Genomic DNA, 550,352 nt, shown 5'->3' on the forward strand with positions numbered 1-550,352 from the left:
ACTCGTTAGCACCCCGGCAGCAGTGTCAGGCACTGCCAGAGCCGCTCTGCCCCTCACCTTGGATGTGCTTAATTGCTGATCCCTCGTTCCCAGCGCTGCTCCTCCCAGTCGGGTCCTGTGAGTCCCTAAAGCGGGTGGGAAGTGGGACAGAGCTTCCCGGCACCTTCTCCCTGCCTCGCCGCAGCGCCCCGCTGAGCCATCGCCCTGCGCCCGGGTGAGATGCCCGTTCCCAACAGCTCCTGGGAAGCTGAGAAGTTCTCACCTCAAGTTTCAAAGCGAGTAACGCACCTGAGTTGTTTTTATTTTTAACTTTAGCACAAGCGAGTGTCTGTGCAGGGGACTCGTTTCAGGTGTCGTTTTTCTCAAAAACAATCTCACCGTCTCGCTGCTGTCCGGGCTTCAGCAGGACCCGGGCTGAAGTGGCACCCGCAGCGGGGAGGTGCGGCTCGGGCACAGCGGAGGGACCTGGTGTTTCAGTATCACTAGTGCCTGACGTGATGCTATGGGGTTTTCACAGTCAATCTAATAGCAGTGTTCAAAATAATTGCTATAGAGGAAAAATGTGCCTTATCACAGAGAGCAGTGCTTTGACAACGAAAGCATTTCAGAGTGTGTTTTTAGGACAGAAAAAAATCAATCTAAATCTTATGCTTTTTTCATCACATGCCTCGAGCAGTGAAAGGGGGGAAAAAGGGATCAGCGTTTTTGCAGTGCTCCTCCATCACCAGCCAGTCCTTAGCAGGGAAACAGACTCAGTAGACAGACAGATTCAATGGGTCCCACTAAAACATGCACTTGCAGGAGGGGGAGAGTAAAACCTTCCATCCCGACTGAAACAAAGAACAAGTGCCCTTTTGGATGGTTGAGAGAACTAACAGAACAAAAGACCTCAGCAAACCCCTTTTGTTGTCAACTGCTTTACATTTTGCAGTTATTGCAGTGCTGGGTAGCCCAGAAGCACTAATTAAACGGAGCCATTCCTGCATGGAAGCACAGCTGCAGCCCCTTCCCCCCAGCTGTGGGGCGAGGGGGGGTCTGCCCAGCAGGGACCGTCCCTGGTAACACGGGAAACGTTGGTGCGCGGAGCAGCCTCGTGTCTCAGGCACAGTTATACCCATGACCAGCAGGCAGGCAGTGGGATTACTGATAATCCGAAGAGGGATTACTGATATTTACAGAGTCTGGTGCACTGCTCGGTGTGGGGCGCGGAGGCAGCGGGGTCCGTGTGCTGCCCCGAGCGCTGCCGGCGCGGCCGCGGACGCACTGTGCACCGTGCAGGCGCCGCGGCACCGCAGAGATGTGCCTCTCCTTGGAGCCCGCTTGGGAAAGTCAAACGTTTATGTATAACCTGAAAGAAAAGCCATTCTGCTGGTGTGGGCTGTTCGGTAATAAAACGTGGAAAGGCACTGCAGCCAATAAAAGTAAATGAATAACTAGAGACAACAGAAGGCTGCTTCATTGACTGGCACGGAGCGCTCCTCTGCTGAAGGGAGGAAAATGTGGCAGTTTATGAGGAGGCAGGTCAAGCCCAAGAGGAACAGGCCACAGCATTTTGTGGGATATCTGCGACTGCGATCTTCTTTACCTAAACCCGTGTGGTTTATTCCCTCTGTGCCGCAGGAGAGCTGCAGAGCAGCATCCTGCTGAGACAGGGATGCCAGGACCAGGAAAAGTGGGTTTGGAGGCTGTCGATCCAGGCTTTGGGACATCAGCCCGCAGCGCTGCTGCCCGGGGTGTCCCGGCTTCTCCGCACAAGTGCCGATGTCTCGCAAAGCCCAAGAAACCAACCCGAGATGTGGATGTGGGCCCGCTCGGGTAGCGCTGCCCACACACAGTCCTGCTGCCCACAGTGCGGTGCCCGCGCTCCGTGCTGGGGTCCGTGCCAGGAGCTGCCCTTGTCTGCAGAAATCCCCGGCACACGCCGAGCAGCAGCACTGTGCAGCAGAGGGGGAGCCGCCGCGCACAGAGCCGAAGCCCGTGGCCGAGCGGGAGCACCCTCGGGTGCTCCGGTGCCTCCCACCCGCCGCGGCGTGGGGCTGACTCACACCTGCCCTTTCGGTTGTGCTGCTCGTGCAGCACAAATTAAAAGGCTTAATTATGTCAATAGCGGTTAATTACATTAGTCACTACAGCAAATCTCTGGTTCATGCGTTGCTTTCCACTTAATTTGATTCTTTACCCCCTGTGAAATTCGATAGATTTCTGCACAGAATTGCTCGTTCGTGTCACATATGTCCCTTCCACCAGCATCTCCCACATCGCGTGGGGCGGCCGCGCCGTGCGGGTCTGCGCTCACCAACCCGCTGTCTCCTCCCGACTGCCCCGAGTGCAGGAATACGGTCCATCGTGGGAAAAATTAGCCAGTGGTGCACCCCTTACCGAGCAGTTCCTCCCAGTTTAATGTATTTCTGTAAGAGTAATAAATGGCAGTGCTGAGGCTCTTGAACGTTATTTAATTAGTTTCACTGTGCCTTCCATGCTTGGCAGAGATGTATCTTAATAGCTGAAGGATTAATACAAAGATGCTTTAAACAGAAATTCTGACTCAAAATACTACAGAACAACGAAGATCTGAAAATAAACACAGATTTTGAAAATTGCCAAATGAAATTGCAGTGCAACAGGCACACAGTGCTCCTGCTAACAGTGAGCTGACGAATGGCACTTGTTGGCCAGAAGCCTCAGTCTGACCCAGCTACTGCTGGATGGCACCTTGATCCCCTGGAGACACGCTGACACTGGGAAGGGCGTTCGCTGAGCTGCACCACAGGCTCAAAAAGGCTCTGCAATGCTCATTCCAGAATTATTGTTAAATTGGTGCCCACTATCGTTTGCTCAAGCACGTTTATCATGTCCTGTGCTGAGCACAGAGTTTAATATTTGACCGCTCTGGACGTGCTCATAGCGACCCTATGTCGGATGCACGACAAGCGAAAGGGCACTGGGAGAGGCGCGTTTGCTTTGAGAAGGGCTGCCAAAGCCCGGGAAGAAGAGAGGCTCTGTCTTACAGCCTGGCTCCGTTTCTCCTCTTTCTTTTGTTTTAACCTTAGTTCATTCCTTCACCATTGCGGCCGGGGGGGGGTTTGATGTTCCCGTGTCCATGCTGGTGGGCTCCTCCGGCGAGGACGCAGAGGCAGCCCCAGAGGAGGGGCTCTGACCGTGCTGGCAGCCCAGGGAATCCCATTTTACTCTTAGGGCTTCTTGAAAGAACAGAGACCGTTTTGCATAATTATGCAAACAATCATCCGTGCTGACAGTTGAAGAGACAAACAAACAAGGGAGATCGATGCTGAAGGACGCCACGTAGCACTAATGGACTGGGCTGAATCTCAGCTTTGTGGTCTATTAACTTCCTGTTGGAGAGTGGAAGGGAAACGCGGCTCCAACCCGTTTCCCACGGGGATGCTGCTGCCCACCCTGCACTGGGTGCTCCTGGGGAACCCCTTTCCCAGACCCTCGACCACGGAGGGCTTCGCACCCCCTTTCCTCAGAACCCCCTGTGAGTTGTGCTCAGGTGTGGGAGGGGAGTTTTGGGGACGGTGGTTGTCCCTCCGATGCCGGCGGCCTCTCTGCTTCAGTCTGGTGCCACTGAGCAGTGGGAAATGGTGGTAAATTAGCGCTGTTGTTGCTAATTATTGATGGGGGAGAGGTTTATGCAGTCGTGTAGCCCAAGTGTCCAAATCATATCTGCTGACATGTGCAAGGGGGAAGTGAGACATTTTCCACCTGTTCAGCTATTTTGCAGCTTGGTGGGATATTTCCTATTTTTAACTGCAGCTGTAGTTAAAGGAATAAACTTGTAAAGTCAAACATAAGGTAACAACCAAAAGTAATTTTTTAGGTGCACTTCTGTCTGACTTTGATTTAGTGCATGGTGAAGATTTTCCTTAGCATAATGATACTTCTTAGGGTGCATGATAAAAAACTGCAGTAATGGACTGACACTGTTCTCAGTTATCAGTCTGATCATTAGCATTTTGCTATCATTAACCTTCACAGGATAAATTGCCTGCTTATAAAAAAAAGATATTTCTTTGCTGGGCATTAGCAGGTCTAGTTCTGGATAGAGATGTGGAAATTGGTCTACAGAGCTTTGCAAACATGAACTGTGTGTGGTTCTGCAATTGGAGATCAGGCCACTGTAAAGCAGGAAAATTATTCCAGATTTTGACCTGAATTGAGGCTTGGGGCTTTAAAGATATTCAGGGGTGTTTGCTGGTTGGGAAATAATCAGCCTCATTGTTTACAGGTGGAGGGACTGAGCTACTCCTTGAATTGGCCCTGCAGCTGCTGCAATCAGAGGCTCCAGTTGGCAGCTGAGATGGTGGGAAGCAGCTCTTGTGTTTGCAGGTATGGGTCTGACCTCTCTGTTCTTACATTTTAGCACTTTTCCTCTGGCCGGGGTTTTAGAGATGCTGCCGGTGTGTTCTTTGTCTGTGCGCGCATCCCCTGCTGCTGTCCTGCCTGACATGCTGCGGGAGCGGGAGGAGCTCAGCTGGGGGCTCACCGGGATCCAACCTTGGCTGGGAGTGCCGGAGTGGCACACGAAACACTTCAGCTGCCAGAAAATTAGGTATGCATTTATTTGGGAATCTGTAGTACATGAAGCACTTTAATAACTGTATTCATCTAAAGGCTACATCAATAGAAATAGTACTGCCTGTTCCCTGTTGAATGTCAGTTAGTGGAGAATGCCGTTATTAACATTTAGCAGGAGCTCCAGGTCACCTTGATATGATCGAGCTAACACACATTTTAATGGCTGTTTAATTAGATTTACCATAGGGAAGATGCCATGTAAGAAGGCTGCATTTCTGCTTTCAGCTCTTGAGATGGTGGCTGGATTAAATAAAAATGCAGATAAAAGACTGAAAGTAATAGACAGAGGTCAGCTTTTTTTTTCCCCCCCTATTTGATATGATTTTTCAGTCTGGTTTGAGTGGACGTGTCTGCTGTTGCCTCCTTGCAGGGCCGTGTAGCTGCTCCCACACCCACGGGACGATGCTGTTTTCAGGCTGCAAGAAAATCCAGTGTCCTCCTCACTGGGAGATTTGCTTTCAGGTGACCTGATCTTTTAGCACCTTGTTGTGAGTCTTTTATGAAATCCCCCTCGGGAGCCTGTCCCTGTGCCGTAAACACGATTGAAGCAGAGGGGGAGGAATCCGTCTGGTTTCCAGCAGCAACTTGCTAACGTTATGGCAAACTGGTCCCTGCATTAGAGAGCAAATAGCTCTTGTCCTTCTTCCATCAACTTTGATGCCTTCATGAGGCTATGGGAGACTCTGAGGAGCGTTTTGTAAAACTGCCAGTTGCTCCTTCATAGGAAATAAAACACTGAAACATATTGCTGTAAAAGATATGACACTTCTCTCAGTGGATTTATTAAGAAAACCCCTAGAGTAAAGAGTTATAAAATCTGATCAAGTCAGCAGTTCCAGCTGTGTAATTGATATCCATTATTTCCTATTGACTGCTGTGCAGGACTTCATTTTCTGTAGCATCAACAAATCGCTCTTCTGCCTACTCCAGAACTACCGGGGGGTTCAGCAGGTCAGAAGATGCAGAGCACAAATCCCAGGGCAGTGCCAAGGTGTTTTTCCTCAATTACTTCCCATAAATACACACCTTTATCCCAATCTACGCTGTTTCTCAAATTACTACTTTTGCATAGGGCAGTTGTACAAACACGCTGTGGCTTTGCTGGAGACCAGAGACTGGGCAATGGTTTCGTTTCCCAGATGATACAATTTCTTCTTATCTGCTTCATTTTATGGCTATTTTATGTGTTTTACCGAAGCAGGATTATTATAGTAACAATTTTACTGAACCAAAACAGACAGAAAAAAGCCATTGCCACAAAATGCTGCACGTGGGTTTGTTGCGGCACTGGTTCTCCAGCCAGAAGCCAGCCCCTTGCCGGGACGCGGGAGCGGGATGGCGGTTATGTCGCGGGTCTATCGCAGCGGGAGCCCTGCGCAGCGTCGGGTTTATCTAACATCAGAGCAGCAGCAGCTCGTTACGGGGCCGAGGGCAGCTCAGTGTCTGTCTGTCCGTCCTGAGGGTTTGTCTGTCCCCTGGCAGGACTAGAAGGGCCGATTGCTTCTCAACGCCCTCACAGGTGGTTTAGGTATTGGATTTAGTTTTGGTGCATGTTAGAGCAATGGAGAACAACTGATAGTAACTGCCCCGATATTGTCAAATATTTGTAATAAGTAGCTGCATATTCCAGGTCTTTGTTTTGTTGTTGGTGTTTGTTGCTGGTGGTTGCTCATCTTGTGGGAGAGAGTGAGACAAAATTGTGCAGGAAAGAAAGAAACGGCATCGTCCGTGTGGTCTGGCGTCATTAAGGCAGAGACCGGGATACAGGGACTGGTGCTGCTGGGAATCGGAGCTGCCCGGAGGGCTGAGGCCCTGGGGGCTGCCACCTACTCCCCGGGGATTCCCTGCTGGCAGCCCCCCCCTCCCCGGGGAGGTTAAACACGAGGAGGGTTTGCAATCCCTGTTCCAAGTCGCAGATTAAAAACCCGACTGCTCCGGCGCGGGGGTTTTGGGGCCGTTTGTTGCTCAATCAATTCGTGCCCAGCGGCAGCACCGCGAGATGCGGGTCCCTTGGAATCGCCCGGTGCCCGTTGTCTCCGAGTCCTGTTCCTCCGTGGGAAACTCGGGACAGAAATCCTGCGGGTCTGTGCCGCACCGCGCGGTTCGGGGGCCACGGCCGTGGCTCTCCTCCGTGCCCCGTCCTGCTGCCCAGCTCCCGGCCGGCCACCTCCTGCCTTCCCCCTGGGCAGGATGGCGCGAGGCAAACCAGTCGTTTGTCCCTCTTACTATTTAAAGCTTTTCTGTGCTGTTGACCTCCTGCCCCTTCCTCCTGCAAATCATTTGCTTTTCCAGATGCTCCAGTATTAACTTGTACCATTTTACTACTTTTTTTTTTCCTCCTTATCTCACCTCAAGAAGGAGAGGGATTACCTCATTCCTACTGCTTCAGAAATAAATCCTCATTATAGATTTCTACCTGGGGAGGAAGGAACTGATTTCCACTCCCAGCCAGTCCTGAACAGATATTTGAAGGTAATTGTGCAGTCCAGAGACATTTCACTTGTCTAATAACCATAAAGAGTGCTTTTATTAGCGCCGTGTTTGAGGTTGGGACTATTTAGGAGATATTTATGGGGAAGATATTATTGCAGAAAACTAGAACGTGGACATCAGATTTATGGTTTTATTTCAAGGTGGAGCAAAGGGGAAGGACCTGACATCTATTAAAGGTGTGAGTGCCGTTTTTGGCAAAGCCCAGGTGAGGTGGGGGGTGCCCTGTGCTGCTGCGGGCGCAGCTGCCCACTCGCAGCACCCGCTGCGGGTGATGCCCTGGCCCTCGGCAAGGTGTGCTGGGGCTGGGGGACCCTGGAGGTGGGGTTCACTCTTTGGGAGTGGCACAGCACAGGGATCCCCATTCACCTGGATGATCTAATGGGCAGTAATAAGCCTGGGGGTAGGAAATTCCGGTTTTCTGTTACCTGTCTTTGGGGATGAGGCTCAAATCGGGACCAGAAGCAGCTGCGTGTTCTGCCGTGCGCTTAGTGCAGAGCGGTGCCCTTGTGTTGTCGGGGTGGTTCGATCCCGGGTACAAAACCCTTTTGCACATCCTCCCCCTCCCAGCACACACGTGTTTTCAGGATTGCCTCAGATTTGTCAGAAGTCGTCTCCTGGGACGGCTGCAGCCCAGCAGGGATGAGCAGGTGTCACCTCATTCTGTAGCTGGGAGAGCTCTGATGCGCGCAGGCAGACGCTGCCGGCGTTTTTATTCAGGATCCAGTGAGCACCTCTGGGTTCTGTCTCCCTGAACACCCTGGAATACATAAGGCTGAAATGACGGTGTGATGAGGCACTTTTTTCTTGGCTAATTGCTACAGAATGAAATAAGGGCCAGAATAAAATATGTTCATCTGCTAAATGGCTGCTGTGCCCGGCTGCCAGGCTGTTTACTGCAGCCGGCAATATATTGGCTGTCGTGGCTTTTAAATGCTCCAGCTCGGGTGGAAATCCTGCAGTGACTTCTCTGGGACTTAATAGCCCTGCTTCAAAGCTTCTCTTGTGAAGCCAGCAGTGATTGACTGCATGAAAAGAAATGAAGAACAACCAGTGAGAACTTTCTAGGAGAGCCAATTACTTGGTCCAGTTTTGCAAATTTGTCCTGGGATATAACCAGGTGTTTTCACTTCTGCAGATGAGCAGAAATGCTCAACAGAAGTCAACAGCACTGAGGCTCTGGGACACTGAGATTCATGATCCTGCGCCTTTTTATTTGTGTTTGTGCCACACGTTGTGCTGGTGCCGGCTTTGGAGGTAGGAAGGACCCCTCACCCACTCATTTAGTATCCATCTGCTAGTAAAATTTTTACAAAAGGTCCTTAATTATTCACGAAGAATGACATCACCATTACGCATCTCATCTCACGAGTGGAGTACAACCATTTAGCACTCGATGCTCCAGGGTAATAGGATCTTCTCATGCCATGAGCCACCTTCCCAACCTCTGATCTCACCCATAGAAGAGGACAAGAGGATTTGTTTGTACAGGCCGTGACAGAGACAAGTCTGAAGCCATCCAGGTGCACAGGTGCTCCTGGTCCAGACCCGAGTAACCCGGCGATACCCTGGGCTCCCTCCAGAGACGGCGTTCAGGGTGGATGTGGGACAGCCCCGACACCCCAGCCTGCTTCCCAAAGGGCTGCTGGCCATAAGCCATCCCAAGGGCTGTGCTTTCCTGCTCTGTCCTCCCCGTTCCAAGACTTAACGCTCATCCCTGCCCATTCCTCTGTGCTGGAAGCCATCTCTCTCGCCACAGGACATGACAGCTCCTGGCACAGCCCGGCTGCATTTGGGGTGCTCGCCGTCAGTGCCAGGGGTGGAGATGTTGCAGCCTGCTCATGTTCTGTGGATCTCCTGGGATCCCAGCAGAACTGGAAATGTAAATCAGACTAAGTGCCAAAAACGAGTGCAGCAGAGGAGCCCGGGCAGTGCTGGAAGCTGTCAGCAGCCTGTTGAGCACCCAGAGACCCCTTCCGTGTCCGTAAGCCCAGGGGACTTGGGAGCGGGGCCAGGGAGTGCCCCGTGGGCTCCTGCCGTGATCAGCGGCTGCCTCCCGCCGACTGATTTCAGGAGCTGGCGCCTGGTGCAGACCGTCGTGTTGAGCATCTTCTGTTGCTGCCCGATACCGCCCCTGGCACGGGCCCTGAGCCGGGGGCGTCATTAAACGGACGCTGCGGCTGTCGGTGGGACGTGCGTTCCTGCGGCTCTCCAGGCGCTGCGCGTCTCCTGGGGCGGATCACGGACGGCGAACATCACACACGACGGAACGGGACGGAGGAGCTGGAGCTCAGGGAAGAGCTGGAGGTGGTTCCCATGCAGAATCTTCACTCTACAGCTCCTTGACTCTGTGCAGTGCGGTGGATGTGTCCTCGGGCTCTTCAAAGCCTCTGCAATCACCTCTGGACCTAAACAGTCGTGACTTTGAGTTGTTCAAAGTCTCTATAACATCATCATTTTCTGATAGCCCGTGCATAAGAAAAGCAAGCCCTAGAAAGCTGTAAAGCTGGATGTTTTTAAGGTAAACTGAATCCCAGTCACACTTTCCTTCCCATGGAGCAGTTTTAGATATAAAGATGATGATAGATTGAATTATGTTTGACTGACAGATTTAAATTGGAACTTCTTTCTGCAGCCTCCACATCCGTGCTCTAAATAGGAGGCTTGGGATTAGGGCTATTAAATTACTTAGTTTATTGGAAAAATAAAATATCAGGAACAGATGAAGATGAAAACAGAGAGAAACGCAAACTGAAAGATTGTTAAAAAATGATTAAGCTAAGGTAGCAAATGAAATAGAATAGCACTGAAAGTAGATAACGTAAGAAATTCTCTCGAAGGGGCAGTGCTGAGGAGTCACTGAGGCTGTTAAATACAGGGCTGTGAAGTTACAGACAGATGAGCTCGATATTGCCAAGAGCCTGAAACAGCTTTTCAGCCACCAGCAGTGCTGAAGGTCGTGCCCTGGGGTAAGGGGCGATTAAAACAGGAGAGAAACAAACTGCTTTGGGGTATTACAAGCGTCACAAGTTGTGCAGCTTTCCCAACTACACGGAGCAAAGAAACACCTCGAGAGGCAGCTCTGGGAGAGGCAGCCCTCGGCTGGGGGTGACCCTTGGGCAGAGCGTGCTGTGGACACATCACACCTCCTCCTCCTCCTCCTCCTCTAGACACTGTGCACAGACTTGTCTCTCTGCTGGCAAACATGCCTTCGAGGAGAAACTAAAACAGCGTTTTGAAAATTATCTTAACGCCAGGGTAATTGCTCTAGAAGGATGCTGCAGGACTAGGTCCCCTCCGCTTCCCAACAACCCCTTTGTGGTCTTCTCCTTGGGATGCTCTGGCCATCATCTTCGGAAGAGTCTCTGTCCCAGCGCTGCGGTGTGCCTCGCTGGAGCCTTGCGTGCTGCTCCGTACACCCAGGCTCCCCACACCCTGGCCCAGCCAGCCCTCTGCCAGCGGGTGGGAAAGGGATGGAGGGAATGAATTGAGGCTGTGGATGGAGTTGAAGCCTCGTTGAAGCTTGAAGGCGGTGATTGCTCCTCCTTTCCAGGTCTGTGCACCAGTCACAGGGAACATGCCCCCAACAACCGGAGTTTCCGAGATCGTTTTTGCTGCCCTGGTCCTGCTCCCGGCTCGGCAGCTCCCGCACGCCTCCCCCGCGTCCACGCAGAGGTTGGTTTCTGTCTGCTGGCTTTGAAAAACTTCTCTTAATCTCTCTGAGTCTTTGCATCTGTATGGCCTCCCTCACTCTTTCCAGTAATTACATACAAGGCCATGGAAAGAGATCCAATTCTGCCATCTCCTTTGAATCCTGGAAACTGCCTCTTACAGCACCCTTGAGTCTCTTTAGAGGAAACAAATTAAAATGCTGCAGCCCAGATGATTGCAGGTAAAGCCGTACGCCGGAGGACCTTGCGTTTTCCAGATAGCCCTCTGTACGGCCGGGGAAACGTTTCCAGGAGATTGATTTCATATTGGGTCTGGGGAAATTCCGCAGCTCCGCAGATAATCTATCACCGCCTGCCCAGAGAGGAGTGATAAATTCTTCCTCTTCTCGAGCAGCCGTCGCGATCGCAGGAGGAGCAGCAGTGCAAACTGTTTTCCCTGCACGTGAAAAAAAGCTGGACTTGGGTCAAAGGAGCAGCACTCGGATTCTCCTTCCTCCCCGTAGTGATTCATTTGAGCAGCTCCCTCCTTGTGCGCTGGCAGCCGCGGCGTTGGGCAGGAGTCGTCGCCTGCGTTGTCTCCAGCCTTTGCTTTGGACTCGTTATGATGATGGGTTGTTAATTCTCCAGACTGGCAGCCTGTGCCCACTTGAGTGATGCTTGTCCTTGCTGCCACGCGCAGCGTGACGAGATGGATGTCACTGCCCTCATGAGCGCAATCTCTCCGGGTCACCGTGAGGCTCGTGCACCTCCAAGGGTGATGCTCCCCGGGGCGATGTGCCCCCGCTCTCGGCAGGGCAGGGCAGGTTGTCAGATGGCTTATGGCCGGGTGCCCAGGAAGGGCAGGGGCTCTGCCACATCCCAGCTGGCATTCGCAGGGGACAGGCAGGTGCCATGAGGCGACAGCGTTGGTCTGCGGGTGCACAGCAGAGGGACAACTTCTCTGCCGGAGCCTGAGGAGGGGCAGGATGCAGATCCAGCCTCTGGACCTGGTTTGAAGTGGTTTAATGGCAGGGGAGAGTTTGGATAAACGGTGTAAAAGAATGTATTCCCTTACGTTACATCACCGCTCTGGGTCCTGTTGCCTCTGGCAGCCTGAGGGGTATTTTGTGTAGATGCTAAAACACATTGTAAGTTTGGAAAACAAAACAGGAACCAAACCAAAACACCATATTGTGCTACGATCATTTCTCTTCATACCAGAAAAGCTCGGAATGAACCGCCTCATTCATGTTTACCCTTATTGGTTTTGTTTAATTTGAACAAATGATCTCATTTCTGCTTTTCTATAACCTGTTAAATTGGAAACTTGAAAAGGCTCGCGCAGAAACCTCAGCAGCCCCAGGTACGCTTTCTTCGGCCAGCTTTGTCCTTTCTCCGCAGAGAAAGTGAGCTTCAGAAGGGGGGAATCCATCCCATAATTACCTAATTCCAGTCTACAGTCACTTAAGTAAACTGCAAAAGTTAGCTGGAGAGAGCCTTCTGCCTTGCATTAAAACGAGCAAATTGCAGCTCTTTGCCCTGCTTGTGTGTTAGGGAATAGCCCCAGCCCCGCGCGGCCGGAGCTGGGCAGCGGCTGCCGCTGGGCGATGCGTGGTTGGGGCTGGGGAGAGCCGAGGCCGAGCGTGGTCGCTGCCGACAGCGATGGGCGCAGAGTTTTGCTCTGAAAAATGCGGCTGACTGCGGAGGAGGCGCGTCACACGCAGAGTTCTGCCGAGGTCGAGCAGACAGACTTGCAGGTATGTTTCTGCCGGGGGCACCCCAGCACCTTCAGCTGCTTTGCTTGTGGTGGTCTCCTGTGCTGGGGGGTGGAAGCCCCCCAGGGTGGGATGTGCTGTGGATCTGTCTGCCGCAGGCATCCGGGAAGGGAAAGGCCACCCAAAATGCACACAGACGTCGTGACCCGTCTGCGGCCATCACTCTCCGTGGCAGCATGAGCAGCTCTGCAATTAAAGTCCACCTCCTGCTGATACCTTCTTAATGGGGAATGGCTGAGGCAAATTATAAAATGAAAAGAAATAGGGTGGGAATACAATTAAAAGCAGTGCCTCTGAACTGGAACCGCTTTGCCATGAATTGAACATGCCGAAACCTGGTCATGGTTGAGCAGAGCTATTCCGCTCAGCATTGGATTAACTCATCAGCAGAGAGACCAGAATCTGATTTAATTTGAAAGACTACAAAATTATATTTCTCTGCCGATTTTCCAGGTGGCAGGATTAGATGTGGAGCTTTTAGTTTTCCACTATTTCCTTTTAACTTAATTTGACAGAAATGGCTTTTGGTACAAGGCAATATTTGATGGGTACTGCACCAGGGATAATGAAAACGTCAGACAAATGGCAAAGCATAATTGGGGGAACTTGTTTTCCTCTATCTGGAAATGCGTTGGGTTTGCTAAACCATGAAGAATGAGTTTCCTGGAAGAGCATAAACCAGGGAAATTTGTGGCTCTCATGGGACGTGCGATGCTCCGCCAGAGCACCACCTTTCTGGGGAAAAGAAGGGAAGGCCAAGAGTTGCAGCAGCATCTGGTGCGTTTGGCGTGTGCCGGCGCTCGTGAGCACACGGGAAGGGCTTTTGGCACAGTTGGCACGAGCGTGGCCACAGGATCGTGGCCGCAGGGGAAGGAACGGTGGTGGCCAGGGAGAGGGGCGGCCGCAGGGGCACCCTGCTGCGGTGTGCAGGACCGGGAGCTGCCCTTCCTCCCAGCCTTGCTGATTAAGGAGCTCCTGTTCTTGGCAGTTTGATCTGGAATTAAAATATTGCTGGGAGGGAGACTCAGGGCAGGCGAACAGCTTGTTCCCAGCTGGCTCAGCACTTTCCTGTTTGCAATTCCACCTACCAGAGCTCAAAAAAGGCTCCCCCAAAGCGGCCCGGTGCCAGGCTGGCAGCCCTCGATGGCCCCAGTGCCCAGCAGCCCCTCGACCACAGCATGGAGTGGGCAGCCCTGCTTGTCCTGTCGGGAAGGCAGGGGGGTTCCCGGTGCACATCCCTCCAGAGCGGCTTTGGAGCAGAGGGGAAGCAGGAGGAAGCTTTTCCAGGCTGATTTGGAAGCAGTTCTCTGAGCGCTGAAGCAAATGGGCTTTTTTGGGAAATTGTTTTCCATTCTGCGTTTGGTTCTCAGCGGTAGTTTCAGCATCCACATGTACGGGGGGAATGTTGATGAAATACTAACTCTGTGCAGGTGTTCACAGCAAACCTGCTCAGGGATGGGAATACCCCCCCGGCCCTGTTTTCTCACCTCTGGACAGCTCTGAGCTGGCTCATGCCACAGGCTCCTTGGGCACATCAGACCCTGCTCAGAACTCTGTTGATCAAGTAATGAAAATCACCGGCTGCCGGAACACAACCTGCAGGCAGAAAATATTCATGGCACCTGCTCTCTTTTAGGAAGCCTCCTCTCCCTTCCAGGCCTTTCCGACAGGCACCAGCTCTCCAGGAATGCCCAGCCACAAGGAGGCATTTGCAAACGCCCGTGTGCTGCGGCATTGCCACCGCGGCCGCCTGGCACGGGCTCCAGCTGTGCGCATCGTGGAACTGGAGCCGACACCGGCAGGAGGAGATGGTGATGGAGTGCCAGGATCCATCTGGGACCCAGTAAGGACACTCATGTTTTGGTGCTCTACCAGCTCACTTGGATATGGAGGAGCCCTACGGGCACTTTCAGGCAGCCCGTTCATACAGGACTCTGCCTCGCTCGCTGTAAAGCCGATTTCCCGAAGCCCTTCGGAAGGGGATGTCTCCCTGCACAGGGACAAGACCCCCGTGGGTGCTGGGTGCTGCTGGCTGCCCAGGGCTTGCTGTGCAGATGATATGGGACACAGTTTGTGGTCAGTGGGGACCCAGGGGGCACCGGGCTGGGTGTTTGGGGAGGTCCTTGGGGCTGCCAGGGCTCCTTCCTGTCTCCAGAGAAGAAAAAGGGGATTTTGAACCTGACCTCCAAACTACAGGGGCTCGGGGGGAGCGTCTGCCCCGAGGGGGGACCAGTGTGGTGGTGCAGAGGCCAAGTGCCTCCGCCTGCCCACATCACCCACCCCTCCGGCTCCGGAAGGGTGAAACTCCGCTTTGCTCTGGGAGCAGAGGGACAGAGCCAGGGTAATGGACCCCCGTGCGCAGCTCCCGTCGCTTCTCTCTTGGTCTGCGCTGCCCGGAGCGGAGTGGGAAATGGGCTGTAAGTTTGCAAGAAATGTGCTTATGAGAGGCGGGTTTCTAACGACTCCCCAGACTGAGATTTTCTCCCTGTAAATGCAACTAGGTCTCAGTGTCCCTGATTAGCTTCTTGTGATGAATTCCATCTGCCTGCCTGGGATCAACAAAGACCTAAAAAAATCGAGCACCAGACATGCAGCCCACTGTTTTCACGCTGAGCTTTGTTCATTATAGGAAATCACTTACAAAACAGGAAGCTCTTCCTTGTTCCACTCAATTTCTTGGCCTTATTTGCCATGAAATGTCACCTTCTCAGAAGAAAGACTGGAATTTATCACAATTAAGGGAGACTTTGACATGTCCCTTTAAGTGGATCAAGGGTGGTTTTAATTCTGAATCTGTGCAGGATTTTGTTGATGCAACACGGGTCCCTTGCGATTTATGACCCTCATAAACCACGCACGTTCCTGGGGAGTGGTTGCACAGGTTTCGTTGCTCCTGGCAGTGCTCGCGGCGTGTCAGCGTGGCACAACTGCTGGGATGGCGCGTGATAAACGGGGGTGATGGCAAACAAACAAGTGCGTGACAGGCCAAGCGCTGAAAGGGTTAACCTCTGCTGCAGAGGATGAAGTGGGTGGCAATGTGCCCGGCTGCTGGTTTGTCCCTGGTGCTCCCAGAGAAACCCTGGTGCAGGTTACCCAGTGATGGATCGGGGCGATACTGGCAGCCGTCGGGGTGCCGGTGGGCTCCGGGGCAGAGCTGGGCTCCCGCGGCGCTGCCGGCCCGTCCCTCGTCATCGCTCTCGCTCACGCCGAGTGCTGTGGCAGCTCACGTTGGGCTTCGCAGTCCTTGTGCCAGCTGTGCGGGGAGAAGTTGTTTCTCAAAGTGGAAAAACCAAAGCGAGCGTGAGAATAAACAAAGAAACGTACCCGCTGCGGGCGAGTGTGAGTGCGAGCTCCCCGCTGGCACCGAAGGTAGCAGCTGCGAGCTGAGATACCGTCACTGCAAACTTCCTTCTGCCTGAAACCCTTCTCGACGGGTTGTGTGTCCCCAGAGGGGACCCGAGTCGCTCCCTTGGGTTGCTGGGGCTGAGGCTGGTGCCCGGTCCCTGCCAGACAGCCGGGGCTCGGCTCCTGCCGGGCACAGCTCCGCTCGCACCACGCGTCGGGAACGGACGTGGGCAGCGCTGCGCCTTGGCAGGACGTGGTGGGTGAAGCTGTCGAAAGGGCATCGGGACGCGCTCCTGGGCTGTCGCTGCCTTTAGATGTGTGTTGCTCATTTATGGTTGCATTGACGTCGTACATGTTTTAGAAAAAATCAAAAGGTTATCAGGAAAGAAAGAGTCTGTGCCTCCTTCCTTAGGAATGCAAACAGAGAATTCCCGTGCTGGGTTATTGTTTGATTGAGCATTTTGTGTTATGTTTTGGTTTTTTACATTCACAATATACAAACATCCCGTCTGTGCCACTGGCCTCATCCGTCACCTTCCACCTTTTTTTTGGCTGTTGTGTGAGACGCAGAGGAGCTGAGTGTGTGAAACGCAGGTTTTGCCCCCAAGACGCTGTGGCAGCAGCTGCAGAGTCCGTGCCCGGTGCCGGGGGCAGGCAGCGGCGCTGGCCCCCGGCTCTCGGCAGCGTTCCTGCGCCGCGTCCGTGGAGCCGCTCGCCCTGTGGCTGCCATGTGCTCCTGCACTGGCGCCGTCCTTCGCCTCCAGCAACCCCCCTCCTGCAGCCAGGAGCTGCCTCAGCTGCCGGAGCCGTGGGTCAGTGCCCGGGGTGCGGCAGCAGCGTTTTACCCGCATCTTGCCGGCGTCTCTGCGAAGCGTGTGACGCGGCCGTACGCTGTTCCAAAGGCCGGCTCCGCGTGGGCTGCTGCCCCTCCCCGGGGCACCGGCTGCGATGCTGAGTTGCTCCAGCAAAGGGGTTTTGTATGAAACACCCTAGAAAAATGTGTTGCATTTGCTGTTGCCATAGCACAAGTAGGAAACCCGGAATGTGTTGCGGAAGTTGGTGAGTCACTGGGGTGAAGCATTTATCCCGGATCCCTCTGCTCTAAAACCTTTTGGCGTGCATGAACTTTACAGAGCCAGTAGCCCTTGGTGGGAGTTAGTGGGACCAGAAAGGGTGTCCAGGCTAGTTGTGCCCACCTCACTCTGTGTTACCTGGCCCAAAGCAACCTGGAAACCATTGGAGCTACTAGCAGATAAGTTTTTGATGAAGTTAGAGTAACAGTTTACCAGTGGCCGGTTGCTCACTTGCCACTGAGCCCAGCAGGCTCTGCCACCTCACCAGGTGCAGATTTTAATGGACTGAAAGTAGCTGCTGCTGCCCCTCTCCGGAGGCAAACTGTTATTCCAGCGCTGAGCACAGATATCTCAGAGCCTTCCTCCTGAGGACATGGCTGTGCTTGTCAAACATCAGCTGCAGCTGGGGCCTTTGCCAGGCAGATGTGCCGAAGGAGGGAGCAGAGGAATTTCTCGCACCCCTCAGTCCTGCCCGTGCCTCTGGTGCCAGCCCTGATGGCCAGGGAGGGTTTGCCTGTCTGGAGATGCCTCCTCCAGACTGTGTTTATCTGGAGAGCTGAGGGCACCGGAGGATGCTCAGGCCTGCCTGGTACAGCCTGGTGCACAACAGGGAGACGGGCATCCTGCTGTGCCCAGCCCTGCAAACCCACAGTGTCCCCAGAGGGGCCTGGCAGTTGCTGGGGTGGCAGAGCGAGAGCAGCGTTGGGAGCACAGCCCGTCTCCAGGTTTTCCTTTGCATAAGTTGTATGACTTAAATTTCCTTCCATCCTGCCCAGCAAATGAGTTGTGTCTGTCCCTGGATGGGCAGCACTTGCTACGAGCCTTCGGGCACCCCTGGGTGAGCCGGCACCGCAGCGCTGGGCTCGGACGTGAGTTTTTACGTTGTCACTGGGACCCTTCCCGTTCGGAGGGGATGGATCGGGCAGGGTCGATGTGCGAGGCTGAGACCTCCCAGCTCACCAGTGTGATGGCTGCAGCCTGCATCAAACACAGCCTGGAGAAATGCTATTCACGGGGCTGCTTAAGTTGAGATTTGTTTGTACTCGAGCATAAATTCCCCTGTGGCAATAACGCCTACAGCAGCGAGTAGATGTGGGATGGTGGGGTGTGGGGTGTCACAGAGCAGCGTGTGTCCCACCAGTGTGCCCCCAGCGCCCGCTCCACCCTCTGCAGCAGCATCACGTTGCTGAGCTAAAAGATCATAAAACTGAGGATAAAACCCCCTTCGGCTTATGAGCCTCTTTCTCGTGTTACTGCTGAGTTGCTGCGGCTTCAGATGCCAGGCTGAAGCGTTCAGCACGGCCAGGCCAGAGGCAAGGCAATAACTGTAGGTTTTAGTTACTTGGTTGTGTTATAACATCAGATTTTTAAGCTGTTTTTATCCCAACTCGAGCAGTTCTGCAGCCACAGGAGGGCGGCACCGCCGCGAGCTGTAAAAATGCCATTTCCAGCTTGTCCAAACCGCTGGTTTCGCTAGAAAATAAAACTGCTTAACAGGAGGAAAGGAGAGAATCCCCAAACACTGCCCGTGGTGCCCGGGATGGCGACGCGGGCTGCTCTGCCTGGGCCACTCTCCTGCCGCGCATCGCCCGGCCCGGGGGGCTGTGACCCCACAGCCCCCAGACTCTGACCCCACCGACCCTCACGGGTGTGCAGAGGCGAAACCTTCCAGTGACACACTGGGTCTAGAGAGGAGTCACTGCTGTCACGCTCCCTCCTTCGGCCTCACCTTCAGACACCCTGGACTTTCTCCAGCCCTGCGGAGAAATGTGGGGCTACCCATACTCAAGGATTACAATCAGCTTCAGTCTGAAGCGGCGTGGGAGATCACGCTGCAGATGCCATTCCCATAGGATGGTGCTTCGAGTCACCAGCTTAAAGGTCTGTGTTTGAGCGTTTCTGCAGGACCCAAACACGCCGATTGCACAACGGATTGCAGAGACTGGTGTTGCGACAGAGATCAGCGTGATTAGAGAGCCGGGAGGATCACTGGACCCAAAATAGTACCCGAAAGGACGAAGTCTTTAATATTGTAGTAAGCAAAACCTGCCGTGTGCAGCTGGAAGCAGAGGGGAGGTTAGACCCGGCCCGCCGGCCAGCCCCCGCCGGCGTGACATGAGTCAGCCCTGGGCAGCTCATAAAACACGTTAGGACGCTGATTCAAGTTCAAGTACGTCACTTTAGTTTTTTATAAGATAATAAAGCTGTTTACATGACTCAAAATGAAAGGGTCTCATAAGCAACAGCAAACCTAAACTTCGGTCTGTGACAGCCGACCTCAGGGCACCGCTGGGTTTTGTGCCAAAACAACCCGGGTTTCTGGGAGGCGGCTCCGGACCGGGCTGTGCCCCGTGCTGGGGCAGGTGCGTGTGGCTCCGGGCATTAATCATGGGCAAAGAGCAGTAATTGCCCCCTCGAGCGGCACCAGGCTGGAGGCAGTGGAAGGATTCCCAAGCCGGCGCTGCCGCGCGCCGCAGCCGGCACCCGGAGCCGCTCTCGCTGCCAGGAGTTAATGGGGCTCTTCATTTAGCTCAATTACTGGGCATCCACCTGAGAAGCTGTAAGAATAGAACAGTAAATCTTACAATCAAATATTAAATTATACCTAATTTATTTACTTACGGCACACTGTAAGGCCTGCAACCAAGCGTGGAGAGTTTATAACACGAGTGCTCTGGGGAGCGAGGGGACGTGCCTGGCAGCTGCCAGGAGGGGTTACGGAGGCTCGGTCCGAGGGGGGCACGGACAGGGATGGCCACTGTAAACCCGGGGGAGAGCGGCCGAAACAGCGTGGCCCCTCCATGCAGCCCCACATCCGTGGTGTTGCAGGGCACATCCTTTGGCTGAATAGGACTGGTGTGGATCGCTGTAGGAGAAATATGGGGGAGAAAAAAATTTAACATGGTTAGCTTTAATGAACAGGAAATAAATGTGTAGCAGTTGACAGAGGCAGATGGAAACTGGCTGTTAAAATGTCCCAATCTGAGTAATAATCGCTTCGCTGCGTGTCGCTGCGTGCAGGATGGCCTCCCCGGCAGGGATGGAGCCCACGGTGACACGCCGTGCCAGCCAGTGAGCGTGGTGGGGTCGGCGGGTGATGGGTGGGATCGGCGGGTGATGGGTGGGGTCGGCGGGTGATGGGTGGGGTCGGCGGGTGATGGTTGGGGTCGGCGGGTGATGGGTGGGATCGGCGGGTGATGGGTGGGGTCGGCGGGTGATGGGTGGGGTCGGCGGGTGATGGGTGGGATCGGCGGGTGATGGGTGGGGTCGATGGGTGATGGGTGGGGTCGGCGGGTGATGGGTGGGATCAGCAGGTGATGGTTGGGATCAGCGGGTGATGGATGGGGTCGGCGGGTGACGGTGCCACCCAGCAGTGCACGGCGACACGGGGAGGGGCCCCCGGTGCTGCGGCGAGTGGCAGTGAACCTGTGTGGTTGTGTCTGCAGGGTTGGTTCAAGGTAACACGGGTCTCTTTTTCCTCTCTCACCTGCAGATAATTAATTTCAGAAGGCAGATAATGTTTTATTCACTTTCCTAAAAAAAAAAGAGTATTTCATTTTTTGGCCGGTTAGCCAGGGAAAGCCTGGTCCTTGACTTTGATAAATGTCTCTCCACCATCATAACGCATTTTCGCATACTTTTTGTTGCAGCTAAAACACTCAGTATTTAGGAAGAGGCTTATTGTTTGAATCAGGATAAAACTAGCATATGTTTGGCAGCACTTTCTGCAGAATATATTCAAGGTTTTCACTTCTGTACAAAATCCTTCAAGTCGCCTGGATTTTTTCCATGGACTTCACTTGGGCCAAGATTCCGCTACGCCTTTGAATTGTGGGTTTGTCCTTGAACTCCCGGCAGCCCCGCGCATCGTTCTGCGGGTGTGCGCAGAACACAGCGCTCGGCCGCGGGCGGCTGGGCGTAAATCAGAGCCTCCCAGAACGCCTGGCGGAGGCGAAGGGGCTGATGGCTCACCAGCACTTGTGAAATGACAAATTGTGTCTCGTACTTTGCAGTTCAGAGAGAGGGAGAGAAAAAAACGCGTCTGGATTAGTGCTTTTTTTACCATTCAGGATGGCAGGTGAATTCTAAACAGAAACCTGGATGGAGAATACCTCCAGTCTGGGAAACACAATTTGACAATTTTCTCTTTCCTTTTGATTGTGCAATGTCAAAGCAGAAACAGCAGCAGGTGGGGAAAGTACCTTGAGTTGTGTCACGGCATTGTGAGAGGTTTGTTTGCCAGTTTGTGCCTACTTCCGTGAGGCACGAAAGCACCTTTGCTTTGCAAAGACAATGGAAATCCACTTTTTCTTCAGCATGGATGTTTAAAAAATTGGAATCGTTCTCCAACGGTGTGGGAGAGCAGCAGGAATGGAGCAGGAGAAATTGGTGCAGCCACCTGGTTGGCTGCATTACCCAGGAGGGTGCTGTGCTCCGCGGGGGCTGGAGCTGGAAAGCTTCACTGCTGCATCCTCTCCGCCCCTCTCCAGCATCCGCATAGCTTCTCTGTTCCGTGGGGAATATCTGCCCCCCGGAGCAGCGGGGTCCTGGCCCAGCGTGGCAGGATGCAGCAGGGCTTGGCAGCACTGGCACTGGCACCAGCACAGCTGCCTCTGGTACAGGCAGCGCCAAGGAGCTGCTCCGTGTCGTTTCCACCCGGGTGTTTTGGGAACTGGTTGCTTCAATGTGAGTCAGCCCAGCCCTGGCCCTGGGCTGTGCTCAGTCATTCGGAGGAAGAGGGTTTTCCACGGAGGAGGACGCGGTGCTGAGTCCCAACTGTTGCTGGGTGACTGGAGCCTCCGCTCGCACCGATGATGCTCCCTGTGTGTGGGCGCCCGGAGGAGCTGGAGTCTGGGAGGTGATGGCTCTGATTCACTGCCCGGACCCCGCTGCTGACCGGGGAGGTATGTGCCATGAAAACCTCTCGGCATGCGAGGGAACCCGCCGGCCGCCTCCGCGCCAGCCCTCCCGGCTCCAAACCCCTCCGTGCACGCCCGGAGAGCCCTTGTGAGCCCCCTGCACGGCGCAGAAGTGCCGATAAACATCAGGAAGTAACTGATCCTGCAAGAAATGGCATTTGGGTTTTGATGCTGTAGAAATGACATCTTCTGTAAGCGGTGACTTCGGAAGCGTTTGCTGTTGGGCAGGGATGGCTCCGGTGCTCAGCACAGCAGAGCGCGTCGCCATGCCGCACCACGGGCACCGATCCGGTGTGCAGCTCCATGGGAATCAGGGTGTTTTCCAGGCTGTGTATTAAGACTCTGATCATAGCCTAACTTTTATTTTTTAGCAAAGATATATGGCAACTGTGCCGTCTCCTGTTGGCTACAGTATTTTGGAGGCTTTTCTTCTCATAAAAAGCCTTGCCTATCGCTTCAAAGTGACATGGCAGCATCATTTTGCTGTGTGAGAGGCGTTCGGGCTTTGAAACCCCAGATCAGCTGTTTTCGGTGAAAACCGTGCTGACCCAACCCTAAATCTCACTGCTCCGTCGCTCTTCGTCCACATTCGACACGCTTTATGGCGGCGGCTTTCCTTTTGCAGCACAGATGACACGCTCCATCTGTGCCTATTTTCATGAGCCGGTGGCCCTGCGCTGCGCAGTGCCATGCGGCGCCGAGCCGGGTCTGCCCGCCCGGGCACTGCTGCGCCCGCACTCCTCCTTCCCTGCGGGCAGTGGACGGGTCCCTGTGGCACAGCTGCCCACTGGCAAGGCTGGGCCACCTGTGTCCTGGCCACGATCTATCCTGGTGCCTTTCCAGGCTCCTGGGGCAGGGAGGGGTTTCCCCCGAGCTCTTCACGCGCAGGCAGCGTGCCGGGATGCTGAGCCGAAGCTGGTCAGGTCTGGCACCGGCTACGTGTTGTTCCTGCTCGGCTTTAGCCATGCAAGCAGAAAAGTCTGGTTTCTTCCTGCCTGAGCAGAGCTGCCACCAGCCTCCGACGTCTCCTCTTGTGCCATGCTGGGGCAGGCGGGGGCAGAGGCTTTGCCTTGCCCTGGGCTGGCAGACGCCTTGTGCCCCGTTGCTCGTCCGTGAGTGCTGGCTTCCCTGGGTGCTCCGAGAGTGCTGAACCGCCTGTTTGCCAAGGAGAGTTGGCACCTCCGGGCAAAACAGACGTGCAGTTCAGCAAAACAGTCAATTTTTAACTTGCCCCTTTGCTCAGTGGTGTGGAAGGGAAACTTGCCCAGGCGGTGTTGCGTTGAGAGGAGCACCCTGTCCCTCCGCACACAAACGCTGCCATGTGAGCTCCAGCCCAGCTCCACTTCGGACTCTGCTCATGTCGTGTGTGTTTTATTTCACCAGAAATTAGAAGGTCACAGCACGGGATGTTCAGACCCTGGGAAACGTCCCCGTCTCTTTCTGTTCCCTCTGAACGCAGCGGACAGGCAGAGCTGCGCCATTGACTGGTTCCAACCCCATCGCCCCATCACCAGGACAGTTGGAAGACTGGTTTATTGGAGGGCTGGGGGTGGGTGTTGCTGGTGGGACAGATCCTGGGGCCCTGCCCTGTCTGCTCTAACTGACCCCGCTTTGCTCTGGGCTGCTTCTCTCTGCCCCCTGCGAGCTGCTCCCCACCCTGCCCAGTCTGTCAAACCAGAGCTGCATGAAAAAGGTTTCTGCTCATTTTCTGTCCCAACTTTCTGTGGCTTCCCCCCAGCTGCCTGTAGCGGGGAGCCCTCCAGCACGGCGCACTGCCGGGCACGGCCGCTCAAGCTGGGGGTTCGCAGCCGCCCCCTCCAGTGTGCTCCGCTCTATGGCAGGGCATTAGAAAAGCTGGATAAAATTAGCTGCTCGGACGCATGTTCCTCAGGATGCCGGGACAGAGGGACACCCAGTACAGCCAGTTTGACTCATGGAGAAGAATTAATGGAAACGCCCGGCTCCTGCAGGGAGGAAATACCTTGAACAGCCTTTTCCTCCGTTTGTTGCGTGGGGCGGCTGACAATGGGCCCCGTGTCTGCCGAGCACCGCCGGGCTGGCTCATGCGCGCCGCACGCGCGCACCGACAGACAGCGAGTCTGCGGCGCCGGGCGCGCAGGAAGGGTGCGGCACATGGCGCTGACCTGCCCTCCTGCACCTCCGCACCCGCCGCGCCAGGGCCGCGGAGCGAAGCCCAGCGCGGGCACCGGGACCCGCGGTGCTTTGCTCGGCTGTACATACCCCTGCGAGCACCGGGGCTGCCGCGGGCGCCGGGTCCCGGGGTCGGGTCCGGGTGCTCTGAGCCACCCGTTGCAGCAGAGAAGGCAGCACCGTGGGGCGTAAGGAGCCTGCAAGGGTGGGACGTTTGTAGCTCAAATGACAAATGTTTCGTAACAATTAATTGCAATTTCTCCTGGGCCCGCTGCGAGACACGCCGCTGCTCACGAAGCACAAACCTGCCAAACGGGCGTACAGGCTGCGACCGAGGAAAATTGCCTCTTCCCACTGTAAAAATCCAATAAACACATAACTGTTTTGTAAGCAGCCTTTATTTATCAGGGACGCCACTTGGGCAAATAATTTAAATGTAATGAGACAAAGGGGACTGTAAAGTCCTTAAGTCACAGGATCTTATCAATCACATTATGCAAATGTTTGTGAGCAGGAGTGTCTGGGCACTGGTAGGATGTGCCAGCAGCAGCTGGTGCTGCTTTCAGTCCGCCGCAATCGCCGCTTCCTTCGGATTCACTTTCTACCAGGAAATGTTGGCAGATGGTGCACCGGGCTCCCCTCATTGGCAGCATCAGGCTGGATGTGGATACAGGGAATTAGAGGGACCGTAGCCACGAGTCAGGGTGCTGCTTTCTGGCCCCCGCAGAGGCTCTGCCCATGTCTCACAGCGCTGGCACCCGCAGCTGGCCCTGGTACAGGAGGTGCGTGGCAGAAAGGGGAGCTGGGGGCGAGCAAAGCCCCCGCAGCAGGATCAGGGAAGCAGCAGGACAGCATAAAGCTAATTCAGTAGCCAAGGGGGGGTTTCTGAGAGCGTTCTCTTGCAGCAGGGTGCCGGGGTCCCATCATATCAGGCACCCCAGAGGCAGATGGATTTGGTGAATGCATCACTCACGGGTTTCTATTTGGAGTGTTTGTCACACCAGAAATGTCCCTGATGGGAAAAGCTACTGGAGCAGGAGGAAAGACACGGCATAGACATGGCATCCCGAGTGCCTGTAGCAGCAGGGGGGCCGTGTGGCTGAGTCCCGGGCTGCAGCGGCCGCTCAACAGCCCCGTTTGGCCTTTTTTGGAAACAGCCCATTTGAGGCAGTTTGTGTCACGGTGGATGGTTTGTGGGGATGTGTCATGAGAGGAGGAAACAGCTGCAGGCGAGCAAGAGACACTGTGGAACAGGTTGAGTGCCAGAAAACTGGCAGCTGGAACAGATCCCACTCCGAGGGGGATTCTCCTGAGCAAGGGCGGTTCTGAAAAGGTCCTTCCAAAAAGGTCCATCCCCAACCAGGTGTGACCCTGGCAATCTCTAGTCCTGCCGGGAGGAGGGACCACCCAGCATCACCCCCACCCTGCCCGGGTCTCTGAGGCCGATGTTGAGCGCGGGCATGCGGGGAGCTCAGGGCATCGGTGCCAGGGGTGCTGCCCAGCTGTTGTCCTGGCGCTGCCCAGCCATCGTGCCAGCCTCTCGCCCTCCTGGCCGCAGTGAAGGCTCCGGGCACTTCTCCCACCTCCCACGTTCCGGAGGCCGGTGCTGCACCACGTGGCTCAGGGGATGCTCGGGGGAGCCGGTGCTGCTCCGCACACCAGGCACTGCATTTCCCAACCTGGTGCTCTCAGGGAATGCTTGGATGTGCTTCATCAGGCTATAAATAATTACAATTAGCCATTCTATTAAGTAATTTAAAGGATTATTTCTAGTCTCCCTGACTTATAGGCAATTTGGAGTTTTTACTGTAGGCAAAAAAAAAACCTGTAGCTGGTCTATCATTCTTCTGAATTGTTGTATCTTTGTTGCTCTAAGTAGAGTCATGGGAATGTTTTTTTCTGAACCAGCAGGTTATTAGAGGACATACTTATAAATAACTAGTCTTGGCTATTTTTAAGTATTTTCAGCGTATTCTATCTTGATAGTATGGCATAACTTGCAAAAAAACTGAGTCCAATTCCACTGCCAAAGCGTTCATAACTCACTTCTGTTTCTTTGGATGATGGGGAGCCAAGCCTGAGCTCTCGGTCTGCTTTGCAGGAATGCCAAGAGCCCGACGAACCGCGCCGCTCGCCGCGGCTCGGAACCGGTCGTTTTCTAAACTGATTTTTCTGTTACACTATTGCAAAAGACGTAGTTCTCCTTTTTTACAAAGGGGAAACTAACAGTTGAGACTGATTTGCAGTTAAATTTGGCGAGGTCTTTCTGGGGATGCCAGAGTCGCCACAGCAACCACGGGTTAAACTCTGGTGCTGCCGGACTGGGTGACAGGACCACCGAGAGCCGGGGGCTGCGAGATCAGGCTGCCAGATCGGCACTCGGGAATTAAGGAGAGGTGCGAGGAGTCTGCTCTTAGGGCAGAATCTATGTGACATGACTGAAAAAGTATAACCCCACTCCTCCAGGAGAATTGAGCATTTCAGACAAGAGAAATTATATTTACTGCATAATTTATTATATTTCAGATTGCCATATGCAATAAATTATAGTCAATACAATAGCACTGTCATAAAATATTACCATGAAGTACTGGTCTAACAGCTATTGTATTCTATACAAATAAGAACTTTAGTTATGATATTTAGAGTTTTCGAGTTAATAGAAAGAGAACAAACTATCAAAGAACTTCACAGTAAATTCAGGGAAATATGTCATTATTATTGCTTTTGTGCAAACAATTTATACTGCACACATACAGCTTGAGAAAGAACAGGTACAGTTGCACAGTGTGTCTCTAGAGCAAACACACTCCCTGAAGGCTGAACTCACTGCGCCCACACGGCGCACGGACACGCATTTAACAAATGCAAAGTGATCCATGATCAGCAGCTGATCAGTCTCCAGAACCTCCCTCCTGGCCGACAGCAGCGAGGCTTAGCGAGGGCTCGGACTGTAAGGAAACAAGTTTCGAAAGGCAAAGCACAGTCAGTAAACACCGCCTGTCAGAAGGTCTCGAGTCGCACCCAGGCGCGGGGTCTCCCCACGGCTCGGCCCCATGGCTGCATCCCACGGGAGCTGCCGTCCTGCTGGGAGCCTCTGGCTGCCCTCTGCGCTGATCCTGCCGTCCGGACTGATGCTGCCGTCCGGACCGATGCTGCTGTCTGCGCCGGTGCTGCGGCCGGCGCGGCGGTTTGCTGCGTGCGCGGTGGGCTGAAGCCCTGCGGTGGTCTGTCAGGTCCCCCGACCCGCCAGCAGCTCGCGGGGCAGCGGAGCTGCCGTGTGTGGCAGGAGATCACAAACAGTCCTGTTCCAAAACATTCTGCTCCATTTCTGCTCCCTTCGCCAGTTCAGCGAACTTTAATGGAGTATTTCCGAAATGTCAGGAACTGGAGCAGTTTGTCTTTGCGCCTCTGCTTCAGCGCCATCAGCGCTCTCGTTTTCTCCTCCAAGTCCTGGTCGGTGGCGAGGATTATCTTGGCTCTTTCCTCTGCCTTCTTGTCCCCGGAGTTTTTGAAGAGTTTCTGCAGGGACTCTTCGTTGATGCTTTCGAAGATGTTGGCCACGGCTTTCTTGCGCAGGGCTGTGTCGAAGCGGTAGCCGTGGACCGAGGGGCTCACCCGCAGGGACGTGGACATGGCTGGAGCTTTGGAGCTTCTCTTTGCTTTCATCTACGTGGGGCTGCGCCGTCGGGGCGATGGGTGCTGTGCTGGCGCCCGGACCAGTATTTAAAGGCAGTCTGGAAAAAAAGCCAGAGGGCTCAAATTACAGTGGTGAGATCACGATGATGTCAACAGTGAACAGTCACAGGCGAGTTTAACAGTTAAGTTGCCAACTTTCCTGCGCCGCACAGCCGGGACGAAAAGTTTTCTGTTTCTGCGATGGGGGTTGTTTTCCTGTGTCCCGCTGCAGAAGAGGCTTCACGCAGCTTCACACGTCGCGGGGCTCTGGGCTGGCACAGCTCCAGCCCTGCTGCACGCAGAAAAGCTCTGCGTTGGGAATAAATAATGCAATAAACTGTGAATGGCCCAGGTAAGGACGATTGCAGCACTAGCAGGAGGTGCTGGCGGTGAGCCCGTGCATGCAAACGAGCACCTACGTACGCCTCGGTCAGACAGGAGTACAGCGACGCAGCAAAACCCGCTCAGCTCCGGGCACGGGCTGCTTTCTGCTGCTCCCCAGGTAACACAGGTCGTGTGGAGCGCTCACAAAGCCGTGTTTTCTAAGTGGAAAGTGGTTTACCAGAGGCAGCTGATCCATGATATCCTCTGATGTGACTTCCCGGGGATGTTCCACCCCGCAGCTGCCCACCCGCGCATGGCCGTGTGAATGCCCCTGCCTGATGGTGCTGCAGCAACGGCACCGACCTGGTTGTGGCTCCTGCCTCCAGTGTCCTTTTTCTTCAATTTCCAGCTCAACGGTGCAGTTCCTGGGCTCCTGAAGAGTTTGTGCTCTCCACCCCACCCTCGGCCCGCGCGGAGCCCTTGGGCTGGGAGGACTCGCTCTCAGTCACACGATCAGCGTTAGGCAGTCCTGCAAGGAGCAGGGAGTTGGACTCGATGGTCCTTACAGGTCCCTTCCAGTTCCAGGTGCTCTGTGATTCTGTGATGTGCTGTGGCTGCCTGCGAGGGGCCAGCCCTGGCCCCGGAGTGTCCTGCCGGGCGTAGAGATGTGGTATTGCTGAGCACAACTACATCTGCCCCAGAAGAGCGGTGGGTTCAGGAGTCTCTTGAGGCCCGGGAGCCTGACATAAGTGTATTTTGGTTAATGGCTTAAAAGCAGCCGGATGCTGCGGAGGCACTGTTCGGAAAATTAGCGGCTTGTTTACGGGCTGTGTCGTTGACCCGTTACTCATCCGTACTGAAGAACTCCAGAAACGGCCTCTGTCCCCGTGACAATCCGACCAACAGCTCCAGGGGTTTCCCTCATGTTGCGGGAGCTTAAACATGAGGAAGAACTTCTTCCCAGTAAGGGTAACAGAACACTGGGACAGGCTGCCCAGAGAGGTTGTGGAGTCTCCTTCTCTGGAGATGTTCAAAACCCGCCTGGACGCATTCTGGTGGGATCTGATCTAGGTGGTCCTGCTCCGGCAGGGGGATTGGACTAGATGATCCTTTGAGGTCCCTTCCAATCCCTGACATTCTGTGATTCTGTGAGCTGTGGAGGTGAGCTCTGACCGCAGCCAGGAACAGATCCAGAGTAACCAGTATCACCCAGCTGCTTCTCATTTCACATTCCCGTTAAAACTTGGGTTCCTTCGGGCAGTGGGGGGCTGTGGCTGAGTGCAGCCCCGGCAAACACCCTCTCCTGTGGCCAGCGGAGCCGTGGGATGGGGAAGAGCGGCTCTGGTCCCGCCGGCTGGGGCTCGCCAGGCCCCTCAGGAGAGGGAGGGGGCTGCATTCCAGTGCTTGACCACTTTCCTGTCTGGGATGTAGGGAATCATCCGTACGTGTTGGGCAGGCCCTGGCGCAGCGCGGTGCCCTGCGCTCACCCGCGTCCCGCCCGATGATGGGCTTTCCCCGCAGCGACGCTGCCGGGACTTTGCTCCGCGCCGTTGTTACCGGCACGAGCTCTCCCTGCACGTGCTCGCTGGTGTTTTCCGCCGGTTCCGTGTCGCTGTCATTGTGCCAGTTACTTTTTACGAGGCTGTCCAAATTTCTTTTGTATGTGCTGCTACGTGCCGTAGTGTATAAACAACTGCTCTGCAAAGCCCTGTGATTCTTCTGCTGCCAGAAAGACTTAAAAGCCTCTCACTTTGCTGCAGCCTTGCCGAATTTGTGAGAGTTACACATCCGCCGCTGTCTGCTAAACATTTGCAGGGCTGGCAAAGCCACCCTGGGAAGAGGATCTTTTTGATGTGGCTGGCTTCTGGGTCTCTGGCTGCGAAAGAGCCTCGTGTTCTGTAGACTCCCGTTAACATGAAACACGAGGGGGGAGCAGCAGGAAGAGGGACCCTCATGGCTGGTCCCTCCTGCTCGGACGGAAAGTGCTGCTGCAGCGCCATGCGGGTGGGAAACCCGCCTGTAAAGAACGCCCGGCCGAAACGTCGCGTGTACTTTGCTTCACGGGGCAGATAATGCACTTTCAAAGTACTTGGGACAAAAAACGGTGCCAGAAGATCAGCTGTGATGTTGGGGCTGTAGAAAACGAGACCTTCTCCTGCAAGGCGCCGCTTCCCCCAGTTGAAAGCAAGAGCTGAGCATGTTAATATGTGCCTGTTTTTCACCGCTCCGATGGCACATGGAATCGTTCTGCAGGTATCTGCAGAGACATGGCTGAGAGAATAAATTAGCAATATTTGGGGAAGATACAAGCTCAGAAAAGTATCTGCCATGGAAACCGAGAATAAAGCTGATGCTTTAGGAGTAAGACATCAGAAAGCTGCCAAGATGAAGCATGCGCTTTCTTGTGAGCTCATCCCGCGCTGAGCAGTGACAAATGTCTTTGCCCCTTCAAGCTTCTCTGCCCACTTTGTATAAATTTAGTTGCGTTTGACTCTGACTGAGAGATAAAGCATGCCTCATTTGTTTTTTTCCAGTAATTTTTGTTTATATTGGTCTTTTAATACTGCTTTTCCAGTAATGCCTAGGAGGAATTATTCATGTGTTGGACTGGAGCGAAACTTCAGACAAGATGCGATTTCTATCACAGCTCTCCTGCTATTATTGTGTAATTGCTTCGTGCCACGCAAACGCTCCGTTTCACACATTAATGGGAGGATTAATTCCTGTCCCCACCGTCTCTGCAGAGCAGCTCAGCCACGTCCCTAATTGCGCTCTGCTCCTCGCGACGTGGGGGCTCTGCTGTCGGGGGGACGGGCAGGTTTGTGCCGAGCTTTAGGGTGCGGGGGGACCCTCCGTGGCATCCGGCAGCGCAGGTTGCCGAGATCCCTGCGGGCATCTCATCCCAGGTCATGGCTGCCAAGGTTTTGGGGCTGAAGCTCTGATGATGGATCGTAGGCTAAGCTGAGCCGCCGGGTCTCACAACCGGAGCAGCAGTCGCCGGAGGGAAGGACTGGGGAAGGGCGGTGACTCGGTGGCCCAGTCTGCGCTCCGCGGGCAGCACGAACCGCGCTCAAACACACCCGGGGCACCGGGCTCGGAGCTGCGGGCTGCCGGGGGATGCCAGCTGCACCACTGCAGGGGAAGCAGGGCACTCGCCCGGCCACAGCCGCTGCGGGGGCTGCTGCAAAGCCCCCAGCCCCTGCCAGGAGCCCCGGGAGCAGGAGGAGGAGGGATGGGCAGGGCTGCCCTGGGGGCCTGGGCAGCTGGAGCAGCCGGTGCCTTTGCCTCAAACTCTTGCAGAGAACTTTGTCTGCATTTATGTAACTGTCCAAAATCACTCCAAAGAAGGTAATCTGGGATGCCTTTGCATTTTCCTAGGGCATGTTTTGCATAGCTTTCCTTTCACCAGCCTGCCTAAGCCTGCACAGCTTGTAAAACCGTGTTGTTACGGAAAGATGCAGCGTTGGTGTTGCAGAGACCTTCCCAGCCATGTGCAAAATATTCAAAAACAGTCTTTGGAAGAGCATCTAGAAGGCGTTGGGACAGGAGAGGAAAGTTACATTATTGCCTTAAAATATATGTATGTGCTTTGTCTTTAGCATACACAAAGTCTAAGAATATGAAGTGCCCGGGACCCTCAGGCCATCTCCACTCTTCCCACCCTTTCCCTTGCCACGTGTGCTCGGCCCCCGGCTCCCTCGCAGCCTTTGCTGCATCCGCAGGCCCTGAGGACTGGAAAATCCCTGTCCTTCCCGGGAGCAAGAAACGCTGCTCCTTGTGTTTGCTCTCTGCTGGGAAATGTGTCGGAGATGGAGGGCTCTGCAGCAGACAGCTGCGAGGTCAAAGAGGAACTGGTTCATCGTGTTCCTCGTGGAATCCAAATTCCTGGGAATTTGTCAGACATCCAGGTCATGCGGATGGCACCGCCTGCGCCGGCTCCTGCCGACAGCTTCTTCCCGCTGCGGCTCGTGTGCCCCTTTCTGCACGGCTCGGGCTCCACCTGGGTTTTTCTGGTTGCTTGGTTGCTGGTTGGGTTTTTTTCTGTGGTTGTTTCTCCAGTGGAGCATCTGGGAATGCTGTCCCAGATCTCCAGGCAGGACACCGTGTGCCCTTTGCTTACAAAGCCCAAGAACTTCACCTGGCCCTGTGCGTTCCCTGTGACTTGTCCTGAGATCCCCAGTTCAGGCGGTCCCTCCGCCAGTGACCTGCGCGTCTGTTCTGCCGACACATGAGACAACTGGCAGCGACCGCCGAGCTGGGCCCACAGCTGCTGGGAGGCTGGTTGTTGTGAGGGCTGCTGACAAGTTAAAGAAAAGAACAAATTGTTGTGGTGTCGATGGAATAAGAGGAGTCGGCAAAAAGTGCCGGGGGTGCAAAGTGAGCCCAGAGCCGTGCCCCTCGCTTGCGGGCAGCAGTGTCCCTATGGACAGGTCTGTCTCTGGTGGGTGACACCAAGTCTTGAGCGAGGGGAACTGTGGCCTCGGAGCTCTGCAGAACAGCACTGTCCGGCACAGGCAGCGGGAACGCGCCGAAGCTGCCTGGCTGCAGGAATGCTGCCACCCGGCCACAACGCTACCGCCGGGCCGGGGAGCCGAGCATTGCTCCGTGCAGGGAGACCATATAAGAGTAAAGTTTGTGGTATTGCTGATAATGAATGCCTCCTCATTTCTCATAAATTCTCCGCTAAATGTACGATCACCGAGTTAATAATGCAGTACAGGACATAATGAATAGCCAGTTACAGTAAGTAAATCATGTGCCTGCGAAGAAACAGAACAGAAACAGAAACTTCTGGCACTTTTAAGAGGCAGCACCCTTCCAAAGCAGCCCCACGCTCCGCAAAGCCGAGCCGAGGACACGTCGACTTCTGGCGCGAGACGCCTGCTGCGGCGGGGGCTGGAGGGGCCGGGGGTGGCAGGGGGGGCAGGCCGGTGGCGTCGGGAAGCCACGGGTGGCTTCTCCTGGTGCTTGAGGGTTCCCAAAGGTGTCTTGCACAGGGAGACTCCAACGGTGGGGGGACAATCCCTAGAGAGGCTGGTGGCACATCACCAGCCAGGGCGTGCGGTGCAGCTGAAAGCCTTCTTAAAAACCGAAAAGCCGCGTCTAGCAGGATGTGGGCAGCAGCAGGCAAACGATGCGCTCGGGGCACGCAGACAGGGTAGAGGTGAGCAGATTTGCCAGCACCCAGCTGCCACAGTGGGCAGCTGGGCTGCTCCATCAGACGGGCACCGAGTGCTGGCAGGACCAGCGTCCTGAAACGGCACCTACCCACCGCGTTCACCACGTCCTGCTATTTCCATGGGAGCCAGGGAGAGTATTTTAATACCCTGACTTCAGCATCTTCCTCCCGGGTCAGCAAGGCTGAGCGTGGCAATGGAAGTTTAGACTTTGGAGCACGAACAACCTCTTTCTTTCTCTGCTGAGTTTCCTGTTTGATCTTCCTGGCGGTCCCCGAGCACCCCTCGCTAGAGCGGGGCGAGAGCAGAGCGTCTCCAGTTGTCAGACAGCTCATTGTCTGGTGCCGCGGGGACGGGCTCACGGGAAATCCTGCCGCGGGGCTGGGACGCGGCGCTGGCTCGGGCCATTGTGGCAGCCCAGCCCACAGGCCGCGGCACCAGACACACGTACCGCCACGGCGCTCAAGTGCCCCCCTCCTCGGGGCTCTAATCTCTGCCGAGCCGCTTCCTCTGCCGCGAAAGGGGTGGCAGACAGGATGTCAGCCTTTGTGCTGCTCCAGCTTCGGGGGCCCTGGGTGCCCCCCTTGCCCCTGGAGCCTTAGGGCTGGGCACGGGGGTCGGCGCCGGACCGGGAGCCAGCTGTGATGAATGGCACGGCACAGCCTCCGCGGGGCTCAGCGATCAGGGCGGAGGTGGGACGGTGGCTCCGCGCAGTTGCGAGGCAACGTGGGGGTCTGGGGGGGGTGCTGAGCTGCTGATCTTCGGTACCCAGTGAGGGCTGTGGGGGTGCAGAGGGATTCTGGGCTTGGCAGCGGCTCACCAAAGGCTCGGGGCGGGTGACGTGCCTGGGACCACGACGGGGACAGCCTGGGTGACTTCTGCGCAAGGCTGCGGCTCCGCGAGCAGCCCGGGGAAGAAAGTGCCCACGTTGTGCGGGGGGCGCTGAGCCTGGTTCAGAGGGACGGGCTTTGCCAGCAGAAAACCTGCACATTTAGTTTTCAGTTCCTTAATCTTGTGGCAGAGCAGAGGCGGCACATGGCAGAGGTACCTCGTCCTGGCTGCGTTTTGGGGACGAGCAGCGTGGTTTTGGTAGCAGCGTGCAGTCGAGGCTCGGGGGCACGCAGCCCAGTGATGCTGAGAGAAGAAAACTGATGACCAGAGCTGAGGGAAACAGAGTTCCTCGGAGAAAACAGATGGCATTTGCCTCCTGTCACCCTCTCGTGGCCCAACAGCTTTCACTTTGTGGCTGCTAGAAAAGCAGTTCCTGCGATCCTCGTCCCGGCACCGCTGCCGTCACTGGCACCGCCGCCCCGATCCCCGGCCGATCGTGGGGGCTGGTGGCTGCATGTGGGGTTTTGAGGGGTGGGTTTTGTATGCTGCGGCCCTGCTGCAGATCCCCCCAGGGCCCATGCAGGGCTGGCCGTGCCCCCGCTGTCTCGGGGGACGGGAGCTGTGCTGCACGGGTGACACGTGGGTTTGCACGGGCGACACGTGGGTCTGTGACCCGCACAGCCGCCGGAGCCGGGTTCGGGCTGTTCCCAGGACCGTTGTGACTGTTGATGGGGTTAGGGCAGGTTACTGAACTTCTGCCAGTGGTTGTTTTCTCCAGCAAATTGCAGTCGGTGCACGTCAGCTCCCACTCCGAGGAGCGATAACAGGGCCGTAAAGCCTATCTCCGGGACAGAGGCGAGGCTGGCACTTTTGGGTGCCGGGCTGGTGTCGCTTGCCCCAGCTGAGGTCCATGCCAGGCAGAGCCAGAATCAGGGAGACTCCGCAATCCCCGAACCATGGAGAGTGCAGTGGGGCACAGACCCCTGTGGCTTTCGGAGCAGCGGCCACTGAACAGTCTATGCTCTCAGACCCACTTAGCTCTTGCAGCGATGCCTTCTAGATGTTTCCCAACAATCACGTTGCCCAATTGTTACAATCTGAATGACTGATGCCTTGTTTACATGAGAGCCTTGTCTTTGTTCTTGAGATCTGCCCTTGAATCCTCAAGTGTCAGCGCCGGGTTACGGGTGTTTCGGTCTGTCTGCGTCGGGCAGTTCAAACGAAAAAGAACAGTTTTAGAACTGCAAGTTTATTTCAGCTCTGTGTAGGAGGGGAGAAAGGGGAGAGAGATGATGCTGTGTGGCTGTATATAGGTACGGTAAAAAGTGCTTTCCAGCCCTTCTGGCAGCGACCCGGCTGATGAGCAAACTGCTGATGGAGTGTATGAGCTGTGGCTGCTCCGGCTTCAGCTCTGATCCATCAGGAGTTCGGTGTTGAACCTGAAACCAGCCCAGTTTGCAGTTCATGCTCTGAAGTTGTCGGCATCTGCCTGGGAGAAGTAAATCAGATTTGTCTTTATGCCTGCCTGTGGAGAGAGAGGTTCTGTCTGAGAGTCGCTGAGCAAAGCCGGAGCTGACACCTACCAGCCAGCACAGTTACCAGCCTCCCCACCGGCTTGGAGAAGGTGCCCGTGAAGAGAAGGGCCTCCGAGCCGCATATTAGGTCTTATAAGCCTGACTCCTCAGCTACAAATCTTCATGTAGGTTATGCTCTATATTTAATAGGGGAAATTGTTGTATGTGCACAGCAGAGACCTCACTGCAGGTCACGGAGCTGCAAACCCTGGTCCAAATCACGCCGAGGAGCATGGTGACAGGCTTCCTGCTGGGGCTGGAGAGCCGGGGTGGCTCACGCGGCAGCGCCGGGCACAGCGGGGGCTGTCACTTCTCTGCGTTCCGAGTTGCTGCTCCACGGTGCGGGCATGGGCCGGATTGGCACAGGGAGCAGGCTGGCCGGCAAAGTGCTTTAGAGGCAGATGAGAGAGCCCTGATGTTGCTTCCAGCCGTGTCCCCTTTCCCTCTTTTCTCTCCTACGTAAGAAACTCTGAAAGAGCAGTGGGTCAGAACAGGCATTTTCCACCTTGCTGACATCCTGCCCGAGCGGGCATCTGAGCCGCGTGTGACACGACCGTCGTGGCACCATCGCAGCGGCCGATGGCTGCAGCGTGTGATTCATGTGCCGAAATGCCAGCGTGGAGCTGGCACATGAAAGGGCCGTTTGGATGGAGAACGCCGGGTAAAGCTGCTCTCACGTGGGTTGTCTGTGCTGATCTGAATGCCCGCGAGTGCCTGGACCGCTCTGAGCCGCTCGCTTCTGCTCTGCGAAAGCGTCGAGGAGGAAAAGCTGATTTTTGGGAGCAGCGGCTGGAAGGACAGTGCGGGTTCTGCCCCTGCAGAAAGGGGAAATGGGAATTCAGAGTTTCAAGGTTTGGGTATTGCCGTGGGGGGTGGTCACTGCTGCTCCGTAGGACTGAGGCTGGTGTGTGAATGGTGCGTGCTGACCCCGCGAGCGGCCGAGCGTTGGGCAGGATGGTGCGGGAGGGGCGGGGGGAGCCGGGAGCGCCGCGGGGCTGCGTCGGGAGCTCCGCGCACGCTGCTCCGACGGGAGGCGCAGATGGAAATGAAACACGTTGCCCATCAGCAAACAGCATCGAGCATGGCGCCAAGTTAGCGGGGCGGTGAGCTCGTCTGCAGGCCCCTCTCCGTGCAGAATGCTGAGTCAGTTCCGACCACGATGAGGTTCGTGGAAGGAGCGTTTCCCAATGCTGTTAAGGGAAATCTTACGGAGAAAGTAAACAAAATCCAGCAGATATCTGGCCCCAAAACCCTGCCCATCTACAGGCCTCATCACGGCAGCAGCTGGGGGCAAGAGGGTCCCGATGCAGCGGAGGGGACGACGCGTGGCCCCTGGCAGGCAGAGCTGCACCCCCAAACGTCAGGGCGGCTGCACGGGGGACAGGATGGGGCAGAGGGGAGCTGCCCCAGGGAAGGACGCTCAAGGGGGACCCCTGTGCCCCTGCTCTCATGTGCACCACCACCCCACACCCACGCACCGCCGTTCACCCCAGAGCACCGGGAGTCTCATCCCCGCGAGCCAACGCGCCCAGCCTCGGCATCTCGAGCAGCCTCGGGATGCTCCCAGGCGCTGTGCTTGGCCAGCATGTGGATAAACACCACAGCTCTTGTTCAGCACATTAATGGGGAAGAAGAGGGATTAATAGCATCGGTAACCACTCACAGCCTCTCCGGGATCGTGTCCTGACTCGCCCCGTCTGCGCACGGGGCGTCCCACGGCACGGGGCCGTGCCCTGCGGCTCCGCAGTGGGATAGCTTCCTCGGGGGCTTCGTCTCCCCCTGGGGCCACGGGGCTTCTGTCTGTTGAGGAGACTTCTTTGATCAGTAGGAATTAAACCAGGAAAATATTTTCCATTTGTGTTGGGATAAAAATGGCTCGAGCTGGGTGTGATTGATTGCTGAAAAAAATCGGAGCAACCCCCGTGCTGCTTCGGAAGGCTTCCTACTGTTCTTGCGTACAGTAAACAGGGAATATATTTAGCAGTGGAGCTCAGCACGAGGCAGCCTCTCACTGCAATCATAGCAGCCGCTTGTCTTTTTTTCCATTTTTTTCTCTTTTCTGAGCAATCGGTCTTACAGAGCCCTTGGGAAGCCGGGGTTGCCCCCCAGGCTCGCCGCGCCTGCCTGCAGCGCCAGCGCCTTTTTCGCCCTTGTTTACCGGGTCGAGCCACCGCGGCGGCGGTGACTAACTGGGCAAACAGGCGTTGGGGCGGACGGGGCGCGTCCTCCGCATGGCACCACCGCGCAGACGGTGACATGCCACTGCGTGGCACAGGCACCCTGCGAGGAAAGGTCTGCGCAAATGGCTCTGCCCGCAGTGTCAACCCCTCCAATCCTAAAATGCAGACCCAGTGGAGAGGGAGGAAGAGGTGAGCTGAAGGAAGGGGATGGCGGTTTACTGCAAATCTTCGTGTCAGATGCTCCAGTCAGCACCAACCGTCCCGAATATATTGTCTTGGCGTTATACATGCAAATAAGGGCCATGATTTATTTATTGGAAAAAAACATATTTCATAATAAAGCACTTCCTTCATGGTATTTATTATTCAAATTACTCCAGCGCATCGTCATAAACCAGGAACCCGCTGTGCTCATCTTGGAGTAAATACAGAGGAGCCAGCCCTGGCCGCGGAGGGCTGCGCGCGAACCCTGTGGATTTTACCCCCCCCCCGTCTCGGCTGTGACCAGCCCGGGGGCCGCTCTGGCAGCGGGTGCGTGGCCGTGCATGGCCGGGGGTGCGTGCCGGGACAGGGGAGCACGGTGTTTGCCCCGTGCAAAGCTGCTTTTATTCTAATGCTAATGGATCAGTCTCTGGTTCCTTCTATTTCCAAACAGCATCAACAGCGCGACGTTTTATAAACACTGGCCACACATCCAGAGCTTCAGGGCTTGAAATGAAGCCCTTTCCCAATGATCCCACTGGGTATCCTTCCATCCTCCCAGCTGGTGACTCTGTCCTTTTGACTTCCCAGCAGCCGGAAATGTCAGGAGCAGCCGAGTGAGCGCGTGGCTGCATGCGACAGCCCTGGCAAGGTCCCGTGTCACCTCGTCCCAACGCCGCTGCGGCGCTGACGGACACGCTGCGGGGAGGAGGGTGTTGGTATCCGGCAAACGGAGGCGGCTGCAGAGGTGATGGAGAGCGTGAACGCAGCCCGCATGGACGGAGCGGAGCGGAGCAGGAGAGGAATCCTTGTGCCGTGGGGCAGAAGCACTTACCTGCCTGGTCTAAAACTGGTCTAGTGCTAAACCACAGGAGAAACTCAGAAATTTACTGGAGGGCACACGGAGCATGAACAAACCCGTTCCTTCCCTGACAGAGGGTTCCTTCGAGGCTCGTCAGGCTGGGGGGTGGCAGGTCCCAGGGACACTGGGGCAAAGCACGTACAGAATCGAGAGACCCAGCAGGTAGAACAGGGCGATGCGAACTGCAGAACAAAAATAATGCTGGCAAGACATCTGCGGCTGCCTCGGGGCGCTGCAGCCAGCATGTCCCCAGCACGGCGGTGCCGGTGGCCCCAGGCTGGGACAGCCCCGTGTTCCTCATCTCTGCAGCAATGCCCTTTCAATCTGTTCCTGACTCCCCTTCCATATTAGGCGTAATTTAGCAGCTCCTCCCTCCTCCTCCTCCTTCTGTGCCGTAATTAGCACTTTTTGGCTTGAGTCATGGCCTCTCATCCTATCTGGACTGCAGTCACTCCTGCCAAGGTGAGTAATGCCCCAGGCGGAGATAAAGCCCTCTGTGTTCCTTGTGCTTTTGCCAGGTGGAGCGTTCAGAGAGATGCGGTGCTCAGGGCACGCAGGGCAGCGCCAGGAAGAAGGTGAAGGCAATTACTTCCCGTGCCCTCCTGTCCCCCCTAAGGGGGAACTGCAAAGCCAACTTGCTTGTTATTAATAAATTGCTTTGAGACCTGTGGCCAAGCACAGAAGAGGAGAGCCTGGCAGGAGATAAGTACTTGTCTGTAGATGTTGTCACCGTGGGCACGCATCCATCACAGAGGTGCCGCCGGGGCTGTGTGTGCCACTCGCCCTGCCCGCTGTGCCGGAATGTCCGTGCCCGGAGCAACGTGCCAAGCTGGGACAGTTGACGCCACTTCCACAGAGACCTGCGAGTGGGCTGCGGGTGGGCTGAGCTCGGGCGCGAAGGGCAGCGCGAGCGGCCGCCCTGGGCACAGCCTCTCCAGAAGAGCCCTGGGATGGTCCCTGACCGCGATGCGGGGACAGCCGGGGTGGGTGTGACAGCTCGGGGGGGTCCCTGCTCTGCCAGGGTATGGGGACCGGTTGTGCAGCAGGGCAAATTTCAGGATGTGACCGTCTGGAGCCCGATAGGCTGCGGGTATTCCCAGGAATGCAGCGGGTCCGGTACTCAGCTCCAGCCGTGCAGGCTAAGCAGGAGTTGAGGGGTTGCTCTGAAATAAGCTTGCCAGTGGAGAGAGGAAGACGGGCATAAAAATGAGCAATCCTGGCACAGAATGGGAACGCGTGGAGGGGAATGGCAGACGCGCGTCGGGCTGGAGCAGGCGGCCGTGTCGATGGGACCTTCAGGACGGTAACAGCAGCCAGGGGATCCTGCCATGGGGCTGCAGACCTCCCAGGCACTTAAGGCAGGTTGATTATGAAACATTTTATAGCTTATGGGGAGCTCATGAGGCAACCAGGACCCAGATAATGGGGGATTTTAATTACTTGGATATTGATGGACATAATAAGCGTGCAGCAAACCACAAAGGGAAACCTGTGGCTGGAGGGGAGACCGAGATTGATCTATGCACAGCATGTTAAATAACTTAAATCATTCAGAGCCTCTTCTGGCCCCAGTTCCAGGAGCAGAGCCAAGTATGATAAATAAGGTCGAGGCTGGGAAGTGTCTAGAATCCAAATGTTTGTATTCCTGTTCGATTTCAGATATTCATGGGGACAAAAGCGGTAGCAGGAGTCGCAGCAAAGTGCTTGGCTGTGCCTGCCCAGGGGCTGCGAGACACCCCGGGGAGCAGGGCCAGCAGCCTGGCTGCTGGGAACGTGGCTGCGAGTGCCCAGAGGCATCTTAGGAATTTTTGCACGGATTTGCTGCAGCAGAAGGTGACCTGGGGGAGACCCAGGCAGGGCGAGGAGGGAAGCAGAGGCCACAGTGACTGAGGAGAAGGATGGAAAGTCTGAGCAAACAGTGTGGGTGGCCACTGGGCTGGCATGGCATGGGGAGCCCAGTGGGTAGGGCTGGCAGGCAGGGCTGGCCACCATGCTGTGGGCAGGTCCCAGGGCCAACTGGGGCTCTTGTGAGGTTTGGTGGCATCAAAAGTGTGCCCAGGTGACATGTCCTTGGGTGCACACTGGGCTTCCTTCTCCATTGCACAGGTCTGACCATCAGACATCACTGGGGAAATCTCTGCTTAATAAGAGAGGGTGATGGGGAGTCAAGAAGAAGGTGGACACCCCCGGAAGGGGGCTGGCAGTGCCATGCAGGGGCTGCTGGGCTGCTCCGGAGCTGCAGAGTCGCAATGGAAATGTGTGCATCAGCGCTGCAGGGGCAGAGCCTCTGTTTGCCATGATAAGAGAGTTTTCTGTGTGGGTGGCACTGGTTTCAGTCTGTAGCTGCTGTTCTGGTCATGGCCAAGGGCTGTGACGTCCCTCCTCGTTCTGCATCAGCTCCCTGGCAGGCATCTGTCCTGCCTGATCCAGCAGATGCTGCCGGGTCCAGTGCAAAATCCCATTCCCATTGGTGTGGAGCGCGGGCAGACGGTGCTGTCCCAGCCTTACTGCAGAGAAGTGCCTCTGGGAGCTGAGGTCTGGGGGCTGCAGCTCTGAAGGGCAGGGGGGCTCTGCTCTTTTGCTGTTTTCCCTTGCTGAAAAAAACATTCACTCTATTAAAGAGCTGCAGAAATGGGCTCAATCCTGCCCATCCCGTTGCAGGCAGCAGCGCAGAGTGTCTCAGGTGCCCCACGGGTTCAGGTGGTCCCAGCTGGGGTCCAGGCTGTGACCATGGCACAGCTCTCTTTTTGGATTCCCTTTGCTCTGTGCATCGCTGTCGGTGGCGGAAAGGCAGGGCCACCCTGTGAGGGCTGGGTGCTGGCTGGGGAAAGGGCTCGGAACAGGGCGCAGCGGACCAGAGCCGCAGAGACCGAACGTTGCTGCTACAGCTGTGGCTCTGTAAGGGGGATGGAGAGCAGTGCTTGGGCTCGTCCCGCACGACCTGGGCTCCCCCAGCACCCGCCGAGACAAACCGCTCGGGGCACAGCAGGACCTCGGGGCCATCCATCGCGGTGCAGTTCCCAGTGACGGCGTGTGAAACCAACACCGAACGCCCCGTTATTGTCAAACGTACTGTGGCATTTTTAGGCATAGGCGTGAATCATTTCAAGGCAATGTGCTTCCAGTCGTAATGTACCTGAGGCCTTAGATGTCTGCGTCTTGTGATCAATATTAGACAGCAGTGGTTGGGAAACAGAGGGAAATCAAAGCTCTTGTGGAGCAGCTGTCCCAGCCTGCCGAGGGAAAAGACGGAACGGGTCTGTGCATCACTGTGCGTCACTGTGCATCACTGTCTGGGTGCTCGAGTGCGGCAGGAGCCTCCCTGCATCCGACTTTAAAGGAGCTGAACCCCATCACTGCGTGTGCTGCCGCTGGCGGTGTCTCACAAATCACCTGGTGAAGCGAACGCGGATGAGGTGAGTCCTCACCACGCACTGTGCCAACCTGGGATGCCGCAGCACGACGCGCTCTGATTCTGTAAAATCGTGTGTTGAAGGTGAGTGTGCCCATGGGTACCGCCTTGGCTCTCCAGAGCCCTCCGGCATCTCCCCTCTGGGTTCTCAGCTTCCCTTTTCTCTTCCTTTCTCCTGGGTTGGAGCATTGCTGTGATCCTGCTGGCCCGGGGCAGGGGCAGTATGTGCCAGGCAGGGCCCCAGGACTTTGCCAGGGTTTGCAGCAGGAACAAAATCCCCCCCCGCCCCCCCCCCCCCAGGGCCCTTTGCCCCTTCCTGGCTGTGGCATCACTGCTGACCAGGGTGGGTCCAGGCGTCCTGCAGCACCCAGGGAGCCCACGCATCTCCCCTGCGGCACACGCCCGCACCAGCTCCCCCAAGTTTGCTGTTTTCCTGAAATGGTCTGAAATGTTATAGACCAAGACAATCATCAGAATGAAATATTTCCTACATAAAATATGCAGCAGCTATTCAGAAACGAAGATCGAGTGGAACAAGGGCTGCCAGGCAAAGATTTAAAGGTGCTGACATGTTCCCATAGGTTGTTTACTGAAGATATCTTCTCCTAAGCCCTGGTTTTAAGACTGCCTTTCAAAAGAGGGCACAAAATAAAATTTAGCAAGGAGCTTTAATAATTCAAGCTGCCGTGTGCTCAGCTTTTTGTTGCCCTTACAGGAACAAAGCCTCATTTCAAAGGACCTTGACTCCCTTCTGATAGTGCAGGAGAAGTGGCACTGCCAGAGCTATTTTTGCACCAAGACACTCATTGGGTGTGAAACCTGTCTCTGGTGGCCGTGCCAGCAGAACCTGGGCAGGCAAAACACGGAGGCATATGGCCTGATTTCCCTAAAGATGCTGAGTCTGAGGAATCTGGGGGGGCTCTCTCGCTGTAGAAGGGCATCTTGGGCACCTGGCGTTATGAAAACAGCTTTAGCACTGCTCTTGGCACAGAGATCTCCAGCTCCTCCCCAGCACGGAGGGGTGCGGCGAGCCCAGTCCTGCAGCCTCGGGGCAGGGAGCGCGGGGAGCCCGGGCAGCTATGCCGAGCTGCAGGGCTGTTTGCTGGTCTTGTTTCATCAGCATCGTAGCAGCCTGGATATTGGGTCCTGGGCTGAACCTGGCACCAGGTTGGGTGTTGGTCTGCTGCCGATACCTGGTGAGGACCATGGGTTTGTCTGCAGTGTTCTTCCCTTGCTAGCCCCTCGAGGGAACAGTATGTCCCTGCATCCCCTGCCACAGCACTGCATTGCTCATGGAGACTCAGCAAAGTGGAGCCTGTTTGTGCCCAAATGTTGCAGCTTTTGCCCCTGCTGCAATGAAGTTGGCAACAGAGAGTAAAAACCTTACGCCTTGATGCAGCATCTCCCAAGTGAGCACCGGCCTCCTCGACATCCCACACGCTCCACTCACTTCTCTCATCCGCTTTCCCCTCTTGGCGGGGTGTGAGTGACTTCAGCATCGTTCCCATGACTGGGGAGTTGGTGTTTGTCAGCAGACTTCCCCTGTGAGTAACTGTGGTCCCGCTGCAGCCGCTCTGTGAGATCTCTGCCTGTCGTTCACACCAGGAGCAGAGGTTTCAGCAGACAAACTGACTGTTTTGTACAGAAACGGTTGTGAAACGCCGGGCAAGCACGAGCCCAAGCTTTAGACCAGACCTCCTGCCGTCTCCAGCCCGAGTGCGAGGGTCAGGCTCAAAGGTTTGATGGGAATCGCCGACGTGGGGCTGCCTCGGTGGTTTGGGACCCGCAGGGGTCTGACAGCCCCGGGCACATCAGCAGCGGGTCGTGTCCGGATGTTGAAGGACGGGGCTGGCTGGGGGGCGGAGAGGGGCCGTGTCTGGGTGCCAAAGGCGGGTGGGTCGCAGCGGAAAGTCCCGTCTTGCCACCCTCTGCACCTGCAGCCCCCAGCGCTCACCGAGCCCCCCCCCCCATCCCGATTAGTGCTTTGTTTTACCCGCCCCCCCCCCCCGTCCCTCTGCTGCGGGGAGCCCGTCTGTGGCACGGCCAAGAGCGGGGTTCTGCCGCCACCTCGCGATGGAGAAGCGCTGGGATGTCGCGACGGACACAGGCCCGGCAGCACGGCTGGGTTGGGAACCGCGGCTTTATTCGCCCGAGTCAGCGCAGCGTCCCCGGCCGCGCTGCAGCCCCCGCCGGAGCGGCAGCCCCGACCCCGGAGGGGGGGCGCGGGGATGGAGCCTGGTGGGATGCAGCGAGCGGGGCTTGGATGGCCACGGCTCTTCTGGTGCCGTGGAAGGATGCTGTGCCCATCCCAGTGCCATGGAAGGATGCTGTGCCCATCCCAGTGCCATGGAAGGATGCTGTGCCCATCCCGTTGCCGTGGGATGCTGTGCCCATCCTGGTGCCACGGAAGGATGCTGCACTCACTGCATGTCGTTGGGGGTCAGCAGCAGCAGCGCTCGCCTCCCTTGACAAGCCGGAGCCAGCCAGCACTTTCCCCATGTCCCAGACGTGCACGGGTGGGAAGGGGGCTGCTGAGAGGAGGGGTTTGGTGAAGGCTGCTCAGTCGGATTTTGGCCCCTGCGCTGCTGATACGCACCGGTGCCGTTTGGCCTCCTGCATCTGCTTTGAGCGTGTTGCAAACCCTCAGGGGCAGTCAGGCGCTTATCATCCCGTCCCTGGTGGTGTCCCTGATGCTCCTCAGGAAGTTGAAGATGTGGGACCCACCGGTCCCTTTGGCCTCCAGCGCGGATGGGGGCTTCCCTGCGGATGGCCCAGTCTGGTCACCCGGCTTTGCTTGCCTGGTCTTGGCTTTGGCCGCCGCAACAGTGATGTACTTGGCGATGATGGTGATGTGGTAGGACCTGAAGTCTGCCAGCGCAGAGACGCACTGGTTGAAAGCTGCGCAGAGCCGTGCGTCTCCAGAGCAGAGCACATGCTGCTTCAGGGAGGGGGCACGGTGGATCTCCTCCACAAAGGCTCTGTGGGGCGGGGGCATGTAGTCCCTCATCCTGTGCAGGAAGGCAGCTGCGAGACACCAGCAAAGGGAGAAATAAGTGCGAGTGAGCGGGTTAAAGCACCCCGATGCTCTCAGAGAGCAGCCAACTGGAGCACTGGTGCTGGCACAGTCTGCAGGGATCTCGATGCTGGGTGGTACCCGGCAGCCTGCGCAGCCTCCCAGTCTCCTCTGTCCTGTCTTGGGGCCTCCAATTAATTGAGAAAGAAAACCCATATTAGGTCAATGCTCCCTTAGGGTGGGTCTTCCCCCTAAAAGGCAGGCTTTAGCCCTTGCTCTCAGGCTTTTGGTTTCTGGTTGCTTGGGGTTTTTTTTGCTAATTTCTGATAAATGTGTTCTGTTGTGGGCCAGACTAACGCTAAGCTCTGTGAGTGGTCGAGCTAAATTACTGGCAGGGTGCTGGCACGCTGTACTCCCTCCTCTCTGTATCCATATATAACCTCAGTAAAGAGTTGACACACAAAAAGCAAAGTCTGTCCATCTGGGAATTTAGAGCAGCAAGGAAGTGCCTGCCAGAGCCTCATTTATAGACTTCCTCCCCAACGAACTGGGCAGAGCCTCATCCCAGCCAGGCTCTGCGAGGGCGAGACGAGTGCGTGTCCTGTCAACGGGCAGATCCGAGCACAGCCGTGGGAATTGCGCTGGCTTGGTTCTTCCCTCACCCCTTATTTGCTTAGGAAAAAGGAAAAGCGTGTGACTTACTGCTCTCCTCACTGTGGCAAATCCCCAGGAGCTCATCAAAAGCGTGAAAGACGGTGCTCTGTGCCGCGCTGCCTCCCGAGTACGCCATGGGCTCCTCCGACACTCCCTCATAGATGAGCCCGTCGGGCATCACGGGGTTGTCCTTCCAGCTGGGGGGCAGACTGGCAGTCAGGCAGGGAGCGGCTGCGGGTGGCTGGTAACGGGGCAGGGGGGCTGCCAGAAGGGACCCTGGGCTGGCAAGATTGAGTGAAACCTTCCTGACCCTGACCATGGACCTCCTCCTCCTCGCTCAGCCTTGTCAGCTGTCCTCAAATGCGAGATAAACTTGGAAATCAAAGCTTGTGTCGAGGCGCACAACGAGGTCATGGGTGTAGGGAGAAATCCTTAATTATCCCTTGCCTAGGAGCTAGGGATCGTCTGGTGGGATTGCTGCCCACCGGCGAGCGCCCCGCGGAGTGGTCCCGGGACAGGCTGCCCTGTGCCACGGCTGCACCCCCATCTCCGACGGGGGTCCTGGCGTGGGCAGCTGCTGGGAGGGTGCGGGAGAGGGGAGGGGGCACTCATCTGGGCAAAGTAAAACAGCATCACGTAACATCTGAATTCCTCCACATCCCGGTGGCCGTTAGCTGGAGTCAGGTTACCCTGCAGCAGATTTGAGTCGCCCAAACACTCTTCTGAGCCCCTGAAGTTTGTACTTTGGATTTTTGTCTGTTCTTGCTGCTCTTGAGACGATGTCGGCAGACAGCGCAGGACAGGCTGCCTTTATTTATTTCGGCAGAGAACAAGCCTGCAACGTGATTTCCTCCCTCTCATAAAGCTGCTCGTCCCCAGCAGGCCGAGGCACGGGGCAGTGCCGGTGCCCCCCCGCCGCCGTACACCATTAACTCACAGCCCCCGTCAGCCGGTTTTATGCGCCTGCTGTGCAAAAATGGATAAATGCTCGCTCACAAATGGAAAGAGGAGTCATAATTTCAGAGAGATAATGTGCCTGGCACAAAAATATCTCTTGACCTTCTAAAGAATGCGCCATTTCATGAAGGTTTTGGTGCTGGCTGCTAGGGCTGCTTGACTGCTGGAGCAGGTTTTGCACAAAATGCAGGGAAAAATAGGTTCATTATCAAATACCGTAATATTTTTAGCTCTCCCAGGGATGTATTTATAGTAACATTTACTAGTGGGAAGTTCTTATAAGCAGAAGGGAATTTAAAAGGAATGTTTCTCCAGGCTGATGACCATCAAGACAAGGTCAGCTTGGATAAAAAATGAGAGAAACCTAATCAGGGTGCATGGAGCCTTTTGACTTCGGAATGCTGAGATATGCTGAAGAGAAACAAAAATAGAAACCCCCTTGAGAAGCCCGGGAGCGGAGCAGTCGGGGACGCTCACAGCTCCGCAGGGAAGACGCAGGAGAGCAAACCTGCAGCACTGGGCTCTTGTGGCCCAACAAACTTTTTTCAATATTTAGAGGGGGATTGGTATTTTTAATTAACGGAATTGTAATGGAGCAACAGCAAGAGGCTTGTTATAGATGTTTCCTTAACGCACAAGGGGAGAGACCTCACTCGGCTTCGTGTGTACAGTGTGCCAAGTAGAGAGAAATTCATCTCCTGTCAAAACTGCTGGGGCCAAGAGCAGGAATGGTTCATTTCTGCACACTTATGGCTGTCGCGGCGCTGAGACCGTGCCGGGGCTGAGCTGACGCACGGGATGGGGAGAGGCTGGTGGGAAGCAGACCCCAGCCCTTCTGCCGTGGTCCTGCCCAGTGGCTCCGGCTCTGCGCGGGCGGATCAAGTGCCTGGGAACTCCATCCCGCAAGAGGGACAGGACTGTGGTGACCTCAGTGCTGGTTCCTACCCTGCCCCGGGGGACCCCGTGCCCCGTCTGGGCTGCCCCTTCCCAGCACATCCCTGGCTCCCCCCAGCCCTGGGAGCTGCCGACACGGTGGCTTTGGAGGGAAATGTTCCACACTTACCCGGAGAGAAAGATCCGGATCACAGTGTAAAACACTGCTGGATCCACATAGTCTAGGAGGAAATCAGATCACAGATGTCACTGCGGGCAATAATTTCCCTCTGCATCTGCGTTTCTCACGTAGCAGTGTTACCCCCCGCTGCAGCCGAAGCGACCCGAATCTGCGCTCCGAGAAGGATGCAGCCGGAATTGCCGGAGCATTGCATGGTGCGAGTGCCCCCTCCCCACGGGGCACTACCCCCAGCTGTGCTCCTTGGGGCACTGCAGTGTACGGCTCAGCATCAGCGCTCAGAGCTGCTCAGCCCAAAAACCACCTCCGGGCTGTTACCCGGGGCCCGTTCGGGTGCTCAGACCCCGTGTATCGTCCTGGGAGCACTGAGCCTCCCCTGAACAGTTCCTGCCTCCTCCCACTCCATCCCTCCAGAGAGGCCATTAGCACATCCGACGAGCTAAAGCTCGATGTGAGGATGTGAGCTGCCTCCAGCCCTTACCGTGCATCCGTTTCAAAGCCTTCGTCATGTCCCCGATGGCCTGTGCCAGCTCCTGCAGGGCTCTGTGCAGGGGCTCCTCATCGGGCTGCAGCATGGCACGAACAGCCTGAACAATTGCCTGGGAGAGGGAGAGGGAGGGGGAAAGGGGAGACGAGAGGGAGCATGAAGTGACAAGGGGGCTGGGATGTCTGTGTGCTGTGGTTCTGGATGCCCGCTGTCACCCGCGCCAGCCCTGCCCCTTCCCCAGCCCATGAGCAAGGGCGCAGGGGATGGGTGCGCCCCGTGGGTGCGCGTCTGCGGGCGCTTTCCAGGCAAGCAAGGAGCTCCAGGACACAGAGGAGGGAAGGCACATGCATCCCGGCTGGCTCAGGCAGCAGCACCCTACCTTAATCCCAGGCACGGCCGCCTTCTCAACCAGGAGGGTGACGAGGATGAAGCCTCTCAGGCTCTGTCCCCCGGGCAGCGAGATGATGGTGTCCAGGTTCCTGCAGGGGCGACCAGCGGAGCGGCCGAGCGCGTGGGGCTTAGTAGGGCACTTGCTTGGGATTTCCCCGTATACCCCGGGGCGCGTTGGGCTCTCGGAGCAAAACTGGCTGCAGAGCCTCTTCTCTGCACCCCGGGCAGAGACAAGCTGGCACAGGGCAAAAGGGGAGAGGGGCTGCTCTGTGTCTGAGGGACCTGCCACCCTCCCCATGCCCTCGCTGGGCTAAAAGTCCGGCCGGTGACGGCCGGGTCTGCGCAGACCAGAGCAGCCCACGGTCGGGCCGTGGTCGCGGCGCTGTGCGGCTGTTGCAGCGGCAGTCGCGTGCCAAAGGCTGCGCTGGTTTTGTTGTGCTCGTGTATGGAGAGAGGTTCAGCCTGAGCCCGCAGTGCCGCAGCGCTGAGCCAGTTCAAACAAAACTAATACTGTTAGAAAATAAATAAGCATCTTAAATACTTACTCGATTTCCAGAGGCCTGGAGGCATTTCGGTTATTGGCAACAAATGCATCGGAAAGGAGAGAGAAAGAGAGACGTTATGAATCGTTCAGACACGGACTGTGCTCTGCAGGAGAGAAGTGAGCTCACTGGCCCGAGGGCAGTGCCATGCCCGGGGCGGGAGATGCTCCCGGATGCCCCCAGTTCCCCACTGGGTGCCCACAGCTGCAGCGCCAGCAGCCCCAGGGAGCATCACTCCCCCCTGCCCAGCAAGACCCTCCCTGGACCTTCTCTGTGAGACAGGCCCCCAGTGATGGGGGGTGTTCAGTGGGTTTGGCAGAACAGAAGTGGTCTGGGGCCGTTCGTCCCCGATGTGCTGCACGGGACCTGCTGGGGCTCATCACTGTTGCCCCGACCACACAAAGAGCCGGGCTCGGTCGGCCGGTGTTTGCCCGTTTACCCATTTGGGTTCTTCCTCCTCCAGTTGGCCAACACAAAGTCCGCGTGGCTGAGGATGGGGGGGAGGCCGAGGGCCTGTGAGACCTCCCAGAAGGGGACAGCGAGATTTTGGGGCAGGACCTGAAGGGCATAAAGCACAGGAGAAGACCGGGATGCCGTCAGACTGGGGAAAGGTGCCCGGGCCAGGCAGGAGGGGTCGCGCTCCTGCTGCAGCCTCAGGAAAGTCTTTGTTCCCATGGGATGAGTCCCAGGGGAGCAGCATCAGCCCCCAGATCCCAAGGACCAGGCGAAACTGCTCCGTGTCGCTTTTACCTTCACAGTGCCCTCCTCGCCCTCCTGCCAGAGGTAGCCCATCGTGATGAAGCTGAGCACCAGATGCGCCAAGTGCAGCTCCTCACGCCCTTGGAGGTGCCGGGCACTCAGCTGTGGCATCTGTCAGGGAGACCCTTGGGAGCGAGGGGCACTGCAGGCGACGCCAAGGGCCCCCACGGTGGGGGCTGCCTCAGCTGCCCCCCTGCAGCCCCTGTTCCCTCCCACCCCGCAGGGTTCGCTACTGGTTCGCTGTTGGTGAGCATTGTCGGTAAACTGCCGGATTCTACTCAAAAAGGCCCCCTCTGCCCTGCGCGGGGATGCACGTGGGATCCCCGTGTGCTGGGGGTCTGGCTGGGCTGGGGGTGCTCCTGGAGCAGCCAGGCTGCTTGGTGGGGAGCGTGGGCAGGACGAGCCGCAGCTCTCATGACATCCCGAGGATTTCCCCTGCCACTGTGCACCACGCTCCACACTCCGGGCCCCGCTGCCTCGGCTGGCTGGTGCCACCCAGGATCTGCCATAGGAGTCATTTCTGTGCCAACATTAAGGCTCTGCTTTTGCATCGCATTAGTCCCACCAGCACCCGTCCTTGCCGAGCACACGGCTGCGCGGACACCGCTGCGTCCCACCGCGGTTTGAGAGCGCTCCAGAGCCAGGAGGGCTCACGGGTACCTGGTGCACTTGCGAGCGGAGCTGACGGCTGGCGATCAGCTGGGGCAGGTCGTGGGCGATCTCCATCCAGGGACCGTAGGGCGCCGGCAGCTCTGTCTTGGTGGAGAGACGAGAGCGAGGGCAGCACGTGCACAGAGACCGGCAGCACACGGCACCGCACGCCTGCGGCTCTGCTCTCCCCCCCGTTCCTGTGCGGCGCAGGACTGCGGCAGGAGAAGATGTGCCCAGGGGTTCCATCTGGGCTGGGCAGAGCTCAGCAGAACTGGCTGTGGAGCCATGCGAGAAGCAGGGATGGGCTCAGAGGCTAATGAGGAGCCTTTGGGGCTGTACTGGGCCAGGGGGACGTGCCGCTGCTGCAGAGAGGTTGTGGGAAAAGGGACCTGGAGCATCCCAGCGTGGGCAGGTGGCAAGTGAGGGGGGTCAGGTTGCAGCAGCCGTGGCACTGCCAGCACCAAGCCTGGGAAGACACTGCTGGGCTTGGGAGTGCTGGGTCAGTTGAGAGAGCCAGGGTTTGGGGGCGTCCCCTGCGTGCCTGTGGGTTGGGGTCTCATGTTGGCCACGGGACAGCCAAAGTGGTCCGGCACTGACACAGCTCTGGGGACCGGTGTGACCCTCAGGGAGTTGCTGCAAAGGTGGATGGAGCCTGTTTGTCCCGGGGCGGGGAGGGTAACCCTGTGCTGGAGCACGGGGACACCGGGACAGGGCAGGAGCGAGCAGAGGGCTCGGAGACAAGCCCAGCCCTGGGTAAATTCTTCGGAGTTGAGGCTGGCTGAGGGGCAACACTTAAACTTCCCTGCTCCAGTCCCCGCTCTGGCTCTGATGCAGAAGAGCCAGAGGGTCTGGGGAGAAAAGGGAATTGGGAGAGTGATGGCAGCCAGGGGATGCACGGGGAGGGACTGGAGCAGGGCTGTGACTCACTGAGCAGCCCTGGGGAGGGCCGTGCCAGACAGTGCCTGGACAGGGGGGACTGAGGGTCCTTCGCCATTGCACACTGTCACATTTGCAAAGGTTTTCCTGGAGCCCTGGCAGGGCTGTGCTAATGCCTGCGGGGGAGGGAGGGCAGCGGACACCGCCAGCCCGGGGTTCCCAGCATCCATCCAGCCACGCACGTTGTGGCTAATGACTCGTGTCCGGTTCCCCCTCTTGTAATACCAGCCCGCGTGATCGTGAATTAATGGACGATAAACAAGTCTCTGCCTGTCCCTGAGCGCTCCCACTGCCAAGCGAGCCCAGTGATAAACGGCATCGCTAGCGCGGAGCTGCAGCCTGGCTGCTCTCCTCAGACTCCCTGAAATCCCGAAAAGCCAAGGCTAATGGGTGAATTGCAAAGCACCTTCTCCTCTCCCCTGCGCCGCTCGCTGCAGCCAGTTTAGTAATTTTTAAAGTGAGAGGTTTGTCCCATGAAACTGCCTAAGCCAAAAGAGCCTGTGCCCACCTTGCTGCTCTTTACAAACTGTTATAGAGCAGCATTAAATCGAAACCCAACCAGACAGCCGCTCACCAACCCCGCTATTTTTCCGTTCTCTGTCCCTTGTAGCACGCAGACGCGATGGCACGGCCGTCTCCTACCAGAGGATCAGGAAGAAGGAAGCCATACTCCTCGGAGAGCTGAAACTTGGCCAGTGCCAAAGGCAGTGGGGTCTCCTCCACGCCATTGCCAGCCTCCATCACCGGGCGCTGGCCGCAGGCTCGGGACGTGCTCTGGCTCGGCGGAGACGCGCCTGCTGCCCCGCTCCCGGAATGTGCTGAGCCAGCGCCGTGCGCCCGGCCGTGGGAGCGTACCTTGTCCCGAGGGGAGCCAGGGTCTGGCTGCCCGATGGCCGGAGGGTCAGAGCAAACACGGCTAAAGGTTGGTGATAAGGCGTAGTCGTGGAGCAAACATTGTTCTCCATCCTCGTGGGCGTCCATCAGGGAAGCTCCCTTGGTGCAGGTGGAGGTGAGCTGGCTCCCCCTGACCCTCTCCTCGGAGCTGCAGGGATGCTCCGGGCTCCCATGGGAGGCTACATTGAAGAGGTCCGGGGGGCTTTAGGCTGGCTGGGCAGGGGGGGTGGCAGGGGCGGCCGGGGGGGTGCGGGCCAGGCTCTCACTCCCGCAGCGCCGCCAGGCGTGATCCCATCCTCCCGGCCGGTAACGGCCCCCCCGGCCCCGCACAGACGCGCGGACACGCGGCTCTGCTCAACCGCTTTATTAGCGCCCGCGCCACGGCCCCGGGTCTGGCTCTGACTCCGGGTCAAGGTCTGGGTCCAACTCCAGGTCCCACTCCGGGTCCGAGCGGTCGCTGCCCTCCTCGGCGGCGGAGCTGCACGGAGACAGCGGTGCCTCAGCCCTGGGATTCTCCTCATACCTCCCCAGGGATCACCCCACACCCCCCCCGAGGGAATCACCTCAGCCTCCACTCTCCTCCGTGGATTGCTGTGGCCCCATCCCGCCCCCCCGTTCCCCCAGGGATCCTGTGGCGAGAAGGGCCCCACTCACCCCCCCGGTGCTCGGGGGCTCCTAGCACTGCCGCTGCAGGACGAGGCAGGTGGCCTTGGCAAGGAGGAAGAGGAGGCAGAAGCTCAGCAGCAGCCAGAGCAGCTTTGTGTCCCACAGTTCCTGCTGCAGAGACAACCCTGGCAGGAGACAGCGCAGATGGCAGCGGGGGGGCCGCAGCTGTCGCCCTCCCTGCCCGTGCCAGGGACTCTGGCCGGGTGCCGCTCCCCACCCGCGCTGCGGTACTGACCCTTATCTGTCTCCCCGAGGCCGCTGCCGATGCTGCCCCCCCAGCGGGATCCCTTCCGTAGGCAGCTGGGGGGCTCCCAGCCGGGCTGGCAGTGGCACTGCCCCTTGTTATTGCAGACCTGAGTTGCCCGGGGGTGCACAGTAAGAGTTTGCAAATAATTTACGCAACGGATTCTCCTGCCCAGGTCGGGCAGGGACATGGCCACGCACACTTCCCGGCACTCTGGCAATTTAGGGAGCGTTTCAGACGAGGAACACACCATAAAGCGCAGGGTGTAATAGCCCCGAGACGTTGAACAAGATAAAACATCACCCTCCCGCGAAATCCACGAGCCGATAAGCAGAAAACAGGAGCAGCCTGACCCACTGCCAGCACTGCGGAGCCGGGCAGGGGTCTGCGGAGCCGGGCAGGGGTCTGCAGATCCTGGCAGCCCTCTGTGCAGCGCAGCGCAGCGCAGCTCCCCTGCTCCCTAAAACCACTCAACATTCTTTATCTACACTAGCTCCGCTTCCCTCAACTCTATGTTCCTTCGATTTTGCTTTCTTTCCACCCCACCACTCCGTAAACTAAACAAACCATCAAAATTCTTCATTGCAGTGAATAAAAACTGTCATTTTCTTTTGATACTGGTTTTAGGACCAGTAGTTTAAATGGCATATTAGCTGACAAGGTCAGCTTATGGGTGATAGAACAAGAGGAAATGGGCATAAGCTTAGTCAGGGGAGATTCAGGTTGGATGTTAGGAAGTATTTCTTCTCTGAAAGGGTTGTCAGCCACTGGAATAAGCTGCCCAGGGAGGTGGTTGAGTCCCCATCCCTGGATGTGTTTAAGAATAGGGTGGATGAGCTACTTGAGGATATGGTTTAATGGGGATTAGGGATGGTTGGACTCGATGATCTCTAAGGTCTTTTCCAACCTAGAAATCTATGAATCTATGAATCTATGAATCTATGAAGGTCATGAGTTTGTAGTACATCAGCCTAAAACGGGTCTTTGACCAGTTGCTGTATAAGCAGCACCAAATCCCTACAACAAAGCCGCCCTCCGCAGCCCACGCGCGCCGCGCGGAGTGACTCACGCCGTGGCCGTGGCACTTCACTTCGCTGTCACAGTCGTGCCCCAGGACGGAATGCGGGTGACACGTGTTGTTTATACACACCTACGAAAAACCACGGCAGCTCCAGCTCAGCGTTGTTTTACCATCACAGCACTCGACCCATCAGTCTCATGTCCCAAAACGGAGCGAACATATACTACTTCTAAAAAAACAACTGCGCTTTTAGAAAGCTACGGTTTCTGTCTTGGGGTTGGGTTATGTCCAGTGCTTACACTGCCCAAACCTTTCATGGAATGCCTGCATGTTCTCACAGCGTTTGTGAATACCAGGTACACTTACGCTGCAAAGGAGCGAGGATTTCTAAAACCTTGTTAACATTTACAATTTATATCTGGCATTTTAGAAGATTATAAAACGTTGTCTCACCTTTCCAGAACCACACTTTGTACCTGGGGGAACCAGAAGAGAGTCCAGTCTTGCTGGTGCATTCAAATAATCCAAGGATACACATAGATGCTCACGCACTCGGACGTAAAGAACAGCAGCAGCATCCGACGGAAACGGAGTGCTGGACGGGTACGTGCAAACTAACTTTCCACATCTGAGATTCCTATAAAATCAATTTGCACTGGATGTATAGGACACACACACACAGATATATATGTGCACTACCTGATGAAACACTAGAAACATTAAACAGCACAACACAAACCTGGAGCACTGCAAGACAAGAAAAAATAAGCGGAACTGGGAAGTCCAAGAGATGATCTGTGACTTAAGGCGGGACAAGAGACTAATACTGAGGAGAACACACACAGAACTCTGGTTATTGCTTCCCAAACCTCACTATCGACTGGAGCCTTGATGCGTTCCTTGACTGTAAAGTCCCAATCAAATCTGCATTTTTAGGGGAGCGAGTGCCCTTTCCCTGGAGCGTACCTCCAAGCACAGGACTTATAGCCTCCTCTGCGCTGGAGCCCACAGTGTCCAAATCTGTCCTGTCGACTATTGAGTTCCTCATAACAAGCCTCAGGAGCATTTTCTGAACCTACGAGTTTAGCAATAATATTTATTATCATTTAAAGGAACAAAAAGGGACATATTATGGCATCTAATAACTTAATTTTTCATCCTGTTCACAGGAGAATATAGATGCCATTTGCTAATTAGAGAAAACACAATACCTGTCCCTGAACTGCCAAACCCTCAGCAGTCCTGACCTCCAGAAACAGGGAATTAGCAAACAGCAGGTTACCTCTCTCATTAAGTTTGCTCACAGATAATAATTTGCTTTTTTTGTTGCAGCTTTCACTGTTATCAGTGAATAATTGGGAGAACTATGTGCTACCGAAGTGCATATTAACCAGATTCAAAACTGAGCTTGAAAAGCTTCTTAAAGCTCTGTCCTCCCCTCCTGGGGTGCCGCACTCCACCCCTCCGCCCTCCTTTCAGGTACTGCCCCCCACCCTTCCCAGGCATCCCCGTCTCCACTCTCCCTCCTGCCCCCCGACCGCACGCACGAGGAGCGGGACACGAGGCACCCGTCTTGCACGGAGCGCTGTGCCGCATCGCTCCTACCGGAGACGCGCCAGTGCGGTCCCGAAAAAACCCTCCTGCTTCAACAGGCACTTGAAATTGGGTTCAGGCTCACGGGGGAAGTGTCAGAAACGAGTTACCAATCAACCACAAACCCTCATTTCCACCAAAACCAGGCGAAAAAGACACGACGAGACCGACCTGAGATGGGTGCTTTAAAGAGCAAAGACACAAACTGAGCGTGGTTCCTGCTGCGGCCAGGCAGCGCCAGCAGTACCAGTGCAACCAGAGCAGCCTCTCACCTCTCCCGTAGAGCCGCCGGCACTGCAGGTCCGGAGACTGGCAGCGTCCCTTGTAGCAGTAGCCGGTGCCATGCTCGCAGCTGTGCCCGTCCTGCACGTGCAGGTCGGGGGGGCAGGACGCGGAGGACCCGTTGCAGAACTCGGCCAGGTCGCACTGCGCGTCGGCGGCGGGGCGGCACTGCCAGTGTTTCTGCTTGAACTGGCGGAGGAGGCAGAGACGACTCTTCTCTCCATCGTCCCACACCCACCGGCACGGTCCCCTCTCCCGCCCCGCACAGCCCGTCCCGACCCATCCTGAGACACATTCCTGGTCCCTCGGGACCCCCCGAGGCGCTCAGCTCACCGCACACGTTACACTGCCCAGGACAGCCTTCCCCCAGTAATATTCCTCCTGGGGTTTTGAGGAGCTGGACTGGGGATCTCTTCCCAGGAACCCCTCCGATTGCACAGCAGAAAGTTTGCCTCCACCCTTCAGCATGGGAACATATTTTTCTCCAAAAATAAATAACTATCTTGTAATAATTGTAAAACCATGCCTTACCTGACATTCATCACAGCATAATCCAACGGAACATTTCACTCCTGGCTTAAACTGACACGTCTTAGTGCAGCATTTATCCTTCAAGCACGCCTGAGGACACATCGTAAAACCACACGTTCTACTTTTTCGTTCTCCCTGAGCTTTTCACTGTCAGAGGGAGTGCCCTCCCTTCTGATGCCCAAAACGTTATACTTGGGCAGTATCTCCCAGAAGAAAGTGGGCAAAGCTGCCATCAGATGGATGTCAACACAGAAACGATCTAAAACCAGACACAATCCCTCTTGGGCTGCCCTCTGCTTCAGCTGTGCCCCTAGTCTCAAGGGTCCGTTATTCCAGACATGCAGACAGCACAAACGTACACGTTGAGCCATAATTCCCGCAGCACCCACCTTCGCCGTGCCGCAGTCGCACTGCTCGCCGGGCTCCACCACGCCGTTGCCGCAGGTGGCCCCTCTCTGGTGGGACAGTCCGGTCAAGCGGGGTCTACTGAAAAGGCACGTGCCTCTGTCGTGCTTCAGGAAGGCTTCGAAGTCCCTGATGCTGCAGCTGCTGAAGACTTTTGCCCCACTGAAATGTCTAAAACAAAGCAGTTATCCACACTTGTCTTCACACATCTACTGCCGTTCGGTCTCTCGAATCTCTGTGCAATTCAAGGACTCGTTCAGAAGACAGAATGATAGAATGGTTTGGTTGGACGGGACCTTAAGGATCATCTAGTTCCAACCGCTCTGCCGTGGGCAGGGACAGATGCTGGCACAGGGCGCAGTGGTCCCCTGGGCGTATCTCCGTTCACTTGTCAAACTAGATTTTACCAGGCATTATGAACAAAGATTGAGAAGCGTTCAGGAACATCTTGCTTTTGGAGAGAAAAGGTCTGCTTTTTCAAATAAAGCACTGAATTACTAATTTAATATTCTTTTTTTTCCTTCCTAAAGCAATAAAAGCAGGTATTTCTGATTTGTTTGGTAATTTTTGCAACAGAATGGCATTCGCCCCAGACACCTCTGCTGAGAGGACACCCCACGGTGATCCCCGCCACACGACTGCGGTGCCGTGCCCACTCAGCCGGGTGGCAGGTGGCACACGGCTGGACGGGCTGGACGGCGCTGGCCATGGCCGTGGCACCAACCTGGCAGCTGCCAGGATCCCCGATCTCCCCCAGTGTGTCCTGCCCACCCGCCCCATCTGACCCGGGCACTGCAGCCCCGGCAGCGCGTGGGCAATGCTGAGACCCGACCAACTCACAGCGCCTCCGGGCTCATGATGCAGATGCGGCCGGGGCAGCGGCAGGCATGGGGGTCGTCGTAGCTCATGCCCAGGCTGCGTCCCAGCAGCTGGGCCAGGAGGATGGAGAAGGACTCCAGCGTCGTGGCCTCTCGGTACTGGAGGGAGGAGAGAGCCAGGCTGCCGCAGCTGTGCCTTCCCCATGGACCCCAGCTCCGGGCGCAGATGCTCCTGCCCATCCCCATCCCTGCTGCCCGTGGGCCAGCTCTGGCTTCGCGGAGCCGTGCTGACCCCCGGCTGGGCTGACACCCCCAGGCTGGGGGCACAGGCAACACCGTACCACGGCCACTGCGCCCGCAGCGTCCCTCTCACACGCCTTTTCCGCAGCTGTTGTGCCCACGAACGTTGCCTGGTCCCTGTACCTGGAACACACGCGCGCTCACCGGCCGTCCGACCCGGGACGCCCCGTCGCTGCGGGTAAGTGGGGGATCCCGGGTCCGAACAGCCCGAGTCCCCCGCAGCCCCCCCGGCTGCTCCGCTGTCCCCTCGTGCCCCCGGCAGCCCGGGGTCTGCATGGCAGCCAGCACCGTGCCCAGTGCCAGGCTGAGAGTGGGGCTGTGGTCGTCCCCTTGCCGGGGCAGCAGTGGAGCCTCCTCAGCCAGGGGCTGCGGGCATGGGCGGCACAGCCACATGCACTCCATCGCCGCCGAAAGGAGGCTGGAGGGTATGTCTTGAAAGAAATTCTTTCAGAATATTAAGGAATTAGGAAATAGGTAAGGAATAAGTTTCTCTTAAAAAAACATTTTTCATGAGAATCTTTGTAGTTCATCCTGATTTCTGCCACGTAACCTTTAACGGGCAGGGAAATCTTTCTCTTACACCAACAGATAAGCCGCGTCATACGACGGCTGAGCGAGGTGTGACTGTTCCCACTCTGAAAAGCGCTGTAGAAGGTCGTCTGCTTCCCCCGCTGTCGATATTTTATTCTCCTCTGTCCAGAGCTCCAGGGAGGACAGCACGATGGTAACATTAAGAGGATTAAACATCTGAAAGTGTAAGAGAGGAAACGCCTCTGTTGCTGTCCGCTGGACGGAACTTTCCTTGACACCAACTTGTCGCAGTTGAAGACTGACCCCGAGCAGCCAACAGGAGCTCTGGCGCGGACCGTCCCGCCAGCGCCGCTGCCGCTTTCAAAGAGCGTGTTCACAGCTGCTGAGCCAAACCTTTGGATTAGCCCACTAGGACTAAACCCTCGCCCACAAGCCCGGACCAGGCTGCCAAGAAGGAGCTCCTGCCAGGCCATGCCCAACTGTCACAGCCGAAGCATCGCGAGCCAAGACCTGGAATTTAAGTTTATGTAACCCCCTCCTAAAACCGAAAGCAGCCAGGAAACGGGCGACCACTACTAACATCAAACCCCCATCACCTTGCTACAACATAAACCAGACTTTAAAACTTACGTTGTTGACTAAATTGAAGACTTGGATTATCTTCTGCATTGCAGCATTCTTGTCTGAACCCATATAGTTGTACTGAAAAATAACCCAAGAGGACATAAAAGGGGAGAAGGCGTTTACCACGACGAAGCAGAACAATGTTGAAACACCGACACAATTCCCAACATCCAACTGTGTAAATGCAAACTAGAAATTTTCATTCTTTCCTACAAAATCCACAGTACACATACCTGTTCAAAATGGAAAATTAATACTGACAAAAGCTGGGAAGCAGTACCATTTTTATGCTCATAGAAGTCAGGCAAAGAAGGAGAAAACGACTGGCATGGACTCACCAAAGCCTTGTCCAACACTACGTGCACTTCGAAGTATTTGGGAGATTGTGCAGCAGCTGACAGGGGCTGAAAAAGAAACCGGTCTCCAGTGCTATTTATTCCTACACTCTGCAGCCACCTTGTTCCTGAGGTTTGCCCCACCACTCGAGTGTCCATTCAAAAGCAACACTCTGATGCCATCTCCAAATTCCCATAAGGTAAGAGGCCGCTCTCACGCGGCCATCGCTGACGTTTTTCAGAGCCATTCCAATGCCTCTCGTAGGCACCGGCTGAGTAACGACACAGGCAACACGCCAACGCACGCGCTGGCACTCCTGAACATCCCCCCCCCCAATCTCTGCCCGTCCAGACCACATCAGACAAAGCCTCCTGCAGGATCGGACCCCTCCGCACATGACGGGGACGTCAGCACCACCGTGAGCACAGGCACCTGCTCACCTCGTTGCCTCCGTGCGCTTCCATGGGCAGCTCTTCCGCTGCCAGCCCGCCGGGCCCTCTCTGGGGGTGGCCACTGGCCAGGAGGGATCCTGCTGCCCTCTCATCACCCACTCGGTACACGAAGTGCTTGAAGGCAGAGGAATAACCCAGGGGCTCGATCCCGTAGCTGACGTTCTCAAACTGCAGCAAGCCCCTGCCACGGTGACGGTGCGTCATTTGCCACTGGGCGCTGGCAGCCACCCAGGGAGGCTGCCCCAGCTCAGCCCCAGCCCCAGCTCAGCCCCAGCCCCCTTCGAGCGGGGCTGCCAGGGCGTCCCTGGGCTCACCCGCGGCAAAGGCGCGGCAGCGCCCGCCGGCACTAATGGGCAGAGCAGCGCCAGGGGTGATGGTTCGTTACCTGAGCCCCGAGCAGGTGCTGAGGGTCACTGCTGAGCTGGGGAAGCCCTCGACGTACCCCCGGTAGCAGCAGCCTCCCTGTGTCACGACAGAGGACGAGGAGCCCCTTCCTCAGCCACGAAGGTGACTCCCCCACCCATCACCCAAACAGCTGCACTGCACAGCTGGACAGCAGCTCCACACAGCAACGCTTACGGTACAAAAACCCCAACGCCACCCGAGGTTACCTCGATATGGGGCAAGTCAGAGTGCAAAGATCCCTTCTCATCGTACGTGTAAATCCTGAAATCATCAGATAAAAAGAATCTAGAACAGAAAAACAATGAAAACCTCTGAAAATGCTCTGAAATGGTCTTACCCAGAGTTTCTTGAGCTTATCCCAGGTCCTGCAGCCTGTGCAGAACCAGAACCCGCTGGCATCAGGGCTCATGGGCACAAACACCCCTCAAACCCTCCTGCACCCCTGGTCACCCCTCGGCACACACACACACACATCCCCCGTGGGCTTTGGGACGTGTCTGCAGCGGGGCACGATCCCGGTGCCTGCAGAGGCTGGAATCAGACCGAGGGAGCCGCGCCAGTGTGGAGGCCCGGTGGGAATCGCCCCGCAGCCTGGCACCGTCCCGCGCCAGGGCAGAGCACACGGCCCGGCAGCCGCCAGGGAACGGGACAGCGGCGATCGGACGGGGCGATGCCAACTTACTGCTGCTGCAGGCGCACGGTGCGCGGGCTCCCCTCGATCCCGAGGACGTAGGACACCGCGTCCTTGCGCGTGCGGAAAGCAAAGAAAGGGAGAATTAGGGACGACGACCCCGTCAACGTGTGCTCCGAGGGCAGCTACAACCGCTGCGGTGAAGCACAAGAGTTCGGTGCTTCCCCAGGAGCAGGCACGGGCTGTGCCATGCTGGCAGCACGGCAACGGTGCCTCAGCTACAGCTGCTGGCACATCTGTACCCCCAACCCCGCAGCTGGAGATCGCGGTCTCCTCCGCACCCCTGGACACCCCCAAAGCCGTGTGCCCGCCGCAGTACCGTTGTGTTGGCAGGAAGCCGCAGCGGCACCGTGATCTGGGCCACGACCTGCAAGCCTGGAGGGGAGAGAGACCCGTGGGGTGCCAACACCAGCCCTGGCACTGGCCCCGGCGCTGTGGGGTGGCCCCAAGAGCTGGGGTGCCCGGGGCGGGGGGCTGGCCCAGACTCACTCAGCAGCAGCAGCAGCGCCCGGCGCAGCTCCATCACCCACCCAGTAACGGCCCCACCTGTCCCGGTAACGGCTCCGCCCGCCCAGTAACGGATCCACCCACCCTGCCCGCCCAGTAAGGGCCCCACCGCCCGTTAACGGATCCACCCGCCCGGGGAAGCAGAGGCGGACCCGAGCACCTTGTACAAAACCAGCATCTTTATTGCTCGTTTGTTTCTTACAAAGGGGGTCGGTACAGCCCTTCCGTCAGCGCCCGGCGGCACCAGAGCGACGCCGCGCAGCGAGCGGGCACGGTGCCGCGGGGCGCGAGGCTGGAACGCGTGCGGGATGCGGACATCGCCTCCGCTCCCTCCGCACCTACTCGGGGGACAGGGATAAGCGCACACTTTAAAAAGAAAAGTCAGTAGTCATCTTCAATATTCAGCACATGTAAAATGTCCTTTCCATAGGATCCGTCTCCTTTCCATAGGATCGCTGCTAAAATCCGCGTGTTCGCTGCCTGGCACTGCCACCCCGCAAATATTGCTCACGTGCACGCTGGAAGTATAAAAACTCTTTATCTATTAAAAGGCACCATTTTCAGCATAGTTTAGTTCACACATACAGCTTCAACTACAGCTCAGTACGTGTCTCCGGGCTGACTTCATCCCCTGGATTCCCTCCTCTCGTCCCCACCCTCCGCAGCCGCCGCTGCCCGCAGAGGCCCGTGCGGGCGTCCGCTTCGTCCGGCTGCGAAGCTCATCGTCACGGACAGAGAGCCCAGGCTGAGTAGTATACAACAAAAATTAGGAAGTGATTATCTTGGAACAAACAGAAGACCCCCACGACTACGTCTGGTGATACTCCAGGTGACATTTTACATATTTTAATAGTGTTATAAATCTTAGTCTAAGTTTATGGGAAACCACAGGAGTTCAAGTATTTTATTACTGCAAATGCAAACACTATATATATATATATCTTTATATAATGTATTTACAGAGCAAAATAAATTTTTTTGGCAATACTACGGGGGATTTTTACAGAGTGAGCTTGTACTTGGCGGCCAGCACAAAGTGAGAAAGCCAAGCACTCTCTTCAGTACTTGTTTCACTCTTAGCAAGGCTGTGCAACAGATTGCTGTTTGTGACCACCAGCGTCCAGTTCCTACCACGGCACGACAGTACCAGGACTAACAGACCTCCTCTCCTCGGCCAGCACACGAAACGCTGAACGTCCCTTTCCAGAAAAAGGTTTAAAACCTCCTTCAGTCGGCGGTGTAGGAAGGGACGGCCGTCCGACCTCCTGCAGGTTCGCCTGTGTGAGCATCCTGCCTGGCACAAAAAGGTGTGAGGATGAGGTGAAAGGGCTGTGTTAGCCAACAGGTTCCTGCTCAAAGTGCTCAGAGAAGCTCAGGTGGTTTGGGCAGACAGCTGTTTTTTGCCTCTCAGGGTTCTGCAGGGACTTGTACTCAGTCTTTAGATCCAAGAGAAAATCTAAGAGCACCCTGGTTTTCAAAACCAAAATAGGGCCATGTCTTTGCGTACCTTTCTTTTTTTCGCCTGTTCACGGTATTAGTGGAAATTAGTACAGGACTCTCATTTAGCCACTCAGAATTACTGATTTAAACCCATTAAACTTAGTGCTCATATAGCACAGCTTAGTGTCAGTCAGCATGAAAGTAAGAATTTAAGTGCGTTATTACACATCAATAAACATATATACATGCATAAACATGTTTATATTATATTTATCTTCCTCTGAGAAAGTACACTGATACCTTATTTCACTTGTGCCATTCACGTGGAAATGGATAACGTTTTTCCGGTCCATGCAAAACAATTTCAAATTAATTGGCCAGATTTCCTTGTTTTGAAAACAAGTATGGGTTACTCCAATTCTTCGCTGTACGTTTAGAAAGACGACAAGAAATCAGACAATTTCATTACCAGGGCTCATCGCACAACTGGAAACCAAAAGCAACTCCCAAGTGCTGTGCTGTACGGACCGTCTGACCATGGGCTGCTCCCCTCCCGCCGGCCAGCCCGGCTGCGGCGTACGGAGCCACGGCACTCGGACAGACCTGGGAACAGGTTGGATGCTTTCAGTTCCTGTAGCTTTGGTAGAGGTATTTAGTTTAAAGTTTTACATTCCTCCTTTCGGAATCTCATTTGCCTTATCCCCGCTGCAGAAAGCTTTCTGGGATGACCACGGGCGCTCGATGCAAGAGGGATAACTGCAATTTCAGCTCGGAGTGAACAGGGCAGCTCACGTGACGGCCCCAAAGAAGCCAAACGCTATTTGGGAGGCAAAGGCGCCGGTCGAGAAGGAAAATACTGTCCCTGAGGTAAACGTTTTTGCTGTGATGGAGGAGGTCCCTGAGGTACACATTTCTGCTGCGGAGGTGGTGGCCTACGAGAGGACAGAGAAGCTGTGGTCAGTCCGGGTGACGCATCCGACACACTCCTTCCTCTCCCTCTCGCCCGGCGGCGATCCCCCCGGAGACCCCCCGGCCACCGACGCTGCTGCTCCCACACTGCAGACTCATTTTGAACGTGCCGTGGCCAGACTCTCCTTTCCGTTGCCGAAATGCTCAGGCAACTCCAGTTTGTTACACACCATTTTTCCCAAACTAGTTTAAAGAGCCCACGAGTTTCCCAGCACCAGCAGCTGTTGTAAAGCTCTCCCTCTCGACACCTTGCGCTTTCTGGATACGCACGTCTTATGGCACAGGCATTACATCTCAGAAAGACAATTAAAAAGTAAAATGAAAAATAAAGGAAAACTTTCTGTTCAAAGTTAATGAAAAACGATCCAGTACTTGGCAATAACATTCACAAATCTGCAAAATGACAGATTTTTGAGTAATTTCTTTTTAAAATGCATATTTTGAGAAGCATTTTATTCACCTGTACGCAGGGCTAATCTGGCCCCAGAAGAGCATCCTGAAACCTGTTAATCAAAAGGTGGCGGTGACAGTGTGTAAAATGAACGCTATGGATAACGGCACTTCAGTGCCACAGTGTGAAATGAAGGAGAAACTTCCTTCAATAGAAGGTCTGTCCTGCTTGCACATGGTGTGTGACGAAGCACCCCAATGCTTACAGAGATGAAGGCAACGACGGTCTGTACACATCAGCGCAATTGCCAACAGTTATTTGCAATAACTCAACCAACCTTGTGGGCAGCCTCTGTGGCTGCGGTGCCTGGTATTGCGGAGATGGGTAGTAAGACTGGTGGTAGGCCTGCTGAGGATGCTGGTTAACCGGGTAAGATGGAACAGGAAAGGTGTTTGGTTCCATATCCTATGAAAGAAACATGAGAAGGTTCAAAACTTCGCACGTAGGGAACTTAAACGCTTGTTTCATTAGTTAAGTGACATTTAAGACCACTTGCAAACAAACCCAGAAATGTCAGAGTTGCTCTTTCCGTCTGAGAAACTAAGCAGAAAGAAGCAACAGCAGCCTGAAAAGTACTATCTTTTTGAAAAGAAAAAAAAAACCACAACAGAAAGGCTGATCACAACAAGCGTTTGATCTGTTCTGCAAATGTGCTTTGGCTACTTACTGCATTCAGAGAGATAACGGGTCTGCAAAGGAGAGGGGAGAGGGACTGCAAGGGTTGCTCCTCTCCTCGGGGGGGTGGGGGGTTCCAGTGTAAGGGGAAGGGGGTAGCAAAGCAGGTGAACTGCTTGCCAAGCCAAGCACAGCCTGTAAAAAAGCTTAGACAGTGGGAAACTGAGGTGTTCCTCCCACACATCTTAGGAAAAAATTCTTCTCTTTGCCTCTTAGCAAAGACAAAACCCAATTTGCAGAAATGAAAAACGGTATCACTTTGAAGCTTTTATTAGGGCAAAAATTACACAAACTGCATTTATCTGTTACTTTAAAGCAACAGACAGCAAATAAAGCAAGGAAAAGTGGGCCATTCCTACCATGGGAGCACTCCTTGGAGCGTAAGGCATGCCGTGCGAGAAGCCTCTGTGCTGGTGGTCTCTCGGTTCGGTTTCTGTCCTGGGCGGTGGTGACTGCAGTGACCTGCAACCCAACCGATCCGGCTGTGGGCACGCAGCCTCGCAGGAGCGACGATGCCGCTACGAAGCCAGGCACTGCCAACCGCCGGATGGGTTTGTGCTATCTTAGCACGCGCCAAATGTCAGGAAGGTAACATTTGCCACAAATCTAACCAACAACATAACCCTTTTTCTCTTTAGGACTATGACAGTTTAATTTTGCCACTTTATACCAAAGATGGGACCCAAAAATACAAAACCCATCAGCAATGCATGACGACAAGCATAATGGTAAAAGAAAGTGCTCTGGCCATTTAGTGTAAGCTGAATTTATCTCTTCTGTCACTGCCCGGGGCAAGCTCCATGCATCGTTTGATGCAGGACCTTTAGCTGGCCGTCTTGGGAAGGGAATGTGCCTCCGCACTTGGGTACTGCCTTGTGTAAACAAATATCCATGGACTACTTCAAAAGGGCAGAGGGGAAGGTAAAAAGGAGAATCTACTTACGAATGGCAGCGTGACATGAATCTTCTAAAGCATCGCTTCAGCCTGTCTCTCTTTGCAAATGCCAGAGCAGCAACTACAAGCAGCGGGAGGACCAGGAAAAAAAATACCAGCAGCCCATTTCTCAGTGAAGTGTCTTTGTCTGATGGGAACAAAACAACGGAGAAGAAAAAAAAGTATTACATGGCATTACCACCACTTGACTCATTGTAGCAGTGAATATCTACCAGTGGTAGAACTGGTTCTACAACTATTTTCCATTTTTCACAGAAAAAAACTGAAGAATCTAATAAGTGCAAAAGATATGCCTGAACATAACCTTTTCTGACTATCTTTTCACAGGGATTCTCTGCTCAAAGATGAAAGAACTGTACATGCCATGATATCCTAGGCTGTAACAGCATATTGAATTACTAGATCAATACCTAATTTTTCTTCCACTGCATTACTGTGAAGATCTTATGAGCTCAACTGAAAGAGAGGAAAACAGAACTTCTGCCCTTTGGTCTGATCCTCAATCTTTCTCTTCTCCTACCATTGTTTGCTGTAGGCAAAGAACTCAGGTTCTTCACAATCTCTACATTTTTACATGCAGCAAATTTCTGCACTACAGGCTGTATGAAAAAAGCCTTTCTCTTGCCCCAGCCCACCTCATGCAGATGTTCCTCCTGCCTGCAGTGCAGATGCACATGCAGCCACCAGAACAGGGCAGCAACTCTTCTCTGCCACCGCTGCTAGAAGCAGTGTGTCCTTATGGAGATGTAGATTCACACCCGTGGATTTGAATCCACATCCTCAGCCAAATTTCACGTTTTGTTTGTATCTCAGAATGGAAGGGGGTTTCAGTTCCCAGCTTGAATACAGAGCAGTCCAAGAGGATCTTGCTCCAAGGTGGCAGAAATCACCTGAAGGCACTTAAAGCAGCCCAGTTTCTTTACAGAGCCCCAGCATCCCAAAAGAGAGAAGGGCAACACCTGGATCCCAGAACCTTAACTAGAGATATTTGCAAGTGAAACGTGGTGAAGAGCCAGCCAGCAGCACTTCAGCCACCAGCAGTGAGCTGCCTCGGAGCACTGGGGCACTGGGCTCAGCCCAGCACAGCCCTGCGAGACCAGCCCACACCCTGGGGATGCCTCAGCCACTTGCCGTTGTACGGGGGGCCACTGTCCACGCTTCCCCCGTAGCCTTTAGTGTCACAGTAAGGAGGGGCCCAGCCTGCTTCACAGTGACAGTTCCTGTTGTTGTTGCACACCTGTATTTAAACAACACAAAAACCACAACAAGGTCGATCGAAATATTCAGTAACTTAAGTTTCCCTATATTTAAAATCCGCATGCAGTAGCCATGACCATCCGTTCTGTCCCTCCCCGTATCACTCAGCCTGGAGAACTTTAACCAGTAACTGCCACGTCAATTCTAAAGAGTCCTTGGCCAGGAGTCTCAAGATTTCACATGACTGAGCAAGCACAGCATTGTTCAGGCAGAGCTTCCAAAGATTAGCTATCCCAACGGCTTAAAAAGCATGGCTTTTTCTTTCTTTTTTTTTTTTTTGGTGAGATGCAGAGTTTCAAATTACATTAGTAATACTGGAATTGGGAATTCTTCTTGCCTGGCAAAAAAATATCATCTTAAGAGCTTTTGTCAAAGATTTTTTTTGATACAGTTATAGGCTCTCTTGTCCAGAGACATTTTATAGAGAGCTTTACAGTTAAACAAAACAGAAAAATGAAGTTACAAACTTGCTCAACTTACATAACTTCAGTCCATTTTCTGCTGACTGTTAAAGGCACTTTTCTTATCAACAGTGCCAAAAAGCAGCTTTTTATAGCAAAATTCATCCTCAAGAACCCCACAGATTGTTTTTTAATCACTGCACCTAGCATCACAATTACTAGTTACAGCTTTAAACTCAGAAGGGAAAAAGACTTCCCACGAGCAAAAGGGGCCAGCATATGGTCACTACTGATTACGCACAATTACAGCGAACCTGGCTCAGACTGGGACCTTTGATTAAAAAAAGTCTGTTTATGTATTTGCATGGCTATTGGGCTCTAAAAATCTAATGTTCTTGTAACAAATATGTCAGAGGACCTTATAGAAATCCTGCTAATTATAGCAAAACTTACAGGCTTAGCCTTTATGGAAGCGGACCACCAGGAGGAGCGGCGGTTCTTGCTCTACTCACCCCGTGCCCGTGGCACTGCCCCTCCACATCACAGTCGTAGTTCAGGACGGAGGCACTCACGCACTGGAAGTGCCTGCAGATCTGGGGGAATGGAGAGACGCACGGACATGAAGCAAGATGGCATTTTGCTGACCTGCCCCTCCTTCCCGCTCCGCAGATCCGTGCTCGCTGACACAAGGCAGCTCTCACACCCTTACGTGACCAACGCCAGCTCTGCAGAAACTCTGTTCTACAAAAGGCTTCCCAGTGTGGGGCCTGAGCTGCCACTGGAAGCCTTTTGTCTCTAGCCTGAATGTAAAGGAAGAGCCACTAAATTGTGCACAGTAAGGATACGCGGAACGCACGATCCTCTGCCGGGGCTACGCTGCCGGGCCGTTTAGTTCAGCTGGATTTTAACTGACAGTTGTCTTAAAGGCACTCTGGTGTGTGCTGAGCTCTTCCTGCTCGACAGAGCAAAGATTCTGGCTCTTACTTAATTTCTTTTGCTTCATCTGTAAGCAACAGGCTCATCACCCTTTTTCTGCGCGTGCACTGCAGTACGAGGCAGTGCCGGGAGCCAACGGACTCTCCCAGTTTTGCATTAACTACAGGCATCAAAAAAATTAATGGCCATAAATATTCGTGAAACAATGCAGCTGAAAACTGTGTTCACATGAAAACCTCAAATGATTACTTTAAGAAATCACTTTTTTCTTGTTAATTACCTTTCCAGTACCACACTTGGTGCCTTCATTCACCATTCCTGGGTCTGGCACATCAGAGCCTAGCTGGAAATCGACACCCCAGCATGTGGTGGTGCCTCTAATGGGAGTCCAGATAATAGCAGGCTTAATTCCAAAAACAGGCATAGTTTCCACATTTTCACATTGCAGCTTCCCACACATGGCATTCCTACAACATCAACATATGAATACTGTAGTGACACTTGCATTCATTCTGAGGAAGAGACTATCACGCATTTGGTAAGACCTTTTCTTTCTACTGGAAGACACTGCTTGAAAACAAAATTGAGGCAACTCACCAAACAAAACTGAGCTGGGCCTCATTTCAGTGCTCCAAGAGTACGGATTTATCCTTTCTTTCTGTAAGCTGCTGGGATCTCTACATTAAAGAAAACCTGACCATTTGCTACTTGTTTTTCTGTAGGTGAACACCTTAGAATAGGAACCATCCATGATGGGAACGTGCACAAACTCTCCTTGCCACAGCCCCGCGCCCGAACACGCGACGCACAGATTCCTTGAGGCCACCAAACCGCACGCGCAGGAAACTGCAGCACCAGCCTGAAAGCTTCAAACCCACCTAGAGAAGAAATGCCTGAACATTCAAACTCATTTCAGTTACTATGTGCTGGAGTCGAAGCCAGACAAACTACAACAAATGCCAACAAAACCTACAAACGCTCTAGTGCGGAGGCTTCGAGTTAAGTGCTAATAGCTTCAGAAATTCACATAAAACACGGAATTTCTAAGCCACCTCGCTGTGGTTTCAGAATGATGCATATAGTCAAAAAGGTCAGATTATGGGATAACATGTCTCTCCCCAGTTCACCTGCTAAAACACCCCAATCTAATACTACAGCACCCCAGTGAGGATTCTCAATGATACATTTAGGAACTTCTTGATGCACTGGGCTCAACTCACCAGCTGGAACATTTCTTGTAGTCATGGCCATGGAAACCACAGTTGCCAAACCTGTCACCCTTGGAATTCACTTCTTCAAAACAAATGTTGGGGGCTGCTTTGGCTTCTGCAAACAACAGCCCATCCCCCAGACAGAGGAACCAAGTTAAACAGGGACAGAAACATCTCGCATCATCATGTCTCCTTTACCCAGAGCAATTATCCTGCTACACCTGGTATTTTCCATGCAGCAGCACAGATAGCTTAAGAACTCGATCAGAACAATGAAGAGGTGACAATATCCCTACTACCAGGTTCCAAGTTTAAAAAGAGAGAGAGAAAGAGTCACTTAACATTGAGTCAATTACAACACTTGATATTTCTTCACGGCTTCTTTACAGCCCTACACACCAGAAGCCCCACTGTAACAGGAATGATCAGTACAAGAAAATCACTACTCGAATCACCAGCATGTGCAGCAGTAACAAAGGAAGAATGTGTGAAGGCTTAGCCATAAATACTACTGGTTTGAATCCTTTGCCAAAGCCAGCTGGTCTTTGTTACAGGAAAACAACTGAATATATTCTAAATAAACTTAGTGTATTCCTCTAGCTACATCTCCTAGAAAAATTGTAATACTGTGCTCTTCCTTACTTGGGCCAAAGATATCCTGACACTGCGCGTCGTAGTACTGGCAAACGCCGTTGTAACAGTAGGCTTCCTCGTTGTGGCACGGGTGGCCGTTCTGAACGGTGAAGTCCGGCTGGCAGAACTGGAACGTGCCGTTGCAGTACTCGGGAAGGTCACACTCGTTGCTACTCGCCCGACACTCGGTTCCTCCAGGAAGCAGCTGGAGAGAGAGAGGAGGGGGAAACTGCATCAGAAAATAGACACCTTACAGCGGAGACGAACACTGCACCTGACTCACAACGTGCCCCCCCAAACGGCTTTGCTCTGAAGCCCTCGGTGGGTGCTGGGTACACACAGGGCAACTCCCTCTCGCAGAAGCGCCGGGAAGGCCAACGCTCTCCTGTTCTCAGCCACCGGAGGACACTTCTGAATATCACACCTGAGTCTCTCACCTGGCAGTTTTTACAGCAGTCGCCGTAAGCACATTCAGCACCAGGTCGGAGTCTGCAGGTGCCTGGTTCACAGCAAGGATCACTTTCACATTCCTGAAAACAGAAGCGCCGCGAATGTCAAGAAACTGCACCCTCCGCCACGTGCAGTCCCATCTCCAGCGAGGGGCACACAAGACCACCCTGGCAGCATTTGTAAAGCACACAAGCTACTAACCTTTGGTGAACCACAGTCACAATCCTCCCCAGCATCTACCAGCTTGTTCCCGCAGTACGGGACACTATAGGTTTCGTCAGGCTTGGGAACGTTGAGCAGGCAGCTTCCACCTTTGTTGAGAGTCAGCTTCTCAAAGTCTTCTGCACTGCAGCTGCTGAAGTTCCTCGACCCCCTGCAACAGAAAACATGAGCTCATCTTTAAGTCAACCCACAAGCATTCCCTCAAGTTTGTAGAACAAGGGTAACATTCACTTTGCCCATGAGCCACAAAAGCGTGACACGACTCTTTGCAAGAGTAAAGTACTCTGAAGATGAAAGCACCCTGTAAAAACTAAGCACATAAGTGGGGAGTTTTGAGCCTCGAAAAGCACCTTTCCTTTTGGCAGTTACTTACGATGCTCCAGAGCTCATAATGCAACTGCTTGCTCCGCAGTGACAGACACGTTCGTCATCATGGTTCATCCCCAGGTTATGTCCCAGCTCATGAGCCATAATTGATGCAAACATCTGGATGCTGATTCTTCCAAACTGCACAAGAACAAAACAGAAGAAAATCAGTGGACAGCTGATACTGAGAAAGTCAATGTTTACTTATGTGCCACAAAGACACTCCTGTCATTCTGTCTCAACGCTACCAGGACTCTCAGACGACCTGTGCCTGCTTTCCAACCAAGTGCATCTTGTTTGCTTAGTCATAAGAGTCCTTAGATAAACATGTCTGGGACACTACTTAACAACCTCTACTTTCCAGTGCAGCTGCAATATTAACACAAATAACAGAGTTCTCCACACCAGCCCAAACCTCCTTAAATATGCAACCTCCAATTCCAGTACTTCTATCACTAATCCAAGAAAACAAGGTTGCTGGGATTGCCAGTTATCGGAGATGAGCAATCCAGTTCGTTAACGCTCTGTGATTTCACACAAAGAGGGCAGTCAGCCGGCACCGCTCGAGGAGTTCACCACTGTGGAGGTCAAGCTGACAGCAGCGGACAGATTTGAGAACACCCACAGCTCCCACGTACTTCTAAGGCAGGGGTGCTTAAAACGTCAGCAGAGAAATTCTGTCCCTTTTTTCATGAGTGCTGCACACTGAGGAGAGGGAAGGCTGAGCAGAGGATGCAGAAGATACAGAAAAGTTGTGATCCAGATATCATGGAAGTGCCAGAAATGGCTGGGGACCACATAAAAGTCCCCACTGAGCCACTTCAGCTTTGTTATTAAAGACTGTGCACTTCGAGGAAGACTTCTGGAGTGCAAAACTCTTATCCTGATCACATTCACAGTATCACTAAAAATATCTCACCACATTAATGCCTCCTGCATGGCTCTTGGAGCACACTGTCCCAACATAGGCCATTCCAGCTGTGCCACCAAACCCCTTCTTCCTACGGTCATAAGGAGAAAAAGGAAAGGCAATCACCTCGACTGTTCCACCACGCCACCCTGCCAGCAGAACCGCCCACCCGCACCACCACTCAACACATCACTTCTGCTCATGGGGCTCAAAATACTGATTCCCAGCTTTCCAACGGCAACGAAGGAGCACTGCTGGGAGTGCTACTACTGACTGCGGGGATGAAGGTACCAGTTCAGCTTTATCCTTCTGTTTGTGGTTCTTCTATTCTTTTAAATTAAGACAAGGGTTTGCAGAGAAAGTTATGCTCTTCCACACCTTTCCTCTAACCATAAAGAAATGGTCCACCCTTACAGCAATTTGTTTTAATTGGCCGTTAGGTGCCTTTCTACTATTGCCAAACTCCACAGATTTCTTTCCTTGTCAACTTCCTTTTCGTTACTGTCTTAGTTTGTTTCTACTCAGTTCTTAAAGCTTTAAGTGCAACAGCACCGTGCACCTCATTTTACTTCATATAAAGTTTTTAAAACAAGTATTTTTTTCAGCCATTTTACCCTCATCACCTGCACGGTGCTGCTCTGCCTCCGAGGAGCAGAGGCTCCCAGCTCCTGGGGACGGGCAGCGACTGCCGCTGGCGAGGGCAGAGCGGGCAGTGCCATCCCCTCCGCCCCGCTCCGCTTTGGGCACCGACTTCCCGAGGGCTGCGCTACCCGCGGGAGCGGGAAGTGCACAGGCAGGCGTCCTGCCAGCGGGGCAGACAACCGCCCAGGAAGCTCTGGTCTAGTTTATGGCAGTAGAGATGGACAGATTAACGTCACGTGTCAAAGCGCGAAGCACGTAGCCAGCTTCTGGGTAGCGACTCCAGAAACAACTTTTGCTCCATTAAAATGCAACGCTCCACACCAGGTTAATGCTCATTTTCAAGTGGAAAAAGCCCTGGATTACAAATTTAACCAGTGTAGAGACTAACAAAGGATCATACAACATTGAAGGACATGTGGGACAGGAAAAAAAGAATCGTTATTTACCATTATACCTGTCACAGAGGACCCTGAACTCAAGGACCACAGAAACCTTCTTAAAAGTGCATAGGTTGACTTGGAATGTTTTCACAAGCACATAAAACAGAGCAGACTGCACCGGGTTCTCTGCTGAAATATAACGGCTGCTTTTGATACGAGAGCAGGAACAGAAAAAGCTTCTTAAGAGTCAAAGGGAGGGAACCGCAACTCACAGAACAAACTGGGCACTGTCATGTCTCCGGCGCAAAACGAGGTTCTTCTCTCGCCACTGTACGAAATTCGCCAGCACATCGCCAGCACCTCCGTCCGTGCTAATTATGTTCTCGTGCTTCCAAATCTCTAGACCAACCAGCACAATGCGGATGTTCAACATGATGTACATCTGCGGGGGGGAAAAAAGGAGAAATATTTCTGAAGATCTTCCGATAAGAACAAGTGGTCTAGTGTCATGTATCTTATTGCAAGAATCTACTTTTTTCTGTTTGTTTTTTTTTTTTTAATTATTATTTTACATTATTTTAAATTTAGTACACAATTCAAATCACCAGAATGCATTTTCCTTGTGATTCAGACATTAGCTACAGGATCAATGAGAAAATCTAAAACAGAAATAAAAAAAAGTCTCAATCCTGACAAATAGTACCATCTGAAATAGTCAAGTTGAAAGACATCCTTTTTCTCTAACCATGACAAATACTTAAAAATTGCAATAACTGCAACAGTCTGCCTTGTGTCTCACTGTATGTAGCAGAGGTTGGAAGAGTTCCTTAAATTAATTCTCAAGTATGATGACCACAGATGAATTTAGAGGTGGAAAAGCTTTCACAGCCATGCGTTCACCAAAGCCCCATGTCAGCAAACACTGCCCCTGCTCCTCTGGCACTCCTGCAGCACAACATGCAGGCGCGACTGAGTTCTACCAGCCATCAACATGATGGCCGAGGGAACAGGTTTAGCTCCTGGCTTGGTAAAAACCTTTACTCCATTCTCCCCAGAGTGGTAACAGAACAGGCTCTAAGGTAGAAGTTTGCACCAGTACACAGAGCTGCAGGGTGCTGCACACAGCATCGTTCCGACTTCCGCTCAGCGTAGCTTTCACTTACACTGTCAAGGAAGTTTGCCAGTTGCACCATGTGTTCTCTTACTTCTGTTTCACTCTTCCCGAAATCTTCAAACTGCAAGACAAAGAAACTTAGTTGTGAAGACATTAAAGACAAGAGTTAGAAAAAGGAACAAAACATTTTAAGACTAGTAACATGAAAAACATTTTTGCCTGGCTCCAAATCTCCCATCAAGAGTATGTTCATCGAGATAGCAGCATCGTCATTGCTGTGGCTCAACAGCTGAACAATCAAGAGAAAACAGCAAAGGCAGTTTTTGCCACGTGTTTTCCTTACATTATTAGATTCCTCGCTGACAAAACCTCTTCGCGTTTGACAGTTTGCTCTTTTCCTGAAGAGCACTGCATAGAACACGTTTGCTGGGTTTTAGGTCAGCGTGTTTGCACAACCTTGGCTAAAGTGTCGGTGTCTTTCCACAATCCATTTGGGAGTAACCAAGACTGAGGGCTCCTCAAGTCATCTCGTGGGGAGAAGGAAGGGAAAGCGACACACAATCCTACCTTTTCTTTATCTACAACTATGAACAGCTCCACATATCTTGTCTGATGTAGGACCGCTCTCTTTCTCTGTGGAAAAAAGTTTTACATGACTTCAATTTTGTTAATTCAAGTGTAAACAAAAAACCCCATGACATTGTCCTATTTCACTTGATACAACTAGTGCTTTGAGAGACACACCCAAAGCACACCGTGCCAAGACGAAAACAAGCCAAAGACAAGAAGTGTAATCCAATGCAATGACAATTTCTCTGTGTTTTACACTAAAATTTAGCTGCACAAAGATTTCACGTGTTTCAAAAGCCAAGGACCTTTTCACACAGGTTTCTTTGGAAAACCAGCATACACTTTTGTAAAGGAGCAGAAAGACACTAACAAGCAAAGGTCAACAGCCTTGAAGTGACAGGCCGTGTTTTCCAGACTCCAGCTTTTACTACAATCCTGTTCTTGTATGGCCAGTCTTTAAATGAAGGGGGACCTTCACACCAACCTGTTGTTCTGATGGTTCGGAGACAATATTCTCCTGGCTCCTAACGCAATACTTGGTTAATGAGCCTCTCCAGTGATGGCAGTGTTCCTGCCCTTAAAAGCCCCAAAAAGCTCTGCCCATGAATAACCCAACCAGCCACTCAACCCTCACTGCTGTGTGCAGGAGCAGAAGGAAACTGCAACTGCTTTGTTGAAGCAAACTGTGTTTTTCAGCAGTGCAGAAGGCCCTCTGAATCAGAAACCTTTAGGTATGTGTTAAACCCCAGGAAATCTGATAAGCTGCTTTCAAATTCTTAGCAAAACACAAAATGCATTATAGGGGACTGTGCAGAAAACAGTGCAGTACTTACTCGCAGCAGCTGAGTCACACTGGGATGGTGATCTTCCTCTGTGTGTTCTCTTTCATGGTCTTCAGCAGTTACTCCACACATCGTGGGCTCTTTCTTTACATTATCCAACCGATATAAAATGTGTTTAGAGTCAGAAGAGGAATCCATGGGCTCAATTCCATAGGTGATGTTCCCTATTGTCACCAAACCCCTAAAATATGGTCATGCGTGAGAAATTCTTGCACTAAGCACAGAGGAGTTACCCAGGTTTTCACAGGAAAACAAAGGAACAATTATTTTTCGATAACTAAAGGCATGTCTGTATCTCACAGTCCTTGCAAACCAGCATGCTTCACTTCGAGCCTGAAAGTGACCTTTCCCTGGATAGGGCCTTCACAAACACAGTCAATGAAACTTTTTTGTAGGAGTCTGCAACGCCCAAGAAATTAAGTCACAGGCCTTAAGCAGAAATGCTTTAGTTCAATCACTGTTGCCATGTTGGTATCTGACATGGCACTGCAAAAAAATCAAAGTCCCAAAAGACATGGAAATTAGCCCAAAGCAGAAAATGTTTTCAATCAAATTTGATGTGCACAAGCTTTAGGGCCAATTTTGTAAAATTTGCAGACTAGTGTTCGACTTTCTGTTTTTGCACGATGTGCCGTTCTGTAGTGAACATCTATCCAAACTAGAAAATAAGCCAAAATTTGTGTCAATGATGACCTGCTGTACTCCGATAGCAAATGGCAACTTATTTAATGGTATTTCAAGTATCTATTAACTGCACGAATAAAAGACACCACAGAAAGACTGCACAAAGGCACACGCTGCTGCAGCTCGGCCCTGGGCAATGAATCCCTGCCTGGCTGAGCAGGAGCTAAAAACAGAGCAGGAATTTTGTTTGGGGTTCAGCGAGCCGTGAGACTCACGTGACAAGGGGAACACAAAAGGCGAGCTGTGCTACCTGAGCCCCGAGCAAGTGCTGACAGCAACCACAGAATCCAGGGTCCCCTCCACGTATCCCTGGTACTGGCAGTGATCCTACATGGGAAAACAAGGGCGCGTTACACACACATTCCGTGCACATCCACATGTCCAGAGTGATCTCGGATCATGCAACTGCTGTACCTGCCACTGACCGGCAGCAGTTACAACTTGAGAACATGATATGCTTTGAGTTAAACTTACCGCACGCCTTTTATCTACAGTCTGTAACTTCTAACATGCTTCTAGCTCTACCACAACGTAACAAACAGCGTTTCCTTTGCTAACATGCATCTAAAAATCTCCTCACCTGCCTTAGTGCCACAAGGACTTACACATAAGCAGCTAATCAAGATGTCAGGAGCACAGGACTACAGCTGGATCCTTACCTCCCTATCCTGTAAAGGAGAAGCTCTTCACAACTCGATGGGGCCAGCAGTTCATCACAGATTTCAGTTTTAAATCCCACTCATCCACTCAGTTACTCTACCTGGAGCCAGGTCCAGAGCTGGTGCTGCTAACATGTCACAAATACCAGGCAAGCAGGGCCCAGAAGCTTTATCTAGCAACTGGATTTCTTAACTTGACCATAAGCCATCCTACTCTTAAGTTCTGTCCTCCACCCTGCCTCAAATATTTTGAGGCCGATCCCTCCCTATGGATTTGGGCCAAATCACCATTCAGCCTCCTAGAAAACAGCCCTGCAGAACGTCTGACTCCTACGTAACCTTTCTCCAGCAAGAAGATGGCCAACGCCTGCTATCCTCACCAACAAGCACTGCGCTGCCAGAACCTTCTGGTTGCGCAGTACATCCCTCATCAGCCCTGACGAGACAGATGCTTCCATTTGGTCCTCTGTATATACACATTTTGGAAACTAGACAAAGACAAAGTGGTGGTATGGGACAAATACACTCCATTTTCTCTGGCAAGTGCATTTTTCACCGTTACTATAGGGGTCACGTAGATCATGTCGCCTGTTGTTTCAGCAACGAATGCAGAAAGCACTGAAAGTATGTGCCAATCCTTTGGGGCCACTGAGACTTTCATGACCTTGCACAGAAAAAGCATTTTTCTTCTTAGTCAATCACTTTTAACTAGGAAGTAAACACTCATTTGACTCAGGTACTCTATTTTCAAAAGGGATCCTATGAATCATATATGACTAACATTTCCCTTTCAAAGGAACAACGTTGATACATAAGAAGAGTGAAGCCATTAGAAAAACTCTCATGCTTTTTGTATCACATAAGCTGCTTTTTACTCTTATTCTACAGAAGCCATTAAATTTTCAAAGGCAACCTATAAGGCAGCCTGCTTGTACAGAAAAGAGGGCTGTAATGGCTTTTCAGTGGAATAACTCCAATGTTATGTAGATAACATCCTTCTCAAAGGCCCTCCGGACTTGATCTCACCCACCCCTTCTAGTAGTTCCCAAATTTCTGGACTAACAGACCTCCTGTCAACCCTCAAAAATTCTTAAGAGTCCCTAACAGATGGCCTCATGCAACTGAAAAGACAGGTCAGCAGCTGACCATTCACTTTGACTTGCAGATCAATCTGGAAGACCATTGTGTGTGACAGTAAAAGCTGTACGTATCCAGTCACTAGAGCACCCCGGTTCTGCTCTGTGTGTTCTGGTCCCCATGAGACACAAGCCCTGTGTCCAGAAGTGCTACAACACTGCGCTGTGATGCACAGCAAGGGCAGCACCCCTCCCGGATAACGAGGTATCTGACAGCTAAGAAGAGCAATTCCTTTTTAGAGAAGAGTAGGTTTTAATTAGACTGCAATCACCTCCACATAAAGAAAATAGGGTTCCACTACAAGCTCCAGGCTACAGCCTCATCCAAAATCAAAGCTTCTCTCCAGAAAGAGCGCAGCGTGTGCACTGGATTACAAGGTGGCCCAGTGAAAAAACACAACTATCATTTTGCAACATTACTCCCTCATCCTGTAGTTGCTCAGTATTCAAGTCACCTTCACTCGGAGTATAAAAAGATTAAGAAATCCTACCTGGATATCTGGATGTTCATATTGCAACTTCCCCTCCTTATTGTAAGTATAAACTGTGAAATCTTTGGGCAGCAGTTCTCTGTAACGAAAGGGGAGAAGGAATACAAGAGGAATTTAATGAAATGACTATGATACTAAATAGCAGGGCAGCAAGATGATTCTAATGAGAAGTGTCACAAATACGTAAATTGCAATTAAAGAAGGAAATATTCAAAAGGAAAAGCCCCAAAAATTAACACAGAAATTGTGCGTTTCCACAGCAAAATCCAAGACATCAAAATCAAATCAACCACCTCATCCCAGATAAGTAGAACAAGCATCAAAACCCATTAAATTGTGCTAAAAGCTTGCTTTCATGCTGAGGAAAAAAAAAATGTCACAGCACTGAGTCTGCTGTATGAGACTCCTCTTCCCCAGTTTTAGAAGGAAGTGCATTGGGAAAGTCTCCCACGACTGAGACCAAGTCTGCTGACTAAGTCTTAGCAGACTAAGTCTGCTGACCCATACTGGTAAATCCCTTGATACGGCGTAGCTGAATTCCCTTGTTTCTGAGGGCCAGAGGCTTGGTGAGGGGCAGCTAGAGATCCCCAGGGGCTTCTACACATAAATAGTTGTGTCTTTTGTCTACACTTTTAAGAAGCAATAGTCTGATAAACTGTAACTTGCTGCTGCTGCAAGCAGCCCTTTAAAAATTAAACTAAAGACAGACAACATCTGTAATGTCTGTAAGCTACAGATATTAAGGTCCTGGATATAAAGTCAGCTTCCTCTTTTATTAGCATTCTTGTTCTACTGAGACAGGAAAAAAAACACCCTGAAACAATAAACAAAACCCAGAAGAAAGTGAAAATATTTACTTGAAATATAGTTCAGTTTGTTTATTTTTAGATGTGAATGGAGAGAGTCATGTCAATGATTCCCCAGATTCCCTTCGAGCCACCTACTGCTTCCTTCACCAAAGGGGATCACCAGGGGTGCCGGAGTTCAACAAAATTTCTGGCTGATAACCAAGACTGTGTGACTGAATCCACTTTCGCTTTCTCTGCACATTTGGCAGAGCTGGCATGGAAGTGCACTTCTCATACAGAATCTCAAGAACTGGAACTCACATAACACCTGCCAGCTCATTATTTGGAAACAATAAATGCAATTTAATAATCTAAAGAAATTAATCACTTACTTGTTCTTTTCTAGATGAATTGTGTATTCTTTTCCCTCTATCTCAATAGCATACGACACCTTGTCCTGAATAGAAAAAAAGTCGCATTTTACTCATGTTAATGAATAAAACATTCTTTGAACTCAACAGAAGTTTGGCAGAAAAAAGCCTCTGTTTGCTCCAGTATTGCTATGACCGGAGCGTTCAGACCACTACTGTCACCTTCCATAACTCAGGACTAGTCTGCATTGTTACCCTTTCTAGATATAGCTGTGGCTCCTGGAGATGCAGCTCACACCAACGAAGTGCAAACACCTCCTCGAGGGATGCGGAACTCTGTCCAGCTGAGCTGCCGACCCCATCGCGCTCCTTGCTGGTGCCCAACACCAGTGAGGGGAACAGGTCCTCCTGGTGCTCAGCCCACTTCGCTGAGCCCGCAAGACTTCTCGCTGCGAAGCTGACCGCAGCCAGCAGGATTTGCTCTGGTTCCCTGACATCCAGCAGACAAAATGACTGCCACGTCCGCACACTGAAATGGCCAGATACTGAGCTAATCAACTTTCCTTCTCAAAGCGTGGTAGTTGCACCAGACCAGGAATAAACCCATGTGGGTGAGCCTGAAACCTATTTTATACTTGTCTCTACCTCCGGAACCTGGCATCCCTTCCTGTGTAACTGGGGAAAAGTCACTTGCAGGAAGCTACTTCGAAATAGCTTTGTGGCTTTCTTTTTCCTTGTTTCTAAGACTTCCACCGAAAACCTCTTAGTTACAGCTGGGAAAGGACAATACAGTTTTATTACTGACCGTTCACAGTCAGCCAAGTGCTGCACACAGCAACTGGGGTCCTTAAATACCACGTGGACAAGCTGCATCGCCTGACCACTGCGTTACGTATCACAGCAGGGGTACTGGTCAACCACTGCAACAAACCGCGAAGCAGTTTTGTTAATATTAAATTCTGCCGATGTTTGTAAGATTTGTGACTAAATACAGTTGGTCTGATGCAAATGCTCGAAGTGTGCAGTCTTCAGTTACGCAGCTACAGCAGAATATAGGCTGGCAAGTACCGCTGGAGGTCGTCTAATCCGAGCCCCTGCTCAAAGCAGGGCCAGCTACAGAGTAGGTCCAGGCTGCTCAGGGCCTCCTCCGGTCAGATTTTGACCATCTCCCAGGATAACAATTCCAACACTTCTCCAAACTTCATTTCAGTGCTTAACAACTTCTACACCCAGACCAAAAATCCATTGCAGCCACTTGTAACCCCTGGAGCAGGGAGGTATTTACAGTAATTCAGCTAAGGGCTGTGCTAGATGAATATCTTTTGTAAGGACGGACGCTTGTTTGCTGCTCCATCAATCCCACAGTGTTTTGTGAGAATTTCAGGTCAGTTTTGGGTAGACCTTGTTAGGAAGCAGATGCTAAACTGAAGGGATTTTTAAGACTGCCCCGTACCTGTAGTGAGGAGACATCGGAAGCCTCTCGCCGTTCTCTTCCTAACCTCTGCGGGATTACAACTTCATAGGAAGACAACAGAGAAACCTGCTGGAAACCTAGAAAGCAGAACAGAAACGCTGGCTAAAGAAACAATGCAATCGGAAGGATAAGGCACAAGGAAGAAGACACTGTTTCAGGAAAAGCCCCTTCAGCAGGAAGGAGGCAGCTTGTCTCCAGCTCAGGTCTCCGACTGCCCACAGACCCCCGAAGCCGGGCTGCAGCGCTGCACTGGGCACATCCCTCTGCCACCAGGCTGGCATCGCTCCTTATCGCACGCTCACAAGCTCCACTTTCAAGAACCAGCGTAGCACCACGTTGCCAAAGCATCACATGCGTTTAGAAATCTGCAACCCAAACAGAAAAAGCCAAAGGCTCTGATGCACACAGGAGAGCACAGAGCCAACCTCAGGGCAAAGCACACTTGGATCGCCTCGTAGAAGGGCAGAGGAAACAACACAGACAGCAGAGAAGACACCGAATTTACCAGAAGATTTCAAAGGGAAAGCTTCGCATTCCAATTACTGTCTTACAATCACCCATCCCACACGCCGCCGCCTTCCCGCAGCAGGACTCAGAGCGTTTTAAAGCAGGTCAGCACAGAGAACTTGTTCAAGGACACACAGAAAGACAGCGTCAAAACCAGCTGTCCCGCTCTGCGAAGCTGCAGAGCCACAGCAGCTCGACCGTGCAGCCTCTCCAGATGAGCTCCCGGGGGCTCCGGCAGCTCCCAACGGCACGGCAGCCCTGCGCCAGCCCTCGCCCCGCACGTCGCAGCCAAACTGACACACGGCCCCTGCTGCTCACCGTGGCCCTGGAGAGCTCTCAAGGACCCTACAAACACAAGTGAGGGGAAACAAGCGCGTGCAACGACGTGGCCTTCTGCAGATCACTTTATAAATCATTTGCATGTGCAACATCAGCCAGAACTGCACAACCACCAAAAGTCTACGGTTCTCGTTTCCTTCACAAGGCACCAGTTTTTGCAAGCGACTGTTCCATATCGGCTGTGTGAATAACAATAAACTGCACGTGTAAATGACTTTTCCCATCAAGCCTGCCGGTGCCTGGCTCGGAGCAGCTCTCCCGGGAAGCGGGAGGTCGGTCGCCCAGGATCACAGGCAGGAGCAAGAGCCACAGTTTTAGTAGCTCATGGCAATGGAATCAGTGAGCTCATCAGAGGAGCTCAGCTTCCTGACCTGAAGGCAGGGGGAAGGGAACACTTATCCTCCTTGTCACCACTTATCTCCAGAAATAGTCGCCATACATCCGGGGGGCGGTGAGGGGGCGTTTAGTTTCCGAAATCCTTCAAAACCTCTCCGAGTGGGACCGAGATGCTCCTTTCATTTAAAAACCAGCCACTCTGGGCACATCAAAACTCACACTGCGACTCCGAAGGTGGCTGCAGCTTTGCAAGTTGCACAAAGGCACTACGTGCTCGAAGGCTCCGAGGGAGTCCTGCTCCATCGCTTGGGAATCGGGCAGGAGCCCCTGCCCAGGTTTTAAGCACCAGGGTTCCCCAAAAGCCACCCGAGCCAGCACTGCTGGGCTGCAGTGATATCCAGGCTCCTGTGGACACTCCTGCAGCCGCCCTCCCCATCCCCAGCACGAGCTGCCACACGAGCTCAACGCTGTGAACATCACTTCAGCTCAGCATTTCCAATGGGCATCCTGGGAAGCGACTGCCCAAGTGACTTCTGCACTCTTTCCAGCAATACCCCCAGCGAGCAGGCAAACGCAGGTAGCTGGCTTTCAACTCCCCCCTGGAGAACAGAGCTGGGTGGCAGCGCACCTGCTCGTAACGCAGCCCAGGCAGAGCTGTGGTCTGTCTCGAGAAATGACACAGTACACACACTGCAGCAGAAGTTTCATTAATTACAGTGACTGTGGGGGAAAAAGGTATTAAAAAAGCGGAGATAAACTTCCTGAAAACAGCCCTTACGTTCACAGGCTACAGAAAGTGCAGTGTCAATACCTCCTTGGCCCGAAAACAGGGGAGGGAAGGGCTGCTTCCTTCCCTGGGACTAACCACCAAAAGCACCTACTCCAGCAAATCACTTCTCTACATTTGTCAGCTCCAACCACGCGTTTCACTCGTATCCGGTCCCGAGCTCTTGCACGTCGCTGCTCTGCACTTGCTACTTCCCCACTGCCATCCAGAAGTGCCTTTATTAGTGCGGGATGTGAGACTTGGACAGAGTTTTGCAGACTCTCAGGACACAGGCTACAGAAGCAGGAGCGCTGGGAAAGCAGCATGCCTCCCCCAGAAGCAGCCTGGAAGCAGAAGACAAAGGAGTGAATCAGCATGTGAAGCCAGCAAAGCTGGGAGGGATTTCTGGGAAGAGTGCAACTCTGAGAGGCTTCCTTCGAAATGGCACTAGAAGAGCGCAATTTCCAACTCTCCAAATACTCTGACAGCTCTCTCCCATTTCTGCTCTCCTCCCACCAGCGATTTCAGGTACGATGCCTTATTCTTCCCCTCATCGTGGGCAAAATTCATCAGAGGAGGAGGGCATGTTTGTCTTGATTAACAAAGTGCCTTCTGTGACGACAAGTTAAACACAAGGGTAGGAAGGCACCGCCTTGCTTTGTGGTGGAACTAAAACGAGAAGAGCAGCCTTCATGCTAAAGTTCAAACTTCACGCAGACAGCCTTCCCTTTAACTTGCGGTTCTCCTTCCTTTCGTGGCAAAACCAGCCTTTCTCTCCCCACGTTTCAGCACAGATCGAATCAACAAGCAGCTGATGTACAGGAGAGACACGAGTGTTTTGTGGGATTCTCACTGGGACACAACTGCTCCGCAGCACAGCCCTTCAGTGGCACCCCCAGGGCAAAGCATCCCCCATGGCACTGCCCTGGCTGCACAGAGCCCCTTCCCGCGCTGACTGCCCCACGCGCCATTTCACACATCACTAGCAGCCCTCAGAGGGCACCAAAGGGTTAATCAAAAACCGATGAAAGGGACAAGTGCAAGGAAGGAGAAATTAGAACACACAAAAGACAACCCTGCCCCTCAATCCTCCTCCTACAAAGGCTGCTAAGGGGATGGCCTTTTTCCTTCCAGAAACACGAATCTTGAAAGAAATGTCCTCAATCCAGTAAAACATTGGCCACCTCCAGTCCCACCTAGCAGCCAACGCTCCTTCACTGACACGTTCAGACCTTATCTCACCCAAGGAAGGAAAATATTCTCAGTCTGACCTAATTAGCACAAGGCAAAATTCCAGCAAGGCCACGGCAGTTTGCAGCTACCGCAGTGTGGGTAAACGCGAAGGCACGATCAGATACGTTCCTGCAACCACGTCGGTATTAAGATGCCACCTTCCAGTCTACACAGCTACTATCCATGAGGATTCATCCATACATTTCAGCACAAAGTGAAGGTGGTTTAATTCATAGCAACTACGGAAAGGCAGAAGCGACAGCAAAAACCAAACACAGACACTCAGCTGTTTTCGCGTAACATCTGAAGATATTTACATTCTGTTTTCCTAAGATACGCTATTTTTGTAGCTTTTTCCCCATCCTCTTTTGAGAACTTCATGGTAATACAATAAGTACGGTTCTCAAGCACAGTAGTTTGCAATAAATTTTTCAGTAACTTGCAGGACTTCTTGTACTCAGGTGCTTCCTGCCCCTGGCCAAGGCTGCTGCCCGAGCTGTGCCGCACAGGAGAACACGCTTCTTTATCACTCACTCCTGGGTGTAACGCTCGTTGAGAGTGTATTTCCAAGGCGAAAAAACAATTGCATCCACTATATTTATCTTGTCTCATTAAAGACTGCCTTTAATTACCATCGGAGGCAACTAGGAAGATATGAATCATCTTCCCTTCCCCGCCTCAAATCCACAGAAGGAATCTGGTCCATGTTCCGTAGCATGCGGGAGCTTGAAAACCACCAAAACGTGTCACAGCCGTTCCGCTGCCCAGACGCTGAGACAAACTGTCGGGGCGTTCGCTCCCCGACAGGTACGATCTACGTTCAGCAAAAGTCGAGCTGCATCTCCCGTCTTCACGGACCTTGGCACGACCGCAGGTCATTGCCTCGGTCACGGGAGTACAGCCCACAGCCACATCCACCCACGCTCAACAGTTCACCCCAATTATCACCCTTCTTTTACCGTAACTCTTCCCGAGCCTGCTAAAGTCAGCTCTAAGAGATACTCTTCATTAGAAGCTAAAAAAAAAAAGAAATAGGGAAGTTTAGACTGTAGCCTGTTACACCACAAAACAAGCTCGTTTCATAAAAATAAGCTCATAGGCATGTGACCAGCTCAGCAGCTCCGGCTGCAGACAGATGCTGACAAGAAACGTGCAAAAAAACACCCTCCCCACACCGAGGAGGAGGAGGAGGAGGACTGGATTCATGGAGATAGGCTCAAAGCTGTCCCACCTGCAGCAGCACAGGCTCCAGCAGCACACTGGGACCGCCAGTGATGGCTGCAGGGCTCCATTTCTGCTCTGACCACCCCTTTTGGATCACAAGTGATACTGAAGAGCATCATTCTGCACAATAAGCAACACACTAAAATTCATCTGATACTACCCAAATTTGTTCACAGCTGTCTACCAGTGAAACTCAGAGAGAGGACACCCAGTATGACCATTTACTTGTATTCATCTACTTCAATTTACTGAATCCCTGAGTAAGAGTGGAAAGTTTCCTGTTGAACCAGGAAAAAAATCAGCACCACACAGAAGTAAGGCATTGCCAACGCTCCCTTTGGATCTCTCCTGTGCCCGCAGCCACCCTGGCAACTTTCAGCCATTCTACCCTGAACGTAAAGGCTCGAACAAATCCGTATTAAACCTCGAGCACCAGTTAGCAGCAATGAGTTTTGATCTTCTATTACCTGTGCACGTATCTGAGTCAAGAGACACACGTTGCTAAAGCATTAAACACACAAACTCATTAAATGAACCACTGCTATAATCAATGACAATTAATAGATGAGGTCAGCTGCACCAGTCACTCGACAAACAGGCAGCATGCTGCTCACTGGAAGTGCCAACCGCTTTACGCGCCCATCTAGTCCATCCCCGGGTCCCAGGGCAGGACCAGTTCCACACGAAGCACCTCCAACAAGCCTCCCTGATCGCCAACGGATTTCCCTCACTGTGTTTTAAGCAATATCTCCAATTCCCAAAGGAGGTGGACAGTCCCCTTCTTGTCTGGCTGTAAATTTCCAGGTTTTCAAAGTGTGCTGTCACGCTCCTCTCTCCTTTCCTTCAACTGAGTAACACCAACACTCAGTACCTCCTGGTGGAACCTACTTCTTAGATCTCTGACCGTCCATACAAGGCTCTATTGGCTCTGCTCTCCAGTTAGACCATACCTACCCTGAAAAAGGATCCAAAACAGGACACGACAGTCCAGCGAGGTCTCACAAGTACCAAGGTTCACATGCTTTGTGTGTTTATGTACCTCCACAGGTGAATCCTTCTGCTAACAGACAGCGTGGCTGATTCACTTGTCATTTAACCTACTCCAACACTCATTTCCTTTCTTGCCAACATGCTCCTGCACCCCATTTTCACCCTCTTGTACTTGTGCAATTATTTCCACCTCAGCAGGACACTTTGCATCCCATCATCAAAATCATAAGGACTTTGCCAAGCAGCATCTGTTTGAGGAGAAACTTCTGTGAACTGGCTTAGAGACGTCCTTCCAGAACAACACGTAACCACCGATTACTTCTTCAGTGTGTTTCTTCAGTCGATTACACAGCAGGAAAAGCATGTGTAGCTGCAGTTGATCTTTCTGCTGACAGCTGTAGTAAGATTTATTCTTCAGAGTAATGGAAGCAAAAGTCTCCTTTACTTTCACCATGTAAATATTATCCAAGTCCACATAAAAATATTTAGAGATTTATACAAAGCACCAAGCTAAAATCTTCTGCTAAAAGTAGGAACATTTCCTACGAAGCCAGCAGTTCCAGTTCCTCCCATACCTCAAAGGCTAAAGCATGCCTTGGTGCTGCTTCGACTCCAAAGCACCTGGGAACAGCAGGCCAGCTTTCCTTCCTCACGGTACTCCTCCTCGTGACTTTTCTTTCCATCTCCTCCCTCCCTTGCTCTAAACCTTCAGACCAAGAGGGTCTCCTTATGTCACAGTGCCTTTTCAGAAGGTAGGAAAAGATGACCAACTATCATGGGAGAGAAGCAAATTCACCTACTTGATTTGTTCCTCATCTGGAATATTTGTTTAACGGTAAAGCTGGCAAGAACAGTTAAATGTAAATTTCTTAGTATTTTACTGGGGGTGCTGGAAGTTAATGAGGATATTGAGCTCTTCCACAGCAGTATTTCCTAGAATATTCTTACCTCCCTCTTGCTGAAATCCTGACCTATGCTGTAAGTGTTTCCTGTCTAGACTCCTGCCATTCCTTCTGCCCTTTCTAAAGCCACGTTAATTTGGCTGCAAGAAAACGGCTACTCTTTTTCCACAAAAACGACTATTGCTCCTCTCCTCTGGTACTGCCACAACATCCTCTCCACCTTGGAACCTTCTTACAAGGAGAAACAGAGCAAAGCCACCCTACTCTCTGGTGCAAGATGATTCATCTCACCGGGACACGCTTCCTGGCCCAGGAGCCTCTGCCCTCCCACCCGTGACAGCCTTGCCCACGGAGACAGCTCCTCGCACAGAGCCCACTCGCTGCCTCCGCGTCTCGGCGGTGTGGATGGCAGCTCACTTCTCACCGGGGAGGTTCGTGGGAACGCTGCTCTTCGGAGATGTCACTATCTTTAAATTTGGCCACCAAAGGAAACCACGCAATATAAATTCAATCACAGAACTCGGTAGAGTTAAGCAAATAAACTGGTTTTTTTTTATTTTATTTTAGCTTGAGAAATTAAGACATGCAACAAACTACAAAGTCATGTTTCAAACTTCCTTTTTCCAAAAACAATGCACTACAAGAGGCAATATTAGCTACACTGAAATTTCTTTCCTCTTTTTATTCTTCACATGGAGGAAGTAACCCCAAAACCCCTCTTTACTCTGCTGAATGATTGTCCCAGATTCACTGAAATATGGGTGAGGCAGTGCTGTGTTTTTCACAAGCTGAACAAAGGAATTATCTTAACCAAACATTGCATCTCCCCAGAAAATTCAAACCAAAGCACTCAGACCCTTTAAGATTCCTTTAAAAACTGGTAAAGTGTGGCTAGAACATCCCAGTGTGTATGACACCAACTATCAGGGAAGAGACCAAGCAGCAAAAAACACAGTACCTGTTTATAGATATGCCAAACACTGAGGCCTTCTACGGACACAAACAGGAGAGGAAAATCGACACTACACAAATCCATTAAGGCTACACATCACTACATGATTATCTTCGTTCAGGAATTTTCAATTAGCAGTTTCTGGTAATACCTCATTTGTGCCTCCTATCTCCTTTTATTGAGGAGCGCCCAAAGCACTTACCTTCCAACCCAAAAGTTGGAAGTGCCCGAATAAACTGAAACAGGTGACTCATTCCTGCCCTCTCCTTCACGCTCAGACCTGAGACAGAAAAGGTCCGTGATCTTTCATTGCAGATTTGGCATTATGAGCTGGGACAGAGACTTCAGAAAGCAGAGGAACACCCCCATCCGCCATCAGTAACTCGGGGACCTGCGTTTCTTCCCACTCTCTGGTAGGACCTAAAATATTACTCCTCAAAACACTGACCAGTCCATTGGAAGCACAAGCATCCAATATCCAGGATGTGTCATTTTACACTTTGCTCCTCAGCACCCTGGCAAGGCGGTTTTCAACACACCGTGCCACCTCCACCACCAGCCGACAGCCACCTTTCAGAGCTCGGCTTTCGTCTGGCGCACGGCTCATCGCTGCCAGGAACACCGCGCCACGGGAGCGCCAAGAGATTCGCAGCACAGGATCGCTCAGGGAGCGATACCCACCACCAGAGCACCGTTTCTCAGCACAAAGCATCAATATCAGTTTTAGAGAAGATTCCTCACGTAGGAAACCCCGACTACAAAACTATGCATTGATGATAAACGCAGAAGTTTTAACACAGTGCACATTTCCTCCTTCAGGAGGAGGAAATCAACGTCTCAGGAGACATTTCTGCCTATCGTGTGTATATATAACATCAGAATCAGCATCATAAAAGCCCATAAACAGAACGGTTTCAATTCATGAACAGCCCATAAAGACAGCACAGCGCCAACTCATCAAAAGCCTATACAAAGCACCCGGTGTCCGCTCACCGCCGTTAGCGATGGCACTGTGCTGTGCCCAAGTTCTTGCCCCGGGACGCAACCTCTGTCCTCCTCGGGGTAGAGCTGCCTGCCGTGGGTCCTGCCCCGTGCCCAGCTCTGCCAGCGCAGGCAGTGCCCAGGCTCCGTGATGGCTAAGGCCACCCCAAGAGAGAGCAGGAGGATGCTGGTCCCTGCACGTGCCCCTTGAAATGCAGTGGAAGCGATGTGAGTGTTCTGCCACCTCCACACCGAAACGCAACATCCTCTGGGCAGGGGAAATTACACGGCTGTACCCAGGATCTGCTCGCACACGTTTTTGGGAGACCCACGAACGGGCTGCCCACGCCACATGTACAGGCTCTCCTGCACACAGATTGCCACCTGCCTCGGGACAGCCTGGAGGAGCAGGCGGAGAGCAGAGCGCCGGGCACGGGAGGGCTGGGCAGCACAGCCACGGCGTTCCCCGGACACCTGCAGACCCGAGCGGGTGTCGGGGGACCCGGCCGGCTCACCGGCGAGGCTGCCCCCCGCACCCCGGGGCTAAGGCCAAGGCCCCTCCGCAGCATCTCTGACCGCACGCGTCCCTCCCCAGAAGCGTTTTGGCAGGGACGGTCCCGGACAGGGCCCGGGTTGTGCCACCGCCCGCAGCACCCTCGTGCCCCGCGGCCCTTCGGACACCTCCGGCCCCTGTGCCGTGACCTGCACCGCCAGGGCTGCCCGCGCAGGGGGAGGTCCCCCCGTCCGGAGCGCCCAAACATCGGGGGGCGGCCGGGGCAGCCAGGCAGGTCCCCCGCTCCGGCGAAGGGAAGGGAGGGGAGCGGGTCCCACGCCGACCCCGGAGCCCCGCGGGAAGGAAAGGGCCCCTGGGCCGGGCCGGGCCCCGGCAGCCCGGGGGGCGGCGGGGAGGGGGCCCGGCGCTCGCGGAGGGGACCGGGAAGGGGCCCGGGGCCGGAGGCCGCCCGCCAGCCCGGCCCGGGCCCGCGCGGCGGCCGGGAGGGAGGGGGTGCCGGGGCAGGCCCCGGCCCGGCGCGGCGCACTCACCCGCGCGGCGCGGCTGCCCGGGCGCGGCCAGCGGCAGCAGCAGCAGGACGCAGAGGCAGCGGCGCGCGGCCCGGGCCCGGGCCATGGCGCTGCGGGTCCGCATCGCCCCTCCCGGCTGGGGCGCTGGGTCCGGCCGGCGGCCCGCGGCCTTATGGAGCCGGGCCGGGGCCTGCGCCGCGCCGCCCCGGGGCGGGGCCGCTCCGCCCGCCCGCGGCCCAGGGCCCGGCTGAGCCCGCCGGCGGCGGCGGCGGCACCCACCGGAACCTCGCACCGGAGCCCACCCGAGACGGGCCGTCACGCGTCGGCCCCACGGCACGGGGCTGCGGCCGCGCTCCGGAGAGAGCCCGGCTGTGCCGGGGAGGCGGCGAACGGCACCTCCGCGGTGGCAGAGGCTGGAAGAAATAGAATCACAGAATCCCAGACTGGTTTGGGTTGGGAGGGACCTCAAAGGTCATCCAGTCCCAACCCTCCTGCCATGGGCAGGGACACCCTCCACTACACCAGGTTGCCCAAAGCCTCATCCAACCTGGCCTGGAACACTGCCAGGGATGGGGCATCCACAGCTTCTCTGGGCAACCTGTGCCAGTGCCTCACCACCCTCTGAGTAAAAAATTTCTTCCTTATATCCAATCTAAATCTCCCCTCTTTCAGTTTAAATCCACTGCCCCTTGTCCTATCACTACATGCCCTTGTAAAAAGTCCCTCTCCAGCTTTCCTGCAGGCTCCGTTTAAGTACCCTTTAAGTAAATGCAGGGTGAACGGTTCCAGCACATGCTTAGGGCAAAAGCACCCAAGTCCCGAGAGCGAGCGGGTGCCAGAACAGCAGCTCACTGGGGGAAACAGGCCAGCACAGACTGCAGACACCAGGATTCCTCTGGTCCTTCCAAAACACTACATGGCAAATCTGAAGGACATGGAAACACCACCTCACGTTAGCGCTCTGCTGTGCAGTGCCACGGGATACGGGCGAGTAAGAGAAAAACTCTCCAGGATGGAGCACGGGCTCAGGCTGTACTGCCCTCCACTCCTAAGTCTCACGGGTTGCTCTGACCTGCCTCTGGCTGGCAGACAGCAGCCCATCAAACACGCGCTCAGGGCACTCCGTGGAGCACGGTGTCTTCCTCCGCGAGGAGGAATAAACAACATATGACACATCAGTCACGTTACTGAACAGGTGATGGAGAAGCATCCTCATGCCATAATGATAAGCAGCGTACAAGAGCCTAGACAAATAAAATCCAGTTTTACCAACAACTTCTGAGGATACCAATAACGTTTCCTGGCTTTCCAAGTGTGGCACTTCACGGGTTCTTTTGAGCATCCACGTTCTTTTCCTTAGTAGGTCACTGCTCTTGAACAAATCAGATGTAGTGAAACACCTCACCATAGATGCAGAGCCAGATCTACACCAAAGGCCACACATACCTCATCTGCACAACAGACAACCAGACATGAGTGCCTTTTGAGGGCTGTCAGCCAGAAACGTCCATACACACCCAAGTTCTCACTCACAGGGTCTGACCGACACCTACGATGTTTTGGAAATTGCTTTTGAATGCACATAATGCAAAAGATGCCATCAACGAGCACGTAACAGGCTGAGAAATTGGCACAAGTCTTCCCCCTCCCCTGAATGATGAGTTCTTGGAAGATTTTATAAGAGGTTTGCACTGCTGTTGCTAAGTGAACAATTAAAGAGGAAAGGGTTATTCAGTCCTTTGCGTTCCAAAACTCTGCATTCGTTTTTGCAGGAGCTTAGGAAGATGACTGGCGACTCAGGTTTCCCTCCAGCAACCAGAAAATCTCCTGTTCCTGTTGGAAGGAGGCAACAACTTGACTTGAGGAAGCCAGTTTTATGTATCCTAACAGACCAAACCACAAAGCTACGCAGGAAGCCCGCACACTAAATTGTGTAATACTGCAAGGTGAGACAGAGGATTTTATTCGCAACCGATGTTAGAAACAACACGGAGGTTCTACATCTCCAACTCTTACAGAAGCTGCACATGGCTTCTGAGTCAGGTGCTTCCACAAGCTGAGTGCTACCCAAGATACAGGAGGCTTTCCATGGATTAGGATAATATCATGGATCAAATACAGACACCACTGTACAAATAATGCACAAACAGGAATCACCCTGTGGTTCCTGCCTGAGGGGCATGAGATTCCCAGGTCCGTATTTAGCATGAGATATATCCATCTCCCTTGCCTTCTCCTACTGCAGCCTTGCGATAAAAGGAATTGAAGACCACACACCTCAAAGCTCCAGAAACAAATCAGAAACAGGGCAGGAGAGCTAGGACAGCTTCTGAACACACGTTTTGGGTCAAACGCAAACCTGCCAGCTTTGGAAACAAAAAATCTGGACAACTGCTCACCTGATCAACCAGTTGCAACACACCTGAAATGCCCACATCAGCAGAGCTATCGCTCAGACATGGTGGAAGAGGCTCTTGGAGAAGAATCAGGTGAAACAAACCAATAAATCCTGGAGTTCTGCAACGTCTTAAGTCACAAATGAAACCTGAAAGGCAAGTACCAGGATTCAGGCCATTAGTTGGCTTCAGAATAGACTTTATGACTAGAATAAGGCAAAGTGAGAAAACCTGTTGCAGACAAGAGCCTTAGCGATTACTTGATATTAAAATTAGGATGTTTCATTCTTTCAAAGCCTTAACTAGGAGTGATACCCTCTTAAATGGGCATAAATGGCAGAAACAGGAAATATCTCAAAGTGAACTTACTAAGAAAAAAATGTACACAAATGGAAAGCAAATATGCGTGCTGGACATCTCATTCCCAGAGGACACTGGTAATACAAGAGGAAGCCATGCAATACAGCAGCCAGTCCAGCTGACATCACTTGCTGATGTGGGTGGTGAGCCAAAAAGATGCAAAATCAGCTAATTACACCAAAAGGCAAAGCAGTATCCAGTGCGATAACAAAGCTTATGTGGTAGGTGTTGAGAAGCACCTCATTCCATGTCTGAGGAAGGGAGGGGAATTTGGTGTTTTTCAAGGAAAACGCTTCCAACATCCTCTGACAGAGCAGGGACGCGGTCTCTTGCCTGTGGCTGACGGTAGGACCACAGGACAGCAGCCCCATTTCCTGAGGAACACAGCGCAGAGGCTGTACAAGGCCTGAGACGTAATGGCCAGCAAAGAACCGGGACCTTTGCCTCTCTGCTGCAGCGGTAAGGAAAGCCCGTGAAAAGAGGCATTTCCTCCTTTGTGCTTTGTCACCGCCAGTCCCCTTTGCAGGCTGTAAAAGATTTTCAGACTGGTTTCTAAAGGGAGCAAGGCCCATGTACAGCACGAGCAGCAGCAGGGTGCAGTGTTGTACACCTGGGTTCCCGTGGAGTTCACCGACACCTTGTGAGCTGCACGACGGACACCGCCGGGCTGTGCTTTAGTGAGCCATACTGTGCTCGAGCGCACAGCGAGGGCAGGGGAGAGGATACGGAATGAATCTCCCAAATGACATCTGCTGTTTGTCCGTTATTTTCCCAGTTCTTTGTAACAAAGCTGTAGAATCAGCAAGAAAAGAAATTTCTTGGAAATGCTCACGCTGGGGCTCGCTAGCACATTCCCTTTTCTAGTGAATGCCAGGCATGCACCTCTGCCAGCCTGAAGGGTACAAGGACTACAACTGAACTGGCTAAACACGTAACAGCAGTTTTAAATAGCAAACTCAGATGTGTCATGTTCTCCCTCCAACCTCAATCCTGCTGGCTCCCACATCCTCTCCCAATACCGCGTGCACGGTGTTTGCTTAGAAGCACTGTAAATAAGACAGATTAAGGATTTTGGATGCAGTTGAGATTTCACTGACATCACCACCAACAGTCCAGCTGGCTCAGGAAGCACACTTGTTCACACTGCACCAGCGATCGCTGGCTGACAGGCACCCACCAGTCCTGGTAATGGCTCTTTCCCAAATGCATTCCTATCAAATTGCATGTTTTGCTTGGCTTGCAGCTGGAGTTAATGAATGCCACATACCTGTCTCAAAGTGTGCTTGGCATTTCCAATCTAATGACCTCAACACACTGGGGGGTTGGGATTAAACGAGGTAGAAAAAAATGAGGCAGAAGAAAACTGATGGAAACAGGCAGCAGCTTGTCCAGACATGGAGGGTCAGTAGCAGGATCACAGTCCCTAAACCTCCACTTTCATACAGCTGAGTGTGCCCTTCTCTTCAGTTAACCACTGAGTCTTGGCCAGAAAGCACTCAGAGGCAGATCTCTACAGCTCTCTGAGCGTAACAAAGGGCCAAGACCAGGCAAGGGGGGGTCCCAATGCCGGACGCTTTGTACAAGGGGTAGGGCAGTTAGGATAAAAAAAATCTGCTACTTGACTCTCCAAGCAGGACTAGTTCCTCCTCTGGGCAGGGAGACGGTCTAGACAACTCTTGAAATCCCTTCCCCGTTTTCCAATAAATGGGTGGTTTGCTCAAGTGATCAAGTCCCGTTTATTTTCAAAAGAATTCCAGAGTAACGGGGGAACAGAGCCACAGTCTCACCCCTCCTGGCTCTAAGGCTCCTCCAAGGAGCACTTGGCTGCAGAGCTGCCTCCGGACCACGACCTGCTGCTGCCCCGGCTGCTATTTCCTCGCTGCCAGCAGCTTCCAGCCTCTTTGGACACGACCTTTCCCCCAGCAATTAACGTGGGAAAGTCTGAAACATCAGGCCCTGAAGCGTGAGCTTCATTCACGCCATTTCAAAGAGGCTTTACGCTGCCAGAAGGGTGTAAAACCTGAGTAAGGCCCACACTGGATGTGATCTTCCCTCCGCCGGGCGGCAGACACGATCCACCGCCGCCCAGCCCATGCGCCACACGATCTTTAAGCTATTTCTAAAGCCACTTGGAAGCCTCTTAACCATTGCAGAGGGGCTTAAGGAGACAGGCGGCCATCCCATCCCATCCCACCCCACCCCATCCCATCCCATCTCCAGCCAGCTCCTGGTGCAGGTCAGGGGAAATCCGGCTCCAGCAGTCCCACCGCGCAGCCCTTCAGCCCAACAGTCGTTACCCGCCGGTGAGCCAAAGCCACGGCTCCTTCAGGAGGCAGCATTACCCTACGCCGGGCACACGGGCACCTTCAGCCCGCCGCTACGGGGAGCCGCCTGCCCACACCCTCTCTCCGGTCGAAAGCCCGGGAAGCAGCGGCCCTCTGCACCCGCCGGGGCCACGCCGGTGCCCGGCTCCTGCCCCAGCGCCGAGCCCGCGCTCAGGGCAGGCTGCGCGCCCCGGGGCGCCTCTCCCCGCCGCTGCCCCGGCGGAGGCAGTGAATTCCCTCTGCCTGTTACCGGCGGCACAACCGACGCGGCAGCGGAGCCCGCAAGCACCGGGCCGGCCGCAGCAGCGAGGCCGCGCCCCGCCAGCAGCCGCTCCCTCCCGCACGGCGGGCTGGCGGCTCCGGCCAGCCCCCACCGCGCCCCAGCAGCCGGCGCCGAGCGCTGCTTTACCGGAGACCCGCGCGGGGAGCGGCCCGGGGCGGCGGGGCCACACCCAGCGGCGCCCCGCCCCCTGCCTTCGCCCATAGGCCGGCAGGCCTCCCTAGCAGCCAATCGCCTCCTCGCCTGGCGCGCACTTCCGCCTCGCCTCCCCACCACCGCCCCACTTCTCCTTCCGCCTTCTCGCTGACTGGCTGCGAGCGGCTGTTCCCCGCCTCCCAGCGGCGCCCATTGGCTGGCGGCGGCCCGGAGGCCGGGGGCGCGCGCGGCGTTTCCTAGCAGCGGCCGCCGCCATGGCGCCGCGGCGCGGCGGGCCGGTGGGCTACGCGCTGCTGTGCGCGCAGGCCGCGCTGCTGCTCGGCAACTTGCTGCTGCTGCAGGGCGCCTCCCCCGGGCTGCCCCGCAACGGCACCGAGGCCGAGCCGCCCGAGCCGGGGCCGCCCGCCGCCGCCTGGGCCTACACCGACCCGCAGGCGCCGCTCGTCCTCTGCACCTACCTGTGAGCGCCGGGCGGGCCGGGCCGGGCCGGGGCGGGGCGGAGGGGCCGCCGCCCCCCCCCTCACCGCTCCCCTCCTTCTCCGCAGCCCTGAGGAGTTCGTGGAGTGCGAGGAGCCGGTGGACCACGGCGGGAACGCCACGGCGCAGCAGGAGCTGGGCCACGGCTGCGTGAAGGTGAGCGGCGGCGGCGGGGGGCGCGGCGGGGCGGGGGCGGCGGGCCGGGGCTCGCTGCCGGCCGTCCCCCGCGGCTGATCGCGCCCGCGCTGCCGCAGTTCGGCGGACAGGCCTACGGCGAGGTGGACCACACGCGGGTGCAGTGCCGGGCGCTGGACGGCATCGAGTGCGCCGAGCCGCGGAGCTTCCTGCGGGGCAGCCGGCCCTGCGTCAAGTAGGGCGCGTTCTCGGCGGGCGGGAGGGCCCCTCTCCCCTCCGCCCGGGTGCCTGCAGCTCCCCCGGCCCCCACCGGAGGGAGCCCCGCCGTAAGGCACGGGGCGAGGCCGGCGGGGACCGCCCCGCTCACCCGCGGGGCGGCCCGGCGCGCCCCCGCCCGCTGCCGTTGCAGGTACACCGGGCACTATTTCATCACCACTCTGCTCTACTCGTTCTTCCTGGGCTGCTTCGGAGTGGATCGGTTCTGCCTGGGCCACACCGGCACCGCCGTGGGGAAGCTGCTGACCCTGGGCGGACTCGGCATCTGGTGGTTCGTTGATCTCATCCTGCTCATCACGGGTGGGCTGATGCCCAGCGATGGCAGCAACTGGTGCACCGTGTACTGAGCGAGCGGAGCGGAGCCCGGGGCAGGCCGGCAGCGTCTCTGCGGGACTGGAGACGGACTCCTGCGCTTGTCCCATGGCGGCAGAGCGGACTCCTGCCTTGCACAAACATGGATTTACAAAGCTGCAACTTACTGTGCAGAACAATTATTCTTGTTAATTCTGCTGTACAAAACTCGGACACAAAATTGTTCAGTATAGATTTTGCTTGTTTAAAATAATCTGGATTCCTTCCCAAGTGGTAACAGTTTAAGAACTCAGACCTTGCAAGCAGAGGTGGTCAAACAAATCTTAATAAACTCTGTAAGGGGCTGACTTCATGTGCTTTCAGTATTAGTGGAGTACACACAGCCACTCGTCTGTGGTTTTGTTACCAGACTTTGCAAACCTTTAAGGCCAAGTAATGCAGCACAATGCTAGAGACTCTGTGACAAAGCGACGAGCTCCAATTCTACATGATTTGTGTAAAACCATGCTCACTGGCTGCAGGGGAAGCTGGGTTAGATGCAGTAGAACCTGCACCCTTTAGAGAACATTACTTTCTCCTCTCTTGCAGGCAGGGAAAGCCACGGTGCAGCAAACAAAGTTACTCTTCAGGCCTCTGGAAGGATCACTTGTGTCCATTGATGTAACTCCCCTGCTGTGCTCGTTCTTACAGAAACACCTGCAGGACACTGCAACCACTCCAAAGTAGTGCCTGTGTTATTTTAAAATTACCTGTTTCTCCTCCTGCCCCCTGCCCTTCGCAGTAACTAAGTGTGCTTTTCAAAACATACTGCATCCTGCTGCCCGGGGTGTTCCCTTTCCCTGCTGCCGGATAGTCGTATTCTGTAAAACCACGACTGTTCAGTGGCAGCCGTTTATGTCTTACAAAACTGTTAAACACCAGCCTTGCCTCGTTAGTGACAGAAGGCTCATTTCCACCTGGAGCTGCAGGGAATGGATGGGAGCTGTCAGAGAGCTGGGAAGGGGTCAGAGATGCCGAGTGGCAACTCCTGTCTGCGTTCCAGTCACCCCCCGGCTCCAGCCCATGGCACAGGGTGCGTGTGGTACCGAAATGAGTGGGAGCTTCAAGTAACCAAGCACCCAAAAGAGGAAGCCCCACCAGATGTAGTCTGAAAACGTACTGAGCTGAATAAAAACGGGAAAAGGAAGCTGCAGTAAGTCACAGCCCGAACTAGACACAAAATCTGCGTATGCAAAAGTCTGGTCACATTTGACGTAAAATACAGCAAACATACATGCTCCGTTCTCACAGTTCTGCAAACCAAGGAGCCTCCAGCCGTTTCCATTTGGCTAATTTCTGCCTGCACAACTTCTCCTGCCTCCAACAGAGCTGCGACAGGGTTCAGTTTGGCCGGGAATTCTGCCTGTTCCAGTTTTGGTTTGTGGTTTATTGCAACAACTCCTCCTCTCCAGGGAATGGGGTTTATATCCCATTTAGGTCACAAGTAATCTGAATTTGGCAGCTTCAAATAGGTCTCAGAGCAGGGGGGGCAGGGGGAGGCTTCATCATGAAACTACCACATTCTTCAGACCAGTGGAACAACAGGGCTGAAAAGCCCACGGGGTGGGGGAGGAAATTATGCAGTGAGCCAGAAAGAAAAAAAAATAATGATCCCATGTGCAAAAGCCCATCGTCATTAACAGCTCCCCGTGTCCTCAGCCCAGCAGCTGCCAGCTCACAGCAGGACCCCAAATTCCTTCCCTGTGAGAGGCTGTCACTGACTACGCTGAGGAATACCGGGGTATTGGTCCGACAGCCTTCCTCCCGCCCGCGCGTTCAGAAAGGCAGAGCGCTGCCACTCTCCTCCCCTCGCCCCCGCAGCACCCCCAGCCGCTGCGCCCTGTGCCCCTGCCCCAGCGGGGACAGCGTTCGGCCCCCCAGCCATCACTACCCAAAATACACAATGCCAACAGCCTGGAAGAGTGACTGGGATTTCCTTCTTTATTTAAAAACACAGGGCAGAAGGGCGTTCCACCTGCAGCCAGCGCTTGCGGGCGAGGGGTGGGCGGTGGGTAACCGACACTGGGGCAGTCACGGAGCATCGTCCGTGCGAGGCACCCCAGCCCTAAGAGCACTTGAAACCCACAGCCAGCACTCGCGGGAACAGCTGAAACCGCTTGGGAGTTTTCACAGAAAAGGGAAAATCCATCTCTCGCACCACTCCTTCCCACACGCATCCCAAGGAAAGGGCGGAACTCAGAGGACACGCTTCATTTTCGAAAGGGAGCAGCTTCGGGGGGATGCGTTCACCCCACGCAGGAGAGCCGGGAGGCAAACGCAGCACTGAGGGGACACCAGTTTGCTTTAAAAATCGCTGCAAAGCTCCATCAAGGTCTGGTGGCATCTGCCTGGTGCTTGGGGATGGGAGAGAAATTCCTCCTGCAACACCGCCCGCGGCGCGGACGGGTCCGGAGCCCGGCTTGTCTTTGAACACGCTCGGTTTAGGCTCACGTCCAACCTTTACGCTGTCCTGGGGACACGGGGAGGGTGGGAATGAGAAACAGGAATGTTGCAATAGCACTGGAGCCACTGGTAGTTTCTCCTCCTGGATAATTAACCCTAATTGTGCAACAAGCTTCTGCTTTACCATCCCAGGCCCGAGGAAACTTTGCAATTATCGAGCAACAAAAAACCCTTGGTACTCCGTGGTTTCGAAGCCTTGCACAAAGGAACCATCGTCCCTCTGCGTTTGCTGTTTTCCAGAAATGAGGTCAGAGTCACCAAACGCTGTGACTCTATGATTGACAGGCTTTCCAAACGATTAAAACACTTTTGGAACACCGTGTTATGAGCCAAATAGCAAATCAGCCTAAAAAACCCCCACGATTTCGAACACTAGTGCAAATAAAGCAAAAGGGAGAAGAAAAAAAGGAACGGCATGATCTAGGTTTCTACATTTAAATAACAAATATTAACACTCGCCCTGTACCGTTTGCATCGATTCCCACTCGTTTTCATAGTTTCAGTGCTCTCCAGCATCTCCACACGACCCCCTTGAGGCACCCTCACCCCCGAATTTGGGACACCCCGTCACCACCTCCCCTGGGCTGCACCACGGCACCTTCAGCTGCGCCGGCCCCGGGCTCCGGCAGCGCAGGGATGGAGGAGCAGCCCCTCCGATGCAGGAGGGGATCCCCACCGGAAAACGCAATTTTAACCTTGTTAAGATCCATCGAGCTAATCAACGCCTCGGAGCTCAACCGATAAAGCTCCGCTCGACCCCAGGCTGAGCCTGAGCTAGCTGCAGCACAGCTGCCCAACAGCTGGAGACCTGGAGAGGGCAGGGACAAACCAGATTCTTTGCTCCTGGGGAGCACGTTGAGCTGATTTTGCAGAGCAGAGAACATGTAATGCCAAAAAAAGAGAAAGAAAAACAAAAAAGAACAAAAAAGACCAGGTAACTAGTCCGCAATAGAGGGAAGCCTTGTCCACTCCAGGCTGCCCCACGCGCTGCCAAGCTTCAATGCAATTCCCACCCCAGCCACCCAGGTGGTGTATATCCGAGATGGCACAAAGCGTGCCCGCGTCCGACATGGGCCACGGCAGCTGAGTCTGGGCACGTCAGGGCTAACGAGAGCCCTCAAACGAGGGCAGCAGCAGCACCCGGGCCTGAATGGGCTCCATGCAGCTCTCACCGAGTCACACCGACAGCTGCCAGCATGGACGGGGAGCGGTGCCCCCACTCGGCACCACGGACTGCACACACATCTCAGGGTGAAGACATCGTCCGATCCCGCTGCCAAGGGAATACCTGAGCTTCCTACACGCTATTCATCCCACCTCCTACCGCAGCTGATCTGGTTTGGAAATGACAAGTTCACGTCGCTCTATAAACTTCTCGTTTTCACGTCGAGGCAGCAGCGGGCGAGTTGGCCGGACGAGTCTGCCCGGTTTCAGTTACATGCTCGGCTTTCGTTGCCTTTTGCTACAAACGCTCCACCACCCGGGCACGGCTTTGCAGTGCCCAGATGGACGTAGTGCAAAACCGACACCGTACCTGAGGATCCTCCCGTGCCCGGGAGCCGCCGTCGCACCGGCCGCCCGGCCCAGGCTCACGCTCGGAAAGCGCCAGTGAGCCCTTCGGAGGGGTGAGCCGGGTATCGGCCAGTGCCAGGCTTTAACAGTGGCGGTGGATATAAAAAAAAGTAATTAAAAGCCAACAGATTTGTTGACAGGCCGTCAGGCAGTGGAAAGAACTGCTCTCCTAGGGAAAAAGCCATCGAAATGGGAAGTTGCAGCGTGTCCCTTGTGCGGGCAGCTGCGGGCTGCGTGTCCCAGCTCTGCTCCGCTGCCCGGGGAAGGCTGAGCAGCGTGAAAGGGGAGAAAAGTGTTTTTCCAAACACAAGAAAGGCCACGCTCCCCCTCACGCCCCCGAGACCTCCTGCTGTCTCCGCCGGGCTCGGCTCTGGGGGAAGTTCCGTGGCCGCAGAAGAGGATGCCCCCACATCCAGGCAGTGCCAGGGGCCAGCGCTTCCCGCAGACGGCTTCCGAAACACGGGGCAAAGCCCAGGCAGGAGCTGGCAGGGACTCCACTCCCCGGCAGAGCGGGGCACCGGGATGTGGGTCCAGCCGGATCCTGCACAGCAGCGAAGAGCAGCAGTGGAGGGAAGGGGCCACTTCACCCCCGCCAAGACAACGGGGTGAGCTCGGTCGGAGGCACCGAGCAGACACGCGGAGATCAGCCGTCCTGGGCACGGCGCGGCCGTGCACCCCGCACCGCCCCGCGGGGACCGAGGCAGCCGAGGGGTGGCTCGGCACCCGCTCAGACGTCGGTGGTCCGGATGCTTTCATCGTCCAGGTCGAAGGCGAACGGCTTATCCTTGATGTGCTGCGGCTCCGACTTGTGCCGCACGCGCTTGCCCGGTGCGGCTCCGGCGTCGCGGTCTGTGAAGGCCGGCAGGAACACCGAGTCTCTCAGCACCGCAGGCGTCTTCTCCGGCACCGGCTGCTTCCCCTCTGCCTGTGGCACCGGCGTCCAGGGCTGCCAGGAGGAGGTGGAGGGGGCTTTGCCCAGCGCTCTCCGCTCCTCCACCGCCTGCCTGTGCTGCGACGGGCCCGAGGAGCTGCTGGGCCTGACCATGGAGCTGGATCTCATGAAGGAGATTTCCTGCAAGGACAGACGCAGGGTTCATGCAGGTGCAGGTTGGTGGCTCAATCTCACTTTTCAATCTTTTTCAAGGAAGCTTTTCCAGCGACTGGTGATTAAACCCAGAGAGGGCAGGGATCTCATCCTGGAAATAGGTTAACTGACCACTTACACGATCCACTAAATAAATATCACATACATGGGCACGACCCTCCTTCGACACCAAATCTGCAGCAGAAAGGACGTGACCTACCCTCGGGCGGGTTTTCAGGGCCTGGACTGCCCCGGTGATGACTCGGATCCAGCTGTGCATGTCCTCGGGGCTGTCCGCCTGCAAACACACCAGCCCCAGTGAGACTTTGCTTCCCAAACACCCCCCGGCGCAGCCAGGCTTCATCCTGCTGCTGTGAGGCACGGACACACAGCCGGACAGGCTACTGGGGTCCCCAGTACATCAGCCACTCATTTATCCTTGCTTGAAACCCACTGCACACCCCACCTCCCCCTGCAAAAGGGGAGCCACTCTCCACACTGCAGCATTTTTGTATCAGGAGCAGATAAAGCATTTAAGGAGAAAAAAAAAGGTACATTTTCGGGGTGGACCAGCCCTGTTGCTGCAGCAGCGGAGGCTCGGGGTCGGCGTCCAGCCATGCTCTGCCAGCAGCAGGGTTTGGGGCTTTTGCCCGCGCACGCGGGGCTGCACACCCACAGCACACCGTGCTGGCCGCTCCTCGGGGACTCGCAGTGCCCAGGGGTCTCGCAGGTGCTGAGAATGCAGTGGGGATGCAGAGACAGCCCAGCCCCGCGCGCTCGGGATGCTCGTGGGATCACCCTGTGCTTTTGTCTCTGCTTTTTCCTGCTCGCACAAATAGCCGCTATTATAAATCAGCCCGCGGGGAGAAGTGAAACCCCGCGGCCGCTCTCCCTCGCCCCGTGCCCGGTGAAGCTCTCACAAACCCCTCTGCCCGCGGCCGCCGGCCACCAGGCTGCCAGGGCAGAGCCCGCTGGCGGGAGGGCGGCTCGCGGAGCTGCCGGCTGCACTCAGTGCCCAGAACAGCAAACCCGCCTCGGCTGCCTCACCTGGATGTAGAAGGTTCTGGAGCTCGTTATGATTTCAAAGAGGTTGTCCCGCATCAGGAGGTCACTAGAAACAGCGAGAAAGAGTCGGTCACTACTCGGATGGAAGAAAAAAAAAATTTCTGTATTTACCCTCATCTCTAGAGCACACTGAATTAAAACATATCTAGTTTAAGGACAACAGCTATAAATGGCTTTCGGCTGCTCTATGAGCACCTTTGTTCTTCTGTCATATGATGCTATTTACTGTGCAGGGCCCCATACTCCTTAACATATGGAGACAGGAGCGCTGTAGGAGCACGCTGGTCCAGCCGAGGCGGCTGTCAGCAGCAGGAGAACAGAGAACGGGCGATATCCCACGTCCAGCCGCGCTTCCCCACGCCCCTCCATGGGGTTGTGAAGAAAAGCGAGCGGCAGCACCGCTCAGCCTGGGCCCGCTCCTGCAGCGGCCGCTGCTGGGGACCCTCTGGGCTCCCCAAAGGAGATAGCCAAGTTTCCTTCCTGCTCTCCTCCGGTTTGGCTCCACGGGAGCTGCTTCCCCATCAGCAGCCAGAGTTTTCCCGTTCGCTGCTCTGGTCCCAGCACAACCCGGGACTATGGCAGGGAAACATGGACAGAGCATTACCCAGACTTGACCAGGCACTCATGGGTCTTGCAGACGTCCCTCAGCAGAATCGAGCGCAAGGGCTCCTTGTCCTGCGGAGACGAGAGGACACGGTGATGGGCTTGGCTGGCCCCTGGGGCCAGTGGCTCTGGGATGTGCCTCCCACAGAGCCCCCGCGCCACATCAGCACGGGAGCACGGCAGCCCCAGAGCTCTGCTCGGGGCAGCCGGTCCCAGGCGGGGGCTGCTCACCTGCTCACACTTGTAGTAACTGATGGAAAATTCATCCAGAACGAAGAAGCGGCGCTTCCAGCTCTTCCTCTGGAAGCGAGAGGAGGAAACAGCTCAGTGCTGGGCTCCACTGCTCTCCCCACGCTGCCGCGGTCCAGCTGGTCCAATGGGGAGAGCTGGTCCAATGCCACCCACCCCCCAGCACGGGGACCCCCGGCACTCACCACATTCCCCTGCTTCACGCAGTAGCCGCTCTTGAGGACAGGGGGTCCGGCGGGCGGCTTGGCCGCCGAGGTGGGGATGTAGCTCTGCGAGCGCCGCAGCAGCGGGTGGGTGGCCACGTCGCTGCCGTCCCCTCCGTCCCCCCCGTTCTGCAACCGGAGAGCACAGAGTTACCGGGGAGCAGGGAGGGGAGTTCCCCGCCGGGAGGCCGGAGAGCTGAGCCCCGGAGCCAGCGCTGGGTGCCCAGGGCTGACCGCAGCGCCCGACACGAGACGGGGAAAGAACCAGAGTCGGGAGCTGAGCTTATCTCGTCGCGTGCAGCTTTTCCGACTGCGGCCCCAGTACTGTTCACCCTTTTGGTGCCCACATGTTAAAAAAAAAAGGTTAAGAAACTGAAAAGGCCACAGAAAAGCAATTTGAAGGATGAAGAAAACCCCTCGCGGTGGGGGAGTTAAAGGATCTCACCTGCCCGGGTCAGCAAATGCCAAGAGGAGACTTGGCTGGAGCACAGACCGGGGGGAAACACGGGAACAAGGGGCTCTTCCATCAGGCAGAGTGGGACAGGACAAAAACCACCAGCTGGAAGCTGGAGCCAGACAAACCTGAGCTAGAAAGCAGGGATGCTTTCCAACTGGAGAAGGCAATATATCACGGGAATAAACGGCTCAGGAAAGCCATAAAGTCTCTGATCCACATTTTCACAGCCGAATTCTCCCAAGAGAAACTGTGATGTTTGGACCTCAGGTAGAAAAACTGGTTCCCCTGGCCCCAAGCCGCCCCCTCCCACACACGACACTCGCAGCTGGAAGCGTGGCCGAGCCGGGTATGCGGCGTGCGCCCAGCACCCATCCGGGTCACCTCCAGCACCTGCCGGTGCATCCCAAGGGCCAGATCCTGCCCTGTTGCTGGCATCACCCTCCTCTCCCCAGCACCACCCTGTCCCCCGGCAGTGCCCTCTCCTCCCCCTTGGCAGCGCAGATGATGGTTAAGATGCTACATCTGCACTCATCTTCCCCCGTCCCTCCAACCCCTTCCTCCAGCTCTGCGCTGAGGTCTGAGGATTGCCATGGCAGCTGCGCCGGCGCTCGCCGCTGCCACCCTTATATGGCCCCCGCGCCAGCGCGACTGCCGCTGCGGTTAACCAGCGACCTGCCCGCGCCGCTCCTTCCAGCGCCTTCGAGAGGCTCCTTTGGTTTCTCCAGGACAGAGACGGGCCGCCCTTTGGCTGCTCCTAAAGTGCCACCTGGCACCTCTGGGGCGCAGCAGAGCTCCAGCCCAGCGGGAAGGGGGAACCTCCCGCTCCCCTCGCCGGGGCTGCGCCGGCTCTGCCGCGTGTTACGGATGTACGTGTCCCAACCCAGAGATGCTGCTGCGAGAGGGGATGTTACGCCGGGAGCCGGGGCGATGCTGCTGGTGGGTCTGGGGGTGCAGCTGAAGCACGGGGCTCCCTGCTGCAGTCCCAGAGCTGCTGCAGGGCAGCACCAGCCGCAGCAGAGCTGGGGAACCACGGACACACCCAGGAAGCTGCAGCAGAGGAATAGCCATTTCACACGGGGCAAGCAGCAAGAGAGCAGAAAATCACCCGGCGGCTGATGCACCAGCTTTAAAAAACCCCTCGGTGAAAGAAAGAAATGAGGAGAGGGCTGAGGATGGAGCTCGTGGCTCTCGGGAGGCGGTGGCAGGCGGGGAGAAGGGAGGTGGACTCAGAGTCGGGAGGAAAGAGCAGCTTTAACTCACTGAAACGAGAAAGAAGAGTCGCAGGGCTGGCTGCTGCCACTTGTCTGCAAGCAGGCGGCCAGGCTGCCGGGGGGAGCACAACCTTCCCTGCCCTTCCCCTCCCCACGCACGGGGTGGAGGGTCCGGCAGCGTCCCATGGAGCAGCAGCACCGGGAAGGGACAGCGGCCAGCCCGACCCTGCACCCACCAAACCTGCAGCCAGGGAAGCGTTAAACGCGCCTCCTGGCGAAAAACGCTGCGATGATCTAATCCTCTGCTCTATTTTTAGTGGTGCCACTGATAAGAGCTGAAGTGAGACCCAGAGCCGGGCGAGCGCCCGAAGGTGGGAGACACCGACGGCCGCGTGCCAAGGGCAGGGGGTGCGGAGCCACAGCACGTGGGCTCAGCCACCGCCTCCAGGACAGACACCCCCTGGCACCTTGATGGGGGATCAGGACCCGGGACGGGTGGGTGGGATGGTGCGGGATGGGGAAGGTGAGCAGGTTCGCAGCCTCCTCCTCCTCACACCCCCTCGTCTCATCACACTTCAGAGCGAGACAGAGGAGAGGTGCTACAGGGTGCTGTGAGCACGGCTATTTATACACCCGAGTGGGAGGGTTTGCAGGCACTCAGCTGGCTTCCAGAAATGAAACTGCAAACCAGCCTCCCAACAGCCCAAACCTGTAACTGCCTCCAGCCCCACGCTGGACCTCCCCCAGAGTTTCCCCAGACCCCCGCGCCCCAGCCCAGCGTCACACCGGGGGACCCACACCCAGAAAGTACTGCTCCAGTAGGGGGTCAGAGAACGACTGAGCCCATCGCTGCTGTGCATTAACAGCATTTCTGCACGGAGAAAGCTGCCACCATTTCTGCCTGTCCCTGTTAGGAGCTGCTCTTAAAACGCAGGGAACAGAGAGACCAAAGCAGGGTGCTGATGTCGCCAGGATTTTGCCCCAGGATCTGGGATGGTGCACGGAGCCTTCCAGCTCACCTGGTTGATGGGCGTGTGGACCACCACTCCCCCGATGATCTCGGTTTTGTAGGCCACCTGGGGCTTCCTCTCCTGTGCCTGGGGCACCGCCGGAGGCTTCGTGATCTCTGTGGTCGGTGGGACGCTGCCACCCTTTGGCACCTGCGGGATAAAGAAAGGGGTGAAGAGCCTGGGTGTGACTGTGCCAGCAGCCCCATGCCTGCACCGGGCACCTCTGTCCTCCCAGCCTAAATACAGCCATGTCCCTTTAAAAAATAACAAATGAACAAGCCACCCCAACCAAGGAGGGTGTGGGCCCCACCCAGGCTCTTTGCAGGAGCACCAAGATGGGAGATGAAAGGTGGTGAACAATTAAGCATCATCTCACCCGGGTCTGGGATTCGCCTCTGCAGCTCAGCGCCCTTGTGGGACACTCGCTCCTCTAATCGTCCCCGCTCTACTTGGGGCTTCACTTAACGAGGAGCTCCCGTCTGCCTAACGAGGCCGGGCGCCGTTTCACACGCCGAACGCCTGCACGTCCTGCACCAACGCGCGGCCGGAGGAAAGTTTCCCATCGCGGACGCAGAGACGCTGCGCGCCCGGGCAGCACGGCGGGGGCAGAGGGAAGGAGCTGCACCTCGCTGCGGGCAGCGGTGCGAGGGGGAAGGTGCTGCTCAGCGCTCAGCACCCGGCACGGGTCAGCGCTGCCGCCAGCTCGCGCCTCCTCGTGCGGAACGGAGCCGAGGCCCTCGCCACGGTCACACCAGCCCGCTGCACGCCTCACGCCTTCCTCCGCGGCCACGGACAGCGCGCAGGGTGAGGAAACACAGGAACCGATTTGCCAAGAGCAGAGGAGAAGCGTCTGTGAGAAGCGGAAGCTGAACCTGGATCTCTGCACCAGGAGCGACACCCCAACTGCCACCCCGTCCCGCCCGTCCCAGCACAGCAAGCGGCTCCACCGGCGGCAGCACGTGCCGAGCATGGGAGCGCGCAGGACCATGCGCGGTGCAATGCAGCCGGGAGCCTGGCAGCCCCGCAGAGCCCAGGGGGAGCGGGAGGTCGCTCCGAGCAGAGGCTGGTAGGGCTCCGAACCCCGCTGAGAGCCAGAACATCTCCCTGCAGCCCGTCTGTGCCTCCCCACCCACGCCACGGCGACGAAGCCCCTGCAACACGGAGCAGCCCAAGGAAATCCAAGCGCTAATGGAGACCCATGGGAAGCTGCAGAGCGGGAGAGGGATTTCCCAGACAGGGCAGAGTGGCAGCGTCACCCGCATCCCAGGAGCCCCATGTTTCCCAGCCAGGCTGTGAGAACCCTTCCCTGCAGGGCCAGATGAGCCAGTCAGCAGCCGGGATGCAGCCGGAGTCGGGAAGGGCTGGCCAGCGTCAGGGTATGAAAATCGCCGCAGTTTATTGCGGAAACAGAAGCTGCATCTCTTCCTACCAGCACACCAGCTCCTGTCTTGGCCGGCCTCACGCACCAACAGGTGCTGAGGTTACCCCGGCAGCACACCCGGACAAACGGCATTGCCAGGCTCTGGTTACAACCCCTACCTGGTGCTGGAGGTGGTTTTTTTTTGTGGCCAGTATCACCAGAACCCATAAAGAGAAGGTAGAAGCCAGAGCCCACACAGTCAGTTTGGTGGCTTTAGGCACAGAGGTTGTCACAGTTAATGTATTTGCAGATAAAAAGACAAAATACAAGCCAGGTCTGGTCTTGTAGATGAGTTTCCCGTAGAGACAACACAGCACTCCAGTGATTTTAAACAAAAAATTCCAGGAGAAAAGGTTATTTGATAGGACTCAAACTGTTCATCATGATTTTGCCTTATATTTTGTTCACAAACCACAAACAACACGCATCAGCACGTGATCTGGCAAAGCCCTGCTGGCATTAAACATTGGCAACACCGCTAATGCCAGGCACACCGAAGCCTGCAGTGCCCCCCACCCTCCGCAAGGACCCCCCACGTCCCGGGGCCAGCGAGGAGCCGTTCTGCCAATGCCTCACCCAGGAGCCCGGGCACACGGTGCTGCCAACTGAGCGCCAAACCCACAGACGGTGCTTCTGCTCCTGGCCGCAGGAGCGAGGGAGCAGAACGTCATCCCTCATCGCCGGAAGCACCGGGCAGCTGAGGAGCGCAGACTCCACGAGTTACTGGGTCAGCAACCATTAATTCATGGTTATACAAACACAACAGTAAACGAGAGGAGATGGCAGAAGAACTCCTCTGGATCCAGGCACAACCCGCCCTGCGATGCCCTACAGCGCGCAGCATTCGCCCCCCCGTCACAAGACCCGGCGTTCCAGGAAGAAAAAATTGAGTAAATAAATTAATGATGCACAAGAAAGACGCCCTTTGACAGCCGCAGTGAGGAGCCGGTTACAGGTATCACAGCCAACAACAGGAGGGAACCGTCCCCGGAGCAGGTGGGGATGGGGACAGACCCCACCGGACCTTCCCCTGGGCGCAGCCTCCGTGGGTGGGGAGCGCGAAGACGCTCGAGCAAACAGCAGCAAAGCAAAGCCCGATCGGGAGGATTCCTGGGGACGGCGGAGGGAACATCTCCAGTCTGCAGCTGGAGCCCCGAGAGCTGGGAGCTTTCGGGAGCTACAGCTCCGTGTGACGCCTGCTGCGCTCAACAGCAAAACAAGGGGAGCACCAGAAGCAGCGTCGGCTCCAGAAGGACACGACGAGGCTGCAGCCACCAGCAGAGAGCTGCGCTCCCGTCCTCCCGCAGCGCGGCCTCGGCACTGACCCGGGAGACAGCCCGAGAAGTCCGACACGGAGTGGCCCCGGGGCCAAGGCCAGCCCGGCCACCACCATCACTGCTTCTCTGGTGGCAGCAGGGAGGTGGCGGAGCAGAGCACAGCCGGGAGGAATCGCGCGGCTCTTCCAGGCGCTCATGGAGTGGCCCATCAAGGCAGGAGGCAGCAACACCAGCAACGAGCACGACGCGACCTACCGTGATCTTACTGGCCCGGTTCAGCGCCTCCACCCAGTCCTGCAGGTCCTTCTGATCGCTGGCTTGGAGGAAGTAGCGCTGAGACAAAGCGTTGATAACTGTCGGAGACGGGAACGAAGAGGAGAGTCAGGGAACCCCGTTTGGTGCTCGGCATTATTAAACCAAATTAAACAGGAAATCAACAACACAGCATCTCTCAGCTCCCAGTCCCAGAGCGACCTGCAGATACTGGTCCCGTAACCTCTCGCACGGAAAATCGGCCGAGGGGACAGCGCTCAGGCACGGAGCGGGGACGTGGCAGCTGGATCCTTACACCAGAGCTTGGAGAGGGCAGGGCTGCAGCCAGGCTGGAACCAAGGCTGTGGCACAGCCCCAACCAGAGCCGATCTAGTGCTGGAGTCACCCCCTTCCATGGGGCGTTCGAGGGCCCTTGGGGCTCCCTTCGCTCAGCACTCTGATTTTAACTCTCATCCAAAACGTTGGTGCAAACCCCAAGCAGGGTCTGGGAAGCTCCTTGGTGCTGCAGCCCTCCCCACGTCCGTCCTTGCAGGCACGTGGGATTTCACAGCACGAACAAGCCAAAGCTCCTCTGGATCAGCCCCTTCCCCCGTGGGAATACACCGCGCTCCGGTCTTTGTCTCGGGCTCCATCCCTTGTAGTTAAATATTGCAAAGGCAACACCGTTCCCTTGGGACGAGCACACACTCGTGCTGTCACTTCTGCTGCTTTCTGTCGGAGCTCGTGGCTCAGGCAGGAGGCACTGAGGCAGCGCGGGTCGGGCTGAGGCCGCCTGGGGCAGGAGGAAATGGGATAAAACACTCCTCCCTCGCACCAACAGGAACAGAAGCTTGTGCTGGCATTAAAAAGGGGAAAAAACACCTGTACTGCACAAGGTAGCACAGCGGGATCCATGGAAGGGATTCAGGAGTGCACAAAAGCCAAGGTCTGTGCAGCAGACCATCACGGAGGGGACCCACGGGGTCCTGCGCCCCTCGCCAGGCTCTGCCCGTGCATCTCGTGTGGGGGGGTCACAGCGACAGGGCCACAGCACGGGGCTGGGGCTCGCAGCAGCCCTCCTCCAGCATGAAGTGCCAGGCACTGGCAGCACCCCCTTGCCTCCCCAGCCGCGAGGACAGGGCAGGTGTGTCCTTGGGTCTGTCCGGCAGCAGCCAGGAGGGCTCACGGGGGAGGCACTGAGCCCACAACCCCCCAAAGTGGGGTGTCCCCCCGGCAGACCCCCCACACCCCTCACTCACCAAAGCAGAATGGAGTTTTCGGCTTCTGTTTCGGGGTGGCGATGCTAACCTGCAACAGAGCAAATTAAAGAAAAAAATCAAAGCTAATAGCACACACTGATGGCAACGCACGAGAGCTGGAAGTTTCCACCCGCACACCCATGACGAGGGGAAGCTGCTGCTCCCCGAGCTCCAGCACGAGCAGAGGAGCGAGCGCCCGGCCGTGGCACACCGCAGGCTGCAGCCTCGCCACGCCAAGCCCCGAAGCCGCACCAGGGAGAGGGGAGGCATTGCCCGCCCCTCCCCAGCCCCACAGACACCCCTTCTGCAGTCGAGGAGAGCCAGCCGGCTCGAGCCAGGGGAAAACGAACGCGGGTGGTGGGCAGGTCCCAATTGGCATGTCTTCCCCGTGCACCCCCCGGTCAGAGCCCCGCTGCGTGCCCCCATGGGGCACCGCTCCCATCCCAGGCTCTGCCGCCACGAGAACAGCTGGACAGGAACCCCAGCAGCATGGCTCTCGGGGTGCTGGCACATCTGGCGCCCACGGGGACACCACGTACGGCGCGAGCCCGGGAGCCGCGGCACAGCTGCGCCAGCTCCCGGGAACCGGCCCGTGTCGGCCATCATGCGGAACACACGCGGCACCGAGCGCGCGGTCCCAGGGGAAGGTCAGCGCGGAGACGGGGCTTCCATCTCCCGCTGCCCCCCCGGCGCCGGCTGCGCGGCAAAGCGGAGCGCGCGGAGCTTTCAAAGGCCCCGACAACGCGAGTTTCTGCTGGACTAACAGTCGCCCTCGTCAGCAATTACGGAAATTGAGGGAAAATAGCAGCGGTTTCTCCCTAAAGAGTAGGAATCATTTATATAAGAATAATACTCCCCGGGGCTCCGAGCGCAGCGTTCATGGAGTATTTATTCTGACAGGCTTCCTCCCTCAGACCCACTCCATAATGCTTTAAATATGTTTTCTCAAGCAGACCCCCACTTTCCTGGCATATTTACAGTTGGCTTAAAGCCGTCGGCACGACGCGATCCTGCAGTTTGTGACCAAATGCTGTCCTACAGCAGTTCCCACTTAGACCAAAACGTACACAATGTATAAGCCAGGCTCCTTCCGAAATGGGGAAGGTTCAACCTCCCGGCGTTGCTTCATCTGCGCTTAATTTATAAATCATGATTCAGCAGGAAGAGAGCTCTGTCCAATTCTTTATCCGGCTCCAGTACGGCGCTGAGCCCGGCACGGTGGCCACGAGCCCCCACTCCCTGCAGCGGCAGCCGCCGAGGGGCAGCTCCGCTTCCCGCAGCTCCCGCGTCCCTCACCGGCCGGCAGCCGTTGTCATTTATTGCGCTGCTCTCGCCTTCCGGCGGAAGCTGGATAAGGCCATTAAGACACACTCGAGATGGAGCTGGCAGAAAGTCTCACCCCTCAGGGCACTGCCCTCTAAGCACAGGGGAGAGCTACCGGTGCCCCCGAGCCCACGGTGCCCCCAAGCCCACGGCGGGAGGGACCTTGGGGCCATCTCTACCTCTTCATCTTCAGCAGGTCTGACAAGCGCCATCCCGCAGACCCCGGGCTGCAGCGGGACCCGCAGCGGGAGGCACCGCCGAGCACACACCCTGGGGGCATCCTGGGCTGGAGCAGCAACACCGTGCTGATCACCAGCTCCACGTCCAGCCCTCACCGACACCACACTCCCAGCCTCACTCAGCCCCCGCAGCCCCACGTCCTTCCTCACAGCAGAGCAGCTCCTCTTCCTCCTGCGCCCCAACCTCGCAGCCCATCCCGCGCCCGGCTGCGGGTGAAGGCAAACACCGATCCCAGTGCTGGGATCGGCCATGCTGCGGGGATGCTCCCACCTTCCCACAGACCCACTCAGGCTCCGGTTCCAGGGAGGAGGGCACAGGCTCAGGCAGGACCTTGCCCCTAGTGCCGCTGGGGTGAGCCATCGCCTCTCCCGGGAAAGCCACACGGATAAGGGGACAACAGGAAGCATTCATTTTTCCCGCGCCACCCTGACATTACCTTGGAGATATAGGTCAGCTGCAGAGATCCAACAGCACCCGCGCCGATAGCCAGGTTCTGCAAAACATTTAACGAGCAATGGCAGTTAGAGGACAGGGAGAACGCAGAGGTGAGCTGGGGTGCTGCGCTGTGCCACTGGGGTCGGGCACCAAACCCCACAGCCACGCTGCTGCCGTGGCTGCTCCACTCGCAGCCCATGAGCAGCCGGGACCGGCCCCGCTGTGCTGCCCCGGAGCGCCGTGCCGTGCCCTCCCCAGCCCCGCTCAGCGCCTGCACAGCAGCGCCTCAGGGGCAGGATGGGCTCCGGCCCCCACCGCGCACGGCGCAGCGAGCCGGAGCATTTGCCAACACGGCGAGCAGGCTGCAGGCACGCGCTTCCCCTTCCCCTTTTAACATGGCCATGAAGAACCTGCTGCGAGATGCTCTTCAGGAAGGCAGGTGCCTCCCCAGCCTACAAGCAGTGCTCACACACCGTGGGGTTTCCAGGAGGGTCTTCCTAGAGCTCAGCTTTGGCTCTCGCTCTGTTGATCTTGACCACAAGCCTGGGGCGGCTCCTGACCAGCTCCTCCAACCGCCCGGCTCCTGGTCTAAGTGCTTTCTCCGCATGACTCCAATTCCAAGATGCTAAATATTTCTAGGATAACCTCTTCTCTTACTCATTATCACTACCTCTACGCTAAGACACAAGGGAGATGTAACACCTCACACTGGCACAGCACTTCTGTAGGCTCCTCCAGGGCGTCAATGGCTCCTGGTGGTGAAAGTTACTGCTGGGGAAGTCCTGGAAACCACAGAAATCACCAGAGGTTGTTCTGCTGGAGGCTGGTCATGGCCACACTCAGCCATGGCAGACTCCAGCAGGCAACTGATGCAGCAGACAGCATCCTCCTTCGGGGACCCGGAGGAGACATCTCCGGCAGCGCAGCCCAGCAGGGACCCGAAACACAGCTGAAGACTCGCTAACAACTTCCACGGATGTGCCCGGCGTGAAGCTGGGAGCAGCGCGGGAGCCCACCTGAGGGTTGTCCATGTACCAGAGGAGGCAGTTGGCCTGGGTGTCCAGGATGAAATACCGCCGCAGAAACTTGCCGCAGGTCTCATTTTCTTCGATGTCCAGGAACCCGCAGATACGGTTCTGCCGATCCAAGTACGGCATGCCGGGCTCCTTCTCGCATCACCCTGCGGAGGGGGGGCAGGCAGGGAGAGGTGAGTGCTCTGCTCCCACGGAGCGACCTGCTCCCCCACCTACAGCCCCTCAGCCCACCCGTGCCGGGACGCCAGCGCAGCCACTCAGCCCCCACCCGAGCGCGCAAGAGGGACAGGGAAGAGACGACCTGCCAGGGCTGACCCAGACGAGCACGTCGGCTGCTTCCCCTTGCTTGAAACGAGGCGCTTGCACAAACGTGTTCCTCCCCAGGGAGGTGCACGTCGGTCCCAGCCCCGAGAGCTGCCTGCCGGAGCAGGGCACATCAGACCCACAAGCAGGACAAAAATAGCTCAGCGAGGAACTGCCAGACTTCGGAAAGCCAGGAGCTGAGATGGACTCAATCGCTGCACGCAAATGCTCGCCAGCCCGGCTGTGAGACCACTCGTGCCACAAGGCAGCACCGCAGCCACCGTGATGTCCTGCACAGATCAGTGCGGAGTGACAGCCCCGGACCCCAAAATGACCCTGTCACAGTGGTGGTCGTGTCCCACCAAGCTGCCCTCTGGAGAGCTCAGCACTGCAGGGCAGCACCAGGCCACAGTTCAGCCCACCGAGAGGGGACACAGTAGCCACAAAGGATTTGATGGGAGACACCAGGTCCCTGGGAACCGTAACAGGAAACAATCCCAAAGCAGACCGCGCGCCAGAGAGAGCCCGAGCACGCTCCCAGGAAATGGAAAACAATCTGCAACTCCAGCAGAAAATCTGTGCAGCCAGGATGCCGAGTCAGCAGGGAAAACAATGACCCATCGCCGCAGGGCCAAGCGGTGTCACCAGGTCTGCCACTGGCACAGATCCCCCCCAGTGCTGCCCCCCAGCCGGGCGAGCCAGGGGGTCACCTCCGAGCTCCCCTCGGCTGCAGCAGCTGCACAGGAGCAGAGCTGGGCTGCAACACCGACCTCCTGGGCACCCGTCACACGAACCCCTCTGCAGAGGCGGGGAGAAATGCCGCGCCGAGCCTGCCACAACGTGGGCACGACGGCCCCGAGCAGCCGGGCTGGCGAGCGCGGCAGCCGCGGTGCCTGTACACAGGCTTTGCTTGTGTCCCCCGTGGGTGCCAGGCGTGGGGGAGCCCAAGCATCGCTCTCGGTCACCCATGGCAGCAGCGGCTGCTTTGAGTCAGCGGGAGTGGGTGCACGTTGCCACCACTTTGATTTGGTGGCAGCTCCCACCCACCTGGCATGGCAGAGCCAGGAGCCCCCCAGCACCCCTGCAACAGGGCTGCCCCGGCCGGCTGCATCTCTGCACCGTCGCTTCCAGCCCCGCGCGGGAAGCGAAAGCGGCACGGAGAGCTGCGGGCGGGCAGGGCGCATCCCTCCGCCCCGGCAGAGCCCCCCCCCACCCCAGGGTGGACAGGCGGGCACGGCGGCAGCGGTTACCGAAAGGACGCGAGCTGAACCCGGTGCGGTTTGTCCGGTAGAAGAGGGGCGACTCGAGCAGGTGCCAGAAGCGGAGGCTGCACAAATAAAAGACCTCATGCAGAAAAGGAGGAAATACTATTTTTGAGCTGAGTCGCTGCAGTGGAGTGGGGCCCTGAGAGGCGAGTGTTGTGCAAGAGTTGTGGTGCAGCTGCAAAGGTGGAGGTGGCAGAAAACAAGTCAACGTGTTGCCCGGATCTTGGAGTTTATCACCAGTGTCTCAGAGATGGGTATCAGGAGAGGGAAATCGCACCGCTTCACTAGAAGAGACTCTTTTAAAACAACACATCGGCCCTGATGGGAGGGTTCTGTGGGCACTTCGCATTTCACGGCTTTTTTGTGGGGTTATTCTTGTGGGCGGGAGGAAGCGCACAGAAAGCAGATTCCCAAGTGCCTTCAACCATACTAACACATCCAGGCCAGGCCTCATAAATTACCTCTTCCTCCTGCTGCTAGTACAAGTCCAGAGATTTCTGCTTACGAGAGGGATGAGGAAGAGCCGAGGTGTGCTGCTGGCAGCGCAGGGATGAGCCCCCAGCCCCTCGGGACACCTCTGGGGACTCCCTATGTTCCCCCCTGCCATCCCTAATTAAAACGGGCTCAGCTGAAAGCCCACCAAGCAGCTCAGCTCTTCTGCGTGAGCTGACCTCAGACTGCACTGCGATACGCAAAATCCTTTGGGCGGAGGGGACTGCAGCCGCCCCAAACTCTGCCCGGACCGCGCTCCAGCCACGCTCCCCGGCCCCACATCCCGCTGCCTGCAGGACTCGAACCGTCTGGCTCCTTGCAGCCACTGAGAACTGCACCTTTCCGCAGGACAAGGATACAAGTAGCCTCTCCAGCTCCACCGGTGCGTGGGTATTTGGTCCTCCTGCTCAGGAGCTCTGGGAGGGCCAGAAAATGCTCAGTTTGCACCAACATGTACTATTTATACAGCACTTTGTAAACTCCACGTCATAAATATTTCTGTGCAAGACCCAAACTTGTGTTTGCTGTAGGACAGACACAAGACTAAACCTGAGGGGAGAATAAAAAGGGACCTCACAGAAAATCAGCATCATTTAAAAGTGCACACAAATCCCTGAAGGCCTCATAGTGAGGAGGCACTTCAGCTTCAGAGGACATCTTTCATGGAAACATTATGGACATCACCCTGGCACTGGGCATGGGAAGCTATGTTACAGATGATGCCCACGCCTGATTCATGGAGGCTCATCTGCCATCCAACAACAACTTGAACTTCCCAAGCACCGCACCAAATTAGGCCCTCAGGATCTCATTACCAGGTCCCCTTTATGAATTCCTGCCATTTCCTAGAGAAGCACGTGGGAGGCTTCCAGGACTCTTCCCCACCACTGAAGCAACTGACTTCCCAGTTTTTTCAGAGTCATAACATCCCATCAAAAAGGACAACCCTTTTCTGACTCAGTTAATGAGATGACAAGAGCAATTAGGCTACAGAAGAAGGTTTACAGAAAAAAATACCTTTTCGCCTGCCTCCTGAGATACAGGTAAGCACTTCCCAGGAGGACACAAACGGTGCAGGGCACTGTCCAAAGGGCACCCAGCCCCTCTCTGCGGTCACTGCTGGCTCAAAGGCCTCGTGTGCAGCCACACAGCCAGACTTTCCAGGAAGCACCCCCAGGACGCCAGCACTGAGCCACACCATCACGCCTGCCCATGCCCAGCTCCGTCCTCCTCCTGGCACTCACTGCACAGCTACAGCCACGGGAGCGTGACCCATGGAAACTCACAGCAGAAAAATCCAAGGCAACGGGAGATGTGACATTCAGAGGATCACAGCAGCAGTGGCCGGAGGCATCTCCTTGGCACCTCGCTCCACAGCGCAGCCCGCTGAACCTGCACATAGCCACAGCATCCTCCTCCTCCTCCTCCTCTCTCACGCCTGGCCGTTCAAGCCACCCCAGTGCTGTCTGGGGCGCAGGGTGACCACCCCCGTTTCACGAGGGCTCCAAGCTGCGACGTCTGTTGCAACCACACAGCCCCGAGACAGCCCCGACCGCGCTGGGCGACGGCTGCGAGCCGCAGGGGTTGCAGCACTACTTCCTTTTACCTGGCCTTGCACAGGAGTTTCCAGAGTTGGCCCTGCCGACGTCTATCCGGCGGCTGACACACGAGACAGACGGTGTAGGCAGAGCCCAGCAACTAACTCCTGCTAATTCCAGACGTTTGCCTTAATGAAATAATTAACCTGTTGAAAGGCAGGCTGGGAGCAGCGAGGATGCCTTTCTTCATCTCACCACAGAAAAATAGCCAGAGGAACATGCTCCGAATAGCTGCAGATCCCAAATCCTCCCTGCACATTTGCTATCGGTCCCACAGACCCAAAGCAGAGACACATGTGTGCAGCACCCCGCACCTCCCACAGGGGCCCCGTTCCCAGCACCGCAGGCCAGCCTGGCGGGAGCGGGACCACCCCTCGCCGCCCCCGCCGCGGGCACTAACGTGCCGAAGCGACCCGCACGGCCGCAGCCCCCGGCGCGGCAGAGGCCTCTTCCCGCCCGTCGGGGCACGGAGGCTCCAGCCGCCGAGACGGGAGTTTCTGCCGCATCCCTGGACCGACGGACCACCCCCACGGAGGGCGCTCCACCCCGGGGCCGGACCCCCGGCCGGTTGCCCGCGGGCACAGCCGCCTCCCAGCCCGCTCCCGGCGCCGGAGGAGCGGGGGGACCGCGGCTGGGAAAGGCGCTTCTCGGGGGGAGCCGTCCCGGGCAGCCGCCGCGGAGGGCGGGTGGGGACGGGGCCGCGAGGGGTCCCCAGCCCGCGCCACCGCGTCCCCGAAGACGCACCCGAGTGGGAGCGCTGCCCCCGGGCGGGACGGCGGCCCCGCGCACCCCCGCACTCACCCCGCGGCGTCCCTGGGCTGCGCCCCCCGCGCATGGCCGGCGGAGCGGGCTGGGGGCTGCGGGCGCTGCGCGCACGCCGAGCGGCGGAGGAGGGGCGGGCGGCGGAGGGGGTGTGCCCCTGGCTCCGCCGCCGCTTTTTTCCGGGTTAATTACGTCTCCCATTAGCAAACCCGGCCCCGGATGTGAGTGCCGGGCGCCCGGGCGGCTCCGTGGGGCGGTGGGTGTCGTTCCCCCCCCCCCCCGCCCTCCGTGCACCTGCAGCGGCACCGGGGCCGGCTCGGTCCGTGCCCCCCGGGCAGCCGCCGCGGGGGGCCCCGCTGCGGAGCGCGGTTGAGGCCAGCTCGGTCCCGATCCCTGCCCTGAGCTTTGCACCTTCGCCGCGGGGTGGGAGAGCCCCTCTGGGAGCCCCCGGCCAGCCCTGGGCTCGGGTCCTTCCCGGGAAAAGCCCCCCAGACCCGACAGAAAACCACTCAGTAAATCAACATCCTCCAAAGAGCTCCCGCCCGGTCACCGGGACCCAGCAAGGAGCGGCCCGGGCCCGTCCCGTGGGCAGTGCCTCCGGGTCCGCGGGGGCGGCTGCATCCCACCTCCCGCACCGGCCTCCGCCGAGATCAGCGACCCGAGCGTGTTCCTGCCCGGGGCGAGAGCCACGCGGGGCATCGTGTTCCTGCCCGGGGCTTCCACACCACGCGGGGCATCGTCACCGCTTGGCACAACCTTTCCCCGTGCCCGTGGCCTTGCTTCGGCGTGTAACGTCAAACGCAGCAAACACAAGCAAGCGGGTGGGAGCGGTGCCCGTCTCGGGTGAACTGCCACAGCGTCCGACCCAGACCCATCGCCACCGTCTTTGTTGGTTCAGATCCGGGTTCTGTCAACCCGACGACGCCTGCGAGTTTTCCCAGAGTGGCGGTTTGTGAACGCTCACGTGTTTTCCCGCCAGCCTGGGGACGCACCCGGATCCCTGCGTGTGTGCACATGCAGGCCTGCAGAGTTCAGAGGCCGCACCGCAGGCGGGGAGGGAGGGAGGAGGCTGGAGAGGATGAGCCCCAGTCCAGACCCTACCGAAACACTGCGGCACGACTAGCGGTGCTGCTGGGAGGGAGCGAGCAGCCAGTGGGGTTGGCACATCACCCTCGCAGGGCGAGAGGGGTAAACCCCACTGTGTTACACGGCAGTTACATTGGGTGCCCAACCCATGGCACACCCCAAAATGCTGCAGATGCCCTCGCAGCGGGTGAGGACTCTGGTGAGCTGGCAGTGAAATCTCTGAAAAGTCACTCATGCGCTGCAGCCCCTGGGCTCGGTCAGACCTGCGGTTCCTCCTCACCTGAGAAAGCTGCAAAAAGTAAAGCCTGGAGTTAACAATCGAGGTTTTGAGCAGGCAGAGCACTGAAGGCAGCACCAGGCACTCCTCCCCGTTGTGACACTGTGAGTGTCCTTGCCACCTTCCTGTGCCTCCCACACGGTACCCGCAGGGATGCTGCTCCTTGTTTTAGAGCTGAGGGCAACCAGGCACGTACAGGGCTTGCAGGTGCTGCCTGGTCACCCAGAAAACCTCATGGTTGCTTCAATCAGTTGTTCGTTAGTCAATCGGCTGAGCCCATCACCCACATCCAAAAAGTCCCTACCTGGCTCGGCCAATTTAGCCACAGAAAGTCAGCGGTGCTGCCCACCCCTCCTTGGGGACCCGTTCTGCAGAGCCCTCCTCTAGAGACTGCCGCCAGCTTTGCTCATTTCCAGGCAATGCAAATGACCCCAACCTCCAGCTCCGTGCCCCTTTGTTGCTGCTATATTGGGGAGGTCTTTCCTTTTCTCATTTTAAGGCAAGACTCTAGTTTCGAGCACTCAGTGCTACGCATTTGAAGATATTTTTTTTCCCCAGAGCACTTGCACGCTGTTCAGCGCTCGCTGTGTGAAGTGCTGTTAAGTAAACACACCGCTTCAGCCCCCAGCATTTCCTACGGCCTGGGTCATTTTTAGAACAATTTTTTTTTGTCACCCCCTTGCATGCTGCAGAATGTCACCCAAACGCTGGCGCTGAAACCACGTGTGTTCATTTCTGCGTGACTCTGCCCCGGCCGCGTGTCACCGCCCCGGGAGCTGACGAAACCACAGTCTGTCACAGCAGAGCGCGGCTGGCAGATACAGCGCGCCGGAGCGTGGCAGGCGGGGGCCCCAGCCCACTCTCGCCGGGCATTTAAGCATCTGCCGGAACGTGGCACTGAGCGGGCACGAGCTGCCCAGCCTGGGTCACCGATCCTGCAGGGGCATCACTTGGGAAAGCTGCTGCTGGAGTTCGGGGTGGACCCAGGAAGCAGGAAACACTCGCTCTCCCCCCGTGCTGCCCAGACCAGCGTGGGCTCCTCGCGGCTGCACCCTCGGGAAGTCCCTGCTTTCTCTCTGGAGCTGCATCTGGCCCCGGAGCACTTTCTCCCAGTGTGGGTGAAACCGATCCCGGTGCTGCCAGTACCGCCGAGAGTGTGGGGGGGCCCTGCTCTCAGACACCGTGTGTGGTGCTTTCCCAGCATTGTGCGCAAGAGGTTGTTTTTCTCCCAAAATTCCCTGTCAGAGCCTGACAGGGCTGTTCCCCCCATCTGTCCTCCCTGAAAGCACCAATAAATAACCGACCGCCCCGTGCAGCTCCGCAGCCACGGCTGCTCCCCTCGCTGCTGCCAGCCGGCCGCAGCCGCGTGTCGGAGGAGCAGCTCCCCTCCCTGCTCTCATCCCTCCACAGTTTCCCCGTTGGGGGACAGTCCAGCCCCACACCCTGCCAGAACCTGCAGCCCAAACCACATCATCTAGTAATTACATCAGGAGAAAAGAAGCCATGACCTCCCTCTGCATCCGCCGCTGCCAACGGTCCCGGGGAGCCCCGACGGGACCGTGTGTAACCGCGAGCCGATACGCCCGGGATGGCTCTAGCCCAGAGGCCCGTTTCACTGTGCACGACCGAGAGCAGGATTTTGGTGATGCCCCTCGTTGACCAGGCTCTGTGTCACCACACGCACGCTGAGATATGGGTGTCACAGCGGAGGCGGGATGCAGAGCCAGGATTTCGGCACAGCCTCACCCACACCCACCCGCAGCCCTTGCGTGTCCTCCCCATCCCGCTGCTCCCGCCGGTCCTCGCTGCAGCTCTCCAGCCCTGCCCTGCCCACCGCTGTCTTTTCCTCCCTCCCCATCCCTGCCCACTTTGCAAAGACTAAGCTGTTCCGTGGAGTATTTTTGTGCCGGGGCCTCTCTCGCAGACCTCGTGACTTGCGCCCGAGCCTGGATCTGAGGCACCTCTGTCTTCTGTGGGCACAGTCACACGGCAGCTCATCACACTGCCTCTCTTCCTTTATTTGGAGAGCCTTTCAGTTCTCCTCCGATATTTTTTTCAGTATATTTTGCTGCTGCAGCCTGTCTGCGGGGGTGAGCAGCCCCTTGAACTCAGAGACACCCCAGGGGCATGAGAGGATTCCTAGGGCACGGCACGTCCCTGCCCCAGGGCCTTCGGGGTTCCCACCAGCATCCAGGGTCCCCTGCACAAAAACATCCTGCGTGTACCCGGGGAAGGAGCAGGGCCCGCAGCAGACTCAGAACAATCTGCCCTTGGGACATCTCCTCTCTCGTGGCAGCAGCCGAGCGTCCCTCTCGGTTGGTGTAAACCCAGTGATACCCATGTTCTTGAGCACTTTTGACCCTCTTACCCCCTAGCATTCACCAAGGTCTCTGCTGCAGCAGCATCCCACGGCAGGGAGTTCCCCAGCTGGATCCCAGCATGCTGAGTTATTTCTTTTCTTCTGTTCAAGGTCGTTCTTTTCAGTTTCAGTGCCTGTTCCCTTTTTTCCCGAGTGATCACTAAGGGAAACCCCCCGCAGATCGCTTTGCTGGGGAGCAGCGGCTGAGCTCCCAGCCAGCAGCTTGCTGCCTTGCCCTGTGCTATTCCTTGTAGTTCCTTGCTGTTCCTTGTAGTCTAATTCCCGCTCTCCTCTCCACGCTCCCAGGCATCCTCTCTCCTCCCTTCAGCATTCCCCTTTCTTTCCTCCTCATTCTTGGTCACTCACTTTTACTGGCCAGCGAGCGCTGCGCTGGGACAAGCCCCCGTTCCCACAGCGAGCACCGGGAAACTGAATCAGTCGGGTTTGGGCCGTTCTCCAGAGGTTACGGTTTCCCCATAAATGAGGAGCAGGGGCTGGGAACACGGTTTCCAACTGCAGCGTTTATTCGACTGACGGCGGCTCGGCCTCTGCCGCACTGTGAGCGGGGAGCAAACCCGCCGGCCGGCCACCCGCGTGCGTCCCTGGGCTACCGCGGCAAGGGTCCCGTGCCCAGCCCGTCACAGCCAGCCCAGCAGCAGCCTCCCGGCCAGCGCGGCGGTCAGCAGGCTGGGCAGGTGCGGCGGCGCGGTCCCCCCGCCGTTCCGGGACCCCCGCGGCGGCCCGTTGCAGTCGTCGCTGAAGCAGCATCGCAGGGTGGCCCCACCGGAGCCGCCGCGTCGCGCCTGGTCGCAGAAGGACTTGTAGGAGCAGGACTTAATGACGCTGTCTGCAAGGAAAGGCACACGCAACGCGGGGGGTTAGGCACTCCCGGGGGCTTCGCCGCTCCCGTGCTGAGCTGGGGGAGGACAGGGAGAAAGCAGAGTCACATCCCAGCACGTCGCGTTGCAGATGCGGGGTAAATGGGAGTGCTGGGAGAGCCGAGCAGCAGCCCAGTGGCTGAGGGATGTCTCCTTGGTCACACTGCTCCAAGTGACTGCGGAGCACATGGCACAGCCCTGCTGCGAGAGCAGTGGCCATATAGTGACAACAGTATAGCCCAGGCTACGGAGTGACCCCGAGGCGGTGGCCGGGGAGGTGGTTTCAGGAACCATCCCTGTCCGTCCCACCGGCCACGCTGCAGGCGCACGGCTGCGCTGAGGGTGGTGAAGCATTTCTGGAGGATGGGAGCAGCACGCCACAAAGGGCTTTCCATACACCAGGAAAGGGCTGGCAGTTTTCTCACATCAAGGGCTTGTTTCTGAGAACTAAAAACTTGGAAAAAAAACAGGCGGCTCATCCCTGCTTCACGGGGACGAGAGGAAGCCAGCTCCTGGTCTGCCCAGCCAAGTCCTCTGCTTCTCCTTGCCCTCCAGTCCCCCCAGCCCCTCCAGTCCCTCCAGCCAAGGGACTTACTGGGCGCGGTGATGGTGGAGCAGGCGTCGGCGTACTGGGGGCAGCTGTGGGAGCCTTGCTGGTTGCACTCGTTCTCGTTGGATGCGACACATCTGTGGCATTTCAGCGCTTCACCTGCACAAGGATGGGGAGGAGGAAGAGGAGAAGGAGGAGGAGTGAGAGCAGTGGTGATGCACCATCCCGGAGCCCCGTGTGCTGTTTGCTGTCTGTGGGGCTCCACGGCCACTGGTGACCACCAGCACAGGGGCAGGGAGCCACGGGCGAGCGCTAGCAGCGGTCAGAGCCGAGCAGCTCTGCCGCGCAGGAATTGGCACGGCCATGGCACGCCGCAGGCTGCGCGATGGGGTCGCTCCTGTGCACACAGCGGGTGCGGAACTCTTCCAGGTGCAACTCGACACGATGGGAGCTAAAGCGGGCAGGCCAGCTCCTCTGAGTCCTTGCTCCGCAAAAACTTCCTGCCATTGAGATTCCTGTAATCTCCTTCACAGTAAAAACGGGTAGAAATAATATTTTTAAAAAAACGAACCCTAGATCTCTGTCTCCTTGCACCAAATTTCATTTTAATGAGCGTTTTTGGGGGGAAGGGAGGGGTCATCTAAACCGTGGCTGCATGTTTTGTGCATTTCTGTGTCTTTAAAGCACAGCAGCTCCCCTCGTGCAGCGTTTTGCAGGGAAGGCGCACCCCGAACGCGCTGCCCGGGGGAAGAAGTGCAGTGACGGGCAGCAAAGTGCTGGGTGGGCGAGTGCATGTCAGGACAGACGGATCATCCCCAAATTGTCCTCAAAGGTGGCCACGGGCATGCCAGATAACAACGAGCCCCTCGCCTCTGCCGGCACTCTGTCCACTGGCACCAGTAACACGCACGAGAGCTGTGGCACCCTTCAGGAGGGGAAAAGGCGCAAGTGCCCGAGGTCCCGGCTCGGTTCAGGAATCAGCTGAGCAGAGGCAAAAGTGGTGTTGCAATTTTATGACAGTAAGAGGCTTTAAATTGTTATTTAAGTGCTGTTTTAAATAGCTGCAGGCAAAGCACCCCCCCAAAAAATAACCAACCAAACAACCTGGAGATCCTGCTCGCACCCGAAATCGGGAACACTTGATCCCGTTGGCGATGGCTAAATTATCAGTGTCGGGTGTTTGCTTTGGCGGCCGAGCAGAGCCCTCTCGTGGCAAACGGGGCAGGGACCTCGCAGGAGGCCAGAGCTCCCACCTTCCTCTGGTGGGAAAGGAGAATCTCAGGGAAAACTGGGACTTCACAGGGCCAAATGCTGGTAACCCCCGGCCCTTAACCCCCACTGACCCCGACTTCCAGAGCGGGATTGCTCATCTCCTGCTTCTCCTTTGCAGGTCCCCGCAGCACGGTGCAGCCTTTCCTTTACCCTTTGCTAGAAACTCAGCTGTGGTTCATCTTCTCCTGGCACAAAGATCCTGAAACCATCCTGACCTGACCACGCTCACGGCATTGCTCTGAGCAGCACGACCACCCTCCCGCCTTTTCCGATGACTTTTTGTCATCCTGCCTTTGAGGAACCAAGTTTTAGCTGGGAAACACCACTCCAGCCGTGAGAAGCTGCTTTTCTTTGGCTCAGGTCCCTCCTTGGCTTCGCCAGAGACAGAGACCGGGAGGCTCTGCCGTCCCACTGGGCACCACGCACCTGTGCTTTGTGCAAGCAGCAGAGAGGGCGAAGGGCAGGGTGCTCCTCTGGGTGCTCCTGGCAGGAGAAAGCCACTGTCCCCCCCCGCCAAAACACCGTTCTACAGGAGTGGGAGCAGGAGCTGGCAGGGGCACAACGGCGCATGCGGGCAGGGGACATGGATGGGGCACCCAGCAAGCAGAGGGCAGGTACAGCCGTTCACCCCTCCTACGCTGCCTTGAGCTACGGGACACTTACTTTCTCCGGCCAGGGACGTGACGAGGGCCAGGGCCAGGAGGGTCTTCAGGGTGGACATTTTCAGCAGTGTGCAGCACGGAGCGCGTAGCCTCTCTTTTGTCTTAAGGTCTTACCACTAATCTGCTTGGGTGATTGGATCACCAGGCTGGGGATAACACACTTAGCGCAGCCCCGGGCTAATGCCCGCTTAGCAGGGGAGGACAGGACATGGCTCCCAAGGGCACGGGCCAGGCTGGGGCATGGGAGCGGGGCAGAGCACCAGCCCGGTGCCAGTGGAGGTGGCTGGACCTGCCCATGCTCACCGGGCTGGGCTCTGCTCCGTGTCCTGCCAGTGCCTGCTTTGGGAACCCTCTCCATCTCTGGATACAGTACCTCACAGTGGCTTTCAAAGATCTTGACCAAACCCACCTGCTCCATCCAGAGAACAACCCCTTTCTGGCCGTTTGCAGCAGCCAAGTTAGGGCAAAACCGTCCAAAGTTTCCAACCCACCAAAAAAGAGCAATTGAAAACCTGTCTGGGGCTGGGAGCCCAGCGGAGCCAGCCCTGCTCACCTGCTCCATCCTTACGGAGGGATCCACCCAAGGCCAGAGAAGGTATCAGCATCAGTGCCAGGATTAAGCCACATCCCAGCGCCCAACATCTCCCCGCTGCCCTCGGCTCTTCCTGCTGGCCGAGCTCACCGACGGCTGCACCGCGGTCCAGCGGGATCTGCCGGGAGCATCGCTGCAGTGTGGTGGGAGCCAAGGAGGCATCAAAGTTGTCTCGGGTTCACATTTCACCACTTATGAACACAGATTTCAGGAACAGATGCTAACCACGCGTGTGTGAACCCAACTGCACTATTAACTCCGTTAACAAAACTGTGGCAGAACACGGCCCTTCCCGGAAGATCAAACCAGCTTCTCCAAAAACCCTTCACTGACCTTACAAACACGAGGAAAGCTTTCAAGAGTGATAAACACAATTTTTATTCAGGCAATGAAACATGGAAAAAAATATATTAGTAATCATTATAATAATCTCATTTGTGTGAGTATAACTCTTACAAATATTTACCTGACATATAAAAGGGAAATTATTGTACATATAAAACTGATGGTGATGGCAGTTACATACGTGGCACAAAGCGATGGGGGTAGTAGTCACTGCAGAGAAAGTTCCTGCCTCTGGAGGGGGCAAGGCTGGAGGGACAGTGGAAGCGATTTGCAGTCGGGATGGTGACTCGTTGGCATTTCATTGTGGGCAGAGATGTGCTGGCACACACACACTTGGAAACAGCAACACCACGGGCTCACGGGCAGGGACCCGCCACCGTCACAAAGGGACACTGAAATCCTACGGCAGAAAAAGATGACAAACGCAGCCGGGCTGCGATCCCGACGCACGGGGACCCGCGGAGCTGCCCTGCGCCGCTCACACCTCCAGCTCGGAGCAGTGGGGCGGCATTCCGATGCCGCTGTCTCCTGCCACTGGCTCCCGTTCTGCCCTCGCGGCACGGGGCAGCAAGTGCCGGCGTGGCAGCAGCGGTCCTGCCCGTGGACGGTTACAAACACACGCCTTCATTATAGAGAACTATAACCATCATACATATATATTAATGTCTATGTAACTATAACCATATTATAGTTAAGAAATCATTCCTTAGGAATCTTCTTTGCCTGGACTGGACGTGCATGCTGACGGGCACAGGAACACAACAGCACTGGGGTGAGAGAGGCAGCGAGAGCAGGACGGGAGAGGCAGGGAGCAGGGACAGGAGGGCGCTGCCGGAGCGGATTATTGCCGTGGGAGCTGCTCCCTGCCGACAGCCCGACCTTCCGGCTGGCTCCGCTTCGCCGCAGAGGGAAGACTGCATCGACTGTGCCGTAGGCAGGCTGGGGTTCTGCGTCAGTGCCGGGTGGTGAAATCAAAACTTCTGCAACTATCTGCTGCCTGCGGGGCCAGAACAACCCCCGGGCAGAGACCGAGCTCGAACGCGCTCAGGTCGGGATCCCAGTGAGCCCGACGCCCCGAGCCTGGTGCTCCCGGGTGGGCAGAGCTGGCCCTGGCTGCCCACAGCAAAAACCGAAATCAGATTTCATCCCTTCAGGTGGAGTGGGAAGTAAACGTTCCCACAGACGGACGGGGGCATTGACGGCTCCTGCAAAGCCGGCAGAGCGGGCAGCGCACCGGGACTGCGGCTGCTGCTGCCCGCACGGAGCGAAGCCGTGTGCCGGACCAGGGACCAGCCCCGTGGAGCTCCAAGAGCTCGGGCGGCACTGCTCTTCCAATTCTGAATGCCTTCAGTTTCCAAACGGTTTAAAAGAGGAAAAAAACAACTCCCTAAGAAATCCCTGGGGCTCAGACCCTCTGAAGGTCCAAAGCGGCAGCACCTTCCAGGGTCACTCCCTGCGGTCACCAGCACCCTGCCCACGTCCAGCCAGTGGCACCAGGAAAAGGCCACGTGCATCCAGGCAGGAATGCTGTTCTGGAGCTGGACACGGGTGAGGAGTGCGGTGCTTGTCTGCGAACCCCAAACCCTGATGAAAGGAGGGAAGGGGGTCACGCTCCCGAGGGCTGGGGCGGGCGCTCCGACTCCCCAAACAGAAGCAGTCTTTGTAGATCGTCTGAAAGAGGCTTTTCTACCCATCAGAGGGATGTGGGGAGGACAAAGAGGAAAAAAAAAAGAAAAAAAAGAGGAAAAAAAGGTTTTCCCTTTCCATCAGCTGTGCAAAGAGTTGGATATTCAGCACACAGCTGCAGGTGCACAGCTCCGCGCAGCATCAGCCATCAGCTTCCCCACCGCACAGCTACCAGCCCCTGCACTGGGATAACTGGGAACAGGTGAACAGCCCTGGACTCCGCGTGCCAGGGCAGGCTGCCGGCATCTGTGCCTCTTAAGTGTACAATAAATTCTCTCTATACATAATATAACTAATAAAATATATATCAAGTGTATGGCTCTGATTTAAACAGATGTTCGCACTGCACGCTCAACACAGGGAATTAGAAAATAGAAGGAAAACAGCTCGATTCTTTTACAAAAAGGTAGCAGCAAAAAGGTTTGCGAAAGTCTTAGATAGGCTGGGTAGGAAACAGTCCAAACAGCAAATATTTCCCTTATTTGACACTTCACAACTATCTGTTCAAGGTGACAGTAAAGAATCCTCCATCACCACAGCTACTGCCCGGTCCCATCGATCTCAGGACAGGACAGTTCTGCACTGACCCCGGGAGGCAGCACCTCCAGCCATGGCACACCCTGGCACACCCCGTGCCACCGGTTATCGCTCACGGCTGCTGGGCGCTGCTCTCGTGGCTCCGCAGCCGGGAAAGCGCGGGGCTGCACAGCGGCAAAGCTCACCGGGCAAGGGCGGCGCATCAGCAGCATTACTGGGAGGGCACCCATGGGACCTACACACGGATCTAAACTCATCGCATCCCCCAGAGCCCCCCGGTTCCCCGCACGGCGCAAAGGCAGCCTCAGCCATGCTGCTGGAGCTTGGCGCGTCCGGAAAAGTAAACTCTGAAACAGAGCCGGCAGCCTGCCTGCGCGGAAAGTCGGATTTGGGGCTGCATCCAGACAGATTTCAAAGCGTATTTTACTGCTGTCTGGACCTGTCTTCGCCTGTAACGGCTGCCTTTTGTTTGGTTCTCTTAATATTCAGGGCCGTGAGGGCATTTTTGACAGCAGACCAGACCCAGGGCAGTACCGCGCTCCTCCTCCCCCTTCTGTGCTCGCTGCGGAAAAGAGCCTTAAGTCAGCAGAACCACAAAGTAGTTCAAGGTTTGCTTCCTTCCTCCTGCAACATCCCAATGGGGAACCGACCTCCCTACGGCATGGGGAGTCAAGAGCACGGGCTCAGCTTTGTGTATTTTAAAGCAGACTAGAAACCCCACGTTAAGGAGCCTCGGGAGGTGCCAGGGCTGCGGGCAGGGTGGCCACACAGAGGACAGACAGACGGACAAGTCCCAGCTCTCCAGAACCAACATCTCCCCCATTTCTCAAACACGCCTCGGTGCAGACCCCTCCCATGCTCCCCTCGGCCAGGCTCTCCTTCGAGAGGACTTCAGTTTCCACCGGCTCAGTGGCCGTGCCCGTGCTCCCAGGGGATGGGACGTGTAGCAGGACCGTGCCCAATGGGAAGAAGTGAGCAGAGAGCCTGAGTGCTCAAAAATGCTAATAAAGTGCACGAATGCAGAGACATCGGCTTCCCTCCCCCGAGGCTGGCACGGCCAGGGACGAGGATGCACTGTGCTGTGGATCACCCATGTGCCAGAGACCGGGACCAGCCCCTGGAATACCGCTGCCTCCCCCAAAACCCATTGATCTACTGGGAGGCTGCTTCAGCCAGGGGATCCACGCCGGTAGCCACAAACCACTGGTGGCATGCGCCTGGGATCCCCGAGCCCCTTCACTGCCTCCCCACCCATGCACCCGCATGCCACATCCCCTTCCCCAGTGCCAGAGCCAGCGGCTTCAACCCTGGCATCGCCCATGTCCCGAGGCAGGACCTGCCACGTGGCTGGAGCATGTGAGGACAGTGAGTGACGGAGCGTGTAGGGGCACTAACCCACCCCTGCCGAGGGGCACAGAGCCCGGGGTGTCACCTCCCAGCCGAGAGGTGGCATCTGTGCAGACAGACGGCGTGGTGGCCGCTCGCTGCTGACCCCGGAGGGACACGCAGCCCCAGTCCCATTGCGGGGGACGCAGCCCCGGAGCCCTCGGGAGACAGGGACAGCGCAGGGACTGGTGCTGCACGGGGGGGCTGCAGGGTCCGGCAGCCAAGCGGAGCGGGCAGCTGGATGCGTGTGCTTCTCTGCTGGGGGTGTTCCTGGGCAATAAGGCAAGGTGCTCGACGTTACGAGAAAAGCGGCCAGGTGCAGAGCGCCGGACGAGGGGCGGGAAACTCAGTCTGCCTTTCCCAGCTTCGCTATCAGCTCGTCGCAGATCTTGGTCAGCTCCTCAATCTCCTGGTTCTGGAAGGAAAGCAGACCTTGAGGATCCCCGTGGTGGCACAGATGGGGGATAACGCCTGGGCCCATCTGCCACTGAGCCGGCGCAGGAGGGGACAGCCAGCCTCTACATCTGCCCCTGCGAAAGCTCCTCCATGCAGCATCCAGGTGCTGCAGGGACCCCCCTCACCCCCAACAGACCCCGGTGCTGCACAGAGACCTGCAGCGGCCCCACCGCAGCCACCACGCTCTGCCCAGCTCTGCTCCCGGGCACACGCCAGCTCATGCTCCAAGACAGCCAAGCGCACGCTGGCCCTGATCCGGCAGCCACGTCACTGCCCGCAGCCGTGCACAGATCACACACGGATCACAACCCTGTCCCTGCCAGAGGGATGCCGTGCAGCCGTACGCGGGATGCCCTGGAAAGGCAGGGCGCAGGCGGGGTGGCTCGGGAGCGGACGTGGTACCTTCTGCTGCAGGGCTCTCTCCAGGGACTCCACCTTCATCTGCTCCTTGCGCAGCCCGGCGTGCAGCGCCGCGCTCTCCGCTTTGGCCTTGGTGCGCACCTGGGCGATCTCCTCGTTGGCTCTGCGGTGGGGTTTGGAGAGAAGGACACGGCGGTCACCGGGCGCAGGCAGGAGCGGCGCGGCACAACGTTAGAGCATGCGGCGCCGGCAGAGCCCGGCTCCTGCTTGCCTGGATGCATCGGAGGTGGTTTTCCCATATGGAAAACCTGCACGAAATGGGATTAATTCAGCTCCTCCAAACTCCTGTATGGAAACTCTCCTTTCCCAGAGTGAACTACACCAGTTCCTCACCCCCTTCACTTGAGGCTACCGTGTGTTGGTGACCCGCTGCTCACCAGCTGAGCGACCCCTTCGCGCACCACGAACATGAGCCCTCTGAAACGTGGAAACGTGTTAAGTGGCTGTAAGCAGACCGTGACCATCGGTTCCTCCGTTAACGAGACCCCTCAGCAGAGATCAGAGAACGCGCCGGGGGATTTGTGCTGGCTTACTCACCGGCAGCCCCAGTAAGTCACTTGAGCCTGAGGTTGTAAAACGCAGCTTTTCCCATCAGTAAGCTCCTGCCTCCCAACCTCAGGAAAGCCAGAGGGATACACTGCCCTACAAGGTCTTTAAGCACCCAGAAAGCTCCTCAGCACGCCCAGCTATCTTGTGCATGACCTTACTTGTCTAATTTTTCTTCTGCGTGGACTTTCAGGGCCTGATACCGCTGCTCTTCTTGCTTGACCCGGGTTAAATAATCTTGAGCACATTTCTTCAGAGCTTCTTCATTCTGGAAGAAAAAAGTACATCGGCCTGCATTGGGACTGAGCACAGGGATGTTGGGCTGATGGGGTGATACATCCTGTTCCGAGTGTCCCTTACGCTGGAGCCCCTTATCCAGCTCAGCAGCATGGAAAAATGGTGCGTAAACGGAGGCAGGGTTTCTCGGGGCACTTTGCCCTGGCACCTGCTCCGCCATGGCCACAGCTCTGCCCAGGGCACGATGCTCTGCCCCAGCAGCTCAGCAGGAGAGTGCTGGAGAGGAGCGCGGAGAAGAGCCGGCTCCCGGAGAGCCCGGCTCCTCGCACCGGCTTCCCCCGGCATTTGGAAGACTCTTTGCCCATTCATCAGAGGGAGGGCAGAGGAAAGCGTGCGAGCAGCCCTCCGAGCAAGGGCCGGGCGTTGGGAGCAGCACGGGGTGGGACGGGAGAGCCACAGTGCCGCAGCACGGGGCAAAGTGGGGGCAACACTGCACGGGAATGCTGTGTCCAGGGACCAGCACTGCGGGGAGACAGAGGAAAACAAGGCCAGGACCTTCTTAAAGCCTTCCAGGACACCCTTCAGGTTTTCGTATCTCCTGAAGAGATCTGACAGGGACCTCTCCACCGAGTTTAGGTCTGCCAGAGCCTGGTCCTTTTCCATGGTGAGCTGCTGCAGATTCTTCTGAGATGTCATGTTTGTCCTCTGCTCGTCCTCTGTGATGGAGAACAAACAGTGAGGACACGGGGACGGAGCGGGGGCAGCGGCAGCCCCGGCCCCATGTGCCCAGCCAGGCGACAGCACCTCACCTATCATCTGGGCGATGGTCTTCTCGTACTCAGCCACGATTTTCCTAGAAGGAAAGGAGACAAAAGGCAGGTAAGAGGCAGCAGGTTGTTGTAGACATGCACCTACAGCTCTGCTGCCAGCAACCAGCCCCAGGGCCGTCCCCTCCCCACACCACGCAGCCACCCAAGCCACAGCCGTGACTGCTGCATCTCCCACTGTTGCTCCCCGATGCCAAGACCTCCCTCCAGCTTCTGCCGCTCGGGCCAGCACAGCTAATGGGATTTTATTCCTGCAACAAAGGAACCAGCAGCTCAACGCAGCGCAAGCACAAAGAGTACACGGCTCCCAGCATGTCCCACGCTGAGGATGCTGAGCCGCATCACGCCGTTATGGCCCCGCTAACCCACCTCCCAGTGGGTCGCACCAAGCACAGCACCATGCTGTGCCGGGCAGCAGGAGGTGACCGCGCGAGGAGGTGCTCGTACCTCATCTCCAAGACTTCCTGGCGGCTCTCTTCGTATTTCTTCTTCCACTCGTTTGCTTCGATCTCCTTGGTGATTATCTAGGATGCAGCAGACACGGAACCCTCGGGACACACTCTGGGCAGTTTCCCTTGCTGCCCCACGCCTGGGGTGTGCAGGGACCAGAGCTGCCCCTGCAGCCCCGGGGTGCCCACCGTGCTGGGGTGCCCCCGAGCGGGATGGGGTGCCCGGCTGTTACCTCCTCTCTGATGAGCGTGAGCACGGCCGTCTTCTCGGATTCACTGAGGCAGATGCTGTCCAGGGGACTCTCGCTCCTGCTCACGCTGGTGACGGCCGCGGAGGACTTGTCCATGGAGCACAGCCCAGGAGTGCCCTGGGGGGAAGACCCAGCTAGGATGCCATGTGGGTTCTCTTTCCACCCTGCTTCTCCTGTTTGGGGTGTTCTCCCCCATTTTATCAGCTCCTGTTCAGGCACCGAACCTCGCTCCCTGCACACAGTCAGCTCAGAGCCCGGGATCCCGGACACCCGGCACAGCCCTTGCGGGGTTTCAGTGCACCTTCTGCCAAGCCCCTTGCCAGGAGCGGGGGCTGCGCTGCAGGACATGCAGGACCTGGCCTGGGGCTCAGCATCCCAAAGGGGACACAGAGCAGGCCTGTTTCAGAAGGAGAAGACTCAGCTCCGAGCAGAGCTGTGCTCACACCTGACTTCCCTTCACCTTCCCCAGGGCTGATTTTAAACACCCTCCAGCGCAGAGGCTCTTTGCTGGCCGTGGGCCACGGGCAGGGGTCTGCGAGGGTCCCTGCGGTGCAGAGATTCACCCTCCTGCACCACAGGGTCTAGTTGTCCCAGTTCCGAGGCTGCTCCCGCTATCCCCGCTGAGGGACAGCCCTGCTCATCCCACCGGGCTCCAGCTGTCCGGGAGAACTCCGAAAGCAGAGACACTCACGCAGGGCTCCCAGCACCCTCCTGTTTCCATTACGGGTGCTCCTACAAGGGACGAGGTGGTGGCACCCCCATTGCTCACAGCTCTCTCCCCGCCCCAGCCCAGCTCCTTTCCACCAGCGCTGCGGCCGCAGGGACCAAAGCGGGGGGAGAGCCCCACACCGTGACCTGGGCGCAGAGCCCTGCCTGGATGCCGGCCCCATCCCTTCCCTCGGTGGGGGGGGGGGTCCCACAGTCTGAAAGGCCTCCAGGAAAGCATTCCTTCGAGCCGAGGCTCACACCACCGCCTGCTCCTCCTTTTATCATCCCAGCCGCAGTGACAGCCCCGCACAGCCATCTCCTTGGGAACCAGCTGCCAGGCCATAAATAGAAAAGTGTTTCGGAGGAGGCAGCCTGCTTGTGCCGTGTTTTGGAAACGAGCACCGCAGCACTTCTCCCCCCGCTCCCTGTGCCGTCACCGCTGCCCACATCGGGAAGGACCGGGCACTCCACAGGCTCCCGCAGCTCCGCAGCAGCCGCCCCAGCTGCAGGTTTGGGTCCGGGCAGCCCAACACCCGGGAGGTTCAGCCCCGTGTGGTTCTGGCAGCCGCCTCCCACAGCATCTCCCAAAAGCAGGCGCACGCCGCAACGCCTGCCAGTACCCCTGCCCGCTGCTGGCCCCACGGCAAATCCTCCCACACCCTGGTTTTGGGACAACCCCGGCTCAGCCGCAGGAGCAGAGCCCGCCTGGCTCTCCCCAGCACCAAACAAAAGGTTCACTTTGCCTAAATGTCCTTGTGGGGCTTAGCGGGTTAAATCTGCCTTAGAGAAGCTAATTTCGCTGATGTTGCTAATCTCATTGTCATCTGCTTGCCACCTCCAGCAGCTTTGGCCAGGGGCAGCTAAGCTGGCACGGGGTGCCCCTGGCAGCAGAGGGGTCTGAGGCCATGCCGATGGCTCCTCAGGGTGTCCCCAGGCACATGTGCGACTGCCGGGGTGCCAGGGTCACTGGCACCAGTGGGTTTTCTTTAGTGCCCCATCTCTGCTGCCAGCTGCCTTCCTGAAAGCAGCGCTTGAGGATCCCTTGCGAAGGGCGCAGGCACCAGCCGGCGTCAGAGTTGGCCCCGGCCACCTCCACGTGAGCCACAGCCCCCGTCCTGTGCCACAGCCCTTCCCGGTGATCTCCTCTGCCCTTTCGCTGTCATTCAGCCACTACTCCTGCCACCCTCCCACGGCCGCAGCCCCGGCTCCATCCCAGCACCTCTCCCTCTCACCCATGTGCAGCAGCACCCACTCAGGAGGGAGTTGTCCCCTGCCAGGCTCCTCCTGGAGCCGGGAAATCACAGCTATTTTTATCAAGTCCCTGCGTGAGTTCTTCAAGAACTTCAGCTCCCAAAGAAACCCACTTCAGAGAGGTTTTGGTAGCACTTCTGGGATCAGCAGCAACGTTTGCTGCAGCTTCCCCGACCCTTCTGCATGGTGAGACAGGAGGATCAGCCCTCCCACAGCCCCACCGCCCCGCTGAGCCGCATGCCAGCACCGGCACAGCCACCCCACTGCCACCCTGGTACAGCCACCCCAGTGCCAGCCCCAGCAGTGCCACCCCAGCACCGCCACGCTGAGCCTGCCTGCAGGCAAGGCGGGGGGAATAAGCGGCACTCACGGAGAAGATGCCAGGCCCATCCTTTTCCATCTGCTTGGAGATCTCCTTGTCGAAGCCTAAGGACAAGGAAACACAACATTTTAGCTGCCTGGAAACAAGACCCAGGCGGTACGTGCAGATTTGCTGGGATGCAGGGGGGCACCCCGAGTCTCTGCATTCTCCTCCCAAAAGGCGTCTTTGCCCCCAGCTCCAGCCCTTGCAGGGGGGCTGCATCCTGCACCCCTCCAGCCTCTCCTGCGGCACTCCTGGGCATGGAAACCAACAACCCCCTCTGGTGGCAGGACACCCCCGGGCCGGTGTCCCTGCAGCTGCCACCCAAGCCAGCCATGCCCCAGGACGGCAGGGGGCCAGGAGGGATGGAGATGCACGGGTCGTTTTGCACTTTGCTGGCCAGACGCATCGCCAGGGCGAAGCGCAGCTGCTCGGGTTGCCCCAAATAGCACCAGCCTCGGCCCGCTGCCCTCCGAGGAGCTGCCGTGCGGCCCCCGCTATTCTTAGCAGCAGCAGAGAGAAGATAAAACCCATCTCCTCCCCCCTGCAGCGTGTGGGACCCCCTGCCATCGCTGAGGGTGGGAGAGAATTCATGAACCTCACTCAAACGACCGCAGATGTGACTGGCTGCTCACGTGTTAACTGGGCAGAGGAAAAAAGTATTGCTAGAGCCTGGCTGGGAACGGCGGGAGCGCACGCAACACTTGTGACTGCACATTTCCTGGCGTTTCCCCCCATTTATCCCTGTGCCCTGGCCAGCGGCTGCTTGCCACGCTCACGGCACCGGCCCCGCAGCCAGCGCCGAGCCTGCGCACCCCTGCCCGGCCCTCTGAGACCAGCAGCAACAAACAAAACCTCCCGGCCTCTCTGCTGACTGTCGAATTTTTCCTCCCTTCTGAGACAAAGGGCTGTTTTCCTCCCCTGAGAGCCTGCGGCTCCGCACAGCGCTCGGGAGAAATGATTAATGGGGACCTGCACGGGGAGAGCTGCGAGCCTTCCGTGCGGTGCTTGCACCTATAACTTGGCTATTGATTAAGTGTCACATTGCCTGGCTTTTAATTATTTTTTAATGGATTGGTCAGAGATGTTAATTACACAGGAGACCGACAGCAAGATGCCACCAGGAGCATTAGCGGAGGTCTCCTGTAGCAACATGGAGATCTCCATCAACTACAGCCTCTGGGCTGGGGCTCCGAGTGCCGCCAGCTCCGCTCCCGGCGCAGGCTGTGCGCAGGGCACACGGAGACGTGGAAGGCAGAGCGCGCGTCGGGAGCGTCGGCGGCCCGGCTGAAGGGCGCATGGTGGCTCGGCTCAGCCCTTGGCTCGCTGGTGTTTCGGAAGGGCACCTGGGCAGGGACCCTCGCCAGCCCACGCCACGTCCTGCCGCAGCGCGATGGGGGCTGTGGGAAGAGCGCTCTGACCAAGGGAGCCTAAAGACAGCCTGTACCATGATTTTTCCATAATGGAAACGGCACAGATAAGCAACCGGAGGTTTCATTATAACTCGCGGCAGCCCTCAGCCCTGTCAGTGTGAATAAGCCATGATGAAGCTGCGCTGCCTCAACAGCACCGCTTCGCTGCCAGCGGCTGCCCGGGTGCCCGCACGGCATGTCTCCAGAGCCGGAGGCAGCGGGGACGCTCCTTACCTGCCTCCGTGCCGTGCTTCGCCACTGGCACGTTGGAGCACTCAAAGTACTCCAGGTCATCTTCTGGCTCACCCTTCTTCTCCAGCCTGGCCGGCTTCTGCATGGAGGTGGTGGAGGCCAGCTTCTCCTCATCAGTGGCGTGTCCATCCTGATTTGCAATATCTGGGATTTCTGAGATCAACGGTCCTTCATCCTGCAGGATCAAGGCATACGATTAAGCGGGACTGAGCTAATCCATGAAGATTAGGCAAGCAGGATGCCCGGACAGTCCATGGAAAGCACGGGATGCTTAGCATCACATACACACACCCCCCCCAGGGGACAGGGTCATCCCGGGGCTGAGCACCATGCACAGCCCTCCTCCCTCCCTGCCCTCAGGGAAGATGTTCTCCCTTGGCTGGGACCTGCTGCTCCCAGGGAACCAACCGGCCCTTCGGTTGCTGCGGGCACCCACCAGCCCACGACTCAGCCGCCTGCTCTGCCCACGCCGCCAGCCGAGCACCCCGCGCCCAGCCAGCAGCTCCTGGGGCCACATCCCACCTACCCGAGCGCAAACATCCAGGACCAGGGACTGCGTCTCATACGGCTTCACCTTGCAGCTGCTCCTGCGGAGGAGAGAGAAGCGGGCGGCTGAGGTGGGGGCCGGCGGGGGCTGCGCGGGGAGGGGGAGGTCGCGTGCGAGACAGCCCAAGCAGGGGGAGGCAGCCCCAGCGCCAGCGTTGCACCCCGCCGCGTGCCAGCAACCCCACTCCCCGGTGAAATATCGAGCAGAGCAAGTTCTGGGACCAACAGGAGGAACAAGCAAACAAAACACACGACTACAAAGCGATCGGGTTTGTCTTGGAGGTGTTTATTCCAGTTGAAGGTGAGGATCAAGAAAGGACCCCGAGGTGCTGATGGCGAGAGAAGCAATTCCCAAAGAGCCGGTAAAGAGAGATTTCCCTCGCTGCACCCTCGCCCTGCGCGTCCAGCGCAATGGCATCCCGAGCTCTGAGCGCCCACTGCTTTTCCGCAGGAAGGAATTATTTCCAGGCCGCCTCATGCCCCGTCTCTGCAGCTGGAGGTTTGCCTGGGACACCTCCGCAGCATCCCCGTGTCTCCTGCGTGATCCAGACCCGGTGGAGAGCTCTGCTTTGCTCACGGGAGAGCACCAGGGTGATCCATGGTGCTGTGCACTCCCTCCGCCCCATGCAAATGCTGTCCCACGGAGAGGGGTCTCGCGGATGGCAGGTTTAGCTCAATTGCTCTTGGGGGTGGTCCCATGGCTGGACGCCCTCCCACGGGGCAGCTGACCCCAGGACTTCGTCCTGCATTCCTCAAAATGCATCATCCTGGAGCCCAGTTGCGCGGGACCGTGGGCACAGCCACATCCTGGCACACCAGGCACCAGCATCTGGGATCAGCTCAAGGCAGCACACGGACAGTGGTGGAGCTGCCCCTGGTCCGTGTCACCAAAGCTCGTGGGGGCTGCGGGAGTCAGCGATGAGGTGACACGTGTCATGGCATTCCCCCTGGCACGCAAACGTTAGCGATCTCCCCCAGCTTGCTGCCATGCCCTGGCCCCCCCGAGACAGACGCCCTCTGAGCTGGAGCATGAGGGCCCACCACGGGTGCGTGGGGAAGGGTCTCCACCTCCACGCTGGGAGCCACTCCCCGTGGGGACACGGGCTGGGGCTCGAGCAGGTTTGCAGCGAGCCGTGCCAAGGTCTAAAGAATCCCCCCACCCGCTCCGCTCCAGCCTCCCCGTCCCATGGCACGTGCACCAGCAGAGCACGCCGAGCAGCGCAGCACACGGCAATTTCATTTGCACGCTGATGTGCACACCCAGGCAGACTGAAAAATCGCTCTTGACTGTTTCTCTCCATCGCGCCCGAAGGCGAGCAGCTCGCCGTGTCCTTACCCGCCCCCTGCTCCCACCATGTCCTTACCCACCCCCTGCTCCCACCATGTCCTTACCCACCCCCTGCTCCCACCATGTCCTGTGGCCGTGTTATCGCACCATCCAGCAGCTGGATTGGTCTCCCCCCCCCAACACCAAGGTAACATGGGGAAATGGGGAGAAGACAGCCCTGGCAGGCGGCCCCAGCTCTGCTCCACAGCTGGGACACACGGGTCACCGGCGTCCACAGCCGGACCGACCCAAACGTGGCAGCGCTGCCTCTGTGCCCGCCTGATGCATGGGCAGCCCCGCCAGCTGCGGGTCCCGCATTAAGAGACAGACATCCAGTGTCCAACATCGCGCCGGAAAGAGGCAGATGGGTTCTCAGCCGAGATGCTGGCAGTGCCCGAGCCCAGCGCTCATTCTGCTCGTGCACATGGCAGCCGGCACTAAGTGGACACGAAGGGCACTGGGAGGGACGACGCAAGATGAGGAACTGAGCCCAGCACGTGCCTTCCTCCGACTGCCCTGGCACGAGAGCAGAGCCCAGAGGAGCCCAGAGGGTCCGGGGGGCTGACAAGCTGCAAAAGACACAGAGCATGGCCGGGAGGCTAAATGGGGGTGACCCCAGAGACTCCTGCCTGCCCTCCTGCAGGATGGGAGTGCGGGGCAGTGGCAGCCCCTGGGGGGGCACAGCACAGGGCACTCGATATTTCACTGGTGCCCCATCGCTTGTGCTGGGGGTGCAGCACGGCCCCGCTGCAGGGGCACAGGTCACGGGGCAGCAGACGAAGGCTGCTTTGCTCCAGCCGTGCTTTCTAACCCCCAGGATCTCGCAGACCAGCTCCAGCGCCCCGGCTTTGGGCACAGGGGGGATGCTTCAGGGGAGGGCCATGGGCAAACCAGCTCTGGCAGCCACCAGAGATCTGCAGATAGCCCTGTTTGGCGCCGGCTGTGACGGCAGAGCTCCCCTGAGACCAACGCATCCCAGAGCCAGAGGAGATAGCCCTGGACCCCCTCACTGCCCAGCTGACCCCAGGGTGGTTTTGCATGGGAGGGAGTAAAAGACACCCTCATCTTCAGGACTAAAATCTACCCGCCTTTGCAGGGACCTGGATGGCACAGAAGCCGCTCCCCCTCCGTGAGCCGACGCACCGGTTTCGAGTGCTTGCACATGGTCAAAGAGCGTTGCGAGCCGGCGAGCTGCAGGAGCGGGCACGGGCACACGCTGCTGGCATGGGCGCACGCCGCCGGCACAGCTCCGCTCTCCAGTCCTCCCTCGCTCCCAGCGCTCGCCAGGCCAAGCTGCCCCAGGGACCCAGTCTGAGGGGTGCGGGGCACAAACGAGACAGCAGAGAGCACAAGTCACAGGGCCAGGAGGAGCCTGCATGCCATGGAGGCGAGGGGGTCAGCACACACCCAGAGAGAGAGGACAAAAACCAGCAAAGGAAAAGAAAAATAGAAATACAGAAGGGAGTACTTACAACAGAAAACAGAGAAATTTCACTTGTTCAGTAGTCCTGATGCACCAAAGCACAGACAGGGAGAGAGACAGACAGATGGAGAGAAGAAGAGCATGTGAAAAGACCTGGATATTAACTCTCCCCTGGAGAAGCACAGCGAGTTGCCAGCTCTGTCTTTTCGGAAGGAAAGGACACAGATAAAGGATGCCCTGATTTCACATTTGCTATTCGCAGTGACAGGGTGAGATTCGACCACAAATCCCGCTGCCAGGGAGGGGAGTGCCTGGAGCGGCCCGTGCTGCTCCGAGGTGATGGAAAGGGAGCCGGGAAATTCCCCGCTGCTTCCGCCCTCCGCCAGCTCCTGCTCGCCCGCGGTCACGCACACGAACACCGACTCTTAAAATACCCACATCAACTCTCTGCAATGTATTTCTAAGAGAAGAATATCCAACATACCCCTACATTTTCCTGCTAGGCCTTATCTGCTCTCCCTGTTATAATCCCTTCTCTAGTTTTCCCCCCGGAGAATCTGTGAGCAGAGTGATGGCTTGGTTTGGTTTTACTGCCAAAGCAGCCACAAACTCTGTGCTCCTAAAATTTCCCCTTTCAAGCTTTTTTCTTGCTTTTGCTTTCAATTTGCTTTCAACTATTACCCACGTTAAGTACAATGTGGAAGGACCCAAAACAAGCTGGGCGATTATTCCCTTGTGCAATACCCGCTCTGCTCCCCTCACCCGCCCGGAGACCCCGTGGAGAGGGGACACGGAGAGCCCAGCCCGGCTCCGCAGCGGCTCTGACACGTCAGGCCGAGACTCCAGCACTGCCCAGACATGGGCTGGAGCACGTTTGTGATGCAGCAGGTGAAATACCCAGAAACGGCAAGGCTTAGCCATTAAGCCCATCCCCAGAGGAACAGAGCGATGCTGTCTGCGCTCCCACGGGCACCATGAAACGTCACCATCTACACGGGGGTTTTAAATAGCACAGTTCAGGAACTAAAAATGCTCTTAAATAGTTCAGCAAGCGACAAGCAGCTGCCTACCGCCCGGGCAGACGTGATGAAAGCAACAGACCATCCGCCTGTTCGGTCTCTGTTCTCTGCCCCCGTCACACAGAGAAGTTCAGGGGCAGCAGCTCACAACACGTCCCCGCAGCACCCGATGAACCAGACCCGCGGCCGCAGCTCCAGACGCCCCACAGACCCTCGTGTTCACTCGGCAAACCCCGCGGGCTCCACCTTCCACTACAGCTTTGCTCAGACTCCACGGCCCCGGCGCCTCCACCCCACGAGCTGGAGCCCCGAGGGATCTCCAAAGAGGGGATCCTGCAAAGCACATCCCGATCCAGCCCGCCCCGCTCTGCCTGGGACCCGGTGCACCGGCACCTCTCTGAGACATCCGTCCCTCTCTCCCATCCACCACAGAGCGACCGGGGTGCTGGCAGGGAGAGGAGCTGCCGCTCTGCCAGGACAAGGGGTGGATAAAACCAGGGTGGCAGCAGAACCCTGAGGTGCACATCGGTATTCCGGGCTGGCTCAGAAGGTGCGGGAGCAGGAGCACCATCGCTGCCACCGCAGCTCTGCCCGTGCGCAGGGGAACGGAGGGGGCCGCCAGCCCCCAGCCAGCCTCCCGCTCCGCGCACCGGCACTCACGTTATCAGGCGCGACTTGGGCTTCTTCGGGGAGTCTCTGCCTTTCACGAGACCATCCTGCACCTCCAGCGTCTGAGACTCGAGGATTTCGTTGAGGCTGTTATCGGCAGCAGGGCAGAAGTCGGCGGCGGAGCTGGCAAGGGTCTTGGTGGGCTTAAAGGGATCCACAGAGTCAAAGTTATTGGGGTCAAACTGGTAAGAGCCCTTGGGGAGAGTCGGCGAGTTTTGCAGTGCTGAGCTGGCACCAGAGGGGTTGAGACCCGGGCTGTCCCAGAGCAGGGGACCCGGCCGGGGGGAGCCCTGGGGAGGCGGTGGCTCCGTGGGACCCCTCTCCACATCCTCGGCTGGTTTCCTGGGGGGCTCGCGGTGCCTCTTCGGTGTCAGCTGCTTGCTGGCTGGAATCCTGCTGCCCTTCCTGGCCACAGCTCTCCTGGCCTCTGGGCTCTCTCTCCCCTCTGTAAGACCGACCTCAGGTTTTGGGACCTGCCCTTCGGACTCCGGGGCCGGGTACCCCTCCAGCTCATCGCAGCTGCTGCTGGGATGGGAGAGATGGCGCGGGGATGCCTGGGGGGAGCTCTGCAGCCGGCAGCCCCCGGTCACAAAGGGGTTTACACTCTCGTCGTACTGCTCAGGGTTGAACTGGTAGGACGCTTGGGGCACTGGGGTTTCCTCTGTGGTTTCTCCTGCTTTCCTCCCCAGCGAAGGTGCCTTCCCTTTCCTGAGCTGGCCCCGGCTCAGCGAGCACTCCTGGGCCAGGGCATCAGCCTTCGGCTCCGCCAGCCCCATGCCAGCATCTGCTGGGTCCTCTCCTGACATGACCCGCTCCTGGGTGGCTGTGCCCGCATTGGGCACCGGTGCCGGCTCTGCAGCGGGCACGGCGGCACAGCCAGCGTCAGCCCCACTGCCCAGCGCAGCCGGCAGCCGGGTTTCAGCCGGCAGCTGCGTCAGGGGTGAGTCTTCGGGCTTGGATTCCCCTGTAGTATCCGAGTTGGCTTTAGTGGCTCCGGTCTCCAGTTGAGCCTCATCTCTGGGGTGCTTCCCAGGCGAGCTGTCCCGGCTGCCTTCCCCTACCAGCAGGTCCCCACGGCCGCTCAGCTCTGCAAAGATAAAAGGAGCCGGTTAAACCCCTGCCTGCCGTGCGCCCCCCTCCAGAGGGGCTCCTCTGCCCCCTCGCAGCTGCTCCAGGGTCAGATTTTACTGGGGACACACAGCGTCGGGAGGGTCCCCTGTAAACCGTGAGCTCCTGATACAGCAGCCACACGTGGCCGACGCTCACAAACTGTCGCTGCGATGCATAAACGCGAGGAGCCAAAGCGCCGGGAGAGCAAAATCCCTGCGCACAGGGAGGGAGGGAAGGGGAGGCACAGCAGAGACCCCCAAAGAGCAGTGAGCCCGCAGGAAAGGGCCTGCCGGGAGTGGGGCACGGGCACTGGATCCGCTCTGCTCAGCACCACGCCTGCCCGCAGCTTCCGTCCTGCCCACCGGAACTCGGCCGCGCGCTGCCTGCACCTCTGCCCGCAGAGATCCTGCCCGTGCACTTACACCAGGCTCCCTATGCTGCTGCCAAGAGTTTCTTAATCACAAATCCTGATCCATGACTTAATCACTATTACTCCAATCCCTTCCCCTAAATCCTTTTACTGTTTAATCTTTTCTTTGCTGTCAGGGGATGGGGAAGCTCCTTACCTACCAAGGCATCCTGAAAGCTACACCCACCAAGCACCCAGGGCCAGGACATTGGCACAGGCATGCGAACGCACTCAGTGTCACCTCAACTCATCCGCACCTCTTCTCCTGCATCACAACCAGGGACGATTGCACAGACTCCCAGGATAATGCAGAGCAGGACGCTGGGGCACCTGGGACCTGCAGCTCTCACTGGCATCTTTCTGGGGACATGCAGCCCAGCCAGGTCCTCCAAGGACAGGACAAAAACCAGTGCTTGACTGAGGACCGAAATGATCTGGAAACCTGGCTGGGAGCAGCAGCATGGGTGATGCAGGGCTTGTGCCAGGGAAACCTTATTGTGCACCCTGGCACTGAGGTGACGGCCGCAGAGGGGAGTCATGTCAATCATGCCCTCATTTCACAGGGAGGAGGTTTGGCTGGGGGATGCCAACGACCAGCTCCCACAGACCCACACGCACCGGCAGCCCGGAGCATGTCTCCCTGGAAAGGCTGTTTCTGCCACGGGGCGTTTGCAACCCGCTCACGTTTGGTGGTGAGCGAGGGAGCCACAGGCTGGCAGGAGAAAAGTGAATCGGGCAAATATCTGGTCCCTGGGCTAACCCAGGACACGGAGCCAGCAACCCTGACTCAGCTGATGGCTCGTGGTTTGCATAACTGATCTCCAGGATGCTAAAAGCCATGGAAACGAATCATGAGGGGCTGCATGCTCCCTGAGACTGCAAAAAAGCTCCCTCCAACTAGACATTGCCTCGCTGCCCCAGAAACTGCACCAGTAAACACAAATCCAGTGGATACGTACTTGGAGTGCAGCCACAAAACACTCAGAGGCAGTGTCTGCCAGGCCCTTCCATCGTTAGGAACCAGGAAAACCTCCTTAACAGTCCCCAAAGAAAACTTTATTACACTCGCTGTGTTGCTCAGATGTTTTAAACCTCACTGAGACAGCCCTGAGTAGAAGAACAGACTTCAAAGTCAGGGCAAAAGGCACCTTTTAAATGCATTTTACATTCCCACTGGAAGGTTTCGCCGCCGCCGTTCTCACGGACATGAGCCCATCCTGGTTTCTAACCCGAGCCATGAGTAATCACTTCTTGAATAACAAGCACTCGGCACGCAAACCACCTCTCCTCGCCGCGGGGGTCTGCAGGGCGGGGAGAGGAGAAGGGATGGCGCACGTGACCGTCCCTCGGAACAGCTGCTTCTGCACAAAAATTAGAAGAACCACCCACCACCCAGGTCTTCCAATTTTGTGATTCACTCCTGTTCCGCACGCCCAGCCCGCGGCACAGCCCGCTCAGCCGCTCCGGGCACTGGGGCGCAGCGGGAGGCGCGGGCAGAGGGCAGCGCGGGGGCTCGCCTGCGGCTTCGGCGACCTGCTGAAGCAGGACCGTCCCTGCCGCGAGCTCGGTGGGATTTTCGCCCTTCTCTGGAGAGGCCCTGGGTGCCAGACGGGTATTAATCACTCGTGTGAGTTAAGTGCCACGCTCAGCGCCGCATCTCAGCGGCAGCCCAAGGGGACCGAGGGGATGGAAGGAAGGAGAGCCGGAGGAGCCTGCCCACCGCCGCCGCAGGAGCCCCATCGCTGCCCTCTCCCATTGCATCCCAGTTTTCAGTCCTGCCTGGGCCGAGCTGTTCCCCTCCCAGGGAGCACAGCCCCAGGGTTGAGGGCACCCCAGGACGGGCTCGCATTGGCACCCAGATTGCTCCATACAGAGGACAAAGGCAGGCAAAGCCACCAGGTCAAATAATTCTCCAGAGAGTGCTGCCAGGATGAAGACTTCACTGCCAGGATGAAGACTGCGACGGTTTGTGGGGCAGAGCCCTGGGGACCCGCTGGGCTCAGGGGTGCTCCCGGGGCACCATCCAGTGCTTCAGCTGCCTCTCACGGGGGGGAGAGCCAGCCCATGCCCCTCCTGGCCACTGCCAAGCGCAGGACCAAACCCTCCCATAAAGCTGTCCCAAAGGCGACGGCATTCTGGGCAAACCCACCCCACACGGGTCCCCATGCCCAGCAAGGGCTGGGGGGACAGCCTGGCCCCGAGCCCCCCCGGCCCCACCAGGCAGCCACAGTTTCTGCCCCCGTGCATTTCCTCTGCCTCCAACGCAGCCTCCCATCAGCTGCCAAACCCGGGAGCGTGCGTTCCTGCAGGAACAATTACACAGGATGCAGAAACCAGTGACCTGAAGGGTCTCGGGGCACTCAGGAAGAGCCGAGGTCTGTGCCCCGGCCCCCCCAGCTGTGCTGGGTACCAGCATCGCCACAACCTCGCTGCAGCACTGCCTGTTCCCAGGAGCCCTTCCCAACCCCTGCTCCTCCACAGCCTCTGCGCGTGTTTAAACCCCAAAGGGCGCACAGCTCCCCACCACCCCCGTGTTGGAAAGCCACTGCGCCGGCCCAGCACTCATTCTCTCTGCCCACGTCTCCTGCCAGGGACACCAGCCTTCAGACACAGCCCGTGCCTCCCCAGCCCCGCTGCCTCGCCAGCCATCTCGCTGCCCTAACCCTCCTTTTGGGCTGAAACTGTGCAGAACACCCCACGGGACCCCAGGGAGGGCAGTCTGGCAGCCACCCATCACATGCAGCCACCCTCCTTGGACCAGTTCTTCCCACAGGCATCCCAGTGGATGCCTTTTGGCAGCATCCCGAGAAGGTGACCCCCAGCTGTCCTGTTTCACCTCTGGCACTGTGCCCTGCAGCTGGGGATGTTTTAGTCCCAGCATGAAAAGGGACACTGCCAGCAGCATGGCGTGCCCAGGGACTCCAGGATCCATCCCAAACACAGATCCAAGCAAAGACACCCCGGATCGCTGCAAACAGCAGTCGTACCGGCTGTGCACGGACTGCAAACCTCCCTCTGCGCGGCCGGCGCATGCGGAGGGGACACTGCACAGTGAAAATGGAGATTTCACGCTCTCCAAAGACAAACGTACGGACAGGACAGTCTGGCACCACAGTGACAGGCACCGCCATCGTTACGCTCGCCTTCCTTAGCCTGAAATTCAACAAAACACCGACCAACTCGGCAGCGTTCCTGCGCGCCAGCCCTCGCTCCCTCAAATGAATCAGCGAAACTTGGCCGCAGCAGCGCTGCAACGCGAAGGCTCCGCGCCCGTTTCATCCCACATACAGCAGCAACGATGCCCCGCGCGGCCCCGATGCCAAACGCTGGCGAGAGCAACCCCTGCGCTATCTGCAGCCTGTGCCCGGCTCACGCTTTGTGCCCCCCGTGAGCCACACGTTTCCCCCCTCCCGGCTCGCTCGCAGGCTGAGCACAGGATGTCTGGCCGGTGCCTCCAGCTCAGGCTTACGTAGCTAACGACTTTTTTCCTCTTTTAGCTTTCCGCTTTTGTTTAACAGCCGTTGATCTATTTTTAAATCTATTCTGGTAAGAATTGGCATACCGGCAAACGACGCTGCCGCTAACGCACCGGAAAACACGTGCCCTGCATCAGGGTAACAGAAGTAAAAGCCGATGAGCCTGCTCCCACCGCTGATGGATCCGTATTTGTTGCTTCTGCTCATTTCCTCGCACAGCGTATCTCCTTCTGGCAGACAATTGAAGATAACTTCAGCAAGAATGGGACAGAATTACAGTCTCCACCATCCGAGACAGCAAGGGGAAAACCATTTGAGTGATCTTGAACGGGCACAACGCCCCAACCACCAAGCCTGGGGGATGCTGTGCCTGCCCACAGGTCTGTGCCCGTGCCGCTGCCCCGGCCCAGGTGCACACAAGCTTTGGCAGCAGCTGTTCCCCACCAAGTGCCGGGCAGCGGCTCTCGCCGCACGCGCCAGCTCGGCTGGTTCAGCGCTGACAAGCTGCCATTACGCAGGATCGCCTCCTCATCGCCGCGTTTGTTACCGCTGCTGCTCCCGAGCTGCAGCCAGACCGACGGGCACGTGCTGCTGCAGAACAGCATTGTGCAGATGAGGGCTCAACATATAGATTACCTAAGGGAAGGTGATTTAACATCCCAGGATGCCCTCTGCACACTGCAAACCCTCAATTGCACCCAGGTAATCCCCTCCTTCCACCATGTAAGAGACGCGGAGGAGATGCACCCGAAGCCCCGGGCAGGGAAGGGATGGAGCCGGGTGCAGTCGCACAGCGGGTCTGGTCCGGCTGCCTCCAACATTCCGCTCTCCACCAGCCAGCACGGAAAAACAGCTTTCACCAGAGATCATCCGCTCGGCGCTGCAACACTGCGACCTTTGTGCGTGGGGTGCCGGGAGCAGCTGGTCCCTCGCTGCTGCGCCGGGCTGGCCCCAAGGAACTGTTTGTCCCAAGGTGCCGGGGCACAGGCACGTTTTGGGGATGGTGGGTTCCTGGAGTTCAAGGCAATGTGCTTCCCTGAGCAGAAGCTTTGGCAGAAGTGATCCTCATACCTGCTAGGAAGGCCTTTATCTCCTCTCTCCTCCTCACCAGACATTATCCCCCAAAGTAAAGATGCCTCTATCATCCCTTCTTAAGAGAGAAGGACTATTCCAAGAGCTGCCATTATCGGAAGCATGAACCAAGTGCTCTCTCCATCAAGGCAAATAAACCTGTGTTTTCCACAGGGATGGATGGGGACCCAGATCCATCCCAACAGCAAAACAATGCCACAGGAGATGGAGAGCCACAGCACCCTGTCACTGTCAAGGTCGTGCAGTACTTGGGCTCCCGCACGGGGAGGACGCAGGGTCTGGTTCAAGCTTGCACGCTTTGAAACCCGGCTGAGCAGTCAGCTGCCAGCCTGCGGTTGTGAGCGCTCAAGAAAAGCACAATATTGCAAGTCCCGTTCCAGGGGCCCTGCGGCAGCGAGTGAGAGCAGAGGATGCTCAGGATGGACCTTCCAGCTCCCCCATGTGCTGCCCCACACCCCGGAGAGGCTGCCCTGCTGCAGACAGCCTTGGGGCTCACATGTCCTGACACTGCCCAGTCACCCCGCTCTGCTGAGAGAGCAGAGGGAAGGGGAGGTCTCCTCGCTGCCCTGCCCCGATAACCTCCAGCGGTTGTTGCAAAGGTGCTGGAACTTCAAAGCCTCCTCCTGGCAGCATGAGAACAGACATAAACACCAAGCTCAGCCACAGACACCAACTGCAATTCCCCCTGGAGAGAAGGGTACGGTGACAGGGGGCAGCTGGTCCCCAAAAGGCCAAGGGTTAATGCGGAACCGTGCTCAGAGAATCAGTAGCCAGTGTGAGACACAAGGACAAACCAGCCACAGCACAGGACCCTGCCCAGAAGCCCCTGCGTTTTCAGCAGATCCCTCGCAATTTCCCTAGAAATGGGGTTTAGCAGCGTTGAGCTTTTGCATCTTTAACAGCAGCTACACAGCAAAGACACCCGGCTGCTAACCCCAGGGAGAAGAGACCCGTGCAACAAAACCACCACCACCAACCGGCCAGGGGAAAACACAAACCCAGCACCACGTCAGCTCCTGTGCAAGAGCCGAGGGTGAGTGGCACATGGGGCACGTGCGGGGCAGCTCCGCCAGCCAGCAGCCTGCTCTCCGCAGCGGGCAGGGGTGGGAGGCAGCCCCGAGCACCGTGCAGTCTGCAGGGGAAGTGGCAGAGGGCAGTTTCACTGACAAAACGATTCAACAACATCCTCAGTTCCTCTCGATCCATCACAGCTGTCCCGGCTGCATCCCTGGGCACAGCCTCAGCCCGGCTCAGCAGCTCACAAAACCAACGTGCAGAGCTTTGCCTCCTGCAGCCTCTCGCTCTCTCCCCGACTCGGGGACAGCAGGAGGGTGCAACCGGTGGTTGCAAAACAGCACAAGGATAATTTGCACTTAGGCATGAGCCAAGGGGGGCAAACAGACCCTTCTGAAGCCGCAGAGCAGTCCCCTCCCTCCGAAGCGATTCAATAAAATCAACGTTTCACTCAAGGGAGAGAACAGCCCTCAGCACAGCACACAGCCCCAGTACTGGCATTTGAACCATCCAGGCCATTAACCACAAAAAATGTGGCAGGCGTTACTCAAAACAAGCAACTTCTCCTCCTTGACCCCACCCTGCCTTTCCGCATCCGGAGCGGAGCACCGAAAAGCAGAAGGTGGACGCTAGCCCCTTACCTTGGCTCCTGGCCTCGGGCTCCGGCGATCCGGGCAGCGGCTCGCAGAACTCCTTTAGTGGCGAGCGGGTCGGCGTTTCTGCTTCAGGGGTCTCAAAATTACCTTCGGAGTCCGAGCTGCCGAGGGGGGGGAAAAGAATGAGGAATTACCGCTTTCAAGGCTAGCTCTGACATCCTCCACACTGCCCACGCATCCAGCCAGGCCGGCTCCCGGCCCGGCCGGCCGTGGGCATCCTGCGGCGGCCGCTCTCCTGCCCAGCGGGACACGCCAGCAAACGGAAACGGGAGAGCAGGTGAACCATCAGCGTGAGCAGCCCCCCTGCGTCCCCAGCCCTCCTCTCGGCCGAGCCTCGGGGATCGCTCCTGTCGGGCCCTTCCCAGGCTGCCCGAGAATCCGCCACGGACCTCCAAGGACGCGGCAGCCCCGCCGGCATCTTCCCCCGCCGCTCCGGGGGGCTGCCGCGCAGCACGCCCGGGAACGAAGCCGCGATGCTCCCGGCATCTTCCCGGGAGCGCAGCGCCGAGCACCGCCGGGCAGCGACACGGCTCGGCCGCCGCCTCTGCTCGCCCCCGCTCCCGTAGCCAGGCTGCGGCCCCCCCCCAGGCAGCCAAGCTGATGCCAGGCAGCGAGCGGGCAGCGAGGGGCGGAGGGGGCGGGGGTCGGGGGGGCACGGGCGCTGCCCGGCCCCGCGTGGGTGGGAAAGCGGACTCGGGGAAGGGGACGCGGCCACTTGCCTGAAGCCGAGGGCCGTCCCCTCCGCCGCCGAGTCCTCCTCCGCCCCTCCGGCCCCGCCGTCCTCCCCTTCGGGGCTGCCCCCGCCCCGCACGGCCGACCAGGTCCACCGGGCCCACTGCACCGGCGAGAGGATCTGCCAGGCGCTGAACGCCATGGGCCCGCCGCAGCTCCGCTCCCCGCCGGGCTCACTGCGGCCGCGCCGCCCCCATCGCCGCTCCGCCGCCAAGGGCCTCCCCGGACTGTACTACTCGCCGGCAGGGAGAGCGCCCGCCCCCGCCGCCCCCCGGCACCGCCCGGCCGGGAGGGACCGGCCCGCGGGAGCCCCCCCGCCCCGCCGCCCGCCCGCTCCCTCCTCTGGACGCGCCCGCGGCGGGGTGGGGGGCGGGATGCGGGCTGCGGATGCGGGGTAGCGCTCCCGAGCCCCCACCCCGCCCGGTCGGGTGATAACGAGCTCCCGCGCCCCTCCCTCGCTCTCCTCCCTTCCCACGCAAACTCTCAAATCCACCTATTTCTGCCCAAACGCGGGGCCGGGGCATCCCCGGCGCGGGGGAGGGGCGGGGGGCGGCACATCCCAGCCAGCCCACCGCCACCCCCCGGGATGCTGCGCTGAGTGTCCCCCCCCGCCCCGGCCACCTGCGCCAGAGGGCGGGGGGCTGGGAAACCAGATCCCTCCCCCTGATTTATCCCCCGTTATCGGGGCTGCACCTGTGCGGTAACGCGGCCGGCGGGACGGCAGATTCCTTCCGCTCGGGACGTGCCAGCAAAGAGCCCACCCTGGCTGGGGGCTGCCCCGCAAGGCGAGCGGCCCCCGGGGGAGCCTTGGCCCCGGGCAGCGGGGGGTGCCCAGGGCCAGGCGGAGCAAATCGCTCCCGAGGAGTCAGACACAGAGGGTGAGGGGCAGAGGGCAGGGAAACACCTGCCCCTTCCATTTTCCAAGGACATACCGACTTCAACAGCACTGGCTGATGCTATATCCTTCTGTGGCAGCAAGTTTATTTATTTATTAAACTATTGTTGTTTAAAAATAACAGCCAATAGTCCCCGCCGAAATAAACACTGCCATGCTGGCCTCCCTTGGGAACCTTCCCCCTGCCGAGGGCTCCCACTCCCCAATTCATTACCTCCCACACGCTTGCTAGAGAGAGGAGAAAACGTTACAGGTGTCGTGCCCGAAGCGCTGCAGGGAATGTCCAGCACTTGGGCACCAGATCTGTTACAGGCAGCGGCATTACCGGCTCCGGACAGTTGCTGCCCCAGAGCCTGCAGCTCCCCGGAGCCCTGGGCTGGCTCACCCCGCTCCCAGCAGCAGGTCCCAGGGGTGACCTGGGACAGGGCAGACAACTATCCCACTGCAAAACCAGTCCGGCCCGTTGCGAGGAAGCGCTATTGGCCCTCAGTAACCACACGGAGCGTTCACGTGGCAGGCCAAGGCCGCAGCCCGATGCCTTTCCGTGAATCATCAGCCAGCCCCGAGCGCCAGGCATGCCTCCGCACGGGCAGGGAGGCCTCTGGGTCACAGCAGACCCGTCCATCTGGTCTGGCTGCCTCTAACACCAGCCTCTATCAGGTGCTTCAAAGGGCTCATTCCTCACTGCGGAGCATCTCACATAACCTCCCTACTGGGATCCTTTCTTCCAAGCTTCCATCTGTTGGTGTCCTTATTAAATATATGTGTCATGGCTGCACACTTTTATTGCCCAGCCTCTGTTAAAGAAAATCTCTTACCCCCTTACGCAAAGCTTCCAAACTGCCCCAAAGATACCTCTGGTTCAGCCAGAGCAAAGGTGCTGCCAGTTCCCACCGCAGGGGCAGAAACAGCTCACGTGTCTGGACCCTGGATAACACCCCGGCTGCAGCACAGTGCTGCCCTCCACACCGCCGCGGTCTGGGGGACGAGGAGCCCTGCAAACCTCTCTGGCTGCTGCGCAGAGGACGCTGAGCAAGAGAGGACTAAGTGACACTTGGGGAAGCCTAGCCAAAAACTGAGGCAGAAGCAAAAGCAGAACCTCAACATCCTGTCGCCTACGCCTGCTGTGAGCAGAAACGAGCAGCCTGCTTCCCACCGCGTGAAGTGGCAGAGCTGATTTCTGCAGATGAATTTTACATAAGGAGATCTTCAGCGCGTGCGGCGGCGTGAGCCGCTCTGCAGCACCGCTCGCTGCAGCCGCAACTCCTCCTCCCGCTCCCGCTTCCCGCCAGTCGCTGCCCGAATCGCGGCCAACCCAGAAGGCCGGACAGAGCGACGGCATCGCTGCCCTTCAAAACGGCTGCCGGCTGCCCGGGTTCTGCCAGGGACTGCACAGAGAAACCAGAAATGATGACAACAGACCGACGCAGGAGCAGCAGCTGGTGCGGGTGCCACAGCGGGAGGAGCTGCCTCTGCTGCAGCCGGGAAGGAGCTGCACCAGGTGAAGAACAACCTATAGACTGACTCCTACAGCCCCCCCACTTGTTGGATGAGGGAACTGGGGCGCATGAGCGGAGGAAATCAGCAGCATCCTTCCATTGTGAAGGCTGCGCACACACCCCGTGTGCCCAGCAAGGACCCCCTGCTCCCACCCACCGCCCAGAGGAAGGAGAGCGGTAGGAACGGCATCAGCAGGACTGAACCACACCAGCTCCAGTGTGGGCTGCGAAGCTCCTGACCTTCAGGGCCCTGGGGCAGGAAGATATCAGAGCAGTGCGAGAGCAGAGCCTGCTTCCACTTGCTGTCTACCATGAGCAATTAAGAAAATGCCTCGAGTGGCATTTTCCAGCTTGGCACTCAACCCAGCTTGGCAGCAACCCTGCCTGCAAATCAAAGGCTGAGGAGATAACCTGACTTTGTCAGCCACACCGGTGGCTCTGGCTGCCAAACACTGCCTGGCACAGTCAGCAGACACATTTCTGCAGAGCAGGGAGGATGCTGACCTGTTCAAAAAAAGACCTGCCAGCAGCTTCCACCCACGCGGTGAGCTGCAGCCGGCACACGCAGCAGCTGGACGAGCTGTCCTTTGCGCCGCTGTCACCTCCCGCCCCGGCCCAGGACCTCACTGCGCCAAGCACTGCACAACGGCAGCGGCTCCAGGACAGGCAGCGATGCACAGCCGATGAATTCCCAGCTGAGCACCATCCTGCCCAAGCGCCCAGCCTCTCCTGGTTGGGGTCCTTAAAAGGGTCGATCTGTGGGCGCAGGAGGAGAGGTTGACGTGGCAGCACGGTGGTCCCCAGCCCCAGGAGGTTAATCATGGGCACCCAGCCTTGCTTAGTAACTATTTTTCCTGGCTTTGCCTATTTTTAAACAAACACCATGGGTTATGTAGGTAACATCCTCCATCACCTCTGCAAGCATGCAGGTGGCAGATACCCCAAGAAGGGATCGTTGGGGCTCTTGCAGCCCTTTCCCTGTGGATCCCCGGGCCAGTGGCTCTGGCCAAGGGCCACCCTAGTTGCTCCAGGAAGGAGAACTGGGAGCAGGCAGTCAGCTCAGCATCTCCAGCAGCGGCGGCGCTGAAATCACCCGCAGCTCGCAGGAGGCTTTGGGTTTCCAGGGGAGGGGGCAAACAGCAGCACTCCGGCTCACAGCAAGCAGCTGGAGCCCCAAAGATATGGGACCTGGAAGAGCCCTGGTGTCTCAGAGGCTGCAAAACCATCCAAAACCTTGCTCACACTTCTTGTGCTGATTCTTGTAGGAAGCCAGCAGCACCCAGGGTGCTCTCTCCTTAAGAGCTTGTTATCCACACAACATGTATTTCCTCTAGAAAAGGTGTGAGGTGTTTCATGAGAATATTTTTGTGTTGTTGTCTTTTACACCACCCTATTCCATTTATCATGTTTTCCCCAGTTTAAAGCGGACCTATGCATCAGTAAAAACAGAAAGTATCCTCTGCCCCTTGTGAAAAATGCAAACTTTGGGAATTAAGAGAACTAGCCACGTGGAGGCTTACGCGCACCAGTGATGATGTGCAGCAAACGCTGGGGAGAGAGATGGTTTCCCCGGGAGCGGCGCCACCCCGGAACATCCTGGAGCATCCCCTGGGCGCGGTACCATCCCGGAGCATCTCCTGGGCGCAGTACCATCCCGGAGCATCCTCCGGGAGCTCGGCGGGGCCGGGCGGGAGGTGCTCTCACTAGAGGGCACTCCAGGATGGGATTTCCAAGGGCTCAGAGCATCTCCGGCCCTTCGGGACGCGGCGGGCCGGGGCTCCGCGCCTTCCCTCTGGCTCGCAGAGCCCGCAGGACACAGGAGCAGAGCGGGACCCTCAGCCCGACCCGGGCCGATGCCTCCGGGGCAGCCTGGACGACCCCCTGGCATGGTCTCAGCCACCCCCGGCCGGTGCCCGGCAGAGACCCTGAGCTCCTGCCCGCGCTGCCTCACCCCGAACCCCCTCTTGCAGCACTGGCGCTGGCAGACGGGCCCACGCCGGGCGCAGCCTCACGCGTGGGGTCTTCCAGCAACCGCAGCCACAGAACACTTTGCAGTTGCGATCGCGGGGTGGAAAGCAGCAGCGACCCAGCCTCGCTGGCGTTTCGGGGCACTTTCCCACCGTGGCGAGGAGGCCCCTGCCAAGGGACGAGGCAGGACCACGGGAGGGCAAAGCCATGACAGCGAAGTTCCCGCGTTCCTTTTGCTTCCCCTGACCTTGGTGAAGCCGCAGTTCAGATACAGATCACGGGACTGAGAAGCACAGCACCGAATGCCCTGGCATTCAAGAAAGACAAAACGCCATTTCCTCCCATCTCCGGCTCTACTGCTGCCATCTGCTCTCCGGGGCACAGCAGGAACCTGGGCGTCACACACTGAGGCAGTGCTTGGAGCACCAGGGCGATGCCCAGCGTGGGACAGTGCTGCTGAGCAGCTCAGCTCCCCCAGGACCCTTCACAGCCCTGGGATGTGACAGTTCCCATCACTACACATTCCATCAAAATACCTCTATAAAAATAGAAGTAAAGGACACAACTGTCACGCACAAGGCCCAGACACCACCAACGAGCCCCCGGGCTCCAGCTGTCTTTCCCCACCATACCGCCATCAAATTACTAAGTACAAACATTTGTGACTGCATTAAAGGGACCCATGTGAGAATGAATGCACTGCTATTCCTGCATTTTAAAAACGACAAGCACAGCTTAATCTCACTGATGCTACTTGCCTAGATGCGAGCTCATCAAAGCAATTCAACAGAAATAGGCTCAAGATCTGCGAGATTTTGCAGCCTGATTGTCACACTGATGGTTTATGAACACCAGCATCTGCCTTCGGTGTGCAGCTTCATTTCTCCCCTACCAGCTCCTTCACTCTGTTTGCTAAAAATAGCAGTGCTACGCGGCAGGAATGCTCTTATCAGGTGTTTGTCAGGCCTTGGCTCCCTGATTTTAGTTAGGACTTGATGATATTGGGCAAAGCAGGCAGCACCTTACCTCATACCCTGGGATGCTGGCAGGGATGGAGGGCAGCTGAGGAGTGAGGACAGCAGCTGGCACAGGAAAACGATAAAGGGTGGGAGGGGAACAAAATAAAGTTTGCTCAAGGTGGAGCGAGCAAGCGAAGCAGCCGAGTCTGACGGGGCAGAAAGGAGCGTCTCCAATGCACACAGTGAACACGGGATGGTTTTTACACCTGGGAACACCTCTAACATGTTTAGGAGGCCACCGCAGGCAAATAAAGGCAGGGTAGAGCAGGTACAAAGGGGAGAAAGCACTTGTTTTCCCTGTCTGAACCCAGCGTTTGCAAACCAAGGGATGTTTGTAAACGTTTAGAAGAGCAGCAGCCTGGTTGCGGGGTCACTGCTCGGTAAAGCTGGACAAAGGCTCCAGGACAAGCACAGGGCTCACCCGGGCACCAGGTCCTGCCAGCCTGGCCAGTGTCCCCACAGCACAGTGCAGCTCTGGCCAGCGTGGGCTGGTTGAGAAGAGCAGCAGCAGCAGAGCTCCTCAGCGGGGCTATCTCTGCATCACAGGGCGGCTCACTTAAAGAAAATATTTCCATGTTCCAGAAAGTGTTTTGGTTGATTTGCAGATAAGGTGCCTCCAGTTTCCCCGCTGATCCCAGCTGGCACACTTTCCCTCATTCGCAGTGCCCACGCCAGCTGCGAAGCCCCCAGCGCTGCCTCTGCTGCTCACCAGCCCCCCAACCCCAGCCACCTCCCATCTCTGCACCCCGTTTTCTAAGGCCAACGCGAACGAGGGGTCCCCGCTCCGAGGGTTGGCTGCAGCCCGGGAAATCCCGGGTGCCGGGAGCGGGGGGGTGGTTCGGACCGTGGCTGTAGAGCCGAGCGTGGCTGCAGGGGGCGGAACGGAACTTTTCCCCCCAGTTTAACCACTTGATGCTCTGTTTTCTCCCTCCCGCGCCGCCGCGGGCCCTGGACCAGCCCCGCGCCTTGGGAAGGAGCCGGCGCCGGGGGCTGCAGGGCGGCCCCAGACCCCGGGACGGACCGCGACCCCCCCGCCCCGCCCGCACTCACCGGCGCTGCGGGGACTCCGGCCCCCGCGGCTTCTGGCTCTGGGCCGCCCCCATGGCCGGGCCGGGCCGCGCTGCCGCCGCGCTCCGCCGGCCCCGGCGGCGTCCCCGCCTCCGCGGGAGGGTGGGCGGCTCGGCCCGGCCCGGCCCCGGGCAGCTGCCTGCCCCCCCCGCGGGGCCGGGCCGGGGACGCAGGATGCCCGGTGCGCCCGCGCACCGCCCCGCACCGGGGTCCCAGCCCGGGGCGCGGGAGGACCCCGCGCCCCGGGCTGGGACCCCGATGCGGGGCAGGGACCCCCCCGCAGGCAGGACGCAGGCAGAGCGAGGGGCTTGTAGCTGGGGGTGTCGGGGGGGGGGCTGGCACGGGGCAGCGGGCACCGCTGGGAAACGGCCGCTCTCGTTCGCTCCGGGGACGCGGGACCCGCTGCTTGGGGTGATGCGGGGCAGAGATCCAGGGCACCTCGGCACCGCCGCGCCCCGTCACACCACCCGCGAGAAACGGCCATCCGGGTGCGTCTTCGCGGTGAAAGCGGCAGCCACGCGCGCACGCAGCGGTCGGTGTCTCCCGGTTTATTGGCCTTATCTCTACCAGGCGAAGCCAAACACCACCAACACACCGGTTTGCTTCTTGTTTTGTGGTCACAACCCGCACACCGCGTTCATGATGCGTCCTCGGCTCTCAGGGGCTTCTGCCACCCCTGCGCCACGCTCCAGCTGACAAAAATCAGCCGTGACCTCAGGGCTGAAACCTCCAGCTACCAGCACGGCTCCTCTGGGTCACACCAGATGCCCATCACAGTGGCATCTGACCATCTATTCACCAGGCCTCCCAGTTACGCTCCCCACTCCACTCTAAGGCTGTGGCTTCGGCAGCGACGATGCCAGAGCTGCATCCTGCCACAGGGACGGAGCTGCTGGGATGTAACTTTGCTGCCAGGTTATTAAGAACAGGTCAGTGCACAGCTTGGCATCAAAGAACCAGCATCCCACTCATGCTCACATCAGCTCTGTTGGACTTAATATCTTTCCCTCCCTTCTTTCACCCAACGAATTTGACGTTATGCAGATTTTAAGGATTTGCTCTAGTCCTGGGACCAGAGTGCTTCACGCTGCACCCCAGAGCTGCTCGCAGGGGCTCAACTTCCTCACGTAACAGGGCTCCCACCAGACCCCAGCCACCAGCACACACGTTCAACTAGGAAATGGGGGCTGAGCCCCTTACCTGGGGCACTCAACCTCAGTCAAGAAGCCCTGCCAAAGCACCGATGCCGCCTCTCCCCTTAAAAGAGCCTCTCCTCAAATCATCCCTGGAAGGGGAAGCCAGACAAAGAGCAAGTCCCAGTGTCAGACAGCAGCCAGACCCCTGCACGAGGGAGAGATTTAACACAGCGCTTTAAAAGCAGAGAGGTGACCTGCTGAGGAAACGTCCTGGTTGGATTTATTTTAATTAAAGTGCCTGAGAGAACATATCTGTTTCTGACATCATTTGGGGCTTTTTGCTTCTGAGAAACTGAAAACTCAAATATTAATCTCCTTTCTGTCGGTCAGGGTGTTCTGGCTTGGGTTGCATTATTTTTTGGCAAGAAAATTGTTGACAACCTTGAAAGTCTTCACCTTCTGAAAAGGAAGAAAAACAAAACCAAAAACCTTCCTCGGACAAAAATAAAATGCCCTGACGGGCTCGACTGCCCTCCTGCCTGCGCAAGTGCCCGGCATGCCTGCAGCCACGCACGCTGGCGCGGGGCCCGAGGGGGGGAACCCCTTCTGCTTGCAGGGGGGCTCCCGTGATGGCCACAGTTGTCCAACGGCCCTGACCGCCCCAAGCTCCCCAGAGCCCACGGAATCCACCAGATAGAAGGAAGCATTACCTCTGCCGCTGGTGTGCTGGGAGAGAGGCCAGAGGCCACTGCGGTCGGTCACCGCGGCCGAGTCAGGTGATACCCATGTGGGATGTGGCGTGGGGCCGTCTGCTGCATGTGGCCTCATAATCCCCAGCAGCGGTGCAGGCAGCAGGAAGGCAGCACCCCGTGCACCACCCCGTGCACCACCGCGCAGCCTGGGCACTCCTGAGCCCTCCGGCATGTGCTGGCAGCTGCCTGCACCCCTGGTGATACCTCCCCTGGTCCCCTGCGCAGCACCCGCGTGCAGAGGTGATGTGCCCAAGGCTGGGCTTTGGCACAGGCAGCGTTCCTGAGGGCTTGGCCCTTTCGTTTCCGTGCCTTTGGTTTCAAAAGAGTTTCCTGCAGCCATTTTCAAGTGGTGCATTTAGACATACTGCCCTTCCCAGCCTGGGCAAAAATCCCAGTGTCCCTGCAGATGCCAAAACGCTGTGGGTTACAGACACGCTCCAACCCCGGCCCCCCGGAGCAGGCTGGGGGGCTGCCTGGCACCTGCCCGTGCTCCGAAGCCGGGATGCTGCATCCAGCCTTCAGCCATTTATCTCAGCAATATGCGTTCACAAGACCTCGCTGAGCCAAGGACCTCTGCCAAGAGGCAGGAATTTGGTATTTCCTAAGCAGCCCGCCCTGTTGGAGCAGGGATCTCAACTAAAGGGGTGAACCCAAACGCAACACCCCCCTGCCAGCGGCTCTCTCCTCACCAGGCCACCCTGGCACCGGGCAAGGGAGCCGAGGCACACTTCAGCAAAGGGGTGTCACAAACGCTGGGCAGGGCTGATGGACACAGCGTCGGGCACTGAGCAAGCCAGGGGACGCACAGCAGCAGCGTGCCAGCGCTGCTGCTCCGTGCTCGGCTCTCGCTGGAGCTCGGCTACGTCGGCTGCATCCGCGGCCCCAGCGCTGCTGGGCAAGGGGCCCCTCCCTGCGATAAACACGTACAGCCCTCCGGGAAACCGCGGGCTTTCCGGTCAGACACTGCAAGGGAAAATCGGGAGGGGGACGGCTCCAAAATTAAATGAGGATTACGTAGCACCCTGGGAGAGAAAACCAGTTTCCAAACACCAAGAACCTCAGGGGCGCAGAGTGGCACCCCACACCGCCCGCCTCAGCCTGGCAAACAGTGGCAAAACCCTAATTAAGCTTTCCCAGCCCCTCGAGATGACAATGAGGGTCACTGTCACCATCTGCAAGCTGCCACCTCAGCCTCAGACCAGTGACAGGTCCTGTTCAAGAGCCCCAGAGCCCCAGTCCAGCCCCCAGCTGTGGCACGGCCCCGCTCCGACATTCCAGAGGGAAGCGCGGCTGCGTGGGATGGCTTCGCGTCCCAGCTGTGCGAAGTGTCACACGACCTTTAATAGTCACACGCAGCCAACACTGCAAAACTGCCCGGAAAGCCATTCCCCCGAGGGCAAGGGCTGGCAATGCCCATGCCCACGGAGGCTGCGGGACAGACACACAGCAGGCACAGGGAGAGAGGCAGGCAGAGACCAGACAGGGCTGTAGAGTAGCCAGATGTGTCCCAGCTGTGGGGTCCTACTCACTGCAAGGGCAGCAGCCAGGGCTCCAGGACCGTCCTGCTGCTTCACTGGCAGAGCTTGGCTCAGGTGGGGTCTCGCACCCCTTGCCCATCCGGCATCCCGAGGAGTTGCCAGAAGCAGCCGGCGCAGTGACTGGTGTCTGCAAGGAGGTGGATGGTAATAATTACCCACACACTAATTCCGTGGAACTTTCCATGTGCCTGGGAAAGAGGCACGCCAGGCCCTCGTCGCTGCCCCGGGCAGGGGTTCACTGTTGTTTCCGGGCACTGTGACTAAGAGCCGGCTCCGTCACATGGGTGGTGTTTAAATGCCTCCTTGGAGCCTCCCATCTAAATGCTACTGGTTCCAAACCTGCCCGGAACTGGCACTGCTGGGCTGTGAGGTGGCCAGGGAGGAGCGCCTGGAGCACCTCACCTCTGCAGTGGGCTGCCGGCACCCCGACCCGTGCCGACCTGCGCCAGTGGAGCAGCAGCAAACCACCTTGGCAGGAGGACACTGTGCCCGAGCACTTCTCCACCTGCGGCTCGCTCAGAGCACTGATGGCATCTCCCCTTCCAGTTTCTCGAGAGGGTCCCGAGGGAGGGCAGCCCCTGGCCCAGCCAAGCAGAGCTGCGTGCCAGCACACGGCATCGCATCGCGCTCTGGCAGCTCCGCCTTAGCAACACAAACAGAGCCACAACACGGACCTTGGAGGCAGATAGCATCGCAGCCCGGCGCGAAGGCTCTGGCGGGGAGCCCAGCGTGCCCACGCAGCCCCGGCCGGCTGGCAGGTGCCGGTGCCCTGCTCTGCCTTGGGAAATCACCATGAGATCGAGCTCTCTGGCAGGACAAAGCAAGCAGGAGGTTGTGTTATTGAAAGGTGTCTTCTGAGGTCTGCCATTGCAGGGGGGCTGGTGGGAGCCAGAGATGAGCTCTGCACCCCGGGATGGCCCAGGAGACCTCACTCCCTGCTCTCCTCCTCCCTCTAGCCTGATGCAGGCAAGTGCCTGGTGAGCTTCCCGGCCCGCAGCTCCCTTCTCCTTCCTACCTTTCCAGCCGCAGATTTGTCCTGGGCTCCGTCACTCTCTGCTACCTGTCCCGGGGCTCCTTCGAAAGCCACTTGCGTGAGCAGCTGCCTGGAAAAGGAGCAGGGAGGAAGGAAGGGGATGGACAGCGTGGGGAGGGCCAGCGGCGGGCGTCTGGGTGCACCCTGCAGCCTGGGGGAAAGGAAGGAGGATGTTTTGTAATATTTGGCGAGCACTTCCACGGGCAGAGAGAGAAAACCGGCGGGGCAGACGGTGCTGGTGGAGCCATCCACACACGCTGCTGCCGCCCCGGCACCGGAGCCTCTCGGGCGAACGCCTGGATCTCATGCCGTCTCCTGCCGGGGCCCCACTGGTGTCATGCCGTAAAAATGTGCTCTTGGCTGGAATTTGGCAGCCCGGCCTCTGGCGGGGAGGGAACCTCTCCGCTTACAGAGGGAGCGGGAGCTGCGGCCCCGGGGCTGGGGAGAGAGGAGATGGGGAGCTGTTCCTGAGCTCCCGTAAGGCTGGGGCAGGAGGGCTGGGAGCAGTGGATGTGCCTGCAGATTGACACCCGGGGGGGCTGCTTTTCCCTGGCTGCCCCACGCGAGGGCAAAACATGAGGACAGTGACGGATGGAGCCCCTGAGCTCCCTAGAGGGGCTGAGCAGCAGGTGGCATCGCTCGGGGTACCACATTTGGGGTAGTGGTGGGACAGCCAGTCTTCAGTGAATAGCAGGGGACACGGTTTGGAGCAGAGGAGATGTTTCGCTTTGAGGTTCCGAGGGCTTCATGCTGGGCTCCACCCCAGCGATGGGTTTTCAGAGCCGGGGCACGGAGGCGGCTGCGCTGGCGAGCATCCCCCATCCCGCAGCCTCTCCTCTCCAGCAGCTCCTGCTCTCCCCTCTGGGGCAGCCCCCACCTCCACTCCATCTCCCGGAGCCCTGAGGGCATCGCAGCCCCCAGTTTGCCCAATCCAAACTGCAGCCCAGTCCCCGAACATCCCAGCGGGCAGGACTCAGCCCTGTGCACATGCGTGGAAATTAGCTCAATCTTCAATTAAACAAACCCCAAAGGGCTCCTGCGAGAAGTGCCAGCCTGACTGTGCCCGCAACCCCCCGGGCTGGATGCGGCCCCTCCGACCCCCCCGGGCCGCTCCTGCAGAGGGAGCGCCAGGAGCGGGAATGGGCGCGGGGCTGCGGCGCGGCCAGCGCAGCCGCGGAGCGCTCGGGCCGGGCGGTGCTTCCCGGAGGGAGAACGCTCAGCTCAGGCTCAGAACTTCCCTCCGCAAGCGCATCGCGCAGTCTGCTCCCGGTGCCCCGGCCAGAATCCCTCTCCCCAGCACCGCGGGCCCGGCAGCAGCCGTGCAGAGGGAATAAAACCAGCTCTCTGCACTCCTGCCTCCTGCAAAAAGCCGGAGAAGGACAGCGAGCGGGAGCGACACCGCTGTGCCTTGCACGGAGTGGGACATGTCTGGGGCGAGTGGAGTGGGGAATGATGGCCCGGGACCCCCATCGCTTCTGCCTTCTCTGGGGAGCTCCCTGCCCGTGCACCCTCTGATGCCTGAGCACCCTTCCCAGCCACCCACCGCTCCCTCCAGCCAGAAGGGCCGAGTGCGGGTACCTCGGCCAGGGAGCAGGTGTCCCACTCCTTCATCTTGCCTGGATGGTAGTGTCCAACCTGCCCCAGCCAGAACCATCTGCCTTTCCAGAGAGCCGGCAGCAAAACGCCAGCGCTCTGCACCGAGACACGCACGCCAGCGGACACGCTGCGCGGGGAGCAGAACCTCAGCGTCCCAGCCAGAGCCCGTGCTCGGCCAGCCTTGGCTCTCTGGGCTGCCAGCCCCCTGCCCGCAGCCCCTGCCAGCCCCCAGGCCATGCCAGCCCTGTGCACCCCGCGGTGTCCCAGCGTTTGGGGCAGGAAAGGATGAAGCTCCCAGCCGCCGGCTCTTGCTGGAGCTCGTTTCGGCAGAGGGCAGTGGCGATCGCCTGGTTGTCTCATTGCTGGCTCCAGTCCAGCCTCCAACTCCCATCTCCCAACTTGCTCTTTCTTTTCAGCAGAAACTTCCTGTTGGTTATCATTTTAATTCCTTCCCTCTTCAGCAGTGCAGAAAATTGGCACTTAATTTGCCCCACGAGGCTGCATGGTGGCAGCTTAATTGACCCTCGTTGCATCACCCTGGCCACATCTCGGTCAGTGAGCTCAGCCTTGTGCCACAGGAATTTCCCGTCCACTCTTTGTTTATCTCTCTGCCCTTTCCAGGGACGTGCCTGTGTTCAGCTCCAGGCGAGAGTCCTGGAGAAGAATCTGATGGGCAGGGGTGGTCCATGATGCTCGTCACACTGCAGGGAATCTGCTTTGGGAGGTGGGATGGACGCTCCTGTGATGGTTTCTCATCCAAAGAACAATTTTGCACCTGAGCTGATTGGCTGGGGACCCTGGGGCCCACTCTTAGAATGGTCTCTCCCAGGTCTGCATTCAGAGTAATCTGTTTTTCAGCAGGTTGCCATCTTCTTTCTTCCCCAGGCCCATGCCCTCCTCAGCTGATCCACAGGTTGCTCCTAATCCAGAACATTTCCGCGTCCCACCTTTGATACCGTGGGTTACAGAACGATGTTGCAACTCTGGGAGCTTCCCCAAGCCTTGAAAATCAGTCAGGAACATGAGCCTCCAGTTGCAGCTCTGACTTTCCCAGTTGTTTTCCAAGAGCTGATCCCAAGCATTTGGCCGTGCATGAGCTGGAAGGATCACGGAGCACGTCAGTGAACACCAGAGCAGCGCGGACCGAGTGGCACACTGACCAGAGAGCTCAGAACACAAACACGTCCTCAGCCATCGCCCAAACACAGCTTCAGCTTGGCTCCCGTTCCCTTATTGCATCATTTGGGGCAGAGATTGCGGCATGAGCACCCGAAATAATTGGTATTCAGAGCATAATAAAACTCCACGTGTGGTTCATGATCCAGGCAGGACTGTGTTACGGCAGATGTCTCGCAGGGGAAGAAGAAGTGCATGTAACTCTTGTTTTGGAATATTTCTGAACACCGCTGAAGAGAAGCGGGCTGCTCGTTCACTCCTGCTGCAGCAGCAGCGAGAGCGGGTGACGGCTGCGGCCAAGGCTGTGCCCAGCTGTCTGCTCTGGCACGGAGCCAGCCGAGCACCCACGGGGCGGCAGGATCCTCCTCAACCCTCGGGGCTCTCAGGGATGGCAGGAGCGGGTCCCGGTGGAGAGAAGGGCTTGGATGCAGGTTCCCAGGGCAGGGGTACAGGCAGCACCTCCAGCACCTTGCCTCCTGGATGCTCTGTTCAGGAGAAGGGCTCTCTTCCTATTCAATATCTCACCACTCAATTTGCGTTGGACCATGGAGTCCTTCCAACGCTCGGAATACAATGAGTTAGTATCTGCTGCTCTGGAGTTTGTATCCAGGCTGAAAACCCAGCCAGCTGGGAGCACGCTGGGACCAGGCTCACGTACAAAGAACAATGGGAAGGCACGGCCAGGGGCGGGTGGAGGGGCAGGATCCAGCCCTCGGTGACAGCGAGGCATCTGGGGCTGCTCAAAGCTCTTGACTTCTTCACCTAGAGAGGATCACAGCTTCCAGACCCTCCTTTTAACTCTGCGTCTTGTCCCCTCTCTCCCCTTCGCAGCGTTTTCAGGCGGTGGGCTCTGCGTGCCAAATGGGATGCTGGAGAAGGCACTGCTGCCTGGATGGGCTCCAGATGCAACGCAGCTAATCCATTTTTATAGCCAGGAGCAGGTGTCTCGTGCATCACAAGCAGCTAGTTTGAAGACCACTCATCATTTGGCCACAGGCACTGGAGACGTTTGAAGGCATTGGCCACGACTTGATGCCCACCAGCTGCAGGAACGCCCTTCAGGTGCCCACGGGGCCATGGTCCGGCTGCTCGCAGCAGGGTGGGCTCCAGGTGGGCTGTGGAGAAACCCCTTTTCACCTGAACTTCCCTCCAGTCCCCGTGTCCATGCTCACCTTCACCGCACAAACAAGGACGGGCACAAGCAGCAAGTGCCCACGTGCCCGGCGCTGTGAGGTCTGCACCGAGCTGGGAGGGAGTCAGTACCTGCAGGGAGGAAAAGAAAAAAATCTGCTGGAGCCGGAGATAGGAAAGGCCAAAGGGTTTGTTTTCCATCCCCAGACCGCAGCGATGTGGCGAGCGGAACCCGGTAAAGAAACCTCGTCCAAACCCACAGCTCCTGAGGCTGCTCTGAGCAAACAACGCCTCGAAAGGGACCTCTGTCCCTGCCCACCCCGTTTCCCGCTCCGGCAGCAGGAGGGGACCCATTGCCAGGCTCCGGAGCTGCCTCCCCACTCCCAGGGAACCCTGACCGTGCCATGCACCAGCACCTGGCCGTGGCAACACCGATGTGCAGCCCTGGTGCCCACCAAGGGTGACAACCCCGTCCCCAGGAGCACCCGGCTCCTCGCAGGAGCTGCAGCCACACGTCCTCCAGCTCGGCTGAAGGCAGCGGGTTCTGGGGGACTCGGGGAGACCCCGGGAACGGGTCCATGGCTGCACGGGGCCACGGCAGCGGGAGCAGCCCCGGCCAGGGAGCTTCGCCGCAGGCAGCTACCGGCGCGCCTGGACACGACAGCCCTGCTGAGACAAAGAGCCATTGCTGGATTCAGCTGCCCTGGGTATTTTTTTCCCTCTTCGATGAATCACCTGCTAAAAATATTATAAATTGAGTCGCTGGCCAGACCTTTCACTTCTCTGGAAGCAAAAATATTTATTTTACTCAGGCCATGCCTGTGTTTTAACAGAACTTTATGATCAATTTCTGAGGAATGTGCCATGCTGTATATTCAAATTACAACTTTTTTTGGCTCACAACGTAAATTTAAAATGTCTTGTTTAAGGCTCAACTGTGTTGCTGCCAGAAAAATGCAGTTTCAGCTTTTTTTTTCCCAAAGCACCAGTTTTGCCTGGTGGATGGTTATTTTCACCCGAGGTGTGTGCCTGTCCCAGGGCTTGGTGGAATCAGCAGCTATCGGGGGGCACAGACTGGGCTTCCTTAGACTGGAAGCTTCCCCTTCCATGGGAAAAGTACCACTGAATTAACAGCATCGCCACGCAGGGGGGTGTGCGGGGATCCAGAGCTGCCCGGCTGGTCAGGACAACTGCTGTCCCCACTGTGCAGGGCTGCATTTTTGGGAGCTGAAGTGGGACCTGTCCCTGCATGGGCTCTGGGCTGGTGCAAACGTGATGCGAATCATTAGATGGGCACCAGTGCAAGGAGATCTTTGAGCCGCCCGTGCAGGTGGGGTGTGATCACAGTAACGCCTGGAGCCGAAGGAGTTTGTCCTGGAAGTACCTTCCTCCTCCCACGACGTGCAGGCGAGTCACATCACGGTGCCGGGACGCTGGAGCTGGGTCTGTGCCGCCAGCCCACCCGACATCCCTGTCGGGCTGGTGCACCGCTGGCTCCTCCTGGCTCCTGTGCTGGCTGCTGTTGCCCTTGCTCCCGTGCCAAGCATGACGTCCCTATAAATCTCTCCCACTCTCATTTGAATTTAGGAAGGAAACGAGAGAAATTTCTTTTTCTTGCTTCAGGGCAGAGGGAATAATAGCATCTTTATTCCCCGATAATTAAGTTGATTTTTCCATGGGTTTAATTTACGTTCCCTTCCAGCCTTCCCTGCAGAGCAACGCCTCTTGCAGGAGCGTGGCCTTTGGGTGGGTGTGCCACGAACCCCAGCAGAGCCGGGCACCGGGGACTGGGCGCTTGCTGGGGCCGGGGACTGGCAGGGCTGTCCCGCACCCAACGGCCGCGATGCCAGGCGAAGGCTGCAGAAAGGCTTCCACACGCAAAGCCTGGTCACGGCTTCTGCGGCAGCAGCATCGCTGCAATCGGAAAAGCAAAGAGCCGGAGTTCACGGCCAGCCCCAGTGAGCACCAGGGCTGCAAGGCAGGGTCAGGGTCAGCCCCAGCTCCCAGCTCGGAACGGCTCTCCCGCGCATCGCACCGGCGTGCCCGGGCTGTGTAGCGCCCCAGGGAGCAGCGCTGGCATCTGCCTGGTGCTGAATGCGCTGCCTGGCCCCGCTCCATCCTTCCCGAGAGGCGCCAGGGAGACAAACACGCTGTTGCAGTTGGATGCGTTACTGGTGGTTTCTGCAGAGAGGCCAAATACGTCCCGAAAGCCAGTGTTTAGGAAGGGGTGAAGACATGGTGCAGCCACAGGGCTGGAGATGAAGCTGGGCATGATCAGGAGGTTGCCTTGGCCCATGTCCCTCCTCTTCCCAAAGAAGAATCAGTCAGTGTGCATGGGGGGAGCTCCGAAAAGCAGCGTGGTGAGGAATCGCCCCTGTTTCCCCAGGGGGGTTTGGCCCCGGGGTCAGGGCAGCTTTACCACGGCGGCAGAGCCAGGCTGTTGTTCTTCCCATCACAGCCAAACAGCTGGAGATGCTTCACTGGAGCACGAATTGGAGGGACCACGTGCCGGGGAAGAGGGGCTGTCCTCTCTGGCTGGGAGCTCAGGTCCTGTTCATGCTGGTATCCTGATCCCATGGATGGGAGCTCTCCCCACCGCTGTGCCGATATCCACTGGGCGCCTGCCCCATGCCACTGCCTTCGGTGCTGCTGCTGCAGTCTCGGCCCTGCTGCCAAAGCTGGGGAAATGTGTCCGGCTCTTGCCCAAGGCCAGCCGGGTGCTTTCCCCGGCAGACGGCATTTCGAAGCTCTGCAGCCCCCCGCACAGAGCTCCGGGGACAGGATTTGTCTCATCCCTTCAGCTGCCACGTGAAGAGCAGCCCGCAGCCCGCTCCCTCAGCAGCGGGACGGGGAGATGCAGCGAAGCCCCAGGAACGGCATCTGGTCTCGTGGCGGTTTTGCCTGTGCCGGATATCGGAGCCGCGGCGCAGACGGAGCACATCTGGGCCGGTGCTCCAGCCTACCTGGCAGGTCCTCACCGAATCAGCCGGGTGGAACTGCAGCGGCACCGGTTCCACCAAGGCTGGAGGGATGAGCTGCTGGTGCGGCGCGGCAGCTCCTGCCTCCAAGGGAGGGAAGAGGATGGGGGTACAGGAGCATCCCGCAGCCCTGCCGCCAGCAGAGCCAGGATGCTGCGCTGTCAGCCTGCCTGCAAAAACAAGGAGCACAGCCGTACATACCCACATGAAATCCCAGCAAACAGAGAAAGAGGGAAAACAGTGTTTTGATCACAGATTTTATCAACATAGAAAGCAGCTGATGCTGCTGGAGGGGACGGCCCTTGGTGGGTGTTGGGAGAGACCAGGGACACAAGCATGACGTCCTCGGCCCTTCCCTTGCCACGGGGCAGACGGCAGAGCAAAGCAATGGATACACAAATGGGAAACTGCTGTGTTTGCACAGTGCTTTCCCGGGTCACGGCGGGGAGCGGCGCCCGCTGCACCCGGGAACCCAGCCCTGTCATCGGGGGTGCGAAACCCACGGCAGCACCCGCCGAGTTCCCCAGGCAGGGCTGCTCCGCGACCCCGCACGAGCGTTGATGGGATGCAGCACGAAGAGCCCCAGCCCCGCGGAACAGGCTCAGGAAGTTTCTGTCCTCGGCTGAAACCCCTTTGGTGTGGGAGAGCCTGGAACTTATTACGAACCGCTTAAGTAACTTTGGCTCGCTTGAGCTAATTAAATTGGTTTCCCTGGCTGTTCGAGAGGCTCGAAACCACCAGTCAGCTCCCAGGCTCGCTGGGTGAAATTAATTAAAGCAAATGATAACTTGGCAAGGACAAAGAAAGAAAGTCTCTGTAGTGCAGAACAGACCCGGGGCAGGGGGGTGTTTGCTGGAGCACGTGTCTGCGTGTGCTCTAAGGTGTTTCGGATACAGCCTCGCGCAGGGATGGACCTCAGATCACACGTAACGCTGCGCTCCGGCTTCAACGCTTTGCCAAATCTGGGCATAAAAATAAACTTGGAAGTTCAGTGCAGAAACACAGAGGAAAGGCAGGTGTCGGAGTGCAGATCCTTGAAGAGACTGCACGAAGAAAATCCTGTGTAAATAAGGACTGGAGCTCTAAAGTTAGGCCTCAGGGGCAGAATGCCCTTGAAGTTAAGGATAAGAAAACTATGCAGTATGATAAGGGAGTAGTGTTTGCTTAGAGCAGAGCTTCGCTAGGCGGGTGTCTGTTTGAAATAAGCTGTTAAATATGACAAGCATATGTATCATCCAATAATGGTGTAGAAAAGGTGTGGTCTCAGGATTATTGGCAAATACTGTCTATATAAGCAATAAGAACTGCGCAATAAACGAGACTTCCTGCAGCTAACTCATATTGAGTCGTCTCAGTACTTCTCCAAATCCCTTCTCCGCAGGCAGGGACCTCTTGGTTTCCATAGGAAGCAGAATTAATAGCTTGGCAGAAGGGGTGTGTTTCCATTTTTACACAAGAATTTCCTCCTCCTCCTGCAGAAGAAAGGGCTTGTAAGAAACACGAATTCGGACAGTTCTCCAGAACCTGGCAGCGAGCTCCGAAGTGTCCCTTGAGGCGCATGTGGGCCAGCAGGACTTCCAGGTTTCCAACAAAAATCGAGTGGACCAGCACACTGCTCCTCCGTTCCTCGAAAGCACCGGGGCAGGGATCGGCACCGGCAGGGACAGCGAGTGCCACCACTGCTCAGCACCTCCCTGCTCCTCGGGCACGGCCCTTTCATGCCGCATCCTGAACAGACGGGCGAGCACCTTCCTCCTGGACCAAAGCCACGAGCCGCGGAAGGGGAGATGGGCTCCAGGGTTGTCTCTCCACGGGATGAAGCGAGGCTGGCAGCCCTCGAGGCAGGGGAGAGGGCACGGAGCGGTGGGTGACGCCTGTGGCAGGAGCACTGGAGAGGGTGCGCGGAGTGGAGCAGCCGCAGGACACGGGGTGGTGGGGGACGAGGCCAACCGCAGCCACTGCTCCATCCTGCTGCTCCCTTCTCCCACCGACAAGCATTTACCCAAAGGAGAAGCATGCTCGGAGGTCGGCCGGTTTTTGCACCCACACACACCCAGTCCTCACCGGGCCCCTGCTCCGGAGCCACTCGGCCAGTGGAGATCCCCAAAACCCCCCTGCGAGGAGAGGGCTCGGCCGTGCTAGTGCCCCGCACCAAGCCCTGGCAGAGCTGTGCCAGCAGGGCAGAGCGCGAGCCCGACCTTCTCCCCTTCCCCAGCGCTATCCGAAACCGTAACCTTGGCTGGCTGCGGTCCTCATCCATCTGCAAAAGCACATTAAGGAGAGAGAGAAAGGTTGGCAGCTGACCACAAACCTACTCCCCTGGGGGGTCCTTACCTGACTCCAACCAGATGCTGTTTATCAGCCCGAGCGTATTCTACATGCCCGATGTGACGGAGACAGAAAAAATACAAGAAATGCTTGTTATGCTCAGGGCTTCGGGGGTTTTCATCCTCGGGCCGGATATACAAGTTCCAGGAGAGGAATATGCGTCCCTGGAGTCCCGGGCTGAATCTGGAATTCATATACTCTGTAAATGTACTTTATTTAATACAGGAATCAAGAAAGGTTTTGGAATTACTGCACTGGAGAGCTTGATTGCGTAGTTACAGCTTGGAGTTAAGGAATAGCCGCAGTTCCGTAACGCAACACGTCAGCCCCGCAGCGAGGGCAGGACGGTGCGTGGGGGCTGTGCGGTTTTGTCCCTGTTCTGCAGCCGAGGGAAGACTCCAGTGGAGTTTGGTCCTGCCCTGCGGATCTCCCTTTGGATAGAGCCAGCAAAACCCAGTGGGACAGGGAAGAGGCACCTGGGCAGCAGCATGGGGACCCAGAGCTCGGTCCGTGCCAGCAGCACAGCGGAGCCAAGGGGGTGCTGCACTCAACACCAGTTGGCACAGTAGATGCATGGAGGATAAGGATGAACCGCCCACGTCCCCATTGTGCTCACTGCTGGAGCCATGAGGTTAGGAAACCTGGAGCTGAGTTTTGGCCAACGCTGCCATGTGAAGATGAAGGAGGAGCTGCCCGGGCAGGGATGCGGCGTGCCCCCGGCGTGTCACGGCACTGGGAAGCCGTGTTTGGGCACAGAGGCCGACTGCCAGATCCGAGCACTCGCAAAGCCCGAGGAAACTGCTCAGTCAGGGCCAGGCTGGGAGGTGGGAGAGGATGTGCTGCAAAAATCAGGGTGGGAGAGATGTGGAACGTGGTAGCGATCCAGCCCAAGCAGAGGCAGATGTCTTCACTGCAAAAAAGATAACAGGACTCTCACTTTAACAGACACGTGTGAGTGTGTACGTGCAAGCTCACATCTGTGTGTTTATATGAAGGTACACGTGCCTTTTGTGTATTCCTACTTGGTTTTCAAAGATCTAGCTATCACTCTTTTGCTCTGCCAAAGCTGGCACCTGCAAAGTCTTGGAGAAGCACCTTTCCCCCACGTAGCTCTGGGCTCCCCTGGAAGCAGCTTTGTCCCATCTGCATTGCACCAATGGCTCCATAGAAAGCGGTGCCAGCAGCTGCCCGTGGGCGACAGCAGTTCCAATACATCCCATGAGCCTGCCAGCTCGAGGAGACCCAGGGCGCTGGACCCTGGGCACGGGGCTTTCCAAGCCAACATCTCCTGCTGCAGCACTGAGCAACTCAGGCTGGCTCCTCACACCTCAGCTGGCCCCCGAGGGTCACCACTCTGCTGGCTGCTCCCCATGGTGGACCCCACTTCCAGAAACCCACCCTTCCCTGGGAGGAAAGAGCAGTCCATGGGTTGAGTGGTTCCCCTGCCACAGGAATCATAGAATCATAGAATGGTTAGGGCTGGAAGGGACCTTCAAAGGTCATCTAGTCCAACCCCCCTGCAAGGAACAGGGATATCTCCAACTAGATCAGGTTGCTCAGGGCCTTGTCCAACCAACCAAGGAGAGACCTTCCACTCTGCCAGCCCAGCTCCCCTGTCTCCCCCGGCCTCGTTTTCTGCTCCCACTGTCACCCATGTCTGGCCAGAGTCATCACAGCAACAAAAACAGATGCAACACCAAAGGCAGCGGCAGGACCGCACCGCCGGCAGCTGCAGGGGCTCGCCGGCACCCAGACAGCATTCGAGATGCCCCATGGCCCGTGCCCACTCCTCTCTTACCTGGGAGAGCCAACATCAGAGGCAGCACACAGGGTACTCGGGGCTGCTCCTTTCAGGGTGCTTTTGTGACTACGAGATGTTTCATCCAGGTCTCCTCCAGCCATGTCCTGGGACTGGTCCCGCCACGCTCCCCCACAGCCAGGCAGGGCTGGCGGGTGTGCAGCAGGAGCCACAGGGCCTCCGGGCACAGCGCGGGGCTCTGCCTGTGCAGAGCTTGGATGCTTTGGAAAGCATCCCAGTTCCTTTGGCTGAAGGCATTTAGGCAGAGGCCACTGGAAAAAGTGATGTGCTGTCCACGCTTATGTGCCACCGGCAGCCGTGGTCAGCAGCGTTAATCACCATGTCAGGGTGCCAACAATTACACAAGCCCAAAGGAAACATCTTGCTGTAGCTCACTAACGTGCAAGGGGAGCACCCTGCCCTTGCCTGCCCAGCTCCCGGGAGCTCCTGCCCCCTGGCACTATGTGCCCCATCAGCACCTTCGTTTCCCTTCACCACCCGCTCAGAGCCCATCTCAGACCACCTGCACTTGTCCTTGGCTGGCACGAGGCACGGAGAAGGCTGAGCACTGCTTCCATCAGCGCCTCGGAAGGCGCTTGTCTGTACACACACCTACGTGTGTCTTCTAGAGATGCCCACACCCAACGCACCTGTGACACCCACGGGATGTGCCTCAGAGCCACCGTGTTTCAGAGCATGAGCAGCACAGACACCCCCTCCCCATGTCACTGCAGTCACATCCCCCCCCAGGCTGCCCCTCAGCATCTCACACGGAAGGCTGAGCTGGGAGCAGGAAACCTTGCCTCCATCACACATCGCTCACATCTCTGTTCCTCCTCCTGGGACTGCTTCCTCCTGCCTCCACCGCTGGGACCCGCCTGCGCTCTCTGGGAAGGGATGCTCTGTCTCGCCTGCAGCCAGCACCCGAAACACACCATGGCAACGTTTCCCTGTGCCACTCACTCCTCTGATTGCAGCTGGGATCACATTCATTCCGATAGTCCCTCCTCGCCTTCCCACTTCCCCAGCTCAGCAGAAAGAAAGACAAAGAAGAGGAGAAAAAACACACAAAGCACCATTCCAGCTCTCAGAGGCTTCTAGCTGGGTTTTTACATTCCCTGAGGGCTTTTATAGCCTAGAGGTAACTGATTGCTAATTAACTCGGAGTAATTAGCACCATTGCAAGAGTTAATCTGGTCACTCTCTGAACATGTGTTGCTAACGGTGAGGTTGGTTTTGCCCTGGGCTTGGGGTCTAGAGAAGAACTGCCAACGTTCATGTGCCCGGACTGACATCTGGAGCAGCCTCAGCTGCCTGGGGCCGGGGTGGGCACCCTGGGGGCTCTTACATCCCCCTCACCCAGCGAGGCTTGTGCAGGGCTGTAGGTATTGAGCGGAGGGAAGGCACCCTGGGCACCCCTCTGCCACCGCTGCTCCCCTCTCCCTCCCTTGCTTCTCCAAGCAGATCCGCAGGGAAGGACCATCTTCCCGCTCAGCCCCAGACCCTCTCGAGGCACTTGAGCACCTCGGGGGTTATGAGTAAAAGGCATTTCTGGGGAGGGCTGTGAAATCGCCTTTGCCATGGAATTCGGTACAGGGGCAGCATCACGTCCCTGCAAATGCCCAGCCAGCCGCCCCCACGACGGGCAGGGCCGATCCGTCGGGAAGGTGCTGAGGAAGCGGCTGAGGAAGCGGCTGAGAAACGTTTTGCTGCGTGTCGGAGCCTCCCCGCTCCGCCAGCCGCCGGATAAATCACACCGGCCTTGGAGCCCGCTGGCAAAACAGAGACCGGTCTCCACGCTCCAGCCCCCCCAAGGGTATTAATCAGGCTGAAAATATAAAAACAACATGAAAAACACCATCTATGGGGTGTGCGGCACCGGACGCTCGCTCCGGGAGCTGGGCCAAGCGCTGCTATCTTGACTCTCTCATAAACACACCGCTGGGAAAGCGCATTATCTCGGGAGGGCTTTGAGAGCAGTGGGATTGCAGAGCACAACAGCCCGAGGCACCTGCTGCATTTTAATGATTCTTCTCCATCACCTACGGGGATGCTGAGATTTAAATAACCGCCCTGACCTTCCCACCACGGCTCTGGGGGAAGCTGGCATCGGCAGTGGGCAGTGTTGGCACCGGTTGGATGCTCCCGGTGCATTTTCGTGAATCCTCCCGTGTCGGAGCATCAGCAGAGGAGCTCGGTGACGAGGAGCTGCGCGCCCGCTCTGCGGGGAGTCCTGCATCTCTGTGTGAAGGGAAGTGCTGCTCCCCTGGCACAGCCACAGCTGCCCGGGCAGGAGCTGTTGGATGTGGCATCTCTGTCCCCCAAATATTTCCCCTTCTGTGGGCTGGGCTGTGTGCACAGACCTTCCCAAGCAGCTGGGGACAGAAGGGCTTTTAATGGGGGACCATGGTCACTGAGAAAGCACCAGGGGCAGTGCAGAGGGTGAAACCCTGGCTGTCCAGGCAATTCTGCTCTGTCCTGCCCTGCTGCCAGGGCTGCACCAGCCACTGAGATCCCAACGTGGGGATGCAGCAGCGTGGGCTGAGCGGGGTGAGTGGAAGCGCCCTGGTAAAAGGTACAAAGGCTCAGTCACGCCAGAGCCCGAAGAGCAGGCTTGATGAAGAAAACATGCCCTTTGCATTGCTCTTCCCTCCGCATAAAGCTATAAACTCCTTTCAAATGCTTCATCTCCCCAACTTTTGGATGTCATTAAACTCTTTATTAATTTACTCCAAATGTCTTCGCTCGTATTCCAATACAGCTAACCCCATCAAAAGGACAAGAGCATAGTGCTTAGGCAGCACTTCTGCTCTTCAAAGCCTGTTACTGAGATTAGCTGCTTCTCTCAAGTCCTCTGTGAAGGAGGAACATGGGGACAACGGTTATCAGTGCTGGGTGCGAGGCAGGACGCAGGGTCCAAAGGGACCCGAGCCATCACGGCGACAGCGGGAGCTGCAGGGGAGGCCCCCGGGCTCTGCCTCTAAGGGATGTTCCCGCAGCTCCCCGGGGGGAGGCAAAGCCCAGGCGGGCAGTGTGGTGCCAAGGCAGAGCTGCAGCCCTGGGGAGCCTGGCACCCCCGGGAGCCTGGCACCCCCCAGCACTGCCCGCCTCCAAGCACCTTCCCTTGGGTGAGCGCTGAGCTCGTCCTCAGGCTCCCCGTAGCTCTTCCCTAATCGCTGCTGCCTGCCAAGAGCCTCGTGTGCAGGCAGAGCTCCCTCCTCCTTCCCGATTTATCCCATGATGTCACCGACCTCGGTCCTTCCTGACATCACCAGTGATGTCACGAGTCCTTCCCCACATCCCTGGTGCAGCAGCGGGGCTGGGCAGGGGAGGACCGCGCGGTTCGGGCCGGCCGTGCTCCGTCCCACCGAGCAGCTCGAGGTCCTCCTCTCCGTGGCGTTATGGAGCAGTTGGCAAAGCCGGGGCACCGGCCCCCCCCGAAACGCTCCCCATCAGCCCCGGGGGCTGCGCCAGCCACCGCTCCTGCCGGCACCCGCGGGACAGAGGGTCCTGCGGGAAGCGCCGATGGAGCACCGGCCGTGCAGCGGTCTGTATGCGGCGGTGCCCGCGCGCTGGGGCCAGATGTGCGCGTTACTGAGGCTGCCACGGTACATCTGGTGCGGGTTTTGGTTTCCATCGTGGAGTTTACCACATCCACCCCAGCCGGCTGGAGGCGAGGAGGCACATCTGGAAGCAATCGCAGCTGTCACGCTTCAAGGAGATACTGCACCGCAGAGAGGAGAACCCGATACCTCGCCCCAGCAGCCCCCGCCCGCCCCCCAGCCCCAACAGATGAGAGGAGCACCAGCATCCCCCGCGGCCAGCTGGATCCTGCCGGGTGCTGAGCCCCTCCCAGGAAGAGCAGCACACAGTGCCGGCACCTCATTGGGAAGCGGGATGGGGCTGAGCCCCATGGCTGGAGACACCCCAGCTCCGCACCGGAGCGGGAGGGACACTGGCTGGGGCAGCCCTGGAGCCAGCCCTGTCCCCACTGCAGCTGGGTGCCCGGCGTGGCCACACGCCCTCACGGTGCGGTCAGACACTTTGCCAACCCAGGGCAGCCCCGCACCGCTCTGCGGTGGGCTCCTCCGCACCGTTCCCTCCGGTGCCCGGGAACAGGATGCCTTTCCATCCAATTAACCGTCCGGTGCTTTCTATGGCTCACCCGGCCCTGGGAGCGCCGTCAGCACACAGCAGATCTGGCAGGGAAGGAGCACTGGTTTCTTTATGATATGGAATAGTTTCAGCATTAGTTATTTCTAAATCATTCTGGTTTATGAGCAACCTGACAACCTGGTGGAGGCAGCAGGGCTGGGTCTGCACCAGGCGCTAATAAAACCTTGAGAAGAGCCGTAAACCCACGCTGGCAGCAGGTTGCTGGGGGAAGGGGGGATTACTGGTGGGCACCTCCGCTCCTGCCTCCTCCGGGCAGCCATGTACCTCTCTGCAGGAGCAGATAAGCATCCCAGCCCACTCTCCCTGGCAGCAGTGAGCTCTTTCTCCTCATCCCCCCCTCACGTCATCCATCTCCCAAAGCATCTCTGGGTACCACCCTGGGCAGCCATGAGGATGGCTCCTCATCTCCCCAGGAGCTGGGAAGAGCCGCTTGTTCTCTGCCCTGCGCTTTCAGCTATGAAGTCTTGTTCAAGGGGAGAGAGGAAAAAGAAAAAAAGACTGAAATGGGGAAGAAAAACCCACCAGATCTGATAAGAAATAAAAACCGCCGTTGTGGGCCAGCTGGCAAGGTGCTCCCAGCAGCAGGGCATGTCCCCGGCCAGCGCGTCCCCGGCCAGCACCGCTCTGCGCGTGGGGCCGAGGGGCTTTGTGTGTCTCTGCACACGCGTGTGTGCACCCTGCTCCAGGAACTGGGAAAAGTGTCTGGGGGGATAGTTGGACCTCAGGCCTCGCTGCATTTGTCTGGGAGTCAGCTGTTCTTTTGCCGGACGATTTGTCTTGCAGCGTTACTTTGACCCCGAGAGCTGCAAAGCCCCTGCTCAGCCAGGAGTATGTGCACTCTGGAGCCTACAGATGATGCTCCGGACCTGGCTGCTAACACAGGAGGAGGAAAAGGAGGCAGGGGCCTCCCCAAAATGCCCAAATGGGGCACAGCAGCCTCTAGATAGCGTCCAGCCATGCTGCCCTGGCAGGCTCCGGAGCGGTGCGGGTAGGGAAAGGCTTGGGGGCTGCAAGAACAGGCCGTGGGCTGTTTGCACAGTGGATGCAGTTACAGGTCAGGTCAATAAAAGAACTGATTTTAGACTTTTATGGCTGAAATAATTGCCACCTGCATGCCAAGGGCTCATTAGCAGGGGGCAGCAGGTGATGCCCTTGGGCTGGGCATCGCTCGCTGCAGCTTCACTCCCCAGGTATTTCCGTGGCCGTGGAGAGAGAGGGACTGGGAGTCAATGGCACAAGCGTGGCTGACCCGAGCAAGCCGTGGTCACCGGTCCCTTGCCCGTGCAGCAGCCAGCCTTCCTCCCGCTTCTCCTCCTCCTCTCCACCCCACAGCCAGGCTTTTCTCCTGAAAACCCTTCGTTGTCATGGAAAGTTCTGCAGCTGGAAGAGGCCGGGGCTGGGGCCAGGCGCGGGGGCAGCCAGGTCCCGTTGGCGCGGGCCCTTCGCTGTGTTTGCTCTGCTCCCCGGTGCCAGTGGCTCGGGGCAGAGCGGTGCCCATCCCGCTCCCAGGGCAGCTGCCTGCCCGTGCTCGGACATCAGGGACAGCAGGGCTGCCTGGGTGGACCCACCTCCTGCCCCAGTCCCTGCGCGTTTTCGGCTGGTCACATATGGAACGGGTTATGTTTTTATAATCATCTTTATGCAATCCTTTCCTTTTTCTTCTGTTCAGCCCCAATATCATTCCATATAATTCCTCCCCTCTCCCCCACAAAGGCCTTTCGAGTCTGTGTCTACAGGAGCCTGTGCAAAACCTTCCGAGCACCGTCCTTCCCCGTCCCTCTCTAGGATGGAGGTCCTTATCTGATCCCTCCACCTCCTGCAAGGAGGACCCTCCCTCCTCTCGCCGAATGCTGCAAACCGCTTCCACCAAGTCTATTTCCAGCAGGAAACCAAACGCAGAAGGAAGGGGCAGGCGGGAGCAGCTCTGCTTCTCCTATGGACAGGTGCCCAGCTTTTGGCACTCCTCCTCCTCCTCCGCGGCTCCTGGTGCAGGGATACACCCTGAGGTCCTCTGGTGGGGACCTGGAGAGTGACCAAAGCCTCCTGCTCCTTTCCATCAGCCCAGACACACTATGCTTCCGCCAGGCATCGCTGTTTTCTTCCCCACACTTGTCCTTCGCCTCCTTACACGGAGCTTTCTCGGGCAGGGAGAGCCCCCTTGGCACCGCGTGCACGGGCAGCGCGGCCGCGGGCAGCGGGGTCCTGCTGTGGCAAATGTCGCGGTGTAGAAAACACAGAGGAGAGGTGAGCCCTTGCTCACGGCCGTGCCGAGGAGAGTGAGGAGGCAGCAGGATCTGGCACCCTGCAGGTACAGCCCCTCTCCGCTGCCCGGGCACCCCCCGGCACGCCAGCCTGTGCCAGAAGCGCCGGGGCGGCTGGTGGAGGGCAGCGGCTCAGAGCAGTCGCACCTTCTCGGGAGGAGCACCGGCTCTGGGCTCAGCAACTGAACCCGGGTTCCTCTTTCCTGAGAAAACAAAAGAGAGATGAGACTTTTCCCGTGCGAGCGCCGCTCCGACACATCTGCACCCACCCCCGGCCGCGCCGTGGGATCTCTGCAATGAGGGCAATTCACTGCGGGATTTTCTGTTTCTCTATTCTACAGAGAAGCTGCTGGTGGTACCTGCAGGAGCCAGCGGCGGGTCCTGGGCTTCGAGGAGCCTGGGCCTGTTGGGGTGCATCTTCAGGACACTCTGCTGGCAAAGGCAGCCCTCTGCCTCTCCCCTTGCCAGGCTCCAGCTCAGCACCATCCTGCTGCACCCAGGCAGAGCACGCACGTACCCGCCCTCAGCCCCGCGTCCACGTCTCCCTGCGGAGCAGCAGGAACCCAACCTGGTGGGAGATGCACCAGCACAGCTGGGGAGGCACCACCAGGGTCCAGTGCTGATCCTAGAGATGAGAAGGGCAGGGGAAGTGAGTGCCTCATGCTTGGAAAGGAGCTAGAAAGGTGTCACGGAGATGTCGGTCCTTGCCAAATGGGGGTATCCACGTGCCAGCAGCCTTTAATCCTGCTCATGGCTTCTCTGTCCTCAACACCCCATCCCTTTTCTGCACAGGGCCATAAACTCGAGGAAAGAGAGGGAGAGCCCTGAGCTCCTGCCCTGATACAGCAGGAGAGCGACCGGTTGGGGTCCCCCGACAGCAATGCCAAGCCACCGCACCCCTGGTCACCCCCTCGGGCCCCGACAGCCCCGCGGGCTCCTGTCCTGCGGGAGCCGGAGCGCTGCCGCGCGCTCCCGTGGCACCGGCCGTAACAGCAGCCAGGGCTTGTGATGCTGGCAGGGCAGAGGCAGAGTGCGTGTTCCCACTGTAAATAAACCGAGATGATTAATTAAAGTGCAAGTCCGCTGCCAAGAGGCAGAACGGGGCTCAGGTGGCTAATTAAACGCAGGCTACGAATCCAGCCAGAGAATTTCTGCCTTATGGTCGTGCACACAACATCTGCTCCATTAAGATTTCAAGAGATAAAGGCAGGAAAGGTGCAAGAACGTAGGAATTCCAGGAGAGCCACCACAGCAGACCCACTGCCGCAGAGACCTGCTGCTGCCGAGCACCCGTCAGCCCCGGGATGCACCAAGCATGGCCTGAACTTCACAGGGACACGGACATCCCTGGAAATTCCTCCTCCTCTATGGAAATGCAGCGACACACCCCGATAACCGCCACCTCGCCCACCCCTGCCTGCTGCACTGCTAACGGGGGGCTCTGCCCCTGCCCATGCACCAGGGCCGGATCAAACTAATGCCCAGTGCTGGGCACAGCCCCCTCCCACCCCAAAGGCGATGGGATGGTGCGTGGCAGCCGGCAGCATGCCCGCACCTCCGCTGCATCACCTGCCCGGGTCCCGGTGGATCCGGCACTTGCCTGCAGCTCTCCAGCAAAGCAAACGTCTCCGGGATGGCGAGGGGTGGAGTGGCAGCAGCGCCATCGCTTCGGGGCCAGATTCCCTCTCTCTTCTCCCTCAGCCAAACATCTGTGCAGATGTTAACAGCTGTGGCAGGGCTCGATTTTCTATACGAAAGGCAAAGGGTTAGAGTTGAGCTCTTGGGTAAGCGACACCGAGAAAGTCAAAGTTTAATTGGCATTCCTGCCCGGGATGAAAGCCGGCGGCTGCTGGTGCCGGCAAAGGCTAAGAGGGGCCATTGGTCACGGGCTGTAAAGGCCACACACAGGCGGCACCGGGGCAGGTCTCCACTGCTGGAGCGGGCTCCAGCATCCGGGCTTGGCTGCCGCCCTCCCTCTCTGCACATCTCTTGTGCAGAGCCAGCGGTGCCAGGGAACATCCCTGTGTGGGTCCCCCCGGCAGCCTTTGGTCCCCCCCTACCGAAGGGTTCAGAGGGGGTCGTCTTCCAAAGCCTCTGAGCAGCACAGGGCTGGTGCCAGGGTTTATATCCAACAGCGTTCAAAACCTGTGGGATTTGCACTAAAGCCCCGTCAGAGGGACGAGCTCGGGACCTGGCGGCAAACACGGTTAATAACCAGTGCCAGCTCCCCAGGGCCCAGCCGGAGGGCAGGATGGGAAACTGGCACTGCCTGGTCACCATCAGCGCGAGAGTCCCTCGCTCTGCACGAGCCCTCCCCACTTCCAACGCTTCACTGGGAAAATGGAGCCACTGAATTCACTGTGGCTTTGATTCCTTCTAACTCCCGCGGTGCGGAGGAGCGCCAGGCCCCAGGGGAGCTGCTCCGGCTCGTTCTGGGCTCCTCAGAGAAACCGAAGCAAATGGAGAAACTTCCTTCTCATGGGACCCGCAGGCTGCCGGGGACAGTGCCGGGATCGGACCCGGGGCGGATTTTCCTGCTTGTCCCACTGACCCGAGGCTGCTGCAAGGGACGGGGCTGGGGATGGCAGGTCGTGGTCTGGCTTTATCTTGCTGGGGAGCCGTGGCGAAGGGGAGAGGAGCCGGGACGGGGCAGCAGACGGGGCACGGTGGGGGTACTAACCCACCCTGCCGAGGGGCTGCATCAGCACCAGAACAAGCGTGGGCAGCGGGACACACAGCCCCGACTCACCGCCACCCCCAAACCCCTTCAGAGAGCCGGGGGCACCGCGCACACCCCGCACAGCACCCACCGCCCCGTGCCCCAGCATCGCCGGGCCCCAGGGCGCGGGCAGCAGCCTCCCCCCGCCCACCCCACGCTGTTTGTGGGTTGTTAAGAAACAGCAAAGCGCTTCGTGCTCGTTACGGAGCCCCGACTGCCGAACTCTTTCCTTCAAATAAATCCGTTCCAGAGCTGTGAGAGACACGACTACCCACGGGATGCGGGCGGCTGCCGCTGCCTCCCCCCTCGCAGCCCGCCGTGGGCCAGGGGGAGCAGAAACCCCCGCGGGGGCAGAGGTGGCCACGCACAGCGAGCCCGGGGGGGCAAACACAGACAGGGAGAGCCAGGACCGAGGGCTGGGCTGGGCTGGGCTGGGCACCACTGCCCCTCGCCAAGCACTTCCCGCAGCAGCCCCTTATTAACGGCACGTTCAGACGCAGCTGAGCTTTGCTCCCGCTGCCAGACAAGGGCTGCTGCCAGCCGCTCCTCGCAGCCTGGCAAAACTTTGGGTCCCTGGTTATTTTACAGCAGTTCCTTGGGCAGCCCCATCGGGAAGGGGATGCTGGCCGGGACAAGGGGCTGGCTGGGGTGGTGGGCACCGGCCCCGCGGGTGGCCCGGGATGGCCCAGGGTGCCCCAGCAAGGGGGACGCACTGCCGTGCGCACCGGTGGGTGCATTACACAGCGTGGGAACGCCGGCTTGGTCTCTGACACTGCTGTGTTAAAAATCGGTAAAAACTCCTATAAAATAAAAGCTTTTTGTGCAGATACAATGGGTGACCCTGTTGTCTCTTTCCTCCTGCTCTGTCCCATGTGTTTCTTGCAGGATCACTAAAATCTCTGTGATGGTTACAGCTCCATTGCCAGCACTGCTGGGATGCAGCACCCTGCCTGCGTGCCCTCTCCCTGCCCGCACACTCCCTCCCTGCCCAAACTCCCTCTCCCCTACTGCCCCTCTCCATCCCTGCCTCCATCCCTGCCTCCATCCCCGCCCGGGGCCATGGCAACGGCCATGACGTCTCCGCACCTCGAGGGTGATTCGATTACGTGGGCTGTGCATGAGAAAGTTCCTGTTGGAGCAGAAATGGATCTAATTATTGACGCTAATGGTGGCACCGGCTCAGCAGAGGAGCAAGGTGGGGGTGCACCGGGCAGGAGTGCACCCAGCAACGTCCAAGAGCTCTTAGCACAAGGTGAAGGGCAGAGCTGAGCCTGCCTGAGCTGGGCACAAGGGAGGACCAGACACCAAACCTCTCCTCCTCACTCTGTGCCTGGCAGCTGATGCTCTCCAGGAGGATCCGGAGCGGTGGTCCAAAGCTTCCGGTCCTCCCGTGCCCCGTTCTGTGCCCGGGCAGCATCACGCATGGCAATGGAGGGCAGAGCTGCCGGGATGAAAATCCAAATGGGCCCCAGCTTTCAACGGAGCCACTGACATTCGTGCTCTGTAATCGCTATCGCAGGAGGCGGATCACGGTGGGAAACATCCCCCCGCAGCGGAGGTGGGCAGATCCGAACCCCTCCGTGGCATGCCTGCCAGGGAGGGGACATGCTCCGAGACGAAGGAGGGCACTGGAGCTCTGCTTCCCTGCGCAGGATCCAGAAGCAGGCACAGAGGGAAGGATTCGGGATGCTAAGGGCCTGGGCTCGATCTCCATTCCCATGTTCCACGGCAAACCGAGGGCACCTCGTGCCACTGCTCCGGTGCGGTGGGTCGGAGCCGGCGTGGAGGGTGGCTGTGCCGCTGGGGAGGCAGGTCCTCTTTCAAAGAGCCTCGGGTGAGGGTTTTCACTCCCTTCTTCCTCCGATTTCGATGAAACTGCAATTTCTATGCAGAAAAAAAGCCTTGAGAAAGCAATCTTTTGGCATGTTTTTGAGGCAAAAATCCCCTTTTTCTTGGAAAACAGGCCAAAGCCTAGCCCATGTTCACTTGGAAACGAGCCTTGTGCTATTTGAAAAACCGCCCAATTTTTCGATGGAAAATTGCAAAATAGACCCAGGTTGGCTGTAGGAGACCGTGCGCGTTGCAGCAGAACTTTCCATGAAAATGACCTGGAGACTGCAACAGAGTAAAAGCCCTCGAAAGTGGAATTTCATCCGCCCAGCCCAGCGCCAACGGGACGGTCCGGGCAGGGATGCTGTGCCGCCTGCGGCCGGAGCCGCTGCCCCATCCTGCTCTGAGCCCGTCACTGCAGCCGCTGCTGCAGACCTGAGGAAAGGCAGATCCCCTCCACCTGTGGCTGTTTTTTTCCAGCCTAATATGAGAAATGAACTCCCCTAAAAAATTTGCCCTGCTAATGTGATTCTGGCATATCATGTCACCCAGTAGAATTTCTATTAAAATGTGATTTCCTTCTGCTTATAATTTCATTATCCGAGGCATTTGTGTAGAACACCGACCACACAGGTAATATATGGGGAGGGAGCTAAATTAGAGAGCGTGTAGGTTTTTTAATGGAGGGTTGCAAGTAGACGTGAAATAATCAAGGCTGGATGCAACGGCCATCATTTACTGGTGCCTGACACGGTGCAATACTTCATCCAGGGGTTATTGCCATTTAACACGTCTTTCACTTCTTCCATCGCTCCTGAATAAAGTGCCTGGCCATCCCATCCATCTTCCGGTGGGATCTGCCAGCACCACTCCCCGCTCCGCCTGCCAGCAGCGGTGCTGATGTGTGCCACCGCCACCGTCCCTGCGCCGCAGGCAGCCTGTTCCTCTTTTATTTATCAGCACTCGAGGTGCTCCATGGAAATTCGAAGACAGGGACGCACCGGCGAGGAGGCAGCAGCTGCATTCATCTTGTGCCCCATCCATCTCCCCCCAGACCTCTCCAGGTTGTAAGTTTGTCTTGCTGCCCACCTCCCTGTCTGCAGACACCTCGCGGGGGGCTGCGGCAAGGGATGGCTTCGCCCTGGCTCAGACGCCTCCCAAACGCCTGGAACTAGCCAGGGAGAAGCTCCCAAACTCAAAGGATGTGCTGACCTGCCACTTGCCTGGGCAAAGTAGCTCGGAGTAAGGAAAAAGGCGTCTTTGGCCCCTCCCATGGGGCTGGGGGGGCCGGGGGGCAGCAGGCGGCAGCCCCTGGCTCGGGTGGTGGGCAGACGATGCTCAGCCCCGCGCTGCCACTCGGCATCCCAGGAATAAACACCGCTTTGTTTTGAGCCCCATTGCTGCACAGGCAAGACGCGCTCGGGGCTTTCATAAGCTCATCTGCATAATAATGCCGGAGAATTCTTATCTGGAGCGATCCGAGTGTCAAACCCCCGATCCAGCCGTAAATTATGGGGAGGAAGCGCCGCGGAGAAAATGACACTGCTGGAGCTGCTCTCACCCCACGCATTTTAAGCAAATGTGGGAGCAAGAGGAGGGTGAGGGGGGAGGGAGAAGGAAATTGTGGGTGCCCAGTGCGGTGGGGGAGGCCGGGCTGTGCTGCCGGGTGGGATGCGTGCGGCTGCCAGAGCCTCAGCCCCTGGATCACGAATGACTCCGTGTCTGCGGGGCGATTCAGAGGTGCCCACGGCCCCCTCGGTGGGAAGCACCAGCATCACCAGAGAGCCCTGAAACCCCTCGCCAGTATGGGGCCGTGGTGCCGCCTGTGCACCAGCTCCCCCCATGGCTGGGGGGCTCAGGACCTCCCCACCCCGATGCCGGCCGGTGGGAATGGGGGCCACATAGCAGATGGGTGATGGTCGGGGAAATCGTGATTTACGAGCAGCAAAACCTGCGAACACCGTCACTCTCCAGTGAGGGAGACGTGTTTTTCCTGGCGTGCTGCAGGAACAGGGGCTGCTGTGAGCTGGAAGCCTTCCTGAGCTGCCGGCGCTCGGGGTGTGAGCCGGGCGGCGATAACTTGTGCAAACACACGCTGTTACCCGGCCGGCTGAGTTCGGCGTAAATCAAGAACTCCGGCTTTGCAAGAAAAACAAAGACGGTGAAATGAGGCAGCGCAAATGGAACAAAAGCCCTTTCCTAACTCAGATGGTGACAGACAGGGAGACAGGCAGCGGTGCACAGGCTGCGGCAAGTGCACAAACCCTCCGAGGGACAGGGCTTGCCCGGAGCGGGGGCACCCAGGAATGCCCTCCCAGCAGCTCCCGCAGCCCTTCCCCACAGCCCTTCCCCACAGCCCATCCCCATGGCCCCATGGCAGGCAGCTGGGAGGAAGGAGAAGCGTTGCGTTGCTCGGCTTCCTCCTCCACCTCCTGCAACACTGGGCAGCTTCTTGGGGGGGCGGAATTTGGGAAGGAGGGAGCTGCCAGCACCCATGGGTACCTCGGAGGATGCTTCCAGAGCCCAGGGAGGGGAACTACAGCCCAGATACCTGTAAAACTCTCCCCAGAGCCACAGGGGAGCTTCTGTAAAAGAGAAATGGGTCTCAGCAAGGTGCGTAATCCATTTGTGAGCTCAGCGGGTGTGGAGAGCCATGCCCGCGGCATGGGGCATGATGGATGTGGGTGGCACGAAGCAGCCGCCGCGAGAGCCAAGCTCTCCTCAGCCGGAGCGCGTGTCTTTGCCGGGGGAGTGGTGGTTTCAGGGGGCAGAGCAGGAGGGGAAAGAGCTGCTGCTGGATTCTGGAAAGAGCAGGAAAGAGGAGGAAATCACACCTGGCTTCGGCTGCTAACGTGCTCCTTGGAGCCAAGGCAGGAACAAGCCCAGAGCTCACCCCTCCGCCAGACCCGGCCCACTGTGAGTGGCTGCTCGCCCTGACTCTGGCCACGAATGCAGCTGGCATCGCTGACGCCGACAGTCCAAATCCCACCTCGAAATGGGGATTGCGAGGAGCTTTGGGATCGTGGGGAGCTTTGGGATCGTGGGGAGCTTTGCTGTGCGCATGGGCTGTCGCCGTGCCCCGGCCCAGGGCCGAGCACGGGCTTGTCCAGACCTGGAGGGCAAAGAGCAGCAGCCAGGGCTCGGGGAGTGATGCCGGGGACTCTTTAAGTCATCTTTTATCTTGTCTACAAGGAATTCAAAAGTTACTGCCCGCAAGGTCCTTCCAGCCCTCGGAGCACGCTGGGATACCCCAGCCCGGGACATCCAGTACCACCGGGTTGGGAAGTGGTTCCCTGCTCGAAGCTCAAAACAAAACCACGTGTGTCCCACCCCTGTCTCCTCGAAACTTCCCGTTCCTCCCATAACGCAAGAAGAATCTGAACAGGCATGAAAGGGAAGGGGCTGCTGACGCCAGCAGATGTGAGTGCCGCGTGAGCCGAGCAGATGCTCTGGCCGTCCAAAATGCTCCCGTTCCCGGGAAGACGCTTGGGGTGTAGCACAACAAAACATGATCTTTTTCCTGCCACGTTACGTCAGGATTTACAAGGCATTTCCAAGACGGAAAAAAATCAGGAATTTTTGTGGGTGCGCATTAATTTCAGCTCCGTGCACGAAAAACCTTCAGCAGGAGCAGAGCAGGTCCCCTGCGCTGGCTGTGCCGCAGAGCCGAACACCGGCGGTGGCACCACGGGAGGATCATTTTCCTGGAGGGTAGAGGGGGAGGTGGGAATTAGGGCACTTGGGCTCCCATCCTGACTCAGAGCTAATTTGCTGACCCACCCCAGGCTCGCAGCTCGCTTTGCTCTCTGTGCCCCATGGAAGCTGCCAGGGGCAGGAGCCTGTGCCCGGGCAGCATGGTGCCCGCAGAGATGCCCCTCGCTATCCAGGCTGCGGGAGCCTCTGCACAGAGCAAAGCTGCGGGGGGAGATCAAGCATGCAGCTATTGATTTATTCCAGTTATTTTAACAGATTACTGGAAGGAATAAAGAAGGAAACTGGCAGTGCTGGGCTCAGCCAGCAGCGCCTTTCCTCCCAACAGCTCGGCGCTGCCTGCACCATTGCTCCCCGCGGACCTCTCAAGTGAAGATGCCCCTCGCTGATGGCAGCGGTTGGCAGCTCCGCGCACAGTGTCCGGCCTGGCGGCCGGGGAGGCACCGCTATTCTTATCCAGGTTTCTGCACCCTCTTGCAGCATCCTGTCGGTGTTTGCCTCATTTTTCCCTCCACCCCCGGCTGGTTTTTGACAGACATTTTGCTGTGCAGGAGGAGCTCCAGGTGGAATTTCTAGGCAGGGCAATTCTCCTGCAGCAAAATCTGAAATGTTCTGGCAGCGAGGGTGTTTGCAGGGCAGGGGATGCCAATGAGATGGGGCACCTGAGCCTGGACCAGCCTTGTGGGTGCTCGTGCCCCCTCCCAGCACCCGGCGACGTGAAAGATGCTCCGTCCCTTGGGGAGCAGCAGAGGCTGCGTGTTGGGACGCTGTGGACACCAGGGATGAGCCCCCTGCCGAGACGGGCCATATGCCCGTGCCCAGGATGGGCCATATGCCGATGTGGCATTTGCAGCCCTCCCAGCAGAGCACAGACACCTTTTGTTGCCTTTCCGTCCTACTGCATATTTATCAGCCTGATTTGCATGGCCCGTCTCTGCAAATGTCTCTCTTGAAGACAATCTCAAGTGTTCATCTAAATAATTCTGCCGGCATTTCCACTTCCCAGGACGGAGCCTTTGTTTTATGCCATTGCCAGCGAATTCCTGGTCAGATGGGCTCAGCTTTCCAGCACGCCATTAGCACACGGCCATTCCCATCAAGAGCTGCGGAGAATTTCCCAGTTTCCTTCCAACTCCGAACAGCAGCAGCCTGGATTGTGTTGGGAAACGTGCTCCTTGTTGAGGTGTTTGAACACAGCTGAGATGAAAACCTCGTTTAAAGATGCACCAATGGGATGAGCCAGCGAAGGCTCTGCCGCCGCTGGCTGCGCCGCAGCAGCGGTTCTGTTGACGTTGACAGAAAGCTCCTTCCCTACTTCTTGCAGCTCCAAGGAGCGAGAGGAAATAGGGTCGTTATGCTTTTGATTTCAGACCCTAATTAGGCCTCAGGAAAGGAAATAGTGCTACTGAGGTAACGTGCTCGGTGCTCACCAAAGGGTCCCGGCATCGCTCCGAGCTCAACCATGTGCAAGGTCCCGGCTCAGCGGTCCTGAGACGGTGCTGGGGAGGGAGGAAGAGCCACCCCCAACCCACAATAGCCCCATCGTCGTGGACAAAACCCTTTGGCATGTTATAGAAAACGGGTCCGACTTCATGCAGGTATAACCCGAACCTCGCAGAGCAGGTGATGCCCAGTCTGCTGCGATTGCCTATTCCACTGCTGCGATTCACAGCCAGCAGCTGATCTAACGTTCAAATAAAGACTTGGGTTTTTAAAATATAAACCACATTTAAAGATCTGTGCATTGAAATGTGCATGAGACTGTGCATGCCTAAATGCGCACGTCTGGGTATCTGTGTGCTGCAGGAGAGCAGAGGGACCTTGGCCTTTCTCCAGCAGAAGAAGGCGATCTAAAAAAGTTGCAAGGGAAATATAAATGTCCTGAATTTCCAATCTCTTGGTGAGAAGCAGCCAGTCTGTATCGCATTCCCAAAATCAGCTGCCACAGCGCTGGCTGGAGAGAGTCCCGCGGGGCAGAGCGGGCAGCGTGGGACCCCGGGAGTGGGGACCCCGGGGCTGGGGATGCCAGGCTGGGGTGATTGATCTGATAATTCTGGAAAAGCAAAAAATCCCATGGCACCCATCTAACAGACGTTTCTGCAAATACATCTCTGTCCACGAGGGCAGCGCGCGGCTCCTCGCCTGCCCAGTGGGTCGGCTGCCCGGCGTGACGGCTGAGTGCCCCGGCCCGGATCGATGCTCCCCGGCTTTATAAACCCACTAATCACCCTGATTTATAGGCAACGCGTCTCGGCGGCACCCGGGGGCCTCCTGCGCTTGTTCCGAGAGGAGGGTTTAAATCTTTCCTGCTCTTTAGCAATCCTGGTTTGGAGAAACCCGTGGCTGCCAGCTGCCCCCAGCCCCTTCCCTGCCGCTCCTGAGGTCTGCGTGCCGGATTGCCGCCAGCGGGGCTGGGGGAGGTGGAGGGCTGCTGGCTCCCGGAGAGGGCGTTCTGGGGGCCCCCGGGGTTCTGGGGGGGGTCAGGGCTATCTCCAGCCCCATGGTTGAGGCAGCAGCTCTAAAGTACAAGCAGTATTTGTGCTGTAATCCCACCCTTAACCAGCCTGTCCTCTGCTCAGCAACTGCTCCCGGTTTTCTGCGGGGTGTGTGCTCGTGCAGCAGCTCCAGCACCTCCACAGCATCCCAAGGCCCAGGGCAGGCTCAGAGCTGCACCTCGGCCAAGCCAGGAGCCGGGAAATCCCTCCCTGCCCATCCCAGGGAGCTGCCTGCACCGTGCAGGCAAAGACCCTTCCAGCACCCACCCAACCTCCCCCTCGCCAGGCAGAAGGAGCGGGAGCAGCATCCCCGGCACCAGCACATCTCCACGGGGTGCTGCACCGCTGCAGTGTGCTGCCAGCAGCCTGATTAGCCCCGGCACCACCCCGCTCTGCAGACCTGGAGAGCGCGGTCGGCTCAGCTAATCAAAAGGAGACGAAGCGCCGAGTTGATTGCAGTGACTAAGTACCTTTGTGGGCAGAAAATGCCAGGCGCTGGAGAGCTCTTCAATCAGAAGATGGCACAGCAAGATCCAGCAGCCCAGAGCACTTGGGGTTTGCCTGAGGACCAACGCATGCTCGTGAGAGCGAGGATGATGAAGGGAGGATGATGAGGGGAGCAGTCCCGTGTCCATCCCTGGGTGTTGGGGCACATGGGGGGCTGCAGGACACCCATCAGCCAGGCTCGGGCACACCGACCTCATGGCTGCTTCTGGTCTTCAAATCTGTGAATCCATGAACTTAAAATATTTTCAAAGAATGTCCTGTGTTTAAAGAGAGAGATGCTCTTAAGTGCTTCCCTGGACCAGGGCCAGAGCGCTGAGTGCCTGAAGGACGGACCCGGGCTGGGACTGCATGGCCACATGCCTGCTCCTGGGAAGGCAACATGCCCACGGATCCATGCCCTCCCAAGGACGAGTTCCCGGCTCCTACCTGCAAGGCTGGTGGCGATCCTGCTCCTGCCTGCATGGTGCACGAGATTCCTGATGCAGAGGAGAGCTTTTTTGCATCTACTGCATCTTCTGGATGGCTTCCTGGGCTGGTCCCTGGATGCTGAGCGGCACCAGAGGGGCCACAGTGACGTGCCCAGCCCCATGCCCAGTGCCAGGGAGGAGCGCTCCTGGGGCTGACGGCATCCGTCGGGCAGCATAAAAAATCCTGCGCAAAACTGCGAGTTCAACAGTTCGTATTAACCTTTGCACTGCTGGCACCCGTTAAAAGGAAGCAATTAAGCACGGTCAGGCTGGTTTGCAGGCTGGCGCTGCCGACACAGACGCCTGCGTGCCCGGAGCAGGGAACCACGGCGCGCAGCTGCCCAGCCAGCCCTGTGCCCGCTGCAGCATGGAGCTGCAGGACCCTCGCCCGTGTGCTGCTGCGGCAGCGCAGGCACCGTGCACGAGCCGGAGCACCAGCCCAGGCTGAAACTGCCGGCCCGCACGTTCATGCTCAGCTGAGCACCGTCAGAGGGGAACCAGTGTCAGCGAGGACCTGTGAGCATCTCCCCAGGGAGTGAGGCCAAGGCAGGAGGTGCTGTGCCCACCTTGGCACAGACCCTCTTCCCATCACTCCCACTTTGCTGGGAAGCTCCTCTGGCCTGCACGGGACACTGGTGTCTGCACAGCACAAGGTAGCTCCCATCCAGGGTGATGCTGCCTGCTCTACAGCTTTCTGGGTGCACTGGGGTGGATTTTCCCCCCAGTTTTCTAAGCTATTTCCTTCAGGCTTTCCAAGAAACAGGCTCTTGCCCACCCCACAGCTGCCTCTTCCAGCCCAGCGCTGAGACCTGCTCTGATCCTGCAGCCTGAAACACGGGACGCCCCCAGCACAGCGGCGGGAAGGGAGGAGAGGTGCGAGAGGCCACGTTACTTGTGTCTTGTAAATAATGCATTGGTTTGCATTTACCAGAGCCTGGAAACAGCGCCCTGGCTCCTGTTCCTGCTGCGGCTGCCGAAGTGGTTCCTGCAGACAGCAGCACAGCATCTCCCCCCTCCCCTGGGCTCCGTCCTCCCCACAAACTGCTTTTCACCCTTAATTTCCTCTTTCCTATTTAATGAGTTGGTAAGTACCAGGGGTGACGCCTGTCTCGGAGCGCCCTGTGCATTAGTGAGAGATGATCCCATTAGGAGCAGTGCAGGGAGCCTGGCTCCATGCATCCCATCCCATTTGGGGCCCTCAGCCCGGGCCAGTGCTGCTGGGTCCCATGGGACATCCCACCCTGCCTTCTGCCCAGGGCATGGAAGGCATCCCGGGGCAGCGTGGGCAGCCCCACGCCGGCAGAGCGTGCTGGGTGCCCACATCAGCCCTTCCCCGGGACGGACGCGCGCCCACCCCGCTGTGCAAAGCACCCGAGCTTTTTGCTGTGCAAAACAAGGGAAGCTTCACCTGGGACATGCAGAAATTCCCAGAACCGTGGGTCATGCTCCGGGGAAAACAGAATGTTTTCAGCTGTCTGCTGGCAAGAGAAAGCAGAGGAAGGAAAACAGGTTCTGCTTTCGGAAACCACGACCTTCGAGCTTAGAGATCAGGACACGTCAGCTCGTCAGCACCCATCTGCCAGAGACTGCGTGCGCCGGAGGTGCCAGAGCGACAGGGAGCGTAATTGCTAAATAATTCATCAGAAAAGGCCAAACAAAAGCAAGAGGTAAGAGCAGCCCAAGAGAGTAAATATGAAAGCAGATCCCAGAGAGCTGGGGCTGCCGCGCGGTACCCGCTTTGCAATGGGCTCTCTGTTGGCAAGAGCTGCTTGGAAAACTCTGGGTGGCTTTGCTTCCAATAACATGCCTGTTATTTTCCCTCCGTCCCTCCAGCAACTTCTGTGACATCATTTTCCCCTTCTATCCCTCTTTCGCATTTCTATTTTGGACCAGGGTGAGGAAGGAGAGCAGCAGGACCACCCCGGCACAGCTCCCGCTGGCATTGCCTCCACGGAACCCCGGAGCACCCGGCGAGGGGCTGAGCCAGCCAAGTGAATCTGTGTCCAGAAATTGCAGAGGGGCACGGCTGGCAGGTTCCTGGCACCCGTCCTGCAGGTTAAATCTGTCCCCAGCCACAAATTAGACGTGTCTGTTGAGTTCATCTTAAATTACAGTGCAGAGCCACCCTTGTAATTAGGAGCTTTGCTCCGAAAGCACATCCCTGCAACGAACACCCTGCGCACGCGTCTTCCTCCCGGGCACACGCCAAGGCAGAGGGGCCCCATCCTGCCCACGAGACTGCATGGAGGAGGGCTTCAGCCTCGGGCACCTGCAGGAGCTCACCCGGTGTGGGGTGGCAGCGGCAGGACACGGGATGCTGCCCTGCACTGTGTGCCGGATTTTGCCCAGTGCAGCCCAGTTTGCAGCTCTACAAGACAGGGACACGGGAGCAGCCAAGCTGGGTTTTATCCCAAGCCCCAGCCCTGAAACCTCCTCGCAGTGGGTCTGGCCGTGCTGGGATTCCCCAGCAGAGGCACCATGGTGTGCCATGCGAAGGGTGGCAGAGCGGGGATCGCCTTCCATGCCACGCAGTCCGGTAGCAGCCGTGCAGCACATCCAGCCCCCCCGGCTGCAGCGCCACTGCCCGGGCAGCTGTGCCAGGAATGGATTTGGCCAGCTGCTTCTCGCTGCTGGAATGGTCAGGGTCCAAAGCCAAGTGGCTGCTTCCCGGGTGCCCAGGCAGCAGCAGCATCTGCAGGGATGGGCTTGGCACCACTGGAGCCTTTGTCCTACGGAGAGAAAAGGCAAAGCACTCAGATTTAAGAGAAAAAACTCTGGAGGAGACCAGGGGCTGATGCCTGTGCCCTGGAGGAAGGGGCACGACTGGAGGGCGGCAGGTTGTTCCTGCGGAGAAATACCTGGGCAAGAGGCTGAGCAGCTGTAACCCCGTGAAAAGAAATTGAAGATGCTGAAAAATCATCCTGCCCATCAATCAGCCCTTCGACAGCCCGCAGCCTCCACGCAGGGTCTTGCCTCGTGGCTGCAGGCAGCAGCCTCGGCCCCGTGCCCCGGCTCCACCGAGACCCTCCCGGCAGCGGCAGCCGTGCGCACGCAGCCTTCCATAAATCTCGCCGACGGACGGGCCGTGAAAGCCATTTCCTGGCTGCGGTGCACGAGGAGCGGCAGCGAGTGCCCTCCCGGGCAGACCCACCCCACTTGTTTTGGGGGCTGTAGCCCCCCCGAGCGCCGCGCAGGGCTGGGGCTGTGTGAACCTCCAAAACCATCGGTGGCCACTTCACAGCCACCGTGTCCCCCCGTGCAAGTGTTTGTGCAAAGCCACAGTGACCAAAAGCTGTGCCATGCTGGGGGGGCAGAGATGCAGCAGCTCAGTGTGGCAGGGCTGGGGGGGCAGGGGGGTGCGGGCTGGGCTGAGCTGAGGGTCCAGCATGGTGGGGTCCGGGGCCGATCCAGTGGGTCAACCACACTGAGCACACCGGTGGCCCCCGGCACGGTGGGACATGGAGTCTGCTGCAGGTACGGCAGCAGCGAGAAGGCGCTGAGATGTTTCTGCACAGAGCTGTCTCTTTTGTCAAAACAAAGCAGAACAGAAAATCTGCAGATTTTTTCACTGAAACCACACATTCTCTCTTGCAGATAAAATTTCACTTCCTGGTTTGTTGTTTTTTAACCAGAATAACCTAAAACATTTCAGAAATGTGCTCCGTAGCCCAGCCCCAGATGTCTACCAGCATCTTCAGCCCAGCAGCCCCAGCCCCAGACCGCTGCTCCCCACCGCTTCCTGCCGCGCTGATTGCGAGGGCACAGTGGGCACCCGGACTTGCCCTGCGCTCCGGATGCGACCGCAGTCTGCTGCGGCTGCAGAGAGCAGGACACGTCCCTGGGCAGTCCCCTCCCGACCACCTCATCTTTCTGTGGTCTCGCAATTGGGAGCAAAACCGCTCCCCTCTTCCCGCCGCTGCTGGTTTTGGCATTGCTGCCGGAGCCGCCGCCAGCTTCGGTGCAAGGCATGCACCAGCTGGGCCGGGAGGAGCCGGGCGCCTGTGCCAGGCAGGATGCGGAGCCTCCATCACCCGCACGGCGCCAGGCACTCCGATTGTCCCCCCAGCCACCAGCACCACCAGTTCTCGCTCTCCCCAGGCCTGGGAGGGACCCAGCCTCTGCTTCTCTACAAAGCCCGGGGCCAACCCCCCAGGCAGCAGCCCGCTGCCTCCAGGCTGGTCACACCAGCTGGGAACTTGGGCCACCATCCCTTTAGGACGTTCATCACCTAAAAATACCCGCTGTGTTTTCCTGCACACTGTTGTAGTTGGTAATTGGTGCACACAAATACACACATGTACACAAACACGGCTGAGCAGTTGCTATTTAGAGCCGGGGCAAGGAGGAGGACCAGTGCCAGGGCTGGTTTTTAGGAACGGGCATAGGTGCGAGCTGAGGACACTGACCCAGCCCGGTGACCGTGCTCCTGGGTCACGGACCCGTGGCAAAGCCAGGAGCGCACACAGGGCTTGAAGGAGTTTAATGGAACGCCGGAGTGGCACAGGGCACCATGGCCGAGCCCGGCTGTGTGGTACCTGCCCCAGCGAGGGGCAGAACTACGGGTAACCCCCTGCCCCAGCTCCCCTCCCCGCTGCATCCTACAGGATCCCCCCCGAGGAGCACTGCCACCCCTGTACCGCAGCGCCCCGAAGCCCCAGGCAGACTGGGCTCGCACAGCACCGGCACTGGGAATGCTTGGCGTTACCAAATACTGAACGCCAGGCGGGGGGTGCCCCGGCAGCACCTGCTCTGCCCGTACACCTGGGCACAAAGGCAGCCACTGTGCCGGGACGGCGACCCCCCGCCTCCCCGGGGATTTGCGCAACGGGAACGCCGTGGCTGCCAAAGCCAACACGGGCGGCTGTCTCCGCGGGAAGGGGCAGAGCGGAGTTCGGAGCCTTCGCTCGGGGCCAAGCGCAAACCACCTCCTGCCCGCGCGGATGCCGCGGCTTTGGGGGTTTTCGCTTCCTCCCCGCCGTGGCCGCAGTCAGCTCCTTCTGCCAGGAGGAGCCTCCGCCAGTGTCTCCGCACAAAGCTGCCGCGTTTCCCATCGGTCCCTCCCCGGACCCCGCCAGGACCCGAGTGACCCTCCATGCCGTCCCTGGCGGGGGGACGGTCAACAGGGACCCATCCCAAAGGGGCTCCCCTTGGCTGAGGGAGGCAGTGGTGGGGGGGCTGGGAGCTGCTGGCCCCCAGCCAGCAGCGCGTCTGGGCAAACGAGGAGCGGTGCTAACGAGCACGGGGGCTGTAGGAGAGGGCAGGGTGGGACGAGCGCGGATTTTTGGCGGTGGTGCTCCACTGGGCAGGGGGGGCGGACCTCCTTCTCGGGCTGCAAGGTGAGGAGCATCGCGCTTGGCACGAGCCCACGCGGCTGCCCGCTCCCACCTTCACGTGAGCGCTGAGCTGCACGGACTGGGGGACAAACGGCCTCGTCTTCGCAGCGAGGAAGCAAACCCACCGCCCTGCAGCCCGGAGCAGCCCCGGACCCCCGGCTGGGAAGCCCACTGCCAGCGCCGCGGGGGCTGCGGCCGCAATGGCACAGTGCGGGCGGTCGAGACCTGGGGCTGTCCGTGTCGCAGCTCCTCCGGACACCCCCTCGCCCCCAGCTCGCCGGGCTGCAGCTGATACACCCCGACCAGCTCCCAGTGCCTGGTGGCACCTGGGATGTACCTGCCGTGGGCTCAGCCCCTCTCCATCCCCAGACACCCCCCCCAGCTCGGGGCCAGCTGGCAGGTGACGACGCTCGGGCTTTGTCTCTGGCCTGTGATGTTGCCCGTGATTTATGGGTCATTTTACAGCAGCTGTAAAGAGGCTGTAAATTATAGGAGGGGCATAAATTAGCCACGGACCCCTTTACTGGTCATAAAGATCTAAGGGCCACCACAGCTGCCTTTGGGGCTGGCACCCCGGGAGCATTCCCGAGGACAGCCCAGAGTGTCTTCAGCCCGGCCAGCGCGCCCGCGCCGAGCAAATAAATGGGCCCTTTTATTCCAGCGGAGTCGGAGGGTGACAGGTGGGGAGGGGCCGGTGCGATGGGGACAGCCCGGGGGGGCCAGGGGCTCCCTGCCAAGTCCGGACCATTCCCCCTTGTTTAGTTGAGGTGGGAGAGGGCTCTCCATCTTCCCGAGGGGCCCTTGGTGCTGGGACCCCCAGCTCGGCCCCAGGAGGGTTGGGTGGTCCAGCCTGGCAGTGGAACGGGGTGCCAGGGGCTCGGGGGGCAACACCTTTGGGCTCGCAGGTGGCTCCTTGTCCCAGCCGGCAGCACCGCGGTCCCTCTGCCCGGGGTGGGGGGAGTGACCTCTGTGCCGCGGGATGCCAGGGACCCCCTGGTCCTCCCCAGCCGTCCGTACCTCGGGTGGGGACGGAGGCTGCCGGCACAGGCCCGGACACACCGGTGCACCTGGCATTGCCGCAGCCCTGGTCCCCCGCAGAGCACAGGAGCGCGGCAGGACCGCGGCGGGCTGGGTGCAGCAGGGACACCGGCAGCTCCTGCGGCCACCCCGGCTTACAGTGTGCAGGGTCTGTGGGGCAGCCCCACACCCCCCTCTCAATGGCGTGGGGTCAGTTCCCCGTTTAGCTCCCGCAGCCCCTGGCAGGTGCCACCGTGGCCGCAGCCTCCCGTGCCACGTGCCCTCCGCACCGAAGCTCCGTGTGCACCGAGTGCCCCCAGATTCCGCCGCCGGCCCCCCTGCCCCGGCGGCAGTTGGTGCCCTGTTGTTCTCCGACGTGACCCTGGAGCACAAACAGCTTTGCAGCTCCTTGCCGTCCTGTTAATTACATTATGTCTAACGAGAAGGATCAGGCGGAAGGGATTAAACTTTGAATCTGCTTCCGCGGTCCCGGCACACAGGAGAGAAAAGCAGCTTTATCCATTCAAAACGGGAGTCATTTTTCACACCAGCTCCAATCCCAGCACTAATCTCCTTAGTTTACCCAGCGCGCAGGCAGCGCAGGCAGCGCACCTCGGGCGATGCTGCAACCCCGGGTGGCTGCACCTCCAGCTGCCGTGGGACTATGGGACACGGGGCTGGAGTTTGGCTGTCACCACCACTCCCAGCATCTGCTCCACGTATTAGCCTCTCTGTAGCTGTGCCAGGGCAGCTCAGGGTGCCAGGGCAGCTCAGGGTGCCAGCAGCTGGGCAGCTCTGGGTGGGCGAGCAGTGAAATGGGTGACTCTGGAGAAGCAAAGCCCCTGGGTGGGACGGGCAGCCATGGGAACCGGGCTTAGCAGTGGCTGTCCCTGTGTGCCCTGTCACCTGAGGTGGCCCAGCATCTTGAAGGCAGCCCAGGGGTCCATCCACAGGAAGGTTTGTGCTGCTTGGCATCGACAGGTTGTTACGAGACACAAACAGGGAGTGATTGTCCAGACTGGAAATTGCCCAGCGAGAGAGTAGGAATTGTTTTGCCCAGCAACTGTCAAAGGAGAGAGCCCCTTGCATGGGCACCCCTCCAGGCTCCTGGGCTAGTGATTTGCATGATTATTCAGCATGAATTTGCTTTTGTTACCGAGCAGGGCATAGCTGGGGTCACCGTTTCCGAAGAGCCGCGGTGCTGCAGCCCGGCACGCAGAGCTGCTGGAGAGGAGGCCGCAGCGGGTCAGCAGCCCGGCTGACACCCCGCAGCAACGGGGTCGCCCCGCACGTCGCTCAGGCTGCCGTGACGAGGGTGTTTGTGTTTTGAGAGGCTGGAGCATCCGCTGCCTCCCCGTGCAGCCCAGCCTGGAGCCGGCGTTTTGTCCTCTGCCCAAACTCCGCAGGAAAGTGCAGCCCGGCCAGGTGGGACCGTGCGGGGCTCCCTGCCCGGCCACGCTCTCACCTGCACCATGCGCGGTGCACGCCGCTACCCCAGCCGATGGCTCACCCACTGGCTCCAGAGCCACCGAGCTCCCTGGGGAATTCAGGCAGGTGTTGCCCTGCGAGGCCATGGCACCACGGCTGCTTGGTTGGCACAGCCCTGCAGCGTGCCGGGACCGGGGAATGAGTGGTCCAGGCTGGGCAGGGCCAAAGCCGGAGGGATGGTTTGGGGTAAGGGCTGCTGGGAAGCAGGGTCTCGCAGGTCTCAGTTTAACACTGAGATTCCCAGCACCGTGTCCGGCATGGAGCCCTGCGGTGATTCCCGGTGAACAAGCGGAAGCGCAGCCCGAGGACTCGGCGAGGTTTGCAGTCTGCCTGGCAGACCCCCGTCCTCTGAGCGGAGCAGACAGACACCCCCGGGCAAAGGGCCTCCCTCAACGTGCCCAATCCGACCCCGCAGCCGCCCGGCACGCTCTCCCTGCAAACGCCTGACCTCGAGGTCTCTCAGGAACAACAGGGAAAATCTCTGCCCCCCGGCACGGGCACGGGGCTCGGCTCGCACAGAGAGACCCTTGTGCTCCACGGCGGCAGTGGCTGCGGTGCTCACGCTCCCGACGCGGGACACGGCTGCCAAGGGGGCGACACAGCGGGCTGGAGCTCGGCCCTGCAGAGCCACCCCCAGTGCCAGGAGCGGTGGGCGCAGCCACCGACCCCCCGGCCCGCAGCGCAGCTGCCGTCCAGCGCTCGCGGCAAGATGGCAGCAGTAAATCTGGGCTCGTTGCTGGAGACCCCAAGGAGAGCATCTGCAGCTTGTTTTCAGCGTGAACTCCTGTAAAAAGGGCACCATGCCTATAAATCCATCACAGGGAAGCTTCCTGGAAACCCTGTTCGGCTTCTGTTCCTCGTGCACAGGGCCCCTCCGCTGCCAGCGCGGAGGCAGGGGGCATCAAAGGGGGTCTATGCACCTCGTGTCCCTGCAGCTCACCCAGCCGGGTCCCCCCCAGTGTCACCTTCTCAGAGCTCAGCAGCGGAGATCAGAGCTCCCATCCTTTGGGCACCAAACCCCTCTGCCACAGCTGGCCAGAAACCTCTGTCGGGGCCATCTCCTGAGCCAGGCTGCGCCCTGTGGCACCAAACAGTTAAAACGTCCTTAAAGCCACCTCGGAAATCAGAGCCCGTCAGCAAAGAGAAGGGTAAATATTTTAAAGTCAGACGTGGGCGGGTGAGCCTACCAGAGGCTGCTTCCTACTCCCGTGGATTAAGCCCAAAGGAATTAATCAATGAGTCTAATTTAAGAAGCTTTTATGCACCTGCGCAGCTCTTCCTCTCTCTGTATATACCCCCCCCAGCACTGCAGGTGCTCTTAGAAGCTGCTGGTCAGGATAAGGCCTTGGGGAGAGTTGGGGACCACCTCATCTCTAGCTGGAGGCACTGTGCTAAGCCATCCCCTTGCCTGCCTGGGGGAGCTGGAGCCGTGTCCCAGGGATGCTGGAGCTGTGTCTCAGGGATGCAGGAGCCTGTGTGCATCTCCCGCTGCCCTCCCAAGGGGTTAACCCTGCTCCTGAGTTTACATTCCTGTGCGATGGGAAATGTGATCTGGCAGCCCCAGCCTGGCTGCTGCTTGCAGGAACCCTGGGGATGACAAGTGAGGGCTGCAGCCACCGCGGGAGCTGTGGGATCCAGGGGCAGCCAGGGCTCGTCCCTCGCTGGCTGGCGGATGGCAGGTCCCTGCTGCGGGAGAGGCAGCGGGGCCGGAGGGACCTTCCTTCCCCTCGGCTGCACGGACGTGTGCTGCAGCCCTGGCTGGTGGCTCTCCAGCCAGTGAGGGTGGTGAGTCTGGGCAGGTCTCCAAGGACCTGGGGAAGGTGGTGGGCAGGATGGGCTGTTGCAGAGGATGGGGTTGCTCAGGGCAGGGTGAGCAAGACAGGAAGGGTTTTGAAAGTAGGTGGTGAAAGAAATGAGCTGGAAAAAACTAAATATAATCACCAGGGGCTCCTTTTAGCTTAATACTCTTCTGTGAGCAGGGACAGGGTGTTTCTCCTTGCTGGAGGCACCTGTAGAAGAGTGCCTTTGGCCCCAGCTGTGGCCCTCAGGTGTCTGTGGAGGTTTCCAGCACCTGTGACCCCAAAGGAGCTTTTCCGACCTGCAGGCTCCTGCATGGGGCCAGGCTGCAGCCGGCGAAGCTGCGGGGCTGCTGCAGGAGCAGCGGGAGCGTGTGAGCCCGGAGGTGTGCGGTGTAGCGGGGGCTGGTCCCGGAGCAGGAAGGGGTGCAGGGAAGGTGCACCAGGCAGTGTGAGCAGGTCCGATGGGAACCCTGGATCTGCTTTGGGAGCGGTGATGCCCCAGGGAGGGATGGAGAAGTTTGGCTGTTTGAGAAGCGGGGAAAGGACAAGAGGAACCTGGCGGTCCTGGACGGGAAGGCGAGAGGAGCTGTTTGCAATCTGGAGGGGGTTAGAGAGTTTAGGGTCTGTCTGTGGTTTGCTTTGCCTTCCTCCTCCTCCTGTTTCCAGCGTGTGGGAGGCATCTTCGTCCGGCCTCACCAGCAGCATCAGCCTTGTGTGGGTTTGGCAAAGCAAGCGGGCACAGTGCTCTGCCCTGCTCTATAAATACGGCAGCTTCTCTGGGGCTGTCTAGACAGGAAGAACAAAAACCAGGAGAAAACTGCCCGCGTTAAAGGGGACCAGCAGCCTGTGCTGGGAGCCCAGGGAAAACTGGCTACCAGAATATTCAGATGTGCCCAGGAAGCTCCTCTGAAAGGGGCTATGGACCCCGGGAGCCTGGTTGCTGCCAGGCTGAGTGCCAGGATGCTGGAGGTCCAGCCGTCACAGGCAGGGCAGAGCTCCTGCTCCTTGTGTCTGTGTCTTGTCCTTCGGGGTGCAAAGCCCCCCAAAAAACTTCCTCCTTCCTGTACCTGGTGCTGGCGAGAGCCCTGCACCAGGCACCTTGCTTCCAAATCCCAGGGATCTGAGGTCCTGGGTGAGGTGGAGGAGGACGGGGAGGGAGTGTGCCCGTGCCGTGGAGCGTATTCATTGGTGCAGCCACAACCACCCCCTCCATCCTGCTCTGGCCTTCCTCCCTCCCAGCCCAGCCAGCCCCTCTGCCTCTTGTCTGTGTGCTGAGCTTTGCAAAGCAGCATGTGTGAGAGCAGCTGCAGGGAGGGGATCCACTGGATCCCTCGCTCATCAGAGCCTGGGAAAGGACACAAGGACCCAACTGCTCAGGTCCTCCTTTCCTTCCAGGTTCTGAACCTGTTAGAGTTTGCTTTGCATTGCTTTCATTTTATGCCCTTGATGGAGAAAGTCCTCATCCTGGTTGTTTTGTTGCTGGCTGCGGCTTTTTTCACTATAAATACTCAAGCATTGCTTGAAAGAAAAAAACAGCTCTAGGTAGTGGGAGAAAAATCATAGCCCATGGGTAATGACACATAATTACAGCCTTTCTCCTGATGAAAGGAGCTGCCACTGGGCTCCTAAATGACAGTGTGCAGAAAACGCTATTATCAGATTATCCGAGTGGCAGAATCTTTGCACCAACAAGAAGGCAAAATGTGTTCGGCCCTGGGGAGGAAGAGCAGCCAGCACCATCCTCAGCCCCAGCCTGGAGCTCGCTCTTTGCCTGTATCGCTGTAGATGCTGTAAATTACAGACATTGTTATCTGGAGCTTCCTCCTCCTGCTACAGCATGATAGCAGCCGGAGGAGGTTGTCGTTATTGCTCTGATCGACTTCAGCACCTTTATCTACCCCTGGAGATCTTTTGGGCCTGATCCAAAGATAGTAGGAGCCTTTCTCAGGGTGGAGAACCAAGGAGACGACGGGCAGTGCCCTGTCCCTGCCTGGCTCTTGAGACAGCGGCTGTCCTGGGCAGCCAGCGCTTTATCCCCATTTCGTATCAGCGGGGTGGCTCATCAGCCACTGCCCACCGCAGAGCCCCGTCCCTTTCACCCCTCCTGTGGAATGGATCCAGGGTTGAACCGCTCTGTCTCGGGTCTCTGAGCCTGCCCGGTCGTGCGGGCGCTTCCCCAGAGCCTTGGGATGAGTGGAGCATCAGCCAGCTAATGGGAAGTGCTGGATGTCCCCTGGGACAGCTTATTAAACACCAGAGCCCTGTGCGAGAGCCCGGCTGGAACACTGTGACATTCAGACACAGCTCAGCTCCAGAGCCACAGGGGCAATGTCAAACAAACACAATTAATTTCCCTCCGCAAATCAATCGGGGGGCAGAAGTCAAGCCCACCCGGTACAGGAGATACACTGCTGTGAATAATGGTCCTGGCAGGCGGGTGATGCGGGCCGTGCTTCCGAGGGCTCACCTCTGGCAAATTAAGGAGCTTCCCCGTGGGCTGCAGGCGAGAGGGGGCTGCAGATCCTCTGCCATGGATCATCCGCTGCAGTGAGTTCCTGCGGGGACCAACCGCCCCCCGGAGCTGCCCCGGGCCGTTCCCCAGTGATGAGCCGGGGCTGCGTGAACAAACCTGGCCGGTCGCTCTTGGGCAACAGGTTTCCCAGATGGATGTTTCGGTCCTTTACCTGGTGGCTCTGGCAGAGGAGCAGTGTGGGGAAGGCTGCAGCTTTGTGCTGGGAGCAACCGAGGGGATGCAGAGCCCTGAGCATGCTTTGCCCCCACCCGGGGTGGCTGTGGGACCCTGTCCTGGAGAGCCACTGCTCCAGGGACATGCCCAGCTGCTGGCCTGGCTGTGAACACCACCATGCAACTGTCTGCCCTGATTGTTGTCTGCAGACAATAAAACATCATGTGATGTCTTAATGAGCCCCTTGGTATTTGGCAATTGCGGGGTAGTGGAGCTGGCTGCCCCGGCCGGAGGGGCTGGACCCTGCCCCGCTCCCAGTGCCGGTTTCTTGGCTCGGTGCAGGGGGCAGGAGGAGCTGCCCCGGCCCAAGGGAGGCTCCATGGGGACCCTCAGCCCTGCGAGGGCATGTCACAGGCTGGGGCAGGGACCTTTATCAGCTGTGCTCTAAAATGAGATACCGCACTTGCGTCAGGGAAGTGGCTAAAAAAAAAAGCCGGGCTGGGGCCCTTTGAGGGCACGGCAGGATGGGGCTGGTGCTCCGCTCTCCCTGGCGCAGCTTGCTCGATACGGCTCCTGCTGGTCTCCTAAACGCCGTGTCTGTGGGCAGACCCAGTATGACTGTGGGTGCCCTGAGCATCTCTGGCCCTGGGGCTGCCCCTCTCCTGTGCAGTGGGATGGTGCTCGGGCGGTTTCCCAGGCAGGGGCTTCCCAAGGATGCGCTTCCCTTCATCACCATCAGAAGAGCAGCCGAGTAGCAGCAGAAGAGGAATATCACGGTGCTGTTGAGATGCAACCAAGGAAGGAAAAAAACGGTTTGAGTCGATGCTGATAGAGCAACCTCTGAGCAAGGAGAGCGCTGGGGAGGCAGCCCACGGTTCTGCAGCCGGTGCTTTGCCCGTGCCAAGGCTTTACCCTGGCACAGCAGCATCCCACAGCTGCCGCTCCTGGGCAGGCATGGTGTGTGCCACGACAGGGCTTTGTGCAGTGAGCGATGGTGTCATGGGCACCGACCTGGCATGGTCGGGCAGCCGAGGTCCAGCTGAGCACCAGCAGTGCCTGTAGCTGCAGCCAGAGCCACTAAAAACGCTTTATTGAGGTGGAGCAAAGAGGCGAGAGAGGGGCCTTCCTGCAAAGGGCAGCGCTTTGCTTCCAAATCATGCCCAGGAGCTGAGGCTTTATCCCCAGTATTGCTGATTCTCACATTTCCCTGGGACAGTTGAGAGGTCCCGCAGGGTGGCCCGGCTGGGTGGCCTGGTTGGCCAGTGGCAGGGTGGCCCGGCCAGCTGCGACCCTCGAGAGGGGCTCAGCTTCTCCGGTGCAGCGCAGGCAAACGGCGTCCTTGGGGCAGCGCGCTGAGTCGCTCGCCGTGACTCAGATGTTCCGGCTGACGGGAAACGGTTTGCCAAGGTCGGAAAACGCACCTGGAATTCTCTGCAGAGCGCTGAGCTGCGCAGGCCAGGGCAGGGAGAGCCGGGGGGAAAGGCGATGGTGGTGTCCTGGGGATCAGGAAGGAGGGTGGCACAGGCACAGCCTGCCCGCGGTGCTGGGGACGGACGATGGTGTCCAGCCTGGATGTGGGGGCCAGGCTGCACCCCGCAGCGCGCTCCTTAGCGCAGGTGCACGCTAGTGCACGCTCGGCGCTCACCACGCGGGGCTGGTGCACGTCCCGCCGCGCACGTCCCGCGCACATGTGTGCCCTGCGTGTGTCGTGCAGGAAGGCGCGGGCCCGCGGCCACACGCCAGCCAGCTGCCTGCAAGCAGCCCCGCACCCTGATGTGCTCCGGCCTTTTCAGGGAGAGACGGAGCTGACAAAGTCTTTGTCAGTCGGATCTGCCGGGGGAAAGCTCTTTGTTCTTCAGCATTTGCTCTTGCCTCCCCCTCTCCAAACCTAAACTAGATGCATCTGCTTTTGTTTTCTAAATGCAGAATTAGGGACTGAAAAGAGCCCCTTTGTAGCAGGGAGGAGGGGAGAGCTGCAGATCTTTAACTGGGAAGGCAAGGTCAGGGGGGAGCCGCTCTATTGTGCTGGGACTCTCCTCCTCCAGCTCAGCCCTTTCTGTGCCCCCTCTTCACACTCCGGCTCTGCTAGAACCACTCTGGAGACACGAGGAAACCTGCTTGGGCGGGCAAGGGAGAACGGGCTGCTCCCCCAGCCCTGATCCCGGAGACGGGAGATGGGCTGGGGGGGCTGGTGCCACTCACTGCTGCCAAGCACGGTCCCCCAGCCCGCTGCCCGTCCCTGCAAGTGTGGGCAGGCAGTGAGCTCCAGCTCAGTCCTTGGGGCCCTGTTGCTCCTCAGTCCCAGCCATGGCCCCGGGCAGTGCCCCCTCTGCTCTGGGGGAGCCTTCGGCTCCTTGTCCATCCTGCGGGACCTGCTCATGCTCCACTTATGCCGCCAGATGGTGACAGCTCATGGTCACTCCTGCGCTGATCCCCGATGCAATGCTGAGGCCAGGGATGCAAAATCCTTCAGCCTTCTGGGAGCTGGGGATGGTTTTCCCCATTTTTCTGCCATTTGCAAACACCTTTACTTATAAAGGCCCAAGAGCTTGTGCCCCATCGATGCAGTCAAGCAGAAAACTCCCCAAGGAAGAGCAGCAGCAGAGGTACGAGCCCGTCCCCTTTCCATCACGAGGGCGCAATCCCATAAGGTCTGTTTCAAGCACTCATAAGTCTGGGCCAAAAGCTCTGCAGGAGGCATGGCTGCTCTGGAGGAGAGCGGGCTCACCTGCAGGTGCCCATCGGAGCTCCAGCAGCCTTGCTAGCAGGGCACCCTCAGCACAAGGCGGCCTGGCTCCTGGCTGTTGGGCAATGACAGTGGAGGAAAGCAGGGCCAAGGGTGAGCAGCTGCCTGGGCCACCCCAAAGGTGTGTGGGGCAAGTTGTACTTGTGGGAGGCTGGAGTCAGCTCTGCTGCCCTGCTGTCATCAAAACTCCCACCATGTTCAGCTTGCTGGGAGAACAGCATCCTGGCAGGTGTGTTACCTTCCCCCCTTCTCCCTGTCTGCACATCTGTCATGCTGGAAAGAAAATATTCCATGGGTCTTGGCATGGCAAGCTGAACAGTTGCCCGAACCAGCAAGAGGCTGCTGCTGAAGATGGATGCCCAGCATTTGGTTCAAATATAGCTCTGGTGATTGACAGGGCTAATTCAGCCTGTCCTCTTCCCCGTTATAACTTAATCGCTCACACATTGCCTCGCGCAGGTCTTTCGCTGCCAGCCACAGACGTCTTCATCCTGGGACGCCCTGACTTGGCGTCTGACTCGGGGCTGCTCCGGTGCTGGTGCCTCCTGCGTGGAGGCTGAGCCGCCCCGCACCCTCTGTGTTACCTTGAGCCAGCCCAGCTTTGGGGGAGCTCATCTGAGCTGCACAAACTGGGGGCTCCATGGGGTGGGCATCCACGTGGGAGAGTACAGGAGATAGGCTGGGCTCCCTGGCCTGGCAATATCCCACCCTGCCATCCGGCTCGGAGACCCGGTGTCGTCCTGGCTGAGGCTGAGCAGAAGGAACTGCCTGTGCATGTGCAGTTTTTGGGGTGCTGCGTGTTAGAGCTGCCATGTTGCTGCCCCAAACCTCGGCAAAAGGTGACCCGATGTACGGGTAGCTGGGAAGGGCAGGGACGGCAGCAGCGGGATGGCTCCTGGAAGGATTTGTGTCTTGCAAACATTTAAAAACCCGCTCCCGGAAAGCGGGTGCCTGGGGCCTGGCTCCGCAGAGGGGCCAGGCGGGGGGCGCCAGGCTGCCCAGAGCTCTGCCCACGCCTGCTGCCCGCGTGCTGCTGCCTCCGGGCTGGGTGCTGGGCAGGGAGAACAGCGGGGTGCAAGCGATGCCTTCGCCGCTGCCTGCCACGGGGCCCGAGGTTGTCCCGGTGCGACCGAGCGCACGGCGGCGAGCATCCCGCCGCAGCACGGCGAGCGCCTGCCACGAGCAGCCTGGGCTGCTTTCGGGGCGACAACCGCCTGCAAAACCCGCCGGGGACCCCCGGACTCCGCTGGCGGGGGGCTGCCGGGAGCGCAGCCCGGTGGGGGGGCGGCCCGGCGGCGACTACAAGCCCCATCAGGCCGCTGAGAAGGAGGAGGAGGAGGAGGGTGGGAGGAAGACGGGGGAGGAGCCGGGAGGAGGCGGCGGGGCGGTGCGGGAGCGGCTCAGTCCGGCGGCGGCGGGCGCACGGCGGGGACGCGGCGGAGCGGGCAGCGGCAACGGCAGCGGCGGCCGTCGGGGCGGCCGCGCCTCCGGGAGCGCCTCCCGCCGCCACCTCGGGGCCGGGGCCGGCCCCGCCATGGGGCGGCCGCTGTGAGCGCGGCGGCGGCGGGGCTGCGCCTCTCGCCCCGGCCGGGGCTCCCCTCCATTGTTCCCGGGAGCGGCGGGCACCGCGCCGCCGCCGCCGCCCGCGGGGCTCCGGTGAGTACCGCCGCCGCGCTCCGGCCGGGGCTGCCCGGGAAGGGGACCGGCACCGCGGCGGGCAGCGGGGCCGCGGGACATCGCTTTGTACTCCGCGCCGCTCGCGGGGGGGGGGGCCCGATCCGGGACGTGGGGCCGCCGCCGTCCCGAGGGGACCCACCGCGGCCGGACACATCCCTCTCCCCGGTGCGCCCGTCGCCCGTGGCGGGGCGGCTCGACGGCGGCCCCGGTTCGCTGGTACGGGGGGGACTCCGGTTTGCGGGCGCTGGGGGTTGCGGATACCGAGGCTGTCCGGTGTGCGTGTGTCCGGGGGCCCGGTTTGCAGACCCCGGGGGCGGCGGGGGTCCCGGTTTGCAGCCGCTCGGTGGGCGGCAGTTTTGAAAGGCGGCGGGTCCGAGCCCGTCCTTGGGCCGAGCCGAGGCTGGAAACCTCCCCGCAGCCCCGGCCCCCGGCGGGCTGGAGTCCGAGACCCCTCCGGGCGGCGGGGAAGCCCGGCCGGGGGGCTGGGGGCTGTTTTCCCAGTTGCTGCCTGGCCCCTATTCCCGAAAAGTCGCTAAGTGGGAGCCTCGCGGCTTCCAGAAGATGGAAAAGGAGCGGGGTTTGGTTTGGTTTGGTTTTGTTTAACGTTTCGGGTCCCGGGGCATTGCGGTGGTCACCGAGGCCGGAGGTGCTCGGAGTAACGCGGTCCTAGAGCTGATGTGATCCTTTGTGATTGCGAGGTGCCTGCGGGCAGCGGGGGGCTCCCAGAGCCCCCAGTGTCCGAACCCTTCGTGGGTCTCTGGGAATCGCTCTCGTTCGTCCATGGTGAGCGCGCAGGGAGCGTGGCGTGGCGGCCAACGGCGCCTGCGGTGCTCGATGATCTGCTGGGCCGGTGGGCACAGCCCGCCAGCACCGCGGCGGGCTTCGGGCTGTGGGTTTGGTTGCAGCGTTGGCGATTTTTGCCGTTGGGGCCATGAGCCACGGTCGCAGCCAGCTGGCCTTGTGCGAGGAAGGAGCGGAGTGTGTCCACGTCCCGGTTACACCGAGGAACGCTGAAGCCGCCTCGCGATTCCCGTTGCTGCCCTGTGTCGTGAGTGTCACGGCTGGCTGGTGCGGCTTCCTCCCCGTCGATGTTTAAACTTTAACAGAGCCGTTCGCCCGACTGCGTTAATAAAACCGCCGGGCTCGGGGGCCGCTGCTCTGCCAGGGTCCCAGCCAGAGCGAAGCTGGGATTTGTGCTGGGGCGGAGGCGGTGATTTGCTCTGGCCGGACATCCCTGGGTGCTGACCAGCTGGATGCGAGTGTGCGTGCAGAGGAGGGGGGGGATGAGGGGGCAGCCACTCTGCCCAGCCCTGGGGATGCTGCAGGAGCGCAGCCCCCGCGGCCCCCTGCTCTGGCCAGCAGCCATTTTCCCCACACAGGAGCACTTCCTCCCTTCATCTCTGTGTGGCTGGCTGCACCGTTGCCTTTTTGTGGTGTTGCTCAGAGAGGATTAAAATAAATAGTCCCTGCCCTGGCGGGGCGAAGGCAGGGGAAACGCTGTTGCAGCAGCCACCCGCCTGCGTGCCCATCGGCTCCAGGATTTGCTGTGTGCAAGGTCCCTGCAATGGGAATGTTGGGAGGGAGCCCAGATTGCTTTCAGGTGTGAACTGCAGCTCCCTGTTTATTTATCTCCCTAAAAACATAGACTGCACTAGGAGCTGTATTGCCTCCAGCCCCAGCTGGTTTCCCCCGGTGCTCCAGCACCCCAAGCCTGGCTGGCAGCAGGGGCCACTTGGCTGGGGCTGGGACGCAGATGCTTGTCCCATCCTGGCAATTCAACTTTCTCCCCCATTGGGGACCTTCTGCTTCGAGGTATGAAGGCAAATGCCAACAGTTGGGGATATGTTTGCTGGAGAAGTGTGTGTCCTTCCCCTCCTGGCAGCTTTCCTTGGAGGAGCTGAATGCAGCGAAAGCCCCATCCAGCTCCTTCCCAGGCTGGATAACAGGCCCCTGATTCTTCCAGGGGATGGCTGTGGTTGGGTCCTGGTGGCCCTGTCCTGGACCAGTCCCCTGCCAGAGCAGTCAGTGGTACCAACCCAGTGGAGGTTTTCGGGTCCCAACGGATGCTCTGCAGATCTGAAAATCAAGCCATTGGGTAGGGATCCCTGAATTTGAGGATGCTTCTAAAACCAAACTGGTTTTACAGAGATCTATGGATGAGCCTGGACCTTTCCCCGTCCCTCCTGCCCCACATGCCAGGCTTCCCCGGCCCTGGATGCCCACAACATGCAATGAACTTGGTGCTGGAGATACCCCTGGTAGCTGTAAGGCCTCGCGACAGGCGGCAGCACGGATGGCTGGGAAGGGTTAACGCACTGTGTGTGCTGCACAGTTGGATATTTATTTTTCCAAGCATGGTCTGCTTTAAGCATTATAGTTTTTCCCTATAGTTACATTTGCAGTTGTGTTTGCTTTTTATTTCCACAAATACTTGGTTCCTGACCTGAGCCGCAGGCTGGGGCGAGGAGCGCTGGGCAAGGGAAAGGCTTTTCTCCGTGTCGCCCATGGATTTTGCCGTTGGCGTGCCCTTCTTCCCCAAGGGCACCAAGGGGGCTGCTTGTGTCGAGCCTCAGAGGAAAATTGAGTCTCCTTTCTGTGTTTTGGAGTGGGAGGGCATCTGTGCCAGGCAGGGTCTCCTGCTGGCAGTCACCACCTCTCCACGACGAGGGACGTGTGGCCTGAGGTGGGTGCAGCCCCCACCGCCGGCTCCTGAAGCCTGGCAGACCTGGCTCAGACTCTTCTCCCTGTTGAATTTGGCTTTTCCCTGTTCTTTTTCCGCCGGCTCTGTTACACACTGGTTGCTGGCGCCGAGGCACCCGCGGGCTCTGGAACGCTCTGACGTGGTGGGTGCTGCCTGGGCCAGCTCTGCTCCAGTGCGGAGCCGGTGGATGCGTGAGCGGAGGCAAAACTGCCCCATTCGGAGCCCCCCTGCCCCCCGAGCCAGCCGGCGGCAGCTCTGCTGTCAGCACGACCACAGGGGGCCTGTTCCCAGGGGTTCGGGTCAGGGGGTCCCCTAAGGATGACACAGCATCACGGAAAGCCCCTGGCTGAGCCTGTGCTCTGACCCCCGGGTGCCCCAGCCAGGCACCCTGCTCCGGCACTGGCTCCTGCTTTTGGCCCCTTGGATGCATTCCTGGGGGTGAACCACAGGATGGGAAGGGGCTTCCCCACTACACTCAGCTGGGAAACATTCGGCACCGGCTGCTGCCGGAGTGTAGAAGGTCCTGTCTTGTGTGGCGTCCCTGGGACAGCTCAGCCCGGTGACTCACGGGTGCGGGAGCGGTGAAAGCGCAGCCTTCGGGGTCCCCGGGGACAGCGGGGGACAGGTTGCACGAGGCCACTTCTCCCGAACGCCCGGGCATGCAGAGGCTGGCGAGAGCATCTTCCGCCAGGCGCGGGTGTGCGGGGTGCGGGTGCCCCCAGGAGGGTGCGCAGGTGGGCGCAGGGGTGCCCTGTCGCTGCTCCGAAATAGCTCCGTGGGCGTAATGGCCAGTTGTAATTGCCGGCTGGGCGGCAGGTCTGCGAGGGGCGGCCGGCCCTGGCTCCTCTCTCACTGCTTCCATTTTTAGTTGTTTGAGTCCACCCCTGAGCAGCAAATTGCAGCGTGCGGGGCCGCGGGGAGCGGGGCCGGTGCCCGGCGGGAGCTGGGGACCCACCCTGCTCGAGCTGCCATCCTCCCGAGCAAATGGTTTCCTGTTGGGATTTGTATAAAAGCCGTGTAAGCGCGGAGACGAGCCGTGCCGTGGTTTGCACAGGTAGGAGCACTCTCCCTGCTTCCTCCCCTCCTTGCTCAGCGGGCGCAGAGGAGCCCGGGGGATCAGGGGCAGGTGCCGTGGGGCTCCCTGGGCTCCCTTTTCCCCTGGGAAGGAGGGAGGGGTCCGTGCTGCCCCTTCCCTTCAGCAGCCGCTCCCCTCTGAGCAGCAGGATTTCCCAGGGTGCTGCCGAGCCTGCCGGGGGGACGGCAGGATGCTCGGTTGGATGCCTGTGTGCAGGAGGTGTCCCTGCCCTGCACCCCTCTGCCTCCTGGCAAAGCTGTAGCTGCTTCCACCTCCTTCTCTGCCCCGGGGAGACGAGCATCGGTCGTCCGCTCCCTCTGGATCTTGGCACGCGTCCCTCCCTCCCTCCCTCTCCCTCCCAGTGACTCTCCCAGGCGCGGGGCAGCCGAGTGATCCCTACGCCATGGAAATATGCTGCTGTCGAGCCCCTGAATCAGCTGGAAGGCGCCTGCTTCGAGGTGTATCTGGAGAAGGGCTTTGCTGTGCGCCGAGCCAGCACTGACTCATTTTTCAGGAACTGCCACTTCTGGAGGCGCTGCATTCCCCTCCCTCCCTCCTTCCATCCCTCCCTCCCTCTCTCCATCCCTCCCTCCATCCCTCCCCTCGGCACGGGGCCGGCTCGGGAGGCCCACACAGACGCTCCGCATTAGGGCATGTTCCGGGGAGCATGTGCTGTCGATAAACAAAACCACTTAGAGACAGAAAATAATTTCCAGAAATACCAAAGACTTTTCTTTTTTTATTTTTTTTCCCCCCATGAAGAATTCCACCTCCCCCTTCCAAACCCTGATAAATTGTTAACATTCAATAACTGTTTCAAAGCGTGCTGCCTGGCGCCTGGGAGCGCTGGCGCTTGGAGATAACGCCGGTGTTTGCCGGGCGCCGCTTTTCCCTGCCCGACTGCTCGTGTCAATATTTTGGGTCCCAAATGCTCCTGTGCCGCCCACAGCCAGAGCGGTTGGGGCAGGGAGGGGGCAGCTGGAGCTCCCAGACCTGCCCCCCGCCCAGGTTTTCTCGGGCTGCAGAGGCTGTTCAAGGGGTCTGAGCCCCCCGGCAGTACCCGGTGTTAAACCAGGGCCCTTTGGCACTGGGGTGGCTCAGCCCATTCCCAGAGACGAGCCGGCGCGTCGGGCGAGGGGAGCAAAGGGTCTGGCTCCCTCCTGGAACTAGAGGCGGCCAGAGCGCCGAGGGACCGGGCGCGTGGGGAGGATGAGTAGCGGCTCATTACTCACTACGATTATTACTCACTGTTTTTAGCAGCGCGTACTTCAGCCAAGCGCCGTACGGCAGAAGGAAGTGCCTGTTCTCCCGGCAGGTCCGGAGCGGCTCGGCACGAGGCTTCGGGGAGCGCGAGTCAGTCGGGAGCGGAGCGGGGTGAGCTCAGGATAATCGGCAGGGGCTGCGGGGCACGGAGGTACAGCAGCACCCTGGGGAGCTGCTCTGGCCTCTGGCACCGGTGCCGGGAGGGTTTCAGGGATGGTATCATCCTGTCCACACCCGGCTCCTTGCACTTCTCCCGGAGCATCCGCCTCCAGCCGGTCCTGGGCCAGCAGCACCCTGGCCGGACCAGCGTGGCTGCGCTCAAGTTGTGCAATTAACTGGGCTGGGATCTCGCCGGCGAGCGCTTCGGCAAAGCCCAGTGGGACGATTAACGGCAGCCGGTGTCGGGAACTCCGTCCCAGGCCTCCACGGAGCAGCAGATGTGTTGCGGGGGTGGAGCGCGGGGGCTTGCTCGCGTCCACGCTGCTGGGAGCACTTGGCCAGGGGCAGCCGGGTTTGGGCTTTGGCTCCAGTGTCCCCCTCAAACGTGCTTTGGCAGAGCTCCGTGCTCCCAGCGGGGCGGGAAGGAGGGACAGTCGGAGGGAAGGAGGGATGAGGGCTGTGGAGGGCACGTCTCCAGGACACCCTGAGCCGGGATCGGGCTCCGCTGGGTCTCCCTGTGCCAGAGCCCAGCTCTTATGTTGCCCCACATGGAGCGGTCCCCTGGCACGGGAAAGGGGACGGGGACCCGCTGGGGTGAGCGGGCTGGAGAGCCCGGCGTGAGAGCTGGCAGGGACGAGAGCGGATTGCACTGGAAGCTGGAGGATTTCTCCCCAAACGGCTGCTCCGAAAACAGCTGTCGGTGGAAAGAGATCTGCCGCACGTGGGAGCGGGCCAAGGCACCGGCTAACCCCTTCAGCTCCGGGAAGGCTTCCATAGGGGGTGGCTGCGTGCATGCCCTATAGATCCTATGGGGGATGGAGGGGAATGGGGTTTGGAGCAGGATCTACTTCATCAGGGGTGTGCAGTGACATGGACAACGTCAGATTTTGGTCTGGATATGTGGGATTTGCAGCAGCCAAGTCTTGGGTCAACCACAGCAGAGTGAGGTGCTGCTGGTCCGGGGGTGTTTGTGGCAGGAGGGGTTGTGGGAGCAAGGGAGAGAGGCAGGAGAACGTTTGGAAATGCTGGGGAAGAAGTGGCCTTTCGGAGCCCTGCAGGAACATCCCTCCTGTCCCACAGAACTTGTCGAGATCATGAGATTATTTTTCATCTGAGTGAAGTTAAAGAAAATGAAGAAATTTCTGAGATGACCGGCTTGGGTCAAGAGGGTTTTCGTTTCCAAAATTTTGCAGCGTTTTGATCTGTATGGGAGTTCTTCTCCGCACAGAGCGCAGGAAGAGGAAGGCAGGAGAGCAGACATCTCCCTTTCTTCAACCGACGTTTGAAAATTTCTCCCACCGTTCTGGGAGATTTTGCTGCATTCGGTTCTGCTTCGCCAGCACTTTCACTCTCGGCACATCAGCGCTTTCGTGCAGGAAAACATAACCCTGCCCGTAGCGCTGGGTCGCTCCGGGCTGCGGAGGGGTCGGCGGGGACCTGCCCCCACAGGCTGGGGGCATCACGCTGTCCGGGCCGGATGCCGGAGCAGCACCGGCGGCGATGGCGAGCGTGGCCCATGTGCCGAGCCGGGCTGTGCACGGGGGGCTGGATGGTGGGTGCAGGGGTGCCACTTGTCCTGCCCTGACTCTGCTTTCCTCCTTCGCAGCTCGGAGGGGCTGACGGCCCGGCGGAGACCCCCCCCGCGCCCGCCCCCGGGGTCCCCATGGAGTGGGAGTTGCGGAGCCCAGTCGCCGAGCAGTAGCCGCAGCAGTGGGATGTTTACCTGGCGGTGCCTCATCCTTTGGGCTGTGCTGGTCACAGCCGCGCTCTCGGCTGCCCGGCCGGCCCCCACCCTGCCCGACCAAGGTAAGACGAGCAAAGCGCCGCGGCCGTGCCAGGGAGCGCCCGGCTCCCTCCTCCTTTGCATTTCTCTCTGGCGATGGGATAGCTGCTCTGCCTCTTGGGAGAGGCAGAGGTGGGTGCGAGGTCCAGCAGTGGTGACATGGGCATGGGCATTGGCACATCCTCTGGCAGCGGCGCGGTGCCGCGTGGCTGCTTGGGAGCTGCTGGCTGGTGCCAGTGGGGACGTGGCGCGTCTTGTCTGCTCAGAGCAATTTGCGTGGGCACGAGAAGTGGGTGCACAGTTCCAGCATCACCTGTGGACATTTTGAACCTGGAGGGAAGTAGTGGCAAAACCCGGCGTTGTTGGTCTGGAGAAGGATGCGAAGCTCCAGGGGCTGTGTCCGTGGCAGGGCATAGTTCCGTGTCGTGGCACATGCTCCCCTGTGACAACCTGCAGCCTGAGACGAGCACGAGCCCCTCGTCCACCCCTGCTGCCTGTTTGATGCTGGGTTGACCTGGGCTCAGCAGATGGGGACGAGGATTTGGGTGCAGGGTACCAGTGCAGGCCATGCCAGCTGGCAGCACACAGGATGATTGCACCCCACGGAGACCCCTGGGACGCTCTGGCATTGCTCCCAGCTCAGGAATGCCCACGGGGCCGGGTTTGCGAGGGGGAGTCCCTGCTTGTCACAGCTCCCCACGCAGCCCTGCACACCGACCGCCCCCGTGGTGCCAGGGCTGGCTCAGGCGGTTCCTGCAGCCCTGGTCCCTGCAAACCCATGGCATCCTGCTCGCTTTTCATCGCTGCTTTCCCCTAAAAGCCTGGCAAGGGCTCGCGGCCCCCAGTGCGCAGGCTGGGGGTTTGCTCCTGCCGCAGCCCTGAAAGCTCCAGAGCCTGGTGGCACCCCGAGCTGCAGCGGGTGGGCTGGTGGGTCCCCTGGCCCTGGCGACAGCCGGGCCCCACGGAAAGCACCGCCGAAGCCTTTCAAAGCCTTGGCCTTCCCCTCGGTGAGGCAGAGAATGAACAGACCAGGCACCGCCGCGCAGGACTTCTGACTTACTGCCTTTTGGTTTTAATTACCCAAGAATGTCTGGTCTGTGGGGTACTGCTTTTCTTTCTAAGGCTCGCTCCCCCTTCCCTCTTCCTCCTACCAAAACCCCGAGAGGCTGATTGCTGGTGCTGCCGATGCGGGCACGGTGCTGCGCGGTGCCCCAGTGAGCAGCAGCGCTCCCCGTGCCTGCGGTCCCACCGTGGCTCAGGGCTTGGGACGGGATGGGAGCTGGCACCAGCGGGCAAACTGTGCTGCGGCCGGGGTCCCCGCGCTGCGGTGGAGGGGGCTGGCCGGGAGATCCCGGCTGGAAGCGTTCCATGGTGCTGTGGCCGGCGGGCCGGGGTCGGTGCCTCCGGTCTGAGCAGTGGGTTCCCTGGATGCAGATACATCCCATGGGAGAGCTGGAGCTGCGCGCGGTCCCCAGGGAGCTGCCAGCTCCAGAGAGGAGCCCGGGCAGAGCATCGCTCACAGGGACCATCTCCGACATTTTTCCATTGGCATGCCGCTCACTCCCCACTTTTCTAAATAATGCGGTTGACAGCGGTAAACATGTTTTTCTCGGGAGATTGCACTTCTTGGGAGAGGTTTCCTGCTGGCGTTTGGGTTAAGGATGGCTCTGGTGCCACTGGGAGAGCGGCACTGCAGACACAACCCCAAGTATTGTGTCCGGGTGTTCGGGTCTGGGGTTAATTTGAGCAAAACTGGGTTTTTTGGGGTGCTTAAGGAGCCCTGCAGCCCCCGGAGGGTGTGGGGAGCAGCGTCAGACGGCGGCGATGGAGGAGGAGAGGTTGGAGAGGAGGGAGCTGGTTCCTCGCCAGCCTCATGCCAGGGCTAACAATAACCTCTGGAAACGTTTCCTGACACGGTTCTCACCAGGGCGGCCCAATTAGTGCCACAGCAGGAGCCTGGCTGGGGCAGAGCCCGGCCCTTGGCTCTGGGGCTGGCTGGTGGGAACAAAATGTTCCCGGCAGGACATGTGGGATGGGAAGAGCCGGTCCCAGGCCAGGACCCACGGCCAGGGCCATGCCGCCGGTACCTTGCAGGTCTCCTGCCAGGGCAGGCTCCAGATCTGGCCCCGTGGGAATCTGGGGTTCAGTGGGGTGTGCGTGGGGCTCAGCTCCCGTGCCATGGGGCATCACGTGCCTGGGGCCGGGCTTGCTGTTCGTCCTCCGGCATTGCCGTCGGATCCAGAGCATCGCCCGTGCCGGCCGGGGGCAGCAGCGGCCATGCTTGGGTCCCCCCCGCAGCAGCTTTCCCAAACTTTGTGGTGGATGCTGATGGGGTTTGCTCCCGGTCCGGAGGCAGCGGAGCTCCCTTCCCAGGAGCGGGCGATCCCCTGCGCTCGCCGCGGCCCCTGCCTCGCCGCAGAGCAGGGCTGCCAACGGCGGGGCCGCCTCTCCTCGTGGCGCGGGGAGGGGGCTCTGCAGCTCTGCCTTTGTCCGGGGCTCGCTCCTGTTCCTCAGAAATCTGCAGCAAATAAAATATTAATGGGCGCTCACTGCGTTTTATAGTTACCTAAATTTGGAGGTGATAAAAACCTCCTAGTTAAGGGGAAAAGCCAAGAAATTTCCATGCGCAGCCTCCGTCGCCCTCCCTCACAAAGCCGCTCTTTGTCTCCAGGTTAAATAGAAACCTGCAGAAAATTGCCGAGGGGATTTTTTTTCCTCTCTCCTTGTCTGCTATTGTCCTCGCTGCTCTTCAGGCGTTTCCACGGCTCAGGGTCTGCCCCATCCCTGCCTGGAGGGTGCTGGGGGTGCAAAGCAGCCCAGCAGGTTCTCATGGGCAGTGGGGCACTGCTGTGTCCTGGGGGGGGGTCCTGCCTCGGGCAGCTCGTTTTGGGGCACGCTGAGCCCCGATGGCCACCCTGGTGCAGCAGAGACTTTTCTGGGGTATGGATCTGCCCTCCAGTGCAGGGGGGTTGGCAGAGGAGCCCGGGGCTGCAGCTCCTGGCCAGAGGCTCAGGGCCCCTGTTGGGGCAGGGGGCTGCCCCATTTCCCGGTGCCGCCGTCCGCCCAGCTGGCCGTGGGCTTAACCCCCCGTCCTGGCCCATCTGCGGGGCCAGCGGGGGCCCCGGCTCCCGGGGCTTTGTTGTGCCCGGCTCGTCCAGGAGGTCTTGATCCAGACCCAATGGGAGCTGAATATCCGGGGCTGGGAGGCCACTCAGCCCGGGCAGCTCTGGGGAGCTCTGTGAGCATGGGGCTGAGCTGCCTCCTCCTCCTCCTCCTCCTCCTCCTCTTCCTCCTCCTCTCCCCAAAGTTGCTCAGTGCTGGCAGGAGCGTTGCACGTGAACCGGGGTACCAGCTGTCCCGCCTGCAGCGGTGATACTCGGGGCTGCAGCCTGGGACACGCTGTCACCAGCCACAGCATCCCCAGGGGCACAGCGAGGGGCCTTGGCATGTCCTCGCGGCGCCCCGGTGCTGGGTCCCCCCTCCCCATTTCCCGCTCTCCCCACCTCTTGTTTTTCCAGCTCTCGGAGTCTCCCCACCCCTTGCTCCAGGGGATCAGGTTTGGAGCCCTGAAGCTTCCTGCACTTTTGCTGTTGATGGCAGCAGCCCAGGATTGTTACTGGAGCTTGGGGGGGGGCCCAGCAGCCCCCACCTGCACCTCCCAGCCTGCTGCTCCCCCAGACCCCGATCGCTGCAGCCGCTCGGTCCCTGGCAGTGCCACGGCCATGTTTCTGGGGCGTCCCGCCGCCGGCCTCCCCCGCAGCCTGCGGAGCGGGCATTGTTCCCACCTCCCGCCTTCCCACTCGGATGCTGTCACTCCGGCCCTTAATTGGGGAGGAAAAAAAGAAATATGAGTCTTTGGGAAAAGCAGCAGCGCTTTGCTGGAGCCTGGGCTGCTGAGCTGCCCCACAGCCGGTGGAGCCACGCGAGGGGGGCTCGGGGGGTGTCTGTGTGTCGGGGGGCTGCCTGGCTGTCGAGCCCCCCATGTGCATCAGCCCGGGGCTGCTCCGGAGGGATGTGGGGAGAGGAACGGAAACCGCCTGCACGGGCGGCGAGCCAGGGCCCGGCAAAGCCAGCGGTTGTTGCAGAAAGCCGCAGGCTCGTGTGCGGATTGGGGTGTTCACTTGTGCCCCCAGGATGGGCAGGACCCCTGGCTGTCCCACACCTGGGGAGAGCCCATGGGTGAGTGTCCGTACCCCAGGCTGCTGCCCGAGGGCTCCTCCGTGCTGCGTAGCTCTGGGCATGGCCAGGGGTGTCCTGGGGGGGAAGGGGTGGGTTTATTCCGACAGCTTTGCAAACTACCAACACGCCTGTTAATTAAGTGCTGCTTCATTTGACGTGCAGGCTGGGAAGGGCAGGAATGCCCGGAGCAGCACGTAAATCCCGCTCTGCCTGATGGAGGAAGCACCCGGGGACCGGAGAGTGGGGAGAAGCCCACTGCCTCTGGGGCTGGCTTGGTCAGGAAGAGCCATGGGTGCCTTGAGCCCCCCCCCCAAGGAAGAGCCATGGGTGCCTTGAGCCCCGATCCTTGCCCACTGGCATCTCCCTGGTGCTGGGGTGCAGGGATGCTGCCGGGGGCACCCCCCCCCTCGGGGCGGCAGGGCGAGGAGCTTTTTAAATAAGAAAGAAGCCAATCCCCGGCCCCGGTGAGGGCTTCCTGTTGGGATTAGCGGGGCTGCCGGGCATGTGTGTGCTTTTTCTTCAGGAAATACCTTCGGAAAGCCCCGCTGGGGTCTCCAGGGCAACCGGCGGCCGCGGCCCCGCGCCCCCCGCCCGCATTGTCCCCGCGCCGCTTTGTTGGCCGCTTTATTGCCACCGCGGCCCGCGGCCCCCACCGCGCCGGGCTGGGGGGGCTCCCGCCGGGCTCCTGCGCTGGGTGCGTGCCCGGGCCCGGGGGGGCACGGGTTGCGCCGAGGGTGGGGGGGCGAAGGTTAATCCGTGTGTGCGGCCCTTGTCTCCAGGGCTGCCGCCCCACGTCCCCCAGCCCTGCCGTCCGTCGGGGGCCAGCCCGGGGGGGCCGGCGACAGTTATACGCGCTCGGTGACACTCTCCATCTGGCCGTCGCTCGGCTCCGCTTTCGGTTCCATTTCAAAGCTGGAATAAAGTAATAAAAGCAGCGCGGGCTGCTCCGGCCGCTGCAGCGTGCGTCTGCGCTCCGGGCGCCTTTGGAAGCGCAGCCGCCATGTGCCGGTGCTGCAGCTGCCCCTCACCTCACCCAGGGCATCGGGGCTCCCCGGGGGCAGTGAGTGCCCCGGTCCCTGCTGCACCGGGATGGGACGGGGCTCTGGCCCGCGGGATCCAGACCGGGAAGCTGGTGGTACCTCCCCAGCCTGGAGAGTTTGAGAAGGGAACAGCAGATAGTCTGGATGCGCCAGATCTGTCGTGCGCTTTGCTGCTTTCCGCAGCAGGCGAGCAGCGGGCGCTGCTGGTGTTGGGTTTGCTCTCCTCCTCCCATCGCCTGGTTTTGCTCAAGGGGGGCTGTAAGCACCCCCGCAGCACCCAGCTGGTGCTGCAGCCTGGCTGGGGAGAGGGTCCCACTCGCCTGGGGGTTGCCCAGCACCCATCGACCCTTGTGCACTGCCAGGAGCACCCGGCACCTCGGCATGCGGTGGCCCAGGGAGGAGAGCCAAGCGTTTGTCTGCCTGATTAAACTTTTGCTAATGTGGCCACCTTGGGGCTCGCTCGTGTCCACTGGGAGCAGCCGGCTGGGCTGGCGGCTCTGCAGAGGGGCTGCACCTGGGGCCGCGGTTTAGGTTACAGAAAAGCGGAACCTATGGAAGAGATGTTCCAGGCGGATGGAGTCCACTGATCAAACGAGCTCGCCCTGATCACCGTACGTGGAGGGCACGCCGGTAACGCGGCTCACGCCACCGGCTGCTCCCGGGCAAGGGACAGCCCAGGAACGCACTGCTCCTGCTGCACCCGCTGTCATCTCTGGATTTATGGAGAGGCTGCATTTCCAAGGGGACTCCTGTGCATCAGCTGCCGTGTGAGCCAGGCTGCCCCGGTGCCAGCAGAGCCGTCCCGGTGGCCATGGTGCCGTGGGCCTGCCAGGGCCGCCCCACAGCAGCATGGTCCAAGCCCGCGCGCTGGCCCGCCCCACTCCCACCCGGAGGGTGAGCTAACCTGGACATGCTCATTAGCCTGTGAATTCGTTTTCAGGCCGTTCCCACCATGCCGCGTTTTCCGCCTTATCCCTGAGTGCCAGAGATGTGCTTTGGGTTACCAAAGGGCAGGGTCCTGCCTCGCCCTCTGCCTCCCCTCTCCCGTCCATCACGCTCGACGCCTCCCTGCCGCCCCCAGTCATGCTGTTAATGCAAAACAGCCTCAGCCTCGGAGGGGCCGGGGGAGGGGGCTGCTGCCTTTGAAAAGGGATCTGGGCGCACGGCGGCTGGTGGACCCCCAGCCCCCACCCGCCTTGGTTCCTTGGCTGGGCACAGCCCGTGGCTCCATGGCCCGAAGGAGCAGTGGCTCTCCATGGGGTGCCTGGGCACCTGCGCGATGCTGTGCCCGTGGGAAAGGACCCACCTGAGCAAGGGACCCTGCCCCAAGCCCCAGTGTCAAACTGGGCTGCCTCAAAGTTTTTCATCAATCCAAATTCCTTCTCTGCCCCCAGGCCACATCTTCCCCAGTCTGCAGGTCCATCTGAGGGGTGTCTGCTGGCTGGCAGGAGCATCCCTCTCTGTGCCAGCAGGGACAGGTTTTCCTGCAGACCTTTATGGACAAGTTGATGGGCAGGAGCCCGCAGTGGTCCTGGGGCAGGCTCAGTGAGGAGGTGACCTGTACAAGCTCTTGGACCAGAGTCGTTTCATTCTGGTGAGAACTGATCCTGCACCAGCCTGGCATCAGTTCAGTTGCAGCATGGTGGGACCCCACAGCTCTGGCAGCACCCACTGCGCCCCGGCACTGTGATGCCGAGCTCCAGACCTGCATGGAAACAGGCACGGCTCCTCGTGTGCCGGCATGTGGGTGGCCTGGGACAGGCAATGGGGACGTTGGGGGACGTTTGTGGGTGGTGGGGGTGCCTGGCAGCTCCAGGCACCTTCTGCAGGTTATTCTGTTCGATAAGGAGTAAGTTTGCTGGTACGTGGGGAGGGGCAGAGCTGAGTGCGGGGGGGTGGTGGAGGGAGCGAGATAAGGGCAGATACGCTGTGGCTGCAGCTCCACGTTTCTTGTTGGTTTGGGTTTTTGCGGCTGTTTATCGCTCGCTGACCTTGCTCTGTTCGAGAAGGGGAGCGGGATGGACAGGAGGACGTTGTGTGACCGAGTCCCGTGGTGTTCGGGCAGAGGGTGACGGGACATCGCTGCTGCATTGTGTGCGCTGGGAGATGCCTGTGACTAATCACTTGAAACACAAATCAGAGCTTCTGGAAGTGCCCGTCCAGCGGGAAAACAGGATTGCAAAAGCAAGACCCTTCTCCTGGCACCTAAGGGACTCCCACCAGCCTTCACCTGCCACGTTAAAACGCTTTGTAACTTCTTGCCGATGGATTGGAGCCTGGCTTTTGGGCTCCTAGCAGCTGAAGAAATGGAATCCTTCCCCCGCACAGTGTTTTCCTTCAAGTGCTAAGAGAAAGAAAAAGGAGAGATGCTGGAGCTGCTCGTAGATGTTTTCCCCGTGAAACTCCTGATCAGTATGAGGAAAAGAAAAGCAGAGTGCAGATCCTGATGTGCTAAATGAGAGTTTCTGGAGAGCTGAGGTTTCCTTTTGGCAGTACGGAGCGGTGGAGGGTCTGGGAGGAGCGGTGCTGACACCCCGGCCCCGGCTCCCGGGGGTTCGGCCGGAGGGTTAGTGCCGGCACGGACTGTGCGCCGGCTCTCGGCGGCTGACGGGCCCAGGATGAGCTGTGGGCGTTGAGGGGTGGGTGCAGAGGAGGGGGAAGGGGTTGTGCTCGTCCGGCTTGGTGGGCACCAAGAGGTGACGGTGGTAACGTGTGCTGGTTCTGCAGAGAGAGCCGCTCCGGCGCGTGCTGCGGGCGATCGGAACGAGCCGCTGTTCTGCGAATTGCTGCGCTCCTGGCTGGGGGCTGTGTGGGTCCGGGGACCGGAGCGCGGTGCCTGCACGGGGCAGCTGGAGTTGGAATGTTCCTGGAGCATCTCTGCTGGGTGCCTGCGCAGGGTGCAGAGTTTCCCAGCTCCAGCTCTGGACCCCTCTGACCCAGAGCGGTTGTGCTGCGGAGAGCTACGGCCGTGCGTCCTTCCGCCGTCCGCTCTTGCCCTCAGCTCTCCGAAAGCCGCCAGCCACCGGCCCGGGTGTGCAGTGGAATCATGGTGCCTCCTTCCAGGATGCTGCCGAGCTCAGATCCCACAGCGGTGCTCAGGACCCACAGCAGTGCTCAGGACCCGGAGCCGTGCACACCAGCCCATGGTGCTCGTTCCCAGGATGATGCTCGTGCTGCATCCGCCCCGCACCATCACAGGGAGCCCCAGCACCCACGAAGCCACGTGTCGTGGTTTTAGGCTGATCCAGCAACTAAAACTCACACAGTCTCTCCTTCTCCAATAAAGTAGAGAGGAGAGGGAAGAAAAAAAAAAAACACAAAAGGACTGAGGGTTGAGGCAAGAACAGAGGGAGCACCCACCAACCATGGTCCTGGGCAAAACAGGCAGCGCTTTTCTCAAAGCAAAACAGTTTATTAATGATTACTTAGAAGGACAAAGGGAAATAAAAACCGATTACTTGAGAGGACAGAAAGAAACAAAACCAGATCTTAAAACCGACACCTTCTCCCCCCCCCACCTTCCTTTTCCTCCCGGCTCTACCTCCTCCCCCAGCAGCACAGGGGGCAGGGACTGGGGGAGTGCAGGTCAGTTCATTCCGTGCTGTTACTGCTGCTTCTTTCTTAAAGGAGAAGGAGTCCTTACACCCTTTTCCCCTGCTCCAATGGATCCCCTACCCACGAGGAAAAATCCACATACTTCTCCAACGTGAGTCCAGCCCACTGGAAACAATCCTTCCCCACAGATTGCTCCGGTGTGGGCTATACCACAGTCTCGGGTACTTAGGGAGCTGTAGCCACTCGCTCCGGCGTGGGTCGTCACGAAGACTCCAGATGCCTTTCTGCCTTGCCGTGCCCCCAACACGACCATCCTCGGGCTCAGGCATCTTCTCCCCACGGGCTGCGAGTGGGTCTCTGCTCCACCGAGGCCGTCCTGGTTGCAGGGGGGCAGCCTGCTATCTCACCATCAGCCGCAGGGGAAACTCGGCTCCGGCACACCTCCTCCCGCTCCATCCTCACTGACCTGCTGTCGATGCGGCTGTTTCTCTCAGATCTCAGTCCTCTCCAGGTGAACTCAGCCCAGTGGGCACCCTGGGAGTGGGGTGCCCCCGAGTTCCCCAGCCGGCTCCGCCGCCGCCATCCTCCGTGGGCAGCGCCGGCCCGACGCAGGCAGCCGCCCGGCCGGGAGCCAGGGAGCGGGGGCAGTGCCCTCCTCCCTTCTCTGGTCGATCCTGGGCGAAGCACCTTTTCCGGTTCCCTTGTCCTGACTTAAATAGGGCAATTCGCAGAGGCGCCCTATTGGCTCAACCCCGAGGGGGATGGCAGTCTGATCCGGTGGCCAGAACTAAGCCTAACCCGGATCCAAAACCAGGGAGGTCGCAGGGAGCAAAATCCCTCTCCTGCCACCAGAACCACCCCCCCCTCCACATCAAACCATGACACCACGACAGCCTGAACCCTTCCTTGACCTGCAAAATTTGAAGAGCTGGTTTGAAGCTCAGAGCTCAGCACCAAGCCCAGGGCTGGGAGAGCCTCTCGTGCACCACCACGGAGGGTTTAGGGCAGCGCTTGAGGACGGAGTCGTGTCAGCACGACCAGGGCCAGGAGAGACAAGATCACGTAGCAGCAGGACGGAGAGAAAGGATCTTTGTGCTGCTCACACAAGTGTCTCATCGGGAGCAGCTGCAGCTCTCCCTGCCCGGGGTCGCTGCGACGGGGAGCGCTGCAGCCGGCACCTGTTTCACCAGAGCTCCCCTGGGCTGACCTTTCCCAGCGATGCCGCTCTCGCAGCCCCTCCTGCCCTGCTGCTGTCCTGGCACAGCCCCTCGCCCCCCGGCCCTCCTCCCCCTGCCTCGGAGTGCTCTAACCGGGGCAAGGTGTGGGGACCCTGGCCCGCTTCGCTGGCTGCCCACTCATGGTACTGGGGATCCGGGGACCCCTGCGCAGTGGCAGAGCTGAGCAGGGATTCGGGATGCTCCTGGGAGAGGCCGAATCCTGTCCAAGAAGCCGGCGCTGCCTGAGTTGTCTCAAGCTGCCCGTTTCTCCCCCAGTTCAAAGCTCCCGCTGTGGCACACTCCCTCTGTGCCGAGCGGTGCTGAGTGAGAGACCGAGGGGTCCGTGAGTGCTTTGGAACTCCCCAGCCACCGAGTGGGTCCTGCTGCGGGGGCGAAGTGCTTGGTGCTGCTTGGGGTGCTCGCAGCCTCTGCCTCTGGCCCCCCTCTGCTCTGCAGCTGCCCCCTGCCGCCGCCCGCTCCCCTCCCCTGGGCTCGCCGGGGCAGCCGGTCCTCGGTGCCGCAGCAGGAGCATCCCAGCAGCGCATGTTGCCTCATTAACACAGAGCTGCCGTGGCAGCAGCAGCAGCAGCAGCAGCAGCAGCAGCAGCAGCAGCAGCAGCATGGTTTCCTTCAGTCTCTACTGCTTTTCTCCTTTTTTTCTCTTCTTCTCTCTCCTAACTCCTCCAGTTCTGCCCAAAGCAAAAATCGAAGTGGAGTCCTACTCGGCCCACCCCGGTGACCTCCTCCAGCTGCGCTGCCGGCTGAGGGATGATGTCCAGAGCATCAACTGGGTGCGCGACGGCGTCCAGCTGGCCGAGGACAACCGGACGCGCATTATCGGGGAGGAGGTAGAGGTCAGGGACGCGGTGCCCGAGGACTCGGGGCTCTATGCCTGCATGACCAACAGCCCCTCGGGAAGCAAGACCACCTACTTCTCCGTGAACGTCTCAGGTTCGTAGTGGCCCCGGGCGCGCAGGGAAGGGGCAGCCCCGGGGCCGGGCTGTAGAGCAAGGAGCGAGCTGCTCACGCGCGCCCGTGCATGTTTGCTGGCACGTGCACCCGCCACGCGTGCATCTGTCCGGCTGCGCGGTGAGTTCGGGGCAGACCTGTGATTCGGGGGTGCCCAGCGGAGTTACTGGCACGATGCTGTGACTTCCCGCCTGCTGCAGTGCCCGGAGAAGCAGCTGGAGGTTGTCGCCTGTGCGTCTGCATGGGGCTGGGGGGCTGCCCGCAGGAGGGGGCATGAACTGGGCATGAGCCCAGGTCCACGTTGGCGTTGATGGAGCGTGAGGCTGGAGAAGAACAAGCACTCGAGGTCGGGAGGTGTCTGCTGAGGCTCGGGGGCAGTTCTGTGCCCGTGAGGTCTCGGCTGCCGCCCCAGAGGAGTTGGTGGCACCAGGCACAGGGCGAGGGGCTGTGCTTGGACACATGACGTGGAGCTCTGAAATCACCTCTGCGGGCAAATCACTCCACGATCTCCACGGGCTGTGAGCGCCGGGGCGGCAGGCACTGCTGGTGGGCACGCACAGCCTTCATCACCCGGCCTTCCCGTACTCCCCCACCGCACGAGTGCAGCCCGGCCCCGGCCACCCGCTGGGCACAGTCCTGCGTCAGCAGCCCACGATGCTCCGCTCCCCGGCGGGCGCCTCTGGCGAAGGGAAGGGTCCACGCACGGATGTTCAGCTGGGCCGTCTCTCCTCTTGCAGATGCGCTCCCCTCCGCGGAAGATGATGATGACGAAGACGATTCTTCTTCAGAGGAGAAGGAGGCGGATAACACCAAGCCGAACCGTACGTGCGAGTCGGGCTCACCTTTGCGGGCAGCGAGGGGAAGCTGCACACACGTGCAAGTGTTGCCCAGGGACTGAGACGGGCAGGTGGGGATGGACAGGGGCTACTGCTCCAGCCCAGGGCACCCAGCGGTGACAAGGGCTCAGTGGGGGGAGAAGGTCTGGGTGCACCCAGGTGAAGCAGCCCGGTCAGAGCAAGGAGAGGTGCCCATGCAGGTACCTCGGGGTAGCTGCTGCTGCACCCACACGTGCTGGAGCCCCTCTGTGCACGGGGCAATTCCCCTTCGCCCTGCCTGGATAACACCCCGTGTCCAGGAGCTCCCCTCCCTGCCAGAGCCGGGCTCGGCTGCCCGTACCTCTCCAGCTTCTCAGTTAAGCAAAGTGCCGGAGCTCCCTGCGGCTGATGCCCTGGTGGGTTTGGCTGGGTGCCCACGCCGGCCACGCTGAGCCCCCCGCTCTGCTCCCCAGAGGCCATCGCTCCCTACTGGACCTATCCCGAGAAGATGGAGAAGAAGCTGCACGCCGTCCCTGCCGCCAAAACGGTGAAATTCAAGTGTCCGTCGAGCGGGACGCCCAACCCCACGCTGCGCTGGCTGAAGAACGGCAAGGAGTTCAAACCCGACCACCGCATCGGGGGCTACAAGGTACGGGGGCCAGCGGGCCGGGGCGGTGGGCAGGCGGCGTGGTGGGTGCGGGCTCTGCGCACCTCGAGGGGCTGGGGCCGGAGGGGGAGGATGGGGAAGGGGCTCCGCAGCGTAAGAGGCGCCGAGCCCCACGGCGTGCAGCCCCCGGGCAGGGGCAGATGGGCCCCTCGGACATTCCTGTTGCAAAATCGCCCTTCGGCAGTGACCTGCTTCTGGGTCATGTTTGCACCAGCTCAACCTTTGGGGGAGGGGGCGGAGGACGGAGCCAGCCTGCCTCTGCCTAATCCCCCCGCCGAGGAGAGGGGGTCTCGGCGTCCCCAGCAGGCGCGGGGGCTCCTGGGGGCCGCGGGGGTGGACGGGCCCCTCCATGGTGCGGCAGCGGGTGGCGGGAGCTGTGCCAGCAGCCCCAGGGGTACCGGCTTGGTGGGGAGGGTCCCCCGCCCGCGTATGGGGCTACATCCGCTCCCTGCGCTGGGCGGACGGCCACGGCGCTGCTCCCCCAGCACCCGCAGCAGGTCCAGGCTGCAGGACCCCCGGGTGGGACATGGGGGGCCCCTCTCCATGGCTCTGGTCTCGCAGTGGGGTGGCTGCTGCAGGAGAAGACCCCAGCAGTGGGACCGGCATGCCGGGACCCCCAAACTTCATCCCTCCCCAAAGGAGAGGGTGGATCACACTGCTCCAGCATCTTCACCATTGTGCTGGTGGCAGCTCCAGCCCAGGCACCCCCCCGGGTGACCCTTTGAGGGAGCACCATCCCCTTTTTTAATCTCTCTTCCTTTTCTGGGGTGAGGCTACAGCCTGTTTGAGGCTCGTGCCCCTTGGTGGGCATCTGCCAGGGCAGGACCCCCGAGCCAGCCTGGCTGGGTGCTGCGTGGCCACAGCTTTGGGCTCTCGCTTGCCACCGAGTCACGCGCCACGTTGCGCAAATGGGATCCAGCCGTGGCCCCGCGTGCCGCGGGCTCCAGCCAGGTGCCGGGGACGCGCAGCAGGAATGTGGCCACGTCACAGCGCTTGGCTCCGTGGAGCACGTCCCGGGGAGGGACACGGGCTCACGGGTGGGGAGGAGAGGGGCTGCGGCTCCCCGGACAGTGGCAGCGCGGTGCCCTGGATCGCTGATGGGGCTGAAATGTGGGACTGTGGAATAACCAGTTTCCAGCTGGGAGGGATGGAGGCAGCGCTCGAGGGATCTTGCCAGGAGGAGCCGCAGCCAGAGCTGGCAGCGGCCGCGCTGGGCATAGGGAGGGACCTGCCAGGGCTGGTCATGGGGATGAGCATGGGTCGGAGCCCTGGGACCAATCCGGGGAATCGGCTCTTCCCGGGCTGCGGCAGCGGGGGAACAATGCCGGTCTGTTCCCTCCGCACGCTGGGGCCGCTGGAGAGGGGTGTCCCTGCGCGCCAGGAGAGCCCATCGCACTCGGCTCACAACATCTGCTTCTCGGCGCAGTTGGCTCCGTGGCGAGGCTGTCCTGGGACAGCTGGGAGCAATTACGGTCCCTCTGTAGGAAAGGGGAAAGGTGACCTCAAAGGGAGATTTATGTCCTGCCTGGTGGGCGGGGGCCGGGGGGCTGAGCCGGCTCTGACGTGAACGGGAACGAGGGCTTGTGCTCTCCAGCCCGCCAGCGCTTCGCACGTAACCGGCTGTCGTTGTCCCCGTGCCCCCAGGTCCGCTACGCGACCTGGAGCATCATCATGGACTCCGTGGTGCCGTCTGATAAGGGCAACTACACGTGCATCGTGGAGAACAAATACGGGAGCATCAACCACACCTACCAGCTGGATGTAGTGGGTGAGGAGCACGAGGCTGGGAGGGCGATGGGGATGGGGAGCACCCACGGGGTCGGGGTGCGCTCGCCGTCCCCGTGGCCGCCCCCGCTGGCGCGCAGCTCCGCGGCACAGCGGGTCCACAGGCAGCCAAGGCGGAAGGTTCACCTCCACCCGTTCTGGGGATTTTTAATTGTGGTGGAAATAATTTCATAGACCAGACAGAAACTTTTTCTAATCGCCTTATTAGCCATAATTCCCAGCTGGGAAGGCTGGTCTGAGCAGTTCCACATGTGGAGCTGCTCTAAATGCCAGTAAATGAACCATTAAAAATGTGATTTAATTTGATTACACTGAGCAAACTGAAGGGAACAGTCAGGGAGGGGAACAAAGGGGTTTGTTAATGCTGACTCACCACAGTGGCAGCCGCTTTGTTAATGGCCGGGGCCCTCGTTAGGTTTGTTTGACCCCTGACCCTCCCGAATAGGTACTGACGTGCCAGTCCCCGTGCCGGGATGTCACCTGTCCCGTCCCCAGCCCCTCCTGGCTGCTCGCACCCCGCTACGGAGGTGCCCCTGGGGAAGGGGATGCTGCGAATCTGCTGGGTGCATGGGTGCCCACCCCAGCTGGGGGTCCCTATGCATGGGGGAAGGCTGCAGGGCGCACCCCTGCATGGGGCAGGTGGTCGCTGGAGGGCGAGGGGCTGAGCACCCCGAGCCCCGTCCTAAGGTGCCCCGTCTGCCCGCGTCCCGCAGAGCGGTCCCCGCACCGGCCCATCCTGCAGGCAGGGCTCCCTGCCAACAAGACGGTGGCCCTGGGCAGCAACGTGGAGTTCGTCTGCAAAGTCTACAGCGACCCCCAGCCCCACATCCAGTGGCTGAAGCACATCGAGGTCAATGGCAGCAAGATCGGCCCCGACAACCTGCCCTACGTGCAGATCCTGAAGGTAACGCCGCATGCCGGGCTGCCCCGGCCCGTGTCCCCGCGGGGCAGGAGCGGGGCAGGGGCAGGATGGCGACCGCACTGCCCAGGGCTGGGGACCACTGGCTGCAGCCACGCGGCCTCGAGGCTGCTGGAGCCCCAGAGCTGTCCCCAGCCTGGACATTCCCTGCTTTTCCAGGGAAAGAGCACGGGGTGAGAGGTGGGCAGGGTGGGCTGCCTGGCAGTGCAATCCCTTTGAACCCCCAAGGCACATGCCAGGGGGCTGGGTGGGCCAGCCCGGGGACCGAGCGTGGTGCTGGAGGTGGGGAGCTGAGCCCTGATCTGTCGCGGCGAGAGCAGCTCCCTCCGCACACCGGCTGTCCCGCTGGCAGCGAGCAATCGGGATGCTGTGCCAACCCCTGGGGCTCAAACAGGATGCTGTGCCAACCCCCGGGACACGCGGCTGTCCCCAACCATGTCCCCGATCCCTGGGATGCGTGGCCAGCCGTGCCCCTGGCCGTGTTGCAGGTCGGGGAGCAGGATTATGGCCCCATGACAGTCTGCCCCTGCAGCCCCCCACGCAGCCCCAGCCTTCCCAGCGGCAGCGGGTACCCGGGGGGGTGCAGCCCCCACGCCGGCAGAGCCGGTGTCCGGTCGCTGCCGTTTCTGCCCGCGTCAATGTGACTCCATGTTGTTGGTCTGTTCCAGCACTCGGGGATTAATAGCTCTGACGCGGAGGTGCTGACCCTGTATAATGTGACAGAGGCGGAGAGCGGGGAGTATGTTTGTAAGGTTTCCAATTATATTGGCGAGGCCAACCAGTCTGCGTGGCTCACTGTCACCAGACCTCTGGCGAAAGGTAATCGGAAGAACGCCCGGCGGGGTGTCTCCTCGGGCCGTCAGTCCCCGGCGGTGGAAAACAAAACTCTGGGCTCTCTCGTTTCTGCTGTGTTTCTGGTGCGACAAGCCATGGAAAAATCCTCAGCGGGGCCGGCTCGGCTTTGTGCTCCGTGTGTGTGTCCCTGTGTTCCTACTGTGTGCTTCCCACCCCGTCACGCAGGCGCCAGCCATGTGCCAAGACCACCAGGGTGCCGGGCAGGTCTGGCACCGCCGAGCTCAGGTCCCCGTGGGCACCGCACCCGGCTCCGGGGCGCCCTGTCTGTGCGGGACTGGGCAGCGTCCCCCCGCCTGCACCGCCCTCCTCTTGTCTCCATCCTCCCGTCCCCGTCCTCGTGCCTCCCTGTGTTGTGCCAGCCGGCCAGCCGGCTCTGCCCGAGGTTTATTTTTCCATGTAGCCCATCGCCAGCATGCTCAGATGGGCAGGACACTCAGTCTGGTGAAGGGTTTTAACCGGCGTCTCCGTAGGGCCGCCTGGATGAGTGGTCATCCTGAGGGTCTCTCTAGCAGGTCTGCAGTGGTCTCTGTCTGCTCCCCGGGGGTCTGGCAAATGAGACTGGGCTCTCCCTCCTCTCTGGCCTCTTTCCCAGAAGATCTCATGTCGTTTGCCTCTCCGTTTTTTGCTTCCATTTTTCCTTCTAGACGGCTGGCGTTAACACCACAGACAAAGAAATGGAAGTCCTTCACTTAAGGAATGTCTCATTTGAGGACGCTGGGGAGTATACTTGTTTGGCGGGTAATTCTATTGGGATCTCCCATCACTCTGCATGGTTGACAGTTCTCGAAGGTATATACTCCTCTTCCTCTCCCTTTCCTCCCTCCTTTCCAATGTATGCATTGCAGTCCGGGAGAGAGCTCATCCCGGCCCCTGCCCACCCGGCGCTGGCAGCGCGCAGCAGGGAGCTGCGGGGCTGCTCTCTGCAGCCACAGCGAGACGGGGCATGTGTCCCCCTGCTGTGTGCCCACCCCCCCACCCCCTGATTGGGGTCTGCCCCCTGCTCTCTCCCTGGCCCGGGCGATGCATACTGGGGGAACTTAACCAGGGGCTGCTCCGCTGGAGCGGGATGGTCCCACGCCCTGGGGCAAAGCCAGCACTGCCCACGCAGTGGGGCACGAGGGTTTGGGGGGGTGCTGGCAGCAGTGCCCACCTGCCTGCCGAGGAGCTGGCCTTGCCCTGAGGCACGGGACCTGCGCCGGGGCTGTGTGTTGCTTCTGCTGCGCTGCCAGGACGGTCGCCCGGTGCCCATTGATGCCGCTTCTCGGGCATCAATGCTGCACGGACCGAAGCCTGATAACAGCACCGGGAAAGTTTTTGGGGTGCTGCATGGTGGGTGCTTTTCAACCAAAAACTTTCCCTGTTATCAGCCGCTGCTTCGTCAGCCAGGTGTGCTCGGAGGTGGGACAGGAACCTTCCACTCCCTCTTATCCCTCTCTCTGAGGCTCTGTTCTTTGTGGGGGGTCAGGTTGGGGGTGCTGCCAGGGGAGGGTGCAATGGCAGCTCCCACCCCACCAGATTCACCACGGCTTGCGGCTGCGCTGGACTGTGCCAACAGCTGCGGCTGCTCTGAGCTGTTCATGGCACTGCCACCTCCTCTGCCACCGGCAGCCACCAAAGCAGGGTCTGCCCCGCGGCGCGGCGGGGCTGGGACCCTCCTCCCCACCAGTCCAGGGGTCCCATGGCAGATCGCTGCCGCTGGAGGGGCTTCTGCCTGCTCTGTCCCAAGCTCTTCCCGGTGGTTATCGATAATGCCCAGGCTGCCGCAGCCCCTGGCACTGCTGGACGGCCCCCTCCGCCCCACCATGCTCAGGGGAACCCCCGGACCCCATGGGACTTGCAGCTCTGAGCATGGGCAGAGCCCGGCAGCGGGGAAGGGGTTGCAGGACATCCCCAGTGCAGCCCCGATGGGAGCTGCTGCGGTGCTGCCGTCCCACACGGCCCTGGCTGTGGGGACACGGGCACTGTCCCCCCCCACTTCACGCCTCTCTCAGTCGACCCCTCCCCAGCCCAGGGTCCCGTCTTGCCCCTGCGGAAGTGGCGGAGCTGCTGCACGGCTGCGGGGGCGAGCAGCCTGGGGGTGCGCACACGCCGTCCCCGCCGGGGTGGGTGGGCAGCTCCCCTGGTCCCTGCCACGCTCTGCACCGAGGCCTCTGGCGCTGCGGAGCGTGTCCCTGTGGAGCACGGGGAGGAGGCGGGGATGCTCCCCCCAGCACCGCTCCGCTCCTCGGCCCCGGGCGGGCTCGCGGGTGCTAACACCCTGTTCACGCTGACCCAGCGATTGAAGACACCCCAGCCATGATGACGTCTCCCCTGTACCTGGAGATCATCATTTACTGCACCGGGGCCTTCCTCATCTCCTGCATGGTGGTGACTGTCATCATCTACAAGATGAAGAGCACCACCAAGAAGACGGACTTCAACAGCCAGCTGGCCGTGCACAAGCTGGCCAAGAGCATCCCCCTGCGCAGACAGGTAACAGAAAGTAGAGAGGGGGTTTGTTTGCACCTACTGCCCCCCCAGGGGACCTGCCCTTCCTGGGGGGAGTTCTCTGGGGGACGGGGGGAGACCCAGGAGCATCTCGTCCTGCTGCGTGTGCCACCCTCTTCCAGCCTTGTGCTGGTGGCGTGGGGTGGGGACCGTCCATGGGGTCTGCCCCTGACCGGCAGCGCAGCGAGGTGGGGGCTGCACAGCCCCTCCTCATCCCCCGTACGTGGGGCTCGGTGGGGGCGATGAGCACCAGGAGGATTTTCAGCACTTTAACGTTGGTGCAGAAGAGCGTGTTGTGCACGCCGAGGAGGCAGGAGGACTCCCAGGCTGTGTATTTCGTGGTATCAGCGTGCTGGAAATTAATGAAAAGTTAATTAGTCTGGGTCCGACGTAGAAGCAGTGCTGACGGGGCACCATGCCTGCAGGCAGGGGGGGCAGCGGGCAGCGGGCTGCGGGCAGGGTCGGGGTGCCAAGGCTCCGATCAGCATCTCCCTCCCGGCGGAGCAGCCGTCCGCGGCACCGGCGCTGCGTGAAGGTAACCCACGGTGCCGCTGCAGGTGTCGGCCGACTCCAGCTCCTCCATGAACTCGGGCGTGATGCTGGTCCGGCCCTCGCGGCTCTCCTCCAGCGGCACCCCCATGCTGGCCGGCGTCTCCGAGTACGAGCTGCCCGAGGACCCGCGCTGGGAGCTGCCCCGCGACAGGTAAGATCCCCCCTGCCCCAGGGATGAGCTGCCAGAGCAGCCCAGGTGGGAGCCGGGTGAGGACGACGGCGCTGCCCATGCCCTTTGCCAATGCTGGCAACCGACCCGCTTTGCCCCGTGGCCGCCGGCCCCCACGTCAGGGTGTCTCCTCCCGCCAGGCTGATCCTGGGCAAGCCCCTGGGAGAAGGGTGCTTCGGGCAGGTGGTGCTGGCAAGAAGCCATCGGCCTCGACAAGGACAAGCCAAACCGTGTGACCAAGGTGGCCGTGAAGATGCTCAAGTGTAAGTGGCGGCGAGGGGGGGTCCTGGCAGCCCTGGCTGGGGCCGGCTGTGTGCAGCGTGTGGGGGTCTGAGCCTGGCCCCCACCCCAACCACTGCCTTCTCCCCCACTTTAGCCGACGCCACGGAGAAGGACTTGTCCGACCTCATCTCTGAGATGGAGATGATGAAGATGATCGGCAAACACAAGAACATCATCAACCTGCTGGGAGCCTGCACGCAGGACGGTGAGGGCGTGCGAGCGGGGAGGGGGCGTCCCCTCTGCCACCCCTCCGGCTGCCGGCTCCGCGCCAGGAGGGACCCAGCCCTGCACCCACGGGGACAGGAGCCCCTGCTCCGTGGTCCAGCCACTCATCCCACCGTCCCCGCAGGACCCCTCTACGTGATCGTGGAGTACGCCAGCAAGGGCAACCTGCGCGAGTACCTGCAGGCACGGCGGCCCCCCCGGCATGGAGTACTGCTACAACCCCGCCCGCGTCCCCGAGGAGCAGCTCTCCTTCAAGGACCTGGTCTCCTGCGCCTACCAGGTGGCCCGGGGCATGGAGTACCTGGCCTCCAAGAAGGTGAGGAGCTCCCGAGGTGCCGTGGTGGGATGGAGACCTGTGGATGGGGAGGGTCCCACCCTTCCCTCCCAGCCCGTTTCATCACGGGGAACCATCCGGGGGCTCCGGGATCCGCCTGACGGCCCCGCGCTCGGTCAGTGCATCCACAGGGACCTGGCGGCCAGGAACGTCCTGGTGACCGAGGACAACGTGATGAAGATCGCTGACTTCGGTCTGGCCCGTGACATCCACCACATAGATTACTACAAGAAGACAACAAATGTGAGTGACCCGCAAGGGGCTTCACCGGGGTGGGCGAGGGCAGCGGTGTTCTCCGTGCTGAGGATGCCACGAGCGTGCAGGGCTGCCCCCCCCGCCCAGATCCCCCTGCTCCATGGTGGCACGGAGCCAACGTGGGGCTTTCTTGTGTGCCAGGGGCGGCTGCCAGTGAAGTGGATGGCCCCGGAGGCTCTGTTCGACCGGATATACACTCACCAGAGCGACGTGTGAGTAGCGGCCGCGGGACCCCTGCTGCCCGCCCGGCTTCGCGAGCGGTGGGCTGGGTCAGGGGGAGTCGGGGAGGCAGAAGTGCTGGCGTGGGAGATCCCCCTCCTGCCTGCCGTGAGCCGGGGCACGCGGCCCGTTGCGGCTGCCTCCGTCCCGCAGCATCCTGCCGAGGGTCCCGTCCTGCCGAGGGTCCCATCCTGCCAAGGGTCCCGTCCTGCCAAGGGTCCCGTCCTGCCGAGGGTCCCATCCTGCCAAGGGTCCCATCCTGCCAAGGGTCCCGTCCTGCCAAGGGTCCCATCCTGCCGAGGGTCCCGTCCTGCCGAGGGTCCCATCCTGCTGAGGGTCCCGTCCTGCCAAGGGTCCTGTCCTGCCCCACTGTGTCGCACGTGGCAGCACCCACTGGTGAACAGGACACGCACCGTGGCGAAGTGCTCCAGATGCAATTTGTCTTAATTTAATGAAAATATAATTAATGTCAGCAGGCGAAATATTTTGAATCCAAATTACATTTGGCGCTGGGGCTCGTTTGTCTCGCCGAGCCGTTACTGTGTGTCCCCCCCCAGCAAACGAACTTCTGACCAGACCCAGAGCTCTGGAATGGGGGGTGGGCTCCACGGGAGCGCGGTGCCCCAGCATCTGCCGTGTTTGCCCCGGGCAGGTGGTCCTTCGGTGTGCTGCTGTGGGAGATCTTCACGCTGGGCGGCTCGCCCTACCCTGGCGTGCCCGTCGAGGAGCTCTTCAAGCTGCTGAAGGAAGGGCACAGGATGGACAAACCCAGCAACTGCACCAACGAGCTGTGAGTGTGGCGCTGGGGAGTGGGACACCGGCACCCCAGTGCTCCCCGACCGGCACCGCGTCCCCAACCCACGTCCCCGGAGCTGGGGCTGCAGCAGCAGTGCGGGGTCGGGAGCCTCCGGGTGCAACCGCCCGGCCCCGGGCATGGGCAGGCATGGGGGGGCACAGGCAGATGGTCGGTCACGTTCCCAGCAGTTCCCAGCCCTGCTCGATCTGTTTGCAATGAGCAACGTCTCCCGGTGTCGTTTCTCAGCGGCTGTGAATCCCGGGGTGACCCCGGAGCAGGGACCAGCTCAGCTCCCCGTGCACCCTCCTCCCGAAACAGCCCATGTCCTGCCCAGCACCCACAGCTGGGAGGGTGGGCAGGGAATTCCCTTCCATCCATGCAGGGGATTAGCCCTAAATCCCTGGAACAGCATCTTCAGTGGCCATGGGTTGTGTCCCTGGGCGCTGCTCCACTCCGGTGGGTGGGGGGTGCCCAGCCCCAGCCGCTCTCTCCAGGCTCAGCCCCCGCCTCCCCGCTGCCCCCAGGTACATGATGATGCGGGATTGCTGGCACGCCGTCCCCTCCCAGAGACCCACCTTCAAGCAGCTGGTGGAGGACCTGGACAGGATCGTGGCCATGACCTCCAACCAGGTAGGAGAGTTGGCACCCACGAGCCCACACCTGCACCCAACCTGCTGGGGCTGGGGGCTCCCCGGGGGATGCCCAGTCCCCTCCTGAGCCCGTCCTCCGCGTTCGTCCCTCCCAGGAGTACCTGGACCTCTCCATGCCGCTGGATCAGTATTCTCCTGGCTTCCCGGACACCCGCAGCTCCACCTGCTCCTCAGGAGAGGACTCTGTTTTTTCTCACGACCCCCTTCCAGACGAGCCGTGCCTTCCCAAGTTCCCCCCTCAGCACACCAACGGCGGACTGAAGCGACACTGAGGGTGGCACTGCCAGCAGGGACTGCCATGCCGTGCCATGCCGTGCTGTGCCGTGCCGTGCCGTGCCGTGCCGTGCCGTGCCGTGCCAGCGGACACTGCCCGCACAGCCTGGTTGTGCTGAGCTATTGCAGAAAGGGTTCAGAGACACAACCGTAGCATCTCACGTAACCAAAACCACCCACCTCTCCTGCCAGCTTCTCCTGCCACCTTAGTCGTGAGCTCTCTGCAGCCCAGAGGTTTTGTCCTGGGTTTTTTTTTGGTGTTTCCTTTTTTTTTTTAAAAAGAAAAAACAAACTCCTTTCCGTGAAGTCTGTGCTTGAATATTTCCACTTGGTTAAGCTGAAATCCTCTCCTGGGGGCAGCGCCTGGCCAGGGAGCCAGCCACCCGTCCCGCGACAGCACGCCCTGGCGGGGCACGGAGAGCCCTGTGCGGGGTCCCGCTGGCGGTGGGGGGTCCTGCCGGTGCCGCGCTCGCTGCCCGAGATGCTCCGGGGCTGGTCCCGCAGCTCCGCAGTGCCAGCACCGACGGGCTCTGCTGCCCAAAGCCCCGGAACCTTGGAAGCGGGAGACGCCGCGTGTCCGTTGCTCAGCACTGACTAGAGGCAGCCAAATCCACCAGTGCGAGAGACAAAAGTCCTGTGTACATAACTAAAAATATGTATAAATATGAATATATATTTACATGTCTTTTTAAAAGGGTTGTTACCAGAGATATACCAGTTTGGTAGTGAGGTACTAGTGGCTGGTAGATATCAGTGCTATAAAAAAAAAAAATCATATATTTTGCTACTTTTGCTGTTTTTATTTTTTTAAATTATGTTCTAAACCTATTTCAGTTTAGGTCCCTCAATAAGAATTGCTGCTGCTGCTTCAGTTTTATATGGGGTTGTATTAAACAATAATAATAATGTGTCGATGCCTTTTGGGAATACGTTGTCATTACGTGCCTGGCCTTCCCCTGGCCCCCGCGTCCCCCCGCACCTCCCGGGGCTCTGGCGGGGCCGGGGCCGGGCACCGCCTGCCACGCGCCCGTGGCACCATATTGGTGTGTGGGGTGCCGGGGCGCGGCGTGCCCTGCGTTTTAGGCAGTGCCGGTGAGGCGTCGGGACGGTGCCCTGGCATGGGAAGGAGTGGAGACCCGGGGGTCTCTCGCAGCCCGTCGGGGTCACGCCAGTCCCACACCGTTCCCCCCAGGACACCAGAGCGGCACCGCATGGCACCAGCCCCTCCAGCCTGGCTCGGTGCCCGGTCCCAGCCCTGCTGCTCCCTGGGCAATGCCCGCCAGTGCCTTACCGGCGCCCGGGGAGCATCCTTGCCCGGGGCACCGTGCTGCCCGGCTCTGTCGTGGAGGCGGTTGCAGTGCCTGGCTGCCCGACCTCTGCTCACCGGAGCTGTGCCGGGGAGGACAGGGCACTTCCCTGGCCGGGGGCAGCCCCTTGCCAGGGAAGGGGCCACGCGTGCCCCCCTCCCCGTCACCGACGTTGGGACTCCGGAGCCAGGACGCTATTACTTGAAAAGATTATTTTGCCTTTGTATGGGGAAATATTATTTGTTGTAAACTCTTCTGTAATGAATCTGGAATTCTTGTAATTATTAAAGACTTTAACCGAGACTTTGCCAGCCGTGGCCCCATCCCTGGGGGGGCGGGGGAGACGCGCTGGGCTGGCGGGCGATGGGCAGGGGGCTGTGAGGGCTCCGGGCGCGGAAGCTCATCCCAGCGATGTTCGGAGAGCAGCGAGGAACAGCGGCTGCCATTGTTCCCATAAAAATACTCCCCCGTTGAGCAACTAAAACCCATTTGCCTCCTTTTTCCTACCAAAATGGCACATGCCAGCCCTGGGAAAGGCGTTTCATCGCTGCATATAAGATGCTGCTGAGGACCCTCAATCGGGGCATCACGGGGGCACCCTGCACCCCATGGCCCCCCGAGCCGCTCAGGCACGCGGGGTCTCGGCAGGGGTGGCGGGTGGCGGCTCTCCTGGGGGGCAGAGGCTGCTGCCCCTTTTCTCAGGACTGAAACGGTTACGGTGAAACGGCTGCAGCATCTGCATCCCCGGGCCCTTTAAAAGCTTCTGCTTGTTGCTGTTTGCCCGTGTAAATTAAATCGATCAGCTGTGCTCTGCCCCCTCCCTTCTAAATTAAGTAGAGCTTTTAATCAAGTGATTTATGTTGCATTCACAGTCCGAGATGAAACTGGCAGCCCAGGCAGCCGGGAGCGGGGGAGCGGGGCTGGGGGTCCCCGTAAATCACCGCTCTCCCCGGGACTGACGTGGCGAGGCGGCGCGGAGAGACGGAGCGTGTGTTTGCATCACCGGGAACCGCTGCTGCCACAACCTGCTGCCTTCCCGGGTGACCATTAAATATGGCGATAAGCAGAGCGACTTCAGCAGTGCCAACGCGCACGGAAGGGCCGGGCACAGCCGGGTCCCCGCTTCGCTCTCTGCAGGATGACCCCCCAGGGGTGCTGTGCCACCTTCACACAGCCGGAGCTCCGCAGGGACGGGGCTGCCCGGACACTGGCCCCAGAGCAGGGCAAGCTGGCTCCTCTGCTCCTCCCAGTACGGCATCTTCGTCGTGTGGGCAGCGCCAGGAGATGCAGATACCCCAGAGCCGTGTCAGCACCCTCCGCTCGCAGAGCCAGCGCACGAGTGACCCCGCACGAAGCGGGACCCTGAGCCATCGGCCCCCGAGGTGGCAGCAGCCCGGGACAGGGCTGCGGGAGCTCATCCCTGCGGGACCAAAGCCGTCCCCATCGCTGCGGGGTCCCTGCCCCGGGGGGTCCCTGCGGCCCCTCCAGTGCTGCCCAGCACCGAGCCCTCCCCGCTGCAGTTGAACGTAGGAGGTGGGTGGGACGGGATCCAAAACAACAGGGGATCTGGATCTGCGGGAGCCCTCGAGCGGGTGGCCGGGGGCGTTGGTGGCTGCCGAGCGCTCGGCCCACGACGGCGTGTTTGGCGCTCACAGCATCCTTTGTCTCTTCCACTCCTCGCCTTCCTCTTTCTCTCCTTTTAAAGCCCTCCGGCTGCGCGGGGCCGAGACAATCTCTTGGCCCCGGCCCAGGACCTGGCTCCTCCGCTCGGCGCGGAGCTGGGCTTTGTCCGGCTGCCAGCCATGGCAGGAAACCCTCTTTGCAATTCCACCTCGATGCAGGGTCCCACGGCCCAGCCCCTGGAGCACGGATCAGCGGGTGCTGTGCAGGGAGCGACCCCCCACCTGGGGCCATTGCCACCCCTGGCTGCCCCTGCGCCCTGGGCGTCCCACCCAGCCGCAGGGTCAGCGCCGCGAGACCCAGGGGTCTGGCTCCAACCCACCCCGGCCACCCACAGCTGAGCAGAGACGGAGCCAGATGTTCGCAGCTGTGATGGAGGCAACCTGCAAGGGGGCATGCGGGTCCCCCCAAAACCCCCGCTGCAGCGCTCCGCTCTGCTCAGGCAGCTCCCCAGCCGTGGGGTGGATGCTGGGGGTGGGGGGCTGCGAGGCGGGGGCAGAGGAGGGCAGATCTGGATGGGGCCACTGGCACAGGAGGGGTCTGTGCCTGTGCCAAGCCCTGCAGTGCCCGTCAGTGCCCTGGCATGTGTCCCAGCCCTGCTCGCACCATCCACCCAGGCCGCCTCGAAGCGGGAACTTGGCACGGCTCTCGGCGAGGCTCCCCTGCAGCACATCGCTGCCCTGGCAGCTCGCGCACCAGACCGTGCCAAACACCACGGACCGGCTGCGTTTCACCCAAACAAGACATTGGTCAGGAACCAGGGCAGCTGCGGGTGGTTCCCGCTCCTGCCCAAGCCCCGCTGCTGCGGTGGGCTCAGAGGGATCCTGCACCCTCCACACCCCTGTGTGCCACCTCACTCCATGGCTGGCCTCGCAGCACACCTCCAGGACGGGATGCTCCCAAATCCTGAGCACATCCTGTGCCAGGCTGGTGATGGCACCATGGCTCAGCTCCAGCTGCCGGGGAGAAGCCCTGCAGCACGGGCAGGGGACCAGCATCCCCCCAGCACCCCCGCACCACAGCCGGGGCTCCATTGGGCGCAGACAGGGCACACCGGGGTGCAAGGACGGGCAGAGGCAGGGCGGGATGGCACCATCCCTGGCAGACAAGCCGGGGACGCTGCCGCCTGCACCCCGTAACGCTCTGCACGAGGTCTGGCTTTCGAGCCCCTGTTCTGTGTTATTTTAAGCTGGTGCGAGCCTCCGCCTCCTTTGTTACGAGTTTATAAGGGAGACAGAAATCCTGCTCGGAATGCAACGCTCGGATACAGGAGGCCATAAATCTCAGCCTTTGTTGTGCTTGGGCCTCGCGAAATCAGTGCTTTTCCCTCTGAATATTCATCTACTCTAAAAGTGCTGACCAGTGCATCTTTCCCCAACAGCTTGCTGGGGAAGAGGCTGACGCAAGGGCCAGGGCTGGCTGTGCCACAGAAGGTGTTTCCAACCAGCATCCAGAAGAAATCCCTCGTCTCCCCCCCAGGTCACTGCCCCGCACCGGCACGGCCGATGCTGGCGGGATGGCGGCAGATGCGGGTGCCGTAAAGCCCAACTGTGAGCCGGGAGCTGCGATGGTGCGGGCATGCCCGGGGGAAGGATAAACCAGCGGAGGAGCCGGAGCAGAGGGGAGGGCTGAAAGGTGTTTGGCACCAGCGTGGCTGGAAAAGCTCTCGCCACGCCAAAGCACACACGGCTCTGGAGCTCTGCAACGTTTAATTTGCCCGATGTTGCAGAACAGAATCCAGTAATTTATGGGGCTCTGCTGGGTTCGTTTCCTCTGCTCGCTCTGGGGGTCGTGTAGCAAAACCACTGACTCTTCCCTTTTTGTGCCTGTGGGGTGAGGGGGTCCCAGGAAGGTACCCGGGCTCCCGGCACATGGGGCAGTGCCTGGGCTCAGGCACATGCCACCAGCCCTGCAGTGCCCAGGGGAACGGGGGACCCGGAGCTCCTCTCCACAGCTTTGCAGTGCAAATCCACCCGGGAAGGACTCACCTCTCCCAGCCCAGGGGCCAGCTGCCTGCCGGGGGGGCAGGAGGTTGAGCCCTGTCCCCCTCGAAAGCCCTGCGAGGGCTGGGGGGGAGCAGCTGGGGCTGCGGGGATTTTTGGTCTGAAAAAGGGTTTGAGCAGAGACGTGTCAGCAGCCCAAGACCAGGATCATCCACCTCTGCCTGGCCCCAGTGCCCGGCCCCCCGGGAATTTGTTCCCGATTCGCGCTCACTTTCACCGCAGGAAAACCCGGGAAGAGCAAGTCCCAGATTCCAGATCTCCCTACGTTAAAGACACGGGAGGAAAACAGACACGAAGTGACCTTTCCGCAGAAGAAGGTGCAGCTCCCTTGGCCGCAGGCGCTGGCTGGCTCTGCCTTCGTCCCGCCTGGGACACCCCACCAGCCTCCTCCTCTCCCTCCCCCTCGAGCAGGGGCTGCTGGGCAGGAGCATCCCGAGGGAGCTGCTGGGATCAGACACGGGGTCAGTGCTCCGAGGGAGCGGGTAAGCAACGGGGACAGCTTGCTGCGAGCTCACTCAGCCCCAGGGCTGGATTCCCACCATGGCCCTGGGCACCAACCACTGCTCCCCGTGTTAATTATTGTTAATGATCATAAAACCAGCAGAGAACAGGCCCCCTCAGGCTCCCGCGCCTTGGCCGGGTGATGCGCAGCTCCTGACACCTTGGTGAAGCTGCCGAGGCCGCGGAGCTGAGCAGCTTGTCTGGATTCTTGGGTCACCCGGAGGAAACACGTTGTGTTTGAGCCCACGTCACAGGATGGCAGCGGTGGGCGAGCTTCAGACGGCTGCAGGGCTGGGAGGACGCCTGACCTGGGCAGACGGACCCGTCCCCGGCCAGGAGGCATCTCTTGGGCAGCGCAGGATGCTCAAGGGCTGCCGGACCTTTGGGACAAAGCTGTTCCCCGGGCTGGTTGAGCCCAGCTGGCAAAGCAGCCACCCAAGGAGCTGTTATTTCATTCTTTCACCTCAAACTTCCCTAGGCAGCTGCTAAACACTGCCAGGAAGAGTTCAGCCAGGTTCAGAAGTTGGAGCAGTCACAGGCCTGGAACACCAGGCAGGAGAAGATGACTTCCCTCATTATCCTGTATTATGTTGTATAAGATGTTCTCCTAGGATGTACTTAAGGACTATCGGAGTGGCAGTCTTTCAAGGGAACATTACCCATTTGCAGGAAATTAAGGGTATTATCTCAGTAATTTTCTGCCTACCTCTTGCACCCAGACCGGAAAAGCCCCTGACAACTTGAAATTCAACTCCAAATTCTCCAAACACCCTGAAAACTTTCCAGGCTGCCAGAATCACGCGGTGCTTGCCCCCCAGCCAGGCCTGCCATCGCGCCGTGCAGCAGAGCCCAGCAGCAGGAAGGGATCCCACCCGAGGTGGGGGTGCAGAGGGGCTCGGGGTTGATGTGGGCCCCCCAGGTGCCCGCTGGGCTCTCCCCAAGGCTGCTCCCCCCTTTCTGCAAGCCTGGCAGAGCCTGCAGACCTGCCTGGAAATGCTCCTCAGCCTGCAGCAGCCCACCCCCCGGACTGGGGCAGCCCCAGTGAGCCCTCCCTGTGCTCCCAGTGTGCATGGGCAGGATGGAGCCATTTCTCTCTCTCCCTCCTCTCTGGGGGCAGGAGCAGCGGGGTGCAGCTCTCCCTTTGCTGGGTGACCTGGCCCGTGAGCTGTCAGTGATTTGCATGTTGTCACCGCTGCCTCCCGAGACCACCGTGCTCTGAGCAGGACCCCTGGTATGGCAGGGGGTGGGGGGGGTCTCCTGTGGCTCCCAGGCTGGGAGCACCTCAGGATGCCGTAGAATCATAGAATGGTTTTTGGAAGGGACCTTGAAGATCATCTAATTCCAACCCCCCTGCTGTGGGCAGAGCCACCCCCACCCCAGGGAGCCCTGTGCTGGGGAGGGGCTGCTGGGTCCCTTTAAAGCCGGGGCAGGAGAAGGGCTCCCACCCTGCAGCCGCCTCCTCGCAGTCCCCAGAGCATCCCGGGCACCACCGGTAAGTGCTCCCAGCTCTGGGGCTGTGCTCTTATTTGTTGTTATTGTCGTTCTCTAGGGAATGGTTAATTTTCTGCATAACTGAGGCTGTGAAATGGGCTGAGAGGGATCATCCCCCTGCAGCTGCTCACTCCTGCCTCTGCCCAAGCAGCTCAGCTGCTGGCAGCGGGGGTTTCCCTGGAAATGCTGCTGGTGAGCTGCTGCTGGTAACTCCCCTTCCTGCTGCTGAGACCCCCATGCTCGGCCTGTGCCTTTCCAGAGGGCTGCGGGCACGTGCTTTCACCCAAACCCTTGTTCCTGGAGTCGGGTGTTCAGACACCTCCGATAACGCTGCTCTAGTGACTCCCCTCCCTGTAGCTTTTCCAAGCCTGTCCATGTTGGATTGTTTACCCTGAGAAGCTGATGGCCTGATCCTGCTCAGCTGCTAGTGCTGCTGGAAAACCGGTCTGTGTTGGGTCCAGCGTTAAGGCAGGGGAAGGATGAGCCCGGCTCTGGGTGGGATGTGGCACTGAGCAGGGGAAGGACGAGCCCGGCTCTGCAGCGCACACAGCCCCGTGGTTCATTTGGCGTCTGTTGGCTGGAGCTGGTCTGGACGCAAGGCCGGGGTCTGAGCTTTGAAGCTGCTGCTGCAGGCGTGGGGAAAACAGAAACCTTTGAAGTCTGGTTGGTGCTGAAAACGCTTCATTACGCTGCACTAATGAATGGCTGATTCTGGGAATTTGAAATTCCTCAGCTGTGATGGTGCCTTCAGACGGGCTCTGTGAGGGCATTTCTGGGTAACGCTCCCTCCTCCAGCCCTTGATTGCCCCTGGAAATACAAACAATTCCTCAACCAAGCTTCGCCTCCCCTGACACAGGCGTTGGCTTGTTATTGTGGGGTCGCATGTGAGGACCAGACGCTCCATGTGCTGCCCTGTTGTGGCAGGGCTGCTGCCAGCTCTTTAAAACGAGAAAAGGTTTGCAACGCGTCTTGTATACGTGGCTTTGATGTGTTGCTTGGGGAGCTGGAGCCCCACAGGGCTGTTGCTGGGTGCGAGCTGGAGGAGAGACCTGCACACACACTGCCCTCTGCCCAGGCCGGCTCTGGCAGCCCCGGGGCACTGGGGAGCCGCAGGAGCGGCGTGCGGGATCTCGGGGCGACAGGAGCCCAACTTGCAGGGTCCGAGTGTTTTAACGTTGTCGCTTGTGCTGGAGGCGGGATCCTGGTGTAAATCCGCAGGGTCCGCAGCCAGCACCGTGAGCACCCACGGTGAGGGTCCGCGGGCCGGGCAGGGATGGAGCGGGGCACCCGCTGCTCGGGAGCCGGTGGGATGTTCCCGACAAGGCGGTTTCAGCTCCGAGCAGCCCGTTCCGGGGCTGTTCGGTGCAAGAGGCGGCCGGTGCTGCTATCTACCGGCGGGCGGCGGCGCCGGCCGGGGCCGAGCCCTCCCCACGCGTGAGGAGCAGCGCGGCAGAGCTGGAAAAGCTGCCGATAGCGATGGGATTGATGGTTGTATCCGCTGGTGCGGGAACAGGGATCGATTCCCTCCGAGCCATTAGCATTAGCTAAGCGGTCTGTCCGACCCAGAGGGCTCTCCAGCTGCAGTTATCTACGCTGTTTCCAAACGACTTGGGGGGCTCCAGCCCTGGCTCTGCAGCAGGGACCCTCTCGTTAGTGGTACCCACTTTTCTGCTTCTCTCAAAGCTGCGTGTGTAGCACCGTGAAATCACACGCAACTCACTCCGGCTGCGGAACCGACACGGCACCTTCAGTAACGAAGCTCCGCAACGCACGGCTTGGCTGGAGTCGTCTCAGTCCCCACAGCAACAACTCACTCAAGCTTATTCCACTGCCACTTCCTTCCTCTGCACTCCAAGGAACCCCAGGCACAGTTACACCGAGCTTGCTCACCTTATCAGGCTTTCCTCCTCTCTGCAACACTCTTGCTTCGATACAATTAGTGAACTGGGCTGGCTCTGTGAGCCGTTCGTGTGCTTTAAAACAGGGAGGCTTTTCCCTTGCACAGCTCTTCCCACTTACCTTGAATTGAGGAATTCCGCCCCGCTATTGACATGCCTCAGCCATCACACAGGAATTACTGGCATTCCTTCACTCCCGCACGCTAATCTCGGCACTCGGCACTCGACACCAGTGAGACCAGAACAGCGTTTGTACTCGGCTCCTGAGGAGGTGAAACGCTTTCCCAGACGAAGTGTTAGGACACAGGTCTGCTCAAGGAACAGCAACTGGCAGCGTCATCACAGAGACAAGACTTCTCCTAGACAGACAAGTAGCCAAAGGCCGCTCTAAGTCAGCGAGCTAACGGCTACCAGCAGCATCTCATCCGTGCAGCACACGAGCAGGAGTGACACTTGGGCGATGGGGTTATTTTATTGAAATAACATTTGTTCTCCTTTATTAACCACCATTAAATACAAATACCAGCATTGCATACTGGCTGTACTGGCAAGGCAGGGGCGCAGGGACGGAACTAAGCACACAGGACCACGGGAACTGTCTCCTGCCAGTTGTTTCTGCGTTGCTAGTAAGAGCCCGAGTGCTGATAACACCCGACCTTGAGACGACTGCCTTTCTGAGTCAGACTGCTCCAAAGGCTGTCTGACCTCTAGAAAAGCCATTTCATTCTGCTTAGCACCAAGTCTAACTTTAATTTTACAGTAAGTATAAATATACATATTTAAAATCCATAATGTAAGTTCTGAACATTTACATAGGACAAAGTAAAAAAAATTAACAACTGCTAAAACCAGCTTTTCAGTATCCTCCTATCAAGTCTACCAAAAAAACAGTCAACACTGGAGTGTGTGAAGAATCATTTCGTACAGCACAGTAAGTCTGAGAGCACTTGCTGACTTCTTCTGAGCCTGGTAAGGTTTAACCAAGTCCTACATCGGAATTAGGAAATACGTGTGGGTCCCAGGTTGCTACCTCACATGATCCAGTGGGATCCTAAAAGTGCAAGCCTCTGCCTTCTGAAACAGCATCCGATGAGTGGAAACGCTCACACAGTGGAAGCTGTCCTCTTCGCTGCTCTGCTCTTGCCCAGCAAGTTCTTAAGCCTTTCTGAACAGTTAAGTCCAACCACGCCGCTGAGGAGTGCTGCTCGTCCCACTGCTGCGAGCAGGAGAATAATCTCCTCGGTACAAACGTGACAGTTCAGCACAACGGCTACACGGGCCATTCTGGTTACTGGGATCACTAGGATCGAGAGCTTGAGCTTGTAAAGCTGTGGCAGCAGGGCAAGCTGCAAGCCCTGGATATGTGGGTATGTTCCTGCAGAGGATTTCAGTGCAGAACAGGCTTTACTGGACTTCCAGCCTAGCTCATTCTGCGCCCCAGCCTTTATGACAACGAAAAATCGCCTTTCCTAAGGTTTAGGAGCACAAACACCTGCTTGGTAACAACATGGGCAGTAGCATAGCTACTAACATATGCACAACATAAGCTACAACAGTGGGGATGGGGATCCAGCAGGAAGGAGAGGCCGGTGCCACGCAGGCAGCCCTAGCATGGCCAAGTTGCTAACAAGCTTGGAACAGACGGAGAGGGCCCTGAGGGCTACAGACACCTTGGTGTGCAAAGCAGCCTCCTGGAAAATCACTCTTCCCTTTTAAAGAGGTGCAGAGACGAAAGCTCTTCTCTCCCACAGTTAGACAGTCCTTGCTGGCTCCAGGCTAGGCTCCATTGGCACCAGCCTTGCTGCTCTGAGATGCTCCCAGTTTAGCCTAAGCGTAGGAGAAAGCTGCAGATTTTAGGCAGTACCAATACAAATGCTTCTTAAAATTCAAAACCTTTTTTGAAGAAGGTATATTCCCATTTCCTATAGGAAGCTGCTCTGGAGAATAACAGTTGACTAAGATCAAAGTTCTTCAGGGTAAAGGCGCATTCCCCTGTGGGTAAAAGTCAGTCCAGACTCCCAGACTTGCCTTAAGTGGGGATTGAGATGTATACATAATAAATCAAATATTCACAGAAAGAAAATGGGCAACAGAAAAGGGAAGTCACCATAGAAATAATTCTACAGATACAAAATGGCACTTAACACCATGGTGGTTCTGACTGAAGGCTGGTCTACCCTGGTGGTCTGAGGCAGATTATCAAGGAGAGCACAAAGAAAGGACGTTTGTAACTCCCCACAGTGCTCCACGACCTTCCCCAGTCTGACTGCAGGCTCTCAGTCACGTGGAATTTTTGTAAGTAACAACGCAGTTTTCATCCATCATTTCTTCAGTCACTCCTTGAACTTAACATTCACAACATCTTACAGTCAAACTGTGGAAATTCGTGCTCCAAGTTGTGTGAGGAACAATCTCCTTTGGAAAGTCTATGAATTTTGAAAAGCTTACCTCTCGTGGGGGAGCCTTAACTGACACTTCTGAGACCGGCAATTTCTCTGTTGGCTGAGATACAAATTCTTCATTCTTTAAGGAAAAAACAGCTTTAAGTCACAGAACCCCCTCAGAAAATGCATGTTTGTGACAGCTGTACATCAGCATTTGCATCATTTCCCCTACACAATTTAAGAGAGCTATTTGGCCACAATTCCAGCTGTGCACACAATCTTCTCCTTTGATTTCTGTTGCTACTTTTATCAGTGTGGTTTAATCTAAGGAATTCACTTCAGCCTTATGCTGAGAACCACATGCTCTGGCTTTCTTAATCTAGATATTTTGGCTGTTTTCGTCCTGGACAACTCAGCCCAAGTTCACTAGAAGAGCTGAAAACAAGTCACCTTTAACTGGCCTCTCTGAGCTAACCGTACCTGGACTGAAGTCTCTGTATTTATCTGAATAAAGCAGCTTAGAAGATCGTGAGTGCTCCTCTGCTGGAAGCCAGTAAGAGGGTGTTGAATAACCAGCTGTTCCCAGCAACAAGACGTGCCACAGCACAGCAGATCTCTGTACCCTTTCATCACCTCCCAAGTCAGAGTGTGCAACCGTGAGGCTCTCGGGCAAAAACACGTACACAATGCAAGAACAGACATTGCTGCTGTGCAATGGTGTCAAACACTGGCTTTGTCTGGCTTTGGAAAGCTTTGCTTACATGCCCTTCCCAAAGGTTACAGCAATACACACTCATCTTCCTACTTGTAAACTGCTATTTTCTAACCTTTCTTCCCTGTACAGAGGGTGCAGGATCCACTAGGGCCTCTCGACCTTCAGGAAGAGCTGTCAGGATTTCAGCAGTTTCACCTATCTACAGAAGAACATATAGTTCAGTACAGTTATAACTTCAGTCCACTTGGAGGATCAAAGAACAAGATCCATGTCGCTGCGCTTCGTTTTTATAATGTGTAATGGTTAAACAATTAACCTGAAAGTTTTATTCAAACAACTCACCTTATTTTGTGGAACCGGAACAGATTGTGGCTTTACATCTATTAGGTACAAGGCCCGGGAAAGCAGGAGCAGAGAAGGTGGAACATTCTCTTTTAAATGCAAATCCAGCCACTGTCAGAACAAAACAGAAGGAAAAGTTATTTCGTATCGGCTCCATGTCAGTACTAATTTATATAGCACTCTTGGTCCTTAAAGATCTTAAAGCTGTTTTGAGTGTAGCTCCTCCAGTTTTAAGCAACCACAATGAGAAGAAATAGTTTTGAAGAGTTAAGAATACCATATGGAATCCACACTGGAGAGGAAGTTCCCAGCTACTAGTGAGGTACCAACACCGCCACTGACAAACGGCCAACAGTGAACACCAAGTACTTTGAATTGTCCACAGCTTATCTGAAATAACCTACAGCAGCTATCTGTAACCTGTCTGAATGCTTATAAAAATGGCTAGTGTTGGCTCTACTACAAGTCTTGGCTACTTCAAAAGCTTCAGACATATTCTGCACCTCTGCTTCACCTTGCTTAGTCTAGCTGGTCGTGATACTGCTTGGTTTTCTCTTTAGTCTAAGACATAATCTGCATATTTCATGCCTTAAAGCTCCGCTATGGAGGTGAGGATCTATCTAAAAACACTTGCACAAATTCTGAGTGAAACTGTGCCTGGTCTGTCTGCACACTGCTCTGTCCCAGGAGAAGCCTTGCCAAAGAAGAGCCGAGCACAGCGTACTTGCCTGTCTGAGCTGCTCCTTTAGCTGCTCCTCCGACAGACCCAGCGATCGCATTCCTCTGGCTCTGCACGCGCTCTGCAGTTCGGACACGCTTAGGCCACTGACTCCCTCCTTGGCAATCATCTGAAATGAAAAGGAATGTTCCCATGTGGGCACAGAGTAAGGCAAAACTCTGAGGTACTCGATGAGCTTGAGCCCAAAGAAATGCCTGTTTAGGTAAATGTGCATCGAGTCACATGAACACCAAGATGAGACAGAACTATCTTTGTAGATAATTCACTCTGTCCTTGAAAGCTGATTTTCCTCCAGGCACTGAGAACTTCACTTCTACACATGAACCTATAGGTCTGAGGAATTCGCTCAAAGACGGGTACCCTGAGAACTGTCAAGATTGCAGGCTTTCAAGCCAAACCTGTGGTTAGTTGCATATGCCTTCCTCTTACTAGCAAGAAGTCTTCCGGCCTTTCCTCTATGTCGTAACAGGATTCTTAACAGCATTTCAAATTACAATTCCAACGCAATCATGAAACGTAGGCTGGAAGGGACTTCTGGAGGTCCTTAGTCCAACCTTCTGTTCAAAAGAGGGACAACTTCAAAGTTTCTTTACATTGCTCAGGCTTTTCCATTTATGCTTCCCTAGGGATGGGGATTTCACCACCTCCAGACAACCTGTTCCACTGTTTACCCACTTGCTGATTGTTATTTTCTTTCTTATCAAGTTGGAATTTCCCTTGCTGCACCTTATGGTCACTACCTGTTGTCCTTTCACTATGCACCTGTGCTCCATTTTCTAAATAACCCCATTAGGCAGCTGAAAAGAGCAAGCAGGTTCTCCCTTGGCCTCCTCCAGGCTAAATAAATCCAGCCACTTTATAAACTAATACAAACTCATACTGAATTCAGTTGGTTAAAATCTGGTGTTTCCAAACAATATTTACTCCAGAATTGGAACCTCCCTTTTTCACAAGTTAGTATGGCTCCAGAATAAAAACCTAAGGGTGTTCTAAACAGTGACAGTATTCGCAGTGCCACACTCGTTAGGGTTCACCAAAGGCAGCAAGAGCACAGGAAGATGAACTCCTATTCTGCTTTTTTTCTGGAATCTCTCATGGGGAGAATCCCACTCCCATCCACATTAAAGTTCGCAGCTGAGGATGGGTGTGGGCAGCGCCACACGCCTGTGTGAAGCAGGCGGCCTGTGATTCCGAGGGCGGAACGTGAGATTGCGGAAAATCTCCGCAATTTGCTTTCCAGCAGAGCAGCGCCGCTGTGCTGTTTGAAACTCACTTCATCGTCTGTCCTGATAGTCCTGAGTCTCAGCAGAAGTTGAAAGCGGAGCAGATTGTTGGTGCCAATGGGCTGCAGCTCAAGCAGTTTGCAGAGAGCGACCAACTGCGGCCGTTCCAAGTGCTCCAGGGTCAGCTCATCCTCGAACAGCTTGGAGAAGCGCACGATCTCTTGGGTACTGGGCTGATGGCCCGTGTGACGAATCTAAACAGAGCAGAGGCATCAGGGCCACAAGCCTAACGGAAACAGAACCACCCTTTGTGAATCTTCTTCTCCCCTCTAAGGAGAAGCCCGTCCTGTTCCTCAAGGGGGCATTCCTGCCCCTCAATGGAAACAGAACGATACAGTTCAAAGGCCAAAGTGAAACTGTTTTCCAGCGGCAGCTTGAAGGATTTCACAGGGTAAAACTTTCACTGTTGTTCCAAGATGGATCCAGGCAACAGTAACTCCTGACAGGACAGCTTGGTGCTGTCAAACCTCTCCGCAGCCTTTGTACAAAAGCCACACTCTGTCCAGAACGGCGGCACCACCGCTGCCATCCCCAGCACGGCCCGTACCTGGTGCACGTAGGAAGAGAATTGTTTCCCTTGTCCCGTGTCTGCTTTGTTCCTTTTGGCCATCTCTGCAATGGTCTCCCGCAGGAACTTTGCTAACTCCAGCTTTGCATTTAATTTCTTTTTCTGCTTTTCTTCCTTCATTTAGGAAACAAAACATAATTAGAAATCCCACTTAAGTATCAGCAGAGAGGGGATTCTGGGAAAGAGATGAAATAAGACTTTGGTACTGAAAGTTACAGTAGAAAAGGAAATTGTTGTGTGCTTTCCTATTGATCACTGTGCACAGCACAGTCTCCAGATTCTGCTGTCCTGCCTCAAAATAAGCTAGGAACGTCTGACTTAGACACGTGTGCGAGGCCGACACTCACTTCCAGCAGCAGGCAGGAAACAACAGCTCCTTACACAGCTGGACAGATGTTCTACTGAGCTGGAGCACACAGTCTGCATCTTCAGAAAGGACACAAACCTTTTTGGACTCAGTCTCAAACGTCGAGGGCAGCATTTCAGGAAAGAGTTTCAAGAACACAGGTAACAGAAACTCCATGAAGGGGACAATGACAAACACCAGGAAAGGAACCAGCCGGAAGAGATCCGCGCAAGTTCTCAGCAACTGTACGGAGAAGAGCACAGAAGAAATTATTATTCAACCAGACAAAAAAAACACGTGTTCCAAAGAGGTGTGGAAGCTGAGTGGTTAGAGCAAGCCTCTTCATGTATCCTTCCAGCAAGGCAGTCTGGCACTTACCCTCCGCCTCTCCCTCCGAGTGAGGACCTGCCCGTGTAACAGCCTCCACACCATCCTGGCAGCCACTGTGGTGTCAATCCAGAGCAAGTGGAACCCATTGTAATAGTGTCTCAGTTCATCCACCATTTTTTGGCGTAAAGACTTGTTTCCCACGGGAGTCTCTGCAACTGGTTTTGCTGGAGCTTTAGCCGGCTTGGTGCCCTGGTTTGCAGCACTCTGGCGGGGCGGAGGTTCATCGCGGAGCTCCTGGCGCAGGCGGGCGGAGGTGTGAAGCGCTCGCAGAGCCTTGGCTGGCGAGTGAGGCAGGCCAGTGGCCCAGCGCATGCAGTGTGGCCATGACGGGCGTGCAGAGTCTCTCAGGCAAGTCCAGCTCGAGTGAGAACTCACCAGTTGGACAAAAGCGACTGCTGGAGAGCACGGAGGACTGGAGTGCACAAGGAGATGGGAGCCTCTGAAACTGGAGAGGGATTTAAGCAAGTGACAGCGCATTGTGGCTGCGGTACCCGAGCGTTACACACAAATTAAGGCTCTTAGTGCCAAATTAGTCTGGTGGCTGCCTCAGTATCCGAGATTCCCGTAACATACTGAGAACTTGTCCCACCTAAACAGCTTTTCTCCTGGGAGAGAACAACTCGGGACTTCAGCCCGCCTCGAGGCAGCCCTTCTACCAGCTGCGTTGGCTGGAATTTGCCAGTTGCAAGCAAAGAAAAGCCAAAGCCCCTTCTCCTCTCCCCGGGCGCTCGGAGCAGAGTTCTCCGCGCTTCCCGCCCCAGCCGGGGAAGGCAGGAGGGCGGCGAGCGGCCGGACAGCTCGGTCTGCAATTTATACCCGAGCTGCGAGCTCGCAGCCCGCCGCGCGTCACCGCGGCTCCCGGAACCCCTCGGCTTTGGGCGAATCCCACCCTGCGCTCCCCGTGCCCGGCCGAGCGACCTTCTGCTGGCGCCTGCAGAAGCGCTCCGGCTCGACGCGCGGGTGCCACACCGAACCCGCACACCCGCGACCGCCACAGCAGCCCCGGCCGCCTCCCCTCACCGCCCGATCGCGGTGCCGGGGCCCCTCCGTGCCCCTGCGGTGTGCCGATCCCCGGCGCTTCGGCCGCAGCCCGGTACGAGGCACGACCGGAACGCGCCCCAAAAACCGGCCCGCGTCTTACCGGGCCCCGGCGATGGCCCGGAGCGCGTGACGGCTGCGGGCGGCCATGGTGCCCGGAGCGCTGGGCTCAGCTGGCGGCGGGCAGCGGACGGACCCTCATCGCCACCGGGAGCGCCGGCGGGCCCCGGCACAGCACCGGCCCACCGCTGCCGGGGGCCGAGGGGAGGCGGGAGCGGCGGCCGCTGCTCACCGGGGCCGGCACCCGCGGGGCCGCGCTGCCCCCTCGGCCGCGCTGCTCCCTCCGCCGCCCCGGTCCTCCCCGGCTGTCCCATCGCACCCCGCCCGCGGCGCTCTAGCCCGGCGAGCGGCGCTCTATGGTTCCCTCGCCATCACGCCATCGCGTGGCGTCACAGCCCCTTCGGCGGGAGCCAATCAGAAAGCAGGACTGCGGCCTCGCCGGAAGCCACCCAATGGGAGCAGGGCAGGGCGGGGCTTGACCTGAGGAGCCCTCAGGGCGGGCCGCTCATTGGCTGCGAGGACGGCGGTGGTGACGTGCGAGAGGGCGGGCCCGGGACGGTGATGTCACGGGCCGGTGCGTGACGCCATCGCGGGGCGCAGGGGCTGCGCGTGACGTAAGGGAGAGCGAGGGGAGGGCGCGCTCGGGATCGGCCTGGGCAGGTGGGAGCCCCGCGGCAGAGACCCGGGCTGCCCCGGGGCCTGCGGCGGGCGGCGGGGCCTGCGGGGGCACTGAGGCCGCGGGGGGCCTGGGGGGCCAGGGGGGGTCGAGGGGAGCTGGGGGGCCGGGGGGGGGTCTGGGGGCACATCTTCACCTGCGCCTGTCTGTTCCCGTTCCTTCAGCACCCAGAAAGCCGGAGGGAAACCGGGAGCCATGCACGGAGATGGGCCCCGCGGCGGAAGGGACCCCCCAGCCCTGCCCTGCGCGCCGGCTGCGTCCCGCGAAGCCTCGGCTCGCGTCCTGGCGGAAGGTAAGAGCTCGGTGAGCTGCGATTCGCAGGGTAGCGCTTGATCTGCGGCCACGCTGGGTGTCTCCTGGGGCATTTATAGGGTTTTCAAAGGGGCAAACGCCGTCAGGTGCTCAGCAGCCCGCAATAGCTAGCCCACGCTATCCCGCAAAACATTGGTTGTATCCCTTTATTTTTTTGTACGGAACAAAACTTCGCTTTCCCATGAAAGGTTCCCGTTTAAGTGGTTGCAGTTTGTGTCTATAGATAGAGCAGAACGTATTCTGAGCAGCTGCCTGTACGATGGGGCGTGTAAGAGTCGGGTCTCCCTTGTGTGTGCTACCGCCTGAGAACAGCTTCGCACGGAACTAGGTGTCAGAAGAAGGTTTCAAGCCCTGACATGTTTGAGACAAATACTGTGGGTCTGCTGATCCGATGAAACACGCAGGCAGCTGGAGAAACGTTCTCAGTAGGTGACAGGAGACTCGGTCTCTTGAAACGTCTTCCGTGTTTGAGAGACTCGTGGGGAAGAAACATTTTATTGCCAACAATGGAAAGGGTTTGAAACCCTTTGGCAACTTCACTAACGGGTGCGTAAACAGATGAACAATGTTTTAGAATGTAGAAAATAAAATTGGGAAAGATGAGTAAGAAATGGGACAGAAAGCTCCTGAGGTCTGCCACCAGAGCTCCACTGGTTGGAAAGCACGTTTCCCGTAAAGGGCTCGTCTCCAAGTCCTTTAAATTCTGAAAAAAAAAAACCAAAACCCACCCCATCATTTATCCAAGTACTTTTTTACTGTCGAAAGCATTTCTGTGTCCTTAATGCAGACCATGTAACAGCACAATTTGGTTCCCGCGTGCTTTATTCTGCCAGAGTCGGTTCTGCTAAACCACGGCTCCCGGGATGGCAGAAGAGGGTTTTGTTGTTTTTTTTTTTTCCCTCGGGAGAGGCTCTTGCTTGAGGAAGTGACAGAATCGGAAATTAAAACTAGATGAGCAGGCAAACACCAACTCCTGTCCTCTCAACCCAGCTCGCGAATGTGCCCTTGGTTGATCACACTGTAGCGGGAGAGCTGAGGTACTGCCCTGGCACTCCAGCTTTCGGGAGCTGGGAACCACTGGTTTTGTCTCCTCAGAGACGTATTTCAGAGAGAATTTGTGCAGCAGCTTGGAGACAGTGCAGACCAGAGCCTGTTGGATGGGCTTGTCTACCTTCTAGTTTTCATGGGGTTCAAAACTGTGAATTAAACATATTTGGCTGCTGTTTCCAAGAGTTCCTCCTGCTTAAATGGGGCCAGGCACTCCTGTGCTCGAGCTGCCGGGCAGAGGCCCTGGGCAACGCCGCCCCTCCTTGTCGGGCACAGCAGCGGGCACGGAGCGTTTGTCCAGGAGTGGGCACCACCACGGTTCCGCACTGCTCTGAAACACGCAGGCAGCGCCGTTGGGGCAGCGCCTCTGGAAGCAATTAGCACCCTGCCCAGAGTTCTTCGGGAGAGCAGCACCTCTTCGGTGGTTCCAGAGTGTTGTTTTCTCTGCCTACGTCTGCGGGGTGGTCACAAAGCGCTCGAGCGCGTGGCATGTGAGGAATGCCGGGCTCGGGAATGATGGAGCTGCGGCCGCTCGCTGCCTGAACCATGTGCCGTGATCTCCTGGAGCTGGAAACGTGGAGGCTGGTGGAGAAATCCCAGTGCTGGCCGCGCAGCAGAAGTGCCTGTCTGAGGCTGGGGTCATGCACCCGCAGGCTGGTCAGCGCAGGCTGCGCGGCGATCCCGGGAAGGGCCACTATTAACGGATTGTGTGTTCTGGTAGCTGCTGGTGTCTTGCCCGGGGCAGGCAAAATGGCGCATTGTGCTTCCCTGAATGGACCATCCAGCCTTCCTCGGGCTGGGAAAGGTGAAGCTGCTGTCATGGCACTTCCCCCACCCGCCTTCAGCTTTAGCTCTGCCTGTAGTTTCCCAACCAACAGACCATTTCCAGTAAAAGCTCTCAAGGGCAGGAAAAAGCAGTGTGAAAGAAAACTGAACAGGAGAAAAACAGAGGAGGAACTGTAACTCCTGTCAGAGCACTGAGTTGTCAAAAGCGATCAGAAAGAGAATATATTCTCAGCTGCAGGAACATCAGGACTCCCCCTATATTAATATTAACCTTAATATTAGTGCTTAATATTGGGCATTTAGCATTTGCAGCAGTGAGGAGAAGAGGGAGAGAAAGCCGTTCCTAGGTGACCTCCATTTTGGTGCCCTGTTGTGTCTGCGGAGGAGAATCGCTTTGTACACGGACTTTATTACAGCGATTCCCGCCCCCCGCAGAGAGGGAAAGCGCCTCTGCTGCCTGGGCAGTGGGAAACGCTGGGATTTGGAAATCACTGCTCAGTCTGCGCTCGGGGACTCGGAAAGCTCGCATCTCTTCAGCTTCCTCTTCGCGTTGGGTCTCGCTCTGCCCAATTCTTGGTTCGTTATCGGGCCGTTTGGCTTCTGGTAACATCGGGCATCTTATCCTCCCGTCTTGTTTACTTCCCACTCTCTTGTGCTTTTCTTGCTTTCCATTTTCCTTTTTTTTTTCCTTGCCCGTTAATGCTTTTGCTGCAGGAAAGATTTATTGTGTGCACTTCAGTTGTGTTTCCTCCACAAAGGAACGACTCGAGGGAAGGAGAAGGAGGCGGGGAAGGAATTGCAAACGTCTTGGTGCAGAATCCTGCAGCCAAACCAGGATTAGGGACTGCTGAGAAAACACCGACAGCGTTTTCCTTCTGGATCCAGCCCGGACTCCAGACGCCAGGAGCCAGAGCCAGGCTTCGCCGGGCACGGCACAATCCCTTCCGCAGAGTTCGGTTTTCCCAGGCCTCGTGCCGCACGGCCGCCGTTCACGGCACGCGGCACGTCCCGTCTGTGCCGTGTTTCCCAACAGCGGTGCCGCCGCACGGCCGGTTTGGCGGGGTTGGTACCACCTCGGCACGTGCAGGGCTGCGCAGGAACACGTGCCCGTGCCCAGTGCCCAGCGCTCGGTGCCCGCCGGCGTCTCCGTTGCTCAGCCCGCGGCCGTCATCGCAGCGGGGCCGGCCGGGGCCGCGGCACCGCCGGCCTCTCGCCGCCATACTCCGCGGGTGGACACGCCGTGCGCTTCGGTAGCAGGTGCCGCGCTGCGCGTCTCCTCGAAGCCGCCGTGGCGAGGGGGTGTGCAGAGCCGGAGCTCCGAGCGCCCGGTCCCGTCCCGGCGGCTGGATTGCCGAGGTACCGGGGCGCCCAGCGCGGGTTTCACTGGACGCGCCGTTACTCCAGGCACGGCGATACCGCGGCGGCGCCCGCCCGGCCCGGCTCCCGCCGGACTACATCCCCCGTCGTGCCTCGCGGCGGGCCGGCGGCCAATGGGGCGCGGGGGGGGCGGTGGCGGCGCGTGCGCGCGCGCCTGCGCGCTGCGCGGCGGCGGCGGGGGGGGCGGAGGCGGAGGGCGCGTAAGCGGGGCCGGGACCCGGCAGCGCGGCACGGAGCGCCGCCTTCCCCCGCCGCCAGCGGTCGCCCGCGCCCGCCCGCGCCCCGCCGAGCGCCTCCCCTTGGCCGCACCGGCCGGGAGCGGGCGGTGGGGGGGGCGGGCGGCCTCCCGGGGCGGAGCCCGGCGCCAGCGGCGGGGGCGCGGAAATCGAGGCCGGGGCTCCGTCGCGGCCTGCTGCTGCGGGAGGAGGCGGGGAGGCCCGCCGCTGCCGCCGCCGCCCCCGCCGCCGGCCTTTGTCTCCGCTGGGCTGGGCGGACGCGGCGGGGGCAGTTAGAATGGAACAGACTGAAGGTGAGGGCGGCTGGCGGGCGGCGGGGGCGGCCGCGGCGGCGCTGGCCCGCCCGGGCTTAAAGGGGCCGCGGCCGCCATGTTTGCTGCGGCGCGGCCCCCGGGGCCGCCCCCGCGGAGGGCGGGCGGGCGGCAGGGAAGGGGCGGTGGGCCCCGGGTAGTCCCGAGCTGGTCCGGCCCCACGGGCAGGGCCGCGCCGGCTCCGCGGGACGGGGAGCCGGGCCGCAGGGGGCCGGGGCGGGCAGGGCGTCCCGCTCGGCGGGGTCCGGGCAGGCGGCGGCCCCCAGCGCCGCCTGATTGCCTGCGGTGGCCGGCGGGCGGTTCCGCGGCAGGTAACGGGGTGAGCGCCCGCGTTTCGGAGGGGGCCGGCGAGCCCCAGACCTGCCGGTGCGGAGAAGTTGGGGTTTGAACCTGCCCCGCGCTGTTCTGGAACGATGCAAAGCGGCCTTCGTGCCGGACCGCGTACCTGCCGGCTTCTCCGGCAGAGAGGTTTTCCCTGGGCGCTCCCAGGGGCTGCGTGGAACCGCAGGGTTTGTTGGTGCTTGGATTTTTTTCTTTTTTGAGGTGCTGTTGCGTTGTACTCTACCTTGTTCTGCATCTCTGCTCTCTTCTGGCTGTCAATACACTCAACAACGTTAGTATGGGTTTAAGATTTTCAATTTTTTGTGTTTGTTTTTTTAAATCTTCGTGATAACACAGTTCTGTGTATCCCAACCAACCCAAAAGACACTGTGAAGTAGCCTGTAATCATAGTTGAAGGAAAAATTGTAGCCTCTTTGGGTGACTGTTTATGTCTTCCAGTGGCTTATTATAGACATGCACAGAGAATGTTTTAGTAGTTAGATATTTTTTTTTAATTTAATGAACTACTTGAAAAGATTTCGCTCCAAACAGTGAGCGTGTGCTTTATGAACTTACAGAGTAGGAGCAGAGCACGATGTTCTAAGACTTTTTTGTTTTGGTACAACCATGTTTTGCGTTTTTCAGTTGGACAAGTTTGCCTGAGTTTAACGTGACTGATGTGAGATACGTTGCAGTTATTACACTGGGTTTGATATGTGAAAGCATGTCGTGACTCTTACAATATTTGGTATTGCCAAAGATGTGACTTCTGGTTTTACATGAATATCAGTCTGGGACTCTCCCTAAAGAACAAAAGATCTTCCTCCATGTTTCCTGTTTGAGTCCCAAGGCTCTAAAAAAATAAGTACTGTCATGTTGTTTTCAAGATAAACCCATTTTCTCTTTTTTTTTTTTTTCTTTTTAATACGTAGCACTTTGCTGCTATCCGAGTTGTTTCTTTCCACGTCACCATGGGAAACTTGTTAAAAGTGGCCTTATCAAAACCATATTACAGACGTGACTGTTTCTTCTGGAATTTAAAAAACCCCAACAAACCACCTTTAGAAAGGTGTACAGGGAAGTAGTCAGCCTTGCCACATGCTTTAAAGTTTGTCAGGAGGCCTCTGATTCACCACCACCATCTGCCAGAAGAGACTACTCAGTCCAGCTGAAGTCAGTAGAAATCCACAGGCTACAGTTTTTCTGCTGATGAACCTGCGTGCTGTTGAAAAACTTGGCATTGTCTTAACGTGTGTAAATACAACTTTCCATGCATGATTTCTTAAGGGCATCCAGAACAAAATGGGACAAAGCAGACGGCACGTACTGAATGCAGGAACCAGTAAGAATAATTGTTTTATTTCTGTCTGCAGTTCATGCAGTTTGAACACCACGGGATGCTGTTGCAGTTGATAGAGGAGGCCCTCCAGGCGATTTTTGACATGCCTAGAAAAAGTGTGGGTATGTTCAGTTTTAGTGGGGAGCTGGGTGGCTTCGGCGAAAGCCAAGTTGTGCGTTTCTTGTGGTTCCAGCTGGGCACTCTGAAGGTTTGAGAGGAGGAGCGGAAACATGACAAAAGTCGATTGCATCACTGCAGAGTCCCCACCAGCATAGCCCGCCGCAGCCGAGCAGCTGTCTGTTCGTAAAGCACCTGTAGCAGGGAACATCTGCTGAGAGTAGTTGCTGCGTGGATGAGACCCGTGAGCCAAGCGGTCCCAGCGCGGGTGGATACAGACACACGCTGGAACGAAACAGCGCAGCAAATGGCAGCGAACGTGTGCGGTGACCCGGGTAACGGAGGGTGGTGGGATGTGAACGGGTCTCTGAACCGCTCTGGCTCAGACCGGCCGGGCAGGAGCTGGGTTGTCAGTTGTGCACAGAGATGGTCTGGAACTTCTGCTTTCGAGACCGTTGATGGAAAGCCCAGCTCAGGGTGACGAGGCAGTGACACCATTCGCTGAGCGTGTAAGACTGACTCAAACAGTTGCTTTTTCAACTGGTCAGTGAGCCAGGAGGACAGTCTCTGTTCTCGCAGCAGATACTTTCCACCTGGGTGGAACATGTTGCCTCTAACAAGTGCCAACCCAGCTGCTTTGGGCAGGGCCGTGCACGTGCTGATTGTCAACAGAAAAGGGTAGAATTAACTCAAAAAGGTTTTGTGGAAACTCAGTTTAAATACGTGTGTGCTAAACGTGTAGGTGTCGTGTCAGCTTATCGCTGTGGTGAGAGGCAGCCTCAGGGTAGCGGGTCTGGGCTGCTCTGAGCGGGGTTTGCCCGCTGGTAGCAGGGGGCGGGAGGTGCCCAGAACCCCGGGGGTCTCGGTCGCTTGGGGAAAGCGCTGTTGTTCTGCACTGGCTCTGGCCACCTCTGCCCAGGTACGGCCAGTTTCCCCAAGTTCTGAGTCCAGCAGGCTTCGGAGTCAGCCCTCCCTCCTCCTGCTTGGGCGGTTTTGCCTTGGGCTTCTCCTTGGTGGTGAGTAGTGGTGGGTGCTTCTGACGTTTGGGAAGTTTTTCTTACGCGTTGCATAGTTACCGGATCTTTTCTCACTGTTCCGAGCTCTTCCTAATTGAGCAATAATACATTGGATACACACAAACACGTTTGTGTGTTTTCTGGGTGAGTCCTACTGTGTTCCTGCATTTTGAGCAAACCTACAGAACTCCTTTGGGAGGAGGAAAAGCTTTCATCCAGCGGGATCAGCGTTGTTCAGAGTCGTTTGATGATCTGACAGTCAGTTATTGCGTAACTGACTGTCAGATCATGCTGCTGCAGCATGAAAGTGATGTTGGAGAACTTCATAGGTATGTCGTTTTCTGAGAGTGAAGTTACAAAATACTCATGCTGAAAATTACTTTAGATAAGTGCAGTTGTTGGTGGAAAAATATGAACTGGGAGTATTCCTGTTCCCTTTGGAACTTTCCCAAGACTGGTCACTCCCCATTGAAGGTGTAGCTGATGTTTTTTCAAGTTGCACTGTCAAGGTAAGGAGCTCGGGATGGGAAGTGAAACAAACTTAATGTCCATTTAGGAAAGAGCACTGTAAGAGCTCTACTAGGTTGACCTACCTTACTTTGTACTGCTTATATTTTTAAATTTCATTTACCTTTTCCTCTGATGCTTTGAATTGTGACTCTCTCATGGGCAACACAAAAACATTTGCTCCAGCAGTGTCTGTGGGTAAAGTTTCAGTGTCTGTCAGCAGTCCTGTTTTCCTGCTCAGTCAGGAGATCCTACAGCCATGGGAAAGGACAACCTCAGAGTGCTGGCTACCCAGTTCTAGAGAACAAAGTCGTCTTCTCTCTTTAGGGAATTCCTTTGTAGTTCTGAAGGTATCGTTGATTTCAAGTTTTTTCCCAGCTGCTATAAAATATCCATTTCCTATAAACCTTGAAATAATGAAATTGTTTGTCTGTTAGTTGAGTTCCAATGTCCTATCAGTGTGGTGTCTGTTGTGGGTCATATTTGAAGCTAAATTCTACAGCTTGTAGGAGGCTGATACTGTAATTTAACAGAGTAATTGCTGTTGTAGTGAGAAGAATTTTTCGGAAATACTTTTCTGCAAGGTCAATACGTATCACTGAACATCCCGTTCACTCGTGGTTTGAGGAGAGTTCCTGTGCTGAGGAAGGATGGGTCTGACCCGTGAGCCTCTCGTTGGTATTTCGACAGCAATGGGCTGTTCTTTACAGCTTGGGAGTGACTCTTGCAAAGTAATCCTTCCTTAGGGTTGAATGTTGAGTGCCTCCCCAGTCAGGATTTACCATTTTGTTCTGTCATTTTGGGAGCTCCAGGGGCTGTCCTTGCACTGTAACGCAGCCTTGGTGCCACCTCACTGGGCAGCAGCTGAGAAACTAACAAACCAGTGCAGGGTTTTGGAAAGGAAGAAGAGTGGGAAAAGCTGGGGGAATTAACCACAGTGACAGCAAAAGACTCGGAAGGGAGGCACTCTCAGTGATGTCAGCTCTGTGGGAGGAGAACAACTCCGTGAGTTTTAAGGCTGTTGAGAGCGGCGACTCGGTGAAGCAGTAATCCTTCCTCCTGCAGCCCGCGTGGGCAGATGACGAGGCAGGATGCTAATTGTCCCGACGATGGGGCGTAGGCTGGTGTCCAGGTCTGCTTTACACAGGTGAGCTCCAGAAAGAAATTTGCTTTGAAAAACATTAATCAACGCTATTTTCTTGTACTGGTAGCCCCTAAATCTAATGTAAGAAGAGAATCTTGAAGTTCCTTCATCCACAACATGTGCACTGATGACCCACCCTCTTCAGCTGGTGCCTGGGGAAGGGAGTGCTTTGGGAGCTGGCCCAGCTGGGCACTGGCTGCTGTGAGGTGTGACACAGCGTGGGCAAACTTCCACCTGGAGGGCAGCGTGTGGGGGAGATCAGAGGGGCCAGATGCTGTCGCACAGCTCCTGAATTCTGTGAATACTGTGTCTGGATGTCATTAGTACCGCTTCGGCGGGATGGTTGTACCGAGGTGTCGGCAGAGAACCTGCACTTCTCAGCACCAGCAAAACTGCGTTTTTCATGCTGTACCTTATTCCAGCCCTTCTGAGAAGAATAAGCTGCCCTGGCACGAGCATTCTTTGTCTGTGTGTGGGTAAGGACTCTTGCTGGCTGCGTTGGTCAAGTGTAGCGTCTTCCTGTAGGCCCAGACAGACGTGAGCGTGACAAGAAGCCTGTGGTGTTGTCATGCCTTAGTGCTCCAGCGTGCGACAGGGAGTTCGTGCTGTTGGGCACAGGGCTGAGGCTCTTTGTCAGATTCCTCAGCAGGCTGTGGATCACCAGCTTCTGCACGGTGTTCGTAGGTGGAATTGGAATGGGTGAACATGAGCAGCCCGACACGGTGCGTTGTGATCGGCCAGATGTGTGTGTGCAGCATCCCAGAGAATGAACAAACTTGGTGTCCCGGTGAAACGCTGCACAAAAGAGTTCGGTTTATATCCCAGTTTTTTAAGGGTGGGAGCTCTTTTAAGGAAAGACTGAGATTGCCAGTGTAATAGAAATTTCGTTTTATAGAGTTTCGCTTTCTGCAAGTTGATTTTCGCTTTTTATTTCTAGTGTGGCCACACCAAAGTTCAGGCCCTGGTATGATATACTTCAGCGGATCCTTTTTATAACATTCTGGTGCTTAGTTCTACTAAACTAAGTGGATGATCTTACTTTCAGAGTATTTGGGTAAAAGAAAGTGATTTAATTACAATGAAAAGAAAATAGCAACAATAAAAACCAGGGAAGTCAAGAGTAATTCTGAAATTTCTTCAACTATTTCTGCGTTGACTCGGTCCATCCAGCAGTGGATGTGCCAGGATGATGGAAGCGCTGATGCAGCCCCTCAAGACAAGGTTTTGTGGGGTTTTCTAAGTGTTCAGAAGGAAGAAAAAAAAAAAAAAAAAAGATTGAACCCGGTTTTAGTAACAAATAAAAGCAGCCTAGGGTGCAGTTTCTTACTAGCGAAAAATCTGATGTTTGCTCTTCGGTTTGGCAGATGTAAACAATTAATTTGTAAATAGTACAAACGGTCCCACTTCCTTTTCCTGGAATGGGTGGTGGTTTTCTGGCTCTGACCTTGATGTGCAATCCTGCTCGCTCGCTGTGCTGTCCCTCAGGTACGCTGAGCCCTTAGCAGGAGAGTTTTTGTGTCGGTTTTGTGGCTGGTGTGCAGAGAGCTGCTGGAGAGAAGAGATGGTTTTACGGCCACGAGACGTGGTTTCTGCAGTCAGTGAGTTTTGCTGCGCAGCAGCAGCGTGCTGTTGTGTCCCAAAGTCACTTAATTACCGTGACAAACGTGCCCCTAGTTGATTGCACGGGGCAGGGAACACGAGGACAAACATCAGTATAATCTGAGGTGAAGTCTGCAGAACATAGAACAAAATTCTGTTCAGTTCTTCCGTGTTACTCTTTAACTTCAGTTTCTTTTTGCAGTCTCGGAGGAAGGAAGCGCTGTCAGTGTTGTACAAACGACTGGATAAACTATCGAGCAGCATTGCTTTGGAGGGTGAGAGTTTGTACGTGGGCAGGGTTACGTGTCGGTTCTTACTATGAGAAGGGTCCGTGGGATGTGCTAGTGGCGTTTCAAGCTCCGAGCAAAAGGGCACAGTAACCCAGAATAAACAGAACAAGTACTGCAGTGGCCTGTTTGCTTTGGAAGGGCCAGATCGACCTCGCGTGGGAGCAAACTGGTGTTTCTTACCGAAGTTTTGGCCACTGTGTGTTTTTTCTTGTCGCACATTGAGATTATTTAGGTGAACACAAAAGCCTTCTCCGAGCCGGTACTTGAGTTTTGGAAATCTAACCTTGATTTAGTCTGATTTAGGTGTTTTGATGCGTAGTGGAAAAGTGAAAGTGTGTATGACAGCTTTCTCACCTGTAATCTAATTCCGTGAATAACCTTGGATTTTGGAGATCTTTTGATGCTGAGGCTCTTTTTTTCTCCCCGAGAACCTCGAAGTGTTTAAGCCACAAGTGCTTAGTATTAAAATAAGGCAGGGGGGTGGGGAGGGAGAGGCTCTCGCGCCGTTTGAACTGGTTTTCTCAGCAGCTGAGGTGGAATGACCTATTCCCTTTAACTGTGCCTTTGTTCAGAAAAGCGGGTGGCTCAGGTCTCTCGCTGGCTGGAGGGCTGCTCATCTGTCTCGGATTTTGGCAAGGAGATGGGGAGGAACAGAGGAGGTTTCTTGCTTATCTGAGTGGTCGTCTCGTGGTTTCTCTGGCCTGTTGAGTTTGCAGTGACTGTGGTGTCAAGGGGACTGGCTATCTTCTGTGTTCCTGAGGTCTGGAGTGTGCTGTGTCCTACTGCTTTGTGTTGGAGTAATGCTTCCTAGCATCAAACTGGGAGGGGCGTAGAGAGTGGTTGGAATTTTAGCGCCGTTATTCTGGCCCTGTAAGACTTGGGCTCATAGTTTTTAACCACTTATAGGTGCTTATAATGTTTCTTTCAGTGTCTTGGGGAAGAAGAAAGTGTCATGTAAAAAAGCTGTTTTGCAGAAATGTGTAAAAAGCCCTTTTTAAAGATGAAGTAATACCAGTCATCTCTAAATCCGAGAGAGGATGGCTGCTGAATGGAGAAGGGGAGACTAGTCTTTAGCTCTCTTTTCCTCAACAGTTTAATTTGCTTGATTATTATCTTTTGATTTACACTGACTTGTTTCTCTTCCCCCTCCTTTAGGCCCTATGAGAAAAAGGGAAAGCTAAGGATGCTGGAGCAGAACAATGGATTTCTCTTTCTCTTTCATGCAAGGGATCATGGGAAACACAATTCAGCAACCACCTCAACTCATTGACTCAGCCAACATCCGCCAAGAGGATGCCTTCGATGCCAGCAGTGACATTGCTGAAGATGGTGGCCGGACGCCGTACGAGGCTGCGCTGCAGCCAGGCTTTCCGTACGCGGCGCCCGCGACGGAGGACCTCCCGCCGCTCACCAACGGCTACCCACCAGCCATCAGTATGTACGAACCTCAGGCCAAATACCAGACCTACGGCCAGTATCCCAATGGTTCAGCCAATGGCTTTGGTACCGCCAGGAACTTTAGTCCCCCGGAGTATTACCAAATGGAAAACTCCAACGCAAGGCCGCACGAAGTTCTGGAAAAACCTTCCCCTCCCCAGCCGCCACCTGCACCACCACCTTCAGTTTCACACACGGTGATTCCAAAGAAGACTGGCTCCCCAGAGATCAAATTAAAAATAACCAAAACTATCCAGAACGGCAGGGAATTGTTTGAGTCCTCTCTGTGCGGGGACCTTTTAAATGAAGTGCAAGCGAGTGAGTATGCTAAGGCGAAACACGAAGGGAGAAAAGAGAAAAGGAAAAAAAGTAGCAAGCATGACTCTTCCCGATCGGAAGAGCGCAAGTCGCACAAAATTCCAAAATTAGAACCAGAGGAACAAAATGTAAGTGGAATAATAGTTTCAGCCATCTGTATACTCTTGACACGGAGTGTGCGTCTTTGGCAGTGGTTTTCCTTGCTGTTGTTTGTATACGTACTGAAAGCCCTGAGGCTTTGTTTACTGCTCGGATGCTCTGTGTTGGGTTGCTAGGAACTGTATTTCTAGGACAACACAATTTTAGTGAAAAGACTGCGTATTAAAAAAAGGTTACAAAAGGTTATATAATATATTTTAATATTATTTAATGTTTTAGCATGTTCAGAGTTTGCTACAAACGCTTTGGACAGTGTTGAAGTTGGAGCTTTTGCCAAAAGCATACAAGCAACAACGTATTTTGAAAATAATAATACAATCATAGACTGGTTTGAGTTGGGAGGGACCTCAAAGATCATCCAGTTCCAACCCCCCTGCCATGGGCAGGGACACCCTCCACTACACCAGGTTGCCCAAAGCCTCATCCAACCTGGCCTTGAACACCTCCAGGGATGAGGCAGCCACAGCTTCTTTGGGCAACCTGTGCCAGTGCCTCACCACCCTCTGAGTGAAAAATTCCTTCCTTGGATCTCATGGAAATCTCCCCTCTTTCAGTTTAAAGCCATTGCCCCTTGTCCTGTCACTACACACCCTTGTCCAAAGCCCCTTTCCAGCTTTCCTGTAGCCCCTTTAGGTGCTGGAAGGTCTCCCCAGAGCCTTCTCCTCTCCAGGCTGAACAGCCCCAACTCTCCCAGCCTGTCTCCATAGCAGAGGGTTTTATAACGCTGGGTTATTCAGAGGAAAGTCGGATTACTTGGAACATTCAGCACTGCAGCTTTTAATTAAGTTTTGAAAGATACTTTTGGTGTCGTAACGATGTACAAAGCCCAGGAGCCGTGTAGCGTGTGTAGAAGCCGGTAGAAATTAGTGTTCCAAAACGGCAGGCAGGTTAACAGTCCCAGTTGACTCAGCAAACTTTGGGAAAACTCAATACTGATGTCTGTTAGTGTTTCTGTCAAGTTTCTTAATATGACTTTAAGTGTGTAGGGGAGGGGTGTGTGTATATAATACAATGGATTTCTCTTTATATATATATATATATAGTGTTTTGACTGAGATTCCAGGAAGCAGAGACACAAATACTGGTCTTCAGTGCTCCCAGCCGTTCTTTTTTCTTCTGTTTTATAAGCCGCTTCATTACTTCTGTTGCCTTTTCTCTTGTTTATTCCTGCCAACTCTGATGCTGGTTTCTGTTTCCTAGTTTGAGGGGAGTGGGTAGCAGAGAGGGATGGCTAGTGTCAGGAGTGGGGAAGTGGCCATACCGGGCCAGGACAGAAATAGCCTGGCTCAGGCTGAACTGGGCTCTTACAGGATATCACGAAATTCCTTGTCAGTTCCTGTGAAACCCCTTGATTCTTGCTGCTTTTGGGAGAAGGTCCTGCCCTGTAGGGATCAGGACTCTGATCCAGTATAGCAGGTTCATGTGCTTGCTATGGTTGTGTTATTTTTAATGGAAAACGCGCTGATTTCTCGCGCACACACATTCCCCTTAACCGGAATCTTTACAAGTTTTATACCTGTTACATCTCCTTTCTGGTAAGGGCACCTCTTCCAGAGGTCATCTTGGTGATGCATCAAGATTTTGAGCTTTGGCTATATTTGATCACTGTAGTTGACTCTCACAAAGCTCAGTAGGATCCGAATAAACGTAATCCAAACGGGAATGGACTATCTGATTAAAATACAAACCGTCTGTGACTGCGTTTGTGCGCAGTTTTCTTGATCTCGGAAATGCCGTTTGAAGCCCCTTTCAAGTGGCTGTAGCAACTGGTGTGTGCCGCTGGCAGCTGCTCCCAGCAGGCAGTTACGATGAGAAGGAGGTGCCCCGGGTGGCATCTCCCTTGCGCCAGCGTCACACCTGCATGTAGGGGTAGGAAGAGGGATCCGTTCTCACCGTCCGCTCTGCTGGATGCCTCTGCTCCTCGTTGTTGTCCGCCCGCCCGTGCTTTGCTTGCTGCTGTAACGTGTGTTTGTCCCCCGGGTTTCACTTAAACCAAACCTCAGCAGGTTTGATGCCCTCTGGCCTCCTCTCCTGCCGTCACCCTCGCATCAGGCTGTCCGTTTCGCTTTGTCGTTTTGTCCTCCCTTTTCCCAGGGACTCTGATTCTGCTCTTCAAGCTTCAGCTGTGCCTGTCCCTCTGTGTGACTCGTGTTACTTGGTTATCACAAGAACGTCATCCGTCTTTCTCAGATGGAGCTAAAACCTTGCCTCCCAAATTCTGAGTTCCTGACCATATGTGTCACCCACAATTCACCAGAAATCTTGGTCTTGCTTTTGTCCTCCTTGTAGCTTCCATTTCCCTTTCGAAAGGATGTGTTGCAGTGAAATCTTTCCTGGTACTTGCCCTTGTTCCAGCCAGCAGATCCCTCTGCCATGAGCGGGATTTTGTGCTAGTGGTTTTTGACATGAATTATCTGGTGCAGTCTCAGTTTGATCCTCCCACCATTTGGCTTTCCACGACACGATTGCATCTTCTTGTACATTTATCATGTACGTGTCCATCATCTTCAGCGTTAATCGTGTGAGACTTGTAACTCGGGATCTTTGAATGGGAACGAACAAATCATCTGGTACTGCTTTGGGTGTTGTGCACTTTTATGTTCAGGATGGCTGTTCGAAAGCAGAGCCATCTGCAGCTGTTACCTCATTCTGACACTGGAATTTCTGTGGAAACCCACTGGCTCGGGGGGAAGTTCACACTCGAAGGGCTGATTTGAAATGAAAATGTTCTGAAAACATCGTTGAACTTTAAGCTCTGAATACTCGTTGTGGGAACATGCCGCTCTGCGCGTTGGTCGTGTTCTGCGAGGAGCGGGGAGCTTGGATCCGTGTGATCTGCTTGGCTCTTCTGGCAGACGTGGAGTTTCCATAACGTGCTGTAGCGAAAGAAAGGCAGGAGTCATTGCCATGATTTCTGCCCAGCAAGTGTTCACCAGGTCGGTCGTAAATGGCCGTTTTCTACAGACAGCTCTGAGATACTGACCTGGATTGTTCTGCTTGCACACTACGTACACGTGTGTCTCGTGTTTCCCTGGGCTGAAGCGTGCAGGATTGGCTCACACAGGGTTTTTGTTTGAAATGGACTGGGTGTAATTTGGATTAACAACATTATTAGTTTCTTGTTGCGTGTCTGACTCCTCTTTTGCTGCTCTTCGAGTACGACTAAACACAAACATCTGGTCTCTGTCTCATCAGATAGTTCACAGCCCACCTCTTACCTTCTCGCCTGCTGTGTCATCACGCTCCTGTCATGGCCACCCCACCGATGTTAGCTTCTGTTCAGTCACGATCCTTTTCCTGTCCTACTCTGCCAGAACAGAATGTGTGTGTGCCTCAGCCTGGCCTATAAATGCACTGCAGGCTTTATGTCGTTGACTTTCGATCCTCCAAATATACTTACCAACTATATGCAGTTTAACTTTGATTTTACACTTTCATATTGTATGTTTAATATGATTTTTGGAATGTAGTTTTTGCAAATAACTGGTATACAGTGAGACTCATCACGTTACTGTGGATATCCTTCATGTGCTCCTCTCTGTTTCTTTGAAGTTGTATATTAATTTAGTAGGTGGTTATTTGGGTTTACTGTCCTTGAGTGTATGTTGTTCTGTCATCTGTTACAGGAGAACATTGTCGTGTAGATGTGATGGTAATGTAAATAGTGTAGGGAAAAAGGTATTTTTTGATTATGATGCTGCTACGTTTTGGACTGGGCATAAGGAGTTGTCATGTTTTCTGGGTTCATGGTTGCCTTTCTCTCTGTGAATTCTTCTTTCTGCCTGGTTTCATTATTGTGCTTTTTTTGGTGTTGTTTTACTGTCCCCTTACCTTGTTTGTGTTTGTTTTCCTTTTTTCTCTTCATTATTACCCATTTCCTAGAGACCAAACGAGAGGCTGAGCATGCTGTCAGAAAGACCAAGAGAAGATACAGTGTTGGAGGAAACCCCGGTTAGTACATACGCTAATTAAAACTTTTTGAACTTATAGTGTGTTACTATTTTTGGAGTAATTAGTACGTGGATCCTTTAATTTATCAGATAAATCAAGTGCCATTTCTTTAAAACTCTTATTAGTCATTACTGCATCAAAACATCTCTCGTTGTACTGTATTTATTGTTTTATCTTATCCCAAAAGCAACATCCTTAACTTATGGAGCAGAAACTTTTTTGGGGTGGTGGTGGAGGTTGCTGTCGTGTGTCTTGGTTTGTCAGGGACTATCTTGTGTAAATCCTAGCTGTGTTTAACTCCTTTCTGTCACGTTTCTGAGAAACATTTATCTTATGTTAGACTATAAAACATCAGGGATACCCGAGAGAAAAACAACAGCTCCCTGTGGATGGTGTGGGCATCTCTAGGTGCGCTGAATTGTCTTCTGTGGCTTTAAGCTTGTGTTTTCTTTGTAGGTCCAGCAGTTCTTGCCTTCTCTTCCAACACAAGTCACCCATGACATCAAGTTCCAGGTTGGCGATCTGGTTTGGTCCAAGGTGGGAACGTACCCGTGGTGGCCTTGCATGGTTTCATGTGACCCACAGCTTGATGTTCATACCAAAATTAATACAAGAGGTAAGGGAGGAAGATCTCTGCCAGAATATGTCAAGCGTCTGTAGTTGTTCCTTTATTGAAAATATCTTGCCTTTGAACTCCCTTTGCAGGATGAGTTCCGCTTGTGTGCGTGCTGAACAGGACTATTCCTGAAATGTATAAAACTAGTTCTTATTAAATCACCTCTGCAGATGAGTGTGTGCAAACTAGGCTTGTGCCCAGATGCTCCCACTTTTCTCAAGTCAGTGTATTTGTGAGAAGACCCTGATGAGTGTGAGTGTTCAGTGTGGGCAAGGTGTACTTATCCTCCCACTTCAAACTCTTCTGAATCTAGGCCCGTCTTACTTCTGAACTTTAGCTACGCACTTCCACCTGCAGGAACTGAGTGATGTGGAGGAGGAAAGCGTAAGCCAAACCAGCAGAGTGACGTTGGTAAAACTGCTGATGAGAATTTTTCATTTTCAGGTGCCCGTGAATACCACGTTCAGTTTTTTAGCAACCAGCCGGAGAGGGCGTGGGTGCACGAGAAGCGGGTTCGAGAGTACGAAGGACACAGACAGTACGAGCAGTTACTGGCTGAGGCTGCTAAGCAGGCCAGCAACCACTCTGAGAAACAGAAGGTATGATGGACACGAGTTGTAGAGGCAGGTGTCTCCAGTGCCTGTGTAAGTGAAACTGTGGGGCAGTTCTGAAATGCTGTGGAGCTTTACTCTCTAAAGGAGTGTCTGCGTTTCACTGGCAGAAGTGCCTTTTTCAAAAGATGCTGAAAATGTTTCCATACTCTTACGACTTTGGCGTGAAAAGGCTGGTAGCTGAGCCTGCTGTGTCGGTAGTCATCCTGGGCGTTGGGGATAACTGTATATCTGTATTAGAATATTAAATAAAAACTGCCTGGGTGTTCCCTGTTAACCTGGCTTTTGGAAAATACAGCATTTAAAGGACACTCTTCCAACCCCAATACTAGTGGATATGTTCTTTTCCATTGTTTTGTTGGAAAGAAAATGTTAGCTACAGGAATTCCTTACTGTGTAGATGGGCTGCTTCAGTCAATATTTATCGTAATCAAAATACTGATGTGGAAGGAAAAGAGTGTTTATAGAAAAATAAGGAGGGTTTAAAAAGTAGCTAAATTAGGATTAATTCTGTGTCTTGTAACAGAGTTACGGGCTTGAATACTGCCTGTTCTTGTCTTTAGTGAAGCTGCAACTCAGGGCAGCCACTTCTAATTGTGATGGTTACATGGTGCAGCATGATTGCGGTACAGTCTGCTTGTACTCTGAGCAGGGGGTTCACTGTCCGCCTTTCCAAAATACCTCGTAATTGTCAAAAACTTAAATCTGCTGCCTGAGAGATGAAAGACCCTCAGGATTGCATTTTAAGTGCTATACATGGCTGAATTTTCAGTGTAATTAGCTGCTTGTCTTTGTTCCTTAAGATTCGCAAACCGAGGCCGCAAAGAGAGCGTGCTCAGTGGGATATTGGCATTGCCCATGCTGAGAAAGCGTTGAAAATGACTCGGGAAGAAAGGATAGAACAATACACCTTCATTTATATAGACCAAGAGCCAGAGGAGGTTTTGTCCAAAGCCAAAAAGGCTGCTGCTTCCAAATCAGAGACCAAGAAGAACCGACGACCGAAGCCCGCGTTGAACACCCAGCCGGAACACGCCAACGTGGCAGCAGCATCGCCTTCCAATGCTGAGGTGCGACGACAAAGCCAGCGGAGGCAGTCAAGCGTGGAAGAGGAGGAGCCACCTCCTGTGAAAATTGCATGGAAAACAGCTGCAGCTAGGAAATCCTTACCAGCTTCAATAACCATGCACAACTTGGATCTTCAGAAATGTAACATGTCTCCGGTTGTTAAAATTGAACAGGTTTTTGCCCTTCAGAATGCTGCTGGGGATGGAAAACTCATCGATCAGTTTGTTTATTCCACTAAGGTATGTGCTTTGTGCAGTGACTTCTCTTCTGTTCATAAGTTGTCCCAAGTCTGTCTTACTGTGGGGCCTAAACTCGTGTCCACCAAGCTTTCACAATACGTGTTCCTTTCATTGGAGAGAGTAAAGCTAACAAAACACACGTGTGACAACAGAATCTTTTAGTGCACTGAACTCTGAATTTCAGTGCATCCAAAAGTCTCTGGCAGGAACCGTTTTGACTGGTGGCAGAGTAGCTCCCTGCAGACGGTCACATCTTTGCTCGTAACACGTTCAAAATACTAGAGCTGTTTAATTCCAGCTTCCTATTTGAAATAATCCAGAAATTCTCTGTAAATCATAAAATCAATGGATTTGTGGGGAATGGATGAGATGGCAAAACTATTAATAATGTATTAAAAAGTAATAACTACATTTTGTGTAACAGACTTTTAAAATGAGTTCTGCCTCCTAGCTCTCTTCAGGTGCACAGCAGCTTCTCACAGTCAGTATAAGGAAAAGGTTTAGGACTATTTCTCTGCCTCCTTCTTCTGCCTCTCTGCCTGGAGGGTATTTATTTCATCCTAAGCGTTAGAGAGAAGGTAATGTTTAGAAAAGTCACTGGAATATTTTTTTTTTTTTCCTTGTGTGTAAGGGGAGATTGAGAGGGATGGAAAGTTCTGCCACGAAGCAGCTCAGTAGTAGATACATCAAGTGTACGTGTTGCATTGAAGAGCGTTGGATGTTTCTGTTGTGAGGCTTAGGAGTAGATCAGTAGACCTGTTAGCAACAACACGTGCACAGATATGTTAAGAGAATCTGTTATTCTTTCTTCTGAAGGGAGTTGGTAACAAAACAGAAATAAGCGTCAGAGGACAAGAGAAACTTAATTCTTCATCAAATCAGAGAAATGAAAAAGCAGCGGTGCAGAACGCGTCCTCTCCTGAAACAACTTCTGGATCAACAGGTAGGCAGAATTGCAGAATCCTTGTCTGAACTTTAGATGTCTAGCATTTAAATTCAAATATCAAACCCGACACTTTCTCATTAGTTAAAAACGATTAGTAACGTTTTTCTGTTCACACAGTAGTTGTGACAAGCGTGGCTAATACAGCACATGATGAGCCCAGCTGCTTGAGAAACACCGGATGTCTGTGATGGGATTAGCTGGGGTGGCCTCTGAACCTTTAGTGTCTGTGACTTGCAGTATCTGAGTCAACATACTGGAAGGATGGGTGCCTTGTGGAGAGCAGATGGGAAGTTCTTTTAGAAGACAACGGAGTGGATGTGTGTTAGCAGAGTATTGTAATGGCTTTTGGCACCAAATGTAAAGTACAACAGCTGGGATCAAAGGAGGAGAATCTGGAAGTGTCACAGTTCAGTAAGGAACAGCTCTGAATATCAGGATGGGTGCTTTCCTAGACTTTGAGTTCCTGCATGACCTTTGTAAAGGATAGTGATTTTTTTTTTTTAGACTTCAACTAACTCCATCTGCAAAATGAGATAACGCTTGCCTTCTGAAGGCACTCGAGGGGCCCCGTCATAAAGCACTAAGTTTTGAACTGTTATGTCTGAGGGAGAACCACCACTGAAGCAAATAATGGAGCTTGAGACTGAAAAGGGAAAGCCTGGAACAAACTATTTGAAGTTTAATTAGTAGTACAGTAGTAGAGAAGAATGAGGAAGACAAACTGGATGAGTGCTTTCTAGACTTAGAACAGAAAAACAACATTTTTTTCATGTTTTGATTTTTGAGAAATAGCTAATGGGAATTCTTCCAAAGGTTTGAGCTTTTCCCCACCAGCAGAAGTTTGTCTCCAGTAAGTCCTCTCATCGTCCTCAAGAGGAGGCAGATCCCCTTTGGTGAAAGGGTGGAGGTTCCTGAAAAGAAGCAGTTTTGAGTCATCCTAAACCACGAGGTTTTCAAGTTCCTTCAGTCCCTATAGGGACTTCTGTTTTTCAGCCACAGATTTTGTACGGGCCATGTAAAATCTGTCAGCTGTTGCATGTTTGTTACTGTGCTTGTGATCATATCCGTGGTACAGTCTCAGACACGCTTGGCTTTACGTGGGGTATGTGACAGTGAAGTTGAGGTTGCAGCAGGACACCTTGACTTTCTGTCACAGTAGGATGTACAAACGCTCATGGTATGGAAGCAAAATCCAATGGAAGAGTTATGACAGTACACATGCTAAACCCCCCTTTTCTTCTTGAGAAAAAAATCTCCTAACGTTGCCAAGTGTCACTTCTGCTTTAACTGCCTGTCTGTTTGGTTATTTCTCCCTTTCCAAACATAAATGGGATTCCAGGTCAAACACCTTGGTGGTCAACATCCGTGGGATCACTGTCCTCTGCAAACACGCCTCAGTTTCTGTACTTGTGTAGCTTTTAGGTGGGCTCGTTTTCATAGGCACGGATTTATGGACAGTGCAGGCTGGTACTCCGGATGTTCTGGTGCCAGTGGGGTTTCCTCTGGTGGTTCTTCTTTCTAGTTTCAGTCGCTGTAGCTACTGCAGTTGTTTCACACAGTTGACGCTTCCATTGCCTTGCAGCAGGAGAGGCGATCGCTATTCTCTTTCTCCCACCCCGGAACTAAAGGTTTTTTCCCCTCAGAAATGCAGTTATTGTAAAACAACAACTTTTTCAACTGGAAAGTTTAGTGCACAGATACTCCTGTGCCATGCAACCTTGATAAAAATGCGCATCCGATTAATCAAGTTGAGTCTTCTTTTTTTTTTTTCTGGAGTTCTTCTGAAAGGCTTTCTCTCAGGCTCTGCTGACAGCCTGCCTGCCTCTCTAGATGTTTTATCTCCTATCAAGAAGACACAGGTTTACAGCTTCTGACAGTGGATCTGTCTGGCACAGTAAGCTGGTTCCTGGTCCCAAGAGCTTGTGTTTTTACTTGGAAGCATTCTGCATTCATGTCATCTTTAGGTGGAACACCCAAAACTGAAAAACAAGACTAGTGCTTCACAACAGAAGATTGTAAATCAAATTTCCATTTTCTGTCAGTGCAGCTCTAAGTGTGTAACGGTTCCAAAAGTTGCACGTGGTGTTGAGCGTCGTGTACCTATTTCTCAATGTGCCCTTTTTGGAGGTACTGCAGCACAGAAAGGTCTGGTTTTGCCCAGCCTTCGTTATCAAAAAAACAGTAGCTCCTACTTCATCTCTTGCAACGTCATAGTAACCCTCATGGACCTTAGTTTGTTTTCCATGGTAATAGTTTCAAAAACTTGTTTTTCACTTTCATTAATTATAATAACACGTCGTGATCGCTGTTTCTGTTTGTGCTGAGTTTTTCTTCAGCTCTCAAAATCTTCAGTTGGGCGTTCAGATGTCGTGTCGATGGCACGTGTTACAGTGTGGTGGTTACTTTGAGTTTTTGTTAGCCAGTTCTGAGAGGAGGGTATCGCCCTGCGGAGCAGGGGCACGGAACCGGTGTTCTGAGTGAAAACCTGGAGGCTGTACTTTGCATCTTAAGTTTCTAGCTTGTTTTAGTTCAAGAAGTTGATTGTGGATACCTTGCCATAAACACCAAAGATGGACCGTTTGGTTAAAAATTAACCAAAGTGAAGACTCTGCTTGAAAGGTGTGTTACGAAACTCTGTTTACCCTAAACTGGATTCCAGCTTTTTGTTTCGTTCTGTTACTGGTGTCTCTTTCTGAAGCTGATCTCTCTGTCTATGGAATCAGAACGTGTTGTCTGCAGTCACAGCACCAGTTGGCAAATAGCTTGGAACTGATTTTGAAAATAAAACATTCAAAAGAGGAAAATGTCTTGGTTTCGTTACTTTATCTGTTGATTTGGTGCTGAACATCTTGCTGTACCTCAGAAATACAAGGAATCATATAATGGAACGTTTTTCCTTCTTCAGGTTCTGTAGAAAAGAAGCAACAGAGAAGATCGATTCGAACCCGCTCAGAGTCTGAGAAATCCACTGAAGTTGTGCCAAAGAAGAAGATCAAAAAGGAGCAGGTTGGCTTCCTCCATGTAGAGAGTTAAAATATATTGTATTCATAAATGTCGTGGCTTATATTGGTGCCTTTTTATTTTTCTCCATTTTTCCCCATCGGGTTTCGTTTGGACTATCCTTCATGAAATCCCCCTGTCAATACCATTGCTGTGACTCTGCTACTGGCATCTTCACAGTATCAGTCAGGCTATGGAAAATGGGAACTCAATGATGCAAGACTCCCAACGAACCTGCCATGTTTACTTTGAGATTTCTGTTATGAGCAAAATGATCTTGTTTCAGTAATTTCTATTCGATGGAATTGCCACCAGGTTCCTTCCATTTGCTCTTGATTTAGCTGCTGGTTTGTATTGAGGTTTTGTTTTTCAAATGAAGTTAGACTGATTAATCTGACCACTTTTGAAAATGGACTTTAAGAATGATTTAACTTAAAGATGAATAGTCAGACTTTTATGTTGGCAGACATCAGTAAAACAGATCATCTGGGATATACTTTTTTTTTTTTCCTTAAGTAGATCTAATGTGTACAGGGCATTCCTTTAATCTGGATGTCAGACAGACAAATGTTGTTGCTTTAAAAAAACTATTAAAAATTCTGCGTGGAAATGAGTAGGAAAGTTCAGTGGATGGACATTAATATTAAAAACTGAGTGCACTTTTTTAACAAGTTTGTCAAAGTTGTTGGTTCTTTTCCTTACATGGTTGATTTTTCCCTCTTCGAGGGCCTCTCCACTTGAAACCCGAGAATTTTATATAAAATATTTCATAGTATAGCTTTTACCAATGAGAATTTTTTTAAAAGGGACAGTCAGGCTAAAGATTTATATGGGAAGGGGAAAAATTGTTTTTATCTCTTTTATTCTAATTTATTCTTTGCCCTTTGCGCTTTGTTTTGCACTTCATTCACTTCAGAGATTGGAAGTGGACCCAGTTGCTTTTTTTTTTTCTCATATTTTTGTTTTGATGCCATAGCATTTACATCTGTGTTCAGCAGAAGAATGCTCTAACTCTAGAAAGTTTCTTGCTGAGACTTTAAAGCAACGTGAAATGTTGGGTGTGAGATACCTGACATAGTCCCTTTAGCCTCTTGTCGTGGGGTGTCGCAGCCTCCCTCTTTTCAGATGAGTTGTTTTATGTTTGTAGGTGTCTCTTAATTTAACGAAGGTATAAGAACCAACAATATGAACTTCATGGACCCCAGTTAGCTTTGCTCGCTCGTTTTATCTAGCTAACTAAGACTATGAACGTTAAAGTGCTTTTCTCAGGAAAAGTATGTGACTAAAATTTAAACACAGATGCACTGTAATGCGCATAACTTTGAATGTATTAAGTTATATTAAAAAAAAAAATCTTACTAACTTCTTAAAATTATGCAACAATATTTGTTACCCAAAGTCAAGTTTTCTTGCAACTGATTCCCAAATTAGTCTGCAACAACTTGGTATAAAATTATAACTGGAACGAGTACAATTAATGGGAAAAACAAAATGTTAATGCTACTGTTACAGTGACTAGTGGAGAAATAAAAGTGATTGTTTAGATTTTATATTTGTATTACGAAATGTATCCTATACAAATCCTTCTATTGTATGTTTTTACCTATTGTACAACAAAATAAAATATTTTTTAAAAAAATTATAGAATAATCCTTAAATATTTACTAAATGTGTTTCTACATGCATATGTAACCACCTTGTAAAGAAATAGCTTGTAATTCTTAACCTTAAAACCAGGATTTTAGGCAACAACTTCCTTCTATAATTATTATACAGTCGCCAAATTCTCACGTGCTGCATGTGCATTGGCAGAACAGTTTCCAAACTTCCCCTTCTGATGCAGGACCGAGAGCCCGAACCGCTTTTGCAAGATTGTAAACGTGTCTGCTGGAGCGTGCGCTGACCTCGAGCTTCCAGCTGTACGGAGCGCTGCCGTCCCGGCGCCTCGCAGCGCTCCGTCCAGGGAGGAAGGCTGCTCCAGGAGCGAGTGCCGAACTGCTCGGGGAGCTTGTGCTTGCACCACTGGGGGCTTTTCCGAAGGCGTCAGGGCTGGCTGCCAGAACGACCCCCGCTCCTGCCCGCCAGACACGGAGAAAGCTTTCCTGTCATCTGCACGCCCAAAGGGAGTGATTGGAAAGGACCTTGCTAGCGAGCGTGGGGCTGCCGTGTCTCCTGGTTTTCAGCGTAGGCAGCTAGGATTAAATCCAACAGGACAAGAAGGCTGGCACTGAGGAGGGGATGGCAGACTACATCTGAGTTCAGAGATGCTAATCGCTTAAACTTGACTGTTTTCTTTCTGATACTAGGGAGAAAAATTCCTCTGGTTTTAACTGTGGGTTTTCCTATTCAAACAGGTTGAAATGGTTCCCCTGGCAGCAGTGAAGACAGGATTGCAGAAAGGTGAGTTACATACGAAAATAAACTTTATTAAAAGTTCCTGGTGCGTCACACTTCAGCAGTGGGTTTTGTCCTGTGTAAACTGCAGAGGTCTTAACGCTTTCTGCTGAAGAACGTGACAGATGCTGACCTTAATTTCTCTTGTCAGGGTGTTCTGGTGGTTTGTTGTTGTCTGTTTCTTTGTGCACTGCCTGTTGGAAAGACAGTGTTTGTTCATGTGCTCCAAGCATGTAATACAAGTCCTTCTTCAATTAAAAAAAAAAGGCTTTGCTTAGCCGTATTTTAAAGGTGAATGATGAAGAGGTAATCTCCTAAGGGTTTATCCTCTGTTATAAACTATTTAGTAGCTTCTTCCCCTATGCCAGCATGCTCAGAAGTTTGTCAGAAGGTCTTCCTAAGGTGGTTATCAGTGAATTAGCTTTTCAGGGAGAATTAAACTAGTATCAAACTGAAAATTAAGGCTAGTAAATGAAGTACAGTTTCAGGCAGTCTCTCATCTTTCTTTTCCCTTTATAAATTTTAAGCAAAATGTTGAGAACTTGTATTAAAACTAATTTTAGCCTATTGTGTTAAGGTGCCAGCGAGATTTCAGATTCTTGTAAACCTTTGAAGAAAAGGAGTCGTGCCTCGACTGACGTGGAACTGACGAGCTCAGCCTACAGAGACACGTCTGACTCTGACTCAAGAGGACTCAACGATTTGCAGGTAAAGCCATGTTGTTTCTCAGAGACTTGTTTGTTTGATCTCTCGGTGTAATGGGCTTTTCAGCTGTGTATTGCCAAACACGTGAACACCGTGTTTTCCACGAATTCGTGTCTGTCCAAAAAAATAAAGCCCAGTCTCTTTCTAATCCCCTCCGTTGTGTTAATACAAAAAATCATACAGTCTTGCTTTACAAATTTTCCTACTACTTTGTCTGACAAAACATTGGTTTAGATCACTGACCCCATGTGCTTTTTTGGAAGGTTGTTAGATCCTTTGGGAGTCAGGAGGTGCCACTGTATTTTGGTGTAAAAGTGAGAGGTGTCTGGAAAAATTTAAATAGGTATCTTTGTGGGTTTTGGCTTGTACAGGTAAAAGATATGTCAAGCAGGCAGCACTCCTTGTGCTGTCCTAGTGAAGTTCAGCAGCTTTCAAGGACTTTCGTATGTCCTGACATATTGAATGATCATTTAATCAGTGGTGACTTAACTGTTCTTTTCAGAATGCGGTTGTCCTTCAAAAGTGTCTTGTTTGAGTGCCTTGGATTTTTCCTCTTTGTAGGGTAGTTTTGGAAAACGTTCAGACAGCCCGTCAGCTACCGCTGATGCTGATGCCTCTGATGTGCAGTCGGTAGACTCCAGCTTATCCAGGAGAGGAACTGGAACAAACAAAAAAGACACTGTTTGTCAGGTAAATGATGGTACTGTGAAGAAATGAGGGGTAGAGATGTATTGTCTGTGTCTGCTAGGTTGAGCTGACAGACTCTTCAAATTACACTGCTTTATTTTCACCATGTCTGATAATTCAACATCTCAGACAAAATACCAAGGCTTTTAGGGGTTCTTATGCTCTGGAAATGATCCGTAAGCCCTGCTGCATGCTTGAAAGCATAAAAGCTATAAAGTGGTATCTAATCTCTACCTGCTAGCCGAAGTAGAAAAAAGTAGATGCTGTTTTCTGCTCCTTTGGAAGATTTGAAACGGTCTTTCAGGATAGGGCAGAGTGAAAAACTTCCAGTGTTTTGGAGAGAAAATCCTGGAATTTTCTGTCCAGTTTCCTGGTTGATAGTAAGAGAACGACTTCTCTTGCACTTCAGGTGCGTGAGAGAAGGAGGGGTGCAGATGGGTCCTGTAGAGCCTCTCCGCTCCCTGTCCCGGCTCGTGCTGTCAGGAGAGCGAGAGGCAGGAAGGGCTGGGATTGTCTTTAGCCCAGAGACTTGCCAGTTCTGCCGTGGGTTGTAGGCCAGTTCTCCTGCCTCATCTTAGCTCTGAAGAGACTTCAGCCAGTTTCTGGTCTGTGTTAACACCTGGTAGTTGTTTGCGTTGCAGTCTGGTGGGTACCTCTGGTTCTCTTGACTTGCCCTCTGTCTGCTTAAGATCTGCGAGAGCTCTGGCGAGTCCCTGGTGTCCTGCGAGGGTGAGTGCTGCAGCGTCTTCCACGTGGAGTGTCTCGGCCTCAAGTCGGTGCCCGAGGAGAAGTTCATCTGCGCCGAGTGTAGAAACGGTGAGTGTGTTCCTGGTCCCCACTCCGGGAGGGATTTCCCGCTTTGCCGAGGAGCTGTGTTCTGGTCGGAACAAACGCAGGTGGTCAGTTTCCAGGTTTGGGGAGTGCGTTTGGGTTATTCTATTAATTTTTTAACCTCAGAGGCCAGATTCTCATTTTCCACTTAGCAAGTACCTGGTACGAGAAAAAGTAATAAAATGTTTAGGGTATTGCTCAGAATAAGGGACTTCTGTGTTAACAGCAATTGTGTGGTTGTTGTGGATTATAGTAACCAGCTTAGCTGTTGGAAGGGAAGGAGCCTGTGTTGCTCAAACCAGTGTAACTCCGTACACTTCAGAACTTTTTTTAACAACATCTGTATCTCAGAGTTGGCAGTTACAGTTGGGCTTCCCTATTCCTTCTTTTACAAGGAGAACATACGTGCTTCTCGTGCAAACTTCCTGGCAAGGATGTGAAGCGCTGCTCCGTCAGCACGTGTGGCAAATTTTATCACGAGGCCTGTGTTCGCAAGTTTGCCACCGCCCTGTTCGAGTCGCGAGGATTCCGGTGCCCGCAGCATTGCTGTACAGCCTGCTCCGTGGACAAGGATATTCATAAGGCAAGCAAAGGTGAGGACAGAGCTGGCTTTGAACAGCAGGAGGAAATCCAAACACATCATCACAACAACAATGAATGTAACTCTGCCCTCTGTAATGCCACGTGCAGCAAGGAGCGAGGGTTTCCTTCTTCGCAAGGTCATTAACTTAAATCTGTCGTGGATGGGAAAACAGCTGGCAGCCTGAGGCTGCTGTCTGAGTGTGTCTGGATCCGCAACACTTAAGTCATCTTTTGTTGCTGGGTTTAATGGGAGCCCAGGGTTAGTAGTGCAAGGCCAAGGAATCGTAAGACAGTAGGTAGTGGCCTTTACAACAATTATTTTTCAAGAAAAAAAAAAAGAATTTTAGAAATTAACCAAAATATTTAAACAAAACAAGTAGACTCAAGAATGATAAAGCCATGTATTTTTTCTTAACAGAGTTTTAAAGTGAAGTTAAGAGTTACCGTCTATGAAACTTTTTTAAAGATGTGAATGTTTCTTTTAAATCTAGTGCTCTGACTGGAATAAGAATCAGCCTTGCATCTGTCTGTGGTGACTTGTACCATATCCTGACGCCAGGGTGACATGGTGCATTTTTCTGCATTTATATTAAACAGGTCGCATGGTGAGATGTTTCAGATGTCCCATTGCCTATCACTCAGGAGATGGCTGTATTGCTGCAGGAAGCTTGTTTGTGTCATCCCACATTCTCATCTGTAGTAACCATTCCAAAAGGAATCACTCCTCATCAGCTGTAAATGTAGGCTTTTGTTTCGTTTGTGCAAGAGGTGAGCACACTTGTTTTTCCCCTGTTTTATAGCTTTTCTATGGTCACTTGTGCAGTTTAGTGATAAAAACAATGTATTTCATAAAGAAAAACTCCCTTAGGGCTCTCTGGGATTTAAATACTGCCTGTGATGATTATTTTTTTTGGTCAACCGTTTTCATGAGACTTCCACTTGATATTTTGGTCCATAATATGTGATATTCAGGAAGAGCCATAGGTCCTCAGGAGGCTTACTTGTGTTGCCAGTAGGAAAAAGGGGATGCTGAGCCCCCAGTTCCAGCTGTTGCAGGCTGAGAATGGATGCCATGTTATTAACCTCTGTCTATTAAGCAGAAAGGAATTCTTTCACCACTCACAAAGTTAAAATTGTTTAAATTTTTAAGGCTAACAGTAGGATTTACTCATAAACTAGAGAAATCCATTGTAATTTATAACTACCATCACATTTGAGAAGTTTGAAAGAAAAGTGTTTACAATACCCTATAAACAAGTTTCATGCTGGGATCTTCCATATGCCAAAGTTCTCTTTTTTTTTTTTCTTTTTCCTTTTTTTTTTTCTTTTTTTCCCACTTGTTACTTTTTATGGCTCCTAAGTCACTAGTGTTCTGCCAGATAGCAGGTTGAAAAGTTTTGGTGCATCAGTTGCGTTAGTCACACAAAGCAAAAATACCATTATTCTCTCAGATTAATTGAAGTGACACAATTAGGTGTTTGAATAACATATTTTACACAGTATTTCAGAAGTTTGTTGGATGTATTCTTTTCAGCAGCTTTGAAAGTCACTAATAAGGAAGTGAAAATGAGATGAATCCTGAAGTGACTTGTTTTCACTTGTGTTCATGCAGTTGGAGGTTTAATACGGGAAAGGTTGCCGTGAATTTGGAAGAGCAGAGTAGTAATTAAAGACCTTTGAATAGGAAGAGAAAGATGGTGCCAGAATAGTTTCCTTTCTCCCTTCTTTCCCTTTCCTCATTTCCAAGTAATTTAGGAGCCATCTCAAAGGATCAAGTTTAAAGTGAAATTTAAAAAATCCAGAAGCTCAGAGAGAAGAGAGTAAATTTTAGAATGAGCCTTAGAAAAGCTCCTCTGAATGTGTAAAAAGATGTTTATGATATGGGTCAGTGTTTCTTCTTTTATGGTCTTATTTAAAACATTTTGGGGCCACCTCAAAGCAGGCTATGTGTGGTGTGGATCACAGCAGCATTGCGTAAACGTGCATGTGCAAATTTGACACTCTGCGTGTCTGTGCTCTGTTATTTTAGGTTTTTAGGTAGCCTTATAAACGTTTTGTGTTTAATTTTGGTTGATAGTATTATTACACACACAAATGCACAGTCTGAACAACAGAATCAAACCAGTTGCTGTGTCTTTGAAACAGAGCAGCTGAAAACGTGTGATGTGTTCTGTCAGCAGGTAGATGCTTTGGGGCACTCTGCATCAGATGCCAACTCTGAAAGCTGATACCTGTCCCTCTAACACGATTAATTTAACTGATAGTTACGTCCAAAAGCCCAACATAAGTACACAGAAAGAAGTTGTTTGTTCTCTAGAGCTAGAGCAGAATCGTTAAAAACAATTTTTGTGGTGGGTGGAGTAGTTCCATAATATTTTCAGCACTTTGGTTTTGTGTTTTTTGTCTCAGTTGTCCGGAGTCAGTCTGGTACCAGGATCAGATATAGGTTTATGACAGAAGAGTGTCTGTGGATCTTCCCTGGTTTGAATGTCAGATTAGAAATGTCTCTTGGCAAGGCCCAACGGTGGCGTTAGTCTGCCCCTGTAAGTATTGATGTGCGGAATTCCGTATGGTAGGATGATGTCTTGTCCTGCTGTTCTGCTCCAGCATGAGGTGGGTCGTAGGGTCTGAGTCGTTAGAGAACCGCGCTGATGCGAACATCACTGATCTCAGTGGTGAAAGAGGAAATTACGTGCAGAGGAAAATTTTCATGCTGCTTTTTGGTGTTCTTTTTTTTCTTTTTTCCCATTTGACATTGTTTTAGTAATTCTGTTTATACCTGAATCTAGCTTCATCAGAGATGAAACTACAGAAGCCTGTGTTTTCTTCTGGCAATATAAGTAACCTCTGAACCCCAGCAGGTGGAATTGGCCGTCCTGTATATCGCTGAGCCTTAGCTGTGAGAACCTGCAAAGTTGCAAACCGCTGCCACTGACTGAATCCTCTGTATTTTACAGCAACTATGTACTTGTTCTTCTAGAACGTTTTGTGGGGTTTGTTTCTACTAGGCGTAGCTGGAATCAGGAGCCGGTGTGCTTCACCGAAGAAAGCTTGTGCGAGGTTTACATTTAGCAAACTCCCCGGCTGGGTTGAATTGAGTCCTGTCTAGTCATTTGTGGTCAGCATGAGGGACATAAGGTGAGGACAGCCTCTGTGGCAGGAGCACTGAGAGCACCTGCTCAGAAAGAAATGGGGGACTGGATGTTTTAGAAATACTTGGGCACCTGTGTGTGAGAATGACTGCTTAATTAGTTTTAGTTGCTATCAGATGGAGAAACTTTGTATTTAGATGCAAAACGTTACTGAAGTGAGAAAACGTAGGTATGAGACAATCTATAAAACATACAAACCTGCTTATCATGGGGTGCCTGAAATACAGTATATTTTAAGACTTCTTATTCACTTTCCTGAAATATCCCTCATTAAGCACGTTACAGTTCACATGATTGCATGTGTAGGTCGCACTTGTTTTATGACTCCTCCTGAGGACACGCTTTCCAGGTAGGCTGACACCGTTCTCCTTGCAGCAGTTTTTTAGGCTCCCCAGTTCAAAAGCTTCTCTACAGCACTCAGCTCTGCGTGCGTCCCACACGGGAAAGAAGTGGCGGCTGTCTTGGTAGCTCATCCTTCCTGCCTCTTTGGGTCTTGGTTGCTCTGCTCTTCCCATGAGTTACTGGCCAAACGCTTCTGATCTGTAGCTGTGGGGCTCTCACCAGGGCTGCCTGGCTCTTCGGAGCAAGGAGGAGAAACTCTTCTTGGTGGAGAAGGACCGAGAAATGCCAACACATCGCTTGAAATACATGCATCTAGGAGAACAGAGCACTTGGCTGCTCCGGAGTGCTTAATTTGGCAGCTGTGGGAGGGCAGGGCTGGTGGAGCTGCACTTCAAAGCAAATGGCGTAGGGCGGAACTTTCATCCGTTCTTTCCCCTCTGGTGCCTTGTAGGATCACTGACACTTCCCCTTGCTATTTTTTTCCAACACAATTATGAAGGTTAAACACTTTCCTAGATAAGATCCTAAGACAGATTTGTAGTAAGTTGGACGGTGAGTTCTTGTCTGCAACATCTGCTTTTTCAGTTTGTAGCCCCCAACTAACAGCGAGACCTTGGACGCGGTGACTGTCACCCCCAGCCCTTCCAGTGAGCCTGCTTTTGTCCTTCGGGAGGGAGGGTGGCTCACACGGATGTCAAACTGGTTGCTTTTCTTGTGCTTTTCTATAAATGCACAAATTAAGCACAACTGAAATTCCACTTAGAAGCAGCTTATTCATCATAGGTTTTTCCAGCCACATTTTAATTTAGTCTCTCAAACACATAACCTCTTTCTTAGTGAAGAAACTTTCTGTCAGACTTTTCTTTTTCTTCATTTTATCTTTTTTTTTTTTTTTTTCATTCCCACATAAATGCATTAGAGGTGTTCATTTGATTTATTTTATTTTCTCCTTTACGGAATCATGGGTAGTTTCATTGCAACTCATCTCTTTCTGTTTGTTTCGTATAGGGTTGGTAGTGCAGGATCATTCAGACCCCCTGTTCAGTTCATATGCCTATAAGTCCCACTACCTACTGAATGAATCAAATCGTGCTGAGTTGATGAAATTACCTATGATTCCTCCTCCTTCGTCAGCTTCCAAAAAGAAATGTGAGAAAGGTAACCAAAATAGTTTCTTTCTCTTTAATTTACTTTCGCTTTTTCTATTATTTCTCTCTTTAAATCAAACAAGAAATGTCTGCTTGTCGAGCACCACGTGTTGCTTTTCAGTAAACTTCACTCATTGGTTATTGTGAGCGTGTGTTCATGTCGTTGGCAATTTTTTTTTATTACAAAAGGGCTTAAAATAATTACTGTCACTAAATTCTCCTCGAAGGAGGTTAAATCACATTCTGTCTGGCGCAGGCTGTTCCAGCGTCAGGGAAGCTACTTACACAGGGATGTGGAGAGGTGGCGAATAGAGCTCGATATTGTTGCAGTTCAGTCTTACCTGGATGGTGTAAACCAGCTGCTTAAATTGGTTTTACATGGGGAAGCAGAGGGGGGCTGTTCTGTTTCAGACCTTTAGGCAGCTTATGCCGAGCCTGGGAGGAGAAAGGATTTTTCAGGTTGAACGCAGGTGGGTCCTGTTGCCATCCAGAGGGTGTCCGAAGGGGAGAGGCAGCGAGGCTTTGCCTGTGTGTGTGTCCATTAGCCCGTGGCCCTTGTGTGCCCCCTCGGCCAGCGCTCCCTCCGTGCTCCCTGGCACCGTGCGGCGTGCTGGAGCGGCACGAGGTGCCGTCTGTCCCGTGCAGAAAGCCCGCAGCTCCGGGAGAGAGCGTTCCGTTCTGGTGGGGGGGGTGCTGCAGCACCTCAGGATGCCTTGTGGGGAGGTGACACCTGTGGTCTGTGCAAAATGCTCAGATGGAATGTTTTATTCCCCACAGAAATTTAATTTCCCGGGAGTGTTCAGGAGCGGTGCCCAATTAACCATTCTACAGTTAGGTTATTTTGAACGCTGCTAGATTGATGGCTTTCAGTAGTTCCTGTAATTCCTGAGAACAAAAAATTATTTTGAGCCCTCTGCTTAGCTTGAGCAATATCTTACTAATGCATCCTGAGAGCAAAGTGTTGGGTTTTTTTTTTTCTTGCTTAGCACTGAAAGTTTTGCGTTTGATTTTGTTTGATTTTTGCATCTCTTGACATTTTACCATGTTGGATAATGTCTCAGTAATTTACACTGGGTCTGTATTTCCTCTGAAGTAACACTTGCAGAAAAAAAAATAAATTAAAAGTTAAAATTTTATTACGGGTTTGGGGAGCTCTGGAATATCCATATGGTTGGATTTTACTGGTTTTAGCAGAGGAAATACAGTATTGGTCATGCAACTGATTTGTTTAAGGAATGCTTATTGTGACATGCAACAATCAATTAATGCAATGACATTTTCAAAAGTCTATAGGTGGACAAGATTTTCTGATAAATGTTTGAAAGTTACTGTTCACACTTCTTTTGATGCTGTGCTTGAAAATTGCTTTAAATACTCTCAAATCTCTCCCAGATTTTCCATCTGGGACTCAAAAATTTGTCGATTTTTTAAAAATGTATATGTCTGTAAAAATGTGCATATATATTTTATATAGTTACATATATAAAATATTGCGATATGTGCAATGTATCAGGTCTTGTTGTATGAGCTGCTCTGTTGGCTGAGGGTGGCTGAGAGATGTGCTGTGGCTCTCCACGTTTCATACATCTGCCAAAATACAAGCCAGCCAAACCAACTTTTGTCCAAACAAACATAAACTTCAGGAATTAACGTGAACCACTGCGCTAAGGTTCCCTTTGTGCGCAAAAGGCACTTCTGGGATGGGGACGACTTGTTTGGTGTCTCGTTCTGCGTTATGTACTGTGCTCATACTGGTAAACTTATTTTTGTGAAATAAACAGGCTTATTGCAGATCTTTTGCGATGTCCTTGGTACAGAAAAGCATTGATCAACCTATAGGCTGCGGGGTTTTAACGCACACTAACTGATTGCTGAGGGATTCGGTCATGACAACGTGGGTTGGAAAAGTGTTTCTCAAAAATCGGGTTATTTGTCATTGTTCTGGCCATCACCAGAGAAACGAAAGCTGACAGCACTGCTTTCCGGTGCCGTGCTTCCTTCGGGAGTGCTGCTTCTCCTGCCAACTTGTGTTTAGAAAACTCAGCTGCTTTTTGATGCAGCTGCGAGTCACAGTTTGCGCAGCCTTTTTTGACCAACGTTGTTAAGTTTGACTTGATCCCTTTCTCTGCCATGTTTTTCTGTGAGGCAAACGAGAATGTAGAGTGGGTGATTTAAGATGAATGCCAGTTGCTATGCACAGGGGGAAGCAAATCCTTAATTCCATAAACCAAGCAGGGTCTCTTTGTTTAAAGGTGGAAAACTGTTATGCTGTGAATCCTGCCCAGCTTCCTTTCACCCTGAGTGTCTGAACATAGAAATGCCTGAAGGATGCTGGAATTGCAATGACTGTAAAGCTGGCAAGAAGCTACGTTACAAGCAGATCGTTTGGGTCAAGCTTGGGAATTACAGGCAAGTTCACTGGTTTTAGGTTTTTAGTGTTTTGGATGTTTTTAACGTACTGTAGAATCGCAGGAAGATAAAGCAGCTCAGTCTTCGTAAACAAGAACTAGAAATAAAATTATTTATCTACTTTTGTGTCAGACATTGGTGTTGCCCTTTAAATGGAATTGTCCTGCTTTTTCTAGGCAATGATGGATACTTGATTGCACTTCTGTTTTTTCTCTGTAGAGCCTAGTAGCGATACGGAAAACCAGGGCCTGTCTTAAAGAACCCAGATGTCCTAACTTGTGTTTGCTCTTAGTCACCTGCAGGGACACGGGCGTTTGTAGGTCATCTTAGAAGTCCACTCTTGTGCCACGTACGTTCTTAAAAGGCTTTTCCAAAATCTAGAATAAGAACTTTTCTTGCGTTTTGCATGGTGCTTCCCAAGTATTGTTGAAGGGAGCCTTGGTTGCATCAGGGAGGAGTTCATTTCTTTAGGAAAGGAAAACTGGCTTCTATTTCTCAATCCAGTAAGGCAAACTCAGAAGCTAAGGCTATAGTTCAAGGAGTTTATATTATTCTTTTTTTTCCCCCCCTACTTTTCAGGTGGTGGCCAGCAGAGATCTGCAATCCCAGGTCTGTGCCTCTCAACATACAGGGCCTCAAACATGATATCGGGGACTTCCCAGTATTTTTCTTTGGTTCACATGACTACTATTGGGTACACCAGGGCAGAGTTTTCCCTTATGTTGAAGGAGATAAAAGCTTTGCTGAGGGGCAAACTAGTATTAACAAGACCTTCAAGAAAGGTAAAATCAAACAAAGTTTATAGTGGTTTATGACAAAAATTCCACGTGTTTGTGTCTCCATCACCACTTAACCTGCATGGGAATATTATGTGACTAGTGTTCTGTGTTCACGTAAAATTGCAAACGTTATGTAGATCCCTTGACTACAGATAAAAATGTTTCTTTAAGTGCCTGCTCGTTGTGTATTGTTGTGGGCAGCTCAATTCTTCCACAAACTGAGAAATGTTAAGATGGGGCTTGGGCTCTGCTGCATGGGATCATTGTTCAGTATCTCTGTGCCTACTGAAAAACACCTGATAGATTCATATATACTGCAATAACTCATTTTTAGCTTGTGTTTTTGTTTGCAGAGTTCTATTCCTAGCTCTTAAAAAAAAAAATATATATATACGTGTATTGATTCGATTAACAGCAGCTGGTGCTAATTGCTTCTGTTTTGAACTCCCTTGCACAGCACTTGAAGAAGCGGCAAAGCGCTTCCAGGAGCTGAAAGCACAAAGAGAAAGCAAAGAGGCATTAGAAATTGAAAGGAATTCAAGGAAACCTCCACCTTATAAACACATTAAAGTGAGTTGGCTTTTTTCTTTTCCTGTTTTTATTCTGTGCATGAGTTTAAACCCATATTTGCAACAATTCAAGCTTAAGGAAATTCAAATAAACAGTTTTGTAGTTCTTTTCAAGAATCTTTTGTTCTGTCTTATAGCACCATAAAACATTCTTTGAGCAGAGTATTAGTGAGAGTTAGTGGTTGAAGAACAGTTTTACCTAAGGTGGAGTTTTGCTGGTGGCAGGCTCATCTCGTGCCTTAGATACGTGCTGGCTGGTGCAACTTACTGCACCCTGTTAGCACGGGTACCAGCTGCTCCTCCTGCTGCAGGCTGCGGAGTCTGACTCGTGCCAGCACTTCTGTTCCTTTAATGTTTTTAGTTTTAGTTAAAAGAAGTCCCAGTGATGTACTTGATAAACTTTGTGTGCTCTGAGTTACTGAACTAGTAATTTTACTGGAGAAAGACTCACGCCGTACTGTCTGGAGTCAGGAGTTTTAATGTTCTTCACTTGAACAGTTCAGTTGGCAGCAGATGCCATCTGTAAACGCGCGTGTGTGTGCTTGTGAATTGCAGGAAGGATTCTTGCTGTGACACGCTGTCCTTCAAAAGAGTGTAGAAGAAAAATGATGATGTAGTTGTCACTTCTTGCCTTCTTGTGTCAGCTGATGATTGGCCTCCAATAAAGCTGTCGAGGTTGTGTTCTTTGTCCATTGGCATCTTCATTTATGCTTTTTCTCCTGTGTTCCCCAGTCCAACAAGGTAATAGGGAAGGTTCAGATTCAGGTAGCTGATCTGTCAGAAATCCCTCGCTGTAACTGCAAGCCGTCGGACGAGAACCCCTGTGGCCTGGAGTCGGAGTGCCTGAATCGGATGCTGCAGTACGAGTGTCATCCCCAGGTGTGCCCGGCCGGGGAGCGCTGTCAGAACCAGTGCTTCACCAAAAGGCTCTACCCTGATGCTGAAATCATAAAAACTGATCGACGTGGATGGGGTCTCAGGACAAAAAGGAGCATTAAAAAGGTAGAATTACAAAGGGCAGAGGTTGTGATAGCCATCAGTGCGGTTTTACGTGAAAACACTGCAACTCTGTACCTTCGGTGCATACATACAGAAATTTCAGCATTTGCAAGTAAATACTTGGAGTTAGAAAGACACAGAGCTTGTGTCGGTGCAGCAGTAACGGTGAAATTGGCTTAGCTCCTCTGACAGAGGGGTCTTAACCGTGACGTGTACAGAAGAAAAGCTCATTCTAGGTTGTGGTGAACTTGTGATTTCTGCTGGTGGAGGGAAGGAGCGTGTGTGTGCGTTGTCTCTGCCTGCTGGGCAAAAAGGGAGAGAGCAGTCTGGGAAAAAGCAGCCTGAATGATGGTTTCCTTCCCTGAATAAGGCCGTTGAAGAGATCTTAAAGGATCTTGTTTTTAGCGATTAATTTTTTCTTAAATTTACAATTTTTGTATGATCTGTGTTTCATTAAAACTTTCTTACTGCAATATTGACTGTTAAAAGCCCTAATAAAAGTGAAGTATGTAGTGAAAACACTTGCAATTGTAATAGTTCACGTCTCCTTAGGAGTCTGTGAGCGTTGTCTCGTTGTCCTTTAAAAGAAAGCATGAAACTTGAAAGGACTCCAGAGAAGCGGCAGTGAGGCTTGTGTAGGGAATGCAGAAGCAGTGCCTGGCTCTGCTGCCTTGGCATTTTGTGTGGCCTTATTGCTTCGACAGCACACACCTGCTGCCACATCCTGCCTGCTGCGTGGTAAAAGTTTAATGCTTTTTGTCATGATTAGTGCGTGTTTTTGTAGGAATTGCGTTTTTCCGTGCTGCTTCCCTTCGTCGCCGTAAGAAGCAGTGAGCATGGATTTCTGATTTTCGTTTCACTTTCCCTTTCAGGGTGAATTTGTGAATGAGTATGTTGGTGAGCTAATTGATGAAGAAGAGTGCAGGCTGCGGATCAAACGTGCCCATGAAAACAGCGTAACCAATTTTTATATGTTAACTGTAACAAAGGTAAATGTTATGTCTTTGTTCAGTATAAACTGGGTACAGTCAAAGCTGGGGGCAGAGTGCTGGCAGAAGCATCGTTCGTGTTTGATGTTATCCGTCGGTAGGGTGACATCCGTGGTGGTCTTTACTGGACTGGGTGAAGAGCTGAAACAGCCTGTGTCGTAGGTGATGTGCTCTGTGCCTGTTTCACTCTGAAAGCACAAAGTTCAGACACTTTTTCATAAAACTGTCTCCGCGGGGAAAACTTACTGCTTCAACTAATTTAAAATAAGCACATTTTTTGCTGCCTTAGCCGTAAGTAGTCATTTGTCAGCAGGAAACTTTTTTTGGTTTGTAAGTACTAAATATCCCTTTGTCTTTTTATTTGAAGGACCGGATAATAGATGCTGGCCCAAAGGGGAATTATTCTCGTTTCATGAACCATAGTTGTAATCCAAACTGTGAAACACAGAAATGGACAGTGAATGGTGACATTAGAGTTGGGCTCTTTGCTCTTTGTGATATTCCTGCAGGTAAAAAGATGCCACTGTTTTGCTTGTGTGCTTTTGTCGTGAATTCTCTCTGAGGTTACTTCATACCAGTGACATTTTTAGCAACTTTGTCGTTTGTTATTTGAGTTCAGTTTTAGCAGGGATCTTACAGTTAGAAATAGCTTTAACAGCAGCTTTCAGATTCAAACTAACTACAGGGTTTGCTGCTAAGTGCAACGTTAACTCTGTGCAGTGTAAACACTTACCATAGTGTTGATGCTTTCACTGGTATTTGTCTGGTGTGGTATTATCTTTCCATGTGAAGTGTTCTACCTGCTCTGTGATTTTAACTGGGTCTGTGTGGTAGTACAGCTGCCACTTCTGTCTGATCTAGGCAGAGTTTGATGCTTTCAAAGTTTATTAAATCAGTGCCACGTGTCAAGCTCACCTTTTTTCAAAGTTTATTAAATCAGTGCCACGTGTCAAGCTCACCTTTTTATAACATGTTGCTGCTAGGTCTCACAGACTATGAAGAGATAAATGCTAACAAAATGTCGTTCTCCCAAGCCTGTCTTTCCTCAGTGTCTGTGCGGGTGAATTGTTTTTCTTTCAATCTTAGGAATGGAGTTAACATTTAATTATAATTTGGATTGCCTGGGCAATGGTAGGACCGAATGTCATTGTGGAGCAGAAAACTGCAGTGGTTTCCTAGGAGTGCGTCCAAAGGTACATGGATGAAAATTGAAGCTTCTCTTCCCAAATCCAGAGGTCTAGTGACAGTAGGGCACAGACAGGTTTTTGGTTTATTTAACTTTTTACTTGAGTCTATGTAATACTTTGCACCCTTGAAAGTCTCTAACGATTTTACAGTTACGCACTGTAATGCTGTTGTGTCTAGGGTGAAGTTAACTTACCAAATTGTGTTAATTCAGATACATGTGGATGGGCATTTCTGGCTTTTATAGCTTAAAAACTGTGAGTGGGTTTAGATTAAGCGTAGTTCATGCAAATAACAACCTAAAGTTGATGAAATTAATTTGAACACAGCAGGTTTATAAAGTGACTGTGTACTGTGATCTGTGTCATTGCTAGACAGCGTTTGCAACGGCGAACGAAGAGAAGGTGAAGAATGCAAAACTAAAGCAGAAGAAACGGAAGATAAAAACAGAACAGAAGCAGATGCATGAAGACAACTGTTTCCAGTGTGGAGACGGGGGAGAACTAGTCATGTGTGATAAAAAGGACTGTCCCAAAGCATACCACCTCCTTTGCCTTAACCTGACTCAACCACCTTTTGGTAAGAGCAGTCGTGTGGCTTCCTCTTAGCCTTTTCTTCCTGCAGCAAGCCAGTGTTGGGGCCGAAGTGCAGCGTTCATGTACATGGACGCAGCGCGTTTGCTTTTGCAATACCACCCGTTTTTAGAACCACGTCGGGCGGCAGCGTTGCCAAACGACGACCGATGGACAGAGCAGCATTGCAATACTTTTCAGTGTTCCTGTTGCATCTCTGTCTTGGATCAAATGTCCTCCTCTTGTTTTGATGGAAATATAAGCATCATCTTGATGCCCTGATGTCACTGAGTGCAAATCACGTGATAGTTCAAACCACTGACATAGCCAGCATGATGTGCAGGACTGAATTTGAACACATTTGCTGATTAATTATCTACTGTGTCCTGATGGCATGTATCTTCCATTTGACTTTTTCCATGTTAAGGCATAGCTTTTTGTAGCTAAAGCTCAAATTATTCAGCAATACGTCTTAATCCGATTGCAGGATTTTGCAAGAGTACTTATCTCTTTAATCTTCCCGATTCCAAAGATTTCAGTGAAAATAATTGGAAGTCCAGATTAGTCTATGATTAAATTATCCAAAAGGCTGCCATGAGTGAAGTTGAATCTATCACATGCCTTTTCAGCATATTAGAAATGTGGAAGCTAGCCTCAAAATAGCTTATTTGCTGGAGAACTTGTTCTTCTCTGAGGCATTTCTCACTTATTTTTCAAAACTAATCCATTCAGTCTTCTACACTGAAGTACCCTGCAGTTGAACTAGAAGTTAATTTGGAGATGCCCACCTGAGTGAGCACTGTGTCCGGATCAGTAAGAGATGCTCACAAAACAGAAAAATGTACAAAACAAACTCTCCATCTTGCAAGGATGTTTGGTGTCTGGATGCCAGAGGAGGTCGATGTAACTATTTCAGGCTCTGGTTATGCATGCAGCAATGTTTTGAGCCAAGTGAGGCCTAAAAAATGCAAACTAAGAACTGTTTCCAGTCAGATTCTTGTAAATGAGAAGCAGAAGTAGCAACTACAGTAGGAGCTGATTCTTTTTTCTAAACTTTCTTTGCATTCATCTGAACAATTACAAGCTGGAGTGAGGGTTAAAGGCCAGTGCTGTCCCCGAAATGCACTAATTTCAGCTTCCTGTCTCTCTCTCCTCCCTTCCCCTCCCCTCCTCAGGAAAGTGGGAATGTCCGTGGCATCAGTGCGACGTCTGTAGCAATCCTGCGGTTTCGTTCTGTGAGTTTTGCCCTCGTTCCTTCTGTAAAGATCACGAGAAGGGAGCCCTGGTGGCATCGGCGCTGGATGGCCGTCTCTGCTGCTCCGCACATGACCCCAAATCTCCTGTGGCACCCGAGTACTGGAGCAAGATAAAGTGCAAATTGGAAGCACAGAATCCTGTAGAAGAAGCAAAGGAGTGAATTTGGCTAAAAACGAACCAGGGAGGGGAGAAGAGGGGCAAAGAGGCGATGGACTTGAAGAGACTGCTCTGACACATTCAGTCTTTGTCGTCGGAGCCGTCGTGCGCGAACTGGGAACGGGACCATTTCCTTTTAGCGAGCAGAAGCAGGCAGCGGTGTTTCGTTTTCTATCGTTTGGTCTTTCTTTTACCCTTGAATGTGCCACAGCAGCTCGTACTGTTGGGTACCAGAAACGGCTTGGCCTTCGAAGCAAAACATAGACCTTTTGACAGTGAAAACAATATTCTGTTTAAAATAATGTTCTTTGAGTGTAGAAAGCAAAGCATAGCAACATATTTATTTATTTAATTTTTAAAGGGTGTTGAAGATCTGGTTTTGATCAGTCAACGTGTCTTTAAAAGCAAAATAGCAAAGCCAACGTAATTTCTGTGTCTAGTTTATGGAAAGGCAAAGCCTCCCCACTCCGTAACAGTGAGGTGCCATAAAGACAGGTGTGGGTTTCAGACCAGGTGACCCTGGAACGCCTCCATTCCGGTGCGTAGTTTTGGAGGCGCTTTGAGAAGGTAGGGGGTGTATCCTGTTAGCTTAGGAATATTGTTGGAAAGCTTTTCCGATGAGAAATCAGGTGTGTGACTTTCTGGAAGTGCTTCTAACATGAGATCTGGCGCTGTTTAAGGAGGGAAGAAATCATGTTTCTGTGGCTGGGAGCTGTCATCAGTGTTTGCAGGCAGGTGGATGTTCAGGAAGAGCTTGATTGCACGGTGGTCATTACTTTATCCCGCCTCATTAGGAAAACCTTCACAGTCGGGAGACCTTCCTGGCCTGGTCACACACTGCAGCACGCTCCCCGTGGACGTTCTGGTCCTGCCCGTGGGAGCTCTGCCACCAGCTCCCTGAGCTGGAGGGCTGCTCCGTGCGTGTCGTTGGCCAAGTCTGCACTTCGTTTACGGCGGTTACGTTGCTGTGGTCCTTTGTTGCCACCTCCTCAGGCTCCCAGTAGCCTCACGGAAAATTGGAGCGCTTAAGGAATCCAGCCCATGGGTGTGTTTGTTTTGATTGAATGTTCAGATTATGGGGTTTTTTTGGCTGAGATCTGACTTTAATCTTCATTGTTAATGGAGCTGAGAAAACTCTCAGCGCTTCCTCAACGAACAGGGTATTGCTGTGTCTGGGGTGATGGGCCGTGCTCGCAGCAGCCAGCTGCAGCCCCATGAGACAGTCTCTCTTGGATCTCCTCTGTTGATCAGCAGAGACAGGCTCCTTCCGTGAGGCTTTGGAAGTGGCTTAGGTAGGCTCCTGCTCCAGATTTTCTTTTGAAAACCTATCCCCTTCCATTTCTTGTGCAAGGAGCCCAGGGGCACTGGTTTCTCCAGGCTGAGGTTAGTCTTTGGTGAATCTTGTCCCCTGGCCCCAGTCCTACAAAGCACTGTGTGTCTCCCCCTGCCCTGGTGTAGTTAGGGTGTACTTTGGACTTGTGTGCTGATACTGGCTAACTTCACCCTAGCTTTTTGCTAATGGCAAAAAGCAAATTTATTATTGAAAATAATCCTGAATGAAAAGAGTTAATATCGAGTGTTGCTGTCAGCTGGCTAAAACAAGCCTTTGAATTAAGAACCTTGTCTCTGGAAAACCGCTTACATCAACCTACAGGAGCATGGTGGCTTCTCAGCTCAAGAAAATAGTAGGTTGAAAAAGTACATGTGGGATTTTAGAGCACGTCTTGTCTCAGGCTGGTGTCCTTCTTGTCCTCAACCTCATGTACAGGGGGAAATCTCTTGTGTGCAATTGTAACGTTAGGAAATACACTACAGTCTCGTTAAGCAGCTCCTGTGCCATTTAACTGATCTGGCAGTTCCTCTCCCGGACGCTCTGCAGATGCCTTTCCGACAAACTCGGGGGTGTCCTGGGCGGCCCCAGAACTGTGCAGGTGTCCCGTACCAGTTCATGGTGCAGAGGGCTGCTGGGATCTAGAAAGCACTTCATCTCGTGTCCGTACTACAGCGAATGTCCGAAACACTAATCTCGCTTGAAAGCAGTGCTATATTTTGGTATTTTTTACAAAAAAATTTACAAAAAGGATTTTATTTTTCTTAACTTTGTGTGTGATAAATGTCTCTTTTTAAGCTCTTACTGGAGTGTTTAACCTTTCCAGAAATTCCAAACGTAGCTCTTGCTACAGTGTCCGTAAGGCCCGATGTGTTTACTTTATATTATTTATTAGGCTTGATAACATTCAAATGATTTTCTCTGAGGATGTCAGAGCATTCTGAATATTGCAGACATGCTGTCGTGTGCGTGCACCCACGTGCTTTTCCCACTCTGCATCCGTGGTGACTTGCTGACCGGAGGGAGCAGACGAGAGCCACGGACCGTCAGTCGCCGCGTGAGACGTGCTGCCGGACGTGCCGGTGCGCCGAGTGGCGCAGAACGGGTGAAGGTTCACAGAAGGCTTGAAAACTTGTAAAATGCTGTGAATTGAGGCTGCTGCTACTCCTGTGCCATGCCACTCGGTGTCTTGGCTAACTTAGTTTTCAAACTTCTTACAGGTGCTCCTTTTTTCCACCAAAAAAAGATTTATAATAGCCAACAGCTGGGCTTGGTCTTAAAAGGGAAAATAGGAGATGGGTTTATAAGCTTGTGCAATTTAGGAACAAAAAGTCTGAACTGGATTTCACGCAATTGGAGAGAATGTGAATCTTTAAAAAAACTTTTAACATTCTGAGACAGGAAAATACCTAATTCCAAGTATCTCGGTAACTGTAGGAAGTTTGTTTTATATGCCAGCACAAGATGTTAAAAGTACACGTTTTAACCACGTTGTTTTGCAAACTGAATAGAACAAGAATGCAATTCCTTTGCAAGGAAAAGATTGAACAGCTGTGTGTCTTGATAGTTGGCATCAGCAGAGGGGGAGTTGGCTGCTGAGTTAAATTTGTGCGGTCTCCAAAATGAGAGAAGTGACATGGGGTCGTTCGGTCGTTTCATGCTGAGGCCTGGAAGAAATCCACAGAACTGCTGCTGATTTCGGTCGAGAACTTCAATCTGCTGTTTAAGACTGTCAGTTGTTCCTGAACTGGAACCTACTGTCACTCTTTTCCCTTACTTCTGGTTTAGATTTCTGGGATAGCGCCGCGCTCCTGGCGGCCGCCTGCCCCCAGCCCTGTCCCCCGCGCGCTCTCCCAGCGCAGCGCTGGAGCTGCTCGGCAAAGCTAACGGGATTTTGTTGTTTACTGGAGCTTTCACTCTGCAGTTGGCACCTTAGCACAGCGCAGACGTTCTGCAGACCATGGCCAAAGGGTGCCACAGCTGGTTCCTGCCGTTGCCTGGGCACACGGTGCAGGCGTGAGTCGTTGCAGCTTCCAGACGATTAGTGTGGACTCGGCCCATCCATAGACTGTTGAAGGCGTTTGCAGCTCAGGAAGGGGAATGTTAAAGGCGATTTTGTGGGCAAATTACCTTCTCTGGTCACCACCATGGTCTTGGAGAATCTGATAAAATGGAGTAGTAGGGCTGGAATGGTTAATTTTGGCCTTTCTTCTAAAAAACTTCTTGTATTTTAATTTCAGGATGGAATGGGAAAGACACAATTACTAGACGTAATTAACAATGAGCATAAAATCTGTATATATTGAAACTTTACAGAAATATGTGGGTGGGGTGGGGGAGGAGGGCGGGAGGGGGGATGTCCAGCGCTGGTACGAAGTAGTCACTTTAACATTGAAACCTCTGCCTCATTGAATTCAGGGTTTAATGTACTTGAAGCTCTGCGGTTCCTTATACAGCTTTTTTATTTATACATAACTTTTTTTGTATACTACATTGAAAATGTCTCTGACTTCCCCAAAGTTACTTTCTGCTCCCGCTGTACAGTGAATCTATGGCAAAAGGGAGAGTTTTTCCAAGCAGCTGTCTCAGACTTGCGTGTGTTCGAGAAGTGTGTTGCATGAGAGACGGCAGCCCCGGAGTCGCGCTGTCCGTCTGCTTTTGGGTTTCCATCAGCTTTCCCCTCGCATCTCTCTTCGTGTAGCAAAAACATTTGCACTTACGATACACTCCTACACTTTGGATGTATTCACAACGTCGTTCTGAGGAAAAAAGGATTAAAAAAAAAAAAAAAAGGGAAAAAAGAAAAAAAAAAAAAAGAAAAAATAAAAGCTGTTTGCTATTATGTTCTACACCTGAGCGAGGAGCTCGGGTCCTCGTTACCCCGAGAGGGGCCGTTACCCCGAGAGGGGCCGTCTGGCTGCGCTGGGAGGGGAGGCGTGAGCTGAAGCTCTCTGTGCTTTGCATAAAGACGTGGTCCTTAATGTGAAATGGAAAAGGGAAAACGCGGATGAATTTGCCAAAGCCATTCCTTCACTCGTTCGCTGTTTCTCCTGCGGTGCTGACTGCCGGGGGGTCCGTGCGCCGCTGCGTCTCGGCCGCGGGGTGCTCCTGGGCAGCCCTCCCGGCCGCGGGTGCCGGACCCCGCTCGGCAGTTCTTACCTGCTCCGGGCTTGCAGACGGACTGGGGGAAAACCCTTCCCAGTCACTGGCTGAGCTGTGCCTCGTTCCTGGCGTCACTTTGCCGGGGAAGCGGAGGCGCTGCCAGAGCGCGGGGCGATGACTCTCAGCCGGGTGTCACGAGGGGTTTGGGCGAAGCCGGGGTGGCTCCGAGAAACCGGACCCGTTTGTTCCCACGCGAGTGATGTTGCACAACACAGATCCCTGCGGATTCCGTTGCCATTCCCATGTACTCTCTATCTGTAAGGATGACCTTTGTAGAGTCGTTATTTCTGTAGACTTTGTTTATCTGTAAGAAACTTTGTAGATTCTGTGAAATGTTATTTTAACGAGATCACTCGAGTCTTTACTAGCAAAGCATCAATATTCACTGAAGTCGATATCTTAAGAGTTTTTGGAAGTTGACTAGAAGCTCTTGACACTAACGAAGTGGTGTTAAATTTCCCTGGCGATGTTCCACTGGGGCATTACTGTATTATGACTTGATGTTGACGCCTAGACTTTGAGATCTACGATATTTTGGGGGTTTTGTTGTCCAGCCTCTGTTCTCTTGCGTAGTGTGAAGCCTGTAAAGCTTGGGGAGCCTGTAAATAGGCAGCGTGCCGTCGCGAGTCGTAGCGCATCTAGAATTGCCTGTAATATTTTAGCTTCTTCCTGAACGTGTGTGATGGTAGGAACATATAATTTTTGTACATTACCTTTCCTGAGATGTCGCCTTTTTTTATTTTACAAATACTTTGGAATTCCGATGTGGTTTTTTGCTTCCGTGAGGATTCATTTGGAAAGGTTTTTAAAATGACATTCCACTGATTTGAACTTTTTTGCTTGAGGTTGACTTCAATAAATCGTTCTGAATGTTCCCCACGACGAAACGTTTTTCCGACCATGGGGTGGAAGGGGAGGGGGGGGGGGTTGGCGGTGGAAGGCCGCCCCGTACCGCCCCGCACCGCCGACGTGGCGATGCCACGTCGGCGGTGCGGGGCGGTGCGGGGCGGCCATGCGACGAGCGGGCGGCCACGCAGCGGAGCTGGCGGCGGAGGTGGCGGTGCGGGCGCTGCTGCTGACCGCCTTCGCGTGAGTGCGGGCGAGGGGAGACCCCCTTGACCCTCCCGTGCCCCGCGGGGTGCCAACACAGAGCTCACCGGGCACCCCCCGAGCGTCTCAGCCCTCCCTTGCCCTCACCTCCTCCCCGGATCCGCATCCCCGACTCGCCCAGTCTCTCTGAATCGCAGCTTTTCAGTGCAGCCTGCCCAAAGTCCACCTCTTTTTTTTTTTTCTTTTTTTTTTTCCCTTGTCTCCTCCTCTCCAGGATCATGGAGTTCTTGCCGCCGTTCCAGCGCGTGGTACAGCCTGAAGAGATGTGGCTTTATAAAAACCCGTACGTGGAAGCGGATCACGTCCCCACAGCACCCATGTTTGTAAGTTCAGCGATTTCCTTCCGTCTTTTCTCTAATTACAAACTTTGGTTTTAAGGCCAAGCTGCTCGCTGAAAGGCTTTGCACTGCAGGCGCCTGCGGTTCGTCGTGCATGCGACTGCAAGTGCAGTGTGTTATCGCAAGCAAAACAGCATTTACCCTCATTTTTCGTAGTCTTTTTTAGACTTTACCATCCGGAATTGGTTTTGGGATTTTAACTAAATTTATAAAACCTCGTGAGGACTCAGCACTGTTGTTCATCATCAATTTCAGGTCCGGATGACTCGGACCACAGAGAATAGCATGTCTCTCACTATCAGGAAACATTTTGCTTGAAAGCAGCTACTTTCAGCAAAGTTTTATTATAATTTTATTGTGAAAATGTTTTCCCTAGGCTCTGTTAAAAGGCTTTAACATAAAACTGTAAGTCTTGGATTTCAAGCAGACAACAGTGTGTTAAAGGGTTGTCCCCTCCTCAGAAGAAGGAGTGTTTCAGTGAGATGCTGTGGCCCCTGGGCTGGGCAAGCACCTGCTTTTTTGGCAAATAGCACTTGTGATTTTCTGCAAAAAGTGAGTGTAGGGTTTTTAAACAGTAAAGGACGAATCCTCGGTGTAGCGTTTGGATTTGGCGGCGGGAAGCACGACGTGTGCCAGGCTTCAGGAGGCAGCACACCCCGTGGGAGCCTCAGGCACACCTGGGATGTCCTGGGCTGAGACCCCACAGCAGCAGTCGCAGCCGAGATGTTGGGAATGACAACTGGTTTTCTCTGAATCAGCAGCTCCTGCATTTTTTGCTGACCAGCAGCATGGGTGCTGCTGACCATGAGCTAATCCTTGTGCTTGCAGGGCTGGGGAGAGCTGAGGTGCTGTGGCTGATAGCCGGGAGCAGGGAGCTGCAGGCAGGAGCGAGGTGAAGGCAGCCAAAGCAACGCTCTCATGCCAGAGGTGCTGTTGGAGAGCTTGAGGATGTGCTGGGCTTTGCTCAGAGGAGGGAGGGCTCCGCTGCTCCGCTGAGCTCATGCACTGAGTGGGTAAAGCACGGGAAGGTGTGGGATGCAGAGAGGGGCTTTTGAGTGCACTGCATTGCTTTTGCTGCCTGGGGTGTTTTTTTCTCATGCTTTGGCACAGACAGCGTCCAGCAGCCCATGGACTTGCTTTTGTAGGCGAGGTGCTGCCGTTGGGTGACAAAGAGGAGGAGCAGCCGTGCTCGGGGAGCACAGGGTTAGTCAGGCTTTGCTGCAAATACAGCCGGGGTCAGTTTTGCTTCCTGATGGAAACATTAATTGTGTGCAGAGGGGACAGGTTGCTGCTCGGCTTTGGGGAAGGACGGTGTGTAGTGTCCTCCAGCAGTTGTGTTCTGGTGTGAGTGCTTCAACCTGCTTCCCTAACAGACTCCTAACAATCTTCTTGTTCTGTGGCAGTTCATCGCCTTTCTGTCTCCCCTGTTGCTCATTGTCCTGGCACGGGTGTTCATGAATGCCAGCCGAGAAGACACGTGGGAAGCCTGCCTTGGTGAGCTCCTCCTTATCCCCGAGGGGTCTGCTCCGGTGCTATGGGGGTCTTGCAGATGGGCCCTTTGCTCTTGCTGGGGCACAAGTGCTGTGCCAGGGGTATCAACGCTGAGCCGTGTGGCCTCTGCTGAAGCTTGAGCACAGAAGCCCCACCATTCAGGTGGGGATGATGCTGACGTGACCCCTCTGCTCTCTCCCAGCCGCCAGCCTTGCTCTCGCCCTGAACGGAGTTTTCACAAATGCCCTGAAGCTCGTTGTGGGGAGGTGAGAAACTGGCTCTTTGTGGGCCGCGCCGTGCGGTGCGGGGAGGCGCGTCCGTGCAGTGGTAGAGCTACAATAGCAGGAGTACAGGCCAGAAGCTGAAGCTGGACATGCTCAGCCTGGAAAGAATGTGTTTTTTCTAGCTGTAAAGACAATTAAATATTAGAACAAACCCTGGTGGGAACCTGCTGTCTCCGGGCATCGTTTAGATGGGCTCGTTCAGGCCTGTGCCAGGGAGGAGCGCTTTGGCACGTGTACAGGGAGCAGATGAGATGGTTTCATCTCCCCGGGCCACGTGGTTGGGATGGCAAAAAGTTACCTGTGCTGAGCACAGCCTGAGAGGTTTGCTGCGGTGCCCGCGGGCTGGGCAAGCGGAGCGCGTCACGGCCGCGTGGGAATTCGGTTCCGGTAATAGATCTGCTCTGCCGGGCTGGACGGGGGAGGTCGGCACGATGCTAATCTCGGGGACCAAACCGGGTCCTGCCCGAGCAGCGGTGGGCTGGTGAGGGTGCTCTGCCACAGCCGGGCTCCCGTCTGCCCGTGCTGCCCACCCAGGCGGGAGCGGAGCTGGTGCAATGCCCGGATTGTCCCTTGGCACGGCAGAGGGAGCTGCGGAGGTGCTTGGGGACTGTGCTGGGATGCGGGTGCTCCGTGGGAGGGCTGGGTGCTCCATGGAAGTGCTGGGTGCTCTCCTGCATGCCATGCCAGGAGCACTGCACAGCTGAGGGCTACATGCCTTGCTTCTCTGCCCCAGGCCACGGCCGGACTTCTTCTATCGGTGCTTCCCGGACGGACAAGCGAACGCGGAGCTGGTGTGCACGGGCGACCCGGCCATAGTGACCGAGGGACGCAAAAGCTTCCCCAGCGGACACGCTTCCTGTAAGTTTTCCATGTCCCCTACCCGCTGCAGCCGCAGACAGCGAAGCGTGGTGAGCAGAACCCTGTGGGGAGGGCAGCTTGGGTTTGCCTCCCTGCACCCCGCAGCTCCGGCTGCGTTCCTTGGCCCGTCGGGGGGCTCAGCTTTCCCTCTGCAAAGCAGCGAGGGGAAAACTGCAGCCTGAAGCTGTCGGTAACTCTCGGGAGGAGGGACGTTTGCCAAGTACCAGCTCCTGCAGCTCCTCCATCGCTCATGAGCTGGTGCATCCCTTGGCTCCTGTGGGCAGGAAAGACGTCCTCAGCCTCACCGCTGCAGCAGGGGAGAGGGTGAGGGTCTGGCTGAGGGCCCGTGGCAGAGCCCGGGGCCATCTCTGAAGGGACACGCTTCTCCTTCAGTCGCCTTCGCTGGTCTCGCCTTCTCCGCCTTCTACATCGCCGGGAAGCTGCGCTGCTTCGTGCCCGGCCGGGGAGGCAGAGCTCTGCGGCTCTGCGCCTTCCTCCTCCCGCTCTTCCTCGCCACCCTCATCGCCGTGTCCCGCACCTGCGACTACAAGCACCACTGGCAAGGTGGGTCCGCGTCTGCCTCTGACCGGGATGAGGGCACAACTGGGTGCCCTGAGTGGGGGCACCTTGAGCAGGGGGAGGGGTCCGCGGTGCCGCAGAGGTGTTCAGAGCCCACGAGGGCAACTCAAGTGTTTTGATTACTCCCCTGGTGGTAGCTTTTTTGCTGCCTGCACGGTGGTGATGCCTTTCTCTTTGTTTTTGAAACAGATGCCAAACTTAGTCTCAAAGGCAAGGGTCAAGTTGCTGACCCAGCACAGCTCTGAGCAGGCTGAAGAGCAGCCTGCTGGAAAATCCATGGAGCTGGGGAGGGGAAAAGGGAGTTAAGTCTCCTCTGGTCTTGCCCACAGATGTGTTGGTTGGCTCAGCGATCGGCTTCGTGCTTGCCTACCTCTGCTACAGGCAGTACTACCCTCCTCTGATGGACTCCATGTGCCACAAACCGTTTCTGCACAAATCCAAACAACTGCCAGCACACCAAGAAAAGCCTGTGGCTTCCAGCTTTCCCCTGGATGTGTAGCGACGGGCTCTGTCCCGCCAGCACCTCTCCTGCTGCTCCGTCAGCGCTGGGGCAGGGGAAGGCTTTGGGGAGGCTGGTCGTGGTCTGCAAGAAGTGGCACAAAGGAGGATGAACCGGACACCCGCGTTCTCTGCAGTGCTGGTAAGTTGTCCTGCTCAGGGGCCTGTGTTGCTTCATTAACCAAATTTTGTAGCGTCGCTCTCTCGGGACCCGCTGCGAAGTGAGCGGGGCGTTTGGCGTGCAAGCCTGCGGGAGGACAGCCCAGTTATGAAAGGTGCTGAAGTAAGAACTGGAAAAATATGACCATCTGGTGTGCCCTGTCCGGTGGGTGTTCTGTGTCCAGTCCAGAAACCACCATCAGTCACCTCCCTGCAGACCAGCCGAGCGCTCCCATCCCTTCTCGTGGGAAGCGTACGTCGAAACGCGGTGCAGGACCTGCTCCTGGCGCTGGATTTAAGTCCGTCTTTTTCATGGCAGCTGAGCCAGTTTGGAGTAACGGGCGCGAGGCTGCAGTCTTTGGCCATGGATTCAGTGGGGTGGGGGAAGATGAAGCTAGCACGGTCGTTATTTGGATTACTGTGCTAGCCTGGATGTTTTCTAATTTGCCCAATAAAGGAGTTTAAGTTTTTTAATGAACTGAAACTTTGAGGACTGGGTTTATTGCTGCATAAACTGTTTCGTCTGTTGTATCTGCAGGGGGTTCTGGGTGTTTATTTCCTGTCTCCTCCCTTGCAGCTTTAGTACGGTTGTAATGAGATGAAAATCAGCAGAAAATGAAACTGTGTCTGAAAGCATCCCTTCAGAGGGGCTTGTTTCTCTACACCGTGGTTTGTTTGCTCAGACAGCGGAAGGGTAGCGTGCTGCTGAGACATCCCAGGCACAGCTGGATGGCAGGACTGTTGTAAGTAATTTGTCAGGAGTCACCTCTGTCACACCTACGTGTGTTCTTGGCCGAGTGTACGTACACACACAGAGCAGAGGTGAGGCCGTGTCTGAGCACGGCACGTGTGCCTCTGCCAAGCCCAGGACACGACAGTGATGAAAACACCACCCATCAGCTGCAGCGTGGGCCACGTAAGCCCTCTATGATCCTGCAACTTCAGCAGAAGTTACACAAATAGTTTTACTTCCCCCTAAAATTGTGGACTTGTGAATTTTTCAACCCCCCTCCTCTCCCTCTTCCCCTGAACACACACACACCACAGTCATCTACTTATTTATTTTGGCTTTTACTGGAAAAGACATTAAATAACATTTAAAATGTATTTAACTTTGTTGTTGTTTTTACAAAGTACATAACTTAAAAAGCTGATCATGAGTGTCCCATGTTAAGACCGTTCCTTTTCCTACTCTTGTAGGAGACGCTTTAGCAATCAGTAGTTCAGGCGCCGACGGAGCAGCGTGTCTGTTCCTGCAGTCAGGCAAAACAGCTCCAGTTCCTTCGGGATGGGAGGAGGGATGTAGGCTGCCAGCGAAACCCTTCAAGTAGTGCAAATAGCGCGGCACAACGCAGGGCGAACAGGCAGGCGGGGGAGAAAAGGCTCCTTACCCCGTGCAGGGCAAAAGTCAGTGGGAGGGAAAGTGGTTTGGCCCTTTCCAGAGGCTGTCGCTGCAGCGACCTTACACGCCACGGACACGTCTCCCTCTGCCTTCCCCGGAGGCTCCAGCCCCAGCGAGAGCCTGGGTGGTTCTGGGGGCGAGGGAGGGATCACCAGAGGCTCTTGGGCCCCGTCCTGCTTGGAGCGGAGCTGGTGTCGTTTCTTCAGCGGGGTCACTGGGACACAGAGCCCAGACCCTGCGGCTCTGGGCTCCGACGTCGCTGGCTGCATTTTGTGTATTTAAAACCAAACACGAGGACGGGAGCCTGGCCGGTGCGAGATCCCCACAGCCACCCCCACAGCCACGCTGCGGCTGATGCCAGCGTCGTGCCGTGCCCCTGCAGAGCGCAGGAGCTCCGTCCCTCCAGCCCTCCGAACCGCCCGGACGGTGCCGAGGAGCAGCTGCTTCCCTCCCGCACCGCTCCCAGCCGTGCTGCTGCGCACGGTGCCACGGGCAGGCTCCCGGTTTGCTGGGCACGGGCTGGGCGAGGACGCCGAGCAGTCACCACCACCACACCGCATCGGGCACGAGCGCCGGGGCCAAGCACGCACCAACGCCGCTCTCACGAGCTGTTTCACGGGGCAGTCCCGCCTGGCACAGCCCGCTGGCGCACAAACCGTGCAGCAGCGATTCCAGGGGATGGGAACGGCTGGCGGGCACGCTCCTGCTCGTTTCACAGCGGACGCTGTGCCCTGGGCTTCACCTCCGGAGACCGCCGTCCGCACGCCCGGTGCTCGGTGTCGGGGCAGGGAGAAGCCGGCGGTCTCCGCTCGACAAGGCTGCCGTGGCGCTCTCCACGCTGCGCGTTTAAGGCTTTTATTCCCCAAGGTCACCAGCTGCAAGTTCCCTGGCTGTGCCAGGAGCAGCCAGGCCCCCGGTGTCGGTTCCCAGCCCAGGCAGCTCGTCTGCGGCGCTGCTAGAGGAGCTGTACAATAACTTAGAAGGTGGAGGGTTAGAAGTACGTGTTGCCACAGGGAGTCACGGTGCAAGTGCTGTGTGTGTTTGAGCAGAAGTGTCTTCCCTTGATATTTCCTCCCCCCACCCCTACCCAAAATGGAAGAAAATCATCCTTATCTCCAGGTAGCAGCAAGTACTCGGGAAGCAGCATGCGGGACACAGCAGCAGAGGAGGGAGGAAGGCAGAGAAGAAATCTGGACTTTCCTGGTGAGTACTCGGTTGAATGGGATCTAAGAAAGCAAAAGGAGAACATAGGAATGGCTGCACTGGGGCAGACCAAACGTGAAAACACGAGGGTGCACCTCACCCCTGGCCTACCCTCGGCCAGCCAGCAGCAGCAGAGGGCGAAGGCACCGCTGCAAGAACCGCCGGGGCCGCGCTCCGGCTCGCTGTCCGTAAGAAATATTTAGTCTGTGGGCTCAGAGTAGGGGCCACGCATCTGGTGGTTCCCTTGGTGGGCTGAACTGGTGGTGACCACGCACAGCTGCTGCTGCCTTCATCTTCGGCAGCAGTTCATCAGCCCTCCTCGTGTCCAATAGTGCTTGTGTGCAGGGCAAGGGGGAAGAAGCCAAATGTGCTCGTAGGCCAAAGAAAAAGCCCGACATAAACTCCTGCCTTGGACGCAGCGCTGTAAATAAGGAATATTATTCTCTTGAATGGGCCAGGTGTCCTCTGGAAACTGGGAAGGCAGGCGTAGGCAAGGTGACTTACATCAAGCAGCCAGAACAGCACAGGCTGGTCAGTGGCTTCCTGGCAAAGGCTGATCCAGTGTAATGCCTTGTGTCTGGTAGATCTCCTTCAGAACCAGCAGAACGGTGTCTTCCGACTCCCTGGAGCAGGAGGACATGGGAATTAGAGGGGGACACTTCTGTCCCCTCTGTCAGGACGTCTGTGATGGTTATGGGGTAGATGTGGTGCTCAGCAAACGTATGCAGTATTAGGGGAGGAGAACTACACGGGTCTCCTTCCTGTGTCCCTGCCCACCCACTATGGCAGGAGAATATCGTGGTTACTCAGTTAAGGCTTTTCTTATTGCATTGGCTTTAAAAATGATGACATTCGGCTTACGTCAGACGTGAATTTGAAGTTCTGAGGGTTATGCAGAAGCTTACCAATAGCAGAGATGCCCTTGTAGTGCAAATAAATACTCGTTAAAGCTCTCTATTGGCTTCTCCTGCAGCACGTAGTCTATGCGATTCCCTCCGTTCAGCCTCCCCACGTTAATGAGGGAGGGCTCTTCCTTCACTGCTGGGGGGGCTCGTCTGGCTTCGTGTCTGCAGGAACAAAGAGCAATGTGGTTCAGCCCCGGGGCACCAGCAGCCACGAAAACCCAACAGCATAACCATGCCACCGGGATGGGCACCTCGCTGGCGTGGCTGCAGGGAGCCACGCTGCTCCGGGCAGGTCGCGGTGCTGCGTTCTGGCTCCCCACTGCCCACACACACCACCCACCTGGCTGCTTCTCCGTGCCAGCCTCTGCCTCCGCTTCGGCCTCGGTACTCGCCGCCTCCAGGGCTGGCAGCGGGGCCCGGGTGAAGGACTGCCAGGCCACCCGCAGGGACCCCAGCAAGTTGTTCTTCAGGTCCACGCTCATGCGGGTCAGCCCTTCCTTCAGCTCTGGAAGGCAGCAGGGGTCGGGTCGGGCTGGGGCCGCAGGGGCTGCCCGGGGCTGGGGGAGAGGGGCTGCCCCTTCCCTTACCTAAGTGCATTCTCTTCCTGCCTTTGTGGTGAGGCAGCAGCATGGGCTCAAACTCCAGATCGGGGACGATCATGGGCTCAATCCTGTACGCCACCGGGTCGAACTGTACGGAGGAGGAGGGGACGGTGAGCCAGGGCTCGTGCCCCACACGTCTCACGTAGGAAGGCTCTGGCTCTTATACCTACGGGGTGGAAGATGTTGAAGAAGCCTTTGCAGGTGGGCAGGCTATAGTTCGGGTTGATCCGCTTCACTCCTCGCACCGTGAGAAACATCCCGATGGGGGACCCAAAAGCGAAGAAGATGGTGGGCTTGTAGTTGAGCTGCGGGTAGTTTGCCGAGACCTAGGAGAGAGGGATTCCGTTCTGTTTCATGAGACAAACTCCACGCTGGTGTTACGAGCACCTCGTTGTTGCATCAGAGCACAGTGCCACACTCTGTACTTACTTGTCCTAAGCCGACGTCCCGGTACTGGCAATTCCTGCCATCGTCTGTGCTGTCCGGCTCGCGCTGTGACGGGGCCCCAGGCTCGGCTCCGTGCTCCCCGCTGTGCCTGGGAGCTGCTGCACCCTGGTCCTGCAGCAACACAACCGGAGACCCCCGCTAGCACGAGCCCATGTCACGGCTCGTCCTGCCGCCCGTGAGCAAGCACGTGAGGCAGCGAAACTGCCTTGGCAGCACCGTCCTTCCCCAGCCAACCCCCTCTCCAGCTGGCATCCCTGACTTCAGTTTCTACCACTGTTAACAGTCCTCCTGCTCTGCGATTTCCCTTACAGGCCACGGGGTAAAGTCACCCTGTGGAAGGGTAACACCAGCACAACACCCGGGAGCAGTGGGCAGCTCCATCACCACAGCCAAACTCGAGCCCGTGAGAGCCGCCGGAGCACGGATGGCCCAGGAGCGAGGAGGTGGGGGTGCTTGGGGACCGTGGCCTTGCACCCCGGGCACTGGGATCGTATGTGGGGAAGGCTGGTCTGTGCCTGACAGCGATGGGATGTGACCTGGATGAACACAAGCCGTGCAGAAGACAAACCTGCATCTCTGTCTTGGAGCTGATGTAATGAAGTATCTTCATTCTTGGTCCTAAGGGAATTCCCATTTCTTTAAGGTTTTCCTCTGTGCACAAGAACTGGAAAATAATCAACCCAGACATGAGTACAGGAGCAGGGAGGTGTTTCTGTTCTCTGTAATTCTGCTCCTGCTGCGATCCGCAGCGATGTTTCATGTGCGAGTGACTCAGTACCAGGAGGATGTGCACAGGATGAGAGGACTGGGAAGAAAAGCAAAGAAGAAACACAAGAGATGGCAGAACAGAAGAGCTCCTTACCAGTGCCTGCCTGTCCACTTTCTCCTCCTCAAAAACATCACAATATTCAGACAGTTCCAGCTTCTTCAGGATTTGTTTACTTCCTCAGTACCCCTGTTGCTTGAGGTTGCCCTGGACCCCTGCGAACAGAGCCAGCAGGGATTATGCTTTTTGCTCACTGACCTTCTCCTGTGCGTTTTGGAGCCGCTGCCCCTTCCCCGAGCAGCCGCAGGAGGAGGTCGGCGCGACGCTGCGCCGGCACAGCTGCCGCGGGAGCACCGTGCGTACCTCTTCGCTGCGCTCGTCCTCCTCAGGAGTGGCCTTCTGGTTCGTCAGGAGATCAAACAAAATGAGTGACCCTGGAAACCAGGTGCAGGCAGACAGAGCATCAGCACCTCGTCGGGGGAAAAGCCCTGAACCATCTCCTTGCTGGCCTCCTACAGTCTGGTGATGCCCACGGGACCCGCGGGGGAAAGCCCTTACCCAAGCTGTGCCCCGCGATGGAGACCCCCCCTTTGAAGAGCGGGTTCCTCTGCAGGAAGAGCTGGTACAGGCGGTTCATTTCGGATGCCACCGTGTCCACGATGGTCTGGCAGTAGGTGGAACTGTTGTAAAAGAAAACGTCCAGGATGGTGTCGTTGATGAAGTGGCGCAGGCGGTTGATGCTCGGCAAAGTGATCCGCTCCAGGTCACTGCAGGGGGGAAAGAGGAGAGAGGGAATTGCAGTTAGGGGTGCATGAACCCCACCACCCTTCTAAGGCAAAATGCAAGTCCAGAGGAGGACTGCTGCCATCTCGAAGGTCGTGATGTTGTAATCCAGACCCTTGGCCCGTGCCGAGACCGAAGGCAGAGCACGGCCCGAGCTCTTACGCTCCAGGCAAGAGTGAGGAGCCCGACCTGCTCTCTGCCCTTCCCAGGGCACTGCAGAGCAGCGCCTGAGTGCAGAAACTGGGTACTCAGTTTCCAAAAGCCTTTGGTAAGGTGTGGATGTCTGTGGTCCATCCTGCTATTAGGCAGGGAAAGGCAGAAGCCTCTCCTCTCCGGCGGGATGCTGACCAGAGCAGGCACCTGCTGTGCCCGGCAAAACAGGGCTGCCAAGAGCCGCTGGGGAGGGGGGCATGGAGGTGCCCATGGGACCCCCGTCTGTCCCGCTCACAGCCCCAAACACTCACAGCTTTCCCTTCGCCACCAGAAAAAGCGGAGTTTACGCAGGAGGCGGCTGTCTGTGCGCTTTGCCGTTCCCACGGGCACCGGAGGAGCTGGCTGCCGGGACACTTACACGTCCACCCCGGTGGAGTGGAGGGAGCTGTGCCAGTTCACAGGCAGGAATTCCACCCGGCCGATCTGCTGCTGCTCCTGGGCTTTCTTGAAGTGCGCTTGCAGCATGCTCAGGGAAACGTTCCTGAAGTCATTCACTGGAAAAGAACAGGAACCCTTACTGAGATCCACCGGGCTACTGGGCGAGCCTGCTGCATCAACAACACTTAATGAGATAAAAGAAAAGATCATTACTAGGGGAAATCCCACCAGGGGCTCTAATCTGCTGCTGCTACCCTAAGACCCTGAATCTTTAACTACGAGATCAGGGAAGGCTCCATGTCCTTACGTGTGTGTTTACTGGATCTCGCTGTCCCATCTGGAACAAGCTGCCTTCCCACGTGGGCAGGGCTTTAACACAGCAGTCAGGGTAAGAAAGGTACTTTTGGGAATTTAAAAAAAATAAATCTGTTGTGAAGACGCACATGTAAGAAAGGGAATCCTAAGGGAGGAGATGAACTTGAAATGACTCAATTCTGAGGGAGAAAGGCTGATTTCCTCCGTTTCAAGTGGCCAGCGGCCTTGAAAATAGTTTCATGAGATGAACAGATAGAAGAACAGACTGCCTTACAGCAGAGGTATGTTTTATAGGAACTAAGGACAGTCTGCTGTGAAAAACTGCAGCTCCCTCGATTCCTACAGGTTAAATCATGCTGGGGTCCCAGGCAGTCCCAGTGATCACCTCTCCTGCAGAACTGGAGCACTCTGAGCAAGCAATAACGCACAGGTCAGAGCAGAGGGACTTGGTTAGTACCCGGCTCCAACATGGATCCACAGCGGGTGCCCAGAGGAGCGCGTAAGACCAGCGATACCTCCAGGCATTTGCAGCTTGGGGACTTCCTGGGCCAGAAGCGTCCCTGGTTTTGGTCTAAAATCACTCCAGAGGCTGTGGGATGGGGTGCTGCCTGTTTTGACTTCACCCAGTGACACTAACCCGTAGCAACAGACTGAGGTTACTAATCAGTTTCGCCAGTTTAGACAGTTACTTGGAAAATACCTATCCAATTTGGGAAACTCACGGTACCGAGCAGCAGCAGAGCACAGTGACCAAAGCAATTGTCCAAACCTTTCCAGGTTTAGGGATTTGGTGGGTTAGTGAGCGTTGCATTCACGCTCCCCGTTGCAGTCAGCAAACGTGGCCGTGCAGCTTTGCAGCGCGAGCGTCGGGGTGGCCTGAGCGCGCTCCGACAGTCACCCTCTCCACGCGGATGAGGGTTTTCCGGCTCCACGAAAGCACCGTGTGGGAAGAGCACCCGGCCGCGCTCGGCACGTACCGCACTGCACGATGCTCCTGAAGCGGATGTCGCACGCTGGGCCGATGCCGTGCACCACGAACACCAGGTGATCGATTTGCAGCGGCTCTCCTAAGGAGGGGAGAAGAGTTGAGAGCACAGACCCTGCGGGAGGCAGCGCTTAACGGGGGGCTGACCCGCTGGAGAGCGGAGCCTCCCAGCCCAGTAAAACCCCCTTGAGTCAGAGCCTGCCTTTGGTGCCCGAAGGGCAGTGGGGTTTCTCACTGAAACTGTTTGTCTTGCTAAATGCAGCTGCCCACCCTGGGATGGATCCAGACCGATGGGATGGTGGAGGAAGGTGAGGACGCTTGTGCCCCTTCTGTCACCATCCTCCCTTCAGCGGCAGTGGATGGTCCTCACGGTTGGCACCCACCCAGCCGTGGGGCACGGTCTGCCCACGGGACAGGGCAGGACCGGGAGGACTCGGTCTGGCCGCCCTGTGCCCAGTGTGCCCCACTCAGCTGCCCAGCCCCTGCGCGGCTGCACCGCCCGGGTGGAGCCACGTCTTGCTTCCCACATGCTTTAGTTTGCAGACGTGCTCTCCTGAAGGCATGCACGCGGGGAAATGAAGGGGTTGGATGGGAGTAGCTGCTTGTCCTCACCACAGGGGCAAGTCCCAGGGCCTGACTGGGAGCTCTGGGACAGCTGGGAGGAGGCAGAGCTGACGCCTGGCGTCAGAGCCGGGAGCGCATGTGTGCCAGTACCAGCAGGTAGGTGAGTGATAGACTCGTGTCCCTGCCATGGAAAGAAACTCCTCCTTTACCAACCTACACGCCAAGACCTCAGGGGTAATTCCAGGCACTGCCATGCTGCCAACAGCTCCGGTCTGGGCGCAGGAGCTGGCAGTGCACCGTCTCCCGGGCATCTGCCTCCTCCGCGCGCTCCTTTACGCCACGGGCTCTCTGCTGCTAGGAGGGTTTCTGAAAACCATCCAGCTCCTTCCGGCACAAAGTTTTCAGATGTGTCCTTCACTTGAAGGATCATGGAAGTTTCTGTCGGTCTTTTTTGAGAAAACAGGGCAGCAGACAGACTCTCTGGGACAGCTTGGCATGGATGGAAGGGAGGGAGCAGCGAGCTCACCGTTGGGGATCTCAGCAGCGATGTTTTCTACTCCTCTCTTCACAGTCCGAGGTCGACCTTGTTCCGTGGGAGTTGAGCCCCAGTCATCGGAGGTGAAAACCGGCTGGTAGTGCACCATCAGCTTGTAAACGAGAGGAGCTGTCATTAGCTGCGCTGAGCACCGCGGTCAAGCAGAGCAGAAGTTTTGCTGCTACAGCAGGTAGGTGACTCGGGGCGGCACCGCGCCGCGCTGAGTAACGCTGCTGGTACGAGCCCTTTCCACACAGGGAGTGAAAGGTGTGTGGAAAGAAACGTGAAGGTGTGACGCAGACCCGCCGCTGGCATTGCCCCCTACGCTGGCATTGCCCACGCCGCTGGCGCAGAACTGATTTCTCAGCAGATGTGGTTAAAAGCAGCAGCATAAAGAAAGGCCCTTTTGAGAACTGGTCAGCACAAAGACCACCAGCCCCTCCTCACCTTGGGGTTGTGCAGGATAATGATTTCCCTACTGGGGGACTCCAGTTTCTTCTTCCACTCATCCAGGGTCACAGCGATCATGTAAGCTTCCTGAGGAAAACAAGACCTTCTGTCAGTCAGCTGAAGGTATTCCCACGAATATTCAACCACTTGGGACATCCCCCACTCCATTTTAGGGTCTCTCTTATCAACACGCTTTGCGAAAGAGGCAGAGAAACAGCCAGGTCAAGCTGGAGGAGCAGTGGGGTCATCTGAGTACCACCTGCCAGAGAGCTTCCCAGAAGCCCTCACTTCAACAGCAGCAGCAGCCTTCCCCATCACGTTAGAATTAGGTTTTTTGGTACACCAGAATACAGATGTTGGAGAGATGTATTCTTTTTTAATATCTCCATCTATCTTTCCAAAGAAAACTCTCCAGCCACTATCAGTGCAGCCACTGCAGCCTCCTGACACCACACAGCGTTCAGCGCGTCCCTGGAACGATGATTTCTCTTTCCTGCGCTCCCGACGCCCTTTGCTTTGGTGGCACTAAGCACGGTGAGGATGACTCTCACGAGGGGAGTCAAACTGGAGGCAGAGCAGCCAGGGTCAGGGAAAAAAACATCCAGGCTGCTAGAGCGGGGCAAGAGTGGCCAGAGTGGCACGGCGTGCCCAGAGCACCCGGGCACTTGGACGCGTGGCAGGAGGATGGTGCCACAGCCACAGGAGGAAGGGGAGGCTGCCCAGCCACGGGCTGGGAGGGAGACAGCGCAGTGTTTACAGTTGCATTAATCAGCCTCCAAACGCCACGCCAAAGCCTCTTTCAAGTTCATGTCCTCAGGCATGACAGTGGTGCCAGTTGCCCCATATGGAGTTTGGGACATCCGGGCCAGCGTTTGACAAGGAGAAGCCGAGATGCTTCTCGGCAGGACGGATGGATGCTACCAGGAAAGGCGTGTTTACCTCCAGTTCTTCACTGAACGTCTCCGAGTAGGGAATATACTTATTGTCCTTGTCTCCCTTGTAAAACCAGGTGCAGCGGCGCACTTCAGACACCTCCTCCTCCCAGTACACTGCCACGCGCTGCCGCTTCTTCAGGTGCACGTCGTACCTACCCCCCGATGTTGGACAACCAGATCTTCTTTGTCTCTCCCTGCAGGAACCAAGGCCTGAAATAATCACGAGAGGACCAGGAAGGCGCGTGGTACCAGACAGCTGTCCAGCACGGCAGGTGACAGGGATGAGGACTGTGCCATCTTCCGTGGGCAGCACACACGAGCGTGTACGAGCAACAGCAGCAGACACCAGCGTTCTCCGTACCCAGGCACAGAGGGAGGTGTCGACGGGCATCCCAGGAGAGATGCCCCAAGTCAAACTTCCGCCAGAGGCAGAAGGTAAGATGAAGGCATTAAGCTACAACCGTCTTCCTCTCTAGTTCAGGCACAGGCTTACACGGACTCCTCCTGCCTTGCTTAGGTGGCAAAACGTGAATTTGTGGCCTGGGAAGCGCGCTGCTTAGCGGCGGCGGTGCGGGTCTCCAGGTCTCCGAGCCATTCCCCCCTAAACCAGAGAACTCCACACAGATCCCAACATGGACTTCAATTCTGTTCGTTCTGCCGCTGTTTTGGTCTGCCCGCTGGCCAGGCTGCCGGGCAGAGCATCCCATGCCAGGCTGTGCCAGGCTCAGCTGCGGCACTGAGCACCGCCGGCACGGCCTCTAATCCAAAGCTTCCTGGCAGAGGGAGGACGGGAGCAACCCTTGGGCGATCGGTGCTCTGCCCGCGGCTTCAGCAGTGGCAGAGCTTTCAGCACAGTCCTGGCAGGGGTGGCACAGACGGGCGATGAGGGCCCTGTCACAAGCTGTGCCGCTCAGAGCGGACCCCGCTGCCTGCACAGCACCTTCCAGGAGCGGGCAGGCAGAGCACCATGCACCCAACAGGAGAAATCCCAGTGGAATTCCTGCCCCCCCTGCTGTCACTCTCCCATGCACACCAGCAGGCTGCTTTGTGTGCAGCAAACTACTGATTATATATAGTAGTGTGTCTATATATATATATAGTAGTGCAACACACTACTGATTATGTATGATTCAGAACGTTTATCAAATGAAAGGCCAGACCACTTGGTGCATCCCAACAGCTCGGTTTACAGCTCGGTTTCAAGCGTTTACAGCTCCAGGAGCAGGCATGCTCCCCAAAAAAGTCCCAAATTAAAACTCCCGAGGGAAAGTCCTACATCCCAGGTAGGAGCCGTGGATGAGGCCAGGGAATTTCCCCCCAACACCCGGCCAGTGCTTCCCCGGAGCACACACCTGATGCTCTCCCACTGCCCTTCCCCACAGCGATTTTCGGAGCGGGGTCGGGGTGTTTGACATCAAAGGGCGATTTAACAAAACAGCAGCGAGGGGAGCGGTGCCGCGAAACCCCCGGCCCCGCGGCGGCTCCACGCGCCGTCGGGTGGAATTTTTCCCGCGGCCCCCCGGTGTTTTCGCCCTACCTGAGCCGTGCGCCTCTTCCAGCCGCTCCGAGTCCTGCGAGCTGAACGGGATCCACCGCTCCCGGGAGTCCGTGACTTTGCAGTAAAACCAGTGGGGAACGACCGCTTCGTACCTGTTCGCGGCGTCCGGCTCCGCCGCCTCCGAGGGGGCGGCCGGGGGGCGCGGGGGGCCCGGCGCCTGTTGCTGCTCCCGAGCAGACATGACGCTCCGGCGCGGGGCGACGGGAGACGCGCGGGGGGAACTGAAAGCGCCTCGAAACGCTCCTTCCGTCCCAAACGCCCCCCCCCCACAAAAAAAAAAATCCCCGTCTGCCGCGGTGGGTGCGCAGCGGCGTCGGGGGGTCGGAGCCGGCGGGCGGCCCCCCCGCTGCCCCTCGTGCACACGCGTGTCCGTGGGTGCGCGCCCTCCCCCCGCCCCCCCACTGGGCTGCCGGCGCGGCCCCCGCTGCCCCGGCGGCTCCTCCGGCGGCGCGGCCCGGCCGGCCCGGCCCCGCAGCGCAGGCCCCGCTCCCCGCCCCCGCGGCCGCCCAGCGCGGGGCGGGGCCTCCCGACCGCCCCGCCCCGTGGCGTCACGGGGTGGGCGGGGCGAAGGAGCGGGCAGCTGCGCGCTATTCCTGCCCGCAATCCGTGCGCGCAATCCCTGCCCGCAATCCCTGCGAGGAATCGCTACGTGCTATCCCTGCCCGCAATCCCTGCCCGCAATCCCTGCCCACAATCCCTGCCCGCAATCCCTGCCCGCAATCCCTGCCCGCAATCCCTGCCCGCAATCCCTGCCCACAATCCTGCTCGCAGCCCCTGCCCGCAGCCCCAGCTCTCGGGAGGGTTGCGCAGCCCTCGCAGCCGGCAGTGGTGCGGGTGGGTCGGTGCCCACACGCCGCGGCGGGCAGGCGATGCCAGCGCTAATTAGGGCTCTCCAGCCTCAATCTTGATTTGAGGCTGGCTGTTACGCCCCTAAGCCGGATGCGGGTGGGCAGGGGTGTGCGGTGTCGGCCCGGCATCACCAGGCAGCACGTGCCTCCATGCCAGTCACCTCCCACGTGCAGCGTGGGCACACAGTTGGGCACAGGAGATGCTGATGGGGTGTTTGTTTTTCAATCCTTCCGTGCGCCTTTGGCCTTGGTGGAGATTGAGAACCCTCTTCGATGGCGGGTGCTGCTCATGGAAGCGACGGGCAACCCCAGAGTAAGAGTTTGGTTTCCATAGCAATGAGCCTCGTGATCAATACAGACCGCTTTCTAATTTGGGGGTTTGTGATGTGGGTGGATGCTGGGAGATAAACTAGTTGCCAGGAATGTCATCCCAGTGCTCACCTCCGCCACGGCACTTACTGGCTGGGAAGATCGAATGGCTGGAAGTGCTGAAATCCTCAGTTTGCATCCGTAGAGCAAACGGCTGCAAACCTTGTCCGTGCAGCCTTGTCTGCGCAGGGCCCGTGCCAGCGCGGTGCCGACACAGCTCCTGCCGCGGCGTCTTTCTCCTTTCAGATCGCCAGCCGAGCCGTGACCCACTTTGGTCCCGCTCGGAAGGCGGCGGGGACGGATGGGGTTACAGCAGCGGGAGTTGTCTGCCGGCTGCGGTGTGGGAGGTGCACCCCGGTCCCTGCTCCGGGGTCAGCACAGCTTTGGGGAGAACACAAAACCCACCGTCTGCCCCAGGGACGCAGGAACGTCGCACGCAGCCACGTCTTCTGCCAGAGCTTCCTAAATAACCGGCCCCACTCGAGTGATAAGCTGCTTTGGAGCCCACTTTTTGTGTTCTTTTGTGTGCTTTTGAACAGAGGCTTACATAACCCTCTGCCAGTCCGTCCCACGTGTCGGGACTTCAACTCCGGAAGAGGAAACATTAGGAATACCTTACCTTGATAGATGCAGCACCCAAACACCAAAGCAGAAACCCTCCTCCCTCCTTCCTCCCAGACTTTGGCTCATATGCCACTCACATACTTTCAGTTTTTCTCGTGAGCAGACAAAGGTGCCGTTCTGACCACGTCCCACTTCGGGAAACCTTTGTCCCAGCCCACCGAGCGCCGGCGACGCCGCGGCTGAGCGCGCCGTTTTTTCTAGCTGACTGCATTGCGGCGCTGCCGAGCTGCGAGGTGTCGGGATTGCGCCGCACTCCTCCTCGCGCAGCTGGAGCCTCCCTACCTCCTCTTTTCCCTGGCAACGGACAGGGGATGGGGAATGGTGTTGTAGCAAACAGGATGCAATAAACAATGCATTTTGTTCCTGATGCCGTTCTCCGCTGCTGAAACAATAACGTTCCAGCCGGCTCCCGGGGATTGCCGACTAGCAGAAGCTGACGGCTGCTGCTGCTTTCCATGTACCTGCGAGCAGCGACTCGCTGCAGTGCTACTCTTCTGCCTCAGAAGAGCGGCACGGCTGGCACATCGGTGCCCTTTGTTGCCACCTGAGTCAGGTGATGGAGCAGAAGGAGCCGTGAAAGCCCCTGGGCAGGGGGAGGGAGCCCTGCTCCAGGTCGGGGCCGTTGTGCGGGGCAGCAGCTCTCGGCGGGGCGTGCGGGGTTAAAGCCAGCGGCAGTTCTGCCCTTCTTGGTGTGGTTTTGCGTAGGGGTTGATTGGCAAAGCCGGGGGAGACCCGCTGTTAGGAAGGGTGCGAAGGAGGAGCGCCCGCTGCACCAGCTCCCCTCTCCAGCTCTCCGTGCTGTGGGAGTCACTGTGCTCCGACTGACGAGCCGAAGGATTTCACCTCTCTGCTGAAGTACGACTTACACCATCTCTTGCAACAAGGAATTTCAGACTTTGGGTAGGTCCTGCACAAAGGCAATCCAAACCTTTATTCCAACAGCCGTGCCAACCAAATAGAAAAACAAATGTGGTAACAGAGGAAGAAATGTTCTTTGGTAATTCCCTCGAGAGCACAAACGTGGTGAGACCGTGGCCTGGACTTGGTACGGAACCCGAAGAGGCCGGAGAGCGAAGCGGCGTGGCAGGGTGGTCCCGGTGTGGTCAGCGCTGGCTCCGCTCCCCAGCGTGAGTCACAGGGATCAAACGTGCCTCCAGCGCTGCGGAAAGGAGCCAGTGCCTCGGAGCCCGGTGCAGGCGGTCCCGGAGCTCAGCCATGCCCCGAGCACGGAGGAGAAGTGCCCCAGAGGCTGTTCTCCCCTCCGGCATCACCAGCACACTCCTTCCCAGCTCACGAGAGCTCGGGCTCTGCCGCAGCCTTTCCTATGGCAAAGCGCGGTCCGGCTGCCACCCCGGCGCCGTGAGCCCGGCGCCTCGTCCCGCTCCGCCGGCTGGAGTCTGCAGTTCTTGGCTTTTCTAGGAAGTGACAAGTTAGGTCTCCTTGAGTACTTACACTCCTCCTTTACATCTGCATCTCCTTCATGGCCTTGGATAGACGGACTTGCAGGGAATGCTGAAGGATCAGCAGAACAGGACGGTGTAACTCCGGGACCAAGTCCGCCAGCAGTCCTGCAGCACAGGGCTCAGCTCCCTGCCCCCACCAGGCATGTCTTTAGAGTGGCTGATGGTTTCATTGCCTGTACTCCCTTTCAAAAACCAAAACAAAGTTATTACTGTGTCAAGCTAATCAACGAACCGCAGCAGTCTCTTGGGAGAGATTTCAGCACATTAGAGGCAGCATTTAACAAGACTTTCAACCATAGGATAAAATGAAAGCGGTAGAGACACCACAGTGCTGCTCTTCATTCCTCAGGGTGCAAAGAGCTACCAGCAGCAAGGCTGGTTGTATGGAAACCGTCCCTACCACGAGTTACTTTCACAAAAAGCGGCAAAAAAAGCACGGATTAATTCCCGGAGATGCTGCTGACACTGCTGCCTTTATCAGAGAAAGAAAGGTGGCATTCACTGGGGCTGGGCCACTGCTCCGCTGTGCGCGCTGCTACCCGGTACAGGGCATCAGTCTGCTCACTGTGATCTGCTCCATCTCCCCAGTACAGCCACCCATCCTCAGAAGTCGTTTCCCACGCTGTATCCGAAGCACGAGTGGCTTGCCTGGCTGCTCTCTGCCTGACAGTGGACGAAATAAAATAGCAGCCCAGCATTTCCCCCATCCCGGGACATCCAGCTCGTTCCTGGCTCACCTCGACGCGGCCGTTGTGGCCAGCTGGCTGCCGCAACGCCATCACGGACACATCCAAGGAGCTGCGAAGGTCAGTCCCGCGCTCACAGCCCGTCTGGGAATGACGTGGGATCTGCGGGTGCCTTCGGGACACGGGCTGGCCGCCAGCCTGCAGGCTGCACACTCAGGGCGCTTCCCGGCCTCGGGCGCACCAAGACCCCTTCCCAAACACGGCCGCCAGCCCCAGAGCCACGGCTGAAGGCTGCTGGAGCATCTGCACCATCCGGGAGGCGATGGGGGCCGCTGCACCCCGGGGCACGCCCCACACAAGCATTCTTGGAGGTGACTTGCTGCATTCACCCCCAACCTTGGCCGCCGAGACAGCCTGGCGGGTGTTTCGGTTACAGGCAGGGCCAAGTTACACAACCTTTGCCCACAGCTTCTTTTTAAAGAAAGGAGACTTTGAGACGTCTTAATTACAAAATAACATTTTAAAAGTTGTCAGGTTTATTATCTCGTCACACACAGTAATGATTCACTCCACGTTGTGCCCAGGAGGCTGAGCCGTTCCCTTCCCCTCCAGCGCGGCGCTGCGGCGGAGCACACAACTCGCAGCATGTGGAAGGACGTTACAATTAAAAAGTGGATTTTTTACCCAAGTGACCTGGAAAGCATTTCCAAGCATCCTGCTGTTCCGGGCTGCTCTGCTCCGACATCGTTCCTCTGCTGGTACCTGTCCTTTTCGGTGGCAGAAACTGAGACTTCCAGGGACCAGCTCTTCCCGACAGAAGGAACAGCACGACGTGACACCCGCTGGCGTTGCTGGGGCTGCCAGCGTGGTCCCTTTCTGCAGCACTTCAGTGTCACTGCTCGAGTGCCCTAAAACCCAGCAAACCCCAGGACGGCACACGAGTTTCTATGGCGAGGAAGCTGAAGCTGAAGATACACGCAGCGACTGACAAGCCCAGAGTCCTGGTTTGTGGCTGCTCGTGGCGGTGCCGTTGTGACAACATCTGGCAAGTGTTCCAGCTGTTTAAAGAACTGCGGTGGCTGCAGGAGGCACCTGGTTTGGGGAACTTTGTACAGTGATTTTCTTCCCGCTGCTGAAGAGGATGCGGATCCCCACGGGGACCTCTACAGCGTAAGCACCTCGGGTGGTGCTGCTTTTCCAAAGCCTGGAACGAGCAAACAATTCAGTTTGCTGCTTCAGACCTCTCTTCATTTGTCCATTCCCAAGTATTTGTAGGGTTGAGCTTCTGGGGTTTTTTTGGTGGTTTTGTTTCTTTCGTTTGTTTGAACTCGGGGCTTATTGCTATTCCATTGTCAACAGTGCGTAGCAGAAAAGAGCTGAGATTTAACAAAACTGAAACTCTTTGGAACCTCAACAACAGGCTGTGTGTTGCGGCTGATGCGCTTTCACAACCCCTTTCTTTCCAGTTTTCCAGTATGGCCTGAATTCTGTGGACGGACTCTTCCTGGCCTGCCGAACACTGTCCTGGCCACCAGTCTCGATGGAATCCAGTTCCAACAGCAGCTTGGTCAACATCTCCCCAGAAGCCGGTAGGATTTATCTGTCTTTTTTCCTACAAATTCATCCACCTCTTGCTCCAGCTGCTCAGCCTCCCCCATAACGTGGAGGATTCTCTGAATCTCAGGCTGGATGGCTGCAGAATTAGTTGAAGGCTGGTCCCCAGGTTAAGGCCAACCTCCCGGCTCCCAGCCGGAAGCTTCCGAGATGCGGTGTCATACATGTGGGGCTGCGCGCTGTACTGCACCTGGGGGCTGGAGGGGGGTGCCTTGTGGTCATTCATGGTCCCAGAGTGCTGGTGATTGACGTCGGAATAGTAGTTGTGTTGGTTTGCGCTTTGCTCAGGTTTGTCGTACGCAGTGTCCTACAGTCAGAAGGAGAAAAAAATATTTAATTGCATTTTCTCTTAAAAACGGGATTTTAATCTCGCACTAAAAGGCAGGCGAGCAGGGCTGAGGAAATGGGGTGCCAGGGGGACACCACAAGCACTTTGCAGGTCGCACACTTCTGAGCTGATCCCAAATAACAGCAGCCCCCGGCCCTGATCACACGTCCCATCGGGGCTGCTGCTGCACGTGCCAGCGCTGCTGCCGGGGGACCAAACCTCTGCAGAGTCATTTGACTCCTGAACAAACCCAGAGGGGGCCGAGACAAACAGACTCCACCAAATGCATCGTGTCCTTACATTTTTTTGCTTAAATGTTTCCTCAGTAGAGGATAACTGTGCCCAAAACAGCACTTGTAGGGGAGTTCCAGCCTGCAAACCGACCCGCAGGCTGCGCTGGAGGATTTTCTGACGGTGTTTTGCTGCTCGAGGAGGGAAGAACCTGGACAAGCAAGACGAGGACTGACCCATCCCGAGACCTGCCCTGGGACGTCTGGCATCTCCAGTACCTTTCTGGAATTACAGCCATGGATTTTGGTTTTCTGTAAGCAAACAGATTTTGCTGGCACAACTCTGGATACCTGCTGCTCCGTTCCTACCTAAACAACTGTGCCCGGAGAGAGGGGCATTCCCAGGAGACAGGCAGGTTTGGAGGAAAAGCCGCATCATCGCCGGAGCTCGCCCGCAGCCAGGACCCGCACGGCCATGCGCTGCAGAAGCATCAGCTGTACCTTCGAGTCCCAGGCGGAGGGTGGGAAGGATCTCCACTGCCAGTCCAGGGCGGATGCGGTTCAGGAGACGAAGGGGTTCCCGTGCGCCGAAAGCAGCGGGCCACGAGTAGCGCGGTCTGCACCCCGTAGACCAGTGTGGGGAGCCCACGTGTCCTCCGGGGGTCGGGGCTGTGGCAGAGACCCCTGCGGCGTGACGCCAGCATGGTTGTCTCCATATGGCTTACTGTGGGATGGGCATTCCTGGGGTCTGCACGAGAAGGGGAAGAGATGTTACCCCTGGAGTCCCTCTGGCCACCGCTCCTCCCAGACAGCCCTGGGGGGACAGCCACAGCATCAGACTTCCTGCCCCATTCCTGCATCCGAGCCGACAAGCTTGGAATCCTGAAGAACAGGGTGACCACCAGTTTTTATAACAATAACACTGGGGAGGGCAAACTGCTCAAGGCACAGCAGCCATTAGGACCCACAGATCCATTGGAGGAGGCTCCATGGCTTTCCCTCCACTCAGCCCATAAAATAACCTTCTTGTGCCTCGGGAAGTGCGAGCTCGGCAGCTGCACCGACACCGGGGCTGGAAATTGTTCCGGATGGTGCTCGGCCTCTTACCTGCGGCGGGGGGTAGCCAGGAGCCGGCTGCCTCCGGAGCGAGGACCCTTCGGCCGGGCACAGTCCGGCGCGGCGTAACTCCAGGGGGGAGCGGGCGACGGGGGCCGGTACATGGCCGTGGGACTCCGCAGGGTAGGGGTCTGCGGGGGGGCCGGAGCAGTAGGTACCCCCGTGCCTGCGGCAGGCCAGCATAGTGCGGGGCAGCGCTGGGAACCGCAGGGTACGGGGGGCTGTAGGCTCCGTTTGCATAGGGAGAATCCATTGCCTGGGGAGGAGAGAGAAGAGCAGAGGACATGGACACGGGGCAGAGGGGCTCCAGTCCAGCCCAGCAGCAGCCTGGGAAAAAGGACTGGCCTTCCTGGAGCGTTTAGACAGGGGTTCCTTTGTCCCCAAGCTCTTTTGCCCCAGTTTTAGGTTTTCCTGCCCTAACGTGGCTTTCTGTTGCCACTGGCCATAAACACCCGTCTGCCTCACGCTTTGGTCCACCGCCCTCGCAGCACGCTCAGGGAGATGGGCACTGGCGGTGGCAAAGACGGGGCGTTACAGGGGAAAAGATTGTCTGGAGGGTGGGAAGAGCTTCACTGAGCTAAGCTTGCTCAGAAACACTGTGTGCGACTCCTCGCAGCAAGCAGCTCTTGGGAGATTCAACCATGTCAACATAGTCACCGACTCGTGGATGAAAAACACTCCAGGGAAGTTCATGTCCTCTCTCAGTCTGCAAACAAACGAGGCAATGCGGACGAGATCTACCAGTTCTGGGGCCCGAGGAGCGGGGCGTTCGGCTCCGCGAGCCGCCCGTCGCGCTGCAGCCGTGGAGCCGTGGGGCTGCAGAACTGGTCGTGTGAAAGGTCTGCACGCCCAGACCGTTGGTGAGATTTGTCTGAGTACGTTCAAGCAACCAGCGCGGATCCAACGGGAGCGTCCACCGAGCCACAGGGGCGACAGTCAAGCGTCAGGGTTTCGGGAGCTCACGGGTGGACTCCCTGTAGCTTTGGGCAAAGCAGTTTTTTTTGCCCACAACTGTCTCACGGAAGAGAGACCATTATCACTGCAGGCGGGATTTATGAAAGAGCAGAGCGACCTACGTGTCCCCTGGGATTAAAACAAACCAGGAGTTTTGTCTGGGCAGCAGACAACCGCTGTGCACAGAGCAAAGCCTTTCTCTGCGCACGGCATTTGCACAACGGCCCTGAGAAAAAGCCCTTGCTGCAATAAACCAACAAATAACAGATCCAGGAGGAGCAGCTCACGGACTGGGGCACGCTGGGACCAAGCGACGCTTTTTTTCCCCCAATCTCTGCCCCACGCTGCCGCCAGCTCCTTTCCGCGGGTGGGCCTGTCGTACAAACGCCACCACCCGTGGGGCTGGGGTCTCGGTCTGCCGGGGGCAGGTGGCGGGGGAGTGGGTCCTCAAGCCCCACACTCTGTCGTTCCATCTGTCGGCACCGGGCCGGTTAGTGGGGACACGTCCTGGCCCAGCTCTCACAGTCCGCTCGGCACCAGTCCAACAGGGACGGCGGCGGTTCCCGGTGAGCTCTTCGTGACAACACCTGCCCCTAGAAACGCCACCTTGAACCGAGACGAAGGTGGGACTTCACCGCGTTTCATTCATTCACGTTTCCCCCAGTTTGACGCCTGCCCAGATCCCCGCGGGACTGGGGAGCGGGTTTGCACTGCAGAGGGCCCTACGAGCGCTGGGAACAATCAGCCGATCGGACGTCGGCGGTGAGAAACGAGCCCCCAAGATCGGACGGCGCGTCCGCCGCGGCGCCGTCTCGCTGCCGTCGGCCGGGCGTCCCCTGGGGGAACCGGGTAACGGCCCGCGCAGAGCGGACCCGCACCGCCGCGCCTCCGTGCCCCCACCGCCGCCTCACCCGTTCGCCGGAGCCGCCCCGCTCGTACGCGCCGGGGGAGGCTCGGCCGACCCGGGGGGCGGGCGGGATCGGGCGGCCCGCCTCCCGCCGCCAGCCCAGACCCCGCCGTTACCTGCGCCGCCGCCGCCGGCAGGCGGGGGGACCGGGGGGCCACGCCGGGCCCTGAGCAGCGGCGCGGCCGCGGGGCTCCCTGGCCGCCGCCCCGCCCCGCCCCGTCCCGCCGCCAATCGGCGGCTCTGCCCCGCCGGCTCCCACCAATCAGCGGCCGCCCCGCGCGCACGGCCGGGGCGGCTTAAAGGGGCAGAGCCACGGTGGGCCCCGCCCGGCGGCGGGGCGGTTCCGGGGCGGTGGGGGCGGCACCGGCGCATGGCGGGCGCTTCCGCTGGGGGCGGCGCGGTGGCACCATGAACTACATGCCGGCACGGCCAGCCTCATCCAGGACATCGAACAGTGAGTGCGCCGCGGCGCCGGGCCCTGCCCGCAGCGGCGGCCGGGGCCCCCTTCCCCGCGGGCACCGTGCCCCGTGGGGGGCTGCACCCCCGCGGGGACGGTCGGACTCCCCCCTCTTTCGTAGGGGAGCGCCCCGCCGTGGGCACCGGTCCCGCGCGGGGCTGCCGCAGGCGTCCTCGCTCGCCCCCAGCGCCGCCGGGGCAAGTTAACGGCGCATCGCCCGGTTTCCCCCACGGTGCGGTGGGGGGGTCCGTGCCCACGCGTGGCCGTGGCTGACCTCCCGCTCTCACTCTCCCGCAGAGAAGCACCTGGTCCTGCTGCGGGACGGCCGGACGCTCATCGGGTACCTGCGCAGCATCGAACAGTTCGGTACGTCTGGGCCGAGGGCTGCTGGGGGGCTGCAGAAGGCTGAGGGCCGGCTTTGGGCGCGCTCCGGTGCCAGCCGTGTGCAGGGGCGCGCTGAGGAGGAGGAGGAGGAGAGCCCCGCGGTGCCCGTTCTCATGAGCTGGTGATGCTCCCGCATCCGTCGGGGCTGTGCTTACTGGCGCATCGCCCTTCCCAAACGGTGGCTTAACGGAAAGAAGGAGTTGGGCTTTGGTGGCAGTTCCCTGCTTCGTGGTCCTACCGCTCAGCACAGGCTGCGCCGCCCGCCAGCAGTACCAACCCTGCCGTTGTGCCAGTCCGGAGCAGGAGTGTACGTTTCTGGCTGAAAACAACAGGGAATTTTAAAAGAAATCAGTTTAGTTGTGCGTAGGGCGACGTGATTGCAGGTGGCAGTTCTGGAGCGTGTTTGTGTTGTGGATGAAACGCTCCCCCGTGTGTCCCGGGCTCGGTGCTCCGTGGAGACTTTGCCAGAACCGGCTGCTTCCCCGTCTCCTGACTGTGTCCAGCCTCGATGCTCTGGCATCCCTCCTCGGGCAGGCACAGCCCGGGAAAGTTTGTGCTCACAACCGAGCGCCCAGAACCTGCAGCACCCAGAACCTGCAGCACCCACAACGCCGTTGTCTTTCTGTCGCCACGTGGTGCTTGGGTGGGCTCGGGCCCCGGTGGTCCGAGCGCACGGTCCTGCCCGCACGGGCGGCGAGAGCTGGAGGGCAGAGGCTGCCTCGCCGTGTGGGAGCTGCCTCACCCGTCACTGCAGCTGCCGTGTCTCAACTGGGAAGACGGCCAGTGGCTGTGGTGGCCTGGCTCAGAGGACCAGTCTTCCACCTGGCTGGGATGAGACACTTTATCGCTAGGAAACAGTGAAATGTGGATTATTTTTTCTCTCTCTCAATCGCTGCAGCAAACTTGGTGTTGCACCAGACCGTGGAGCGCATCCACGTGGGCAAGAAGTATGGGGACATCCCCCGAGGCATCTTTGTCGTGAGAGGCGAGAACGTTGTTCTGCTGGGGGAAATCGTAAGTAAGCAGCTCCTTGTGCCCGCGCTCTGCCCGCGGCAGCGGCTCCGCTGCGGTCTGCGGACTGAGCTGGTGATGGTGTGACTCTGAGCAGCACTGCTGAGGTGGACACCGGAGCTGGGTGTCCATCTGTCTGTCTGCCATGAGATACTGTCCCGTTGCAGGGGCTGAAGTTTGAGTCTGGGGCTGGTTCGGGCTGAAGCATCATGAAAATGCGCCTGTGTATCCGGGTGGGCAGAGGTGCCATCCCGCAGCTGCAGCTCTTCTGGGATGGGGTGGGAGTCAAGCAGAGAGAGACATGGGGAAGCCTGGTCTGTGGGTGGCATTGCTGGAGGGTGTTGTGGGGCTGTCACCTCCTGCTGGCTCCACACTGGGGGACACTGCCTGGGATGGGCTCCATGTGCCATCTCTCTTGCTGTTCGCTTTGGCCTTTTGGGCTGAGTTCAGCCCGGCTGCTTCCTGGGAGCCCCCTCCCATGGACTGGGAGTCCCTGACTGTCCCAGGGGTCCTAACTGCATCCGCGTCCATCAGGGTACCATGAGCACCTTGTTTTGCATCGCCTCTGCCTTGTGACAGACCCGTGGAAGATGCGTGGGCACAGGCTCACCTGGAGGAGCCCGTGCTGCACCTGCAAATCTGTGACTGTGCCCCAGGGGAACCCGAGCGTTCCCAGGACCAAATGCCTGGGCTGCCATCAAGCTGGTAACCCCAGAGCTTGGCAGGCCAACCCTGCCGCGGCTCGCCTGGGGAACTGTCCTGCTCCAGCAACTTTGGCGAGAGCGATGGAGTGCGTTATCCGTGGCGCAGCAGTGCCCACCCTCCGGGTTGCACAGAGCCTGGCCAGGCGCTGGTAGGAAGCGCTCGGATGTCACCGAAGCCCCAAGCGCACGAGAGGGCTGCGTGTCGGTGTCCCAGCGGAGACGCGAGTGCGGATCCGCCCGGACCTTTGCCGTCCCCGCTGGCTTTCGGCCCTCCAGACCAGTGCTGCCCTGGCTGGTGAGATGCCCTCTGCAGAGGTGATGTTGGCCCAGCCCGGAGCTGCCCTGCGGGCAGAGCGGTGCCCGGAGCGTCCCCGAGCAGAGCCACGTGTCTGAGCCGCGGCGCTGCCTCGCGGTGCGCAACGCGCTGTTTCTCTTGCAGGACCTGGAGAAGGAGAGTGACACGCCTCTGCAGCAGGTCTCCATCGAGGAGATCCTGGAGGAGCAGCGGGTGGAGCAGCAGGCCAAGCAGGAGTCGGAGAAGCTGAAAGTGCAGGCACTGAAGGAGCGGGGCCTCCGGTGCCGCGGGCAGACACACTGGACGAGTACTGAGTGCTGCCCCGGACCTTTCCTCGGCAGCGGAGCGATGGGTGCTCCGTCACCCGCCCGCGCATGGGCGGATCCGTTTGGAAAGGCAGTTTTTATTTCCAGGTTGTGTTTTGTGGGGTGCAGATAACTGTAAAAACCCCCATACCTCTAGTTCCTCCTTGCAGAGAAGGAGGAGAGAAGGGTTCGGCTGCCCTTCGAGGGCGCCGGGCACGCCGGCGAGCACGAGCGTGTGTGTCCAGGAGGCAAATCGCTTGGTCCTGCGGGTTCGGTTGCTTTTTCCTCTCACGTGACTCTGGGTGAGGGTTTTCCGATGTGTAAATAAATCCTTGATCTCAACAACGATGGCTTTGCCTGTGTTCGGGACCAACGCCTTCCCCTTCTCAGGATGACCGCCTCGTGCCAGCCCTTGTCCACTGGGTGCTGTGCAGGGGGGAGACGGGACCCTGGGTGCCGTGGGGTGGCTTGCTCCAAGGAAAAGCTTAAGGATGTGGCAAGATCCCTCCTTCCAGGACAGGGAGCAGGACCTGGGTACCTCTACACCCTGACAAGCACTGCCAGCTCCCCCCAACAGGTGCAGCTGCTCCCCTGCAGCTGCCCACTCGTTACCTGCTGACGAAGAGCTGCCACAGCTGGGCTGGCCCTGCCACTCCTGGGGCTCCAGCAGTGTCTCCTGGGGCTCCGGAGGAGCTGGTGTGGCTGCAGCAGGTAGGAGAGGGTCCTTCGTGTCCCCGTGCTGTTCGGTGTGTTGGGTGACGGGCGGGCGGGAGCCTTGCAGTGCCGTGGCATTGGCAGAGTTGGATTTGGGTTGGTTGGCTTTGGGCAGCTGCCAGGCTGTGGGAGCCTCCTGCGTGCGGGCAGGAAAGGGCAAACCTCGGCGGCGGGCGGAGCGGGTTCTGCCTGCGAAGTGGAGCCCTCCCTGGGGGGAAAGGGCCTGTGCTGGGGATGGGGGGGCAGAGGGGGTCCCGCGAGTGGGTTTGCTCTTCCAAAGTGGCTCATCTCTTTGCGGGACGAGCCCGGCTCCGCTCGCCGGCGTACGCACCGCGTGCAAACAGGTCTGACCCCTGGAGAGCCAAGGGCCAAGGCAGACACGGGCTGGGCCCCCCCAGCGCCGGCCGGGCAGCGCGGGAATTCGATTCCCTGCACCCCGCGGCGTCGGGCTTCTCGCTTTTGGGCAGAAAACGCGCGTTCCTGATTGGTGGGTTACTCGTGGAGGCTCGAGTGGGAGGTTGGGAGTTGGGTGGTGGGGAAGGTGTAAATCAGGAAACGCGATTTTTGTGTTAACAAAAAAAAAAAAAAAAAGCTTTATGGAGGCGGCGGCTCCCGCAGCTGGAAGGAAGGAAACGGCTTTTTCGGTTTCGTTGTTCTGCTGCCAGTCGCTCGGGAGGGTGGGGGGTGTTGGGGGGTTGGGGCAGCGATGCTGAAGTGCGGGAGGGGGGGTCCTGCCCCGGGCTCAGCCCCGCGGTGCGGGTGGGACGGGGACCCTCGTGTCGGTCTGAGGTCTCGGTTCTGGGGGGCTGTGGGGTGCTGGGTGCGAGGAGGAGGAGGAGGAAGGCTGCCCTGCTGGGGGCCCGAGGGTCAGTGTCCCCACCTCCATGGGGGGTGCAAGGAGCTCCTCGAACTTGGGGGGGGGGGGGCGCTCCCGTGCGGCGGGGCGCGGCGCTACCCTTACTAAGCCCGTGACGCCAGGGGGCGGCCCGTGACGTCACGGCGGTGACGCACCCCCGGAGGCGGCCGGTTGCGGCGGGAGGTGCCCGGACCGCCCCGCGCCGCCGGGCCGGGGCAGCGCCGCGCCGGGCATGGTGTGCGGGCGGCGGGGCTGCTCCGCCGCCCCCCGGGCCCCCCGCCGCGCCATGGAGCTCGAGAACATCGTGGCCAAACCGTCCTGCTGAAGGCCCGCGAAGGTACCGAGTCCCCCCCGCCTCGGAGCCCCGTCCCGAGCTGCATCCCGGTCCTATCCTGGTCCCCGTTCCCACGCTGCATCCCGGCTCCGCTCCCCACGCACCCTCCCAGCGTCCCCCTCCCAACGGGCCACCTTGGCCGGGTCACCCCGTGCACCCCCCCCCCGGGGTACCCGGGACCCCTCTGTCTTGGGGACGGATGGGCTCATCCATTGGCATCACCGAGCCCCGGGTGGGGACAGCTGCCCCGGCACTGTGGGACGTGTCTGTCGTCTGTCCCACCCAGCCCCGCGGCCCAGGGACACGGGGCAGAGAACTGAAAAAGCGACTTCGGTGCCGTTTGCCCAAGCGGCGCGTGTGCGGAGTCGTCCCGGGATCGGGCCGTGGGTCGGCCGAGAGCCGCCCGTCCGTTTGTCCTTCCGTGCCAGCAGGACGTGTCTGGCACAGACGGGACTCGCGCGAGCAAAACTTTGCTTGTGCCAGGATGGCTCGGTGCAGGCCTGAGCGAAACGGGCGCTGCCAGGAAAAACACGGCCTTGCCAGCGCGCCGACGGAGCCGGTGGTGCCGGCGCCGCCGCCCCGGTTTGAGCCCCGCTGACAGCTGGGGCGAGGCCTGGGGGGCAAAAGGCTGCGGGCGTCCGCACCTTCCAAAAGCGGGGCTTGGCACGGGCTCCCAGGGCACCGCGGGCACCTTTGTTTGCTTTTGGTTTCCTTTGGAAAACCCGCACCCTCGTCGCTAAACCTTTGTGACCAAGAAGCAAACGACCCTGAGAGCCGCTGGCGCAGTCCTGCGGGGTCGGGTGGCTCAGGGGCGATCCTGTTTTTTGAGGGGAAATCCTGTATTCTAAAGGTTTCCTCACCCCCACCGTGGTCGCTACCAGCAGCACTGGAAACACTGCGGGTACAGCTCATGTGCAGGGGCTGGAGGGGTGCTGGTGCCCTCGCTGGGGAGGGAGAGGTTTGGCATCAGGAGCTCGGAGCAGCCGGCCAGGCGTTGGCACTGATGCTGCCCGCTCGGGGCTGGGCCCTGCTCCTGTCCCATGGGATGCTCGATGGCCACCTGCGTGAGCCGGAGCCTTATCCAGCCCGAGCTCGAGAAGGGGGTTTTGGCCTCGAGGGTGACGGGGGCTCTGCCACCGCAGGCACCATACGGGTTAACATCGGTGTGACGGCTGCGAGAGGTGCCGGAAGCCGGGAAGTTGAGCGGGACGAGGGCTGGGTCCTGGCTGGGCGACCGCTTCCCTCCCCGGAGACATGGGGAGGTCTGGAGCTGCCTCAGTGGAAAGCTGAGACCCACCGGCCACGGCTGGGGGGTCCCCACGCCGGGGGGTCACAGGCCGCTTGGTGAGGTCTGGCCCTGGCACCCTGGAGCAGCCATCGCCGCCGCCTGTCATTGCCGCCGCGGTGCGGGTGGGTGCCAGCACCGGGCTGGGCGGTGGGTTCAGGGTCTCCGTGGTTTGAGGGGCTCCCCGAGCTGCTGCCGCCCTCGCTTTGGCCTCGTGGCCCTTCCTGCTGCACACCCGCGAGCTTGGCCCCCCAAAGGTGGTCTGGGGGGCTGCTCCCCACGAGGGCTGCGGGGTCTCTGGCTGGCCCGACTCCCTGGGCTTCGTGCCCAGCTCTCTGCCAGGGGCGCTGGAGCTTTCGAGGCGGACCTGGTGTCCCGAGGGCTCCTAAAGCTCAGGGAGCCAGAAGGGCTTGTCCGCCCGCGGAAGTGCCCAGGATAAAAACCCAGGAGCACAGGCACGGAGGAGATAACAGGTGGTGAGTAAGGATTTATGGCTCAGCGGGGCGGGGCAGCCGGGTCCACACCTCGCCGGGCATCGATGCCATCTGATCGCACGCTGGCTGGTGACAGGGTGCCCCGGGGGGGACACACTCCTGCCTGCCACGGGGCTGTCGCTGCCGGCAGCTGCGCTGGTGGAAGCACCTCCCGCGTGTGCCGTGCCGTGCCGTTTGGTACGTGGGCTCCGTTCCGCCGGGCAACGGGTTTATTTTGCTTTCAGCGGCTTTTCTGGTTGCCGCGGTCGGATCGGCAGCGCCGTGTCCTCGCGGGGTTCCCGGCGCGGTTCACCTGCCGAGGCAAGTGCCGGTGTCACATTTTATCTTTCCTGCTACATCCCGCTGCCTGGCAGGCAGCTGGCTCTCTGGTACAGGCAGGGAGTAGGCAGCGGTGGGATGCCCTGGCACAGCTGCCAGCTGCTCCCTGCCTGTCCTCTTTGCCGGCTCTCCTGACCCTGCAGAGGATGCTGCAGGAGAGGGGCTGGATGCTCTGGGATGTCCCCATCAGTACATAGAGGGGTCCATGCTGGTGAGGGGTGGCTGTGCCGGGCCCCCTGCCCTGCCTGCAGCCCCGTGCCGGGCCAGAAAGGGCTGCCAGTCCTTCGTGCGGCTCCACTGGCTGCCGGATCCAGCTCCACCCTGGGAAGCCGAGGCGAGGGCAGGGTCGCTTCCGCAGGGGGCTGCGGTGGGGCCCGTGGGCCGGGGTGGTCCTGCCCTGCGGTGGGCTGGGGCTCAGTGCCTGCACCTGCCCTGCCCGGAGGTGCCCTGCCCGCAGGGACATGTGCACTGCCTGCCGCGGGCATGGCAGCCACGTCTCCCTTTCCAGCTGGCATGGGAAGCCGCTTGGGCTGCCGTGGCACGGGGGAGCCCCACTTCACTGCTCCGGGGCCGTGGGCGAGAGGGGAGAGCTGAAACCCCCGGGAGCAGCCGTGGCAACTGGAGCAGACGAGCATCGCCGGGGCTCCTGCCTGCCGGGGTTTGTGCCCTGGCACAAGGATTGTACGTGAGTTTTTTCCACCTTTGAGGTCTTTGTGTGCACACAGGCTCCTGGTGGGACCCGTCCGCTGCCCTCGCTGCGGTGGTGGCTGCTGGTGCTGAGGAGGACACGGGACGGGTTTTGCTTTGCCCGAGCACGCTGCGGCTGGGGAGCGGGTCCCGCTGCCCGGGGCCTCGCCGGGAGCTGGGTGGCTGTGCCACAGGTCGGGTTCAGGGCAGTTTCACCGGGAATGGACGCGCTGGGAACACGGGGCTCTTCCCGCTCGGCGCTGCAGGGAGGACAGGACTGGGGAAGGAGGACGCTGCTGCTGCAGGAGCGCGGAGGCAAAACCCTTCGGACCTGCACCCCACCGTGCGCCCAGTTCCCCTTCCCACCCGGCCGCAGCCTTCCCAGTGGCACCGTCCCAGCCCACGCGAGCTCCGGCAGAGCCGGCTAACAGCTCGTTCCGGGGCTCAGCTGGGTGATGAGCGTTAGTTTATTTTGTTATTGCCACAAACAAGTTGAAATTTGGGAGGAGTGCCGTGGGGCGGTGCAGGGTGCCCGGGGCTGATCCCACAGAGCCTGGGGAGGAGGCAGGGAGGGAACTGTGGGCAGCATGCCGCGAGCGTGGCCACGAAGCCGGGCCTCTGAGCATCCCTCCGAGGTCGGGGCTGCCTGGGCCACGTGCCAGATGACTCCTGGGGCAGGCGAGGGTCCTTGCCTGGGCATCACCCCTTTGCCAGCCACCAGGGGGGTCCAGCCTGGGCACTGTAGGGCGGGGGGAGCGTCTGCTCCTTCCTTGGGTGCCGAGTGCTCAGGACCCTGTGCCACCGGTGTCGAGGTGGGCAGGGTGCCCGGGGACCGGTGCCATCTCACTGCCGAGGCTGCTCCGCTGGCTGAGTGGGGCTATTCCTGCCAGAGGAAGCGAACCGATGACGGCAGGAAGCTCTGCCCGGCCGAAATGCCGGCCCGCCGAAGCCCGGCACCGCGGCGTCCCACGGGTCGCCTCGGCGTCACCGGGCCGGCGACGGGCGGTGCTGGCCGGCCACCAGCTCAGAGCCGCGCTGATGTCAGGCCTGCAGGGATGACTTCACGCGCCAAGCATCCGCCCGGGAGGAGCGGCTGCTGCGTGGGGCCATCCGCTGCCCCTCCTCGTCCCAGAGGGTCCCCGTTCCCGCGGAGGCAGAGCCCGGGCTGCCGCGGCCCCGCGCACAGGGCGAGCGGCTCGGTGGGAGATAAAGAAACCAGATGTTTATGGAGGGAGCGGCGCGGGGCCGTGGCATTGTTTGGGGAGGAAGCCTGCGCCCACCGGGCTCGGCCTCCCCCGGCGCTGGATGATGCCGTGAGGATCCCGTTCCTGCCCTGGAGCGGGGCTGGGAGCCGGGACCAGGTGGGGATCCCCTTGACTGTTGGGGCAAGTGTCCCCCAGGGGGTCAGAGCCCTCTCCAGGGCTGGACGTGTTTTCCCATGCTTTCGAGCTGCCCAAAGCCCCGGTGCTGGCAGCGTTTGGGTACGTGTGCGAGCGATGGGTTTTGGGGACCGGCACAGTGGGATGGGAGGAAGCCCCAAACTGGGTGGCTCTGCAGAACTGGGCAGGGACTCTGCCCTGTTTCCCCCGTGGCTGGGCAGGCCGGGGCAGCGATGCCCATCCTGCCGACGTGACCTCTTCTTCTCCCTCTCCCTCTGGCTGCAGGAGGTGGCGGCAAGCGGAAAGGCAGGAGCAAGAAGTGGAGGGAGATCCTCCGTTCCCCCACATCAGCCAGTGCGATGAGCTGCGGAGGGGCCGGGTGAGCCGGGGAGGGCGCCGGGGACCGGCAGAACCGGCTCGCGGGTCCCGGCACGGTACGTGGCACATCCCGCCTTCCCTTGCAGAGCCGGACTACGGCAGCCTGTGCAGAAGCACCCATCGGCCGGCTGCTCTTCCGGCAGTTCTGCGAGACGCGGCCGGAGCTCCTGCGCTGCATCCGCTTCCTGGACGCCGTGGTGAGGGACCCGCGGGATGCCACCCGCCGGCTCTGCTCGGGCACGGCGACGTGTGGAGGCGTTTTCCCGGATGGGGCTGCTCAGGGTTTTGCCAAGTCCCGTGGCAGGTTTGCGGCTGCGGAGCCGTACCCGGGGGCTGTGGGAGGCAGAGACCACCCACCTGGCGCTGCGGGTCTCTCTCCGGGTCATGCCGGAGGAAGGGGCTCTCGGTCCCAGCGAGCTCCAAACGCTGGAGAATCCATCCCCGCTGCTGCAGGGTTTGCCCGGAGCCGGGAGGCTCCAGGTGCTGGCGGGTGGGAGACACGGGCCTCAAGGGTCCGTGTTCCCCGTCACTGCGGTTTGCGTCAGCAGCGGGCGCGTGCCCTGCGCAGGGGGTCAGCCCGCCCGGGGGGGCCGGGGTTTCAGGAGCATCAGAGCCTCTCGGTGGTGCAGCCCTGGCGGCCGCAGAGGCTGCTGGTGGGAAACACGTGCCGGGGAAGCGGCCCCAGTTTGTGCCACTCTCGGAGCTCTCGCGGGATGTTTTTTTTCCCCCTTTTGGGTAACTGGGGGGCCGGGGTCTGCAGGCCCCTCTCCACTGCACGGAGCAGCGTGGCAGACCCCCGAGGGCTGCTGGCACCACCACACACCCCGGTGCCGGTAGTTGCCTGTGGTTTGGGGCAGATGTGCCTCGTGCGGGGAGTCTGGGGGCTCGGCGGGGCACAGGGCAGAGCTGTGCCCCGTGCCACTGTCTGCAGCACCCACTCTCCCTGGGCGTCCCAGGCGGACTACGAGCTCTCCCCGGATGAGAAGCGGAAGGAGATGGGGGAGGAGATCATCCATCGGTTCCTCAGGCAGGAGGTGAGTCCCAGGGGGCTTTTCCCCCCGCAGGCAGCCGGAGCAGGACGGGGTGAGGATGGGACGGAGCGGAGCAGCGGCAGGGGGGTCCCTTGCTGGTCACGGAGCTGCATCTCCACTCTCTGGGCATCCCGGTGGCACCTGTCACCCAGCTGAGATGATGGGTGGGATGCGGAGCGATGCACCAGGGTGTGGGTGTGCACCCACCTGCTCCCCCGCAGTCCCCGGATTTCCTGCCCGAGGTGGGCCAGCCCCACGCCAGCCGGTGCCTGCAGGACCTGCAGAAGGGCCCCTGCAAGGATCTCTTCAGCAGTGCCTGTGGTGAGTGCCCTGCCCGGGGAGGGCACCCAGGGGGCTGCAGGTGGCACCGACCATCCCCTCTGCCCCCGCAGCCCGCTGCACCAGTACCTGAGCGGGGACCCCTTCACCGACTACCGGGACAGCATGTATTTCGACCGGTTCCTGCAGTGGAAGTACCTGGAGAGGTGAGCGGGGGGGTCCGAGGGGTCTTGGGGGGCTGTCTGGGGGTGGCGGGGCTGGCATGCCCGGCTCTGACGTGCCAGGGGCTGCTGTGCCCGGGCTGACATGCCCGGGCTGCACGTTTCAGGCAGTCAGTCACCAAGGACACGTTTCGGCAGTACCGGATCCTGGGCAAGGGCGGTTTTTGGAGAGGTACGGCCACGGCAGGAGGAGGTGGAGCGATGGCGGGTTAGTGGGAGCTCACCCTGCCACTGTCCCCCCCCCCCCAGGTGTGTGCCTGCCAGGTGCGGGCCACGGGGAAGATGTACGCCTGCAAGAAGCTGGAGAAGAAGCGGATCAAGAAGCGGAAAGGGGAGGCAATGGCCCTGAACGAGAAGCAGATCCTGGAGAAGGTCAACAGCCGGTTCGTGGTGCGTGTGGTGCTCTCCTGGGGGGCTGGGAGGCTGGGGGGACCGGGGCCGGCCCTGATGGCCGGGGGGCACGCAGGTGAGCCTGGCGTATGCTACGAGACGAAGGATGCGCTGTGCCTGGTGCTGACCATCATGAACGGTGGTGACCTCAAGTTCCACATCTACAACATGGGCAACCCCGGCTTCGAGGACGAGCGCGTGGTCTTCTACGCGGCAGAGATCTGCTGCGGGCTCCAGCACCTGCATCAGGAGGGCATCGTGTACCGGTGAGCGGGGCGCAGGTGCGGCGGCTGGATGGGGCCGCTCTGTGCTGAGCCATCCGTCCGTCTGTCCCTGCAGGGACCTGAAGCCGGAGAACATCCTGCTGGATGATGATGGTGAGGAGGGAGCTACTGGGTCTGGCTCTGCCTGTGCTCTTGGGTTTGGGGATGGGGCTCCACGTGCCTCCTGGGGGGTCTCTGGCTGTGTTTTGGGGAGGACATGCAGGGGTGTGGGTGGCCCTTTCCTGGGATGATGCCTTCACCCCCCCTCCCTGCCCCAGGCCACATCAGGATCTCCGACCTGGGGCTGGCTATCAAGATCCCCGAGGGCGAGACCATCCGTGGCCGCGTGGGCACTGTTGGCTACATGGGTGAGCGTGGGGCTGCGCCGGCCAGGCTGCCCGGAGGTCCCTGTGCCACGGCATGCCCGACCCCTGACGGCTTTGGGGCCGTGGTCGCAGCCCCGGAGGTGATCAAGAACGAGCGCTACGCCTTCAGCCCCGACTGGTGGGGCCTGGGCTGCCTGGTGTACGAGATGATCGAGGGGCAGTCGCCGTTCCGTGCCCGCAAGGAGCGGGTGAGCGGGAGGAGGTGGAGAAGCGGGTGCAGGAGGACCAGGAGCCGTACTCGGACAAGTTCAGCGAGGACGCTCGGGCCATCTGCAAGATGGTGAGTTGGGGACCCGGGGGTCCCCGCGGGGGCCGGGGTCAGCTCCATCCCCTCGCCATGACCACCCGTCCCCCTCCCCAGCTCCTGGCCAAAGACCCCCAGCAGCGGCTGGGCTGCGGGGCCGACGGGGCGGCCGAGGTGAAGCGCCATCCCTTCTTCAGCACCATCAACTTCAAGCGCCTGGAAGCTGGTGTCATGACACCTCCTTCGTGCCCGACGTAAGGGGCAGGAGGGGTGGGCACCTGCTGGGAGGGTGCGAGCCCTGCTCCCCCCCGCCCCATGACGGCTCCCTGGCTCCCGCAGCCCCGGGCGGTTTATTGCAAGGACGTGCTGGACATCGAGCAGTTCTCCACGGTGAAGGGCGTCAACCTGGACCAAACCGACAACGATTTCTACGCCAAATTCGCCACCGGCAGCGTCTCCATCCCCTGGCAGAACGAGGTACTGAGGGCGCTGGGGGGGTCCCGCCCTGCTGTGATGCTGCTGGGGCTGCCTGTGCCCACCCCCCGGTGACCCGGCCCCTCAGATGATCGAGACCGAGTGCTTCAAGGACCTCAACGTGTTCGGCCCCGGCGGGACGCGCTCCCCCGACTGGACTGGAGGCAGCTGCCCGAGCCCCCCAAGCGCAGCCTTCTGCAGAGGCTCTTCCGCCGCCACGTAAGAGAACAGGGGGGGTATTTTGGGGGGGGGTTGCCCTGGGGTGTCCCCAAGACCCCTCGGCTCACTCCCTGCCGTCTGTCTGTCTGTCCCATCAGCCTGCTGACTATGCCATCGGCACCACCATCCACCCCCCGCACCCGGCCGCGTGAACTCGCACCCTCCCGTGGCCAACGCTGCCTGCCGAACCCCGGCACCGTCCTGACCCTTCTCGCCATCCTGGGGCAGCCCCCAGCGCCCCCCGTGCCCTCTCAGGGTGATGTGGGACCACCACGGGGCCGGGGTCTCCGGGGATGACGGAGCTGCTGTGCGTGGGCAGGGGTGATGGAGGGGCAACGGGGCAGGAGCAGTCTGCCCGACCCCAACCCTGGCAGCTCCCCGGCCCCCTTTCCCCCAGCCCCACAGCCCATCTTGGGGGGCTCCCACTGCGGGAACACCCCCTCCCGTCCCCCCATCCACTGGGGGGAAGGGACCAGGGCAGGGACCTATTTTTGCTGCGTTTGAGCCCGTTATCTATCGCCGGCTCCGTGCGTGACCTCTGCGTGCGGGGGGGGCTGCGGGTTTATCTGTGCTCTCCAAATAGAAACAAAGGCAGCCTTGGAGGGGGGGACACCCCCGGCTCCCTGGCCGTGCTGCTGCAGGAGGGACAGGGTCACCCCAACAGACCCCCCCCCAACTCCGGGGGACACACAGCCTCCCCCCTCCTGCTCCGCCACCACCAAACGGGCTCAGAGAAGGGAATTTGCTCGAATGTGGTGGGGCTGGGGGTGGGCGAGGGGGGGTGGGGGGGGTCCCTCTGTCCTCACGGGACAGCTCAGGGCAGCTTCAGTGTGCCCTGGCCTTGCCCCAGGACTGGGGGGGTGCACAAGGGCACAGCGCCGTGGGGCTGCGTGTGCGAGGGGCAGCACACGTGGGTGTGCAAAGGGCAGGCAATGTGCAGGGGCCGTGCCGCGGGCTGGGGGGGCCGTGCCACGGGGCCCACGGTGAATCGCTGCCCCAGCACCTTTGTTTACATTCGATCCGGTTTTGTACATTTGTAAACAGTTGTAAATATCTGTACGTCGAGCGCCGGGATGTGCGTTTTTAAGCTAAAAGCTGCAAACGGAGCCGCGTGGTGCCTTGCGTGGGAGTGGGGGGCGTTTCGTGGGGGGCGGGGGGCTCAGCGGGTGCTGCAGGGGCTTTCGTGGCTGTTTCGCCTCCCCCAGTGTTTTCTCCTCCTCCTGCCCCCACGGGACGTGGGGGAGGGTGCTGGGTGCCCATCCGGCGGGGCTGTGCCGTCTTCCCAGGCGTCCCCTGCTGGTGCGCAGGATGTGGCCGCTCCCCCCTTGCCCCCAGCACCCTCAGCCCGACAGGGCCCCCTCGGCATTGCCAGCGGAGGGTCCGGGTGGGTCCAGGCATGGCCGAGCTATGTCTGGGCCTCATCCTGCCCGAGCAGGCGATGGGTGGAGACGACGTGGACTCGGCTGTGCCCTCATGCCCCAATGGAGCAGCACCTTCCCGGTGCCCAAGGTGTGCTGGGACCCAAATCCCCCCTGTGCCTGCGGCACCGTGCAGCTCAGGCTCCCCGGTGCCATCCCGGTGCCATCCCCGGTGCCGCGGGACGGCTGCCGTCCCTTCTCCTCGCAGGCAGCGGACGCAGCAGCAGCCCAGGCACAGTGACGACGTGGGACCCCCGAGGGAATCCAGAGGAGCTGCTGAGGTGGTGTTGGGAATGGTGAGGGTGGGTGGGGGGGTCCCAGTTAACCAGACTTCCCTGAGGGTCCTAGATGCCTTTTTTGGCACAGCTTCCTGGCGCGCCGGGGTCTCTATGTGCCACTATGGCTGCCCGGAGTGTGTGCCTCGAGTGCCACGGCGCGGGTCCTGGCTGTCCGCTCCCAAGGGGCACAGAGGGACTTGTGCCCCTCCAGCCCCCCAGCCCGGAGCGGGGGCTCTGCCCGGGCTCCGTTTTGGTTCTTCTCACAACAACCGCGCGTCCTTGTGCCGAGGCCTTGTGCCCGGGAGCAGCTGCTCCATCTGGTAAACGCAGTCCCGGCCGCTTTGCAGCTGGGGGTCTCCGTGCCAGCCCGCTCCCTGGTGCTGCAGCCCCCAGCCAGGGCTCTCCGGCTGCCGCCCCAGCGGGTGGCGGGGGCGACGTGCCTGTGGAGAGTCTCGCTCGCCCTCCGGGCACGGCAGACCGTTGGTGCTTGGCGTGCCTTTGGCTCAAGCTCAGGTGTGGGGCTGGGGGCTCCCAGCAGCCGCTCAGGGATTTCAAATCCTCCTGTTTTTCCTCCCACCACGTGCAGGCGTGGGGGACGGGGCGGATGAAGCCCAGCTGGGGGGAAGAGCTGCGGCAGGGACCGGGAGTCACACCTGCGCCGGGCTGCAGCACCCGTGGAGAGCAGAGCATGGCTGCAGCGGGGATTTCCCAGTAAACATTTGGGAAGGGGATGGTGCAGCTTCTGGCTTCTCCTGTGGCCCACCAGCCCGCTGTCTCGTTGTGCGTCACCGACGTGAAGCGATGGGGAACGGCAGCCCCGGCGATGGGGAGGGAGCGTTCCCGGGCGGCAGGTAGGACCCGAATCATCTCTAGGGGGCCGGCGGGCAGGGTGGGAGAGGCGAGGGGCTCCCCGGGGCCCGGCTGCGGCACGGCCAGCGGCTGACCTCCCCCTTGGCCAAGTTGTTGCAACAGCGGGGAGGAAGGTCAGGTTCCCCGCAGGAGGGTGCAGGGGCTGACGTCAAAGGAAGCAGCTGGTGATTCACGGGTTTTGGGAGCGCTGGTCTCCGGGGCCGTAACTCATCCCAGAAATGTCATTTCATCCTTGAGCCTTATCGCCGCTCCGCCGCTGCCCACCGCTCCCAGCCCCGGGCAGATAATCCGGGCGCTGGGGGAGGTACGGGCACTGCCCCTCGCTCCCAGCCTTGGGCTCTGCGGCTCCGTATACTTCGTGTTCGGGTTTGTGTCTGCTGAAGGAGCAGCCGCGTGAGCGGGGGGCTCTGTGGGGCGGGGGAGGGCTGCGCGCCCTCCGGACCGCTCTTGTCTGTGCCATGTGCACGAAGCATCCCCGGTGCTCCTGCTGTGCGCGGCCATCCCCAGTGCCCACCGGTCCCAGGCACGTCCGTGGGTGCCAGCGATGCCGCCAGGTCCCGCTCTGCCCGGGGCTTTGGTCTCGTGCACTGGGGCTTTCATGGGCTCTGCGGTGGGGTCTGGGGGGGACAGGCTGTCCCATGCCTGAGGTTGGGCTGATCCTGGCTACAGTTATCCTGGGATGGTTGTGCTGTGAGATGGTGTTGTCCATTGTTATCATTGTTATCTGTTATTATCCATCGTTATCCACCATTATCCGTTGTTACCTGTCAGAACTGATCTCTATCCGTTGTTATCAATGGCTGATGGTCTATGTGGGCCATCTGTGCCTGCACCCCGGGTCCATGCGCAGTGGGGTTTGTCCCTGGCACAGGGATCACCCCAAAGCACCGTAGGAGCCGGGTCTCCTGCCTGTGCCCCCCACGGCCGGACGGAGAGGGGCTGGCCGGGCTCCACCGCGCCGGCACGCTGCACACACACGCGCCCGCCCATGTGCGTACATCTGCTCGCCGGACGCGCCGGCGCTGACCGCGGCCCCCGGCAGATGCGTGAGAGCCGGGTCTGGCCTTGGCCGCCGCGGCCCCGCCGTAAGTGATGGCTCTTATCTGGGTGCTGACACGTCGGCATCCTTCAGCCGCCGTACTTAAGGCGGAGCGCCCGGAGCGCCAGGGCAGAGGAGCGCCCGCCGCACCCACGTTCGCCCGCAGCCCACGGCTCTGTCGGCACCGCGGAGATGCTGCCCGCCACGTTCAAGCTCTGCGCCGCCATCTCCTACCGGCACCTGCGCAACATGACAGGTGAGGGGGGGGGGCCGGGATGCGGGGCCAGGGGGACCCCCCTCTGGGGGCTGCCTGCGGCGGGCAGCGCTGGCGGCGGGCGGGAGGCAGCTGGAGGCTCCAGGGATCTCCCCACCCCACACCCTGTTTCTTTCTGGCTTTCATGGTTTACTCCACCACCCTTTTTGCCACCAGACCAGTTTCTGGGGTGCGGGGGGGACGGCTGCGTGCCATCGCCGAACGCGGGGCGTAGCTACGGGTAACACTCCTGCTGGCTGTGAGGATTTTTATTCCTGTGCTCCGTTTCCTACGGCCTTTCCTGCGTGCCCGCGATTCCTCCTCGGTATTTTTATGACTGTTGTCTCACTCCCCGCGTGCTGCACGAGTCGGACCTGGAGCAAAGGTGCAGGACAGCGTCCGGCCCGAGCAGCTGCTCTCTGTGCCCACGGGGACTTTTTCAATGTCGTGTGTTTAAATTGCAAAAAAAAAACAAATAGCAAAACCTCTGCGGTGCTGTGAGTGATGCCCTCTCTGCTCTCAGGTCTGAGAAGACAAGCCGCTGTCGCCATCAGCCAGGAGCTGAGCAAACTCTTGCCACAGCACCGGCCCCAGCACGTGGATTAACCAGGTCCGCAGGAGAAGCTCCTTGCTCAGTAAGTGACCGGTGGACGGGGGGGTCTGGCCCTTCCTGCCGGGCGGTGACCGTCACGGGTCAGGGCTCGGGAGAGGGTTTGGAGGAGAACTTGCTCGTGGGTCACCTGTGCTTTCACTAAACCAGTGGCACAGGCGGGCAAGCAGTGGGAATGGAGTTTACTTCCTCAGCCCCTGGGCATGGAGAAGTGTATATGGTGTAGAAAAAGATGTGTTAGTCAACTGTGCGGTGTTCTTACCCCTCGCTCCCGCTTTTGTCCGATCCCGTGCAGGCTCGAGGCTGGAGGAGAAGCCCTTCAGCGAGATAGAAATGTCCTACATCAAGCAAGGAGAGGAAGCCCTCCAGAAATCGCTCAGCATCCTCGGGGACCAGGACGGCTGGAAGACAGAGACAGTGGTGGTAGGTGCTCTGCTGTGCAGCAGAATGACACGGTGCTCCTGTGAGTATTTGTGATACTAATTCTGCCTTCCCTCTCCAGGCCAATGGAGACAAAGTGCTGAGCAAGGTGCTCCCAGACGTGGGGAAGGTGTTCCGACTCGAGGTGGTGGTGGACCAGCCCCTGGACGCGGTGTACGGAGAGCTGGTGGACAACATGGAGCAGATGGGAGACTGGAATCCCACGTCGAAGAAGTCAAGGTAGGAACCGTGCGTCAGACCCGTCTCAGCCGGGGGCTCACGCGCTGCTCCGAGCGCCGTCAGAAGGGCCAAAGAGTCGCTTTGGCCATCGCAGCAGGGACGTGGTCCTTTTCCCACCCATTCTTTGGGAACGGAGAAGCCAGACTTTATCTTGTGCACTTCCTACTGCAGACGCAGAGGGTGCAATCGCAGCGCTCGGCAGCAGAAGTGAGTCTGCAACAGCTCGTCTGGGACTGGGGGTGTGCATGTTCCGTAGGGAACGTGCTTCGAGGCAGGGGGCCAGTCCTCCTAAATCTGTGCTGTTACTGGAGGAGAAATAGAACAGTACCCCAATGTGCAGGGAAGAGCACTTTGCTATTCCACAGCTTGTCTGGAATAAGAGAAACACTTTCCCTTTTGAGGTATTGAAAACTGAAGTTCTCTATTCTGGGATGAAGCACGTATTTGCAATTTTTCTCACTATAAGCAGAGATTTTTCTAAGAGCATGTATTTGAACCCTTTAGCGATGTTGGCAGTAAATATCTCAAATAACATTTGAATTCTAAACTGTCCAGATTCTCCAGAAGATTGGAAAGGACACAGTGATCACCCACGAGAAAGCAGCCGCTACCCCGGTAACATTGTCGGACCACGGGACTTTGTGAGCGTCCGGTGCTCCAAGAGACGTGGCTCCACCTGCGTCCTGGCCGGCATGGCCACGAAATACGGAGCCATGCCCGAGCAGGAAGGATTTATCAGGTGATCACCTTTGCATTGGCTTTCAGGGGTGTTTCTGAGGCAGAGTCACACGCCAGCTGTCAGTGTCTGCTCAGAGTGATTAGGTTCTCAAAGTGCTTCAGCACTGCTGTGGTTTTGGGGTGCAAGTCCAACACGTGCGTCCTGTCCTCGCACAGGGCTGAGAACGGTCCCACGTGCATGATCCTGCGCCCGCTGCCCGGCAGCCCGGCACAAACCAAGCTCACGTGGCTGCTCAGCATCGACCTGAAGGTGAGTTTTGCAGCAAAAATGTCGAAGTAGGGGCAGGAGTTGCGTGGGAGGCGCGTTCCCCTCACGGACTGTCTCTGCTCCTCCCCAGGGCTGGCTGCCGAAGACCATCATCAACCAGGTCCTGTCCCAGACACAGGTCGACTTTGCCAACCACCTCCGGGCACGCCTGGCACAGACAGTGGCTGGGAACTGCTGAGCACACAGGGGTGAAATGGGGAATTGTGCAAGTCAGACACAATTACAGCCGGCTAATTAGCTAAGGCTTTTAATAACAGACACCACTAATTAATACATCATTAAATAAATAAAAGCTTATTTATTTATTTATTGAAACTCATTAGGTTGCAAGAGCCTGACTGCACCAGCACACACTGGTTGTGCATTTGCACAACCAAAAAACTTAAGTCCTGCCTTTGCTCCACTGAGTGTGTGCTGGCCCAGTCAGGTCCCTACAACCTCCCTAACTAATGAGCTTCAATAAAGAAAGCTTTAATTAGTGATGTCTACTATTAAAGGCCTTGACTAATTAGCTATTAGGGAGGTCTAATTAGTTATTAGGGAGGTCTCAAGACACCTGACTGGAAAGGCAGGAGGACCAGCCCCTGCTCAGTGGAACAAACCCAGGACTTAAGCTCAAATTCTACTCCCCTCCTTCCCCCACAACACACACAGAGCATTTCTTAATTACCTAAAAATTGTATTCCCTTCTCCCTGCAGTGGAGCAGCTCTAATTTATTTTTCCTGTACAGACACACACAGAGTGTCAAATTATTTATTCACTCAAAGCTCTGCAGTGATCATCATTGGCAGGAGGCCCTGTGTAACCTGTCAATGCAGCTTCAGAGATCACTGAAGCCAAAGTAGCTACTTTGAGTTTAAATGTAATTCATAACAAGTCACAAGACAAAAAAAAAAAAAACACACACTAAAGTAAGAGTTAAAGCTTTTATTTTTGAACTGGTTTCCAGTTTGTGGGAAAAAAATATACAGTTTGGGCAGAAGCCCAAATTTCAGCCTTACATGCAGTAGTCTTGTTACAACACAATCCTCTGGCTGGCAGCTGCTGTTCACAGTTGGCCAAACGCAGCTCAGCAGAAGCATCACCGTTGCTTCTGCCGGGTGTACTCACAGCAGGTTGGTCCAACCAGAGCCTGCTCTGACGGAACAAACGCCTGTTACAGCCCGGGTACAACTCAGGGGACGTTACCTTGCCCCAACACTCGCTCCTTCAGCTACCTACATGGTAAGAGTTACTGAAGAGTCCAAGAGATGCCCACAAACAGCACAACACACGCTAGAACTGCGTTCACTCAGACTCCAGCAGAGTGGCAGGGCGTCAGTCTTCAGCAGGCAACAGATACACACGACACTGCCATCAAGGGCTGCAGCTTGTTTGCTCGTTGGCTGATCGTTCCGAGTGATGCATGTTCCTCTAGAATAAAAACCACTTGACTGGATACCCACTGTGTCTTTTTTTGTTAACGCGGCACCGCTGACGTTGTTTATGGCTCCCAGGGTGGGCTTCGTCTTCCATCAACTTCTGTCTCTACGTGATACAGTACGTCTGCGAGCGTGTGCTCTACAACAGCACCCCAGCCCATGTCACTCATCTGCAAGGGCAACGACAGACAGCTCGAGTCATGACCTACAGGCTCAGGGCAAAAGGTGACCAGCCCTGGTGTACAGCAACATTCCAGGACTGTTTCCCTCCTGAAAACATTAGTGGTGGGGGAGGAAAAAATTCCAAGTTTCCTTAAACAAGAATTGAGCCTATTGAGGCTAACATAGGCAAGAGCAGGGACTTGATATCTGCCAAGAGGAACAAGACATCTTAGCTATAACTAAATAGCAGATGCTATTTGTGAGGCTCTCTGTCCTTAAATACTTTAAAATACAATCCTTTTGCTACTCCATCTAAAGTACAGAGACTGAAAAGGACAGAGACAGGCTTGGTATAAATAAACTCCACCACAACAAAATCTCAACCACCTTTTGTTTCAATACTGTGAGACTGTCACAGCGTGGGGGCTAACAAGCTTCACTTATTACTTACCGGACGGTAAGTGATATCTCTAGGAGGATACTTGAAATACGGCCCAAAGTTTATAGAAACCTGTGGAAGACAAACTTGTCATTAGATACAAAAAAAAAAACAGGCAAATTGCTTTAGTCTTCTGTCCTCATCCCCTCCTACTCCTGAGCCTACCTGCACCCTGCACGAGCTCACATGAACAAACAGCCTTGGCATGAAAGGAGAGCATTTGTTCAGTGCTTTGATAAAGATCCATCACACAAATAAGCAGCAGCATTGTTCTGGAGTCACTTCACTAAAATAATTCTCATCTTCCCTCTTCAGTTGCTAGACACGCTCCCAGAGTGCCCACACACTATGCACTGCTAAAACTACGATGGACTTTGAAAGATAATTCCCGAGATACGTTACTTACCGTGCAGCCTTTGTACAAAGAAATAGCAGGAAATAAACTCCTTCAAAGATGTTTGAAGGCAAATTCTTGGCTCGCACCGTTCTTGAAGAATATTATCTGAAAAGAAAAAGAAGTTTTTTCCACTGATGCTGTCATGACCTTGCTTCTGAACTGCCAAGTAACCCTCCCGAGGCGGCTCACCCACGCTGCCCTTCACCTGAGGCCAGACCTCCTCAAGGGACACACACACCACCAGCAGCAAAGGGCAGCTGGTTTGCTGAGTTCACGTTTCGCGTTGCTTTAATCAAAGCATTCTGGTTTTTGATGAAGAACTAATGATCAGGCTCCCTCTGTACTCATTAAATACAAGCAATTAATACCTACAACAAGCCAGTCTCAGCAGGCTCTGCGCTCTTGCTGAGGTTCTGCAGTCTCCACCTCCCAACACTACCTTACCTGGCTCCCGGGTGCCTGCTTCAGGCTCTCTCTGCTTTGTCCACAAAGCTTCTCTTCAAAGTACAAGTAGCTTTTGAATTTGATCAAAGCCTGAAGTATTAGAAAACAACCACTTCAGAAGTAATCAGGAAAAAAACTGTTTTAGCTTTAGTGCCACATGAAAGAACAGCAGCCCTCCAGGAGCCCCGCTCTGGGATAGGTGTGCCTGTCGTGTCCGAGTACCTGTGAAGAGTGAGTCACACCCCAAATATTTGACAACCAGGAGGGGAAGAAAAAGATGAAACGAGATGTGGGCGATCTCACTCCGTAGTCCACGCAGAGGCCTTCCTTGCAGAACCTCTGGGTGGCTCTGGTCTCTCTGTTTTCTTGAGATCAACACTCTGGAGTCACAGTGGTACCCTGTCACGTTTAGCCTGGCTGGCAACTAAATGCCACACAGCCGCTCGCTCCCTCCTCCACACCGGGGAACGGGGAAGGCAACTAAAGGGAAAAAGGGAGGGAGGCCCGTGGGTTGAGATAAGAAAAATTAATAACAATAAACAACTAAAAGTAATAATAATGTATACAACGAGTGATGCACAGTATAACCCTCACCACCCAGTGACCAATGCCTGTCCTGGTAAACGATTCCGAAACAGGAAAGTTCTGACACCACAATCCTGGATGAGCGAGAGGCCCGAAAAGAGAACAAGAGGGAGACAGCACTCCGAGAGTGAGAGCCCCTGGGAGAGCCAAGGCCTTCTTTTCAGTCAACCCATATTTATACTGGGCATGACGCTGCATGATATGGAATACTCCATGGGCCAATCTGGCCCTCAATCCTAAGTCTAAGTTCAAATCCGAAGGGGACATGTGGCCCCTCTGTCCCGGCTACGCTCCCTCCCAGCCTGTCGTGCACCTGCACATTGGCAAACACACGGCAAGCTGAAGAGTCCTTGAGGTCTCAGCACCAACTATAAACACCACTGCACTATCAGCATTCTTTCATGGTGAATCCCAGACTAAAACCAAAACACAGAGCTCTTCCAGCGGCTAAAGAGAACTAACTGTCCCAGCCAAAACCAGGACATACATACCCAGAGGCAGGATGGAAGGATGCACGCTCGAAGGGCGCAAAAGCAAGGCTGGAGCAACCCGTTTTCCACTCATCCAACACTCAATCCAACAGTGAACTCCTCACCTTATCTTTGTAAGTGTCGGGCAGCGATTTGGCAGTCTCAGTATCTTCTGGAAGACTGATGTAAAATCCCAGTATATCGCCCTGTCCGTAGCCAGATGAATAGTGTTTCCCTATCGACTGGTGAAACTTGGTTCCCTTTTTGCTGCGCCAGGAGTAACTGAACTTGTCGTATCCCAGAGGCGCCTGGAGGTTCCCTGTGGAAGCCAACGTTGCTTTATGAACACACATGGTGTAGCAGGGGCACCTCTGTGTCCCACTTGGACTTTTGGAGCAGTCACTGCATTCAGCTAACAAACACGACTGTCGCCAGCACAAACGCGCTGACTCCAGCGTGGGGCACGCCCAAGCATGGCACAGCACAAAGGATGCCCCCGCAGCACCTCTGCATGGTTTACATCACCTGCAGAGAGAACTGCCCCTCGAGGAAAGCACTGAAGACGCGGACAAGCTGAACATCACTTACCCTCCTCAGGTCTAGATTACTGGGGAAAGAAGTACAGGAACCAGTTGGAATTCACTGCTAAGAAACACTTGGTAAAATCACTCACCTAAGGGCTGTGACCAGCCTAATCTGGCAGCTGTGTCTGGAGGCATCTCATCCATGGATATTTCGAAGTACCACGCTCCTTTCCGCACTCCGTGCGAGGCTCGCACCATGGAGTAGCCTTCTCGCCGATAACAGTCAGCCTGTCGTCGGAAATCTTCAGCTGAGGCGCTGCGGCAGACGAGAGAAGATGACATGAGCGGTTCGCTAGGGATTTCCAACGTGCTGTGATGTCGAAAGGCAGGCGGGCACGCAGCAGTGGATGGAGCATCTCCACCTCCTAAAGCAACTGTGTCTGAAACTCCAGCAACCGCCAACGTGCGGCTACAGAAGGTGGCCCTGGTGAGAGGTGTGTGACCCGCGCGCGGTTGGCACGCGTGGTACCTCGGTCGTGCAGCGCCAGGAGGACTCGCTCGTACAGGCAGGTCTGTAGAGGTCCCCAGGAATGGGCTTCCCTGCCCAGCAGTCCAGCTCCAGCTTTTCCGGGTCAGGGGCGTGGGGGTCAGGCTCAGCCAAGATGTAACGATATCCATCTTTATTGAAGGGGTGCTCCAGAGGATAACCGTGGGGTGGCAGGCGCTGGGCAGAGAACAGGGGTCACTGGGAAACACAAAAGCTGCAAGTTGGCATCTCACGGCGGCTACGGTTCCGTCACAAGTCAACCCAGGACAGCCTCCTGCAGTGCTCATGGCCTGCACACCACTCCAGGGGCCTGTGCTGAACCAGCACCTGCTCATCTATTTCAAACAATTCCTGATGTGACCTACCAAACATCACAAGGTCATGGCATGATTCCCCATAAATCTACCGAGGGCAGGGACAGGCAGGAGGCACCTTAAGCCACCGAAAGCAGAGCTGTCCCTCTGAGCAGTGCACAACACTTGCTAGAGATGCTCACCACTGCGCCACCACCTCATCTCTCCTCTTACCTTCTGGTCTTCTTGGCCGTACCCGTGGTCCCTCCGTCCTGGCTTGCGCTTCGCTCCCGTCCCTTCCCACTGCCTCCTGCAGCAATTCCCCCTAAACACGGAAATCGCAGATTATTGCCCAGCTGATGACCAGAGAGAGCCCGTGAGCAGGGAATCTCCACAGACAGAGGGGCAGAAGCAGCCAAATTCCAACCAGCTGATGAGCTCAAGTACCTTCCTGCACAGTCGGATTTGAAACAGACTGTGGAAAACGAGCACAGCAAAATCCAGAACTTTCACGTAGCTTCTAGTCAACTCTCAAAATGTCTGAATTTAGAGGGGAAACTGAGATTTATCAACAAAATGAGAGAAACTTGAGCTTTTAAGGTGAAAATTAAGAATCTTTTCTGTTATCAAAAGAGCTCCAGACAGCAGGAAAAGCATTATTGTTGGCTTTCATGGAGATTCCAGCCACAGCTCAAATGTGTTTCTGCCCAAGCCGCAGAAAAGCCAACCTACAGCACACACCATCTGATTTTAAGCAAAGTCACTACCCCAGCGACACACTACGCTGGAAAAACACTCTGGCACCAACAAGCACTTAACATTAAATGTCCATCTATAAAATAAAACATACCTAAGTTGAGGAGAACCAAAAAGCAACAGAGGTGTTTCTCTCCAGCGTTACCAAAATCAGTGCTGTGGTGGAACAGTGCACCACTCTGTATTATAGTGGTATTTTATACCACTTTTATAAATAAAACCGTAGTATAGGAGAAGCTACATGTCAAATGTCATTAAACTAGTAAGAGTAAATGTTTTAATAAATTAGCTTGTATAAGCATTTTATCATTCCAGTACTTTGAAAGAGATCGCTGCCGATTTACACGGAAAACTACAAAGTTTTTGTGAACTGTAGATAAACACCTTTACACACCGCGTGCTGTGCCGCCACTAAAAACACAGCCCGTTGTAAACCGTCAGCATTCCCCTCGGTGGGAGGGAGTCAGCCCACGGAAGGAATTCCATATTCTGCACAAACATGACCCGACCTCGGCTGCACTTGTGTTTTGGGGCAGATCAACGTTCAGGCCCTGCAGTTTGTCACCACCCACTTGCCCAAACGGTCTCGGTATCGCCCGGATCACAGGCTCAGGTCACTTACTCAGGCATTAATATTCGAAACTACAACAGTACCAGATCAAATCACACAAAGCAAAAATAAACACAAGTGAAAACAGCACTTTAAACCAGGCAAGTGGGGCAGAATATGATAATTAAAAGCTTCTAACTGCTAAAGATTAAAAAGTGAAATTGTTGTTTTGCATTAAAGTATTATTGCAATCACATCAGGGCACGCTTTTGATTTTTAATTGACTTTAGCTTCCAAGATAATCGAGCAAAAAAGCTTTGCAAACAATAATACTTAGGTTTTAGAAGCTGAAAGGTAAACATTCACCTCCCACAGAGGCTCCACCTGCAAGAACAGAAGTGGCACCACATATTTGTCAACCTTCCAAAAATTAAAGAAAAAACAACCAGTGCATGAAATGGAGACAAACGCAGCCTTAGACATCGATAAACTGTTTTAAAACCCCAAACACCTCCTGTTAGGTACCACAGAGCCCTGTAACCCTGCACACAAAGAAATCTCATCAGCAGTTGATATCCCTGCATTAATGTCAGCCAGGTACAGCTGTCAGCACAGCTGGCATTCTGCAAAAAGGAACAACGGGAAAAGGCACTGATTATAAACGAAATAAACACTTTCCCCAAATACTTTTGAATCTCAGAGTGAAGGAAACAGGAAATCTGAATACTACAAGTAGCTAAATTAAGATGGTTGTGGAAGAAAACTGGAAAAACTGGTTGTGGAAAAAAGTTCAACTTCCTTGCAAGCATCTTGATTTAGCTGGCTGCCACAAAGGAAAAAGTGGAACCTTCAGAATGGAAAATTAATCCCTCTCTGGAGAAGGGCACAGCGACACGGACTGAACACGTGCTGGACACAAGCAGAACCTCAGTGCACACGACAGGTTCAACTGCAGCCTCTCAACTGCCACAACCACGCAGACACCCAGCTGCAGGACTGAGCACCTGGGACTGAGGATTTTCACAAAAACTGCCTGACTGAAGAACTTGCCATTTAAGCTTCCACTTGTGGATACAGCACTGCTCTGTTTCTGGTTATCGTACGCAGGACCAATGTTGGCGAGATCCTGAAAGAGATAAAAACAATCTGATGTACAGACTCGGCCAAACTCACCACTCGGAGCCTGAGCGTGGCACCACCGCACGCCAGCGTACCCCAACACGTCACTTGGCACAACGCAGGCTCACCCTCTGCTCGTTTGACTGAGCAGAAGCCACAAGCAAAACAGAACTCAACTCCCCACGGCACACTTTCCTTCCACCTCTAACTACCTACTTGGTCTAGAAGCCCAAACTTGGGGTAATCTTCCTCTGGGTCTTTACTCCCCGGGTCGGATGCTCTTTCACCAAGAAACACTCTTTCTTTACACTAAAACAGAGCAGGAGTTTAAGTTACACAAGGTAAGATCACATCGAGTTCAGTAACACGTGTTTAAATCACAGTATTTATGTTAATACATAGGACGTGTATCCGCTGTGTAAGCAGCACTCGGATCTTCACCATTTAGCTCCAGGTCCAGACCTCACCAAACACAAACATCAGACAACTGCATCATTCACAGAAAGTCCTCCGTGAATTTAACTCCAAACACTTACCATGGTTTTGACAATATTATTAGGCCAAGTCATTTTCCCAGGTCTCTGTCGCGTTGTCATACACTCCCAGTACTTATCAATAAATGGAATAATATCCTGTAAAAAAATAGGAAATAGAGTCTTAAAAGTGTGGGTCCAAAAGCACTGCTGCCAATATTTGTTTGAACTTGCTCTGCACTGAAATCGGCGCTAACATAAACCCAAGATGATTTTTACACCAGCCATACCTTATCTTTTGAGAACATGGTTTTTGGGTGCTCATCTTGTGTCCTCGACTGCCACGTTAAGTTGGCCAGAGCACTAAGGCACATTTCCTTGAGATCTTGAAAGCAAAAATACACCAGAGCTAGAGTTACACCTGCGGGGAGCACCAAAACACCCTCACGCCCGCAGCGATTAGCGAGCGCACGGCACCCATGGTACCCTGAACAGGAACACCCTGACACATCCTGCCCCAGCTCAGCAGCCCCCACTAAACAGAACGTTTCACCACCTTAATAAGCTCGCAGCAAAACGGAAAACGTTTTTAGAGAAAGTCACCTGTGCTTGTTGCTAACATGGAATTTTTTGGTCATTTTTGAAAAGTTTCAGCGGAACCCTCCCACTGACTTATCTGAAGTGCAGCCTCCGGGATCACCTTGCACGACGTTTCAAGGAACGTGCTTTTACATTACTTGCTTGTTTTCTTAAGAAGTAGGTGTTCCCGCTGTGATGGCAAACGTTGCAATGGAAGCTGTAGTTGGTCATGAAGGGCAGGCATGATCTGGAAGAGAGCACGCTGATTTCTGAGTTCTGCTGTACACCTTACTGCATCAGCTTAAGGAATTAATTATTCCAGCTTATCAAATTAACTCTTTCTCCCTCTCCAAAATCAGAAACATCTTACAGGTTCAATGATTTTTTCATCCAGTTAAGGTTTATCATGGGCATCAAGAAAAGCCACAAAGCTCTTGAGAAAAACGTAGCAAGGTATGTGTCATCTTGGTTTGGAGAAGGCCTGAAATTCATTCAGCAAACTAACAGACAACAACCCAGGAGCTCTGGACAAGGGGCTCCTTCTGAGTCAATTAATTTTAATTGGAAGTCTACAGCACTTTCTAGGGACAAAATACAACCAAAACAAGTTACGTTTTTAGTAAGTTTAAGATCAGTCCCTCACTGGTTCTAGAAAGCAAGCTGAACTTACTCTTCACTTACAAGAAGATTTTATTTTTTGTTCATACCCATGAAAAATGCCCATGGAGCCCCCTCTGCTCCCCAAGTAGCGTTCTCAGGCCTCGGAGGCGCTGAGTCGAGGGCGGCTCCGACAGTCCTGGGTAAAGATTTTCTTTGGAGTTGAAATGAACAAACACAAACGCTTCCTGCTGCGTTGGGCACAGCTTTTGTTGTTTACACAACACACCAGTTTCCAGGTGTTCAAGGACCTGGACAGGGTCTTGGTCCTTGGGAATTTACACCCTAAACACTTCCATTTTCACCAACCAGAGTTTCCTGCCCACATTAAGCAGAGCTTACGTACGTGGTATCGATGCCAAACGTGTCTGCTGTGAACCACTTGGTGCAAATGCCACACTGCAGCTCTATCTCTCCCAGCTGCCGGACGTTCTCTTCATCCACTGAGCCCGCCTGAGCATCCAAGGCCTCGGAGTTGTCCCCAGCACCTTCCTACAACCAGAGCACATCAGCAAACTTGCACCGGCCTAAAGACTGCCAGAGTCAGAAGGAGAGAGGTTTTGTGCAGTAGCCTGTCAAGACAGGAGAATTTAGAAGGAATCATCTTTTTTCCCCCGATACACAGCCATGCTACAAGAGAGGTGGAATTATTTTGCGGATTCCGTTACAGTCAGTCAGGCAAGGATGCTAATTCTGTAAAGAACTACAACTGGAGCCAGCAGGATGGAAAGTCCTTCGTGTCTGAGCCACAGGAACATACTCAGATTTTGGGGTTTGCAAAACTGCCTTCTGGCTTCCTGTGTCATCACCTCACCCTGACTCAGTGATCTCGGAAAACTGAGGATGGTTGTTAGTCCTGACAGGTCAGGCACCGCCAGACACCTGTTGTTAAATAGAAACGTTTTATCTTCTGGAAAAAGTTCTCCACCGGCCCTTTCTCTGCACCACACAGACCCGCGGCTGTTTTGCACCTCTGCATGTCCCCTGCCACCCGTGGAAAGGCACCAGACCGCTACCAAACACGGATCCTTTGGGGAAACAGCTCAGTAGCTAAGGAAAAAAAAAACAAAAATCAACAAACAAAGCAAAACACGAACGGGAGAGGGCACGGTGCCAGCGGTCCGGCGAACGGGTATCCCAACGACGAGCCCCACCCGCCGCCTCCTCGGGCTCCCGACACGGACGGACGGTTTCCCGGCGCAGGACACACGGCTGCACCGGAGCGCAGCTCCGCCGCACGGGCACAGCGGTGCCCAGCGGTGCCCGGGCAGGGCCGCCCCCGCCCCGAGGCCGCACGCTCAGCCCCGGGCGCTCCCGCGTTCCGCCTCCCCGCGGGCACCTACCAGCGGGTCCTTCCCGCCGGCGGACTCCGCCTCCAGCGCGGTGCCGACATCCACCAGGGCCGCGTCGCCCCTGCGGGAGCAGAAACGAGCCGCTGAGAGCGGCCCCGCCCGGCCCCGGCCCCGGGAGGCGCGGACGGCGCTCCCGGAGCCCCCCCCCGCCCCCCCTCACGGCTCCCGGGGCCGGGGCAGCGGCGTACCCGGCCTCGGCGGCGGCGCCCGGCTCGGGCGGGCCCGGGGGCTCGGCGGCGGGCGGCGCCGGGGCGGGCTCGGCGCCCTCGGCCGCGGGAGCGACCGCCGCGGGCGCTGCCGCCATCTTCCCCCGCCGCCCGGCTCTCGCGAGAAAGCGCCGCGCGCCGCTCTCGCGAGACTCCCCGCGTTAAAGGGGCAACGGGCAGCGGCGGGGCCCACCGGGGAAGGAGGGCGGGGAGCGGCGCCACCTGCCGGCGGCCGGGGGAAGGACACGGCTGGACGGGAGGACGCCCTGGCGTCACCTTGCTCTGCCGTGACGTCACGCAGCCAAAGCCTGGCAGCCAGCTGCGGGGCTGACTCGGGGGTAACAAACGCACGGCTCAGCCGTCCCCGCCGGGAGCGGGGCCCGGGGCCCGCAGCGTGGGGGATGCCGCCCGCAGCGCCCGTGGGCTCCTCTCTGACACCGGCCCCGCGCCGGTGAAGATTCACGGTCCCGCGTGAAGATTCAGCACGTTTCCCCCGGAAAGGCGGAGGGTCGCCTCGCCAGCCGCCGCTCTGCGAAACCCTCTCGCTGGGAGGGCGGCGGAGCGGGGGACCCCCAGCTCGGCTCCTCACACTCCGGGGGCCGGGCACAGCTGTGCCGGGGGTAACGCGCAGCCATGTGTCCCCGCGGCCGCTCTCTGAAGGCTCACGGCAGAAGGGTTCACTCGCCGCATCCCCCTGCCCGGCCCAGCAGCACCTGGCCCCCGCCGCAACGGGTCCCCCGAGGCTGGTCCTTGGGCGAGGACGTTCCCCGTGCGCTGCCCGGCATCACCCGCCCCCCGCACCCAGCGATACGAGCCCCGTTGTTGTCCTGCACCCTGTGCCCTCAGCGGGGAGGGGCGGCGGGTGCTCAGCATCCTCTCCCCTGATCCTGCTCCAGACGGCCCTGGGAGAAGGGAAACCAAGGGGGAGGCAGAGCCCCTGCCTGGACGGGGCAGGGAGGGTGACGGGGACGTGCCCACGGGTACGCCAGGTCCTGGTCCCTTCTCCAAGGAGCAGGACGCGATGGCTGCTGAGGCCACCCGTCCCCGGGGGTCCCGTTAGGCAGTGCAGGGCGCTGGGGCCAGCAGTGTCCCCGCACGGCGAACGGGTGGCCGCCACCACGGCAGGGGGGACGGAGAGCCGGTGGTCGGGACAAACCCAGGAGGGAGAGAGGGATGGGGAGGAGAAGAAGGGGGGGAGATGGGGGATGAGGCAGGGATGGACAGGGCTGGAGGCAGGGAGGGAAGGACGGGGAGAAGGAGGGGAGTAGAAAGGAGAAACAGGAGAGAGAAATGGAGAGGGATGAGGCGGGGGGCGAGGAGGAGGGGACGGGGAGAGGGGATGGACAGGAGGAGGGAGGAGGGGGGGAGGGGAGAGGAGAGGATGGAGATAGGGACGGAGGGAGGGAGGGATGGAGCCGGGGACGGAGGGATGGGAAGCGGATGAGGAGAAGAGGGAGGGCGGGCAGAAGGGGGCCGGGGCCGTGGGGAGGGGGCTGCCGGGGCCGCCGGGGCGGCGCTCGGGGCCGCTGTACAAATAGGGCGGGCGGGCGGCCGCTGCAGCCATGCGGGTCCCGCTGCGCTCCGCACCCGCGCTGGCGCTCTGCGCCCTCGCCCTGCTCCGCCTGGGCTGCGCGCCACCCGCGCTCGACCCGCGCCCCGCCGCGCTGCCCCCCGCTGATGCTGCAGCTCCGCACACGCCCGCCCCCGCTCCGCGCCGCCGCCGCCGCCGCTCTCAGCCTCTCCCCGCACGGTGAGTGGGGCTGCGGCCCGGACGTCCCTGTCCTGGGACCGCCGCTGTCCCCGGGACCCGCACTGTCCCTGGCATCCCTGTCTGGGACCGGCGCTGTCCCGAGCATCTCTCTCCCTGGGATCAGCACTGTCCGGGACCAGCGCTGTCCCTGGACATCCTCGTCCCTGGGACCGGCAGTGTCCCCGGGACCAGCAGTGTCCCCGAGCATCCCTGTCCTGGGACCAGCACTGCTCCCAGACACCTGTCCCCGAGCACCCCTGTCCCCAGGAGCAACACTGTCCCCAGGGGGGATGCGCTGGTGGTGCTGGGGTGCTGCGCTGGCTCTCGGGGTTTGGAGTGCATATGCTGCTTTCCACCCACTCTCAGGCTTCCGTGGCAAGGACCATGCCCCGGCAGCACGCGAGGGCATGGTCCCCTCCGATGCTGGCACTCCCAAAGCCGGCGGTCCCTCACCATATCCCCACTTGGGTTTCAGGCTCCCTGCAGAACGGCTCCCGCTGGGCATCTCCTTCGACATGTCCTCCCTCTCCAGCAGCCAGGAGGTGAGTCTGGCTGAGCTCCGCGTCCGCCTGCCCGGCCTCTCCCCACTCACAACGTCTCCCTCGACATCTACCACAGCCGGCGGCGGAGGTGCCAGGGTGCCGGGACCTGCGCCCCCAGCTCTTCCTGGGCACCGTGGCTGGCAGCCCTCTTCCATCCAGGCCCTGGAAAGTGTTTGAGGTCACCAGCCTGCTCCGGTCCTGGCTCCATCAAGCCGTGGCCCCTGGGCACCACGGTCCCAAGGGAAAGGAGTGGTGGGAGGTGAGTGGGTTGCCCACCCCAGCCACTGTCGCGACGCACTCGCACCGAGCGACGCTGGCCCCGGGACCCAGTCCTGCCCCAGGACGTGACGGACAGAGTCCTGCTGCTCGTCTTCTCCAAGGACAAGTCTCCAGGAGAACACAGCTCATCAGGACAGCAGAGACCTCCAAGCACGTCATGCGTGACAGCGGCTCCCAGGGTGTGGGGACCCGCCGGCATCGCAGGAACAGGAAGGAGAAGCAAAGGATCAAAATGAGAGATGCTGCCGCTGCCATCCCAGGGGAGGAGGGCAGGTCCTTGTGCAGGAGGGTGGACATGATGGTGGATTTCGAGCAGACTGGCTGGGGCAGCTGGATTGTCTACCCCAAAAAGTACAACGCCTACCGGTGCGAAGGGCAGTGTCCAACGCCCGTGGATGAGACCTTCAAGCCCACCAAACCACGCTTACATACAGGTAAGAGGGGTTGGTGCCTCGCTCTCCCGTGCACCCCAGCCCTCCAGCCGTGGCAGTGGGTGATGCTTTGCCTTTCCCTGTTCCCACAGAGTTTGCTGCAGCTCTACAAGCCCAACCAGGTGCCCTGCCCCGCCTGCTCCCCGGTCAGGATGAGTCCCCTCTCCATGCTTTACTACGAGAAGGGCGAAATCGTCGTCCGCCACCATGAGGACATGATCATCGAGGAGTGTGGCTGCAACTGAGGCCAGCTCGTCCGCTGCGAGGAAGGGGCACATTCCTGCCCAGAAAGTGTCCCCAGGGACTGGCCGCCAACCACGACCAACGTGCAGACTGGGGCATCACTCAGCCCCATCACCTCGAATCTCATGTGCCGTGGGTTGGTGAAGCTCTGGCTGTGCCAGGGGAGGAGGAGTGGGGTGTGGGTGTCAGCAGCTCTGCAGCACTGTGCGGCTGCGGGGCATGGGCAGAGGACTACGCACGGGAAGGACATCAGACCTCCCTGCAGCGCCGAGGTGGTGGGTGCCGATGGCCACATTTAGCCAGGAGCTATGGCACTGGTGGCCAGCGTGTGCTGGGACAGTCGAGGGCTGGTGTTGCTCCACAGAGGCAGGATTGGGGCGCAGGGCTGGACCCGCATCAGTTCCTGCCACGACGCGCTGCCCACGATGAAGCTCCTTCTGCCACGATAGGTATCGCCGGCAGCTGTGGCCTTCAGCAGGACACTGCAGCCCGGTGTGCAGCCACGCCGAGCATCTGTGCCGTTGGGATTTTCAATCTTGCCCAGGGTTTAGGCATTTCTTTTAAGATTTCTATTATATTTCTATTAAAACTCATCAGATTTCTATTAACAATTAAGCCACGTTAACGTCTCAGCCCTATGTCTAGAGCCCCGAGCTGGCAGCACCACGTGGGCAGCAGCAGGCAGGCGTTTGTCGCAGCCCACTCCTGCCCTGAGCCATGGGGCTGAGCATCCCAGGAGGGATGGAAGCAGGAGGAACTGGCTGGCAGCGGGCAGAGAGGCAGTGACCTCCATCACACGCTCCTCGCCCAAGACCACGCAGGGAGTGGTGCAAAAGACGGACTGGCGCTCCTGCATCCCTCTCCAAAGCATCATCTGTTCACCAGGAGCAGAGAGGGTTTGCACAGGCAAACGAGGTGCCCCTGGCAATAAGGCAGCCCCGCAGGGGTCTCAGTGGGTCTGAGCCCCCCTTCCCAGCCCTCCTACCTGCCCTGACCATCTCAGCCCACACACACTTTCCTCTGTAAAATCACAGCGTTGCTCGAACCTTTTCCACCACTCGCTGGATGGGGCGGGTAGCGAAAGGTTCCTGGTTGTGTAATTCGCCAAAAATTATAAATATTAAAAAGTGCCTGGTAGATTTGGCTGATTTCCACAGCCCATTTTTGCTGTTGAATGGTCTCACTGAGCATCTGCTGCACCCAGAAGCTCTCCTGCTCCGTTATCCTAACTTGCTAAAACCAGGGGGTCCCCTTGAACGGTGCAGAAGATGCTCAACAGCTCTGTGAACGGAAAGTCAGCGTGAGATAACGAAGCTGTTCCCACCCTGATAGAGGGTTGCTCAAGAGCAAGCGGGAAAGCACCTGCAAGCCTCAAAGGGAAGGGCTAAAGGGATTTTCCATCTTTATTTACCCCTTGGAGATAAAGGGAAGGACTGTGTTCCCTTAATTGAGATGATTTTAAGCCATACACAGCAGCTGGTGCAGGCGGCTCTGTTTGGGTCACCCACCAAAGGGGCGATGGGACTGGGAGCTGGAGCGGGACAGCAAGCACAGGTATAGGCTGGGTGGAGAATGGATGGAGAGCAGCCGAGGAGAAGGACTTGGGAGTGTTGGTTGATGAGAAGCTCAACATGAGCCGGCAATGTGCACGGGCAGCCCAGAAAGCCAACGTGTCCTGGGCTGCATCCAAAGCAGCGTGGGCAGCAGGGTGAGGGGGAGATTCTGCCCCTCTGCTCTGCTCTCATGAGACCCCCCTGCAGTGCTGCGTTCAGCTCTGGGGTCCCCAACACAAGGACATGGAGCTGCTGGAGCGAGGCCAGAGGAGGCCACGGAGATGATCCGAGGGCTGGAGCACCTCTGCTATGGAGACAGTCTGGGGAGTTGGGGCTGTTCAGCCTGGAGAAGAGAAGGCTCTGGGGAGACCTTCCAGCACCCCAGTACCTAAAGGGCTACAAGAAAGCTGGAGAGGGGCTTTGGACAAGGGCATGTAGTGACAGGACAAGGGGTCAACGGCTTCAAACTGAAAGAGGGGAGATTTCAATTAGATCCAAAGAAGAAATTCTTGACTCTGAGGGTGGTGAGGCACTGGCACAGGTTGCCAGAGAAGCTGTGGCTGCCCCATCCCTGGAGGTGTTCCAGGCCAGGTTGGATGAGGCTTTGGGCAACCTGGTGTAGTGGAGGGTGTCCCTGCCCATGGCAGGGGGGTTGGAACTGGATGCTCTTTCAGGTCCCTTCCAACCCAAACCATTCTGTGATTCTGTGTGGTGCCCGGGGTCTCGAGTGTCCCTGGGGCTGACCGTGTCCCCCTTGTGCCAGCCCTGAGGGACACTTCTCGGGGGCAGCGAGGGTCAGACCTTGGCCGGGCTCCCCACGTTGCAGCCCGGCCGTGGGTCTGGGCTCAGGCTCACAACCCCCCTCCCCCGGCCGTGGATGGGGACATGGCTCATGCGTGGGGACCCACTGCCCGTCCCCGGCACACGCAGCGGGGGGACGAGCGGGACCAGGGGCTCTAGGGCTGGAGCGGGCGCCCCCTCCCCATCCCTCCCCTCCTGGGAGCGGCAGCCCCGACTCCACATCCCCGGCCCAGCCTGATTATCCCAATCCACATCGCAGCCGGCGGATAAACAAAGCCGTCTGGGGCCCCACAGCCCCCCCGGGCCGCTCACATGTTCCGGAGCGTTTCACACTGGCCCGGCCCGTCATTAGAGGGTCATTTGCAGGAGCTGTCAAGGGTGGGCGAGGGCGGCGCGGGGCTGACCCCTGGCAGGAGGCAGCCGCACACAGAAATCTGCCCATCTGGGCTCTTGATGAAACGAAATTACTTTTTTTTTTTTTTTTGCTGCCTCTTCCTCCGCAGGTTTGCTGCTCCCTCTCCAACCCTGGTGTCACACCAGCGGCGAAGCCGGGAGGTTTCACTCTCTCCCACCCTCACCAGCTCCTCACCCCCCAGACCCCCAGTCCACCAGCCTTGCTGGAAGCTGTATCTTTGCGATCTCTGCCCCTCCATCAAGCCTGTCTGAAATCGAGCAGCGGGTTCAAAAGTTTCGGTGGGGCAGGGGGAAGCAGGCAGCCCTTCCCTGGGAAGAGCCGGGTGGAAAAATAAAGGCTGAGATTCCAGGGCTGTAAAGAAAACATCAAAGAGGGACGGTGACAGTAAAGCTGCACCGCTGCGCCCAGGCGAGGTGTCTGCTGGTGAGCCCGGCTCTGCGGGCTTGGCCTGGGAGCTGGGACCTAATCTGGGAGCAGGGAGAGCTCTGCACGGGCCCTGCTCCCGCCCCAATACACATCGGCTGGTGGCAGAGGGACCCCAGACACGATACAGGACGATAAAGCAGGGGGACAGCTCCAGCCGGGCTCAGCACCGCTCCAGGGACCGGTGGGACCCTCCAGCATCCCGGGGCCATCCCTGCTGGGGCAGGGACACTTTCCCGGGTGGGTGGGACAGCGGGGACGAGACGCGGAGGCTTTCACCCCACTCCTGCTGCATAAGCAGGGAATGGTCCGGCTGGCAGACGCAGCCAGACCCTGCTCTTGTCTCCCCACTCAGAGATGCTCTTGTGGGCCTCACCTGGGCAGAAGGGACCAGTTTTTGCACCAGTTTCTCAGTGGGAGTTTTGCTACAGAGCAGGAACCCTACAGCGAGTGTTGGATGAAGGTGCTGGGGAGCTGGCAGGGTCCCTGCTTTTGGAAGGACTGGCTTGGCTTTAGCATCCTTACACGTTGGCATGGGAAGGATGAAGCCTTCTCGATGCAGGAAAGGTTTTCTGGCAGGAAAAGTGCCCTGACTGCAATGGGCTGCAAGACTGGCATCCACGTAATGATGGCTTGCACGGTTTGCTTTGGATGTGCGAGGAAAGAGTGAGTGAGAGCAAACAGACCTCAGGGCTTATCAAAGGCCCAGGGTAATATTTGTCCAAATGGCGGATTAAGGCAGTAGCTGGGTCAGGCAAGCACTGTTTGTCCCGTGACCGGGATGTGGAGCAGGATGCAGGCACGCTGGGCGCTGCTCTGCCCTGCTCGAGACCAAAAGGGGCAGGGACAGAAAATGCAAGGACAAAGCCAACACTTGTCCCTCAGACCTCCCCGGAGCATCCCAGCTGTGCACGGCAGCCACCCACGGCTGCCTCCCCTCCCTGTGTGTGCGAGGGCAGCCCACAGCACGCCTGGGGGCTCAGACCACACCAAACGCAGTCCCTCAGCCTGTCAGAGCCAGTGCCAGGTGAGGAGCAAACCCTGGTCAAGCAGGGATTGCCCGGGAAACACTGAGCTGCTCCTTACACGGCTTACACAAGCTTGGAGCGCTGGGAACATGTACGCAAGCAGGTGATGGATCCAAAAAGGCCCAGCTGAAGGATGTGGCACTGGAGAGGGGTGTAAGGGAGGAGGTGAGCTGTGATGAACCACAGCAGGGCACGCCACAATCAGGGGAGTTCGATGCACAGGCTTGGGAGAAACTGCACGAGAGCAAATGTGCACAAGTGTCACGTCACCGCGCCAGCACCCACAGCTTCGGCAGCGACTCGACTGTGCTGACGTGCCCGTGGCCCCAGGGCCCCGCTCTGGAAGGCAGCAGGAGCCCTGACCCTCCTGGACCCCTGTCGCACCTGGCCGGGTGCTTCGCAGGGTGCTCTCCTCTCTCCGAATTATCGGGTATGAATCGCTGTCGGAGGCACCTGGCGCTTTGATGCTCCCCCCGGATCTACATAAGCACGCAGATACCGATGCAAAGCTGTCGCAGGCACGGACAAAATACTTAACACCTAAACACTTGTTACCCTCTGGTGGGGGGTGCCAGGGAACAGAATTTAAAAGCATTGCTTGCAATAGCTGACACTCACTCCGAAAAAAAACACGCAGTCACTTTTGTACCAACATAAAAACCCAACACGAGGGTCCCGTCCACATCTGGGCTGCTGTGGGTCAGAAACTCACAACGAAATAAGCAGAAAGGCTGAAATCAGCTTGTTTCTCCCCACAGAGCCCCTTGGATGCGCAGCCCGTGGCTCGGGATGGCACCACTGCGGGGGCATCTCGGAGGGGGGCCCAGGACAGCTCTGCTGCCCGGGTCAGCCGGGGTCACCGGCACCACGTCCCCCATCGAAACCTCACCGCTGGGTAACGCAGGACGCTGCCCGGTAAAGGGAGCGGGCACAGAGCGAGTGCCAGATCTCACGGCTGCTTTGCAAACAGCAGCCCTGGGCCCTGCCCGCCGTCCTGTGCCAGCCCAGCGCCGGGGCTGGGCACGACTGTGCCACGCAGGCAGCTGCGGGGAGCCGCACGGACAGCCCCGTGTTCCCAGTACTTTACAGGGAGGTAAAGCGGGTGTCATAGCTGAGTATTCCAGGAAAGTAAGAGGGGTGAAACCCCATCCTGTTTATAGAGCTCCTTTTCCAGTGAAACCTATTTTCCAAGGGTTACATCCACACAACTCTGTCAGTTATAAAGCCAATTACAAACACTTTTGTTAGGGCAGAGCAGGAAAACAACCCCCAGCACTGAGCGCACAGACTTAATTATTGCAACCACCACCCCACGAGTCTGTCTCAGTTTTTTTTAGACTTCTGTAAAGCAACTGGAATTAACTTACTACCAAGGCAGTAAGTTTTTGTAAAACCCGACCTGCTGCTGCCTCCCCCAGATGCCAGAGCTGGAGGTTGCTGTGGCGTGTGCTGACCTCGGAGGGCTCCGACGACACGTCGGGCTGAGCTGCTGCACAACGCTGTCAGCAGCAGGATGATCCAGCAGTGCCATTTCTATCTGGAAACACTAATTTAGCAAGAAGGACAAGTCAGTGGCAGCTGCAGGTCATATTCCAGCAGCGACAGCAGCTCCTTTCTAAACATACATCATATCAAACCCCAGCAGCTGGTATGGAGCTGCAAGACTGATAAAGTGACACCTGAGGGCAATAAATTTGAATCTCTTCCATTAAGGTTTCAGAGAAACACTTAATCTTATCTTTACAAAAATGCAAGTTTATCTGCAGCAATGGCTTTGTCTCTGTTTCTTCTGTTACCCATTATTAAAGGCTTGCGTATCGTAATGCCACAATTGAGCTTAATTAGCAGATATTTAAATGCTATCTACCAAGACTGATCTGGACAGACACTCATTGTCTTTTAGGAAGTCTGAGGTTCGGGCCATGCCCTAATATGCATTCTCCTTCTTTGAGATGCCTCAGCCATTCACACTTCTCCAAAGCGGTAGCGGGGCAGTGTTAGAGGCTGCTCCCTAACACTGCCGAGACTGGGAACATGGACACTCGATCTGGGGCCTCAAGTTCACCACTCTCACAGAAAAATTACTTTCTCAGATGAAAATTCCCTTCTCGAAACCAAACAGACATATTCCCAGCCTTCCCATTAAACCTCTTTCTCTTCCAAAGGTCAACACGAAGTCTTAATCCCTGCCCAACAAGTTAGGGAAAGGAGGAACGAGCGTAAAACAGCATAAAAGTTTCAGTGTGGAATCAAAAACCCAGCAGAAAACATTACAGTTAAGCACTCACTCGCATGCAGGAAGAGATCCGCCGTTTGGGGAGCAGGAATTGCGGCACAGGCTGGAGGCTCAGGTTTTTCCTGGCAGGGCAGGAGAAGGCAGCTGAGCCAGGGACCCTCTCCGCAGGGCTCAGCTCCAGCGGCTCCTGCTGAACCCATTTCGGCTGCTTCCACCTGCCACCCGGCCCCTTGTCAGGGTGGGCGAGAGAAGGAGCCCCAACACCTGCACCACAACCTTGCACAAGAACCGTCTGGAAACACGCAGGGGACTGCAAACTATTTTGGAGCACACTGAAACTTCCTGCAGTGACCAGGCGTGGGACATGGGGCACACACAGATGTTCTGGCAAGAGGGCTCAGGGCATCTCAGCCACTGATTCCAGGGGAAACCCAGGAGCACAGTGTTCATCTGAAGGCTGTGCACAGCACCAAAGGAGGCCACAAAGATGATGCAAGGGCTGGAGCACCTCTCCTATGAGGAAAGGCTGAGAGAGTTGGGGCTGTTCAGCCTGGAGAAGGAAGGCTCCGGGGAGACCTTCCAGCACCTAAAGGGGCTACAGGAAAGCTGAAGAGGGGCTTTGGACAAGGGGTGTAGTGACAGGACACAGGGCAACAGCTTTAAACTGAAGGAGGGGAGTTTTCAATGAGATCTAAGGAAGGAATTCTTCTCCATGAGGGTGCTGAGGCACTGGAACAGGTTGCCCAGAGAAGCTGTGGCTGCCCCATCCCTGGAAGTGTTCAAGACCAGGATAGATGAGGCTTTGAGCAACCTGGTGTAGCAGAAGGTGACCCTGCCCATGGCAGGGGGGTTGGGACTGGATGATCTGAGGTCCCTTCCAACCCAAACCGTTCTGTGATTCTTCTGCAACAGGTTCCTTGTTGCTGCGAACAAATAAAGGACAGGAGCCACATTTATTGCAGTAATCTCCATACTAGGAGACTCAAAATGATTTTATTTCTCCCTTGTATTGCATTTCTGTAACTTTACAGTATTAAAATGATTAACAAAAGCATAAAACTGGAAACAAAAACAATCATTGAGAGTGTCTCCTCCGGCACTCCAAGGCCCATCATCATCATCATCAGGGGCTGCACTTGTGTATTGGCACCCACACGGAGAGGCTGAGGCTCAGTCCTTGCAACAGGACACACTCTGCTCTCGGAAGGGAAGAAACTGCCGTTCCCAGGAAGCAGGAAGGCACTCAAGGCATGGGCTACTTTTAAGCCTGGCTGGTGGGAATCCTCAAGACAAAGTCCTGGTTCTTCACTGGATCAGCACTCTCAGGGCACATGCTTTAGATGTCCATGTCAAACTGCTCTTCCTCACCTGCTGAGAGGGACAAAACACAACCCACAAATGAGTCCTCAAAGTTTCACACTGAATACCAAATATTTTATGGAAGAAACAACTGTCAGCTGCGCTTCAGAAATGTGGAAGTTGGACTTAAAAGCTGCATTCAGGAATCAAGTTTGATATGAAAACCATCATGTACAAGCAAAACACTCTGTCCACAGAGATCTTGCAGGCAGTCAAGAGCAGAAGCAGAGAAGATGCCCTTTAAACAATCTATTTCTACCCCGGATTTCCTTGTAAAAAGGAACATAAAGAATAATGCTGATGACAATCCCTGGTATAAGCTTCTGTTACCAAAGACACAAATGCACATTCCACAACTTGTGATCTGTACAGCTGCTACCACAGCTCACGCATTTGACAGGATGCCAACGTGAGCAGGGATGGTCTATTCCTGAGGACAGGGCTTCTTTGGAAGAGTCACAACCAAGCTGGCATCCAGCACACAGCCTGCGTTCCAGTTTGCCAGAGAATCCAGTGAGCCACTAAAGGTCACAATGGTGTGTAATAAAACCATTAAGCAATACTGACTCTGGAACGATTTTGCTTAGAGTGAGGATGGACGCCAACTCATGAGCATCCAGATCTCTTTTTAGAAAGAAGATAAATAACCACACTCTGTAGTTTCAGGTTGCTTCAAGAAGTAATCTCACATAGCTTTATTTTAAAAAAAGAAACATTCAACAGCAATACTTGTTCATTTTGCTACTAGAGTGCCTTCAGTATTTGTGTGCCCAAAGTGGCCAAGGACCTCTGTTCTCCTGTGGTCTAACCTCTACCTTGCTGCCCTATGCACACCTGCAAGCTCCTGCTGAACCCTGTAAAGACAGCAACAGACATTGGAGAATCAGCACACACAGCTCAGGTATCACATCCAGCCACATCAGCAGAGCTCACTTGTACGCTGGAAGCCTCAGTATCAAAAAAGGCAGGAGGAATTGCAAATCAGGCTGATATTAAAAACCCCAAACAAATCCTACTCTGAACTGTAATCTGATCTTCTCATTTTTCAAAAACGCAAAGCAGCTGCAAAATGGTCCAGAATGGAGAGAGGCAGCAACAGCTGCACCCATTCTCTCACCACAGGACTATTAATGTGGCAAGTTTCCCAAATGCTAAATTAATGAGAATTAAGTGATTGTAACAAATTACATTCAACTAATCAAGAAGTCACATTACTGCAGACCACAGCAGAACCCACAAGACCCTGATCACCTAGTGACATCAAGCACACTTTGATTTTGCAAGAGGCTACCAGACTATTGATTGCAGCTTATCAGGATCTCCTAGCTCCAGTCCATGTGCAAACTTCTGTATTTCTAGGAAACAGCAAAGTTTCCCAAACCCAGTGAGTGAACTTGTGGTTCTTCGGGTGCACTCACCTGCGCTCACTTTCTCATCACTGTTTTGGACATGGTTGTTCTCAATCTTCAACTCCTCCACATTTGGGCTGGTAACACCTGGAATGTCCGGAAGGTCGGAAGGTGGTGTTTTGGCAACTGGAGAATTACGGCACTCCATCAAAAACTTACGGTCATAAATAATCCTGGTACCTGGGGGCGAGAAGAGAACACTGTCAGTTTTTAGCGTTTTGATGCACGAGTACAGCTGGGCCAACGTCACAGCTAAGTGTGTCAAGAACAGCAGGAGCCATATTTGAAGTGCTGCCTGTTAATTAGCACTTACTCTGTTCATTTGGTGCTACTTTACAGGAAAGCCAGATACCATTAACACTGTATTTGCCAAAATAAAGGTATGAAGCATCAGGTACCCAAGTAATAGTTAATGCTACTGGTCTGCTGCATGGAGAGAAGACTCCAAAACCCAGACTGACACCGGACACAACAGCACAGCCCTTTCTACCTCACTCAACGTCCCAACACCGCCCAAAGGAAACAGTAAATCGAATTTAATCTCCACACACAAACACAACAGGCTTTTCTGAGCTGCCCAGGGCTGAGAACTGCAGCCAGGCACAAGCACCCAGGTCAGGTAGAACAGGACAAGGCGCCGTGTCCTTACACCACCTGGGCACTGCCCAGCAGAAACGCCTGCACGGGCGTTTGCTCTTGCATACCGGGTGCTGCTGCCCAGCACACCCACCTGTCAAAGGGCCCATCTGTTTTAATGGTTAACCAGGCGACACCCGACTCCCCGTGCCCTACGTGGAACACGCCAGCTCCAGCACGTTTCAGCGAGCCTCCGCGGAGCAGCAGAGCTCGGCTCCAGGCACGGATTTCTAGGAATACCGCTGGACTGAACAGCCCGTTCCTTGTAAAGGAATTACATTGGAAAAAGCTCAAAAACCCACACAGGAAAGAGATCCCTCCAAACAACTGCAGCCATAACCCAGAAGTTACTGAAAAAACAGTTTTTCTTCCCCCAAGAGGAAGGCTGCAAACCTCCTCTCTGGATCAGGCCCTTACTGCTCTGCTCCTGTTCCAGCAAGAGTGAAAGGCAACTTCTTGTGCCCTCCCTGAAAAGCAGTAACCAGAAGCACACACGTGCAGGGAAACAAGCTCCCATTAACATCTGTCCTGGAACATGAAACTCACTTTACTTTGAAGCACGCCTACAAAACAGCGCAGCTGGATATCCTGCTTCAAGAACGCTCTCCTAATGAGTTTCCAAACCACTGGAAACCTCTTTTCACTAAAAGATTTTGAGTTCCTTCGCTAGACCCAAGGGGAGATGTAACCCAACTCAGAACTGTGCTGGAGCACTCAGCCGGATTTGAGAAGGCAGGCGCCTCGTCCGCGAGCTGAGCGCGGAATTCCTGGGAGGTTCGCAGAGGCGAGGACGGGGCTTCCTGGAACTGCAGCTCATGTACTGAGTATCAGGAGCACAGTTCAGGTGGACAAGAGCTTCCACGCCTGGCTCAGGTTCCTCTGACAGTCACAAGCCCAGAGCTGACGAAAGCAGACACCCGGAGTGCGACACGGAGCCACGCTGTCAGCAGGCACAGCCCGAGGCCATAAAGGGCTCCTTCCAGCGCACAGAGCTGAGTTACCAGCAGCTCTCCCCCTGTTGTAAGGGTCTGTATGTAGTACTGACTGCACCGTGGGAGCTGCTCTGCTCCCTGAAAGCCCTGGGTGTTGAAGCCGTGGTGTAACCAAGCGCCTCACGGTGCAACTTGGAAAGTCTGGATGAGAATTTGACTCACTGAGTATTTCCATCAGGATGAAACACCAGGTTTGAAGGAGTGTTGAGTAAAACATCCTGTTGCTTTCCTGCCAAATATGCCCGTTACTGTGGTGCTGACTGGGGCACAGGCGCTGCTCTGAGAGCCATCCCATCCCAAAGAGCTGACACCTCCAGCAGCTCCGGAGGCAGCTCCTTCTACAAAAGGTGCTGCGAGCACCAGGGCATCACTGCCGCGGCGAGCACCACAGCAGCTCGGTGCACCTCGGCTCACAACAGGCCGAGCTGGCAGGACCCCCCAGCAGTGCTGCAGGTGGGCTCTATTCAAGACAACGTGTCCATGTGCCCTCAGCAAGCTGGTGAGGAGCCAGGAGAGGCACAAAGGGAAACTGAGAACAGACTGTGCTTACAGGTGACACCTCACCTCTTACACGTTCCTCCACGCTGATTTTTCACCTCTGCTGACTGCTGGAAGAAAAACAGCTACTGCCTGTGCTGTCAGAGGACAGGGAATTTCTTTATTCCACCATCCCTTTCCGAGGGGATCACAGAGTCCTGAGAGATCTGTGAAGGGAGCTGAAAAAGGAAAATCAAGTCCTTTCCTCCCATCATTGGCACCAAACCAAAGAAAAACTCTGCTCACTCACACCAGTTGCACGGTGGGCTGTGCCACTGCCCTGCTACCGGGATGAGAGGGAGGACACTTCGGAGCATCATGAGACATGACTGTCTGCCCTGCTCGGATGGGCCCCTTTTATCCAAACTGCATTTTAGAAGTCACTTCAACACTTCTGGGGAGTCAAAGGCAACCTGCCAAAGAACTTCATCTCAGTGTTGTGCACAGTGAAAAATCCTAGCAGGAAAAGCTGGTGGATTTGAGCACAAGCAAAGCCACACCAGAGTAAAGGTGCTAACGAGACAGCTGATCTGTAAGTGCCTGACAGCTGGAAAAGCGAGTGTTCCCCTGCTCTTTCCAAAAATAAGCTTGGCTGCTGGACACACACAGCTCAGCGTACCGTAGCTGTGGAGAACCACTTTTCCAACAGCCTTCAGTCCCCCAGCACTGCTGCTGGGGTTTCCAGCGCTGGCACCGAGCCCTTTTTCCATCACTCACATTCCCAGCACTGCCTACAGCCAAAGGGATGACTTCAGAGATTACAGTCCTCAGTTCTTCTCCAAAATTAGTCAGAGGTTTTGCACGACAAGTTTGATCTGCTTCTTTCTTCTGACTCTTCAGACTTAACCTACTGCTTTGCAGGAAAGGTCAGACTTTCCCGCATACGCTGAATGTTTTGAACGGAAGGACCTAAAGCAAGTGGTTCTGAAACACAAGATTATTTTCACAGCAGTCAGGGCTGACCTGCAAAGGAGCAATGCAAACACAAATTCTGCCCGAATCAGTGGATAAATGGGTTAGCAGAAAACAGGGGAGGAGAACGTAGCCCAGACAGCAGAGAGGCTCCCCCAGTCCAAACTGGCCTGGCCCCAGCACTCTTTAAAGTGACACTTTGGTGCACCCATCTGGGGAGTTTGCTGTGAAACGTACCGATAACTGACTTCGAGAGCTCTTCCAGACTCTGCAGGACAAGGAATTCTTGCAACAGTGACTACAAACAGACCAACGACCCAAGACTAACATCCACTCCAAGTCCTTCCGGAGCTTTAAAACATTCCTCCTTTCAGCACCCAGATCCAGCACCTGAAGGTGGGCAGCCAGCACCCACAGCCAGGCTGGGCACAGACTGAAGCACCCCGTGGCTGTGGATTTCGCCGGACGCGCACGCCCTCACAATAAACGCTGTTTGCTTCTCCTCCGTGCTCCAGACACTCGGTAACTCTCCAGCAGAGATGATAGTCCTGGAAGGCTCATTACTCTGCACAGCACTCTTAATGGTTCATTTGTATTCTGCTACTCAGAGCACATGAATATCGCTGAGAAAGGCATTTTCATTCTTCTGCCTTCCATGGCATAATTACCGCGAGTGTCATGGAAGCACTTCAGTTATTTGCTGCTTTCAGAGCAGAGAGAACATATGGCAAAAACAACACAAGAACTTTAGTTCCCCAACCAAGCTCTTCTGCACAAACACAAAAACATGTGAGTCAGCAATGCCAATTTCCTCCTCCTCTAAGTTTTAACCCCTGAAATATTGTGTTGTAAAGAGACCAGTAGGTCTGAGGGATGAACAAAACATCCATCCACCTCCTCCCATTTAGTTTATTCTTTTGGCTGAACTTCAAGTTCAGTTTCATCATTCCTGCTGCTCACATTGATCTTTTATGTAGCAGCATGGGGAAAAATTCTTAAAGGTATGAAAAAAGTTATCTCAAATCACCAATCAATGGGAGTGTGGGCAGCTGCTGTAGCTGGAAATACACACAACTGGTCTGGTGCCCAGTGCCATCATCTGGAACAGCAGCTGCTTGTCTCCAAAACCAAACTCCTCAAAATAAACACCCGACCAAGCGGTGCGGATGCAAAGGCTCCCAGATGGATGAGCCCTTCGGGAGCTCTGCACACGGTGTCCCTGCTGCAGCGCACAGGGACAGAGAACCCGTGACGTGCAGCTACAACAAACACTGAGCTCGCAGGCGAGCACAGCCACCCTCGCCACCAGCTTGTTCTCATCCGAAGATGGGATCCCTACGAGATGCCAGTCCTGGCAGTCCCGTGCCGCACGAGCCTGGCAGCACAGAAGGAACCAGCCGCCGCCTTCGTGCGCCGCGCTCTCAGAAGCTGGAGCAGCTTGGGATGAGGAAGGAAAGAAAAAAGAGCCCCAGGTTCACTTGCTGCCAGAGGAAAGAGCAAATACCAGAATTAATCAGTAACTCGCAGTGGAGGCCGGGTTTGCTCCCGGCGAGGCTGCCCAGGGGCACACGGGGCAGCACGGCCGCCCGGGCAGAGGCCGGTTCGCGGCACCGGTGCGCTCCCGGGAAGGTGGAACCCCTCACGGCACAGCGGCGCCGAGCTCCCCGGGAAAAGCCGGACCCTGCCGAGCCGAACCCTGCCGGGGAGGGGGGCACCCCCCCGCCAGCACCCGGTCACCCCCAGAACACCGCCCAGGGAAGGGAGAACGTCCGCGCCGCCCGGCGAGCTGCTGCCCCAACGGGGGTCCGTCCCTGCGCCCCGCCTGCACAACGAGAGCTCCCCCCGACCCCCCGTACAGCCTCCGGTCAACGCGGGAGCCGCTCCCCCACAGCGCCATCGGGCCAGGAGCCCCCGAGCGCCCGCACAGCCCCCGGCGGAGCACGGGCTCCCCGGGCAGAAGGGGAGACAGCCCCCCGGGAACCGGAGCCCCCGACTCCGCCCACCGACACAACGGGCTCCCCCGGACCGCCCGGGGTAAGAGCCCCCGGCCCGCTGCCCCACCGCAGGGCCCGGCCCGCCCCCCGCGGGGCCCCCGCTCACCGCCCGGCGTGGTCCCGAACACGGTGCCCCCCGGCGTGGTGCTGTAGTCGCCGGGCGGCAGCGGGCGCCGTCGGGCAGGGCGAGGCGCTTGCCGGGCCCCGGGATGTCGCGACTCGGCGTCTGTCCCTGGCAGCAGCGGCCCGACATGGCACCGCGATCGGAGCGGCTGCCGCCCGGCCCGCCCTGCCCGCCGCTTCCGCCCCGGGGCACGCCCCTTCCGCCGCGCGGCGCGGCGGGAAATAGAGTGACGGGCGGTGCAGGGGGCGGGGCTTCGGCTGAGGGGGCGTGGCTTGGGCGGGGCGGGGCCCTCCCGGGCGCACGGGGGTCCCTGTGCCCCCGGCCCGCCCCGGGGGCACCCAGCGCCTGTCCTCCCCCGCTCCCGGGGGAGCGCGTTGCCCCCTGCCCGCCCCGTGCGGCACCCAGCGCCCTGCAGTGACCCCACGGGGTCCGCAGAGGGACGCTGACAGCGCTAACCCCTCCCGGCGGGGGTCCCTGCCCCCCTGCCCGCCCGGGGGGTGTCCCCCCGCTTAGTGACCCCCGCCTGCCCCACGCGGGGCGTGCAGCCGGGGGGGCCCCTGTGGGAGGTCCCGGTGTGAACCCTGGGGGACAGATGTCTGCCCGCCTGGGTGGCAGACCTCCATCCCAAATGGCCCTGCCACCTCCGGAGGGGCTGGGAGCAAACGCGGGAGGGGCCGGGGGGGCCACACAGCGTCTGCACAAGTGTCGGGCACCCCCACGCCGTGCCGCGGGCGGGGTCTGGGGCGCACCCTGCGCGGGACTGCTCCGGTCGGGGCTGCCCGGGCCTCGGGGCAGTGAAAAAAAATAGGTTTTTTTCTTAAAACTTTAGGATGAAGCCCTGGCACGAAGCCTCCCGAGCAGGGAGGAGGAGGCACGAGGACTCCCGCCCGTAGGACCACCCTGCTCACTGGCGTGGCGAGTGCCAGCGGCTCAGCCCTGCCCGCCAGCGGGGGGAAAGGGGCTCCCCGGGCTTGTCAGAGGGGTGGCACGGCCGGGACGGGGGCAGCCCCCCCAGCGCCCCCGCTACGCCAGTGCAGCCGATGCCGACCCCGCACCGTTTCTAGCCCCCTGGAAGATCCCTCCAGCTCCGTCCGCGCCCCCGACAGCGACCGCAGGGCTGCGGGGACCCCGGCCCGGTGCTGACACCTGCCGATGGCCGGGAGGCGCGGAGCCGGCAGCGTCTCGGCAGCGTTTCGCCCGCGTTGGGGAACCGCGGTGGTGGCGGGGGCTGTGGCAACGACCGTCCCTGGGAAGGGGTCCTGGCCCGGGGGCGGTGGGACGCAGCCAGCCCCCGCCCTGCCCGAACCCCGCCATCCCCCCGGCTCCAACAGATGGAGCTCGGCTGCCGCACGCCGCACCGGAGCCTGGCCCAGGGCCCGCGGCCGGCCACGGCCAAACCGGCCGCACCGTCTGCCCCCTTCCCTGCCTGCTTCGGCCCCCGCTCGGCTCGGGCAAGCCCGGCCAGCCAGGGCTGAGCCAGCTCCTGCAGCCCCCCGACCACTGCCCCATCCCTGGGGAATGAAACCTCATCCCTGCGGAGCCGCGGTCCAGCCCTGGGGTGCTGGGGGTCCCCGGGGGGCTCTGAGCCCTTTCTCCAGGGCAGCGTTTGTGTGGCCAGCGCAGTGGTCTCCTGCCAGGCTGGGGGATGGAGAAGGGTGCTTTGAAGGCTCTGCTCCCTGAGGACCCCCAGGACTCTGAGAGACTGTGGTGCCCCCCGAGGACCCCCAGGCAGGCTGTGGTGCCCCCCAAAAACTCCTGGGACCCGGGCAGGCTGCAGTGCCAGGCAGGCAGCCCTTGTCCTGTGCCAGCTGCTGAATCGATTACCAGGCGCTGGGGCAGGAAAATAACATATCCGGCCGTGCTGAATGACATCAGCGGTGACCCCCAACCCAGCGAGGTGTCCGGCCACCGAATAACAAGGTCCGCTGCTGTTTCCTCCTCCTCCTCCCACAGAATGGACCATCACGGGGTCAAGAAGCTGGAGGGGGGTCAGGGTTCAAGGGCACATCCTGGCCAGGGTGGAGCAGGGGGCCACGAGCCCTCGCTTCATCGGGGTGTCTGCCCTTGGCACCTGGAGCACCCCTGGCTCAGGGTGAGGGCAAGGACTGCTGCAACAGTGTTGGGGGGAAACCTCCAGGGCACTCAAAATCCCACAAAATGCCTTTTCTGGAGATGCTCCTTCAGGGGACTGGACCCTTTCTGTGCTGCAGAGACGGCTTCTCTGTGCCGTGAGACTCCAGGCACATCCCCATCTGGGGGGCTCCAACACGGCACTTGGGGTGTGCAGGAGACCCGAAAGGCTGCAGCAGAGCTGGGCAGCAGGAGGCGGCCAGTCCCCATCCCGGAGCAAGGATGAGGATGCTCAGCTCTTGCTGCCCTTGCTGGGCTCTGCGGAGCTCCAGCCCATCATGGAGAACATGCTGCTCTCCCGGGCTGGCAGCGACCTCCTTCCCGGACTCGGCTGATACAATCTCCCGGCTGGCAAGACCTCCCCAGAAACCATCCGGCACTGAGCAAGCCGGTCTGGGATGCACAGCCCAGAGCCCTAACAATAGCCTTTCCTCCTCATCCGTCTCTGTCTCCCATTTCCCACACAGGCTGGAGATTAAAAAAAAAGCAAGAAGAAAGAAAGGGGAAACCACCTGGAGCCAGGGCCAGGGAACAACCAGCCCCGGACAATAAATCAGTGATGTCTCCAGGCGGGCAGGACCCCTGTGCTGCCTGTTGCTGGGACATCCAGCATTTCTCTGGGGTTCTGTGCATGGGGGCAACCTCCGAGAAAGAGACAGAAAGGATGTGGAGACCCCAGCCCCACCACGGCATCACTGTCCCAGCACCCACCAGAGCTCAGTGCTCCCGGCAGCATGTGAGGGACCAGGGATGCTCCTGGCCGGGGGGTTCATGAGAAGCCCCCGGCTAGCAGCTCTGCTGCCCTGGCGCTGCCAGCACCTGAAGGCACAGTGTTCACCTGCCCAAGCCACCAGCACCCCCTGTTTACACCATGTTCACCTCTGGGGCATTTTATCTGCCCTTTCCCTGGGCAGCTAACGGGGCTGGAGAGCCCTTCATCATCCTCCTGTGATACTGGTTTATCGACTAACTGCCTTCTAAATCAGGAGCAGAAGTGCTTCTCACAGGTGTCCATCCCTTCACCCGCTCACCAGTAGCTGCAGCGTCTTTGCTGCTGAACTGGTTCGAATCCCTTTTACCTGAGCAGCGTTGGCTTTTTGTAAAGCTCTTTCTCCTCCAGCAGACTCCCAGGGAGGGACATTTGCCTCGTGGCTTATGGAAAACACGGCTTGTAAGTCATGAAATACTGAAGTTTTTGTTGCACCATGACAGCTGGGGCTGCCGCGGGCAGCAGCCCCTCGCCCACTGCCCTGCGGCCCTGGCGTGAGAGCAGCCTCTGGGGAAGGGCAGCGAGGGGCAGTTGTCACGGTGGCACTTCCACCAATACTAACCGGGCTGCTGATTACAGGGGGGTTTGCTGGAGGCAGGAAGAAAATAAACCAAGGGGAGGATAAATTTATGCACGGTGGGCAGCAGGGACTGGCGGCTTTCGTCTCGCCCCATCCATCATCCCTGCGGCTGCGTGGATTCGGGGATTTGGGTCCTCTCCAGCCCAACGCCGCACTCAGCTCTCCCATGGGGAGAACCAGCGGGATGGGGCGGTGGTGGGTCCCCGGGTGCTGCTGCCCATCACGCTGACCCCCGCCCCGCGGTGAGGATGTCCCTGTGCGGCCGCATTCCACCCCATCCGTGTTTACATTCCCCTCGGATTGCCGGCAGAGATAACGACAAACCCATCCACGCTGCCCGCCCAAGGGCTGTTCCTGCAGATAAAAGTTGCCCCCATAAACAAGCCCATCCTGCCGTGGGAAGTGCACCCCCGCCCTGCCCGCAGCCCTTGGGCAGGAAAACCCTGGCCAGGGCTCGGCCGGACCGTGGCCCTCTGGGTCAGGGCTGGCACTTGCTAGGGGTGCTCAGCACCCCATAACGCACCCCTGGGATGTGCTGTTTGATTCACGCTCTTGCAAAGGAAGTTTGGCAGAGGCAGGGACGTCCTTGTGGGCTGGCATGGCGTGGGCACACGCCTGACACCAGCGTCTGGCATGGAGAGCTGGGGCTCTCCGGCTGCTTGTGGGGGAAAGGCCCAGCAGAAACAACTGAAGGGGGGAAAAACGGAGCAGGGTGAGAAAATGGCACCAGGTCAGACTCCCGGGAGCTGGGATGCATCTCTGGATCTGGAGCTTTTACCCATCAGCTGTAGGCTCACATCCGTGCCCATTGCTCGGTGCCCAGCATCCCTCTGCACGTGCCGGTGGCTGCATTTGCACGTGCCAGCCGGCTCCAGCCTGCTCCGTAGATGGGGCTGGAACCTGGCCTGGGGATGGAAATGTTCCTGAGCCATCCGCCTGCCCTTCAGGACGGATCCCAGGCTCTTCCCCAGGGCAGAGGCAGCTCCCCGCACAGCACCCCGGCCGTGTGGTCCCAGCACCCGGAGTCCCCTTGCTGCCCTCGCTCATGCTTCCAGTCACTTCTGGGAGCCAAAAGACCCATGTGCCAGTTAGCAAAAAAATATTCGTCATTCCTTTTGTGACCTCGGAGGGGCTCGGTCCCTCCGCCAGCCCGGCAGCTCCGGCTGGCAGGTTCCCCGCTCTTACAACACCCTGTCCTGCCCGGGCGCTGCCCTTTGCAACCGCAGAAATGCCTGGACAGGGAAGGGTTTCCATTCCCTGTCTGCGCTGGAGCAACCTGCCCTGGGCAGCCCGGCTGCCCCGCGGCCGTGCCATATACCATGTGAAGCGGGTGCTGCAGGAGCTGAGGCTGAGCTGCCAGGGTGGCTTCTGCCTTCAGGTTTGGAAACTGGCTTCACTTCTGATCCTCCTTCCTCCTGGCTCCCACCGCATCCCCAGTGCTTTTGCTGCAGCCACGAGACCTCCTCATCCGTGTTCTTGTCTCCCCCTCTAAGCCGCTGAGCACCAGGCTGCTCGCAGTGCTTATTGCACCAGTGTAACAGCGAGCACGGAGTGTGGTGTGAGCTCTGTGCCAATGGAAACACCCGCCTGCACCATGTGCCCGGAGAAACAGCCGGGCTGAAGGTGCTGCGGATGCTGGAGCCGGGCACTAAAGATGGTTCCGGGCAGCGATGAGGGCCCCTGGAGCTGGGAAGTCTTGCTCGGCTCCCAGTCCAGGGGAGGGAGTTTCCCCTGCCAGGGCAGAGGGAGCAGGGGGTCTCTGTCCTGCTGGGCTGGGCAAGGGGACAGGGTGCCAGGGCAGCCGCTTCTCCCGGAGCCCGACACGAGCTGCGGGATGCAGCCGGAGAGGAGGAACCTTTTCCCCATTTGCTTCCCTCAAGGAGGTTTTTGAGATATGTCGGGAGGGAGGAGGAACCCGTGGGTTAAAAATAGCCGCCATGGCATGAGAGCCACCCTGCACCCATGGCCAGGGCCGGGGAGAAGTGCCTGACCTCCTCCTCCTCCTTGTTGTTGTTGTTGTTGTTTTCCCACCCTGCGAACACGCGGGCTGGAAGCGAACACCAGCCGGGAGCGGCACAGCTGGGGCTGAGCCCTTGCAGGGGGTCGATGGGTGCAGGATCGGGCCCGGGATGGGACCGGAGCGCTGGGAGACGGGGTGCTGTCAGGCAGTGGGGTACGATTTGGAGCTTCAGTGGATGGTGCCCGGGCAGGGAAGCAGGGGGAGGATGTGGGGTGGGAGGCAGCGGGGCAGCACCCAGGGTCTGACACCAAGGTGGCACGTGGCAGTTTGGCCGGTGGCCCGTGGCCCGTGACCGTGGCCGGGCTGGCAGCGGCTCCGCTTGGGGCTGCTGACGCTCGTTCCTTCCTGCCGGCACAAGAGCGGGACCTGTGCCCCCATTCCTGCCCAGCTTTGCCCCAAACAGCCTTTCTCCCCAAAGTGGGGCCGGACTCGCACCCTGCTGCCCCGCAGGCGGGGCAGAGCCGGGGGCAACCACCGTGGGATGCTCTTCTCCTCCTCGGAACCCTCCGCCTGAAAGCAGAGGCAGCAGCAGCAGCTCCTCTGGATGTCATTTTGTTGCTGTTTTTTCATGACGGTTTCCACACTTTGTGAAATCCGTACCAATGCTATTGCAAACTTCCCCCTCCTTCCCTCTCCCCGTTTTTCCTTTAGCAGTAGCTGCAGGAAAACCAGAAATGATGGAGAAGGAGCTGTGAAAACGTCAGTAACACCTTCGCAGATCCTGGTGGCAGCACGAGGACTCACGTCCCGGTACCTGCGGCTGGAGGGAGGTGGGAATTGCTGGAAACGAGACCCTGCCACGAGGTGTGTTGGAAATCAGGAATAACTGCCCGCAGGCATTGCTCTTGCTGCTGCCACAGGCTTTCCCCACAGCAACATGGGAAAGAAGACGGCTTTATTTATTTCTTTTTTTTTTCAAAAATCTGAAAACGTTATTGCACAGGGATTTGGGGGGCAGGAGAAGGACCCGGGATTGCTTTAGTGTGGCCTTTGGCACTGGCTGCGTTTCAGGATCTCGATGCCCCTTTCCCTAATTCTCACAACGCTGCGTAGCCTTGGGATGAGCCGCAGCCCTGGGACGGCGAGTGGCCGTGCCCGGCCTCGGGGGTGTCTGCTCCAGGCAGGGCAGGATCGGTCCCAGCAGAGATCCATGCCTCCATCTCCTCTCCCATGAGACGCGGTGCTGCTCACTGCCGCGGAGGGTAACGGGCTGCATTCACCGTGCCAGGATTCCATCCCTCCAGCCCTGTCTGTCCCCCCAAAGCCACCCTGGGGTGCCCCAAGTGAGGAGAAGGGAACCCACCAGCCCTGCCCAGCCTCATCCTTTGTCCCGGAGGGCCCCACTCCCTCCACCCAAGCTGTGTGTCTGTAGGGCAAAACCCTGTGGGAACAGGCTAATAAACAGGGAATCGAGTGACCTCAGCCCTGCCCGCGCAGGCAGCCGGCAGTGGGCTTTGACCTTCTCTGTGCCCAGGATACACTCTGCCTCTTTCATCATTATGGATGCGTTTGCTCCCAGGAGCTTTGCTCGGAAAACAGGATGTGAGCGTGTGAGATGGCTGCCCCCTCCTCAATACGCCAGAGCTCGAGCCTGCCGGGACGCTCCGTCCCCGCCGCTGTGGGAAGCAGGGCTTGCCCTGAGCTGGGATGGCAGCACCAGGGTGGCACCGGGATTATACCCCGTGCTCTGCCATGGGCTGCTGGGGAGGCTGTGCCAGGGCAGCTGCCAGGTCAAAGGACCTACCAGATGTGCTGGGAGATTTAAGCTGCTGCAGATGCACAGCACAAAGCATCTGCTTAAACCCCTGTAAGGCGGGACATGCGCTGCCCTGCGAAGGGAAGCGTGAGGGTCCGGTGGGGTGCTGAGCGCACCTTCACCAGCCCGTGCTCTGAAAACGGCAGCTTGCACGAGAGCCGGTGAAACAGGATGGTTTTAGGATTTTTATTATTCTGACCCAGAGGATTTTTCCCGTTCTGCCGCTGCCTGTGCCTGAGCCCCGGCGCTGCGGCTCCCAGAGCGGCACTTGGGAGGAGAGTTTCTGCAGAGCCGAGAGTTTATGGACGGCTTCCTCCAGCCTTACTGGGACAGGCAGTACCCAGCGGGGCGAAGCCTCTTCGCAGCGTGTTTATGTGCTGACAAGGAAACATGATGACAGATAATCCCAAACAACTTCAAAGCGAGATTCGGGAATCCGATATGGAAACTATTCCTGAAGTCTCAGTGCGGAGAGCCCCAGACTAATTACTGCTGCAGCCGTTAAGGGCAGAGCAGGACCCGCTGCCAAAAGCCCAGTGCCCGGCCCCGTGCCCACTCCGCCGATCCCCGCGCTCCCTCCCCACGCCGCACCAGGCGGCCGAGGGGATTTGGGGTAAAATGATGCTCCTTGAGCAGCTCTTGCGTAGGCGGAGGGTACAGCGTCGCACGGTCCCCACTGTCCCCGGGTGCCTGCAGGGGCTGGTGCTCGCTCTGGGGGTGCAGGTGGTGACACGGTGCGTGGCTTCGTGCTGTGCACAGCTCTGAGCCCGCGTGGGTTTGCTGCGGAGCGGATGTCTCGTCAGCCCCGTTGCAGGGCGGTGTGGGTCCGTGGGGTCTCTGGGCAGGGCTTGCTCAGGGCCCTGGTGCAGGTGTGGATGTGGGGAAGCTGTGGGGTCCTGGGCTGGTGGGACTCACACGGTGTGGCTGGCAGTGCTTGGCAGTGACAGTGGTGCCCATGGAGCCCCAGCCTGCTGCCCTGAACCTGCCCGGGGCTTCCCCAGGGAGTCTGTGTAAGTAACTGGTATCTCGAAGCTCTTGAGGGCTTTAGTGGCCATCGGGCTGGGACGTGTGAGCCAGGAGGAAGGGCACTGTCGCATTCCGAGAGCACATGTTGTTTCTCTGGAAATACTTCTTTGGAAACCGGTGAGGGGGACAAGTGCTGGTGAGGCTGCAGGGGTGCGGTGCCCATCCCAGGGTGCTGGGGCTCACAGCTCTGGCTGGGCTGCGGTGGTGAACCTCACCAGCTGCCCTTGCCCTTTGGTCTGGGCGGGGACTTGCGCCAGCACGGCTCTGGCTCTGAATTCCGTGGATGGGCAACGCTTTGCAACACAAGCCTGGCTCAGGAGGGGCTCTGGCACCGTCTCTCACTGGTGCAAAGCTGAGCTGCACCTCTCTGGGTGCAGCAGTGCCTCTCCTGCTCCGCTCCCTGCACCCCTGCTCCAGGAAAGGGCTGGGGACAGACAGGCAAAACCCCTCAAACGCTCTGCCGGCAGAGTCAGTGCCGTCACTTGCCGCGCTGGGTTTGCTTCCCGACCCTCTGCTGCCGTGGGAAGCTGAGGAAGTCTGAGCCGAAGGGGAGAGCAGTTAGGTCCTGGGGAGGGGGATGCCCATGCCCCTGCTGTCGGTGTGCCTGCTGTGGGTCCCACCATGCGCGGGTTTTTATCACTCGTTCTGTAACTGCAAGTATGCAAACGGCGTGCCAGGGGAGAGAGAGCAAGAGTTCCCAGCTATAAAAAGCTTTTGTTTTATCCTAGTGTAGCATCAGCCCGGCTCAGCCTTGGCAGAGTGCGAATGTGCTGCGTGTTACGATGCTGGGAGGCAAAGTTGGTGCTTGCCTGTCACTGCCCAGTCTCTCCTCTCCTCCTGTCGAGCCTCAGCCCCTCCTCACTCCCTGCCTGCCCTCTCTGGGCCCAGCCAGCCTTGCCGAGCTCACAGGTGCAATTATGGATTGAATTAAAACTGTGTTTAATACCTGCGGTGGCAGGTCATGGGAGCTTGGGCAGGGGTCCGATAGCTGGTACCCTCCTCCCTGCCAGCTGGCCCTGCACAGCCTCGTGCACCACTTGGATGCACAGCCTCGTGCACCACCTCGATCCACAGGCTGGATCCATCTCTCGAGCGGATGGATCGAGCGCAGGGACTTTACGTCCACTTCAGCAGGAGTGCCAGCAGGAAAATACTTTGCTTAAGATCGAGGAGGGTGATTTACAGCTGGCGCAGGCTCAGGGTGGCAGGGCTGGCCGGAGCGGTTCCCTTCGCCCTGGTGGGGGTCTACGCTAGAGGACCAGCTGGAGGTGGGCTCATGACCAGCTGGAGGTGGGCTCATGTCCAGCTCTCTGTGAACAGTCACAAGTTGTTTCCCCAGGAATCTACAAAAGGGTATTTGAGCTCCTTGCGGGACAAAGCCCTGCCATCCATCCTGCCCTGGTCCAAAGGACCATTCCTGCTCCCATGCCAGGCAGCGCTGGGCATCGGCGTGGGGGGAGGCTGACACTGCCGGCAGGTTCACGACTCCCCGGCACTCAGCGTTGCCCTGGGAGGAATTTGGGACCTTGCGACATCTCCACTCTGGTGCAGGCTCTGTTTGCGGGAGAATTGCCCCACGATGAGGCCTCCTCCAGGAGCTGCTAATCCTCTCTGCAAAGGGCTCTGTAGCTGCCACTTCTTATGCCATCTCACCCCTCTAAATCCATGACCAGGCGACCCTGTGCCCCCTCAGATGGGGGGGCCTGGTCAGGCATCTCTTTCCTCCTTCCAAACCGTCCGTGGGCTCCATGTGCAAGGAGAGCTGCGCTGCTCCTTCCCTGCATCCAGCTCTCCCCAAGCATGGATCTTCCCCTAATCCATCCCGGCTCTCTCTCTACGTAGACAGAAGTATTTTTAAATATCCATCGTTTATTCTGTAGCAACAGCCAAGGAGTGCTCTGATCCATGGCATAAACATATTTTCCCAGAGTTTTCTAAACAGCCACTTGACCCACTGGCCAGCACTTCCCCGCGGGTGTCTCCGAGGCTGGATCTGCCTCCCTCTGCCTGTGGGCAGGGAGCTGGGCCAGCGTTCCCGGCCCGTGGCAGGGACAGCCAAGGGGAGAGGATGCTTTTCCTGGTGCCTCATCCATGGGCTGGAGGGTGCAGCTGGGCTCTCCAGCATGGCAGTGGGCTTGGGTCGAGGGTCTAGAGTGGAGGGGAATGGGGGTTGGGCTGTGCAAGACCCAGCATCTCCCTGCTTCAGCTTTTCCAGCTGTAAACCGGGACCAAGCCATCGAGCCGCGCTACTTCCCTTGCCTGGGACTCTCCTTCCTCTCCCGATTGAGTCGGCTGCCTGGGACAGGAGGAGGGGTCCGAGCTCTCCTGCCTGGGAGTGGGAGGAAGAGTCTCATGTAGTGTCCTGAGAGAGGACAGCGGAAGTGGCATTTTGGGTGCCTGCTTTGGCACCTCCAGAAAGCCTTGCTGGGAGTGTTTGTCCGGCCGTGGGCAGCGTGTCCGTCTGTTACTCACTTTGAATGTGGCGGGAATGGTCCCATCCAGGGCACGGTGACCGTGGAGATGGTCTGAACACGCCGTGAAGGACCATCTGCGGACGTTACAGTGCGTTCTCCCACAGATGGTCTGTGGTGGGCACAGGCTGGGCTCCTGTGGGAGTGGAGGAGAGAGGGGGAACAGAGGTGAGGGGGGGAAGTGGAGGCAAGGGAGGGGAGTCACCAGCCCCCAGTTACCCAGTGGAGTTGTGACATAGCAGGGCATCCAAGCCCAGCGCCCTCGTTATCCCTGGGCATTCCCACAGATGCTCTTGCTTTATTTTTCAGACACAAATTCCAGCTGCAGCTCCGTGTTGCCATCACACGCTGGAGTTGCGTGTGCAGCCACGTTAAAAAGACTGCGACTTTCCCGTGCGCATCCTGCTTGTGCCATGCGCCGTTCCAGCGGGGGCACAAACTGCCCTGGAAAGAGCAAGTCCGGGGCTCGGTCCGAGCCAGCAGTTAATGCCAGAGCTGGGAGCTAAAAGGGTTGCATCAAGCCCTCCCCTTGCTGCTTTGAAAAAACCAAAACAATCTTGTAAAGATCGAGCTTGTAAAAGTGAGGCTTTGTTTTGCCAGCTCATGAATGGGAAGAAACGCCAACTGGATAATTTTTTACACATATTTTGTCCTCTTTGTCACATTCCCCCATTTGGCTGAAACTTCAAAATGCCATATTTGGAGAGCGCCTGTCTTAGAAGTTCCAGTATTTGTATAAATAGCTGATAGTGAAAAAATTACCCATTCTGGAGCCCGCCCAGGGGCCCTCGGGAGGAGAGAGCTGAGGGCAGCGATGGGGCTGAGGCTGCCAGGGCTCTGGGGCACCCAGTGTCTTCCAGTCTGAGGTGCTCCTTGCTGCCATGTGAGCAGAGAAGGGAGCGTTTGGGGGTCTGCAGAACACCAACGCCCACCCAAAGCAGGAGAGGAGCAGCGGGGGTCTGCCCACTCTCCTCCATCTGCTTGGAAGGGGGTTTGGGCATTAAATGTGGAAATGAAATTGGGGCGGTGAGGGTGCCCTGGATGGGGGCTGTCATCTTGCCATCCCTCTGCTGACATAGGGGGGTCAGGGTGTTGGTGTCCCCACCAGGGACACCCTGTCCTGCCCAGGGAAGCCTGAGCAAGGTGAGGGGTGTACAGAGAGGGGCAGGTGCTTGAGGGAGACGTAGCAAAGTCCCGGGGTGCACGGTGAGGGTTCAGAGCAAGGGGTGCAGGGGGAGATGATGGAGAGGGTGGAGAAGGACCAAGAGCAGGGCGGCGAGGGGTGCAGGGTAAGGGGTGTGCAGAGGAGGACCTGGACGCGCAGTGAGGGGCGCACGGCGAGGGGCCGAGGGACAGCGGGGGGATGCCAGGAGGAGCCGAGGGTGCCCGGCCGGAGGGGAGGCGGTGCCGCAGCCCGCTCTTCCCTCATTGATCTCCGGAGCGGGGGCCGCCCGGGGCCGCCCCGAGCCTTTAAAGGCTCCTCCTCCCGGCAGCGGCCCGGGAGCGCCGCGGAGGGGAGCCCGGCTCCGCCGCAGCCCCGCCGGTCCGCCCCGACGGCTGCTCCGGGCTCCGGCGGCGGCGGCGGGGAGCGCACGTCGGGGCCGCGGGAGCCGTGGCCGGCGCCGTGCCCCCAGCCGTGCCCCTCGCCGTGCCCCCTGCCCGCGGAGATGACGCCCCTGCCCGCCGGCAACGGCAGCGCCTGGGGGGCGGCAGCGCTGGGCAGCGGCAGCAACTGCAGCGGGGCCGGCAGCCTGAGCCGGCAGTGGGCGTGGGGGCCGCCCTGAGCCTCACCGTGCTGGTCATCGTGGCCGGCAACTTGCTGGTGGTCGTGGCCATCGCCAAGACGCCGCGGCTGCAGACCATGACCAACGTTTTCGTCACCTCGCTGGCTTGCGCCGACCTCGTCATGGGCTTGCTGGTGGTGCCGCCGGGGGCCACCATCCTGCTGAGCGGCCACTGGCCCTACGGCACGATGGTGTGTGAGCTGTGGACCTCGTTGGACGTGCTGTGCGTCACGGCCAGCATCGAGACGCTGTGCGCCATCGCCGTGGATCGCTACCCCCTCGCCATCACGTCGCCGCTGCAGTACGAGGCGCTGGTGACCAAGGCAGGGCGCGGGCGGTGGTGTGCCTGGTGTGGGCCATCTCTGCCTTCATCTCCTTCCTGCCCATCATGAACCACTGGTGGCGGGACAGGGCGGATGAGCAGGGCGGTGCGCTGCTATGGACGACCCACGCTGCTGCGACTTCGTCACCAACATGACCTACGCCATCATCTCCTCCACCATCTCCTTCTACGTGCCCCTGCTCGTCATGATCTTCGTCTACGTGCGTGTCTTCGCCGTGGCCACGCGGCACGTCCAGCTCATTGGCAAGGACAAGGTGAGGTTCCTGCAGGAGCCCCCCAGCCCTGGCTCCAGGAGCAGCCGGCGGAGACGGCCCTCCCGTCTGCTGGCCATCAGGAGCACAAGGCGCTCAAGACCCTGGCATCATCATGGGCACCTTCACGCTCTGCTGGCTGCCCTTCTTCGTGGCCAACATCATCAAGGTCTTCTGCCGGCCGCTGGTGCCGGATCAGCTCTTCCTCTTCCTCAACTGGCTGGGCTACGTCACTCAGCCTTCAACCCCATCATCTACTGCCGCAGCCCTGACTTCAGGAGCGCCTTCCGCAAGCTGCTGTGCTGCCCGCGCCGCGCCGACCGCCGCTCCACGCCGTCTCGCAGGACCTGCAGCGCTGCCCCTCTGCCTTCAGCCCCCGGGGAGGTCCCTCGCAGGGCAGCAAGGCAGCGGCCCCCGGGTGCGCCGGGGAGGACGACGAGGCTCGGGCAGCGGCAGCAGCAGCCGCTGCAGGCAGCCGGACGGAGGAGACCAGCCCGTCCCAGGGCAGTGGCCACGGGCAGCGGCCCCTGGGCGAGTCCCGCTGCAGGGCACCCAGACCACGCTGTGCTCGCAGCTTGACGAGTAGGTACCCGCAGCGCTCGCTCGGGGGGCTCGAGGGGACCAGCCCTTTGGGGTGCCACTGGGGGGGCTGTCGATGCCAGGGCTGTGGTCTGATGGCGCAGTGTGGAGCTGGAGGGCAGGCAGGGCCTGGGGTGAGTGGGAGAGGTACTGGGGTTCCCAGCCCCACACCCCTCTGCCTTTAGGTTTCCCTGAAACCCGCCACTCAGCTGGGCTGCAAACTGGGATCCCAGTCCAGTCCCGCTTTGGTCCCTTCCCAGGGAACCCCCAGCCCGCCATGATGGGGGTCTGCTGTTCTTGCTAAAGAAAAGCACTGGTGGTGAATAGGGAAGCAAACCAGCCGAACGGGAACGTGTCCCAGTCCCTGAGATTTCCCCCCTTCTCCCCTCACTCCCACTTTCTGCTGTTGAAGAAGGAAAACGGGGGGAGCCTCTCGGCAGGGAGATAACCGGGGACTTGCTGTCGCCAGCTCGGGCTCTGCAGGTCGCTTTGCCCCCTGATATCAGAGTGTAATTCTGGGAAGGGAATTTATTTCATCGCCCTCCATCTCTCGCTGCCGCCAGCCCTGCGGATGGAGATGAGCTTCCCGGAGCTGGCAGCCCGGTGCCAGGGCAGAGGGCTGGCAGGGGTGTCTGTGCTGTGGCTCTGCCCTGCCAGACTCCTGCCTGCACCGGTACGTGGGTTTACACCTCCTTCCCGCCCGAGTTTTTTATTAGTATAAACAAAATGTGAATTATTCTGGTTACTGTGGATTTTAACCGGGTTTTGCTGTTCTGAAACCCCCAAAGACAAGAGAGGTTCCTGCCAGCCCGCACAGGCAGAGCCGCCATCGGCAGAGAAGTGCAGAAAGAGGTGCCAGCAAGCCTTTCCTGAAGTCTCATGTTCTGGGGAAGGATTTGTCCGTTCTGGGAACATGGATGGTAAATCATGGGAAAGGTCTGGGCTCTTCACCGCACCGCACTCTCCTGTTTAAGGTTTGCCAGCAGAGAGATGCCAGCAGGTCCTTCCATCTGACTGCCAGCAGCCGAGAGCCGGGAAAAGAGTGAGTGTCGGCGGGGTCGGGGCGATCATCCCTCGCGGCGTCTCCTCTGCCCGCGTTGGCCGCTGCCTTCCCCGGGGGAGCGCCGCCTTGGCCAGCCCGCAGGCAGCTGCCCGCTGTCGGGCACGTGAGCCCAGCATCAGCCTGGCTGCCTGCTGACATCTCCCACTCACCCAGGGATGCTTTAACCCCCGTCGAGGTGGTCGCCTCTGCCGCGTTGGCTTACGGGCTGCTGGAGCACCAGACCTTCATGTGGTGCTTTGTTGCCCAGCTCCAGCCCTGGATCCCCCTTCCTGCCCACTGCTCCCCGCTCCCCTGGGGCGGTGGCTGTCCCTGTCCCCGGGGCTACGCCACGGAAAGCGCGAGGGTTGAGCCCGGTGGGTGATGCTGCGTCACGTCCCACCCTCTTCTTGCAGGGCCGGGCGTTGCGAAGGGGACGGAGGAGCGTGCTGGTGGCACTGGCGCCGGATGGACCCTCCGTGCTGGATGGACCCTCCCGTGCAGGTGCCAATCTGGAGGAGAGGGAGGCTCTCCCGGAGCGCTCGCAGCCACAGCAGGGCCTGAGGAGCCGGTTCCTCTGTGCCGTTGGTGCTGGAGAGCTGGAGCCAGCGGGGAAAAAGCTCCTGCGCCGCTGGCCAAGAGGCAACGCATCCTCGGGAACGTCCTGCGAGCATCCAGCCAGGGCTGCTTCCTGGCATGGCTGGCAGCGGGACGTGGGGGCTGGCAGCTCTGCTCTCCCGAAGGACACAGGACCCCACCATCCCGGGCTCGGCCGGGTTTCGGACAGCCCGTCAGGAAGGGGAGAAGAGCTTCCTGCAGGCACGAGCCCTTCCCGGGATCTCCGCTCCATCCCTGCCCCAGCCGCTGCGTTCCCAGGGCTGGGTGCCATCCGGGAGCCGCAGCGATACCTTTAGCGAAGGAAGAGCCCAGGGGAGCAAGGGGAGCTCCGAGCACGGGGGACTGGGCAAAAAACGTCAATTATGCTCTTGTCAGATCTCCTCCTGTTTCTCCCTCTCCGTTCGGGGCAGATGTCCGGGTCTCTGGGGACGGGGGAGGCGGATGAAGCTGGAGGAGCAGCAGCAGGGACAGGTGGGGAGAGCGTTGTAGGGGGGTGGGTTTCACCCCGAGCCCCCCGTACCTGACCTGGGTACGTGGGGCAGCAGGGTGAGGGCAGCAAAGCGAAGCTCTTGCATTAACCTCTCTGCTGCCAGCTTGGGGGTGGGTGGCAGGGCCAGTCTAGCCCCGAGCTGCTGCAGTGGCCCCTCCGCCACCTTGGGGTGCCGTACGGAGCTCGGGGTGCACGTACAGACGGGCACTCGCGTTGGCAGCTGCGCCCCCACCACGCTGCCACGTGGCGACTTTTGGGATGATGTTGGTTGTAAATACGTCACGGCGACTGTAAAGTTTTTGTCTGTCTTGTCTCTCCCCCCCTCCCTGTGTGAAATAAATGTTTGAGTCTCCGCGACATCCTCGAATCGGTGCCAAGCCGAGGGACACCACTGCCACGTGCCATATAGCTGTGACCTTCCTGAGGGCTGCCCAAGGCTCGGGGTTTGTGTCCCCCCCCCAGGGGTTTGCCAGCCTGGGGATGCATCGGAGAGCTGGCACCACCATCCCACCATAATTTGGGAGCATTTTACCACCACGAACATTTGCTTGGGAGAGGCAGAGGATTCCCATGCCAGGGTGATGCACCCCACGCACCTGCAGATGGATGCATCCAGGCTGCCCTGGCCATCCTGTCCCTCCCTGGTACCCCGTGCAGAAGCACCCAGTGCCACATCCTGGTGCTGGGGAAGTCCCAGCTCCTACACGGAGCCTGCGGGGTCCAGCTGCAGCCCCAGGGACTGGGGTGCCAGGGGTCTCCCCTGCCAGGATCTTCCCTTGGTGTGTTTTGCTTTCAATACCAGCGAGGATGAAATCACTAAATAAAGAGAAAAACGCGGCTCTCGGTGCCTGGTTCCGTTTCAGACCTTCAGACATCGGTTGGGTGGCTCCGATGGCTCCTGCAGGGCTGGGGTCTCATCCCTGCAGCTGACCACGAGCACAAGCAGGTCCTGCATGTCCCTCAGCCCCCCCATGGCCCCATCCCCCCGGGGTACCTCTGTGCTGAGGGGACACAGTCCAACGCCAGCCCAGGAGCAGTTCGTTACCCCCCAAGAGCCGCCGTGTTAATGAGTAATGGCAGGTGAGCCCTGGGAGGGGCTGAGGGGGCTGCCCCAGGGAACGGAGGTCCCCAGGTCTCTGCATATCCCCCTGGCAGGGCCAGTGTCCTCATCCCTAATCAAGCTAAAGCTGGCTCAGATGGGCTTCCTTGCCAGCTGTAGGTCCTCCTGGGGGTGTGGGGTGATGAGGAGTGGTGGGTGCGTTGTTGCCAGCTGGTGGGAGCTGCCTGCCCTCCCAAAGCACCTGTGCGGCATCCCCAAACTGCACCACCCTGGGGGCCCTTTCCTTTATTAGCAGCAGGCAACCAGGTGCTGGTGCTTGTTGCTCCCTTGGTGCTGCTCTCCTGGCTGGGTATGGGCAGGGATGTGCTCAGTGGTCCCTTGGGGTGGCTGTGTGGTGGGGGCAGCTTCCCCTGACACCCCAGTCCCTGTGCTGGGGTGTGCTGCTGGATTGAACGATGATGCTGGTGATGCCCATGGTGTTTGAGGTGTCCAGGTGCTCTCTCCGTATTAAATGCCTCCTGAGCTGCTCTGGTTGGCTGGATTTGCTGGGGGGGGGGGGGCACAGACTGCCCCAGGCTGGCTCTGTTTATGGTGCTGCCCAGCTGCATGGAGGCTGCTCAGCCTCTTAGGGCTGGTTTTGTCTGGAAAGGCATTTAACTGGCTTTTCCTTTCCCCAGATGACTTTATCCTTCCCTTAGCCATGCTGCCCTTGCCGAAGGGATGCTGGTGTCCTGGTGTGAGCTGCCTGCGTGCTGCTGTCCTGGCTCCGGACATTTGGGACTGGAGAGTTTGCTCTCAGTGCTCCAAAGCCACATTTCTTCCTCGTGTTTCTGCTCCAGACCAGTCCAGCGCTGCTTTCCTCTGCTGTTTGTCTCGCAGGAGCTGGTTCCTGCTGCCAGTGCTGGATCTGCTGTGGAGGATGAGCAGCTCTTCTCCTCCTTCCAGGTCACTGCCAGAGGAGAGGCCCGTGGCTGCCCTGTGGGGTACGGAGCCCAGGCTGCTTTGGTGGGACCTGGTGGTAGGAGTGAGCAGGGAAGCGGTGTCTGGGCAGCTGGGGTGGGTGGTGCACGGAGTGTGGTTCCCCCGTTCCCATGGAGCCTGTACCTGGGAAACCCTGCCTTGGCTTGCATGGGCAGAGCTGGTGCTGCATCCCGGCAGGCTGCCAGCTGAGCACAGACACCCGGAGCTGCGTGGTGAAGGAGGATGATGACTTCTTGGAGCACCTGGTCCTGCTGCGAACGGTGAGATCCGAGGCTTGCCGAAGGGCCCTTCAGAGCGAGCCTGTGCCCCTGTAGTGGGGCTGGTGGGTGGCCGAGCTCCCTGCCACGAAGTCTCTGCTCGGCTCCGCAGATCTGCCTGGATGCCGATGCCAGGGACGAGCTGCACGTGGTGGCTGTTGACTCGAAAAACACCTATGGAGATCACAAGCCGGTGCCCATCGCAGCACTGCGGACCTCGGTGCTGCCCATGGTAAGCGCAGCCCAACGCGCAGCCCCTGGCCACGGGGTGGTAACTTCACCCTGGGCTGGGGTCAGGGATCTCTGAGCTCCGACTCTTTGCAGATCAGCCTTAAGGGGCTGGAGCTGGTCCCTCCCATCACCTTCGTGCTCAAGTGTGGAGCTGGGCCGGTCTATCTCAGCGGGCAGCACGTCACCCGTGAGTGTGCCAGGGCGAGCGTGGGGGCTGCACTGGGGACGCTCCGTGGGTCCCACGGTGGCTTTAGGGGCAGGTTCACCCCGGGGACGGAGGGATTGCTGGTCTGAGGGGGGATTAGTGCTTGTTTGCATTTGTGGGCTCAGCACAGTGGTCTGTGCTAGCTCCCCGCTCTGCCTTTGCTGCCACAGGGTGGGATGGTGTCTGTGTTCCCACTGCCAGCGTGGGGTGGGATCGCTGGCTGTGCTTGGAGATAGGTTGGGGTGGGGAATTCACCTCCCCTTGGTGGGCCACGGCCACCTCCTCCCGCTGCAGCCCTGCATCTCTGCTTCCCAGTGGAAGATGATGCCAAGTCTGAAGCCCACGAGGAAGAGCTCTTGGAGGAAGATGTAGGTGATGAGGATGATGATGATGATAGAGCATCATAGAACAGCTGCAGCTTGGAGAAGACTTCGCGGCTCTGGGAGCAGAGCTGGTGTGATCGTGGGGACACCCTGCACCGGGATGATCCTTGAACAGGATGGATCCTTGCAGGGAGACACAAACTGTTGGGGCTTTGGCTCATCCTTTGTCTCCTCTCCTTGCCCTCTCCATTCCTACTGTGCTCCCACAAATGCTTTTTCCTCTTTATTGCAATAACAATGGGAAAGTGCAAATATCCTGGAGTTAATCTGGGCTGTGCTCTGGTGCTTCCATGCCAGCCGCTTGCACCTGCTCCCCTGTCCCTGCCTGCTGCTTCTGGCAGGTCCCTGCTGCTGCCCAGGAAAATGTATTCCACATGTGCAGTCCCTGCCATGCTGTGGGTCGTGCTGCTGTACCCCGTGGGTCTGGGGGGGGGGGGGGGGGGGCAGAGGTGCCAGCAAGCAGCCCCTGGGCTGCTGCCCTGCCTGATGCCCGGGCAGGGGGCTCAGGGCTCTCTCAGCCCCAGCATGTCTGGAGGAGGCTCTGGATCAGGGCTTGTGTGTCCATGCAAACTCAGCCATCCCTTCGCGAGGAGGACACGATGCCCTGGTGCCGCAGCCATCGTGCCCTCCCTGCACAGCCCTGGCACTGGTTATCCCATGAGCTCCCTTTGTTCTCCATGGTCCCGATAGTCCTTTTGTTCCGGTAGGAATCACTCTGCCCATCGCCTGCTTGGATCAACAGGACAAAGTCGCGTTGCTGTGATCATGGCAGCCTGGGAAACGCAGCCAAAAGCTGCCCAGAACAAGCAGCCGCTGAAATAATATAATTAAAACTCCTAATTGAGAAAATTGCCCAAATCGTTACATGGATGATGTTAGCTGGCAGCGGGGTTGACTTTAAAGGGGAGCCCTGAATCTGCAGGAAGGGAGCAGCGTGTAGGTCTTTTTTTTTTTTTATTTTCCCCACTTATAATGGAAAAAGCCGCGGAGATGAGCCGGTCGGTGCGCGGAGGGAAGATTGCTGTCGTCACGCTGTAATGGCCTGCGAGAGGCTGGAGATGGGCCTGGGTGAAACCAGCTGCCTGCCCTGATGGGCTGCAGCCTGGCAGCGCGTCAGCCGCTGGCGTGGGCAGTGCCTGGCCCCCCAGCTCGGCCGCGGGATCGGAGGGTGATCGTGCACAGCCTTTGCCTGGGAAGGGGTTTGTCGGGCATCACCTCCCGCAAGGCGAGCGTGTGCCCCGAGTCCCTTCCTGCGCCGGGGCTGGAGACGTGTCCTGCGATGGGGAGCAGAAAGCCGCTGCCACACACAGCCCTGAGCTCCGGAGGTGAGAGGGGGGGAGAGAAGGGGAAGAGCAAAACTGCAATGAACAATTAATTCATCCAGCTTTTCCCTGCCTTCGCCTTGCTCCCAGCATGTGGGATTGTGTTTGGTACTTTTGGAGGGAGGATCAGAGCCATGAGCATCACGTTGCTCATTGAAACAGGTGATTTGGGCTTATTTTCCCCACTGGGACCAGCTCTGGGACCTGTTGCTGCTTGGAGCCAGTCAGTGTGACAATGCACTGTCCGAGGGGTGAGGGGTCTCACCTGCTTCCCTGCTGCTGGGGTTGAAGGTGCTTTGTGAGGGCCAGAGTGTTCTGGTGAGTCTGGGGGTGATGCACCCCTCCTGCCGCCCGTCCCAGAGGTGTTCGGTGGGTGCTGGGCTCAGAGGAGCAGGAATAAAGGCTGATGAATTCATTGCTCCTAATTCCTCAGGCGGGAAGGAAACACGCTGTTAATTGGGAAGCTGAACGCTGGCTGCTCGGTGTGACCCAGCAGCTGCACTGAGGCATCGTGCTGGGCACGGATTAAGCTCTATAGAGAAATCTGGGAAGAAAAGGAACACAAAGTGGATTAAGGTCAGTGCCAGTGAGTTTGCACAGTGACATCTTTGACTCCCAGTATGTGTCAGGGGAGCATCCGACAGCCAAATGCACAAGCAGCTGCCACAGTGCCCGCGGTCACCTCATGCCAGCCATGAGCCCCTCACTGGAGCCTGGTCTGGTGTAGCCCCAGCAGTGGGAAAGGGGACGGAGCATCTCCTGGAAGGCTTTGGCATAACCATGGCAACCGCTAAGTAATTAATAGGTGAGTCTCAATGTCAGGGAGACAAAACAGGCATGACCAGAGTGTGCCAGACGTGGGGCTGTACACCTGCCTGGCTGGGCACAAAGAGGGATAGTTTTGCCCCAGTCCCTCTCCTCATCAGGAGGGTCAGATCCTGCCCCACTCTGGGCACAGGGGTGGCTGCAGCAGGCAGATGGGGTGCACGGCCGAGGTGCCCACATGGGCAGAGCTGGACTGAAATTGCTGTGGTCTCACTGTGGCTGGTGAGAGGGGCACGGGGGGGGGGGGGGGTCTGCTCCCCTCTGCACCCCCAGTGCAGCCCCCGAGCAGGAGCCTGCCTGGGATGCAGCTGCCCGTGAATGCTGCCAGTGGCACAACTTCATCCTTTGCTGTGGGTACTTTGTTTGGGGACGTGTGAGCGGCTGAGGATGTATCTTAGGAGGGGGCTGCTGAGATGTGTTACAAAACTCTGTAGCTGGGTGCAATTCTCCACCGGGTTCCCCTGGGAGCTTCCAAAACCTGCCGGGTGGGTTTTGGTCTTAGTGGGTCTGGTACGTGAGGGCTCAAAGGTGACATAATGGCTGCTACAGAGAGAAATAAACAGGGTGGCAAGTCCGGGGCTGGGAAAGGGTGGGAGATAATGCATGGAAATAGCCCAGAAAATCAAAGTTGGACTGTGGTGGGTGGTGAGACGATTCAGTGGGCAGGAAGGAGGGGGTGCAGGAGCAGCCCGGGGGTCTGACAGCGAGCACCGTGTGCCGGGGATGGGAAAGGTGCTTGATGTACTCCTTGTCCCCCATCCCGTTCCCTTTGCAGCTGATTACATGATAACGTTGCTGTCGGCAGCACGGTGCCAGGGTCTGTGAACACACCTGGGCTGAGCCCCCTGCACGGCAGCAGCAGCACAGCCCGTGCCAGCTGCGCCAGGCTCAGCGTTTGAGGGGAGCCGGGTGACCTCATTGCAGGGACGGACGAGTGGGGTGCAGGCGCACGAGGTTTTGAGGCAGCGCAAAAGTAGCAGAACATCTCTATTTGTTTATCCATTAATGTCCTTTGTTATTTCCAGACACATTAGGAGCTGTTTTCTGGCTCAGCTGCTGCTTCCCATTTCCTTCTGTGGGCAGCTGCCCCTCCACCAGCTGCACTGGGGCAGGGCAGGATTGGTGCAAACACTTTGTTTAAAGGGGTGTTGAGGAGACCAGATCTCGGTAAGTGCTCGCCCTGAGCCCGTGGTCAGCCCCACTGCTTCTCTCCTCTTAGCCTCAGCCGTAACTGCCGCTGAGCCCGGGGCTGGCTGCCCTCCCGACACGGGGCTGCTCGCTGGCATCGCCTCTCTCCTGAGCCCCGATCTCTATTCCTCTCCCCAGCAGCCCGCAGGACGAAGCTGCCATCCTGAGGATCCTCGCTGGGTGCGGAGCAGGGTCCTGTGTGGCTGCAGGGGCTGTGATGAGGAGCAGGACGTGCCCCACGGACACCTGAAACCTGCTACTGACTGATTTTGGGGTGCTGAGGCTGACCAAAACGAGGGGTTTCTTGGGTTTCAGCCACAGCCATGGAGCCCGGTGGGAACAGGGACATGGCCAACGCCACCGTCCAGGAGCTCGCCCTGCAGAACCGCTCCGACGCCAGCGCACAGTTCACCGGGGTGCAGCTCATCCAGTCCTTCAAACCCCTCATCATCCCTTGCTATGCCCTGGTCGTCCTCGTTGGCATCTTCGGCAACTACCTGCTCCTCTACGTCATCTGCAAGACCAAGAAGATGCACAACGTCACCAACTTCTTCATCGGCAACCTGGCATTCTCCGACATGCTGATGTGTGCCACGTGCGTGCCCTTCACTCTGGCCTACGCCTTCAATCCCCAGGGCTGGGTTTTTGGGAAGTTTTTGTGCTACTTCGTCTTCCTGATGCAGCCCATGACGGTTTACGTCTCCGTCTTCACGCTCACGGCCATCGCGGTTGACAGGTAAGCGCTGGCGGGGCGGATGGCACGGGGGGGTCTGGGTTTGTCTCCCCAAGGCTGCTGCTTGCTCGGCTTGGGGTGTTACGTGCTGAATACTCAAAACTGGAAGAGAAAAAAATCCCGTGGATCTTTGCAGTCTCTCTGCAGCCTTTTCTTTAGCATCAGGACTCGCGTGGAGGAAGCACACGGAGGGCGTTTGGCTGCTATTTTTGTGTCGGGAAGTGACACTGTGCAGTTCAGGCTTCCCTGTCTGAAACCATCATCATCAAAATCCAGACCTGCCAGCAGCCAGCTCGCACGAGGGCTTGTTGGAGTTCGCACCCCATCCTTGTACTTTGCTGGATAAATTTGCACCCAAACCACGCTGTGCTCTGGCCCCTGGGGGGGAAGCACTTGTGCCTCCCTGAGCGCAGGGTCTGATGGGGGGCGGTTTATAAAAAACCGTGTTTCCTCCGCTCATCAAAGATGCTCCAGACCCTGTGGGGATGGCTGCGATGCCGGCAGTGCCTCCGGCAGAACCAAGAGTGCCTCTTGTGCCTCTCATGCTGGTTCGCTCTGCCCCAGGGCTGGGCAGCGGCAGCGCAGGGAGCAGAGCGCTTGGCACGAGAAGGAGCTGCGGAAAATCAAATTCCTGCTGCTGAAGACATCTCTCTGGGAGCTCGCTCAGGGCAAGCCCTTGACCGTAAGATGAGGCAGCACGGAGGAGTGGAAGGTGCTCAGGGGAGGAGGATGTGAAAGAGGAATTGTTGGCTTTTATTGTTATTCACTTTGTGCTGCTGCACTCCTCAAGGCAGGTTCGGACAGGCTCCAGGAGGGATGCTCCATGCCCTGCCCTCCCAAGGTATCCTGCTTCCCGAAACAGAAGTGACCTAGTGCTTCCATGAGCCCCACGGCCGGGCAAGCGGATGCAGTTGCCCCCCCTGTCCCCAGCCAGCCCTTTTCCAGCAGCCGCTTGGAACCAAGCCCCTGCTCCCGGAGCCGGCGGGGCTCCTCCTCCCATGGCCCCAGCCCTGCTGCCAGCCACCCCCTGCCTGGGCTGCTGGGGGGATGCTCTGGGGCTCGGGCTCCAGCGTTTCTCTCCCTGCAGGTACTACGCCACCGTGCACCCCCTAAAGAAGCGCATCTCGGTCACCAGCTGCATCTCTGTGGTGGGGGGCATCTGGCTGCTCTCCTGCGGGCTGGTGGCCCCCGCCATCGCCCACACGTACCACGTGGAGTTCCGGCAGGAGGGCTTCGCCATCTGCGAGGAGTTCTGGATGGAGAAGGAGACGCAGCGCCTGGCCTATGCCTACGGCACCCTGATCGTCACCTACATCCTGCCCCTCTCCGCCGTCTCCCTCTCCTACATCTGCATCTCGGTGAAGCTGAGGAACCGGGTGGTGCCTGGCCACCCCACGCAGAGCCAAGCCGAATTTGACCGCCTGAGGAAGAGGAAGATCTTCCGCCTCATCGTGCTGGTGGTGGCAGCCTTTGGCATCTGCTGGCTCCCCATCCACGTCTTCAACATCATCCGGGACATCGACATCAACCTCATCAACAAGCACTATTTCCTCCTCATCCAGCTGCTCTGCCACTGGTTCGCCATGAGCTCCTCCTGCTGCAACCCCTTCCTCTATGCCTGGCTGCACGACCGCTTCCGCGGGGAGCTCCGGAAGATGTTCACCTGCAAGAGGAAGATCATCCCCACCACGAACTGCGGGGCTGCTGGAGGTGTGCTCTGAGGCCGGGGTCCTGCTCCCCAGACCCTCTGTGGCTGCGTGCTTTGTCCTGTGCATGGCAGAGCTTTCCCTGCTGCTGAGGGGTCGGGGATGCCCGTCCTGCCCACGGGACCAGAGACAAAGGAGGCCATCCTGGCAGCCCAGGTATTTGCAGCACTTGCTGCAGCACCTTCCCTCCGCCTGCCCTGTGTCGGGGTGCTCAGCTCTGCTCCCGGCATACCCTGAGCTCCCTTTGCCTCCAGGACAGCAGCTGGCATGGCCAAAAATGCATTTGCTGCAGCTTTTTCCTGCAAAGTCCCCCTGGCCACCCCCAGCTGCGTACCCGCAGCCCCCCCAGCAAGACCTGTCGCTCCTGCGAGGCTTCCGAAGGCAAACGGGGCACCTCCCCGGGGGGCACAGGCTGCACCCATGCGGGGCTGCCCTCTCCCCTCCCAGCTGCAGGCAGCCCCCCTGGGCAGTGCATGTGGCCCAAGGGCCATCCCCATCCCCAGGGCTGGCTGCTCCCTGGCACGTGCCCGGGATGCTGCGGTCCCATGGGCTGGTGTAGCCTCAGGCCGAGGCTGCCGGGCTTTGGAGGAGATGGGAGGGACCAGAGCATCCCAGCATTGCGGGGTGCAGGGTGGAAGCTCCTGGGAATGTGGGGTGGGGAGGGAGGGCAGAGCAGAGCTCCCAAAGGAGACAGTGCCCAGACCCACGGGAGGGGGGGCAGGCTGCGTGCTTCGCTTCGGGACCTCGTGGTGTCATTACTCTAAATTAATGAAGGCAACACGCCCGTGGGAGTGCAGGGAAGGGGTGAAAAGTGTTTCCTGGAGTGACGGCTGTCTGCAAGCTGCTGGGAGCAGCTGCCCCTTCCATTAAATGAATCCCACAGCTCTCACTAAATCCGTGCTTGGCTTTTGGAAATGGTATTTCTCTGCCAGATTGGTTTCGGAGAAGTGCCGGTGCTTTTCCTGCAGGCGAGGGGATGGAGCCGGCGCCAGGACGGTCACGCTTCTGGCCATGCTGCTCAGCCTTGCACACCCCTGCACACGTACACACACTGGTCACCCCCAGGACTGCACGCCCCCTCCCCACATCTGTACCCCTGGACACACACCTGCCTGTATGCTCAGGCACCTGTACACCCCCCACGCCCCAAAACACCTGCACACGCTGCCCTGTGCAGACACACACAGCCCTGCGTGTGCACAGAACCACACCCCCTGTACACACACGTGCCCCTCTGGACACACACACCCTGTACATACACACACATCCCTGTATACCCAGCTGTGTGCACACATGTGCCCCCTGTACCTCCCTCATACACACCAGCTGTATGTACATCCCTGTACACACAGCCCTGCCCGTTTGCACACCCCTGTACCCACACACACATCCCTTGTACACACACCCCTATATGTTCCCCCTACACCCCTGTACACACCTCTACACACCCCTGTACACACAGCTCTGCCTGTTTGCACACTTCTGTACCTACACACACATCCCTTGTACACACACTTGTACATACACCCCTATATGTGCCCTACACAGTCCTGCCCGTTTGCACATCCCTGTACCCATACACACATCCCTTGTACACGCACCTGTACATACACCCCCTATATGTTCCCCCTGCACACCCCTGAACACACAGCCCTGCCCGTTTGCACACCTCTGTACCTATACACACACACCCCTTGTACACACACTCATACATACACCCCTATACGTGCCCTGTACACCCCCGTACCCACCGCCCTGCCCGTTTGCACATCCCTGTACCCATACACCCCCCTTGTACCTGCACCTGTACCCGCACCCCTGTACCTGCCGCGCACACCTGCACGCACACCTGCACGCACACCTGCACACACATCTGTACGCACACCTACACACACATCTGCACGCACACCTGCACGCACACCTGCACACACATCTGTACGCACACCTGCACACACATCTGTACGCACACCTGCACGCACACCTGCACGCACATCTGTACGCACACCTACACGCACACCTGTACGCACACCTGCACACACACCTGCACGCACACCTACACGCACACCTGCACGCACACCTGCACGCACACCTGTACGCACACCTGCACACACACCTGCACGCACACCTGCACTCACCTGTACGGCAGAGGCCCCGCCCCTCCGCCCCGGCCCCGCCCACCCCCGCCCCGCCCCATGCTCTCGCGAGAGGGGCGGGGCGATCGGGCGGGGCGGGAGCGCACCGGGACGCGCACCGGGACGCGCCGCTCCCTTCCCGCTCCCGCTCCCGCTCCCCTCGCGCTCCCGCTCCGCTCCCGCCGCCATGTCCGGCCCGGGCGCGGCCCCGGCCTGGGTGCCCACCCACGTGCAGGTGACGGTGCTGCGGGCGCGGGGGCTGCGGGCCAAGGCGGCGGCGGGCAGCGGCGGCAGCGACGCCTACACCGTGATGGCGCTGGGCCGCGAGAAGTTCTCCACCTCGGTGGCGGAGCGGTGCCAGGGGCAGCCGCTGTGGCGGGAGGAGGCCACCTTCGAGCTGCCGCCGCCGCCGCGGCCCGCCGCGCTCCGCCTCACCGTGCTGCACCGCGCCCTCGTCGGCATCGACAAGTTCCTGGGACGCGCCGAGGTCGATCTGGCGGCGCTGAGGGCGGCCGGCGGCCGGCGGCACACCAGGTGGGCGGGGGGGGCTCCGGGGAGGGAGGCCGGGGGGGGGACCCCTGGGGACGCGGGGTGAGAGGGGCTCTGTGCCCCCCCGGGGGCCGGGGAGAGGGATGGGGGGGGGCGCTCTGTGCCCCCCGGGGGCCGGGGAGAGGGATGGGGGGGGTCTCCGTGCCCCCCGGGGGCCGGGGAGAGGGATGGGGGGGGCTCTGTGCCCCCCGGGGGCCAGGGAGAGGGATGGGGGGGGCCCTCTGTGCCCCCCGGGGGCTGGAGAGAGGGATGGGGGGGGCCCCTCTGTTTCCCCCGGGGGCTGGAGAGAGGGATGGGGGGGGACCTCTGTGCCCCCCGGGGCTGGAGAGAGGGATGGGGGGGGACCTCTGTGCCCCCAGGGGGCTGGAGAGAGGGATGGGGGGGCCTTTGGGCCCTACAGGGGCCGGGGGTTCTCATGAGGGACCCCTGTGCCCCGTAGCAGCGTGGGGATCCGACAGGGCAGCCTGCGCCCCACACTCCCCTCGAGCCCCGGCAGGGCCCATGGGGTCCCCCCTCGGGGCAGGGTCCCTGCTGATGGGGGTCAGCCCCCCATGGCTCCGGGGTGCCTTCCCCTGGCAGAGCCTGGGGGTCCTGGCACCTGCGGCTGCTGGCCCGGAGAAACGCGGCTGGTGCTTTCTGAGCTGGTCCTGCCTGGTGCGTGGCTTTGATTTTTAAATATTGACACGGCAGTGCCAACAGCGTGTGCCAGGAACAGCCGGGCTGGCCCGAGCACCTTTGTGTGTGTGAAACACCTTCTGCTTCCGACGGAGGAGGAACGCGGCCGGCCGTGCCTGCGCTTTTCCTGATAAACGCTTAGCAGAGCCCAGGCGTGCGGGAGCGTCCATAATTCAGTGGTTATGGGCCGCCTTCGCTGTTTCCAGTTGGACACTGGGCTGGGAGGCTTCACCATTAGTGCCGGTGCTGTGTCAGACTTGTTCCTTTGAACATGAACACTGGGACGTTTGCCGAAATCCCCGGGGTGGTTACTGGGAGTCAGCAGCCTGGTAATGTGGCTTGAGGTGGCGGGTGAGTCACCTTCCTCTTGCTCACCTGAGCAGATCCAGGTGTTGACACCGGCTTGGCCAAAGCCGAGGTCTGCGTGGTTGTGTTTTGACAAAGCCGTCGCCGCCTGATGAAGCCTTAATTATAACCCGGCGGTCATTAAGGTCGTGTCAAGCGCTAACGTGTTTGTGCTGGAAGCATAAGGTGTCCGCAGTCAGCAGCGTTCAGGGAGTCAGCGCCATGGGTCCCCCCCCCCTCACCTGGTTTCTTCATGTCTGGGCCAAAGGAGAGTGGGGGGGAAGGGGGGAATGGAACTTGGACGCTCCTGGGAAAGCTTCTGATGTTCCCAGTTGTTAGTGTCCTCCCAACCCTCGGTGTTCTGTTGGAAGCCAGTATCTTTTGTCATCGCTTTGCTGCCGCGATGTATAGCCATAAAGGGCTGGATTTGTTTGGAAAACAAACACGCGTTGGTTGACAGGTGCACACTAACATAATAAAAGAAATTAATAAGCTTTTCTATTTTTTAGTTTTCGGGGCCGTTGTCAGTGCGTTATTTACTTCCAGCCGCTCCGAGCGAGGTGGATGCAGCCGCGCGCTTCTCCGAGCGATGGCCGGGTTTGGTCACGCTCAGCTGCGTTTTGCTGAGCACGTCGTTTGTATTTTGGCCGTTCGAACCGGGCCTGCTCTTTCCCCGGGGCAGAGGGATTGTTGTGGCACCGTACAAATGCAGGATGCTCCTAGAAATCACGGGGTTTAGAACAAAAGTGCCCGGTGCTGGCTTGTGTGGAAGGCAAAGGATTGGTGCTTCCCTGGCCGCTGCGGGGACCTGGCAAAGCCTTTGTCTCCGTACGAAATCCCTTCCCTGGTGCTGGTGTCTTGTAACTTCGGGTCTGAACATCTAACTGGCGTGGTGCTTCAGCGTGTGTTTCCCTCCAGCGTGTTTCTCTGTAGCAGGTTGCTGAATTCGTCTCCTTCAGCTGACGCTCATTAGTTTCGAATTCTCTCTGAAGCAAATTGCTTTTTCCTAATCTCTTCCATTGTTCCCAGTGCGCCTTCAGAGGAACGAAGTGCAAATTTGATGGAGAGGCAGATTTGCATGCTCTCTTCACTTCCTTTATTTTCCCGTACGGAGAAGAAGCCGACGCTTTCCAGGTGGCCTCTCCTGTCGCTTCTGCGGAGTCGGGCAGCGCGCGGCTCCGGCAATAGGCACACAGGCGTTGGTGTGCAGCACTGGTCATTTCCTTTTCCAGCCCTGATGGGGTCTGGGTGTCACTGGGCGGTACCTGAGCGCGTGCGGTAGCGGCACGCGGACGGTGGTGGTGCAGTTCAGGACACCCCGAGCGCGTGCTTAATATTCCAGAGCTGCGTTTGGGGAAAGGGATAAGGTTCTGTCTGTAAGGAACGTCCTTCCTGGTGCGCTCTGGTCACGGGATCCTGGAGGGGAGTGGAAATCCCCAGAGGTCTGCAAGGCGCCGTTGGCTCCTTGTGCTGATTAGGGGTTCCTTGGCTTGAGAGGCGTTAAGATAGCAATGAAAAGCTGGAATGAGAGGTATGAGGGCGTGGGGCGTGTGCCAAAGCTTTCTGGTACCAGTTCCAGCGCTCTGAGGCTGCCTCTTTCGCACCCACTTCAAAGTCCCAGCCTCTGCAGATTTGTTTCAGGGAAGCCAGATGAAAGCACAGAAGAGAGTGACTGAGCTGAAATGCAGGAATTCCATGTTGTGTTTATTTATTTTTTTTTTTTTAACTCTTCCTGGTCTGGGTTTTAAAGCAAATTTTACTAATAACTTTCTATTTACAATAAGAAATGTTTTCCTTGGCACCTGGAGCCATATGATTATGACATAGTTCTAAGATTAAAGGCTTTTCTTTTCTTTTTTTTTTTTTTTTTTCACTGTAGGCTTATTTTGTTGTTCTAAATTACCCATGCCTCTGGAGAACTTGTTCGTAAAAGAAATCTCCTTATTTCTGCAGATGGTACAAGCTTCGCTCCAAACCAGGGAAGAAAGAAAAGGAGAGAGGGGAGATCGAAGTGGATATCCAGTTTATGAGGAGCAACATGACAGCCAGTATGTTTGATCTGTCCATGAAAGACAAGTCTCGGTCTCCCTTTGGCAAGCTCAAAGACAAGCTCAAGGGAAAGAGGAGCAGTGGCTTTTCCGACACGGCGTCGGAGATCATTCCCAGCACAACTCACTCCCCCACTGACAGCGAAGATGAGGCAGTCGAGAAGGAGAAGAAGAAATCAAAGTTCAAAACCCTGTTTTCCAAACCTGGCCTGCAGAAGACTTCCCTCTCCCAGTCCATGTCAGTCCTACCGACGACGCAGCAGCCCGTCACCGAGAAGGTTCGGATTCGACTTCGGCCCAGTGACTTCCAGGTGCAATGGGATGACGAGGAGTCGGAGACCTCTCCAACCTCGGAAAGTGAGTATGGGCACTCACTGCCCTGATGAAGCACAAAGCCTTTCTCTGGAAGTTTGCATGTGCTTTTCAGACTTTTTAGGGTACTGGTTAAATTCTTCTTACTGAATGAATCCACGGGCAGTCACTTCTCTCCACGGTGGTGGGTGTGCACGGAGGATGTTAGATGCTCACGGCTAAGCTTACCTTGGGGTAACATAGAAGCTGTGGGGCTGCACGAGCAGTGTCTGCACGTGTGGGTGGCACAGTGTCACACTAAGTGACCTGTGGTGGTTTGAGGTCGCTGAACGGCATGTGCGCTCCGGTGGTGGGAGGGGACCCGGGAGATTTGGAAGTGGCTGGAATGGTCACGCTTGCAATGTTTCTGCTGCTGCGATCCAGTAATGACTGTGAAGCACTGAGGTGGTCAGTAGCAAGTGTTGGAGGAAAGGATGTTCTTGCATCTTGAATTTCTCCCCGTTTATTTTTTCCAGAAACCTTTGGAAATGCCCTGGAAGAGAAGTCCTCTCCTTCTCTGTTTAAATCTCGTAAAACAGCAGCTTTGGACAGCAGGCAACTAAACCAAATAACCACTAGCCACACCAAGAAAGAAGGGCTCTCTTTATTTAGTGGCCTTAAATCCAAAAGCGATCCCATTTCCAAGTCTAGCCTGTGTATCAATGGCAGTCACGTTTACATGGAAGAGAGCACAACAAAGGACAACACTCCAGCCTCTTCACCCTCTCCTCACAACTTCAGGAGGAAGCAGCTCTTTGCTTCAGAAGAGAACCTGTCTTCCAGATCTACTAAAGGACCTGAAGAGACAGGAAGGACATCTCCTAGTCATGCTTTCTCTGGGTCTGCATCCTTGGAGACCTTTAAATCCATGACTTTGCCATCATACAAATTGCTTAGCAGTGAAGAATACCTGGAAACCATCGTTCCTCCGAGTGTCGAGGTTATTAAGGAGACCAGAAAAACGGAGCACAAAAAGTCTGCCTTGCTCTCTCTGGTCACAGGGAAGAAGGAAGCAGTGAAGACCAATGATGCTGAGAATGTTCCCGACAGGACCCTGCAGGGTGAGGAAAACAAAGTTCCAGAAGAGAAGAACGAACCAGAGGCCAAACATCTTGAACTTCCAGCAGATTTAAGCAGAGGGGATCCTTCGGAAGACGCTCACCGTGCAGAAGACGTCCCTGCAAATAAGCAGCTGCCCAACCCTTTCGAGGAAGAACGGAAACCCGAAAAGCCTACTGCGCCGGCGAAGACCAAAGCTGTCAAGCCCAGGTCAGTCGTGCTCGCTTGGGAGGCTGGCACAGGTGGCGATGTGCGGCGGGGGGGATGCAGGCTGTGACCATCTGCTTCCTGCCGCAGAGCAGCGCGTCGCAGCTGGGCATCCTGCCTGCGGCAGGACCGTGCTGCTCCGCAGGGTGCCGGGTGGCTGAATAACAAATAACTCGTGGGTTCTTTCTCAGTGTGAAACAAGAGATTGATATAGGGGTGCTCCTCCTAAGTGATGCCAAAGTAGTGGTTCTGTGGGTGCAAGGACCTTTTCAGGTACCGTAGGGGTGGTATTTCTTGCTGGATCTCTTGCAAAAACTAACTTCTCAGCTGTGCGACTTGGACATACCCAGGGGCTGAAATACCAGTTCTAACATCTCTACTTTTCTCTTCTGTATTCGGTTGTGGTCTTCAAGAGTGTTAATCTGGGAGCCCTTCTACTTTTGGCATCGTTCACGGCAACACGAAGGACATCTGTGTGAATTTGTACACAAGGCTTTTTCGGAAATTCTGCTCCTTTATCCTTCATATATATAAAAACCCTGTGTGTGTGTTTTATATATATGTATATGGGTGTGTCCTACTAATAAGGCTCTGTTTTGTGTCTGTCTCTAACTCCTTATTTCCAGTGCTTCTCGTGTTTAGACGTCTGGCATATGGATTGTCTTGCATACTAACAGCATTGCTTGGCGTGCAAAAGATGAGATGGTGCTTCAAAGCAGCCACCGCAGTAACCTGTGCAAACTCTGCAGCAGAAGTGTTCTGACACAGGTCGAGCGCTTCGTGAAGGCACGTTTAAGTGTGCACTGTCCATCAGATAGTCTGTGAGGTCCCTTGCAAGCATGGCTCACCTCCAGTGTTAGGAGTTGATGGAGTCTGGTGCTAAAGCTTGTCTGTTCCTGCCTCGTGTTGCATCTGCAAGTGTCATGCGAGTTTTTTGTCCCTTTTTGCAGACTGGGCGTGTCGTCAGAGGAGGAAACCAAAGCCACGCTTCCTACTCTTGCACCTCATTCCCTCCCTGCTTTTCTTTCTGTACACTGTATCAGTAGTGACAATAATCCTTTTATTTCTAAAACAGGACAAAAAGTCCAAGTGCCAGACTCTGAAAACATTACTAGTTCCGCATCTGTTATTTCTCCTCCTCCTTTTGCTGCAGAGCTTTTGAGTGGCAAGAACCCCTTTACTGCTGAGTGGGGCAGGGCATCTACAGCCCTGGATCCCGATGGCATTACCCGTTTCCCTTTGTCCCATCATCTTGCAGCTTCCGTTCCCGAAGCACCTCTTCCTGGGCAGGGCTCTGGTAGTGGCAATAATCCTTTTGCTTCTGGATGGGGGCAGAGCTCACGGGGCCGTGGTCCTGCACACTCTGATACACGGGCCTTCGGGGGTCTGGCTCACCCATCCGCAGCTTCTCTCCCCTCTGATTGTCGTTTTAATGACAACAATCCCTTCGTATCCAAGCTTGGGTGGGAAGCAGATGCAGCAGGTCTCAAAGGTGTTGCGAGTTCTTCCCCTTGCTGCCTGCCTGGTGATGAAGGCTGTTCCTCAGCAGAACCCCCCGCTGAGCTGAAACGAGCTGGTCCTTCAGGGAGTGCTACAGATGTGGCTTTAACTAGTAATGTCAGCGCTGTACCCAGCCCTCCCAGCACCCTTTCTGACAACCCTGCTCTGGCTCCAAAGAAGCAGTGCGGTTCTCCCCAGCTTCAGGTTGAGACTTCTTTGAAAATAAGTAAGCCAGGCGACAGGAAATCTGTGTCCTTTCTCCGTGAAGGGTCGGGTGATGAGGATTTGGGTGGGCAGGAACGTGAAAAGCAGCGCTCTGATTTCAGTGAAATGCTGTCGACGGGCTCAGGTGCAACAGGAGAGCGAGCAGGGTTTGCTCATCAGCTGGAACCGGGGTCCCACTTGTCACCAGAACTCTCTAGTGACAGCACAGGTCCCATCCGAAACGGCAAGAGCGCCGCCCAGGGCGGTGGGGGAGTAGGTGGGGTGAATACTGACCCCTCCACGAAGGACAGCAGACACTTTGCATCTCTCTCGAAGCGTAGTGAAAGCCTCTTGCCAGAGCTGGGTGCTGAACAGCCACCTCGCCCTGAGAGGGAGCGGAGCGAGAAGCAGGAGGTCGTTGGTGAATGGACACGGGAAGAACATGCACCCACGTTAGAGCCCCGAGCAACTCCGCTTGATAGAAGTGACTCCTTTTCTCGAGTAGGATCTGCCAACCCAACCTCGGGAGCTGGCACACTGTCCCCTCGGGAAGCCGGGGCAGGGAGGGCTGGCAGCGCGGTGTTGGTCGCTCCAAAGCCAGCACCACGGTTATCTTTAATGCCAAAGTGCCCACCAGTTTGTCAGGCTGAGGAGTTAAATGGTGACGTGCCTTCTTCAGGTGATGGTGTCAGATCTGTGCCTGGGCTCCCCTTACATCCTGATAAAGCCTTGGATGCCCGTGGGTGCCTCCACCAAAGTGGCTCATTAGAGACTATCGCTCCACCAGTGATGCTCAGAGATGACGGCAGCAACAGGCATTTAAAAAATGAAGGTGATGACGATTTATTTGACTGTCTGACAAATCTGAAGTCTGCCATTCCCATTACTGGAGACCGTGGTTCGAAACTGGCCGGTCTTCCAGCTATTCCGGAGGGAGGCTCCGACGACGAGCTGCTGGGTGACTGTCAGGAGAACCGTGGTGTGGCCGCAGGTGATAGAAACGTTTCAGAGACAGGAAAGTCGTCCCTAGGTTCAGTGCCTTTGCATGAAGAACTGGGAGAGCGCTCCGATGGCTCCGCTGCAGCCCGGGTCACCCCGGCGGCTCCAGGAGGAGGGAGCGTTCCTGGCGCTCGTAAGGCGAGCGAACCACCCGTGCTGCCTGCCGGAGCGGGTGTTCCCGGGGTCAGTGAGCAGGGAGCTGACTCAGGCTTAGGCAGGACGTCTCGTTCCGGGGAGCGTAATGGTCATTTTGAGAAACAAGAACTGAAAATGAGTGCAGGTGTTGAGGAGCGTGCAGAGTGCGACTTCTTTGAGCCTTCTGTTTCCTCTTCCTCCCTGTCAAGTCCTTCCCAGCCCTACTCTTCCTCTCATTCCCTTCTCTCTGACACCCCAAGTCGTAGAGCAGAGTCTCCGAAAAAGCCAACAGCCAAGGGCTTCGCAGATAAAGCAGGAAATTCTGGCAAGAAGAAGCTTCTTCAGGCACGGGTTTCACCCTCTGAACCATACCCTAACCAAACTGAGCAGGGTGGTGAGACCGTGTCTCCTAAGCACAGGTGAGAGAACGTGGGGAAACGCACAGAAAGTGTCTCCGTGCTGGTGTGAGCGTTGCTTTTTCTTCCCGTGAGCACAGATCTGTCCCTCCAGCTGCAGGAATCCACAGCGCTTTGCAGGGACATGGCATCGTACAGCCTTAACTTCCTCTGGGTGCTGTCCCACCAGTGTGGGACCAGTGCTGGCACCAGATACATCTGTGTGGCTGTCGAGGACTCCCAGAGCACTCGAGGGGACCTGCCATTCATCTCGGTGCTACCTCTTAAGGAAAAATGTTAGGAAGACTTGGTCACAGTTTAAGAAATAGGGACATTTCATCCAGTTGGGGAAATGGACTGCAATCCATCCGTTTTTCAGAAATGGGAGAATGGTCAGAGGACGCCTGATAAACTGGGGTGCTTCCTTTCCTGAGCAAACAGGGCTCGTGAGCCTCGCAGTGAATCACAGCAAACATGCAGCTAAGCCTCTCCCAAAAACGCTCCGGCTGCTTTCCAGAGCTGCCTGCAGCTCCTCCTGCGTGCTGGGCCGCTGTTGCCCGAGGAGCAGTGCCGCTGACTGGTCAGCCCTTGGTACTTTATCTGCAGAACTCCGTCTAGGGTCCAGGACCCTTCTGGGCTGGCTTTTGCTGAGAAACAAGTAACATTTTCTTCCTGTATTAAAATTGGCAGCGTAAATCCTGCTGGAGCAAATAAATATAGCGCTTCTTGCAGCTTGTGGCCAAAGTTCACCTTGGAAAAGGTGTCATACGTGCTCGTCCCAGGATAGTAGAAGTATTTGGTGCGTCGCAAGAACCACAGATGTGTTCTCCTTTGGAAAGTCAGGCTCAAACACTAGTGCTTGAGAAATCAGGGCAGCTGCTGCTGTGTACTGCCCTCTCGTGTGGAGCAACCTGGCTTTGCGTTTGTGACATTCAGGGTGTATCTCCCTGGTGACTCTATCTGCAATGGCTTCAGTCAGTAAAGGGAGCAGAAAGAGAACTGGGATGTACTTATTAAAAGCTTGTAGCTGAGACAGAAATGCCTTCTCTTCCCAAAGCTCTATCTCATATCTCTCTGGAGATAGAGAAGGGTAGGAATTTGCCCCGATTTCTGTCTATATTTACTTTTAGTCTGAAGATCTGTGTAGTGCTGGTGTTACACGTGCTGCCTAAATAACATCAGCCCGTTTTACTGTTACAGACCCCATCCTGTGAAGCCAATGAACGCCACAGCAAACAAGTCTCACAGTAAAAACCTGAATGTCATCAGCACAATGAACGAAAAGCTGCTCGAGGTGAACGTGAAGGTACGGGGGGAAGTGGTGCTTTAAACCAAAGCTTAAGCAGTGAATTGAACAGAGTTTCTGTATTCAGGATGGTTTGTTTAGGCTCATATCGTGTATCCTGAGCAGAGGAAGAACTGTGGTTTTTAGGCTGTGGGGAGTGTGAGTTTTCCTTTAGTCAGTCCCCAAAGGTGGGAACAGTCTTTAAATGCTTTTCTTTTCTTGCGAACTGATCTCTAATAGAATCGGTGCCTCTTGTTTGCGGTGGGGGAGAGAGGAGAGCGGGTGCTGTCTGGCTGCCCAGAGGTGAGGGATGTGTGTGACCGTGAGGTGGGCACCACGGGTGACTCGGGGGCTGTACTACCCCTGGAAGACCGTCCCGTCGGGGCCGTGTGGGAGCTGCGTCTCGGATCTGCGCAGAAGATTGGACACATTACTCACTGTTTATTTTCAGACAGGATTAGTCCCCAAAGCTCCTTTTCACCCTGAAATAAGTATGTGGTTCTTCAAGCTGAGAAAGTGGGGAAAAAGCCACCTCAGGGTGGCTGTTGCCTTGGGATGTGTTGCATTAATATCCCGTGTGGATCGAGAGGGCAGGCGTGCGCCGTTGGAGCACGGCTGCTCCCTAAAGGTGTAGCTGTGCAGTTTGCATAGTCACTCGGATTTAAAGGAGGTTTTTTTCATCATCTTGGCCTGAAAAGAGACATCGAAACTTAAGGCATAGCTTGAAAGTCATGTTGATTAGAATGGCTAGAAGCCTTCCCAGGTTGGCAGGTTAAAACGCTGGGTACCGTTATTGTCTGTAAGGGGTTCTTGGGGAAAAGGAAAAGTTAGGCCCGAAATAACCGTAGTGCCTCCTCCTGGTGTAAGTGGGAAAGAAGAAAACGCGAGTTAAATGATTCAAACTGACGTGTTGCTATTTTGAATGAGTTGGAAACTTGTAATTAGTGTTCTGCGGCGGTGCTCTGATTCCACATAAGAAATGATGCTTGATGGAGTCACGGGAGCCTGTTGTGTGCACGCTCCCTGTGAAAGAAAACTGTGAAAGTTCTGCTGCAGCATCCGAGAAGGTGGCTGGAGGCATTGGCAGAAGCTGTTTAATTACATGTCAGGTTTGCTTAAGGGTTAAAGGCAGAGTTTTTGGAGAAGCTGTGCTTTGGTGTGTTTTCAGAGCGATAACTGCAGTAAGAGGGAAATGCCAGAGGCCTGGGTGGGTGTTTCTTGCTGTTTCACCTGAATTTGGCTTTTTTGGCCTTTGGTATGTTTTAAGCAGCCGCTGTCCCAGCGTTCGTCTGCGGACGATGGTGGTTGATGGTGCGTGGCTGTGACTTCTGTGCACCTTCACTGGGCTGGACGGGCCGCTGCCTGGAGCCAGCGTGGGTGGATTCTTTTGTAGAAGAGTTGAATTACAGAACTGACGTTTTGCAAAGATTTTTATGCTAAAACTGGTGGCCTGGTTGCTGTCCATAGCATTTGTCTTGCTTGGAGACTGCCTAAGTGCTATAAACTGTGTCTCTGTGCTTTAAGTAGGATGCACTTACTCTGAGGCAGTTGCTCTTTTTTCCTCTGAATACTTTCAAAAAGCTTTCCTACGTTCTGGAAGTGCATAAGTAAATAGTGTTTCCTATGAATTTTTCCAGGCTAGGTTTGCTAATGGTCCAAAAGGTGCTTTGTGGCAGCAAGCTCGCCTGGCCTGGCCCGCCAGCCTCTCCTTGTCCTTGGTGGTGCCTGTGCATCCTGCTGGTCTTGGTCCTACAGCGCTAGTGACCGCTGGTCCAGAATGTCGTTTGGGTGGAACTTACTGCTGTGCTTCATATCTTTTAAAATTGCTTTCGAAGAGCAGCTGTGGTTCTGCAAACGCTGTGTGTAAAGTTGTTCTTTGGTGCTTTAAATCCTCCAAGCCAGCTACCAGATACTGTTCTGTTGCTGTTTTGAAACGCCTGTATGTCTGTAATGACCCTGCCTTTCTTCTCTCCCGAAGAAATATGATCCTTCAGATCCTGCCTATGCTTATGCTCAGCTAACACACGATGAGCTGATCCAGCTGGTCTTGAAACAGAAGGATGCAATTACCAAGAAAGATCTCCAGGTGCGTGAGCTCGAAGACTACATCGATAACTTGCTTGTCAGAGTCATGGAAGAAACCCCCAACATTCTTCGTGTTTCAACGTCTGGAAACAAAAAAGCTGGAAAGATGTAAAAGCTCTCGGGACGGAGGCTGAACAAAGGACTGAATTCCCGCCAATGGAGTTTGATTAACGAGGAGACGATGTGGTGGTACCAGTTGTGCTGCCCACAGAAAATGACCTCTTTCCTGTTTCTGCCTTGAGCAACTCTCAGTTTGATTAGTAGTTACATCAGGTCTCGTGTATGGAGTCCAGAAGTGGAGTCAAGTTATCATATTTATTTTTTGGTTTCTTTCCATGATTTGGCAAGATTTCTTCAGGCGTCTAATCCAAAGGCCGATTGGGGCGGGAAGGGGGAAGGGTTTTTGATGTGTTTTGCTTGCCAGCGAGGCACTGATGATCCTTTATGAATATTTTTCTTTTCGTGGTTTTGTTTTGTAGCAGCTTTCATAGACCAATTACTCTTCTTTCCATTTCTTAAGTTGTAGTGCAATATAACATGTTGTACAGTAGAGCTTGAGGATTTGATTGTTTTAAAGAAAAAAATTAACAGCTACATTGGAGAAGTCCAAAGATGTGTGCTTCAGACCAGGCTGGGCGGGCTGTGTTTTAAAAGTAATTAATGCCCTACAAGTTAAGTGCAAGTTAAACCTTAGATTGGAAAGGAAGAAGCAAAGCTTAGTTAATCTTGTAAAGTTTCATCTTGATACTGTTTATACTTTATACAATCCACATGCTGCTTCTAAGCAGTTCTCCAAGAGGAACGTTTACAGGTTTTTCTGGTATAGGAAACGAGATGTCCCGGTACGTTTGTCTGCCGTAGGAGTGGCAGTAATGAATTTGGACCAAAGGTGTGTTTTCAATCAGAAGCTCTTCTCTTATAGACTTCGAATTCCTGATTGGAAGGTTGTTCCAGCGAGGGAGGCGAAGGTACGCCTCGTTTCTGTTCTGTAGCCTGGAATAGGTGTGGAATTCGCAGTCCACATGGCCCGTGTCTCGTGCTGCGTGGGAGTTCTGTGACAATTTTCCTTTTATGCTTTTCAGTTTATTAAATTTAAATGCCTGGGGTTTAAGCTGGGGCTTACCTTGGAACGACCTTCCAAGGTGATCAGTCTTACAGCGCGTTCTCTCCTGCATTCCTTCCCTGGCCCAGGGAGGAGCCTCCCCTGGGGACGTGAGCTGGTGTGCAAATCCGGTTGGGTTTTCTGTGTGACGTGGTGCTCAGAATGGAATGAAGGTTTTGTGTAGCTGAGAGAGAGTGCTGGTGTTGCTGGACAATGGAGACCTCTCAGTCTGCTTTCTTAACGCGTGGCTGCTTTGCAGCTCCATGGAGATGGGTGTTTCCTCCTCCCCTTCTCATCCGACTGCAAATACCAACGTAGCGCTATCGAGCGGCCACCACAACAGGCTTCTTCCACTGGAAAACTAAATGTGACTTTTTTCCTGGCAAGCTCTGTCAAAGATCAAAAAATAAGGTGCCTCTTTGCAGCTCTGGGATTTATCAGGGTTGCGAGAGTCCATGATGGAAATGCCAGAAGAGCGGGCAGCAGAGGACCAAAGCAAACGCTCCTGCCTGTGGAAGTTGAAAGGGTCTTCTGGGTTGCTGGTGGCTGAGCTCACAAGGAGTGAGTGTCTAACTCTGTTTTTTACGGCAAAGCACTTTATTGAGGGACTAGACCAGCTGGATCCACTATCAGCCTGTTAGTAGTCTGTGTGCTGTTTTCATAAACCACTGAAAACTCCTGGAGACTTGTCAAATGCTGTATTTTTGTAGTGAAGAGTAGTTTAATATATTTGCCTAGAGAGATACATTTATTGGAAAAGTCAAAAAATGCTGTTAATCACATTTTTATCACTCTAAACTGACTGACTGCCAAAGACTGGAGCTTTTTGGACAGAGCTGTCCTTCGTGGGAAGCTCGAGTTGAAACAAACCTTAAGTGTTAAGAGTCTTCTAAGACTTCAGGTACTTTTCTCTAGTTTTATTTTTGTTTGAGCAGATGTCTTCAGTGAAGGGGTTGTTTCTTTTCTGCTGTTCCCTCTTCTGTGAATGAAGGATCTGCAATGGAGAAGGTCTTAGGGGCATCTTCAGCTTTTGACCAGTGGTTTTAATTTTAAGAGGTACTGGTTGGCCTTACTGAAAACTGCTGCTGCTTCTCGTGCCTTGAAATAGTGAGGAAGATGAAGGATTGATTTATTTCCTCCTTGTGCCTCAGTGGATTTCTGGAAATGGTTGCTTATACCTCACTGATAGACTCGTCTTCTAGACTTTATTCCACAGCTTTCTGATGTCCCAGAAAACACGATGGCTTAACGGTTAAAAAAAAATGGTGTTACTGGTAGTCATAACTGGGTGCATGGGAAGCAATACTGGACTCTTGCTTTTTTGCTCATTTTAAAACAGTGTGGGTACTACTGAGTCGCTGGCTGCTGAAGGCACCGCGGTGCTGTGTGTGATGCTTTTGGAGTACGGATTTTCCAGAGTTGGGATAACGTGTGTTCCTGTTGGCAGGAACGCCACGAACAGAAACAAAACGGTGATGTGTTCTCTAGTGGTGTTCTTGGAGATGGAGCCTTAAAACTTGTCATATCCTCTCCTGGCAGCTTTTTTTGCCACTTACAGCCGCGTCTGTTGAGGTGGACCCTGGGTTGTGCCTGGCTGTTGCCCCTGCAGGGTCACGGTCCTGCACCAGCCACGCTTCGACCTCCGTGGCTGGGAAAGCAGCACAAACCTTGTCCTCAGTCTTTTGTTGGCAATACCAGTTAGAGCCTTTCTTTGGCATAAGAGGGCTGGCTGGCATTTTATGTCCAGCAAGGTGCTTCACCTTGACTTTAAGGGCCTTACGAATCAAACATATTGTTTTATTATTGAAGGATCCGAATGTAATTTTTCCCTGTTTGTACTGTCTGCTTTTAGCCTGGGTACCTATTTGGTTTTAAATGCCTTTTGGTTTCATAGAACACTAAAATAAAAATGCCTTAAATCCAGTGTTCTGATCATTTTGTCTTTTTTTTTTTTTCCTGAAAGAGCAATTTCAGAAGGGCCTCATCCCCCCCCTCGTGACCAGCTCTGCTGCCCGGAACTCCTCATCCTCAAGGTATTTTTGGGCTAGTCCCATCCCTGCAAGCTACCTGTGCAGGAAGTTCACGGTAAACACCGTGCAGGGTGGAGAAACCTGATGGACGAGCCCATCAGCATCCTGAGAACGGGGAGTGTCTGCAGAGCAGAGGCAGAAGAGAAACGTGTGGCGGGTTCTCTGGCCGGGAGCCGGTTCCGTCACCCGGTCAGAGCTCCGGTCCTGCTTGCAATGGCCCCCAAACTGCGGGCAGCGAGGAAATCAGCCTCCTGCTGTCTCGTTTAGCCGGCACCCGCTCTGCGCTGCGGGAGCCTGAGCGCCAGCGTTGCCCGCATCCTCCGCCGCTGCGGGAAGGCGAACGCGGGGGGGCACCGGAGCCCGCGGCACGTCGGGTCTCCGGGCGGGCTGTGGCTCGAACGGGGTCGGGCGTGACGCGCTGCGGCTGCTGCGCTCCCGAGGGGGCGGGTTTGTGCTTTGGCGGTGCCCTCCGCCCCTCCGCGGGCACCCGGGGCCGGCGCGTCCGTCGGGGCGGAACTCGCGGCGCCCGGAACGCGGAGCGCGGGCGGGGCGGCGCGGCGGGCGGTGCCGCCATTGGTGGGCGGGGCGCGGCGGGCGGTGCCACTATTGGTGGGCGGGGGCGCGGCGGACGGCGGGCGGCACCGCGATTGGTGGGCGGGGGCGCGAGACGGGCGGTGCCGCTATTGGTGGGCGGGGCGCGGCGGGCTGTGCCGCTATTGGTGGGTGGGGGCGCGAGGCGGGCGGTGTCTCTATTGGTGGGTGGGGGCGCGATGGACGGCGGGCGGTGCCGCTATTGGTGGGCGGGGACGCGGCGGGCGGTGTCTCTATTGGTGGGTGGGGGCGCGATAGACGGCGGGCGGTGCCGCTATTGGTGGGCTGCGGCGCGGCGGGCGGCGCCGCTATTGGTGGGCGGGGACGCGGCGGGCGGTGCCGCTACCGGCGGGCGGGGGCGCGGCGGCCATGGCGGCGCCCGGCAGCTGCCCCGAGTGCGGCTCCGCCGCGCTGGTGGAGGACGCGCACTACGCGCAGCAGCAGCTGGTCTGCGCCGCCTGCGGCTGCGTCCTGGCCGAGGGGCTCCTCACCACCACCTACTCCGAGGAGGAGCACCTGCGAGGTGCGCCGGGGGCCGGGCCCGGCGGCGGGGTCACGGGCTCGGGGCGTCCCGGGCGCGTTCGCGTCCGGCCCCGTGCGAAACCGACGGGGAGAAGCGCGGTTTGACCGTTCCGAGTCGGTCTGAGCAGCGAAGGGCTCCGCGAGCGGCCGCTCCGCACCTCTGCGGGTCTCTCGGTGTCAGGGGGGGACGGGGCGGTGATGGGCGCTGCCGGGATCGGGGCGCCCGCTTTCCCCCTCCCTCCCCACGCGCGGTTTTCCATTATAGAGTCAGAGCGATAGCACTTCTCTGCCAGTTTTAGGCTGGGAGCCACTGGAGTGCTGCTCGTTGGTGTTTAAATCTCCTCCCATGGCTGCGCATGGGGCAGCCCCGGGGCCGTTTGCTGGTTCTGGTTCTGTTCTGGTTCTCTGTTCTGAGACATCTGCTCCAATGAAGTGGTGGGAAGGGATCCCGCTCCTCCCTTAGCCTGTGCCGCCCGCCAGTTTGGTGGCATCGAGGACCTGTCAATTCCCATAACTGAAATCCAGGACCGTGGGCTCAGAGTTTACACGACGTTGTCCCCGGGGGTCTCTGTGGGACTCTCGGGTCTGACGCCGGCTGTTTTTCAGAGGTGACGTATTCCCAGAGCACCGGGCAGAAGGAGCAGCGGAGCCGCTGCCTGCAGCGCGGTAAGAGCGTGCCCCGCGAGTTCCCTCGCACCCCGTTCCCTCTGGCTGCTGCCCGCCTTGCTCTACCTCGTGTAACGTGTTTCTAACGCTCTCTGAAATGGTAAAAGCTGCTTGAGGGGATTTTTGAGGGTGGTGTCTTCTCACAGGGATCAGGCGGGTCCAGGATCTCTGTAAAGTCCTCCAGCTCCCGATGGTGTTTGGGGAAACGGCGGTGTCGTACTTCCAGAGGGCTGTGCAGCACCCCTCCTTCCACCTGGTCAGTCTGGAGAAGAAGGAGCTCCTGGGGGGCTGCTGCGTCTTCGTGACTTGTCGACAGCACAACTGGCCCCTGACGATGGGGACGATCTGCTCCCTCCTTTACGCGAAGCAGGAGCTGTTCGCCAGCGTCTACCTGAGCCTTCAGAAGGAGCTCGGGCTCTCCGTGCCCGCCCTGAGCCTGGCAGATCTGGTCAAGACGCACCTGAACAGGTAACGGGGCCCCTTGCAGCCATTTCGGAGTCCTGCGTTGGACAGGATGGGTGGAAAAGCTGCTGGAACGCAGCCGGGGCAGGAGGGCACAAGCACACACAGTGTGCACACTGAGGCAAAGCCAGAGCCTCCGGAAAAGCATTCCCGTGGGCGTTTCGCAGCCCCGTGTGCTAAGGGGGGTGTATCCACCAGGAGCCCTTGGGCTGGGTGGCAGTGCTGGTGGTGGAGCAGCATCTAGAATTTATGAGCTGGGAGCGCACTCTGTTGTCCCTTAAATGACAAATTTCATCGAGTTCTCGCCCCAGCCAGCGCTGGTGGTACAACAGAGCAGCCAGAGGCGGATGTCAGCAGGACTGGTGCCTGCTGATGGGCTGGGAACATGGCCTGTGTGTGTGCTGGGCTTTTCACAGGCTGCAATGGCTTTTTTGCCTCCCTTGTCACAGTCTGGGCTGTGATTCTTCTCCTCCTGTCCCTTTCTCCTCAGTTTGGAGAGGGCAGTGAGGCACTTAGCCAGGTACCATGAGCAGGAGCCCATGCAGAAGGGTGTGTTTGTCCCGAAGGACCTTCCTGCAGCCAGTCCCGCGTGGAGCTGGATTCCCGCTGCGCGGTGAGGCTCCCCTGTGCCCTGGTGCTAACAACGGGCTCTTCGCTCCTGCAGTTTTCGGCTGTTCCAGCACGCGGCCGACGTCCCTGCCCCGTTCGTGGAGGACAAGGAGAAGATGGTCGCCCGAACGATGCAGGTGGTGGAGCTGGCCAGCGAGACGTGGCTGGTCACTGGCCGGCACCCCATTCCCATCGTCACGGCCGCAGCCTTCCTGTCGTGGCAGTCGCTGCAGCCCGCCACCCGCCTCACCTGCCCCTTCGCGCGGTTCTGCAAGCTGGCGGGCATCGACCTGCCGCCGCCGGCACACCTGAGGCTGAAGGAGCTCCTCGACATCCTCCTGAGAATGGCCTCCCAGCTCGCTTGGCTCAGGGTGTTCAACATGGACAAGAAAACTGTGGTCAAGCACATCGGGGACCTGCTGCAACATCGGATTTTCCTGCTGAAAAACGCCTTCTGCCTGGAGGATGAGGAGGAGCGGCGTGCCACAGCCCCGTGCGAGGACTCCTCCAGCTCTCCCCCCGCAGCAGGAGAGGCAGTGCAGGAAGAGGTCTGTCCCTCGGGAGGGAAACGCCAGCGTGAGGGTGGCCCCAGGCCCTTGCTGCCACCCTGCCTTATCAATCCCAGGAAGAGACTGCGGACGGCAGCCCTGAGCGCTTCGGACTCTGCCATTACCGGTGATGAGCCCATCTCCGACAGCGAAATCGAGCAGTACCTGCGGGGCCCGGAGGAGATCCAGGCCTTTAGGAAAGCCAAGGCTTGGCCATGAGGCCACCCATCTCCAGTGTGGTCCAGAGGATGGTGCTGCCAGAGACACCGGGGCAGCAGGGACTGTGGGACCAAAAGCGTGAAACCCAACGGTGACAGAGCCATCACACGCTGCAGGGACAGTCACCCAAGGGACTGGGTTTGTGGGGAAGGAGTGGGCTACGTCCCATTTTGTGTTCTGGACCAAAATGGCTTTTTATGGAGTAACTGCTCTGGGTTATGTTCTGGTTCCGTTAGAAATAAATAGAAGTGCAGTGCCAGGACTGGTTTCTGGATTCTCTCTCTTTGCAGCCTCTGGTAAAAGGTGTCTTGGCCAGTCCCAGCCCTGCAGCACAGTGCCACGAGTCCGGTGATGCCCTGGGGAAGGTCTCCAGCTCCTTCATCGGCGCTGGTTTCCAGGGACGGTCTCACCTTCTCGTGCTTCACCTCCTTCGGCAGAATGGCTTTGTGAGGGTCAAGGGGACACCGTGAGGTGCTGAGAGAAAACTGCCCCGTCCTTGGTAAGTGGGTGATGTGAAACTGCTGGAAATGGGGCACAGCTGCAGCTTTGGGCTGCACGTGCGTGTTGCTGCTGGCTGGTGACGGCAGCGTGCTGCTGGCAGTGCCCTCTCCATGCCTGGCGTGTTGTATTTGAATGCAAAGTCTGAGAGAAATCACAGGGGATCTTGGCAGATTGGCAAATCTTTAATATATTAAACAAAACATATCTGCTAGAAACATTCTATTTATATAAAAATGCAAAAAAAAGACCCTTTTAAAGACATTTCTTTGGCATACTTTCCCCTCCCTCCCCCACGTATATTGCAAGAAGCTCTTTCTTGATATGTCATTTGCTTGTAATGTAAACAGACAAAAAAAAAAAGTGTAATTAATCATACAAAGCTTTTTAGATAATACTGTCACAGTGCAGCAAGCAGATACAACAACTCAGCATCAGCACGACCGTGCGGGCTGCGGCATCGGCAAAAAGGATCGAACTTGTGTTAAATACCAGGTGCTGCGAAACGTGGCAGCGACGTCGAGGCAGGCGGGGAGTGGCAGAACCGCATTGAGCCCGGGGGTGCCCCAGCCCCCCGGGCCCCCGAGGGTGTCTGAAGGTGAGGCGGATCCACCACTAAGTGCTTTTTATTCCACGGGCTTGTGGCTCCCTGGCCCCACCAGCCCCTGGTCCTCGCGACCCCTCGGGAGGTAGCTGAATAACGAAACCCATTTGCACGCAGAAAACTGAGGCAGAGGGAGGCTGGGAGGAGCAGAGGTGGCCCCAGGCTCCCATCCCGCTGCCTCTGCATCACTCCTAGGGCTGGGGTCAGCATCAGCCGGGCTCGACGCCGGACGAGGGGCGAGATGCAGCCCTGGCATGGCGTGGGCAGGGGCAGGCAGTGCTGTCCTGCACCAGCACGGGGCTGGGGTGCTCCTTGCCCGGCTGTGGGGTACGCAGCCTCCTCTCGTTTTCGGAAACCCTCCAGCCCTGGCAGGGGAAGGCTCCCACAGCCTGCTGCTGGCTGCGGGGCGGCTTTTTTATTTGCATGCTAGAAAAAAGGGGGGACTTGTTTTTAAATGGGGAAAAAATAAGTGCTTATCAAGTTCCAGCCCTTTAAATGCATCATGTGAACTGTCCAAGGAAGGTCCCTCATTAATTGGCATCATTCTCCTGCTCTCCCATGAAATGGCCCCTGCTCCCCAGCGCTTTCCTCTCGTCTTACATGAGTGCGAGGCCGGTAGCCGGGGGGTTTCTCTGCCTTCCTGAGAGCAAACTCGGGCATTTCCGAGCGTGCACCCCTGGGTTAAGGACCAGGACCTGCTTCGGGTCTGCCCACGGCTCGGCTCTTTGGTGCTTTGGGGAGAGGGTCAGTCTCGGCTCCGGCAGCAGCGCGGCTCCAGCAGCCCAGCCCATTGCATAGCTTACACCTCCGAGGGCCTGGAGCCTGTTCTGGCCATGATTTTAGTGTCTGGCATCAAAAGGGTGCAGACAATCGCCTCGCCTTGCAGCCGAGGCCCCTCTCGCCTTGTGCTTGCTTTGCAATATGGCTTTTACTTCGGCAGCCGCGTAACCCACAGGGCTCAACGCTGGCGTCTGACGCACGCAGGGGAAAACTTTGGCACGTAAAAACATTTCAGCCAGAGAAGCTGCTGTCTGGCTCGCTCGGAAGCAGCTCGCTCAGGCCGGGGTCGCACAAGCGTTGGCGCTACGGTGCCTGTACGGAAAGGATGCCCGGCGCGGTCCCCTCGGCGGGAATATTGCAGTCGTGGCGTGAGCGGGCTCTTGCCGAGCGCCCGGGGGCACGCCCGCTCCCGGAGAACACTGGTGGGTAACGAGGCACTCGCATCACTTACTGATCTCTCTATACATATATACATTCAATAATATAGCTTTGAAAAATAGACATTTGTTCCCTCTGTATATTATAAAATAGCATTTAGGATCAGTCTCAAGTGAGGTGCAGGAGTGATGGAAGCACGGCTGCGGTTCCGGCTGCCGCAGAGCGAGGATTGCCCTTCGCCACGGGCAGCTCTGAGCCTCCTCGGAGGGAGGGATCGGGATCGGCATCACCCTCCGCCCAGGATGGGCTGGAGCCGCCAGCCATGCCACCCGTCCCCACTAGTGCACGTGGTGATTCCCGCAGCGTCGCCTCCTCGCAGGAGCCCCGAGCGGCTCCGGCTGCGGCTCCCGGAGGAAAAACGCTGCAGCCATCTGGTCCTTCCCCGTCTTTACACGGTGGTTTCGCTCTTCCAGAGGCCGGTCTTCATCCCGGCCCCGCTGTCGGCGCTGGCCAGGTTGATGTCGTACTTGCTGCCTTTGAGGCCGCCGTTGTGGCTGCCCACGTTGAGCGGGTAGGACCGGCGCTTCGCCTCCTTCTCGGCGGTGCCAGCTTGCCGCAGGTTGTCCCTGCTGGCGCTCCTCCGGCGCGCCTCGGTGAAGTCGGGTGCCCGCCGGCCGCCGTCGCTGCCTTCCGAGTGGCTGGGCGCCGTCTCCCCGTCCTGGGGGGCTCGTGGCCCCGCGCGGCCGCTGCCGAGGGGGCTGTTCCTGCCGCTGTGGTAGCTCTCCGAGTGGCTGTTGTGGAGGCTCCCGCTCTCGCTGGAGGGATGCTCCGAGGAGGGGCCCCGCAGCATTTTCAAGCGGTGGTGCTTCCCGTCGCGGCACGGCTTAGTTCTGCCCCGGTGGCTCCTGCGGCCGTGGAGGTTGCTGGTGTGTCTGCCGGTGCCCACGGTCTTGCCATCGGCAGGGTCCAGCTCCAGGCAGGCGGCTGGGCGGGCGTCCGCCTGGCTCTGGGCTACCTGCAGGTTGGTGAGCTTGCAGCGGCCCCCGGCCGAGCCAGTGCTGCTGGGTGAGGAGGAGGAGGAGGCGCCGGAGCGAGCCACCTCCGGGTCGCAGCCGATGAAGACCTGCGAGCCGTCCTCTGGCACCAGCCCGGGGTGGACGTACGCCTGCATGGGCAGCGCGTTCCTGTAAGAAGGGCAGCAGGAGAACCAGGAGTTGAGGACGTCCCGGCGCCGGACGCAGTGGTGGATGAAGATGAAGAGTCCCAGCGCCACAGCGGTGATGCCGTAGAGGCAGCTGAAGACGATGTTGAGGTACCAGCGCTGGGACACGGCCATGGCACCGAACGTCCACAGGGCAACGTACAAGGCGTGGGTGGTCACCAGCGCCCAGAACTGCACCTGCGGAGAGTAGACGCCGTCCGCCTCGGGGCAGGGCGGTCCCGAGTTCAGGGTGACCGAGATGGACACGGAGTCAGTCAGCAGGTCACCGGCACCCCCCAGCCGTGGCGGCGGCTCCAGTGGCTCAGGGACGTCTTTCCAGCGCGATGGTCGGCACTGGAGGCTGAGCCCGGCGCAGAGAAAGTAAATCCAGGTGACGAGCAAAATGAAAGCCACGGGGACGTAGAAAGCCCCCAGGCTGGGCCGCCACACCAGCCAGCAGCTGTACGGGAGGAAAGGGGCTTTGGTGAGCAGAGCCAGGTGCCCACGCGCCGCGGTACCATGAGCCTCAGCACCCCTGCCCCAATGTTACGGGCTCCGCAGAGGCATGCTGGCTGCCTGGCTGTTGTTTTCCCAATAGAGGGATAACCCTTGGGAAAGATCTCACCAGCCTTTCCCGAGCTCACCCAGATCCTGGCACTGCTGGTTCCCCTTGCCTGGGCGGAGGGAAGTCACCCGTTCTGGGGAGGAGGGCATGGGCAAGCGGGGACACTTACTAGGGGTTGTTGTCGTGGTAGTTGTGGATGTTGACGGCTGCCGTGATCCCACAGATGATGAGGGGGATCCCGCCCGCGATCAGATAGAACCTGCACGGGGGGGAAATGGTGTCACTGCACAGCCGGAGCGAGCCCTCGGGAGAGGGACGGGATCGTAGGGCAGAGCAACTCCTGCCCCAGCCTCTGGACGTGGGGCAGGGGAAGCTCCCACAGCTCCCCACTGTCCAGTGGGGAAGGGGTGTCCGTACCGCAGCATGGGTCTGGGGGCCGGCTGGGACACGTCGCCGTCCGGCTGCTGCGGCACCTTCCAGGTCACCTCCTTGTAGAGCACTCGGGCTGTCACCGCCATCCACAGCAGCGTGGAGAGGGAGGAGTAGTGCAGGATGATGCCGACCTGCGGGAGAGGGGCAATGTTGGGAAGGGGCAGGGGGGTCCACGTCCCTCCAGGTGCTGAAACCACCCCGGTACCTACGGCTTGGCAGACGATCAGGTAGCCGGTGAGGGTGATGCCTCCCGCGAAGACGGCGGCCGTCATGGCGATGTGGAAGCAGAGGTTAAGCAGCATGTGCCAGCCCTTCCGCGGGATGAGGATGGTGCTGGAAGAGAGGCACGACGGGCACCCGTCAGCTCCTGCCCGACCCCGAGCGGGACACTTATTTGCAGCAGGTGGGAGAGCCGCAGCTCCTGCCAGCACAAATCCTGCCGCGGCCGCTCGGGATGCTCCGACACAGCCGGACCCCGGCCAGGCAGCGGAGCGCGGCGGATAAAGAAGTTCTTTATAGCAACAGGAATGGCTCGGCCTTGTGTTTATCTAAACAAGTGCTTGCTCAGTGGGAGATAGAATTATTATGGGGTTCTTCCGACTGGGTAGAAGTTAGATGTGGCCTGATGGTGCCGTTTGGCTTCAACTGTCAGTACTGGTTTCGCTTACCATAAAGCGGATGGCTTGGCCTTATCTGTCTCTCATTAAGTATTTGATAACAATAATTGTTGTTGGGTTCTCCCAGTTAGGCAACAGTGAGACGTGGACTGACAGCATCACTTGACTTTTTGTCAGTGTTTGTTTCACGTTCAGTAAGGGCACAGTTTGGCCCCTCTCTATGTCTCATTCAGTGCTCATTAAGTTTTAAATATAACACTAATTATCGGGCTCTTTTTGAGGAATAGATGATAGATGTGGGCTGATAATGCTGCTTGACTTCGTCAGTGTTTCCTTCACTTAGAATAAGGGGAATGGTTTGGACTTTTGTGTGTCTCATTAAGCGTTGGATGTAATTGTTCTTATTGGGTTCTTCCAACGGGGCCCTCGACGTGGACCCGGAGCAGCGCTTGGCTTCGTTAGTGTTTGCATCACTTGGAGTCCGAGGCTCTTACTCTGGCCTTATGTGCAGCTCATTAATACTCGTTAAGTGTTACACCCCACTAACATCCCCTGGAGGGCCAGCCCCTGGGCATCCATCTCCTGGACGTCCATCCCCTCACACCTTCCCAGCCGTTGGCATTGCCTGGGAAGCTCCTCCAGCTGCCCGCGCCCACCCGCGCTCAGCCCCGCGCCGCTCACCCGTGGTTGACGATGTAGGTGATGATGGTGGTGAAGAGGCAGAGCAGCAGCACGGCCGTGCAGGTGTACATGGCCGGGTGCAGCACCTCCCCGGCGCCTCGTGCCTCCCTGGGGAAACTGCTCAGCTCCTGCGCAGCACAGCGCAGCCCGTCAGACACCGCGCCACACGTCCCCCCCAAACCTCCCCCCTGTGCCCCCCGGACAAGGCTCCCAACCCCATCGCTCCCCCCCACCTACCATGAGCACGGCCACGTTGCTGAGGTGCCGGCAGTGCAGGGAGGTGACGTTGGGCTCCCGGGCGGCCAGCTGGCAGCCCTCGGCGCTCCAGCCCCCCATTGCCCCCCAGCACCTCGAAGTTCCAGTACGCAGCCACGGGGTCCGCGCCCTCCCCGGGGTGCCGCAGCGACACGGCCACCGGCTCCGACAGGTTCCCCACTCCGCAGCCATCTGCAGCGACAGAGAAACCTGCTCAGCAGGACAAGAGACACCCCCAAAGCGGGCTGAGCACGGGGGGGACCCCACTGCATCCTGTAGGCACGTTGCCACCTCCCTGTGAGGACCCCAGGGATGGTTTAGCTCCACAGAAGCACACCCCATGGAGCCCCAGACCCCAGGAAAAGCCCCACGTAACGTAGGGCACCCCAAGCCCCCGCCGACAGGCAGCCCTTACAGGTCCCGGCGTAGATGACCGGCGTGGCCACGCTGCGCCGCTTGCCATCGTCGGCCAGGCGGGAGGAGTTGCCCGTGCTGCAGAAGAGCTTGCCATTGCGGAACACCAGCAGCTGGAGCTTGCAGTCGGCCAGCGGCGCGGCCGGGACGGGGCTGGCAAAGAGGCTGGGGGGCAGCTGGATGGAGGCCAGGGCGATGCTGTTCTGCGGGCGCACGGTCACTGGTGAGCAGGGGCCGATCCCCCCGTCCTGGCACCCCCCATGTCCCCCGCCTTACCCGTACCTTGAGGTGGAAGCTGGTCAGGGAGACGTTGGGGCGCCCCGTGGTGCAGCGCAGCCTCAGCTGCTGGTCGGGCACGGGCTCGGCCCCCCGCTCGGCGTGGGGGGGACGCCCGCCCAGAGCCCCATCTCGCCGCTGGAAAGCCACGCAGCTCAGCCCCACGTAGCTCTCGGGCTTCACCACGTACGCCTCGAAGGCGATGTTGCGTGAGTTCTGCCAGGCACAGCGCCGCAGGGCGGCCGTCAGCCCTGGCACGGCCAGAGACCCCCCAGCACGGCCAGAGACCCCCCCCAGCATGGCCAGAAACCCCTAGCACAGCCAGAGACCCCCCTGGGATGGGCAGAGACCCCCCCTGGCATGGGCAGAGACCCGCCAGCATGGGCAGAGACTCCCCCGGCAGGGGCAGAGACCCCGCACCAGCAGCCCAACCGCCTCCTCCCTCCTCAGGCAGCCCCCCCATCTGCAGGCAGCCCCCCCCTCGCCCCCCGCTCACCACTGCCATGTGCTGGGAGTTGCTGCTGAGCGTGTGGGCGGCGATCCTCTCCAGGGAGCGGACGATGCTGCTACAAGCCTTCTCCTCCTTCTGTGACATCCAGAGGATGTGGTCATCCACCAGCATGATGTTGCTGGCCATCTCCACGATCACATCCGTCAGCTGCGAGGACAGCAAGCGGCTCTGCAAAGAGCTACAGCCTTCTTCGGCGGCAAACACCCCGATTGACGCTTTTCCACCCCAAAACCACCTGGCAGGGCTGGGGCAGGCAGGGGACGGGAGCGACGCTCGTTACCTGCTTGATCTGGTCCACGTAGCCAATAAACTTCTCTATCATCTGAGCCACATAGAGGACATCGACCATGTCCGAGAAGTTGGCCGCCTCGGCCGTGTAGACGCGAAGCTGGTGAGCCAGGGTCAGGGCGTTGGAGGCGTTGATGGGCATCTGCAGAGCGGCATGGCCGTGGCGGGGGGACGGTCACCGGCTGCGCCCGGCCCCCCCCAGCACGGCCGAGCCCCCCAAGCCCCCCGGCTCACCAGCACAAAGGTGTAGAGGACGCGGGTGATGTCGTTGGTGTAGAGGCAGTGGGAGTAGTCGCCCTCCTCCCAGCGCCCGGCGCGGTCGCAGCGCCGCCACGCTTGCTTCTCCGCCGCCGAGCCCCCGCCGGCCGGCCCCGCACCAAAGGGGTGCTGCAGGCAGGGCTGGTAGGCGGTGATGCCAGCCAGGGTGCGGGGCCACCTGCGCCGCAGGCACGCGGTGACCGCGGAGGCCACCAACGGCCCCCTCCGGCTGTGCTCCCCCCAGCCTGCTCCCCCTGCACAGACCCTGCCCAGCACCATGCCACGGCCCGTGGGCACCACAGCCCCCAAATCCCCGCAACGAGCCCTTGGGGCTGGCGGGGCGGTGAAGGTGATGCTCCCCAGAAAGGTGTCCCCCGCTCCGCCCCAGTCCCATAACCCGCTCGGCTCAGCACAGCACAGAGGGAAGCAGCGGGCGAGGGGTAGGGGGGGCACCGCTAATTTAAGCCACATTGGCCGTACCAGTAATTTATATTCCGTAACGGCCCCGCCGGGGTTATGGCAGGCGCCCGGAGCCTTTCGTCTCGTGCCAGAGAAATTCCAACACCTCTGCTGCTGGAGCCGGGCTGCGCTGCCGGCACGGGAAGCCCTTCAAAGGCGCCCGCGCTCCCCGCGGCCGCTAATCACTACCAGATGCCCGGTCACCTGCGGCGAGCCCCCCGCCCCGGCACGCACTGCTCACGCCGTATGTGGCACGCACCGTGCACACCCCTGTCCCGCTGCGGCACCCACCCCGCAGCCATTCCACTGCCGGTCCCTACCTGAAGTCCCCGCGGTTGTTGGTGACCCGCTCGGCAGGGCAGTAGGACGCGGAGGTCTCCAGCACCACGATCTCCACCTTCTTGCTGACGTTGCCATGGGAGGTGGAGACGGCACATTCCCACTCGCCGTTGGCAGAGACGTGGATGTTGGAGAGGATGAGCTCGCTGCGGGCAGAGGGGACGGGCTGGCACGGCAGGTCTGCCCCACAGCGAACTGGCAGAAGCAGTCCACCAAGCTTGCGGACATGGGGACACACACTATGAAGCACAGGAGGTGCCCACACTTGGCATCCCACCCATGGCACTGAGTACCCGCAAGCCAGCAAGCCCTGTGGCCACAAGTGTCCATCACCGTCCCTGTCCCCATCACTGTCCCCATCTCCATCCCCATCCCTATTCCCGTTCCCATCCCCGTCCCCATCCCTACCTCATCTCCATTCCCATCTCATCCCCATCCCCATCCCTGTCTCATCTCCATCCCCGTCCCCATCCCTGACCTGGTGATGAAGGTGCAGTCATGGATGAGGCTCTCCTCCACAATGACACCCGTCCGCTCATCCTCCTCCACCGGCTTGCGGTTGTGGTACCACCGGATCTGGGTGCTGTTGTCCAGGTAGGTGGCAGTGCACTGGAAGGGCAGCCGGTCCCCCTGGAAAACCACCTGGCGCAGCGACGGGATGAGGTGGTGGGTGTGCAGCTCCGGGGCGCCCGCTGCGGGGGGACACAGCTGGCCGGTGAGCCCGCGCTCCCGCCCGCCGCTGCCGCCGTGCCCGCCCCGGCCCCGGCTCACCGCAGCGGAGCTGGCTCTCCCGCGCGCTGCGCAGCGGGAAGGCGTGGAGGTGCCGGGGGTAGACGCACGCCGTCCGCTCCGAGATCTGTGCCGAGCGGGCACGCGCCCAGGGCAGCACCCAGCGCAGGTTGCAGTCACACGTCAGGTACTCGGTGGCGAAGTCCCTGCAAGGGCCGGCGTCAGGGGGCACCCGGGGGATGCCACCCGCCTCGAGACCCTCCGGCAGGGAACCCCGCTGGTGCCGAAATCCCAGGGGCACAAACTCACACAACTTTCAGGGAGGGCAGCTCGTCGAAGACGCCAGGCGGGAGGCTGGAGAAGATGTTCCCGGACATGTTCCTGCAGGACAGGAGGGAAGGGTGTTGTGGGGGGACTGGGGACCTGCTGGAACAGGGAACATCTCCCAGAGGCACATGGAGAGGGTGGGCACGGGGCAGCTGGAGCCTACTGAGCCCCCGTGCCGGCCAGAGGCAAAGGGTAGGAGCTGGCCCCTGGGATGTGGCAAAACTCGGGGTGCCAAACCACCAGCGATGCCCGGGGGCAGCTGGTGGGGGGACCCGGGGGCTGGGGCTGGCCAGGGGGTCCCCAGGGACCTACTTACAGCCGGAGGAGGTTGGGGAGCCCCTGGAAGACGCTGGCGCTCAGGCAGCCGATGCGGTTGTTGGAGAGGTCCCTGCAAGGCAGGCGGAGGGGCCGTCAGGGCTGGGGGGTCCCGCTGGCCCCGTCCTCCCCCCGGTCCTCCCCGGGGCGGCTGCGCCGGCACTTACAGGCGCTTCAGCTCGGGGAGGCCGAGGAAGGCGCCCGGCTGGACCGTGCTGATCAGGTTGTTCTTCAGGTCCCTGCGGGGAGACAGACACAGACGTCGGGGTGTGCGGCCGGGAGCCCGGGACGCATCCTCTGCCCTGTCCATGGCACACCCAGCGCAGCGGCGCCAGGGACACGGCACACCCTGATGCCCCCAGCTCCCACCTCCCATGCGGGTTCCTGGACAGCCCCAGGCCCTGAACCCCCCCCCCGCAAGAGCCTCATTAGCAGCTTTCCATCCCATTTCCCTCTCGTTATCCCTCCAAAGGGCGCAGGGCGGGCGGGAGGCTCCCCGCCGCTCACGGGGGGATGCCAACCCCTCTGCGCACTCCGAGCACACCGTGGAGCATCGCACACCGCGCACGCTGGCGGCAGCCGCCGTCCCCTCCTGCACACTTGTTTCCGGAGCAGCCGTGTCCCGGCGGGTTATCACCTCCAGCGCCGCCCCACAAGGGCTTTGTGGCCCGCAGGAAGCTCGTGCGCCGGCGCGGGGCAGCAGGCGGCATGCCGGGGAGTTGGGGTGTGCCGGTGGCATCGGCCGCTCCGTCCAGCCCCGGGGACTGGCACGGTGGCTCTTGCTAAGCACCAGCGCTGGCCGGGACAGGAAATGGGATCCATATGGCGACGCCGCGTTTATTTATAACAGCCTCCACAGTGCTCATCGCTGGGTCGCCCGCTGCTCCGCGTGCGGCCCCGGGGGCACCCCGTGAGCCGCAGTCCCTCCTTCAAGCCCACAGGCTGCAGCCCGGGACGGGGGAGCAGGGCAAACCCTTCCAGCAGAGCTGGGGGTGCAGTGGGCGCAGGGGTCCCACCAGCAAGAGGACAGGGACACGCGGGGAGAGGAAAGCGGGTGGGCGTGCGGGCGGGTGTGCACCGCTGCTGACGAACAGCTCCGCTCACCTGCACCCCCAGGCACCACTAACACCCATCCCGCACACATCCACCCGTACACACCCAGGGAGACCATCCATGCCAGCCCTGCTCCCTGCCGGGGGCCACTGGAGGTCCCCAGGGACCCGGCACCCGGACACCCACCCATGGCCCGCAGCGGCCAGAGATGCTGCAGTCAGAACACATCCACTGCCAAAACTGGGCGCCCCTGCCACCGCATGCATGGGCACCCTGCAAAGCAGCCACCTCCTGCCCTGGGCGGCGAGCCCCAATGCCCACGGCGAGCCCTGGCATAGGGGGCCTGATCCAGCCTGGTGCCACTGCAATTTGCCCAGCGCCACGGGGCTGAGCCCGCAGCCGCACAAGCAGCTCCCTGCGCCCAGCAGCACGGCACAGGAGCACCCACTGCGGACGGACAGAAGGACGGACGGGCTCCATCGCCACAGCATCACCGCGTCGTCACTGCCGTCACCCCTCAGCCCCCTGGCAGCCCCGCGGGGGGAAGCGCTGGCCCCAGCGGAGGGCAGGACGTTCCCAAACGGGGCTGCGCTAATGAGCGCCGCCGCCCCGGCTGCATACCGGCCCCGCTCAGACTCATTAATCTCATTACGCCGCTACAAATCACTGGAGATGCCAAGCCGCAAGCCCGGAGGGGCGGTGGTCTCCACACGCCGCCGAGACCCTGGGAATGGCTCACCCCGCCGTGGTGGGACACCGAAGCACCCGCAGCGGGTGGCCAGGGCGGGCAGGGGCTTCGCGAGCCCCAGGACCAGAAGCGCGGGGCCCCAGGAGCCCCCGCCGCGTCCCCGCCGCACCAGCGCGGTCCCTCCGTGGGGCACGTCTGCGCCGCGGCCCCGGACCGACCCGATGAAACAATTACGGCTCCTGTCGAGAGCAATCAGGCACGGCGCGGTGCGATGCTGGCTGCCTCGGGATGGGGGGGCACTGCCCACGGCCCCCCCGGCCGTGCTGGCGCTCCCGCTCCGACCCGCGCAGGGTTTCGGCACGGCAGAGGTGAGCGGGAAGTGACATGGGGTGGCTGCTCTGCCAGAGCACAGACACTTTTAGGGGCACCCTGGGGGCTGCAGAGCCATGGGCCCCCCAGGGTGCCGGCCCCCCCCACTGCCCCCCGGCTCTTCCCGGTGAGCACGGTGCCTGCGGCGGCCCCGGCTGCTCCCTGCCCGCGTGCACGTTAATCCTTCCCATTAATGAGAGCTGGGTGCCAGGGGCAGGAGAGGATCCCACACCTGGATCGCACTGGGAAGACTCAGCCACGTGGGAATGCAGGGATGCGGGGTCCCCAAGGCGCGAGCTTCCCACTCCCCCGCCAAAACAGTCCCATGGCGATTTCCACGGCTTTAAAATCCCAAACCAGCCCCGACGCTGCGCACGAGGCTTTGGGTGCTCTGCCATGCCTGCTCCCCATCCCAGTGCCATGCACCCAGCTGCAATGCCATGCACCAGGCACCGTGCACCCCGGAGCGCCTGCACCCCACCCGATGCCACGCACCCCACCCAGAGCGATGTCCCGCGGGAAAACGCCGGCGGTCCAGGGCAGGGACCCAGCACCCAGCGCAAGGGGACCCCACAACTGCAGCCCCAGCCCCCACACCGTGCCCCATGGCCGCCAGCAGCTGGGCCACAGTCACAGCGGGTGAGGGTCCCATGGCGGGTGAGGGTCCCCCGGTGGGTGAGGGTCCCCCAGTGGGAGCCCGCCCGGCCCTGCTCGGCGCAGGAATGCGCGAGACCCTCGCAGGGCCGCGGCATGGAACAAAACGCCCTCAGTGCGCCGGTCCCCGCTCCTGCATACCTACAGATCAAACCCATATGGGGGCCATAAATCTCCCCTTATTACAGCTCCCTCCATAGAGATCCTTTCATGGAGAGATAAGAAAGTTGACTTTGTTCGGGGGGACAATGTCGCTTTTCATACCGGCCCCCACGGAGCGCAGCTCCCCCTGGTGCCTCCCGCCCCAGCACAGCTCCTGGGGTCCCCGGGACGCCCGCGGGTGCCGATGGCGAACCCTGCACCCCAGTGCCAGCCCCGACGTAGCACCCGGGAGCAGGATCCGCACGGTGCCATAGGCACCCGCCCTGCTCCCACCCCACGGGAGCCCTGCCGGCACCCTGCTGCCCACCCCTCCGGCCCCGACCCCCAGCCGCCCGCTGGGCACTCACAGCTTCTCCAGCACCCACAGCCCGAAGAAAGAGCCGTTCTCCAGCACCGTGATCTTGTTGTTACTCAGCAGCCTGTGGAAAGAGCAGAGGGAGAGGGGCAGCCCCGTTACTCGACATGCCGGGCAGCCCCGTCTGTGTCCCCGTGATCCGCGGGGCCGGATGGGGAGTGGAAATGTCTGGAGACGCCGTGAGAAGTGGCAGCCCTGGCTGTGCCACCGAGGTGGTGGCAATGGTGAAGTCTCAGGGACAGGCTTGCACGGCCAGGTGGGGACATGGGATGCAACGGCCATGCCAGGATGCCGTGCTGTGGTCCACATCCATGGCAGCACCAGGCTGGAGGTGCCCGGGGCCATAGTGGCTCCTGGGGCATCACTCCTGTACCTGGGCCTGCGTGCAAGGAGCTGCACATGTGGGCACTGAGATCCCCACCCAACACCTGCACCGAGAGGGCACCGCAAGAAGCTGCAGTCGGGAGGGGACCCCATGGCACCCCCAGGTCCTGCTCCCCCACCAGCCTGACCCCCTTCGCTCACAGCACTGTGGCTGTCCTGGGAGCCTCCCGGCACTGAGATTTTACCCCAAAATAACGGGCGTTGCGGGGCCACGGGGCCCTCGCAGGGCAACAGGAGAGGGAGGGAGGGCACAAGCACCCGACCGGCCACCCAGGAGCTCATTAAACGCCATCAGTGGCAATTAGCAGAGCCAGACCCCAGCTCGGGGATGGGAACTGGCTCTCGGCGACCCGAGGAGCATCCCCGGAGCTCCCGGGCGGCCGCGCAGGCACCGGCAACGCTCCCGCCGGCAAACGTGGTCCCAAAGCAGAGCGGGGGCAGCTGCCAGCCGGGGCCGGGAGGGCAGCCCAGAGCCCTGGCGCGGGGGAAAAAAGGGCTCATTGAGGGCTGGGGCCGGGGGTGTTTACACACGGCCGGGCTCCGCGGCCGCGCTGAATGGCGGCTGTGTGCTGCCCACCGCCGTCTCCTCCAGACACCCAGCCTGCCGCCGGCCACGCTCGGCTCTCGCTGGCTGGGCTCCCGTGCCGGGAGTGGACCGGGATCCGGCGCAGGGAGCTGCGCTGCAGCAATGGTGGCTGCCAAACTCCCATAGGGTGATGGGGAGGAAAAGGTTGGGGGCAGCCCCCCACCCCCGGCTGCATCCTGTGCTAACGAGGAGCCGCCACTGGGCACAGCCGTGGCCGCGGGCGCTGCGACCCGGCCGGCAGCGGGGAGCGGAAGTGGCCAGCAGCCCCGCCAGCCTGCAAATTGCTTCCACACGCCGGCGGCCAGAGCCGGCATGGCCGGGGCCACCTCTTGCCCCTTTCGCCCCATGGGGATCCCACTTTGGCAGGGCTCGGCTCGCCCCGGCACTGCGGCAGCCAGCACCGGTGCCGGTCAGCAGCCAGCTCAGCCGCGGGACCCTGCCCGGAGCGGGGGGCAGCAGGGATGGGGCAGCATCGCTGCCGGAGCAGCCGTGGCTCCGGGACACAGCAGCCCCTTGGCGTGCCTCGATTCCCCACCGCGGCGTCCGTGGGGAATGTCGCTCAAGGCTGTGCCAGCCCCAACGGCTCCAGAAGGTTTTAATTGCAGCGGCAGCGGATTTCACAACCCAGCGAAGGCTCCGCAGGCTGCGCACGCGTGGGGGGACAGCTGGGGCAAGCAGGAAGCCCCCGGCTCGGGGACTGAGCTGGGTGTGTGACAGACTCTGCCGAAACAGCCCTTGGGGCTGCGTGAACTGCCAACGCAGAAATCAGATGGGCACACGGGGCTCTGGTCTCAGACCTGCGGTGTTGGCTCCTGCCCTGGCCCGGGGCAGCAGCGGGGTCCCCAGCACAGCCAAGGACAGGTGGAGCCTTTGGGCAGGGGGCAAGGTGAGCCCAGCCGCACCGGAGCAGTCCAGGGTTTGAGCTTTGCCGGGGGTTACAACCACGGATGTGCCGCCGGCACGGCGGGCAGAGAGCGGGCAGCTGGCTGCCTACCGGGATGCACCAGAGAGCTGTGCCCAGCTGGGAACGCAGCCCCTGGCCACCCGTGGGGCTGACCCCTTGCACGGGGGATGCTCACTTTGCTCCCGCACCCCTGGGACCATCCGCGCCTCTGCCATAAAACCAGAACTCCCGGCCTTACAAGGCAAAGGCAACGCTCCCGCGGCCACGGCGGGATCGGCCTCCCCTGTGGTCCCCAGCCAGGCGGCCAGGCCAGCAGCCCCAGGACACCCCCCCCATGGGCGCTTCAGCCAAGGGCGAGGCCATCCCGGAGCTGCCAGCCCCTCGGGATCGGCCGTCGGGGAGTGCGGGAACAGCCAGGACCCCGGCACAGCGCGGGGGCACCCCAACCTGCGGGCACTGCCCACCCGCAATGCCCCACTGCTCGGTGCCTGGTCTGCCCTTCCTTAAGGAAAAGAGGTGCTCGACCAAAAGGAGCGTTTGGCACAAGAAAACTGCACCGACCGAAAGTTTGCTTCCCGATAAAACTTTCTCCAGGTAGCGATCCTGGCTCTTCTTTCCCCGCCCTGTGGAAGCCAGCTGGGTCACGCTCCCCCGCTACAACTCACATCCTCAAACACAGTTTTATTGTGTTTTCTCTAGTTTTATGGGTATTGTGTTCCAAAATTCTGTTTTTTTTTTCTTTTCCAGGAAGTTCCCATCAGGCTCCACGGGACTTTCCAGCCCCGTGCATCCGGCAGAGCCGCGTGCGGGTCCCCGGCACTATCCGCTTACAGGACATTAACTGAGGAACCCCAAAATACGACGGAATAAGCGTGCCCACGAGGCCACCGCGACCCAGCCCATGGGGGGCTGGAAGCAAACCCCATCGCCCGCCGGTTCCCCTGCCTTGCCATGGCCAAGGTGGCTATTGCCACCGGCGGGCTGGGCAGCGAGCCGGGCAGGGGCTGCGGCGGCTCCCCGGCTGCTCGCCCAGGTCCGCGCGTGGCCAGGGGTGCAGAGGGGACGCGGTGCCCCCACGTCCCAGCCGGCTGCAGGGCTTGGCAGGCCATGAAAGCACAGCTGTGCTCCTCCAGAGCCGCCGCTCCGCCGCTCCTTGGCTCCGGCCCAGGCCGGGACTCCTCACCTCGGCAGAGCCGGCGAAGCCCCGGCAGGAGGTACCCCCAACCCGGCTCGGAGCGACGCACCGGGCGCAGCGTGGCGCAAAACCAGAGGACCCCGCGCACACCCCCAGCCCCGACACCCAACCACCCTTCAGCATCCTCCCGCCCGAAACGGCGCCTTCAGCCCACCCGGCTGCCCCGAGACCCTCCGGCATCACGGTGCGTGGGCGGGTGGGCACCCGTCACCCAGCGGGGACGGCCCCACCACTGGGACCATCATCGGCTAATTGAGCCATGGCTGGAAAAGTCTCTCTGGACAATGTGGGGATTAAGGACTGGAGTGTCGAGTCAAACGGAGACGACAGGGGGGGATGCATGGTGGGGCTGGGGGAGGTCTGGTGGCCAGTGGGAGCCCCCCAAGGAGCATCCTCCCATCCCGGGGGGATTCAGCCTTGGAAGGAGTTCAGCATCCTCGCTCCAACCTCCCTGCGCTGGGGCTCTCGGGGCTCGGACCCCTCGGGGCTGCAGGCAGGGAAATGGAGAGATCCCAGATCCCTCCTCCTCCTTCTTTTTTTTCTTTTTTTTCATCTCAAAAAGAGGAGCCAAAAGTGAAAAAAACAAGATTGTTTTTTCAAGCGTGCTGGAATCCACTTGGATAAATAACGGCTCCAGAAACTGGGCTGCTGGAACAATAAACTTCCTCTGGACCCAACCAAAAAAGGACGCGGGGAGATGGTGGCTCCGCAGCCCGGGCAGGCAGGGGAGAGGCACGGGCAGCGGGACGGAGGTTAATCAGGGGGGGCTGCGGTGGGGGCGGGGGGCCGGCTCTGCTTTGCTCTCCAAGTGCAGTAATTCAAAGCATATGCTCGCAGCAGATACGGCGCAGGCTGCGCCCCGAGCAGAGCTCGCTGGAGTGCGGGGGGATTTCAGGAAGAGAAAAGAGGGGCCCCAGGGCTGGCGAGACGTGCCGAGGGCTCCGGCAGCAGGACGGGCTCTGGAGGCAGCAGCGTCCCCGGGGGGGACCCCACGGCTCCCAGCCCAACGGGGCTGGAGACCCCCCGGCATGGCCGGGGCCGCCCCCTCCCCGCTTTGTTTGGGGCTCTTCCCCTGCCCGCGCCGTGCCCGGGGCGTTGCCTCCAGCCTCGTGTCATGCCAGGCTATTTCGGATGGCGCAAATTATTGTTCCAACCCTCGGCTTTTGTTAGCACAGGAAAAATAAGCCCCAGAGAGAGGGCGAAACCTCCAGAGCTGGCACGGGATGGCAGAGCCAGGATGCTCCGACGCACCGGGCAGCACCACGACCCACGGCCCCCGGAAAAACCAAACCTGCCGGACCTGCAGCCCAATAAATACCAAATAAAAAGCTGAAAAAGGTCTGGGAAAGAAACCATCTGCAGTGCCCAGGATAAACCAGCCTCGGAGAGGGAAGTTCAAGTAGAACTGGAAATTGGTCATAAGTCAAAGCCCTCTATTCCCTGCAGACAATCTGTAATTTCAGTGCAATCAAGCTGTGCACATAAATGAGGCCTGTGCTGGGATTCCACATCTGGAAGAGGTTTGGGCTCCCGGCCGTGTGACAGCGGGGCCGGCCGCGGCCGGCGTGGCTATCTGCGTCTCGTTAGGGATACAGCGCTTTTTCCATTCGGCGATTAGCACAGGGGTCAGCTGGAGGGGGAGGGAATTAAAGCCCTGTTAATACACGTCGGCAGAGCCCCGGCACCTCGCAGCCACGCCGGAGGGACGGCCCCAAGAGCTGCTGAATGCCCCAGCCCCGAACCACAGGGAGATCAGATCCTGCCGGAGGGGCTGGGGGGAGCACGGTGCCCCAGGCTCCATCAGGGCGATCTCTGCAGGGCTGAGCATCAAAAAGGGGTGACGAGCCAATCTGGACGGGCTGGCGTTCCACCTCCCACCCCGCCATGAGCTGGGGGCAAGAATTAACCTCTAGGGAGAAAAGGGGGTGGGTGTCAGAGAGCACGTGCCTTGGAACGTCTGGGGTTGCACGGGGATATCGCACCCCTGTGAGCGTCATCCCGCTCACCGGACATCACACACGTCCCCGCGCCAGCTCCCTGCGCCACTCCGTGACCAAGGCAGTCCCACTGGCCACGGGTCACTCCCCACGGCACGAGTTTCTCAGCTATGACCAAAGACCAGCAGGACACGGGCAGCACGGACACGGGCAGCTCCCCGAGCATCCCTTGCCCCTTGTCCCCGCTCTGCCCGGCCGCAGGCTGCGATGGCAGCGAGCGTTTCTCAGGCGCGGGGGGTAAATAAGCAGCAGCTGCCGCGGAGGCAGCCTCGGATTCCTCAGCACAGGCCTAATAATGAAACATAAATAAAGAAGTGAACCAAGAGTGTGGGAAAAAGGCAAACAAGAGCTGGAGTGAGGGACCCGCAGGGTGGCAGATCTCCTCCGGCTGCCCGCGTGTCCCCAGCCATGGCCTGGAGCTGTGGCACTAACACACGTCTGCTTCCAGGCTGGATGGGACGAAGACTGGAACACGGCTCCGCTTCTAAGCGTTATTGTGCACAAAACACACCGTGGGTGTCCTGCGACGGGGGCAACAGCGATGCTGAGCATCCCTGGGGCACGGGTGGGACCTGAGCATCCCCGGGGCACGGACAGGACCTGAGCATCCCCAGAGCGTGCAGGAGCCCTGCTCGGACCTGGCTCACCCGCGGGGCTCAACATTTGGCTGTTCCCAGCAGGGTGTTCCCAAGGCACGTGCAGCCCTTGCCATGTGCCTGGGCCCCGCTGCCTCCTCCACTCCCTGCCCGCACCCCAGCGGCTCCAGGAGACGCTCCCGAAGCTGGAGCCTCTGGTTTTGATTGTTCCATCTGGAAAGGGTTTAGAATAAATCATGTTTACTGCGCGAGAGCAGAGCCCAGGGTCACCGCATATTTGTAGGGTTCTGCCTACGCCTGTAGGTTTCATGTCACGTTTTAGTGGGATCGTGTAATGCCCTAATGCTTCTGCACGGTCATCCCGGCCCCTCCGAGGGAGCCGGCCCCGGCACAGATGGCTCCAAACCCCCCTGGCCCACCGGGCACAGCCCACCTCGGCCGCTCCGCCGGCACAAGGGTAGACTCGCGCTCAACCTTGCGGTTACACTCGCTCACGCTGGAGAAAGCCCCAGAGCAGGAACCTACTGGGGTCCTTTTCCCAAACACAAATTGACAAAGAACTCGGAAGTCCCCATGGGTATCTGCAAGGAGCTGACATATAAGAAAGAGCCGTACAAGGAAAGAAACACAGAGCAAAGAGGGAGAGGGCGACCAGAGAGCCCAGCCTCCACCTGCCCTGCAGCCTCCCAGCATGCCCCCGCCAAGGGGAGCCCAGGACACCCATTGGTGCCATCACTCCAGGATGATTCACGCTTTTATTATGACCATTGCACTTCAGACCCTGCTCATGGCACCCGCGCAGCACAGGCGCGTTCCACGGCCATGTTCCACGTGGGGGACCACGGCGTCGGCTGCGTCTCCTTCGCAGCCACCCCATTTCCGCAAAGCGGGCATCGCCACCCCAAAACGAAGCCCCTTTGCAGGCAGCGGCGCGGCACGTGGGAACCGAGGGATGCTTAGAACCAGCAGCGACGCCGGCGCGTGGGCGGCAACGTGGCCAAGCGGGTTCAAGCACGTGAGAGAAGACGGGACCAGGAGCACCGCAGCCCCCAGCCCTGCCCCGCACAGCCCCAGTCCTCCGCAGCGTCCATCAAAACCCGCCCGAGGGGCAGAAGGCGGAGAGCCGAGGCCGTGGGCACGCTCGTGTGGGCATGCAGCCACGGCCACCCTCGCAGGACGACGCTCCAGGCGAAAGCGACGTTCCCTCCAGCAACGGCGCTGCCGGCCCTGCCCTCCAAACCAGATTTTAATTCAAACATCTCCTCCGGAGTTATAAATAAACCCTGCAACCCGCTGCTGCAGCGAGCAGGCGCGTCGGCTGCCAGCGCCGGCAAAACCCCAACCGTCCCCGGCACCGAGGGCACGAGGAAACTTTTGGGAAGCGAGCGGCAACTTTAGACCCTTTGCACAAACCCGAAATCCACTTAGTGCTGATCTCTTTCCAGTAAATATTTCCAGTAAGAGCCTTCTCTTTCAAACAAAAACATCCTCCCCAGCGCTCCGACAGCAAACGCTGCGGAGGGAAGCGGGGAGAAGGAGCCCGTTTCCTGGATTTCCAGCTCACGTCCACGCTCCGAGCCCGCCGCGGGGAGCGCGGGGTCCTCCCCGTTATTCCACAGCCGCAACGCCCCGCTCCAGCGCGATTTGAGCTCGGTTACGCAGAACTGAGCAACGCTCTTTCGGTTCAGATTCACTCATTAAGAGAAAAAATAAGTGCAAAAGTAACTGTTCGTGCCGCGGCACCGCGGGGCTTTGCCCCTCGTCCCCCCTACCCCCGCCAGCACCTGCCCGCCCGTGGGAGCGCGGAACGGGGGGTGGCCGAAGACCCGCGGGACCCGCCGATGCGGGGGTCTCCCCGCTGCTCCAGCCCCCCCCGGGGCCACCGGGCGGCACGGAGCGGGCTCAGCGCGACCCACGCGTGGGCTCCCACCCCTCTCAAGGCGCCCGGCGTAGAGATGCCCGGCCGGGGCAGCGCGGGGGAAGATGCCCGGGGCGCGGGGGAAGATGCCCGGGGCGCGGGGGGCGATGCCCGGGGCGCGGGGGGCGATGCCCGGGGCGCGGGGGGCGATGCCCGGGGCGCGGTACTCACAGCGTGGCGGTGCCGTCGGGCAGCAGGCGCGGCTCGGGCGGCGCCGGGAGCCCCCCGCCGCTGCAGACCACCCGCCGCCGGGGCGCGGCGGGGCCGCCGGGCGCCTTGGGCCGCTCGGCCCCGCACTTGCAGCCCAGGCTCTGCGCGGGGCAGCTCCGCGCCGCCGCGCCCCCGCCGCCGCTCAGCGCCGCCGCCAGCAGCACCAGCGCCGCCGCCCGCCGCATGGCCCCGGCCCCGGGCGACGGGCTCCGGCTCCGCGCCCGCCGCCGCCGCCCCGCTCCCCGGGGCGGCTCCGGCGGCGCCGCCTCCCCCGCTCGCCGCGCTCCGCCGCCGGCCCTGGCACCTCCCCCGCCCCGCCCCGCCCCGCCCCGCCCCGGCCCCGGCCCCGGCCCGGCCCCGGCCCCGGCCCCGGCCCCGGCCCCGGCCCCGGCCCCCGGCCCGGCTCGCCTCCCTCCCCGGGCGGGAGCCTGCGTGGGAGATGGAGCCCCCGTGGACAGGGGCTGGAGCTCCGTGGGGTCCCGCAGGACCGAGAGCTACAGCCGCCGCGGACCAGAGCATCCTCCGGGGGCGGCGAGAAGCTCCGGCCCCGCCTGGTCCCGAGCTGGAGCCCTGGGCATCAGCGGGGAGGGCTGGAGCCCGGCGGGGTCCCGAGCACACGTGGGCCGTAGGGGCCCCGATGCGACACCCCGCTGTGGCAGCCAGGGTGCTGTGCCCAGGGGGGTGGCACCCACATGGCCCCACCGGCCCTCCTGCACGCGGCTTTGGCCTCCCACCGCCTGTCGGGACCCCGGGACCCCACGCCATGGAGGGACCCCCTGCACAAACACATGCGGTTCACGTCATGGTCGCGCTGCTCCATCCCCTCCTGGCCTCCCCTCCACCATTAACACTCTTCCCTTCTTGCCTTCCCTGTTGGCGTTGCTGGTTTTCGTGCTAAGTTCAATACTTTTCTTCCCACTCCCCCCTCCCACATCCCCGCTGCCTCTCGTGCTGCCCCCGGCCCTCTCTCCCCCCAGGACTCGGCTTCTCCGAGGCCACGGCTCACTGCAGCTTCAAATCAAAAGGGATCAAAGCAGGCAATGAAGTCTCCGGGACGCCGCGCCAGGGAGCAGGGGAAGAGGGTCATGGAAGGAGGACAAGAGACAGCCCTGGGAATGTGGTTTCTCTCCAGGACCAATAGTTCCTGGAGGGGAAAAGAAATTTACTCCTTTCTGCAAATAAATACATCTTGCCGCGGCAGTGGGCGTCGGAGAGAGGAGATACTCATCAGCACGCTCTCCCAAGCTGTTGCCACATGAGCTTTTGTTTTGGGAGCGTAAGCAGCCCAAGGTCCCGCACAGCTCGTTAGCTGCTTAACCAGCGGTCACCTCGTTTCTCCAGCTATTCCCCAGCCAGGCAGGGACAAGGACTGCGGCCCTAAGGGCTCTTCCTATGGCCCCGCTGGGTCAGCCGTAGGACCCCAAAGCCCTGGAGACCAGCATCATCTTGTTGGTAAAAAACAACAACCAGCAGCTCACCCACATCTTCCCTGCCTTTTTTTCTCTTTCCTTTTTTCCACTGAGCAAAATTTCCCCTGCAGAAGTTCCCCTCCAGTGCTCAGCGTTGCAGGATGCTGGGCCCAGATCCTGCAGCTGAAGCTGGAAGAGCAACAGGAAACCATTTGTATCCAGTATCCGTTCAGAGATCCTGCGAGCATCTGCACAGTATGAAACCCCTCCCAAAAACCCAACCGGCGAGCTGTGCCTTAGAACGCTGCAGAAAGCCAGAGGGGTTTTCCCTGGTTGTTCTGGATGAGCCGAACCTGCAGGCTGGACCCAACGCTCTCCCCGGTGTCCCCACCAAGGGAGAGGACAGGCTGCTTGTCTGACATCTGATTTAGACAGCAGGCACTCGCAGAACAGCAAACCCAGCACCAAACAGGGAAATCCCGAAACACCACAGCGCACAGGGCCCAGCCACCTTCTTTTGCTGGATCGAGCCCTAAATTAAGGAATCCTTGTTTCCAAGAACTCCAGCTCTTGCAAGGACCCTTGGAGCCACTGTGCAGAACTGCTCACCTCAGCGCAAGGGTGGGGAGCAAGACACAGGATTTCAGCAGCTCATTCCCAAGGGAATGGCCCAACACTGTGGCGCTGAGCGGCTGGAGAGACCTCGAGCAGAGCCAGGGCTCGCACCGTGCTGTGGGTGGCCCAGCTGCCCCAGAGCCCGCTCATCTCCCGGTTATTCTGCCTTGCCTTAATGACCTGTTTCGTTTCTGCTCCGCAGGGAGAGCCATGGAGCTGCTCTGACCCTGATCCAAACCACAGCCACTGCCTCTCTTCTTCCCCTTCCTCAGGGCACCGGCTCTACAGCCGGGCTAGAAGGGGCACTGGAAAATCCCAGCATGAAGCCAAGAGCTCCCTGTGCATGGACAGGAGCAGGACTTGGCACAGACCTCAGGCCCTGGAGGATGTTGGTCAGTGCTGGCAGCATCCAAGGGCAATCAGAGCTCTGGAGCTGTCTCCACGACACATTGAAGCAATCAAGCCACTGTACGTGGTCTTCAGAATTTCAATCTCCTATAAAATTACCTCCAAGAACAGTCAAAACCTTGTCCAAACTAGCAACAAATGTGAAACACCCGGCCCCAGCCCCGCTACGAGGAGAGGAGCTCGAGCAACACTTCCCACATGTTTCAAGCCCAGCGGAGTTCAGGTTCTTTCAACTCCTTCCAAGCCCCTCTCCGTGCTTTCCCAGCCCCGACCCCTCCTGATGCCTCCTGCCCAGGAGACAACAAGGCAACCTGTTTGAAACTCCATCGCCACGGACGTGCCGGTGCCGGATGCCAAATCCCCGCACCCCTCGCTCCCGTTCAAAGGTAAAACGCTCTTGAACCAGTGCAGGCGCAGGGAAGGACAACAAGCGCGGGACTCTCTAAATTCCTTTCACTGGGATCCAATAAAAACCTTGGCAGTTGCTGGCCTTCCTGCCGGAAACCCGATATCCCAGAAATAAACACGCTTTCCCCTTTGAAGGGCTCAGCGGCTCTGCCCCGGGACCGAGCTGCCCCTGGCCCCTCACCTGCCCGCGGTGGCCCTGGCGGGAGCCTGGGGCAGGGCAGGGAACTGGCCCAAATCTCTTGATTTTCTGACGCAGGCTGAGCGCCCTGTGCCTGCCCGTGGTCGGCGGGGAGCTGGGCAGCAGAACTGGTCCTGGCTGTGGCCCGGAGCACCGTGCATCGGGGAGCAGATGCCTTCACACCTTCCCAAGCCCTCCCTGCTCCCCGAGCAGGGCTCGGTGCCCGCTGCCTGCCCTGCCCTGCGATTTGGCAGGGAGGCCAAGCCCGGCTCCGGACACTTTGCAACATGAAGGATATTATCTGATAAAAATAAACCAAGCCTGGCTTTGCAGAGGAAGGGGACTCTCATCCAACGGGTAAGCGGAGCCTGTGGAGCTCAGCAACTTCGGAGCGTGCCTCCAGCAGGAGAGGCTGCTGCTCTGGCACTGGCACTTCCCTGAGGATGAGGATGGCCTCCGACAGCCAGCCCACCGCCCCGGGAGCCAGGAAAGGAGCAGCAGCAGCACATCGCCCCATCCAGCACCATCCACAGTTTTATTCCTTTCGGAGGCTGCCAAGCCTGCCCGCAGATGCTCCCCAAGCCCCCGGGAAGAGTTTTTCTCCATAGCGCACGTGAAGTCCTGCTCCACATGCTGGCATGGCTCGGGGGGGCCAGTCTGGCCAGCCCCTGGCCAGGGGACAGTGTGGGAATGAGTGTCACCCCGGCAGAGTGCCGGGAGACCCGGGGCCGTGCCAGTGCTCCGGCGGTGACGGCGCCTGCGCCATCGGCTGGAGTCACGAGGGAGGAGGAGTCCCTCCGGCTGCGAAACAAGCCTTCGTCCGCTGGGCACCTTCCTCCCAGGCAAACACTGACAGTGACATTGCCCGAGGAGCGGGGAGCGAGAGCACGGCTGCCTCGATACACGGGCCAAGTGCTTTTAATGGGTGTAAATAACGCCGTGTCGCAGAGGGCCGGGGTGCCGGAGTGGGAAGGGTTCACTAAGAGGCCGGGGAGCCTTTCATCTCCGGTTCCTTGGCTCCTCTCCAGTGACCAACAGTTCCCATCTGCTGGGTGACCTCTGCGGAAGGAGTGGGTGGTCTGCGCCCCGCTCCCCCCGGACAGGTGTCCGGCGTCACCGACACGGCAGCTCTGCACCTTCCCGGCTCTGGCTCCAGGTGGGCACCTCGAGGAGGAACAGAAGAGGCCGATGAGCACTGCCCACTGCACCGGCTTCAGGGAGGCTCAGCCACAAGAGGGGCACAGCAAAGCTCTCGGGCACGACGCGGTCAGAAGGAAAAAGCCAGCTGGGAGCACAATGGGTGAAACAGCTGCAGAAGACAGGAGCAGAAGCTCTCGCTGCTCTCCTCTCCTCTCCAGCGCCTTGTCACAGCCCAACATGGGCCACCGCAGCTGCAGCAGCACTGGAGCTGCTCCCCACGGGCCACCCGCGTGCCCGCGCACCGCCCGGCCGGAGGGGAGTGGTGCCCGCAGCTGAGAGCATCCCTGGCACCACGTGGCACGGCTCTCCAGGGACCACGCAAACCAGGGCAAGCCCTGCCACGCAGCCACCCGTGCACACCCACCTCCCAGTTCACACCATTCACTACTCCAGTAAGCTGGGCTAGTGCCCAGTTTCACCTCAGGAAAGCGGCACAAAATGCCTGAGAGAGGAACAAGCGAGAGGGGACGCGAGCTACGGCGCGAGACAACGCTCAGCGCAAACCCGTCCCACCGTCCTGCGCTCGAAGGGAAGGAGCGGCGGCAGCGCGGCTGGTTTTGGAGCTGCAGGCTGGTGCGAAAGGGCCGTCGGCGAGGGGCGAGCGGAGCAGCTCTGGAAGCCCAGGCAGATCACGTTCGTTCTCCGTTTGCTACGGAGAGCTCCAGCCAACATCCCACAGGGCGCAAATAAACACTCCAGGGACACCGGGAGCCTTTGCCGGCTGGAATCGCGCTCGGAGAGAACAAGTGTCCTGACTTTGTTCTGTTTCATTTACTCTGGAATAAAAGAAAGGCTCCGAGTGCTGTGAAATCCGCACACGGAGGGTCTGCAGTCAGTGCGTGGTGCCGAAATTCTGGGGAAGAGCAAGGCGGAAGAGGAAGGGATTCACTTCAACCATCAGATGGAAAATAGAGTTATTTTGGCGGCTCGTTATTGATGCGTACCTGGGCGCAGGCAGCCGGCGGGCTGTGGTCCTTTCTGTGCCCGGGAGCACTGGCCCAGGCCTGGGGAGCCAGTGCCACCCAGAGGGCAGCTCCACAAACAGCTCCCACCATCCCACACCTCGCCCACCAGCTACTGGTTTTTCCCCCTTCTGATCAAAGCAGCTTCACCTCCTTCGCCAGCTGTTCCCGCTGTCCTTCAAACCACCCTCCTGCCCAAATCCAAATCCTCCTCGCTCCACAGCGGCTCGGGGTTAGGGAAACAGCTTCAGCGACAACTCCGGGCATTTATTCACCACGCTGGAACATAAAAATAACATCTTTAATAGCTTTATAGTTGGCACAGATGGCATTAAAATTCACCACGTTTTATGAACAGACTACGGAACACCAGACGGCGCAGAGCCGAGGAGGGAGCTCGGGCTGCACGTTGCTTCCAAACCACGTAGCTACGACGGGCTGGGGCCAGAGCTGGCTCTTTGCGTTTACATTCAGCGTTCACGGTCAGAGAGCAAAACCGACGGCTGGACTTCACCGCACGCACGCAGAGAAAAGCCCGGGAAGGGTGTTGCTGCTGCCTCCTCCCCTTAGCAGCACACAAAAGCCTAAAGATGCAGCTGCAACACTTGCCGTGGCTACCGTTGGCCAAACGGCGTGTGACACAACGCAGAAGTTTCTGCTCACGTCTGAATGAAACGGTTACTGCAGCGAGAGTCCCATTTTCCAGAAGCGACGGCCAGACCAGCGCTTCAGACGCGATCACACAGCCCAGAAGCGCTGCCAGCGGCAACAGGACTTTTTTTCAGGAACGTGGGACACAGTGGAACAAGAATACTTTACTTTTCGAAGTACTTTTCCTGAAGGGCCTCTGGCAAACCTCGCTGCTGCCCTGCGAGCCAAGCAAGTATGATTATCCTCGAGCAGATGGACGGGATGGTGGAGGCACCGAACGGTCAAGCGACTTGCCTTGGAAAGCAGCAGCGAGCTGGTGGCAGACCAAGGGCCTTGCAGAAAAGCCCCATTCTGGCCAAAATGAACTTACAGCGCCAAGAACGACGAGGCAGAACAAAAATAACTCCCAACACCACTTCACAAGAGGGGAAGGGGAAGGTTGAAAGCATCCCAGAAGGTCTGAGCAGACACGGAACCAATGGGAAAAGCCAGCAGCATCAGCCTGAAGAGAACAAATATAAACTTCAGCCGAAAAAGACACCCCCACACTTGTGATCTGCATCCAAAACACTACGCCATGAACTCATGCTGGCAACCGTGCTCCTCATCCATCCTCGTGTGCTTGTGATTCCTTCTCTGCTGAAACGGGATAGTCCCTCCAGTGTCACAGCGTGTCTCCATCACAGCTTCTACGTCAGCATCCCTCACTAGTGACCACAGGCAAGACTCTTATTTGGGGAAACATTTACAGGTCTCTGGCAAGATTATAACTTGTTTAATGAAGAATTTAGTCCTCAGTGAAGACAGAATGACCGACACAGCTGCAGATACATCTTGCTCATCAGCAACTCCACCCTGACAAACAGTTTGTTCAACCCAGTTATCCAAAAGTCACTGTTACAATGACCCTGAAGGAGTCAAGAGACCACAGTCACATTCAACCACATATTTTTCTCATCATTTGTTGGTTATAAAAGTTTCCAGTTCCTATGGGTACTCTATAATAATCACAATAAATTACGAGGCATTTCTGGCCTCTGCTCTCTTACGAGGAATTCCCTCTCACTGTCGTGATCGGGTGCCGACACGGAGGAAGGTAAGAATGCATAGTGAGGTCTCTCCCATCATCTGTCCTCTGTCGAGGCCACTTTTTTATTTTCCATCTAATGACCCTGCACTGTCAAGGCCTCCATTTTGCCTTCGGTTTCAGCAGGGGCCTTGCCACTGACTGCTTTGTTGGAATAATCTCGCTCTCCAAAAATAGTGCTTCCAATCCTGACGTTTGTGGATCCAACCTCTATCTATGAAGAGACAGAAAGGAGGAGGAGTTGAGGGCAGGGCTGCCACCCACACCTGCCAACACAGTCCGTGTCCAACCTCGCCATGTCACAGAAGGAGGGTTCCCCATGTACTCGCCGCCCGCAGCTACAGCTAGGGTCTGTTTTGATCCCCAGAACCCTATCCCAGGACCAGGAGAGCTGTTTTTCATGGAACAGCACCATCAATATCTTCATCCAAGGGGAGGCCTAAGAGGCCGATGTGGATGACGCCTGGGTTGGACTTTGGGGTGCCAACTGCTGGTGTGGTACCTTTGGTTCCCGAGAGAAGGGGTGGCAGAAGGAAGGCAGACTTACTGCGTGCTGAAAGTCCGTGGACATGCCCATGCTCAGCTCCACCTTCTCAACGGGGAGATTCAGCTTTTCACACACCTCCTGCCGCAAGGACAGCAGTGTCTAGACGAGAGGAGGAAAGAAGAGAGGATCACACTTGTCAGCCACACCAGCTCAGTTTCAAGGTTTCACAGATCGCAATTTCTGCTTTTCTTTGAAAGTCTCCTTCACACAGAACGTGAAAATCCCACACTTCCCCCTGAAGCCTGCTCTGCAGCATCGCAACGGCGCCGAGGGATTTCCCACTACAGGCTGCGTTACTGACAACAGACGCACTGACAAGTCCACGCATCTTCTGAAGACATCCAGTTATCACACCAGCATGACAGACGAAGGCAGACCCAGTTCTTTTGCAGTGTGCCAAGGAAGGCAGACTGGAAGCTCATCCGAAAGCAGAAACAGAGGATCCAGGACAGTAATTTCTGCACGAGGTGCCCTGCCGATATCCTGACTACAGCTTCAGAGAACCAAATGCATACGGGCACCTGGCTTCCGCAGAAATGAGCCTAACACCCGCGTTAACACTGACACTTCAGAGGTCTGCACTCCTCTGACCAGGGTGTTTCTACTGACAATCTACAGGCAGACTCACAGCTTGACTGCGTACCGGTTTGGCTGGGACAGACAACAGAGAAGTCCAGCCAACAGCTCATGTTTTCTTCTAGAAAATCTTACCTGGAAGTCAGGATTTGGCCCCTTACTAAGGTCATGCCCGACGCTGCCGATTGTCATTAGCCCCACAAATTCCAGGTGTGGACACTTGTTGATGACATGCTCCACAGCAGCGGCGGTGTCTCTGGGAGGAAGGCCATGCTTACCTGGCAAAAAGCAGGGAGGTTTGTGCCGAGCTCCACCAGAAACCTCCCCTCCCTGTGGCCAGGCGGAAGCTCACAGATGAGCCAGTTTCATCTTAGCTTAGAGAAACACTTGAAGAGCACAAACCAACCCGCCCCGTTCAGGTTGTTCTATCAAGTCAGCAGGACAAACGTGCACACCATGAGAAAAAGCCACTTACTGTCTTCTCCACTGGTGTTAACTTGCACCATGACCTTCAACTTCTGAGACGACCCTTTCTTCTGCCATGAGCTGTTGACTCTGTCTGCCAGTTTCACAGAATCCACCGTTTCCAACATGAACAGGTTCGGGACAGCTGGGGAAAAAAACAGGCCGAGGGCAATCCTGCTGGCACAGAAGTTTTTGTACCTACAACTCAGCTCGCTGTGACCAACCAGAGGCTGTTATTATTCAACCACTGGAAGACTATTGCCCACAGCGTCACTGCACACAGAATTAAACAGGGTTTACCCATCAACTTGTTGACGTTGTTTTTCTGCAGATGGCCAATAAAATGCCACTTAATCTCTGGACAAGAGGACAGAATCTGAAAGCAGAGAGGAACGTTAGGTTTGAATGACAATTCCCTTTTTCCCCTCTGCAGGACTGAAGTCTCAGTTTGCCCACAAACAAAATACCAGACACTAACTCGTCTGCTTTTGTTTACCCTGACAGACACGGCTCAGGCTGTCCTGAGATTGCTTCACCCTGGAGAGGGCCGGGGCTGTGGCTGCGGAGCGTTACAAGGTGGATGGGGACAGCAAATCTCTTTTGTAACTGAGCAACCACAAACCGATGAGTTTTTGATGTGTTTTCCTCAAACTAAGCGTTAGGTGAGGACTGCACATCTCCTGCAGCAGAGAGCACAGGGGTAAAGATCTGTTCAGACAAATACTTCACGACTGAGGCACAGGAGTTCACAGGATCGTGTCAGCAAGGCAAGGAGGAACGGGGCAGAGACAAAGAGCCAAGAATAACCCCAGCATCTATCCGAAAAGGCAAGGATCAAACAGCCTCCATCGCCAGTTCCCTAAAAAGACCCAGGTTTCTGCTGACCAGCTCTCAGGACACAGCACACAAGGGCAGAAGGAACCGCCTACTCACTCTGGAGTCCGACGCCTTTTCCAGCAACTCTTGGACCTGGGAGAATTGGAGAAAATCACTCGTTAGAACCCCATCGGATATCGGAACGGCCCCTGGGGAACGGCTGTTCCCGGGACCGACGCGGGGCTCACGGACACCAGCCCAGGGACGCTGCAACCACCCCGGCACCCCGCGACTCACGTAGTTCTCGCCGAAGCTGCGCTGCCCGTGGCTGTAGGCGTCCATCACCATCTCCGCCGGCTTCGTCTTGCTGACGGCCACCAGCCGCGGCTGCACGGCCGGAAGCCCCTGCAAAGCGCCCGACGGTCAGGGGGACGCTGCGACCCGCGCTGCCCCGCAGCCCCCGCCGTACCGACAGGCCCATCGCTGCGACCGGGGAGGCCCCGCTCCGCAAGGACGACGGCGGGGCCGGGGCTCCTTTGCAGGGGGAGCGGACCCCCGCCGCCATACGGGCCCGTCACCATGGTGACAGAGGACCCGCGCGGGCCTGTCACCATGGTGACGGAGGACCCGCGCGGGCCTACCCCGGCGGGGTGAGGGCTCCCCCCGCCGCGCCAGCCGCTCACCTGCGGCCTCCGCGCCGCCGCCTGCTGCACCCGCTCGGTGACGGCGAGCAGCGCCGGGCCCAGCCCGTCCCCGGCGGCCATGCCGGTTCTCCACATCCCCGCCGGGCCGCGCCCCACTTCCGCCACGCACGGCGCGGTTCCGCCCCTCCGAGCCCCCCCTGCGGCCAATAGGATCGCTCCGCCCGTCAACACCGGCCAATAGCAGCGGAGGGGCGGGGCTAGCGCGGGGGCGCCATGTTGGGGCGGCGCGACATGGCGGACGGCGGCTCGGAGACGGTCCCGCTCCCCGCGCCGCTCGGTAGAGCGGCGCGGGGAGCGGGACCGGCTCCGAGCCCCCGCCCGCCATGCACCACACTGCTCCTTCCCACCCGCGCAAAGAGCAGGCTCCCAGGGGGCAAATCCCGATTATTTCAGGAAAATCCTCGGGAGCCGCGCAGCCAACGCCGGCCTTCATCGCCTTCCATCATCTTCATCCCCTGGAAAGAATGGGGAATGCCAGCTGGATCCCATCAGCTACAATATTTGCCTTCACGTGCACAGCTCTGAGCGATGGCAGCGTTGGCACAGCTGGTCAAAAACACCCAGAAGGGTTGTTCTTCCCTTTGGGAAAACACAAGGATTTTGTGCCAGCTTCACCAAACCCTCGGGGTTTGCCACCGGGGTCTTGTGGCCGCGTTTCTCACGGATCTGGCTGGCGAAGCGGGACCGAGCGATGCGTGGTTGCCCTCCGACGTGGGCACCGCTGCCAGAGCTCTGCTCTCCCCTCTGCTGCCCGCTGGAAAGGGACAACGGGCACCGTGCGGCAGCACAGCGGCGCGTCCCGCGGCTCCGTGCTCTTCCACCGGAGCAGCAGCCCTGACGTTACCCCTGGCACATCTTCCCCTGCAAATACACTACATGTTGTGTTAAAGGTCATCCAAGGGAAAAAACAAAAGACATCATAAAATTGAAGGCCATTTTATTGTCATAGCAAATACCAAAATAAAAAGGCTTTTAATTCAACATGTAAGAAGATCAAAGACTGCACTGGAAAAGCATTGCCACGCTCCTGCCAGCGATTCTCAGGTATCAGCAGTGCCACAAATCTGTATTTTCTGTGTTATACAGAGTAGTTCTAAAATTCAGATCTTCAAGATTTCAGATTATGGAATTTAGGACAAAACGCCCGTTAAAGAGAAAGAGATGGAATAAAGATGGACATGTAGGGACAGACCTACTCTGGAAAATTAAAGAAATCATACCCATAACAAAGAAACCCGAACGAAAACGCAACAACGGATTTTGTTTCGTGAAGACTGGTATGATTTCAACTTTGTTTCTGCTTTTTCACTCTTAGTACGATTTAACTAAATTACAAGAATACTTTAGCAGTAATGTTTTCAATTGAAAAAATCGTTAAGACCTATGTATTCCAAACTATTGCCTCACTGTGAAGTCATACAAAAACACACTTTATAACACCACTTTGGCTTATTTGGGTCTTTTCATTAGTGAAAAATACTCGCATAAAAAGCAGGTTGTAGTTACTAATGGAAGCCTCGAACACTTAGAACAATCCCAAATGAGATCATCCTCAAAGGTTTCGATATTATTACCTCATTCCTAAGTTTCTGCTATTCCCTGGTCATAATCTTCCTGCAGAGACCTATTTATAAAAGTCAGTAATATTCCAGCCTACCTACTGATGCAAGTTTTTGACCGCTGTGTTGTCTAATGAGCACATTGCTCTGGAGAAGGAAATTCCCTTCGCTCCTATTTTCCAACAAACAGAAAGAAGACCTGCAGGAGATGGGACTTTTCTCAAGCAGAAAATGGTGCTTATCTTTCATTTTGCATTTTCAAGCCTCAATAGTCACTCTCCTAACAGGGAAAAGAACCTGCAGTTAAAATACTGGAACCAACAGCTGAAATTCATCAGATCTCTATGTTACTGTGATCACTTTATTAAAAAAAACTACTGTCCATTTAAAACGCTGAGGAGTGGAAGCGAGTGTAGTGGGTAGCAAGTGTTGGGGCACAGGGTTGGAAGTGCAACGGGCTGCTCTCTGACAGCTACGTCAGCACTGACACTTGCATCATCTCATATTAGTATGTTGGCCCCAAATTAGAACAGCAATTAATAAACAGGCTCTCCTGCCAAGTGGCAGATGGATTAGGGAGAGGAAAAAAAAAACCAAAATGTTCTCTCTAAGCCTGAAATTTTGTCTTTAACACCCCTCCGAGTTTTGCACATGTGTAAACAAAACCCTATTACCTCTTGCATCTGGTATGTGAAGAACGAACCAGTTTTCTGAAGTGAAAGGTATATTATACTGCATTGTTCTGAGCAAAAGAGGAAAATGCATCTTTGGACAGTCCAGAGATTATTTTGTTTGCCCTGTGACTTTCCACTGTGATGTTTTGTGTCCTTTGCTACTAGGAAATCCTCCTTTCACAAGGTCTATTCAGGAAAAGAAACAAACCCAACGTTAACTTAGTTCCATTCCTTTGTTTACCTGAATGTCCTCTTTTCTAGTAAAACACTGTAAACACTGAAATCCAGTTGGTCTTGCAGAGGCAGACACTGGAACGACTGTGGGACTAGTCATTCAAGCAGTTACTCGCCAGCAAGGCTTTTTGCAAAGTCAGGGTCCCTGAGACAAAAATTCTTTTCTCCCTAGTTTTCTAACTACGACCGCTGTGCCAAGTACCATGCCTGCAGTCTGGTTTCACTGCAAATCCAGCCCAGTTCCCCACTGGCAGGATGCCTGCACCCCTCACCGAGCAGCTGTGCGCTGCTGGCAAAAGCCTCGAAACACAGACTCCCTCCTGCCTTCCCCAAACAGGACAAACGGAAAACAAACCAGTATTAAGATGCAGAAAACGACCAGTTTGGGCCACTACCTGCGTGACACACAGCCTGAGGCTCAGATCCCCCCAGGGTAACCAGGTCACCTGCAGGATCAAAGCTGAACATCTGCAACTCTGCTGTGCCAGCCTGCAGCTCACTGTGAACATCTGCAACTCTGCTGTGCCAGTCTGCAGCTCACCGTGCCCGTCATCCCAGCTGCCCCCCAAGGCAAAACACGCCAGCTCAGCCCCCAGCAAAAGGTGGGTTTGTGCATTTGTTACACCCTGCACTCAGGATGGACTCGGAGCACAGACACAGGCTGTCAGATCATCCCAGTGCCCCACACAGTGGGCATCGGGATAAGGTCTGGGCCTTTGAGCAGACACATGTAGTGTACAAGAGTCTAGCACCTTTTTTTAAAAGGGGTATGAAATAAAGTACTCAAAATTTCCAGCAAGACAAAAAAACACAACAAAACAAGTTGTAGCAGCGATTCCCCTCCCTCCAAAACCTCTAAATTTCTTTAATTCCAGCTGCTACGAACCACCTCAATCCCAAATGAAGTATCCATCTAAGCTGGCTGCAAGAACAGATAGTCTCACTGGCCTCCCCACGGTAATCTGGTCTGTACGTCCAAGAGCAGGGAGAGGTGCACCTAGAGGACATACCTGGAGCTGGCTGCTTAGAAGTGACCAGGAAAAACACCCAATAAACACCAGTCTTTTTGTCTAATTGTCATACAAAAGATTGAAAGGATTAAGTCTGATCCATCTCTTTCAGTACAGGAAAGGGAGAAAACAAAAAGGAACTTCCCAGTTCATGTTTCTTTCGATATAAAAGGAATAGAAATCCTTCTTTTCAGTTGATGTTATGAAGTAGTTTTGTGTCCTCACTGGCTCCTGCCCCATCATCTTCTGGGTTTCCTTCTGCCAGCCCCTCTGCAAATTTGGTCTGGCTTCCCGCATAGTCCATGAACATGTTGGGAATATCTTTGCCAAAATATATCTTGCTGTTTGCTGCGATAGCCTTGTATTTCATCAGCTGTAAGTACTCAGGAGTTAACTTCAGCTGCACAAAAAGAAAACAGATCACCAACGGCTCAGATTCAGTCAAAAGCAAACCTCTGTCCTGAGCATACAAGGCATCTGCTTTTCCACAACACGAGCACGCATGCTCATCCTCTCTTCGGCTGAGAGGACGGAGTGCCCAGGAGAAGGCTCTCTTTCAGTATGCCTAAGCGGAGCTCTAAATCCCAGTGACCAAATGGCAAAATGAGAAAGTGATGGAAGCAGCTGGGAAAGCGTTGAGTCCAAACGCACTGGAGATGGAGATGCTCGAAAGCACATAACTCACTGAAAGCCCTTGCAGTGCAAGCTACGGGAAAGAAAAACACAACTGGCTTTTTTCCAGAGTAGCCTGACGAGTCCGTTTCGGAGAGCAGAGCTCATTCGTTCAGGATAATGACATTATAACAGGGAGGATAGAATAACTGGGACAAAACATGTGCACAAACTCCCCGGACCTCTGTCCATTCTCACTGACCCTCACAAAACAAAAATCTTCCTGCTGGGATGGCCTGGGAACATGCTGTAGGCAGCAACAAGCCTGGCACTTCTATCCATATAATTTCTCTGTTTCCAGGGGTGGTGGTGGGGGTTTGTTTTTTTAAATTTTGCAGCACCAAGGCTTTGTCAGGCTAGTTAGCTTGGCGTGCAAGATCATCTCCGTTTGATCTTTACCTGAACACTTGTCTGCTCTAAAGATCTCCCCACTTTCACTGCTTGCCAGCTTGCAGGTCAGAAGAAATCGCCGTTTCTGATTGCAACAGCGTCAAAAGGCAACACCGAAACAGATATTCTATCTACAGAGGGAGCCACGGCCCCGTTAACATCTAGCAGAGCTGTCTCCAGAGATGACCAGACATTTCACACATGCTGACAAATTTGTCTATCTGAAGAAGAAAATGAGTTTGCAAACAAGGATCTAATTGTTTCAGTCTCGATGAAAACTTTTCTGAGAGGAGATGGCTTTGTTTTGCTTTTTGACTGAAACAATGAGACACAACAAGCAAACAACAAGCACAGACTGCTCTTTTGCTGAGCGTTTCCACACAGCCCGATGCCCGGAGCCCTGCTGCGAGGCAGCGCACGGCAGTGACCATACCTTGTTGGCCTCGGCTGCTTTCATCGCGGTGTAGCATTCGGCATCAGCTCTGGCCTTCTCCCTTGCAAGAAACGCAGCATCTGGAAGAAAAGGCATGCTCTCGTATTCAGACTGCTATTTCCTGCCAGGTTAGCACCGTTTGCAGCTGGAAACCTTTTTTAAAGTGGCCAGTACCACATCTAGACTGCACGGGACACAGCAAGGGGAAGGGGGGAACAAAATGGGAAACCCAGAAACGGGATCTCGATTTACATCTAAAGTGCTGCAGGATGATAGGCATTAAATCAGTAAATTGCATCTGCAACTGAAGACCTCAAAGCATTTTACAGACATGAGGTTTTTATTACTGCCCTTGTCAGGCGGGCTGAGAGCACTCTTTCTTCTTCAGCCAGCCACTCGCTCTCGTGCTGAAACGCAGCAACTGCTCCGCTGCAGAAGTGCTGCTCACCCACGACATTTGCGCAGGACTCCCAGAACAGCACGGCAGGCTGCTCTACAGATGCAGTCTGTTACTGTGAAAGCAATTCCCCAGATGGTATTTTGTCTGGAACACTGAGGTTAAGATTCTGGCACGCAGAGGCAGGCGATTTTACCCTTTACAGGCTCTGCCCCTTGGAGAGATGTTGGAGAGCTGTTTCTCTGCAACATCAACAACTGTGTGAAGGGTCTGATCCTGCGGGATACTGAAACTCCCCGACTCCTAGCAGAGACATTTAAGGAAAGAAACACTTCCCCCTTCTGTATTGCACTCCTTTTTTTCCTTCTGACTCTTTATCTATCTGATGATAACGATGTGATATCAAACCATGGTGAGTGTCATCTGGCTGGTTGGGTGTGATCTCTGACATGGATTCTATGACAGGGAGCCACACAATTAATACACGCCAGTCTGGATTTGAGAGCTGTGCAGCTGGATAAACCCTTTGTTTACCTACACTAGCAGGGAGTCCTGTGAGCTGCTACACTTACAAAGCACGTAAGCAACTGGATGGTTTGGCCCACGACTTCCTCTCTTTTGGCTAAGAGTGGTCCTGCTCAGAGACGCTAGAAAGAATGAGGGAGACAGGAATCCTCTGCCAGCACGGAGCTGAACTGAAGGCCTGACACCCGGTGACACACATTTATAAGAAATAAAACCCATTGTATTTCTGCGAAGAACTTCTTAATGAGAAGCTGCTGATCTGTAAAACTCTTAATTGGTTCCTCAGAGGCCTTCTGCAAAGCTTGACAGGGCCTATAATGAATTTAATTGAAAATAAGGCCTTGCCACTCTGAGCTGGAAACGCAGACCCCTTTTCATGTCCTGGAATTTCCTTGACAAAGCATTGTATCAGATGGGTGGGGGGGACATCTTCCTAACTTAACAGTACAATCTCCTAGAAAGATCACCTCGAGAAAGAGTTTCAAGCACAGTCTACAAAGAAACTTTCCTATTCCTTCCTCCGGTCAATCCTAGTTCCTAAAAGCAGTTAACTCCAAAACTAAACGAGGACAAAAAAGCAAAAATGCTAATTAAACAGAGATAGTACAGATTTATTGGTTAAAGCAAAATACTACATTTTCAATAGCAGCAGCTTCTCCTCCTCTTCCTCTTAACCTTCAGGAGTCGGAAGCTACATAACAGACCCCTGCTGTTGCAGAGTGTTTAGTAGACAAACTCTGTTTATAAATATTTCACACTACAGGACAAACTAAAGCTAAATTTGCATACCTCTTCTTTCCTCCAAGAGAGAGAGAGCTTCTAGAAGAATCGTAAGCAAGAAAAGTTTCCACAACCCTACCCTACTGCACATAATCAAGAGATGTGGCTGCCCCCACAAGATTGCAGTAATATTTTAGGATGCTTTCACTTCTCTGCAAGAGTTTGCAGCCACTATCCAAAACCTGGCACGACTTCTTTGAGGAAGACACCAGCCTGCCATCCCCTTCCTCCGTACATGTGACCGCTACACTTCCTGCACTGAAGTTATACGAAGAATCACCTAAGAACGAGGAGTCAAGCTTTGCTAACTTTGTCATTGCCCGGGTATCCTGAATGCCACCTGCTACTCTGACTGATGTGCTCCCCTGAAAACACCACTGCAAAACAGGCTGTGAAATTGTTGGGAGAATCCGAGTATTCGGATACATTTATTCAGAACTGCAGTGCGTTACACAAGGTACCACACACATGGGCTAAACTGAAAGACTTCAGACCAGGAACTTCACCCCGGTGAAGGCCAGCTTGGATTGGAGAACACAGTCAATACACACGCTTCAAGAACCACTTAACTCCGTGGTGAACTGCTTCAGCACCTTCAGATAAAATTCACCACAAATCCGTTACTTATTGGAACGCTCACTACTCACCTTCGATCTCTGAAATTCGCTTCTCCGTTTCCTTTTCCATCACTTTCTGTCCGTAAGTTATTTCGGCAACTTGTGCGATTTTTTCTGCCTCTGAAGTGCAAAAGAACATACCCACATTGTCGTCACACAGTCTTCCTAATGCCAGAAGCAGCTCCACCCATGAAAGTCCTCACCACCCCCTTCTGGTGGAAATAAATTGTGGGAGGAATTTTCAGCCCTCAGAAGGTGTCAGTCTACATTTGTGGGCAAAGCTGGAGCCCACCAGAAAAACTCTGGAGTTTCTCTGGAAGAGTTTCGGATCAGCAAACAGATGCAACAGAGAGATAACCCCAGAGTGAACCAGGTGCGCCCCTCCCTGCTGTCTGGGTTCTCATTGCTGCCTCCCCCCCCCCAGCTATAGGTACTGCCCCCAGCAGAGCCGTACGGACCGATGAGAGCTTTCTTCCTTTCCGTCTCCGCTTCCTTCTCCACCACCTTTTGCTTCTGTGCCGCTATCAGCAGCTTTGTCTTCTCACTCTCCCTAGTGAGCCAGAAGAAGCCAGTTACAAAACGTGAGCTTACTGGTGTGACCTACCACATCTCCAGGACGAGCTGCTGGCTCGCTCCTCCTTCGAGCGCATGGCTTAGGGCGGGCAGGAAAGTGAGTGTGCGCACCTGCACACACACAGCTCTTCTTCTAAACCAAAGCATCTCTTCCTCCCCTCCACAGCAGGAAAACTTTTTGGTCAAGTCATTTGGAAACCCTCCCTGCTAGTCTCTGCAGCTGCCATACTGCCTTCTCCAAGGGGCAGGTCACAGACCAGACACATCTCTAAGTTTTTTGGGCTACTGTTAATGAGGACACTATTTAAACAAAGCAAGAAATGAAAATCCTGTAACAGCCTTGCCCTTACAGACAGTTCTTCTTTTGGAAGTAGACAGCTTTGAAAATCACGCTCTATTCCATCAAATGGCTCTGTGCATTTTACAGGCTAAAGCCTTTTCTATCTTTCTGTTTTGTACATACACTAATAAAGTTTTAAAAGTGTGTATATAAATAAAATACCCTGCTCCTGCTCCCAGTCAGGGGAGAGACAATAGAGCCAAGAACGAGTCTCTCTCAACACGTATCCTGCTGTACTTATGGCACCAGATAACGGGCTGGTTTGGGATTCTGCCTATCATGATCATGCCATACATGACTTCCCACAATCCCAAAAGGTCGTATGAAATGCCAGGGAAGCAAAATGGATGAGAGGGATCTTATTCTGGCTTACACAGACTCTGCTGGCAGAGCGCTCAGAGAACATCAGCATTTCTGAATGATCAAGTGCAAGAGAAGGCAGCTGGCTCACAGCACTGAAAAGGGATCAGTATGTCAAGTGCTATTAAAGAAAGTTATTTCAACGCTTTGCAAGTCTTCAGCCTGTTGAATCAACAGTTTCTTCATGCTAGTCAAACAACAGGATTAGTGGTGGAATCCATCCACCTGCCACTCACCCACATGCTCAGGGAGGCCTCTCCAAAACAGGGCCAGCGCCATGGGGAAGGAGCCCCATGGCACATAATTTCTGTGCTCCAGTGTTCAAAAAGGAGAAATACCTCCTAACTCCGCAGTGACCTGCAGCCACTTGCAGCGACAGACACGTGCTCGTCTGGGGCAGCCCTGGCAGAGGGCACTCTGCTCACTGCCTGCTGTGAAAACACATTAATCTGGATGACCGACTCCTTTTGGTAACACAAAGGTGCGAGTCTCAGGCACTTACATGAGCTCATAATTCCTCCGGATTGTTTCAGGGATGTTTGGCTTTGTAACTCGAACTGCCTGGAAAGAGAGACGGGAGAAAACATGGGCAAGCAGCCAACAACCGAAAGCCAAACAGCCCCCGGGGCCGCGGGGGACGGGGGAAGCTAACACTTAGGGCATGCTCTGCCACACAAAGCTTTCACGTGCTGCAGAAATTGTGACCAGCTCCAAACTCCACAGAGCAAACGCAGGACTGAACCATCTCCTGATATGACAGCAGAATAAGTCAGCACCCAGCATAACGTCGGAAGAAACCCAACCCATCAAAACTAAGGGAAGATGGAAAGGATGCTGCTCTCATTCTTCAGGTTAAACAAATTCTGTATTATAAAGCAATTTTCTAAAAAACTTTCACAGCTTCCTGTTTCCTTTCAGTCCTTATCCCGCCTTATGATCTGCACCTTAGACATCTCAAAGTGGTATCCTGATTACCTGTATAATTAATCCAGGGGCCATTGTAGTAAGGTCTTGCTGCAAGGCCAGTTTAAGGTTTTCATCAATCTGATCTGATTGGGGGGAAAAAAAAAAAAAAGGTAACTAAAAACCCCTCAAGGCAGCTTGCTGTCAGCACACAGAGAATTAGCTGGAATGGCTCAGATTTCTTATTCCTGGAAAGCAAGTATAAACATAAGTTTGATGTAGAAGTGCCGGGCTAGGAAAAGCCAGCCCTGACTCCAGGGCAGGTTCCCATCTCTCAGCACGTCAGGCAGCACTGACCAGCGCCAAACACTTGGGACAGACTACAGGAACATGGGAGGCACAAAATGAACTTTCCAGTTCCCTGTAACCCACAGTTTGGAATCTTTCTGAGCCAGAAGTATCTTTACAATAAAGAATCCGTGCTCTAACCCTCTTCCCCACTGATACCTTCCCAACTAGATCCTGAAGTAATACGGTCCAGCTAAATCACGGCTGGATTGGGAACCACATCTGTGCCAGCAGGAGACAAAGAAAATGGAAAGGCAGAAATGTGAAATGGCTGTACTAGTTATTTTAATGGGCTGCAAAAAAAAAATCGTCGGTAACATCTGTTTTGCTCAATGGGTAACAGTTAACTTCAGCATAGCTGAAACATTTCAAAAGGAAACACAAACCAAAGCCCTGCTTCAGGGAAAAGCTCTCAGGACAGCAGTGCTTCCACTTGGGGCCTGCTGAGAAGCACAAAGGAAAAATAAAAACGTAAGGGCCTTGAAAGTGATCACATCACACTCCCTGATTATTTGCTTTGGTCCCAGCTGAGCTATCTGGAGCTCACTCACAGTGAAGTTCAGCCAGGAGCTGAGGAAACAGCTGTTATCAGTTTCCTGCACCTGCTCGCAGATGTGGGGGCAGAGAACGACACGAGTCTGCTCAAAACGCCGTGCCCCATTGCAGGCCTCCCGCGCCAGAAAACACCCAGCTCAAACGAAGTGACACGGGAGCTGATACGGGTTCCTTCTGTGCAAGTCGGTGCCTTTGAGTCCATTTCAAGAAGTTGTCGCCAGCAGCTGCCAACATCTGGAGACTCCATCAGCAAAAAAACCAGCACACCCGCCAGCAGTCCCATAAAGGAACTGGAGGGGAACTGCGCCCCAGTTCCGCATCTTCTGCAGCAGCCTGTCGGAAAGCAGGAAGCCAGGCTTCTCGAAAAGCCCAGTCTGAACAGAGAACAGCAGCCTGCAAACACCCTGTGTTCCTTCGGGCACAAATTCTGTCCATCCGGGGTCCCAAACCATTCACAGAAACACTCTGCCCGCACTCAGCGCTGCTGTAGTGCGGAAACACTGGAAGGAATTTCTGTCCAGTCCAAAGCCATAAACAAAACACTCAGCACTGGCAGCAACTGGTCTATTTCTACCAAGAAACCACAACTTTTCTTCAGACTCTCTTGCAAAGCGTTCTCCCCGCGCCTGTGTTGCCCGTTCCCAGTGGCCTGAGGCGAGGGGGGGAAGGTCCGCAGGCCTTTGCCAAGCAGTCCTGTTTTCCTGGGCACTGCAGCCGCGTGCATGGCACACAGCTAAGCAAACCCACAGGCCAGGCAGTGCTTGCTCAGAGTTTTTGTAACAGCATAGAGCAGAAGATGGGCTTTTCCATCTGGACTAACAAACCCTGTGACTGATTCAACAAGTCACATTCACTAAACACACAAATAACACTGCAGAATTACTGCTCCCCCCGCCCCCCCCAAAGCCCCCTGCTACCCTGGCAGGTTTGAGTTTGGATTTTTTTTGTTACAACATACTGAAGCACTCAGCACCAAAAGATAACAAGGAGCAAACGATGGTAGCTGGTTAACAATCCTGACTCCAGACACAGCAGACACTGGATTAATTAAAAAGCCCATCAGCTGGGGGACGCAACTCCTGCACCACCAGACCATGCAAACAACCACCAGAACCATCACTCAAGGGGCCATGGATCCACCAGTGAAGGGTCAGAGGGGCAGCTCACCGAACAGCTCAATGTACACCTCCTGCAGCGTGTGGACGCTGCAGAACTGGTTCAGCTCATGGTGAATCTTGTTGAAGATGAGGGCTTTGTCGTAGTCAGCGGTGTAGTTCTTCACTATGTCGTACACTACAGAAGAAGGAGAACCTGGCGTTAACAGCTGGGACAGAGGGACGCCTCGGGTTGGGCTGAGGTGAAAACCTTACGGCTCGGCCGTGGTAGCACGTGTCACGGTGCCCACCCGAGTGAGGGACCCACCCACAAGAGACACCTGCGCCACAGCCAAACAGTTTGTTCAGGGGAGTTTTATTTATTGCTGATATTTTATAACACCCTAACCAACACTCTGTGACATCCTGTGTCAACAGGACATCCAGCTGGAACAGCCCTCTCTAGCTGCAAACGCGCACGGGCTGCTCTGAGCGTCAGGACACAGAGACTGTGTGGTCCATGCACAGCGAGGGAAGAGCACCCTGCAGCAGGGGCAAAGCAGAGGGCTCGACGCAGGTCATGCATGAGCCGGGCAGTTACACCACACTTGTAACCAACTGGGCATTAAAAATCACAGAGTTTGGAAAAAAAGGCTGCACAGGGCATTCTCCTCGGGCCTCCGAGCCAGCCTTCTGCTCACAAACCCCTTGTCTCCCCTACCTCTTGCACACACCGTTACTCAAATCATTCTTCACGAAGCATAAAGCCCAGCGGGGCCATAATGATACAAATAATAAAAGCTGTAGGTGGCACCCAGGTACTAGTGAGACAACTAGCAGCACAGAACAAGTACATGCAAGAAATAATAAACACACAAATGTCTAGGGGAGCTGGCTTAAAGTTTCCACCCAGGAAGCACAGGGCTTTACAAGGGACACAGGGAATATCCGCTGTACGCCCAGCTCCACACCGAAGCCCAGCCACGCACCACCTCTGCAGCCCATCTCGCACTAGCAGGAGCACAAACAACTCTCGACTGGGGGATCTGCAGGGTCACAGGGGAAGAACTCACCTGCGCTCTGGATGAGGAAATTCACCACCTCGATTCTGTCAAAATAAATCATCACTCCTCCACTGCAAAAGGAAGGAAAAAGAAAATAAAATATGATGTTTTCTGGAGGCCAGGTGCTCTGCCTGTGCAGCCGGGCAGCTGTGAGCAGAGGACACTCCCCTATAGTGGGCTGAGCACGGCACCCACACCGGCCGGGCACCGCTGTGCCACCCGGGTAACCCCCAACACCCCGCTCCTTGCGCCAGGCTCCCGATCTCAGTTATGTGTCTCCAGAAACTGGATGAGGAAAGGTGGGCCCAGGCTGAGCGCAGACCCTGAGGATGGCTGCACACAAACCACTCCAGCTTGGGCGACGCCTTACAGAGCCTTTCACTGGTTTTGCTGGGGGAAGGTGGTGGGAAATCCAGTCCGAGAAGACAGAACTATATGTTTTAAAGAACACCGGAGCATGCAGCAGGGGGGGAAAAGGGAAAGGATCGAAAGGCTTCCAGCAAAACCGAAGGACTGCGGGGTAACAGCTGAACACCTCACCTTGTGCCACAAGGGACGTTTTTCACCTCATCTGTCTGCAGCGTGGTCTGAAGAGAGAGCGGAGAAAAGCAGCTTACGAGAGGCTGTTCCCCGCCCAAATCCTGCTCCCAAGCGCACGAAGCAGCCGCAGGCTCCCGCCCGCCCTCCGGGGAAAGCGGGAGCCGGCCCTGCCGCGCCCGGGGCCCCGTGCCCAGCTCGGCGGGACAGCCCCGAGAGCCGCTTCTCCTCCGGTCCCGGCCACGAGCACTCGCCGCCGCGACCCCCCGCCAGCCCGACACCGCGACCCAGCCCCGGCGTTCATCACGACGGCTCCGGACCCGCCACCCCGCGCCGGTGGGAGCCCCAGCGGCCCAGCAGCACCTGCACTGACTTGTAGGACGTGATGAAGGGCAGCATGAGGTGGAAGCCGGGCCCGCTGGTGGAGGTCAGCAGCGCCCCGCCGCTGCGGAAGGAAGCGGAGAAACGGGGGGCGTGAGCCGTGGCCTGCGGCCCGCCCGGGCCGGGGTCGGGGGGGGGGGGGCGGCGGCGGGGCCCGCCTTACCGGTAGTAGACGCCGATGTGCCCCTCCTCGATCTTGTGGATGGCCGAGAGGAAGGCGGCGGCGAGGAAGCTGAGGGAGAGCGCCGCGATGGCGCCCAGCTGGGCCATGCCCGGCGCTCGGCAGCGGCGGCTCTGCCGCCCCGGCCAGGCGCCGCCCTGACGTCATCACTCGGCGACCGCCCCTTCCGCCGCGGCGGCGCGCCGCCAGGGGGCGGTGGAGGCGCGGCAGCCTCGGGGGCCGCGGGTTCGAGACCCGCCCGCGCCCCGCCGGGGCCGCGCGGCCCCGCGCTCCCGGGCCCCCCTAAAAACTTGAACCCCCGCCCTAAACCCCCGCCTCTGTGACCGTTGTGCGGGACCTAAAAAACACGGGAGAGACGGATAAAGCGTCAATAACGGAGAATAATTTGGTCTTTACACTCGATAGATCTCGTATGCAACAAACCCGTCGGGAGGATTCGGAGCTGTTTGGGAATAAGGAATGAAATATCCGCGATATTTGTCAATCCAGATTTTACAGCTCTTAAATAAGCGCAGAAGGGCGCCAGAGATGAAATACACCCTGTATTAGTTTTTTTTTTTAAAGCTCTTGCCCAGATTTAAGGCCTTGATAAAATGTATTAAATCTTTAAAGGTTTTAATGAATCTAGTACGTGTTTCATAAATCAAGGACCTCTGCTCAGTCCCCCCTCAGTTTAATAAGGGTAAACTAGGAAATTGCTCTGAGCTGAAGCAAAATACATTCATATAATATTGAAAAGTAATAGATTTTTAAATGCGGGGTGTTCTGGCTCGCAGGCGAGGTTTTGCTTCATAACATCGGCGCTATATCATTACCCTGAATGGGAAACCAGCTGCGGCCATGTGTTTAACAGCATCAAGATGTGAACTAGCACAAAGGTAAATATTATTTGTAATACTCCTGAAAAAAGAAAAAAAAAAAAAAGGAAAAAAAAAAGCATTACTTCTGGACCCGTGGCCAGGAACATTCGGTGGTGTCTGTGCCCTGGCTCTCTGGTTTTTAACAGCACGAGCTTTTTTATATGAACAAATGGTTTATTACACCCACTTCTCTCCGGCACTTGAAAACTTTTTCATCCCTGCCCCGTTCCTCCCCGCCTCGCTGCGGTGCAGCCCGGGTAAAAACCTCTCGCGGGTTTTACTGCGAAGTTAACTGAGACAAGTTGGAAGGGCTTTGAGTGCTCTCGTTAGCGCTGCGGTCCCAGCCTGCCCGCTGCCTCTCCTCAGCCCCGCGGGGGACGGACCCGGGGCTGGCAGGCGGGCAGCCCCCCCGGGATGTGCCCAGGCTTGGTCACTGCTGGGGAGCAGGGAGGGTCCCCCTGCCCGGGGCACCGAACCCCCCAGGGCTGCTCCACCGAGACCAGCATAAAGCCTGTGTAGAAGTCTGTCTACCCTCATTAGCTGTCACAAGTAACAATGCCGGGCTGGCAATAAAGGCAATTTCGAGCCTGTTGGCCATTAATCACTGCCTGACAGTTGTGAATAGGGGTGGAAAAACTCTGTCCCCACGGTTCCTGCTTCGGCGTTTAAGGTTACCGCCGTGCGCAGCCAGAGCAGTGGGGTGGAAAGCTCTTGCTCACAAGTCCTGTCCCCATTCCCATCCCCATTCCCACCCCCATCCCATCCCTGTCCTTATCCCCATCCCATCCCCATGCCAATCCCATCCCCATCCCCATCCATTGGTGCTCCCAGTACCCTCCAGCACAGCCCCGCTCGTCTCCCCAGGCTCAGCCACTCCGGCACTCCTGGGAGAAGCTGCTCTAAAAGGCAAACGCGGCACTTTGCTAACCGTGATGCCTAATAACTACTTAGTCCAACATTTGTAAAGTCCCTCGAGGACGAATCGTGCTCCGTGAGTGCTCGGTGCTGCCGTAACTCACCGTGGCTCTGCCGGGGCTTTTACCTGGGAGCCGGGAGCCGCTCTGGGTGCAAGGGGCCCCTCGCCCAGGCGCTGGCTGGTGTGGTGACCTGTTTATTGGCCTGGGGAGCCCTGAAATCATCTGGCAGAACCCCAAAATTGCGTGTAACTATTGCAGCTCCCACCGGAGCGTGGCAGCAGTGGAGGGACTGAATTTGTACAGGGTCGAATGTGCATAAAAAGCTGATTTTTCGTTTGGTTGGGAAGAACAGAGGGAGCTGCTCCCCAGCCAAAACCTGAAGGAGCAGCTGAGCCCAGCAAAGGAAATCCCCAGCAAGACCTGGGGCTGGGGGCTGCAGGATGCTCGGCCAGACCCCTGGCCACCCTGACATGGCTTTGAAAGGGAAAGGAGGTGGGGAGAGGGACTGTGAGGGGGGAAATACTTAACAAATTAAGTCTATTGAACGTTATTTGCAGATTACGGTGCAGAATTGTGTTCAAGTATGTCCGGGCTCGTTACATGTCAGTGCTAACAATACAGCACTTGGCAATCAAGGCAGCTCTGCGGCGTTGGCCATTAATCATCCCCTGACAGTCCTGAGCGGGAGAGGAGGAAACCGCTGGCATGTGCTCGCTGCACCTCTGTGCCCTGGCTGCAGTCGGGGCAGAAGTTTCCTTTGACTCCCTGCCCGCCCGAGCCCTGCCGGCGGGTGATAAGCGGAGGGTCCTGATTTCATGTCCCAGGCATTTCGAGGGGCACTTGGGGCACACGGAGAACAGGGTTGGCATCTCTGCCATCGCCACGACACATCTCACGGTGCAAACAAGCTCCCAGGGGAAGAACCCCTCGGGGAAGAGGCTCTTGGGTTAAAAGACGTGGCATTTCAGCAGCGTTTTTCTCTCCATCCTTCATCCTCTTGCTCGCCTCTAACCTCGGGACTGGGAGGTTCACCCTCAGGGGGAACGGTCCCAGTGGGAGCCAACACCACCGTCCCGGCACAGTGGAGGGGAGCTCACCCCGAGCTTCGCTCCGCATCGTCCCGCAGACGCCAGCCCCGTGGCCAGGCTCCAGCGTGCCAGGTCATCCTACCAGTAAATAAAGGAGCAATGTTTCCAGCCCCCCGACGCTGTTTTCTAAAGGGAAATGATTAATGGTGCTTGGAAACCACAATTCATGCCGGGAAAGAAAGTAGATTTACCCGAAACACGCGTGAGAATTAGCACTCGGATCAGGTCCTAGGGCAGAGGAGGGAAAGCTAATGGCAAACAGAGCCCATCTGTGCGCAGGGGGAGAATATATCCCACAAAAAAACAGGAGCTGGAGAAGCTGAGCTGGAGCAGGGGTGGGAGGGGGAGAGCAGCCCCCAAAGTCGGGTCCTGCCAGGCTGGAAACCTCGATCGTTCCTTCCCTTTCTTCGTCTGCCCTGCAGCCGAGATGGTCACAGCGGAGGAGAAGAGAAATCTCCTGCCATGGGTCTCTCGACACAGCACAGGGAGGGATGAACATTGCTGGTAGGACATTCCCAAATGTCCCAGAGGTACCTGGGACCAGGGAGAAGCAGGAGGGGTTTTGCAGCAAATCCCAGAGAGTTCCTGCCTGCAAATACCAAATGCTTTAAAAAAAGCCCGTTTTGGGGCTGGGGGGAACAGTCTCACCCTGTTCCTGCTGCTGGGAACCACTGGGATGACAAGTGTCAAGCCAGTGCAGTGATGCTCCGGTTGTCCCCACAGCAGCCGTCGAGGTTCTTCGTCCTGGGGGGTGCAGAAAACCTCAGAGAGGGGCAAAACCCAGTTTTCCTCCACGAGGCCGGGAGGGAAGCGGCTGCGGTAGCCCCGGCCCTGAGTGCAGCTCTGCTGGGATGCAGGAGCGGCGGCAGCATCCCCCATCAGCGGATCCGGCCAAGCCGCAGGAGCAGGGCTGGGGCCGGCGGGTTAGCAAAGGCATGAAAAAGGCTTTCAGGCACGAATCCTGACCTGGATCCAAGCCGCTGCGCTCTCCTCTGCCCAGGGGCCGTGCAGACGTGGGGAGAGCAGCGAGGGAGGGGAAAGGGCTCCCTTGAAAGCAACCAGGGACTGTTGGCATGGATTTATCACCCAATTCCGGAGATGAAAACAAGATCTCTGCCTTGATCTCTGCTCTGGATCAAGGCAGTGCCCGGCCCCGCGCCGGTCCCGTCCCGTGAGCGGCGTGGAGGAGCTCGGAAAGGCCTCCAGGAGAGTGATTTATTTGTGGGATTCCGGGAAGGGCTGGGGAAGCCTCAGCGAGGTGCTGAAGCCCAGGTCAGGAGTCAGCCCTGTCTCGGTGATATATTTAGAGCGGGATAATGTAAGCGACAGGAGGAAAAAAAAAAAAAATCCGTGGAGGAGGTGCAGATCCGTCCCCTTGGCCAGGGAGTTACTGGATGATCTGAGCCAGGGAACAGATAGTTGGATTTCCCTAGTCTCTCCCTTCAAATAAATCACAACTCCAGAGCCCTTTAAACTCTGCAATATGATCTGTTCCAATAAGGAAGGGAATGAAAGGCTGCGTCGTTCTGGAAGCCTCCAGAGCCATAAATCCACTATGTACAAACACATACCAGATTTCCAAGTGCATTTATTTTATTGTATTGTTTTAACAGAAAAATCAAACTGCAATAAACTCAGTCCCTCATTAGCTGTCTCTGTGTCCAGGCCAAACGTTGCTAACAAATAAAATCAGGACAAAGGAATGCGGCTGTCGGTCAAAAGCCCGGCTGGGCGCTGACCCCCCAAAAGGCGCTTCCCTGCGAGCCCCACGGAGGCTGCAGGTTTGCTGGGGTTTGTCACCCTAAATCCAGCATCCCTCCTGGGGACCCAGCGTCCCTACCATGGATCTGGCACCCCTGCCTGGCCCGTGCCACAGCAGCTGGAGTTCAGTTTAAGAGTTTCTTGCATTAGTTCGTGGTGGTTCCCAATGTTGTGCACCTCAAGTGAGATGCTCAAGAGCAGCGTGGAGCACAGGGCAGTTTGGGTGGGGGACACGCTCATGCCCCTGCCCCACTGGGCTCCACGAGACTGTCCAGCTTCCCGCAGGAAGGGCTTGCAGAAGCGTGTCTGATCTCATTAAGCACCAGGTCAAACAACACCCAAACTGGCAATCGGGGCAGTTTTGGGGTTGTTGGTCATAAATCATCCACTGACAGTCCGGCTGCTCCACTGAGCACGGCTCTCTGGGGGGACAGGAGAGCCTGAGGACGTGACTGGCACCAGCGGCAGCGTGGATGGCACAGTCCCCAGTGACCTGCACAGAGCATCCGTTGGGTTTTCCCGAGCCCTCCGGAGCCACCCCGGGGGACGCACGCAGAGGGTCCAGGCGCGGCGCCCTGCCGTCACCGTCCCAAGCACAGGAGATGCAGCGACTTGGTTTGATCTGGGAAAAAAAGGGAAAATAAACCTCGAGCTGCCTGGGAAGGGAAAAGGAGCCTGTCTGCAGGATTTATGGCGCTGGCGCGGGCGAGCCAGAGAGCCCAGAGCAGCGCCCGCGCCGCGCGGGTCCCGCCTCAGCCCACGGAGAAATTCCTTACTTATTGAATCACATTTGTCATCCCTAAATACATATGCAGGCCTGTGTTTCTGAATCCATAAACATCTTTAACTAACTCCGCTCAGCGAGGCCTCTTTCAGCAGTAATTTATATTTAACTTTTTCCATATGCGGGGCCTGTCGCGTTGGTGTCATTTCCGGGAAAACCGGGGGGGCGGGGGGGAGCCGGGGGGGCGCGGGGGGAGCGCGGCGTGTCTTGGCCCGCTGGAGCAGCCTGGCTGCTGGCACGGCGCGAGAAATCCACCCGGCAGAGCCAGTGCTCATTAATCATTTGAACTACTAAACTGCCAGCTCCTTTCAAGATCTTTCAAGAAGTGTTTTCACCCAAAATAGAGCTGAAAACGCGCCGGGCCCTACTTTCAGAGCCTCTTCCATCTGGCCATGATGGGGAGCGGCAGGCGGCTCTGGCAGACAAGGCTGCTCTGTTCGAGGGGCCCCGGCTCCCGCACCCTGCCGTACCGCGGGGCCGATGGCATCTGACAGCTCCGTTTGCACCCACCTGGGAGATGAAAGGGCCGTTGGCAGCGGCGGAGGCAAACGCACGGGGCAGAGGGATGAGCGGGGGCACCCCCGGGCGGCGGCGGGATGCGGGATGCTGGCAGCATCCCTGGTACCCGTTTTGCCCCATGCTCGCACCGCGGAGAAAATCAGCTCCTCTCCCCAAACGCCCATCGCTGTGCCATGCCAGGGTGCAAGCGGAGGGGTGTCAGCGTGCACTGTGGGGTGCAACCTGGAGCAACCAAAGGCCGGGAGCCGGAGGGGCTCCTGTGCCCATTGCCCACCCTGCTGCTGTGCCGCAGCTCAGTGCCAAGCTCTCACTGTGCCCTGGCCAGCACGGAGCACCCCCTGCCAGTCCCTCGAGCTGCCGGCCCTGCGCTGGCTCTGCCCTGGCCTCCGTCTCCCTCCAAACTCAGCTGCGAGAGTGCCGGGTGCTATACACAACCCCCAGTGCCCAAGTGGCATGAGCAGATCCCCAAAAAGGCATGACGGACCCCAATGCCGCGCGTTCCCTCCGGGGCTGGAGGGCTGCAGGCTCTGCCCGGCACCAGGACGCACCCACAACGAGTGATGGGCTGCTGGGGCTGGGACTCCTGGGAAGCAGCTGCCGACAGCTGGGTGCTCCCCTTTGGGTGCTCCCTGGGGAGGAACCCCGCGGAGCGCAGCCGCAGGGCTCCTTCCTGGCTTTTCCCCCCTGGAGAAGCCGGGCAGTTCCTCAGTCAGCAGTGGAGCGGAGCCGGAGCGGAGCTGCAGGACTCTCCGGCTGGTGCTGTGCCAGTGCACACAAGTCATGGAAGTTTGGGAATTATCAACGCAGCGATCGGGGCCGAGCACACCTCTGGAGCCAGAGCAGCCGGCGAGGCGCACACCCTTCCAGCCCTTCCCAGCAGTTGTTCCTAACACAAAATCCAGCCGGAGCCTGAGAGACATGCAGAAACCCCAGAAGGAACAAAGGGCTTTTCGGCCCCGTTTCCCAGCAGCCAGGGTGGCAAATTCCCATTCCCAGCCCTGCCACGCCAGGGGTTGCCATCCGGGGCAGGTTGAGCAATAACTCTTGCAAACCCCGGGATGCTCCGTGCCTGCGACGAACCAGCGGCTCCCGCCAGCCCGGCTTGCGCTTTGCTTCACGTCAGAGACATTTTCCGCAGAACGTGGCTCTTCCCACTCCGGAGGGAGAAGCTGGCCACCGTCCTGCTCCAGCCCCGCGACGTCCCCGAGCCCATGAAGGTAACGGTTGCTCCAGCAGAAACAATGAGTCACTTCCAGAGGAGCTCTGCCCGCCGGAGCGGGGCTCCCGGCCACGCTGCCAAGGGGGTGATGAGCAGCCCCATCCTTCCGCGGGCACCGGCCCCGAGCCGGGATGGTGAAAGGGCCGATTGCTCCCCGAGTGCCGGCGGTGGAAAGGGGCTCCCAGCATGGCAGGGCTGCAGGATCCAGCCTGGCGAGGGGGGAAAGTGGGAGAGGAGCATGGCACCGGCCAGGTCTGGGGGCTGGAGTGCAGGAGCCGCTCACGGTGGCAGCACTGGTACCCCAGGCTCCCACCAGTCCCTGTTTCTTTGGAGCAGCAGCAGCGTCTCCCTCTCCCCACGGGGCACCGGTGGCCGACAGAGAGGCAGGAGCTGCTGTGGTGGGCACAGCACCCATGCGGCCCCACATGTCACTGAGATCTGCCCTCCTGAAAATGTGGGGAGCAAAAAATAGGCCATTTCAGTTCTCTGCTGCGGTGGGGTGTCTGCAGGGGGGGTTTACAGGTGGGTATGAAGCCCTCAGTGCTGCCACAGATGCTGCACGTCCTTTGGCTGCCTCCGGGTATTGCCGGGCCGGGAAGGCTCTGGCTGTCGGTGCTGGGAGAGACGATCCGTGGTGTCTGGGACCACCAGGCGTTGGCAGAGGTCGCATTGCACCCTGCGCAGCGTCGAGCGTGCCCCCTAGCTCTGCTCAACCCGCCAGGCTCAGCTCTGCCGGCGCGGTAACGGCGTCCCACCGCCTGTTCTTGCCAAGGCACTCCCGCGTGCGTCCGTCCTCGCAGAGGTCACATCCCCCCGTCCCGCCTCGGGCGCCGTGCTGGAAGGTGGGATGAAGTCACGGTAAAGCTGCTCCGGGAGGTTTCCGTAAACATCGTGTTAGAAGACATTCCGGTCTGTGGAAATCTGTTTGTCACTGTGAATGCAGCTGAAGGAACACACTCCGCAAGCCGAGCTGTCAGCCGAGCGTCTCCCCCAGCGTTCTCCAGCGAGCGTTTAGCTGGAGCATTTGTGTGTACAGAATTACAACTCTTCAGTTATTCATCATGATAATAAACAGAGATAACTACTAACCGCGCGTCGCCGTAATGAACAGTATCACTTACCCGCGTGCCGGTGTAAATCTGCGTGAGCGGGGCCGCGCTCCGCAGGAACGGCAGCAGCCCAGCGCTGCCTTGGGCTCAGACCGAGGTGTTCCACGGTCTGCCGGCGGCCCCGCGCCTGTGCCAGGCTGCCACGCTAAGGCACAACCCACCTGGCTCCGGCACCCAGCACTGGACTGCAGAAGCAGCGGGGAGCCACGGCCATGGGTCATTCTGGGCACTTCCCATGGGGTAACTGGTGACCAGCCAAAACCGGGTGTCCTGGTACGGTGGGGAAGACGTCGGTGCATCGCCGTTGCGAGCTGATGCCGGTGCCGCCGGGAGGATTCGCACCGCTCACCGATTTACGGCCAGCGAGGTGACAGCAGCGGCTTCGAAGCCATACGAAGCCGTCTCCCACCTGCAGCGTTCCGGTCGCCACAGCACCCCGAGCACTTGCCCACGCTCTTCTGGCTTGAGGGGCTCCCTGAGCACCTCGAGGTCTTTGCTCTTCTCCACGCGCCTCCTCCGAGGCCTCCCGTCATTTGTGCTGTCCCGTCGCTGAAACTGGCTGGAGGCAAAGCCGGTGCCAGTGCAGCGCTGGGCTCCGGCGTGGGGCCACGCTCACGCTGCAAACCAGGGGAGCGGCTTGGCACCCCGGTGCTGCCAGGCTGCCCCATCCACTCCGCATCACCACTGCTGGACGCTCCCTTCCCAGCTCCAGCATGCAGCAGGAGCTCTGCCGCCGGCGGCGTTGGCTGCGGGGCCATCTCCAGGCACGGGTCTGTTCTGTCCCTCCAGGTCCGCTCTCAGCACACGCAGGACGAAGCATCCCCCAAAGCAAAGCCCTGACCCCCGGGCTGGGCGGGCGGATGCTGGCGGGGGGACAGGAGATGTCCACACCACTCCGGCCGGGAGGACAAACACAGAGCCCGTGTTCTCCGGGGCTTCCATGGAAAGAAAAGCTGCTTTATGCAGCTGAGAAACTTCTCATCCACCCACCGTGGCTGCTGCTCCGGCCCTTGCCTCTGCATCCTGACCTGACCTCCTCCTGGCGGGCGCGCACCGGCCCTCGAAGACTTTGTGCTCCGGTCTGGTCTCTGAAACGCCTTGTCCGTCTGCGGGCAGACACCTCCGCATCACCTACAAGACATCGGGGAATTGCGTGCAGGAGAGGAAGGAAAACAACAAAAAAAACCCCACGGCCTCGCTCCTCCGCTCACGTATTTATTAGGTGGACAGATCATTTGCGGTCAGATGGGCTCGGGGCTTTACAAACGGGGACATTTAGAAGGCACGCGGCACGGCGGAGCTGTTCCGCATGTGCATCCAAGCCGTTCCTTCCCCAGCACAAGGTATAATGTTGCCTTTGTTCGGCGGCCTCCGGCAGCCCGGCCAGCGCCGCGCCGCTCGCTCGGGCCCCTCCGCCGCGCAGCCCCGCTCGCTGCCCGCTCAAACAGCGCCCAGCGCCGGCGCGGCACCGCTCTTCCCGCGCACACCGCGGCCCCGGCAACTGCCGCAGTAAATCAATAGGAAAATAGAGGCTGCCAGTTAGACTAAACAAGTGCATTTGCAAGGATTGCTAACCCTCATTAATCACTCTGACAGTCCTAAAAACACATTTCCCCTTTAATGACTGTATTTGGATAATCAGAGCTTTTTCCTCGCGGCGCGGGGTGAGTGACGGCAGGCGCGATCGCGGCGAGCGCCGGCACCGGGGTCACCGGCGAGTCAAGCACTGGAGGTCCCCGGCAGCTCGGGGGGAGCTGGAGAAGTTGGTGTGCAACGGGAGGGAGCCGAGAGTCCAGCCCCCAGCCCTCCATTCCTGGCTCCAACACCTCCCCCGTGCTATCCCAGCCCCAGCCCTCCCACCCCAAAACCACCCCCCGCCAGCTGGGTTTGAAAGGGCCTTTTTCTGTCGCTCCACGTTCCCTTTAGGTGACTTTTGCCTCCCGGAGAGGTTTGGAACCTCGCACATTTTTCTGTATAAATGATGCAACACATTAACGCGCAGCACATTATGAAAATGGTAATTCAAACCCATACAACTCTAAATTAAGCCATACATTATCCGACCCACTCAGCCATATATTTTGCAGAAAGACAGGATGGAATCAAATCAAACCGAAACTGTGGAGTGCAGGTTGTTAGACAGAATGATTAATAAAGTGCATCCCAGTGCTCTTATTATAAAATGAATTCTGCAGTAACCTGGGCATACATTAGATAGGAGTTATTTAATATATTGGCAACACAATCACTCCCGTAGCAGATAAAGCCCCCGCGCGTCGCCTGCTATCAGATGATACTTCGCAGCGTTTACACTGTCTGGCCTTGGTGCCGCAGTCCTTAGGGAAAGGAAAAAATATTCCTCGGGGAACCTCGCACGGCAGGACTCATCTGAGTGGCATCCAGCTCCCACCATCAGTGGAGGGAAGGTGCCACGGGCTCGGTTTTGGAGCTGGGAGCGTCCTGGTGCGAGGAGGGGTTTGGGGGCAGAGGGAAGACGGACCCTCGCCGTAAGAGGAGGATGCACCCGGCAGCTCGCCCTGCTCTGGGAGAAGGGCTCCGGCAGGACGGGGGGCTGCGCAAGCCCCTTGCCCACTGCCTGGGCTGTTCCGCGGCAGCCACTCGCCAGCTGGCACATGGCACAGCCCCGAGACCCGGCATCGGCTGTCGCGGGCTATCGCGCCTCATGCACATCCGCAGGCATCACGGCTTCGCCCTCCCGCCCTGCGGCGCGAGGCAGCAGAGGAGCCTGGCTATGGCCGAGGAGAAACACGGCGGAATAAAATGCCGCGGCGTTTCGGAGCTGCAGCTGAGGAGCCGTGATTTACACCAGGGACCAGCGGCACCCGCACGAGACCGACACCAAGCAGCATCACCGGTGGGAATGGGGGCCACATCCAGGGAGCACCGATGCTCCCGAGAGGCAGGGGGGCCTGGCACGCCTTCAAATGCCACCGTGTAGCCCGTGGCAGAGGGGACGGTAGCACAGGAGCTGCCTGCCGGTGCTCTGCCCACCGCCCCGCGATGCCCTGCTCCACAGGGAATATCAGCTGCAACACCCAGAGCCAAAGGGTTCAGCATCCAGTTGGGACACAGGGACAGGACACATGGGCACAGTCGCAGCAGCCTGGGCCTGGCACTCCCTTCCTGCTGCTGCCCACTGGGCAGAGCAAACAAACACAGCAAACCCTCTGCTCCGAACCCACTCCTGCAAATCTCAGGCCCTCATCCTGCAAACTTCCCACCCCAGAGGAGCGGGACCACTGCAGGCAGATCTGGAGCTGAGCCGGACCACTGCAGGCAGATCTGGAGCTGAGCCGGACACAAGCCACATCCACAGCGGAGCGAGGGGTAGCCACGGACCCGCAAATCCTGCCTCCCTGCAGCCCTGGGGATGCTGCTGCCCACCCCTCCGCTGGCCAAGGGGAGACTGGTCCCTGGCACCACCAGCCTCTTTCATTTCCAGCAACCGGCTGTGGGTTTGCAGCAGGAGACCCCGGCCCGGGCCCTCCCTGCCAGCCGCATGCCTACGGCCACGCTCGCGGGAACGGGTGGAAAAATCAAAATCCCATTGGCAAAACAAGTCCCTGTTTTAAGCGCATTATTTTTCAGCTCAAAGGACACAAAGGAATTTAAACACAGGGCATAAGGCAACATAGAGAAGGCAATTAACTGGGATTAATTGCATGACTCACCCAAAATGCAACAGGAGCAAAGCGCTCAACAGCCGGGGGAAAAAAAAACAAGTGATGTGGGGCAACAGGAGCACGAGGGACTTCAAGGGGGAGCGGGGGCACAGGCGGGGGTCCCACTGCGAAAGGTGGGCTGCTGCTGGAATAAAAGCCCCTTCCCTGGGGTGTGGAGTGGGCAGATGGGCAGCAGTACAGGCCCCCCACCCGCGGCGGCAGGCCAGGTGCCCAGTGGAGGCGGTGGGCAGCTGCCCGGCCCTGCGAGGGGGGACGGGAGCAACACCCAGCTCAGAGCCATGTATCCCCCCCCCACCGTGCTCCTCGCACAGACAGCAAAAAGATTAAATGGGGGGGGGCACACACACACGGCTCTGCGCCAGCTCCCAGCTGCCCGCGCGCCCCCTCCACAGCAGCGGCTCCCGGACCCCGCGGACGATGCGATTCCGTCCCGAAAACATAATTCCCGCGGCGGCTGCAGCCACGAGCACCTGAGCCCGATCCCCGCCGCGTCCCCGGGGGGGGGCCCGGGGCTCTTCGCATCGATTTCAGCTCAAACGCCTTCTCGAACCTTCCCTCCGCCGCCACGCGCCAGAAATCCCGGCGCTTTCCCTGCCGGGCAAACACACGCGCGAGGGGCAGGAACCGGGGGGGGCCCCGGACGCCCCTTTTTCTCACCCCGCGCCCCCCCGTTCCTCCCCAGCCTCCCGCGGCGGGCAGCGATGCCCGGGGATGCGGCGGGGCCGCGCTCGGGGCCGCGCTGGGTCCCGCCACCCCCGCGGGGCTCAGCACCGGCCGCCGCCGCTAGATGGTGCTGGGAGCCCGCGCCCGGTACCGAGCGCCCCCCCGGCGGCGGCGGGGTGCGGGGGGGACGAGAGAAGACACCACAGGGTGAATATAACCAAGAGCCATTTATTAACAAAATCAGACTTACCACGCCGGAGCTCATCCACCCGCGCTCGCCGCCCGCCCGCTGCTCCGGCCGAGGGGCCCCGCGCCCTCCGGTGGGCACCGGTCCTGCCCGCTGCAGCCGCCGTTCTTCGGCACCCCCCCGGGGTGGGGTGGGGGGCACACACGGGGTCCTGCTGCCCACGGCGGGGCCCGGCCGCGGGTGGGGACGCGGCGCTCGCGGAGGCAGAGCCGCGGCGTGGGACGGGGGTCCCTCCGCAGCCGCCCCCGGCCCCCAACACATTGCGGGAAAAAAAATAAAATAAAAATAAAAAAAAAAAAAATACATCTGTTAACTTTACAAATGAAGAGGAACAGAATCCCAGAATGATAAACGTGGAGAGGGAAGGAGGAAAATGCCTTTTTTTTTTTTTTTTGCCTTGTGTGTCAGGAGTCATGCAAGAATTTCTCAGGGGGGAAATTAAGAAGGGGAAGAAAAAAAAAATTCAAAAGAAATAGAAAGGAAAAATAAAAGCCCCACACCTGCAAAGTAAAGATTTTTTTTTTCTTTTTTTCTTTTTTTTTTTTTTGGACACAGACTTTTTGCATACCATTGATTCATCGGTGTATTAATGCACTTATATTCCCAGCTTTAAGCTAACATACAGTAAATAAATACACAGTCCAAGGAGGGAGCGGGGCGCTGGGGCGAGGAGGAGGAGGCTGGCGCAGGGGAAGGGGCTGCCGTAGTTACTGATATCCCAGTGCAGAAGCTGAAGTTAGTCTTTGGCCGTAGAGCGCGTATGGAGAGTAGTAAGGTCCGGCGGCCGGCAAGGAGGGCACCGGCAGGGCACCGGCTGTGGGCAAATGGCTTTTGCCGTAGGGGTGGTACCTGTTTAGTCCCAAAGTGTGTGGGCTCCTCAAGGAGAGGGAGGCGGGCAACGTGTTGGGGCTCCCGGGGGCGGCGGGCGGGAGGTGGAGGTGGCAGGAGGCTGCGGAGCCCAGCCCGGAGGTAGGGTAACCCGCCAAGAGTTTTTCCGCCCCCGGCAGTGCCGTGTGGGTCCGTAGGTGGGTGAGCAGCTCCTCCGAGGTGGCAAACCTCTTGTCGCAGGGTCCGCTGGCAGACACCCAGTTGCATATGTGGGGCAGGGGGTCGTTCTGCAGCATGAAGCCGTAGGTGTAGAGGGGGTGGCCAGGCAGGCTGGGGGTGCCGCTGGAGGAGAGCGTGGTGTGCACCGAGTGCAGGGGGTGCGTGGGGTACACCAAGGGGTATCCGCTCTTCAGGCTGCCGGGGTCGTGCACGCAGCTGGAGCAGTTGCTGGAGCCCAGGTGCGAGGCGCTGTGGTAGCTCAGGCAATACGGGTCCCGGCATAATCCCTGCATGAAGGAGGGCGGCGAGGCCCCGGTGAGCGGGCTGGAGCTGGGCGGCTTGCCCGGCAGCCCCAGTGCGCTGGGCAGCTGGCTGCCCACCAGGCCCGGCTTGGTGGGGTCCAGCCCGGGCACGAACTGGGACGGGTAGCCGGCGTAGGCACCGACGATGGAGCCGTGGTAGCCGATGCTGGAGGGTGGCAGGGGGAAGACGGAGTGGCCCGGCTTGTAGGGCGAGACGGGGGCCACATGGCCGGCGGACGGCAGGGCGGGGGGCTCCGACTTGCGGCCCGAGGGGGGGTCGCCGTGCGCCCCGGGCTCCGCCGCCCCGCGCCCCAGCCCCCCGCCCGTCCCCTCGGGGCTGGGCTTGCCCGCCTCGGGCTCCTTCTTCTCCTCGGTGCCCTTGGGGTCGGCGTGCTGCGGCGAGGCGCCGCGGGAGCTGCCGGGCGAGGCGGCGGCGTGCGGGGGGAACGGCGGGCAAGCGGCGCTGGGCACCCGAAAGCCGGCCTTGTCCGGGCCGCCCTCCTTGCGCGGCTCCCCGCCGCCCTTCGAGTAGGGCTTGAAGCTGGACTTGTCCTCGGGCGGCGCGTCCCCGCTGCCCGGCGGCTTCAGGGCGGCGGGGCGGGCGGCGGGCTCCTTCTCGGCGGCGGGCAGCCCGGCGGAGGCCACGGCGTTCAGCTTGGAGGAGGGCGGCGGGTCGGGCTTGCCGATCTGCGAGCAGGTCTGGGCCAGCAGCGCCAGCGGGCTCTTCTTGGCGTCCAGCTGCGGGCGGAGCGGAGCCGGTCAGGGGGGGACCCCGACGGCGCCCCCGGCCCGGCCCCCCCAGCCCAACCCCAAAACCCCGGGTCCAGCAGGGCCGGGTCGGGCGCCGAGCCAGGGCGCGGGGGATGGGGGGACGGGGCGGAGGGGGATGCGCCCGGCCGGGGAGAAGGACCGGGGGGGGGGGGTTGGGGAGGGGAGCCGGGCTGCGGCGGCGGGAAGGGAAGGAGCGGCTCGGGGCGAGCCGGCAGCCCCGGGCAGGGAAAAGCCCGGCCGGGAGAAGCCGGGAGCGCCGGATCAGGATGAGGCGGGAGCGCCGGACCGGGAGGAGCCCGACGCGCCGGGCAGGGGGGAGCCCCGGGCGGACCCCGGGAGAGCGGGCGGGGGCGGCGGACACTGACCTCGATGGGGCTGACGGGCGTAGAGGAGAGCGGCTGGAGGTACTCGGGGTGCAGGAGGTGGCCGCCGTGGGCGCTGAGCATCTTCAGGACGCGGATGGGCAGCCGGCTGGCCTGGCGCAGCGGGTCGGCGGGGGGCGGCCGGGGCGACGGGGCGCCCGCGGCTCCGCGGCTCGGCGGGGTCCTCGGCCGGGGCCCGCCGGGGGCACCGCTCATTTGGGGCGGGCGGCGGGGGAAGGGGGGGGGGGGGGGGGGGGCGCCGGGCTCCGCGGGGCCGGGCCGGGCCGGGCGGGCGGCGGAGCGGCGGCGGCGGCGGCCCCGGCGAGACGAAACCCTTCCCCGGCCCCACCGACACGTCAAATAGCCCCGATGGCGGCCGCGCACCGAGGGGGCCGGCGCCGCGCACCAATCCGCGCCCGGCCGGGCCCCCGGGGCGGGGAGAGCCGCCGGTGGGGGGGGCGAGCCGCCGCCGCCGCCCCTCGCCGCGCCGCCGCGTGGGGGAGAGCCGCCCACGGCACGGCACGGCACGGCACGGGTGCGATCGGCACGGCGCGGATGAGCGCGGCGCGGCTCGGCGGGCAGAGCGTGGCACGGCTGGCACCACTTGGCATGGCATGGCTGGCATGACTTGGCACAGCACGTCACAGCATGGCTGGCATGGCATGGCACAATGCTGCTAGCACACCTTGGCATGACATGGCACAGCTCAGCTGGCATGGCACAGCTCAGCTGGCATGGCACTGCTGGTGTAGCTTAGAATGACACAGGCTGGCTCAGCTGGCATGGCACGCCCGGCATGGCTTATCATAGCATGGCATGGCTCAGCTGGTGCTCCATGGCATGGCACTGCTGGCATGGCAGGGCTTAGGTAAGATCAGCCTGGCACAGCTCTGCACGGCACAGCTCAGCAGCCCTGCTGCAACAGCTCCTGCACCCAGTCTGCGTGTCCTGCACCCAAACTTGCAACCAGCCCCTGTGCCCTGCACCCAGTGTGCATGCCCTGCACCCCATCCTGCCCCAGTGCCACACAAGACGAGGGCTGCCAGCACCCTGCCTGGGGGGCCACACGCACATGGGGCAGAATGAGGCCACCATGACCCTGCAGAGGCAGCTCCGTGTCTCTGGAGCCCCAGAAACAACCCGTGTGCCACCTGGGGCAGCGCTGGGATGGCCGGTGGGACGGCAGCGTCACCCAGACCTGAAGGGCCAACACAGGTTGCATACATAATTTTTTATTTTGCATGTATTGCAGTCACCAGCATTTAAATTATTTTGACAGCAGCAGCGGTTGGCTCTCGCAGCATTTTCTGTTCTCGGGGTAGTGACCAAACAGTCAATAAATACGCAGCCGTCAGGGATGTGCCCAGGGCATCACAACACAGGGCAGATCTTAACCCTGGTCTCACAGTTCCCTTACATACCTACTCTACTCCTTTCTTTCAGGAGTTTTCCACTTTCCTAAGTTTGCACAGTCTTAAAAAATTGCCTGCGACAGTGCAGACCACCGTATAACTCATGAAGGTTCCCAACAATTAACTTCCTATTCCTAGTTACCTTTTCCAGACATCTTTGAATTACATTCACAAACCCCTGGGGCTCCGCAGTCGAGGGGGCTGAAAACCACTGTCCCATGGAGATCTTTCCTTGAGGAGCCGAGACACACGGATAAATCTTGGAGCTTTACCTCGTCGCGTCCAACCTGGAGCGATGTCCAGCGTGCGGCGGCTGGTGGGCTGGGGAGCCGCTCCGCTGGCTCTCCGGGGCTCCGACTGGGAGCTGGTGGGAGAAGGGGGGCTTGGGGAGTGATGTCCAAAGGGATGGGGCAGTGGGGGCCAGGCTGGGGGGAGCACTGGAAGCCTTTGGGCTGGAGAGAAGCCCTGTGGTGTCTTCAGGAAAGGAAGGCGAGGGGCCGGAGGGGTTCTCCACCGGCAATGCCAGGCGGGCACTGAACCCACCTGCCGTGTCAGGTACCGAAAAGTGGAGGAACGAGAGTTTAGTGCGCTGGGATGATGTCATCGCTGCGCTGCTAAAATCAAGGCTTATCTGGAACAAATGCCCCACGGAGAGTGTGGGGACCCTTCCCTCTGACTGGCCTAGTGTGCCACTGGCGTGTTTATGACTCTGCGTGTTTGACATTTTCGTGTTTTCCTTCACGTTCTCCTGGCTGGAGGCGCATCATTTGCCAAGGGCAGGTTGCACAGCGGTTGCTTGTGGCGCAGCTGGGGCTGGTGGGGAGGAACCAGCTTTCCCGGGCTGGGTGCCTGCTCTGGGCAGCATCGCAGCACGGACCCACCTCTGCCCACCCTGGGTCTGGGTTTCAGTCCCTCCTGCCTACCCAGAGAGGGAGAGGGGGGAGAGGGAGAAAGACAGACACCTCTAATTAATCATATTAACTTCTGACAGATGCTTTATGTTCCAACAATGTTGCTATTATGAAGTTCATGCGGCCACCCCTCACCAAACCCGTCTGCTCCGGGTTCTGGGAAAAAAGGCTTTGCTGGTTTTCCCCAGAGAGTGCCGGCATCGCCCTGGCGCAGCCCGACGTCGAGTCCTGCTTCTCCAACCACTATCAATCATGCCGATGGTCGGACCTGTCAATTTTCCCTCTTTGTGAGGGTTTTTTCTTCTTCCCCCCCCCCCTCCCGAAGCCGACCGCAAGATTGATTCAATCCGGACAGCGGGGATGTAAACGGAGAGGCGCAGCCTTTCAAAGGAGCCATTCAAGTGAGGAGGAAAGAGAAAAAAAATCTTTCCTCAAAGTCACTCGAGTCGTACGCCAACAACAACACGGCCTTAACAAAATAACATGAAACACGGTGGGACAAGTGCGTAAGAGCAGCGGCGGTGCAGCAGCGGAGGCAGGATCGGAGGGCACGAAGCAGCGGTACCTCGGGGGTGCACGTGTCGCTTCCCCCAAAGCTCGGGTCGTTCCAAAGGCCGGATCCTGCCCTGACGCTGGCGCGCCGGGAGCTGGTCTGGATTCAGCTCGTGTTTGCAGAATTAAAACTTCATCAAAGGGTCATCAAGGGTGTTGGTGAGTCCTGCTCGGTGTTTATGCCCTCACCGTCTCTGGTTCTGTTCTTCATTCCGAAATCCGTGTGGGTTGTTTTCCTTAAGGAGGGTGGTAACCAGAGGGAGAGAGAATGAAACTGCCCTATTCCACGCTCAGTTCTGCTCCAGGACAAGTCACCCTCTGCTTAGAGCTTGCCCGCCACAAAGGGTGTTCCAAAAAACCACGCGAGACCGCTTGCCACATAGAAATAACACAGGCACCAAATGAAAAGCAAAATATTTTCAATAGAAGTAAAGCCAAAGATGACAAAAAGCCTCCGTGAGCGCCCTCACAAATGACTGATGATATTTTCGCTCCCTAACGGGGCCCTGCCCCACCTGGGCTGCTGGTACAGAGGGCTGATTTTCCCAGGGATGCACCCGCAGCGCAGGGCCCTGACAGCGCCGGCGGATTCTGGTGTTCCCCGGCCGTGGAAGAGGGAATCGTGCTCTTCTTTTGAGATCTCTCAGCAACGTGGGATGACTCCCGGGCAGGGCTTTCAGGTGACACACACCGCGGTGCCCCTCGCTCCCGGGCCCCTTTCCAGCCCCATCCCGCGGGTTCGGGTGGCGCGGGAAGGCGGTTTCCAGAGGAAGGCACACGGCACACCAGGTGTTTTTAAAGAGTGAGGAAGAAGCCAACTGGGAAGCGAGTGCTGTGCAGGGATTGCTGGGAATGCTGCGGTCCCAGTGCTGCCCCGCGGAGCTGCCTGCGCAGGATGCGGCAGTGCCCTCCGTGATGGGTCGGAGAGCAGCCCCGGCTTCTGGGAAACCGCTTTCTGAGGCAGTCGTTACACGAACCATGGCATTAAATACATAAATACTAACTGCATCAAAAGGAAGGGTTTTTCCTGGGAAGTCCCGTGTATTTCTTTACATGGTTGCGTCGGCAGCCGGTGGCAGTGCAGAAGGGCACCTCTGGGTAACCCCATTTTCTGGCCCTCGGTGCTTTTATTCTCTATTTTTGCTCTGGCCTTTAGCAGAAAAATCCTCTTGGGTTTTGCGCCGTGTCCTCGTGTTGCTGATACGCAGAAGGTTGTTCTGCGTCGTGAGTTTTCCGTACCATGGCACGGACAGACGCTGGCTCCGGGCACCAGCACCCCGAGTCCCAGCGGAGCTGGGGGTGCGGAGCTGGCAGGGGCAACATCCCGACTCCGCGGGTGGGGAAGGAGAGAGAGATCCGAGCGCCGCAGCCTGCACGGAAAATTGTAGTGGGATAAGATAAGACATGAATTTAAATCACTGTAACTCTTCCAGTATCTCTCTCTGCTCTACCCTTCCTCTGGGATAAATGCCTTTCCCAGTTCATTGCTCTGGATGTGGTTTAAGGGAAACTGGGAAAACGCTCCTCGTCTGGCCAGGAGCTGCTGGGGCGTGTGGGAGCAGCTTCCCTGGCCCCGTGCGGCAGGTGGGCACCATCACCCCCCTCAGCAGAGCACGAAGGGGATGGTTGGAGAGGGACAGGGCGAAGGGGCAGCTTTGGCTTGGTGGGTCCCGCCGGGGTCCCACCGGGGTCCCACTGGGGTCCCACGGGGGTCCCACTGGGGTCCCACGGGGGTCCCAGGGCAGGAGAGGCGAGAGGCCGGGCACGGCTCGGGCGATCGCTGCGCGGTGGGGATCCACAACGCTTCTGGAAAGCCGAGCTTTTGTTGGCGCGTCGGCGCTTGCCGCGTACCTGCTGGTTTATAGGGAAATCACCTCCCGTGAGCCACCCTGCCAAGGCGGCGAGGGCAGCCCCGGCCCCCCGGCTGCCCCCCCGGAGGCAGATGTGCCGAGTCAGCACTTCCCCGGCCCCGCGTCCCACCTCTCCCTCGCGCCGCGCAAGCTTGGGCCTCGCTCGTAGCTGCAGAACAAGTGCATAAAAATGATCTTATTTATTACAGGAGACATGTTTTAAAACAACTGACAAAACTGCAAGATGTAAAACGACAAGCAAGTGCTTTTTCTTTTTTAAACCCATATAGACTTCTGGCAATGATAAAAATAGTGTTTTCTTTTTTAAAGTTGGAATTAATCTTTCTTTCCGAAGCAATCATGTAGCTGGAAAAGCAGGAAGACGCTTAGATATTAACTGATACTCGCTGGGTGATGGTTACTTATTGAATAGCCGGGCAGCTCGCTCCCTCCCAGAGCCATTAACATTAAAGAACTGGCGAACATTAAAGCAAAAAAAAAAAAAGGTGAGGGCTTTTTCCCTGCCCTGTTCCCTTGATGTGTGACTAACAGATGTTTTTCTGTGTGACAAATCAGTGGGGTCTTCCTGTTGTTGATGTAATGAAGCTGTTTCCCGGTGTGAAATTCTAGGGGATGAATTGCAGGAGGGGGAGGAGAACATCCCACCCTGACCAAAGTGCTCCGGAGGGGAGCAGAGCCCCGCGCTCCTCGCCGGGTCGGGCAGCGGATCAGTGCGGGCAGCAGGGCTGATTACAGGATTGATTATTTTGGTTTTTTGGCCTGTTTATCTCTAAATTTTCTGCCACCGTGCTCACAGTGATGGTCTTTACTAGGCTGGGTTGTTGGTAAGGCCGGTTTGGGGTGTTTTCCCCCATGAGACACTTACTTACCATCACGGTAGTGCTGCAGAGAGCTGTACGAAGCAGTCTAACTTATGTGCCTCAGTTTCCCCATCTGTGAAATGGGTGTCCATCCCCACCAGAGCAGCGGGAAGGGGCCCTGGGGTGGCCGGGTGCTGCCCGTGGCACTGCTCCCCCGAAAAGTGCTGCGGGGACATGGGCATTTCCCACAGCTGGCACCGGCTCAAGCACTTTGGGGGATCTGCCTCAGTGGGTTCATTTAGTCCTCAGACACCCACAAAAAAAATCGCTTTTACCTCTGTTTTTCTTTTTTTCTTTGCCAGTATTAGTTAATTAAACTATGCAAATTAAAACAACTTAATTTCTATAATATCAGGACCAGAGCCTCAAACCATTTGGTGTAGCTCATCTGGCACGTACGTTACATAAAATGTTTGGAGTGGCTCTAATAAAAATGAAAAAGGCTGTAAATCAAGTTTAATTTATTCATTTTCTGTATGGTATGAAAGCATGCCAAAATCAGATTATTTATGAGCCCTTCATAACAATAGGCATTTTTATTGGTTGCAAATGACAAAAGGGGTTCTCAGAGGGATTTTTTTCTTCTTTTAAATTTTTCGAATGCCTTTTCAGAAACATTTATTTTTTTGGACTCTATGATCTCAAAGAAAAATATTTAATCATTGATACAGTAAAAATAATTTATATTTAGATACTGAAAAACACATCAGACTTTAAAACATAAATACACAGAGCTAATCCAGCCCAAAGGCTCAGGCGACTGCTACACCACAGGTTAGAGAAAGAGCTGTGATTTACACCCGCTTCCTTAAATTTCCCATTAAGAGCATAATCTCCCATAAGTCTTTCACGAAATGTCTGAGCCACTCGGGATTTTTGCTTTTGCTTTTCCAGGTCCGTGTATGGGCTGGTGGGCACACACGGGCTCTGCGTGCACGCTCACAAGCACGTGCCCACGCACCCCAGGTCACTTTCTCTCTCTCTGCCCATCCACGGTTGATTCACAAAAATCTGTGGGTAACTGAATCCCACGAGCTCTGGTACAGGTCAGTGATACACAGAAAATCACTGAGAAACCAACCGTGGATCGGCCTCTGCCTCCCACGTTTCAGCTCAGTTAAACCAACTTTTGTCCATTTTCGGGCCCAGCCAGACCCAGAGGTGGCTTTGGTGCCAGGCACGTGCCGTGCACCTGGCACGGCGGTGGAGGGCAGGTCACGAACCGCCCGGACCGTCCTGGGATGCTCTTGTCAGCACTGCGGGGGTCCCACCCTCAGTGTGCTGTGGTGGGGGCGAGGGCACTGGGCTACCCCGCTGGCTCTGGGGATGGGGGTAAGGTGCGATGCCAATGCCCATGGCTGCACCCTAACGCCCACGTCCACCTGTGCCAGCACGGAGCGTGGCACCAACACTGGCAACAAGCCTGCAGCAGTCGGGGGGCAACATCCCTCCTCTTCTTTAGGAGGGGTATGATCCAGAGCAACTCCAAAGCCCCAAGACCTGAGTTTTGGGGGCAGAGAGCCAGGCAGGAGGGGAGCACCCACCAGCCCCCTGCAGACGAAGGGTGTCCCCAGGGATGAGATGAGCTGTGGCCCTCTCCGTGATGGGGACAGTGCCGGGGACAGTGCAGTGGGGAAGTGGGTGCCATACTGCCCTCGGTGTCCTGGGCATCATGGCCAGCAGACACCTGGCAGCGGGGAGGGGGCAGGGGACCCCAAAACACCTCTCAGAGCTGGACCAAAGCCTGGCTGGGCTGTGCAGGAGGGTCTGGCTCTGGGTAAGCGCGATGGGGAGGGGGCAGAGAGATCCCCCCCCTCTTGCCTGGCCGATCCTGAGAAAAATAAAAAAAAAAAAAGGAAAAACAAGAAGAGAAAGAGAGGGAACCCCCTCCCCGGGAGAATTAGCATCCAGGATCTGTCAGTCACCGGGAGCTTTTGGTAAAAGGGGCCCCTTGTCAACCTCTGCCTTTGATGTGACTGGGACGGAGGTGCTCAATTAAAAGCCTATCAGTCTGTAAGTAAATCAACGCCTATCAGGCTTGTCACATCAAACAAACGATTATTGCACGAGCCCGCCCACCCCATTAATCTGGCTGTTCCTTCGTGACAGCTCAGGGTCAGGGCACTGTAAATCCTGCACTGGATCGCAGCCACCTGGAGCAGGATTAAAGCAGCCCTGCAGCACGTGCTGCTGCATCCAGTCACTCCCTGGCAGTGGGCGGCTGCGGCGAGGGGTCCCCGCGGCCCTGAGAGCCGTGGGGTGCCCGGTGCGGGGCGGGGGTCCCCACCGGAGCTGAGCTTTGCCAGGTCGCGGTTGTTGGCATGGGCGGTTTGGCGATGCCACGTGGCTGTGGCAAACGTCGGCTCGTGTTGGCACTGGGGATGCTCAGCTGTGTGGGACGGAGGGCTCAGTGGCTGGCTTGTGGGTGCTCAGTAGCCAGTGCGGGACCAGTATCGCCAGCACCCATCCAGCTGCCGAGACGACACAGGAGCAGCTCCAAGCGTGGCTCTTGGTGGCTCTGGGATGTCGTGGATAGGGACGGTTGTGCCATAGCCCTGAGCTCGGGTGCTGGGGGTGGGTAACCACGGGGGCCTCTGTGGGCTGGTTCCAACCCCACCATGCGCTGGGCATGTCACGCATAAGCCTGTGCCCGTTGGCAGGGATTGACCCTGGGGAGCCTCTCGGGAACTCACATGGTGAAAGGAACCAACGGGTTCAGCTTTCAGGTGCTCTTTGGGTCTGGATTAGCAGCAGTGGTCCCCAGGGACACCACGGCTCTCCCGTCAGGTCGCTCAAGGTGAAGATGACCAGGGAGCAGCTGGGGCTCCTGCCCTTGTCCGCCTGGACTGCAGCTTCGGAGCGAACTCCTGGGCTGTGGGGAGAAGGGTGCCAGACCCCAGCAGCGGGCAGGAGGCACCGGCTCCTGAGAACAAGTGGCTCCATTCAGGGGGAGGCAGAAGCCAAAGTTCCTTGCAAAGGCTCAGTTCTGCAGCAGGAGCTGCCTCCGGGCAGCCGGAGCGTGTGATTCCCGCGTGCGGAGTCAGAGGCTGTTTTAATAAAGGAAAAGCTGAATCTTGAATCACGTGGGCAGCGCCCGGGAGCAAAGATGGGGAGTGGGGTGAGCCCCAGGGAGGCTGCGGGTGGGGTTTTGGGAAGGGGCTCAATGCCCCTGTCCTGCCGAGGGCTCTGCGGTCCCCACGTGCTGGCTTTGTCCCGCTGGCAGAGCTCCAGCGGGGTCTGTCCACCTCTGGGGCTGTGGGTGGCACAGGGGCACCACCAGCACCCTCCAGACCGAGCACACATAACCACCTGAGCACATTCATAATGCTCTCGTCTGCAAAACAGGACCTACACCCCCCCACGCCTGAGCCTGGCAGCCCCCGTGCTGGCGGGGCGTTCGGCCCCACGCCTTGGTGGAGGGGTCCGCTCCACGCGTGGGGTCCTGGACTGGGAGAGCATCCCCGGGTTGGCTGGTGACTGGAGGTCTCATCCTGCAGCCGGCAGCAGGACGCTGGGCTGGGAGGGAGCTTGCTCCCAGGTCTGCCGAGGCCTATTATTAGCATCTTCCCTCTCCCGCAGAGCCTGGCGCCTCGTAATGCAGCTTTGGCTCGCTCGCGCGGCACGGAGCTGTCAGCCGGGGCTGCCCTGTCTGTGCCGGGGCCGGGCGCTGGCTCCGAGCGCTCAGGGAGCACCACGGCGAGCGTGGCCAGCCGGGCACTGTGCTGCAGTGCGGGGCTTCCCCACGGGCTCTCGGGCAGCCACGTGCCCCGCAGTGACGGGCTGGGTTTGGGGGGCACCCCTCAGCAGGCAGTATTGCCTCGACACATGCGGTGCCACTGGGGCAGCATGCCAAGAGCTGACCTCCCTGCCTCGCTTTCCCCATTTCTGCTCGCTGCCCCAGGCTCCTCGGGGTACTGCAGCCCCATGGCGCCGGGATCGGGGTGTATCTGTGGGGCTGCAACCTCGGCGCTCCTAAAAGCGGCACGTTTGGCACTGGAGGAGCGGGGTTTTAGGTGGCCCAGCAAAGTGCACACTTCCATCACGGCCCCGCTGTGTCCGCCCGTGCCGGCTACACCGGGACAGGGAAGCTGGGAAGACGGGGCCGGTGCGAGCAGAGGTGACACCAAATAGGAGACAGGCTCTTGCTGTGCCACGGCTGATACAGCGACACCAAATCTTTTGCCGATAAGTGGTATCACCTCCCGGCGGATAGCCATCACCCCTCGCCCCTGCCCGGCGCCCTCGGCTCTCCCACGCACGTCAACCAACACCCGCTCGCTCCGGCAGATAAGCAGCACCGTGCCTGTGTCCCCGCCGTGCCCAGCCAGCTCTGCCCAGCCCCGCAGTGAGAGATGCTGGTGCTGGTGGGAGCGGGGCAAGAAACTCCCTGTTGTCACCCGCTGCTCCCACCCAGGGGTGTTTTGCGTGGGGAGAAGTGCTGAGGGTGCACGACCAGGGGGATCTGGCCCTGCGGAGTTTATCTCCCACACATGATCAATGCCAAGTTTAAGTAAGGTTTATTGGTATCTGTAATTTAACATGACATATTTCTAACACGAATTACTCTGAGATCATCGTGCGCATAAAATATGACAGGAATCTTTTAAGTGCAAGCATAGTTCTCAGTTAATTTAATAACTGAGATGGAAAATGGAATAGCATTAAATTTAATATTTTACATAATGCTCCTACACTTCCTTCACTTGCTGCTGGCATCATTTGTTTTCCCTTCTTCCTCATTTACAGCCTTCTCAGCCCAAATTGTCCTGGAGCGCTGCCTGCCTGGCCAGGCTGGGGGGTGCTCCCCCCTCAAAGGGCTGCAACAAGCCCCCCAGGGCAGCCAGAGCTGCCCCCACATCTCCCCCATCCCGTGCAAAGGTGACGGGGTGCTCTGGGTGCCCAGCACGGCTGGCGGCAGAAAAGCAGCACTCACCCACTTTTGTAAGAGAATCGCCCGACAGCTGCGCCCGCCCTCCCGTCCTTCGCACGCTGCGGCCCGAAGCATCGGGCGCTGCACCACCATGGCAGGACCAGTCCCCCTTGGGCAGGACAGGGGCCGGGGGGTGCAGAGCCCCGGGGATGCCCTCCCTGGGGCGGCAGCAGATGCTCCACGCCAGGTTTTGTGCTCGTGTGCCGAAGGGATCGAAGGGATCGATACAGCCCTTATCCCTGTCCCTTCCCATTGAGCCTCAGCGCGGGAATTAAGGGGCTCCGGCAACGTGCGCGGCGCCGCCGCGGACCGGGCGTTACCAGCGAGTCGCCGGAGCTACGGCTGCGAAGGAGCTCCAGGGCCCAGGCAGGATCGGTCCCTCCAGCCCCTGCCTGCCCTGGTTCAAAGGGTTCCCGTTGAAAGGAGGTTGTTGGAGGGATTACAGCGGGGAGGGGAGGCTGGAGCTGCTGGGAGCGGAGCGGGCGCTTTATCGGAGAGTAGCAGAGCCTGACAGCGCTGTAACTCTCTCTTCTGAAGGAGATGAGCGTGCAGCAAACCAAGGAGCACGCCAGAGGGAAGGAGACAGAATGGCAGGTTTTGAAAGGGCAGCAGAAGGAAAGATCCAGCCTGGAACAGAGGGACCACTCACTCCCCTCTGCCTTTGGAAACACTGCCGTGTTTCTGCAGCGCTGCCAGAACAGTTCTTTACTGTAACTTGGAAAGTCTCGGACGCGGGTTTCAACACCTCGCGCTCACACCACATAATGCAAAAGTTAATTCCACTTTCAGGCTGATGTCAACATTCCCCTTTATTGCCACGGTGAAATGTGAAGACTACATTAATTTGCATTTGCTGTGTGCAAGTAACGCGTTCCAGATAATCACGGTAACTCCTCAAAGGTATAGACGAGAATTTCCTGGATAATGTGCTGGATGGAAAAAGCTGATGGGATCCAGGAGAAGGAAACGGCATTGTGTGTTTTCATAACTCCACCTGGAAGCAGCGTGGCCCAGAAATAGTGGCTGCAGCACCGCAGCCCTCGGCCGGGCCGGCTCCCCTCGCCACGCGGAGGGCAAATCTGGGGGCTGGGGTGGGCACTGGCACCCACTTGCTGGGAGAGCATCCCCGGGGCCAGGCAGCAGCGGGGGTAAGGAGCGACCATGGAAAGCTGTGGGAAGGGGTATTCTCCTCCCATACAATTTTTAACACTGGGCAGCCACTTCTCCGTAAAACAAACAATCCATTGCTTACTGGAAGCCAAACAATTATTACTCTGAGCAACGTGCTGAAAACATAAACCCGCCAGTCTGAGATAGTAACGACCCTTTGTGGAGCCCAGAAACATCTCGAGCCCTGGGTGCCCGCACAGAAACTCACCTCGTGCCCGAAGTAAATTTACTGGCCTCAACTCGGAGGATCCACCTGCACTTTGGCCAGGATATATCAGCTGAGGGAATGGATTTTCCATCTTCCCTGATAAAGTGCATGCCCTGAATGATGGCAATGATCAAACCTCACAGCTAAAGGCTTCCAAGGGGCTTTGTGAACTGATAGCCGGACTCCAGGAAGCTCATCCCGAAGGTGCCAATGGCCGCGGGGCAGCTGGGGTGGGGGGCTCAGTGCTGGGGCTGCGGTGGGGACGGGGGACCCTCACGGATGGGCTCCATCCTGTATCCCGTCCCCACGGCCGCACTGGCCACCCGCCTGGCATAAAACCGCGTGCAGGGATCCCGCGATGGCGTGTGGGAGCGATGAATTCATTTCCATTTATGATCTGTTATGATGATACCCCTGAAGGATAAAAGTCTATACATAATAATCTCTCTCTTCAGCTTTGTTAACAACTTCAATTAACAGAGAGCTGTGTAATGCTTCATCAGCCGTTTGGATTACAGATGAAATTAAGCCATCATATTTATGAACTACGCAGTGAGTTCGAGGAGGACTCCACATATTTTACATTTAATAACTTGCCCTTTCATTTTATTTATAACGTTAATAATGATTTGGTGGCTGCTTTGGGGGGAAAACATAAATGACAAAGCGAGGAAGCCAGGCGGGGAGGGTAAGCGGAGCTGTGCTTTATGGGAGCAGCGCGCTGTCGATGCCCAGCCATGCACCGCCCTGCTTCGGCTCCCTTCTCCTTTATTTATGATTAAATAGCCCTGCGAATGCGGAGACTTCTGCCTTATAATTGCTTTCCACTCAGCACTTTTAAAACCCGGGCCGAGGGTTAACGATTAAATCCCACGGCGTGGACCCGTCCCACCCAGCGGCAGGAGCACCAGCAGCCTGCACGCTGCCAGCGGGCCCCGTGCCCCGGGGGCATCATGTTTTGGGTGTATTTCACAGGTCTCGACCCCCAAAGGGGGATGGATGCCCTGCACTTCAGCGGAAGGGCCAGTGCCTCGACATGGAAAAAACCCGATGATGTTATTCCCTAAAGCGGGGATGGGCAGTGGGAGCCTGGCGGAGGGAGGGCTTCCTCTGCACACCGCGTTTCTCCCCATCCTTCCAGGCTGGACCCGGCCTTGCATGTTGGTTTTGGGGTGCTGCTCCCCACCCGGTGCATATATTATGACCCTCCTTTCCAATGAAGCTGCAGGCTGAAAACCCGTTGCGGTGCTGCCAGCCTGTCTGGAGCAGCGGCGCACAGCGAGGCTGGGCAAGGTTAATTAATCCGAGCAAAGACTGAAGCCTAAAAGATGGGGAGCAGCACGTTGAAAGATGACGGCTGGCAAAAATCATTAGAAGCATCTTTCAACAATCTATATACCGTTATCGATCCCGTTATAGATCATGTTCCTTTCCCCTTTTTTGCAGGATCTTCTGGATCGATACAGCAAGTGCATTGAGACTGTAGCAACACATTTAAAACCTTATAAAAGGTTATTTAGTTGCTAACAGTGCAGCAGTTTCTGCAAAGCCTGCCAAAAGGTTACAGCTTTTTGGGCATCATAAATTACAGACGACAGGGAAAAAAAGTAAGTGCGGTTTTCTTTATTGTCTCAATGATGGATGGGCTCCTGAACAAGACACAAAATACATCATATCACCTTTAATGGGACCACATTTCTGTAGCCATAACTCACAATTTTAAAATAGAAAATGGTGAAATATGGCGTTGTATATTCCACTCCTGACATATTTATGAGTCCTTCCCTTCTTATAAATACAGTGATTGCTATTTCAAAGCAGCATGTCAGGTATGAGCAGAGCACAAACAGCTGGTGCGATTGAAAAATTACGGCCAGAGTTGGACGGTTTCAAAAACTCTCTCTAGCAGCAGTAAATTTACAATGTTTGCACTAACTGTTATTAAAACCAAATCCATATCTTGGCAACAGGAATCCAGCGCTCGGGCCCAGCTGGAGCGGCGGTGCCGCTGACGGCCGGGGCGAGCCCAGGGGGGCACGAAAAGGTGCTTCGAGGGTCGGAGGGGCCGCGGCCGGGGGTCCCGCCGGGGAATGGGAACGGGAACGGGAACGGGAACGGGAACGGGAACGGGAACGGCTCCAGCCTCTCCCGGACTCGCGCTCCGGGCCGGACCGCCCCGTCGGTTTAGCGGCGCTGCCGTTTCTGTGCCGTTATTTCCAGTCGCTCGCACGAGGGTTTCACCAGTAAGTACCTGGCGGGAGGAATGATCCTGCCCAGAGCCCTCCGGAGCATCGCGGGCCCCGGGGAGCGCAGGAATTCTCCGGCCTCATTTAGGCACACAAAAGGCCTCTAATTAGCTTTTTGTTTAGTCCCATTATGAATGTGAGTTTTGACCTTTCAAAGTGATTAGCTTTTGAAGCTAATAATTTGCATAACACTAGTTTCTAAACTCCATGTACAGTCCAGGACCAGACTTTTTGTTGTTGTTGTTCCCTCCTTTCTTTTTCCTTTTTTTTTTTTTTTATTTTTTTTTTTTAACCGCAGCCTACAGCAAACTGCCGAGCTCTGTACTGGGGTCCCTGGAAGAGGCCCTGCTCCTGCCCGGCTGCAGCAGGGAAGGGCTCCAGCACTTCAGGGATTTGGGTGCACCCAGTTTTGGGGCACACGGGACTCCCCCCAGCCCTCTCCCAAAGCTCTGGCTCTGCTGTCCCTGGCAGAGAACCACAGCCACAGCCACAGCTGCCTGCGGTCCTGCCACCACCACCACCCGTGGCCCACCCCAGCTCCCTGGGTCATCCCCAGTTCCCCAGTGAAGCCCAGGGTCCTTCTGTCTGGGATCCCTCCCTCCAGCCGTCCCGGGGTGCAGGAGCCACATGGGGCCCGGCCACCGATGCGGACACGGCCAAGGTCACCGGCGGAGGCTTTGGGGAACAACGAGCTGTAACACGTTCTTTGTGGTTGCTAAATTCAAAACTCTTTATCACCGATTTACATTCCTTTATCTGGGCAAAGCCCTCCAGAGGTGCAATTTATTACTCTGGATTATTAAACAAAAACTTTCTGATAACGAGGTTCTGGGATCTCGGCTGTTGCTTCGGAGCGGGAGCGTGGCCACCCGAGCCCCGGTTTATCAGCCCCTCGCCGCGCGGCTATCGGGACGGGGCTGCCTCTATCTCTGCCGGTGATTAGCCCGTCCCGAGCCGAGAGTTCGTGTCTCTCTGGCCCAGGAATAACAGAAGATAAATTGTTGGTTTGGGTAAGTCTTCTTGGAGAGTGTCTCCTGGCGCAATAGCTTGGGGCTTAGAGGGCTTCCTGGGAAGATGGGGAGGGCAATCAACGTTTTTGGAGATAACAGCCCCCCTCGCCTTTCGGGCCCTCGAAGAGAAGAGGCTGACGGCTCAGCATGGGACTAAGGCCACTCTGTGCCCAGCTCTGGGAGAAACCCCCGCGCGATGGAGGCAAAGCCATGTCCCCTCTCTGCCCACCCCAGAAGCAGCTGCCCCAGCCTGACCTGGGTGCTGCAGCCCCTCCAAACCCCCCCACAACCCTCCTGCCCAGGCTGCAGCACCCCAGGCAGCGGCTTTGGGACTGAACACCCCGAGCCCCCCATCCACATCCCGGTGAGATGCAGACACGCCGCCCCCGACCCTTGTCCCTGGAGTCCCCTTCCTCCCCGTACCCCTCCCTCCCCAAACCAGTGTCTATAATATTTTCTTTCCTGCACACATGTAAGGACCTCTGAGTTGACTGCTCTGTTTTATAACATTGCTGTTTCCTGGCCTGGCTTTATTACATCTGTTCTTTGGGGTATGGTGTTATAAATTGGGTATGTGATGACGTGTAATCACTAACTGCAAAGCCAATACATTTTCGCTGCAACAGCAGCAAGACAAATAAAGGCGAGCGGGAGAGGCTGGCGAGGCTCTGACAAAGGGAGATATATGCACCGGCACAGCCAGAGAGAATTTAAAAATCTGATTGGGGATTGAAAGCAGTGTTATCCTCATGGAGTTGGCTTCGCTTCTCGGGAGAATGGCCTTAGTTTTTAGGAAGGGTTTTGGGTTTCGCTAAGAAGCCCAACTGCTTCTCTGGCTCTTTTTCAGGATGCTCAGGGCCCAGCATGGCCGAGGATGCTCCCCGCCTGTTCCCCCCTGGCAGCACAGGAATCAGGGGGGTTTCCTGGGTGAGAGCCAAAGCCCAACCTCGGCTGGTTCACAGCCGTATGGGCCGGGCTGCCGTGGGCTGGGGGATTTCTGGAGGGCAGAGCCCTGCCTGCTGCCCGCTGCAAAGTTGAGTTGTTCGGCATCCTGGCTCGCCAGGCTCTGCCAGGTAAAGTCTGGTGCATCCCTGCTCCTTCCTCCTGGCAAAGGACCCGGCGCATCCCCGCTCCTTCTCCCCGGCAGAGCAAGACCCTCCCGGGCCCCTGCCTGGTGCCCAGCTCAGCTGCTCCAGGCGCTTCATCCTGGGAGGGACCTGCTGAGAGTGGCTTGAACCAACCCACGCTCAACCAGTTTTTGATCTGCAATCCAGAGGTGCTTCGTGTCCACCCATTCCCGGGCTCGGGAGCCTGCCCGCGCCGGCATCGCGCTCGGCGAGCCACTGCATCGCCTCTGGCCCCGCACCTGCGGCTGAGGCTGGAGTCGGTGCGGGGCGAGAGGCACAGCCAGCCCCAGCTTTGGGGCAGGGTGAGCTGGAACCGGCCCCAGGACTGTTGTCCTTAGCGGCAATAATCACTTGTGCAACTGTGCAAAAGTGGCCAGTGAAGATGGGATGGGAGATAAATGGGAGGGAGTCAACCAGCTGCAACTTAAGATGTGCCTGTATGCTGCTGCACCGGTTTATCATGATAAATGTCATCGGAAAATCAATTCTCTGTGTACTTTTGGGAATTACAACTATCATTTTGGCGTGATTTATTTGCTGTATAACATGGACAAGGGCTCTTTGTTCATCATTTTGAAAGTTCATTTAAAATTGCTTTGAGTTCTTGGTTTTCTGCCGTGGTGTGGCCAATGGGTGTCTGCTCTCCTGTGAAATATGGACCGAGGCAGAGGGAGGCTGGGCTGGGGGCTCTGCCCCCTGCTTGTCCCGCTCCCACGGCTGGGGGCACGGGAAGCCCTGCAAAACCCCCCTGCAGAAAGGGTGTCGGTGGGGACATCCCCTCTGGGGAACGGGCAGAGGGACGTCTGGGGATCGCCCCAGTGCCCGCTTCTTCGCAGGAGGCTCAAGCGCTGGGTCAGGACTTTCGTGTGCTGGCACGGCGCACTGGGGCTGACCTGCCCTTCTTCCCTTCCACACCACCCACCAAACCTGTTTGTCCTGCCGTGCTGCTTGCCGGGGAGGCCAGGAAACTTCCCATGCTCCGAGCATGGGGCATTCCAACTCCATCTCATGTCGGTCTTTGCACTGGTGCTCATACTGGTGCTCACACTGGTGCTCACACCGGTGCCGGTAGGGATTGGCTCACAGCCCTCCCCAGGTGTCCTTCCCACCCTAAACCTCTCTCTCCCTGGTGGCACGGCCGGAGGGACAGGGGCTGGAGGTCCTGGGGGACACAGAGATGGGGTCTCATCCTGCACAGGATGGCCGGGGGGGCTGGGGCAGTGGGGCCGGGGTGGCAGGATGGCGGCTGCCAGTGCCAGGGAAAGAGCAAGTAAAAACCAGTTGAGTTCAGCTTGTTTATCCCTGAGCATGGAGGCTGTGCAGGGAAACGACTGCTCTCCATAAACACCCCGGCGGTAAACACCAGGCAGGATGACGAGCTGTTTAACCGAAAGGACAATGTTGGCGCACGGACAACGGGGATCAATTAGCCATGAAAAAGATTTAGGCTGGAAATGAGAAGAAAGCTTGAAATCGTCAGGGGAGCAAGGTTCTGGAAGAGCCTCCTGAGCCGGGGGACGGTGGGACGGAGCCCGGGCCCTGTCCGGACGGGATGCGGTGGTCCCGCTCCGGAGCGGGGAGCCCCACGCTGAGGCTGTGCCAGGGCTGTCGGAGCGGGGTCTCCCAGAAGGGGCAGCAGCGCGGCTCTCCCCGCAGCGTTCGGCCTTTCTTGGATGCTCTATTTTTCAGCTGGGACGTTGCTCAAAGCCAGAAGCAGCCTTTGGGTCCCGCTTCCTGTGCCTCCACCGGCACCGATAAATGCTGTCCAGTTGATGCATGCAAAGCCCTTCTCTTTTCCCAGCCGGCACCGGGATGAGTTGGGGCTCGAAACGAGAGTGACCTCCGCCCCCAGAGCTGCTGCTCTCCAGCTCTCCCACTGCCCGACCGAGGGGCTTCCACCAGCCCGAGGCACTTGCCCTCCATCCGCACCGAGGCTCCTTGGCCAGGGGCTCTCACCACCCCCAAACGCCGCCGTGCTTTGGCATTCATGTTGGCTTCATCCCACGGTATTTCAGTAAAGTTCAGGAAAACCATCCCTAAATAAATCTCCCAACCACTGGGGAGTTCAAACTTATCGGGCATTAATCATTTGTCTCTAAAGCCCAGAGCTCAGCCCTGGCATTGTGCCCTTCAGGGAGAAGAGCTCCCTGGGATGTCCGGGATGGATGGGTGAGGAAGGGACCCCTGTTCCTGCCCAAAAATGCCTCCCCAAAAACCCTGGGAAAACTGCAACTCAGCTTCAGCATCCAGCCATGTCCCCACCTCGCACCGGGGCAGCCGCTTTCGCCTGCCTCTTGGCTGGGCACTGGGTGCCAGGCTGCGTTCCCAGCACCTAAAACCAGTGCTGGTGTGGCACAGGTCTGGTTTTTATAGCTGTTTATACCAGGTGTGCGCCTCAGCGGCGGGGGCTTTGATTACCAGGAGGAAGAAAAACGCGCTCCGCGGTTCAGCGTTACGGAGCGGAGCGTAAACCTCCCGCAAATCACGTGGAAGCAGCTGGCGGTGAGCAGAGGCTGCCACGCGGGGAAGGCCATGGCAGCTTTCCTGCAGCCGGGACCCCCGCTGGCACGGGCGACACAGGACCCCCCCGCTCCTCGTGCTGCACGAGGTGTCACGTGTGCCCACGGTGGAGGTTTCTCCTGCCGTCGGGTTTGCTCCCAGCGGAGCATTGAGGGGAGGAGAGGCGCAGCACCGTGCAGCGCCGTGCACCGCTCGCGTGCCAGTCCGTGCCAGTGCCAGGGTGCCCACCATCTGCTCGGGAGCGGGGTGCCCTGCGCATGCCTGGGCTCCGCCAGCGCCCTGTCCCCGTCCCCTGCCCCAGCCGGGCTCTCGCCACGGCTCCCTCCTGCTTTTCATCACCCTCCTCGGAGCCGAACACCAACAGCCTCACTCGGAATAACTGCCCAGCAAGTGCCAAGGGGAAAAATCCTGCACGGCTCTTTTCCCTGAGCTAAGCCCTGGCACATTCTGCGCAGCCCTGGCTGTGGTCTTGTTCCAGAGATGCCCCTGATTGAAATGGAAATACTCCCCGTCCTGTCCCTTAAAGGAGAAGCTTCCCTCTGTTTATAAACCCTTCCAGAGAGGGCTTTACGATTCTCTTTGAACGCTGGCCTTCCCCCGGAATGCGGCAGCCGGCTCCATCGCTGCAGGAAACATCGCTGCCCATAAACCCCTTCAGCCAGAGCCACTGGTGACATCCTCATGAAACGAAAATATTCCTGATGCTTATCAGGGGCCCACATCAAAGGCGCTCAGGCCATAAATCTCCCAGGGACTGTGCCACGGAGCCCAAATAAAAGAGTCTCCCTGGGCTAATGGGGGTCCGGAGAGGGTCCCACGGCCCCGGCCCCCCACAGGAAGGGCAGGGGGGTTTGGGCTGGGGCCAGGCCCCCCCCTCAAGCAGAGACCAGCACAGGGTGGCCGGTGAAGGCTTTTGCTCTGCCCAGTGCAGGGACAGCCCCGAGTTTGCTCAGCAAATCTTGGAAACGCTTTCTGGGTGCTCTGTGTCCTCCTGCCCCCCGTGCCCCTTCTCACCCCGAGACACAAACGAACACGGGCAGTTCGTCCCCTGGCAAAGCTATTTTGGTTCTTTGCTTGGTACATACGGGGAGACAGATCCCGCCTGTGCAGGCTGCCTCCAGGCTCCCGGCATTCAGAGATGGCAGGAGACATCCCAACTCATCCCAGTGCTCCCTGCCCCAGCGACAGGGCTTGCAAAAATGGTCACTATTTCATCTCCAACCGGGGCAAAATCAAACTTTAAAAAAAAAAATCAGGTGTGGATGTGTCACCAGAGAAATCACGGCAGAAAGTCTGGATGGTGGGAGAGCTGGAACGCTGCTTCCCAGGCAGCCCGATGCGGGAGCAGCAGCCCTGGGAAGGCGAGCGGGGAGCTGGAGCACGCCCGGCCGCGCGGCACGGGGTGACCCTGTCGTCCCCAGGCCTGGGCAGGCTGACAGCACATTATGCAGCTGGCCTATCTTTTGTTGCACTTGGAGCCAGGAGTATTCCTGCAGATCATTTAGATTCAGGTAAATCAGCGTTTTCCAATCCCAGGGGGATATTTCCCCCCAGCTGGGCTGCAGGGTCACCTCCAGGAGCTTTCAGCAGGGTATCGCTTGCTCCGTAAAGACCTTGAGTGATGGATACTCGGTCTCACAGGTAAGTTGTTCCAAAAGTTAATTATCTCCCTGGTTGCTCACTTGGGAATTTAATCATGCTCTGCTGAACCGACGCCCTTACGAACAATTACAGAAGTGCCCAAAGGAGAAGTTTCTATCTCGCCCTCATCAGCCGCGTTATGCCCCGACGACAGCAGGATTTACACCCCTTGGCACAGCCAGTGCCCCAGCTGGAGCGGTCCTGCCCTTGGCTGCAGCTCTTTCCGGGCAGGACCGTCCCCGCCGTCCAGGGCCGCCCCGGCCACCGCAGCCTCTCCAGGATGGCAGGCAAGTTCTTTGCACGTGGCACCTTTTCCTCCCTGGCGAAGCAGGGCAGGGAAGCTGAAGCCTTGATGAAAAAGGTTTAAAATGCAGAAGCTCTCGGCGAGCCAGACGCTAATGTGACATCTCTCTCCAGCACTTGCCATTCCCTCCCTTCCACAGCTTTGATGTTAAGTTCTTACAAGCTCCGAGACGGCTGTAGGATTTGATCCGTAAATCATGCATGTTAATGGGGAGCAGCAACAGAAACGCAAGCGGCTCCTCTCTGCCCAGGGACACACGGGGTGAGCACGGGGCGTCAGAGCCACTCTCCTACTCGGGATGCCTCGTCCAGCTCGGTCGGGATGATGTGAACCTTCGTCCATTTGCGGCATGCTACACCGACACGAGAGGGTTATTCCCTGGTCAGGAGTCCTCGACAGGAGCTGAAACCAGTTGGGCCACAATTTTAGCACGTGGTTCCTGTCTCTCTTCCCATCCTCCTTCCAAACTAGGTTAGTTTCCCCTTGGCTATCAAGGGAGTGTTGGTGATGCTCAGGCAGGTTTGATATTTAGTCACTGCACCTGTGCTGGATGGGTCTTAATTATTTATAGCTTTCTTATCCTGTTTTCTCAAGTCAGTTGGGAAGAGGTGACAGGTGAAGACTTCTTCTAGCAGATGCTTACGAGGTGGGTGAGGTGCCTGCCGCTCAGATGAGAAGAAAAGAAAAAGTGTCTTCAGCGGGAGAAAAATGACAAAGCTACACAGGAGCTGCCTCATTTAATAGTCAAGAAGGAAAAAAAAAAACCTCCTGAAGTCTCCAGAAAAGAAACACGTTCCTCCTAAACAGAGGGATGCTCTGAGGAGCAGATGCCTCCCCTTTGCCCGTGGAGCCCTTCACTTAGGGGCTCGGCCTCGCGCTCCCACCGGCTCCACTTGCGGCTGCTCCGAGGTCGGGCGAGATGTCTCCCACGAAACACCTATCCCCCTCTGCAAGGGCATGGGTGTGGGATGGCACAGGGCTGCTCCACTCGCACGCCGGAGCCGGGCAGCGCTGGGCAGAGCCCTGCTCCATCCGTCGGCTCCCGCCGGCTCCGCGCTGCTCCTGAGCATCCGTGTGCGTTTAACGCACACGATCGCGTCTCCCGACGCCGCTCGCCCCAGCGCCTGCGTGAGCTGCTGCTTTCTCCTCCTGCTCCCCGGTGATGGAGGACTTCGTCCCCGACCGCAGCCGGGCTGCTCGTCCCCGGGGCCGCATCCGGAACCGTCGCCAAGTCGTTCCTGTTGCACTGCAGTGCGCAGCGCGGGAGCGGGGCAGGGAGCAGAGCGGTGCCGGAGCCCGGCAGACGCTGCCGCGTGTTTCTCCGGGACACGCTGGCAGCTGAAGATTCTCACAATAACGTGATAATTCCATCAGTGTGGGTGCCCAGTGAGGATGGGGGAGCAGGGAGAGGGGCAGCGGCGAGGGGCTTCGCCACGCCGGTAATTCGGAGCCCTGCTCCTGGCCAGTCCTGCCATTGCAAATGTCAAGTTGATTATTTTAACCACATTAGATCCCTGTTAATTAACATGAATTAACCACCTAAACATTCCTGGGTAAATAAGCTATTAGGCACAGGGAGGGGAGGAAAACCACCTTTAAACCATCACGAATCGATGGCTGCTGGATCTGGGGCTCCGTGATGGCCTGTCCAGCCCAGCCTGCAGAGCCCGGGGCAGCCCCCCCTTCGTGAGTGCCATGCTCATGAGACAGGGTGTGGGGCAGCGATGAACTCCCGGTACCTCCCGGCTGCCGCCGGTTCCAGGTATGACACATACACAAAGGTACCTTTTTATAGGTAGGAAATTATAGGTGCCATGACTTCAAAGGCTTTTGCAACAAGAGCTTTCCCTTTGATAAATGACAGCATCATTAATGGTGATTTATTACCTGGGCTATTTCAACAAACAGAAATAACCAGTTTCTTTTCATTTGGCTTGGTGGGTTTTCTTGCTCTGGGCTACCCAGACATACAAGGTGGCTGGTAACAGCTGTTTTACTGCTGGTAAGACATCTCATTTATTAACTTGTCATCATGTGTCATAAAGTTTAGCAAAATGCTAGATGATTGTGTACTTAAGCTAGGTAATTACCCCATTATTAAAGCTGCCTTCTTTATTTATTTGCTCTTCTGGTGGTTTGTTCCTACCTTTGCTCTACATACTGCCTTAGTCACAGGACACAGAGATGTGCTGCCTTGTAATTATCTGTGTGCTGACTTCCACTCTGCTCTTCGAGAGACATGAAAGGTGTCTCTGGAGCTGCCGCTGGCCCACCACGGACGGGGACCGAGCCCCAGCATCGCCCGGACGGTGACTGGAGAGGGGCTGGGATGGCGCTCGGAAAAGTGTCATGTCCTGGGGCTGCATCCGACCAGGTTCCGGCACCGAGCGCTCCCAACGCGGCTGTAACATCAGCAAAACCTTGCTGTGACAGCAGCTGGAGCAGGGAAAAATGCACGTGCTGAAGGTATCCCAGGAGCAGGACCTTTGATCCCAGGGGAGGGAGCATCCGGGGCAGCATGGGGCTCCTGCCCCAGCCGGCGGTGGTGGCCATACAAAGCATTTCTGCTGTAACTGCACACGCCACGGCCATGCCAAGCTTCTAATTAAGCTCCCCGAGATGCGGAGACAAAAGCAGATCCACACCTTGATGAAGGAGTTGCCTAGACAGAGGAGAAAACCACTGTTAGCACAGAGATGGTAATTGCCTTGGGAACTCCCAGAACTCAGGTGCACAGTCTCCCAGGAATGTCTGGGACCCTGCCCCAACACGTCCGTGCCCTCTCCCGGGGAGGGTGAGGCTCGGCGGGCACCGGCTGGGGCGGGACGGCAGCACCGGGTTCCCAGGCAAAGCTCCAGCCTCGCTCCCTCCTCTCCTCCCATCCAAACCAGCAGTTGTCGGTGCTCTGCTAACACCGAGCCTGGATAAATCCAGTTAACAAACATTTTGTAAGAGGTTAAACAACTGAAACCGCCCAATAACCGACTATTATCTGGGCCAACAGGAGCCGGACCGCAGAAACCGCCACGCCGGCTCACACCAGGCGGCATCTGCTCCTGAGCCGGCGGCGAAACGCCAGCGGGTCCGCGAGGGAAGACGCAAAATCCATCGTGGCAAACGCCAGCGGACTGGCTGCCCCGCAGGGATTACTTCTTCCCGACCTCTTCTCCTAAATCCGGCCTCGCTGTTGCAGCAGAGCCCCGCGGTCCGTCCCTGGCAGAGGGCACGGGGCGATGCCGGGTGCTGCCGCCGGAGCCCGGAGCTGCCCCGTGCCAGCTGCTCCCCCCCTGCCCCGGCTGCTTGGGAAATAAGAGAAGATTTTACGGAGCTGCAAGGGAGTTCTGGCAGCTTGTTCCTGCGCGGGCAACCGGTGTCTCCATCGGCAGGTCCCTGCGGCCACCGCGCGTCGGGGGCCTCCTCGGAAAGCAAATGTTACGGCTCTTGTTTTCCCCTTACGTTCTCCAAGGTCAGCCGGTATTAAACCAGCGAGAAATAATTACCGAAAAAGAATTTAAAAAGTATTCCCTGCTACCCCACACATTTCTTCCTGGCGCGGCCGTGAATGTTGATCAGGGAATTTCATCCATAAATCCACCTCTCACGCCGCGAGAGGTTTTGATGTTGTAATTAACGAGCGGCTATTGCGCAGTAATTACGAGCAGGTTAAGATCCCATTTCCAGAGCTGCCCAAGGCGAGGGGCTTTCTTCAGTCCTTTGGAGACGAGCGTTTTGTTTAGGGCCATCCCTCCCTGGGGCACCATGTCCGCGGGGTCGGGACCCACACGGAAAAGCCAAGGGAACGCAGAGAGGACAAACCCCACCCCGCGCCACGGGCCCGGCACCCACATGCCAGCGCGCGGTGTCACATCCCTGTTCCAAGGGATTAGGAGGCAGTTTGGCAACGCGGAGGCTTTGTGCAAGGAGAATCGCAGCCCCGAGCTCGCACGGGGAGCTGCCGCGGAGCCGGCGCTCCGTGTCCCAGCCGAGGGCTCCGTGTCCCAGCCGAGGGCTCCGGCCGCACTGGGATTCCTTCGGCTCAGAGCAAGAGGGACAGAGGATGGAGCAGTTTGGACTCATCGGGGTGGTTTGCACTGGCAGAGCTCAGGGAACACTGGTGGGGATGACAAAAATCCAGCACCGCGGAAACCCGCCGGGGCCCAGCAGTGAATCTCCCCATTTTCATTTATTAAAACAGCATTTTTATTACAAAGAGATGTTAAAAGTGAAAATGGATGAAATACATTTTACATCCTCCATCGATTTCCCGGGATATTTACAGCTGCAGAGATATTGATCTCCTCAAAGTGCCGGATGTGCCCGCTCGTTACGTATGACACTAGCAGTGAGAAAGAATTTTCGGCAAATAAGCCACCAAAAGCTGCCATATAGATGGATCTGGGAAGGCTGGGGGGCAGTGGCAGCGCTGTCGCCACCGTCCCCTCCTCGCTGCTGCCAGTGTTTTCAGCCCTTTGCCCCCGTGTGCCCGCTGTGCCCAGCGACGGGATGCGGAGGAGGCTGGTGGGTACCACCGCGGGTCTGTGCCACCCTCCTCCACGGAGCAGGGCACCCCACATCCCCCCAGCACCGGTCCCTCCCTCTGCCAAGGTGGGGATGGGGAAGGAGACCTTAACTCGTGATTCCCCACCCAGGGAGGAACTTCCTTGGAATCATTTTGACGATGCTGTTTCATGTGGGATTGAACGTGCCGGGGTTTGTTGTGGCTCGAGGTGAGCGCGTTTGCCAGACCCGACGGCAGGGAGGAGGGGAGCGGTGAGACCTCGCTGCAGAAACTCTCAGGTGACTCAAAATCCCTTTTTTTGGCTGCCTCCTCTCCCCCAGGTCTGTTCCCACAGCCCGTGCCAGCCCTGACTGCATCTCCGCACTGGTGTGCGGCTCCAACCGCAGCTGCCCGGGAGCTCCCTGGGGGCAGTGGGAAGCCCCCAGCTGCCGTGCTTGGCAGGGCTGGAAGAGGTTTTCTCCCACCTCCCTTCGCCACATGCCCAAAACACAGCCCAGACCCCAGCACCTTTATTCCTTGCTCCAGCAAACTCCTGCTGAAGCCATTTCAGAGGTGCCCAGGGTCTGACCCGGTACCGTGGCACAGCACGGGGCTGCAGAAGGGGTGCGAGGGATGGGTGCGCTCCCCTCCTCACCGCCCCTCTTTTGCCAGCCAGGCTCACAGCTGGAAATGCCCCAAATCTCCTCCTGCGATTGTCTCTCCGTCTCTGCCCCTGCCCGCACCGCGGGCACACGGTTCGGGGCGGCACAGACGGTGCGTCAGGTGCTCCCAGGGCCAAAGAGCCGTGAGTGTGAGCACGGCGTGAGCTACAGCCGGCGGGTACCTGGCAGCTGCACGCTTCAAAGAGCACGCAGCGCTCTGCTGGTGCCCGCCACCCCGGCAGCAGGGTTGGCATTGCCAGACGGGCGTCCTGGGGCTCTGCCTGCACCTGTATTTCCTTCCAAGTCAGCAGGAGATTTGGCTGAGTCCAGCCCAGCCTGGCCCCACTGAGGAGCTCTTGGTTGACCCCAGACCCTCCATTTTCAGCCCGGGGGTCGCTGAGCAGTGTGTGGCATCGCGGTGCCTCGACCCCCATTTTCCCATGTGCCGGGCAGAGTATCACTTCCAAACGCGGCTTCCAGGAAGGAGCCAGAGCTGGGAAACCGCGTGGTGTCAAGTTTCCAGAGATCCTCTCTGCTGGCATGGCGGCCCCGATTACACCCGTCAAGTCGCGTTACTCGGCTGACGGGCGCTAACGAGAAGTGACAGACGTGACGGGAGCGGGCAGGCTCTAGGAGCGACACCGCGGTCCCCAAGGACAGGTTCCCCCTTCCCAGGTCGGTCCTCCAGCTCTGTGCCGAGGCTTTGCTGGCACCACAGCTCAGCCTCCAGCTCCGTGCTGGGATGACGGGACCAGCCCAGGGACTGGGGCTCTGCAGCCGTGGCCAGCAGCGGAGAACCTGAGCCCATGGGAGCCACCTGCTTTTCCCATCAGATCTTCTCACCGGGGCCGAAGCCAAGGCTTCCCACGGTGGCAAACGGCTGGGGGGTCCTGCCTGAGAAACCTCAAAGAGGCACGAAATGGGTGGGGACCACCCCGCACCCCTACCTGAAAGCCAGCCTTCTGCGCCCCGCTGAGCACCGGGTGCTGCAGAGCCCTGGGAAAGCTGAAATAAAGGCACAGTGAGGAGACAGCACCAAGGAGCCAAATGTGGCTCAGATGCCTTCGCTGTGGTCCGTAAAATCCCGGGGGGTTTGCTCCTCCCGGGGCTGCTTTGACCCCCAACCATGGCGGCAAGCGGGGTGCGACGGCTCTCGTGGCACGATGGCTCTCGTGGCGGTGCCTCCCCTGCCGGCTCCGTGTTGGGCCGTACTGGACCAGCTGGGCAGGAACCAGGCCAGGGCACACCTGAAGATGTGCTGCTTTGTTGTGATCCCACCGCCGCGAGAGCCGGTGGAAATCCGGCAGGGGAATTCGGTGCTGGGGTGGTGCGAGCGGCACAGGCACGTGTGCACCGAAAGTGGCACGACCAGGAGGAGCAGACTGACGTGCTGGAGGGAAGAAGCGAAGTTTTCACCCTGAATTCCACCTATTTGGCAGCCTGTTACGTGCCAAGGTCTCCGTGGGGACACCCTCCCGAGGTGGGGGCGATGTCCTTGTCCCGCGTGGCTCCGCGCAGGGCTGCGGGAGGAGCGGGGCACAAACAGCTGCCGCATCGCCTGGGGAAGGTCTTCTGCTTCCCCCAAAACAGCAAAGAGGGCCAAGAGCAGCATTTTCCCACGGCCAAGGAGGATCCCTGGGCTCTGCCGTGGCAAACGTCACTGCTGGCAGCAGAAACCTGCCCTGCATCCTCTCCCATCCGGGAGCTGCCTCCGCCCCGCCGCGGCACCGGTTCTGCCCCAGCCCACCCGCCGGCAGCCGGGGGTTTCACCAGCATCAATCCTCCCGACCCTCAAGGCTGCGGTTATTGACGTTTTGTTCTGACTCAGTCAGTATGAACTTCTCAGGCCAATAGACAATAAATAGAAAATAATCAGCAATGCCCGGTAAATATTGATTTATGATTATTTGGGTCTTCTGCGTGAGTTTCTCCGAGGCCAAGCAGCGCCGTGCCCGGGAGGCTCCCGCGTTCGTTAGCACCGAGAGGCGCCAAGAGGAGCCAGAGGTTTGCTGCGGGGTCCAAAACGCCTCGGAAAGGGTGCGAGGAGTCACGGCGGCGCCTGGCAGGGCCCTCCAAGTGCTCCGGGAGCCCTGGGATCATCCTGCAGCTCTTACAACACACTAAAAGCGTTAAATCAAATGAATTTGGGTGCTTCCCTACGAGCAAGGCGTTCAGAAAGAGCCCGACGAGCCGCATCGAATCAAGCTCACAGGTGGGGGGCGGGTTTTATATGGACTGGGATTTTGAGCCAACTTCGTAAGACATTAAAAAGAATTGCAGAGAAAATTGCAAAACCAGGTGAGAGGCAGTGCCTTTCTTGGAAAAAAAACAACCAACAACCCGGAAGAGCAGGAACAGAGATGACGTTTTGAGGCTGGGCTGCTGGGACCAGCGGGCAGCATCTGGGGTCGGAAGCGGCTGCGCTGGGATGTGGAGGGGCTGGTGGAGCCTTTGCAGGGGTGGGATGGAGCCCACGGCCGCCCCGTCCCCGCTCGGTGCGCAGCCCTGCGCTGCTGGGTGGTGAGGGGGTTTATTCCCCCTTTCTCCCTTCCCAGCCCTGACGTCAGGATGCTATAAAACTCAGAATCCACGTGAGGCCGGGAGCTGCTGCACCAGGGCTGCGCTGACGGGGTCACTGCGTGTCACCAGCGCGGATCGGACACCCCGACGTGTTAATTCAGGCTGTCGGGACCGATATGTGCACGAGCGCTTCCCAAAACCACGAGGCCGACGTTCCACAGCCCCCGTGCCGCGAGCGAGGGGCAATGCCCGCGTCCCCCCACACCTGCACCCCGCACTGCGGTGGGAACACTGCCCATGCCGGCAGTGCCGCACTCCCAGGCTGGCACAGAGGCAGATCTGAGGAGCTGCAGGAAGTACATTTGTTACTGGGAACGCTTTGATATTTCGCATGTGAAACGTCTGCGCACTGGAGGAGCTCAGGCATCTGGCAGGAAATTACCATGAATCCTGTTTCTCTTAACAGACACACACGCCGGCTCGCTCTGTTCCTTCCCCCCCCGACTCGCCTTCCCAGGGCCTGATCCAGACCCCAGGGAGGGTCCCACTGCCCCCACGACACCTCGGTCCCTCTCGGGCTGCTTAGGGCTCCGCAGCATCCCAGGAGCTGTAGGCAGCATCAATCTGTCGGACGTGTGAAAAATCCTTCCCCCGTTTGCCGCAGGGCTCTGCGGGGTCCGGCTGCCGGAGGCCACCTGCCCGTCCTCTGCTTTATCAGATGGGGCTAACTGGGGGGTGTAGGAAAGGCATTTTGGGTGCCCCCTGCATCTGCAGCCTCATGGGGTGGGGATGCCATCTCCGCCCAGGCTCACCGAAGTGTGGGCCAGCAGCAGGGCTTTCCCAGGAGCTGCATCCCTCGTGCCGGGTACAGCGCTGATTTTGGGGCACATGTGCCCCACCATGCTCTTGCTGATTGCTGGGGGCTGCAGGTGGGCACAGACCTCACCCCGCTCCGCACCAGCGGTCCCGGGCAGCGTCAGGAGCAAACCCAGGAGAGCTACTCCTGCTTCCTCAGTCCCAGCTCCGGAGAGCAGAGCCGTGGGCTCTCCGGGTGGGATGCATAACCCAGTGGGAGCCAGCGAGCACTGGAGCTGCAGGAGGAAGCCCAATCCCTGTGCCCTCCCTGCCCGGGGAGCTTGGCCATGGATCAGAGGAGCCGCCTGCGAGTGCGAGCACGGCTGGAGCAGGAGCTCCAGACTGGATTTTCGTGTTGCCTCCTGCTCAGAGCAGCCCCGGGAGTTATCGGGTCCATCGGGCTGCTGCGAGCCGGCTCCGCTCCCCATCGCTCCCCGCCAGCACGGCCCTTGCCAAGAAAATAATGACTGTATTAAATGATTTTATTACAGCAAACTGCAGATCGCGCAGCGTAAACACAGGTGGTGCGGCACGGCACACCTCGCTTCGAACCGCGTCCGGGCCGGCAGCAGCCGTGCACCGCAGTGGGGCGAGCGGAGCAGGATCGGGCCCCTGCCTCTCCGCTCCCCAGGGTCTGCAGACCCCAACCGGGGGTGGGGTGTGGGAACCCGGACACGGAGCCCTCGGAGAAGGTGGGCAGAGCAGGGCAGAGGTGCCCGACAGCTCGGCAGACACATCCGGGGAGGACACGGTGCCGGTGGCGCGGTGCAGCCGGCACAGGGTGCGGAGCAGGGAGCCCTCGCAGCGGCTGGAGCAGCCCAGTGCTGGAACAGAACCCTCTGGAAACAACTCCTCCCTTTTAACCGGGATGATAAACCACGGCAGGATGCTCAGCCCCTCGTCCGCGCCGACGCGCCGGGGAGCGCCCGCTCCCTTTCTCCCCCTCTTGCTTTCACAGGTTTCATTTTGGCCTCGATTCCAGCAAGTTTACTGACAGATTACTTCATTTTAACTCTATGGCTTTCCTGTCTTGTGGGAGGCATATTTCTAAGTATCGTATTTATCAAAAGGCCTGTGCAAAAACAAGGGCCAGAATTACTCTTTTGATGGTTCCCCCAATAACTACAACCACAATAAATTTTTCAGGCAAGAAAACTCAACCGGGGACCTTTTGTGCCGGGGTTTGGGAGCGGGGTCCAGGCTCCAGGCTGTGGAGCCCCCCCAGGCCTGGCCACACTCCCCCCGCCCCGCGCCGGCACATCTGGTCTCGCTTGCGAGGCTGGTCTTCCAGTTCCCAGGGGTGACATATTTCCCCCGCCTATAACTCTAAATCAGAGCAGCATTTCAATAAATCACAGTGAACACTTATTTATTGGACATAGTTTTGGGGCTCTTAAAGCACGGAAAATAAATTTAATGGAGCGTTTGGAGCATTTCTCCAATCTTTTGAGGGATTACTTGGGGAATTTGTCAACGGAGCCAAGCACAGCAGCTTGATCCAGAGAGATGGGAAAGAAATTATGGGAGATACTCTACAAAGGCCCAGGTGTACCCTAAATCACATCAAAAAAGATTAATGTCAAAGGATTGCTTGCCAGCAGAGTTGATTGGCAGCGCTGCAGTTTATTTAATAAACTATCATTTTAGCCAGAGGGTGACTTTAATCTGAATTACATTTTCTTGTTTTGTCGTACGCCATGCCAAGCGATTTATTGAATACTGTAGCATACTTCTTAACCTCAAAAACCGAGAGAAAAAAGAAGGAAAGCCTTGAGAGCCCCTGGAAAACCTTGAGACAGCAAAAGCTGCTCCGCTAAGAGGGCAGGAGCTCTGCTCCAGCAGCAGCCGCTGCTTTCTTTGGGCTCGGCCGGGAAGAGCTGGGAGCAGGAGTCGGGTGTTGAAACCCAACTCGGGGTTCCGCACACCCCAAAGCTCTGGGACAGGGCTCTGCTGCGCATCCCCACACCTGTGGAAAACACTGCCCCTTTGCCCATTCACGTCCAGGTCAGATTTTAAAGCTGTCCTGACTTCCAAGATCCCCAAGACGCAGCTCAGGACCAGGACGGGCAGGGGAGGGAGGCAGAGAAGCGCAGCCACTGGCGGCACTTGCAAAACTCAAGAGATGCAGCAAAAAGGAGCCCATCCCTGCAGATTCCCTGCGCCTCCCTCAGCCTGGCACTGACGCCACCCCAGCAAAGCCAGCGCAGACCTCCTGCTCCCAAACACCTGGCAGTGTCAGCACCAGCCAGGGACCTGCCTGGAGTCGGGCAGGCAGAGAGAAGCCCCCTGCCTGCCCCGCATCCCTGTGATGCTGCAGCCCCTCCACGCGCCGGCACGGAGACACTGGCACAGGCTGCATCCAGTGCCCAGCATGGGTACTTGGCCCTGGTGCAGAGGCACGATGTCCACCAAGGCACAGGTTGGCCAGGGTCTCCCTCAAACACCCGCTCCCACAGAGATCCAAGGGCTGAGCGAACAGGAACTGCAGGCAGAGCCCTGATTCCTGGGATTTTGCAAAGATTTAAGAAATCTTGGCAAGATATTAGAAGTACCCCAGCAGGAACAGAGCCCCCAGGCTGCCCTTGCCATGCCTGGCATCATGCACTGGCACCGCCTGCCCCGCTCCCGGCAGGAGCAGCCGTGGCGGACGGATGGACAGCAGGGACCAGCACCAGGGGCCGGCGTACAAGAGCCAGGGGCCCACCGACCCGCGGGGCTCTTAAATAATGTGTTTGTGCAAACAGACACAGAAAGCCTCACTAATAATAATCCTCGTTCCAAGATTATGATTGAGTTTTTCCCCTGTTCTGCTTGATATTTCTGCCAAAGAAAGAAAAATCCTCGCTGAAGTCTAACAGGAAATCCAATAAAATTTCTTCAAAAGATGGGTCTGACATTGAAAAATAGCAAAATTATAAAAGTAGGCCTCAGAAAAGAAAAGGGGAGAGTTATTATATCTGGCACCTACCGAGGGCCCAAAGCTCCCTCTCCAAATGAGCCATCACAGATTGAAAGTGTTTAGCTTCCCGTTGATTAAATACGGTGAGGGACCCGAGGCGTGCCAAGCCTCGGGGATCGAAAGTTTGTTTTCAGTCAGAATGTGTTTTCAGTCAATGGAAAAAATGGTCGGGCTGTGCCGGGGTATGTAACTGAGAAGCCTCAGGTTTGGAGTGAGTAATGGCTGCGATGCCGAAACGCGGGAGGGTTGTTAATCATCCGACCCCGGCCCCCGTAACTCAACTCGGCAACTCGCACGACTTTGCAAGCCTTGCTTTTTTTTTTTCCCCTTTGCTCTTTTTAATATATAAAAAACCCCAAACGTTTTTCCTTCTTTTTAATTTTTTTTCCCCAAGAGACGGCATCGCCTGCTCATACCATTATTCCCCAACTTTCTCTCCCCCGCGGTACCCGGGGGCAGCGCAGGCAGATCCAGGGCACCGCGCCAGCTGTCACCCGGCACCAGGTTCGGGGCTGACACTCCTGCTCCCGCTGCACAACAGGATTGCCGAGAGAAACGGCTGGTAAAAGCTGGGCAGGACACTGGGGACCGCGTGACACTGGCACCCGGGATGGACCCATCGGCTCCCGGCACAAGCGTCCCACCAGCAGGAACCGCTGGCAAAGGTTTGGTGGCAATGGCTCTCGAGGAGAGCGCCGCGGGAAAGCGCCCGACCCGCAGGACAGAGGAGGCGGTTGAAAACATCCCGGCTTTTGATTTTGGCAGGGGAGGAACCGTGTCATCGCTGGGCTGCGTGCCCGGCTTCCAGCCAGGGCTGTGCGCTCGTGACCCGCGAGCGCGGAGCGCAGCGATGCTGGTCGCTGGCGGGTGGCAGTGGGGGACCGGGCACCCTCCTGCTCACCCGGCTTTGGTGGTGACCGTGGGCACGGGCACAGCTCCGTCTCTGTGCCAGCGCCGTGACCCACCCAGGTCGCCCTGGTACAGGCAGCACCTCTGCATGGCATGGGGCTGTCCAAAAGAGCAAACATCCTCCTTTCATAGAGAAAATTCGGGCAGAAGGTGAGGATCCACCACCCCTCTGGGGCCGGAGGGATGAGCTCCGGGCTGAGCCGAGCTCAGTGCTGGATCAAGAGGTGGCTGGAGGGACCAGGAGGACACAGAGTGGATGTAGGGATGCAGCTCGAACAGCACCTGATGCACGAGAAGCCCATGGCGATGGTCCTACAAGTCCCCACGGTCCCCTCTCACCTACTCAATTCCACCCAGCCCTTTCTCAACCCCCTCGAGATTCCTGACTTTATTCATTAACCGGGTTGGCTGTGCTGCTTCTCATTAGATAGCCAACAAATTCCAGGAAGACAGGACACCCACTGGGCCTAAATGAAATTAGAGAACAGAGCACTGCTACAAGTGGTTTAATTCAAATTACAGCAAGATATTATTGCCAACTGCAAGTGCTCAGAACCATGAGTCAGACCCCCACAAGGAATGAGACGGGCTTAAAAAAATCATGACTTATTAAGTATATAATTAACTTTGGGGTTATTTTTATTTACCTTCTAGTTTTTAGCCTTCAGGAGTCAAATTTTTGAGCTTGCCTCAGTGAGGGTTGAAAATAGCTTAAAATTAAAGAAGAGTGGAAGAAAAACCTAAGAGGAGAGGAACGTGCCCACGTTCCTGTGATGGCAGAAGCTGGGGATCTAAAACACCACCCCACATCGCAGGGACTGCGGTAACCGTCCCGGAGCCAGGAGCTGTGGGCAGCCACAGGTGCCACCTGCCTGGGAGCCCCAGCACGAGGTATGTCCTTCTGCCCCAAGAGCCCACCCTGCCCTGGCACACGCTGAGCGGCGCATAAAGGGGCTCTGAGTGGGACCTGCCGGCTGCGGGGAGAGCCGAGGGGAGCAGTGGGACCCACACCAGGTCATGATGGGGAGAACAGCTGGATGTGAGAGAGGGCAAAACCCCACAGCTTTTGGGGTGTAGAAGTATCCCCACATCCCCCCTGCAGCCCAGCCATCCCATCCACTCCGGTGTTTTGTTCTCCTGGGAGCCCATCCAGAGACGCAAGTGGAAGCACAAGAAACTGGAAGATGTCACACGTGTCAGCCCCATGTCCCGGACAAACACCAAGCGCTTGCCCATGCTCGCTCCCGCAGCTTCACCCTCCTCCTTGCATCCCACCCAGAGCCCACCCGGCTGCCAGGGGCTCCACATCTACAGGCGGTGGGTGAAAGTTTCCTGCGGGACCTCAAACACCACAGACTGGAAGAGCTGAGACAGTCGGTGCAACTTCACCAACTTGTCTGCTGAGAACCTGCCCAGCCCGCGGCAGAGCCGGGAGCCTGGGACGAGCCCCGCTGCGCACGCCGGGTCAGGCACCACTCTAGCAACAGCGTTTGCTCCCCGACCCATCTCCTTCTGGGGCACGCGGGGTTTTGCTGGGACACAGATCCGCACGGGACACGACTGGAACGGCTGAGATAGCCGGAGCAACATCACAAGACCTTTGAAGGGCACATGATGGCACACAGTAAGCTCCCTGGGGAGCCCAACCAGGGCCACCGCGTGATCTCGGCTCCACCAAGGAAGCAAGAGAACTCAGCCCAGCAACGTGCTGGGCGAGGGCTGAGTTTCCCAGTGTCCCCACACTGCTCAGGCAGCCTCGGAGCAACCACCCTCAGTCGATTCTCACGAAGCTGAGCTGGCCAACCCTCCTCTGCTCCTGCCTCCGGGTTGTGCCTTCCCCTGTTTCCGCTGAACAGATAGTACCCTGCTATCTTTCATTGAAACATCATGTCCAATTTCTCCCTTGATTAAACCCATATTTTGCTTGGCTATAAGTCAAATATAAGAGGGCCGCACTCAAGTGAACTAATCTCGGTTTACTTGCCAGTAGGTAATTTGATAGACAATTTGGCAAGCATCCACTCTAGAATTAAGCAAACCTGAGCAATAAAGATGTAGGAAAACAACCCTGAAAAGCCATAATGAGACGTCTAGTTTCATTCAATAGCAACTTGTTCCACTTACGTTTCTGCTGACGCTCAGGATCGCGGTGCCCGCGGGTGCCCCGGCCTGGGAGGGCACACTCGGCTGGACCTCCTTCAGCTGGGCATGTGCAAGGGACGCCAAGACCAGGGCAGAGCAGCAATCCAAGCTCTCCTGATGTGGCCCTCAGCGGAGACTGATGCTGGGTTTGGCAGGATGAGCCCCAGGTCCGAGTCAGCTTTGTGGAGGAGGCAGTGGGAAGGTCTGGATAGAGAAAGCTCAAGCACCTAAAGCACAAGACCTTCATTTGCCATCTGCAAGGACCCTGCACCGTGGCATTTCGGCACTGCTGCCCTCCCACTCAGAGCCCCTCCAGCCCCATCTCAGAGCAGCAACAACACTGAGGCTGGTACTGCCGAGCTCCCACTTATCTCCTCTGCCTCCCCATCACCGCCTGAGTGCAGACACCTGCAGCACCCACCTCCTGCAGCACCCACCTCCCACCACTGCTCCGGGACTGCTACTGTGATGGAGAACACCTGAAAGTCTTGTGGGCAACACCTGTGGGCTCAGTCCTGCGGGCAACCACTGCCCAGGGCCACCATGTGCCCACGGAGGGGCCGTGGCGGTGCCGGACCAGCGCGAGTTTGTGGCCCCGTGCCGGAGCAGGGGCTGGGGGCCGGGCGGTGGCCGGAGCGAAGGGGCTGTGGGAGCGCCGCCGCGCAGCTCCATCCCTCATAATGCCATTATGCATTGCTGGCATTAATCACGCCGCTAGGTAAGCATTATGGCACTTTTATGGTAGCTTTGAAGCTAATCTGTCACTAATGCCTTCTGGATTATCATGATTTCTTACAGTTGTGATTCATTAACTCAGATGCCTAATAGAATTAGTATTAAACATCTTCCATAGATTTCTGCCTCAACATGTTGAGTTTTGAAAGCCTTTTCAATATTTCATTGTGTTGTATTAAACGGCATGTCAGGCACATTGTGTGGTCTCCTGGAGAACCTGGCGCAGCCGGAGCTGCGGTGGGGGCTGGAGCCAGGGGAGGGGGTCGAGCTGGAGGGGCTGGTGACGCTGCCGGCTCCCGAGGGCCGTAGCAGCGATCCGGAGCCCGTGCACGGTGGGGTGTGAGGAGTTCCGACGTCAGGAGAGTTTTCCAGGCTAGAGGTGGTTCGGCGGCACAGCTGTTCGCCTCCAACCCTGCGAGCCCATCGCCGGGTAATTAATCTGGTACAGAAGAGGTTAATCTGCTTTGAGGATAGAAAGCGCAGTGCAGATACTAAATATGATTGTGATTATTACCTGGCCCCGGAGGAATCCTTTCCCTAGACATTGCAATGCCATTCCTAGAAGGGCTATTATTCCTAATAATCAATATTAATTTTCAGTGCGTTCTCCGGGGCTTAGAATTATTTTCTTGTTTAGGATAAGATCTGGATCTTGAAGCAGGCTAAAAAGAGGTATTTTTGTATTATTATTATTATTAGCATTATCATTATTATCTTGGGTTTTAAAAAAATAAAATCTTATTTAGATAACCATCTCTCCCCAGCTCCAGGTCGCGCAGCTCACAGACCTTCATCTGCCTCCTCCCCTCTGCGTGTTGCGGGTAACAAAATTTTACAGTTTTTATTATTAATAACGCGAGGCCGCGACCGGAACAACACCGCGTCAGGCTGCGCGCGTGCCCGACCCCGGACGAACCCGCGCCGAAGTGCTCGCTTGGTTTTCCCAGCGTTTTTGGGAGAGGAGCTGCTGGGTGGGAGCACTGGGAGCGCTGGAGCCAGCAGGGAGGATGCTCGTACCGGGGACTGGGAAGAGCCTGAACTTTTGGATGCTCCTCCAAACCCGACGGCAAAAGGTTTTTTGCAGCCCAAAAAAGGTTTTTGCAAATTGCAGTCCCCTGGCCCCGGCACGCCGCGGTGAGGCCGTCAGCTACAAAAACAGAGCGGGGGGACTTCAAAGTGAGGATGAGGAGCAGCTGTGCAAATCGACAAATACGTGCGAGGGGCCGGACACGTATCCGTGTGCTCATGGCATGAACCGGGCTGCCGCGGGCTTCCCGGAGCCCCACGGAGCGCGGCCGGCACCGGCTCGGCGCTGCTGCCCCGCCAGTGCCAGCGAAATTCCTCTGGCAGAGTTTGGGGGAAGAAACGCTGCTTTTAGCAAAGCTCCTCTGGAAAAAAGGTCAAGTTTGGGGCAGGCGGTTGAGTGATGGCCTGCGAGCGGGGAGAGGGGTCGCGGGGAGGCTGCGAAAGGTGGTTTGTGCCGGTGCCAGAGTCAACGTGTGCCGGCGATTGAAGCCCGCGTCCTGCCCCGCTGTCACCACCATCCATCACGCCCGGCACTGACACCCCCCTGCGTGTCAGCCCCCCGCTCCTCGCGGGGAGAAAAACCAAGTTCAAAGGCAAAGGGGACCCTCCCGGGGCGGCGGGCAGCAGCCCACCGTGGAGCACCCCTGCCCGCGCGGGCACACGGACACCCGCCCCTCCGGACCCGTGCCCTGGGGCGAAGGGCATCGGTGGGGGTCCCCCCGCTCCCTCCTCGGGGACGAGCCCCCCGGTGTGGTCCCCCCACAGCAGGGCTCTGCCTTGAGCATTTTTGCCATCAAAATGATTGATTTCCCAACTGCAAGCGGCTTCTCAGTGAAACCCCCTGATTTTTTCCTTTCTTCTTCTTTCCCCCCCCCCGTGTGAGTGAAATAACGTGCGCATCAGAGGGGAAAAGAAAACCTCAACATTTCTCCAGTATGTGACACGTCTGAAACGTGAAATTTAGCCCCCCCGGTCCTGGTTACAGAAACACTTTGGTTCCCCCCCCCGATCGCTTTTACGCAGCCCTGCAGCCCGTGGGAGCGCAGCGCTGCCGGGCGGAAGCGTTTCCTTCACCTTCTCACCCGAACGCCGGAGCCCGGCGGGGCGGGGGGGGGTGGCGGGGAGCCGTTAGCACGAGGGGTTCCCCCGGGGTCCCGCCGCTGCTCCGGCGCTTCGGCAAACACCCGAACCCACGCTTTTCGGCGGCTTCTCCCGGTTTACAAGGTGGAAAAACGAGTAGTTCCCAAACTGGCACAAACGCACTCAAAATTTCAAGGAAAGCAAGGAAAAGGAAGCAGGGGGAGGCTGCCCAGCTGCGCTCCGGGTGCCCGGGTGGGTGCGTGGCTGGGCAGCGCGCGGCTGCCCGCGGGAAGGGCCGCCGTGCCGGGGCGCGGGTTGGCAGCAGCTCCAGGAGGATGGGATGGCGGAGCTTGGCCGGGCTGCCCCGCGCTCCTCACAGCAGCCTTTGTTTTCGGGAGTGAAAGGGGCGGTCATGGGACAGCAGTCAGCCGGGCAGCCCGGGGGAGGCGAGGAGAAAACTTTAATGAGGGCAACTGGAGGCAGCTTTAACCCGCAGCGGCGGGAGGGCCGGTTTGATCTCCCTGTGGGACAGAGCCGGTGATTAATGGCCGCCCCGGCGAGGGGACGGACACCTGCCCGTCACATGCTTTGATTCCCAGCGCAGGCTTTGATCTCGCCCGGCTGCGTGGGAGGGTGTCGGAGGGATGGATGTGCCCACGGCACTTTTATGGCGCCCGCAGGGGGTGGCGAGGTGGGGAGGGGGTCCCGTGCAGGAGGAGGGTCTCGGCTGCCGGCCCCGGGGTCAGCCCAGGAGGTGCCGGGGCCAAGGAGGGTTTGGCCGAAGGGGAAAGTTCACCCTCGATCTGGGAGGGCTGGGGGGGGCTGGGGGCTGCTGTCGTGCTGGGGGAGAAGCATCCAAGAGAGCAGGGGGGATGCTCAGCTAAAGTCAGGGCAGACAAGGGGGTGTCCTGGATGGTGTCCCCACCTTTCCCCACTCTCACCATCCCGCTGACAGCCCACACCCCTGGCCTCGTGGCCGTGTGCCACCGGCCTGGCACTACCAGGGGCACCGGGAAGAGAGCAGGCGGCCACCCTGGGTGCATGCGCGGGCAGCAGCGCTGCAAGGCGTCCTCCCCAGGGACAAGGGCCCGGGTCACCCAGCCCCATCCCAGCAGGGTTTCCAAACCAAAGCTGTCACCACGCAGCATGGAGAGCATTGGGTCCGGATTCACCCCGCGGGTCCTATCCTGCAGGGTGCCCCTTGCAGCACCCCCGAGGACGGCTCACTCGCCTCGGCACTGCCTGCTGGCTCCCCGCGGGTTTTGGTGACCCCCCGGTGGCAGCGCCCCGGCACGCTGCCGGCTCTGCCCGCTGGCGGCGGGTTGATTGGCGTGGGCATCTTTGCGCCTGGGTCTGGTCGCGGGTTTATTCTCAGCCCTGACATTTGTGCCAAGCAGGCAGAGCACGTCGCGTTTCTTTGCTGGAGCAGGAGGGGCTCCTGCGTGGCGTGAAAGAGGATCCCGACGTCTCCACTTTCAGCCTGACCTTGAATCGGAGCAGGGAGGTGAGATCCCCTGGATCACACTGCTGCTGCGAGGGGAAACACGGCAGAAAAGCCTGGCACATCCCAGGCGTGAACCAACAGCGCTGGCATCGGCAGCTGGGTGACAGCAGGGACGGGTGGGCACCTCGGGCACAGCCGGGGTGATGCTCGGGCCGTCCCCACAGCCCGCTCCGCCGGAGAGAGGGGGTGCAGGACCCTCGTGTGACGGCGGGCAAAGGGGTGTTTATTGCTGTCGTGCTGCCAGGGGCTCGGGAACCTCCCTGGGTGCATGTTATTTTCATTGATTTTCCTCCCAGCTTTGGACAGAGAGGGTTTCCGTGATGTCTTGGTAGTCGGTTTGACTCCTACAAGCAGCCAATGTCCTGATTTTGGGGAGAGAAAAGGTCTAATGCAGCTCGAGACAAGAACGGGAAAGCCCCTCTCTGTACTGCTGGAATATAACAAAAACAAATTTCCAAAAGCCCCGGACGAGCCCAGTAAGTCTGTAATGTGGTGTCCTGTTTCCTAATCTCTTCAGTAAGGAAGCAGTGTGTTGAATTTAAAATATCCCTCTGGTAAATGCTAACTATTTAAAGAGTGCTAGGGTCTTAGAAATGCAAAACAAAGATTTGTTGATTAAAAACACATGGTTTGTTCTGGAGGCATGAGTAGCCAGAAAAATCAGTTCTGACAGTATTTTGGCTTTTTCAATCCCACAAGACATGATGGTGATTTATTATAGTGATGTCAGCTGCGGCTGAAAAAAGTTCCCTGTGTTGTCTTAATAAAAGAGCTTTACCTTGAAATCATTAAACTCTCAGCCTGTTTATTTGAAGCGATGACTGTGAATGTGAATGGTCCCCTCTAAATCACTCGGCCCTTCGCTGGAACATATGCCTGCACACGAGGTGCGGTGACAGCCCGGCGCTCGCCGCGCTAATGCGAGTCGTGTGATGGATATGATCAGCGTGGCTTCGAAACCTGGGGGGAGGTAAGCACCAGGCGAGGAGGGCAGCCCCCAGTTACAAAGGGAACAGGAATTAGAAAGACAACGGGGTCTATCTGTCTTCTTCTGCCATCCACGCAGATGTGCAGAGCTGTTGCCCGCAAAGACCTGCTCGCCCGCCTGGCCAGCCTCTGCGGACACCGCGCGGGCGCACGCGACCTCGCGTGCCGATGGCAACGGGCACACAGCGGCTGCGTGCTCGTGGCGACACGTGCAGCAGCCCCGGGAGCCCGTGAAGCTGCTGCAACACATGCTGCTGGAACGCAACGGTGGGGCAGAGCGAGCTCGGAGCGGGGCAAAGCCCCTGGCAGCCGGGGACAGCTGGCTGCTGTCCTCCTACGGACCGGGCAGCGAAGGAGCATGGCACGCTTCACTAAGAAACCCTTGAGCATGTGCAAGTTTACAGCATTTTTACCCTAAACAGACCTGCAACGTGGCGTTAACGTGCCGGGCTCTGTCCTAAGGATGAGGGCGCAGCAGCCAGGCACAGGCACGGGCTGGGGCACAGCTGGCAGGGATGAACGTGCCCGGTGGCAGTGTCGGTGCTACAATCTCTGCTAAATTGTAGGTGTGTGAGAGTAAAACGCCTCGCCAGGTACCAAAACCGGTGTCGGCCACAAGGTATTAGCGGGACGGAGAAAAACTTTTCCTTACCATGCTCAATTTCACTGTCAAGATATATAGGTGTCATATGCTGTGGACGGGGTACAGAGCGATGGAAGAACTATAACAGAAATAACCTGCCAGGCCCGGCTGCCATCCCTCATCCAGCTTATCGAATTAGCCGAGCTCAGCAAACCAGATTAGCAAGAGCCAGCACACAAACACTTCACCCAGGTGCAGGCGGCGGGGACGGGCGTCTCCGCTCCACCGAACCCTACGGACCTCCCCAGCCCCGCGCAGAAACGGCGTCGTCCCTATTTCTAAGCGGCGGCTCCCGGCGTTCCCGGGGACCGGAGGGGCCGGGTGTGCCACGGGATCACCCGCAGCCTGGCCCCACGGCTGCACGCCCTCCTATCTGGCGGCAGTTGAGTGCTGAGCAATATTTACTTCTTGGGTAAACAGTCGTAATCTCCCTAACCAGAGTTTATCACAGAGAACTGACTTAAATTCTTCCTGGATAATCCCCGCGTGTTGTGGTTTTCTCAGCAGGTTTGCGGATGCCACTCAATATAAACGGGCAGCTCGAGGGCAGAGAGTGTCCAAGGCTGGATCCGACCCGAGGCAGAGGGTGCAGGTCCCCCCGCCCCAGGGGCTGCTCCAACGGTGGCTGAGCCCCAGCAAGAGGCAGCCGAGGGCTCGCTGGCACAGCCGGCCTCTGGGAGCCGGGATGAACGGCAGCAAGCGCTTGGGTTCGCGGCAGAAATCGCTGGAAGGCAACTCCTCATGCCAGCCAGAAGCAGCCCCTCAGCCCTGGGGTCTCCTCTCCAGGGTGGGAGAGCTGCAAGCGAGAGCTGACTTCAAAGCCATCAGCCATGGCAAGCGCCCGTCCACAGGGTGCCCACCCGGAGCCGGGCAGGCATGGGTACCGGTGCCGGAGGCGCGCAGGAGCAGAGCCTCTCTAGTTGGTCTTCATCCCAACAGAGCCCTTGACATAGGAATTACGTTAGAAATAATACAGATGTTGAAAAAACCACCAGCTCGGCGGGTTGTTTACACTAAAATCCCCAGTACGCGGTGGCTGGGAGAGCACAGAGCGCGCGCCGAGCCCCGACCCCGCTGAAGCACATGGGAACGTTACCAGAGACGAGACCCTTGGCAGGTACTAACACACCATATATTATCTGCCTTAGCTACAAGAATTATATTTTCCCATCAGCATGATTATTTTTATTTGACTTTTAAGTTGAGCTGGAAGACAGCGTGGCTTACATCCATCATTGCTGCGGCTATTAGAAAATTAACCAAGCTTAATAAACTTTCTGCGTGGTTCGCTTCTGCAGCTGTGTATCTAGAGGAAAACAAATATATTGACTGGTTCTCTGCGGAAGCACATCTCTAAATATGACTCGTTGGAAGTGAGGAATGGCCCAGGATGATCCCAACGTGGCTGCTGATGTGCTGGAAAAGGTTTGCACAGAGCTGAGGTTTCAGAAACCTCCCAGGGACTCACGGCACCATGAGATGCTCCGGTGGTCAGGGTGACAAGGAGTGGGCTTCACGTGGAGATGGCTTCATCCTGTGGAAACACCAGTCTGCAAAATGGGAGAGCTCCTACTGACTTCTCTAGGAGCAGGACCAAAACAGGGGTCTCATGGCAGGGGCATCACTTGAAGAGGGCTTTAAAGAAGCCTCAGCAGCCTACGGACCAGTGCACGTGCCCACCTGGCACTGTGTCACGCTGAAGGGCAGCGCTGCGTTGGTGCTCCTTCCACATGGAGCCCACGGCAGGCGAAGGAGACCGCTGGCAGCACCACTCTCCTCGCCAGGCAGAGCCAGCACATCCTGGCGGGGCGAGGCAGCAGCGCTGCAGGCTGGGGAGAACGCGGGGAGTCTCTCGGCAGATGGGATTCGAGTGGAAAGAGCGAACGCTCCAGTCTCCTCTGTAATGAAAGGAGATGGGCAAGTTATAACCGAACCAGCTGTCATAAATCACCAGCTCAGAGGTTCTGTTCAGTCATTAGATACACCTGAAGACACTCTCAGCGCTGCAGACGGGGCTACAGGAGCTTCACGCAACGTGCGACTTCCCAATCAATCTCTCTCCAGCACGTGGAATGAACTGGCTGCTCACGTCCGGCTGTCTCAAAGAGAAGACACAATAAAAAAAGGGAAATTCAGAGACCACATCTCCTTCCCTCGGCGTGCCCGGCTGCTCTTCCAACCTCCTCTTCCAACCCCCAGCCCACTTCATATCTCTGCACAAGTGAAATGTTTCAACCGCCGCGTTCGAGTCCCTGGGTCTGAGGTGGGGGAACTGGAAGGGGTTTGGGGTCTCCTTCTCCACAGCTGCCTCCGCAGGGATGGAGCTCCACCAAACTTGGCACAACCTGGCGAGGTGGCAGCCCCGAGCCCGCGGTGAGCCCCGGCGACCGAATGGTCGCCGGGGCTCACCGCGGGCTCGGGGCTGCCGCTGGCACGCGGAGGGTCGCTCCCTCCCTCGCGTGTCTATGAGCAAATTAAAAATTAAATAAATAAATTTGCTAGTTTACAAATAGAACTGTTACTTGTTACTCGCAGTATTAACAGTCTCCTTTTATTTTTTTTTCCTCCTTTTTTTTTTTTTTTTTTTTTCCAAGGCTGTGAAAGACGTTTGTTTCAGTTGCCAACATCTCTACAGAACTAATGTGGGTGGATTGTGACAGATATAATTTCTCCATCCTACAGTTTCATCAACTTGAGTTCTGTTAAACTATACCCGCTGGGCTTAGCTCCTTTTAAAGTTTCCGCTTTGACAGGTAGATTTATTAGTCTTGAAATTTGTACAAATCAGATGTCACTCGTGGCAACTTGTCAAAATGTCAGTCTGGTGAGGGAGGCATGAAAGGATTTTCTGGAGAGAGACGGGAGGCAGGCTCGAAAGAGCTGGAGCAAAGCAGAAGAAAGGAGCTGGGAGGGATTGCAGCCTCCTTGATCCTGGGGGTTTGGCTTTATGAAACATCTAGCGCCGTTCAGCGGGAGATGCCGTTGGATCCCGCCCGCCAAGACGGCTGTCACCATCCGCCGATGGCTCCTGGCTCGCACCGAGCGGCGGCCGCAGCTTCTGATGGATATTTAGGGCTCGGCGGAGGCCAAAGTTCGGCTCCTTTTTCACGCCGTTGTGGTGGAAACGTTCCGTTATGGCCGTACGGAGCCGTGAGCGGTGCTGCCGGAGCCGCTCCGAGGGCGATGCCTTGTGCCAGCTCCAGCCCCGCGTGCCTGTGCCAGGGGAGCGGAGCGGGGAGCGCCGCCACTGGCCCCCCATCCCACGCGCATCCCTCCCCTCTCTGCAGCGCGTGGCCTCCGGACGGAGCGGTGCATCTGTCTGGAGCAAACGGAAGCGCAGCAGAGGAGACCCGGGGCTGTCACACTGGGAAATGCCATTTTTTGACTTATTTTTCCTTACAGCGTTGGCAGCTGGCTCGTGCGGAGCGCTGCTCCAGCGTCAGCCCCGCGCGCCCGGCCGGGGGTATCCTTACAATTTTTCTTTGGATGTGGATGTGTCAGCTGCTGCCTGGGCCCTGATGCTGCCCAGGGCAGAGTCCTCCACGGGCGCTGGGCGTGCAAAGCTCTCGTGGGACTAAGCCTGCAGACCCTGCTCTGCAGCCCACCAAACCATCCCATGCCCCACCGAGCTGCCCCCCACCCTTCTGACCATGGTGGTTAGCAGCGATGCAGCAGGCGTTGCACGTGTGTGTGCACAGACACACGTAGCTCCATCAGCCCTGGAAAGCTGTAATTAAAAAAATTGACCTGGGCAGCCATTCGGGCTCGTGGTGATGATGCGGGAGCGAGCGCGAAGCATGCTCGTAAGAGACGGCGCGCTGGAAGGGGTTAAAAAATGGCAGCCCTCTCCTTTAACACACCAATAATTTTGACTGAAGTTTTTCCACGGAATAAATTTAGGGTTGTTGAAATTAAAACTTTAAAAAAAGCAATTTAAAAACATTATTTTGATTACCACTTCCAAGAAGATCAGGAAAATCTCCGCTCAAATCAACATCTTTTACATGAATATTTACATTTTGTTTGAAAAATCTGTTTTGGCTGAAGAGACGTGTGTTGAAGTTTCCTTGACAGGTGATGTCGCTCCCCCGGTGACGTGGGGACCGGGTGTGGGGCAGGGGCCGCGTGCCGCTGCCGGCCCCGGCAGGATCACGGGGACAGAGCCGGGCAGTTCCTCGCTGCCATTTCCCAATGTGCCCATCCGAGACACCAGACCCACAAAAAGGGGCAGAAAAAGTGTGTTTCTTTGGTTATGCCTTCAGGGTGTGAGGGTATTGGGGGTGGTGAGGCACTGGAACAGGTTGCCCAGAGAAGCTGGGGATGCCCCATCCCTGTTCATGGTGTTCAAGATGTTCAAGGCCAGGTTGGATGAGGCTTTGGGCAACCTCGTGTAGTGGAGGGTGTCCCTGCCTGTAACGGGGGGGTTGGAACCAGGTGATCTTTGAGGTCTCTTCCAACCCAAACCATTCTATGATTCTATGAAACAGTCGTGTCCTGCTGCCCTCGCTCCTCTGGAGACCCCAGGGTTGATCTCCCGGTGCCCGTGCCGAGCTCTGCAGATGTACCCGCGCATCCCGGGATCTTCCCGCTCCTCTCTGCCGTGTCCCGTCGATCTCGCACCAGCCGCGGGAGCGGATGGGCTCGTTGGTGGCACGCAGAGATGCTGCCCCAGCCCAGGGCTCTGAGCGGGGAAGGGCTTTCCCATCACGGCATCCAAGAAAACTCGTTTCCCCGAGGCTGCTCTGGCACCACAGCCCCCCCGTACAGGTCAGCCCCCCCACCCCCTCCAGCTGCTCTGGTTGTGGGATCGGGGTTGTTTTCCAGAGGGTGGGGTGCGCCGTGCTCCCTCGGCGCGGCGGGATTGGGGAGTGACCCCGGAGCCGGGACCTGGCTGCTCCCATCCGTGTCTGGGGGCTTCACCCTCCCACCCCTCGTGCCTGCGGCGGGGACAAGACCGCACGTCACAGAGAGAAAAACCGAGCCGAGAGGCTTCGCTTAATTAATTGGTACATAAACGTTTCCCTTCTTCGAGCGGCTCAGAGCGACTGTCTCATGGAAAGAGAGGGGGAAAACCCACTTCACACGGGAGGATTTTCTTTAAAAGAAATCACTTTATGTCACATCCCGCCTCGATTTCCTTTCATGTGGCAAACAAATCGTGGCAGCTCACTTTCCATGCCAGGCAGCGTTCCGGCAGGTACAGGGGCATCCGTGGCTCACCCGTGCCCGGCCGGCACAGGGGCATCCCGGGTGGTAAAATGGAGCCTGGGATGGGGCAGAGCAGGGCAGGAGGGGAAGGGGATCGCTCCGGCCTCTAACTGGGTTTTTCCATGTGCCGTTGGTGTCTGCGAAGTGATTTTGGCGCAGGCAGCAGGGAAAGGGAGAGGAGAGGGAAAGAGAAGAGGAAAAAAATGCCTGGCATGAGTTCAGAAAGCTCTCCAGCTCACACATCTGGTTCTTATATTTCAAAGTTAATTAGTCATATTGAGGCTGTCTGAAGATAAATTTATCATCCAGAAAAAACACAAACAGTTTGAAAAATGAAAGGAAGTGAGGTGACACGGCTTGACGTTTAAATAAATCATTTTAACATGATTAAAAAACTTGTCCTCCCTGACACCCCGCGCTGGATACTTCGTAAAGACTTTTTGACAAAGACAAGTCCCTGTTTGGTACACAGAGCCTCTGCCATTCGATTACACAGAATAATCTTTGGCCAATTACTTTTCCGAGTGACTACCAGGGGACGCAGTGCAGGGCACAGCGGTCGGAGCTGGGAGGTGGGGGGGTCGTGCATGGCCAATCCTGCACGCCAGAGGGGCTGGAGGGGGGGTGTCAAGCTCAATGGGGATGCGAGTGCAGGAGGTGATGGGGATGGGGACAGAAAAGATGACCTGCACACCGTATACCGGCGAAACGAAGGGCACGAGAAACACGGACCCCCAGCAAGCCCCTCCAGCTTGGGGTGCCCCCGAGATGGGGCTTGATCCCCCCACGAGAAGCAGCGATGCGCCAGGGCGTCACCACCTCATCGTGTCCGTCCCCCCACGGCATCACAGCCCGTCTGGACGTTTTCTCCCATTGGCAGTTTTGCCCCCTCGGATTTGCTGCCGGGAGCGCGGGAGGTGTGGGGGGCACGGGAGGTGCAGGGGGCACGGGAGGTGCCAGTCCCGCTGCAAACGTCCCGTCGTGTCGGTGACCCTCACCCGCGCACGCCAGCGACCAGTCACCGCCCGCTCCCGCTGATGCCACGCAAAAGCCTTGTTAGATGAGTGGCTTCAGCTTTACGTCCATATTATCAAATTCCCTTCTCGCCGGCTCAAGCGATGGAAGGTTTGTGATTAAATGAAACGCTCTCCCTGAACACCAGCTGGAACAAAGCCCCGAGTGTCCGCTCGACAATATGTCCATAAGCTAAACATCAATCAATATTAGGGGAAATCAGCATATCAGATGACCCGGAGGAAGAGCTCAGCTGGTTTTCGTTCTGATTCACCTGCTTTGTCAGACGCTTTCCAGGGATATGTAAGTCTTGCCCATCCTGGCTGGATTACTGACACTTTTCATTTCCCAGCTCCAACCCCATCCCTGGGAAGTCACTTGAAGTTTTTCCTGTTGACCAGATCCAGCCCGCTGCCGTGGCTCGGGGGGGTCTTTGAGGGGTTTTGCAGAGGTCTTTGAGTTTCTTGGTCTCATAAGAAATCTGCAAAACGGGGACTGCAGTGTCTTCCCCCCCCATTCCTGCCTGTTTGGAGCTGAGGAAGTTCGAGAAGGTGGGAAGATTCAATCCTTGTAACAAGAAAAGAGCTCTCCTGGGCATGAAGGAAGCAAAGTGACATAAAAAAGCATGGAATAAAAATAAATAAATAAAAAAGTGACGCTTAATGGATAAAATGAATATTCAAGTTGTTTCCAGGGAAGAATCTTTGACTTTGGTGCTAGTTACAGGTACAAGGTTTGTGCGTTTTCTTGCTGTCAAAGCCTTCACCGTAATTGTCCAAAAGTTCCTTGATTATCTCTAACAAAACTGTCAGCTGCCTTTGAAGTATCAGAACAGTCTCATCACATCTTATTAAATAGTAAACATCATTTGCAAGCACGCAGGAGATAGAGACACTGCGTCAAGCGACCCGTCAAAGCGCGTTGGTGGGGTGTGCGCACTGGCACCCTCCCCACGCACCCGGGGGGTCCCGCACCACAGCGTCACCCGGGGCTGCGGGGCTGAGCCCAGGTACCGCCAGAAACCCCTTTACTGTGACACCGCCGGCAGCAGAGGGATGAGCTCGGGCACGGGAGCTCGGCCTCTCCCTCTCCAGGAGCAGAGAGCACGGCTGGTGCCAAGCTGAGTGCCCACCGCCCGGCCGGTGGAGCCAGGGATGGCACGCAACGCAGGAAGCGGCTCCTGCGTCCCGAGCACACGGCTGGCACAGACCTCCCCAGCTCTCCCCTTCAGAAATTACCAGAGAAACCATCCCTGTCAGCTCTGAGCATTTTGAAATATATTCGGAAAGATTTACTTAATTCGAAAAGAAAATAATGTTTTGGATCCAGCCTGATGTTTTCGTGCTGTTTTTTCAAGCCAGATTCGGAGAAACTTATTTCATGTGTTGAAGTGTCTTTCGAGAGCTGAATCTTTCGTAGAAGAGTAATTGTGCAATTAGCCACGAATTAGTAAAAATTCATTCTAATTACTTCCAGGTGTGGCACATTTTATGCCTAAAACCAAGGCCGGGACTGGCAGTGCCCCGTCACCGCGTGCTCCGGGAGCGGATGCTGAGCCGGGGCTCAGCCCACGGACGCCGCGTCCCTCGCGACGGAGCTTTGGGAAACCGTCACTGCAGCGGACGCGCAAGGCACGACACGACCCCGAGCAAACGCCCGGCTCGGCTGCGGACCCAGGCGTCCCTTCCAAGGGCTGCTGCTGGTGCAAACTGGGAGGCCCCAGTAGCACCCCACAGCAGTGGGGTTTGGCTGACTTGCTTCCCCGTCTCGGTCTCAAAAAGGAGCTTCGGGGCCGCTCTCTGCCGCGGGGACCCGGAGCCCTTCTTACCCCCTGAAAGGCACAGCTAAAACCATACCCTCACCAGTTTACTGCTGGCTGGGGAGGAAAAGCCAGGTGGATCCCATTGTGCCTGGTACAGCACTAAAAACACTGGAAATCTCCCAATAAAGCCTGCGAGATTTCTAGCTTTAATTCCAGATCAAAGAGGCTTTGGGAAGGAGCATCCCAGGTTTGAATGCTTATCTCAGCCAGACCCCGTGAGCTTTTGAAGTTGCCCCATCAGTCACTAATCAAAGATCTCCTTTTAGATGGGGAAATCAAATCCCTTTCAGCAGAACCGGCTGGTTATCAGTTTCTAAACATCACTTGTCTTTCGAGTGACCTTCTTTTTGTGAGCTGACCCTGGAGCCATCCTGGAGCAGGAAAACCTTGGAGAACTGGCCCTTCAGTTTGCAGAGCATTGGCACACACATAGCTTTGCTTTCAGGATGTTCAAATCGGCAAAGAATGTGTTTGTGTGGAAGCAATAAAACCCTTTAGAGGTAAATAACTACACGCTGTAGTCCCTGGTTAACACACCGCAACTGCCTTCAACTACAAGCACTAACAAAGACCCAGCACTCCCAGTCCAAAGAGGAATTCACACAACTATCAGTCTCTGCTTCTGCTCATCATACACAGACAACGCTGAGATGATGACAGTGTTTCAGAGGATCAAGTTCTTACATTTGAAGTGTTTTGGCTAAAGAACCCCTCTGGTAGCACAAATAAAAGGTCTTGTCTCAAAGCTATTGTAAATGATTTTATCCATGGATGCCAAACTGCACTAGGAAACTCCTGAGATCTTCCCCATTACCCTTTTTTCATTGAAATTTCAGGAAACGTGTCTTATGCTGTTAAAAATCCCTTCTAGGATTTTGCAGTGCGAGTGTGCAGGGAAGATCGGCGCTCTCTGCCGTCACCTGCTACTGGGAATATTCTCCGGACTTAGTTACGGAGACCCCTCCATGCCTGTGCGATCCCTTCTTGTAAACGCATCGTGCAGAGATCGGATGACGTGCTTTTCCTTTCAGCCAGTGTCTTGATGGGAATTTACACCTTGCAACTCGATGCGGAACATCGTGCAGCCTGCCCGCCCGTGGTATTTCCAGCTCCCTGCTGGGCTGCAGCGTGGCTGGCACGTCGAAACCGCGCGTGCCCCTGCCGCGATGCTGGACCTGCTTTCTGCCTCTGAGATTCATGACCCACTATTTTGGTCTTTCTCTCTATTTCTGGCAGTCGTCTCATGGTTCCATATCCTCCCCTGTCACTGGATTCTTCACGTCCCCCGGCTCGACGGCTCAACGCGCACGGTTAACCCCACGGGCTTGCACGAGAGCGGTGCCTGGGCCAGGGATCCTGCGTGGACCAGCTGGCAGCAACGACAGGGGCTGAAAACAAGGTGGGGGGACTCCTTGGCTGCTGGTTAGTTCTGAGCTGTGCTGGGTGGGACTGGGAGGAGTGGGGAGCATCTGGGCACCCGCCACAGCTCTGGGGTTCAATACCCCATGGACGCCCCTGCTTCTTCCCAAAGCAGAGTGGGCGCCTGGGAGACACCCCTACCCCACACACGTACCTTCCACAACATCCCACCCACTCACAGGCGAGGAATAACCCCCCAAGAACATGATGAGTGTGAGCTGCTCTGGGGCTGTGCAGTGGCTCATGGCACACCAGCCCTCGCCGCGCCCCCCGCTGTTGCTGTGCTGGGACATCTGTCACCTCTGGTGGCTTCCAAGAGCTGCTCAAACACCGACCGAGGTCCCCAGACAAAATCACAGGAGACAAAGCAAAACTGGAAAGTTTCCCCAACCATTACCTCTCTCACCCACCCTGTGAACACCTTCTTGTTTGCTTTTCCATCTGCCTTTTCTTTCTGTCCTTCCTCTCCCTCCTGCCCCTGGAGCCCTCTCCGCTCACCCTGGTTATACTTTGCAGGACCTGCCCTGCTGTGGTTTTAGGCATTCCTGAGGGCAGAGGACAAACCTTCCCCGTGAGCAAGTGTCCCTGCAACCCCATCCCTGCTGCGGGCACGCTGGTCCCCGACACCTCTGTAACTCCAACGTGCCATCTCACTGCAAGACAGTAAACTACCTCCTTTTGGAGAAACACAAATGGAGTTAAAGGAAAAAAAAAGCTGCAGTGGATAGCGAGGTCTGTAGATCACCATGTGCCTAAACAGCACGGTTTTTATTGGGTTATACCTGATTTCTTACACGTTTGCCTGGGCGACTTGGAATAATTAAAAATAAACCTCACTTATAAAAACTAAACAAACGGTATCACTGTCCCGGGCAGCGACAGCCCGAGGGCAACGCGTTCTGGTGGGGGTGAAGCGCCCGGGCGCTGCCGAACCCAACTCCCAGGACTCCTTTGAAAACTCCGAGTCTGAGCACAGGAGACTCGAAGGTGGAGTATACTGGACCATCGCTGCCAAAACCTAGAGTATTTTTTTAATAAGGGCTCAAACAAACTAATAAAAAGACCCCGTCAGCAGGGCAAATTTCATTCCAGCTGGGAGCTGGATTCCTGTTAAAAGAAAGTGCCAGCAGGCCCTTTAGCTCCAATGGCACTCCCAGACAGAGCTGTAATTACGAGCTTTCTATTGCTGTGTGAAAGCTGTTATGAATTTCAGTGGGCAGAGGGGCACGGAGGAACAGTAAATCACCCAAACAAAAGGTGCGGGCAGCAGGGAGTTGGCTCCGGTGTTAACCAAGCACCACTGTAAAGACCTTAAATTATGAACATGTGCCATAGTTAAAACAGGATCTGCAAACTGGGAGCTAATCGTCCCCGCGGCACCCAAGCATCTCTGTAAGCGCGAGAGAAACCAGGTCCTCGGAAATCCCAGTGCTCCCAGTTCATTTGTAAGAGTGGGAAAACCGTGGCTGTGGCCATGCCCTGGCCCCATGTGCCCTGGGATGCCCGGAGCTCCTGGGCCAGGCACCGCCGTGCTCTGCAGGGAGCGTGAGTGGATCTCCATCCTGAAGACCAGCGGAAGACTCCGTCTCCTTCTGGGGCAGCGTAAGAGGTGCACGAAAGAACAGATGATGTTTGCGAGAGCAAAGGACCCAGTGACCCAGAAAGTATCTTTTTGTCTCAAGTTTCCATGTCGAAAACTCCTCCCTGAACCAGGATCATCCCTCGGGCACCCTCAGAGGATCTCCATGACCGGCTCCTGGCTTTGGCTTGGCGGTGTGGGTCTGGGGGAGGCTGCGGGGGCAGCGCCCAGCCCGGGGACAGGGACGCAGACAAGTGCACAGAGGCTCCTGCCTTGTTCACGCCGGTCACGGCTTCTCCCACCTCCTCCTCCTCCTCATCAGGAGCCTCAGATGGCAATTCCAGCCGAGCTTCCCTCGCAGCGTTCCGAGCGGGACCGGCAGCGCTGCAGCATCCCCGCTCCAGCCCAGCCAGACGCTCGCTCAAGCCATGGCTCCAGCCTGCGACTCCCAGTTGTGCCAGGGGAAGCTGGAGCTGCGGGTGCAGCTGGAGAGCACGGGTCCGGGGCTGCACCCCCGAAGCTAGCACAGGCTTCAGGGACTGCGGGGGGAACAGGGAGCTCCCCCTGGCAGCAGCAGAGGGCCAGCGACCCACCCTGGCAGCGACATGGGAATCCAGACCCTCACCCAGCTCCGAACGGCCTCGCCGCCATCCCGCAGCTTTCTGCAAGCGACTGTCAGAGTAAAACTTCCTATTAGCAGTTATTTTAGTAACTACTGTCACCACCTCTCTAAGCACAAACTCTGAATAATCTGTTGTTGATTTGTGCATGGATTTGTACCGGAAAAGATTTTCCCAAGACCCCCAGCTTTACACAGCCTCCTTTATTAGTGCTGGACGGAGCGTTGGTGGGAGGGTGAGCCCGGGGCTAAGCTGTGAGTCACGGGACCATCGCTCAACGCCACGGCCTCGCTGGAGGAACCTAAATCAACCCTGAGCTAGATCTGCTACGGGCAGTGTAGGAAATGCAGGCTCCCAGCTGAGCTACAGCCCGGCACGGCGGCTCTCCCGAGGCAAACCAGTGCTCCCCGGTCAGCCGGACACCGAACGCAGCCTTGGAGCTGGAAACTTCTGGCCAAACTTAGCAAAGAAACGAGTTTGTTCAGCGACTCCATCCTCTGCTGCGTGTTGTTGGAGACGCCCTTGGCTCCCTGAGCCGACGGCCTCTCGCCCCGCTGCCCTCCGCTCGCTTCTGGGGCACGCGCTGCTTTGCTGTCCTCTAAAAGGCACCATCCTCCCCCAGGCGCTCCAGGGCTGCCCACGTTTCCAGGCAGGATTTTTGAGCCATTTTGAGCCATTTCACCCCACTCCAGCCCAGACGTGGTGCAAGCCAGCGCACAGCCCCCCGGCTCGCGCGGGGAGGGAGCCCCGCAGGTCTCCCATCTCCCCTCCCGACCTTCCCCTTCCCACTCCCTCCGTCCCATTCCCCAGGGATTACGTTTCTGTTTAACCAGCCGCTGCCTCGCTCACTGTGCCCAGCTCTCCGCACCCGTCACCACCTGCCCGGGGAGCCGGGGTGGCTCGAGCGAACGCTGGCATCGCCCAACAACACGGGGAGAATTCCGCGGTTTGCCAAGGCGGTGTTCTCCCCCTCCCCTTGATGGATTTTCCTACTCGGAGAGATTTGTCTGCAGAACGTAACTTCTCTGCACCTTGAGAAAGTCAGCGCTCTGCCCGAGACAGCTGCAGTATTAATATCCCAAACGGGGGAGCAGGAGGGAGAGCGTGCGAGCGGAGAAGCGAGTCTGCACCAAACCACATCAGTAAAATGAGAAAGCCAAAGATTGCGCCATAAATAAGGACCAGTTGACACTTCTTAAATTCATAGCTTTAGCACACAGCAAAGTGTCTCCTTTTTATCAGGAATTTGTTGACAAGGGTTGCAAAAAGATCTACAAATAATACTGAGTGGGGCTATGAAAATGTATTTGTGGAACATTTCAGTATCAGGGATCACCATTATATCGGAAGAATTCATCTTCTTGGAACATTTTATTAGTATCTAGATTTTATAGCTGCTCCCTTTTAATTTTTTTAAAATTTATTATTTTTTCATTCCTTCAGCAAACGTAGCATTGGCTGAAAAGAGGGGAGACCAGCATCTCGCATCTCTCCGCACCCCCTCCCTGATTTATGCCCTGCGTTTCCAGCCCAGCAGCAGCCATCAGGTGTTCAGCTTTCCAGGCTCCCTTCTTGGGGCTGCTTTTCCCCATGGATTTCCTGGGTGACCTCGGGCCTCAGTGTCCCCTCAGCCCCGCTGGCAGCATCGGAGCCGGGCAGCGAGGCTGGGGACAAAGCCCTGGGGACCACTGACCCCATACATCCCCGATGGCCCCTCTGCCAGCACAGCCCCGGCTGTGAGATGCCAGCTCGGGAAGGGACACTTGGAGCCACCCCGTCACGCTGCGCTCAGGGTCTCGGTGCCAGCCAGAGATGTAAAACTTTTGGAGCAGCTGGTTGATGATGAGCCTGGGAAGGCACCCGCACCTCAGCCCTGGCTGCACCCCCCTTGCCCCCCATGGCAAAGCTCAGCTGGGCTCGCTCACACCATCACTCTGCTCCCGTTTCCCCACGTGTCACCCAACGAGTGCCCATCCTGCCCTCTCCCCTCCGCATCCCTCCCCGGCCGTGCCGCAGCTCCAGCCTGCCCGGCAGAAGCGATGATAAATTTCCAGCAGTGGCATTACAGACGGTCATAAATAACGCTGCGCTCGTCGGTGCCGGCGGTTTCCATCAGGGCTGTCTGGATCGGGCTGCCGATACCCCCAGCCCGCACGGGGCCCAGCCGTAAAATTTATCAGTACGCTTTCCTCACCCCGTAAATCATCCCAACTGGAGGCCATATGGCAGATATGGCCTTAAAAACACACAAGTGGGGCAGGGGCAGGCAGCTCCTCTGCAGAGCAGGGGCAGGGGGCAGACGGGCACCTTTGCTTTTCGGTCACACATCTGCAGGGTCTGGCAGACCCCGTGCCACTGCACGCAGAACCACTCGCTCCCGCTCCGTGGGCATCTGTGCTGGCTGGGGAGCAGGCAGAAAAGGGCATTTCGTGGTTTGCCAGACCTGTGCCAGCAGCTCAGGAATCACCCTCCTGAAAAATAACTCCCAGACTGCACAGTTCCTGAGGTTTCACTCCTCCAGCAAATCTCCAGCAGAAAGAGCCATGTTGATGGGGAAAGCAAGGCCAGCATGACACAGGCACCTGGAGGCAGCTGGGACCCAGCCCCATCTCAGAAGCAGCAGCTTTGCTCAGCAAGGGGCCAGTACATCCCAGTTCACCACCCAGACAGCAGGCAGGTGCTCTGGGGAGAGACTCCAGCACCAGAGAAGACCCCAGTTCATCTCCCCACTGCTCACTCTGCAACCCCCACTCACATCCCAGCTGTTGAGGATTTTGTTGTTGGACAGTAAATACCAGCAGTTCCCCAAACAACTCGGGGCATTTTGACAACAGCTATTGCAGTAGAGCAGGCACGGGGCTAAGTTCCCATGTTAAAGTTCGAGATTCCTGGACCAAAAGAGCCTCCCAACAGAGGAACTCACGTTTCTTTCTCCTCCTTGCTGCTGCAGCAAACAGGAAGCACAACACACCCCAAACCCAGATTTTTCCCAATCTCAAGCCCTGCCCATCCTCATTTATTTCAATGCAAACGAGGTGTAAATTGATACCAAATTTGCCCGTTCGCATTTCACACCCACTTTGCACTCAAAAAAAACGTGTAAAGTGATGAAGAATGAGGCCCATTGTTGTGGGGTTTAATTAAAAAGTCCTACAAAACACAATATTCTGTGGTGACCCTGGGGCAGGAGCTGGGGGCCCTTTGCTGGGTGCGGGGGCTCTGCACACCCAGAGCTGCCCCGGCGGCACCCTCCCTGATGCAGCAGCTCCCAAACAGCAACGGGCGAAGTACGCAAGGGGAAATATATCTATTTTAGGGATTTACATGTGCATTTAATCCCCTGTGATGAGTGAATGTCTAGGTACAACCAGACAGCATTCATATGGGGAAAAAACGAGTTTGAGTCGATGGACAACTGTCAGTTCCATCCCTGGACTATGAGCCTGGCAATCAGACAAATCAAAACTACGTATTTGGGACAATAGAGGCATATGCCCAGTATTTCCCCTACTCGCTTTCTTCCCATTCATCTTGGGCCCCAGCTCTGCTTTACAGTAGCTCTCCACCTCGTTTCCACTGCAATCCCTTAAAACGCACGTTGCCTTTCATTCCTTCATTCCTGACAGCAGCTTTTATCGGTCCTGAAGAGCACAGCCCTGGGAACTGGCTGTTTCCTCACCAATTCGCTGCCGTGAACGGGTTAACGGCGTCTTGGAGCCAACGAAGCCATGTGGCTTTGGAGTAAAGAGCAATTCCAGGAATCCTGTGCTACCCAGATAGAGGCCTGTCTTGCAGAATCTGCCACAGTGAACTCCTGGGAACACATTAAATTAAGTGTCCTAAATTCGCCTAACTATGCATTTAATTTGGCAGTAATAGGACACTGTATAACAGCGGAGTTGCTGTATAATAGAAGAGTAGCTGCATATTAATATTTTGATTATTAAGGACATGTGTATTGGAGGCTTGATAACTATGTAATATATTATTGCTTAATTGCTCAGACTCTTAAGTATGTTTTCATAATTAGCTGCTATTTAGTTAACGTAAATATCCAGCTTATTAAATATAGAAATGCATTTCTGCTTGCAACAGTTATTTGCACGAGAAGAACCAACACGAGCAGAGCTCTGGGCTGGTCCCTGCCCGAGGAGCCCGGGCAGCGCGGGGCAGGGACGTCGCGACGCGCAGCTCTGCGGTGGCCCAGCGGCCGCTCAAACTGGCAGCACGAAAAGGCCACTTCGCCCCAGAGCTCACCTCGGGCGCTCCAAACGGGATGGGAAGCCCTTCCTGAGCGTGAGCCACGGCTTTGTCTGGTTCCTCTCAAGCAGGGATAATCCCCTCTACCTGGGCCAGACAGCTGATGTGCTTCCTCCTTCCTTAATTTGGTAATAAATCTGCCAAGCTGGGAGGCTTCCGAACGAGGCTTTTGCTCTTGTTTCTGCATGGAGGACCCATAAAAACCATATGGAAATGAAAGGCACAAATGCATATTTCATACTTTGCCTGAGCCGGGCCCACAGCTCCGGGATCGTCAGCATTTACCGGCTCCGAGCACCTGATCTCCCTGCCCGGGTGGCACCGCTGCCAGCGGCTGCGAGCAGAGCCGAACGCTTCGGGGCGTCCGCCTGCGGAGCTGAGTTTGCAGACGTGGTGCTCCGGGCAGCGGGTGCACCTTCCCGGCAAGAACAGGGGTGACCGCGGTGGGACCCTGGTCCCCGGCAGCACCTCGGCGCGTGCCCCGTGTTTGGGCACCCAGCAAGGGCGCAAATCCCCGCGCTTCGCTGCTCCACGCTGGGGTAGGAGAAAGAGCTGATGCCTGAGGAAACCTACAGTTGGGGTTTGCTGTGGAAATGCCTGGTGTGCAGCCGAGCCCTGGGCCAGCTCTGCTGGAAAAAGGGCTATTTCAGGGAATTTCTGTTTGTTTGATGCAAAGAAGAGGTCCTGGACCACGACACTATGGAGGTCCCGGCTCTGGGCCCCCCTGCAGCCGTGACGCTCCCTGCCTGGCTCACAGGAGCAGCAGAGCTTTGCAGAAATGGCAAAACGATCTCCAGTGCTGGCGGTGCTCCGATGGAGAGCGTCGCTCCTGTCCGAAGGTCGGAGCTGCAGGCGCACGACCGGCCACCACCAGCACCCGAGCCCCCTCCCGCTGCCGGCCACGCTGCCAGGCTTGCTGCTCGGGGGGGTTTCACCTCCAATTCTGGGATGAAACAGTCCAAAGGGGGTTGAGCTTGTTTTTCAAGCTCACAGATTTTGGGCAGGTTTCTTGTTTTGGTTCCTAAATGCCACATTTCAATGTGTTTATTGTCCCACTGCCTAACAGGGGAGGAAGGCTGAATGAGCTAATAACTTAGCTGCCGCCAACATGTTTATTTGATTTTTTTTTTTTTTTAAGAGCTTTAGCAAATACAGTACGTACAGGGAAAGAAGAAAAACCCTGGTGCCAGCATGTATAATTCCTCTAGGAGCAAGTCTGATAGGAACACAAAAGCATGCAAGCTTCCAAACTGTAACCAATATTTGCACATCGGAGTGAGTAATTCTCCACTCTGCGCCACAGAACAATAGGCATAATAGCAAGGTACATTAATGCAAAGCGTGATTGTCTGGTGCCTTGGTTATTTGACACATAAACAAGGAGAGGAGGAGGATTTTTATCTACCTGTGTAACTATTCGCCGAACAGCGGGTTACAAATGCGCTCAGAAAATGCTGACCCAGAGCTGCTCCTGCACCTCCTGCGCCGGATTGGCACATGATTTGCAGCACTGCGGGAGTTCTATAGCTGACCTCATTAGCAGTGCATTTCCTGGCTTGTTAGCATCATATTTGTATAATTTACGGCACCTTCGTTTTTATGGAATGTGTTCCTTGTAGAGTGTAATGGCAGCAATATATTTAACCTCTCCTATTTAGGAATGCTGTTGCTGAAGGCAGCCTGGAGATATAAAAGGGATGGGGTTTTTTTCATCCCTTCTTTCTCTCCTGCATGCCTATTTTTTTTTTTTTTCCACCCGGTTGCTAGATACCCAAATATATGTGTAACCTGTAAAGTGTTCATAAAAGGCAACGTGAAGCTGTGCTCAGGAAACCGCAGCTTCTGCAGGAGCATTCCCAAGGTCAAGCCCCTAAATCAGTGCAGTGTCATCTTTCCAAAGCCATTACTCAGCTGCTGGGAGAGGAATGAGAATTGCAGCAGCAAAAAGAAAGGGCAGCTTTGCGCTGAAGGCAGCAGGCGGTGGTGGGACGGGTCCGGACTCCGCTCCTGGCTCTGCCGCAGCTCTTGGCCAACCTTGGGTGAGTGTCTCGGCGACGACGCGTCCCCGTTCCGCAGCCGAGGATGCTCCTCTTCCGCTCTGCAGGAACCCCTGCACGCTGCTGTAACAACCTGGGAGCAAAGGAGTGCAGGTGCTGGCGAGGGGGCGGCCAGGACGCTGCTTGGTCCATAGGGATGGTTGGGACCGCTGCCCTTCTCCAGCCTGGCCGAGCTGCTCCTGGCAGGCTGTGGTTCTCCCCAGGGCAGGAGCTGGGTGCGGGGGCTCAGCCCGCTGCCTGCTGGGGTCTGTGCCCCTCAAATCCCCCCGAGCTGTGAGCTGCCAGGGGCACGCTCCGTTGCACCAACTGGCACTGTTTTTAGCACAGAGCCTTCAGGAATATGATCCTGTTTCTGTTCCAGTCATTGCAGGTGTTTTGTTGTGCTCCAGCAAATCAGAGCACTGATTTTGTGAGCACAAGAAGGTGACCTGCAGAGATCCTCCCCGAGCAACACGGAGCTAAACAGGACGGAGCAGCCGGTGGCTGTGCCCCTGCCCAGCCCCTTTCCAGAGCAAAAAGCCCTGGAAACTGGGAACTGGGAACTGGCCATGCCTGTGCTGCACTCCCATGGGAGCACAGAGGTGGTTGCTGCTGGCTTCACATCCCTCCCTTGCATAGACCTTATGTGGTCACCCACATGCCCACTGACCCTCAGTGCTCCCTGTGCAACCCCCGGAGAAGAGCAGCACTCGGAGGCTTGAGGCAGCCCGGCCCCATCAGAGGTGTCTGAAATAGGGCAGACAAATCCCTGCAAACGCTTGTTTTCCTCCACCTAAACAGAGCCCGGGGTGAGGAGTGCAGATGGAGATGTCTCCTGTCGACGGCTGAATTCAAGCAAGATGAACCCCACCTGCAGAGATGTTTACTACTGATGTTGTAAAACTATCTGCAGTTTGGAGCACGGTTCTCAGCTGGGGGTGCTGCTCGTTAGTGCCTACCAGGCAGGCTCCGACACGAAAACACGCGTGTTTTCATCAGAGCCGGAGGAATGCAGCACCCAAACCGCTGGAACGCCCTTTGGGGCATGAGTTAATGCCAGGTTGCTCTTGGGGCTCACCCATCACACCACCAAGCTGGCACCACTTGAAAGCAAGTGCCTATGACTAACCAGTCCCTCTGCTAGATTAAAACCGTGCTTATTTCTGGCTTTGTCTGCAGATTCGAGTGGAGGGAGCGGGCTGAGACACAGAGTCAGCAAATGGGATAGAAAATGGCTTTCTCCAGTCAGTGGGGACTCCAGGGTGATGTGGGTTGGGGTTGTCCTACATCTCCTGTTCTTCCCTTGGAGGCTACTTTGTCCTCCTAAACCACTGACTCCTTGAGTTTTGAGGAGACACCAGACTAAGACCATTTCTGCCATTCCTCCGCTGCCCTCAGATCATTTCTGGAGACTCTGGGAAGAGGTTTAAGGAGCCTACGGACTCATCAAGCAGAACACGCCATCACATACACTGTTGTATCTCCTACAACAAGCACCTCTCCCAGTGGGAAGTGGGCTGAGAACGTACAAACTCATGTCATGCAGGTAACCGAGGAGCCCTTGGCTTGTTTCAAGTCAATTTGGAGGAAATTCAGACGAGCTCAGCAGAGCCAAAAGTTCTCCAAAGCCACTCTCTCCTCCCTGTTGCTTGTTTTTAATGAATTCCTCTGCATCCCTTGGGGCTGTGTGTCCAAGTAGGTGTCATTCCAGTGTTATCTGATAACTGTGAACTGGATGGGCAGGTGGCTGCTCCCTGGCTCTGCCCCCTGCTCTGTCCCAGCCTCCTCACTGCCGTCAACTCCACCTCCAAGTCCCTGTGCTAAACTGCTGGTCTGAAGAGGATGAAGTGAAAATCAAGAAGCTTTTCCTGGGGAGATGGAGCCCTCCAAGCCCGAACTAACCCCTCCCTCCCGGTACCGAAGCCATTTGCAAGGTTAAGAAGGGCCCACGGCTCTCGCCGCAGCCAAGTGCATCCTCCATCTGCTCCCGCAGAGCCCGGCGGGAGCCGTGCCTTGCTTTTTTCTTTCCCTAGAGTCACAAATTCATTCCTGACGCAGCTCTCTCTCTATTATGTGATGAGACAACTGCTTTAGGTCAGCTTAGGCACGTTGTGGACCTGCTGCTGCACGCGTGACCTGAGATCGAGGAGCTCCTCGGCCAGGACCAAGCGCTGGGCAGGCGTGAGCCCCTCCACCTCACCAGCCCGTGTATTTTGCTGCTTTCTGGCTGCGTTTCCATCTGCTTTTCTCCAGTAAGGATTTCAAAAGCCAGGATCCCACCTCGGGGGCGAGACGCGAGGAGCCCCGGGAGCACACCCCGGGGCGTGCGGCGCGCGGAGCCGCCTGGCTCCAACGGCTTGTGGTTTGCTGATGCCTTAAACCAAGATTGGATCCCTTATAACTCGATTTAAATTGAACCTGTCTCATTAAATGGCCGTGTACCCGCTTCGTTGTCTAAACATCCCATTTTCATGCTGCTCAGGTCCTCTGTGGTATCTTGCAGTGATGAATTCCGTGGGTTAGCTAACGGCTGCATAAAAATACATCTTTTTGTGATGCTTTTCAGCCTGTTTGCACCTGACACGGCTCTTGTGCTGTGACAGCGGTTCCAGATTATTCGCCTTCTCGCTCCGTTTCGATTTGCCCAGCCTGCTTTCCTCCTGTGCTGAAGCCCATCCTGATTTCGCTCCATCTCACGCTGGAGAGCCAGCAGGATCTAAAATGAGTTTCTGCTGCCAGAGGGGGAAATTCGGCTTCGCCTGTTGCTGTGCCTGTCCGTGGGCTCACGTGTGGTGGACCTGCGAGGGGTTCCGTCGTGCCGGGTTTGCAGGGAGGAGACATCTGAGTTGGCTTTCCAGCACCACGGCGGCTGCGGAGCGCCAGCCCGGGGCTGTGCTGCTCCACATGCTGCTCCTCTGTGCCTGCAGCCAGATGTGGCCCTCTGGCCAGGCCATCTGCTCCAGGGCTGCTCCAGTGAGGAGAAAGCAAGGTGGAGGTGGTATTTCCCACGTGAGTCAAGAACCAGCCTCCTCCACCACCATCCGAGCAGGGGTCTTGGCCCTGCTGGGGGCTGCAGATGAGCACGGAGGAGAACATCACAGCCCATGGTTCTCTGCCACAGTGCGTGTTGATGGGCAGGCACCCACGGGGATGGGCAGCAGCGCTGGATCATTCCCATCAGTTACCACCAGGGGTTAACGAGCGTCTCCATCCAGCCCAAATAACTGGGAGAGTAAATCAGACAGTATCGATCCGGCTGCGTGAGGCAACAGCGACCGCCACCACTGCCGCGACCCATCTCCCTTCTTGCACCGGCCCTCCCGATGCCACAGTGCGGTTATCCTGGTGCTGCCATGTGGTTATCCCAGTGCTGCCCTGTGGTTATCCCGGTGCTGCCCCACGGTTATCCCAGTGCTGCCCCATGGTTATCCCAGTGCTGCTGCACGGTTATCCCAGTGCTGTAGTGCAGTTATCCCAGTGCTGTCCTGCGGTTATCCCAGTGCTGTAGCGCAGTTATCCCAGTGCTGGCCTGTGGTTATCCCAGTGCTGCCCCACGGTTATCTTGGTGCTGCCCCACCGTTATCCCGGTGCTGCAGCGCAGTTATCCCGGTGCTGCCCCGCGATCACGCCGGTGCTGCAGCGCAGTTACCCCGGCGCACCCCTGGGAGCAGCCAGGCGGTGGGCGCGGGAGCGCGTGGGGCCGGGGTGGGCATGGCACCCGCAGCGGCGCGGTGCCCGGCGAGCGCTGCTCTGCACGGCCCCGCTGGCAAACGGCTTTGCGGCAGCCCTGGGAGCGCGCGGCAGCACCAGTAATGTCTCCGTGGCTTCTTGTTAGCTGCACTCTAAGCAGGAAAGTGACTGGCCCTGACAATATAATTTACATTGCTGTATAAAACTATCTGTGGAAGCCAAGCTAATTTGTGCCAGATTAGGCTATTTGTCTCAGCCACTGTCTAACGGCACAATCTATCAGAGGGCTGTTTTCAAATATCGCTTTTCAAGCGTGCCCTTGAGAGGCGGGAATTGATTGGGATCTTAGAAAGCAAAATTACAGCAATAACTTAAAAGAAACAATAATTACTGAATCATACCAGTGTCAGCACTCTGCAAAACACGAAATAGCCATCAAACCCCAATCCAATATATTCTGAAGCAAATTTATTGAATGGAAAAAGCAGTTGAGTGAGGCTTTTTTTCTCCCCTTTCCCTTCGCCCCCTCTCCCTCTCCCTGTACATATGGTTATCTCAAAACCGCAAGTGAATGAGTCGATAATTCTTGTCATTGACTGCTCCATTTTCAGAGAGTCAAGAAAAGATCCATTAGCTACCTCCCGACTCGGTGTCTTTCCCCTTCCCCTCCAGTCATTTGCCAGTCTGCACTCCTCAGGCAAACAAACATATATAACTAATCATCTGTTAAAACGCCGAGTCCCCTAATAAATCTCTGCAACTGAAATACTTTAATGGGTAATTAATTGATCCTGTTCCAGAGGAGTAATAAGATAATAAATTAGACAATATTTCACTCAGTTGTGTCAGTGTACTGCTAATGGTGCTGTAGGGCTAAGCCGAAGGATAATAAATTAGCCAGAAATTAACTGCTAAGAGCTTTCTGCAGAGAAATTGGCTGACAGGCACGGCTGCGTGATTTAGGGCGCCGCTGCCGTTGCCGTGCTCCCCATCCCATTTATTTATTTTTTGGTGCTTGCAAACATTAACTCCGGTTGGGAGCCGGGGCGGTGGCGGGAGGGGACGGGCGAGGGGCACGGCGTGCCCGGTGCGGGTGTCCGGGAGCCGGGACGCGCGGGCAGAGGCGGCGTTCGGCGGCACCGGAGAGCGGCAGATTTATGGCAATCTGGTTGCACCGCATGTAGGTAAATTACTTTTGTGCTGACTATAAAGACTGTCTCTACGGCAAGTTATTACCCATCCAGCAAGCAAAAAGGAAATATTTTCTAGTGCATCTGTCATATTTCACGGGAAGGTTTGGCAGAAACATCGGGAAAGATGACACCGGGGGACTTATCCTCGCGTGGTGTAACCAGCACGGCCCCGCCGAGGTCTGGGCTCTGTTAACGAGAAGTTCAGGAGGTTTTTAGACCCGTCTGGCGCTCGCAGCCCGCACAGGCGCGACGTCGGCAGCCGGTGAGCGGCGGTGACTTTGACGTGGGCAGAAGCCGCCAGCCCCGGGCGATGCCCGGGGGGCAGAGGTGGGCTCGGGGGAGCTGCAGGTCTCCCCCAGTGCCTCCGACCAGGGACTGGCAGGGTTGGGCCATCCCAGGGAGACAGAAAACCAACAAAAGGTGTCTTTAAAAAGCCAGAAACCCACCTGCTGTCTCGGAGGCTCTGGATTTATTTCCTACCTACAGCTAAGTGGAAAATGATCAGTCTGTGGTGCAGAAATGTGGCCTCCTAGAACGAAGGAAACGTTTGAAGCTCTGTTTTGCAGAAGAAACCGAAATATATGACATCTGATTCAAACCTGCAGTTCTGGGGGGTTCACGTTACCCCTGGTCCAAGCCCACAGTGCGTTTGGGACTAAAGGAATCAAAAATTCCTGCTGAACACTGAGCCTGGAGCGCTGCAGGATGCGGTGGGGCAGATCACCGCTCTCCCAGGGACGGCAGGACTGTGCCTCTCCGGCCAGGAGTGACCAGGGCGCAAGGGGCAGCTTTGCCCTCCCTCCCTGCCCGCTTTGGGAAGCGCTGGACATCTGCTGCAGCCCCATTTACAGCCCACTGACCCCAGAACCTGACAATTTTATAGCCCTTGATTACAGCCCAGCCTCAAAGAGGCTCCATAGATCCCCACCCCACCATTAGCTCTACTCCTCAAAGGAAAGACGATGACTTTGGGCCCAGGGGCTATGAAGGGCGTTTTGCAAGGAACCTCCTCCTTCTCCTCTTTCTTTTGGGCTGCTTTGATCATCGAAAAGCTCAGAGGTGCCCATTAGGAAGGACCTCTGGTGATCAATCCCATTCCTCTCCTCCCTCGCAGCAGCAAGTCAGCTGCAAAGGGATCCCAGTGACCTCTCGGCTGCCCGAAACCCAGGCAGGGGCTGCGGTGGGAGCCCTGTGTGGCAAATCCCCACTGCTGTGGGGCCAGGGAACAGCAAGAGGGTGAAAGTCGCATTCCAGAGGCCCTGGGGAGATGTGGGTCAGGGAAGGAAGAGACTGGTGGAATGCCATGGGCAGCTCCCCAGTGCAGGGGATACTGCAGGTACCTGGCAGCATCCTGCAGCCCCCTGCATCCCACAGCACCCTGCATCCCAATGCAGCTCAGCCCCGCAGCATGCCGCAGCACCCTGCATCCCGACATAGCTCAGTCCCATAGTATCCCGCAGCACTCTGCATCCCGCAGCACTCTGCATCCCGCAGCACCTTGCATCCCGCAGCATCCTGCATCCCACAGCACCCTGCATCCCAGCACAGCTCAGTCCCACAGCATCCCACAGCACCCCGCATCCCGCAGCCCCCTTCATCTCACAGCACCCTGCATCCCTCAGCACCCTGCATCCCACAGCATCCTGCATCCCGCAGGATCCCCCACAAGTGTGGTAAAGATGAGCAGCTCAGCAGGGCCACCTCTCCTTGGGTTTGCCCTCTCCCGCTGCCCAATTCTCCTTCCCGCTGCCTTTGCTTCCTGAGAGGAGGTGAAGAGAGTGATAATCAGCCAGGGCACCAGGAGAGCTCATGGACGAGATTAAAAGCAAATCAAAGAAGAAAAATCGTGGCATGGTTTATGTCTTCCTAATTAAAACCCCGCCAGTCTCCCTTCTCTTCTCCCCCCGCTTTTCCAGCTAATGTTACACTAACGAGCTGAGTTTAGTGGCATTTATGTAGATAAAAGTCCTGATGATTGATCTCAATGGCTTGTTAAAATTAGTTTCAGTCCACCATATTGATTTAATTCCATTGCTTGAAAGTGCTAATTAATAATGATAATAAAAGTGTCTGGGCTCATTATTATCAGGAGGCAGGTTGGGAAGGGGATGAGGGGCACAGAGGCTTGTGCATCACTCGCTCCATCTAAAAATGGCCTTTGAAAAGTATGAGGAGTGAAAAGCAAACAAGGCACGAGGGGGGCAGGGGAGGGGGCAGGGGAGCTGGGGTTTGCCCTTAGCCAGGGTCAGGCAACTCGCTGGGTGTTTCTGCAGAATGATGGTGACTTTGCCAAGACGTGGAGGGACATTCCCTGGGCTTTCCCTGGGCTGTGCCATCTGGGGGCCCGTCCGCAGGAATCGGTCTAGTCCACTCCCAACACCTCCACCCATGAGCTCCCCAGTGCTCAGGGGCCCCCCAGCTATTTTGCACATCACCCCTGTGCTGTTCCCTGAGGCTTTAAGCCAGTGCCCGCCCTGTGCCCGGTGCGGGTCCCGCTCCTGGCCAGACCCCCGCCAGCACCAGGTGGGCTCAGGCACTGGGCAGCTGCTTCCAGACTGCCCGTTAATTAGGCTCCTGTTAGATCTCTTTGTGTTTCTGAAAATGTTTTGCACTGAAATTCTCTTTTCTTAAAAGACTCATCCCTGGACCACGCTCTGGTGTCAGGGAGCAGCCCTAATTAAGGAATGTGCCGAGAATGCACTGCCTGCAAAACGATGCTCATACTCTCCTTCAGATACCTGCTGTCTCCAGCTACTGAAGCCTCTCTCCTGGGGAAATTAATTACTGTAATTAATATATTTATGCAATCATTCAAAGTGCTGATTACAGACAACTGTAGAGAAAACTTTTAACAGTGACAGCCAGCTCTTCCTCGGGCTCAGCCACGCAATTCCTTTGCATTTGTTTCTCTCTGCTCTTGGCCGGTTACTTTGCTATCAGCTGCGCCCTCCATCACCCCACTGCTGGGCTCCCGCGTCCTGGGCAGCCCTGGAAGCTGCCCTGGCTCCCTGGAGCCAGCAGCGACGGTGCTGAGCCAGGTCAGGCTGGCAAGGAGGTGCGGGGGGTCCCTGCCCACCCGCCCACTGAGCCTCTGCACAGCCAGAACTCCTCACGTTCCTGCTAAGGTACGGCACGTGGTTAGAGCTCCAAACCCAGAACTACCAGCGAGACCGGGTCACCCTTGGAGGAGCCTCCACCTGCCCTTGGCAGAGGGACCCATCCACAGGTGACTTCTGGTCTTTCCTGAGCGAGCTCGTTCCCCCCCAGCCCATCAGCCCCATCCTGTGCTGCCGCTGCCGCAGGTTTGCACTGCGGAACATGCCTGGCTCCGGAGCAAGCTGGCACCCGCCGGGCACTGCGGCTCCGGAGCCACTCGGGCAGGGAGAAGGTGGGTTGAGGAAGGGCCCTTCCCCGCCTCTCCCCTCTCTTTGCCCCTTCTGGCTCTCATTTCTTTCCCTTTTATTTTTAAAAATTCTCTCTGTCTTTCTCATCCATCATTTTCTCATTCCCTCTCTCCCATACACAGCGAGGCAGCTAATGGAGTCTGCAGTAATTCAGTTCTCCTCGACAGGGGCTGTAATTTCAATAAATAATTATGGGACTTGATTTCATCTCCCTCTTTCTTGAAATGTGACTGCACAAACTCATCACACGGGGCTGGGCAGTTAATTAGCGGTGGGATTTCAGGATGGCCCCATGGGCCATCCATGTCCATTCATTCCACGTCCATGGAGGGTTCCCAGCCGGGGTCCTGCCCATCCTCCTGCCTGCCCCACCGCCCGCCCCAGCACCAGGAGTGGTTGTGCAGCCAGAGCCCGGACACGGGGGCACGGATCCCAGCGCCTGCCCGCGGGGATGGCACACGGGGAATCGCGTCACCGACGCCGCGAGACTGACCGTGGCGAAGACAAACCCAAGGCCAGACAAGGCCAGTAATTCCCCCGGACTCTGCAGGCAGCGAGACCGTCGATAGCCATTTCGAGTGCCTTTGGTCTTGGCTGAAAACAAAGTGAAGGTCCCTGAGTTCTCCTATAAATGGTAATGATAACACAATTATCATGCAAAACAAAAATTAAGTTTAATGGTGCAAAGCCAGGGTGTACTGTGGAGGTAATTCATATTAATTATGTTTGGATTAAAAGCTTATTTCTTTTGTTAGCATCTGCAAGTAGGAACTTAGCAGTAAAAAAAGCCGCATATAATTACTGCATCTTATGGAGGAGCAGTGTCGAACTTAATGGAGCATCCCCGTTCTCTCTGGGCACTCGACGAGTGGTAATATTTCACATTTTATGAAATACAGAAGAAATAAATTACAGGTTTAATGATAAGCATTACTTGGGCTCGTAATGCAGTGTGATTGGCTACTTAATGTGCTCAGAGCTGCAGACCGGAGCGGTGCAGGGGTGGGGGGCAGAGGGTCCGCCCGCTCGGCGGTGCCCAGGGGAACCCAGCGCACCCCAAAACTCTGCCTCAGCCCCTCCGGAGCTGGGGGGCTGTCTCTGGCTCCGTTTCTGCCTGTCGGGATGAGGCTTTGAAGAGCAACAAGAAATGTCTGATGGACATGGTGGTCAGGTCTGCAAACTGCTGTTCTCGCCTGAGGCTGCACCTTGAGTGCCTCTGTGCCGTGGGGCAATGCCATCGCTGTGACCCCCCGTGCCGCAGTGCAGTGCCACCATCATTGTGATCCCCCTGTGCTGCAGTGCAGTGCCATCGCTGTGACCCCCTGTGCCGCAGTGCAGTGCCACCATCACTGTGACCCCCCTGTGCTGCAGTGCAGTGCCACCATCACTGTGACCCCCTGTGCCACAGTGCAGTGCCATCGCTGTGACCCCCTGTGCCGCAGTGCAGTGCCACCATCACTGTGACCCCCTGTGCCGCAGTGCAGTGCCACCATCATTGTGATCCCCCTGTGCCACGGTGCAGTGCCATCGCTGCGACCCCCTGTGCCACAGTGCAGTGCCATCACTGTGACCTCCTGTGCCACAGTGCAGCGCCACCATCACTGTGACCCCCCTGTGCCGCAG

The 550,352-nt window shown here is 57.3% G+C and overlaps 27 protein-coding genes across 39 annotated transcripts; 12 read left to right on the forward strand and 15 right to left on the reverse strand.

Moving 5' to 3' along the window:
• Window positions 1–27,350: 27,350 nt before the first annotated feature.
• On the reverse strand, window positions 27,351–27,671 carry TCIM (transcriptional and immune response regulator). The gene has a single exon (XM_009983453.2). The coding sequence runs from the start codon at window positions 27,669–27,671 to the stop codon at window positions 27,351–27,353; it is 321 nt and encodes a 106-aa protein (XP_009981755.2).
• Window positions 27,672–44,894: 17,223 nt separating this feature from the next.
• Window positions 44,895–52,443, reverse strand: LOC104377572 (indoleamine 2,3-dioxygenase 2). The gene is made up of 10 exons (XM_086628188.1): window positions 52,345–52,443; window positions 50,776–50,871; window positions 50,107–50,226; window positions 49,796–49,914; window positions 49,360–49,374; window positions 48,804–48,903; window positions 48,419–48,536; window positions 47,929–47,980; window positions 45,957–46,105; window positions 44,895–45,265 (listed from the first exon to the last, which is right to left on the reverse strand). Exons 1-10 carry the CDS (start codon window positions 52,441–52,443, stop codon window positions 44,895–44,897), a joined length of 1,239 nt encoding a protein of 412 aa, XP_086484314.1.
• A 519-nt stretch (window positions 52,444–52,962) lies between these two features.
• On the reverse strand, window positions 52,963–62,018 carry LOC104381906 (disintegrin and metalloproteinase domain-containing protein 2-like). The gene is made up of 20 exons (XM_086627982.1): window positions 61,985–62,018; window positions 61,815–61,870; window positions 61,487–61,620; window positions 61,011–61,089; window positions 60,785–60,861; window positions 60,388–60,580; window positions 59,950–60,015; window positions 59,618–59,689; window positions 59,037–59,203; window positions 58,498–58,579; window positions 58,179–58,315; window positions 57,323–57,509; window positions 56,934–57,023; window positions 56,393–56,591; window positions 55,494–55,602; window positions 54,981–55,164; window positions 54,576–54,656; window positions 53,480–53,615; window positions 53,279–53,387; window positions 52,963–53,074 (listed from the first exon to the last, which is right to left on the reverse strand). Exons 1-20 carry the CDS (start codon window positions 62,016–62,018, stop codon window positions 52,963–52,965), a joined length of 2,304 nt encoding a protein of 767 aa, XP_086484108.1.
• A 2,110-nt stretch (window positions 62,019–64,128) lies between these two features.
• On the reverse strand, window positions 64,129–91,406 carry ADAM9 (ADAM metallopeptidase domain 9). Its single transcript, XM_086628170.1, has 22 exons — window positions 91,304–91,406; window positions 82,009–82,106; window positions 80,577–80,641; window positions 79,397–79,475; window positions 77,361–77,437; window positions 76,418–76,607; window positions 75,582–75,647; window positions 75,064–75,135; window positions 74,173–74,342; window positions 72,888–72,969; window positions 71,976–72,109; window positions 71,582–71,753; window positions 71,368–71,460; window positions 70,940–71,135; window positions 70,307–70,412; window positions 69,367–69,553; window positions 68,663–68,743; window positions 67,624–67,729; window positions 66,481–66,619; window positions 65,897–65,999; window positions 65,140–65,267; window positions 64,129–64,374 (listed from the first exon to the last, which is right to left on the reverse strand). The coding sequence occupies exons 1-22, from the start codon at window positions 91,404–91,406 to the stop codon at window positions 64,260–64,262; spliced, it is 2,562 nt and encodes an 853-aa protein (XP_086484296.1). The 3' UTR covers window positions 64,129–64,259.
• Window positions 91,407–97,052: 5,646 nt separating this feature from the next.
• Window positions 97,053–98,050, forward strand: TM2D2 (TM2 domain containing 2). The gene is made up of 4 exons (XM_086628067.1): window positions 97,053–97,258; window positions 97,344–97,431; window positions 97,530–97,645; window positions 97,820–98,050. The coding sequence occupies exons 1-4, from the start codon at window positions 97,053–97,055 to the stop codon at window positions 98,031–98,033; spliced, it is 624 nt and encodes a 207-aa protein (XP_086484193.1). The 3' UTR covers window positions 98,034–98,050.
• Window positions 98,051–102,799: 4,749 nt separating this feature from the next.
• PLEKHA2 (pleckstrin homology domain containing A2) lies at window positions 102,800–115,317 on the reverse strand. The gene is made up of 11 exons (XM_086628066.1): window positions 115,177–115,317; window positions 114,162–114,218; window positions 112,163–112,211; window positions 110,907–111,004; window positions 107,964–108,104; window positions 105,259–105,405; window positions 105,056–105,124; window positions 104,826–104,896; window positions 104,204–104,267; window positions 103,377–103,454; window positions 102,800–103,144 (listed from the first exon to the last, which is right to left on the reverse strand). The coding sequence occupies exons 1-11, from the start codon at window positions 115,315–115,317 to the stop codon at window positions 102,800–102,802; spliced, it is 1,260 nt and encodes a 419-aa protein (XP_086484192.1).
• A 16,170-nt stretch (window positions 115,318–131,487) lies between these two features.
• TACC1 (transforming acidic coiled-coil containing protein 1) lies at window positions 131,488–152,029 on the reverse strand. 5 transcript variants are annotated; one of them, XM_086628022.1, is made up of 14 exons: window positions 151,875–152,029; window positions 151,141–151,256; window positions 143,390–144,485; window positions 141,760–141,795; window positions 138,941–139,001; window positions 138,397–138,589; window positions 136,760–136,815; window positions 134,413–134,547; window positions 134,178–134,254; window positions 133,713–133,756; window positions 133,459–133,619; window positions 132,828–132,934; window positions 132,103–132,223; window positions 131,488–131,659 (listed from the first exon to the last, which is right to left on the reverse strand). In XM_086628022.1, the coding sequence occupies exons 1-14, from the start codon at window positions 152,027–152,029 to the stop codon at window positions 131,591–131,593; spliced, it is 2,427 nt and encodes an 808-aa protein (XP_086484148.1). In that variant the 3' UTR covers window positions 131,488–131,590. The 5 variants fall into 5 exon arrangements, with proteins under 5 accessions (XP_086484148.1, XP_086484149.1, XP_086484151.1 ...); XM_086628023.1 differs by having other exon boundaries at window positions 143,390–144,478; window positions 151,134–151,256; XM_086628025.1 differs by lacking the exons at window positions 143,390–144,485; window positions 151,141–151,256 and adding an exon at window positions 135,974–135,982 and having other exon boundaries at window positions 134,413–134,517; window positions 138,469–138,589.
• Window positions 152,030–215,594: 63,565 nt separating this feature from the next.
• FGFR1 (fibroblast growth factor receptor 1) lies at window positions 215,595–237,946 on the forward strand. The gene is given in 19 exon segments (XM_086628186.1): window positions 215,595–215,718; window positions 226,374–226,637; window positions 227,393–227,476; window positions 227,944–228,119; window positions 229,782–229,905; window positions 230,636–230,826; window positions 232,341–232,485; window positions 233,972–234,189; window positions 234,741–234,886; window positions 235,045–235,099; window positions 235,101–235,167; window positions 235,281–235,391; window positions 235,536–235,603; window positions 235,605–235,727; window positions 235,866–235,988; window positions 236,142–236,212; window positions 236,872–237,009; window positions 237,540–237,645; window positions 237,761–237,946. Coding segments are annotated over 19 exon segments (2,478 nt in total). The 5' UTR covers window positions 215,595–215,627; the 3' UTR covers window positions 237,938–237,946.
• A 10,110-nt stretch (window positions 237,947–248,056) lies between these two features.
• On the reverse strand, window positions 248,057–254,246 carry LETM2 (leucine zipper and EF-hand containing transmembrane protein 2). Of its 4 annotated transcripts, none has more exons than XM_086628047.1 (9): window positions 253,575–254,246; window positions 253,296–253,439; window positions 252,830–252,964; window positions 252,273–252,476; window positions 250,989–251,108; window positions 250,261–250,371; window positions 250,031–250,117; window positions 249,268–249,342; window positions 248,057–248,663 (listed from the first exon to the last, which is right to left on the reverse strand). In XM_086628047.1, exons 1-9 carry the CDS (start codon window positions 254,061–254,063, stop codon window positions 248,571–248,573), a joined length of 1,458 nt encoding a protein of 485 aa, XP_086484173.1. In that variant the 5' UTR covers window positions 254,064–254,246; the 3' UTR covers window positions 248,057–248,570. The 4 variants fall into 4 exon arrangements, with proteins under 4 accessions (XP_086484173.1, XP_009976029.2, XP_086484174.1 ...); XM_009977727.2 differs by having other exon boundaries at window positions 248,551–248,646; XM_086628048.1 differs by having other exon boundaries at window positions 248,551–248,646; window positions 250,031–250,113; window positions 250,257–250,371.
• Window positions 254,247–259,352: 5,106 nt separating this feature from the next.
• Window positions 259,353–300,518, forward strand: NSD3 (nuclear receptor binding SET domain protein 3). 3 transcript variants are annotated; one of them, XM_086628165.1, is made up of 24 exons: window positions 259,353–259,411; window positions 266,990–267,645; window positions 271,559–271,627; window positions 272,084–272,243; window positions 272,688–272,842; window positions 273,658–274,161; window positions 274,978–275,104; window positions 278,013–278,113; window positions 280,462–280,507; window positions 281,079–281,209; window positions 281,768–281,896; window positions 282,583–282,709; window positions 283,120–283,317; window positions 283,904–284,074; window positions 287,809–287,958; window positions 290,201–290,357; window positions 290,937–291,139; window positions 291,594–291,706; window positions 292,438–292,707; window positions 293,577–293,693; window positions 294,061–294,202; window positions 294,780–294,886; window positions 295,253–295,457; window positions 296,626–300,518. In XM_086628165.1, exons 1-24 carry the CDS (start codon window positions 259,396–259,398, stop codon window positions 296,865–296,867), a joined length of 4,296 nt encoding a protein of 1,431 aa, XP_086484291.1. In that variant the 5' UTR covers window positions 259,353–259,395; the 3' UTR covers window positions 296,868–300,518. The 3 variants fall into 3 exon arrangements, with proteins under 3 accessions (XP_086484291.1, XP_086484290.1, XP_086484292.1); XM_086628164.1 differs by having other exon boundaries at window positions 259,372–259,411; window positions 266,918–267,645; XM_086628166.1 differs by lacking the exon at window positions 287,809–287,958 and having other exon boundaries at window positions 259,372–259,411; window positions 266,918–267,645.
• Window positions 300,519–302,367: 1,849 nt separating this feature from the next.
• On the forward strand, window positions 302,368–307,272 carry PLPP5 (phospholipid phosphatase 5). The gene is made up of 8 exons (XM_086628086.1): window positions 302,368–302,444; window positions 302,680–302,788; window positions 304,207–304,297; window positions 304,497–304,560; window positions 305,312–305,436; window positions 305,830–306,000; window positions 306,345–306,655; window positions 307,250–307,272. Exons 1-7 carry the CDS (start codon window positions 302,368–302,370, stop codon window positions 306,512–306,514), a joined length of 807 nt encoding a protein of 268 aa, XP_086484212.1. The 3' UTR covers window positions 306,515–306,655; window positions 307,250–307,272.
• Window positions 307,273–308,941: 1,669 nt separating this feature from the next.
• On the reverse strand, window positions 308,942–318,894 carry DDHD2 (DDHD domain containing 2). The gene is given in 17 exon segments (XM_086627983.1): window positions 308,942–309,300; window positions 309,782–309,900; window positions 310,183–310,344; window positions 310,528–310,687; window positions 310,770–310,872; window positions 310,955–311,110; window positions 311,214–311,342; window positions 311,800–311,895; window positions 312,094–312,204; window positions 312,361–312,431; window positions 312,556–312,764; window positions 313,352–313,487; window positions 314,664–314,753; window positions 315,762–315,882; window positions 316,218–316,307; window positions 317,160–317,365; window positions 318,693–318,894. Coding segments are annotated over 16 exon segments (2,133 nt in total). The 3' UTR covers window positions 308,942–309,300; window positions 309,782–309,809.
• A 4,349-nt stretch (window positions 318,895–323,243) lies between these two features.
• BAG4 (BAG cochaperone 4) lies at window positions 323,244–326,277 on the reverse strand. Its single transcript, XM_086627984.1, is given in 13 exon segments — window positions 323,244–324,206; window positions 324,209–324,283; window positions 324,286–324,429; window positions 324,432–324,624; window positions 324,860–324,866; window positions 325,377–325,440; window positions 325,443–325,500; window positions 325,503–325,598; window positions 325,600–325,623; window positions 325,983–326,042; window positions 326,045–326,104; window positions 326,106–326,144; window positions 326,146–326,277. Coding segments are annotated over 13 exon segments (1,233 nt in total). The 3' UTR covers window positions 323,244–323,925.
• A 6,587-nt stretch (window positions 326,278–332,864) lies between these two features.
• LOC147526648 (G protein-coupled receptor kinase 5-like) lies at window positions 332,865–341,112 on the forward strand. Its single transcript, XM_086627985.1, is given in 20 exon segments — window positions 332,865–332,886; window positions 332,889–332,915; window positions 337,361–337,408; window positions 337,411–337,454; window positions 337,540–337,650; window positions 338,410–338,487; window positions 338,706–338,809; window positions 338,877–338,969; window positions 339,092–339,161; window positions 339,234–339,380; window positions 339,456–339,640; window positions 339,714–339,751; window positions 339,916–340,005; window positions 340,096–340,212; window positions 340,215–340,303; window positions 340,385–340,505; window positions 340,590–340,744; window positions 340,830–340,893; window positions 340,896–340,960; window positions 341,059–341,112. Coding segments are annotated over 20 exon segments (1,722 nt in total).
• A 3,645-nt stretch (window positions 341,113–344,757) lies between these two features.
• On the forward strand, window positions 344,758–347,272 carry STAR (steroidogenic acute regulatory protein). The gene is given in 9 exon segments (XM_086628161.1): window positions 344,758–344,821; window positions 345,342–345,390; window positions 345,392–345,453; window positions 345,724–345,851; window positions 345,931–346,101; window positions 346,644–346,695; window positions 346,698–346,827; window positions 346,983–347,076; window positions 347,165–347,272. Coding segments are annotated over 9 exon segments (858 nt in total).
• A 735-nt stretch (window positions 347,273–348,007) lies between these two features.
• On the reverse strand, window positions 348,008–357,915 carry ASH2L (ASH2 like, histone lysine methyltransferase complex subunit). Its single transcript, XM_086628065.1, is given in 17 exon segments — window positions 348,008–348,686; window positions 349,130–349,189; window positions 349,524–349,619; window positions 349,959–350,048; window positions 351,139–351,332; window positions 351,687–351,806; window positions 351,809–351,853; window positions 352,067–352,108; window positions 352,111–352,298; window positions 352,612–352,702; window positions 354,734–354,809; window positions 355,019–355,111; window positions 355,339–355,434; window positions 355,566–355,660; window positions 356,013–356,101; window positions 356,858–357,003; window positions 357,855–357,915. Coding segments are annotated over 15 exon segments (1,467 nt in total). The 5' UTR covers window positions 356,086–356,101; window positions 356,858–357,003; window positions 357,855–357,915; the 3' UTR covers window positions 348,008–348,578.
• Window positions 357,916–359,631: 1,716 nt separating this feature from the next.
• Window positions 359,632–361,316, forward strand: LOC104383044 (nodal homolog). Its single transcript, XM_086627986.1, is given in 6 exon segments — window positions 359,632–359,819; window positions 360,295–360,361; window positions 360,643–360,760; window positions 360,763–361,055; window positions 361,057–361,074; window positions 361,164–361,316. Coding segments are annotated over 6 exon segments (837 nt in total).
• A 7,419-nt stretch (window positions 361,317–368,735) lies between these two features.
• EIF4EBP1 (eukaryotic translation initiation factor 4E binding protein 1) lies at window positions 368,736–375,862 on the reverse strand. The gene is given in 4 exon segments (XM_086628121.1): window positions 368,736–369,141; window positions 370,548–370,718; window positions 375,716–375,784; window positions 375,787–375,862. Coding segments are annotated over 4 exon segments (351 nt in total). The 3' UTR covers window positions 368,736–369,106.
• Window positions 375,863–388,152: 12,290 nt separating this feature from the next.
• ADRB3 (adrenoceptor beta 3) lies at window positions 388,153–390,456 on the forward strand. Its single transcript, XM_086628153.1, is given in 10 exon segments — window positions 388,153–388,249; window positions 388,252–388,587; window positions 388,590–388,691; window positions 388,694–388,942; window positions 388,945–388,965; window positions 388,968–389,093; window positions 389,096–389,188; window positions 389,191–389,400; window positions 389,403–389,445; window positions 390,417–390,456. Coding segments are annotated over 10 exon segments (1,317 nt in total).
• Window positions 390,457–393,740: 3,284 nt separating this feature from the next.
• On the forward strand, window positions 393,741–394,730 carry LOC147526650 (nucleoplasmin-like). The gene is made up of 4 exons (XM_086627987.1): window positions 393,741–393,890; window positions 394,000–394,119; window positions 394,212–394,305; window positions 394,618–394,730. Exons 1-4 carry the CDS (start codon window positions 393,741–393,743, stop codon window positions 394,728–394,730), a joined length of 477 nt encoding a protein of 158 aa, XP_086484113.1.
• Window positions 394,731–398,364: 3,634 nt separating this feature from the next.
• LOC104378654 (prolactin-releasing peptide receptor-like) lies at window positions 398,365–400,495 on the forward strand. The gene is made up of 2 exons (XM_009985719.2): window positions 398,365–398,777; window positions 399,862–400,495. Exons 1-2 carry the CDS (start codon window positions 398,365–398,367, stop codon window positions 400,493–400,495), a joined length of 1,047 nt encoding a protein of 348 aa, XP_009984021.1.
• Window positions 400,496–402,799: 2,304 nt separating this feature from the next.
• On the forward strand, window positions 402,800–414,561 carry RAB11FIP1 (RAB11 family interacting protein 1). 4 transcript variants are annotated; one of them, XM_086628135.1, is made up of 7 exons: window positions 402,800–403,146; window positions 406,135–406,586; window positions 407,057–407,849; window positions 408,797–409,608; window positions 410,104–411,103; window positions 412,280–412,385; window positions 414,343–414,561. In XM_086628135.1, the coding sequence occupies exons 1-7, from the start codon at window positions 402,800–402,802 to the stop codon at window positions 414,559–414,561; spliced, it is 3,729 nt and encodes a 1,242-aa protein (XP_086484261.1). The 4 variants fall into 4 exon arrangements, with proteins under 4 accessions (XP_086484261.1, XP_086484259.1, XP_086484262.1 ...); XM_086628133.1 differs by having other exon boundaries at window positions 408,797–411,103; XM_086628134.1 differs by having other exon boundaries at window positions 402,923–403,137; window positions 408,797–411,103.
• A 3,980-nt stretch (window positions 414,562–418,541) lies between these two features.
• On the forward strand, window positions 418,542–421,404 carry BRF2 (BRF2 general transcription factor IIIB subunit). The gene is made up of 4 exons (XM_086628142.1): window positions 418,542–418,695; window positions 419,301–419,360; window positions 419,507–419,828; window positions 420,487–421,404. The coding sequence occupies exons 1-4, from the start codon at window positions 418,542–418,544 to the stop codon at window positions 421,196–421,198; spliced, it is 1,248 nt and encodes a 415-aa protein (XP_086484268.1). The 3' UTR covers window positions 421,199–421,404.
• Window positions 421,405–423,906: 2,502 nt separating this feature from the next.
• Window positions 423,907–443,000, reverse strand: ADGRA2 (adhesion G protein-coupled receptor A2). Its single transcript, XM_086627989.1, is given in 21 exon segments — window positions 423,907–425,119; window positions 425,394–425,483; window positions 425,642–425,787; window positions 425,866–425,989; window positions 426,955–427,082; window positions 427,192–427,290; window positions 427,292–427,401; window positions 427,625–427,826; window positions 427,906–428,115; window positions 428,396–428,557; window positions 428,691–428,840; window positions 428,933–429,134; window positions 429,736–429,900; window positions 430,233–430,446; window positions 430,526–430,689; window positions 430,793–430,864; window positions 431,127–431,198; window positions 431,293–431,364; window positions 434,399–434,470; window positions 442,158–442,337; window positions 442,996–443,000. Coding segments are annotated over 21 exon segments (3,852 nt in total).
• Window positions 443,001–447,661: 4,661 nt separating this feature from the next.
• PLPBP (pyridoxal phosphate binding protein) lies at window positions 447,662–452,297 on the reverse strand. The gene is made up of 8 exons (XM_086628069.1): window positions 452,202–452,297; window positions 451,816–451,923; window positions 451,636–451,671; window positions 451,003–451,078; window positions 450,713–450,847; window positions 450,373–450,515; window positions 449,662–449,760; window positions 447,662–449,328 (listed from the first exon to the last, which is right to left on the reverse strand). Exons 1-8 carry the CDS (start codon window positions 452,295–452,297, stop codon window positions 449,191–449,193), a joined length of 831 nt encoding a protein of 276 aa, XP_086484195.1. The 3' UTR covers window positions 447,662–449,190.
• Window positions 452,298–455,740: 3,443 nt separating this feature from the next.
• On the reverse strand, window positions 455,741–465,948 carry ERLIN2 (ER lipid raft associated 2). The gene is made up of 11 exons (XM_086627974.1): window positions 465,832–465,948; window positions 465,651–465,732; window positions 465,291–465,337; window positions 464,760–464,821; window positions 463,760–463,885; window positions 461,762–461,835; window positions 461,289–461,347; window positions 459,972–460,063; window positions 459,544–459,633; window positions 457,195–457,274; window positions 455,741–456,099 (listed from the first exon to the last, which is right to left on the reverse strand). The coding sequence occupies exons 1-11, from the start codon at window positions 465,936–465,938 to the stop codon at window positions 455,890–455,892; spliced, it is 1,029 nt and encodes a 342-aa protein (XP_086484100.1). The 5' UTR covers window positions 465,939–465,948; the 3' UTR covers window positions 455,741–455,889.
• A 13,479-nt stretch (window positions 465,949–479,427) lies between these two features.
• ZNF703 (zinc finger protein 703) lies at window positions 479,428–481,418 on the reverse strand. Its single transcript, XM_086628171.1, has 2 exons — window positions 481,206–481,418; window positions 479,428–480,807 (listed from the first exon to the last, which is right to left on the reverse strand). The coding sequence occupies exons 1-2, from the start codon at window positions 481,416–481,418 to the stop codon at window positions 479,428–479,430; spliced, it is 1,593 nt and encodes a 530-aa protein (XP_086484297.1).
• Between the last annotated feature and the right edge of the window lie 68,934 nt (window positions 481,419–550,352).

The sequence above is a fragment of the Tauraco erythrolophus genome, chromosome 29 (genome assembly GCF_009769465.1).
Source record: "Tauraco erythrolophus isolate bTauEry1 chromosome 29, bTauEry1.pri, whole genome shotgun sequence".
Lineage (NCBI taxonomy): Eukaryota > Metazoa > Chordata > Aves > Musophagiformes > Musophagidae > Tauraco > Tauraco erythrolophus.

What these genes read in the sequence shown, in the direction of transcription:
- TCIM (XM_009983453.2), bottom strand. Translation starts at nt 27,671, where the DNA reads ATGAAAGCAAAGAGAAGCTCCAAAGCTCCAGCCATGTCCACGTCCCTG.
- LOC104377572 (XM_086628188.1), bottom strand. Translation starts at nt 52,443, where the DNA reads ATGGAGGCTGGCAATGGCGTGGAGGAGACCCCACTGCCTTTGGCACTG. An exon ending in TCCTTCTTCCTGATCCTCTG is followed by an intron (nt 50,872 to 52,344) that starts GTAGGAGACGGC and finishes CTCTCCACCAAG; the next exon opens with ACAGAGCTGCCGGCGCCCTA. An exon ending in GCGAGGAGGGCACTGTGAAG is followed by an intron (nt 49,915 to 50,106) that starts GTAAAAGCGACA and finishes TATGCCCTTCAG; the next exon opens with GTCCTGCCCCAAAATCTCGC.
- LOC104381906 (XM_086627982.1), bottom strand. Translation starts at nt 62,018, where the DNA reads ATGGAGCTGCGCCGGGCGCTGCTGCTGCTGCTGA. An exon ending in TATGCTGTGATGAATGTCAG is followed by an intron (nt 56,592 to 56,933) that starts GTAAGGCATGGT and finishes CTCCTCCGCCAG; the next exon opens with TTCAAGCAGAAACACTGGCA. An exon ending in TGAAGTGCCACGGCCACGGC is followed by an intron (nt 53,616 to 54,575) that starts GTGAGTCACTCC and finishes CGGGCAACTCAG; the next exon opens with GTCTGCAATAACAAGGGGCA.
- ADAM9 (XM_086628170.1), bottom strand. Translation starts at nt 91,406, where the DNA reads ATGCGGACCCGCAGCGCCATGGCCCGGGCCCGGGCCGCGCGCCGCTGC. An exon ending in GGCAGTGCCACGGGCACGGG is followed by an intron (nt 67,730 to 68,662) that starts GTGAGTAGAGCA and finishes GTTTAAATACAG; the next exon opens with GTGTGCAACAACAACAGGAA. An exon ending in CCACAGAGGCTGCCCACAAG is followed by an intron (nt 64,375 to 65,139) that starts GTTGGTTGAGTT and finishes GTCCTCTCGTAG; the next exon opens with GCCACCACCTCCGCAGCAGA.
- TM2D2 (XM_086628067.1), top strand. Translation starts at nt 97,053, where the DNA reads ATGGCGCCGCGGCGCGGCGGGCCGGTGGGCTACGCGCTGCTGTGCGCG. An exon ending in CTCGTCCTCTGCACCTACCT is followed by an intron (nt 97,259 to 97,343) that starts GTGAGCGCCGGG and finishes CCTTCTCCGCAG; the next exon opens with CCCTGAGGAGTTCGTGGAGT. An exon ending in GGCAGCCGGCCCTGCGTCAA is followed by an intron (nt 97,646 to 97,819) that starts GTAGGGCGCGTT and finishes CTGCCGTTGCAG; the next exon opens with GTACACCGGGCACTATTTCA.
- PLEKHA2 (XM_086628066.1), bottom strand. Translation starts at nt 115,317, where the DNA reads ATGCCGTACTTGGATCGGCAGAACCGTATCTGCGGGTTCCTGGACATC. An exon ending in ACCGGGCCAGTAAGATCACG is followed by an intron (nt 108,105 to 110,906) that starts GTAGGTCGCGTC and finishes TTTATCCCGCAG; the next exon opens with GTGCCAAAGGGTGGCAGCGT. An exon ending in GAGTGCCTGGTCAAGTCTGG is followed by an intron (nt 104,268 to 104,825) that starts GTAATGCTCTGT and finishes CGCTGTTTCTAG; the next exon opens with TGACCTCCTGATGCGGGACA.
- TACC1 (XM_086628022.1), bottom strand. Translation starts at nt 152,029, where the DNA reads ATGGCGTTCAGCGCCTGGCAGATCCTCTCGCCGGTGCAGTGGGCCCGG. An exon ending in CAGGAAGTCTTGGAGATGAG is followed by an intron (nt 133,757 to 134,177) that starts GTACGAGCACCT and finishes CTTTCCTTCTAG; the next exon opens with GAAAATCGTGGCTGAGTACG. An exon ending in GACCATCGCCCAGATGATAG is followed by an intron (nt 133,620 to 133,712) that starts GTGAGGTGCTGT and finishes TCTCCATCACAG; the next exon opens with AGGACGAGCAGAGGACAAAC.
- LETM2 (XM_086628046.1), bottom strand. Translation starts at nt 254,063, where the DNA reads ATGCGCTGTCACTTGCTTAAATCCCTCTCCAGTTTCAGAGGCTCCCAT. An exon ending in TCTCTTCCTACGTGCACCAG is followed by an intron (nt 252,477 to 252,829) that starts GTACGGGCCGTG and finishes TGCTCTGTTTAG; the next exon opens with ATTCGTCACACGGGCCATCA. An exon ending in CCTCTGTACAGGGAAGAAAG is followed by an intron (nt 249,343 to 250,030) that starts GTTAGAAAATAG and finishes TTTTCCTTAAAG; the next exon opens with AATGAAGAATTTGTATCTCA.
- NSD3 (XM_086628164.1), top strand. Translation starts at nt 266,962, where the DNA reads ATGGATTTCTCTTTCTCTTTCATGCAAGGGATCATGGGAAACACAATT. An exon ending in GAAGACAGGATTGCAGAAAG is followed by an intron (nt 280,508 to 281,078) that starts GTGAGTTACATA and finishes TATTGTGTTAAG; the next exon opens with GTGCCAGCGAGATTTCAGAT. An exon ending in TTGTTTCGTTTGTGCAAGAG is followed by an intron (nt 284,075 to 287,808) that starts GTGAGCACACTT and finishes TGTTTCGTATAG; the next exon opens with GGTTGGTAGTGCAGGATCAT.
- PLPP5 (XM_086628086.1), top strand. Translation starts at nt 302,368, where the DNA reads ATGCGACGAGCGGGCGGCCACGCAGCGGAGCTGGCGGCGGAGGTGGCG. An exon ending in CTGCTGCTGACCGCCTTCGC is followed by an intron (nt 302,445 to 302,679) that starts GTGAGTGCGGGC and finishes CCTCCTCTCCAG; the next exon opens with GATCATGGAGTTCTTGCCGC. An exon ending in CTACAAGCACCACTGGCAAG is followed by an intron (nt 306,001 to 306,344) that starts GTGGGTCCGCGT and finishes TCTTGCCCACAG; the next exon opens with ATGTGTTGGTTGGCTCAGCG.
- LOC147526650 (XM_086627987.1), top strand. Translation starts at nt 393,741, where the DNA reads ATGGAGCCTGTACCTGGGAAACCCTGCCTTGGCTTGCATGGGCAGAGC. An exon ending in ACCTGGTCCTGCTGCGAACG is followed by an intron (nt 393,891 to 393,999) that starts GTGAGATCCGAG and finishes TCGGCTCCGCAG; the next exon opens with ATCTGCCTGGATGCCGATGC. An exon ending in GGACCTCGGTGCTGCCCATG is followed by an intron (nt 394,120 to 394,211) that starts GTAAGCGCAGCC and finishes GACTCTTTGCAG; the next exon opens with ATCAGCCTTAAGGGGCTGGA.
- LOC104378654 (XM_009985719.2), top strand. Translation starts at nt 398,365, where the DNA reads ATGGAGCCCGGTGGGAACAGGGACATGGCCAACGCCACCGTCCAGGAG. An exon ending in ACGGCCATCGCGGTTGACAG is followed by an intron (nt 398,778 to 399,861) that starts GTAAGCGCTGGC and finishes CTCTCCCTGCAG; the next exon opens with GTACTACGCCACCGTGCACC.
- RAB11FIP1 (XM_086628133.1), top strand. Translation starts at nt 402,800, where the DNA reads ATGTCCGGCCCGGGCGCGGCCCCGGCCTGGGTGCCCACCCACGTGCAG. An exon ending in GGCGGCCGGCGGCACACCAG is followed by an intron (nt 403,147 to 406,134) that starts GTGGGCGGGGGG and finishes TTATTTCTGCAG; the next exon opens with ATGGTACAAGCTTCGCTCCA. An exon ending in ACCAAAGCTGTCAAGCCCAG is followed by an intron (nt 407,850 to 408,796) that starts GTCAGTCGTGCT and finishes CCCTTTTTGCAG; the next exon opens with ACTGGGCGTGTCGTCAGAGG.
- BRF2 (XM_086628142.1), top strand. Translation starts at nt 418,542, where the DNA reads ATGGCGGCGCCCGGCAGCTGCCCCGAGTGCGGCTCCGCCGCGCTGGTG. An exon ending in CGAGGAGGAGCACCTGCGAG is followed by an intron (nt 418,696 to 419,300) that starts GTGCGCCGGGGG and finishes GCTGTTTTTCAG; the next exon opens with AGGTGACGTATTCCCAGAGC. An exon ending in GAGCCGCTGCCTGCAGCGCG is followed by an intron (nt 419,361 to 419,506) that starts GTAAGAGCGTGC and finishes GTCTTCTCACAG; the next exon opens with GGATCAGGCGGGTCCAGGAT.
- PLPBP (XM_086628069.1), bottom strand. Translation starts at nt 452,297, where the DNA reads ATGTGGAGAACCGGCATGGCCGCCGGGGACGGGCTGGGCCCGGCGCTG. An exon ending in CAACGTCAACAAGTTGATGG is followed by an intron (nt 450,848 to 451,002) that starts GTAAACCCTGTT and finishes TTTTTTCCCCAG; the next exon opens with CTGTCCCGAACCTGTTCATG. An exon ending in CCACGGACTTTCAGCACGCA is followed by an intron (nt 449,329 to 449,661) that starts GTAAGTCTGCCT and finishes GTCTCTTCATAG; the next exon opens with ATAGAGGTTGGATCCACAAA.
- ERLIN2 (XM_086627974.1), bottom strand. Translation starts at nt 465,938, where the DNA reads ATGGCCCAGCTGGGCGCCATCGCGGCGCTCTCCCTCAGCTTCCTCGCC. An exon ending in GGTGTACATTGAGCTGTTCG is followed by an intron (nt 461,836 to 463,759) that starts GTGAGCTGCCCC and finishes CCCCCCAATCAG; the next exon opens with ATCAGATTGATGAAAACCTT. An exon ending in CCCCTGGATTAATTATACAG is followed by an intron (nt 461,348 to 461,761) that starts GTAATCAGGATA and finishes CTCTCTTTCCAG; the next exon opens with GCAGTTCGAGTTACAAAGCC.
- ZNF703 (XM_086628171.1), bottom strand. Translation starts at nt 481,418, where the DNA reads ATGAGCGGTGCCCCCGGCGGGCCCCGGCCGAGGACCCCGCCGAGCCGC. An exon ending in CGCCCGTCAGCCCCATCGAG is followed by an intron (nt 480,808 to 481,205) that starts GTCAGTGTCCGC and finishes CTCCGCCCGCAG; the next exon opens with CTGGACGCCAAGAAGAGCCC.